The sequence below is a fragment of the Microtus pennsylvanicus genome, chromosome 6 (genome assembly GCF_037038515.1).
Source record: "Microtus pennsylvanicus isolate mMicPen1 chromosome 6, mMicPen1.hap1, whole genome shotgun sequence".
Classification (NCBI taxonomy): domain Eukaryota; kingdom Metazoa; phylum Chordata; class Mammalia; order Rodentia; family Cricetidae; genus Microtus; species Microtus pennsylvanicus.
Genome location: NC_134584.1, coordinates 106,836,301 through 107,393,932, shown reverse-complemented (window position 1 = coordinate 107,393,932; position 557,632 = coordinate 106,836,301). Strand labels below are relative to the sequence as shown.

Below are 557,632 nucleotides of genomic sequence, written 5' to 3'. Positions count from 1 at the left end.
TTCACAAATTGCAAATGGTCCACTTTTATGAGAAGCTGACCTGACATGTTCATAAACACCTCGTGCTGGCTCAGGAGAGGGGGTTGACCAGAAGGTCCAGGTAGGCTTCCTCTAATAATAAATTTGCTCTTATTCCTTGTGTGTATTTGCAGACACTGTGAAGCCCATACTTGTATGAGCATATGACGTAAGTGAAGATCTTCTGCTGTGATGTGTGTCAAGAATGTGAGGTGTGGGAGGTAGGAATGTACACACATGTTTAGCCGAAAAGATTCCAGTCCGTGACACCCTGACTGCTGGCTTCACCATGTATGGGAGTTCCTTCCATTTTTTAAGAAATCCTTCCATTATATAATAATAATAATCCATTATTAAGAAACTCTTCTTAGCCGGGCAGTGGTGGCGCACGCCTGTAATCCCAGCACTCGGGAGGCAGAGGCAGGTGGATCTCTGTGAGTTCGAGGCCAGCCTGGTCTACAAAGGGAGTTCCAGGACAGGCTCCAAAGCTACAGAGAAACCCTGTCTCGAAAAAACAAACAAACAAAAAAAGAAACTCTTCTTAATAGTTCATATGATTAATTTCATTCTTATGTTATTGTTTTCCTTAAACTTTTCAATGACAGCAACTCCAAGTCTCTTGTATAACATACCATTTACAACGATGCCAAACTGTGCCTTTTCTTTTCCCAAAATCATGTCTCTTTGAGAGGTTGTGTCCTACTGTCCTATTGATTTTTTAACTTCTCATCCCTCTACCTCTGGTCAATTTGCCTTCCTTAGGCATCAGTTTTTCCAGAATATAGTCCCTCTTCATTCACAGTACCTTTGGATGAAAGTGAAGACCCCTGTGTTGTCTGTCCTCGACACCGGGGCACAGATGAGCGGAGTGCTAAGCCCTGGCACAGTGGCTGAGTTGACAGATACTTTCTGTTCTTCCCAAGGATCACTCCACGCCCTCTGTTGCTGTAGTTTGCACCTGGATGTGGTTTGGGAACACTGTTACTCTTCCTGTCATGTCCTATAAGAGGCATCAGTGATGACTAGCTGCCATCCAGCATATGTCTTTGAGATAAGAAAAGCTCCCTTCTGTCATTGCAGAGTTCTAATCCATGTATATAATCCTCAGCTTTTTTATGCTCTCCGCAGCTGCACATCTGAGTCACTTCCACATTAAGAGTCTTCCTTGGTTTGGAGAGGCAATGTTTTTTGAGACAAGGCTCTCATTGTATAGCCCAGGCTGGGGTCACATTCATCATTCTCCTACCTCGGCGTCCGGAGTGTAGGATTGCAGGCAAGCATCACTAGGCTTTTCTTAGCAATCTGTTATGGAGAATTTCAAACATAACCACAGGCTTACAATTCTTTTTGGTGAGAACATAGATATGACCATGTGTATGTTTAACTTTGAAAGGTTATGCAGGCTAATTGGATGACTCAGTGGGGATAAAGGCACTTGTTATCAAACTTGATGACCTGAGTTCAATTCCCGGGACCCACACGATAGAAGAAAAAGTGTTGGGAGCAGTGAGACCCCAGATCCTGAATTTCTTGTAATTCCCTGATCTGAGTGCCTACAGCTGCTCTGAGCACGAGACCTTCAGGAGTTCCTGATGGCAGGAGAGTGGTTTCTGGTGGGTTTGGCTGGGCGTGGCTATCTCTATATAATCTGCCCCTGAACACAATTAAGGGGGCATTCTTGGGGAATTCAGGGATGACCTGTGTTGCTGTCTCTCTGTCTGTGTGTGTCTGTGTATTTTAACCTCCAGCCCCCTTGCCCGAAGCTCGCAAACTGGGTGCCAGCGCACAGAGTGTAAACACAGGGGCGCGGTGCGCGACAATTGGAGGTCTCCACCGAGATATCTGATCCCAGAAAGATTGTAGCAAACTATCTTCCAAAATGACTGCATCATATTTCAACCCCTTCAGACGCGTGTGAGGTCCCAGTTGCTGCTCATCCTCATCTGCACCAGGACTTGGGGATCATCAATATGGCTGATTGGACGGATGTGCATTTGTGTCTAGGAGATACTTTTCTGGACCTTTGGCTTTACTTTTATTATCGCTGCCATTATTTTGCTGTTTTTTTTTCTTTGGGCGGGACATGGGGCCTTGCTGTGTATTCCAGGACGTCATTAAACTCAAGATCCACTGACCTCTGCTTCTCGATTGCTAGGATTACCAGTTTGCCAACATTTCCGGCTTCCTGAGACTTTTAGCCTCTGCCGCCATCTTCCTCTTTTTTCTCTTAGTCTTTCTTCGCTCCAACTTTGCTTCCATTTCTTTCTCTGACTCTGTCTACCCCCACCTTCTTCCTACATATTTAATTCAATTTTTCCCTCAGTTGTGATATGGCACATTCCTGTAAGCCCCAGCACTACAGAAGCTGAAGCATGGATTTATTGAATATCATTACTATTATATGTGAAATATTAATAAGATATTAAATCATGTGCAGATAAATGGATGGAACAAGAAAATATACTGAGTGAAGTAACCCAGACCCAAAAATACAATGTGCTTCTTTATTTGTGGATCACAGCTCTGAATCTTTAAATATAATTATAATAGTGTAAGAATAGAACTATTGGAGCTGTAAGTAGTATCAAAAGGTCCAGAAATGTTCATCAGAAGCGATGCCTGTCCCTTGTCCCTGAGCCTGTGCATGCGTGAAGGGACAACCTGCCCCCAAGACTTCCTAGATCCTTGTGGCACTACTACTATTTCATCTCTTGTGGTTTCATTTTCATTCTTACTTATTCTTGTCCCTAAACTCGCTTATACTTTATTCCATTTTACAAAGGTAACAAATTGTATTCAATTTGCCCTGGGTTCTCTCAAAGTATTTTCCCTCTGTCATTGAGAGGCTATTTCCTTCATCTCTAGACCATGATATTCCCATAGATTTCTACCGATGACCAACTTGCCCCACTGGGGTACAGTGCTCATTCCTAGGTTATTAGATTCCTTCTTTTTCCATCCATTCTGTTGAAGACCAACCACAGAAACTTTATCAGCAGTGAGGATTCTTACATTGCCCGTCCCAAACATCAGGGGCAGAAGACAGATGATAACGTTTAGCCTTGGCTCTGCAGCTGGTCCAAGAAGAATGCTTCCCTTGAACTCCTTGATCCTGTTACTAAGTACAATATCTGTGAGAATCAAGTGTGCTGTCATTTGGTTAATAGTGTCATTCCATGTGTGCACACAAAACATTACCCCACCCTGATTTATGCACAGCTACATGACCTGTTTTTGACTGCTTTTAAGTAAATTCTTTTTTTTTTCTGATATGTTTTATTTTATTATTTATTTTAAATATCAAACAACTATTTTTATTGAAAATAGATTTTTTTCATACAATATATTGATTACAATTTCCCCTTCCCCAATTCCTCCCAGGTCTTCCCCACTAACCCACTATCATTAGGAAAAAATAAACACCTAGAAAAAATAATAATAAAATAAAAATCTCAGCCCCACTGTTTAGTAGTTTTGTGATGGTGGAAGTTTCTACACTTACTGTACCACAGTCTTCCTAGGCAAAAAATGACAGTATTAATAGCTCATTTTATGAGCCATCAGGATTAAGTGACTTAACTCATAAAAATCATCTAGGAGATACCATCAACCAGTACCCAATAAATGTTAGCTACTGCCGACCTTTTTATTCAGAAACAGCACCATTGTCGGAGCCCACTCCAGTGGGGGTCAGGCCAGGGGGACTGATTGAAGGCAGAAGGCAGAAGAAAGAGTGGTACAGTCAGCTGCCTCCCTGCACTGTCCTTGGGAGGAAGCTCAAGCAGGTGCACTATCTCTCACAAGAATTCAGATAGCAGCAAGCAGCTACTAACTCTAACTATGTGTGCCATACACCAGCCCAAATCTTAATGGGTAAAGTATTCTTTCATCTGGGCCAAAATGCTCTTTCTTATGGGATTAATCAGAACTTTCTCACAGCCCTCAAGGATGCAGGCAGGCAGGCAAGTTTGAACTTGGAAACTGAGTCACATGTGGGCTACCATACACCATTGCATCATTTATGGTGAATTCGGATTGTTTAATTTTTATTATTATTCTATTTAAACAACCTTTTTCATTTATTTTACATACCTACCACAGTTTCCCCTTCCTCCTCTCCTCCTGGTCACTGCCCCCCTCCCGTTTCCCATCTACCCCGCCTCTTCCACTCCTCCTCTGTCTCCATTCAGAAAGGGAGAAGCCTCCCATGGGCTTAAACAAAGCCTAGCACATCAAGCTGAGGCAGGACCTGGCTCTACCTTGCATCAGGGCTGAGGACAAGGTAATCCAGCATGAGGAACAGGTTCCCAAATGCCAGCCAGACTCCAGGGACAAGACCTGATTGAAAGGTTTCTGTACCCTAATATTAAGTCTCTCCACTGACACAGTAAGCCAAATCAAGCCGAATTTAAAAGTGAAGGACCAGGTTTAATCTGAGCAAAGCACTCCCAAATGACTCTCTGGAAAGGAAGCAGGAGAGAAATCACATGCCCAGTCTACAGACCGGAGCTTAAATACCCTGTAGGTATGGTCTTGAGCTTAAGGGGATGTAGCACGATTTATAAAAGCCCAAAGACAAATATTGGGGTTCAACCTGAAAACCAGAAAAACAAAGCAGCTAGCCAGTAGAGAAGTCTTACCCCTACCGTGTCTGGGCGACCACAGACTAAGAAGCCTAAGCATGAGACTCTTAATCTTAGGGTCGTGGGTTCAAGCCCCACGTTGGGTGCCAAATGTAGCATGGTTAATAAAAACCCAGAGACAGAAATTGGGGTTCAACCTGAAGGTCAGAAAAGCAAAACAGCCCGCCACTGGCTCTTACCTCTAGTTCAGTCCAAAATGGTGATCCTGCCTCCAGGAAACCTCAGAATGAAACTGTATGAGAGCTGTCTCCTCCCATTTTATATTCCTTTCTAGGGCTGGGATTAAAGGCATGCACCACTATCACCAGGTTTCTATGGCAAACTAGTGTGGCTGCTGGGATTAAAGGTGTGTGTCACCACTGCCTGTCTGTAAGCCTGATCAGTGTAGCTGTTTTACTCTCTGACCTTCAGGCAAGTTGTATTTATTAAAATACAAATGAAATGTTACTACAGGGGGAGGAGCCTGGAATTTTAGCAGTCTTTCTGAGGGGGAAGGGTTTGGAGAGGGAGGAGTGGGGCTGAGGCAGTGTTTCCAGCTGAACATCCCAACCTTCTTGGATATATGGACACCGGTTCATGGACTACTTCCTGTTGGCATGGACAATGTGGGAAGGGTGAGTCAGGAGTTGATGGGCTCATGCTCAGTGGGAAGTATGGGTGAAAAGCATTCAGTTAACTGCCATGTCATCAGGAATATGTTTCTTGAGGAAGCAGATAAGGTGACTTGCTAGGATCAAAAATAAATTAGCACCTGCCCTATGAATGGGGTTAGCCATAGGAAGAGTGAAGACTGCCGAAAAGAATAGAACGCGATGTGTGCTGGTTGTGCAGAAGAGGCAAGGGTACGTGACAAAGCTGAATGATATAGACACAAAAGCAGATGTGCCCTTCACTGGGACATTTCGAAAAACCAGAGGATGGAGGGCCCCAGTTCCTGGACAGACCATTCAACCTGGATAGGTGCCCACTTAGCCTGCAGAGGTGGCACCAGCACTGTTGTCCCAGCTTGGGGGATGGCATGACAAATGGAGAGAGGATATGTTCAAGGAGTACCTGAGCCACCACTGTTTCCCTGCTGGGAAATCCACTGTTTCCCTGGATGGGGGAAATACCTCCATCCATTCTGCAAAGGTGTCAACCAGAGTTAGGAGATAGCAGAGCTTTTTATGAGTGGATATGGGAGGAGGGATCAACCTGCCAACCCTTGCCCAGTTGGTGTCCTCAGAACTGGTGCAGGGGCTGGTGTATCTGGAGGGCCCCCTGCAAGTTGTTCTTAGCACATGTCTGGCAGGAGGAGCAGACTTGCAAAATACAGGCTTGAAGATGGATGGTATCAAGGAGGGGATCTAGAGATCAATAACATGCGGGTGTCTGTAAAAACAGCTGGAACAGATTTACTTCTTGGTGTCATAGCAAAGGGGGGTTAAAAGGAATGAATTTTTCCTAAATATTTTTATATCCAGAGAGCCTAGTTTTAGTGTGATGAAACACACCTCTAAGTCTATACTTAGAAGACAACCAGAGGACGTTTACTGAACAAAAGAGGTTGAGCTAGCAAAGGAGGAGGAGGGAGGGAGGCTGAGGAGCAGAGTTGAACATGCAACATGCAACATGCATGCAGGTTTCTATACAACCTTCATTGCTAACCTGTTTCAGAGGGGGAAGAGTCAGCAAGAACAAGCAGCCATGGATTGTTGAACTGTTAGCAACTTATGCTTTTCAGCAACATTTCAGCAGTTTTGCCATCTATGGCTGGCAATGCTAAAACTCTGAAGCCTGTAAACTATAAAACCTTAACTCTGAAGCCTATGAACAAGGCAAACCTGTCTGTATTTTTGTTCATTTGTTTTCAAAACAGGGTTTCTCTATGTATCTCTGGTTGTCCTGGAACTCACTGTATAGACTAAGCTAGCCTCAAACTCACAGAGATCTACCTGCCTCTGCCTCCCTGAGTGCTGGGATTAAAGGCATGTGTCACCACCACCTGGCTCTGTCTGTATTTTTAACAAGAAACTTAATAAACTAACTAGCTACCAAGGTGGCTGTAGCTTTGGGTGATTGGAGGAAGATAAACTGGTAAAGCTATCAGTACCCTAGTCATCACACACCATCAGATCTGAGAAGGATAAATTTTAACTGCATAAGTGATGGAGGAGGGTCATCTGTCTATGTGTTACTTTCATTGGTTAATAAAGAAACTGCCTTGGCCCTTTGATAGGACAGAAAATTAGGTAGGTGGAGTAGACAGAACAGAATGCTGGGAAGAAGGGCAGTAAGGCAGACGCCATGGAGCCAGCCACCAGGTCAGACATGCTGAATCTTTCCCGGCAAGCCACCACCTTGTGGTGCTACAAAGATTATTAAAAAATGGGTTAATTAAGATGTGAAAGTTAGCCAAGAAGAGGCTAGATATAATGGGCCAGGCAGTGTTTAAATGTATACAATTTGTGTGTTGTTATTTCGGGGCATAAGCTAGCCTTGCAGGAGCTGGGCAGGACAAAAGCAGGCCTGCCTGCAGCTCATCACACCACACATAAGCAGAAGTGAAAACTTACTGGTTACCTAGGTAGCTACGGCTGGTTTCTCTGTGTTCGCTGGGGACAGAGGTGAACAAGACAGTATCAGTCTTCAGTTGCCAGGCCCAGAAGATCTGACAGACTTTCCTGTGGAGTAGGAGTTTGTGGAGACAAGCCTACCTTTTCTTGCCAAAGTGGAGCAATTAATTCCCCAGCGTCCTGCTTGTCGACAGTCTGGACAGGGTCTTGGCAGCAGTTGGGCTAAGGCAGTTTTTTCACTCTATGGCTGCTTTGCTGCATTTAAAGCAAGCTCCAGGTAAAAGCTCTTCTGCAGCATCAGCCTTCCTTGGAGGAGATGGGGGTGCTGCCAGGGGCTGTCCTGTCTCTATCATAGATGGATTTTTTATTAAACACCATGTTCTCAGATGTCTGAAGCGTTTGGGAATCAGAGGATCATTATCTGTTAGGTATAAGCTTAGTATCTCTAGAAGGCAAAACCCAGCTTTAACATTGTAAACAATTTAATGTTTCTAAAATCAATACCAAAAGGATTACTCTTAGGTTACAAAATCTGGCTGCCAGCAAGAGATGTCCCTGTACATGAATGCATGAAGGTACAGCTTTAATACCTCATGAAATCAACATTGTTTTAAATCTTATCTTTCATAAACCTTGTTTCTAGTACAGGACAGGAATTATCATGCAGAAATCTATCCCTAACCCAAAATAACTTGGAGATCTCTTGTCTCCTTGATGGGCCCACTCCATGCGGTCACCTTTATTTAAGAAGGCAGTGAAGTCATATGACCTCCCTCTTCACCGTTAATCAAAATGGTGTCTGCCCACGTGGCTGTATTTAACTAAGGTGGTGGCACACCCTGTGTAGCTTTTAAGAGTAGCTTCAATTTGGAGTTCAAAGTTCTAAGTTTTTGTTACAGATTCTTAACTGTACCCAATTCCTTAGCTTCTTTGATTCTTAATTGGGTAGAACAGCATAAAAATACTTTCTCTCTCATTATATCAGATTCAGTGGCCAGAAAACCCAGAAACAAATTCTCTGCCTAGGTAGCTAGTTGTAATAGCAGCTGAGCTATTACCAAGACACATGGAACAAGTAAACTCAGGCATCCAAGACCAGAAACAAGCATGCAGTGGCCACATGCGTTCACACATCTAATTGAGCCTGCAGAATTTTCTGTGGCTCTCGTGTCCATAAGAAAGCATATAGGCAGAGATCTACCCATACACACAAAATAGACAAGACTTTTTTAACAGCGAGACAAAGCTTTCTGCAGGAAACCATGTCAGATGAGCAACTTAAAAATCCTGAAATAAGAGCTTACAGTATGTAGCAGCATGTAAGAAACCATGGGAATAGTGAGGAAGTGGAGCCTTAGAGATTTTGGAAGGTAGGTCTGCAGTCCAAAAGAGAAAGAGCTTAACCTGTGGACCTCCCAGGCTGTTGCGGGAGGAGAGTGCAGGGAGGAGTCCACATGGGTGCGGTAGGCTGAGGAAGTCCACATGTGCTCCCATGGAAAGTAACTTAGGAAGAATTGGACTCTAAAATTTGGATTAGGTTCAGCCACAGACAAATGATCCATGCATATCCTATTGAGGGCCAGGTCAGCAGATGCTATAAGGAAGAACAGGCAAAGAGAATGGATCTGTTGCAGGAAGAATCCTTATGTGGCTAGACTAAATGCCAGGAAAGCCTGGTGAACAAAGACATGAGAAGCAGGTAAGTAGCCAGAGAACTGGGCAGGGGCAGAAGTGCAGGCAAACAGCAGACAGGGAAAGGGGAGGGAGTGAAAAGCCCAAAACCCTGGATGAGGGAGCTCAGGCCATAGTATGGTGTGAGCATCCCCAACTTGGATAAATCTTGTAACAGACACCCCAAGGATGACTGAGGATCAAGCCCAGCCAACAGTCACCCATTTCACGAGCCTGCGCCAGAACCCAAAGTCTAGAGCAATGAGTCCACTGCCTGTTTGCATCTGTAGTTCCTGTTCACTTACCCAGATTTTCCATTCCCAGAATTCCCTCGGTTTGTTTTCTTTATTGCCTCTATTTCAGTTTTCAGGCCTTGAACTGTTTCCTTCACTTGCTTGATTCTTTTTTCTTGCCTTTCTTGTCCCACAGTGCCATGCTTAGATAATAATGAAGATAATTTGGAGCCATTTCTCAGGTGGCACTAAAGGCTTTCTAATACTGACCCCATGTCACTTCGTCTAGAAAGCCAGTCTGGATGGTGTATGGGCTCCTGATCCTGCATCTTTTGATATATCATGTCAGGGTTCTTTGTGATTCTAAGACTCTTATTTATTGCTGTGTATCTCAGCTTTATCACAGGTTCTGAGCACCCAGATTGACTCCAGTGTTAGAGCCAGAAAGTCCCCATTAAATGCTTGTCACAGGATTACACATGATATTGATCAGGAGGTGATAAGATAACTTGACTCCAATCCTGATGACCTAAGCTCCACTTTGGGCTTCATATGGTGGGATTAGAGTATGGACTTACACAAATTGTCCTTTCACCTCCATATGTGAGCCAGGGCCTGGGAAGATCCATATATACACACATGTACATGAGCACAGTGAATAAATAAATGCAAACATTTAAAAATATTTATTTACTGGATAAATGACCATGACATTGATCTTGGCAGGAACTGGTCATTAGAGAAGGCACATCACAAGTGTGGAGTGAATGAGGACTGGGGACTTTAAAAGCACCAGAAATGCCCTGTTTTGATCAAACAACTATCAAAAAACCTCCCTAACAGGGAGGTGTTTGTGTAGATCCTAAGATTGTTGTAGGGACCAGGGACCCTGGAATCAGCTCAGTAAACTGAGACTTCAAAGCACAGAAGAGTCCTGAGGATGAAGGACACACCCAGAGCTCCTGCATCTGCCTCTCTCTCCTGCAACATCTTGAGTGTGTACCTACTCACAGAAGCCCTCTGTCTCTCCTGTTACAGCTTTCTGTCCATGTGTGAGGACAAGGTTCCTGGTGTCCCAGAAGAGCTCCAGAATCCACACTGTGCCTCTGCAGGCCAAAGAGGGAACAGAAACAGCAGAAGTGACTTTGATGGCTGTTCTTGGTTGTCAGCTTGACTACATGTGGAATTAACTAAAATCCAGAAATGGAGGGCACAGCTGTGAGGGGTTTCATGATAGTTTGAAGTGGGTGAATTTACTTCTTCTCTGGACATTTGAGGTAGGAAGACACAAGCATTTGATCCAGATATTGTGGTAAGAAGATATACCTTTAATATGAGTCAAACTGCTAGAAGCATCTATAAGGACATGGGAGACAGAGGATGTGGCTCTTTGCTTGTTTGCTCTAAACTTGCTAGAGAGTTTGTTCCTTCACTGACATTAGAGCCTACCTCTTTGGGATTTTAAAATCTACTGAAGACCAGATGAGATATACAAACTCATGCACTGAGAAACTTCTGGATTCTTGGACTTTCTATCCATAACCAGTCACTGTTCAATTAGTAGAACCATAACCTGTTAAGTTATTCTAATAAATCCCATTTCTCTATGTTTATATAGAGAGATGCATTCCATAAACCCTGCTGCTCTAGAGAACCCAGACTAATGCAGTGACCTTGCCCTGTCTCCAGGCCATTGGCTCCTGTCATTTCTGACTAATCATTTTTCCTACAATAAGGACTTTGCCCCACCACACCAAGTTCCCTCCTACTTCCTTTTGATTTAAATTTCTGCCTGGGCAAGCCTCACAGTTTCTGCTTCCTGTTTGTCAAATGTGGCCATCCTATTTAGCAGCACCGACTCAGGCCTGAGAGCTGATCATGCCACTGAACCAGCTTCATAGCTGGCTGAATGCTGCGGTCTTTGGGCTCCTGCTTCTCCTCCTCCGTGTGCAGGGTGAGGCTCACTAAGCTGGCAATGGGGAATGATTAGAGTCAGAGCTGACAAGTCTGCATGTCAGAGGTTGAACTTCTGAGAGAAAACGTGGGGGAAGGACGGGTGATGGAAATGCTATATAAAAGTGTGGGAAACTTAGGCCTCCCAATTCCTTGGTCAAAGTCCACAGATTTTGTGGGCCCACTAGCACACAGAGGGCCAGAGATGTCCAAGATCACTCTTGGACTGAGTGATACTGAGGAGACAATTCAGTGTAAGGTGCTCTGAAGAGATTTAGACAATTCAAAGAAAAGTGAGCTGGAGGAATTTTTCCCTCTGTGTATGGCTGTGACTGCAGCTACTATTGACCTTTGGATAAGAATGACAATCATCTCTGTGAGCTCAAGGCAAACCTGGTTGCAGAGTGAGTTCCAGGACAGTTGGGTCTACACAGAGAAATACTACCAGAAAAAATGGCAATGATCATGAATTTGTGTGGCCAAATGTCTATGATTATGTGACCTCTTTGGCCCAAAAAATGCTCTGACATCCTTTAAAGGCAATAGGAAAGGTTCGTGGCTCTGAGGGATAGGAAAGTTCCCACACTCACACCCCACAGTTGAACTAGGGGGCCCTGGGTTCCTGTCTTTTGTGCCCTGGTAACAGTGAGATGGGATCTCCACAATCTGCTGGCAGATGATTGCACAAAACTAACCCTGATGTCATCTCTCCACCCAGGTCAGGACTCCTCAGAGGCCAGTCCCATCAGAAGCACACAAACAGGCCAGGTCCGAGGCAGCCTCATCCGAGTGAGTGACACCAAAGTTGGTGTCCACAGATTCCTGGGAATCCCCTTTGCCAAGCCACCTGTAGGGCAACTGCGCTTTGCACCCCCTGAAGCCCCTGAACAGTGGAGTGGTGTGAGAGATGGGACCTCCTATCCAGCCATGTAAGTTCTGGACCCAGAGAACGTCTGGCCCTGGGGTGAACAGTTGCTCTGAGCTCTGAGTCATGCTGAAGTCTTTCCTCCATCTCAGTCCACAACAGTTTTCTCCCAGTGTGGGGAGTCCACCATGCATTTTTCTGATGCATATACTAAGGATGAGTGGAACAACTGTACCAGCTCCTGGGTCAGAGCTTGGCACCATTGAGAGTTAGATGCAGGTACTGTAGAAAGGAACAAAAATAAAATTGTTCACAGATCCAAATTAAACCCAGTGTGCTCTGCCACAATGGGAAAAATCTCTAGGAATGAGTTATGAGACTTATTAACCAGAGAGCCCCATGAATCCAGTAGAATTCACTTCAGGTCCTGAAGAGTACAGACAACATGATGCATACTTGCTAACTCTGTCCTCCTAATCACTGGGACAACCAATAGGGCCAAGTGCCACTGATCAAGGAACAAGGATATGTAATTAATTCCCTCTGGAGACAGATTAGGAAAAAGAAGCTCCCTGAGGGTCTGTACATGGGGTGAAGGATTTCTCACCGCCCTTTGGACAATATTGCCCATTGATTCCTCTAGTACCTGTGGGCTACAGCACTCCAATATTGCAACCTTAGTTTGTTTTCTGCTGCTGTACCAAGAAAAGAAACTTAGCAAAGAAAGCTACTATTATAGGCTTCAGGTTACAGTCTATCAAGTTGGGGAATTCACAGTGCAGGAAAATTACGGGAGCTGGTCACATCCCATCCATAATCAGAAACAGAGAGTAGAAAATGCTCGCAAGCCTGCTAATGCTCAGGTCACTTTTCTATTCTTACACAATTCAGTAAATGTCATCACATGCAGCCAATCATTTCCGTAGAGACATCTAGAAGTCTCTATATCCCAGACTCAGAAAGAATAACATCCAGGCCCTATCTAGCTGGAGGAGTCCCGAGGAATCTGGCTTCACCTCAGCTTTCAGGAAGCTTGAGGTCATTATCTCTGTGGGAAGGGACTTTAGAGTAGAAATATGTATTAACAGGGCATCATGAGGAGCAGTACCTGAAAATGCCTTGGAAAAATTTAGACTCACATTTGCTTTTGACCACCATACATCTCTTGGAATAACTGTCTCCTTTTTATGACAGTTGTCTGCAAAATGTTGATATGATGAATTCAGAGGTCCTAAAGAAGCTAAAAATGAACCTGCCTCCCATCTCTATGTCCGAGGACTGCCTGTATCTCAACATCTACACACCAGCTCATGCCCATGAGGGCTCTAACCTGCCTGTGAGTCATCAGGTCATGGTCACCTTGGGGAGAGGGCATGTTTTTCAAGATGATGAGAAGGGACAAAAGCAACATAAGCTCTATTGCAATGTGGACTCTATTGAAAAGCCTTGCACTATTTGGGTCAAAAAAAAAAGCCCTTCTCAGTCACACTATGTAGTTGAAAACTGGGTATGGGACATGCAGCAGCACTGGGGCACTGAGCCATCAAAGACTCTAGCTCTTTACTAAAAACCAGGACTCATTCTACAACCTGAGCCCTGCAGAACCACTTACCTGCTCAAGACCTCATCATTGTGAGTCACCCTCTCATACTTCTGGGTTATCTGTTGTGTCAGTTAAAGTTGGTGGTCCTTTCCATTTTTCATCTAGAGAGATATCCATGGAGACACACCTCTTTGTTCCACTATGAAGAGTCTGAGTAATGATGGCATTACTGTATACATAGAGCTATTAATTCAAACTGAGATACATGATAGGGATGGGGACTAGAAATATACTGATGTGACTACTAGAGAACCCGCCTGTGACTAAGGTCCTGAAGTCCTGAGGATTTGCATGTATTTGTGTAGCTGCACAGAAGTTGATACTCTTAAGTAATCCTGCAGAGCTTGGACTGACTAGCAGCTTCCTGGCATCTCTCTTGACTTCTCCAGGTGATGGTGTGGATCCATGGTGGTGCTCTGGTTGTAGGAATGGCCTCCATGTATGATGGGTCCATATTGGCAGCCACTGAGGATGTGGTGGTCGTCACTATCCAGTACCGCCTGGGTGTCCTGGGCTTCTTCAGGTGAGCCTGGGCTGGGCTGGGCAATGGTAGCTGAGAAGAACCTGGACAGACCTTTGATCCATGTCCTTCCACTTCTCAGCACTGGGGACCAGCACGCCAGAGGCAACTGGGGCTACCTGGACCAAGTGGCTGCCCTGCGCTGGGTCCAGCAGAACATTGCCCACTTTGGAGGCAACCCAGACCTTGTCACCATCTTTGGAGAGTCTGCAGGTGGCACAAGTGTGTCTTCACTTGTTGTGTCCCCCCTGTCCAAAGGACTCTTCCACAGAGCCATCATGGAGAGTGGAGTAGCCGTGTTGCCTGGCCTCATCTCCAGCTCCTCTGAGGTGATTCACCAAGTAAGTGCCCCAACTCCTTCAACCCTCTATCTACTGCCACTGGACTGTCCTCTGGCACTATGGTACTCAGTGGAGAATACAAGGATCTAGGGAAAGGATGTCTCTTCATTTGTTTCTGAAGGGCTCATGGTTTAGGATCCATGTCTCTGCTTTCTACAGGCCGAGTATGTTCTGTGGACAGCAAAGCTGCCCCTAGCAGCATTGACCACTGGCAAAATTGAGTGTACAAGGACTAGGGAGATGGTTCAGTGGGCTTTTAAAGTTCTTGGAGTGCAAACCCATGTCCTATGTTCAAATCCCCAGAACCAACAAAAGCTGGAGATGGTAGCATGTATCTGTAATTCCAATGTTCCTGTGGTCATGTGGGGGAGACAGAGACTAGAGAATCCCTGGATGTTTACATGGTAGCTCAATTAGTGCAGGCAGCACCAAAACAAGAAGACACCTTGTCTCAAATACAGGGCACAGTGAATGAGACTTTGTCCTCTAACCTTCACATAAGAACTTTAGCAAACTTGTTCTTTTTCTCATACACAAAACCCAGAGAGATGGGTGGAGAAAACAAAACTACCCTAAAGAAAAATAAAACAAGTATGCAGGTATAACGGGTATTGCTTGCCTATGGGCTATGGGACTTGGGAACAATTTCATATTTATTCCAATCCATACACAACACTCACTATAGTGTTGTATTTGGGGGCAATAGCATCGAGTTGGAATTGAGAAAGCTCTTCTCCCTGCTTGTTCCCTTATAGACGGTGGCCAGCCTATCTGGATGTGAAGCCATGGACTCAGAGGCCCTGGTGCACTGCCTGAGAGACAAAAGTGAAGCAGAAGTTCTGGCCATTAACAAGGTGGGGAGAATTGTGTGTCTGGAAGGACCTGGGCAACAAGATGTGGGACTCTGAGCCAAATACCTCGCCTCTATTACTTTGTGTTCTTTTAGTTCTGATACAATATGAACTTGGGACCAAGATAGACTGTTCTAAGTGTAGATTCTCTTCCAGAGTGAGTGGAGCACCCTGAAACTAGCGTGAACTGAGAAAATGGTGAGAGTAACTCAGTGGGTCAGCATATTATTTCACTAACCTTCAGCACTGATTTTCAATGCCCCTCAGGTCTTCCAGGCCATTCCTGCTGTGGTGGATGGAGAGTTCTTCCCCAGGCATCCCCAAGAGTTGTTGGCTTCTGGGAATTTTCACCCTGTCCCCAGCATCATTGGTGTCAACAGTGATGAGTATGGTTGGATCATCCCTGTGGTGAGGCTCACTTCCAATATTCTGGGAACCTAGAGACTCACATGTTAAGCAGTGGGAACTCAATGCATCTTTAATCCAAGTCTATCAGACTTGTCTTTTGCCTCCCAGGCTATAGAAAATGTCCAGAAAATAAAGGAAATAACCAAAGAGAACCTGGAGACTGTTATGAAGAAAACAGCAGCACAAATGGTGAGATACCTCTGACGTCTATATAGAGAAGTCCCTCATATCTCCTTCTCAGACAGTATCCCTATTAATAAAGGTCAGTATATATGTGCGATTCTGTGTGGGGTCACCTTGGAGTGTCTTTTTCTTTTTTGTAAGCCATTAACCAGATCACAAATCATGACATGAAGACCTCTTATTAGTTATGACTTCTTACACTTATCTTATGCTTAACCCACTAGCTCTTATGACTTAGTCAGTTTCTCTTTGCCTGTTTTGCCTTGGGGCTTTTTACCTTCCTTCCCTTCTGTATATCTTACTTTACTGTTCCTTGTGTCTGGTGGGCAGCTACCTGGCTTCTGTCTCTTGGTGTGTTCCTCTCTTTTTCCTCCTTCTCTTTTAACTCTTCTCTTCTTCCTTAGCCTAAATATCTCCACCTATTTATTCTCTCTGCCCGCCAGCACTTCCTGTTCCTCTCCTGCCTAGATATTGCCCATTCAGCTTTTTATTAAACTAACTAGGTGCCTTAGGTGAAACAACAACACATCTTTACATAAACAAGCACAGCATAAACAAATTTAACATAGCTTAATATCCTTAACAAAGGCAGCTGAAACAAATGCAACATACCTTTACACAGTTAAAATAATATTCCACCACACAAACAAATGTAGCATATCTTTTCCCAGTTAAAGTAATATTCCACAAAATTTGTAGGTTGAGACTGCTCTTTCGTTTCCCAGCCACTCTGACCTGAATAATCACAGAGAAACTATATTCATTACAACACTGTTCAGCCAATGACTCAGCCATATTTCTGGCTAGCTCTTGCATCTTGAATTAACCAATTTTTATTATTCTGTGTAGCCACAAGGCTGTGGCTTACCAGGTAAAATTCGACATCTGTCTGCTTTGGCAGCTACATGGCATCTCCCTGACTCCACCTACTCTCTTTCTATATCTCTTCCAGCCTGACTATATTCTGCCTTGCTATAGGCCAAAACAGTTTCTTTATTAACCAATGGTAATAAAACATATTTATAGCATACAAAGGGGAAACCCACATCATCTCCCCTTTTCTGTCTAAATTAAAAGGAAGGTTTTAACTTTAATATAGTAAAATTACATATAACAAAACAGGTTCAGGGAAGAAATACAGTTACAATATTTAGTCTATTTGTATCTGGCAAAATTAAAGAAAATTTACTATCATCTATTTTATCTTTGTGAGTCTAAAGCCTCATTTATAATTTGTCTTTTATCGTAACTAATGAAAACTATAACTATCTGTCTTCAACTCTTCAAGGACCCCAGAATGTTATAATATTACCTAAGTAAATAAGAAGTGCATTATAAGCAACTTTCTAAACTCTAGACCTGACAGAGACATCTTGCTGCTAGTCACCCAATGTTCTTCTGTGATGTTGGGGCATCCATCTTCAGCCTACAGGCAAACTTTTCCATGAAGCAGGAAATTCAAAGGTCTGTTCTGCCTTCTGCCTTGTACTGGCAAAGTTCATTAATTGCTTTCTTTTGTGTCATGGAGAATGTCTGGCAGTTTCTTCTGTGAAGAAGCAACTCTGAAAGATGATTCTATCTTTTGGAAAGTTCTGCAGTCATTTTTCTGTGGGTCCTGCATGCCAGTTCATATAGTATACCATCAAGGAGTTCAGACAAGAGCAATTTATGGCCCAAATAACTAACAAAGTCTATAAGGAGACTCTTCAATGCCCATCATCCTCTTGAAGTAGATTGGCATAGTGCTGTCAGGAACAGATGTGTCTCACTGTTATGAAAAGTCCTAAGTTAACAAAATATTTTAAATGCCATAGTCTTTAAGTCTTTGAAATCTTTGAAGAATACCTAGCCATCTGAAATATATCACTGAACATCTAGGAAACCTAACTAACATGACTACAATTTAATTATTACAGATGACCATCTACTAATCTGTAATTTTAATTATACATTACATTTTTAAATGAGCTACACAAATACATAATACCCTAAACAAGAGCAGAAATACATATATACAGTGTAACAAAGTCAGCCTTAAATTTTTATCAATAGAACAAGATCCATACCAAAGCAGAGTATTCCCCTTTAAATATCCCCCTTTAAATGAAAACCAACATTTATAAACTATCATTTTGGGAATTTGGGCATGGTTTTCTCCAAACTGCTTCCTGTTTTTTGTTGGGCAAAGTGTTTTTAGGGTTCATGGAGACCATGCAGGAGATCTTGCTCCACCAAACCACTTTAGCCTGGAAGGAATCCACAGGAAATCTGTGGAAACAAAAGCAGAACCTCTTTTTCAAAGCAACATATCCTTAGACCCAAATTTTGAAGTCAATATATCTTTATGTTGGTTTAACTTAGTAGCCCCCAGAATTAAATGTCTCTATGCAGTCAAAAGATTCAAAGAAAACACAATAATATATATAATCCAGACTCTGTATATTCCATCCGTAAATGACTTATTTTCTTTACTCTTTTCATCTATGACTGTACTCCTTTTTTAAAAATATTTATTTATTTATTATGTATACAGTTTTCTGTCTATGTGTATGTCTGCAGGCCAGAAGAGGGCATGAGACCCCATTACAGATGGTTGTGAGCTACCATGTGGTTGCCGGGAATTGAACTCAGCACCTTTGGAAGAGCAGGCAATGCTCTTAACCTCTGAGCCATCTCTCCAGACTGACTGTACTCTTTTATGTTACTTTTACTGTTGCTTTAAAGACTTTGTTTTATTTTTTAACCATTTACTTCTTTTTATAAGTATCTATATTCTTTTTCCTCTCCCTCTTAAGCCCATGTATGTTTATCCAACACTTTGACCCATTTAGAGGTCTTTTTTGTTTGAGTGTGTCTTTATTGCATATCTGTAATCCTTTTCTGACCAAGGGTGCTTTTTTATTGCTAAGAGAACATGGCTAGGGCCAACTTCGTGGCCCTGCCTGTTCACTCTGCCCAGTCCAACATGGCAGAAGCATGTTCACCACCTCTGTGAGCCATGCACACCACCCCAGCACCAGGGACACAGTGGGTCTATGTTATCATTGAGCAACTAGTAACACAATGCTCACAAACCCTATTTAAGTTCAGGACCTCCTGAAAGAGCCAGAGTTCATGCTACCAGCATGAACCAAGAAGCTGCCATTTCTCAATGGAGTCACACCTCTGCTTGTAACCAGCAAACCAAGCCTATCCGAAAAAGAATGTGGCTACCAAGAAACTGCACTTGGTTCTGTTCTTTCGTGTCTAGAATTCCTTCCCAAGCTCTCTCAGTTTTTATGTGGGTGTAGTTGTCCCACGTTGGTGTGCCATTTTGTAGATGGTGACTGTGCTTTTATTTCCTGGCCACTCTGACCCAAATAATCACATTGAACTATATTAATTACAACACTGTTCAACCATTGACTCAGGCATATTTCTAGCTAGCTCTTACATCTTGAATTAACCCATTTCTATGATTCTGTGTATAGCCACAAGACTGTAGCCTACCCACTAAAGTTCTGATGTCTGTCTCTTTTTGGCAGCTACATAGTGTCTCCCTGACTCTACCTACTCTCTTTCTATATCTCTTCCAGCCTGGCTATACTTTATCCTGCTATAGGCCAAAAGAGCTTCTTTATTAACCAATGGTAATAAAATATATTCATAACATACAGAGGGGAGTCCAATATCAAAAATTTGAGCCTGAACCTTTTTGCCTATACCCTATCTCATCCCAGGTCCCATTTTCCCCATGCCAAAGGCTGTTGCCTGCCTAACCTCATTCTTTTGGCTCTCCTTGGTGTAGATGCTGCCTCCTGAGTGTAGCAGCCTGATAATGGAAGAGTACATGGGGGACACTGAGGACCCACAAGCCCTCCAAATACAGTACACGGAGATGATGGCAGACTTCATGTTTGTGATCCCTGCACTCCAAGTAGCACATCTTCAACGTGAGTACATCTGTAACAAGGATTAGGGGAGCAGTTCAGAGATGTGGATCATGGATGCGCACTGTGGAGCAGTGTGGTTCCAGGTCACCCCATGTCTAGTTTAATAGAGTGACATGTAGGTACAGAAGAGAAAATGGGTCACATACTTTATTGACTTGACAAAACCACTCAACTGGGAAGGCCATGGATATAGTTTAACCAAGGGCTTTTCCACAGCTAGAGCTCTGCCACTTAACTTTTATGTTTCCAGGTAATATTTCATCAAGGTTTCTTGTCATCAATCATGCATCAGAAAAGTTCCAGGTAAGGGACTAAGTCACCGTCTGTCTTTACTTCCAGGTTTCCATGCCCCTGTATACTTCTATGAGTTCCAACATCAGCCCACCTTTGTCAAGCAACTAAGGCCACCCCACGTGAAGGCTGACCATGGAGATGAGGTTCCTTTTGTCTTTGGGTCCTTCTTCTGGGGTGTGAAACGTGAGTCTTTCCTTATTTTTCTTGACCTGAATAAGGTACCAGATGACTCTCTGAGAGACTCCTAAGCTCTCATTCCATGAAGAAACCTTTATAGATATGGCTATAGATACAGATTATATAAATGATATAGATATATAGATATCTGGTTTATAATTTGGACCCATCCCAATCTAACCTGTAATGGGGAAGTTGACAGCACATTGGGTCAAGAATTCAATTAGAGGCTTGCATGGATCTTGGATACTGTATATAGTGAAGAAGGGAGGTAGCAACCAATAGTTTGGAGTTAGATGACAATTAGGATTGTAAATCTGAAGCATGAATTGCAGTTGCATGAGGTAGCAAATACTTGGACCTTGTCTTTCTAATGACTCCAGTTAACCTCACTGAGGAGGAAGAGCTACTGAACAGGAGAATGATGAAGTACTGGGCCAACTTTGCAAGACATGGGTGAGAACATGCCCTTCCCTCAACCTTCCAGGTGTGGGTCCCTCTCTAGGGCTCCCTTTTGGTTGGAGGCCTTATCATGCATGGACATTTCATCACATGATAGGGTCTGCTTTACCTCATAGCACCTTTATACAGATACTTTGTAGGTGTCAGATACTGGTCATCTCACAGTGACATCTCATAGTGCTATGGTACTGTTCTTTAGATATTACCTCTCAGAGGGAGACATAAAACAGGTCAGGTAGTCTTCCCCCACATGGAGCAGAAACCAGTGGGTGACACTTGTGTCCCTATATTAGGACACCTGTCCCAACAGCCACATTCACCACTGGCCTAATTGTTTTACTGCCTGACCCAAATCAGGGGTCAGACTTAGAATCAGAGTGACCTCACTCTTCCCCCTGGCTGCCATATCCACAGGAACCCCAACAGCGAGGGTCTACCCTACTGGCCCATGATGGATGATGATGAGCAGTATCTGAAGCTGGACATCCAGCCTGCTGTGGGCCGAGCCCTGAAGGCCAGAAGGCTGCAGTTCTGGACCAAGACTCTGCCTGAGAAGATCCAGGAACCAAAGAAATCTCAGAACATGCACAACGAGCTATAGTGCCCTGTGTATGGAATAGTGGGTAGCTTTGGCTGCTGATGGGTCACCTTGAGGTTCCCAAAACATACTGAGTGACCTGGGTTGATCCTAGCATTCACATAACATTCACAACCTCTACACTTGTCTGTTCTTCTACATTTATCATGAATCCTCTGTATGTGACTCTATCCTGCTGGGTCATCTTTTGTTAGACCCACTCAATAAATGTTCCCATAACAATATGGATTTGTGAGTCCCAAAGTACCCATATCTTTTCACACCCCACTGGGACTAGGTCTCTTCTTTCTTTCCTTGCCTCATCTCTGATCATCACTATCCTCTTCTCTAAGACCAAAACCCTCTGTAAGTGAAGAAGCTTTGGAGAATGTTGTTATGGGTTTTTAAAGGAACCCATATCATACTGTGGACTGTATCAAAAGCATGTGCCCTCTTTCATCAAGTTCATACTTTTAGAGACCTTGAAGTCCAAGGATAAGATACCAACAGGTGTGCTGTATTTTGTTGACTAGCTCTCTGACCCAAAGACAATACCTTGTGTGAGATGGGATAATTAGTAGTTCTTATGACCCAGGCCTCCAATAGGCCTAACTACATCTTCGTATTGGAGCCTAAGTTTCAATATATAAATATGACTCATAGATACAGCACATAACGGTTTCCAATTCAGTCTTTGAATCTGAAAACATCTAAAAGTGACTCTACAAATTGTGTTTATAAATAAAATATCACCTACAAATTATTTTAAGATTATTTGTTCATTCATCAATATCAATTTCTTTAATTCTTCCCCTTCCCAACGTCCAACCTCATTTATTTATTTCCATACCAAAGTAGTTAATGGCACAATTTTGTATAGATGTAGGATTTGGTATCTATTATCTTCTCAAGTCTGGGAGTGTGTGCATGTATGTGTGTGGCACATGTGTGTGGGGGAGGGATATATGTCCAGAAGAACTAGGTTGCTTACTGTGTGCCTGCTGAGGTTTGTCTTGATTTCCAGGAGTTCTGTAGACATGGCAGCTCCCACATTGGCACAGATCAAACATCTATGAAGATGTTTGTCTATGGGGTGAGTCCTAATAGCAGGGCGGGGGTGCCAGAAGGTTCATACATATTCAATAGAGGTTCTGTCCCCTGTCTCTCTGAGCACATGCCCACATATGGGGGTGTCCTTCTGACTTCCATAGCTCCCCCGAAACCTCCTGTTCCCTGTGATAACCCTCTCCCCCTTGATTGTCCATAGACATAACTTCCATTCTTACCTCTTTGCTGTTACTAAACATTTTGGCCTTTCTAATAAATGCCCTCTCTTTTACTTTATGTCATTATACAAGGGTGCTGAATTCTGCTCAATCTACCTAAATTGTCCCAAAACATTTTCTCTCTGTCTTTAAGAGCCCAGATCCTTTGTGCTAGAGATCCTGACATATCATATCCCCCTTATTTCTGATCAGCTTGCCCAACAAGCCAAGTTTTCCCAGGTTGGCAAACTCCCCCTTTTTAAAAATCCAGTGCAAGGAAGAGCAACCCCAGGACAGCATGACCTTTGGGGTCACATTGTCCATTCTGGACACCATGGGCAGAGAACGATACCCTCCCAGAGGGCTGGTGCCAGATTCTCCCACTCTTGCCTGAGCTCAGTACTGGGCTCCTGCTGCCAATTATTAAGAACATTAGACTGTTCAGATAACACAAAGAATCTAGGTCCATGTTTTTGGTCTTAGAAGAGCTGGGACAGTCATCTGCCATAGGCCCACTGTTCCTTCAGTGAGGAAGTTGAGGGAAGAGAGAACATCTGCCCAGGACGGACTGGGAGCACAGACAATTTGAAGGGATACACTGCCTTGCTGGATGGGAGGAGTCAGGCACAGCCATGGTTGTACCATGTCAGTGGAAACATTCAGAAAAGCCCTGAGAAGGAAGGCCTTTTTTTGCCAGGCTCTGAGTACTCTATATTTTTGAAGACTAGAGAGATGGAACCAGATTCGCAGGTAGCATTGCTGGCTGTCTAAAGTAGACACCCATCCAGTTCCATCCATGAAGGCTTTCCTAGCCAAGCAGGATCTCCTGACCCTGTATTCATTGGTGAATCCTGACAGGGTTATCTGGGATTCTGAAACTCCTGTTCATGGCTCACTATCTCAGCTTTATCATAAGCTGTCAGAGTCCAGAGAGTTCTGGTGTTGAAACCAACCAGCCCTAAAAATATTTGTCAGGAGGATAAGTGACTGCAAACTCGTTCTCAGTAGGAGTTGCCATCACACTAGCCACGGTATAAAGTAAAAAATGGACGGGGGGAAAAGCACTTTTGAAAGTGCCCCACAAAAACAGAGTAACATCCACATTAAAGATATCACAGATCTAGTGGAGTTCATAGACACCCACAAAACACCCCATTAAACACTACAAAATGTGAGTTTTTGGAAGCCCGTGAGAATTTTCTACAAAATAGGTTATGTATTGGGACACACAAGAAGTTTTAAGAAATACTGGAAATTTGAAATACTTACATCTATTCGATCACAATAGGATAAGATTCTAAATCCACAGTAAGAGAAACTATAGAAGACATATAGTTTAGTAGGAATAAACAACACACTACTGACTGATGATTACATTTCTTGAGTGAAATCAAGAGGGAAATTTAAAAATTTGTAGAATCAAATGATAAAGAAAAGACAACAATGCCAAACCCTAGAGGATACACTCAAGTCATCCCCAGGCTCTAATGCCTAAATCAAATAATCAAATGCCTGCCCCTTCTCCATCTGAATACTCAACACATACCTCCTTAGAGAATCCAGAATCTCAGTCACAGCTTTCTGCTCTCTGCTCTCCATTACAAAAGCAACATTTGATCTGAGAATCTGGGGATCACAAACATGGTGACTCTAGGTTGAGGGTATGGGTTTCTGGTATCTGGAATGGCTCCAGAGGCCATTCTGTGCCTTCCCAGGGAACCAAAGAGTGAGCAAACCCAGCAGATATGGCCTCCACCACCTGCTAAATACTGGTTCTTCTCTGTCTAAGAGTGCAGCTCCCCTGCAGCTACCACTTTGTCCTTCTCCCAACGAGCTTCTTCCCTACACCTCTGTGGGTACAAATTCCCGAGTGGACAAGGTCTGAAACATCTTCCTGTTGGGAAACATGGTGTATCCATTGCAACACAGACTCAGACCTAGGGAGTAATCATGCCACTGTAACCGTTTCCTGAACGTTGTGGCCTGTGGGCTCCTGCTTCTCCACCTCTGTGCCTGTGCTAAGACTCCACAAGAGGGAGGTGAGGTCTGGGGTCTGAGAGTCAGAGACTGAGAAGGTTGGTGTTAAGGACCAATGGAAGAGTAAACTAGTAGAGGGGACAGGTGACAGTGAGGGAAAGTGCCTGTCTTAGCTGGGGTTTTCATTGCTGCAAGGAGACACCATGACCACAGCAGCTCTTTAACTGGAGTGGCTTGCTTTTGCAATTTCAGATGTTCAGTCTGTCATCATCATGAACTGCACCTCTAAGTGGCTTCCGTTTCTCAGCTCTTTTTTCCAAGATGGATTTTACTATGTAGTCCAAGCTGACCTTAAACTCCATCCTATGCCTCTACCTTCTAACCACTGGAATTAGAGAAAAGCAACACCAAGCCTAGATTTTTTTCGTAACCTTTGACAAAGCTGTTATGAACATTTTCAGACATGAATCTGTAATCAGGAAGTGCATAGAATACTGGTGCCCTCTGTCAGAGATGTGGACTTGAGTGCAGCTGAGGTAAGGCTGAGTTAGCCCACCTAGGGCTAAGACAACTCCAACACTTACATCATCTTTCATCTCCCCATTCATTCCTCCTTTAGCCAACACTCACAATGCACACCCTGCATGGAATTTACTTCCAAGTCTTCCAGGAACCTGCTCTTGTCACATACACCGTCAGTTTCTCTAGGAAGCTGTGAACAGATATGTTCCCAAAGGATGCTTGCCTTCCTCCACACCCTCCCTGGTCCAAGTCCCTTCCTCGCCTCTATTTTTTCCACTTTCTCACTCCTTTTTCTGGCTCTCTTGGACCTCTTTTCCTAGGGTTGTCCTTTTGAGAGCATACCCCAATTCAGAATGACAGGACCCCTTGCCCATCTCTCACTCAGTCATCCATGCTTTTATATCTTCTAGTTGTCCAGAAGCAAAACCAGACACGAGACATCCAGTGTCTTAGCTCATTGCAGCTGCTGCCACACGTGAACCCTTCACTGTCTGACTTACACAGAGTTTATTGCTACCTGGTCTGGAGGCTAGGAGCCCTGGTCATGGTACAGCAAGCCTCACTTCCAGGGAGGTTGTGGTCTCTGGTTCTGAGGGGTCACCCCTCGCTGTGTGTTCGCATAACAGATTAGGAAGCAAGATCCCATTGCCTAATCATTAAGGGCTAGAGAAAAGGCTCAGCAAGCAGATGCAAGTACCTGCTGCTGCTCCAGAGGCAGCAGGTTCCAATCTGAGCACCCTAGTTAATGGGCTCACACAGCTGCCTGCGACTCCAGCTCCAGGAGATCCATTCCTTGATTCTGCCCCCATGGGCACTCTCACGCACACAGAGATATACACATATACAACTAAAAATGAATCTTTTTGTAACACTCTGCTCGCTCATCTTCTGTTGCTATAAAAATGTGAAGCTGCAACTTTTGAAGAGTTTCTTCTAGCTCACAATTTGGGAAACCAAACTCCAAGGTGGCTCCTACCATTCACATGAGGAAGCACTACTAGGCCGCCTCACAGCATGGTGGAGAGCAGAAGAGAAACCCAGTGTTGAAGAGGCAAACCCATGAAGGGGACCTGCTTATTACAATCCACACCCCTGAGGCCCATGAGAGCTGGGTTATTCCCTGCCAACAGCAGTGCCCCAACACCTAACTACTGCCCAATAGAACATAAAAGAACTTGAACAGATCAGGCTCTATCACTGAGCCCCAATGTTCCCCAGATATGCAATAATCTACAGTCAATTAAAATAATCTCTTAGTTAGGTGTAGCGGGACACACCTATAACTGTTATATTACTGGAGACAAAGTAGGTGGATGAGGCATTCAAGGACAGTCTGAGCTGCACAGCAAGTTCAAGGTCAACCTCAGCTCCAGAGAGACTGTGCTGGTTAATTTTTCTATCGCTGTACCAGAACACCAGAAAGAAAAAAGGGGGCTCATGGTTGGGGGGCACATGGTCCATCGCAGCATGGAAAGCAGGGCAGCAGCACCTGTCCCAGCTCCCGTCTGAGGTGGTGGGACCCTGGGGCACCTGTGTACAACATAGCTGCACTCAAGACGCAGTCTTTCTTCTGGAGAACTTCTCAGCACAGCGCCGCCTGCTGGTAATCAAGTGCTCGTACATGCAATCAATCGTGAGGGACATTTCAGACTCCAGCCCCAAGAGACCCTGTCTCAAAAACAAATAAGAAAGTTTTTTTCAAGTGAACCCCTTAATTAGTCTGAGCAACTTACAATGTGCAACCACCACATCAAGCTTACAAAGTTTCTTTCACTTCCAAGGCTTTCCGGGTGCCTCTTGCAGTCTCATGGCCCCGAACCCTGCTTCAAAGCAACCATCTTAGTTAGGGTCTCTATTGCTGTGAAGAGACACCATGACCACAGCAACTCTCATAAAGGAAAATGTTTTATTGGAACTGGCTTACAGTTCAGAGGTTTAGTCCGTTATCATCTTGGCAGGAAGCATGGTACATACAGGCAGACATAGTGCTGGAGAGGTAGCTGAGAGTTCTACATCTGGATCCACAGGCAGCAGGAAGACACAGTGAGCCACTGGGCCTGGCTTGAGTTTCTGCAACCTCAAAGCCCACCCCAGCTGCATATTTTTCTCCAACAAGGCCACACACACTCGAATAAGGCCACACTTCCTAATAGTGTCACCTCCTATGGGCCTTTGGGGACAATTTTTATTCAAACCAACACAGCAACCATGCAATTACTTTTGCTACTGTAGGAGAGAGCCCTTGCCTTGGGTCCCATATGAAAGGCATGCTTTATTACTGGCCTTGTCATTTCACACAATGTGTTTGTTTCCTTAAGAAATTCTTGTACTTATATGGCGTGTGTGTATGTCCCTTCTCAGAAATCTCCATGAGGTCACCCAGTCCAGCCTGACATGCCCCAGGGCATCAGAACACTGCCTTTTGAGGTGAGACTGGACAGGACTGGGGGACTAATTTCACCCACAAGCCAGTCATAAAAAAGACCAGATATTTACTGGCTATGGTAGAGACATTATTGAGATGGGTAAAGGCTTTTTCTTGAATATCTAAGGAGGCTGATTTGCTGATGAATTGAAGCCATATCTGGGTGCCTATGTCTTCACCGACCCAACTGTATGTGTCACCTGTCTGTAAGCCTGTCTGCCTGCTTCTGGAGCCCAAATGTGCCACCATTTCCCTGGGTACCTACTAGCATCTGCCTGTGGTTCATGTGCTGATGAACAGAGTATGTCACATCAGCCTAAATAAATGAACCGGGGACAGGGGTAAGAAGGGAAGAAGTAAAAGAAAGAGAGAACATGGAGATGAAATAGGGGCTGGAGAGGTGGCTCAGTGATTAACAGCACTTGCAGCTCTCGCAGAGAACCTGAGTTCCATTCGACCTCATTACAGCTCATAACCATAGCTCTAGTTCCAGGGGATCCAACTCTTTTTTGGCCTCTGTGGGCACCAGGAACACACAAAGTGCATTATACATGTATGTAGGTAAAACCTTACATATAAAATTTTAAAATGAAAATGAAAACATTTACAAATGGAAAGCAGACTATTGGGAGGGAAGGGATCATTGATGAGAATAGGAAGAAGGCAAGAGAAGATATTGGGAGAGAGTGTGATTATAAACACTACATACATGTATAAAATGTCATAATAAAACATCAGTGTGTTATATTTCTTTTTAAGAAGAAGGGGAAGGAGAAAAGCACAAGTGGCTTTTCGTACACAGTGTAATCATGTGTTATTAGATAATATGGTCATGATTTTATAGAACCATTAAAAGTTAATCATTTGATTGACTACAGAGATGCTTAGTGTTATATACTTACTTTTATGATATCCATTTATGAACAGAAAAGCAACTTGTGAGATCATTAACTTTATAGCATATAAAATCTCATCGATAACCATAAAAGACAGTGTGTAATAAAAAAAAAGTAAGTTGTCAGAGTTGCAGTGAGTCTAACTGAAACAGTCATGGCTTCACTAGGAAGAGTATGTATAGAATTAAGGTCACCACTGTAACAGATGATAAACGGGCCAAACAAGAAATCAGAGAAACATCACCCTTCACAATAGCCACAAATAACATAAAATATCTTGGGGTAACACTAACCATACAAATGAAAGCTCTATACGACAAGAACTTTAAAACTTTGAAGAAAGAAATTGAAGAAGACACCAGAAAATGGAAAGATCTCCCATGCGCTTACATAGGTAGAATAAAGATAGTAAAAATGACATTCTTACCAAAAACAATCTACAGATTCAATGCAATGCCTAGCAAAATTCCAGCAAAATTCTTCACAGACCTCAAAAGAACAATACTCAACTTCATATGGAAAACAAAAAACCCAGGAGAGCCAAAACAATCCTGTACAACAAAAGAACTTCTGGAGGCATCACAATCCTAAACTTCAAACTCTACTATAGAGTTACAGTAATGAAAAAGCCTGGTATTGGCATAAAATCAGACAGAAGGACCAATGGAATCTAATTGAAGACCTGGATATCAATCCACACACCTCCGAACTCCTGGTTTTTGACAAAGAAACTAAAAATATAAAATGGAAAAAAAGAGAATATTCAACAAATGGTGCTGGCATAACTGGATATCAACATGCAGAAGAATGCAAATAAATCCATATTTATCACCATGCAAAACTCAAGTCCAAATGGATTAGACCTCAACATAAAAGCAACCACACTGAACCTCATAGAAGAGAAAGTGGGAAGTACACTTGAACACATTGACACAAGAGACCACTTCCTAAATATAACCCCAGTAGCACAGACACTGAGAGCAACAATTAATAAATAAGACCTCCTGAAACTGAGAAGCTTCTGCAAAGCAAAGGACATGGTCAGTAAGACAAAACGACAGCCTACAGAACGGGAAAAGATCTTCACCAACCCCACATCAGACAGAGGTCTTATCTCCAAAATATACAAAGAACTCACTCAAGAAACTTGACATCAAAAGAACAAATAATCCAATAAAAAATGGAGTACAGACCTAAACAGAGAACTCTTTACAGGCAAACCCCTAAGGGCTAAAAGACACTTAAGAAAATGCTCAACATCCTTAGCCATCAGAGAAACGCAAATCATAACAACTCTGAGATTCCATCTTAAACCTGTCAAAATGACCAAGATCAAAAACACTGATGACAACTTATGCTGGAGAGGTTGTAAAATAAGGGGAACACTCCTCCATTGTTGTTGGGAGTGCAAAATTGTACAGATGCTTTGGAAATCAGTGTGGCGATTTCTCAGAAAATTAGGAAACAACTTTCCTCAAGAACCAGCAATACCACTTTTGGGTATATACCCAAAAGACACTCAATCATACCACAAGGACACGTGCTCAACTATGTTCATAGATGCCCCTCAACTGAAGAATAGATAAAAAAAATGTGGTTCATTTACACAATGGAATATTACACAAAGGTAAAAAAAAGATGACATCTTGAAGTTTGTAGGCAAATGGATGGATCTAGAAAAAAACATATTGAGTATTGTAAACCAGACCCAGAAAGACAAATATAATATGTATTCACTCATAAGTGATTTTTAGACATAAAGAAAAGAAAAAAAAACAGCCTACAGGCCAAAACCCCAGAGAAACTAGACAATAAAGAGGACCCTCCCTAAGAGAACATACATGGCTCTACATAGGAAGGTAAGCAAAACAAGATCTCCTGAGTAAATTTGGAGCATGGGGGTCACAAGAGAGGTTAGAAGGGTAGAGGGGAGTAAGAGAGGAGAGTGGAGAATAATATATAGCTCAATGAAAAAAAATAAAAAAAATCACCACTGTAAGGGAGGAGAGACTGAATGCAGACTTCGTGAATTATGACTCAAGAAAGCAAGAAGCTTGGGAGTGAGGGGTGTGCTGAGAGCACCCTGGGCTTGCTCCTGCTCTTCCTTTATCAAGAGGACAATTCTCAAGTATTCATTCCACGCATCTGTGGGAACCTCACAGTGCACACCTCCTTAGAAAAGCAACCATGGCTTTCATAGCTTTCTGTTCCTTGCTCTCTGTCCCACACCTACACAGGACCTGTGATTCCAAGGACAGTAAACATGGTGACCCCAGGTTTGAGGTAACGGTTGCCGCTATCAGAATAATTAGCTTCTGAAGCTATGTTGTGCCTTGCAATGAGATCAAAAAAGGAATGCACATCACAGAAGAGCATTTGCCCCACCTGCTGAACCCCGGTTCCTATCAGTTCTGCTTAGTCACAGCTCTCCTGCAACTTTGCCCTGCCCACCAAGCTCCCGCCTATAAATCTTGGGGTTCAAATAACTGTCTAGGCAGAGCCCACATAGTCTGCTTCCTGCACTCAGCGCATCCCATAGCAGCACAGACTCAGTCCTCAGAGCTGATCATGCCGTCCTGCAAACGTCGTGGTTGGCTGATTGCTGGAGCCTGTGCGCTTCTGTTTCTTCTCCATGTGCAGGGTGAGACTCCTTACATGGGTGGTGGGGGCCAGAGTTACCAATTTTGGCAGAGGCAGAGGCTGAGGCTGTGGTAGGAAAGGTAGCAAGGGAGGAAGAGCAGGTAGAGATGACAGAGAGGAAAAGTGGCCCCTGTAGCCCAGAGAGTCAGTGATGTCTGAGGACACTCAATAGAACAGAGGGCTACTCTGCCAAGCCTGGGCCTGAGAGTCAGAAGGAAGAGTGTTGGGGACAGAGGGACAGATGGGCCATGTCCCCTTTCTGTATAGGGTTGTGCCTGTGGCTGGAGCTCTTACTGACTCATGGGTAATAATAAAATAAATTACACCTTCCTACTAGCATTGAACTCCAAATGGGTCACCCTCTCAGACAGAGAAGCATCACAGTATTCTCCAAACAATCCTGGGAAATTTTCCTGGCCCTCGGTCATACAGTTCTCCAGCCCTACAACAGTTGCCCAACTGAGAGGCTCATATTCCCTTTCCCATTTTCTGACCTTTGGAAAGGGTACAACTCGGAGTCCAAGGCAAAGGGAATGTGCTCTGTGTCTGCCAGAAAGTCTTCAGGTTTATGAATAGGTGAGCCAGAAGGGTACTGTGCCCGGCGTCAGTGTGCAACCCTGAGGCCTCCTGCCAAAAAGTGTTCAAGCCTGAGTCATGCTGACCTCCTGCCAGGCCTCCTCAATTAGATTTTCCCTAAGGAGGCCATAATGACTTCACACTGGGAATCTTCCCTGCTATTGTCCAGGTTCTGAGATGTCACCAGGGGCTTACTTGAACATTCTTCTTTGGATCCTGGGTTCAGAATCACTGATAACTATAAGAGGGCACAGAGTTGTGCACCATTCAGGCCAGGCTCATCCATGGGACATCAAGATAAGATCGGAGTGAGCTGGTGTAATGGCACACACCTGTAAATGGTGTTCGAGATGAGGGAGAGAAGGTAGAAGGCTTTTCAGCTGCAAGCCAGCCTGGGCTACACGGCAAGAACCTGTCTGGTGGGATGGTAAACGTAGAAATGTTAAAACAGAATACCACAGCAATTTCAGCATCAGTAATAATCAGGAAGAGGAGGACATCTGGAAGTAAACTTGGTCAGCAATGCTTACCATAGCAAAATCACATAAATAAATGGTCAGATGGCAGTCTCATCAATGGTGTCTTTTGGTTTTAAATATGACATAGGTGACATTAGTTGATTTAATTACAGGGTAATTTTCTGCTATTTTATTTTTTTTTACTTTTCATGGACTTCCGTTTTGCACGTACAGCTGTTATAAAGACACAGTAACTCTTGAGAAGGTGACACGTGTAATTAGAGATGTGTTATCCTTTCCCCACATGCCACTCAAAATCAGAATCTCTATGGGTGGTGGCGGTACACGCCTATAATCCCAGCAATCAGGAGGCAGAGGCAGGTGAATCTCTGTGAGCTCGAGACCAACCTAGTCTACAAAACAAGTTCCAGGACAGTCAGAGCTTTTACACCAAGAAACCTTGTCTAGAAAAACCAAGGAAAAAAGAGGGAAAAAAAGAGAATCTCTGCTTAATAAACTTCAATTTTTTTATTTAAAAATGAAAAAGGAAAATGTATGCATAGTTTTTTTATCTTTAACATATTTGTCACATCCCTTCCTGGGCTGTTTTCCTGCCTCCTGACTGAAAGTACACTCACTCCAATATGTGGGTGAGCTTTTCTTGGGGGTGAAGCATCCTGGCTGTAGCCTGACTCTTAGCAAACCCATTTCAGCAGGTTTTGCCTGTTGCTGTAGCAGTGACAGATTCTAGTGGCCCATGTCCTCAGTGATCTATATGGACAGCTATGGCAAGTGGCATAGTGTCCCGTAGAGAGCGTGTTGCTGGAGATAGGAATGAGTTTTCAGCACTGGAAAGAAGTTGGCAAATTGCCCTCCAGTCCCTGAGAGTGGCTGCTGCTTTGGCTACTTGTTACCCACACCAAGTAACATCAAATATGCAATCCATGTTTATCAGGTGTAGAAGAGTTTTGCTTTTTATGGAAAATGGCAGGTCTGCCAAATTCTTCCACACTGGAACATGATGCTGTGGAGACAAGTTGCCAGGGAGGTGGGTATGTGGAAAAGACTGATTGAGGATAGCAAGAAAGAAGTAACAGCCATAGTGTGGACTTAGATGGTTGAGCAAACCCAACCTTGATATCGCATGTCACTTACAGGTGAAGACTCAGCCAACCCCATCAGGACTACCCACACGGGACAGGTGCAGGGGAACCTTATCCACTTGAATGACACCAAAGAGGGCGTCTACATCTTCCTGGGAATTCCCTTTGCCAAGCCACCTCTAGGAGACCTGAGATTTGCACCTCCTGAGCCTCCTGAATCATGGAGTGGTGTGAGGGATGGGACCACCTACCCAGCCATGTAAGTCCTCCTGAGTCCCAGAAAATGTCAGGTCCTGAAATGGGCAGGAGCTCAGAACCTGACCAGACTGCAGTGCTTTCTCCATCTCCTGCCCTCCACTGCATTCTCTCTGTGATGGGATATGCTGCAGATGCCAGAGAAAGGCCAAAGTGATGATGGTTCCTTAGCAAAATCACCCTCCACAATTACCGTACCAACCTATAGGTGTCCAGGTACCACTGGCCAAGAGGCAGTTCCTTGAGAGTCTGGATGTGAGGTGACGGATGTTCCACCACCGTGTTTATCAATGCAGCATCTATATGGGTTCAGGACCCAATTCCCAGGCCTTGGAGATTACAAAGTGAAATGGTGTCATTACACATGCCAATAGTTTTCACAGAAGTTCATGGAAATATCAATATCCCATCATCAGGAAGACTGGGATCCAAAGACTCATCTGGGATCCTCACGAGAAGTTTGAGCTCCATACCGGTTTTCCCAAAGTCTCTGACCTTTACCTTAGTTGGAAGAGATTTTGGAGTAGGATCTCATGTTATCAGGTCATCATGGGGCCAGAAATAGGGGTTTTGGTGGCTGAGAGCAAATATGTACCAAGAGCCTGTTTTTAACTACCGCACATCTCTTAGAATAACTGTCATTGTCCCCAGGTGTCTACAGAATTCTGAAACAGCGGTTGCAGAAAGTCAGGCAATGATGAAACGGAGCATGCCTCCCATCTCAACTTCTGAGGACTGCCTGTATCTCAACATCTACACACCAGCTCATGCCCGTGAGGGCTCCAAACTGCCTGTGAGTGGCAATCCATACTCAGATCTGGGGGTGGGCATTTCTTCGGGATGACTAAAAGGGGCAAAATCAATGTGAGACCCTGATGAGAAGCCTTCCCTGTCAGGTATCCAGAAAGGCCTTCTCTGCCATGGTACACAACTAAACCCTAGGTATGGGACACAGAGACCTAAACACTCTGGGAAGTCAGTGGTTATGGCTCCTTGATCAACTCTTTTAGTTAGTTTGGATAAAGTTTGTCTATTTTGTTGATTTTCTCAAAAAACCAACTATTTGTTTCATTGATTCTTTGTACTGTTGTCTTTGTATTTTATTGATTTCTGCAGATTGATTCTTTCCTGCTCTCTTTTCCTCTTAGGTGCGCTTACTTCTTTTTGTTCTAGAACTTTCAGGTGTGCTGTTAAGTTGCTAGTATGAACAATCTCCAGCTTTTTTAATGTAGACACTTAATATTATAAACTTTCCTTTTAGCACCATCTTCATTGTGTCCCATAAGTTTGGGTGTGCTGTGTATTCATTTTCATGAATTCTAGAAAGCCTTTAATTTCTTTCTTTATTTCTGTCTTGACCCATTATTCATTCAGTAAAAGGTTGCTCAGTTTCTGTGAGTTTGTATGCTTTCTGTTGTTTCTGTTCTTGCTGATGTCCTGCTTTAGTTTGCAGTTGTCTGATAGGATGAAGGGAATTGCCTCAATTTTCTTGTTGTCTGTTGAGACTTGCTTTGTCGCCAAATACATGCTCAATTTTGAAAATTTTCTGTGAGGTGCTGAGAAGAAGGTATATTCTTTTGCATTTGGGTCGAATGCTCTGTAAATGTGTGTTAGATTAATTTGGCTGATAAAGTCAGTTAGCTCTAGTATTTCTCTGTTTAGTTTCTGTCTGGATGGCCTGTCCATTGATGAGAATAGGGTATTGAAGTCTCCCACTATCAGTGTGTGAGGGTCAATATGTGATTTAAGGTCTAATAGTGTTTCTTTTACAAAAATAGGTGCTCTTGTATTTGGGATAGATGTTAAGAATTGAAATGTCATCTTGGTGTATTTTTTCTTGTGGTTAATATGTAGTATCCTTCCACACCTCTTTTGATTAATTTTATTAGATATTAAAATGCCTACACCAGATTGCTTGTTAGGTTTGTTTGATTAGAATATCTTTTTCTGACCCTTTACCCTGATATTGAGGTATATTTCTTGTATGAGCTGAAGGATTGATTCTATGTTTGTAACCATTCTGTTAATCTGTGTCTTTTTATTGAGGAATTAAGTCGATTGATATTGAGAGATATCAAAGATCAATGATTGTTAATTTTTGTTATTTTGCTGTTGTTGTTGTTGGTGGTGGTGGTGTGTATGTGCTTCCATTCTTTTGGTTTTGCTGGTGTGAGATTATTTATTTACAATGTTTCCATGTGTGTAATTAACCTTGGTTTAGAGTTTTCCTTCTAGTACCTTCTGTAGGGCTGATTTGTATCTAGATATTATTTAAATTTGATTTTATCATGGAATGTTTTAAGGTGATTGAAAGCTTTGCTGGGTATAGTAATCTTGACTGGCACCTGTGGTCTCTTAGAGTCTGTAGCATATCTGGCCAAGACTTTCTGTCTTTTAGAGTCTCCATTGAGAAATCAGGTGTAAGTCTAATAGGTCTGCCTTATATGTTAGTTGGTCTTCTCCCTTTGCTCTGTATGTTTAATGTTTTGATAATTATGTGGTGAAGGTACTTTTCTAGTCCAATCTATTTGGTATTCTGTATGCCTTTTGTACCTATATAGGCATTTCCTTCTTTAAGTTAGGAAAATTTTCTTCCATGGTTTTGTTAAAGATATTCTCTAGGGCTGGAGAGATGGCTCAGTGGTTAAGAGCATTGCCTGCTCTTCCAAAGGTCCTGAGTTCAATTCCCAGCAACCACATGGTGGCTCACAACCATCTGTAATGAGATCTGGTGCCCTCTTCTGGCCTGTAGGCATACACACAGACAGAAAATTGTATACATAATAAAAATAAATAAATAAGCAAATTTTAAAAAAAGATATTCTCGGGGGCTGGAGAGATGGCTCAGTGGTTAAGAGCATTGCCTGCTCTTCCAAAGGTCCTGAGTTCAATTCCCAGCAACCACATGGTGGCTCACAACCATCTTTAAAGACGTCTGGCGCTCTCATCTGGCCTACAGACATACAGACAGAATATTGTATACATAATAAATAAATAAATAAATAAAAAGAAGTTTCTTTAAATAAAAAAAAAATAAAAAAAGATATTCTCTAGGTCTTTGACCTATTTGGTATTCTTCGCCTTTTTCTATTCCTATTATTCATACATTTGCTCTTTTCACAGTGTCCCAGATTTCTTGGATATTTTGTGTCAGGAATTTTTCAGATTTAACATTTTCTTTGGCCAATGTATTAATTTCTTCTATTGTATCTTCGAAGTCTGAGATTCTGTCTTCCATCTCTTGTATTCTGTTGGTGAAGCTGGCCTCTGTAGTTCCTGCTAACTTTTCACTTCCAGGATTCCCTCAGTTTGTGGTTTTTTTTTAATTGTTTCTATAACCATTTTAGTGTCTTGAACAGTTTTATTTCTTTCCTTCAATTGTTTATATTTTTCATTTTCTTTAAGGAGTTTATTCATTTGCTCTCTCAGAACCTCTTTCATCTTCATATTAAGGTTTTTTTTCAGCTGTGTGGGATATTTAAAACCTGCTGTGGTAGGATAGCTGGGTTCTGTTGGAGACACACTGACCTGGCTGTTGTTTATTGTGTTCTTATGCTGGCATCTAGGTATCTGGATTTGGGGTGGTTAGAGCTCTAGGTGTTGGTTTCTGGGTTTTTCTTTCTTTGGTGGGTGTTTTGATACTTAATTTCTGTTTCCTCTCTGGATTTTTAGAAAGTCTTCTGCCTGCTCAGCTGGTGTGTTCACTCGGAATGCTGGGGAGAGATGTTTTGTTGCAGTGCTAGGGGTGACCCTGAGAATTGGGTCTGGGGGAACAGAGAGTGGGGAAGGGCCACAGGCAGCCTACCTGGTCCCAGATCTCTGGTATTAAAGGTATACATCACCATGACCAGCTATGTGCCAATGATTTTTTTGTTAATAATCAGGAAAGTCACCGATGAATATACCCTTTTTCATTCCATTTCATAGGCATCTGAGAGTAGGGGATGTTATTACCCCAGATTTAGAGCCATTAATTCAGGCTTGGGTCCTTAGAGAAGCAGAGAGACTAGCAAGTATCCTGATGGTACTAGAGCCCTGTCTGTGGTCCAGGTGAGGATGTCCTGAGGAGTTTTGTCTGTGTGTCTAAGTACACTGAGCCAAAGCATTAGGTAAAGTAGAAGACACCCAGGTGGAGCTTGAGCTGGGTGGGAACCTCCTGGCATCTGACTTGATTTCCACAGGTAATGGTGTGGATCCATGGGGGTGCACTGGTTTCGGGTATGGCTTCTGTGTACGATGGATCTATGCTGGCAGCCAGGGAGGATGTGGTGGTGGTCACTATCCAGTACCGCCTGGGTGTTCTGGGCTTCTTCAGGTGAGTCTGGAGCTAGCCTGCACTGTGCAGTAGGGGATGAAGAGAAATAAGACAGCCCTGTGATCCCTTCTCTGCATCTTCACAGCACTGGAGATGAGCACGCCAGAGGCAACTGGGGCTACCTGGACCAAGTGGCCGCGCTGCGCTGGGTCAGGAAGAACATCGCCCACTTTGGAGGCAACCCTTACCTTGTCACCATCTTTGGAGAGTCAGCAGGAGGCACAAGTGTGTCTTCACAGGTTGTGTCCCCCATGTCAAAGGGACTCTTCCACAGAGCCATCATGGAGAGTGGGGTGGCCCTGCTGCCTGACCTGATCTCTAACACCTCTGAGGTGGTCTACACAGTGAGTCACTTCAGCCATTGATGACCCTGCAGCCTCAGCCTCCACTCTTTGGTACTCTGGGAGTTTTCTCAATTGGGGAAACAAGGAACATGGGAGACAGCGACTTTTCATTACTTTCTGAGAGATTCAAGGGTTGGAATCCATTTCTCTCTATACAGTCTGGGTGTAATAACCATGTATTGTAGTGACCATCATGTTCAGACACAAATACATATGGGATGACGATATGGCTCAATAGGTAAAAACATAAGGATGTGAGTTCAAATTCCCCCAGAAACCACAAAAAGCTGCATGTGGCAACAAGTGTGTGATCCTGGTATTCATAGGATGAGATAGGAGGCAGAGACCAGAAAATCTCTGAAAGGTCACAAATAAGATAGACTCTTGTAGAAAGGAAGAAATAATGAAAGATCATTTCTCAAACAAGATGGGAAGTGAGGACTAGCAACCAGATGGTGTCCTCGAATCTTTGCATGGAAACCATGGTACAGGCACTCCTGAAGTCACACGCACTCGTGGACAAACACACGTAGCTTACTTTTTAAAGTCTTTAGGTAGAATGACCCCTCTGGCTGTTATATCCGAGCAACAAGAAAATGGGAGTTTTATACTTACTCTATTTCACCAGCACAAAAAGTGTGATGTGCTATTTGGGCACCATGCCAATCAACTGGGGTTGGGAAAACTCCTCTACTTGCCTGAAAGGATGGATCAACTCCTGCCTGATCCCTCTACAGAAAGTGGCCAGCTTATCTGGTTGTGAGACTGTGGACTCAGAGACCCTGGTGCACTGTCTGAGAAACAAGAGTGAAGAGGAGATTCTGGCTATTAACAAGGTTAGGAGAGTTGTGTGACTTGGAGGACCTGGTCAGTGGGATGTGGGCGAGTCAGTCCTTACTACTCTAAACAATTTACTTCTGCTCCATGGTTTGGCATCCTCTTAATCACGTGTGTAAAATAAATACCAAATATCCTAATATATGTAAATTCTGTCAGGGGTGGAGAAACATCCTGAGACAATTAAATGGGGGCAGGGGTAATGGTTCTCAGTGGACATCAGAATTGACCTCCATGTCCCTTGCATGTCCCTCAGGTCTTCAAGATTATCCCTGCTGTGGTGGATGGAGAGTTCTTCCCCAGGCATCCCCAAGAGTTGTTGACTTCTGTGGATTTTCGCCCCGTCCCCAGCATCATTGGTGTCAACAATGATGAGTATGGCTGGCTTGTCCCTATGGTGAGGCACAGTTCCAATTCTCTAGAAGTCTGGGGACTCATAAGGTGAGCAGAGGAAACTTGGTCCATATCTATCACAGTATACTATATAAAATTGTCCTCTCTCTCCCAGGTCATGGGCACTGATCAAATAATAAACGGCATAACCAGAGAGACCCTGCCGGCTATTCTGAAGAACACAGCAACACAGATGGTGAGACTCAATGAGTACTGCCCCCAATAGAAAGAGCCACTATGTATCCTTCCAGACAGCATGCCTACAAAGATCTGTGTGTGTGTGGTTTGTGGAGGGCTCACCCCAGAACTTATACCTTTCCCTCTATATCATATCTTATCCCTGGCCACATTCTCCACACTGAGGCTTCTGCCTATCAAAACAAGAACCTGCCTAAACTCACTCTTCCTGATTCCCTGCTGCAGATGTTACCTCCTGAGTGTAGTGACCTGCTAATGGAAGAGTATATGAACAACACTGAAGATGCTCAGACCCTCCAAATACAGTACAAGGAAATGATGACAGACTTCATGTTTGTAATCCCTGCACTCCAAGTAGCAAAGTTTCAACGTGAGTACATCTGTGATGAGGCCTAGTGGGGAGGAGCTCAGAGCCATGGGTCCCGGATGAGCTTAATAGTGTCCAGGTCCCCACTCATGTCTGGATCACATCTCTGGAACCAAACTCCTGGGACCATTACATCAGTATTTCTTCATTCTAGTGTAAGAGAGGGAAGTGATATCTTATCCAGATACAAACAAAGAAACAGGTTGCTGATACTCCATTAATTTGCCAAACCTACCCAGCTGGGAAGGCCAGGGTCACTGTTTAGCCAAAGGCTTTCCAGGAACTAGTGCCCCAGCCTGGGGCCACCCACTTGACAATTATTATTTTTTATTGAGTTCTACATTTTTCTCTGTTCCCCTTCCTGCCTCTCCCCTCCCCTTAAACCCTCTCCTAAGGTCTCCATGCCCCCAATTTACTCAGAAGATCTTGCCACTTGACAATTATTACACCAGAAAGCTTTATACCGACATATCTTATCACTAAGGGTTAGGCAGGAAAGTTACAGGTGAGAGAATATTATGTAACCATGTGTCCGTACCTCTAGGCTTCCGTGCCCCTGTCTACTTTTATGAATTCCGTCATGTGCCCAGCTACGTCAAAGATACGAGGCCAGCCCATGTGAAAGTTGATCACGGCGATGAGCTTGCCTTTGTTTTTGGGTCCTCGCCCTTGAACATAAAACGTGAGTCTTTCTTGTGTTTCATGAGCTGGATGGGGTCACAGGTGGGTACCTGATGGGCAACTGAGCTCTCAGTCCAGCCGAGAAAATTAAGGCTCTGGGAGAGGACAAAATCAAGTAAGCACCTTTTCCATCCTCAAAAAGTTATACTCAGATTAGAATCTGGACCCTACCAAATATAATCTATTGCCTTAGTTACTTTTCTATTGCTGTGATGAGATACTGTGATCAAGTTGGCTTATAGAGAAAAGCAATTTATTGGGACTTACAGGTTCAAAGGGTTAGTTAGAGTCTATGACCATCAGGGATGGGAGAATAGCAGCATGCAGGCAGGCAAGGCACTGGAACAATAGCTAACTAAAGCTTACATTCTGATCTACAAACACAAGGCAGAGAGAAAGCTAACTGGACCTGACTGGACTTTTAAACCTCAAAGCCAACTTCCAGTGATACACCTCCTCCAACAAGGCCATTTCTCCTAATTCTTCTCAAATAGTTTCACTAACTGGGGACCACACATTCAAATATATGAGTCTATAGGATTCATATCATTTGAGCCACCACACCTATGTTAGATGGAATGAGGACACACTGAGCAGAACTGAACCTGGAGGCATCAATTAGAGGCGTGGGTGGCTCTTGGATCCTTGGTGGTGAAGGAGGAAAAGAGGCCTAGAGTTCAAGGTCAGGCTACAAGAAGCATGGTGATCACGGAGCAGGAATAGGCAGCTGCATGGGGTGGCTGGAACCTGGACCTCTGTCTTCCCCACAGCTACAGCTGTCTTCACTGAGGAGGAGAAGCTGCTGAACAGGAAAGTGATGAAGTACTGGACCAACTTTGCACGACATGGGTGAGAGCACCCCCCTCTCTCAACCTCCTCAGTGGTGGGTCCCTCTCTAGGGCTCCATTGGTGGTTGATGACTTCATTTGCATGCATGGATAACTCATCACATGATAGAGTCCTCCTCACCCCAGGGCACACTTAGGTACGTCATACATATTGGTTACTGGTCACACTGCAATGACTTGACAGGAGCTATGGTATTGTTCTTTAGATTTTGCCTCTGAGAGGGAGACCCAGAATTGTCCAGGAAGTCTTGCCCCACATGGAGCAGACACTAGCAGGTGACACTGTATCCCTGTATAGGACATGTGTTCCATCAGCCCCCTCACCTACTGGCCCAATTAGTCCAGTTCCCTGACATAAATTGGGGGATCACAAATTGTATGAGCATGGCCTTACCATTCCCTGCTGGGTGGCATATCCACAGGAACCCCAACAGCAAGGGTCTACCCTACTGGCCCAAGATGGTTCATAATGAGCAGTACCTGAAGCTGGACATCCACCCTTCTGTGGGCCGAGCCCTGAAGGCCAGAAGGCTGAAGTTCTGGACCAAGACTCTGCCTGAGAAGATCCAGGAGCTAAAGGGGTCTCAGGATAATTACAAAGAATAGTACCCTGTGAGAGGAATGGTGTGAAGGGCTGAATATACATGGGGTCTGACTAACATTCTTAGAGAATCCTGGTTAGATTCTAACAGTCACATCACCATCCCTTACCTCTGCAATTGTCCATTTGGTCTACTTGTACGACAAACCCTTGGTGTGTCACTCGGTCCTCAACATGCTGGGACACCTTTTATGAGACTCCGTGAATGCTCCCATGACTGTAGATGTGTGACCCCTAAGTGCCCCATTCTTCTTTCACTGTCCCCTGGGACAACACCCTTTCCTTCCTTTTCATCTGCTCTCATCCTCTCTCCTCTTCTCCAAGCCCCAGACAGTCTTCAGATGAAACAGAAGCTTTGAAAATCTTTATTATATGGGAGTGGACTGTCAAAATCTTATGTTCTCTCAGCAAGTCTCATGTCTTCTTATTTGTAAGTGGCCAATAAAGAAACCTAATAGCCAAAGTCCTACCTATTGTTTTCATGTGTTCAGTCAGGTTGTTGTTCCAAATTTTCACAAATTGTAAGCTGAGCTCTTTAATAGGTATCTTCGGCCCTGTTATTCAGAGACCTAGACAGAAAGATTATGTGATTTCTGCATTTTCGGTCATCCTGAGCAACATAGTAAGCCCAGCATCTCTAAACAAATTATAATCTGCATAACATACAAATAGCAAAAAAAATTATACATGTTTATAAGCCAGGAAATCCAAGGTCAAATGTCATCAGATTTGCTCTGGGGTGAGAGTTAGGCCTCTGGCTCTAAAGATTTCACATTGCATCCTCGTTGGATAGAATGAGATAACAGTGATACTCTTGGATCTTCCCAGAGTCATAACTCTTAATAGCATTGGATCAGAAATTAGATTTCAGCAAATAAATTTGATAGCTTTCAGACCACAGCTCATAAAGATCTCTGACATCAGTCACAAATGATGCCAACTGATGAGAAAAAAATCCCTACATATGTTCCCTGTATATGAAATTTTACAAATGCCTGCAGAAGCAGAACTAGACATGTTCATGGGATTTTCAATCTGGGTCAGGAGTTAGGGAGTTGATCAGAACTACATGGGTTTCTTAGTGCCCCATTTTCTGAAGTTTGCTCTTTGGATCAGGAGTTCTGCAGACAGTGTGGAGCCCAAACTTGCTTGAGTCTATCACCTCTGTGAAAATGTTTGTCCATTGAGTGTGTCCTGGAAATGGGGTGGCGTCAGAAGAGACTCTTGTCCCTGGCACCCTGAGCAAGCTTCTCCTTGTATGGAGTTGTCTTCCTGCCTCATGGATCCTCCAGAAGCCTCTTGACTCCTGGTCATCTCCTAATCTTCTTGATGGTCCGTGTGATTGATTTCCTTAAATGTTTCAACCCCAGCAGTACAAAGTCTCTTGCACTTTGGCCCTTACAAAGGTGCCAAATTCTGCTCTGTCTGTACTTTTGCTCCCTCAGAACACTTTCTCTGACATTAAGGAATGGTGAGTGCCTTGTGTCCTGCAGGCCCTAGGATCTCCCTATTCCTCTACCTCTCACCGTCTCGCCCTACTTGGGCCAGTTCTCCAGAGCAAAGTCCCCTTTCCCAGCCACTACACTGAATACAAATCATAATGAACCATGACCTTTGGGTTGAAAACAAAGATTTCATGTTGCCTACTCAGGAAATAGTTGAGACTGATGTTGAGCTTTGATTAAGAAACTGAGCAGAGGGGTGCTCTTGCTGGGGCCTTAATGCATTGCTGCAGTCCTGGTGAGACCAGTAGTTGGCTGCACCTCACCAGGCAGTCACGTTGGGGCTTCAACCCTGAAAGCTTTCATTGCTGTAATCTTGGTGTCTGCTGACAACCACTGCCCACCGCAGCTGATGACTTTCCTGGCTCCTGGAAGGAAAATCAGAGCAGCCCATGCTGCTGCCCCCACATCCCCCTCCTCTTTGCAAAGCCCTTTTATCCCCTAAGCAAAAGCAGGACCATGTAAACCAATCTTTGGGTCCCTCTGCCGGGTGGGATCCTGGTGACTGATGATCTTGTTTGAAGTCATCGTGCCTTTGCACCCCCTCACTCTCAGGCGCTCGCCTTTCCCTGAAGATAAACTCTGAAACTTTCACCCTCTCTTGGTGTCTGTGGTCTCCATTTGCCACATTTGTGAGACATGAACCAGCACTGGCTTCTGGTATCGGGAGCTCATGTGACCGATTGCTCAGCATCTTTCCCCCAGTACCAAGCCTTCAAGTGTTCTGAGGAGACTCTGTTGCAGGGAAGGTCAGCACTGAACCTCTCTACTGTAAACCCTCTGCCTTGTGGCTCTCATTTCTCTGAATACACAGGACAGTTCACCAACAGCAATCTCGGGGTACTTTTTAGACTTTCAGTAGTTACTATAGGCTAGTGACCCACAAGCTGGTGTCTTGAGTGCTTGCCCATAGCTAGAGGACTGTTTTGAAGGCTGTGGGTCCTTTAGGAGATAGATAGGGATAACTGGAAGAATTACTAGGGGCAGGTGTGCACCTATATTGCTCACATGCCATGGCACACAGGTGGAAGGCAGAGGAAAACTTTTGAGAGTCAGTTCTCCCCTCCTACTGTGTGGATTCCAAGGATCAAATTTAGCTCATCAGTCCCCGTGGCAGCCATCCTTACCCACTGAGCCATCACACTGGCCCTTCCCATAGACTCTTAATGTCTGCTTCCATCTTCCTCTGCATCTCCATCTCAGTCTTTCCACACTCTGACTCTGTGTGTGTGCTTCTGTGTCTCTCTCTATTCCTCCAGGTTCTGTGAATCTAAGTTTGCCGTCAACCACTGAATATACTCAAAAATGCTCAAGTTTCTTCTTCATTTAATAACATGTTTATATAAATGTGTGTGCATGCATGTGTGTGCACATGTGTGTAGACACACATACATAAATGTCCCTGAGACTAAGGAAGAATCCATAGGGATTTTCAGACCATGACTATGAGGACCTGGGCAGGAACGAGTCCAGAAACTACAGAGGAGTTTTCAGGATTAAGAGAGGAGTTGCAGTTTCATATATTTGCTCTCCCGGGTCCCTTCATCCCATAATAGGTGTGATCACTCTCTAATGAGGGCCATTGAGGGTGTGTCACTTCAGAGAAGCCCTTCTGTCATCTCCAGCTCCGCCCTTTCATCCTCAATGTCGTATTTGGACCTGTGACTGCGGATTTCAGGTTCAGGTCACTGTATCGAAGGGGCTACAGATGCCACATATCACCTTCAGAGGAGGCCACAAGAACTGCAGAACGTTTGAAAGTGATCACATTTTCTGTCTGCTGATTATGGCTTTCACAAGCCCAACCACTCAGTGTTGCCCTCCTGCAGCACCCAACCCCCAGGCCCCACCCAAGGCCCCGCCCACACTCTGCTGGGTCCAAACTCCAGCTCTGGTCCTCAGGTGCCTTCTGTTAAAGCCTGACCTGCCTACAGGATTCAGACACACTCCTGGGCACCAACCATGGGACTGAAACAAATTCCTGCTTGGCTGACCACCGTGGCCTGTGGGCTCCTGCTTCTCCTCCTTGTTCAGGGTGAGGCTTTCGTGGGAGTGACCGGGAACCGTGTCAGAGCTGCCAAACTGTACAGAGGCAGAGTGGAGACTAAGGGAGGAAATGGGCAAGGAAGGGCTGAAATGGTGGAGTTCATTGCTCAGGAACCCTGCGCTTGTGTGATGCCCCCACCCAGTCAGAGTGGGCCCCCTAAGTCAAAGAGCAGAAAGGCTAACTAAGGATGCCCTCCTTCAAGGAAGGAGCTAAGAATGAAGGGGTTTGGGGGAATTGCAGATGAACAAGGCCAGAGAGCAAGCAGCCTCTAAATGGGGAGTCAGGACTTTCCCTCCTGGGCCCGTGGCTGGAGCTGCAGCTATATGCAAGTACTAAGCAGTAAGATGGTACCCTCCATGGCCGTTTGACTTTAATGTGTCATTTCCTTGGCCAGAGGGGTAGCATGGCTTTCTCAGAGGTATTCAAGAAAAGCTGCCTACTCTTGAGGATAGAGGAGCTCAGTCCTGCACCTGAAATTGGCTCTGAGGGGCCCCAGGGTGCTTTTGATATCATAGATTTGGCCTGACCTGAGGCAGTGGTGGGACTTGGCTTCCAGGGGAAAGGTGACAGCACTCTGTGCCTGCCAAACAATTTCCACGTTATTTGGAGTTAAGTGGGCAGAATTCCTGAACATGTCCCTCAGTCTTCATCCCCTCCCCTCCAGGGCCCCACCTGAAGGCCCCCATTCCTGCCCTCCTTTTGTAGTTTTCCAATTTCCACATGCCTATTCTTCATGCCTTACCTCCATTGGCCTTTCTCCCTCACCTCATTTGGCATTGCTCTCAAAGTCACCAGGACCTTCCAGGCAAGGGGTCTGCCTAGCCTCTCTAATGGCTCTCATTTTAAATAGTGCTTGGCTTGAGCCCATATCAGGAAGCATCTTTAACAAGTCCTAGGAGGGCACAGATGTGGATCCCTCCCTCTCTTCTGTCTCATCCACTCCTGATTCTTCTACAGGAAACATCAGGGTCCCTGGGCCTTACACACGGGGCTCAGGAGTTGTCTAAGAATAGATGGAGGCTTTGGCCCTTCAACCAAAATATTTACAAATTCACACTCCATTTCTGGCACCACAATTTAACTCTTCCTAGCAAGGGAATCAATCGCCTCACATTATGACGTATTAGAGCTCCCTAAGACCACCCAATGGCTTCACTTCAAAGACAATCAGTTAATGCAACAAATCTAAAATCATGGACATTATAGCATATTTTCGTTCATGGCTGTAACAAACACACCATGAGGCCCCTGTAGCTGGTAACTGAAGCAAAATTGCATGGATAGTATTCTTGTTCCGCATGAAACCCTGTGTGAGCAGCATGTGACAGGGAAGGAGAGTGTGCCTTTTCACCTGGACATCTTAGTGGATCAGATAGCTGCACCAAAATATCTGAAGCCACATAGTGGTCAAAGGAAGTGAGTTTGTTCAGCTCCCAATTTAGAGTTTGAAAATACATGATCAGGTGGCTTGCTCTAGCAAGACTGTTCAGGGCCTTCCAGCTTTGCCACAACCTGCCACAAGGCATTTCACAATAGGTGCACATGGAGAGAGACCACATGGTTCAAGAAGAAGAAATGTGCCCTAGGAATGGCCATAGTCACTCTTGTCTGACAGCTCACTCTCACTCACACTGCAGGACCTAACTCGTTTCAAACTCCAGCAGTAATCATACGTTGTGACAGTGGTGATGTGAGGTCATGTGACAAACAAGAAGTGCATTAAAGTAGCGTTTGCTGTCTTTGGTCCTTGGAAGAGGCTGAGCTGAGGGTGACAAAGAAGTGGGTGAAAAAAAACCCTTAGTGTAGTGGCAGCTGATTGTGTAGGCCCAACCTTGATGTCACCCCTCCATCTACAGGCCAGGACTCAGCCAGTCCCATCAGGACCACACACACAGGCCAGATACAAGGCAACCTCATCCACATGAAGGGCCTTGATGTGGGTGTCCACAGCTTCCTGGGAATTCCCTTTGCCAAGCCACCTGTGGGACTACTGCGCTTTGCTCCCCCTGAGCCACCTGAACCATGGAGTGGTGTGAGAGATGGGACCTCCCATCCGGCCATGTAAGTTCTCCTGAGGCCCGGGGTTGGTGGGTGCTGTTACTCTGGGCCAGATGGCAGTAGTTCCTCATCTCAAGCTCACAGTGTTTTCCACTGCGCGGGGGAATTTCCCAGAGCATTTTCAGAACTTTCTAATATTAAGTGAGCAAAACAACTCTGCCAGCCTCTTAGTTCAAGGCTTGGCATCTGGATGGCGCCGATCAGGCTAGTTCTAGTGTTCTCAAACATCCAGGAAAGGGTCTCTGGGAGAGCTTTGGGTTGACTCCCAAGACCTGTAAGATCCCCAGCTAACAACATCAGAAACTAGGTCCTTAGAGAGGATGATGGTAGCTCCGTGCAAACTCCACCTTCCACTGCCACTGTCCCTACAGGGCGAGATGTCACTAGGTAAGAAATAAGTATATATGTATGTTAGGTGCCTTTCTTATTGCTGGGACAAAATATATGTCCAAGGCAACTTAACGAGGAAGAGTTTGTTTTGATATATAATTCAAGGGTAATGTCCATTTGGTAAAAAAGACATGGAAGCAGGAATGTCTTGTCACATTACACCCGGAGGCGGGGAGAGAGAGAGAGCGAGAGAGAGAGAGAGAGAGCGAGAGAGAGAGAGAGAGAGCGAGAGAGAGAGAGATGCTCAACTTACTATCTCTTTTCTATTCAGTTCAAGGCACCAGCAAACGAGTAGTACTGTCCACTTGGAGGCCATGTCTTCTTATCTCAAATAACCTAGAAAGAGCCTCCCAAACAAGCCTACAGGTTTGTTTCCATAGTGACTCTAAATCTCATCAAGTTGACATTCAAGATGTCACAATGTGCTTCTAACAGGAGATTATGGAAGAGATGAGGATCCCAGGAGTCTAGATTTAGGATGATGGAGGTCCCCACTACCCTATGGGAAACTAGCCTCCACTCACTCAGGAATTCCAGTGTAACACAGGGGTCCTGTTCCGGAACTGGTTGACTGGAGTGCAAAAATGGTGAATGTCAATACCTTCAATCTAAGGTCTTGATTTCCCACCTTCAGGAGGAGGAGTATCCAAGCCCCCCAACAACCTTGAGACATTATACTAGACATCTGGGCTCCATCTCAGCTTCTCCAGAGCCATAGTCTGACCTTGATGGGCAGGAACTTAGAGACTGATCGTGTGTAAGCAAGACATCAGGAAGGAAGTGTGTAGGATATTTGGAAGCACATTCCCTGAGAGTCTGTTTCTGAGCACCCCATGTCCCTGGGCTGACTATCTGTCACGGTTGGTCACCAGGTGTCTGCAGGACATCAGTGCACTGAATATGCAGGCTCTTAAGCTGTTGAAGCTGACCCTGCCTCCTATCCCCATGTCTGAGGACTGCCTCTACCTTAACATCTATGCACCAGACCATGCCCACGAGGGTTCCAAGCTGCCTGTGAGTGTCAAGTCCTGCTCATTCTGGGGTAAGAGGGCATTTCTTCTAGACAAAGATTAGATCAGTTCGGGTCATGCTGCGGTGCATCCTGATGAGAAATCTCTTCGTATAATCTAACCAGCTGCCAACCATGTCTAGATCTAGTGGGTGCTCAGTGGCCGCACTCTGAAGTCACCAAAGACCTAGCCGTTGATTTTTGTTGAACTGATGAGACTTAAGAACACTTTTGGGGGCTGAAGAGATGGCTCAGTGGTTAAGAGCACTGGCTGCTCTTCCAGAGGACCTGGGTTCAATTCCCAGCACCAACATGGCACCTCACGCCTATCTGTAACTCTACTTTCAGGGCTTTTGACACCTTCCCACAGACATACATGCAGGCAAAACACCAATTAAACGTGTGTGTGTGTGTGTGTGTGTGTGTGTGTGTGTGTGTGTATTCTTAAAAAAGAACACTGACTAATTTTCATGGGACATAATGAAGGAAATATCCCTATTATTCCCCCACAAAAGTTTCTGAGAATAATCCAGTCAGGCTTTGGTGCTGGGGTGAACTCCAAACAGAGAGTAAGGCTTGTGTCCATGGCTGTGTTTGAACCTCTCACCCATAGAAATGCCAGGATAGCCAATTGGGCATTTGTCTATGTGGGCAACTGCTCACAGAAGAAGTTGCACTAACCCTGAAGGGAAGCCAGCTGGGTTATATGGGAGACACATGGCACCTATCTTGACTTCTCCAGGTGATGGTGTGGATCCATGGTGGTGCTCTGGTTATAGGCATGGCTTCCTTGTATGATGGGTCCATGCTGGCAGCCACTGAGGATGTGGTGGTGGTCACTATCCAGTACCGCCTGGGTGTTCTGGGCTTCTTCAGGTGAGTCTGGGACTGGATTGGGCAATGGGACCTGAGAAAAATAAGGGCATCCCTGTGATTCCTGTCCCTGCCACTTCTCAGCACTGGAGACCAGCACGCCAGAGGCAACTGGGGCTACCTGGACCAAGTGGCTGCCCTACGCTGGGTCCAGCAGAACATCGCCTACTTCGGAGGCAACCCTGACTGTGTCACTATTTTTGGCGAGTCTGCAGGAGGCACAAGTGTGTCTTCACATGTTGTGTCCCCCATGTCCCGAGGACTCTTCCACAGAGCCATCATGGAGAGTGGGGTGGCCCTCATATCAAGCCTCATCTCAGAATCCTCTGAAGCAGTCTATAGGGTGAGTGCCCCCAATCACCCCAACCCTGAGCTGTTGCCTCAGCTTTCACCCTCCGAAACTCTGGTTCTCTGTCTGACCAACGTGGACAAGGACCACGGAGGTACCCAGGCAGCTGCTCCCTGTACAAGAATTTCTAAAAAGCTGAAGGCTAGAATGTGCTCCTCTCTGCTTCCTACTGACTTTGTATTCCATAGGACCATGCTCGGGCATGGTGATAGTGTAAACAAAGCATGTATGTCATCATATGTGACAGCCCCTCTGGCTCTCACCTCTAAACATTCAGGAAACAGAAACAACTTTCATACCTGCCATAATGTGCATACCTACGTACACAGGTACTTCATGAGATATGAGGAACACCTGAACCCAAGTGGCACCTTGGTAAAAAAAACCTTTCCTTCCTGGAAGGCTGAGCCATCCCTGGCCTGATGTCTTTATAGGTGGTTGTCAACCTGTCTGGATGTGAGCAGGTGGACTCAGAGGCCCTGGTGAACTGTCTACGAGACAAGACTGAAGACGAGATTATGGCTATTAACAAGGTTGGACTAAATGGTAGGATAGAGGGGCAACAGGAAGTAGGGTAGCCTGCCCTAGGCTTCCTTCAACTCCCCTGGACACTGCCTTCATTCCATCCCTCATAACCTAGCACCCAGGAAGAGAGCTGAACACCAGGATATGGTAAATCAGCTGAGGGATCTCATAGACTAGGTGTGAAAATCCTAAGACGAGACAGAGAGGAATGGGAGACATAGCCCAAGATCAGAATTGTCAAGGACCTGGCCTTCCTCCTTAACAGCCAATGTTCCTTCAGGCCTTCAAGATCATCCCTGGCATAGTTGATGGTGTCTTCCTGCCCAGGCATCCCAAGGAGTTGCTTGCCTCTGCTGACTTCCAATCTGTCCCCAGCATTATTGGTGTCAATAATGATGAGTATGGCTGGATCATCCCCTCGGTAAGGCCCAGGCGCAAGGCCCTTGGTCTCTGGGAAGCCTGTTCTATAGTTCCATGGGCTCTTGTCCACAGCACAGACTCTCCTCTTACCACTTAGAGCATTAGCGCCACTGACTCCCAGAAGGAACTGGACAGACAGACCGTGCAAGCTATCCTGAGGAGAAGGGCGGCACAGATGGTGAGATTTCTTGAGCACTATAAGTAGAGCTCATCTCCACCATATCCTGTTCGTTCAACAACTTGCAGGGACAAAGACTGAACCATGATGGTACTTGTGGGTTGAGTTCCCCCAGAGCCTGGACCCTTCTTGATTTAATTTATCTGTTGCTGGGCCAGACTCTTCATCCTGAGGCTGTAACCTGACTGCCTCAGGGACTGTCTAATATAACTCTCCCTGATCCCTCTGGGCCAGATGTGGCCTCCTGAATTTAGTGACCTGCTTATGGAGGAGTACATGGGAGACAATGAGGACACTCAGCTTCTCCAAGTACAGTTCGCGGAGATGATGGAAGACTTCACCTTTGTGGTGCCTGCGCTGCAAGTAGCGCATTTTCAGCGTGAGTACATCTGGAGCTGAGGTCCAATGCCTACGGGCAGCTCAAAGCCGTGGTGCACAGTTGAACTCTGGGGTGTCTAGACCCCCACCCTGTCTGAGGGCAGGCACTTAATGCCCCTCATCTAATTCTTGGGACTTGTCTAAGACACAGGAAACTTCCAAATTTCACTGGTGAGGAAACTAAGTGATCACAATATCATAAGACTGTATAGCAAAGATTTCCGAGACTGTGATTTAACCCTAAGGCCCTGCTCCAGCATGGGGTTTCACATTTCACTATTCAAACTCTGTCCAGCTTTGGCCCTACATCCAGTTAGCTATCTTGTCATCATGGTTGAGGAAGGACATCCCCAGGCAAGGGTCCATTCTCAGCCTGTCCTTGCCTGCAGGTTCCCGTGCCCCTGTATACTTCTATGAGTTCCAGCATCGACCCAATTTTTTCAAGGACTCTAAACCACCCCATGTGAAGGCCGACCATGGTGACGAGATTCTCTTTATCTTCAGATCATTTTGGGGAGGCACCCAAGGTAAGTGTCTTTATCCCCCAGGCGGCAGGCCCCTCAGGCATATTCAGAGGGGGTGTTGAGGTTCAGAGGAAAGACGGCCTGACTTGTATACCATGATGTATCTCAAAGGCTGATGTGAGGTTAGAAACCCAATCCCTTCCCACTCCTGCCTCTGTTTCCTCCAGCTGTCCCTCCCTGCATGAGCCATAGAAACAGTCATGACGGTACAATGGGCTGTTTTATAGTACTTGCGTATTTGCTTGCTTTGACTTTTTGAGGCAAAGTCTCCCTGTGTAGCCCATAGTTCTTTTTTTTTTAAATATTTATTTATTTTGTTATATACTGTCTGTGTGTATGTCTGCAGGCCAGAAGAGGGCACCAGACATCATTACAGATGGTTGTGAGCCACCATGTGGTTGCTGGGAATTGAACTCAGGACCTTTGAAAGAGCAGGCAATGCTCTTAACCGCTGAGCCATCTCTCCAGCCCTAGCCCATAGTTCTCCTTGACAGTTCTCCTGTCTCAGTCTTCTGAGTGCTGACATTAGAGGCAAGCCCTGTGACTCCTAGCGTGAGAAGGGTATTCTAAAGGAATGATTATGCCCAACCTCCTTTGGTTGGAAGGAAGGAGGACATTCTGGAGCATGAATGAGCCCAAAGGAGTAGGCATTGGAGGCTGGGATGAGTAAGACAGAATGTGCAGGTGCAGGAGTGGATTATGGGTGGCAGGAAGGGAAGAGAAGGGACCAGGCTACAGCTGGAACGGTGAGTGTAGAACTTGAGTGGACGCTGCATGAGAAGCAAGAGTCTGGGGCCTTAATCTCCCCCTTCTGCAGTTGACCTCACTGAGGAGGAGGAGCAGCTGAGCAGGATGATGATGAAGTACTGGGCCAACTTTGCACGACACGGGTGAGAACACGCCTCTCCCTTAACCTCTAAGGAGTTGACTGACATCTAGGGCTGCCCTTGTGGTTAGTGATTTCATTAGCAATCATGGGTCTTTCGTCACATGATAGCCTCATCCCCACCTCAGGATCCTCTTAGACAACTGTAGGTACTGGTCTCTGATCATCGCCCAGTGACACAGATATAGAGCTGTAGTGTTATAGTACTATTCTTTTTTAAAAAAAAAATATTTTCTTTCTTTATTATGTATACAATATTCTGTCTGTGTGTATGTCTGCAGGCCAGATGGTTGTGAGCCACCATGTGGTTGCTGGGAATTGAATTCAGGACCTTTGGAAGACGAGGCAATGCTCTTAACCTCTGAGCCATCTCTCCAGCCCCTATAGTACTATTCTTTAGAGTATACCTCAGAAAGGAGGGGGAAATCATGTCAGGTATCTTTGTCCCTCATGGAACAGACAGTAGTAAGGTCTCCTTGTTTTCCTGCATCAGTATACCTACCACTAAATTACCATAATTCCCTAACTGCTTAGACCATTGTCCTGACCCAAATCAGGGAATGTGGTCCAGGTTCAACAGAACCCAAAGTAAACTTTGATCTCCCTGCTGGGAGGATGTGTCTACAGGAACCCCAACAGTGAGGGTCTACCCCACTGGCCCATGTTTGACCATGATGAGCAGTACCTGCAGCTGGACATCCAGCCTGCTGTGGGCCGAGCCCTGAAGGCCAGAAGGCTGCAGTTCTGGACCCAGACTCTGCCTCAAAAGATGCAGGAGCTAAAAGAAGCTGGGGGCAGGCATATGGAGTTATAGAACCCTGTGGCAAGTCGCAGTTTGTCCTAAGTGTGAGTGGGATTATTCTGAGGTTTCCAAATACCTTAAGAAGAGACAGAGGGTGTTGAGAAAGGTTTTTATCCCACCAGGTCCCATAATCATATAGTCTCAAAGAAACACACAGAGGCCTACATTAATTATAAACTGATTGGCCTATTAGCTCAGGCTTCTTATTAAATAATTCTTACATCTTAAATTAGTCCATAATTCTTGTCTGTATTAGCCATGATAAAAAAGGCTTGGTACCTTTTTATCAAAGAGGCATTCTCATCTTGCTTCCTCATGGTCTGGGTGACAATTGCAGACTGTCTTTTCCCAGAATTCTCCTGTTCTGGTCACCCTGACTATACTTCCTGTCTGGCTACTAGCCAACCAACATTTTATTAAACCAATACAAGTGACAAATCTTTACAGGACACAAGACCATTGTCCCACAGCAAGAGGGGATCCATACTTTTACATAGTCATTAAACTCATACACCCAACAATTATGGAGGCTCCTATACATGATATATGTTCCTTGCTAAGTCTGATAAGGGTCACTTTCTGTTAAACACAGTAAACATACAGGGGGCTATGGATGGGTGAGTCCCAACAGACAAAATCTTTCTTCGTGCTACAGTAGGCAAGGGTTCCCCCCTGCCTCCCTCACCTCAGCTTCACCCACTCCTTTCCTCTCCTCTCACTTCTCAGGCCCTCCACCACTAGTAATGTACCCCGGGGAGGAGTTCAGTAACCTGGGTGACCAAATTCCTTTCTCACATCTCAGCAAGATCCTGTCCTGGCTCGTGGGTAGCACTTTGCCCTTCCCACTAAGCCAGCAAACAAGTTCCCATAGGCCCCATTTGTATGAACAAGTTCCCACAGACTCCATTCATACAAACAAGTTCCCACAGACCCCATTCATACAAGCCCCATATAAGCCCATTTTCTATTACTATAACAAAAGATCTAAGCCAGCAACTTATAAAAAGAAGAGTTCTGAGCTAGCAAGACAGCTCAGCCATTAAAGGCACATGCCATCAAGCCTGACAACATGAATTTGAACCCAGAACCCACATTGTCCTCTGACTTTCACATGTGTTCTGTGGTTCACACACACACACATGCACATACACACATACACACACACATATACACACACATACACACACATATACACATACACACACACATACACACACATATACACATACACACACACATACACACACACACACATATACACATACACACACATACACATACACACACACACATACACATACACACACATATACACATACACACACACATACACACACATATACACATACACACACACATACACACACATATACACATACACACACACATACACACACACACATATACACATACACACACATACACATACACACACACATACACACACATACACACACACACGCACACACACACATACACACACACACACATACACAAATGAATGAATTTAAAACCTTTTTTTTTAAAAAAGAAAGTTTTTTCTCTAAACTTAGTTCTAAGACAGAAAACTCTAAAATTGGATACCTTCTCCTAATGGGACACTGGACTGGCTCACGACACAGCAGAGAGCCAAAAGGAAATAAGCCAAGTAAGAGGCAATGGTGTGGAATGTTCTCCTGTATATGTGTTGCTTTTATTGGCTAATGAACAAAGCTGCCTTGGTCCACATCAGGGCAGAATATAGCCAGGCTGGAAAAGATACAGAGAGAGAGCAGGCAGAGTCGGGGAGACACAGTGTAGCTGCCGTAGAAGGACACACCAGAACCTTACCCGGTAGGCCACAGCCTCATGGCCAAAGATGGATAGAAATGGGTTAATTGAAAATGTAAGAGCTGCTAGAACTATGCTAGAGTCATTGGCCAAACAGTGTTTTAATTAATACAGTTTCTATGTGATTTTTCAGGCCTGGGCGGCGGGGAAACAAACAGTCTCCATTTACAAGGCAAACACGGGGGCTTCCCGTGCTATTTGACAGTTGAACTCTGAGGTTTATTGGAACTGCACTAACCCCTGTCAAGAGCAGTGAATCCAGGGCCTAATTAACCCCCACCAGGCCCCACCTCATAGAGATTCCATCACTTCTCAGCATTTCCACAGCGCAGATAAAGCTTCTAGCACATAGACCTTGACAGGATTTGCATTACCCAATTATAAGTCAGGGCACCACTTCTACCCCCGAGGATTTTGCCCTTGTGGTGGGGCTCACCTCAACACACTCCTCTGTGCTGGCTACTTTCCTGTCAACTTTACACAGGCTGGGAGTTAAATGAAAGGAAGGAACCTCCATTGAGAAAATGCCTCCATGAGTTCCTGCTGTGGGGCATTTTCTTAATTAGTGATTGTTGGGGGAGGGCCCAGCCCATTATGGGTGGTGTCATCCCTGGGCTGGTGATCCTGGGTTCTATAAAAAAGCAGGCTGAGCAAGCCATGAGGAGCAAGACAGTGAGCAGCACCCCTCCATGGCCTCTGCATCAGCTCCTGCCTCCAGGTTCCTGCCTTGTTTGAGTTCCCGTCCTGACTTCCTTTGATGATGAACAGTGATATGGATGTATAAGCTAAATAAACCCTTTCCTCCCCAAGGTACTTTGGTCATTGTGTTTCATCACAGCAATAGTAACCCTAAGACACCTCCCCACTTAGGACAAAGCAGCAGAGACTGGGTTCGCACATAGAAGTGGAGGCAGGAAACAAGCCCTAAGAATGTAGAACTTAGAGCTCCCAAGTCCCAGCCACTGTGGCCATTAATTATGGAAAATGTAAAGGCCCCAGGCCTTAGGTATTGACCCTGAAGACAGCATCCACCCATCGCTGGCATTTAAAGCAACCTATCCTCCATTTTCAGTGTGATACAATCCTGCAGCTGTAACCCCTGCACCAAGGAAGCTAGGCAGGAAGATCTCAGCCCCAGGTCAGCCTGATGACATTTTCTGAATAGAAGTGGGGGGAAGAAGTGAGACTATGAGCAAAGGGGTCAAGACCATGATGGGGACACCCACAGAAACACCTGACGTGAGCTAGTGGGAGCTCACTGACTCTGGACTGACAGTGAGGGAACCTGCATAGGAGCAAACTAGGCCCTCTGAATGTGGGGGACAGTTGTGTGACTGGGCAGTCTGTGGGGCCACTGGCGTTGGGACCAGGACTTATCCCTAATGCTTTAACTGACTTTTTGAAGCTCATTCTCTTTGGAGGGGTACCTTGCTCAGCCAACATATAGGGGGGAAGGCCTTGGACCTGCCTCAAAATGATGTGCCAGACTTCGTTGACTCCCATGGGAGGCTTTACCCTCTCTGAGGAGTGGATGGGGGTGGGGTGGGGAGAGTAGGTGGGGGAGCAGAAGGAAGGGAGGGAGTGGAAACTGGGATTGATATGTAAAATGAGAAAAGATTTTTTAAAATATAAAAAGATAAGAAGGAAGGAAAGGAAGGAAGGGAGGGAGGGAGGAAGGAAGGAAGGTCAAAGTGTATATTAAAAAAAGAAATGGGGAATGAGTGGATGGAGAAGGCAGAGAGGAGGTGGGGGAGGGGCTTGGAGGAAAGGAGGGAGGGGAAACTGCAGTCAGGATGTAAAATAAATAAATAAAATTTTTTTTTTAAAAAAAAGAGAAGTTAAGCAAAATGCACTCTACAGCCTAAAAAAGAAAAGTGTTAAGAGTATTCTTAAGACAAGCCTCTCCGCTGGCGCAAATAATTCCAGTCAGACCAAATTAGATGCAGGACTAGGTATGTGCACAGGATGCTAATCCCTGAACCACCCTGCAATAGGTAGAGAGGGCCCGGGTAGGTTCCTTGTGTCCTGTCTTCTGCCATTACTCCAGCGCCATTTGGTCTACAAATACTGCGAGGCCACACTTACTTGACCACTGCACATCTACTAAAAGGGTCATCTATGAGATCTTCCCTGGTTGTGGGATTGTGGTGGGAAACAGGAGATGGATCCAGACATGTCAAGGAGCAGAGGTTCCTACCCCCTAGCTCTGTGGGGGCCTGATCATGCAGGGAGGCATCTTCCTGCCCGTCACAGTCCCCCTGCAACCTCAGGGTCACCTGACTTTCTCCCACTTGCCAGGGCATCCATGTGGGTAATTGTGTCAACCCACTGTTGTCCCTAAGTATTCCCCTTTCCCCTACCTCCCACATCTCTCTTGTTTCACTAAAGTCCTCCATGTATAACTAATCCCCCTATGTATGCATAAGCAAGAATACTAGCTTTTGCAAGCGTGAGTTAAAACCAAAGATTGATATTAGGATATCTTCCTCAATTATTTTCCCATTAATTTTTTGAGACAGGATCTCTGACTGAGCCTGGGTCTCACAGATTTACCTAGACTGGCTATCAACTTAGCACCCAGGATCTGTCTGTCCCCACCTCTCAGCACTGAGGTTACAAGTGCACACCGCCATGCCTGGCCTATGCCTGGCTTTTGTATGTATGCAAGGAATCTGAGGCAAGGTACTCAGCCTTGTACAGCAAGCTTTACACTAGCCCCCAGGTCTGGCTACTTTTTAAGACACATACATACATACATACATACATACATACATACATACACATAAATAAGTAAATAAATACACATTTATTTTATATGTATGAATGCTTTGCCTGCACATGCGTTAACAGGTTTGGCTCCTTTTAATAAAGATTTATGTATGGATATTTACACGCATGACTTCATATGATCACTTGCTTTCAAACTTTAGAATTCAGACCTAGAGCAGAGTCACTGAGTCATGTGGAAAGTATGTTGAACCATTAAGAAACTGTAGGGCTGGAGGCCAGCTCAATGGTAGAGCCCTTATCTAGGATGTGCAAAGCCCTGGGATTCAATGCCCAGCACCACCAAAAAGGAAATAAAGCCAGATTAGGTGACACGGGCCTGTAATCCTACTCAGAGGTCCGAGGCCAAAGATCCCATGTCAAGACCTGCCTGAGCTACAGAGCAAATTCCAAGTCATCTGATAAACTTAGTAAGAGCCTGTTTCAAAATAAAAAGTCAAAAAGGGGGGGAGGGTGTTGAGACTGGAGCTCATGGTGGAGCACGTATCTCGCACGTGAAAGACCTTAGGCCCAATCCCCAGAATCAGAAAGACTTAAAAAAAAAAAAGACAAATAAGGAAAAAAAATAATGTTTAATCACCTTCAAAATGATCATCTCACACCAACTGAGCATGAAGATGCCAGTTATCTTTGTATCCTCACCAATACTTAACCTAAGGGGCCTGGAATATTACATTGGATGGGTATGGTTGCAGATGTTTCCCTAAGTATTTAGAGAGAGAGAGAGAGGAGAGAGAGAGAGAGAGAGAGAGAGAGAGAGAGAGAGAGAGAGAGAGAGAGCGCTTTATTAGTCTGGTATCACCTTACTTTGAGAGAAGATCGCGTTTTTGTCACACTCTGGCCCTAAGACACTCCACCCAGGCAGCAGGAGCATATGACAGTAAGGGCTCCCTTGGCAGCAGGTCGGAAAGCAGAGAAAGCCAGAACTCAAGAAAATTGTCCTCTGATCTCCACACCTACATCTATGCATACCTTCATGCATGTATACATACATGTGCAAGCACGCACACACACCCCATACCACACATAATAATAAATTGTTCCTGTGAGGCCTTCGTTCTGCGTTTTTAAATTTAGAACTTCACTAAACTAATGGATGAACTTCTAGATACATGTGTCCTACAAAAAATAGTCTCCAAATGGAAACATAAAAAAGACCCAGAATAACCCAAATAATAATAAACAATAAAAACACTGCTGGACACCAACATCCCTGATTTCAAGTTATACTACAGAGTTACAGTAATAAAAACAACACAATACTAGAGTATAAATAGACACACTGATCAATAGACTATAATTGAGGACCCGGACATAAGCCTGCACTCATCCAGCCCCCTGAATTTTGGCAATACACATTGGAGAAAAGACAATATCTTCAATAAATGCTGCATGAGACCTGATATCCAGTATAGTAACACACTTGGACTTAGAGACTCGGGGAAGGATTATCTAAACAGAACTCTGGTAGTACACATTTAAGACCAACAATCGTCAAATGGGACCTCATGAAACTAAGCCTTCTGTACAGCAAAGGACAACCATCATTTGAGTGGAGCGGTAGCCTACAGAATGGGAAAAAAGTATTGGCTATACATCTGAAAGAGGGCTGTTTTTTGGAACATAGAACAAACTCAAAAACAAAGAAAAGGAAAGAAGGGAGGAAGGAAGGAAGGAAGGAAAGAAGACTAAACACCAAAAAAAAAACAAAAACAAACAAACAACTTAATTAAAAACTGGAACATGCTTCCACAAAACCTGGGTTCAATTCCCATCACCCACATGGAAGTTCACAACCTTTGTAACTGCAGGATCCAACACCCCCAAACAGACATACATACAGGCAAAACACCAATAAAATATAAATAAATAAACAAACTGGAGTGTGGAATTAAAAGGAGAGAAACAAAAGAAATACAAATAGCCAAGAAATATTTTTTTTTAATGTTCAACATCCATAGCCATCAGGGATATGTAAATTAAAAGCACCTTGAGATTTCATCTTACCACAGTCAGAATGGTGAAGATCAGTTTAAAACGGAGGAAGAGGAGAAAGAGAGGAGAAAACAAATACAGGATCTGTGGGCGTGCACACTGGAAAACTGGTGTGTCCACTATGAAAACCCAGTGTAGAGATTCCTCAGAACGTTAAAAATGGACGCTGGAGCAATGACTCAGCAGTTGAAAGCACCGGCTGCTCTTCCAGAAGGCTGAAGTTTGGACCCAGCAGGACAGCTCACAACCGTTTGTGTTCCAGGCCCAAGGGAGACAATGCCCTCTTCTGACTTCCAGGGGCGCTGCATGCATTGGTACACAGATATATTAATTAAAATTAATTAATTTTTAAAAACTAGAAATAAGGGATGGAAAGATGACTCGTGGGTTAAGAGCTCTGGCTGTTCTTCCAGAGGTCCCAGGTTCAATTCCCAGCACCTACATGATAACTCTTCTAGCCTGGGTATCCGTCATGAAAGTGGTACACAGACATACATGCAGACAAAACAACCACACACATAAAATTAAGTTAAAATTTGAATATTAAAAATATTTTTAAAGGTGGGGAGAGGCTTGGTCCTGCCTCAACTTGATATACCAGACTTTCTTGACTCTCCATGGGAGGTCTTACCCTTTCTGAGGAGTGGGTAAGGGGGTTGGGTGAGGGGTAAGGAGGGAGGGGAGTGGGAGGAGGGTAGGGAGTAGGAACTGTGGTTGATATGTAAAGTGAAAAATCTTTTAAATAAAAATTTTTTTAAATATTTTTAAACTAGGAGCAAACACCTTTAACCTTAGCACTCACTGGTCAGGCAGAGGCAGGCAGGTATCTGTGAAGTTAAGTCACAACAAGTTCCAGACCAGCCAAGGGTACACAGTGAGACCCTGTCTTTTAAAATAGCTGGAAACAGATCTTCTGTAAGTACGATCCAGCTATATCACCCTTGGGCATATTCCCAAAGGATTCTACATCCTACTGCAGAGGCCCAGGGATGGTACCACCCTCTATGGGCTGGACCCTCCCACATCAATCACTAATTTAAACATGCCCTACAGGCTTGCCTACAGCCTGATCTTATGGAGGCTTTTTCTCAATTGAAGCTTCCTCCTCTCAGATGACTCTAGCATGTGTTGAGTTGACATAAAACCAGTTAGCACATCCGCCATTACTGAGTTCCTTACTGAGTAGTGGTTCTCAATCTTCTTAATGCTGAGACCCTTTCATACACTTCCTTATGTTGTGACAGCCTCCCAATCATAAAGTATTTCGTTGCTACTTCATAACTGTAGTTTTGCTACTGTTAGGAATCGTAATGTAAATATCTGATATGCAGGACATCTGAAGGCAACCCACAGTGGGATGCTGAGCCACAGGTTGAGAACCGATGTTGTATAGACTAAGATCTGGAGGGAGGAAGAGTTCCCCGAGCCTTAAGGCTCCCTTTTAAAATAAGATTTTGACCAGGCCTGATGATATACACCTGCAATCCCAGTCCTCAAGAGAAGGACAAAAGAATTGGGAGTTTTGGGGCAAACTAGCCTTTCTACAAAGAAAAATCTGAAACCGCACTGGCTTCATCACACCCTGTTCCCAAAGACACAAAGTACAAAAAAAAAAGGCTTGTGCCAACATTCAGACAAACTATGCTATCCCCTGGTATCCATCGGGATTGGCTCCAAGACTCCAGAGGACAAGCTTGCATACGCAGATGCTCACAGCCCTTATATAAAATTGCTAGGCTTTGCATAAACCTAGCAGTGCGTATTCTTTAGGTGAACATAGGTGACTAGAGAGATGGTACAGCAGTTAAGAACAGTTAGGATCCTCTTCCAGCGGGTCCGGGATCAGTTCCCAACACCTATATGGTGGATCATCACTACACCTATAACCCCAGTTACTGGGTTCTGTCCTCTGCAGGCATTGCATGCATGTGGTGCACATACAAACATGCAGGCAAAACGTTAATGCACACGAATATTTTTATTTAAATGAATGCAGTTAACCTACAGTGAATGTCTAGTGCGATGTCAATTTTGAGTAAATAGTTGCCAGACTGTATCGTTTAGGGAATAACAACAAGAAAAAAAATGTCTACGTGGTCAGAGTAGACACAGGGTAGAGATATTGAACCCAGTAATGAAACTGTAATCGACAGGTGACAAAGAATACAGACAATACGTCACACCTTCTTCTGTCCCACCTATAGATAGATGGCTCCTTCAAAGGGTTCGCTCGAGTCCCTCGGGCCATGCCTTAGCTTTTAGTATAATCACAGAATTCACCACCTCAGTTCCTTTTCCCCCTGAAACACAGCCCCTAACATCAGCCCTCGCACACACCAGTGTATTCTTCGCTTTAGTGCATATAGGAATTCTGAATTTAGCATATGACAGAATAAGAAAAATCCAATGATGGGGACAGAACGTGTGTGAAAGGGGGGAAACGTGAAACCAGTGACTGCGAAACAGGAACAGGACCTCCTGAAAGACCAAACTGCAGGTGACAAAACAGGACCTCCTGAAAGGCCAAACTGTAGGTGACAAGGAGGCAGTCATACTGCAACTTCCATGACAAGATTTTTTCCATAATTTTATTAATTTTTTTCATTTATTTTACATACCAACCAGTTTCCCCCTCCCTCCTCTCTTCCCGTTTTCTCTCCCCACCTCCCATCTACTCCCACCCATCCCCTCTTCCTCTGTTCAGAAAGGGGCAGGCCTCCATGGGAGTCAACAAAGCAGGGCCTATCAAGTTGAGACAGGACCAAGCTCCTCCTGTCGAGGCTGGGCATGGGGAATAGGTTCCCAAAAGTCAGCTCATGCACCAGGGACGGTCCTGATCCCACTGCTTGGGGCCCCACAAACAGATCAATCTACACACCTATCACCCACATGCGGTGGGCCTAGCTGTTGGCCCAGAGTCTGTGAGCTCCCACAAGCTCAGGTCACCTGCCATGACGAGATCTTTTTAATTTATTATCGTTATTATTCCTTTTTTCTCTTAAATTTTGCTTTATTTGGGGAGGTGTTCGGGGCCAAAGGGCAGTTGCGATGGGATGGGGAAATGAAAGGGATCAAGATACATGATGTAAAAACACACATAGATAGAATTAATTTTTTAAAAAAGAAAATGAAGTGCCTGCATTGCCCACCCTGACCACCAGGGGGCAAGCAAGGATAGCATTCTGCCCTGGCTCAGGCGCTAAGAGCTCTTCCCTCAGTCTGAGGCAGTGCTTGCTGCAAACGCTTCATGGGGGAGTTTCATGTCCGCTACTGCACAGGGTGCTTCACCAAAGGCGGGGTGCACAGGGCACTTTTTAGACCTTTGATGTCCTTATTTTGTAAGAGCTTTGTTGTGGAGTGTCTACACACATTTGAAGTCAACTATTTTAAAATTTGACTAACTGAAGAGTGTAACCACCCCCAAATACATACCCTGTTTCTTTCTCTTCAAAAAGTTCCCTCCTGCACCGTGTGTTAATCATTTCCCTGAACTCTGCCCCCTGGCAACCACCTCACCCTTTTCCTATGGTTGTAAGTTTGCCTTGTCTAGCATAATACAAAAGGAACCGTTTGTGACTGGCTCTGCCTTCACCTCCTGCTTTTGAGATTTAAGAAGTAGCTCGTTCTTTTCATTAGAGTGGCTTCCCTGTGTGTTCGCACCACACCCTGCCCTCTCAGCAACTGATGAGATAAATACATCTGAGTGGATGGGGCAGGAATTATTAATGACTTTGTGTAGGCAAAATGTGATGCTCCGTTTCTTTCGGATGAACTGAGAGCAGGCCTCTGAGTCATGAAACAAGTGCGTGCTCATTCAACTTTTTAAAAAGTTGCCCAACTGCCTTTTCATCCCCAGCCAGCTGCTCCATGTCCTCTCTCAGCCTACCAAGGGCTGCCATTACAAGTGTGTCCCACACCATGTCTCGTGGTTTTATGGTTTTAAATCTGATTATGACGGATGGGCGTGCAGTAGTGTCTCATTGCAGATGCTCTCCGAATCTTCTTCTCTATACCCCACTTCTGTTGGTGTGCACCACACACACACACACACACACGTACATACCCCTGAAAATGCCCTGAGAGTTTTCTTTATTCCACTTGTTTGCCATGCACCGCGGCCCCGTCTGCGCTCTATGCGCTACAATACAGTTTGCAAGCTTCAGACAAGGGGCTGGAGGTTGAGGAAACACACAGAGACAGACAGACACACGGACCTTTTTTTTTTTTACTGGTACAAAACCCCTTTTTTAATAGCACCATGGAGGCTTAAATACCCAGCAGTCAATGGCCAACAGGTGAAAATCCCATCCTCTGATCCTCTAGGCAAGGCACAGCTTTTAGTAACTCTAATTAGAAGGCTCTAGACAGGGAAGAGCCGCTGAAGGCCAGGACTCCAACTGATCCCAACACTTGTTTACTTTGGTCTTGGTCATTGGTGATACAGGCCCTCTGAATGATGGTGCAGTATTTGACAGAGTTGTGGCTCAGGGTTAGGGACAAGTACCGGACTGTTCAGTTAACAGAAAGAAACTAGCCAGACAGTGGTGGTGTACACCTTTAATCCCAGCACTTGGGAGGCAGAGACAGGTGGATCTCTGTGAGTTTGAGGCCAGCCTGGTCTACGGAGTAAATTCCAAGACAGCCAAGGCTACACAGAGAAACTCTGTCTTGAAAAACCAAAAAGAAGAAAGGAAGAAAGCAAGAAATGAAGGAGAGAGAGAGAGAGAGAGAGAGGAGAGAAGGAAGAGAAAGAAACTAGGAAACTAGTTCCATGACCCTGAGCTGGCAGAGCTGGGATCTTCAATCCCCACAGCCCAATTGTTCATTAGGTCAGGAACTTCAGAGCAGAGAGTGAATTGGTCAGGCAGGGCTGGAACCTTGGTTTGAACCAGAGTATGTTAGAGAGAGAGAGAGAGAGAGAGAGAGAGAGAGAGAGAGAGAGAGAGAGAGAGAGACTGACTTGACTATGCTGAGTGGTAGAGTCAAGGAGAAGCAGTGACGGCTGTGTGCTGATCACTCAGGTCGGGGGAAGTGCTAAATGCCCCTGTAAAGCCCCTGAGAAGGGACCCGGACAGCACTGCACCCTCCACCTGCAAAGCTAGGATACAGAGGCCATGGCCAGTTTTCAGGGGGCATTAAGGCCATTTAGGATTGAGCCCCACATCATTTCCTCAGGGAATCAGGCTCCTGGGCACAGCCTGAGTTACTTATAATCCTCACAGACTTCTGAAACTAGGAAGTGAAATTTTAAAGATTTGCCAAGTAAGATAAGTGACCTTGAACTGGATTTCAACTATGGGGTGAGGGGCCTTGGAAAGTTCTAGTTTCCAATGCATTTCAAATGAAAAAGAGCCATGACTAAGAAGGAATGAGCTGTGCGGAACCTCAGACCTGAACAGGAAAGAATGGGGAACCTTTAGCGAGGTCCTAGGCAGGCATGTGTCCTGAAAGCAAGGTAATATTTTCCTTAACAAGATAAAAGGCTCACTCAGAGTAAACAGATATGCACGCCTTTGTTCAAATAATTCCCTTCACCCCAACCAAAGGTCACTTCCATTTCTCCATCTGTGGACATCCTAGCGGTGCTCCAGCTCTGGACTTTCAGCTTCTGCTTTCCCTGTCCTGCCAGCTTCTCCAGTCACAATTCTCTGCCCCCTCATCTTCACCCCCAACCCCTCTAGTGAACTCCTGACTGTAGGGCAGCGCAGGAGCGTGAAGGGTGCCTCACGTCTTGGAGGAGCTTTTGAGGCAGGATCTCTCTGCTCCACACTCCTGCAGGATCCTCCTCCCCTGATCTCATCTGTGCTTGCAGATCAGGTGAAAGGAAACTTCTAGGAGAGACTAGAAGGAAAGAAAAGAGAGACAGTCGCCGATGATCTTAGTTTTACTGTGAGGAGGAGAGAAAATGGGGCAAAGTGTGGTTTGCATAGTACAGTGTAGTTTTGTGCGTTTGTGGCGCTGGAGATTAACCGAGACCTCCTGTGTGCTAGGCAGGCCTTCTACTCCTGAGCTGTATCCCCAGATCTGAACAGGGTATCTAGATGAGGGTGCGTTTGCAGCTGGTGAGAGAGGCACAGGAGATGCTGGAGTTACAGAAGAGATAGCACAAGGAAGATCGGAGGGAACCTGGGGCTGGTGTCCATGCATGGATTTCAGATAGAGGCTAGGATGAGGCAAACAAGGACAGTGTAAGAAATTCTGTGGTCCCTTGTTTACTGACCTTGAACAAGGGTGCCTCTAAATTTTCTGTTAAACAAACTTGGAGGAGCAGGCCCGGTACAGCCCTTAGGATGTGAAAGGCAGAAGAACATGGGTCTGAGGCCAACCTGGCCTAATTGTGAAAACTTGTATTAAAAAAATACTACAGGGCATTAAAGAGAAAGCATAGTGGTTAGGAGCACTGGCCACTCTTCCGAATGCCCAGCACCTGTATGGTAATTCACAACCCTCTTTCACTTCAGCTCCAACGGATCCTTTTCTGGCCCCTGAAGACACTGTACACACCCGGCACACAGATACGCATGCAGGAAAACAGCCATGCACATAAAATAAAAATAAATGAATCCTTTTAAAAAAAATACATGCATGCATGTATACCAACATATTCTGTTTAGGACAATAGGAAGGATGCCTGGTGTATATCTCAGAAATTATGAAAGATGTTCCCCCATAGTAATAATCAAGAAATTATTAGTTCTTTGTTTTAAAGCCTGGGCTGAGATTCCTTCTACAAGCTCACTGAACAGGGTCCTCTCAGGATTCCGATATCCTGGTGATCCACTCAGCAGCTTCTGTAGCCATGGTCTAAGCCAGTTCAGGCCTCACTTACACCCTCAGGAGACCTTCATGGCGGGCATATGGCACCGGGACTATGCATATCTGTAATGCCAGAAGGGGTCTTGGTAGCTTGGTGGACCTAAAACAGAGTGAAGCCAGGCAGAAGTTTGCTGCAGGCTGAGTTCCTTCAGGGTTCTCTCAATAGAGTAATGTCTAAATGGAGCCAAAATGATACCTGGGGACCCTATTAAAGTAGAGAAAACAGCAGCATGCCACGTAGGCTTAAAAATTGTGAACCCCACCACATAAGCCTATGAAAAGCACCAACATGCACCGGCAAAGTCGCGGGTCTTGGAGCCATCCCACTCAAAACAGTGAACAGATGCTGGGCTGGGAGACTTAGAGAGGTCTTCGCGTGCCTAGGCTTCAGTCTAGCTTAGAATGATTACTCTTTTGTGCATGCCTCGTCCTCCTTTTGGGAATAGAAATTTGCGTTGAGTCTTACAGGAAGCTCCGAGTCTAGCTGACCTGGAATACAGCCGCTGTAATTCTAAGAGCCGCACCATGCCAGGCTAGCGCTAGTATTTGAACACCAGAGGGCGCCATATCATCGGGCCCCTCCAGAAGACACTCATTCTGCTCTGGGAGTGGCCAGAGCCCGGGACATTTAACTTCGAAACTGGTCATCAACCAATTAAGGCAGACCAAGTTAATTTTTATAGGGAAAGGGGTACTATAAAAAAGCAAGTCCTCTCCTGCTTTCCAACTGCGTCTTCCACTGTCAGTCATAAGAAATATGGGGACAGTGGTACAAGCCCGGTCCAGTGTCCTAGTCTGGATGGCCTGTCTACTTCTGGCATGCCCTGGTAAGATACACTCCCTGAACCTGTGAAGTGGGGCTTCTGACTTGGTAGGACACCTGAGGAAGGAGGGGACAAGAGTGAGCAGCCCTCTCAGGGAAGGAGAGGAAGAATGCAGCCACTGTGTGTCCTTCTGTGTGATCTATGGGGGGTGAGGGGGTGAGGTTGGTGATGGTGTTCATTTCTTTTCTAGGGGCCCAACCCCAGGGCCTTAACTTACTAAACAAGCTCTACCACTGTGCTCTTTCCCCAGTCTTATCTTTATGTCTTAAAGGGCACAAGACTTATTTAATCAGTCGTGGTAAGACAAACAAAAGAGTCATAAAGGAAGCTTACTCAGAGTTCCCTGAAAATGGAGGCAAAAATCACCCCATTAGCCCATGTATGGAAGCCAACAGATGACAGAACAAGTGAGGAGAAATGGGGAGAGACCCAAGGGGGCGAGAACAAGCAATGCAGGCTAAACGGACTTAAGATCACCAGGCTCCAGATGTCAAGGCATCTGGACACAGAAAGTAACGAGGCTGCCAGCCTGTCACGCTATATTTAGTGTGTGAGTAACTTGAGGTTCAAGTGGGCAGCAGGTCTGATTCAGCCTTGTGACCCAAGGGAAGGAAGAGGAAGTCGGGACGATCGTGGAGATGATAGGAGCCGTGTGTGCTAACACTCATTTGCAATCCTAGGACTGAAGAGGCAGAGGCAGGAGATCAGGGTTAGAAGCCAGTCTCCTCTACGGAGCACAATCAAGGCCAGACTGAACTTTCTCAAAAACAAACAAATAATAACCGTGAAGGCAACCCCTGGCTGGAGAGCTCACCCGTGACACTGTGGAGAGGGCTCAACATGGAGCCCCACAAAACAGACCCTGGAGAAACAAATCAATGCTGCTGCATCCTAAAAATCTGTCTTTCACCCAGGCCCTCTCGGAAGCTGTAGACTCACCTAGTGACCCTTCTCTCCCAATCTCAGGATCCAAAGTCACTCAGCCTGAAGTGGATACCCCTCTGGGTCGCGTGAGAGGCCGGCAGGTGGGTGTGAAGGGCACAGAGCGGCTGGTGAACGTCTTCCTGGGCATTCCCTTTGCTCAGGCACCACTAGGCTCCCTGCGGTTCTCAGCCCCACTCCCGCCACAGCCCTGGGAAGGCGTGAGAGATGCCAGCACCAATCCCCCAATGTGAGTACCCCTGCAGGAGGTGGGCAAGCGGGCAGGGTAGTGGCAGAGGCTGGACACCAGGCTGTGTGAACTGATAGCTGCCTCTGGGGTCCCCCTTGACTGCAGGTGCATGCAGGACGTAGAGAGAACAAGGAACAGCAGATTCACCCTCAACCAAAACTTTCAGATCTTCTCTATTTCCGAGGATTGCCTGATCCTCAATGTCTACAGCCCCACTGAGACCACTGCAGGGGCCAGACTGCCGGTATACAGTCCAGAGGCCCCCATCCAGCACTACCGTGCCAGCCGCCCCTCTATACCCCTATTTCCTAAACACCCCAGAAGTCCTCAGTACACCCTGGACCGCTAGGTGGGGGTTGGAGTCTGAGAAGCTGGAGTCTCTGATTCACAGCCGTTTCTACAGGTCATGGTATGGATCCATGGGGGCTCTCTGGTAGTTGGCTCCGCCACCTCCCATGATGGATCAGCCCTGGCTGCCTATGGGAATGTGGTAATAGTCACTGTCCAGTACCGTCTCGGCATCTTTGGCTTCCTCAGGTAAGATAGCCAGCCTGCAAGAGGACGTTACAGCCCTGAGCAAGGCCTTCTCATGAGAATCTAAGGGTAGAGGGTTTGGGAACATTGTTCACCCAGTAAAATGTGCTTGCCACGCAAACATGAGGACATGAATTGGGGTCCCCAACATCCATCTATAAACTGGGTATGGTTGCATATGTCTATAATCTCAGCACTAAGTACTCAAATAGAAACCCTGTTCCAAAAACTAAGAAACAAATCAGTTAAGCAAGATGTCTAATGTTGCTATCTGGCCTCCATGTGTGTATACTTGACAGGAATTCATGTTGGCGTGCACCACACACACACACACACACACACAGAGAGAGAGAGAGAGAGAGAGAGAGAGAGAGAGAGAGAGAGAGAGAGAGAAGAATATCCCAGGGCTCCACAATGGGAAGGGGCCCAATGAAAGCCAGAATTGAACACTGAACTTGGGCAAAGGGTGGGGTAGAGTCCTAGCAGGGAATGGGGACAAAGAGCAACAAGCCCAATTAATTATCCATCTGAGATCCAGTTCTAATTGACTGTCTTGCTACATCTATCCACACCATATATTGGGAAAACAGGTGCCAATAATGACTCATATCCAAGCCAGGACTGGGGAACAGAGGAGAAGCCCAGTGCCCTGGTGACTGACTCGAAGCAATTTTGCAGAGGGCAAGAAAAAATAAATACATCTTGGGATGCATCTTGTGCTAACCACTGCCTCCCCCTGCCCCTAGCACCGGAGACAAGCACATGCCTGGCAACCGAGGCCTCCTCGATGTGGTGGCCGCTCTACGCTGGGTGCAGGGAAACATAGCCTCCTTTGGGGGTGATCCCAACTGCGTCACTATCTTCGGTAATTCTGCTGGTGGCATGATCGTCTCATCCCTGGTGAGTTACCCACAGAGAAGTAGCAATTGTAGCCAGGTCAAAGAGGGCTTCTGTGGCCCCAGACCTCCTAGCTCTCCTGCCTGCTGATGTCATCTGTCCTCCCTGTTGTTCCCAGGTCCTGTCTCCAATGTCTGCAGGGTTATTTCACAGAGCCATATCCCAGAGTGGGATTATTACCAACAAGATGTTGAAGGAGATAAACCCATGGCCTGAAGCTCAGGTCTGCCTTTCCTTTACTCTCTTATCTTAAGTCTGCATCAAAACCGGTGCTGTGCTAACCTTTGGGTCAGGCGAGGAAGGAGTCACCAACAGGCTCAGAGACCGTGACTAGTGCAGTCCAGGGGTAGGTAGTCAGATCCAGCTTTCTGGAGAAGGCCACCCTGAGCAGATTCTCTCTGGTACTTCCCTGGGGCCATTTTTAGGGATCTTCTCTTTCCCCAAGGATCCTTTGGGAGCCTCCCATTCCCAGCCATGCTGTTGCCTAAGAGATGTGTCCCCTTGTGGAAAGTAGCCAGAAAAAGCCACTAAGAACTTCCCTAATAGGAACCGGGCATGCAAAAGCTTCTGGCATAAGACAAAGTGATGGCTCACAGAAGCAGGAAGCCATCAGGTAGGGGCCAAGACAAGAAACTAACGCACTGAAGAGGTGGAGGGTCGTGCAGGGACATGAAAGGCCATGCCTGAGAGTTTGGGCAGGACGCAAAGGGCTAGAAGCAGCCGGGAAACAAATCCAAGGCACACGGAATAAAAGGTGGGATGGAGAGAGTGGTCCTGGAGGCCAAGAGCCAGTGAGATTGGGACAGTAGAGTCTAGGCAAGCTCTAGAGACATTGCTGGGGTAAGCAGCAAAAGGCTGGACCTATCGTCTCTTCAGCTGGCCCCAGGCCCTGGCTGTGATGGAGCAGTGAGCAATAACACTGGGTTTGAGGGATAATTCAGGAGCCTCAGCGGGACACGTGGCTTCTTATCTATCCAAGAGCAGCAGCCTACCCCTCCCCTCACCACAGATGGAGAGATCTTCTTACCACAATTGCTGGCCTCCTCTGTCTCTCTGGACGCCTTCCCTCCAGCCTCCCGGCCCTGCTCCAGACTCAGTGCCCCTTACATTCCCTGCCAAACAGGCCCATGCATGTCCCAGTTGGCACCACGTTTCTTAGATGAATGAAGGAGACACAGGAAGAGGGATCAGCCTCCCTAGGTTGGTAGCAGGTCTCTTGGGCTAGCCTTGTGACATCACAGCTCAGAACAGAGAGCGGTGCTCGGGAAGCAAAGGGTGTGTATCTGAGAGGCAACGTTCTTCTGTCTGTCCTCAGACCTTAGCCAACTCCTTGGGCTGCAGCTCCGTATCCTCAGCTGAGCTGGTGCAGTGTCTGCTACAGAAGGAAGGAAAGGACCTTAACAATCAGGTATGTCACCTCTAGGGTGATGATGACAGACAATGACCCAGAGGGGTCCTGTCCAGTCCCTGTGGAACCCCTAGGCTGGTCCTGACAGTGGGCCTCCTGCCTTGCTTTTCCTGCAGAAAAACGTGAAAGTTTCCTACATAAGCAATGACTCCTTCTTCCCACAAAGCCCAGAGAAGCTCCTAACAGAGAAGAAATTCCCCACTGTGCCCTACCTCCTGGGAGTCAACAATCATGAGATTGGCTGGCTCATGCTCAAGGTGAGTGTCCTCTGGCAAATGTGCCCGTCCAGGCCCTGCCCAGGCAGTCTTCTCCATGTGCTCTAAGCACTCCGGCCGCTCCCATTGGGTAGGTAAGAAAGCCGAGGGCCAAGGCCACTTGGCTTATTTCACCAAACCAATGCTCTGTGTGTTGGTTTGCAAAAGACGTAGCTTTTGCAAAGTAGTCTTCTGGGAAGGGCTAATCTACAGCACATTCTTGATATTTGCTGCTCTGAGCCATGGAGGAGCGTGACTCTGTGCCCAGGAGACTGACTGACTGAGACTCCCATGTTCCAAACAGCATTAAGCTATAGGACATGATGGTTCAGGTGCCTTCTAATCCAGTCTGGGTACACAGTGCCTACAAGAGCGGCTCCACCATGCTGGACTCCTGGGTACCCTACTTCATCCCACCATTGCCATTCATCCACCCATCTTCACAGAAACTTTTCTTTCTCCAGTGATGCCAAAGACCAAACACAGGTCTTCCCGCATGCCAGCCGAGTACTCTGCCCCCAGCCTACCCCTTAACCCATTAACCATTTTCAAATGGATGAAGTCTCTCACAGAGGAAGAGCCCATTGCGTTTCTTCACTTGGTGGTTTGAGTAGCTGCTAGTAGGGCCAGTCCAGCTCACAGCACAGTGCTCTGTTTAACTGACACCATGCTGCCTAAACAGAAGCAAGACTTGTCTTGGCATTCCCCCATTGAAAATCGATCCACCGCAGAAATCGGCTTCTCTGTGCCAGGGCTTGGAGGTATACGAACTCGGCCCCACGAGAGCCCTAGGAAGCAGGCCATTGATATTTCATTCACACATGAGAAAACTGAAGCATAAGAAGCTCAGGGAACTTCGTGAATCTTTTTTTTTTTTAAATATTTATTTATTTATTATGTATACAATGTTCTGTCTGTCTGTGTGTATCCCTGCAGGCCAGGAGAGGGCACCAGACCTCATTACAGATGGTTGTGAGCCACCATGTGGTTGCTGGGAATTGAACTCAGGACCTTTGGAAGAGCAGGCAATGCTCTTAACCGCTGAGCCATCTCTCCAGCCCCAACTTCGTGAATCTTTAAGTGGTAGACCTGGCATTTGAACTCAAAAAGTCAGATATCTAGGTGTTATTAAGACTACGTCATCTAAGACAGGCACCACGGATACGTCTGTAATTCACTCAGGTGGCCAAGGTAGGAATGGTTCAAGTCTGAGACCAGCCTGGGCTACATCATGAGTTCTTATCTCAAAAACAAAATTACCTGTGAGATAGAAAACCAACATTTGATTTTATTGCCTGGGGTCTTTGTTTCTTGTTTTGAGACAGGTTCTTATCTTGTAGTTCAGCTATCCTAAAACTCAGTATATAACCCAAGCTGACCTCAGACTTGAGGCCCAGTCCTCCTGTCTCAGCCTCTTAAGTGCTGGCATTAGACATGAGCCAAAATACCAGGCAACATGTGATGTTTTTAACTAGTGCCTGTGAGGTTTGGAGGTGAACCATGGGTGACCCTCCATCCCCAGCACATCCATAGAAAAGTCAGGCATGACACAATCCCAGGACTGGGGAAGTGAAGGCAGGAGGATCCTGCAGCTCACTGCTCAGCTGGTCTAGCCAAACTGACCAACTCCAAGTTCTGTAAGAGACTGTCTCTCAAAGTGTAAAGAGATTGAAAAAAACAGCTGACATCAACTTCTGACCTACATACACATACATACATGCTCACACAAACATATGCACACACAAACACACACCTGCATGCATACACAAACACAAACATGTGCACACAAATACATATTCACACAGGTACAGAAGAAGAAGGAGGAGGAGGGAGGAAGAGGAAGAGGAGAAGGAGCAGAAAAGTTTTGAATAAACATTTTCCTCCCAGCTGGCGCAGCCTTTAGCCTGACAGCCGAGTGCAATGCCACTATCCTAGGCCCCTGCATTCTTAGCCTTCAGAATTTTCTCGGTTATGTCACAAGCTTGTGGCTTTGACTACCCATGACTCTATCATGAGTTTGTAAACACTAGCCCAGGAATGCCTCCTGCTCAGGCCCGAGGGCAAAGCACAGAGATAGAGGTGCATTGTTAAAACCTCAGTGTCTGTCCCCACAGGTCTGGAATGTCCTGGAGAAGTTGGAACACTTGAGCCGGGAGGAGCTGCTGGAGATTTCAAGGCCCTTTCTGACCAGTATGGTAAGGCAGGAGGAAGGGGGGAGGGGCTCCCAGGCACCTTGTACAGCACTCTCTGATCCACTCCCACCTGAAACTACTTACCAACCACCAAAGCTTTTAGCCCAGTTGATGAGTCTCAGGCCCACTAAGAGTAAAGAGACCAAGAGCAGTAACTCTGGGCCGTCATCCCAGCGTTCAGGAAGTTGAGGTAGGGAAATTACCGAAAAATTAAGGCTACCCTATGGGTTGCATAATAAGTTCTAGGCTAGCCTGGTCTACAGAGTCTAAATAAAAATAAAAATAAAAAAGCATTACTCTGAGATAGTATGGTTCTTGAAGAAAAATCAATGGCAGCAGCATTGTCCCCCATGGTGAACACCCCTTCATGAGCACAACCCCCATGCCCAGGACTGTGTCTGGTTCAGCATGCAGATTGGCATTTGTCCTCTGGTTGTCATGGCAGTTCTGTGAAGCAGAAACTGGCAGTGTCCCTGCTGCAGATTAGAAAAGTGACCCATGAGCAGAAGTGTTAAAATCTCATTGTCAGGTTTGGAGCCAGATGGACCTGGGGGCAGACAGATCCCAGCCCTGATCACTTGTCCAGTTCTCCCAGTTCCTCTGAGCCCACGGCTCCACTTCAAATGGAGAGGATACCTTCCCTCTCGCCTGAGCTCTCCTAGGGAGACTGGGTGCTGCATGTGAGGAGCTGACCAGATACCCAGGCAGCCCCTAGGTGTGCTATCTTCTCTGGAAACCCCAGAGTCGTCTCCTTCATACAACCTTGTAGTTGCTTTCTAGACTTACGAGTCACCCCCATGTATTGCTTCTTCCCATTTAATTTCTACCTAGCATTGGCTTCCAGGCCACGCTCTGTTCTGCAGATGTACACTTCCAGATACCTTACCAGACACTGGCTTTCAGAGTAGTCCAGACACCTGCTCCATGTGGTACTGACAGTGGCCACAGGCATAACACTTAACTCTACACACACGCTTATCCTACGCAGACACAAACTATTAATAAAATACCTAGGGAGGTGGGGATAGATGGCTGTTCCCTGGAGCAGGAGCCCCAGGATGTGAAAGAACCATTAGGAGAGGATGTGAGAATCTGTAGGAGGTCCGCAGAAACTGTGGGACCTGAACAGGCCTGAGCCTGACCTCTCTCTCACTCCAGGAGGTGCCCCCTGAGATTATGCCCATCGTCATAGATGAATACCTAGACAATGGCTCAGATGCACCAGCCATGAGGTATGCCTTCCAGGAACTGGTAGGTGATATGGCATTCGTCATTCCTACCTTGATCTTCTCAAAACACCTCCAAGGTAAGCCAGCCTTTACCACCTGCCCTATCTTCCCTGTACCATCAGGTGATGATGGAGCTGCTGATAGGTACAGAATCCCCGGATGCCTTGCATCCCGCATCTGCTGCCACCTCCCAGCCGTTTTTCTTTGAGATGTAGCATCATAGAAGCAGGTGACACCCCTGGAAAAGGACCTTGCAGATTAAACAGAGGTTCAGTGACTTACCAAAGGTCACCTAGAAGGGCCCATCCCTAACCCTTTCTCGGGGAACCGTTCAGTTGGTGAGAAATTTGGTACTCTTTAAGTGCTTCCCCTGAGAGAAGTCTTGCTTCCTCTGAACCCAGCACAATGCTATAAGAGTCCCAGATTCTTAACCTTGTGATTTCGGGCAAATTTCAGACGTCTTCTCTGGACTTCACTTTCATCACATGTAGAGGGGGAGCATAGCGAAGGTTAATCTAAAGCAGTGGTCCTCAGCTTTCCTGATGTTGTAACTCTTTAACACAGTTATCATGTTATGATGACCCCCAACAATAAAACTGTTTCATTGCTACCTCATAATGTAATTTTGCGACTGTTATGAATTGCAGTGCAAATATCTGATATGCAAGATATCTTATATGCAACCCCAAAGGGTTGGAGAACCACTGACCTAAATAGGGTCAGGAATTCAAGGTCATCTTTGGCCACTTAGTAAGTCAGAGGAGGGCTCAGGAATGCTTCCTGTTATCTCTGATCTGCACCATTATGATGATAATGATTGATATCATTGCAAGGTTGTGCGGCCAGGTGCCCTGATTTAACTGTGGGCACCTAACATGAATCCTGCCTTCTCCGTAGATGCTGGGTCCCCTGTCTTCTTGTACGAGTTCCAGCATACCCCCAGTTCCTTTGCGAAGTTCAAGCCGTCCTGGGTAAAGGCTGACCATGGGTCTGAGAGTCCCTTTGTCCTTGGAGGTCCTTTCCTCACAGATGAGAGCAACTTCCTGGGTAAGGACAGACAGACATTCCATCCCTAGGCTACAGTGCTCCAAGGTGGTCTTTTGAGAATAGAGGTTTCAGTTTGTACCAGGAACCTTTAGGCATAGTCCGAGCCGAGCCTGACCCTGATCTGTCCCTCCTACCAGCCTTCCCAGAGGCCACAGAGGAAGAGAAACAGCTGAGCCTCACCATGATGGCCCAATGGACCCAGTTTGCACACACAGGGTGAGTAGGTGGAAATACATGCCAGACTTTGGACCTCCTATCTGCCCCTACTCAGGGCACAGAATCAACCCTTGCTTCTCAATCTCCTCACCCAGGAACCCCAATGGCAAGGGGTTGCCCTCTTGGCCCCAGTTAAACCAGTTAGAACAATACTTGGAGATTGGCCTACAGCCACGGATTGGGGCGAAGCTAAAGAAGAACCGGCTACAGTTCTGGACAGAGACACTGCCCAGAAAAATCCAAGTGTGGCGCCAACAACAGAAGAGCAGGAAAGCGCCAGAGGAACTCTGAGGCGGGGCCTGCCTGGACCTTCCTCACTGGGGCCGTTCCAAAGAGCGGTGGAGTCCCAGGAGGACAGCCTCTTTCTGATTCTACCCGGACACTTTAACCTGGACCAGGCTGACACGAACACACAATCCTGAAGGCATGAGCCTCTGCAGGACAGGCATGGCGCACTAGTGAAATGTCACCACACTGGTTTCTACCTCAGGACCCTTGCACAAGCTCCTGCTTTTTCCTGAGGTGTCTTGAATCCTTGCTCCACGGCAAGGTTCAGCACATCAGTCAAGCTCTCCAGAGGATCCATTCTCCTGGGAAAGCTCCTCTGCCTCCTCTAGGCCATGTGTGCCTGTTAGAACCCAGCCTACCACAAGCTCACAACAACCACAGCTGTGTCCTTGTCCCTCCCAGAGGAGGTCTCTGAAAAGAGAAGTTGATAACCTCACTCTGTCACCACAGCAAGATTGGCAGGACCTGGAGGCAGGGAATGTTTCATAAATGAATGACAGACAGAATCTATGATCATGGGTTCTAGATTTGAACTCAGACCCTTCTTCAGGCACCAAAATCAATGTCCCATCCCCAACAAATGTTCACCCTGGCCAGGAAGGTGACCTCTGAAGGTGGAGGTCTTGGGGCACAGGGGGCCCTAGCTTCAAACTGAAAGACCACCCGTGTGGGGAGACTCTCACTCAAGTCTCGGGATAACACTGAAAGACCCTACAGACCCCCCCGCTCAGAACCCGCAGCTAGCATGCTCCCGTGAGAACGTCCTGTTTGTTTGAAAGATTTTCAGGACCTGCAGCTAGCCGGCTCTCATGAGAACATCCCGTTTGCTTAGGGAAACAGGATGCCTATAGTCAGCACATGTGCCAAACTTAGAATATTAGCAGTTTACAAAAGGAACAGTTTCCCCTATGAAAGACCCCAGCTTAGCTGCTGTAACGCCATTCTGCAAAACAGGATATCTGTAAAATAGAAACAGGATATCTGTAAAATAGGATATCTGTAAAGCAGGATATCTGTGAAATAGGATGTCTGCAAAACAGGATATCTGTAAAATAGAAACAGGATATCTGTTGCCATACATCTGTGCTGGGAGAGGAAAAACCATTCATGCCCCTTGCCTCATTCCAACCGACCAATAACCACACATCTGCTTCTGTAACCTGCTTTTGCCGCCCTCTTTCCTATAAAAAGACCTTCTCCCAGTCTGCAGGCGCGCAAGTCCTCCGAAAGACTTTGCCGCCCGCAGGTACCTGTGTTTACCTAATAAACCTCTTGCCAATTGCAGCCTGTGGTCTCGGAGTGTTTTCTGGGTCTTGGGGTCTTCACCGGAGGGAAGGTCCTCTCCGAGGGTCTTTCAACACGACCCCCCCAAGAACTCACGAGAGACCGTCCTTGCTGCAATCACACTAGGTTTATTGACAGGAACCAGCGCTGTGGCTGAGACTCATATCCCACGCAGGGAGGAGTTCAACCCTGAGTAGCTGGGAGAGGAGGTATTTAAGGGAAGAAACCACAACCCAAAAGGGGGTAAGGAGAGCGTCATCGGAAAATTCCGAAAATACTAGTGATCATTGAAAAATTCCGAAAATACCAGTGATAATCACAAGGAGGTAACTTCCCGTTTCTCAAGATTATAATCTAACTTTACGGTCAACTAATTCCTGTAACATAGTCACTGAACCAGCTAACCTAGGTTTTTGGCTCTTCTCTTCCTGCTAGATTTTTGGCTCTATTTTTTCTGCTAGAGGGGTCTGAATTTATCCCGATCTTTCAGAACAAACCTAGCACCTAGAGGTCTCTAACCAGGACCTAATCTCCTCTTTTCTGCTAGCTGGTCTTTGCCTCCGCCCAAGGCAGAACAGAATCCAGCAAGGTCACCCTCACCAGATACTATCTTTCCCTTTAGGGCGTGGCCTCTAAGCTTGCCCTAAAAGGGCAGGAACTCCACCCTCACCTCCCAGCAGCAGAGGACAATCAATCCACCTGCACCTCAGGGGAGCTCCTGGACACAGCGGTGAAGGCCCAGACAAAGGTCTGGCCTGGTACAGCAGGCTTGTTTTCAGAGTAGGATATTCATGTCCTTTTTAAGAATCAGTGTATTGTCCCCTTAAAACATCTGGATTCTGAGACTGGGGAGAAGGATAGCACAGAAATAGAGAAATAGAGCCCAGCACACACTCCAAACAAATCTGGATTTTGATCGACTTCCAAGTATCTTGCCTTGACCCACATTCTCTCAGTCAGACTGTATCGTGGCTGCTGATGGGTCCATGGAAAGCATTTGTACCTGAGGCAGTTATGCTGTGGGGAGTCACTTGGAGCAAGGAGAGAAGCAGAGCAGATGGGCTCTGAGCCTTGTCACTCTCCCTATTCCAAAGTTCCCCATGATTTTCTGGTCCTCTTAGGATGAGTTCGAGGTCTTCCCAATGCATTAAAGGTCTGCTGCTCTCAACTCCTCCCACCAAAGAAGTTTGTCCCCATAAGCTGATAGGGAGCTATGAAGAGGGACCCAGTGTGTGTTTCTGGTGACACACGAGCTCTGACAAATAGGCCAGGCCTGACTTGGGGACAGAGGGCATCTAAGCCAAGACCTGAAAGATAAGCAGAGGTTACTCAAATGGGCAAGCCAAAGTATAAACAGTGAGAAGCAAGGGGCAAAAGAAGTCCTTGGCAGAGGACTCAATAGGAGAAAGGCCTTAGAGCAGTGGTTCTCGACCTTCCTAACCCCGCAACCCTCTAATACAGTTCCACACATTACGGCAACCCCCAACCGTAACGTTATTTTTTGTTGCTACTTCACAACTATAATTTGATACTGTTGTGAATCATAATGTAAATATTTGATATGCAGGATATCTGACATTTGACCCTTGTAAAAGGGTCATTCAACTCCCAAAGAGGTCATGATCCCCAGGTTGAGAACAACTGGCCTCGAGGAAGAGGCTGAGGCGATACTGCTCTATTCGGACAGAGTGAGATTAGATTATCAGGGACCTTGACTATGATCAGGTCTTGGACTTAAGAGCAAGAGGACCCAGAAAGACTCTTCTCACTGTGCAGAAGAGGGGCAGGACAGTAGGTCAGGAAGGGAAAGCAAGGAGGAGCCATTGCATTTTCCAAGATGAAAACCACTGGTAGGCTCTTTTGTTTTGCTGAGACAAGATCTAACTTTGTAGCCCAGGTTGGCCTGAAACTCACTGTGTAGCCCCAGCAGGCCCCAAACTCATAGCTCCTGCCTCAGCTTCTCATCAGCAGGGATCACAGGTGTGCGCCACCCCAGCAGGTTCCTGGTGGGCTCTTGATTGGCAGCTGTCAGACATGATGACTAACGGGATGCAGAGGTGAAGGGAAAAGATTCTTGGTGGGATCACTGTTTGCGAAGGAGCTGCTCAGGGAGCCAAGGGTCTGGTGTGTGATGGCTCTGCCCCTTGGCCTAAGGATACTCCACACCCACTCTGATGCTGCCAACTCCAGAGGTTGGGAAAAGAATGCACTGGTGAGGCCTCAGCCCCTGCCTGGTGAGAGCCTCTCTCTACTCGGGGAGGAATAACACGGCTGGAAGGTTCCCTGGGATTCTATGCCTCTTGTCTTCCCATTTTCTTTTCCTGGGTCACTACCCCTGAGATTCACTGAACATCCCTCCCGTGTTGGCCAGAATATCCTAGAAAACAGACATTCTTGTTCCAAGGATGCAGCAGTCATGAAAAACTGAGGCTACAATAGAAGGCACAGCTTCAGATAAGGAGACTACTGTTGGGTTATGGAGCCTCCCATGGTGAGGTGGCTGAAAGGGTTATGTGCTGGTGTGTTGTGGACACCAGGGGGCGCTGCAGGACAGGGCTAACACATGCTAGCACTGCATACGTATAGCTCCATACAAAGTTCAAGTTTAGCTCCACACACTGAGTCTGATACATGCACTGACTGCTAGGCTTTTAGTGTGAATCTACGGTTTACTGGATATGTATCTTAGGACAGGTTTCATTTTGTCTTGTTTTGGGGTTGTTTGTTTGGTTTTGGTTTTTGGTTTGTTTGGTTGTTTGGTTTGGGTTTGGGTATTTTGTTTATGTTTTGTTCTGTTTTGAGACAGGGTTTCTCTGTATGGCCCTGACTATACTAGAACTGTCTCTAAAGACCAGGCTGACCTCGAAATCAGAGCTCCACCTGCCTCTGCTTCCTGAGTGCCGGAATTAAAGTCTTGCACACCACCCCTGGCTGGCTGGTTTTTGTTTGAGGTTTTTGCGGTGCAGGTAAACAAGTCCCCTGCTTGGTGCTTAGGCAAGTTAGGCAACTGAGTAGTCTTTGCTGCTCGGTTGTCCCATTTGTAAGAAAGGCGTAATGACAGTAGTCCCTCTCATGTCTGCCATGAGCATCTGAAGGATGATTGACCAGAAAGTGCCTAGACCGTGGCTGGCACCCAGCAAGAGCTCAACAGATGTCCCCTGGCCTACGTATGGACACACACTCCAGGCACCTCTAGTCACCGCCTAAAGATTGGTGAACTGCGACTGGTAGAGGGGTCACAATTTTAGCGTGAGTAGCATAGGCATCTCCTACCTAAAAATAACTTGGAACTTACAGAAGCCCAGAACATCCTGGAATGAATGTCTCTAAGTGGCTAATGATTTTCCTGTGGGAGCCACGGTCCTTCTGGGGGGCGCTTGGGGTCACTGTGGTCCAAGCTCCCTCCCTAATCTGTCTGTAGTCCCCACCCCCTGCTCACCTACCTTGGGATCCTAACGCGAACTCTCTGCCAACGCAAAATCCCAATCAAGCCAAATCAAAACAAGCCAAATTAAGAAATATCCAGACTGGGCTGGAGAGATGGCTCAGTGGCTAAGAGCATTGCCTGCTCTTCCAAAGGTCCTGAGTTCAATTCCTGGCAACCACATGGTGGCTCACAACCATCTGTAATGAGGTCTGCTGCCCTCTTCTGGCCTGCAGACATACACACAGACAGAATATTGTATACATAATAAATAAATAAATAAATAAATATTTTAAAAAAAAAGAAAAAAAGAAATATCCAGACTTAATGGGATTCCTGCGCTGGCGGGTAGCCCCGAGGGGGAACCAGGAGGCCACATAGGCGACCACTCGGAGGAAGGAAAAGAGACCACGTAATCCTCTTTTGAGCCTTCACTTAAAGACTCTGTGGGCGTGGCCCTGACCACGCAGCTGGGATTTGGAGTCCAGACCTTACACCTCTCAGCCCTGGGGGCTGGGATAGATGTGAGGGATTGGGGTCTACGCTCCCAACTTAACACCTGGTCCGCCTTATCTAGTTCTTAAAACCATTGCAAGGACAAAAAGAAGCTCTGCAAGGGACGTTAATCCTACTTCTTGGGAACAACGCCAATCTCTCCCTTCTTACCCTGGCTCCCCCCTTCCTATCAGTCCTGTCCCTTAGGCCTTGGGTTACCCTGGCCCTTTGGATCCTCTACTAGAGTAGTCCTGTCCCCTCAGAAGGACCTGAACTGACCTCCCTTGATCTGATGACATTGCCCAGAGCCCCAGGGCACAAAGTAGTTAACATGGTATTTCAGAACCCAAGCTCGCTAACACCTGTCTCGTCCCTCAGGCCTCTGATTTGCCCACCCTCTGTACAGAGGTATCAAAACTGAGAATCCGAGAGGGGCAGTGCCTTTCTTACAGCCACACAGAAAGAGGACAGAGCCGGGGTTTTTCTTCAGAGACTTGCTGGCCTCGGACTCCACCACGCACCCTCCCAAAGCAGGCTCTACCGGCACTGGAGTTGGTATTCGGGGAGTCTAGCTTAGGTGGGAAGCTGTGACTGTAAGAAGCAGCAAGCCAGCAAGGGAGTCCCAGAGAGAGATTTTGTTGTTGTTGTTGTTGTTTTGAGACAGGGTTTCTCGGTAGTCATTGGTGCCTGTCCTGGAACTAGCTCTTATAGACCAGGTTGGCCTCGAACTCACAGAGATCTGCCTGCCTCTGCCTGCCTCTGCTTCCCAAGTGCTGGGATTAAAGGCGTGTGCCACCACTGCCTGGCTTTTTTTTTTTTTTTGCAGGTGATGACCTCAGATAGTGGCTTTATGGACAACAGAGAAATCAAGGGGCCAACACCATTGTCACTCAGGCACCTGTGTGCTCCCTGTCCTCCAGGCCTGTGCTGTGGCCCAGCACAGAGTGGTATGTGCAAAGTTCTTCCCATGGCCTCAGTGGTGTAGGAGGTCCTTCTGATTATGTGCTGCTTTCATTGGCTAATGAATAAAGAAACTGCCTTGGCCTTTTGATAGGGCAGAACTTAGTTAGGCGGGGGAAACAGAACTGAATTCTGGGAGGAAGAAAGCAGAGTCAGGGAGACACCATGGATCCTCCGCCTGAGATAGACGCTGGTTAGAATCTTTCCCCATAAGCCACTACCACTAGCAACATACAGATTAATAGAAATGGGTTAAATCAAGATGTGAGAGTTAGCCAATAAGAGGCTAGAACTAATGGGCCAGGAAGTGTTTTAATTAATACAATTTCTGTGTGGTTATTTCGGGGCTAAGCTAGCTGGGTGGCTGGGAAGAACAAGCAACCCTCTCTCCTACAACACCTCACCATCACCAATCAGATGTAGAGGGACCTGCAGAGTGAAGAACCAAGGAGAATTAGATATCCTTCATCCTGACCCCCAGGTCCTATTCTACTCCCAAACCACATGAGACCCAGGGGAGAAAAGAGAGAGGTATACCAATATTCCTCTTGGATATGTTACCAGCAGCCAGTGGCCTTCTGGCCTCTGACTTCTCCTGGGAGATCAGGCAACCCCTAGAGTGGGCTCAAAGCAGCAGGAATTATGTGATGGGTGTCTAGAATCCTAGCATCCTTGGTCTCGACCACAGGAGTTAGTGCCCAGCCTTCTTCAGGACCACCCTCCATGGAAGAAGCATCAAGGAGCTGCCCCTGCCCCCAAGGATGGGAACTCTGACTCATGGCGTGCCAAGGCACTTCCCAATTAGGGGTCTCCATGTTCCTCTGTGGCCCTCAGACCATAGCATGACCAGGCTGCTGGTCTTTTCCAGCCTCATAGTCTCTCTCCCTTAGGCTGTGGCCTGACCCCTTCATAGCTTGCCAGGCACACACGGACTTGGGTTAAGCATGAGATTGACACGCAGAGGTGCCAGGATTGTGGGAAGAAGACAGTACTAGCAGGAACAGCAGGTGGTCCTTGAAAGTGTCTAGGAAGCCAGGTGGTTGGGAAGGTAGCTCAGTTGGTAGATTAATTTCCTAGTATGCTCGAAGCCCTGGGTTCACACTTCAGCACTGCATAAAACCTGACATGCTAGCTGGGCGGCGGTGATACACACCTTTAATCCCAGCACGTGGGAGGCAGAGACAGGTGGATCTCTGTAAGCTGGAGGCCAGCCTGGTCTGTTGTCGGGGTTTTTCTATCCTGCCCAGTTCCCGCAATCGTTAAGTCCCAAAGAAATCAACACAGAAGCTTACATTAGTTATAAACTGATTGACCCATTAGCTCAGGCTTCCTATTAACTCTTATAATGTATATTAGCCCATATTTCTTATCTGTGTTAGCCACATGGCTCGGTACCTTTTTCAGTGAGGCAGTCACATTTTGGTTCTTCTGTGGCTGGGCCAGGACTCCAGAGGAATGGGCTTCCTTCTTCCCAGCATTCTCATTGACCAACCTCTACTTCCTGTCTGGTTGTCCCGCCTATACTTCCTGCCTGGCCACTGGCCAATCAGCATTTATTTAAAATATAATTGATAGAATACAGACCATTGTCCCACACCACTGGTCTACGGAATGAGTTCCAGGACAGAAAAAAAAACTGGCATGTTTATGATTCTAGCACTCCTGAAGTAGACATAAGAGAATCAGAGGTTCAAGCTCATGTTCTCATATTGAACTCAAGACCAGCACAGACTACATGAGATCCGATTTCAAAGGAAGGGAGAGAGGGAGGAAGGGTAAAGGAAGAAAAAGAGAAGGGAAGGGAAGTAAAAGAGAAGGGAAGGGAAGAAAAAGAGAAGGGAAGGAAAGGGAAGAGGAGAGGAGAGGAGAGGAGAGGAGAGGAGAGGAGAGGAGAGGAGAGGAGAGGAGAAAAGGGAGGAGACAGATCAAGACAAAGCAAACAAAACTCTAAGCCAGTATGGTGGCACATGCCCATTATCCCAGCACTCTAGAAGTGGAGAAAGGAGGATGACAAGCTAGAGGCTAGCCCAGGCTACATAGCAAGATCTTGTCTAAAAATAAGTTAAGGAACAAGAGACTCAGGAAGAGCTGATATTTGCCCTGAGACCATGATGCACCAGAGTCCGCTGCTGCCTGGCTACCTGCTTAACATCCCCTGGGCTCCGTGTACACTGGATGAAGCCATATGTTTCCCAGGCATGTCATCGATATTCCTGGCCTGTCACAGCTGTCTTCCAAATGGGCCAGGTAAAAGGTTATTACTTCCCCGAGGAAAGGCAGCAAGAGTGGAGCCAGCTGTTGGCAGGTCGGGTCCTAGAGGCCCACACAAAACTGGCCAGGAACCTGCACAGCTGGGTGAGGGGGTTGATGTGTGGCTGGTCCACCAGGGACCTAGCAGGTGATCTCATTTCCTTACCTGCCTTCTCTTACCACTTCCTTCCGTCTATCCCAAGCTTGATCTGTGTTTTGAGTGACATACTTCTGGGTGCTTGGTGCATATTGGCAAGCTAATTTTATCAAGAGGCTTGCCGGCAGCAGCAGGAATTTCAGCAACCTGAATTCCAGTATCCTATTGATGTGAGTACTGCCCACTAGGGGCTAACAGAATGAGTCGACGGTCAGCAGAGAACAGGCCCAAACCTTGGTTTTTGTTTTGTTTTGTTTTGTTTGGGTCTTCTCTCGCAATGTTGGGGGTTGAACTTTAGGGCCCACATTTGCTAGTGAAGCATTTTACCCTAAAACCATACCCCCCAGCTTTTTTTTTTCCAGTTTTTATTTGGAGACGGGATCTTGCTACATTGCCCAACAGGCCTTGAACCTGCAATTCTCCTGCTTCCACTGACCTCAGTTTGCAATGAGAGAGGAGCACCACCACAACCTAGGCTCTCAATCTTCCTGCACTTAAACAAACCTTCCAGTTACATTCTAAAATGTATTGGGGGGGGGGGCAGTAACACATATGTGACAGGACATGCTTCTGGAGGTCAAAGGGCAGCCTGCGCCAGTTGCTCTCCCATTTCACTATGTGGATTCCAGGGGTCAAATGCAAGTCATCAAACTTGGCAACAGTCACCTTGAACCTTCTCGCTCTCCCCTTGCCTTTTTTTATTTTGAGACTGAGTCTCACTAAATGGCCCAGGTTGGCCATGAGCTTGTAATTGTCCTGCCTTAATCTCTTAAATAGCTTAAAGTACGGGCCTGAGTCACGGGCCCGGAATATTTTGGTGTGAACTTTTCATGGCTGAATTGATCCTATGCAATATACAGTTTCAAAGTCTATCTGTTGAAGTTATTGAGCCGAATCGGCCTTCTCTCATGTACTGGTTTGCCTTGCATATCTGTTAGTTCAACTGTGAACTGAATATATTCTAAAACACAAGCATAACAAATCAAAACCTGAAAAAGAAATAAAAGTGTCTGCTCTACACAGGCATGCACATTTTTTTCTTGTCGTTATTCCCTAAGCAACGTGTTCCACTAACCATTTACATAGTATCTGCATTGTACTGGCTCTCATAAGTAATCTAAGAGTGGTACATTTGAATCTGAGAGTTATGGTGCCCACTTTAATCTCACCCAGTAGCTGTCAGGAGGATCTCAAGTTGAAGATCTACCCGGACTGCACAGTGAGTTTGGGGTTGGACTGAATAACTTGGTGAGACCCTGTCTGAAACAAAAATAAGATGCTGGGGACACAGCAGGGGTGTATGGTAGAAGGGAAGCGTACCCGGCAGATGCAAGGCCTGAGGGTCTCCGCCAGTGCAAAAGAAGATTGGAGGATGCATGCAGGTAATGTCTGAATGCTACCCTGTTTTATGTAAGAGACCTGGGCATCCCGGAGTAGTGGCATCTTGAGGGGCCAGGGTTTCTGGAACTCATCCCTCAAACACACCACAGGAGTGTTTTACTTTAGACGACAGCATAGACAATGAGTCTTCCAGGATTGAAAGTGTTTTATATGGACTAAATGAAGTAGAACACACCTGCAATCCTAGCACTCAGGAGGCTGAGGCAGAAGGGTAGAGACCGCATCTCACAGAAGTAAAATAATCCCCTTAATCCTAACTTCAATCTTGTAGTAATCTTAGTACTGTCCTTTCTTTAAAAAGATTTATTTAATTTTATTTTATGTGCACTGTGGTTTTGCCTGTGCATATGTGTGTGTGTGAGGGTGCCAGATGCCCTGGAACTGGAATTACAGTTGTGAACTCCATGTGGGTGCTGGGAATTGAACCTGGGTCCTCTGGAAGAGCAGTCAGTGCACCTAACCACTGAACATCTCCCCAGCCCCTCAGTACTATTCTTATGTGGATTTTGCACATAAAGAAAAAGTGGTTCCTAGAAGCTGGTAATTTACCCGAGGTCACACAGTGACAGAGCTAAGGTTTAAACCCAGGCAGTCTAGCTAGGATTCACCATGTTAAGCTGGCTGGTGCTCCAGAAGCTTCTAAAGCACGTTACTACCAACCCTGGAACACGTCGCTGTCCCATCTCCTCTCCCTGCTTCCTTTCCGGTAGTGTGGGAGTGAGACTATTATCAACAAGGCCTTAAGAGACTTTATCTGTCAACAAGGCTTTGTGTATCTTAGATGGTCTCTCAGATTAAATTTCTCAGTCAAAGGACATAGGCAAATTTTCAGGTTCTTGCTCCATGTTGTCTCAGTTGAGGAGACATGGTGTCATTTCCATGTTTGCTATCTAGAGAGCCAATAGTGAGAGTGTGGTAGAGAGGAGATGCTTCCACAGCTTCCGAGCCCCCAAGGTATGGTATACAAGCCACATCAGCACATAGGACTTTCTAGAAGATTTTCTGGGAGCATCCGTGTGATTCCCAGGCCCCTGGGCCATCCAAGGATTGTGCTGGGATGTGTTGGGAGACTTGTCTCTGGAGACGATGCCTTGCTATGAATCCTCACTCCCCACTTCTTCCCTGCAAGCCCATGGGAGTCGTGTGTGTGTGTGTGTATGTTATGTATACGTGTGTGTGTGTGTGTGTGTGTGTGTGCATGAATGTGTGCCTGTGCCATGGTGCACATTTAGAAGTCTGAAAACAACCTCAGGTGTCAGTCTTCCCCTTACACCTTTTCTGAGAGGGGCTCCTTGTGTTGGCTTTTCCTGCTGCACACACTTTCTGAGCTGGCCCATGAGCTTCCCTGAGTCTCCTGTTTCTGCCTCGCACCTCACTGTGGTAGCACGGGGATTATGGATGCATGCTGCCACACCCAGCCTTACATTGACTCTGGGCATTTAAATTCAGATCCTCATGTTTGTGTGGCAAGCACTTTACCTACTGAACCACTCCCCAGATTCCCATGGGAATCATTTTGTTTGTTTGTTTGTTTGTGTTTTTCAAAACAGGGTTTCTCTGTGAAACTTTGGAGCCTGTCACGGAACTCGCTCTGTAAACCAGGCTGGCCTTGAACTCAAAGAGATCCACCTGCCTCTACTTCCTGTGAGCTGCTGGGATTAAAGGCGTGCACCACCACCACCTGGCTTGGGAACCGTGTTGAAAGAAACAGAACAGAACAAAATTGCCCACCACGGAGAAGCTTGTCCACCCCCAAGCCTGATTCCAGCCAATGGGATACGGTAGCCTAATATTGTGGATGGTTAGCAGACTGTAACCAAGTGGGTTATATCCAACATACCAGAAGATTCCCCGGTTGGGGTCCTATAGGCAGTAGTCACCTTGAGCCTGTCTCAAGCCTTCCTTAGAGGAGCATGGAGCCTAATCAATGATGATTGGGCAGTGATCTCCATACTCCTGAGGATAGAGGAAAAGCCACAAGAGTGGGAAACGTGGATAAGGATTCTGAGCACTCACTGAATGGACTTTGGAAGAAATCGTACCCTCCAATGTCTTGCAGACCTACAGAACTGGAGACATGAGGCCAGAGAAAGACATGCCCCTTACCTTCTGACCTCCCAGCACAGAACCCCCTAGATGGCCAGTTCTCAAAGGTAAGTCAGGATGCCAGGACTCCCACCTGACCTGCCAGTGAAGATGGAACCATCTCTTCCCATCTAGTCCAGCACTTACCCCTACAGCTCCAAATATCAGGCCCCATCTTCCTTTCCTGGCTGATCACACACAGGTCGACCTTTACAGTGATGATTAGGTCTTTTCCAGGGAACCCTCCAGTTCAATCACTACCCTCATCTCACTGAGAGACCTTTCTCATGGTTGCCTTTAGGTCGAGATTCCAGCTGCAATGTGAGACCAAGGGTACTCATCACACCGACTTCCTGTCCCTGACACAGTCTGACACTCTTTAACAATCCTGCCTGGGAAACCTTGGCAGAAAGCCACACGTACAAGAATCTTCACGAAGTATGAGCAATCAGGAAGGCCAAGGGCTCTTAAACCCATAGGGTGGATATCCAGGGGCTGAGGGACCCATTAACGCTAGGGTTCTGCTCCAGTCTTGGCACTTACTCAATTGTGAAGTTTGACGCGTGCTAGCCAAACTTGAAGCCGTTGCCAAAAGAACAAACTGGGCAGGGATTGCATGCAAGCCCGTCTGGTTGAAGAGCCAAAACCCTACAGTGTGACCTGTCACCCCAAGGAGGAGGGACGAGGCTCCACAGCTGGTAAGAGGCTGGTTGTACCTCCCCCAGCCCAGCCCCCGGTGACCAGAGTCAAGGAGATAAAAGCAGATCTTTCTGGTGCCCGCACACTACAGTCCCAAGTCCCTTCTGACCCCATAAGGGCTGGGCATCGCCGCAGCCCATAGCAGAAGCTGGCTGGAGCATGAAGTGGATCCTGGGCTTGAGCCTCGTCCTGTGCCTGGTAGTCCCGATGGCCTTAGGTAAGACCTTCATCCCTCTAGGGGTGCCGTACCTGCTCAGCCTCTTCTGGACAGGGGCGCTTAGACAAGGTCTAGGGAGATGGAGGGCAATGTTTCAGAGCGCTCGTGTGCGACCAGCTAGAAGTCTGAGCAAATCATTTGTCCTCTCTGAGCCCCATCGCTGCTCTGCGAAGTGGAGACTGTGTCTCCTACCTCCTGGCTTCAGTGAGGGACCTGAGAGCATGGCAGGTCCACGTCCCTCCTTCTGGCCTTTCCCCGCTCTCTCCTGCCTTCTGTCTTCTAAGCGGGAGTCCTGCTTCTGCCTCCCCCTGTCCTGCATGGCCTCTTTCCTATCTGTACCTTTCACCTCACTGTCCTCCTTTCTATCGTCCTCTGAACTGTGACAATAGTGCAGCACATTAACAGCCATTAATTGTATTGGATAAACATACAGCAGGATGTACATATCTAAACTATATGATTATTATACATAACTACAGAAATAGTTATATATGATGTCACCACTGTTCTGATCAAAATCTAGATTATTGCCAGTATCCCATGTGCCATTCCCTAGTCAGCATCTTCAAAGGGATCACTGTTCTGACCTCTATTGTTAGTTGATTTTTGCATAAATAATTACATAAGGGCTTTTTTGGTAGTGGTGGGTTTTTCTGAGAAGTTTTGATAAAACTGATTTAGCATTTTTTGATATTATCTCTTTTTGATATATGCACATAGCTGTGACATTAGCATGTACTCAACTTATTTTTAAGATTTTTAAATTGTACTTCTGTGTGTGTATGTATGTGTTTGTGTGTGTGCCTGTGTGTATGTGTGTGTGTATTCTTGCCCTTGTATGCCACAGCACACTTGTGGATGCCAGAAGACAAATTGCGAGAGTCTGTCTTCGCCTTCTACCAAGTGAATTCCAGAGACCAGACTCAAGTCCCTAGGCTTAGCAGCAAGCACCTTTGTCCACGGAACCTTCTTGCTGGCCCCACAAAGTTTTATAATCTGCTTACTTTTTCCACTTACATTCTTATGGAAGGCAGTTTATAGCTTAAGTTTGTATTTACTTGGCTTAGTTCATAGCTGTGAAAGAGGCTCCAGCATCCACTGAAGTTCAGATCAGTCTTTGCTTTAATGAGAGGACATCAGACGCTGGGGCTGTCACAGATCCTGGTCAGATGGAATGCAAGTACATCATGTAGAACTGGACAAGTGAAATCTGAGCGTTTTCCTGCATGCTAATGTGCTATGTTTTCATAATTCAAATAATAGTGATATTTCAAAAAATACATTTAGTTTTAAAGTGGAGTTGCTTAATGAAAACATATGAACACTTTACGGCTCCTTGTATATTTTACCAAGTTGTTTTTCCAAGGTGTTATGTCAATTTGTCCTCCACCAACAATACCCATGACTGTCCTTTTTGCTGAATCAGCTCCAGAATTCATTAATCATTTGTGCCATCATTCACTAATTTTTCATGTGTCATCTGTAATTCTGGGTCTTAATAGCACTTTATGGATACTAGTAAGGAGGCACATTGGCAATTTAAAACAATTTTTAACTTAAAAATAATTCTGTGTGTGTGTCCATGAGAATGTGGGTCTAGGTATGCACACATATGCACCCATAGAGATCAAAGGAGGTACACTTAAATAAGGTGATTGTGAACCCCCTGGGATAAATCCTGGAAACAGAACTCAGGTCCCTCTGCAAGAACAGTGAGTGCTCTTAATCACTGAGCCCTCTTTTCAGCCCCAGGAATTCTGATTTTTATTCAGTACAGACGATTTTTTTTTTGTTTGGTTGTTTTTGCTTTTTTTCCCAGACAAGGTCTCACTATAGAGTTAGGTCCTGAACCTGTGTGTGTGTGTGTGTGTGTGTGTGTGTATGTGTGTGTGTATGAATGTGTGTGCATGTGTGTGTATGTAGGTATGTGTATGTGTGTGTATGTATGTGTGTGTATGTGTGTGTGTGTGTGTATGTGTGTAAATGCAGACTCAGAAGACAATCTTGAGTGGGTGTCAGTTCTCACCTTACACCTTGTTTGACACAGGGTCTGTTTGTTGTTTCCTATCCCTGGCTGGTTATGCCAGTCTAGCTAGCCCAAGAGAGTCAAGCGGTTCTCCCATTTCCGCTTCCCATCTCCCTGTGAGAGCAGCTGGATTAGACACCTGCGCTATGCGTTCAACTTTTATGTGGGTTCTAAAGAATAAAACTTGCACAAAAAAACGTTTTTATTCACCGAACCATCTCCCAACCTTGAACTTGTGATCCTCTTGCCTCTGCCTCCCAAGCACTGGTCTGGAATATTGTTTTTATAAGTGCTTCTTTGCTCCCTCTGGATAACAGAGCTGACGTTGGCCTTTCCATACTGCTCTTGTTAGCAGTCTAGAAGAACTCGACCGTGTGGTTGTGACTGGCTCCCCAGAGACCAGGAAGTTGACAAGAACCATGGTTCACAGCAGTCATGGGACCTTTGGGCTTATTTCCATGTGTGTCTAGAAGGATTTGGGGCACCAGAGTGATGGGACATACCTATAATCCCAGATTTTATCATGCTGAGGCAAAAGGATCATGCATGTGTGTGTGGTATATGTGAACACATGTATACAGATATGCCCATGCAAGCAGAAGACAGAGGATGACATTGGATGTCCTGGTCTATTATTTTCTGCTTTTTTTCCTTTGAGATGAGGTCTCTCACTGAACCTGGGATGTGTCAAAATTTTTTTTGGCAAGGCTAGCTGACCATCAAGCCCCAGCGAAGATTATGAGTTCCAAGTCAGTTTGGGCTACAATAAATAGCAAGACTTTATCTCAGAAACAAAAATAAAAGCAAAAATCTGCCAGGTGGTGATGGTGGCACACATGTTTAATCCCAACACTCAGTAGGCAGAAGCAGGGGGATCTCTGCGAGTTTGAAGCTCCAAAGCTACATAGAGAAACTCTATCTTGAAAAAAAGAAAGTAAAAATCCAGGCATGGTAGTATACCCCTTTAATCTCAACACTTGTGAGGCAGAAGACCTAGGAATTTGGTTTAGATTGGATGTTTTAAAAACATGATCTCGTGTAGCCCAAACTGGCCTTGAACTCATGTACCAAGGATGATCTTGAACTCTTGATCTTCCTGCCTCAGCCTCCAAAGTGCTAGGATTTCAGGCATGTGCTACCTTTCTTGGCTTGGGAATCTATTTTTTTGCATCAATTCCTAAATGATTCTGATCCATGGCTAGGATAAGTAACCACGTGGATCATGTCTCTTTGCTGAATGAACCCCAAGGCACAGGAACAAAGAGCGGCTCTGTTTTGATAAGAGGGAGAACTGACAATGGATATGAGGCCTCACCAACACTTGGCAGCAGAAGTGGGGCAGGAGGAGAGCCTAGCCGTGGAGGAGGACTCATAGGCCTAGTCTACTTCATCTCTATTCCAAAAGCTGTCTGTGGTGTGAGTATGCTTGCAGTGTGTGTGTAATAAGTGAGTACACATTATAAGGGAATACATTACAAACCACTTATAGCTGCACTTGTATGCGTACGCATATGCATATTCCCTTGAGCATGCATTTGTGTGTTTCTCATGTATACCTGTGTCTGTATTAATGTGTAAGGGTGCATTGATGTCGATGTGTATGAGGAAGAACATGCATAGATTGTTTCAACCATCCCAGGAATGAACCAGGCAGGGCCTGGGGAGGGGACTCAGTCAGTGAAGTCTTTTCTGCGTAAGTGTGAGGACCCATGTGAAAAGCCGTGGGGTGTGGGACTGTAACCACAAAACAGAACTGCTCTTTGTTCCTGTGCCTTGGGGTTCATTCAGCAAGGAGACAGAAAGCTGAAGAAGGAGAAACAGGTGGGTCCATGGGGCTTGCTAGCCACCCAGTCTAGCCACTCAGTAAATGCAAGGCGCAATGAGAAACGCTGTTTCAGAAAATAAGGTAAAGAACAATTGCAAAAGACACCAAAACTCAATTCCTGTTCTCCATATGCAGGTATACAAACACCACCAAGGGCGCACTTACTTGAACGTAAAGACACACATACATACCACACAGCAAATGAAAAAGAAACTAATCAAAACCTAATTAAACCAATTAGCAACAGGAAAAGAAAAAGGTGCAGCCATGTTCATATCAAACAGAAGTTAAAATAAATGCCCCTTTCAGCCCTGTATGGTGGTCACAGCCTTAATCCCAGCACTCGGGAGACAGAAGCAGGTGGGTCTCTGTGAATTCAAGACCAGCCTGATCTACACAGGGAGTCCCAGGACAGCCAGACTATATAATAGAGAGATCTTACCTCAAAAAAAAAAACTAAATAAATATACAAATAAATGTATCTTTTATTGACATTAAATGACACAAAGAGAAATGGTTTATATAACAGACACGATCTTTTATGTGCCTACCAGGATAGCTTTGAAATCTTAATAATATTAATCCCCATAGACGCACAAGAGAAATAAGACAGATACATAATTGTTCTTTTTAAACTTCTGGGATTTTTACTGTTGTTCTAAGAAGGCTGAGGAGATGGCTTAGTGGGTACACTTGGTGCGTGAGCATGAGGACCAGAGTTCAGATCCCCAGAACCCATGTAAAACACCGAGTGGTTTTGTCAGCCTGCCTGCATTCCCAACCCAGGCTAGACAGACACAGGGAATCCCGGAGCAAACTGTCTAACCAGACTAAACAAAGCAGCAAGCTCTGGGCTTGGTGACAGATCCTGCCTCCATACAGAGGGTGGGAAACAATCACCTAAGACACTTGCTATTAAGAGCACTGGCTGCTCTTCCAAATGAGCCAGATTCAATTCCTAGCTCCCACATGGCAGTTCACAGACAGCTGTAACTCCAGTTTTAGAGAACCCAGTGCCCTGTTCTACATGTGGTACACAGATGTACATGCACACAAAACCCCACAAACATAGGATTTTTAAATATTTGAATAATAATAATTGATTGGTTGCTTTTGTATATATAGCAGCAGCAGCTACCCAGGTCAGGTAGCACGCTCCTGTAATCCCAGCATTTGGGAGACTGAGGCAGAAGGGTGATGGGTTTGAAGCCAACCTGAGTCATGAGAGAGGTGGATGAAAAAAAGAAAGAAAGAAGGGGGGAAGGGAAGGGAGAATGGTTCCCATGGCAGCTGTACTAGAATCCCACCTGTGGCTGACGAGAATGACAGTCCCTCTTCTCTTCCCAGGTGCTTTGTACACCAAGGAGCCTCTCGTGGTCACCAGACACGGCATCCTACAAGGAAAGCAAACACATGTGGGAAACATAACCGTCCAAGTCTTCCTGGGAGTCCCCTTCTCCAAACCTCCCGTGGGCACTCGCAAGTTTGCTCCTCCAGAGCCCCCACAACCCTGGACCGGCATCAGAGACGCCACCACCTACCCACCTTCGTAAGTGCCGGAGGATTGTGGGCTGGCAGATGAGCAGACCTGATGAGTAGGGTGGGCCAGTGACTAAAATAACTCACTAGAAACTCCCCGTGGGACCAAAGCAAAGCTCGGACCCAGTCTTGGCCTCAGTTTCCAAGCCTGTGTAATGAGGAAATCAGACCAAATGACATTTAAGGCACTGATTGTACTGTGTTTGGTTTCTCATGAGAGAGCTCTGGGCAAGGGGGATTTGGTCACTGGCTTTGCCACAGGACCTTCTGGGAAGATGAACTTCCCAGCGCATTCCCACCTCCAGTTCTCATCCACTCCCCAGGCCTAGGAATGATGGCTCCACTTTGTAACTCTCACGGTACTTCCAGCCACCCCCTGCAGAGGGCGCTCCAAGATGGGAACTACAAGGGCTGTTTCAGCTTCGACGTTTTAGTGTCTTGCTGCCACCTACAGCCTTCAAATAACAAGACCTAGACTATGATTGCCCTTTGGAGCCCTGGGCTTGGCAGTTCAGCCCAAACAAGTGTATTCACTATTTATTCAGACTACTAAGTAATCAACTGACCGTAATATTGTGTGACAATTATTAACAATGTTTATCTTCAGCTGGTTAAAGCACAGGGTTTAGAACCTGGGAGCCAACTGATATTTAAAAGAAAAGAAAAAGCTGGGGGGGGGGGAGACGGTGGCATACGCCTTTAATCCCAGCACTCAAGAGGCAGAGTCAGGTGGATCTCTGTAAGTTCGAGACCAGCCTGGTCTACAAGATCATTATCTGAAAATTGAAGGCAAGGTTTGGAGGTGAGGATGCCCATATATACACACGTGGGTGTTAATCATTGGAACGCCCTATAAGCTGTCAGAACAAGGGGTGTTTTGAAATTAGAGAGTCAAGTATAGGAATCTGCGGGTTACTTATATCATTCTTTTTTTTTTTTTTTTGGTTTTTTGAGACAGGGTTTCTCTGTGGTTTTGGAGCCTGTCCTGGAACTAGCTCTTGTAGACCAGGCTGGTCTCGAACTAACAGAGATCCGCCTGCCTCTGCCTCCCGAGTGCTGGGATTAAAGGCGTGCGCCACCACCGCCCGGCCTTACTTATATCATTCTATAGGGCAGCAACAAAGGGAGAGAGAAATGGTGGCCTCTGCGAGGAAGCCAGAAGGAAGCGATTGGATTCAGCTGATAGCATTTTCTGGAGAATTGGATATGACCCACATAAAAAAAAAAAGAATTTAATACAGTTACTACATTTCACTAGGGCAACAGCAGGTTGGGGGGAAAAGGAGAGAGAGAAAAAATTCATTTGGCTACCAAGCATGATGGCACACAGTGATAATCCCAGTAATTGTGATGTTGAGGCAGGAAGATCAGAAGTTCAAGGTCAGTCTAAACTACACAGTGAGTTTGAGGGCACTCTGGACTATTTAAGACCTCATCTCAAAGAAAAGAGGAGAACCAGGTGTGATGGCTCATGCCTTTAATCCCAGAACTTGGGGGCCAGGAGGCAGGCAGATCACTACAACTTTGGGACCAGCTTGACTGACTCCGCCTACTCTCTCTCTATATATATCTCTTTCAGCCTGGTTTTACTCTGTTAAGCCATCGGCCAAAAGCAGATTCTTTTTTTTTTTTTTTTTTTGGTTTTTCGAGACAGGGTTTCTCTGTGGCTTTGGAGCCTGTCCTGGAACTAGCTCTGTAGACCAGGCTGGTCTCGAACTCACAGAGATCCACCTGCCTCTGCCTCCCGAGTGCTGGGATTAAAGGCGTGCGCCACCATCGCCCAGCTATTTTATTTATTTTTTATTTATTTATTTTTAGTTTTGCGAGACAGGGTTTCTCTGTGGTTTTGGAGCCTGTCCTGGAACTAGCTCTTGTAGACCAGGCTGGTCTCGAACTAACAGAGATCCGCCTGCCTCTGCCTCCCAAGTGCTGGGATTAAAGGCGTGCGCCACCATTGCCCGCAAAAGCAGATTCTTTATTAACCAATGGCAATAAAACATATTCACAACATACATGATCTCCTACATCACCTCCCCTTTCTGTCTAAATAAAAATGAAGGTTTTAACTTTAGCATAGCAAGATTACATATGACAAAACATATCAAGCAAGAATTATAGTCACAATATTTATATCTACTTTATTTTTATCATAACTAAGGAAAACTATATCTATTCTTCAACTCCATCAAAGACTCCAGAAGGATATATTACCTAAGTAAATAAGAAGTGTATTGTAAGCAACTTCCAAAACCCTAGAATTGACAGAGACAGGCCAGTGGTATGGTCCAGAAGAGAAAGGTTCTTGTCACCAAGCTTGATGACCTAAATTCTATCCCTAGGACCTACAGGGTAGAAGGAAAGAAATGACTCCTAAAAGTGTCCTCAGACCTCCATTCATGCACCATAGTATATGCATGTATGCAAACAAATAAATAAATGTAATTTTTAAATTAGAGAAAGGAGAAAAAGAAGTCAAACAAGAGAACGGAAATATTGCCTGGAAATAAAGGCCCTGCTCACCATTCCCAAGCCCCAGGACTTAATCCTGGCACTACAAATTTTCAAAGGAGGGGGAGTAAAGCAGAGATCAAAGACAGAGCTATGAAGTCAGGCAGAGTGGTACAAGCCTCCCAGCACTTGGGAAGGGGAGGCAGGAGGGTCAAGAGTTCAAGATCCTCAATTATATGATAAGTTCAAGAGGCCCTGTCTCAGAAGAAAGAAAGAGAGGAAGAAGAAAGAGGGGAGAGAGGGGAGGGAGAGAGGGAGGAGAAGAAAAAGAAAAGAAAGAGAGAGGAGGGAGGGAGGAAGGAAGGGGGAGGGAAGGAGGACGGGAGGGAGGGAGGGAGGAAGGGAGGGAGGGAGGGAGGGAGGGAGGGAGATGTACTGCTTGCTGATGACCTTTGAAGAGGCCAGGTGAAGTAGAAGTTTATCCTGGGGCTAGGGAGATGAGCTTAGTAAGTTAAAGCACTTGCCTTACAAATATGAGGTCCTGAGTTCAAGCCCCAGAACCCCCATAAAAAGCCAAGAGCCATGGCAAGAATTTGCAGCACGAGTCCTGGGGAAGCCAGTGACAAGAGGATCCTCTGGGTCACTAGCCAGAGCCTCGACTACTCAGCAAGATCCAACTAAGAGACCCAGCCTTAAAAAACAACCTGGACGGCCTTCATGAGTACTGACACCAGAGGATTTTCTCTGGCCTCCACGTGAATGCATTGACCTGCATACATAAACACAAAAGAAGATGAAAATGTGTCCTTGTAGGAAGAGAGCTCAGATGACTGCTGGTCAAGGTGGCTCGGAGATGATAATTTGGGATGAGGCAGGGTGCAGTGTTGTGGGAAGGACATATGGAAAAGGGAAGGCGGGCTGGGGCAAGAGCAGAGCTAAAAGGAGGAACAGACAGACAGGGATTCCAATCAAGTAAGACCAGCCCCAGACTTGTAAGAATAGCCATTCCAGGGGTTAGGCCAGCAGCAGAGAGGAGGGAAGAGGCCATATCGCCCATACTCCTCTTCAAATACTCTACAAGTCCACTCGGTGCCTGGCTGAGTGCTAGGACCCACTGTCGTCCTTCACTCCAGGAGCGGATGAGTCACCCAGGAGACAAGCGATTTAATTGAAATAATTTCAACCGGCATTGCAGTAGAGAGTGGAGAAAGGTCTTCAGGACACAGATGGAGGGCCCATAAGAAGGGGTACCATTTGAGCTGGCCTAAACAGAAGTGTAGCTTGCTTGGCAAGGGGGAGAGCATTTGGCAGCAGGCACAGAGGCACGAGGTTTGGAAATCAGAGGCAAGCAGCCATGTCTATCCGGACCAAAGGGTGTCTGGTGTGCTGACTGGATAGAAAGGAGAGTCTAAGTCAGACTGAGGGTGTCTGGACTCTTTGAGGGCAGTGGAGAGCCAGGAAAATGCATTTGGAGAGGTGGGTTCAACTCAGGCTGGTCCTGGGACCCACTGTACAGCCCAGAATGGCCTTGATTCCAGGTGCCAGCCACTATGCCTCACAAGGAAGATTATAGGAAGACCAGTGCCGTGGTCTGCATCGTGCCTGGCTTTGTTTTTAATTACTTTTATCAATGTCCTCCAGAGAACAATTTGGAGGACTGTGAAGAAGTTGGGGGACCACAGATTTTATGGTGACAGGATGGTGGCCCTGTGTTTGGAGGAGGGAAACATGTTCTAGAGTTCCTTGGCCTGCCTGGAAGATAAAAGAGTCTGGGAGGGTGGGGCACGAAGGCAGAGAGTTACCTACCTAGAGCACCCACAGTTTGGCCTTAATCAAATCGGCAGTCTCCAGCAAGAGCAAAGACTACCCAGGCTAAGGGGGTGTAGGTCAAGATGCATGGTAGAAGGAAGGATGGATTCTGGAGAGACGCGCCTGCCTCACGGTCCTGGACCTGACCACTGGTGAAAGACTCCAGGAAGCATGTACACACGCATAGAGTCTGCCAGGTTTTTGTCTTAGGCTGTCCCCCGTCATTGCTGACCCCGGGGTTGGAAGCATTCTCTTCGCTGTCAGTATAAACTCACTGCATGCCCACAGGTGCCTTCAGGAAACCTGGGGACAGGTAACCTCCATGTACTTGAACACGCGGAAACAGTATGAGTGGCTGCACTTCAGCGAGGACTGCCTCTACCTGAATGTTTATGCACCAGTGCTAGCGCCTGGGGACCCTCTGCTGCCGGTGAGTACTCTGTTTTCCACACCCCCCCACACACACTACAGTACAGCCCAGCTCAGGCTTTGGAGACCTTTCTTGCCCAGGTGATGGTTTGGTTTCCCGGAGGCGCCTTCCTCGTCGGCTCTGCTTCCACCTACGAAGGCTCGGAGTTAGCCGCCCGCGAGAAAGTGGTGCTGGTGTTTCTGCAGTACAGGCTGGGCATCCTAGGCTTCTTCAGGTGGGCCTTGGACCAGGGGCGGGGCCTTCACCTATCGGCCAGAGACTCAGAAAGTGGGGGACTGGAGGAAGGGGTCTTGGTCCGTGGGCGGGATCGAGTGAAGAGGGTAGTTCAAGCTCTGAAGACTCTGGATACTCTCATGAGCGAGCAAGTCTAAGGAAGCCTTAGATGGGGAACCATGACAGCTCTCTGAATCCTAATGATCGAATTTGGAAACACTGACCATGAATCTCATGTGCCTAGCACGGGCGACAGCCAAGCCCGCGGAAACTGGGGGCTGCTGGACCAGATAGCGGCTCTGCACTGGGTTCAGGAGAACATCGAGGCCTTTGGTGGAGACCCGGACAGTGTAACACTATTCGGTCAGTCGGCGGGAGCTATGAGCATCTCGGGACTGGTGAGTGTGATTTCCTCTAGACCAGCAGAGACACAAACCAGCATGTTCCCACGGTGCACAGGCTCGTGTGCAGACCTGTGTCCACAAACCAGCATTTCACCCCGGCTAAGGATACCATTCACACCAGGGGCACAACCGCTCATAGCCAAGGGTGCTTTCTCTTCAAGAATAACACCCATCAAGGGTGACCTAGCGACATAGTAAATTTGAAAACAGTATAGACTACATAAAACCCTGTCACACACACACACTCGCGCACACACACACACACACACAAATCAAATCCAAAGAGACAGGCAGATCTGTAGTCCCAGCATTCCCGTGGCAGACCTGAAATGCCAGAACTATACAGCCCTCCCTGTTCTGAACTAACAAGTTAATTGGTAATAAATAATATCAAAGTCCAAGGAGAAAAGCGTTGCCGTCCTCATCTCACAGATGAAGACCCCCACGCAGAGAAGAGAAGCATCTCTCTCCAGTTCAGTGTCCTAGAGAGCCCGTACGAGTTTTTCTGTGTGGTCTGGTTTGGCTTGGATCTTTTTGTTGTTGTTTGTTGACACTGGGTCTCACTCTGCTTCCCTTGCTGGCCTCAGACTTGGTATTTAACCAAGCTAGTCTGGAATTTGCTATGTAGACAAGGTTGGCCTCAAACTTGTGGCTTGCAGCCATCCTCCTGAGAGCAGGGACAGATGTTAAGCAGGGAAGTGATAAGATCAGACGTGGATTTAGAGAGGTCTCTCTGTCTTTCTTCTGCATGGAGCTGACATAGGAAAAAGCAGGAACTCGGGCTTGGAGGCCCAGCTGGGAGGTGAAGGAGCAGGGTTTATCCCAGAGGAGATAATGAGGGTAGGAAGGATGGAGAATAAAGGGAGGTTGCTGAGTGGTTCACAAGGCCAAATGGTCAGGAATGACTGGAATAGCTGCATGTGGCAGAGGGCAGAAGAGGGACAGCCCCCAAGCTGGGTGGATAATGTCAAAAGAGAAGGTTCTACCCAGTTGGAGATTGACTAGAACAGGTTTGAGACACATAAATTCTGAGGTGTCCAAATGACTTCTCTGAAAGAGCTGTTAGCATAGGTAATTGGAGCTGTGACTATGGGGTTCCACCCACCCTTGCTTGTAAACTGTAGCAGAGAAAAAAAAAACCCTATGCATACGAACAGATCACCTCCCATATCCTCAGGTCAACTCTGGGACCTCTAGAGCCCACTGCATAGACCAAAGACTGGAAGATGCTGGCTTTAAGTCTAGGACTCTAGCCGAAGATCCATGGCTCCCTCCAAGATGTTTATCTCTCAGGCTACCCAGAAAGAGTTAGGCAGGCACCAGAAACAACTCAGTTGCCCCTATTTATGGATCTCATGGGTGTTCTGTGCTTCCAATCCCTACAGCTGATGTCACCCCTTGCCCAAGGTCTATTCCATCGGGCCATTTCCCAGAGCGGTACTGCAATACTGAAAGTCTTCATCATGTCTGAGCCATTGAAGGCAGCCAAGGTGGGTACCACTCCTCTCCCAGGGCCAACAAGAGGGGAGAAGGATGGAGGCATCCGTAGACACCCTTTCTCTCTACAGAAGGTTGCTCATGTGGCTGGCTGCGACCACAACAACACAAAGATCATGGTAGAATGCCTGAGGGCTCTATCAGGGAATGAGGTGATGCATGTTTCCAAGAGGATGGTAGGTAGAACATTCCAGTTGTCTTCCCTTTCAGCCTATGGACTATAGCCGCCAGTAGATACGTCCCCAGGGGACCTGTCTCTAGAACACATTGGGGAGTTTCTTTTGATTCCTATCTCTTTCTCTCTTTTATAGGCATTCTTTCATGTCAACCTCAAGAAAGATCCAAACGATGTGAGTAAGCAGTGTTCTGCAACTTGAGTGTTCATTGAATACCTACTGTGTGCCAGGTCCTTGTGATGCTTGAGGAACTATGCAGGCCAATTTCCCTTCCCTAGTGGGACTGACGCCCCACTGGAGAGAGACACAATAAGTCCTATAAATAAGTAAACTACTCAGCTTCCTAGAAGGTAATAGCAACAAGGGGAGGGATCAGGCATGGTGAGAGGTATAGAATTTAAAATAGAATGGATAATACGTGTCTCATTGAAGGGCTAGTTCATAAGGATCTTCAAGAGATAGGGAATGAACTGTGAGCATGTCTGGAGCAAGCATCTGAAGTCTCAGTAGCTGGTCCTGTCTGCCCTGGTCCCTCCCGACACTCACCTTCCTAAGCTTCATTGTGGGCAATCTCAGTTTTTACCAAAAGAGCTTAAGCTAGGCCAGGTCCTGAGACAGACCTGATGAGCTGAGCACCCAAGTCACACAGGGCCTCAGAGAGTATGTGGAATGACTATCTGGAAAACGCCCCTGGCCTTGCAGATGGTATGGTTCCTGAGCCCTGTGGTGGATGGTGTGGTGTTCCCAGAGGACCCTGTGGTGCTCCTGACCAGCCGGCAGGTTACCCCTGTGCCCTACCTTCTAGGTGTCAACAATGTGGAGTTCGAGTGGAGCTTGCCTTTTGTGAGTGGATGGGAAAGGTGCTCTCTCAGCGGGTTTGCAAAGGGATGCCCCTTGAGCAGTGTTTGGGTACCAAGTTAGATCTCAGTGGTCCCACTGAGGATGCAGAAGTTACTGTATTCCTTGTGCAGGGACAGTTGGCCAGGAATGAGAGAGAGGCATTGGGAGAAGTGTAGTCAACCCCTGAGCCTGCTAACAACTATACACCTTACGGGCCTCCTTTACTCCTTGGGTGAGGGCAAATGCCATAGCTCAAGACAGGCCCTCCCAGTACTGCTTCAGCTCAGAACCAGGTGGTGATGACAGACAGTGAGCAGGACAGGGTGTGGGTCTTGCCTGGGCTATGCCTTGTCTGAGAATTCTACATGCAGACAGGCAAGAGCTCAGGCCTGATTCATCCCTGGGTCCTTTTCTTGTGATCAGCTCTTGAAGCTCCAGCTGACTCAGCATGCAATGAACGAAAAATACCTCACCAAACTGCTTTGGAGTTCCAGCACCCTGCTGGTGAGGGGTCCCATGGTTGGGTTGTTTAGTGTGTGACCAGGACTAAATACCACACACGCTTCTTTAAGAACGTAGGGCTTGCTCTGCACAAGGGTTCCTGAGATAGGAGAGCCCTCAAGGAATTTGACGTGGGATGAGATGGTTGCTGATGGGCAAGGTCTCCAAGGCACTCTCAGGGTCATAGGAGGCAGTTCTCCTGGGGCAAAAGTGTGTGTGTGGGGGGGTAAGAATCAATGAAGATTATGGGGCAGTGGTGGCACACGCCTTTACAGCACTTGATAGGCAGAGAGGCAGGTGGATCTCTGTGAGTTCAAGGCCAGCCTGGTCTACAGAGTGAGTTCCAGGACAGCCAGGGCTACACAGAGAAATCATGTCTTAAAAAAAAAAGCATCAGTAGGATGAAGACCATCATAGAAATCCCATTCCCCAAAGTCCTGGAGAGTTGAGGCTGGGTGTAAGCCAATAGCGCACACACCCGTGGCCAGCTGGTATAGCAGGCCTCAGGGTAGGTCTTGCATCCTGGCCCAGAATATCACTAAGGAGCAGATCCCACTGGTGATGAAGGAGTACTTGATCGACGCTGCCGTTAAGCATGACTGGAAGACGGTCCGCAACCACTTGCTAGATCTAATTGGAGATGCCACCTTCGTGTACTCCACCCTTCAAGCCGCACGCTACCACCGGGGTATGAGGCCCCTGAGAGTAACCGCACCGCTCCCCTTCACTGTCCAGCTGAGCTGCTTCCAACGGGAGTCACCAGCTCTTCCCCCACCTGCTTCATACTTTGGGCTATCCTAGAACTCCAAGAGGCCACAGAGAAGGCAGCAAGCCAGAGGAAGAGCTGTCCCTGAGGAATAAGGGCAAAACCTCAACCACCCTACTGGAGAAAGCTGGGGGTGGGGGGCAGAGACAGTACCCTAGGTTAGGACGACGGGCTTAAGAACAACTTAAAAGGCAGGCTGACTGGGCTTGGGAATATGAGAATGAGAAGTCAAAGGTGAGGCTGGAAAGGACAGCCATTAAAGGCCCTTAAATACCATGTCCGGAACAGAAAGCTCAGAAGAGGGAAGAAGACAGCTTCCAAGAGCCTTGCCATGATGAGGAACTGCCGCTCAGAGAGTTTGAGTGGCATACTGGTGGCTAGTGCAGGCGGGATTCGAACTTGCCCCATGACTGACTGTAAACCTGAAGGCCTGCCCTATGTTGATGGGTGGGACGCATTGGGTCGATGGGAACTTAGCTCAGGTGAAGACTCTTCCTGCAGCTCTCACCTGTTTCATTATTCACAGATGCTGGCTTTCCTGTCTATCTGTATGAGTTCAAGCACCGTGCTCCTTCAGGCATAATTGTCAAACTTCGCCACGATGGGGCAGACCATGGAGACGAGCTTTCCTATATCTTCGGAAGCCCTTTCTCCAAAGGTCCTAATGCCCTACCTGACACCTAATCTCCCCACCAGGCATGAAGACCCACACCTCCATTGGCTGACCACAGGGAACTATCTAGTCCCTCGTGTGGAACGTACCCCCCCCCCATTCAGAGTGGGAGGCTGGTACCCCCAGCTCTTTCCAAAATACCATATCCTCTTCTGCCCCCAGGCTCATCCACCAGTGAGGAAAAGGAATTTAGCCTCCAGATAATGAAATACTGGGCCAACTTTGCCCGCACTGGGTGAGTCTAGCCCCTTACACATATAAACAGTACTAGGGCCACAGGAACTAGACAGTCAAGCCTGGGCCCTTCTTTTCCTTGTCAGTCATGGAGTCCTTAATGTCCCTAGAATGTGTCTCCTCTGTCCCACGATGCACACTCTTCATTCATTCATCCAGTAGTATCTCAACAATGTTCTCCTTTTTATCTGACCCTGGTACTGGAAGCTGGGGTTCAAGGATGTCCTAAGCATGTGCTACATCCTCCTCACCCCACTATATGAAAATCAAATTCCAAACAGGCACAATGGGAGCTGTCCCCCTGGGATCACTGGGCCATAGGGAGCATCAAGGAGGGGTCTGGCCCTTTTTGATTGGCAGAGGTGGCTTCAAGTGAAGGTGACACTTTAACTGAACTTTGGGTCCCCATGCATATTTTACTAGGCCTACTTTCTCTCCCCCATCATCCTGTAACACTCTGAAGTATCATCTAATCAGATGACTCACTTGCTTAAAACCCTTGCTCATAGCCGGGCAGTGGTGGTGCACATCTTTAATCCCAGCACTCAGGAGGCAGAGACAGGTGGATCTCTTTGAGTTCGAGGCCAGCCTAGTCTACAGAGTGAGCTCCAGGACAGGCTCTAAAGCTACAGAGAAACCTGGTCTCAAACAACAACAACAACAAAAAAAATGTGTTCATGTTCTCAGAGTAAATCTCCATTCTCTTAGCTTGTCGTGAAAAGCCAAGACTCTTTCCTATGCCGTCATCATTCTCCTGCACGCATACCCTCTATATACTCACCTTTATATTTTCCCTAACCTTGTACTGCCTGGAAGCTCACTTCTGCCACCTCCTTCCCTGGGGGTTGCTATGCAGCCTACACTGGCCTCAAACTCACAATTTCCTGCCATCACCTCCCCAGCGCTGTGATATAAGTGCTCAGCATCCATCACGCCAGCTCTCCTACTCTTTCACAAGATCTGTCTAAGCATCATTGCCGTAAAGCCTTCCTGGATCTCAGCTTCCCACGGGAGGGTAGATGAAGGAAAGGTAAGAGGGACAAGCTGAATAAACAGGAGTGTGACACTCATCTTTTTCCACCTTGGGATTAGGGACCCCAATGACAGAACGCTGCCCTACTGGCCACGCTTTGACGAGAACGAAAAGTACCAGCAGTTGGACTTCGATACAAGTGTGGGTGTGAAGCTCAAAGAGAAAAAGATGGCTTTCTGGAGAAGGCTGCACCAGCCTCGGAAAACTTAGAAGCAGCAGCAACCCTGAGAGTAACCAAGCAAGAGAGAACTATCCTACCATCCTGCCTCAAGGAGATTGGCCCTGGATATGTCTGAGGACAGCAGTCCTGTCTACTGAATGTGGGACCTGGAGACGCTCCTGGCTGCCTTCAGGCTATCGCTGGAGCTCTAGTCTGTCATTTGGGGCTCAGCACCACCTGTCCAGCCTGACACCCCATAGATCACTGTCTACACCAGGCCAGGGCCTTTTCATCACACTGTGCTCTGCTCCCTGCCCCCTCAGCCTCAGGATAATCTCTTCTCTCTCTTTTCCAGGTCCTCTTACCCCTCATGATGTGTTTTCAGACCCCTCTTATGGAGGGTTCACACAGGCTGTCACTTTCTGTCATTGCACCCTGCCATCATTGATCATCTACCCTGTCCAACCTGCCTGCTCGTGCTTGCCTCGAGGACCCAGACAATCTATTCATGGCATGGGGCAAAGCTTTGATGGCTTGGGATCTGTTCCCCTACCCACACTCATCTCCCCTGGGGCCCTTCAAAAGCCTGTACCTAGGGACGATGCTCAATAAAAATGGGTTCTTTTCATCCTCAATTTCTCTCTCTGTAAAATAATTGGGTGAAATGGATGCTATCTCAGTTTCCCTTAGAGTAATAAAATGTTGCTACTTGCTGCTTTTTGGGCTGTACTTACTAGAAGGGCTGAAGCAAAGTCACTTAGGGTGCAAAAATTCAGTTAGTGCCAGATGTGGTGGTTTCTAAAGGAGGTAGCCCCCTCAGAGTCAGCACAGGACACACACAGACACCAAATTCTCAGCACGAAGGAGACTTATTACCCTAGAGGGAAAAGGGGAGATGGGCTGCAAAGATGGCAGCAGCAGCAGCAAGGAGGAGGTTTTCTCAGGAGTGAGTGTTTGTTTGCTTGTTTGGGGATTGTTTCTTGTTTTTGTTTTTGTTTTTGATTGTTTATTGATTTGGTGGTTGGTTGGTTGATTGACTGGTTTTTCTTTTTTTTTAATATTTATTTATTTATTTATTCATTATGGATACAATATTCTGTCTGTGTGTATGTCTGCAGGCCAGAAGAGGGTACTAGAACTCATTACAGATGGTTGTGAGCCACCATGTGGTTGCCGGGAATTGAACTCAGGACCTTTGGAAGAGCAGGCAATGCTGTTAACCACTGAGCCATCTCTCCAGCCCCGATTGACTGGTTTTTCAAGACAGGATTTCTCTGTACAGCCCTGGCTATCCTGGAACTTGCTCTGTAGACCAGGCTGGCCTCAAATTCAGAGATCCACCTGCCTCTGCCTCCCAAGGACTGGGATTAAAGGCGTGGAACACTCCCACCCAGCAGGAGCAGGCTTTTAAGGGGAAAAAGGAGGGGGATCTGTCTAGGGTGAGTTGGTAAATCCTGATTGGACATGTTACCAAATAATTAATTGTGATTGTTGGATCTTATTATTTTGTCTGAGGAATGAGTCAGTGGCTAAATAAGGGAATGGCCCTTGGGGACTAGCTTTAGTAATTGAATCTAATGGTTTTTCAGCAAGGGGGAGAATAGGAACTTGTCAGCACCATGTTTACTGTGCATGGGCCTGCTAGAGCCCTTCAGTGAACACCTGTAATCTCAGCATTTGAAAAGTGAGAAAGGGGGGGCTGGAGAGATGGCTCAGTGGTTAAGAGCATTGCCTGCTCTTCCAAAGGTCCTGAGTTCAATTCCCAGCAACCACATGGTGGTTCACAACCATCTGTAATAAGGTGCCCTCTTCTGGCCTGCATACATACATACACACAGACAGAATATTGTATACATAATAAATAAATATTTAAAAAAAAAGAAAAGTGAGAAAGGGGAATCCAAGTGTCCAAGGTCAACTTCAGCTACACATAGTTTGAGCCCAGCCTAGACAACATAAGACTACATCTCAACAACAGCAAAACAGAAAGAAAAGTTTGGCTTGCTCCTTCTCTATCTCAAGTGCATCACGCCTCTCCCCCAAGGGTATCATCAGGACACCACACCTCGTGCTCAAATACATTTAGGCCCAACCCTCCCATCCACCTCACTCTCCTGAACACCACCAAACCTTTTTGTTTGTTTGTTTTTGAGACCATCTCTCTGTGTACCTCTGGCTAACCTAGGACTTGTGTTGACAGGGCTGGCCTTGAACTGCCTCTGCCTCCAGAGTGTTGGGATTAAGGCGTGAACCATAAGTTTTCGTCAGTTTTCTTCCATTTGGGGGGACCAGGTCCCACGCTGTCCTGTAACATAGGCTAGCAATTCCTCTGCCTCAGCTTCCTGAATACTACGATTACAAGAGTGGGCCACCAAATTCAGACCCATCATCTTTTTTAATATGCTTATTCAAACCAGGCATGGTGGCACACACCACAGAGGTAGACAGACCTCTGTAAGTTCCAGGCCAGCCGGGTCTACAAAGAGAATTCCAAGACAGCCAGAGCTACATAGAGAAACCCTGTCTCGAAAAAGAAACACACACGCACTTATTCATTTATTATTTGTTTATGTTTTAGTGTGGGGGTTTTGTGTGTGTGTGTGTGTGTGTGTGTGTGTGTGTGTGTGTGTGTGTGTTACTGTGCCCGTGTGAAGGTCAGAATACAGTTTCGAGAATTGGTTCTCTCCTTCAGGATTGTGGGCTCACACCTTTATCCACTGAGATACCTCTGCAGTCCCTTGCTTTCTTTTTAAAAGATTTGCTTTAGCTTTGTAGTTATATGTATGTATGTTGCGTATGTGTGGGCACCTGTGGAAGCCAGAGGATGATGCCAGATCTCCTGGAGCTGGAGTTTCATAGAAGTGGTGTGAGCCACCTGACTGGGGTGCTGGAAAGCGGAGTGCTCTGGAAGGGCAGCAAGTGAACAAGTGCTCTGCTGAGCCATCTCTCGAGGTCCTGGACCCACTCTCTGTCTTCAGGAATTTGACTCTTTCAGATTCCTTATAGAGTAAGCTCATACTTTTGCCCTTTCATCCCTAGCGTGATATCATAATGTCTATGGAGTTCATCCATGTTGTTGAATGTAACAATTTTGTTTTATTTTATGTATTTTTCTATCCATCAGATATTTCAGTTGTTTAAAAGAGAAAAAAAGATTTATGTTGGGGGATAGAGAGATGGCTCAGAGGTTAAGAGCACTGACTGCTCTTCCAGGCACCCTGAGTTCAATTCCCAACAACCACATGGTGACTTACAACCACTTGAATGAGATCTGGTGCCCTCTTTTGGAGTGCAAGCATACATGCAAGGAGAACACTGTATACATAATAAATAAATAATTTTTTTTAAATTTTTTAAGACAGGGTTTCTCTGTAGCTAGCCTGGAACTAGCTCTTTAGTTGGCTAGCCTCCAACTCACCGAGATCTGCCTGCTTCTGCCTCCCGACTGCTGGGATTAAAGGTGTGCGCCACCACCACCCAGCTAAATAAATAAATAAATAAATAAATCTTTAAGAAAAAAAGAAGATTTAAGTTGTTTCCACCTCTTGATTATTGTGACTAATGCAGCTACACATATCTGTGTAATGTTTACACACACAAAAAAAACCCAGTATTTTCATTGATTTGATTCAGGTCAGGCTCCTCCTAATTTTCTTCAAGGAGGGCAGACTTTTTAAGGTTCTGTGTATGTTTCAATCATGTCTAACTTTAGCAAAAGCCCTGCCAACAGTTTAACCGGATATCCAGCTCCCACTCAGTATCTGATCTCCCTTTGTAACTAATGGAGTCGCTCATCCCACACATCCTCCACCTGGGCCTGTCTTCAGCCAAGCCCGTTAGATAAGTGGACTGCAGAGTTGGCTCTGCATTTAAAAGCACTGGCTGCTCTGCTGGAGGACCCAGGTTCGGTTCCCAGCACACCCATCCCTGTCTCCAGTTCCAGGGGACCTGATGCCCTCTTCTGGCCTCTGCAAGAACCAAGTGCTGCACAGACACGTGCAATCCAGGCACCCATACCCATAAAATAAATGTTTTTAAATTTTTCTGAAAATTTGCTAGATACCTTTAACCATAACTGCTAATGCTTCTTGTTAGTAGTTTTTTCACCCATTGACCACACTGTTCTTGATTACAAATTCCCACTCAGCTATGCTCTATTGAGATTTGAGCCAAATTTTTCCCTTCCTCACTGCGAAATGCCATTGCAAAGGTACTATGCTTATTTCAATGGCCTGGAATGAAGCCTACCTGCCTTCTCTGAGCTTTAATTTTTTATTTATTCTATCTTTTAAAGATTTATTTTTTATTTATTTATTTATTATGTATACAACATTCTGCCCGCATGCCAGAGGAGGGTGCCAGATCTCAGTACAGATGGTTGTGAGCCACCATGTGGTTGCTGGGAATTGAACTCAGGACCTCTGGAAGAGCAGCCAGTGCTCTTATCCTCTGAGCCATCTCTCCAGCCCCTAAAGATTTATTTTTTATGTAAATGTTTTGCCTGCAAGTGTGTATGTACACCATGTGACTGTGTGTGTGTGTGTGTGTGTGTGTGTGTGTAGGGGTGAGAGTCTAGTCTAGTCTAGCCTGGTGACTTCAGAGGTCAGCAGAGGGCATTGGATCCCTGAAACTGGAAACACAGATGGTTGGAGCCACATGCTGGGTTTTCTGAAAGAGCAAAATGTGCTCTTAACCATTGAGCCATTTCTCCAGCCCCTATTTATTCTGGTTTTCAGATAGGATTTCATATTGCAGTCCAAGCTGACCTAGAACTCATAAGGCAGCTGGGTCTGATCTTGACCCCTTAGCAATCCTCCTGCCTCCAAGGTTCTGGGATTGCTTACATGATTCACTGCACTCAATCTGATTTTCCTTTAAAATCCCTCTTTAGGCATTTTTACCCAGACGTAAGAAAGGGTGTTTATCTTCCAAATTAGAGGAAGTACGGCTGAGCAGAAACAAGAGTCCAGACTCCAGCATGGCCATGTCCGACCGAATAATAAAGGACTACGGGAAACCCTAGGACCTTTGACCTCCCCAGGGGTTCCAGCATAGAATTCCAGTGGGCAACCTGGAAGAGAGCCAGGTGGAATGCTGGCTCCACATCCTTCCCATCCATCCAAGAAAATGCTGCCTTTCACCAGCTCCTTCCCGGCGCTCACAGTTGGATAGCTACCACCCTGCCTACAACCTCTTCCCCTCTCTTTCCCTTTGCCAGCCAACCTCGCAGGGATGATGAACACTCAGAGGTACCAAGCCAGCGCCTGCCTAGCGCGCAGGCGTTCAGAAAAGTCCACCTTGAGGCTGGAGCCTGACTTCGGGCTTCCGCCTCGGGAAGCAGAGCCCCCTTCTTCTCCGACACCTCTATACCCGAAGCAGCAATTACCAGTCAAGGAGGCTGGGAAGAGCCAATTAGTTCAGAGGACGCGACTCTTCCACCGTTCCCGCTGACTACAGGCCCCTCAGCACTGTGGCTAACTCCTCCTCGCTCCCCAGGCTCTCGCTACCCGGAGCGGGTCTCAGCCCTCCCTGCACACCGACTGCGCCAGCTGCCTGGGAGCCCCCAGGGGACGCGCCGTCGGGCCTCCTGCCAACTGCAGTGATGGATCTCGTCGCTGGCTCTTATCCAGAGCCCAGGCGGACTCAAGGGCGCCTAGGCCTGGAACTCACAGAGGCTGGTGGCGAGGCAAGAGGGTTGGCCCCGCTGCGAGGACTCCTGGGCCTCCCACCGAGTGTGCCTCGGAGCCGGTCATCAATTCGCCCTGCAGCAGCTAGAAAATTGGAACAGTACAGCCCAAATCTTAGACTGCCGGTGAGGTGTTTGGTGTCTGGCTGAATTCTAGCTTTCTCGGGACCCTTGTCGTTTCTCAGGGTCTGAGTTAAAAGTGTCCAGACCAATTCCAGACTTTGGACACCCACCTTGGGTTCGTGCTCCTCCTGCAGTGAGGTGAGCAGGTCCTCAGCACTGCTAAGCGAATGTGTGAACTTTTTTCCTCCTCTAGGTCCCTGACCTGAACAACACAAACCATTCACCTAAGTATAGGCTCTGGGCGACTCCCCAAGGGATTAGACTTACCTTCAGGCGTCTGCGTGGTGCCTGGGCAGAGGCTCCAGGGCTTTTAACTTAGACCCCTAGCTGGGGGAAAAAAAGTCCTGAGATCCAGGCAAGCATCGGGTGTAGAGGAGTTGGAAGAAGGAACAGTGGGGGCCGGTGTGGAGCACCACACGCTTCAGAGTTCTAACACACCTTTGTTCATGAACACAGTGAGGCCCTAGAGTGATGGACCCAATGCCTAAGACATACAATGGTAGGAGCTGGGGAGAAGATTTAGGAGGAAGGGCCACAGCTGGGCTGTCTAGGGAGCCTCTGCAGTGCAATGCTACCCTTCCCTTATCGGTGCTGCAAGGGTCTGGGCTAGAGGAGCTGAGGCCTTGACCTTGAGGATTGCTTAGGTTGAAGAGTTTGAGACACCTTTCCATGTGCAAGTGCCATTAGCTGTACAGAGAGGAATCAATGCCTGTGAGAAACGGGCATGGAGACTGACCACACACGGTGACAACGAGACCACCTGGAGTACTTACTAGAGCAAGATTAAATTAATGGGTGGAAAATGAGGAAAGAAACAGAGACCGATGAAGAGACAATAAAATGACTGGTCCAGAACATCAGTGGGCGAAGGAAAGAAACTGAAGTTGTTAATTGCAGAGACACACAGTCAGAACGACAGAGAATGAAGACAAAGCTGAGGACAACCCGAGCTGGCAGAGCACAGTGCCTAGGCACTTGGAAGGTAGCAGCTGCAGACCAGATTCTTATCCTGGATGGCCGCTGACGGCGTCTGGGCATGGAGGATGGTGGGATAGGTCAGCCGGAAGGCTATGGGACCACAGAGGAAACCACCTAACTTGGGTGGGGTTAGGGAGTCAGAAGGAGCATTTAGAAGAACTAGTAAAGACAAGTAAGGGGGGCTGGGCCTGAGGAAGGAGGGAAGCTGGGTCAATCAAAGGGAGCAGCAGGGACAGACGTCTTGAGGCAGGGCTGCTGGTTTTCAGCGGTGTGCCTCAGTTGGTGCGCCAGGTCTGTAAGTCTGAAGGAAGCATAGACCCTGCTCTGAAGCACTGGGGACCACAACAGGAACATGCCCTAGGCACAATTACTTTCCAGAAAGATCTTGGAGGTTACATAGTACGTAGAAGAACTGGAATAGGAGAGAGTTGACCAGAGGAGGGTGTACAGAATTGGACAGTGCCTTAACTCTTGAGAGGATGAAGCTAGCATCCCACAAAGCACAGGGCTAGAACTTGGGAGCATTTGAGGGCAAACAGGAGCTGAAGAAGGCTCTTAGATATACTATTTTCCTAAACAGTCATGGGTAAAGGCAGGAGGTCAGCTCTGACCAACCCTAGCTCACCATACAAGATGGCCTCTGAGGCACTCTGTCCAGAGGTGTCTCAGTCACTCTAACCTAAAGGCTCTTCTAATCCTCCCCTGGAGGTTTCAACTGCTACCCTGTAGGCCCAGGAAAAGCCCCAAGAGGGAGTTCAGCCAGAGCCAGGTGCTGCCTACCCTACCCCAAGGGAAGCTAACCAAGACTGGACTCTAATCTCCTGACACCAGCTTTGTGGTCAAAGGGGCTTGAACTTGGGATTTGTTTGGGGAGCCATTAGGCAGGGGGTGTGGGTCTATCTGAGCCCTGAAAGACCTCTAAAGCCAACGCTAAATTACTCCAGAGAGCAGGATTCCCCCATGACTCCTAGGCAGAATCTGGGAGCACTGTGTTCTTATCTGGGCCTGACCTTGGTCCATCCTCAGGAAGGCCTCTTGCCTCCCATGCCCTGCTTCTCCTCATCTGTACACTGAAGATGGTTCCTGTGGGAACAAGACTCTGGCCTCGGCTCCCTCCAGCTACTATTCCAGAGCTGTTTCCACTTCCAGCCCTTCTAGTCGTAAGAATTGGTAGACAAACATGGTGGTGACCTCACCAAGTAGCTGCTGAGTAAGTATTAGAGATCTTGCTCCTTTTGACGGGGAGGTTGAAGGTGGGAGAGAAGGGGCTTTCAGGAAATTAGCAGCAGTGACAGGAACATCCATCAACACGGCAGAGGTGCCTGTAGTTGATACATGGCTTCTGCCTGGGGAGCAGCTCTGCTGGCCCCAGGGAACGGTTAGTGCAGCCTCCAGAACCTCCCAAGGACCCCAAAACTCTGTCTGTTGTTGCATCTTTCAAAGCCTCCTGGAGTCACCACCATGGATGTGCCCCTCCCAAGTCATAGCATGCTGCAGTGCTCAGAATGCAGGTGTCCTGGGTTTTAACAAAGCTGTAGCCTCTATGATTTTTTAAGATTTATTTTTTTTCTGTGTGTGTGTATGTGTGTGTGTGTGTGTGTGTGTGTGTGTGTGTGTGTGTGTTCACACACTCACATAGGAACCTGAGTAGGACAGGAGAGAACATTGCAATCCCTGGAGCTGGAGTTATAGGCAATTGTGAGCTACCTGACGTAGGTACTGGGAGCCAAACTTGGGTCCTCAGCTAGAGCAGTAGTCACTCTTAACTGATGAGCCCTCTCTCCAGCCCCACTCTGTGATCGTGAACATTCAGCTGGCTTCTCCAATTCTTTCCATCAGGAAAACTCCTGAGCCACTTGGATTCTTTATGAACAATCCATCCCCAGCACATCTGGGAAAAGCAACAGTGTAGCTATACCAAAGCCAGCATTTGCAGTGAGGGGGTCTGCTGTGAGCAGTCAGGAGGCGATCTCCACGGAGAGCTGGTGGTCCCGAGTTCCAGTCTTTCCACCAGCCTCAGGTATGGGTGACAGAGGAGCTACTCCAGTGTGCACCCCCAGGAGGCACTGTTTGCATTGTTTACCTTCTGGAGCCTTGAATATGTGCTGAGCTTCATATCCTGACTTAACTGGCCTTCCACCACGAATGCACACTTACACCATGCAGAGCCAACAGAGAAAGCACTAATCGGGCAATCATTGGTAACCACCTAATCCAGAGCACCCACACTGGCTAAGATCAGCCATCCGTGTCAGCCAGGCCAGGCCGCTGATCAGCTAGGTCATTTAACACTGAAAGCAGGGGGAACATTTCAAGGGGCAATTAAAGTAGCAGGCCCCAGGGCCTCAGGTAGTACCTTCCAGAGCGGTGCCCTGGTTTTAACACTTGCTGTTCCTAGCTTACCTACAAAAGGAGGGAGGTCACTGGCAGGAAAACATGAATTCCCAGGTTTGTTTTTCTGGTTTTTTTTTTTTGTTTGTTTGTTTTGTTTTTCCCAAAACCCTTCTGACCTCATTTTATAAAATTTTGACTAGAGGCCGGGCGATGGTGGCGCACGCCTTTAATCCCAGCACTCGGGAGGCAGAGGCAGGCGGATCTCTGTGAGTTCGAGGCCAGCCTGGTCTACAAGAGCTAGTTCCAGGACAGGCTCCAAAACCACAGAGAAACCCTGTCTCGAAAAAAAACAAAATAAAACAAAACAAAAAAACCAAAAAATTTTGACTAGAACTTCTGTTATTTTCAGAGTTAGAAGGAATATTTAAAAGTGTCATAGTCTGGAGCTGCAGAGATGGCTCAGCAAGGAGCACTTGTTGCTCTTGCAGAGGACCAGGTTCACATCTCAGCCCTCCAGCTCCTGAGGATTTGATACCCTCTTCTGGCCTCCACATACACAGCACACATGAGGCACACAGACATTCATGCAGGCAAAACACCCTGGCACATAACACACACACACACCATACACACATACACATGCACACACACACACACACCACACACACACACATACACACATACACACACACATACACACACACATGCACACACACACACACCATACACACACACATGCACACACACACACACACCATACACACACACACACACACACACACACACACACACACACATATGAGAGAGAGAGAGAGAGAGAGAGAGAGAGAGAGAGAGAGAGAGATGTCATAGCCATGCCATCTTTCCGTCATTACTGGAGAACTTTATGACTATGGTAAACAGCATCCAAGGTGCTTTCTGGTGTAGTGTCTTCCGAGTACAGCCATTCCTTTTCCTGTGACATCATCCTGTCAACAGCAATTCACTGAATCCAATTTTGAGACGAGCAAATAACCCAAATTTGGCCTATTGAGATCAATCCCCAGATTTCCATGGGAATATCTGGAAAGGGCAGCCCTCGAGTCACAAACAGAATGGCTATCGTGTGAGAAAAAAACTAGAACACAACCAAGAAACTGGGGGAAGGAGGCAAATTTTTGGTAATGGTGTTTGAACACCTGGATCTAGCCAAGCCTAACATCAGTGACGTAACCAGAATTTCCAGTTAAGCAAGCTAATACATTATATAAAATACTGCTGTTTGGTTCCGTTTGGTTTTTTGAAGCAGGGTCTCACCATGTAGCCCTGGCTGACCTGGATGGAGCTCACTGTGAAAACCATGTTGTACTCAGACTCACAGAGATTAGCCTGTCTCTATCTCCCAAATGCTGAGATTAAGGGCGTGCACCACCATGCCTGCTAGCACTTTTTGTAAAAACCAGCTTTGTGATTTCTCCTTTCATTTCTAGGCATTGAACCTATCACCTCAGGCATACTAGGAAAATATTCTGCCAATGAGCTGGATCAGCCCCACTTTGAGTCGGTTTTGATTGGCTTTCTATCACTTACAACCAAAATAGACCTGGTAGATGGAAAAAGATGCCTTTGGGAGGCACTGAAGAGATGGCTCAGCGGTTAAGAGCACTGACTGCTCTTCCAGTCAGAAGACCTGGGTTCAATTCCCAGCACCCACATGGCAGCTCACAGCTGTCTGTAACTCCAGTTCCAGAGGACCTTACACCCATGACAAAACACTAATGCACATAAAATAAAAATAAAAAGATAATAGTTGCCTTGTCCTCGATTTAAAAGAAACTGACTAGCAAGTTTTGGGATCTTAAGCAACTCACTAAAACTCTCTGACATCAGGCTACTCTGTAACAGATTAAAAGACTGGGCTGGGGATGTAGTTTAGTCCATAGACTGCTTGCCTAGCACTACAGAAAGCCTTGATTCAATCCCCAGCCCCGATTAAACTAGACAGGGTGGCTCACACCTCTAATCCCGGCTCTTAGGAGGTGGAGACAGAAGGATCAAGATTTCAAGATCATCTTCAGCTACCTTGATTTCACAGTCAGCCTAGGATCCCTGCATATGTAAGCCCCCCCACACACACACACAGACACAGAACTGAATTTTTTCAATTCCTATATTCTTCCATCCTCTTGATCTCTCTGGGATCTTCTACCTGGTGATGGCGCCTTTTGAATGGCTCAGTTATCCCTTCTAAATCTTTATCTCATGAAGTGCAAAGCAAGGAAGTAATCCTGTCCGTCTTTACCGAAGGCATTTGGGAGTCCCTTAAGAAGAGTGTTTGGAAATTGTTTTGTCATGAAGCAAATATTGAGTGTCTATATCTCACTATGTGGAATCTCAGCCCATACCAGACAACCATTACTATTCTCAAATGGCTATCTCTTCCAAAACATTTCTGATTTAACTTTTTTTTTTTTTTTGAGACAGGGTCTCATGGCTCTCAGCCTGGATTCAAACTCATTATACATGCTACACCTTCTAAGTGCTGGGAATACAGGAATCTCTCACCATGCCCAGCCTCCAAAACAATCTTTAATTTAAAAATAAATAAATAAATAACAAGAGTTGAGTATAGCCGGGCGGTGGTGGCGCACGCCTTTAATCCCAGCACTCGGGAGGCAGAGGCAGGCGGATCTCTGTGAGTTCGAGACCAGCCTGGTCTACAAGAGCTAGTTCCAGGACGGGCTCCAAAACCACAGAGAAACCCTGTCTCGAAAAAACCAAAAAAAAAAAAAAAACAAAAAAAAAAAGAGTTGAGTATATTGGTGCATGCCTTTAATCCCAGCACTTGGGAAGTAGAGGCAGGAGGATCTCAAATTTCAAAGCCAGCCTGGTCTAATAGAGTGAGTTTCAGGACAGCCAGGGCTACACAGAGAAACCTGGTCTTGAAAAAAATAAATAATTAAAAATAAAAATAAATAAGAACTTTTCCAGTACCAGGAATCAAACCCAGGGCCTTCATGGAAAATATTCTACTACCGACTACATCCTCAGCCCCATAATAAGATCTTGTGGTATATTTATGAGGTGGTATCTTCTTGGAAAGAGTCTAATGTAGACCATACTTTGGTGAAGGATGAGAGATGGCACTAGTTGAAGCTTTCTTGAGAATGGGTCCGTGACAGTGACAATGTCATGGTGTGAGCTGTCTAGGAAGTTGCTTGCAGGATAGAATCAACACTTGTAGATGCTACAAGGCATGCTAGGAGCTCCCCTAGGACAGAATGGTACAAAGATGAAACTAGCATAAGGTAGAACTAGAGAAGCTACTGAGGAAAAGATGAATGTGTCTGGCTGATACAGAAAGGTCAATTAGCCAAGACATGAGCCAGAAGAGAAGAGACCAGAGCTGAACTCCTTGGCTATTAACTCACAAGTGTCCTTTTGAGGAAGACAACTGGTACCTGCCTTACTAATTGTTTTTCTTTGTGTTCCTAGGAGGGTGGCAGGCTGCTGAGGGGGCTATGGCTTGGTACGTCTTCCTAGTTATAAGGCAATATCACAGTATGATGGGAACTATGCCTGCCTGCATGGTGTGGTTGGGAAACTTGGGAAAGAATCTAAGAATAGGACAAAATGTCAAGGTGTCGTCGTCAGACATATAAAAGGAGGGGAGGTAGAAAAGGATGCATTTGGATTTCAGAGTCAATAATGAGCCAGAAGAGAGTGTTAAATTATTCAACCTCCTTTATTGATCCATTGATCTCTATTTGCAGGTCTTGTTTTATTCTTGGTTGGCATTTCCTGTGTCTGAGGACGCTGAAAACAGAGGAGAGGATAGATTTTGAGGCTCAGAAAGAAACAAGGGATAAAGGGCATGGTCTCACATACCTACGATCCAGTACTTGAGATGATGAAGCATGAAGACCATGAGTTTCAGGAGAGCCTGAGCTACTTTTGTTGTTTGCTTGTGAAATCATTTGTTTGTTATTGAGACAGGATCTAACTATTTAGAACTGGCTGTCCTGAAACTCACGATGTAGAACAGGCTGGCCTCCAACTCACAGAGATCCTCTTACCTCTGTCTCCTGCCTTCCTTTCTCCCTTTGCCTCCCAAGTGTTGGGATTAAAGGTTTGGGCCACCAGCCTGCCCAGTCATAGTGAGATCTTATCTGAAGAAGAGGAGGAGAGGAAGAAGAACAAGAAGAGAAAGAGGCAGTGCCACAGAAAAATGGAGAAATGTAATATGTATCAGGAAATTCTACAATGCCTGTATCTTTGGAATTAGTGGTTCTACTTCTAAAAACTGGTACTAAAAACACTATCCAGAACTTTCCAGAGAAAGTCACTGCACCAGAAGCTTCGTAGCAGCCTTAACTGTAATAATGAATAACAGGAAACGATCTAAATGTCCAACAATAGGGAATTGGAACTGTGAATCAAGAAGATGCTATCAAGAATATCAAGTAATGGGCTGGAGAGATGGCTCAGTGGTTAAGAGCATTGCCTGCTCTTCCAAAGGTCCTGAGTTCAATTCCCAGCAACCACATGGTGGCTCACAACCATCTGTAATGTGATCTGGTGCCCTCTTCTGGCCTGCAGTTATATGTGCAGGCAGAACACTATATATAATAAATAAATCTTTAAAAAAAAAAAGAATATCAAGTAATATCATGGAAAAATACTTGGACCATAGGTTTAGAGCGATCCCCTAAGAGAGGACTCAAAACTGCACATACAGAATGTCAGAGCTGTGTAGGAAAGTGTGTAGGTGGAACGAGGCCAAGGGAAATACACTAAAATGTTAGCAATTGCTGGTTGCGGAGGTAGTAGTTTCTTGGGCTATTATCGTTGGTGGTAGTTTTTGAGATGAGGGTCTCACAGAGGTACCCAGCCTGGCCTTGAACTTCTGAAATTAAGGTCAAGCAATCTCTCAACTTTAGTTTTGGGGTCTGTAGCAATGATTGCTTTAAGGTGACAGGACTCTTATTTTCCCATAAATCCTAATTTTTTTTTACAAAAAAAGTTTTTAAATAATTTCTTTAAAGTCTTAGTGCTGTAAGATAGTATAATAAACACAAATTAACAGGGAGACAAATTCTTACAGGGCCAGGCAGGCATGCTGCTGTGACTAGGTGGTAAGGTTGGGGATGTAGTTTAGTAGACGGCTTGTCTAGCACATGCAAGGCCCTGGGTTCTGTCCCCAGCACTTCAAAAACGGAAAGCAATAAGTATGAGGCCAGCAAAATGGCTCCCTGGGTAAAAGCACTTGCCTCCACGTCTAGCAACCTGAGTTTGACCCCTGAGAGCCACATGGGAGGAGGAAACCAATTCCCACAAGTTGTCATCTGACCTCCACACACCTTCATATCTTAACACGCATGCTCCCCACTCACAGAAAATAAGCAAACAGAACAAAAGGGCTGGGAGGGACATCAGTTACTCTGTGGGAAGCAGAGGCCCCTAAACTCATATTTAAAGAAGGATGAGCTTTCCCTGCAGAGAAGGGGGAGAAAGTCTTGCCAGAGGCATGTGGGAAACATGAGCAGGCCAGTATGGATTGCAGAGTGCCATGGGGAGAAACAGGAGATGGAGTTGGAAAGGAAAGGAAAGATTGTCTGGGGTCTGGAATGCTAGGCTGAAGGCCTTTGTCTTTCTGCCAGGAAAAAAAAAAAGGAGACATGGGGGAGGGGTCTTAAGCAGGAGCAGAATGTGGTTCAAGTTCATGACTGATATTCCCTAGCCTCCTGTCTAGTCTGTTTCCCATCACTTGCCAGAAGTTGGTGGGGGAGGGGGACAAAGCGTCAGTGCAGCCCCAAAAGATTAGCCAGGTCTCTTGACCTGAGCCAGGACCTCTTCCCACCACACCAGGCTCCCCCTCCATCCTCCAGCATCCAGACAAACTCCTCCACCGCCCATGACAAAGAGGCTCATTTGGAGCCTGGGCAAGATTTGCAAACGTCAACCTTGTAATTACAAGGATGAAATCATCTGGTTCCTTTTAAGCAAAAGGGTTTATTGATCCCAACACTGAAGAAACGCTATTCTGGGTAAATCTGCTCCTCTTTCCTTTCCCTATGGCTGAGCAGAGCTGGTGGGGCAGGGTGGCAAGGGAGCTAAAAGGGGAGAACACATTTGGAACAAAAGAGAGATTCTGTAGGGCCCAGGGGTAAATTTTATGGAATGTGAATTCTACATTTAAAAAAAAAAAAGATGTTAAGGACCCAGGAAGCTGCCTTACTCAGGCAGATGACACATTTGTCCTGGATATTGGCCCATTTCCTTCCAAAACCTAGAAGCTGAGTGGAGCCAGGACTTTAGGCATGATGCCAGCTACCAATTTCTCTTCCTTCTCCTTAAGTCTCATTTGTGACTCAGATCCCATTTCAGTTTCAAGATGGTACAATATTTCCTCAGGAACTGAAGGGAAACTGTTTCCTTTTTGTTTTTGTTTCTCGAGACAGGGCTTTTCTATGTAACAGTTCTTGAACTAGTTCTGGAACTAGTTCTTATAGACCAGGCTGGCCTCAGACTCACGGAGATCTGCCTGCCTCTGCCTCCCGAGTGCTGGGATTAAAGGCATGTGCCACCTCCTGGCAGGAAACTGTTTCCTTAGAAAGGCACGGGAGACCTGGAAAGTCAGATACCAGGTCCAGATAAAACCATGCTTCCACTGGACTTTGGGAGACAAAACCACTAGGCCTTGACTTCCCACGACAAAGAAGGACAAACAGTTGGGTTCAGGGGCAGGAATGAATAACCCTAGAGATGTAACCTCCTACAAAGGCCCACAATAGGACCCTATTATTCAACCAATAAGGAGCCTCTGGGACATGGCAGGGACTCCGGTAGGAGGAGCGCTCCAACTACAGCTTCCTATGAGTTTGCAGCTCAGTAAGAGGTCTAGGCAGGAAGTTCACCATCAGAGAAGGTGATTCTACCAGCAGAGAAGGATGGTTAAGATCATTTTGAAATTAGAGATTAAGCTTAGTGGTAGAGTGCTTGCCTAGCAAGTGCAAGAGCCTACGTGTGGACCCCAGCACCAGTGTGTGTGCGGGGGGGGGGGGGGGCAGGGGGGAGTACACACAATAATCCTGTTGGGTGTGGTGGCACATACCTGCAATCCTAGCATTTGGGAGGCTAAAGCAGGAGGATTGAGAATTTAGGGGCAGTCTGGATAATATAGAGAAACTGTCTCAAAATACAAACTCACACAATCCTGGGATCATTCAGCCCCTCTGAGGTCAGTTTCCTCATCTGTAGACTAGGCTCAAGAATGTCAAACTCGCAGGACTGTGTGGAGGAGTAAGTGAAAATGACATACTCCATGCTTATACTCTAATAGGTCAGAGTCTTGTAATTTACCGTAATGCTTTCCCACTCTCTAATTTCTTCCTCCACCTGACAAGCACAGGAGACCTCATTTAGAAAGTGGTTGTGGGAATGAACTGAGACAGAGACATTAAAACACTCAGGCCAGAGTTTCATAGTTGGGCTAAGCAATTAAGTTTCTCCGTCCCTGCCCAGCAGTGTGTCATCTTCTTTGCATGTACATTGTGTGGACCAGAGTTGACATCAGGATCTTTCTTAGTTGCCCTCTGCCTTACTTTTTGCATCTTTCATTGAACCTAGAACTTACCAATTCGACTATTCTGGCGAGCCAGCAGTCCCAGGGAGTCTCCTACCTCCGCAGCACGAAGATTACAAGCATGAGCCCCTAGGTCCCACTTTTTAAAAATCTGGCTTCTGGTGATCCAAGTTTAGGTTTTCACGCTTACATGGCAAGCACTGTACTGGATAATGGAGCCAGTATCCCTGGTGCATATTTTCTATTCACCTACCGGAGATCAGACTGGGGTCCCAGGAAGTGACTATCCAGACAGGAGTGTAGGGAAATGCACAGAGGAGCCCCTGAGCTAGTTGGATACCTAGGAAGGTTTCAGGTAGCAAAACTTCAGAGGAATTACCTGTGATGGGGAAGTAAGAGGAGGACATTTCTAAATAGCACAGACATTCCCAGGTTGGCATCATGGACCTCCTAGAACTGGATCTGAGCAAACTTCACAGGGGAGAGTCTGAATCAATCTCTACTCAACCAGACAGCTGTTAGGAGTACAGACCTATATGTATCTCATTTGGATGAAATTTTCCCATATAAATTTCTTTTAATTCCATTTTTAAAACAAATAAACAAACAAAAAACAAAAATAAAAAACAGCCGGTCATGGTGGTGTACACCTTTAATCCTTTAATTCCAGCGCTCAGGTGGCAGAGTCAGGAGGATCTCTGTGAGTCAGCCTGGTCTACAGAGTGAGTTCCAGGACAACCAAAGATACACAGAGAAACCCTGTCTCAAAATAGCAAAAATAAATAATAAAAAAAAGCATACGGAGGTCAGCTGAGGATAGTTCCTACAGCCAACAGTTTGTTTCCCGTAGTGTTTTCCCCAACTAGGCCACTCAGATGCCAGACCATGCTGAGTGTGGGTTACCCTGAAGCCTGGAGTCACCAATTCTGGGTTTGCTGGGCAGATTTTGCCATCTATTTCCCAAAGAACGTCATTCCCCATCCAAGTTAAAATGCTTTGGCTTGCTCTGCACTCCTCTGCACCCACACCTATCTAGGTCCAGATCCTTTGTCCTTGCTGCTATTTTTCCTTTCAGGGCACTACAGACATTGGTTTTTCTTTAATTTCTTTCTTCTTTTCCTTTTCTTGTTTTTGTTTTTCGAGACATGGTTTCTCTGCAGCTCTGGCTACTAGCCTGGAATTTGCTCTGTAAATCAGACTGGCCTTGAACTCACAGAGATCTAGAATTAAAGGTGTGCGCCACCACTTCCCCAGCTTCTTTTTTTTCTTTTTCCTTTCTTTTATTGTTCGTTCATTCATCTGTTCGTTTGTTTTGTTTTGTTTGGGACAGTTTCACTGTGTAGCAGCCCAAGATGGCCTGGGACTTGATATCCTCTTGCCTCAGTCTTCTGAGTACTAGTCTAGGGTTACTACTGGGTCATCCTCCCAGCTTCAACTTTTATTTCCAATGTTAGAGACAAAAGGCCAAGATGAGATGCAAATGAGTGGGCCCATGGGAACCCACTGCAAACCACTGGTGCTTTCTTAAGGTGGCTTTTCAGAGGCTGAAATGGAAAGCAATACAAGTGTCTACCTAAACAGAAGGTGGTGGTGCTGACTGATACCATATGGCATACACTGCCCACCATGAGGGCCAGAGTGAAAACGTCAGCAATAAGCCCCTACACTAGCAGATACTTCTTGTTGACTGGGAACCATGCCCTCTCTTCTTTCTTAACAACTGTGCCACCCTATGCACAAAGATTGTCTTAGTTGGGCTGGAAGACTTGAGGGTGATGCAGTAGATGCAGAAAAGATCCTGCGAGAGATTTAGGTCTGCCTCTGGTGAAGGCTGCCTCACTCACCTCCTAACCTATGAGTCAGATATTTAATGCGAGTTTTGTCAATTATTTTGCCTGTGGAAATTTTTCTAACAGTTTGACCAAAATACTTATGCACTAATAAAAGTGGGGTGTTTGTGGGCTAGAGATGTGTCACTCCCATGCTAAAGTGATTGCCTAGCATGTGCAAAGCCCTGGATCCTATCCATAGCACCACATAAACCACGTGTGATGGCTCATGCCTGCAATCCCAGCACTGGGGAGGTAGAAGCAGAAGAATTGGAAAGTCGAGGTCATTTTTTACTACAAAATGAGTCATGAGAATGAGAGAGCTCATCTTCAAAATAAATCAATAGAGCCAGGTGATGGTGGTGCATGCCTTTAATCCCAGCACTCAGGAGGCAGAGGCAGGCAGAATTCTGTGAGTTCTAGGCCAGCCTGGTCTACAAAGTGAGTTCCAGAACAGTTCGAGATAGAGAAGCCTTGTCTTGAAAAAAACAAAAGCAAAATTTAAAAAAAATCAATAAAAATTGCATCCTTTGCCAGATATAGCTGATACCAACTGTTGAGTGGGTCCATAACGTTTCCATCTACTCCCTTAGATATGCTAGGACAAAAGGGTAGGTGACTGAGTCTACTCTGGGTTTGATCTACATCACCTGGACTATGGTGGTGTGAATGAAAAATGTCTCCCATAGGCTCAGATGTTTGAAGACTTAATCCCCAGTGACAGCACTGTTTGGGTAGGTTTAGGAGATGTGGTCTTTTTGGAGGAAGTATGTCTCTAGGGGCCACCTTTGAGGTTTCAAAGTTACTGGCATTCCTAGATCTTACTCTGCTTCATGTTTTTAAGATGTGAGCCCTCAGCCAGGTGGTGGTGGTGCACACCTTCAGTGCCAGCACTCGGGAGACAGAGGCAGACAGAACTCTGTGAGGTCAGCCTGGTCTACAGAGTGAGTTCCAGGACAGCCAGGGCTAGGGTTACACACAGAAACCCTGTCTCGAAAAACCAAACCAAAACAAACAAACAAACAACAATAAAAAAAAGATGTGAGCCCTCAGCTCCCTGTTCCTGCCACCATGCCCCATCATGGACTCGAACCTGCTGCAGTGGTAAGTCCAATAAACTCCTCTATCAGTTGACTAGGACATAGTGTTCTATCACAGCACTGGAAAAGTAGCACACACACAAAACCAACAACAAACCCTTGACTTTGGGCAATCAACTCCCCAGACTTCAGTTAAGATGATCAACCATCCCAGTTTGTTAGGGACTGAGCAGCTCCTGGGGGGGTTGGTGTGTGTGTGTGTGTGTGGAGGGGGGGTCGTTGCTAAAACAAGGACAGTCTCTGGCAAACTAAGACAGTTGTTTGCCCAAGTTTAGGTCTCTATCTATAAAATAAGATTGGATGAGACTGGTTGTAAAAGTCTGCCAAAGTCTGTATTGAGAACTGATTCTAGAGACGTTGGGTGCATCCTCACAATGCTCAGCATCTAGCCAGATGCTGGCAGACTCGGCACCTATTTGCCATCCTTGAACTGATCTTTTAACAAACTGGAATTTTAAGGGTCGGGATTCACTGAGGATCAGCTTTAGACCAAGCTCTGCTGCACATTCAGACTTTCTTCTGCTCTGGCTGAATGACTTCACTAGAATTTACAGATGTCTTGTTTCGTACTTGACTGCACATTTGGGTAAAAATATAGCCTGGCAACGGGTTACATATAATTTAGATTTTTTTTCTTTAAATGATGTGCTAGATCTACATAAACACTCTCATACTAACACTATGGATTTATGAGCTTGCATTTTGGGAATTACCAATCTGAGACTTAAAAGCACTGGTCTGGTGGTGCTTGTCTAAAACCTTCGTCTGTAGACAGATTCTTTAATGCCCACCTTCCCACCATGATTCGGCTAGACGTCTACTTCCACCTTTGGGTGCCCAGTCCACATCCCTCCCTGACTGTGTGAAGTATGCAAAGTCCTTAAGGACTTAGGTTTCCTCGAATTCAAGTGGCTATCTGGGGTTACTCTGGGGGCCTGGCTGGGGAGCCAAGAAGTTCCGGTTAGCCCAGAAAGGGCAGAAAAAAGGTCTGCGGGGCCGCTCCTAGTTGCTAAGGGAGGGGCGGATCCCTTCTGGGTGGCTCTTCTCGTAGAAGCCCGCGGACAGGCTAGGGGAAGGAGATTGTGCTGCGGAAGGAGCCGGGTTTCACTGCAACCCAGCGGCCCCGCAAGCGGGTGGGTGGCGCATGCGCGGCGCGGGTCGTGGAGTTGTGAATGGTGCGTCTTGTTTGCTAGAGTTTGAAGCGGGCGGGCGCGCGAGAAGGAGGGGTGGGGCCGGCGGGGAGGGGGGGCAGGGAGAGAAAAGGGGGGGGCCGGCGAGAGGAAGTGGCGGCAGCGGCCGGGGGAGGCTAGAGCTGTGTCTGCGCGGGCGGCAAGCAACGGCTGAAGCGGCGGCGGCGGTAGCGTGGGTTGGGCTCAAGCAGACGGCCGCACCTCAGACTCCCTGGAGCGGGAGCCCACGCGGGCGGGCTCCTGAAACAAAGAGCAGCGGGAGTCCAGACGCCGCGGGTGGGCGGTCAGCCGGTCAGCACCGAGCCCGCCAGCGGCTGCCCGCGCTAGCCCGGAGCGCGGCCGCTCTGCGCGGCCTGAGGGCGGGAAGATGCCGCGCGTCGTCCCCGACCAGAGAAGCAAGTTCGAGAACGAGGAGTTCTTCAGGAAGCTGAGCCGCGAGTGTGAGGTGAGGCGGGTGGGAGGCGCGGAGGCCTTGGCGCGCCTCGAGTGGGCCCGGGCGGAGAAAAGTTTAGTTTGAGCGGCTTGGCGAGGCGGCGAGCCGGCCGAGGGGTAATCTCACCACGGCAGCAGTCCGCCCACAGACTCTGCTTGCCCTTATCGGAGCTGCGGGGAGCGGGCGGGCGCCGCCGCGGATTTGCCTCCTGATTTCGGGCCATCTCTGCCCTGCAGATTAAGTACACGGGCTTCAGGGACCGGCCTCACGAGGAGCGCCAGACACGCTTCCAGAACGCCTGCCGCGACGGCCGCTCGGAGATCGTAAGTCTGCGGGCCCGGGGACCCGGGGAGGCCGCGGGGGGACCTAGGCGCGCGCCACTCACTTGTTGCGCGCGGCCCGGGCGGGTTCCGGACGGCGCCGCGGACGCTGCGGCTCCCGGAACTGAGCGGGCGCAGGCTCACTTCCTAGTCCGGATTCGAATGGCAAAAAAAGCCGACGCCGGCGGCTCGGTCGGCCCTCGGGCGGGCACGCGTTCCTTCGCCTTGGCCGGCTGCGACGGTCCGTGGTTCCCAGAGCAGGCTCGGCTCTCGGAGTGGAGCTCAAACCCGAGCCTGGCAAGCGTCATCGCCTAGGCTGTGACCTCGATCGGGGATCGGAGTGTTGGTCGGAAGAATACACCCGTTCGTGAAAAGAATCACTTGGGGTCAGCGATAGTTTGTTTCTGAGAAGCGAGATTGGCAAATATATATGTGAAGATATCTTCCCATACAGCCGAGAGTAAATCTACTCCACTTATCTGTTGCCCTAATAGCAGAGGGGGGTAAAAAGGGCCCCGGAGGATGGACCATTTTCTTTTCTTAGAATGTTAAGAGTCTGAAAGAACCGTCTGTTTTTCTCTTTCTAACCTAAACATGTCCCTCTTAGTATTGGAGTCCCTAAAGAATTGCCTTGTTCTACGAAACCAAACCCGTGGTTGATTTAGAGCCCCCTGCTTTATGTTTGAAAACTACTACTCATCCAGCCCTGGATCGAAAAATATTAGTGACCTAGTTCCTCTCCTGGCTGTTAGCTGTCCGCTTCAGATGTTTTGGTTAGGAAGCAACAAAGGGAAGAAACTGGAGGAAAGAGAATTTTAGGTTTTTAGTTTTCGGTTTTTTGGTTTTGTTTTAGTGGAAACAATGTAATGGAGTCTTGGTATTTGCTCAGTGACAGGCTCATTGCCTTATCCCAAACTTGAAGCAAAGGTACAATTTGAATGAATACAGGTTAACAGTACAAGACTATTGGCGAGTGTCTTCTCTCCCCCACACAATTTTTTTTCATTGAAATATAATTCACATATCATGAACTCAACTTTGGATCACTGAAACCAGATTTATTTTTTAAAGGTTTTTTAGTATTTAAAATGAAGGCTCTTGGAATTGAATTGATACTGAGATGGCACTAGATGCATCAAGAACTATAGAATATTTGATCAGTAAAGTGTTTCATAAAAGAAAGCCTACCGCTTCCAATCCATATCTGGTTTCTTGAGTAGTTGTGATAGTTACATGCTTGCAAAAGCATTAGAAATGCTTTTCAGCGTTGGCCCTGGGTGGTAGAAGAAAATCCTCAGTTGGTCCAGTGATGATGGCATCCTTTGCCTGCATTTCAGAAGCAAGAGGTGGATAGTATACTTGAGGTGGATGTTTTCCAATGATAAATGTAAAAAAATAAGATACAAATAAAATAAACTATTGTTTAAAGCTAAGTTGTTTTTTAATGTAGTGATGCTTAGCCAGTAGGATTTATTTATTTTTTTGTCCTATCAGAGTTTGGTGCGTGTAATTATAAATTGGGCATATACAGTATATCTAAACAGCTGTTATTTTAATGTTGTGAAATAGCAGTGTTACAGCTTGCAGTATTTGTCATAAGTTTCTTCTAGAATGAATTTCACATTCTAGGCTCTTAGGTATTTGGCCCTACAAGTTTTATTTTTCTGTTTTTCTTTGAGAAAGGTCATATGTAACCTAGGCTGGCAATATATAGCCTTGGATGAATTTATTCTCCAGTTTGGATCTCCCAAGTCTTAGATTACAGGTGTTTGCCATGCATGGTACAACTGAGAAGCACCCCAGTTCCTTAAAAATTTAATAAGCTTTGCTTATTCTCTGAAATTTTTTTAAGAAAGATAGATTGAGCGGGATGGTGGTGGTGCATGCTTCTTTAATCCCAGCAAGGCCTGGTCTACAGATCAAGTTCCAGGACAGCAAGGGATATACAGAGAAACCCTGTCTCGAAACAAAGAGGGGAGAGAGAGAAAAAAAATGTTTTTATTCCATACTCTCAGTCTTTTTTTGAGGTTTAATTCATTTTCCCCTTCCCTTTTTTTTCCTGCTCTCACGCTTTCCCATATATACCCCTCCCCACTTTCCTTTAAATTCGTGGCCTTTTTTCATTTCATTCATATGTGTGTGTGTATATATATATATATATATATATATATTTCTAAATATAGCCTTTTCAGCCCGTACAATATTATTTATGTATGTTTTCAGGACTGACCATTTGGCACTGGACAGCCAATTTGGTGTGCTCTTCCCAAGGGAAGACCACTTCTCTGGATCCCAGCTCCTCCCATTTGTCTCACTTCTTTGTGTAGGGTTGCGGCTCAGTGGGCTTTTCCCAGTCCAGTTTGGCGTGTCCAATGTCGTCCTTGTTCGGTTAGTCATGTTGGTGAGACTTCGTGAGTATAGCTTCTGACATTACCAGAGACAGTCTCAGCAAATTCCCTGCTCTCTGGCTCTTAAACAATCTTTCTACCCCTTCAGTGTTCCCTGAGGCTTAGGTGCAGGAATGTTTTGTAAATGTATCCATTGGTACTAGGCTCCACGACAAGTAATTAATTTTTAATTTTTTTAACGTTTATTAATTCAGTGGAGGAGGCAGTATGTGTGTGCCATGGTGAGTGGAGGTCAAAGGGTAACGTAGAGTCCTTCACCATGTGGGTCCCAGGGTTTGGATTTATGTTGTCAGGGTTGGGTATGTAAATAATTTTACCTTTCATTTGTTAACTAATTTAATTATTTTTATTTGGGAAGGAATTTCACATTTCCTTCTCTTTCTGGTTTTTACCTTTTAATTAATTGTTTCCTATTCTCCCCACTTAGTACTAAGAATTGTCCTAAGGTCTTGAGCATGCTATGCAAGTAGTATATATAACTGAACTGTAGCCTTTTGAAAGAGTTTTATTTTAAACATTGAAAGAGGGTCTTACTAAGTTGCTTTGAACTTGTGATCTTTGTGCTTCCTGACACAAGATTATGTTGCTTTCATTTATTTTTGACGGATCAGGGGCAGCAGGCAGACTATCAAGTAGCCCAGGCTAGCCTCATACTCATTATGTAGCTGAGGATGACTTTGAATTGATTCTTTTGCCTCCTGTATAAGTACAGGACTCTATGGGCTAGGGCTGTTCTATCTGGTGGTTGAGGTCATGCCTAGCCCTCCAAAGAAAACTTGCAGGACCTGTATCTCACAGAAATAGAGGTCATCATACTCTTGAGTATCTTCTAAGTAAAAATATTTTTTTGTTTTGTATCAAAAATATTTGATTATCTGAATTTTGAATTTAGATGTTATATAATTTAATGCCTGAAATTTATATCTTCTGAACTGATTGTGGTGGAACTTGCTTTGTTAACCAAGTTGACCTTGAATGCAGAGATCTACCTGCCTCTGCATCTTGAGTGCTAGGACTAAAGATGTGCACCACCGTGCCTGGTTATTAATTCTTAGAGTAAGCTTGTTGGAAATGTCTTTAATACTAACAATACAGGGAATAATTCTGAGAGAAAATGAGAGTTATGATTCTACTATGAGAAGTTAGAGAAGCAGAAACTTCTTTTTTTGAATATCCCATTTTTTTGTGTGTACACACATTCATGCAGGCGCTCACTCTTGCGTGAATGGTGTGCTTGTGGAAGTCAGGACAGTTGAACTGAAATCAGCTCTTTCTTTCCGCTGTCTGGACAATGGCGGTGAATCAGGTGGCAGGCTTGTGCTGCAGCACCTTTATCCACTGAGCCACCTCCCAGGCCCCATTTTGTGTTTTGAGGCAAAAACTCACTTAATACAGGCTAGCCTTGGAACTTCTGATCCTCCTGCCTCTGCTGCTTGACTGCTGTAATTACCGGTGTGAGCAACACCCACCTTAGGAAGTCTGAGGTTGCCATTCAAACAGGATGTGAGGTAATAGGATCTGCAGTGTCTTAGCACAGAGCTGATTTAGGGCGCTAGTGGTTGAAGGATTTGCCTCTTAGTAAACACAGCTGTCAACAAACATGCCTCCTGGGCTGGATTTAACCTGCCAATTCTCGGTTCTGAAAATGTTCTCTAAGGCCAAGAAAGTTAGCTCTCAGTAATTTCTCTTTGGCTGTGTCTAAGCTTTGTGCCTGCAGTCTCAGTGCTGGCGAAACTGAGTGAACAAGATGACCTAGGCCCTGGAGTGTAAAGACAACCTGGGCAGAATAGTAAGATACAGTCTCCAAAGACAAAACTTAGCGTGACAACTCCTGCTTGTGATCCCAGCATGTGGGTACTTGAGACAGGAGGACTGCCTGGAATTTGAACAGCCTGGCCTCTGTGCTGAGTTTTAGGGCATCTTGTGGAGATGGATTATTTCTCTTATATTATTCAGCACACATTTATGTAATGCTTACTGGTACTTTTTGAACCACCTTAATAAGGAAACTGAAGTATGCCTTCAGTCATACAGCCTAGGCAGATTTCCTTCTAGAATTCTGGTTTTCGTTTTGGGAGGGTTTGGGGTTGGGCAGGGTCTCATGGAGCCCTTGTTGGTTTTAAACTTAATATGTAACCAAAAATGAACTTGAATTCATGAATCTGCTTTTCATTTGAACTTGTGCTGGTAGAGCTTTTATGGGTGAAACTTACCCAGTTGAGAGATTGAGCAGTTAGGCTGATGAAATGTACTTATAGTGCCAGTAACAGAAATAAATAGGAGGTGAGAGAGCAAAAGGATTGGTTAAGGCCATCTTGGGCCATATAGTGGGACCCCTTTCTCCTCCTCCTCCTCCTCCTCCTCCTCCTCCTCCTCCTCCTCCTCCTCCTCCTCCTCCTCCTCCTCCTCCTCCTCCTCCTCTTCCTCTTCTCCTTCTGCTGCCTGCATGTATCCCTGCAGAGAGGTCACCATATCTCATTATAGATGGTTGTGAGCCACCATGTGGGTGCTGGGAATGAACTCAGGACCTCTGGAAGAGCAGCCAATGCTCTTAACTTCTGAGCTCTCTCCAGCCCCCAGGACCCTTTCTAAAGTTTTTATTCCTCAGGGGAACTGATGAATGAATTTATCATCTAGTAGCTTTGAGCATGTCCCCCGAATGTGAGCCCCTTGCTTTCAAATGAAGGTTATGTTTTAGAAACAGTTGATGCTTCAGAATTTAATTAGCAAAATAAAACTATGCTTCTAGCAAAGAGGAGTTCATACACAGATGACTTTAAAACTTTCATTTATGTATATGGGTGTTTTACCTTCATGTATGTCTATGCCCTATGTGATGTGCCTGGTGCCCACAGAGGTCAGGAGGGCATTGGATCCCTGGGAAGTTGAGGTGCAGATGATTGTGGGCCTCCATAAGGATGCTGAGAATTGAACTCCAGCCCTTTGTAAGAGTAGCCATTGTTCTTAAGACTGAACTGTCTTTCCAGTCCCTAAAATGATTTTTTCCCCCAAGTCAGGGTCTCACTATATAGCTCTGGCTATCCTGGAACACACTATGTAGACCATGATGGCCTTGGAGTCTTAGAAATCTGCCTGTTCTGTCTCCCAAATGCTGGGATTAAGGGCGTGTGCCATTATGCTTAGCTTAAAATGTTGGGTTGGTTTTTTTTTTTTTTTTTGATTTTGATTTTTGCTTTGTTTTGGTTTTATTTTTCTAGACAAGGTTGGGTTTCAAAGCTGGGTGTCAGGTCTGGGCCATGCTGCCTGACATGTGTCAGGACACTCCTGTTTTTGTTCTTGTTTTTATTTCAAGGATCCCTATGCAAGTCTGTGCACCATGTGTGTGCAGTTCCTACAGAGGCTTAAGAGGGCATAGGATCCCCTGGAACTAGAGTTACAGATGTTGGGAGCTGCAAGGTGGGTGCTGGGAATCAAACCTGGGTCCTCTGCAAGAGCAGGCAGTGCTCTAATGTTGGACCGTTGATCCAGATCAAAATGTGTGGTTTTTTAAAAAATACTATTTTTACTTATTTCTTTCTAAATCTCTTGGAAAGGGGAATAATGGTATTTTTGGATTTTGTTTTATGTGGGGAAGGAAATAAGAGTTAAATTGCTCAGAGGCTACATAAAATTTTTTTGATGATGGTTTTAGATTGTTTTACATATTGAGCTGTACCATCTAATGTTTCTTCCTTCCTCTTTCCTTCTTTCTTTCATTCTTTCTTTCTTTCTTTCTTTCTTTTTTTTTTTTTTTTTTTTTGAGCCAGGGTCTCTTGTGTAGCCCTGGATGTCCTGGAACTCACTATATAGACCAGGCTGATCTCGAACTCAGCTCACAAAGCTCCACCTGCCTCTGCCTCCTGAGTGCTGCTAGAATCAGAGGGTGTGCACCATCACACTTGGCCTCCTAGTACTTTGTTTTTTCATTGACTTTGGAACTCATGCTTTAAAATGTACTTAAATACTGCAGGTTTTTAAAATGACCCACACATGGTTGCATGTTTTCTTGAGCCAAAGAAGCAAGAAAAAATAAAATCTCATTTGTACAACTTTAAATTATGTTATTCTTTAAAATTCAAAATCATGGGTGATTTTCACATTTGAAAATAAAATTTTAAATCCAGGGATAGAGGTTTTGGTTAGACACGAGCAATGTGAGTTCCTAACGTCAGCAAAAAAATGACCTGAAAGAAAGTATTGATTCCATGTCTGATTTTATATTTAAGCAGCCAATGGCAAATGCCCTTAAAATGGAATCAGATGTTTGTAACTTAATACTTAAGAAAAATGATGAGTGCATGTTTTTTACTTTTAAGTATTCTCAGTGCTGCCTGGCTTAAGACATAAACTGATGTAAAAATAAATGACTGCCTGCATAATTTATGTGATGTCCTGCTCCTGATCCTGTTTGTATTGATTTTTCTAAAAGGCTTTTGTGGCCACAGGAACCAATCTGTCTCTCCAGTTTTTTCCGGCCAGCTGGCAGGGAGAACAGCGACAAACACCTAGCCGGGAATATGTCGACCTAGAAAGAGAAGCAGGCAAGGTAGGAAATATCTTTGCTATTTAAAGTATTGTGAATTGTTTTATTATTGTCTCATTACTTGCATCTTAATAAGGAGATTATTAGTCTGACTACCCAGATGTATGGTCAGATTTGTTAAAAGAATGTAAAATGATTCTAATGACTTTTATGACATTTAATTCATAATTATATATATAATAATTATCAAGAGAAATTCTAACTTATAGGAAAATATTCTACATTTAATAGTCAAATTTTGATTTCTTTAAATGTTAGTACAAAATTTTTTGTCTGTACTAAAATATATTATGATAGTCTGATATGGAGAAAAAATGGAGGAAAACTGTATGTTTAAAATTTTTATAAAAACATTAAATGCTTATTTATAAACAAGTTATAGGTATTTTGTTAATATAACAGTTGATTTTAAGAACATCCTGAGAAAGCATCTACTTGAAAATATTTTCTATTTAATTAAAGGAAAACTTTCTGGGAATTCAAATAAATGCTTTACAATTCTTATATTAGAAGTGAGGTTAAAGTTATAAAAATAGGTAGAAATGTTTACACTGGTACACTAATAACTTAAAAATCTATGTCATGTTACTTGATAAAAATTTATTAAATAATATTTTAGATTGATCTTTGATCAAAGAATCACTTTCAAAGAATTAAAAAAAATTTAAAATCAACTTATTTTATAAACTTTTGTATCCAGTTGTATACTTGTTTTATTTTTTCCTGCTTTCTCTTTAGAATGGTTTTGTTGGTGTTTGGGGGTTTTGCTTGTTTGATTTCTGGGACATTTTTGTTTTTGTTTTGACATGGAGGGACGGTCACTTGTAGCAATGGCTGACCTAGAATTCTTTGATCCTTCTGACTCTACCTTGGACTGCCAGGGTTACAGGTGTGTGCCACCACACCCAGCTTGTAGTATGTTACCATACCTGTTTCTAGCAACTTGCTAAATTTTGCTGAATTATTTTCCTAAGTGTCATCACCATCACCGTTGTGTGGCTTGGCAGATTTGGCCTCTTTAGTTTGGGAGCAGTTCTTGGACTTAATGGATTTCAGGTCAGCCTAGCTACAATGAGACCCTGTCTCAAAACAAAACAATGCTGGTCCAATGGCTCTGCAGGTAAAAATGTGTGCCTGGCAACCTTGATGACCTGATTTGGATCCTCAGAATCTATTGTGGCTGTTATCACAGGTTCAGGATTCCTACCACAAGGTGGGAGATAGAGCCCAGAGGAACTACCAGAAGCTAGTGGATATCACAGTCACAGACACAACAGGAAAGACCCTGACTAAAAACAAAAATGGAAGGAAAGAGCTGGTCCTGAAAAACTGTCCTCTGGTGTTCAGACACACCTGCACCCCCATCACACACAAATAATAGAATAACTCTTTAAAAAAATGAAAAACAACAACTGAAAAGAATTAGCAGCATATAAACACTAATTAAAAGATTTTTCTTTTTAAAGATTTATTATGTTTAGTGTTTTGCCTACATGTATACTTGCAGACCAGAAGAGGGCACCAGCTCTCACTGTAGACGGTTGTGAGCCACCATGTGCTTGCTGGGAATTGAACTCAGGAACTCTGGAAGAGCAGCTCTTAACCCCTGCTCCATCTCTCCAGCCCCAGATTTATCTGTTTTAAGTATAGTGAAAGATTTTGTTTAGATTTGTTCTTTTTGCTTTGTTTTGTTTTTAGAGACAGGGTTTCTCTGTGTGTAGCTCTGACTGTCCTGGTCCTGTGCAGACCAGTCTAACCTGGAACTCACAGAGATTCACCTGCCTCTGCCACCTGAGTGCTGAGATTAAAAGTGTGTGCCTTCGCCACCCAACTGGATTTGATTTTATTCAGTTATTTATTTATTGATTGATTGATTGGATTTTCGAGACATGGTTTCTTTGTAGCTTCAGAGCCTGTCCTAGAACTAGCTCTTATAGACCAGGCTGGCCTTGAACTCACAGAGATCTGCCTGCCTCTGCCTCCCAAGTGCTGGGATTAAACGTGTATTCCACCACTGCCTGGCTACTCATTGTTTTTTAAATCCTGCAGTCTTCCCCTTTTCAATCTAAAGATTAACTAGTTGCCCATAAAAGATCAAATCTAAGCCAGGCGATGGTGGTGCATACCTTTAATCCCAGCACTCAGAAGGCGGAGGCAGGTGGATCTTGTGATTTGGAGGCCAGCCTGGTCTACAAGAGCTAGTTCTGGGAAAAGCTCCGAAGCTACAGAGAAACCCTGTCTCCAAAAAAACAAAACAAACAAACAAAAAAACAGAGTAGTTGTTACATAATATTCTTTCTTGTGTACTAACTTTAATTGGAAAATTAAACTTACTACTTAAAATGTTTCAATTTCAGTAGCAAATGATAAAACTAGTACAAGGTATCAAAAAATTACATATTACTAATTCTGGTTTTAGAAGTTTGTTTTTCTAAAAGAAGGATAGATGGTAAATCTTTTCAGTTTTGCAGGCTTGTGTTCTCTATTGCAGCTTTTTACCTCTGTAGTTGTAGTGTCAAAAGAGCTGAACAGGTGAGTAGGGATATATTCCAAGAATGTGGTAATGCTAGCCAAAACTCAGTATTTTTCTTTTATATATAAATTGTATTTACATATAGATGACAGATCTTTCATCTATAGTTTTGCCAACACCTATACTCACCAAAAAAAAAAAAAAAAAGAAAGAAAAAGGCAGAAAACAAACAACACCCTTTTGACCTATTGCTGCACACTGCTAAGGTAAAGTACTCCAGTTGATTTAAGAAAGGAATACTAACCTAGATGCTCTCATCCATTGCATTCAGACTGTGGGATCTTATATTTTCTTTCTTCCTTTTTATGCTTTGTTGTTATCTTTAGACTTTCTGTCTCCACAGGCCTAAGGCTGACTACCAAACAATTTGAAGAATTTTCCCAAATGTTAATTATTTGCCAATGTTAATTCTTATTTTTATCAGATACCAAATGAGTACCATCTCATGTTTTTTCCTCCTAGTTTGAACTCCTGATCCTCCCGCCTGTACTTCCCAGGTGCGGGGATTGCAGGTGTGTAAATTCCTTTGCTTTAACCTAGTTACCTCCCAATCCTCTTGTTTCTCTTGACTGGTAAATGGCCAGGAACGTTTGCAGTTTTAAATGGGTGGTGTTGGTAGAGAAGGGACCTAAAGAAGGTTAGGAGACGATGTGCCGTGGAAGCATCTAGGGGAACATTGTAAAGGACCATGTGCTGCATACTATATAGTTGACACGCAGGCCGCTGTAGCTAGAGGAGACAGTAAAAGATGAGACAAGGGAAATAAAGCAAAGAGCTGATTAGTTTGACCATGGTACACAATTATAATGACTTGATTGATTTTTTTTTTTTTTTTTTTTTTTTTTTTTTGGTTTTTCGAGACAGGGTTTCTCTGTGGTTTTGGAGCCTGTCCTGGAACTAGCTCTTGTAGACCAGGCTGGTCTCGAACTCACAGAGGCGTGCGCCACCACTGCCCGGCTAATGACTTGATTTTTTTCAAGACAGTTTCTCTGAAGCCCTGGCTATCCTGAAGCTCACTCTGTAGACCAGGCTGACCTAGAACTTAGAGATCTGCCTGCCTCTACCTTCTGAGTTCTGGCTTTAAAGGTGTGTAGCATCACCTCCTGAATTGACAGACTTTTTTTTTTTTTTTAAGGAACATGCTTTTATTATATTTTTATCTGTGTATATACATGTGTAAGGTTGTGGAAATCTGTTCTTTATGTCGAATGTAGGGATTAAACTATATTTAGTAGGCTTCACAGCAAGTGTTTTTAACATTGAACTGTCTCACTTGCCCAAAGATGTTGTTCTTTTTTAGTTTTTAAATTTCCCCTGGTTTATTTGTTTTAGTTTTTAAAGTCAGGGTCTCGCATAGCTCAGACTGATTTTAACTTTTCTATATAGCTGAGGTTAGCCTTGAACTTCTAATACTCTTCCCTCAGCCTCCAATTCTGGGTGTGTGAACCAGTACACCTGGCTTGACACCACCTTTTATTCTGAGTGCAACTGAGAGTGATGTCAGGGTTCCAAGCAGATGAATGATATGGTTTGTGTTAGGTTTTGACAGATTCACTCTGTATTCTAGGTTGATAATAGATTGTAAAGGCCACAGTGAAGTAGAGAAACCAGTTTGGCTATTGAAGTAATCTTGGCAAGGCAATGGTGGTGCAGTGGAGAGGGGAAAGTATTCTGAAATAAAACCATCTGAGTTTGTTTGTAAATTGGATGTAGTGGGTGGGAAAGAGTGTGCTAAGAACAGCTCCACCTCTTTGGCGAGAACAACTGGAAATGTGGGGCTGCCACCATCTGAGATGGGAAGGGCTGCAGATAGAGGAAAAAGCAGGTTTGCTCAGTTTAAGACATGTGATGATTGCTTGTTTTTATAGCTTCTGTTTCCTTACTGCCTACTCTGAACTCCCAAACCTAACTAACAAATTGATCCTTCATCTGTTTATCTCAAGAGTTCAGTGACCTTTGAAAAGAATCAATCAACTTTATTGAAATATAGCTTAAATATAATAAAATGCACTACTTTAATAGCATTAATTTTTACTTTAACAAATGTATGTCATATACTCATAAATGTACTATGATTAAGGTAATGTTTAGCCACTCCAAAGGTTTTCTCAGGCTTCTTTACACAAATCTGGGATCATTGTAGCTGTATGGCTCTGGGTCAGGTTCTCTCTTGAGATCACATTCACACTGTTAGATAGGGCTGGACAGTCTCTGAAGACTTGTCTAGAGCCAAAGGATGTCCTTCTAAGCTCATATTCTGTTCGAAGATGTGTGTTTTTCTGTGCTGAAAAAAATGAATGAAGTCACCATGCTTTTTATGACTACTTCTCCGAGTCATTTGTGTCTCATTTGGTTTATTAGCAGCTAGTCACTAAGTCTAGGCCACATTCAACAGAGAAGGGGATTATTACACTTGGGTATGAATACCAGGATGATGGGATCATTGACCATGTTGGAGCCCAGCCACAATAATAATTGTTAAATTTACTGAATTCAAAACAGCTTACAATGTTAGTAAAGAAGAAACTATTTTTTATTCAAAACAGTAGTTTTGTGATTTAAGAAAATGGCTTCAGAAAGTAGCCCCTTTTATTTATTCTTTTGCTTATGTGATAGCAAGAGTATTTTTACCTAGGCCTGTTAGTGAAGGTTAATAATCACAGCTTCTCAGGAGGTCTAAGTAGGAGTATCAAAAATTCAAGGCCTTCTTCACCTACCAAGTGAGTTCAAGGCCAGCCTGGGCAACTTAGGGAAACCTTGTCTCAAAATACAAGGCAAAAAGAAGGCTGGGGATGGAGACCAGTGTTAGAGCTTTTGCCTGGCACTTGTGAAGCTCTAGGTTCAAGCCCCACACACACTCAATTTTCCCCCCAAACTAAGGATTTTGATTTTTTTGTTTTGTTTTATTTTTTCCAACCAAAGATCTTTAATAAGGATTAGCAGGCTATATAGGTGCTTTATGTAAGATCAAGATAGAGCATAATATTGTTAAAGAATTTGAAAATTTTAAAAAAGGGTAGGCTGCCCTGTAACTCATCATGGATCAGTTTGGCCTTGACACAAAAAGAAAAATTGTATATGGGTGTTTTGCTTGCTTGTAAGTTTTTTTCACCCTGTATGTGATTGGGGTTTATGGAAGAGGCCAAAAGAGGGCATTGGATTCCCAGGAACTGGAGTCATAGAAGATTATGAGCTGCTACATGGGTGCAAGGAATTGAACCTGGGTCCTCTGGAAGAATAGTCAGTCCCATTTGAAACATCTCTCCAGCCCCATTTGAAACAGTTGTCTACTTGAACTGTTTGTATTTGGCATGTCATTGGTTTTATTTGTTTTGGATGGTACCCATGGAACCCAGAGCCTTGCATGGGTTACTCATGTACTCTACTTCTGAGATGTGTTCCTAGTCCTTATCTTGGCTCTTAGAGTCTTTCAGGGAAGATTTAAAATACTACAGCCTAGTAGAAAGGTAGAGTCAACACATTTGCATATTTATAAGTGGTATGCAGAATATTCCTCATGTGAGGATTAAATGAAGTACCAGAAAATACATTTGAAATTTGAATTGTTTCGAGACTAGTCTCTTTTAGCACAAGTTGGTCTTGAACTCGTGTTTATTCTGCTTCTACCTCCCATTGTTGCACAGATTACAGGTTTATGCCAGTATGCCCAGCAATGAAAATGCGTCTTAAATTGTAACCCCCTATCCAAAGTTAGGCTATTAGATGGTTTTATAGGTAAGATTGTAACTGAATAATAGTGTTAATGCTGTAGTATGGCTTGGTAAGTTATTTCAGGTAGGCCCACAATGCTGCTGGAATACTTCATCTTTCCCTAGTAGTCCATCTTGGTATATTATACACCTTGGCAACCAAGATGTTTTTAATTCTTCTTTAAACTGCTTCCTTGTAACTTAGCTGTCAAAAGACAGCTAATGAAAAGCAACTTATCAGAACTTAAATCATTCCTAAATTGAAATTATACAGACTCATCTTAATTCCTTTGCTCCTTCCTCTTAGGACTTTCCAATTACATTTTATTTCAAATGAATGCAAATGGTTTTGGTTGACCATAATTAATAGTCTTGAATGATCACATTAATGTTATTTTTCATGTATTCTGTTTGACTATATATGGTAATTGTATGGTCTAGTTTGTGTAAATCGTATGAAAGCTGATTTCAAAAATTAAAAAATGAACTTTTGTTTACTGTTGGTTGACCCTGTACTGATCCTATGAAAATTGAGTATTCTATTTTTGTCTGGGCTCAGGAAGAGAAAGGTTTAATTCTTTTCTAAAAAGTAATTTTCAGGGCTGCACATGGTCCTACCTTTTTTCTTTTCTTTCTTTTTCTTTTTCTTTTTTGAGATGGGTCTTATGTAGCTCTAGCTGTCTCCAAACTCAGAGATCTGCCTGACTCTGCCACCCAACTGCCATGATTAAAGGTGTGCACCGTCACACCTGTCATAAGATACTTTGGTCCTCTTTCCTTAGCCTTTCAAGTGCTGGAGTGATAGGCTTGCCAATTCTTTTTTTTTTAATATTTATTTATTTATTATGTATACAATATTCTGTCTGTGTGTATGTCCACAGGCCAGAGAGGGCACCAGACCCCATTACAGATGGTTGTGAGCCACCATGTGGTTGCTGGGAATTGAACTCAGGACCTTTGGAAGAGCAGGCAATGCTCTTAACCTCTGAGCCATCTCTCCAGCCCCCAGGCTTGCCAATTCTTATGAAGATAGAATAGCAAAGTGGTTTTTTAACTGAATTTTATTTAGTGGATGAAGAAATTTTGAGCAGGCTCCTCTGTTTAAGATATATTACCTCTTATTTTCCCTCTTTTCCTCCCAATTTTTAACCTGTCTGTCTGCCTGTGCCTGGCAACTTGTAGGTGTAGGTTTTCTTTCTTCCACCATGTGGGTTCTAGGGATTGTACTCAGATTGCCAGGCTTGGCAGCAGTTGTTCTTAACAGTGAGCCATCTTGCCAGCCCCGATTAAACAATTTCTACTTAGACTAATACAGACTAATATTTTAACTTAAAAATCATGTATATTTCATAATATGGGTATGGCTAGTCCATAAATATGTACTAGGGGCTCACAGGAGGAAAAGATGGTGGTGTTTATATATGGACATGGAAAGGGACTCTCATTTTCAGATGAAGTTCTTGGAAGAGGATGAGCTGAAGGAATCTCAGAATGCAACTGTATTCATTCGGCTCTGTCCAGAGGCTTAAGTGCTCTCGGGCAACAGCTGATGACGCTTCCACGTTACAGCACTGCTGCTACTGCCAGCTCTTCTGAGTCTAACTCAAAAGCATAATAAGCTTCGCACTTAGGAAAAAAATACATGAAATCAAGTAAAACTAATTGTTTAGAAAGGATATTAGTGATGTGTTTATACAGTTTTTGATTTTGAAAAATATACAGATCTCATATTATTAATGGTGGTGGGTTTTAGTTTTTGTGACGTGGTCTCATGTATCTCAGGTTGGCATTGAACTAGCCAAGTATAGAAGGGTGTGATCCACTGTGCCCAGGTCTTATGTGGTCTTAACATAATTTTTTGTTGTTGTTGTTGTTATTTGTTTTTGTTTTTGAGATAGATTTTCTTTTTCAAGACAGGGTTTCTCTGTAGCTTTGGAGCCTGTCCTGGAACTAGCTTTTGTAGACCAGGATGGCCTCAAACTCACAGAGATCTGTCTGCCTCACAAGTGCTGGGATTAAAGGAGTGTGTCACCACCACGCAGCCTTGAGATAGATTCTTACAATGTGGTTTAGGCTGATCTCAAACTCAGTCCTACCAATATCTTCCAAGGACCAGGATTACAGTTTTTTGCCACTGTGCCCAACAATTTACTAATTTATTGAATATGTGGTTAAGTGTGTATACATGTACACAAGTTTCAAAAATGTTTTCGAGTTTTGCATTTTACAATTTGTCGTTTGAACTATATGAAGTAGATCATTGTAAGAAGCTATGTTTTCTCCTACACGCAACCCTGTTGTTATTTAGAGTCCAACGGGAATAAATGACTGTAGTGACTATCTGCAGTGGCTGTGCACTTATGAACAGAGGGGACCATGAGGCTACCAGAGGGTGAGTCAGAACCAAGTCTTTGAAAGGAATCTGTTAAGTCGTCTGCAGAAATGATTACAGCTGGGCAGCAAGGTACATATTTCATCAGTGGAATCTTGTTTTCCTGGGTGCTTCTGGCCAGTCTAGCATTATAGCTAGCTTGTGTGATGATTCATTAGTTTGTGGGTAGAACAACTGTTCATTGTCTGGGGGTGGGGTAGGAGGTAGCTGTTTCCCTTAAAAAAAAAAATGCCACATAGAGCTTTGGTGGAAATGTATGTGTAAGCAGTATTTCTGTGATGGCCTGGATTTTTACTTAATCGTTGTCTTAATTTTTACTAAAGGAGATATATTTCCAGCAATGGTTGTAAAATGTGAGGAATGTTGTGCTGGTAAGTGAAAATAAGTAGTTTGAAGGCCAGGCATGGTCTTATAGGTACACACCTATAACCCCAACATTTAGGAGATGAAGACAGGAAGGCTTGTGAGTTCAAAGTCATACTGTGCTACACAGTGAGAACCTGTCTCAAAAACAAAAACCTCAAATAAGCAATAACAACAAAAAGTAAGTAGTTTGGAAATGATTAGTGTAGGGAAGCTAAGAACTTTTCTATTTTCTTGCTCTTTTATTAATAAATATATAGCTATTTATGGGGGGGATGAAGAGATGACTCAGTGGTTAGAGCTACTCTTTCAAAGGACACTGGTTTAATTCCCAGTACCCACAGGGCAGCTTAAAACAATCCATAACTCTAGTTCCAGAAGAGCTAATGGATGAATTCTTCTGACCTTTAGGGCACCAGGCAACCTAAATACTGTACACAGACATACATGTTAGCAAAACTGAATATTACCAGTTTATTTATTTATTTTTACTATTTTTGTTTTGTTTTTTTCGAGGCAGGGTTTCACTGAAACAGCCCTGGCTGGTCTGGAACTCACTCTGTAGACCAGGCTGACCACAAACTCAGTGAGATCCACCTGCCTCTGCCTCTTAAATTCTGGGATTAAAGGCATGTGTCGCCACTGCCCAGCCTTATTTTCTTATTTTGTTTTTGTTGTTGTCTTTTAATTTTATGAGGCAGGGTTTCTCTTTGTAACAGCCCTGGCTGTCCTGGAACCAACTCTCTCTCTCTCTTGGTTTTTCAAGACAGGATTTCTCTGTAGCTTTGGAGCTCTTGTAGACCAGAGCTAGCCTCCCGAGTGCTGGGGTTAAAGGCGTGTACCACCCCTGCCCAGCCCTATTTTGTTTTTTTTTAAAGACAGGGTTGATCTCTGTAGTCCTGACTATCCTGGAACTCTCCTGTAGGCCATGCTGGCCTCAAACTCAAGATCCACCTGCTTGTGCTTCCCACGTGCTAGAATTATAGGTGTGTGCCACCATAGCCAGTTTATCAGTTTGTATTACAGAGAAGAGAAATACTCTTTCCAATTGAAAAAAAAACTTTTTTTTTGAAGAATGACATCTTTGCTTCTTCCTTTTGTCAATAGATTTGAGGTTGGTTTCTGTGCATATTGATTTATGATTGAATATTGATGTGCATTGGTTATGTTTATAAATTTACAATCATTGTGCTTTGCTTATCTCAAAATTATCTTCTTCAGAACTCAAAGTAGTTCTTTGAAGCATAGCTTTTCTACTTTCAGTTTGCCTCACCTCAGCTACCTAGAATCTTTCCTAAATGGGATTGGCGTGGCAGGGGGAAAGACAGCTGAGCTGTAGATGCCACTGCTACTTCCAGATTGCTTATTCTTAGAACACGCAGCCTCTAGACCTTCAAAGAATGAAATATTGTACAAGTTAATAAATGAGAAATTGATCAGACTTTTTCACACCCTTCTTCTGACACTTAAATTTCAGGACCCAAGTTTACCAATTTATTTTTATTTATTATAGCTGTCTAAGGGGGAGTAGAGTTAAAAGGAGTGAGGTTAGGTATCTTGCTCAGTGTCATATTTACTTAGTACATGGAAAGGCTTAATCTCTATTAACAGCTAACACACAACTCTCTCTCCCCCCCCCTTCCCTCCCTTCCTCCCTCCCTCGCTCCCTCCCTCCCTCCCTCCCTCCTTCTCCCTCTCCCTCTCCCTCTCCCTCTCTCTCTCTCTCTCTCTCTCTCTCTCTCTCTCTCTCTCTCTCTCTCTCTCTCTCCCTTTCTCCCCCCCCCCGTGTCTCTCCCCTCATTTACTGGAAGGAGGAGTACTTACCATCTCATGGTGGTGGTCTATTATTCTATAGAGTACTTGGAGTCCATCTATGAAGGAGGATTAGCAGAGTTTTTACCGTCATACTGAATTCTTTTTTGCTTTGCGTGCCTCTTTGAAAAGCTAATGAAAGTAATATTCTTTAGAAAAATGCACCTGGATTCAAAATTAAACTATTTGGAATTTTGCAGTTTCTGGTTTTACTGAAATATACATTTAAATTCAAACCTCCTTATGGGTTTTCTGAACTTGGGCATGCAGAAGTGGGTGAGTCTCTGATACAGTGTAGTCAACAAAGGAGAACTTCGCCCTATGGTTATAGCACATGTTCTCGTTTAGTAATGGCTGTTCATCGTCTGCTCTGCATTATTTACTTCTGCCCAAATTGAAAAGTTGGACTTTCTCCAAGTTCTTCATCAGTCCTCAAGGAATCTCTCTTCCCTTCCTCTAGATTTAAATGCATAGTATTGTTAGTGGCCACCATATTTATAATATCAGCCTGGATCTCTAAGAAAACTGAAATCTCATATTTTCCTTTCTAGCTCCTCTAAATTTGTCTCTTGTGGTTGATTTTAAATTTTGACCTTTTCCTGACTTACTTCACTTAGTATAGTAGCTTTAGGGTTCATCTGTGTTATAGAGGCAATTCTTTGATTTTTATTTTTGTTGTTGTTTTGAGATGGTCATCCTGTGTAGTACAGGCTTACCTTGAGTTTGCAGTGGTCCTTCCACTTCAGCCTTCTAAGTGCTGGAATTAGAGACATGTACCATCATGTCCAGCATTCATTCCTTTTTATGTTCGAATAATATACCCTTGTATTAATAATATAGTTGGATGATACAAACATGTTTTTATTGAACTTCTTTGTGGCTTGAATGATGGGGAATTTGAAGCCGTAAGTTAAAAATAAAGTGATTTATATAACTTGGATTCAATATGGTATCAAAAATATTGCTGTTTAGATCTTGAGTTAAATTCTAATAAACCAGCTTTTACCTTTTTTTTATATAGTCACTTTTAAATCCGTGAAGTCTTGTTCTGTAGTATTTAGCTTTTGGAGAGATAATCTGCTTTGTTTCTTCTGTGATTGGCTGTATCTGTTTACTAGTTTTTAATGCTTTGTAGGATCCATTTCTATAACATATTTTTTTCCAGGACAATTGAGCTTCATTTGGGGGCATATAAAATCTTTCTTTTCAAAGTTTGAAATAAGGCATCATTTTCAATGAAATAAATGTCTTTGTGTTTAAATGACATTATTGAATTAATATTACAAAATACCAGCTGTTAAGAGACAGCAGTATATTTTCTTCAGACTTTGAGGCCTGGTTTTCATAAATATATAAAAGCAGCAAACATTTACTTTGAAGATTATGCATAAAACTGTTTATTTCAGTGTGATCATTAAATAAATCACCAGGATCATCTAGATGTTATTTTAAATTAGGAATCCAGACATTATTCTTCATAATGAATGTATCCATTTTTCTAAAGCCATTTAGGAATTTCCCAAAACAGATCCGTGGTGGTGTCCTTTTCATGAAAGATTTATAAAGAAGTAAAAGATGGGCTTTAAAAAACGAATTTCATAAGAGAAATATTTTTGACTGGATGTTAGTTAATATGAGTAAGCTCAGAAATTGTAGAATCTGAAGTTCTAAAATATATAAACCATTTATGAAGAACACAAATCTGGTTTAAAAGTAACATGAAAGCCGGGTGGTGGTGGCTCACGCCTTTAATCCCAGCACTCGGGAGGCAGAGGCAGGCGGATCTCTGTGAGTTTGAGGCCAGCCTGGTCTACAAGAGCTAGTTCCAGGACAGGAACCAAAAGCTACGGAGAAACCCTGTCTCAAAAATCAAAAAAAAAAAAAAAAAAAAGTAACATGAAGTTGACCTTTTTAGCCATGATTGGTATCAGAATTTAGCATAGTGGAGGTTTTGGTAGTGAAATGTCACGCTGTCTGTCATGTGCTGTAAGGAGCGAAATCTTCTTTGGAGGTGTGGTAAGTCAAGTGTTGTTAGGTTTCTCTGGGGTACTGAGTGGGAGGTTAACATAGTCACTGGACTCAAGGTGCACACCGGTGAGTTAATGTGGCTGGACTTGGGCGTGAGTAGATGTGTTCACTAGCTGGTGGAAGACAGAAGCAGCAGGATCTGGAGTTCAAGGTCACTCTCAGTCTCAGATCAAGTTAGAGGCCAGGCTGGGTTTATGAGACTCTCTCAAAAAAGGATAACTAAATAAATATATTTATAATGTAGAAAGGAATGAGCACTTATCAGAACAAAAGGAAATATGTGGTTAAACGGTTTTAACTACAACTGCAGACTGTTTCCCTTGCTCAAATAGGAGGAAAACTAGAACCTTATGTTTTTGGAGAGCCTTTTTTTTTATAAGTAGAAATTGATTCTTTGGGTTTATTGAAACATTTATTTTAAAAAAGGTTCTTAGCATAAGGAGAAAAACATAGAAGACTGCTGAATTGAATGATAAAGAAAGGATAATTTCAGCTTTTCTCTCTTTGTTTTGGTCTGGGTGGTTTTTTTTTTGTTTTGTTTTGTTTTGTTTTACAGAGTTTCTCTATGTAGCACTGACTGTCCTGGAACTCACTCTGTAGATCAGGCTAGCCCTAGAACTCCCAGATATCTGCCTGCCTCTGCCTACTAAGTGCTGGGATTAAAGGCGTGCCAGCTTTTCTTTTAAAATGAGAAACTTTCCTACCACTTTAATGTCATGTAAGTAATAAAAATGCCAGTTTTGTTTATAAAACACTAGACTGATCCAGTGATGACTTGTTTTGTATATGTAGGTGAAAAACTCACTTTTGAAGATGTGTTTGGTTATTTGGAGTTTTGAAAATTCACTGAAGTTCCACTTCCTCTGAATTTTAAATATCTTATTCAAGGCAGTGAATTATTTAAATTTATGCTTATTTTCATTAGGAAGCCTGTGTTAAGTGAGGTAGAGAAGATATAAAGAAAAGCAGTTTTTTAAAATAGCCAGGATCAGTTCAAGGCCAGCCTGGGTTACTCGGAAGTTCTGTTTTCGAGAGGGGGTTTCTGTGTAGCCCTGACTGTCCTGGAATTCTAGACCATGCTGGCCTTGAACTCGCAAAGATTTACCTGTGTTTGCCTCTAAAGTGCTGGGAAGTAGAGCCATGCCTGGTGTGTGTGGTGACTGACTGTAGAATGATTCTGAGTTCACAGTCATTCTGAGATCCATGGCAGCTTGACGTTAGGGCGGTAAAGACTGTAGGAACTATGATAAATTTCTCTCTGTTCATATCTGTGTCATAATATAATACTTATCTTGAGTAATATTAGTAACCATTCTTGCTGTGTGCATCCTTATTCTTGAGAAAAGTCAGCCAATATGAGAATTAATGTGACTTAAATCTCAGTTTAAAAATTCTGCTTAAAGTGGCTTTTGCTCTAGTGTTACTTATTTACTTGAAAACTTTGGGTGACTTATTTTTAGAGGAGAAAATATAAATCTGTAAAAGTTCAGGTCACCTCAGCGTGTAGGGATGTTGGGATTTTCTGATAGTATTAAAGGTTTATAAGATGTATAGTTTTGAATCTAGAAAATCTGAAGTAGTATTTGTTGATACCTTTTTAAACTTCATGCATAGAGTATATTACATATTTTAAATTTTTCAGTGACTTAAGGTGTTACATCATCCCAAAGTATTGTTTGTTTGATTTGGTTTGGTATTTTGAGACAGGGTTTCTCTGTGTAACAGCCCTAGTTGTTCTGGAACTCACCTTGAACTCATTGAGATTTACCTGCCTCTGCCTCCCAGGTGCTGGGATTAAATGCGTGCACCACCACCAAATTCCGAGTATTCCTTCTGGATATTTTCCTAATTTACAAGCAGATACGGGTATTAGTGTGTTAAAAGAGCTCTTTATCTTACTGAAAATAATTTTGTGGGCGTTCACATTCTCGCTAATAAAGAATGAATGCTGACATTTGAGAGGCAGAGGCTGAAGGGTCTCGTATGAGTTCAAGTTCAGCTTAATCTACAGAGAAGTTCCAGGACTACACAGAGAAACCCTGTCTCAAACAAACAAATAAACAAACAAATTAGCCAAGTGGTAGTGGCGCCCACCTTTAATTCCAGCACACAGGAGACAAAGGCAGACATATGTCTGAATTCTAGTCCAGCCTGGTCTACAGAGCAAGTTCCATAACAGCCAGAGCTAAACAGAGAAACCCTGTCTCGTAGGAAAAAAAATTCCCTTACAGGTTTTCATATCTCCACCCTCTCCCCTCTCTAAGGATATACAAGGGCTAAAACTCGGGGCCATGCACATGCTGGAGAAACCTGAGCTGTCTTCCCAGTCCTTTCACAAATCCTATGAAATTTTCTTTTCAAAACATTCTAGAAGAATTGTAACTGGAACAAAAAATTGTAAGGACTCTATGACACAGTGCTGCCTCATGTGCAGGACCCTGGCTTTAATCTCTGCCATCACAGACGAATGAAATAAGATTTAGATTTGTACTTTCCATGCCAGGTGTGGTAATGCACACCTTTAATTCCAGCACTCAGGAGGCGGAGACAGGAGAATCTCTGAATTCAAGGCCAGCCTGATTTACAAGGAGTTCCAGGACAGCCAGAGCCACATAGTGAGACCCTTTCTCAAAAAATTTTTTTAAATATTTAATATATGTACTTTTCCTGTAATTCTTAATTTTATCATCATATATTCTCAGAAAGAAAGCTGCAAGATTGACAAGTAGGCTTAATCCTTTTCATATCTGGGGGCTGCAAAGATAGCTCAGTAGTTAAGAAAACTGGCTATTCTTTCAGGGAACCCAGGCTTGATTTTCATCAACATGGGAGGCTCACAACCATCTGTAACTCCAGTTCTAGGGATCCAGCACCTTTTTCTGGCCTCTATAGACACTGTATACACAATGTGCACAGACATACATGCAGGTAAAACACTCACACACACACACACACACACAAAATGCATGTCTGGGACTAGAACTTAGCTGTTAAAAGCACTGTGGCTGCTCTTCCAGAGGGCTTGAGCTCAATTTCCAGCATCCATGTAGCAGCTCACAACCATCTGAAACTATAGTCCTGTGGGATCTAATAACCTCTTTTGGTACGTAGATGTACGTGTAGACAAAACATCCATATACATTAGGTCTGATGACTTTTTGTTGGTTTTCAACTGTCTTTTTTTATGTTTTTTTTTTAGGTGTACTTGAAGGCTCCCATGATTCTGAATGGTGTATGTGTTATCTGGAAGGGCTGGATTGATCTCCACAGATTGGATGGTATGGGTTGCCTGGAGTTTGATGAGGAGCGAGCCCAGGTAGGGTGATTTCAGGCTTTGTTGGAGATAGTCCTTTTATTTAGCTCCTAATGTGTCTTTGGGGAACTATTTTACCTTATCTTTAGAGTAGTGTGTTTGGGCTTTGGAGGTGATTTAGCAGATAATGGGCACTTGCTGCCTTGCCTGAGGACCTGAGTTTGGTCTCTAGGACCCACGTGGTAGAGAGAACCAACTCCTATAAGCTGTCCCCTGACCTCCGTACACATGCTATAATAGGTGTGTGCCCATATACACAAACACACCCACAAAACAAATAAAATATAATAAAAAACATTTTTAAAAATTAAAGAGTAGTAGTGTCTTAGTTAGGGTTATCATTGCTTTGAATGATGTACCACTACCCAAAGTTGGGGGAAAAGGGTTTGTTTGGTACCACCCACAATGAACTGGGTACCACCCATCATCATCAATTAAGAAAATGCCCTGAATGCTTATCTACAACCTGATTCCAAGGAGAGATTTCCTCCTCTCTGGTGAGTCTAGCTTGTGTCAAGTTGACACAAAACTAGTCAGACAGGAGTATAGTTTTGCTTTTGTTTATTTTGAGATAGTGTAGTGTCTGTATAGCTCTGGCTGGTCTGTAAATCAGTGTATAGATCAGGCTGACTGACACCACATGATAATCTCCTATTTTTACCTGCCTCTGTCTCTTGAGATAGTGTAGTGTCTGTATAGCCCTGGCTGGTCTGTAAATCAGTGTATAGATCAGGCTGACTTACACCACATGATAATTCTCCTATTTTTACCTACCTCTGACTCTTGAGTACTAGAATTACAGGTGTGCATCACTGTGCCTTTGTTTTCAAATTTTTCTTTCATTTTTTTGTTTTTTGAAAAGGGTCTCAAGGTCATTCATGTTTATGTCAAATTCAGTATGATGTAGAGGCTGGTTTTAAACTCCTGGTCCACCTACTTCTCCTTCACACTTGCTGGAATTATAGCTGTGAATCTCCACAACTGGCTCCTTATGTCTTATATACTTCCCTGCTACTGGAGAGACACATGAATACCTGTTTGTGTTTCAGCAACCAAATAAAAAGCCAAGCATGACCCATGTAGTCCTGTAACCCCAGCACTGGGAGAAAGGAATGTTAGAGACAGGAGGATTGCCAGGGTTTGTGGCTGCTATCCTAGTATATAGGCTGGTGACAGATCCTGTCTTGGTGGAGCAAGATGAAGAGTGGTTGAATCAGCTACCCAACATTCTGTTCTTTTCTGGCCTTCATGAATGTACATACATACACCATAGTCAGACACATACACATATGTATTCCCTGTCTCTGTCTCATTTCCTCTTGAGAAAGGGTCTCTGTAGTCCTTGTTAGAACTCCCTATCTTGACCAGTCTGGCCTCAAACTCAGAGACCACCTCAGTAATTTTAAATTCTAGAAATTCTATTTGACTTTTCTTTTTAAAAATTTAGCCTTCTGGAGCTGGAGAGATGGCTCAGTGGTTAAGAGCATTGCCTGTTCTTCCAAAGGTCCTGAGTTCAAATCCCAGCAACCACATGATGGCTCACAACCATCTGTAATGAGCTCTGGTGCCCTCTTCTGGCCTGCAGACAGAATATTGTATACATAATAAATAAATAAATATTTAAAAAAATTTAGCCTGAAGAATCACTGTCATTCTCTCTTTTGGTTTTTTTTTTTTTGATTTTTCGAGACAGGGTTTCTCTGTGGTTTTGGAGCCTGTCCTGGAACTAGCTCTTGTAGACCAGGCTGGTCTCGAACTCACAGAGATCCGCCTGCCTCTGCCTCCCAAGTGCTGGGATCAAAGGCGTGCGCCACCACTGCCCGGCTCTCATTTGGTTTTTTGAGACAATTTCTCTGTACAGCCCTGACTATCCTGGAATTTACACTGTGTGCCATACTGGCCTTGAATTCAGGTCTGCTTGCTTCTGCCTCCTGAGTGTTGGAATTAAAGGCATGTGCCGCCACCATCTGGTTGGCATGACTTCTTTTAATCTGTTTTTATTTTTCTTTTTTTTTTTTTTTTTAATATTTTTATTTTATGCACATTGGTCTTTTTTTTTCTTTCAAGATTTATTTCTTTATTATGTATACAGAATTTCTTCCATGTGTGCAGGCCAGAAGACGGCACCAGATCTCATTATAGATGGCTGTGAGCCACCATGTGGTTGCTGGGAATTGAACTCAGGACCTCTGGAAGAGCAGCCAGTGCTCTTAACCACTGAGCTATCTCTCCAGCCCTGTTTTTATTTTTCATGTGCATAAATATATGCGTGTTTATGTTACATTGGTGTGGCTGCATATTATGTGTCTGAATGTGGAGGCTAGAGGTCGGTAATAGAGGCTTTCCTCCATTGTTCTCTACCTTATTTTTTGGGATGTTGTCTCATAAAACCTGAAATCCACCAATTTGGATAGATTTGCTAGCCAATGAACTTTAGGCATCGACCTGTCTCCACCTCCCTGAAGCTAAAATTACAGATGTGCTATGGTATGCCCAACTACACATGGCTCAGGGTCCTCATGCTTACACAGCAAGTACTTTACCTGCTGAGCCCTTTTGCTAGCCTATTTTTTGTGTGTATGTGTGGGGGTTGTTTTGTTGTTTTATGTGTAGGGATATTTTGCCTGTGTGTATATCTATGCACTATATGTCATGTGCTCACAGAGACCAGAAGAGGGCATCACATTCCTGGGACTGGAGTTTACAGATGTTTGTGAGCTGCTGTGTGGACTCTGGAAATCAAACCTGGGTCTTTTGGAAGAGCAGCGGTGCTCTCTGTCATCTCTCTATCCCTGATTTGTTGTTTCTGAAGACTCCTGATATTGTTCAGGCTGGTATCTTAACTCCAAAACTCAGCTGTACTGCTGCCTCAGCTTCCCACATGGTGGGTTACAGGTACAGGCCATGATGGCCCACTCCAGCTTTGTTATGTTGGCCCCATCTGGCTGCTTTCACATGTTTTCACATAGTCTGTGGATTATTAAGTTAGTATGGCACACGACAGGAGACTCGATAAAGGGTGAGCAGGTAATTTTATTAGTAGGTAGTATCCTTAAAAGGGAAATGCTAAAGGACCAGAATGACACTGGTAATACCTGTCAGCTTTCCTATTTTACCATTTGCTAAGAGTGAGAATTCTGTTCACTGCATACGCATCTCACTTTTCACCAGAAAAGACCATGACAGAAGTTGGAGCTAGGAAATAGAGGACTCTCAAGTTTTTCCTAGCTCATTGTTGTGCAGCAATTAGTAATACTTCTCAGTCATTTCATGGGGAAAGTTTATACCCATTTCTAGAGTACCCAGTATCTCAATAAACAACTTTCTGAGCGAATTAGCTCACAGCTCATACACTCTCATTTTATCCTCCCAATTCCCTCTGTTGTACATAATCACAGTTAATAACTATGTTGATTTGTTAATTAGGTTGTTTGTTTGTTTGCCATCAACCCCAGCAGCTATATGGGGAAAAACAATATTGCCTCATTTTATGTTCATGGTACTAAGCACAATGGCCTGCCCATAATAAAAGCTAAGTAAATGTTTGTAAAATAAATGAAAAAGTGAATAAGGGATAGTGAGATGGCATAGGGTAAAAGCATTTGTCACCAGGCCTGATGATCTGAGTTAGATCTGCAAGCCACACATGGTGGGAGGAGAGAACCAACCCCTGCAGGTTGTTCTCTATTCTCTGTATCTAAGCTGCAGTGTGTGCACATGCACTAAATGTAATAAAAAATGAGCAAATAAATGAACAGAATAGAAGGGTATGTCCCAGTTGATACCTCACTGGTAATAGTGATTTCTCACCTTGGGAATGGACAGCATTCTTTTCTAGGTACCTCAGGCTTTATAGAATAATCTGAAAGTATAGTAGATATGCAGTGTACAATAATACACAGTAGGCTCAGGGGCCTCGCTCTTCAGAGAGATATGGGAACACGAAGTGATTCTCACAGAATGGAAGCACTCAGTCATAATTCCCATATGCGATAAGGACAAGCCAGACTGCTCAAATTACAGGGGCATTAATTTGTTGTGTCATAGCAGCAAGATCTTCTCCATTATCCTCCAAAGGATCAAGGGCAGAGCAGAGGAAATCCTAGCAGAGACCCAGTGCAGATTCAGAGCTAACTGGAACACAGTTGATCAGGTCTTCACTTTGAGGCAGCTGGCACAAAAATATAAAGAATTTGGAAAAGACTTATGTGTCTGTTACATCAACTTCAGGAAGGCATTCGATAGCATTTGGAGGAAAGGACTTTGGGAAACAATGAGGTTCTACAGATCGCCAGAGAAAATCATAAGAATACTAGAAAATACCTATAAAGATACCTTTGCATCAGTCGAAGTTTGTGCAGAACTAAGTGATCAGTTTCAGTCAGTGGTGCGAGTGTTGCAGGGATGTGTCCTCTTCCTACTACTCTCTAATATATCCCTGGAATTAACAATAGCAACAGCCATGGAAGATGAGGAGATAGGCGTGCAGATGGGTGGTGTGCGAATCAGTAACGAGTTTCGCCAATGATGCAGCACTACTTGCTGAAAGTCCAAATGAGCTGCAGGCCGTGGAAAATAGAGTGGTGGAAGTCAGTAAAAGCCTTGGTGTGGAAGTAAAGGTCAAGCCAGGCAGTGGTGGTGCAAGCCTTTAATCCCAGCAGTAGGGAGGCAGAAGCAGGTGGATTTCTGTGAGTTCAAGGCCAGCCTGGTCTCAAGTGCTAGTTCCAGGACAGGGTCCAAAGCTACAAAGAAACCCTGTCTTGAGAAAAAAGAAAGGAGGGAGGGAGGAAAACATCGAGAAGACTGAGATACAACACTTGGGAACAGAAAACAAGGATTTTAGCCGGGCGGTGTGTGGGCCCATATTTCGATATGGCACAAAAGCCATTGGCCCGGTCTGAGCTGACCACATAGCTCTGCAGACAAGCTGTCTCTGCCCTTAACAAAGGCCAGGATGCCTGCTCCTAGCTTCTTTTGTTAAAATGTGGATTACCTGAGAAGAGATGTTTGACTGAAGCTGATGACTTAAGAGTTCAGATATTTGGTGCTTCCTTCCTTTTGTAATTTGGAAGGATGTCTTAGAGATGCTAATTCAGGGCCTACCTGACTGCTAGATGCGGACGTGACTTGAGCCAAGGCACCTGGTTGCCTAGGTGATGGCATAATTGGTTTTCCCCCTCCCCGCTCAATTTGGTGTGAGTATATAAAATGTTTGGAGAATAAACGGATCTGGCCGTTCCCATGATGACGGTGTAAGCTATGTCAGTTCTTTTCCTCGCGACTCCGTTCCAGCTGGTTTGTCACGGGCCACGACAGCGTTGTTGGCGCACGCCTTTAATCCCAGCACTCGGGAGGCAGAGGCAGGCGGATCTCTGTGAGTTCGAGACCAGCCTGGTCTACAAGAGCTAGTTCCAGGACAGGCTCCAAAACCACAGAGAAACCCTGTCTCGAAAAACCAAAAAAAAAAAAAAGAAAGAAAGAAAGAAAACAAGGATTTTAATAAAATTTAATAAAGAATCAGAACCTCGCCGGGCGGTGGTGGCACACACCTTTAATCCCAGCACTCGGGAGGCAGAGGCAGGCGGATCTCTCTGAGTTCGAGGCCAGCCTGGTCTGGAAGAGCTAGTTCCAGGACAGGAACCAAAAAGCTACGGAGAAACCCTGTCTCAAAAATCAAAAAAAAAAAAAAAAAAATAGAATCAGAACCTCAAGCAAACAGTCAGCTTTGTCTATCTGGGAGGAAACCTCAGTTCAAAGGAGGGAACTATTTCAGATGTCAAGAGGTGGATTGGGATAGATAGGGCTGCATTCCAGACACTAGGAGAGGTTTGGACAGCCAGAGACACAATAACAACAACAAAATTACAAGTATATGAGACACTTGTCTTGAGCTGGCTTTACAACTCTGAAACTTGGATGATGAAGCGTTCCTCAGAACAGCGGCTGAATGTGTTTGAGATGGCATGTCTCAGGAGAATTCTAGGCATCGATAAGCTGCACAATGACGACATTAAGAAATAGCTCCATCTAAAGAAGGAAGTAAGCTAAAGGATATGGCAATGGTGCTTGATTGAGATGCTTCGGCCACGTTTGAGAATGACAGCAGATACCCAAAGATAGCACTGCTTGGAGGAGTGCATGGGATAAGGTGAAAAGGAAGGCCCAAAAGACACTGGATAGACAGCATAAAAGAAGACTGGAACCTTGGGTATGACAATAACACAAGCATCTAGGTCTGCCCAGGATAGGAACAATTGGAGAACTGCCATAAATGGTCTGCCCATGCATTCTTAAGCATTGACGGGCAAAAATGATGATGATAACAGTAGATATGAGTAATTATGTTAAGTGTGTGGCTTTTATATGTCCATAAGTGCTTGTAAATTAATGACATTTATTGAATACTGTCTTTAAGTATTTTTACTGTGTTGTGGTAGTTTGAATAGCCCCATAGACTGATGTGTTTGAATAGTTGGCCTATAGAGTGTGGCACTATTAGGAGGTATAGCCTCATTGAAGAGGTGTGTCTCTGGGGGCTGGCTTTGAGGCCTCATATGCTCAAGCTCTGCATGTGGGACACAAACTCCTGCTTCCTGTGGATCAAGATGAAGAATTAGACAGTGCAAATAAAAATTATTTTTTTGTTGTTGTTGTTTGGTTGGTTGGTTGATTGATTGGTTTTTTGAGACGGAATTTCTCGGTGTAACAGTTCTGGCTATCTGGAACTCACCATGTAATCCAGTGTGATCTCGAACTCACAGATCCACCTGCCTCTGCCTCCCGAGTGCTGGGATTGAAGTTGTGTGCCACCGCGGCCTGACTGAAAATTATAAATACTAATCTTGTTAACAGTGACAAACCACTTATTGCACACAGAAAGCTATTTAGCATACTCGGGCCTGGAATAGCATTTACTATATTTTAGAGGCCCAGATCCTTTCCTTCCTGTCGCTGCAAACCTGCTCCTCTAGCCTCCCATTTGCCAGATAGTGAGGTCTCTGATGTTGTATCAGTTCTCAGGAAGGAAGAATGGTGACATTTCTTTTATATAGAATTCTTGGAAACTTCATTAGGTGACTTGTGCTGTTATCTCATTGGCAGAAGTCACATGACCAACCTTTGTACTGATTCTAAGAAAATGAATATTGATGGCTTTTTTGGTATTGCTCTGGATCTTTTAGATTCTGCCAATATACCATCAAAAATATAATATACTAAGTGATATGTGACTGGCAAAGGTTGAACATTTTTTACTGAAGAGTGTAGGCAGTGAGGGAGCTTTTAAGGTGAGGAATCGTGATCACCTTGTGTTTTAGATACACTTGGCTGGCAGAGAGAGAGGAGAGGGGTGCAATACAGAATAGAACAGGAGTAGTCTTTGGGAGGCCTACCTAGCCAAAACTCTTTGCGTTCTAAATTAGGAAAACGTTTATAGAAATGAAGGGAAGACTAAAGGTTCCACTAAGAAGCAAATGCTAATTCTGTCTGTGGAGGTAAGAAAAAGGGTTACAGGTCAAAGATGGTTCAGATTCCTTGAATATGGTGGCAAATGTCTATAATTTCAGCACTGGAGAGGCTAAAGCAGAAAGATTATGTTTCAGAACAGCCAAGGGTATAATGAGATCCTGACTCCAAAATAAAGTAAAAGTACCTCTGAAATTAGGATGGGGGTTAGTATTAGTATTTTGAGAATTACTCTTCAGTTGGTTTCCTTTAAAAAAATCCATAAATTTTATTTTTTTTACATAAATAAAAATTAAAATAATTATTTCATGTACCCTGACAGCAGGAAGATGCATTAGCACAACAGGCCTTCGAAGAGGCTCGAAGAAGAACTCGTGAATTTGAGGATAGAGACAGGTCTCACCGGGAGGAAATGGAGGTGAGAGTTTCACAGCTGCTGGCAGTAACTGGTTAGTACTTTCCCCAAACTCTCAGGCTATATTTGTGATATTTATGCATAATGTTTTTTAATGGTTTAATTTTGTCTTTTATTTTTAAAAATTATATATTCTTGCTTGAATTTATTATATGCAATTGCTGTAAAAATGTAATTATTCTAATCTTAAGGTTGTGTATTGATTTCTTATTGATCTTCACAAAAATAACAAGGTGTATTTTCTTTTCATTCATTGATTTAAGTACCTTTGTTCAGTCTGTTGCTGCCTGCAGTTTCTAAGCACTGCAATCACAGTTGTGTGTGTCACACACTTCTTTGTAAAGGTGCCTCTTATTGATAGTAGTTCGTTATCAACACGTAATTTAAAACATTACTAAAAACCTGTGGGGCTTAATACTAATTTCTGCTTTTCTATACTATTTTTCTTTGTTTTGAAAATTACCAAGATAGGTTTTTGTCTATTTTCTCATGGTGCTGGGCATTTCACCCTGGACCTGAGGAAAGCTAGGCAAGATGCTTTATCATGTGATCCACATTCCCAGTCCATCATTTTGAAATAGAATAGACTTTGTCGTTTGTGTGACCCTTTAAAGGCAGCTTAATATTTTCAAAATACTTTAAGAATGGAGTTAACAGAATACACACACACACACACACACACACACACACACTTAGGGACTGGAGAAGTAGCTCGGAAGTTAAGAGCACTTGCTGCTCTTGAAGAGTATCCAGGTTTGGTTCCCAGTACCCATGTGGCAGCTCCTGACTGTCTGTAACTCCAGTTCCAGATGATCCAGTGCCCTTTTCTAATCTCAGACACACACCTAGTATGTATATACATACATACATACATACATACATACATACATACATACATACATACAGGCAAAGTACTAATCAGAAGCTTTTGGAGCCTGTCCTAGAACTAGCTCTTGTAGACCTGGTTGGCCTCGAACTCATAGAGATCCACCTGCTTCTGCCTCGCAAGTCCTGGGATTAAAGGCGTGCGCCACCACCGCCCGGCTCTAACTATTTTAAAAGCAAAACTTGTATGTCACAACAATCCCCTGTGTATCCATGTCTGGTTATAACCTCACTGTCCTCAAAAGTAAACATTACCTCAGTTTTTATAGTAACTCCTTCCTTCTGTTTCGGTATAGTGTTAGTATCTATGAGTTTAATCTACCTATATAAAATTCTTTCCTGATTTAACTAGACTTCAGTTAGAAATGTTAATATTTAACAGATATACTCTTAGGAAATACAAAATCTCTGTCTCCTTCTGCCTGCCTCCCTCCCCACCTCCCACTCTTCCCAGTGCTAGAGGTCAAGCTCCTCCGCCCAAGAAATGAAAACTTTTAAAAAGCAAGGAAAGCTGACCCAATGTTAATGGGTCACGTCACTAAAGTTGTCCTGAATCTGCACTGCAGAATTTGACTGGCTTTAAGGGGTTAGAGGGTGAGAAAGGTGGCTCTGCCTTTAAGAACACTGGCTGCTCTTGCATAGGACCTGAGTTCAATTCTCAGAACCCACATGGCAGTTCACAACTGCCTATAACTCCAGTTCTACGAGGTCCAAAATTCTCTTACCTCTGTGGATTTCTGTATACGTGTGGTACACAGGCATACAATCAGGCACACACACATAAATTTTAAAATATAAAAATAGCTGGATGTAGTGGCACACACCTTTAATCCCAGCACTTGGGAAGCAGAGGCATGGGAATCTCTGAGTTCAAGACCAGCCTGGTGTACAAAGCAAGTTTCAAGACAGCCAAAGCCGTTATACAGAGAAACCCTGTTTTGGATATATTAAACAAATAGTTTAATAATAGTTTAAAGTGAGAGAGACTAAAGCAAATTTGGGTTACCAGCAGCCAAACACCTAAAAGTCTAAGGGGACTTAATGGCCTTTCTGTAACCCTAGCAACTGAGAGACAGATGGAATTTGGGGCAAGCTGGCTATTTAGAATAACCAAATTAGTGAACTACAAGTTAGTAGTAGACCCAGCTTCAGCAATAAGATGAAAAGTGACCAAGAAAGATAACTGATAACACAGATGTGCACAGTATTGAGCGCATGCACACGCATACACAAAGTATTAAAAATATAATTATGTCTACTGGAGTAATTTGAGGGCATTGAAAATCCATATTATGAAGCTGAGATTATGATGCTGAGCATGGTATAGCTCAACTATTGTTTCAGAGCTCAAGATGCTGAAACAGGAGAATGGCCACAGTTCCAGGCCGGCTAGGGCTGTATAGCAGTCTCAAACGAGAAAGGGAAGAGGGCTAGAGCACTGTTTACTCTTCCAGAAGACCTCAGTTCAATTCAGGACTCCTGTGACATGACAGCTCACAGCCATCTGTAACCAAGAGCATCAGACACCAAAGTGGTACACATAGATGTGTGCAAAACACCCATGTGCATAAAATAATGCATTTTTAAAAGTCATTTTTATTACTTAAGGTAATCATATTTGTAGGCGCAAATTAAAATGGTAGTGACTCTTTTAATGGGTATAGAGTTTAAGTTTTGCAAGATAAAATGTTCTAGACATTTGTTGCACATCAATATAGATGTTCATGAAAATGGTTAACATGCTATATGTATTTTAACACAATTTAATTTTGTTTCTGCTTTTTTGAAATGAAAGTCTCACTGTATATCCCTAGCTGTCTTAGAACTCACTCTGTAGACTAGATGCTCCTGCCTCTGCCTGCAGAGTGCTGGGATTAAATGCATGCACCACCACCACCTGACTGCAATTTATTTTTTTTAATGTTTTTGTTTTTTCAGTTTTTCAAGGCAGGGCTTCTCTGTAGCTTTGGAGTCTGTCCTGGAACTAGCTCTTTTTTTTGTTTGTTTGTTTGTTTTTTGGTTTTTCGAGACAGGGTTTCTCTGTGGCTTTGGAGCCTGTCCTGGAACTAGCTCTGTAGACTAGGCTGGTCTCGGACTCACAGAGATCCGCCTGCCTCTGCCTCCCGAGTGCTGGGATTAAAGGCATGCGCCACCATCGCCCGGCTGGAACTAGCTCTTATAGACTAGGTTGGCCTCAAACTCACAGAAATCTGCCTGCCTTTGTCTCCAGAGTGCTGGGATTAAAGATGTGAGCCACCACCCAGCTGAATTTTTTGTTTTGTTTTGTTTTGTTTTTAACTCAATGTTGAATAATATAGAAAAAATTTCAAGCACAGAAACTACTTTATATACTGTGATTTAGAGTATGACACAGAGAGGGAGTAATGCGTGTGTATCCACAAAAAACAGTACTTACAAACCCAGGCTCTGGAGCAAAAAGGAGAGTTCTGACTCTGTCACTAACTTTGCTACCTGCGATAGTGTACTTCACCTTTCTAGGATGAGTTTCTTCATGTATAAAAGGTGTTTAATAATACAGTATCTCAGATATCTAAGAGTCGTGGTGATGGTTAAGTGGACTGATTACATGTGAAAGCACCGTTAGAGTATATGTCACTAAGTTAATATCAACTGCTGTCATTTCTTTTCTGTGTTACCATATTGTATCTGTTTTAGAATAATTCTAAAATTAATATCAAGCCTATTCAGTGGTTACTTTGTGGAGTTAAGTAAGATTCAATGTCTTTTAATGATTGATAATTCCTTTGTTGAGTTAGTTTACCTAGAGGACTGAGTCTATGAGTCTATCTCTTGAAATTTAGCCAGGATAGAATCGAGGGATAGAGACAGACAGACAGACAGACAGACAGACAGACACAAATACCTGGGGATATTTTGTGTGCGTGTGTGTATTTGGAGCTTTTACAATTCTTTTGTTGTTGTTTTCTTTTTTCAAGATGTTGTTTTGTGTAGCCCTGATTGTTCTGGAACTTATTCTGTAAACCAGACTGTCCTGGAACTGAGGTATCTGCCTGCCTCTGCCTCCTGAGTGCTTGGATTAAAGGTGTACAGCACCACCCACAGTACAATTCCTGATATTTTAACATTTCTTACCATTTTGCTTGTCGTACTCTGTGAATGTTAGACCCTTGTCAAGCCTACCTAATCAGCTTCTGCTTTGTAGTTTCCACAACACATAATTTCTTTCCCCTTATTTTCCCTTTCTGCCTCCCTCCTGACGGGCACCACTTGTCATCTCCTTCCTCTTGCCCCTCTTACCTCATTTTCCCTCTCTGTGGTATGTGTGCTTTGGATTTTAGTTTGTTTGTGTTTACACAGGGTCTCATCTAGCACAAGCCAGCTGAGCTAGATGAACTCACTGTATAAACAGAATCAAAGTCGAATTATTGATCCTTCTGATTCCAGCTCCCAAGTGCTAGGAGTAGAAGCATGTGTTGCCCCTCCCAGCCACCTCTTCTTATTTCTGTTAAAGTATTTATTGAACCATATGTTGAAACAACTATAAATCTATATCTGTCCTTCCCTTCGGTGAGATTTTATAAAATGAAGCCTTTGTGTCCCCTGAGTTGTCTACCACGTGTTTATGTATTATATTTACTTGGTAAATAAACATCTTCCAAACAGTTCTGTCCTACCTGCTTGAGAGCTAGGGTATTTTGTTTTTATTTTGTTTTGTTTTGTTTTCAGCAAAGACTCTCTATGTAGTTCTGGCCGTCTTGGAACTCACTGTGTAAACCAGACTAACTTCAAATTCACAGAGATCTGTCTGCCTCTGTCTCTAGGGCACTAGGATTAAAAGCATTTGTCACCACTCCTGGCTTCTGCAAAGATTTTAATAAAGATACTTAAATATGTTGGTTTATGTTAATTGATTAAATAGTAGCCTACGTTGTGCTGGTCTTTTCAGTAGACACATACCTTTGCACATCTTTAAGTTTTGGTAGAAAATGAATATAAAAGCCAGTAATTGCAGTGTCTTACTTTACATAAAAGCATTTCAAAGGAAAGTGGTGGCAGTATAGGAGAGAGAGTAGTAAGTCAGTCTCTGCTTGGGAACTTCACAGAATACACTTGGAGAGATTCAAAAGAAGAATGTGTTTGCCAGGTAGTCAGACTGGGGAAGGCTTTCCTGACAGGAAGACTTTACAAAGGAATGAATTTGCCAGGACAGAGAATGGTCAGTCTTTCTGCAGTAAATGAATATGGTTGAAGAAATAACTGAGAATTAATGGGACAGTTACTTAGGAAGCTTTCATATACTTCTTGGGTTCAATTATTGTATAAAGTGTTTATTTATGACATGTCTCACTGTGTAGCCCTGGCTGACCTAGACCTCCTTGCCAGAGACACTCTCAGTGCTGGGACTAAATATGTGCCACTGTGCCTAACACAAATTATCTTTTAAATATTTTGGTATTTTTGTTAATTTACAGGGTTGTCACTTGAAAATATTTTGGTGTTTTTATGTTTGTGCACAAAAGTAAAACCTGTTGGCAGAGGTACCAAGTAATTTGTCATTCAGATAGAATATCCCATTATTGAGTCAGCAGTTGAAAGCCTGAGCTTTGTAGTTAGGCCCAGTTCACATTCCTGCTCAGTCACTTGCCAGTCTCTCTTAAGCTCCAGTTTTATCACAGAAATTGTCACAATTCAATGAGAAACATTTAGAAAACACTAATGTGGTGCTTAGCCCGTGTGTTCTGAAAGAATAATAGCGCTAAAGTGCTTCCTTAGTGCTAAAAGCTCTGCCGGTGCTAGCTCCAGTTAATTGAATTCTCTGGCTGATGGAACATCCTTTTAGTTCTCTAAAGTGTATTAGACACTAACGCATTACGACCTAGAAGACAGGGAAAACGGCTGAATTGTCATCAATGATTTAAGATCCACTAGTCCAGTGGTTTCCAACCTGTGGGCCTCGACCCCTTGAGAGGTCGTAGCACACCATAGCCTACATATCAGATATTTACATCTTGATTCATAACAATAGCAAAATTACAGTTATGAAATAGCAGTGAAAAGAATTTTATGAGGAACTGTATTAAAGGGTCATTGCATTACGAAGGTTGAGAACCACTGCTCTAGTCCTTTATAGCAATAATTTGAAATATTAGTTCTTTTAGAAGGCAGTCATCTAAAAACAGTGGGCTGGAATCTGTCTCCAGGGTATCCACTGGCATCTGAGGGGGTTATGGTCTGTGTGTCTTATGGTGCTTTGTGTGTGTTTTGCCATTCCTGTTTTACTAGTGAGTACTGCCTAATAACTTGCTTCCTTGACTGTTTACCTCTTTTAAAACAACAACAGTGGCTGAGCAGTGGTGGCGTTCACCTTAAATCCCGGCACTTGGGAGATAGAGGCAAGCAGATTTCTGTGTGTTTGATGATAGCCTGGTCTACAAATTGAGTTCCAGGACACCTAGGACTGTTAAACAAAGAAACCCTGTCTTGAAAAATCAATAAAACAAAAACAAAAAGCCCCAACAACAGCAGTGAAGCCAGGCCGTGGTGGCGCACGCCTTTGATCCCAGCACTTGGATGCAGAGGCTAGCAGATCTCCATGAGTTCAAGGCCAGCCTGGTCTATAAAAGTGAATTCCGGGACAGCCAGGACTATTACACAGAGAAACCTTGTCTCGAGGGGGGAAAAAACTGAAAGAAAACATTTCCTCCCTATAATTTAAGCATCTTTGGGGCTGGGTGTGGTTGCCTACTCTGGAGGTAGAGAGGCAGATGGATATCTGCAGTTTGAGGCCAACTTACTCCACATAGCAAGTTCCGGGTCATCCAGGACTACCTAGTGAGACCCTTCTCAAAACACACACAGGGACAGACACACAATCACATATCTTTGGGATTTAAATATCATCTAATTCATTCTTATAACAGTTTGTAAAAATAAAACTCCTAGAAAAATGGCATACTGTCTTTCAAATAGTTTACTTCTAGAAGAAAAAGCAAGGAATTAAGCCATAGTCTTCTAACCAGGGCATCTGTGCAATATAGCAATAGGAAATAAAGATGACGAAGCTGAAAAATAAAATCTGCCAGGGGACATTAGAAATCATTTTCCCTGGAATAGAAAAGGCTGAGGCAGAGAAGAATAATATTGGTTCTAGTGGGTGGTCCTGCTGCCGACTGGAAATGAGGGCCAGGGAGCAGTGGTAACTCGTGGGTGGCACTGAGTAATGATCTTTGGAAAGCCTGAGGTATTTGGCAGCACTGAAGCTTAGGGGTGTCCACCACTGTTTGAATAACCTGAAATCTCTAGCCTTGCCATACTAAAGTTGTGCTGACACTGCTCATGAACATTAATACGTAGGTAAAGTTAACATTCTGTTGGTGGAAAATGGAACTTCAAGTGGATGGCTTAAGGCTTTTCAGTTTTCACTGATGTCTTTATCTGAAATCCTCGTACATGCATATAGTTTGACACCTGTAAACTGTTGTTTTCTGTACATCATTCAGAGTAGGATTTAATATTTCTTTGTGTTGTTGTTTTGTGGTTTTTGTGGGGATTTTTTTCCACCTTTAATGTTTTTTTTTGCTTTGTTTTTAGTTTGTTTTCTTTTTTGTTTTGTTTCTCTCCACCCCCACCCCCCACCCCAAGGCAGGGTTTCTCTGTGTTGCTTTGGAGCCTGGTCTCGAACTCACAAGAGATCCACCTGCCTCTGCCTCCCAAGTGCTGGAATTAAAGTCGTATGCCATCACTGCCTGGCTTGTTTCGTTTTTTGAGACAGTGTTTCTCTGTGTAGCCCTGACTGTCCTGAAACTCACTATGTAGACCAGACTGGCCTCAAACTCACAAACTCACAGACAGCACTCTGCCTCCCGAGTGCTGGGATCAAAGGCGTGCACCACCACTGCCTGAATTTTTTCTGTCTTTTTAGGACAAAGCTTCCACTAGTACAGTATTTTGTCTTCCTTTTAATTGACTTGGCAAATGATAAATGAACTGGCAAAAATATTTTAGAAGCCTTAACCATATATTATTAAATAATCTTAAAATAAAATGAGATACTAATAGTATAGAATATTATGTATAATACCCTATACGTATTTTTAAGATGAATGTTTGTTTGAACATGCAGATTAGGTGACATAAGAAACTGAAACTGGAAACTAGTGGAAACCAAATACGGGGGATAGGTGGCAAAATGGATGGCTATTGGGACTGGAGAGATGGTTTGGGATTTAAAGCACAGATTGCTCTTCCAGAGGACTCAAATTCGGTTCCCAACAACTTCCAGCTCCTGGGTATCTGACATGTTCCACTGGCTTCCATGGATACCTGCACATACATGCGCATACCTATAAATAAGCCATAGGGAGCTGGAAGGAGATGGCTCAGCAGTTAAGAATGCTAACTATTCTTAGAGTTTGATTGTCAGGACCCATGTTAGCTGCTCATATCAACTGCCTCTTAACTCCAGAGCCATTGGTATCTGATGCTTCTGACCTTCTGGGAACCTGCACTAATGTCCACAAACTCACTCAAAGACACACACAGATACACATAATTATATGTTGTGAGCCACCATGTGGTTGCTGGGAATTGAACTCAGGATATCTAGAAGAACAGCCAGTGCTCTTAACTGCTGAGCCATCTCTCCAGTCTGATATGCATAATTTAAAATAAAATTTTTTTCTAAATGGAGAGCTTAATTTTGACTATATATCCTTAGTACTTTATAAGTCCGGTATCCCATGTGTCTGCTCCTTATTTAGGAAAGAAAGGAAATTTGATTTTAGGAGCCTGGGGAGATGCAGCAGTTAACAATGTTTACTGCTCTTGGGGAGGACTGGAGTTTCATTGTGGGGGTCAGAGGGCTCATAGCCATCTGTAACTTCAACTGCATGGTATTTGGCACTACCTTCTGGCCTCCAGAGAAACCAATATGCATGTGTGTGTACAGACACACAGACAAAACATAAAATATATCTTTTTAAAAAAATAGAAGTTGCTCTTTTAAAACAGAATAATAAAAACTGAAGATTCTTTAATTTGTTGTCTGTATTACTGGCATATAGACTTTCTTTGTTTTGTTTTACTGAGTTGGGAGTAACACTATGTTGCCCAAGTTGGTCTCAAACATTTGATCCTCTTGCCTTACCCTCCCAAATGCCAATTGGCATTATAGACATATGCCACCACACCTTGTGGTAAACAGACTACTTTTAAAACAGTAAAAGTGTTTTTCATTTGAAATTTTAGATTATGTTCCAATATCTAAAATAGAGAAAAGGTTGCTCCAGTCAAAGCAAGAGTAGGGATTATTGGTCTTCCTCTGGGGCTCCTAGAGTGTTTTCAGGGAGCTAAGAAGATGTGGATTTCTTGAGGACCTTTGGAGTGTAGAATGAGCATACTCTTTTATAGTTGTGACACGCATGATCAAGCCGTTTACAAAAGAAGGAACTTAGGTGGCCTTATGGTTTCAAAGGGTTAGAGCCCATGGTAGAACAAAGGCATAGCTGTAGGAACAGCTGAGAGCTCACATCTTGGGAAAGTAGGAAGCAGAGAGCCTACTCAAAATGGCAGGAATCTTTGGAAACCTTAAAGCCTGTATCCCCAGTGACATACTTCCTCCAGCAAGGACACACCTCCTATCATCCCATTTATCAACTGGAGACCAAGAATTCAGATGATACCCTGCGGGACCCATTCCCATTCAGACCAACTACAGTTTAAAAACCGCTGCACCTGGCTTAAATGGTAGTCCTGTCTCTAGTTGCTGTTTCACTGACAGTTTAAGTTGCTTGTTCTGCTTGATCCTCAATATCTGGTGCTTTGAATGGAGGCTAATGGAATCTAGTATTTGGCTCACAATGTGTCTGGAATGCCAACTAAGTGGGCTCACTCTAATTTTAAACTGAAACACCAAAGATATGTTGCCAAAGTGTTTCAGATTTTGGCTTTTTAGTGTGGTGGTGATAGTCGGTTCCCAAACAGCCAAAAAAGTAGAACTTTGCCTGGTTCTGCTGACTGCAGAGGTAGCAGTTTCCCAAGCTTGTACAGTGAGTGCCTGGGAAGTGTTTTTGGTCATAGATGAATTGGAAAAATACCTCCTTTGTCTAGTAGCAGTTGATATATTGTCTTTTGCTAGAAACTACCTTTAGTTTGATTGTCCTCTTAACCTAAGCTAATAGAACACTGTTAGCACATAATTTGGCTACAAGGAACTACAATAGATTTTTCTCCAGCATTGACTAGAAAATGCTTTCATCTGGTTAGATTATAAATTATTAACAAAAGTTATTTTAATGTCATGGAATGAATTAATAATTACTGGATATTCTAACTTTTAAAGTTTAATTCTTAGCAAACCAGGAAAATTTTGATTGAAAACCATTTAGAAATAAAACAAGCAAAAGCTTTATGTGGGTTCTTTTTTTTTTTCTGTTTTGTTTTGTTTTGTTTTTTTGAGATGGTTTGTATAATGGCCCTAGTTGTCCTGAAACTAGCTGTTGTAGACCAGGCTGGCCTTGAACTCCCAGAGATCCATCCACCTCTGCCTCTTGAGTGCAGGGATGCATGCACCACTACTGCCCGGCTAGTTTTTGCCTTTTTAATGAGTTAGGGGAAAGTGTATCAAGTTAGGACTTAAAATTTCTGCTTTGTAGCTGTGAACCTTAACAACAGGAAGAACTAGCCGTGGCTGGAGATACTGTAATTTAATTTTTTTCTTAGACTTACTTGCCCTATGAATGTCTAGCCATCACTAATCCTTGGTTTCAGGTTTATCATCAGTATAATAAAAGTTAAGCCAAATCTCTTATATAGTTTTAGTCAAGTATCAAATATAAAGTGAGTATGAGACAGATATTATTTATATAGAGAACATACTCAGTCAATTGCAGCTGAATTTTCAATGTTTAAAACATTTTCTATGAAGAGTTTTCCACCTTTGTTTACTGGTTAATAAAAAAAATAGTAGTCAAGCAGATCCTCTGGTTTATTTAACTAATCCCTCCTCTTGGCTATTTCTCCACGTCCTAAGTAGTGACTACTTCGTTGCTCTTTTACTTTCATCTTGTGACCTCCTAGAAACTAGATTTGCTATATTTCTGAGTGATGCTATACTAAAAAAGTTCTAGGAGGAATGGGAGTAAGAAGGCTGTAACAAAATGTCTAGATTAATTTAAAAACAAACTGTGGACTTGATGCTTAGGGTGAGTTCAGCGAGGATTTCTTTGCTATTGTCTAGTATAGTTTACTACCCATAGAAGAGTTTCCTCTAAAACAGCCAACCTACATTAGAAACGGCCAAGATTCACTTGAGAGGCAGGTGAGTTCTCTATGAGTTTGGAGCCAGCCAAATCTACATAGTGAGACCCTGTTGGGGGGGAGGGGACGACGGAGGGACAGAGAGACAGACTTCTCAAAGAAAGTCCTATGTGTAGAAGCTAGTCACAGGAGCTAAGTCTGTTTCTGTGTGTCTCCGTCAGACAGCCTATTTATCTTCTGTCTCTCAGAGCTCTCACTGTTCTCTGTTTCAGCTCCTTGTTTGGGGTCCTACCCTTCCCTCCTGCACAGGGCCTTATCACATCTTCCTTAGTTCCTTTCTCACAGGTAAATAGAAACTCACAGCACAAGCAAAACAAGTTACTTTTCTTTACTCTTGTTCTCCATGCTTTCTATCAAAACACGATGCTTTAGACAGGTGTCTTTCAGCTGCTCCAACAGAGCCTGGATCAGTACATTAAATCCAGTTGTTGGTGACTGTCATCCATTTGAAATAATTGTCGTTAATAAAATTTGAAAATACGCCAAGTGGTAATGCTGCACTCATTTAATCCCAGCACTGGGGAGGCAGAGGCAGGCGGATCCCTGAGTTCCAGGACAGCCAGGCTATATAGAGAAACCCTGTCTCCAAAGAAAAAGAAAAAAGCTTATCAAATCGAAAGACTATACTGTTCACAAAAGTACTGTATTGGTAGGTTAGTGATTTATAAATATATAATTCGATTGATTTTTCCTTAGGGTTTCTTCATTGCTCAGCCCCTTTCTGACCTTCATTGACTGAAACCAGATTCCTATATCAGTCTCTGCTTCTGCAGAATTGACTTGTCTTTACAGCACACTTAGCATTGATTGTGGAGCATAAATTGCATTTCTGGTGCATGGGCATCCATAACTTTTTAATCTCAGCTGGTTTTACAGCGTAACATTACCTTGAGTATTCTAACAGAAAGGGGTATGCTAAACTGAGTTGTGAGAAGTCTGCTGCAAAATGACTTAAATCCATCTGCTGGAGAAGGATTGCTGCTGAATTTTATTTTGTTTAGAGACGAATAAGGCAAACTGTCTTTTTGTTGTGATTATTTGATTTTTGGGTTGATTTTCTTTTTTCTTTTTCTTTCTTTCTTTCTTTCTTTCTTTCTTTTTTTTTTTTTTTTTTTTTTTTTGGGCACTGTGTCTCCTGGCTGGCCTGGAACTTGCTGAGTAGCCCAGACTCATAAGATCTTCCTGTCTGGCTTCTCGGGTGCCCTTACACCAGCAGTTGTACAGATAACAGAATGTTCTCCATTGATAACACAGCGCTGGACCTTTGGGCTGGTTATAAACCTACCTCAGGGCTGATTGTACCTCATTTGTAGACTGTATTCTTAGTATGTCCAGGACCTTGACTTTGATGCCTCGCACTGAAAAGAATAAAATTTGACCTTACAATATAAATGAGACTTGAGCCATTATTTGGGAGATCTGGAATGTTCTTTCTCTAATAACTGAAATAAGATCGCTTTTGCTCAGGTGATTGACCTCACACTTGTTCTTCCTGCTTCAGCCTTCCAGGTGCCAGAATCTAGTTCTGCGTGTCATTATGCTCAGCCTAAGTGTGATCTCCAGTTAAATGTAGTTTTTTTGTTAAATTTGTTACTTAAAAAATTACATAGATGATAGAAAATTAATGCTTTAGTACACAATTCCAGAAGATTAGGCTAAATAAATCACAGAGGTATCTGCAGTTGGTCTCAGCTGCTGGCATATGATAGAATTGGCTAAGAAGAATGTGAAAGTGAAACATGGTGGCTTTATCTAAAGAGAAAGCAATAGAGGTGTAGCAGAAATGGTCAAGTTAAGGACATCTTTTAAGATAAACCATCAGAATTTGTTCTGCGTATGGGGAAAAGATGTTAAGGGTAACCCAAGGCTTTCTGCCTAAACCACTAGCAAAATGGAGTTGCCATTATCTAACACTGGAAAACTTAGATTGGAGGAACCAGGTTCTGGTTATAAATACATGTTAGTACTTAGCCAACATTTGGAAGGACTGAAAACATTTTTAAAATATATTAAAATTTGTGCAAGATGCTAAAAGAAAATGTTGAATGGGGAGGGGTATTAGTGAGATGTCTCTGATTAAAGGTACTTTCTGCCAAGACTGACTACCTGAGTGTAGTACCCAGTGCTTACTACTCCTCCAGATAATTGTGTTCAGGTCCTAATACCCATGTCAGACAGCTCACACCATCTGTAACTATCTGAGTTACAGATCTGAGGGATCTGAGTCCCTCTTCTGTCTTCCATAAGCACCACACATACACAATATTAAATATAATGAAAACTAAATATTTACTTTTAAAGTTGTACATGGACAAAAGGGGCACTATATTATATATATTTTATATTGCCAGAGAGTATCATACATGATATTTTATTTGATACATGTTTTCTATTAAGTAATTTGTCATAGGTAATTTAAATAGGGTGTTTATTATTTAATGAACCTTGAAATGCTCAGTGTTTATAATTATTGTTTCTTAATTGCTAAGTACTGTTACAAAGATAATTAAATGTGGAATATGTGCAGTTTTTCTTTTTCTTTTTCTTTTTTTTTTTTTTCGAGACAGGGTTTCTCCGTAGCTTTTTGGTTCCTGTCCTGGAACTCGCTCTTGTAGACCAAGCTGGCCTCGAACTCACAGAGATTCACATGCCTCTGCCTCCCGAGTGCTGGGATTAAAGGCATGCGCCACCACCACCTGGCTTCCATTTGTTTTTTGGTGGTAGGATTTCTCTGTGTAGCCCTAGTGTCCTAACTTTCTCTGTAGACCGTGCTAACCTCAAACTCACAGAGATCTGCCTGCCGCTGCCGCTGCCTCTGCCTCCTGAGTGCTTGGATTAAAGGTGTGTGCCAGCACTGCCTAACTAAGTGCATTGTTTTTAATTTTATTCATAGAACTTAATATTAGAGATTTCATTTCTTGAGATTTGTAGTTAAAATTCATTTAACAGGGGCTGGAGAGATGGCTCAGAGGTTAAGAGCATTGCCTGCTCTTCCAAAGGTCCTGAGTTCAATTCCCGGCAACCACATGGTGGCTCACAACCATCTGTAATGAGGTCTGGTGCCCTCTTCTGGCCTGCAGACATACACACAGACAGAATATTGTATACATAATAAATAAATAAATATTTTAAAATTTTCATTTAGCAGAGATTAAAATCATTGTTTTATTTTTCAGTTAGTAGATGATACTATTATTATATTAATTATATTATTAATTATTATATTAATATTTCTGTTACTCAGTTTCTTTCATTTTGTTTTTGTTTTTGTTTTTTTTTTTGGTGCCGTGACTTCATTTTGGTTTTTTGAGACAGGGTTTCTCTGTATAACAGCCCTGACTGTCCATGAACTCTCTAGACCAGGCTGGGCCTGAACTCACAGAGATACCTCTGCCTCTTCTGGAGTACTGGGATTAAAGGCATGAGCCACCACGCCTGGCAAACCGATTTCTTTATAGAATGGGGAAAATAATGAAATCTATGTAGGTTGTTGGAAACAATTTAGTTCCTTCATGGAGAGTACTTCAAATAGTTCCTAGCGGGCTCGCTTCGGAAGCACGTCTACTAAAACTGGAACGACACGGAGAAGATTAGCGTGGCCCCTGCACAAAGATGACACGCAAATTCGTGAAGCGTTCCATATTATATTAAAAAAAAGATAATACCCAGAATATAATTGTTGCTTATTAAATGTCAGCTATATGATTGGCTTATTAGTGTAGTAAAACCTCTGGTTCTAAAAATAAAACCGTAGGGTTTTTTCTTTATATGTAGTATATACTTATAATATCCTTTTGAATATAAAATGATTTATTATTATGGAATATCATATATAGTTTTAATTGGATGATCATTTCTTATATAACACTGTGTCTTAATATCTTACGTATGCATCATTTGAGTTTTCAAACCACATTCTTAACTTCATATTACAATTTTGTCATTGCAGGCAAGAAGACAACAAGACCCTAGTCCTGGTTCCAACTTAGGTGGTGGTGATGATCTCAAGCTTCGTTAAGACTAGCACAGCACCCGTGCCGCCCATCCCTACGTACACACTGCTTCTAGTTGGTATCAGCAACACATTGTGCGACCAGAAACTGTGATAACTGGAGGTACTGCAGTCAATTTCGTGACCTGAGGCAGTAAAAGACATCGTCAGCTGCCATGGTTTTGCACTATAATATCTGCATTTCTGGTTTTTAAAACATGTAGCCAGTAATAATTTGAAATTTTTTTCTATGCAAGCTTATCTTGTTGGCATTATTTTGGTTGGGTTGAAAGTATCTTCTTTCTCCATTTTAATTTAAAAGTTCATGTCATTTAAGAACAAGATAAGAAATTGAAATTTGTATCAGGGTTTTCTTCAGCAGTTGCTTAAAATTATTTTATACTTTCAGATGAGTTGGTCATACAGTCTTCCTTCTAGATAAGCATTCTTTGTGTTTGTTTTCTCCATATTACTTTGTTTTTTGTATTCTACACCATTTTACAAATAAGATGTGTTTGCGTTTTCTTACAAGCTAAACACCTAGCAGCATAGAGCTGTCTGCCACCGCCTCCTAAAACAAACAGTTTACAGTTGTGAAAGTCACAGTATCCTTTTAAATACTAGTACTCACCTCTTTTTTTTTTGCCCTTTTAAACATAAAAATTTTAAATTAGTATTCATTTTTATTTGTCTCAGATCTGTTTCAAGTTCTCTTCTATAATCATGAGTTTGGGTAGAGGTGTTCTCCATAGGTGATAATGTTCTACAGAAATGCCCAAAGAAGTCACAGGTTGGCTTCTGTTTTATTCAGGGATTTTATTTTTAAGTCAATCAGAAAAGGGATACTGGAACTTATTCTATGTAACAGCATATAAAACTGGAGGCAGTGATGAATCAGTACAAAGGTAAATTGTATTAACATCATGTTTAAGATAGCTGCTTTCATGTGTATTTTGTATTGCATGCTTTTGTAGAAACAATATTGGGTGATGAAGATTAGTCTTAGAAAATGTTCATCTGTGCAGGAGATACATTTTCTTCCATTAATTCTGGGCGAAACATTCACAGTTATATATGATGGTATTTTGCAAAAGGACTATTAATAGTGCATTTTGAGATGAATCAGTGTGACAATATTTTTAAAATAGGCTTAGTGTCAAATTGCAATTTTTTTAAATATAAAACTGGAAAAAAGTGCTAAGTCATTTGGCACATGCTTACAGATACTTTTCTTGGTCATATTCATTAAATGTTACTACATTTCTGAATTTTTGCAAAAATGTATTTTATCATAAAATGGCATTATTTTAGAGAATTTTAAAAACTGACATGGTCAATTCAGAAAAATCTGAATAAGGTCATTGCATTTAAAAAGCATATAAAGATACTTGATTGTGAAGGTGTGTCTTTCATTGTATATATATAATTCATCAACAAATACCTGTATCTCAAAATAAAAATATTTGTTATATATTTGAAGTCGTGCATGGTAAGGATTGTGTTTGAATCACTATAAACAATAATGTGTTACAAAAGATCATGCTGACTTTGTATAACTAAGTACTATGAATGAATTTGGTTGGTATTTGGTGTTGTACAGCTCACATGTTTACACTCTCAGTGCCCTAATTCCTCTGGGGAATTACCTTTTTAAAGTGATCCTTACAGGGGTGTTTTAAGGTTACTTTAATCACAGAGCTCCTTCGTTTTGACCTCTGCAGTTAATTTTATTTTTTAAAACAACATGTTGGTGGTACATTTTCTCTGCTTTTAGCCAAGAGCTTTCAGTCCACCAGTAAATCAGATCACATGGTATTAAATTTTGTTGTTGCCATCTCTCTGTAAATAGTGAATGTTTTTTTATTAGCTCTGCACTGCTTCTGTCTTAATGCTGGCATTAAGATCATAAACCCCTTTTTTCCGTAGTGCAGACTTTTAAAACTACTTTAAGTTATTGATGCAATTTCATATTTTTTCATAATCTATATTTAAAATTACATCATTGCATCATCCTTTCTAAATTCATCTCCATTAAAACTTGCCTTAAGCTACCAGGTTGCTTTTGCCATTAGCTTTACTGTATATTTGTATGTTTAATTTAGTTTCACATTAAAATTCTGTGTAGTGAAAACAAAGTCTTGGCTCTTTATTGATAAAATGTGATCTTTTCTGTCCTACTACTTTGACCCTTTTTACTTTTTTTTTTTAAAGGAGAGCAGCAACAGTGCCATCTAGTGGTCACATCTTCTAGTTCCAAAGAGGCCAAACTTTAGATCACAATGCACAGTAATTTCTCAGTGGTTAGTGGGAACAGGAGGGTCAGAAGTTTAATATCATTCTTGGCTACTACAGAGTTCAAGACCTAGGCTGGAGAGATGAATTAGAGGTTAAGAGCCATTGCTGCTTTGTAGGGACCAAGAGTTTGTTTGAGTCCTAGCACCCAGAGTAGTCAGCTCACGATCGTCTCAGTACCAGGGGTCCGGTGCCCTTTTCTGGCATCTGTGAACATAGTATACATGTACATGAGCAAGTACATGCACAAACTATTATTTAAGATAAAAAACAATTTATTTCTTTTTTTTAAATTGAGGGGGTTGGGAAATTGGTTCCATGGTTAAGGGTACTGGCTACTCTTCCAGGGGATTAGGTTCAATTCCCCACAACTACATGACAGCTCTCTGTAACTCCAGTTCCAGGTATCTAATACCCTCATGTAGCATCCTTAGACAGTAGGCACCAATGTGCCACATAGACATACATGTAGAAAAAACACCAATACACAGCTGAGCAGTAGTTCTAGGACAGGCTCCAAAGCATGAGGTACGTAAAACAGCGACCTCTGGACAAAATAAACATATATCAAATTTTAGTACCATCTTTCAGGATAGTTTAGAAATAATCATAGCAGGTGTGTATTGAATCTAACATTCCTAAAACAGGTCCTGGCATTTATCAAAACCTGAAAATTAAGCTTTTTACTTGAAGCATTTCATAAGTTTGATCTGTAATGAACAGATTTATCAATTTGCTTACTCACTACCAGATTTCATACAAATGACAAAAACACCTTAAATACTGGGTGGCGCTATTAAAGAAGACTGAAGCAAGAGGATTATGAATTCAAGGCCGGCCTGGGATACATAATGAGGCCTTATTGAGGTGGGGGGGGGTATAAAACAATTCTAAATGCTGACCATGAGCAAGGGCACAGTGGACTGAGCCAGACAATTCCCCATGGTAGAAAGGAAGGTTTATTGGGGATCAAACTGCCAAGCTATCTCTCAGGGATGGAGGAACCGAAAAGCAAAATGGGGGAATGGGGGAAAGCAAGCAGATCGTATTATGTCAAGGGGGGGGGACGGCTTTGAGCTGTTGAGGATCGGCTTCCCGACAGGATCAAGAGAGGTTTCTGATAAGCAAACCCAGAGTTCAGAACTTTGTTTACCCAGAAACAGTCCTTCTGTGTAGGGCAAGCCACTGCCTGGGGGGGGGGGGAGACCTAACATAGCTACTAGGAAATTGTATATTTTTGGTTTTGAGCCTAGGCTTTAATGGCTGAGACATCTCTCCAGCCCACTACCAGGAATTTTTAAATTGCTTATATTGCTGTCATCAATATCAAGATTATAAATGGGTAATGAATTATAAAATGGAAATTTTAATGAAAAATATTGAAGCTATAGTATTGAGTTTTAAAAATAAAGTATATCAGCTGGAAAGATAGCTCAACGGTTAAAAGCCCTGTTGCCCTTGCAGGGGGCCAAGGTTTGGTTCCCAGGATCTACGTGATATCTCAACAACCATCCCTAGGTCCAGTTGAAGGATACAGCATCCTTTTCTGAACTCCATGGACAGCAGGCATACACACAGTCCACATATATACATGCAAGCAAAATAGTTATACACATAAAAAACTTTTTTTTCTCCCAATACAGTGTTTCTCTGTTTAGCTTTGGACTAGCTCTGGAGACCAGTAGACCAGGCTGGCCTGAAATCACAGATCCGCCTGCCTCTGCCTCTTGAGTGCTAGGATTAAAGGCGTGCGCCACCACCGCCCAGCAAAATAAACTTTAAAAAAACAAAAAACCTTTTAGTCATTTAGTCATTTAGGATAACTCAGAGAAAATAATATAAATTAAGTGCCCTAAATAGGCATCATCTCTGCTCTCGAGGAACTAGTCTATCCTTAAAGCTGTAGCAGCTTCTAAATTATATAGGAAGTGTTGGCAGTTGAGTACATCTGTACTGAATAGTCAAAATAGCGTACCCCGGGGAGACATCTGAGCTGGAAGCTGGCAATCAGCTAGAGAAGACTGAGAGGGTAGGTCACCAGCTAGTTAGTAGCTTAGCAAGTTTGAAAGAACATACGGTAATGCCTGCAGTATGGATTTGAAAGGGGCTGCAGAGGTCTGGGTGAGAGATACAAGCTGGTCTGATTGTGTCAACTACATGGAAGACATTTGGACTCCTGCTTTGGAGAAGACAGAAGTCACCAAGCAATTGGGAGGTTTGTAGGATGAGTGCTTGAGAAATTTGCTTGGTTAACTGAAAAGATCAAGGCCAGAAACAGAAATGTGTGCTCCTTAGTTATAGGGTAGCCTGATGACTCAGAGCTGAGGGGGAAAGTGCAGGAACTGAAATTAAAATTTGTGCCCATTTTTTGTTAAAAATGGTCCATTGTGTTAATCTTAAAACATACCAAAAATGGGGCTAGGGAAATGGCTCAGTGCTTAAGATCTAGTTTTTAAAAAGGTAACAGCTTGAAATTTTTGAGCTAAATATCAGTGATATGCCTGGCCTTATATAGCAGAATTGAACACTAATACTGCCATTAATACTGAACAAGAAAGGAGGTGGCGTTATAAAGAGGGATTTGGTAATGCCTGCAGCAAACATGTGTCTTCTGTTCTTACGGACCAAGCTAATCTGGGCTCCTACCAGAGAAGACCACTCAGCACAGTTATTGGGTTCCTCCACTGATGCAATAAATCAAATCAAGCCGAATTAATAAATCCAGATTTAATAAACAGCAGAGCAGTTGTGAATGACTCTCAGGCAGGAGAGAGAGCACATGGGCAGTCCAATGATCAGGTCTTAAATACCCTCTCGTCGGCAGCTCTGGGGGAGGAGCTGACCCTTGGGGGTTTTCTGAGGGGTGGGGTCTGGAATGGGAGGAGTGAAACCAGAGTGGAGATTCCCAAGGAAAGTATTTATTTAGTCCTGCCTACTGGTGACTACACCTGGGTATTCTGAACTCAAGTGCAGCCTTGAGCCATTCCTGGAGTCCATATTTAAGCAAGAAAACCACATCCTGGCTGGAAAGTCCCCAAGATTCCTTTCCACAACTGCAAGCAGATAGTCACAAAAGACAAAATATTCAATTAGCAAAAATAGGGAGGTCAGGCAACCTTTCAAAGAGCCCTCATCCTTGAGTTGTTTTCTTCCAGGGATTGTTTTTCTTAAATTCCCACTTACAGTTACTGAGGTACCAAAATGGAGTTCTGTGACCTAGCCCTTGCCATAACAGCGCCTGTCACCGTTCTAAGTGAGGGGATCGCAGTCTTAACTTGAAGGAAAGGATGTTTGTGGGTAGCTCTAAGAACTACCACATGCTGCTCTCCATTATGAAATGCTTTGAACTGGGAGTGTAACTGTATTATAATACTTGTCTAGCACACACAGGCTCTGGATTGGATCGCCAACACTACAAGATAAAGAAAAAAAAGGGCCAGGCCTCGGTGGTGCACGTCTTTAATCCCTGCTCTCTGGAGGCAGAGGCAGGCAGATGTCTGAATTCAAGGCCAGCCTGGTCTACAGTTCGAGTTCTAGGACAGCCAGAGTGACACAGAGAAACCCTATCTCGAAAAAACAGGGGAAAAAGAAGTAATTGTGTTAGTATCCAGATGCCCCTTGGGAACTGGCACAGTCATCCCTCTGTGATGGCAAGCAGGTCCATGACCATATGCAGCAAAGGTCCCTTTAAGAGACAAGCTCTGCCCACTTCCCATCTATCTTCCTGCCTCTTCCTCTCCCTCCTCTCTCCTCCCTCTCCTCTCCCTATCTCCCGTCCTCTCTCTGTCTCTCTCCCCCTTTCCTTTAAATAAATCTCCACACTCAAGCTCTGTTTGTTTTTTTTGTTTTGTTTTGTTTTTGTTTTTCGAGACAGGGTTTCTCTGTAGCTTTGTAGCCTGTCCTGGAACTCACTCTGTAGACCAGGCTGGCCTTGAACTCACAGAGATCCACCTGCCTCTGCCTCCCGAGTGCTGGGATTAAAGGCGTGCGCCACCACCGCCCGGCCACACTCAAGCTCTGTGTGGCATGTTCTGTCTATAACTGAAATGTCATTAAAAAGCTCTTTCGCCTTTGGACGGGCTCCAAAGCCACAGAGAAACCCTGTCTCAAAAAAAAAAAAAAAAAAAAAAAAAAAACAAAACAAAACAAAACTCTTTTGAGGCCTGGAGGGATAACGATAGGACTTTGATTCCCAAGCTGGGCTGTGGTAGCGCACGCCTTTAATCGCAGCACTCAGGAGGCGGATCTCTGAGTTCAAGGCCAGCCTGGTCTACAAGAGCTAGTTCCAGGACAGGCTCCAAAGCCACAAAGGTAACCTTAGATTTCCTGAATCTCACTGTGTAGAGCAGGCTGGCCTGGAATTCACTGCTTCTCCTTCTGCCAAGAGCTTTTCTCCTACTCAAAGTTTCTTTTATTTACTACGGAACTTGAGTGGGTCACATTTAAATAAGCAAAGGTAACATCCTTTATTCACAAAAATCACCACACACTACCCCAACTGAGAGTTCCTGGAAGTTGCTTCAGTAGTCTTCCTGGTTTTGTGGTTTATTCGAACTTTAAAAATCATTTTCACTAAAAATCATTTTTGCTTTGTATTTAGAAGCATGGGACTTTGTATCTTTGTCTTGCCTCTCCCAAGACCATCTCAATTCAAGTCTCTCATACTCTCCCCCCCCACACAATAAATTAAACAAACTGTTTTTTGTTTGTTGTTAGTTGAACCATTCCCAGTCTGGTTTGGATTAGAGTTCAGTTTATATGAGGGTGGAAAAGACTTTTTGCTGCCTTTTTTCCCCTCTAGCTGGCCTTGAACTCTTTTTGTTGCCCAGCATGACCTTGAACTTCCTCACAGCCCAACTGCTGGGATTTCTGGCAGGCACAAACCTCCACACCTAGCCTCCAAACACAACTAAGCGTCAGCGGTTACTCAGTCACTTCCCCCCCCTGGACTCCCCAGGGACCCAGTTGTTGTTTTGGCATGTGACATGCTACTCAAAGACATCCTATTACTATTTTTGTTTTGTCTGAGGCCCGTAGCAATGACTTCAAATTTTGATGAACCACCCCTTGTAGGCTGTGTAACCAGTTTGAGTGTTTAGTCTGTCCTTGGGGCACAACAATGAAAATTGAGCTCAGCTGCCTAGGATCAAGGAACCTTGGATAAACTCTTTACCCTCCCTGAGTCCCATTTATTCCTCTATAAAATGAGACTGAGGGTGTGAAGCCCTTGTCATCAAAAGAGGCTTCAGCTGCCTTTTAATTTTAGAGTGTCCTGTGGGGCCCAGAAAGGCTTGGCCACACTGCTCCCATGACACTTAATAAAAATCAGCTACAAAGTAGGTCTGAATTTGAGTTTACTGGCAGGCAGCACCGGAGTCCAAGGAAAGCCATAAACTAACACCACTCAGGGAGGGCCAGCATCTAAAGGGAAGTACCTGACATTCCAAGCATTAGATGATAAGACCACCAGAGGTCCCTAAGCCCAGGACTCGCCTATTTCCCTGTTGCCAAGATACCCCTAGACAAATGTCAATCAGGGTCCCGAACCCTGAAAGTCTAACTCCCAACTTCTACTATGACAGCGCCCCCCCCCCTTTGCTCTCTCCTCTACCGCTGCATCGGTCAGACAGTCCAAGCTCTTTGCTTTTCCATATGGGATTCAGCCTCCTAGGTGGTCTTTTGGGGGTCCCCGCAATCTGAGCTCTGGAGCAGGCAGGCCGAAAGTTAAAGCTAAAAGCGATCGGAGGAGCTCCTCTTTCACTCATGGGAAACACGCACAGAAGGCTTAAGGGTCTGGGCAAGACATCAAGCAGCAAAGCTGACCCCAGGCCTCGCTGCGCGAGGCAGCCTTAGAATGCACGCCCCAGGCTGAGCACTAGTGGATGAGACCTAGGTTGGAACCCTTCGCCCTTCTCAATCTTCTCGCCCTAGCCCTTACCCACACACCCGCACATTCTCAACAGTGAAACTGCTCAGAGACAACTAGGTCCTAGAGAGAGTCCATTTCTGCATAGCTAAAAGTAGTTTCAGTCAGCGTTGGTACTGTGACAAGCGAGTTGTGGAGGCGCACGCAGGGTGTGAGCCTCTGGGGCTGGGTCCTTCCCGTGTCTTTTGGTCCTAATGCACATTAGTGGGACAGGAGTGTAGACGGCAGACGGCTTTATTCTTGTGTGGTGTGTCGTAGGCGTTGTCCCTCTGCTTCTGTAGGCACGTATGGGCTACTGTGCAATTCGTAGGGCCTCGAGAGTGTGACCCTTAACTTCGAAAGCAGTCACTATTGCTGCTTTACTTGGCCGCCACCTGGCCGGTCAGGCGCCCCATACAGAGTCCGCGCGTGCGCAACCCCGCCTCAGGCTCCGCCCCCTAGGTTTGAGCCCCGCCTTTGCCACGCTTTACGGCCCGGCGCGGCGCTTTTGCTGCAGTTGCTCCGGACGCTGCTGCTGCTGTTATTACCGCTCCAGCCGCGGCTGCTGCCCGGGAGGTGAAGGGAGGTGAAGTGTGTTGTTGTGTCGGTGCTGCCGCCACCGCCCGGAACGGAGTGGCGAGCCGGACGTCCGCGGACTGGCGAGAGCGGCGAGTCAGCAGCTGCGTGGTCTCCTCAGGCCGGGTCCTGTCTGCGCTGCCGCAGGGAGGCCGCCCGGCCCTGCGAACCGAACCAATGCTGGACCTGGAGGTGGTGCCTGAACGCTCTCTGGGGAACGAGCAATGGGAATTCACACTGGGTGAGTGTGGGGTCCTTTCAAGACTCTATCCGCTGGCCCCTGCTTCTCTCCGGCCCCTTCCGCTGCTAGTCTCTGCCCCAGATACCGATGCGTCCGCCGCTCTCCGCCTTTTCGTACCCTCTGGTCTTTCGGTTCCAGGCTTTAGAACCTGCTTATTCCGTCAGTCATGGGATAAGCGATGCCCTCGCCTAGGGCTTCAGCAGGGTCCTTCTTAGGAGCTGTAGTACTAAGAATTATAATAATAGCCGGTACACTCCAAATACTTAGTGAAAAGGCCCTGCTTTTTTTTAAAATTTATCTCTAGTAACCGTCCCTGAGGTCTGAGAATCAATACTGTTGTGCCCATTTTGCAGACTATGTTAAGAAATGAATAGCACCCCGCGATCAACCTTCTGGTCTCTGATCTGTCTTCTTTTGGTTTTAGAAAGAGGCAGAGGGGTCGGGGGACACGGGTTACCTTTTTCAGGAGGGAAACCTAAGCTCCTATCTCATAATCAGATGGTGCGGGAAATTGAGCTTGTTTTGTTCAAGGAACTTCTGACTTGTTTTCTTCTCTTCTGAAATGCAGCCTTAACGTGTGATGTCGTAATACTAGATGCCCGAGTTAAAAGTTGAGTGAAGTGGAAATTGCACATAGCTTTGTTTGGTCACTTTTGGGTTAGTTGGCCTTTTATGCGAACAAGAATGTTTGCATTTTTAGTAACTCCTTTATGGCAGCGCTGAGAAAAGAGGGTGGAAAACAGGTGTTGCCGCTGCTTGTTTGTATGGGCCTGAACCTCTGTCACTCCTAGACTGAGTCAACGGCTCCATTTGATTATAGTTCATCCTTGAGTGTCAAAGATCCAGGTCTGTAGAGGCAGCGTTTTGGAGGATACAAACTGGGTAGATTGCTGGAAAGAGCCTGCTGGGACTCGGTGGCTGCCTGCCTCCTGCCCGTTGTAGAAGCCGGCTTCATCAAGGAGCCTTGGCTCTCTTCTCTCAGAATTTAGACTGCCTATTCCTATAGAGTTACCAAAATTTAATCTGCTATGAAAATGTTCCATTCAGCCTCTTGTGAGGCACCAGGAGCTTGACTGAGAAGCTAATGATGTTTGGCTTCTAATTAATATCCTTTTCTCCCCTGACCTTCCTGGATTGGCTTAGAACCACAGTAGCTTCAGGCTTAAGATGGTATAATTAGAGTGTGGTTCTCTTGTTTGATTTAGTGAATATAAGAGATTGGTTGGGGTAAGGAAATTTCCAGAACACTGAGCTATATACCTCACTACCAAGGGCTTCCTCTGGTAAATGTTTGACAATCCACCCCCAAGCTGCCAGTTTTCCAGAACCAAGAATTAGAGTAGTTCTTTCAAACTGTCTTTGCAGTGGCCAAAAATATCAGCAGAGTTGAGCTCAGGGAAGAACTCAGGCTTTCTGATTACTTGTAAACATTTTCATTATTCTGTTTTTAAGTTGGGTTTCATTTGCTTCTTTGTTTTTTAGACAGTTATTAGCCCAGACTGGCTTCAAACTCCCTATGTAGCTGAAGTTGATTTTAACTTAAAATATAGTACTGGAGATGAAACCCGGTGGCAAGCACAGGAGTGTGCCACCGTGTCCATTTAAAGTCAGTCTGTGCAGGAGTGTGCCACCGTGTCCATTTAAAGTCTGCAGGAGTGTGCCACCGTGTCCATTTAAAGTCTGTGCAGGAGTGTGCCACCGTGTCCATTTAAAGTCTGCAGGAGTGTGCCACCGTGTCCATTTAAAGTCTGTGCAGGAGTGTGCCACCGTGTCCATTTAAAGTCTGTGCAGGAGTGTGCCACCGTGTCCATTTAAAGTCTGTGCAGGAGTGTGCCACCGTGTCCATTTAAAGTCTGCAGGAGTGTGCCACCGTGTCCATTTAAAGTCTGTGCAGGAGTGTGCCACCGTGTCCATTTAAAGTCTGTGCAGGAGTGTGCCACCGTGTCCATTTAAAGTCTGTGCAGGAGTGTGCCACCGTGTCCATTTAAAGTCAGTCTGTGCAGGAGTGTGCCACCGTGTCCATTTAAAGTCTGTGCAGGAGTGTGCCACCGTGTCCATTTAAAGTCTGTGCAGGAGTGTGCCACCGTGTCCATTTAAAGTCTGTGCAGGAGTGTGCCTCCGTGTCCATTTAAAGTCTGTGCAGGAGTGTGCCACCGTGTCCATTTAAAGTCAGTCTGTGCAGGAGTGTGCCTCCGTGTCCATTTAAAGTCTGTGCAGGAGTGTGCCACCATGTCCATTTAAAGTCTGTGCAGGAGTGTGCCTCCGTGTCCATTTAAAGTCTGTGCAGGAGTGTGCCACCGTGTCCATTTAAAGTCAGTCTGTGCAGGAGTGTGCCACCGTGTCCATTTAAAGTCTGTGCAGGAGTGTGCCACCGTGTCCATTTAAAGTCTGTGCAGGAGTGTGCCACCGTGTCCATTTAAAGTCTGTGCAGGAGTGTGCCACCGTGTCCATTTAAAGTCTGTGCAGGAGTGTGCCTCCGTGTCCATTTAAAGTCAGTCTGTGCAGGAGTGTGCCTCCGTGTCCATTTAAAGTCTGTGCAGGAGTGTGCCACCGTGTCCATTTAAAGTCTGTGCAGGAGTGTGCCACCGTGTCCATTTAAAGTCTATGGGATCGGGGGGGGGGGGCTTTTTTTGTTTGTTTTTGTTTTGTTTCATGCTCATTGGTGTCTTGCCTGCATGTATGTCTGTGATGATATCGGATCCTCTGGAACTGGAGTTACAGACAGTTGTGAGCTGCCATGTGGGTGCTGGGAATTGAACCAGGGTCCCCTAGAAGAGCAGCCAATGCTCTTAACCTCTGAGCCATCTCTCCAGCTCCCAAGTCTGTGTTTTTAAATTTATTTAGGAGGGAAGTTCAATAGTTGAGAGCACTGGCTGCTCTTCCAGAAGACCAGGATTTGATTCCTAACACCCCCGCCTCTGCCTCCACAGGCACTATGTGCATGTCCTACATATACGTATATTACAGGCAAATACCTATATACATTTTTAAAACAGATGTATGGGGAGGAGCGTGTGTGTGTGTGTGTGTGTGTGTGTGTGTGTGTGTCAGTCAAGTCAGAGGACAACTGGCAGGAGGAGTTGGTTCTCTCCACCATGTGAGCAGTAGTGAGCAAACTCGGGTCACCACTTTTGCCTTGCTCCCTGTGCCATCTTATTGGCCCTAGAATCTGCAGGTTTAGATTGTGTAAATCCAGGACTGGGTGTAGCGACACAGGGCTTTAATTCTAGGATTCCGAGTTTTGTTTGTTTTGTTTTGTTTGGTTGGTTTTGCGACAGTGTTTCTCCATGACCCTGGCTGTCCTGGAACTCAGCTTCATAGACCAGGCTGGTCACAGAAATCCACCTGCCTCTGACATTTGCCACCACATCCAGCAAAAGACTATAGTTCTTTATAACTACATTATTAAAGAAAATGGACTCATTTTAGAAATTACCCAATGAGATTGAGATATCGAACCGTAAATTTTAAAAACGAGGATTTTTTGGGTTTTGATGGTTTTGTTTGTTTTGGGTTGTTATTGTTGGTTGGTTTGGTTTTTGGTTTGGTTTGCTTTGGGTTTTTGAGACAGAGTTTCTTTGTGTAGTCTTGACTGTCCTAGAACATACTCTGTAGACAGGTTGGCCTTAAACTCATAAAGATTTGCCTGCCTCTGCCTCCTGAGTGCTGGGACAAAAGGCGTGTGCCCTCATTACCTGGCTTATTTTCATATCTGTCACTATACTTTGTTCTCTCATTTGATCCCCTGCTCTGCCCTTTCCGTTTTCCCCTCTGCTTGGTTTTCCTTTCTCCACTGAGAGGTGAAAGGTAGGATCCCCTGGAGCTGTGTGTGTGTGTGTGTGTGTGTGCGTGCGCGCGCGTGTGTATGTGTGTATTTGTGTGTGTGCACCGTGAGAGGTGAAAAGTAGGATCCCTGGAGCTGGAGTTACAGGCAGTGTGAGCAGCCCAATACGGGTGCTGAGAACAAAACTCAGGTCCTGTGGAAGAGTAGCAAGTGCTCTTAATCATAGAACCGTCTCTCCAGCATCTGGATTTAAATGTAGGTTTCTATACTAGCTAGTCTGTCTTGCATCACCCTGGACCAGCAACCTCAGGCCTGTCACTAATACTGTTCCTTTTCATCTTGAGTAATGAAAGGACTGCATTCTGCTGGGAATGGTCACATGGCCTCTGTGCCCAGGGAAGCTCTGTGGACTCCTAGATCAGTGATAGTCTATCATGGGGAGGGATGGCACAGGACTCTACTGTCACCTAGTCTACATGTTACTTCAAGTGTGTTTTGCAGTAAATTGCTTAATTATCACAGTGTATGTGGCCTAGCATTTTGCCTATGGCAAAGGGGCAGAGAGACATACTTAAGAGAGTCTTCCTCTTTCTCAGGGCTCCAACCTTCAAGGAGTAGCTTCCTAACAGGCTTTTATAATCATCTAGAAACCAGTCACCCATGAATTTAGCTAAGCTTTTGTTTTATCTTTTGAGATGGGACTCCCCTTGTAACCCTGGCTGGCCTGGAACTCACAGCGGTCTGCCTGGGATTAAAGGGTGTGTTCCACCATGGCTGGTTTTCTGGACTCCATCTTTAATACCAGCACTCTTCACAGTGAGTTCCAGGCTCTGTGTGTGATGGGGGTAGGAGTGTAAATCAGTTTTCCACTCTCAATCTCCCCTAATCCCAAAACTACATTTGGGGCTGTTAGGTGGGAATAAGTATGAAAAATGAATCTGCTTTAAAAGTATGTTCATAGGTTAGAGAACCTGGCAACGTTTCCCTTATCACCACAGTGCTGCAAGGTCCTCTTCATTGCCAGCTAACCTTTCTTTATCGAGTAGGTGAAGCTGATAAACACATAGCTAGCCAGCAAGAGATTTCCTAGTTCTTACTGAACCTGTGCAAATGCAGATGCATCTGGGCCTGGTAATCATTGCCTAGCATTATGATGGAGAGCTACGTCCAGCCTCGTGGCTGCCTTCCTGGCCTTTGTAAACACAGGGACAGGAAAACCTCAGCAGACGGTTTGACCACTGTGGATAAAGACACTGCACATTGAAATAATGGTTTCAGTAGGACTTGAAGAATATATTGATGTGGCAGCATGTGTCTGGATTTGTTTTAGTTTTCTGAGGCAGAATCTTGCCCATACTAGTCTTGGAACTCTGAGCAGTCAATCCTCCTGCCTTAGTATCCTGTGTGCCGGGATCACAGGCCTGAGTCACTATGCTTGGCTTGGATTTGGTTTTGAATCTCATCTTTAGAATACCTAAAGGCAGATTTAAAGGGTCATTGGAGAAAATGTTCTCCAGCATTGCCCTATTGTACGGAGACAAATGGCTTGCTGTATCCAAGATAGCATGTCAGTCTGTGGGATATGCTCACGAACATTGGGAACTGACTAGGAAATTATCCTACTCAAATAGTTCATTATTGTAATGCATTTTACTATAATAGTTCATTTTATTATAATAAAGGATATGTAAGATATTGTGGAGTGAGAAGGGACTTGACCTAACCTCAGAGCTCAAAGAAGGATTGGTATTAACCCACAGGAGAAAAATAAGTGATATATACAGGAAAACATAATTTTGATTTATAATTAAATTTTGATTTATAATTAGAGTGTGGTGTACTGGCAAAAGAATAATAGCCAGGCATGGTGCATCCTCCCACTCCCCGTTCCCAAGACTCATGTGGTTGAGACAGGTGAATCTCTGACTTTGAGGCCACTCTGGGCTGTAGTGATCTCCAGACCAGCCAGGAGTACACAGTGAGAACTTGTCTCAAAAATAATTTTTTTCCTAGAATGCTAACCTTGTTTGATGTTAACTCTCTGGGACACTGTAAAAAGGCCCTGGGCTCATGAGAAAGAAGGTAGTCTGTTGCAGGCTTCTTTTAGGAAGTGCAGTTTACAGACTAGAACCAGAGAGGCAGGGAAAGGAATGTAAGAGGTTTTAACTTAAGATACACACACTGAATATTGGAAGTAGTGAGAGACCCAGAATACAGAGAAGATTAAAAAACAATTTAATCTGTTTAAATCTTATTTACCTTTAGTTATACACAGAAAACAGATTGACTTTCTAGTTAGGATCTGGAAAGAATGAGACATGAGCAGAAGAAATAATGCTGTGTCATTGTGTGAAATATAGCCTGATAAGCCAGGCGGAAGTAATGCGTGCCTTTAACCCCAGCACTTGGGAGGCGGACCTGAGTTCAAGGCCAGCCTGGTCTAAGGACAGCCAGGACTGCTTCACAGAGGAACTCTGTTTCGAAAAACAAAACAAACAAATACCCTATCACCTTTGAAGACTGAGAAAGATGACTGAACAGCAGGAAAGAATGGTATCTGTGGAGAAATGGGAAGACCGTGGTGTGAGACCTGTGTGTTCTGTCTCGGATGTCTATAGCACAGATGATCTTCCGTTGCAGGAATGGCAAGCTGCATAATATATCCAAATTGTTCGTATTCTCAGCAGCTTTGTCTGTTGTGCATTAGACCCTATGCTATAGAAGACTGCGAAGTGTATTAATTGATTATAATTCAGGACTGGAAGTTCAGCTTAGTAAAGGGCTTGTCTAGCAAACATGAGGATCATCTCATTTCAATCCTGAGTACTCATTAAATATAAATTATCTGGGTGGTGTGGCACACGCCTTTAATCCCAGAACTCAGGAGGCAGAAACAGGCAGATCTCTGTGACTGGACAATCTGGTCTACAAGAGCTAGTTCCAGGACAGCCAGGGTTGTTACACAGAAAAACCCTATCTTGAAAGACCAAAGAAATTAAAGGTATAAAAATAAATTAAAAAATTAAAGATTGGGTGTGGTAGCAGGAGCTTGAAATCTCAGCACTGGAGAGGTGGAGACAGGTGCGTTCCTAAGGCTTAATGGCCAGCCTAGCCTGCTTGGTGAGTTCAAGTCCAATGAGAGGTGTTATCTCAAAAAATAACAAGGTGAACAGCTCCTGCAGAATTTTCCTTTGGCATCCACTTGAACACACGTGTGCACGTACACACATGCACATATTAAAGAATATGACTTTTGGCTTTCTGCTTTCTGATTGATTGTTTTTACCTTTCTTCAAACTGAACAACAGCTCCTCAAACGAGAATGCAGTAGAATTGTTTGAATGGGATGGACTGCAGCTTCTAATTCTTCGTCTAGAGCACCTCATCTAAGTGTGGTCTTCCTTCAGTCCCTCTTCTTCCCTTTCTTTTGTCACTTTGCAACACAGAATAAGTGCTGTAACATCATAAATAAATAGGTGGTCAGCTCTGAGCAGGGAGCTGGGAAGTCAGACAGTGGTAAATAGCCCTTCCTGTCATTGTAGTCAATGTCAATGGACCCTGAAAACACACTTTTGTTATCGCAGTAAGTCCCTAGAATGTTGAAGGTGTCGGTTCAGCTCACTTAAACTAGAGGTAAATGTCGGTCTGCATATAATTGGCCTTGCCTTCAGAACTAAGTATTTAAGCAATATTTGTGGCTTTTTTTAAGTGGGAATTAAATGAAATTCTTTGTAAAATAAGTTGTTTTTGATCAGTGTGTGACTTTTGTTTGTTTTGTTTTTGATACTTGCGTCAAATTACAATCCTCCTGCCTCAGTCTTATAAGAACTGGAATTTAAAACTTTAATGAATTCTTGTAAGCCATATGTCTTAATACACTCTACATGGGTTGTTGTAGATGCCAGAGGCAGAGAAGGGATCAGTGTGGGGTTATAGGAAACCAGTACAGTCAGGACTAGAAGCTTGGCCTCCAGAGTCATGAAGTCTATGATTTTCCTGCCTATTCTTGGTTCATGCTGACTTTGTCTTTGAGCTCTTTGACTGCTTGGGATCGGTTTGGCTGTCCTATTGCTAAGAAGCTTTTCTCTATGTTCCATTTCTCCCCTTGGGCAATCTTAAGTGGTTCCTTGGTCTTTGCTTTTTAGCTTTATTCTTACTTACTGTAGTGACCACGCTGTGTGCGTGCAGGCTTCAGAGCTCAATGCTTCCCACTGTGTAGGTGTCAGTAAATGGACAGACCAAGTAACCACATGGTGTCCTTCCTTTATTGCAGGAATGCCCCTGGCTCAGGCAGTGGCCATTCTTCAGAAGCACTGTCGCATCATCAAAAATGTCCAGGTTCTCTACAGTGAGCAGGTGAGTGGTGGCTGACTTGTTTACTGAAATAGAAGCTTTGGTCAGTGAGTGAGTTTACCTCCAGAGAGGACGCTCTGGGGAGGCTAGCTGGGGGAGTTGCTGTGCTCCAACATTAGAGTCTTAGGTCAGCTTTCAGGGTGTCTTGGTTTGGAAACTTTGGTCTTGATAATCTAGTGCTGCCAGGTTTAGAAAGAAGATCAGTTAAAAAAAAAAAAAACAAGACAACTAGACCTGCTTTCTTGTTTTGTTTAAATCTGTACTTACCTACTGACCCTTAAAATGGGGACCTTTTCACGAGAAGTCACCTTAAGCTGTCTCTGATTTTCTAAAGTGCTTGTCACCTTTTGTGATTAAAAGTGTCTTCTGCTTTGTTGGTTGTCTGAAGTTCAGAATTACTTCAGGAAAGATCTCTAGGTAGCAGGCTACATGAATTGAAAGGAAGCAGCGCTAACTAGCTCGCTCCTTCCCTCTGTCCTCTCCAAGACCATCTTCTCTCCACTGAGCTCTGAAGCCTGCAGTTCTGTGATGTTAGAACATAGGCTGCTTTGTGAATTAATTAGCCTTTGTGTTGCAAAGCTTTGGGAGCTGGTTTGAGCCTAGAGGCCAAAGGCTGTCCCTGTGGCTTTGCTGAGACTCTGAGTTCTGACTGGATGTTTTAGTAAGTTTCAGCTCTTAGAGCAGACGCAACTTGTTTTTGACAAGAAGAATGTTTTAGATTATAAGCGGGTAGTATTTCTGTGAAACTTCCCAATTTGTCTGACAGCAACGGCTGTATTAGGTCTATTACCACTACCATAGGTACATTCTGCAGCTCTGTATCCCTTAGCTACTCTGAAGGGTCTAGGAAGGGAATGCGGTCTCCAGTCAAGTACTCAGGGATCATGTGGTATCTGCTACACATATGGAACTTGACAGAATGTACAGGGGTTCCTTGAGTCAAGGTGACAGAGTGGGTTCTCATTTAAAGGATAGATGGTGGCTCTGTCAGCTCTTTGCTCTCAATCATTCCTAATGTAATCTGACAGGAAGTGGACTTGCTTGTAAATAAGATCGTCACATCTGAAGACTAGAGGGCTTTGAAATAAGCTTTATGCTTTCTAACCATTCTGTACAAATCCTTGGTTCTCAATCACTCATTGTTCCAGTCTTTGCAAGAATGTAACATTATGTTCATTTCCTAGTGTTTTCTTTTTATTGTATTAGTTTTTGCCTGTGTGAATATATGTACCACATGCATGCAATGCCAGTGCTTGCAGAGGCTAGGAAAGGGTATAGAGTCCCTGAAACTGGAGTTAACAGACGGTTATAAGCCACGGTGTGGGTGTTGGGAACTGAACTTGAGTCCTCTGCAAGAGCAAGTGCTCTTAACCACTGAGCCGTCTCCCCAGCTCCTCCCTAATGTCTTCTGAGCATCTGTACCTATTCGGAGACACAGTTGGCTTTGGAATTTTAGGTTTTGTGTAGCCAGAGCTGGGCTTGAACATCTGAGCTTCCTGTCTCTACCTCCAAGTGCTAGGACTACACTTGGGTGATACTATGTCCAACCAAAAACATGGATTTTTGAGTCTAGCTCTGCATTCCTCCTATCTTTTAGTTGTGTGGTTTGTGAAAACTTAACAACCAGTTGTTATTCATATATTATTACAACAGTCTCTTGAGACAGCCTGTAACTCACCTCTGCCTCCCAGATGCTGGAGCTAAGATTGTATGTCACCGTGTTGGGCTTTGAACAGTGTTTGACAAGGAGCTAAAGATGCTGTTGGAAACTGGGCTTTGGTGGCATACGCCTGTAATCCTAGCACCTGAAAGGCAGAGGCAGGTGGATCTCTCTGAGTTTAAGGTCAGCTCAATCTACAAAGTGAGTTCCAGGACAGCCAGAGCTGTTACACAGAGAAGCCCTGTCTCCAAAAAAAAAAAAAAAGAGCTGTCGTTGAAGCTCTGATATGGTACTGTTTTTCAGACAGGATCTTAATGTGTAGTCAGACTGTGACCCTTCCGTGTAAGCTTCCTAAGTACTGTGTCACAGGTATGTGTCAGCACACTGCCCTTGATGTGGTGCTCCTTAGATGTGGTTCTGTCCTGACCTTCTTTTTCTCTACTTAATTTTCTTTTTGCTTCCAAGTGCAGAAAAAATTTTGGTCCTAAAAATTATTTTTCATTCTGTCCTCTTCTCTCCTCTCCTCTTTCTCTTTAGTAGTGCTGGGAATGAGACCTGGGCCTTCGAGTATGCTAGGCAGGTACTCTACTACTAACGTACATCCCAGCGTGGAAGTCACACCTTGGAACTTAGCACATGAATATCAGGTAGACTCCATCTCTTTTAGAAGGCAAAGCAAGTGTTGATGCTGCCACCGAGGTCTGCTGCCTTGTGTGAATCTGTGAGGGAGGAGAACACATGGTTTAGCTAATTCCAGAAGGTTTTTTGGAGGTAGTTTCCCTATAAGGCCTACTGGGGTAGCATCAGACTTTCTAATTTATGTCTTTCTCTCCTTCTCTCTCTCTTTTTCTCTCTCTTTGGTTTTTCTAGACAGGGTTTCTCAGTAGCTATGGAGCCAGTCCTGAAACTCGCTCTGTAGACCAGGTGGGCTCTAATGCACAGAGATCCGCCTGCCTCTGCCTCCCGAATGCTGGGATTAAAGGTGTGCACCACCACTGCCTGGCTGTCTTTGTCTCTTAAAACCACACCTCTGTTACTCATTTTGTTTACTTTAGTTATAAATAAAAACCAAAACCAAATAAAAAAAAAACTTTAGACCTTTTGAACAACTTTGTGCCAGTTGGGTTTGAAATAGGGGTGTTTTTCCCTTTAGTTTGTAGTAGTCTCGGTCAGTTCTGTGAGTCTTTAAGACACCCTGCCCTCCTTATCCCCAGAACAACTCTGGGGGAAAGAGGTGACAGTTCTCCTAGGTAGGAGCCAGAGGCATGAAAGTTTTAAGGGACATCTAAGGTCATCAGGGCTCTGTTGAGAGATGCGCCCTGCCACTCCCCACAGCAGTGGGCAGATGTAGAAGTGTGACTCCACTTGGGCTTTTCAGAAGAAGCATTTACGGGATGGGACGGGGGAAGGAAAGTTGAGTTCTTCTCTTTGTTATTGCTAGTTCACAAGGTGTTTCTTATTCCAAGAATTTGATCCAAAATACTCAACATGTGATTGCTATGGATATTACCAAGATCCTGGGTGCAGCCATGGCTTCAGCTGACATACAAAGCCAGGCCTTGCCGAGTTTGGATACTGAGACTTTTCACATGACATGTCCTACTAAAAGAAAATGACCTGTTTACTCACTTAATTTTGTCTGTTTCTCCCATGTGTTTCTACTAAAGTCTTAAAGGGAAAGGCCCACTTTAAAGCAGGAGTTGCGAGTCAGACACAAGAGACAGTACATTCTGGCAGTTTGTTTGTTTAAATGCTTTCCAGCTTAGTGATTTGGGGAAAGGGACCTTCTGACATCCCCTCTGTAGTGCATTTTTGTTGTAAGGTTTTTCAGGAGGAGCAGGGGAATAAATCAGTTGTTCAAAGTGTGTTTTATTTTTGTTTTGTAGTCTCCTCTAAGCCATGACCTCATCCTTAACCTGACTCAGGACGGGATCAAACTACTGTTTGATGCTTTCAATCAGAGACTTAAGGTAACAATAAATGATAACTATAGTTTCCTATCTGGCTGATCCAGTCTGTCTGGAGTTGATTAATATGTGCTGTTGTGAGGTGCTTGGAAACTTCTGAGTGGGTGTAGACTTCTGTGGTTCAAAGACCACAGTGTAGAAGACTGAAGCTGTGCCTATTACTCTAAAGGTAGAAAGATGGAACCGAGCTGGGATGGCTGAGAAGAGCTTGTGTTGTCCTTTGCTCAGGTGCTAATAAGAGAGTGTTGTAGATTTAGGGGAGCATGCCAGGAAGAGGAGAAAGAGTGTTGGCAAAAATGCTGTAGAAAAGTTAACCCAAGTCTTGTTTAAAAGATGCTGAGGATGGAGCCTAACTGTAGACTTTAGTTGGGTTGCCTGTCTTGTTTTTCTTCATTTTTACACCAGACAGTGTGACCTAGAAAATTGAAAATGGACATTTCTTCTGGGGCTTATGGTTTGGTTTATACTACCAGTAGGAGTTGATTCTTTATCCCCAGTAGAAATTTAAGTAACATGCTGGTGTGCAGGGTATCTTAACTGCATTGGTGTGCAGTTCGCCAGCACCTGTTCAGTCCAGGATGTTTTCAAATGCTGGACTGCACAGGTTACTCATGTGACACCAAACCAATGCCTCAGAGTCATGAGATTAAATAGACACCAGTGCTCCTGCGTGGGCTATGAAATAGCCCTTCTGAAAGGTGACATGCTTTCCAGCTCTGTCATCCGGTCACAAGTGAGCTAGTAAGAAGAGAAAATAGGACATGGGAAGGGTTTCTTCCTTGAGGATCCTTCAAGGTTGTTGGTCAGCCATAGTTGTAGCTGTCAGAGGGAATGCCTGCATCTTCTACAAGCAGGGCTTCTGGCTAAAAGTAAACAGTCTCTGTCAGCATAAGGTCCTGACCTCAGTGAAATGGCAGGCAGTTTGGCATGGTGTACTGCCATCCCGGGCCTTCTGAAGGGGACCCTGGCTACCACCTGAATCATTCTGTCTTCCTTTGCAGGGCCTCTCTTAGCACCAGCTTCACCACTTACAAGCTTCATGCTGCCCTTAAGTAGGTACATATGAGGTGGACTTACCCAGTGCCCTCCCTGTACAGAATAAGTCATTACTCATTAAGTGGCTTGCTAGGACCAGTGAACAGCTCACTTAAGTTTGGAGAAAAATTTGTCTTCAGGTGCCATAAAGGCCCCAGCAGACAGCAGTTCTTTCCAGTAGGAAAGATTCGAAATAGCTTAATAATAGTGGAAAGGTTTTTAATTGAGTCAGTGTTATGTTTTCTTATTGTGTGTGTCTGTGTCACAGCATACATGTAGAGGTCAGTTCTCTCTATATGGGTCCTGAGGCTTGAACTCAGGTCCTCTGGCTTGGTGTCAAGTGCCTTTACCCTCTGAGCCATCTCACCAGCCCCAGTGCTAATGTTAAAAAAAGGTTAAGGACAGGGCTGGGAATATATATTGGTAGAGTGCTTGCCCTTGGTTCATTCCCTGGCACTTACAACCAGAAGTGGTAGCACTTTAATTCTAGCAGTGGGAGAGGCGTGAGGGTCAAGAGTTCAAGATCGTCCTTGACTACATAGGGACTTGAAGGCCAGGCTGGGCTGCTTGAGACTCTGTCTCATTTTTTAAAAAAAAAAAACAGGAGCCAAGTGTGGTGGCACACACCTTTAATCCCAGCACTCTGGAGGCAAAGTCAAGCTGAGCTCTGCGTTCAAGGCCAACCTGGTCTACAGAGCTAGTTCTAAGACAGCTAAGGCTACACAAAGAAACTCTGTCTTTGAAAAACCAAAAAAAAGGAAAGGGAAGAAAAGGTAGGTGTATTCTCTTGTCAGAAGTTGGGTTAGGTGCTTTTGAATGTCCTAGTTTGTGTGTCAGGGATGATGCTCCTCATGACCTCTCCCACATCTGAGCTCAGAACAGCAGGACATTGAGCCTGCTCTGCTTGTGCCATCCCCCACTGGGGGAATAAATGGCACCTCCAACGCCCAACCAGCTATGGCGTTGGCTGCCAAGCCATGACATCACAGTTCAAGGACTTTGTTGTATTTATTACTTGGTCCCAGTAATGCCTGAGTGTTCAGTGCCTTTTCATTTGTCTCTGCCCTGACTCCTGGCATTTCATCTGAGGCTGAACCATTAAAGGGACAACTTCACAAAGGCCCTCAGGATCTTCAGGTTCAACCAGCTCCCCTTTATTAGGGATATAATCTAATACTTTCGCACGTGTTCTGTACTGATGGACCTCTTCCTCCAACATTTTATATTGTAAATAAAGTAAGCCAATTTGTGGAGCTGTTTTGTTTTGTTTTTTCAAGACAGGGTTTCTCTGTAGCCCTGGCTGTCCTGGAGCTCACTTTATAGACCAGGCTGGCCTCTGCCTCCCTAGTGCTGGAATTAAAGGCATGTGTCAACACACCCTGCTGGTTTTTGTTTTTTTATAATATTATCAATTATGGCACGGGGCCTAATGTGGTGGTACACACCTTTAATCCTAGCACTTAAGAGACAGGGGCAGGAAGGTCTCTGAGTTCAAGGCCAATTTGGCCTATATTGTGAGTCCCAGGGATACATAGTGAGACCCTGTCCCCCCCCCAAAAAAAAAATAATAATAAGGTAGTGTGGAAGAGGAAAATGTCTCTATTGAACACATGGCATCAACAAACTGGGTGGATGTGTTTCCTGGAATGTCGTATTGTCTTGTAGAATGATCTGTGTTCCTGTATGACTCAGAGTGGATTAGATGTAAGGACCTTGATCGAAAGCATCTATGATCAGCTGATCAACATTTAAACACTATTAGAAGAGGGGACATTATGGCTGGGTGTGGTGTCATACACCCTGTAGACTCAGCGCCTGGGGGAGGCAGAGGCAAAAGAGTCATTGGAAGTTGGAGGGCAGCCAGGGCTACATAATGAAATCCTATCTCCAAAATAAAAGAAGAAATTTATGAAGGAAAGTTATCATTTGTGTTTTTCTTCCTGATTTTGTTCTTTATTTGGAGATGGAGTCTTACTGCTTGCTCAAACTAGTGTCAGATTTATTACTCAAAGTGATCATCTTCAACTTCCGGAGTAGATAAGACTCCTATCTTACAGTGCAGCATCCTACATGGCTCTTCTCCTCCCCAGGCTTAAAAGATAATGTGCTGTGCTTACAGGGAGTCTTAGTGCTGAAGCTGAAACCATATTAAACATGTTACATTGTTAAACTGTGTCCTTAAGTTTGCTTTTGGGGAGTATGCTTTGCTTCAGACAGAGCCTCAAATAGCTCAACTGGCCTTGAATCCTCCTGCTATAACCTCTTAAGTACATCTGTCTTTGTTTCCACTTGAATGTTTACAGCTCCTAAATAATTTGTTTACTTTTTAGGTGATTGAAGTTTATGACTTGACAAAAGTAAAGTTAAAATATTGGTAAGTTACCCTTACCTGTGTGTTATATTTGGTACAGACAAGTTTATCTACTGTCTCCATTAAAGTACTAAAGGGTTTCATTTCCAACAGTCCCAGAATTACAACCTGGTACCACAGTTCCCTGAGGCAGCAGCCTCCCAGCCTACTCAGATTCATGAGGAAGTAAGCTTCATTAAGAACATGTATATATAAAATCTAATTCGGCTCTCTTAACAGAGTCCCACTTCAGCTTAGGAATGCTATGACAGTCTCCTGAGTCATAACTGCCCTTTCCTGCATAGCCTTTCTTTGTCACCTCTTTTTAGATGTTTTTCTGGGTAACAGAAATGAAACAAACCAGGTAGCTGAGAGTCCAAAATCAGCACTAAAGAGAAGGACCATGTTAGAGCAGAAACTGCAGGTTTTAGAATGAGAGCAGAGAGAGAAACAAAGATGGCAGCGGCCGCCAGCACCTGCCGGGGAACTTCATGGAGGCTCTGAAGGGTAACAGGGCAGCAGAAAAGGGTCTGCAGAGCCTGAAGTAGCTCCAGAGCAACCTAAAAAAAAAAGGGAATAAGAACAGGATAGCCTGTACAAACCTTAGATACCGGAGCCGTGGTAGGCAAAGTGCAATGCTCACATTTAGAACACAACTTTCAGGGGTAGGAATAAATTCAGCTCCGGTGGTGGTTAGCTTGCCTGACATACGTGGGGCCTTGAGTTCATTCCCCAGTACTGCAACAGCAAAAAAGATTACCTTCCACTAGGCCTTACTGGGCTTCTCCTTATTGAAAATATGACAAGGATCCAATTCCTGGGGCCATTCAGACAGCAAACAAGTATGTAATGGCACTAAATCCATTTGTTCTTTTAGTGTTTGGACCGAGTAATGTATTGGGAAGCCCCAGAGAGTCGAGTCTGTATATGGTCTTCCAAGAGTTGACCTATTTCTCACCTAATTAATTCTTGTTTGCAATGTATTTAATTTTAAATTTGTTTATTTTGGGGCTGGAGAGATGGCTCATTGGTTAAGAGTACTGATTGTTCTTCCAGAGGACCTGGGTTCAGTTCCTGGTACCTACCCACATGGCAGCTCACAAACTATCTGTATTTCCAGTTCCAGGGGATCCTACACCTGTGGCAAACCACCAATGCACATAACATAAAAACATACATTTTTAAAAGGATATAATTATTTTTAAAAAAAGTATTTATTTTGAGACAGGGTCATACTGGCTTTGTATAGCCTGGCACTCTGTATGTAGACCAGGCTGGCCTTAAACTCACTGACATCTGCCTCCCAAGTGCGAGTTAAAGGTGTGAACCACCATTCCTAGCTATTTTATTTTTGCATAATGTGTTTTAAGAATAACTTTTTAGGCCGGGCGGTGGTGCCGCACGCCTTTAATCCCAGCACTCGGGAGGCAGAGGCAGGCGGATCTCTGTGAGTTCTAGGCCAGCCTGGTCTACAAAAGCTAGCTCCAGGACAGGAACCAAAAAGCTACGGAGAAACCCTGTCTCGAAAAATCAAAAAAAAAATAAATAACTTTTTAAACTCTTAAAGGCCAGGTGGTGGTAGCAAGCACCTTTAATCTGAGCACTCAAGAGGCAGAGGCAGGTGGATGTGAATTCCAGGACATCAGAGCTACACAAAGAAACCCTGTCTAGGAAAAAATAAGTATTTACTTATTTTTTTATTTACTTTTCAGATTTATTTACTTATTCAGATACCAGTTTCAACAAGGATACCACTTACCAGGGTAGAGGCCTGGGGATTAGAAAAATAAGTAAAGAGAACAAAGATACAAGTGAAAATAACAAACGGCATAGGATAGTATCGAGAAGGAGTTCCAGTGAATACTGAAATCCATTTGCTTAAATATCCCAACCCCAAAAGGTAGGAGTAAGATGAAAAAAACTACATTAACATGATACAGTGAAATGAAGAAACCAGTTGAAGGGTTGTGGGCTACATTCTTAGTTAAACATTCTCTTGCCTGAATAAGACAAGTAACGCTCACACCCTAGACCAGAACATCTGCAGGCAAACCCCTCCCTGGGTGAAATCCATAGTTATCTTCCTAAGGGAGAAGGAACCTAGTTGGATCCTTAGACTTTTGTTTGAGGAAGAAACAGATCTACTTCTTAGTACCTGAAATACCAGGTCTGGATATATTAGCCACCTGTTGACAACATCCTTGAGAAAACAGAACTCTCCCGATCTAAATCAAGGTGGGGCAGAAACTTTGAAGGAACAGAAGTAAATTCCAACTCTGACCATTAGTCAAGATAGAATAGGCTCACAGTTTTGGGCCTCCACAAGTAAATAACTCTTATGAATGAATATAGTGGCACCTGGGAAGCCAAGGCAGGAGGATTGCAGTGTTTTCAAGGCCAGGCAGGGTACGTAGCAAGATTCTATCTCTTAATAAATAATAACTTCGGCTACCATTGCTCATGATCTAAGCCCATCTTATTAAACCTGGTATTAAAAATACTTGTATTTTTCAGTGGAGTGCATTTTAACTCTCAGGCCATCCCTCCTACCATTGAGCAAATTGACCAGTCTTTTGGCGCAACACACCCTGGAGGTAAGCCAAGTTCATCTGATTTGTCTGGTCATTAGAGGCACCCCAGAGCAATAAACCTGGTGGGTGGTACCTGCTCTCCTCATCTCAAATACTGGGATGGGTGTGAAGCACCCCCTACCCCCCACCCCTGTTTTCATCCTATGGGTCAGTTCAGAAACTAGACATAAGGAATTCTCTTGCTGGAGTCATTACTTCCTGCCAGTTTGTTTGTATCAGAAAGCAGATACCAGTCAACTATGTCATTCTTTCTCCTTCACTCCACAGTGTACAACTCTGCTGAGCAGCTCTTCCACCTCAACTTCAGAGGACTGTCTTTCTCTTTTCAGCTAGACTCATGGATAGAGGCTCCCAAGTACGAGGTTGGCATTTCCTGTCCCTTACTTAGTATGTTTTATTTTCCAGTGTTCATGTAGAATAAGGAACTGGCTAGGACACCTTTCTTTGGTTGCCTTGTCTTTGAATTTTTTGGGTTTTTTTTGATATTTTGTTTTTTGGGTTTTTTGTTTTGTTTTGTTTTCAAGACAGGATTTCTCTGTAACAGTCCTAGCTGTCCTGGAACTAGCTCTTGTAGACCAGGCTGGTCTCAAACTCACGGAGACCCACCTGCCTCTGCCTCCTGAGTACTAGGATTAAAGGCGTGTGCCACCGCTGCCCAGCTATCTTTGAGTTCTTTAAGGACCAAGAGAAAATGGGTAAGACTGACAGGAAGAACTGGGCTCAGATCAGCATTCCTAGGAAGAGAGTATTTTGTGCTGCAGAGGACATTAAGGCCTCTCATATTCATATCCAGCCGTTTTCTATCTTAGATATCCTAGATATCCTAAACAGATTGGTGAGTTCATTCTCTGAATTTCCAGTTACTTGTTTCTTTAAAGATGAATAAGCCAGAAGTGGTGATGCAATTTGTAATCCCAGTACTCAGTAGGCTGAGGCAGTAGGATCCCTGGTTCAAGGCCAAAAGGCCAACCTTGAACAAGGTGAACCTTGTCTCAAAAACAAACAAATAAATAAATTTGAAAAAGCAGTAAGACTCAAAGATGAAAGGTGTACTTGCTTATCTAGAGTGAGTTAGTCATCTCAGGCAAGTTTGATCATGTGCTTTGAGCAGACCAGTTCTCTTTTATTTATTTACTTATTTATTTGTGGTTTTTTTCGAGACAGGGTTTCTCTGTGGTTTTGGAGCCTGTCCTGGAACTAGCTCTTATAGACCAGGCTGGTCTCGAACTCACAGAGATCCGCCTGCCTCTGCCTCCCGAGTGCTGGGATTAAAGGCGTGCGCCACCACCGCCCGGCAAGCAGACCAGTTCTTAAAGACCATTTCTGCCAGGGAGGACTAGATGCTGAGCCGTGTGATCTACATAATGTTCTCAGGGCACATTAGAGTGAAAAGTAAAATTTTTACCTTGTTTGCAGCCCAATTTTGCCCATGGTCTAGCTTCTCTTCAAATACCCCATGGAGCGACCGTGAAACGAATGTACATCTACAGTGGAAACAGCCTCCAGGATACCAAGTACGTGTGAGGGACATGAGCTTGGTGCTGGCCCATGGCCTGTCTGGGAGGGAGGATCGTCTTGTTCATTTCGTGCCTCCTAGGGCTCCTGTGATGCCCCTGAGCTGTTTCCTGGGGAATGTATATGCTGAAAGTGTGGATGTTCTTCGAGATGGAACTGGACCCTCAGGATTGCGGCTTCGCTTGCTCGCTGCAGGTAGGTTCCCCATGGGACCCATGTAGAGACACTCAACCGTCTGAAGCTGGTCTGAAGCTGAAGCGTCTGGTATGGTCTCCTTCCTGGTGTACAGACATGTTTATCATTACTACGTTCCTATGCTGGAAAGAGCCCACCGGCTCTCAGGTTTCCTTATATGAACACTAATCACAGTTGTGAAGTCTCTGCCTCCCAGAAGCAGAGCGTCCTAATACCATCACCTCAGTAGGTTCAGGTTCAGCCATGTAGTGAGTTTGAGGACAGCCTTGTGTACAGAGTGAGTTCCGGGACAGGGTTTCACTGTATAGCTTTGAAGCCTGTCCTGGCACTTGCTCTGTAGATCAAGCTGGCCTCAAACTTACAGAGATCTATCCACCTGCTTCTGCCTCCCATGGGCTGGGATTAAAGGTGTGCGCCACCACCACTTGTCCAAGACAGGCTTTCTTCTGTGTAGCCCCGGCTGTTATAATTTAAAAAACATTGATGGGGGCGAATCATATCATCTTGTGTCAGGGCTCACGTGGAGGGTGTTTTATTGAGGGAACAGAATGGAGGTGGGGGAACCGGCCTCTGGAGACAGGCACTGTGGAAGAGAGGAAAGACCAGTCGAGAGAGAGGAAGCAGGCAGGGCGGCCTTTTATGAGGGGGCATAGCTGTAACTGATGTAGTCAGGACCCTGAGTAGGCAAAGAGCATCCTGCCAGGTGACAGGCCTGAATGCTAACTCCGGCTTTCCCGGAACTCTGTAGACCCAGGCTGGCCTCAAAATCAGAGATCCATCTACCTCTGCTTCCTGAGTGCTGGAACTAAAGGCATGCACCACCATTGTCCTCCTGGTTTTTGTTTGAGGTTTTTGCAGTGCAGGTAAAAAAGTCCCCTGCTTAGTGCTTAGGCAAGTTCTTTGTAGTCTTTGCTGCTCAGTTGTTACATTTGTAAGATAGGTGTCATGGCAGTGGGTCTTCTGGAGAAGTGGTCTTGCAGGGACAGCTGGTTGGTGCTATTAAAAGTACCTCTTTGCCTGGCAGTGATAGCTCACTCAGAGGCATGAGGCAGGCAGGTCTCTTGAGTTCAAGGTCAGCCTGATCTACAGAGCAAGTTTCAGGAAAGCCAAAAAGTGACTCTGTCTCAAAAACCCAAAACAAGAAGGAAAGTGTACGTCTTGCCATGCATGATAGTACCTACTTTTAATCCCAGCACTCAGGAGGCTGAGGCAGAAGGATCATAAATTTGAGCTTTTTACTATCCATGTTTATAATACCCGCTGCTGCAGGTGGTTTTAATGTCTATGTGATGACCAGACCACACCTAAATTTGGGGAAATTTTAGGGAAAGACTGTTTTTTTACTAACCAGTATTTCATTGACAACTTGCACAGTGTTCTGTCTAGCTCATGGAGTTTTTTCAGGCAGGGTTTCTCTGTACAACAGCCCTGGCCATCCTAGAACTCTTAAACTAGACTATCCTGGGATTCTGAGAGATCTGCCTGCCTCTGCCTCCTGAGTGCTAGGATTAGATATATATGTCACCATGCCCAGCAAGAAATGCACATTAAAGATGAGAACACAATAGCCAGGCGGTAGTGGTGCACACCTTTAATCCCAATCACAGAGTCAGCGGATCTCTTGAGTTCGAGGCCAGCCTGGTCTACAAAGAGCTAGTTCCAGAACAGGAACCAAAGCTACAGAATAGATTAATTCTCCAGAATCCTGGCAGTATTTTCAAGTAGATAGTGGTTTCTCAAAGTCTTGCTTAGTTAAGCCCAGTTGACCTGGTATTTACACTTGAATGCCGTCTTGCCCTTTAACTAGACCTGGTAAGTCGGGTGGTTAGCTTCTTGGAGCCCCCATGACCTTGGGTTACAATGTCTCCAGTCCTGACCAGAACCTGACAACCTTTCCCCTGTCTGCAGGTTGTGGACCCGGAGTATTAGCAGATGCCAAAATGCGAGTATTTGAGCGCTCGGTGTATTTTGGCGATTCTTGCCAGGATGTCCTTAGCATGCTTGGCTCTCCACACAAGGTCTTCTATAAATCCGAAGACAAGGTAGGGGAAGGTATTTGCGTGTGAATAGGCAGCCTTTACCTTTATGCACCCTGCTTTACTGTGCAGAAACAGCTTTGCTGTTTCCCATAGAGTCTGTTCCACTTGAAGAAAAAGCTTTTCTCTGAGCCCGCTGGGTCTAATGACTCAGAACTGTTCATTGTCGTTACTGCCCACTTGGAGATCTGTCCACATTAACAAATCTGGGTCCCCATAAGGAACACGATGTATAGACATGCTTTAACTAGAAACTCTCTTAAAGGGATTTTAATTTACTGTTATTTCCCCCCAACAGATGAAGATCCACTCTCCTTCCCCTCATAAACAAGTTCCATCCAAGTGCAATGACTACTTCTTTAACTATTTCACTCTCGGAGTGGTAAGTGTGGTGTGTTTCAGTTCTGTTGCCATAGGCTGAGCGCATGCGCAGCAGTTACCTTCTGAGGAATCGAGGAACTTTAGCTCCTTGTACTTGTGCTGGGTATTGTTTTTCATAGGTTCTGGCACCCAGTGTAGACATTCCTGCCACCAAAAGTACTGAGAAATATTGGGATTTTGGGTTTGCTGTACTTTTTTAAAAATGTATATTCTGTCTGCATGTATGTATACCTGCAGTCCAGAAGAGGGCACCAGATCTCATTACAGGTGACTATGGGCCACCATGTTGTTGATGGGAGTTGAACTCAGGACTTTTGGAAGAGCATTCAGTGCTCTTAGCCTCTGAGCCACCTCTCCAGCTTTTAGGAAAAGCATGTCATATGGGAACTATGGAAATCACTTGCATTAAAATGGGGAATTATCCTGTAATATATAAGACACTCCTGGAGTCAGAGAGAAACTAGAAAGGACCAGGCAGCAAGAGTGTGCTTTTGTATTTTTAGAGGGAGTGCCCCAGAGATACCAATGCAGCTATGTGGTGTGGACCCAAGGCACCAGGTGAAGTTGGTGGCAGCCATCAGGATTGGGACTCTGACTGGTGGATAGGATGCATGGCAGAGTTGATGGGTTATTGTTGTTTTTTAACTTTTGTTTGAGACAGGGTCTTTTTATGTAGCTAAGGCTGCCCTCAATCTCTGAATCAACTGATGTCTGTGATTAGAGGCATGTGTTACTGTACCTTTGCTAGACCGTGAGTCTTAAATTAGGTTTGAGCTTTCCATGGTCTGAAAGTTCAAAGGCAGAAAAGTCGGTTATAGAGAGGTAGGAAAAAATACTAGGTATACCTAAATGGGAAAGGCCAAACACAAGCCAGGAATCCTTGGGATTGGCAGGAGGGGATGGTGCTGTCATTAGGGCCGGTGATGGTAATGAGAACGATTGTCAGAGTCCAGCTTCAGTGGGGTTCAGGTCCCAAAGGAGGTGTGGGGTCAGCAAGGGGAGGAGGGAATTAATAGGATCTGAGGATGGGGTGACTGCTCGTTTATTGACAAAAGACTAGAACTTTTTTATACTTTATAAGTGCACAAAAGATTAAATGGGAAAAGGGGGGCTTGGGACCAAGGATTGAGGAAGCTAACGTTAACCTTGACCAGTTAATAGGTCCCACAGTCCTGTTAATGGAAGGGCTGGAGCTGGGGAGAATGATTCCTTTTTAGCCAGCAGGTTCTTTCTCCAAATCCCTAAAGGCTCTCTAAATGCCTGACCTTGGGAAAAGGACTCTGTAATGCTGTGTCTGTAATGGAGTGTCCATTATAGAGCATCAAAGTTTTTGTCTGGCTTAGTGTATCCAAATAGCCAAGGTTTAAAGCAAAGACAAAGCTGAACAGATATTACTGTGAACCTGAGTAGCCCTTAGAATTCATAAACCTTGGTTATCAAGTATACCTTATTTAGCAGTCATGTGTTACTTATCTAAGCAGCTTGGTGTTAACTTGTGTGGGAATAGGCAGAGTTAACACGCAATATGATTCCACAGTGGTGGGGATTTTTTTCCAATGAATTATTTTGTTTAAAGCGGTTGCCCTTGTATATATCCTGCCCCTCCACTGAAGTCCACACAAAAATTCTCAAAAAGGAAGGCATAATAGTGAGAGTCACTGAAAGTGAGTGAAGATAGAAGGAGCTGGAGAACTATGGTCCACAGAGTCGAAATACTGGGACCTTGCCAAGCAGCAGTGGTCGCCTGCAGTCCACAAAGGATGGCAAGAACGGATGACTGTTGTTAGCTGTTTCTAAGGAAGTACAGTGAGAGATGACCTGAGATCCCTGACTTCGCAGTGCGCAGGAACTGGGAAAGTTGGTAACTGTAGGAGGAACGGTCAGTGGGTGGCATCAGATTCAGGTGTGACTCCGAGTAGCTTGAATTCCGTGAGTTGTCAGTTTCTGTAAAAGCAGGAACTTGGCTGTGGCATTTACATAGGTGTCCCGAGCCTTTCAAGAGTGAAGTGCCCTGAATCTTCTTGGTGACTTTTGAGCCAAAATCTACATTTCACTTGGCTGTTTAAATTGCCAAGCAGTGGATCTGTAGTCCCTCTGTCTGCCAAGACCCCTCCACCAAAGATGCCAAGCTAAGGCTGCTGGGAATATGTGGGAGGAAGCTGCTAGCATTCTCATGGTTGAAGATTCCAAGTTGGAATGTTTCTGGTAAGGCCCCTGACCTGCCTTGGTAACTTTTCCTCCTTGAGCATCTCTGTTTTCTTTGTCAGGACATCCTCTTTGATGCAAACACACACAAAGTGAAGAAGTTTGTCCTGCATACCAACTACCCTGGGCACTATAACTTTAACATGTGAGTACGCCGTGTGAGCAGGAGGAGCTGAACTTTGGGTGCTAAATGGATCTCTACCAAATTCCTTTCTTAATTGTGGTGCTGGTGATTGAACCCAGGGCCTTGAGTGGGCTATGTAAGCACTTTACCACTGAGCGACACTCAGTCTCTACCTGACACTTCTGTTTCGTGGGGGATAAAGAAGTGCTGAGTGTCTGCTGTGCGCCTGCCCCAGTACTGAATGCTGTACATCTGTGCGTGGACTCGGTTTACAAACAGGCAGAAACCGTTAGATCTTTTTTGAGATAGGGTCTTGCTTTATCGCCCTGCCTGGCCTGGTCCCCACTATGTACTACAGTCGCTCGGGCTGACCTCAGATCAGAGCATCCCCATCTCAGCCTCCTAATGCTGGGGTTTCAAGTAGGAGCCGCCAGGCCCCACTAGAAGCCTTTATAGCTTATAAGTGAGTGGTGTTTTTTTTTTTGTTTTTTTTTTTTTTTGGTTTTCCGAGACAGGGTTTCCCTGTGGCTTTGGAGCCTGTCCTGGAACTAGCTCTTGCAGACCAGGCTGGTCTCGAACTCACAGAGATCCACCTGCCTCTGCCTCCCAAGTGCTAGGATTAAAGGCGTGCGCCACCACCGCCCGGCTATAAGTGAGTGTTTTTAGACCTAGGAGCCATGTCCTTTTTCTGTTTGCCTTCAGTTCCTGAGTTGGGCCTTCCCTAGTGAAGGTTGTCAAAGACCCCAGGCCGGGGGTTGGGTTCTGGCTTTTCTGGGATGGAGATGTGAGAACAGCTGGGCCTCCCTGAAAACAGCTTTTCCTCATTTACCTTCTTTCTAGTTACCACCGCTGTGAGTTCAAGATCCCACTAGCCGTAAAGAAAGGTGAGTGTAGAGTGTCCTTGGGCTAGAGGGGAAGAGCCAGCAGAGTGCAGTGGTCAGGCTGGTCAAGTGTTTGCTCACTGTCTCCTCCCCAGAGCCTCAACTCCTCTAGGGTGGGTCCTTTGTCATGGAGGCCATGAAGGCCTTCTTGCGGGACTGTTGGTTAGTGGATAGAGGCGTTTCCTGTCTGCAGGTTATCATCCGGTACTCCTTACACATCCTGTGTGCCCACTGTCAGTGGGGCTCACACCAAGACTGACCTCCAGAGCTTTTCCTTTCCACGTTCTTCCCAGCAACCTGGCTTTGCTCCCTGTGTACTCTATGGCTGGGACTGTAGGTAGCCAAGGCCAGCCAAACCCAGCCTATACCACCTTCTCTTTCCAGAAAATGCAAGTGGTCAGACCGAAACGTGCACAACCTACAGCAAGGTGAGCTCTGGTTTTCCTAATAGCCCGAGATTAAGGTGACCGGGCTTAGGGCTGTAAGCTCTGGGCAGTCACAGAGTGTATTAGTCCTGGTGACCCCTGCTGCCCCTATCCCTTTTGCAGTGGGACAACATCCAGGAGCTTCTGGGCCACCCTGTGGAGAAGCCTGTTGTCTTGCACAGGTATGTGGGAGGTTGCTGTGTCTGGCCACCCCATGCTGCTCCTTGAAGCTCAGAAGACTCCAGAAAGTCTAGCAGTGGTCACTGTACAAATTACACAGGTTTCTGGAGTAGGGATGCAGTACGGCATAGCAGGTACCTGGGCTAAATTCCAACTCCAGTGAGGAAGGTGTTGGTGTTACTAAGACATCCTTCCTGCCCATCATGTGTGTTTGGATTAGATGAACTGTTCTCGTGTTTACTCTATGAGGTTGCACCTGGTATAGCTTCCCTTCTGCTACTCCATCTCAAGGGATCTTCTAACTCTTTAGCTTTCCTTTCCCGTCAGATCTGCCTCCTGCTGTCCTCATGGTTGCCATGCTAAGATGCGCTCTCACTTCCTGACTTCTTGACATCTCATTCAGTTCTGTAATAACTGTCCCAGATCTCCATTGATGTGGGGAGGAATTTATTTGGCTTGTACAGCTGGATTAAAATCCATCATTGAGCCGGGTGGTGGTGGCGCTCACCTTTAATCCCAGCCCTCGGGAGGCAGAGACAGGCAGGTTTCTGTGAGTTCGAGGCCAGCCTGGTCTACAAGAGCTAGTTCCAGGACAGGCTCCAAAACTACAGAGAAACCCTGTCTCAAAAAAATAAGACAGAAAAATAAATAAAATCCATCATTGAGGGGAGTCAGGGCAGGAGCCATGGAGGGAAGCCACTTACTGGCTTTTTTCCATGGCTTGCTCAGTGTTTTCTTTTGGGGGGTGGGTGGGTGGGTAAAGGAATCTCTCTGTGAAGGCCTGCACCATGCCCAGCTACAGCTTGTTTTCTTACACAGCTTGGCATCCCCTGCTCAGGAGTGGCACCGCACACAGTGGCCTGGGTCCTCCCTCATCAGTCTTTAGGAATGCCCTACAGACATGCCCTCCTGCCAGCCTGTCAAGGCAGTTCCTCAGCTGTGGGGTCCTCTCCACGGGCGGCTGTAGTTCTGTTGAGGAAAGTGGGAACTTTGTTTTGATCTTTGAGTCATAGAGGAATCTGAGTTTCATGGAGCTGCTGCTTAGCGCTTGGCCTTGACACAGTCATGAGAGACCTCAGCCAGTGACCCACACCCCTGAAGCAGCCTTCTGTTGCTTGGCCTTTGTTTTGCTCTTTAATTGTGGATTCTCTGGCTTCAGGTCCTCATCCCCAAACAACACCAACCCATTTGGCTCCACATTCTGCTTTGGTCTTCAGCGGATGATCTTTGAGGTAAGTCCTGGAGGCCAGATAAGCTGCTAAGGGCTTTGAAATTACATCAGGAACAGGCAAGTGACTGAGGCGAAATGTGGGGGGTTCCAAACCATGCTGAGCAGTTGAACCCTTCCTCATCTCTGCTGTCTAATAGTTCAGAAATTTTGGTACGAGAGCCAATGAGATAGCTCAACAGGTAAAGGCACACGCTGCCAGGCCTGAGGGCCTGAGCTCAGTCCCTGCTGTCCACATGATACAAGAGAGCAGTCTCCTGAGGGTCGTCCTCTGACCCCCGCATGTATGCTGTGGCAATGCATGCTCCTTGCCACAAACAAGATTAATAATAATTTAAAAAGGAAGAATGGGTTGGGGAAATCGGCTTCAGAGCCTGAACAAGATGAGCCTGTCAGTGATGCCTCAGTTTGTATCAGGCAGCAGCACAGCAGGGCAGAGGAACCTCAAAGCAAGTGTGACCACATGTGGGTGTGCTGGTGTTTGAGTGGCGCTTGGATGAGTGGTCCTCGAGACGCCACTGGTCTGAGAGACTGGGGATCCCGTGTTTTCAGGCTGTCTGGACGCCATACTTCAGCAGGCCCTTTGCACTTGCGACAGACTAGATAAGGGAGTTTCTAAAGGCCACATACCCATACCCTGTGAAGAGGGCAGACCTTTGAGCAGTAAGCCCCACTGACATGAAGAAGCTGGTGCTTCAGGAAGTGCAGAGCCCAGACCTGTGTGCAAGTATGACGTGCATACATCCTCTGGCCACCCTGTCCTGGGGACCTGTCTGCCTGCAGCCTTCCCTCCTGACCCGCTTGCTGTTCTCTTTTAACACCAGGTCATGCAGAACAACCACATTGCCTCAGTGACCCTGTATGGCCCCCCTAGGCCTGGTGCCCACCTGAGAACAGCAGAGCTGCCCTAAGGACATCACTACCCATTCCCTTCTGTCCATGGAACTGTGCATCACATCCAGCTCAGTGGGTCTCTGGGCCACCCTGTGTGTTTTCTTGGGCACCTTGGCAGTGTTGAAGGGCTCTGGAATTCGGAAGGGTTCAGGAGTGGGATTTGTGTTGAGTCCTCTACCTTGGGACAGAGAACCAAGATAGCCCTCTGTCCTAAGCCTGCTGTTGCCAGCAGAGAACAGTCTACAAAGAGAAGCACAAACTTTGGGCCTTGATAACCTGGACCCAGGGCCTCTCAGTTACCGTGTAATGAAGGACATGTCAACCCCTGTCCTGCACACATAGGGAAGATGGGCTCTTTCTCTGGCTAAGGAAATAGGTATCTAGCATGAGAACAGGGTCCTGCTTTTGGCCTGACATTGCCGTGTGGTCCTACGGTGAGCAGAGCAGGCGCCATGTCCATAGTACTGGGTTGCAATATTTGCACTACATCCACTTTAGCTACTTGATGAGCTGGCTGTGGCTGGTGTGGCCCACATGCCCTTTTCTGTTTCTTTTGTGCGAGTGCTCCCTGCCATGCCCAGGTGGCACACCTAAGTGGTTGAAATACAGTTTTGTACCAGGTATGTACCCGGGCTGGGTTCCCACTGCTGCTCTGGGAGCCAGCCTTCAAGGTCACTTGTGTCTCTTGGTCCAGCCTGGCTGACAGGGCTGCATGTTTCCATCTTGTTTGCCTCTTTTATTTAATGCCAAAGTGTTAGCCAAAGACACCTTCCTCCTTCTGTTACATTACAGCATTCTGTTGTGCACTGTGGGCCAGCTCCCTGCCCCACTTCTGGGCACTGGCCTGGCCTGGCCGCTTGGTTTAAGGCCTAGGGGCTCAAAGAAGATTGGGCTGCTGCGTTTCTTACATGGGTCTTGCTAATGGAAAGTAGTATATATGTGCTTTAAAATATTAATCCTTTTGAAAAGAATTGAGAAGAGAAACATAATTTTATCCCATTTTTAATATTTTGGTCTAGCAACTTGTGATACATAGATGACAATTTTGTGAGTTTTTCAAATGTGTGTACAGATTTTTGTAAATAATGACTTTTGTAATTAACTCATGTACAGCCTCATCTTGTATAGTTCATGATGAATGTGCAGGGGGCCTGCCCCAGCTGTCTGTATGGTTCCTGGGCCTACAGCCAGGCCTGTGTGGCACTCCTATGACTGATTGACAGGTGTCTTCCCATTTGGACCTTGGTCTGGCCAGAGACCCTGCACGTCCCACTGTCAGGGTAGCCAGGACTGTTCCCATCCTCTTGAATAGAGGAAACCTCCTCATCCCCTTTCCAATAAAGCACCTATGCCCACAGTGACAGCTTCCCATGTGCTGCTGCTGGGGTGTTTGTACTAAAATGTGAGCTGTTGATTTTCTTCACTGTGGTTGAAGAGCATGGGAATCTTCGGGCGCCTGGGAAGGGAAGGAGTCAGCTTCATAAGTACATTGACATAGTTGTGTGTGCGCATATAGTGGACAAGACCATGACACATCATGGCCCCATGCCTCCTGTTACAGGCAAACTGGGCCTAAAGGGTTAGCCCCAACACAGCAGACCTCAAAGGGGACAGACAGGATGGTAGAGCCACTGGAAATCCAGTGTAGAAAAGGGAGGAAGCAAGTAAGTGAAGTGCCTGCCAGCTCTGAGGGCTGAGGCCTGGCCACGGGGTACCAGCTAGTGTTTGTGCCCTAAGATTCCAGCCAAGCCCTCCCTGGCACACACAGTAATGCTGTTGGCTACTAGTTTTATTAAATGTGCCAGCTTTTGGGTCTGCTGGTCAAGACACGGTCCACTACCTTGGCCCTGGCTATCTCTGCGTCAGTGCTACACACTCAGTGATGTGGAGAAAAGCCATGTACACCATTAACCCTCATAGGAAGAAGCCCTTTCGGGTTCTTTAATAGTGGCTTCTGGAGCTGAGTGAGGGGCTCGATACTGTGACGGTAGCTAAGCGTCCCATTGGAACGGACCTGTTGCTACAGGCTGTGGATGTGCACAGACTGGCCCCTGAGGCCCATACAGCAAGCGCCACATAAGCCAAATGTCAGCTGCAGATAGCCCATGCACTACCACCAGTTCTCGGTAGAAACAGGGGTCAAAGGTGCGAAGATGCGGTGCAGCTGACGGCTGAGCAATGCCAAAGGTGCGAAACGCTGGATGAGGCTCAGGTGTGAGCCGCAGGCGCTGCAGGCACATGCCCAGAAAGACATCGTCTATGGGAAAGAGCTCAACCTGTGTACAGGCCTCTGCTAGGCGGCGGAGCGTGGCTCCGGAAAGAACAAAGCCGCCACCCCCGGCATAGGCTGGGTAAACCGGCAGTCCATACACAGCCTTGGGAATGAAGTACTTGCTGGCTCTCGCGCGGATTGGCCTTGCCTGCACAATCACATCACCGGCAAGAAGGTCCTGTGCCGGATCCCGCGACTCGAGGAACTGCAGCAGGTTCCTCACGTGCACGAACACATCAGCATCGCCCTTAAAAACAAAGCGTACGTCTGGACAGAAAGCTGTGGCCCAGGCCAAAAAGTGAATCTCCTTGAGCGTTAGATTAAAGAAAGTGTCTTCGAAATCCCAGAGCAGGATGTCTGCATAAGCGCGGCTCTCAGTTTCCAGCAGGGCGCGCCAGTGCGTCCGCGTGCCCGCACTGCCAGAGCCAGCGCCCCTAGGCACTCCCAGCAAGAACACTCGGCGCACGAGTGCCCCCTGCACGCGACCCTCTGCACCCCAAGTCTGGCGTACGGCTTCCCGCCGCTCGAAGTCGGCGGCCACAGATTTGACCGCGATGAGCAGATCGGGCGGGCCGCCAGAGGCGCTGTCTCTGCGGCATTTGCGAGGCTGGTTAATGAGCAGCGGGAAGCGCCGTTGATCCTTGGCTCGCAGATACCTGCCGAAGTCAAAGGGGCCCGTAGGGGTGGGCGGCACCGGGGTGTCGTCCTCGTAGGCCAGCGGGACGGCGCTGGCGGTATTGGGGGGCGCGCGTGCCCGGAGACCAAGAGTGGGCCGCGGGGACTGTCCTCGAGCTGGTGGTGCTCTGGTTTTGGGGGCTGCCCCGTCACGCTGCGCGTAGAGCAGGAGGCCGAGGGTGGCGCTGAGCAGTAGCGTGAGCCACGCGTCCCGGCAGCGGCGCAACCTCCTCTTCATGTCCAGCCCCGCCCGTCCCGGGGTCCTAGCCTTCCTTCATCAGCTACGCGACCTCCGCCCTGAGCCTTGACGCACCGGCAGCAGCCTAAGGGACGAGAAGTTCAGCCTCTAACATCAGTCCTGGCCCAGGAACCAGGAAGGATCCCCAAGGCTGGGCAGGGACACGTAGGCCTCGCCCCTACCGACCCCCTACCCGGTGAACCAAGGCTCACCCTTCTTCCTCACCCCATCCCCGCCTCTAATCTTGGTCCTTAGGACCTCAGCACTCACGCTTGACGGCGGGGGCGGTAAAAAAAGGGGGGTTGGTTGCAGCCCCTAAACGCAGGGCTCTCCAACTGTCAGCTCGGGGTCCCAAGGGCGGCCATGACCTGGGCTTGAGCCAACTGCAGCGTTGGCAGGAAGGGGGCTGAGGCCATGCCACGTGATCCTACAGCTGTGTACGCCCCGACATCTGGAGCTCAGCTCCGCCTTGGTATAAGGAGCGCCCTCTCTGAGTGCGGGCTGATTCCTAAAAGGATTTTTTTTGTTTGTTTGGGGGGGCGGGGCTGAGACAGGATTTTTCTCTCTAGCTTTGGAGCCTATCCTGGAACTCGCTCTTGTAGACTAGGCTGGCCTCGAACTAACTCACAGTGATCTGCCTGCCTCTGCCTCTCGAGTGCTGGAAGTGTTCATGTTTCTGGGTACCTTCATCCACACCTCTGCGGAAAACTGTCAGGAGTCCCCGTTCCGGCTGATGGGTCTCAGTGCCTTAACTTGCAGCTCTTCGACCACCTTCCAGGGCCATTTTTCAGAACACCTCTCCTCAGCAGCCCTGGTCAACCAAGCAGGAGCCATAAGCTGCCCCAGTGATATACAGCCGCCTCCTTACTCCTAGCTCTGCCACACTTGCCACCAGTAACCACAAGCACACACAGCAACAAACAAGACAGCTAGTTCTGCTCCTAGAGACTTGCCGGCAGCTCTTCACCCGGGGAAGACCACCGCTTTGTGAGTTAAGTGACAGTAATGCGCTGTTTTCTAGGGCCCCTGGTTTTCCTTCCTCTTTGAGCTGCTTCCTATGCCACACCTATTCACTAATGTTTGGGGTTTTAAAGGACGACCATGCTACATACCCCCTCACAGCCTTGGGCTGATGACCCACCTGCCTCAGCCCCCAAAGTGTTAGGGTTACAGGCTCGCACTGGTATTTCCCAGCTTGTCTTGAGTCTGTGGCCCTGATTGTTTTCCTGAGTTTGGAACTCTAGATTCAGCTGAGCTCCAGGTTCATCAGGACAATCATTCCCTGTGAAGAGAGCAGTCAGGGCCTCTCCCCGTCTCCATCCCACTGGGAAATATAAATGCCTGACAACACTGAACCCATTCCTCACCCAAGGTCACAGGCCACCCAAGGTCACAGGCCTGCTGCATTCTCCCTCCCAAATAACTGTTGGTTTTCATCTCAAAATTTGGGAAAGTCTTGGTTTCTTAAAGTGAACAAGCCTGCGGAGTTAAGAGAAAGTGTTGTTGAGAAGAATGATCCCTTAGTGAAATCCAGACTTAGGAAGAAGATGAGCATGAAGAGGAACAAGAGGAAGGTAGCTCACTCATAGAGGAAGATGAAGCAGGCTCAGAATTGGGGCGGGAAAAGGAAGTAGGCATTTAGTATGTGCGTGAAATTCAGGCCAGGCATGGTGGCTTAAGTAATCTCAACACTCGGGTTTGAGGGTGGAGGATAAACCTCATCCCACTGAAGAGGGCAGGAAGGAGGATCAAAGATGGAGAAATGGATTATTATTGAAGAACATGAGGAAGCAGGTGTTCCTCGGGAAAGGGAGATTCACAGAGATGATGTCAGCATCAGATCAGGTCCCTGGCATACAAGAGAGTCCCTGCAGAAATCCTTTTTTAGGAAAGATGCAGTTTTACTATATTTGTTTGATCATTTCAATTAGGATTTACTAGTCTGTAAAATTTTGCATCCCTTTCCAGTTGTAAAGTTCTCTAATGTATTTGAAATATTAATTTGTTTTCTTTGTTTATTTGAGGCAAGGTTTCTCTGTGTAGCCCTCCCTATCCAGGAACTCACCTCAAACTCAGAGATCTGCCTGTCTCTGCCTCCCAAGTGCTAGGATCAAAGGTGTGAACCACCACTGCTTAATTAGAAATTTTAATTTTTCTAATTAAGGCTCTGGTTTACGCCCATACTTAAAACATTAACAAACAAAAAAAACCCAAACTATACAATGATTCACCAAACCCCACTAACAGGACAGGAAGCAGCCTGCCTGCCATTCAGCCCCTGCAAACTTGTCCTGACATCCTCCTCCCCTTCTCATCTTCCTCAAGGCCCCACCGGAGCTGCTGTACCCAGAACCGTGCCCCTCCTCTCCCTACTCCACCTGGCTCACTCATCCCTCGAAGGAGCCTAACCCCAACCTGAGCTGGACCTCGGTATTTCCGCAAGTCTGTAAAAGGGTTATATTTTATTATCGTTGCAAAGTGCTTAGGTCCACGTTGAGTATGAGCCAAGGGCAGGGAAGTTTCGTGCATCCTGGTCGCAACAGTATTTACAGCACCTTGATTGACATCTAGACCTCAGAAGGTTCAGGTACTTAGGGTGAGTTGTAGGAAGTCCTATTTTGGGATGGGAAGACAAGGACATCTACACTGTCTCCATCAAAGAATTTATGGTAGAATCCTCAGTGACAGAACCCCCGAGGCTCCTTGCCCTTGCCTGGCTCCTGGGAAGGCGGTCGGTTCTGCTCCAGCAGCGAGGCAAAGTGGGGCGAGGGTTGGGGGTGTATGCTCTCCGAGTCCAGTGCATGGGAAGTAGTCAGCAATAGCAACAGCAGCAGTAAAAAGACCTCAACAGCCACCGGTGGGGTCCAAACCCTGGCTGAACTGCTGATTGACTGCCCTTCCCACTGTACCAGACCTAGGCCAAGCCTAGCAGATCCTCTGCAAGACTGGTGAGCTCGTTCTCCTCCAGCGCCTCCACCAGGCGCTGCAGCGTGGCACGACGGCCCTCGGCTTGTATGAAGCGGCTCAGCAGCTGGAAGGCCTGCTCATACAGCCCTTCTCGCTCGTATTCATAGGCCAGCGCGTCGAGGGCAGGATCCCTCAGTGCTCGACAGCTACTCTGCAGCGAGCGCCCCACCCTGCGCCATTTGAGACCCACTGAGCGCGCGAACGTCTGCTGGTCTTGCAGATTCAGTGGCCGGTTCACTGCGGAGAAAAGTGAGGAGAGGTGGGTGAGCACCGGTTCCCTGGAGCCGACATCCTTCCGAGCCTCCCTGCGGATCCTTGGGCCCAGCCATCCAACCTCCCCGCTTCTGCTGGTGAACCTCACCTATGGGCTGACCATGGAACAGAAAAGTATGGCAGGCCGCCGGCAGTGACTTCTCCTCGGCCAGAGAGGGAACTGGGGACTTTGAAGCGGCTGAGTCAACCTGTAAGGCTTCACTCGAATCAGTGCGGTCGCACGTCAGTTTGCGAAACTCATCCTCCAGTTCTGCGAGTTCCTCATCCCGGAGCCGGTCCGGCTGCGCAAAGGGGTGCACAGTAAGTGCGGCTTTTGGCCACAAATCCCCTCCCATCCCATCCTAACTCCATATGACAGCACCTTCTGGGCTAAAATGTAATTTAAACACCGCTCCTCGTCGGTCAGCAAAGGGTCCAGCTGCTCTGCCCCAGCACGCAACTCCAGTTCCAGCCGCACCGCTTCCTGGGCAAGTGCCGGGGCCATGCACCTTTGCAGCGCGGTGCGCAGCGCCCCCTCGCGGTAGGCTTGAAGGAACCGGCCGCACAGCAGGCGCCCGGAGAACCGCAATTGCACGACGAGCTGCGGGTCGCTGCAGTGGATCTTGAGTATCTGCAGTACATCAGGGCTGTCCGCACTCTCTGCAGAAGCGAGCAGTCAGGCCACAAGCTGTTCCCAAACAGGACTTTTCTCCAGAACAGGAGGCTAAGCCCATACATTGCCAGACCATTCTCCCGACCCTCAAGCAGCTACAGCCTCCTGTGGTCTCTGCCCTGAGAAGGGAAAGGGGAACAGACAGAAAGGACAGCTACGGGGAAGGGTTTGAGCGAAGAGCGCGGCAGTGAGAGAGGAAAAGAAGACAGAAAAGTGCAGTTAGTAGCAAAGAGTGAACTGGTTGATCTGAAGTGGAAATGTATGTACGGCAAAGGTGCCTTAGAAGAGCAACAGGTATATCTAGATAGACACGGACAAGTGTACAAATGTCTACACTCAAGGACACATGTGCAGGAAGCAAAGACTGCAGACCCCACACAGCCAGGGGTGCTCCCTCTCTCCTGATACCTCTTCCAACCCCATACCAGAATGACCTTTTTCCTGAAGGTGTCTGGGCCGAAACCCACAAAGAAAGTGGGGCCTCAAACCCAGTTCTGCTCACAAAGTCCCAGAGTCGCTTCTATGCCTGTCCAGCCACACACCTGACAACGCAGTCTGCAGCGCCTTGTATATTGCCGCCTTCTTCTGGGGATCTGTGTAGGCTTCAGACAGAACCACCTTGTCCAGGGAGGACTCCAGAAACAGGTATGCACTGCCCACCCACTCTTCATGCCCATTCTGCCCCGCTGCCATCTCGCCTCCTAGAGATGCAAACAGATTATCTCCAGACTTAGAAACAAATATCCAGCCTCAGGTGGCTCAACTTTCGGCTCTGCTCACAATCCTGCCCAGGCCGACCCAGACTTGAACCCAGGATTGTCCCTCCACCACCTGCGACTCTAGGGTAACAGAGGTGGGCCCTGCAGCAGGCCCCAGGACAGTAGGTCCCTTTCACCAAAGCTGACAAAAGACATCTTCCTTCTGGATGGTCAGATTCACATCTTAGCTTTGTCTGCAGATTAACCTTAAATTCCTCAAATCCTTTCAGATGCAAAGTACCACGTAGGTTCCCGCTCCAGCCACTCCGTTTTCACTGCCTAGACCCAAGTACGGATGTAAGAAGGCTGACCAGTACACATCCCACTCAGCGTCCATCAAAACCCAGTCAAGACTTGATATAGGCTCAGACTGGACTACAGAAACTCAACTCTGCATCCCTGGTTGGACCACTAAGGAAGTGGCACTAATTTCCCTAGCTTTGGGGTTGAATAGGAGGGAAGAAATGGGTCTCTTTGCTTACTGTTCAGAAAGGATCTATCTGAGGGAAGGAGGGCACCTACATGGAAGGAAATAAGGCCAAGAGATGAGAACATATACATGTAGTATGTGTGTGTGTGAGGGGGAGGGTCTGGCTACACATCCCTGCCTGGTCTAGAACTCACCATGTAGCCTACGTTGCCCTCTAATTCACAGAAATCTGCTTCCAAGTACTGGAATTAAAGGCATTAGCACCATGCCTGACAGGGCAAACACTCTTATTTTTTAATAAAAATTATTACATGCATATCTGGTGCTCATGGGGGCCAGAAAAGATCAGAGACTGGAGTTACAGATGGTTGTGAGCCACTGTGTGGGTGTTGGGAATCTAATCTGCTTCCTCTGGAAGAGCAGTCAGTGCTCTTAACTGTTGAGCTATGTCTTGCATCTCAAGGCATACACTTTTCTTTAAGATGTATTTGTTTTTATTTGCATTCGCGTTTTGCTTGCGTGTATGTCCGTGTGAGGGTGTCAGGTCCCCTGGAACCGGAGTTACAATCAGTTCTGAGTTGACATGTGGGTACTGGGATTTGAACCCGGGTCCTCTGGAAGAACAGCCAGTGCTCTTAACCACTGAGCCATCTCTCCAGCCCTCTCAACTACACTCCCTTTTTTTTTCTTTGTTTGTTTTTTGTTGTTCAAGACAGGGTTTCTGTAGGTAACAGTCTTGGCTGTCCTGGAATTTGCTTTGTAGACCAGGCTGGCCTCGAACTCACTGAGATCCACCTGCGTCTGCGGCCCAAGTGCTGGGATTAAAGGTGTGTGTCACTCTCTTAACCATGGATCCAACTATCTCTGGGACGATCCTGGACTGCTCAGTTATGTAAGTTTGTTATAAGGCTCTTGATTTCTTCAGCTGTTCCTAAACAGATTCCCCAATTGTTCACAGAGAAACAGCTCCCTTGCTCAATGCAGGGATCTCTTCCATCCATTCCCTATCAAAATCCTGCTTCTAAACCGCTAACCCTGGGCAGGGCATCATACACACCTTGCCAAAAGAAATAATTAATTGGCGATGGCCGTATCTGAGTCTTGGCATAGGGGATGCAATTTTTGAAACCCCTCCTCATAGAAAACATACTAATACATATATAGTTACTAAAACAGCATGAAGATTATTGTTTATTTCCGGGCAGGTTGGGCAGTGATTTTAATTTTCTTTGTATTTTGTATATCTATTCTATTTTGTATATATATAATAGACATGTTTCATTGGTTGGGGCCAGGCAGTGGTGGCACATGCCTTTAATCCCAGCACTCGGGAGGCAGAAGCAGATGGATCTCTGTGAGTTCAAGGCCAACCTGGGCTACAAAGTGAATTTCAGAGCCATTACACAGAGAAACCTTGTCTCAAAAAGAAAAAAAAAGAGTTGGGGCATAGTGGGACATGCCTTTAATCCCAGCATTTAGGAGGCAGAGGCCAGCCTGGTCTACATAGTGAGGCCCTGGCTCAAAAAGACAGGAAAAGAAAAAAAATAGGAGTAGGTCTGGAGATATATATAGTTCGCTGATAAAGTGCTTGCCTAGCATGTGCAAGGCCCAGGACAAAAAAAGAAAAAATAATAATAAAAAGAAGACAACGAAAGGAGCTTGCTATGATGGCTTCCTGCCTGTAATCCCAGCACTCAGGGGCCAGAGGCAGGAAGATCAGCCAGCCTATATTACAAAGCAAGACCCCAGTCACTTCCATACTTGGGGTTGAACCCTGGGCCTGTGTATTCTAACCAAATTCTCAGCCACCAAGCTACACCCCAGCACATAAAGGTCTTTCTTTAAAAGTAATGAAGGACGGCCTGGCAGGGGTGGCACACACTTTTAATCCCAGAGGCTGAGTTCGAGGCCAGTCTGGTCTACAGAGCGAGTTCCAGGACAACCGAGGCTACACAGAGAAACCCTGTCTTGGGGGTCAGAGGAAGCGGGGAAGACGCAATTTTAAAAAAAAAACTTTCCACCACGTGTCTTTCCATGAATGCCCTCCACTCACTGCGAGGTTTCTAGGCTGGGTCCTGGGACACCAATACTAATTTAAAAACAAATGCCCCCATTAACGCGTAAGATTTCCAGGGTAAACCCACTTCCGATTAGGTGGACAGACCTGGCGCCCAACTCAAGAACTGAAAGTTTGAGATTCCCAGACCATCAGGACACGCCCCCTGCTTGGCTGCGCCGAACGCGTCCTGGCAGAGGGAGGTTCCCAGACTCCTCGCTACCCCGCCTTCAAGCTGGGGGTTCGCACATGCCGGGGGTCAGGCAGAAAGGAGGCTCTCAGAAGCGTTCCGGGCCAGCCTTGCAGCCAGATCCTCTCTCCTGCAGGGCCTTGACACCCAGTTAGTTGGGACAAGAAACCAACGAAGGTGGAGGTCCGAAGTCCCTCGCGCCTCCCACTGAAGCAGCCCACCAGGCCGCTGCCACCAGCTGGCCAGCAACTGCGTGTCAGCCCCGTGCGGTGCCCACCCAGGGGAGCCAGATCTCTCTCTGCTCCGGCGGCGCCAAGGGAGCCCACCCACTCTCCGCACTAACCTGGCCGCCGCACACTCGCCGGGCTCCGCTGCGCGCGGCTTCCGGGTGTGCGCAAAGACGCAGGGGCGGCGCCCCAGCCCGAGCCGCCGGGTCAGCCCGCGTGTCCCGCCTTCTCCGCTCAGGGCCTCTCCTTCCTGCCCTGCTGTCCTCCGTGGCCAGTCCCCTGCCTCCGGGCAAAGCCCACCTAGTCTGCTGAGCAGGTAAGATAACGACACCCAAGGTTAGATGGCAGGACGAACTGCCCACTGGTCATGACTTTAGCGGATTGAGGTTTTTGAGGCCGAAGGGCCCCAGAGTGAGAGCTGCCAAATTTAAGTCAGTTCCTCGGGTTCGATCAGAGGGCGTCTCCTGGAGATAAGAATTTTCTGGCGCCCCCTAGGAATCTGGTTCGGTGATCTTAATCTCTGCTACACTTTAGCACTTAAAGTGGGGTGCCGTGATTCCAGAACAAGCCTGGCCCGGAATCTCCGAAACTCTAGAGTACACTTGGGACAAATTCCACGAGAAACCGTACGCTTGGAAGACGTGGGGAAATTAAATGGCAAGTGGCGTGGACCCCCAGCACCTTGAAACAAAGCTGGCAGCTTCAAAGAGAACTCACAGCTCCCAACAAACGCCCACCTCCTTCTGAAAGCTGAGCTCTGGAGAAGCTTCAGAGTTCCAGCCGAACCTTAAATAGCTAGCGAGAACCAGGGCTGCGCAAGGGTCAGGGCTCTAACTTGAATAAAAACCCTGAAAGAGCAGTCGGCTCCAGTGCAGCAAGTCCCCCCCCCCCCCCCCCCCCCGTCTGTCACCGAAAGCAGCGGTGCCTGGGGGTGGAGACAGAGCAAAGGAACCTCCCTTTCTAGGCTGCAAGAACACCATCATTTCCTGATTGGCGTGTGACCTCAGACAAAACAAAATAAAACAAAACAAAACAAAAAACCGCTTCACTAGGATTCACACCTGATTAACCCGGCAGTCACTTTCTAGTGGAAGGGCTGGGATGGGACAAGATTCCACAACTTGAAACCTAGGGAGTCAAGTAAAGCTTGTTCAGCAAATGAGAAAGTAGTTTAAAGAACCGTTTAGAAGGAAGAACCGTTTAGAAGGAAGAGGCAGGCGGATCTCTGTGAGTTCGAGACCAGCCTGGTCTACAGAGCTAGTTCCAGGACAGGCTCCAAAGCTACAGAGAAACCCTGTCTCGAAAAACCAAAAAAAAAAAAAAAAAAAAAAAAGCTACAGAGAAACCCTGTCTCAAAAAACAAAAACAAAACAAAAAAAAAAGTTTAGAGCCAGTCTTGGTGGCACATGCCTTTCTTTAGTCACAGCACTCCAAAGCAGAGGCAGGTAGATCTCTGTGAGTTCAAGGCCAGCCTGGTGTACAGAGTGAGTTTCAGGACAGCCAAGAGAACATAGTGAAACTCTGTCTTTAAAAAGGAAGAAGAAAGAAAAGGAGGAAAAGGAGGAGGAGATTGGAGAGATGGCTCAGAGGTGCACAAGCAGCTCTTCCAGGGTCCTGAGTTCAAGTCCCAGCCACCACATGGTGGCTGACAACCATCTATAATGAGATCTGGTGCCCTTTTCTCCTATGCAGACACTGTTTACATAATAAATAAATAAACCTTTAAAAAGGAAGAAAAACCAAACCACAGAGGCAAGAGTATCTTGAGTTCAACACAGCCAGGGCTACGTAGCAGCAATGAGAAAGATTAAAAAAAAAAAAAGAGGAGAAGAAAGAGGGGGGAAAGAAGTGTGTGTGTGGGTTATGAGCACAACCAGAGGTATACCTTTTCCCTTTGGGGAAAATTAATAACATTCTGAAGAGAAACCTCTGCACTTTCTTTTCGTTTGTTTGTTTTGTTTTTTGAGACAGGATTTCTCTGTGTAAAAGCCCTAGTTGTCTGGAGCTCCCTCTGTAGACCAGGCTGACCTTGAACTCTGCCTCCTGAGTACTAGGATTAAAGGGATGGGCCACCGTGGCCAGCTAGCGTTTTCTTTTTTTAATTAATTTATTTAATGTGCATGTGTTTGCATGTTTGTCTGTGTAACATGGGTGGGTGTGCAGCAGCGCCATGGAGACTAGAAGAGGGTGTTCGATGTCCTAGAATTGTAGTTATTATGGACAGTTATGACTGGCCATGTGGGTGCTGGGAACCAAATCTCCACCTTCTCTGAGAGCAATAAATGTTCTTAATTGATGAGCCATCTTTTCAGTCCCCTGTCTTAAAAAAAATCATTTTTAGATTTACATATTTATTTATTTATTTTAGTTTTTCGAGACAGGGTTTCTCTGTAGCTTTGGAGCCTGTCCTGGCACTAGCTTTTGTAGACCAGGCTGGCCTCGAACTCCCAGAGATCCTCCTGCCTCTGCCTCCCGAGTGCTGGGATTAAAGGCGTGCACCACCACCGCCCGGCTCTAGATTTACATATTTTATGTATATGAGTGTTTGCCTGTATGTGCCTGGTGTCCAAAGAGTCTCGAAGAGGTACCAGATCCCCTGCAGCCAGAGTTAAGGACAGTTGTGAGCCACCTCGTGGGTGCTGGAAACCAAACCTAGGTCCTCTGCAAGAAGAGCCAGCTTTCTTGGCTGCTAAGCCATCTCTCCATCCTTTTGTTGTTGTTGTTTTTTAATGATCTGTTTATTCGTGTTTATGAGTACGGAAGTGCTCCATCCAGGGTGACAAGCATGCCGGTGGAGGCCAGAGGACAACTCTCAGAGTCACTTCTTCCTTTCCACCACTGGGTCCCAGCGATAGAACTCAAGTCATTCATGTTGGGGGCAAATGCTTTATCTGCTGAGTCATCCCACAGGCTGGAAGCACTACACTTTTGCAAAGCGCATAGCATCTCCCAGGCTACAAGCATCTCCCAGGCTATAAGCATCGCTATGCCCAAGCGTTGGCATTTCTGAAATACTTCGACCTTTCTGAGCCCAGGGTTCCCTCTTTCACTGCCAGCAGACCCGCCTCCTCCCCCCGCCCCCCCACTCCCGCCACACCATGGTGGAGCCCGGAGAAAAACTGCCAGAGGAAGTGTTGGCGCTCATCTTCCGCGATCTGCCTCTTAGAGACCGGGCTGCAACCGCCAGAGTCTGCAAGGCCTGGGCTGCGGCCACCACCAGCAGTGATGTGTGGCGTGACACCAACATCAGGTGAGCTGCTTCCTGCTGCCACTCCACCTCACGCTTGAACACAAACTCAGTGCTGCCTACTTTATACCAAGTAGTATTGGGTATGTTTGGTTTTGAGCCCAGGGGATTGAACTTGGGTCTCACTTGCTAGGCAAGGATTCTACCACTAAACTCTGACCCCAATCCCCAAGGAGTGTTCTAAGTGCCTTCCACAAATTAGCTATTTAATCCTCACGAGAAGCTTGTAGCAGGTAGATAGCATTATTTCCTTTGCAGACAGGCAACCGAGGTGTAGAGACTTAAAAGCTTGGGCCTGGAAGCTGCATCCAGCAACTGAGTGAGAGAGGCAGAATCTGAACCTGGTGGTCTGGAGGTCCTGCTCCACCTCCACAGACTACTGAGTAAGCCTAGTGCTTTAAATGCCATTAAAAAAAAAAAGTTTTTTTTTTTTTTTAGTTTTTCAAGACAAGGTTTCTTTGTAGCTTTGGAGCCTGTCCTGGAACTAGCTCTTGTACACCAGGCTGGCCTCGAACTCACAGAGATCTGCCTGCCTCTGCCTCCCGAGTGCTGGAATTAAAGGCGTGTGCTGCAGCCACCCGGCCTACCTTGGATTTTTCCCTGGGCTGGAATGCTGGGAGGTTACAGCCTGAGACGCCTCTGAAGACTTCTGAAGAGAAAGGATGGATGGACGTTCCCATCACAGAGAATAGAGAAGGCAGGTGGAACCCACAGTGAGGGGCACATAGAGATGGCCCCTCAATTAAGAGCACAAGCTGCTCTTCCAGAAGACCTGGATTCGGTTCCCAGCTCCCACTCAGCAGCTCATAACCGGCTGTAATTACAATCCTGGAGGATTCACCACCCTCTTCTGGCCTCCTCAGACACTGGGCACACCCGTAGTGCAGACATACAAGCAGGCAAAACAACTACACACACACACACACACACACACACAATCAATACACTAATAAAAAGAAGTTTCTTCCCCATTCATGGTGACACCGCTAATTCCTTTCTGTGTCGCTCTAATGCCAGTTGTGACAGTGAGCTGGAAGACTTGTTGCCACCGTATTTGTATGCCTGCCTGGACCACATTCACAACCTACGGCTGGAATATGAGCCATCAAAGAAGTCCAGCCGCCGAGCAGCCACCGAGCTACTGAGGGCTCTTGCCGACCGAGCCCCAGGACTTCTAGGCCTACGCTTGGAATGCCGCGGAGAGAAGCCACTTTTTGACGCCGGCGGCGACATCCTGAGTGCTGTGCACGCAGTCTGCGGAGCCGCTCACCAACTGCGCCACCTCCACCTGCGCCGCTTGCCCTACACACTAGACGACACGCTGGTGCTTCAGGCTGCACGTGACTGTCCCGAGCTCCGTAGCCTTTTCCTGGACAACCATGCACTAGTGAACAACGTGCAGCCCAGCTCTGTGCTCAAGCTTTTGGAGGCTTGCCCGCACCTGCGCGCCCTTGGACTGCACCTGGCCAGTCTGTCGCCTAAGGCGCTGGAACTGCTGGCCGCGCCACATCGCGCCCCTTTTGCACTCCTGGCTTTGAGGTGCGCGTGCCCCGAAGATGCTCGTGCGCCCCTCCTGCCTGATGAAGCCTGGGCGACACTGCGTTGCCGCCACCCTGGGCTGGAGGTGGAGCTGGAGCTGGAGCCTGCGCTTTCAGACGAGGCCGTAACGCGCGTCCTGCAACCAGCCGTACCAGTGGCTGTGCTGCGTCTCAACCTCTCGGGTGACACGGTAGGGCCCGTGCGCTTCGCAGCGTGCCACTACGCCGAAACTCTGCGCACCCTCGAGGTGCGCGCATCCGCTTCCACCGAGCTGCACACCGCTCTGGAGGAGGTGGCGGCGCGCTGCGCGGGCTTGAGGGAGATACACTGCTTCTGCGTGGTGAGACCCTCGGTACTGGACGCCTTCCGCGCGCACTGCCCGCGCCTGCGCAGCTACACCCTCAAACTAAAGCGTGAGCCGCATCCCTGGCGGCCCACGCTGGTGCGGTGATTGGGCAATCTCACCACTCCAGGACCCGTGCGGTGATTGGGCAATCTCACCACTTCTGGACTGCCCGGACCCCAAGCCTCTGAAAGGACTGAGCAAGTCGCGCAGGCATTCCCCAGCGGCTAGCCCCATCCTTGGGGAGCCCCTTGACTATGGTGCTTCTTGGGGCTTGGGGCCTATGAAGGCATCCAGGCCAGTCCCAGGCTCCATAGATTCACGCGGCCTTCTCAACCTCTGTGTCTCTCCCTATTCTAGGCTTTCCCTCCCTGTCCACTCTGCGCTAGCTCCGAGGCCCAGAACTGGGGGAGGGCAGGCACAAACACAAGCCAAAAGTCAAGGGTGAGTGTGAAGTAAATAAATCCTTTAGTATTTCTGCGTCCTGTAGTCTCGAGCCAGCTCTGAAGGGGAGGGCAGGAAATGCACAGACTGGAGGAGCGTCCGGCCGGACTTGCAAGAATGGGGACCTCGGGGGCTTTTGTACTGTGACCGTGGGAGGTCGGGATCGGTACACTCTATACCCCAGGAATGACCAATTCCCTAGCGTCCGAAAGACAGGGAAGGGCCAGCTTAACCCACCACCCTGTCTATCTGCCCTCCCTTACCTAGGCTTCACTACGTCCACAGATGAACTTCTAGGACTTTCCGAGCCCACAAATGATTTCTGCCCATCAACCCAGAAAGAGAGGGACTTGAGAAGGATGAGACTCGAACCTGGGTTTCCCTCCTCACCTCCCCCCCACCACCACCACCACACACACCTACGTTTCAGCCAGCCCTTTCTCTTTGCTGGTGACCGGGCGGCTGTCCGAGCCCCGCCCCTTGGGTTCGCACGCGGCCCCCGCCTGACCCGGCGCCCAGGGGCGGAGTAGGGCGGGGCGGGCGGCAAACGCAGCACTTTCGCGGCTTTGACAAGCCCGCAGCGGCCGGGCTGGAACGCTGAGCCCGGCCGAGACTGCGCCATGCAAGAAGCGCCAGCTGCGCTGCCCACGGAGCCAGGCCCCAGCCCAGTACCTGCCTTCCTCGGCAAGCTATGGGCACTGGTGGGAGACCCAGGCACAGACCACCTCATCCGCTGGAGCCCGGTGAGGGCTGGGGCCCCTCAACTCTCTCAGTGGTCCCCGGGGGTCCGTCCAATGTCTGTGAACACCCATGTCTACCCAGCCCCCACCTGGGACTGGGCTGTGAGTACCTCGATTCAGCTGTGCCGAGTGGATCACGGTGGAAGGGTAGGTGAGATACATGAAGAGCGAGGGTCCTAGAGCCCAAGGGACCTAGGTAATTCTCACTTGTCTACTGATGAGAAACCAGGCCAAGAAAAGGGAAGGCTGGCTCCACCTCTGGCTCAGGGTCACAAAGTGAGCCTGAGACCAGTCTGAGGTTGACCCCGGGTTGGTACGTGCTCTTTCTTTCTGAGGATCTAATCTGGGTCTGGTTAGGGGTAGGAATTGTTTGTGGTTATGGCAGGGTAGACCTCATATGGTTCTGACCTGGTCATGTCCCACCTCCCAGTGAGGTGCAACCCTGGAGCAGTGAGTGAGTGTGGTCCAGCGGTGAGTGTCTGCCTCTCACCTAGTCTGGTCTCCACCCGATGGGCATCCTTTCCTTCTTGGCAGAGTGGGACCAGCTTCCTCGTAAGTGATCAGAGCCGCTTCGCCAAAGAAGTCCTGCCTCAGTATTTCAAGCACAGCAACATGGCGAGCTTTGTTCGCCAACTCAACATGTGTGAGTCCCTCTACCAGGCCCAGGCGGGAAGCGGGTTGGGGTTACTTGGTGCAGAGGATGGAGCGGCTCACGCCCCCGCCTCCCCTCCCCGCCCACTATTCCCCAGATGGTTTTCGGAAGGTGGTAAGCATTGAGCAAGGTGGCCTTCTCAGGCCAGAGCGTGACCACGTCGAATTCCAGCATCCAAGCTTCGTGCGAGGCCGGGAGCAGCTACTGGAGCGCGTGCGCCGCAAGGTGGGACAAACTGCAAAAATGGGAAAAGGCCCATGTTGGTACTTCTGGCTCTGGTTTATGTGTCCCTGTCCGGGATGGTGTGTCCTACCTACAGGTACCTGCACTGCGAGGTGATGACAGTCGATGGCGTCCTGAAGACCTAGGCCGACTGCTGGGAGAGGTGCAAGCTTTGAGGGGGATGCAGGAGAGCACGGAGGCACGGCTGCAGGAACTCAGGCAGTGCGGGACAGGGAAGGAAGGGTGGAGTTATGGGGGATAGGATACCGGCCACCTAGGGGTTCTGGGCAGGGCCTTCCACTCCTATAGACTAGAGGCTTCATCCAGACAATGGGTTCAGCTCTGTAACATTTAGTCTTGGAAGAGAGACGTCCCTTCTGCTAGTGACCTCTCCATTCTGTGGGGCACGGTGTCTGATTAAACTCGGATGCCTCAGCATCTCCCCACCCCTCTTCCCAGGCAGAACGAGATCTTGTGGCGAGAAGTGGTGACCCTGCGACAGAGCCACAGTCAGCAGCACCGGGTCATCGGCAAGGTGCTCCTCTTCCCCTAGCTCTTATCCTCCCGCTCCTGGGCACCCCATACCTCCACGCCTGTCCCCCAGACCCACCAGAAATTGCTTTTCTATGGTGAGGGGCCTGGCCTGAAGTATGAATTAAACCTTTCTTTTCAGCTAATCCAGTGCCTATTTGGGTCGCTTCAGACAGCACCCAGCAGTACAGGAACCAAAAGAAAGCTGTGAGTCCAGAAGCCTATAGTGCTCACACCCACATTCCCGCTGCCAGGACTCCCTTCCTTGTCAGGGACCCCACTCCAGAGACTCCTCCAGATCCGGACTCCCCTACTTTTTACCCTCAATCCACCAACCATCACCTCCACTTCACATCCCCTCGCCGCTTCATTACCCTCAAATTCCTATGCCCAAAGTCGGCACCCCTGGCTTGGGGCTCAAACTAAGCTCTCTGGCTCCCCTCTAACCCCCAAAGGGCCCCCATCTCTCAGGGAGCCCCTTCCACTCCAGCATGTGACTGATGCCCTGGAAACAGGCCTCAGCTCTGCTGACTGGGCTGCTGGGGCCTGAGGGAGAGAGAGAGGGAGGGAGGGCAGTTCAGGCAGAGAGGCATGGCGGCCTAACCTGCTCACCCTGTACAGGTCCCTGATGCTGGATGAGGGGGACTCATGCTCGGCCTCTGCCAAATTCAATGCCTGCCCAGTCTCTGGTGCTCTCCTCCAGGACCCCTACTTTATCCAGTCGGTAGGTGGTGTTTCCTCCTCTTCCTCTTCTAGGGTGCAGATAGGATTGTGAGGAGCCTGTTTCTTCCCCCTTTATGCTCCTCAAAGATGAATGCCAACATTCTACCAACCAGACCTAGGTTTTTTGTTTTTGTTTTTTGAGACAAGGTTTCTCTGTAGCTTTGGTGCCTGTCCTGGAACTAGCACTTGTAGACCAGGCTGGCCTAGAACTTACCAGAGATCCGCCTGCCTCTGCCTCCCGAGTGCTAGGATTAAAGGTGTGCACCACCACCACCCAGCTTTAGATTCATTTTCAAACCCTGACCTTTAGTCCTGGTTCAGATGGGTGCTGGTTGGGCTCTTCTATAGCTGGAGGTCAAGAGCTTAGTCAAACCTTCTACTTGCAGCCTCTCCCAGAGACTACCCTGGGCCTCAGCCCTCACAGGGCCAGAGGGCCCATCATCTCTGACATCCCAGAGGATGCTCCATCTCCTGAAGGGCACAGACTTTCTCCCTCTGGTGGTGGCAGGAGGTAAGGAGGACAGGGCCTGCCTTGTGGGGACCCTACAGAAAGCGCCTACAACCCAGAGGCCTGTGGGGGTGGGGAGAGGTCAGGGTCAGGGTCTGGTTGAAGCTTTTCTCTGGTGCAGGGTGAAGGGCCTGGCATTGCTCAAAGAAGAGCCGGCCAGTCCAGGGGGGGATGGCGAGGCCAGGCTGGCCCTGGCCCCAAACGAGTGTGACTTCTGCGTGACAGCACCCCCACCGCTGCCCGTGGCTGTGGTGCAGGCCATCCTGGAAGGGAAAGGGAGCTACAGCCCTGAGGGGCCCAGGAGTGTACAACAGCCTGAACCCAGGGGCCCCAGGGAGGTACCCGACAGGTGAGCAGAACCAATGTTGATGGTTTATAGATAGAGTCTCGTATGCTGGCCAAACAAAAGCTTCATCTGTCCTGTGGTAGCTGAGGGCGGACATTGGGCAGCAGACTCTCATGACCCTGACTGACCTGATTTCTCAGAGTATGCTCCGAAGAGTATCAGAATTATTTAGAATGGAAACCCCCAATCAAGTCACCAAGCACCCTGAAGTAGGGCTCTGGGATTTACAGGAAATTAGTTCACTGGCATGATTATAACATATATAACAACCAAGGGTAGCTGGTCTTAGTGGCACAGGGGTGTCAACTTGGGAAACTGAGGCAGGAGCATCACAAGTTCAAGGCTTGCCTGGGCTACAGTGTGAACTCAAGACCAGTGTTGGTAACTTAGTGAGACTCTGACTAGATATAAAAGGAAGATTTGGTGGGATGGTTCAGCAGGTGAAGCCCTTGCCACAAAAACCTCTTGCCTGAGTTCAACCCCTAAAACCCATGTGAAGTGGAGAGAATCAACTCCACACAACTGTGCTCCCTGACCTCTGCACATGCCCCACCCCCAAGACACATAATACCCATCAATAATAACACATAAAATAAATCTGCTGGGCAGTAGTGGTGCAAGCCTTTAATCCTAGTACTCAGGAGGCAGAGGCAGGTGGATCTCTGTGAATTCGAGACCAGCCTGGTCTACAGAGTGAGTTTCAGGACAGCCACAGCTGTTAATGCAAAGAAACCCTGTCCCCTAAAACCAAATAAATAAATCAAAAATAAAAGTAATGGGAAAATGGTGGTTAGGCTGGGGACATAACTCAGTGGTGGAGTATGTACCTAGCGTGCTCAAGCCCGAAATTCAAACTCCAACTGGAATACACATGCACACATAACAAAAACCAAACCAAAAGCCTTTGCTAGTCTTTATACTTATTCTAGAAAGGGGACCTCCGCCAAGATCTCAGGTCTTAGTTAGGAAGCAAAGGCAAATCAAGGCAACCTAGGAAGCTGGGCATGGTGACATACCCCTGTTGTAATTAATGCCAGAACTATGGAGGAGGTGGTGGCAAGAGGGTCAGGAGTTCAAGGTCATACTTAGCTAGTAAAGGTTTGTGGATGGACTGAGCTACACAAGACCCTATGCCAGACAACAACAAAGATTCCCCTTTAGCACCCAGGACATTGAGGCAAGAGGATTGCTGTAAGTCTGAAGCCAGCATAACAAGATGTTGTCTCATGCCCACAAAAATTTTAGTGCTCGCTTCGGCAGCACATATACTAAAATTGGAACGATACAGAGAAGATTAGCAAAAAAAAAAGAAAAAAAAATTTTAAAAAAAGAGAGAGAGAGAGAGAAAAGAAGAAAAAAATCTCCCCTACTAGGGAGGGGGTTGAAGGAAAGTATTGTTTCTTAGCCTGTTCTAGTTGTTGGGGCAGTTTAAACCTGATGATGCAAGTTCCCTGGGAGGTGGATGTCAGAGACCTATAGCAAGCAGTTCTTTGTGCACAGGGGAACTCTGGGCCTGGATCGGGGTAATCGGAGCCCAGAGAGTCTGCTGTCCCCAATGCTGCTTCGGCCTCCCCCTGAAACTGTGGAACCCATAGCACCCATGGATGTGAGTATCTCTTTGCCCGGGCAGGATGTGAGACACACGAAGTTGAGCTGTCTGTGCAGGGGCACCACTCACCCAAGCTCTTCCCAGGTGCTGGGCCCTGGCCTTCCAGGACGAGAATGGACCCTGATGGATTTGGACATGGAGTTGTCTCTGGTAAGAAAGGAGCGGCTGAAGGTTGGTTTGGTTCACGGCTGAAGGATTGCCCCAGTGACTCCCAGCTCTCTTCCTCGACTTCCGGGCTCCCTTCTCAATTGTTTCCTGGGGTTCTCCCATGCAGATGCAGCCCTTGGCTCAAGAGAGAGGTGAGGCTGAGCTGACCGTCAAGGAGTTGAATTCTTCAGGTGTAGGTAATGGTGGAGACGCCTGGGTAGAAGCCACCATGATCTGAATTACCCTGATTGGGCAGGGTAGGTGGCTTAGGCAGGAGAGGGATGACCCTGAATTCAGGCTGCCCTGTAGAGACTTCTAGAGACACCCATACCATCATCACTGTGTGAGAGGAGTGAGCTCAAGAATAATGTTTTAAGCTATATGGTAGTACATACTTTGTAATTCCAGAACTCAGGAAGATCGTGAGCTCAGAGTCAGCCTGGGATGTGTAGCAAGCCCCTGCCTTTAAAGGGTGTGTTTGTATTGATAATGTTACCTCCTAACCACAGCCTACTCCTAGGGAAAGACCACACGCTGGGAACCCCACTCCTGCTAGATGTTCCGGTGGATTTGCAGGGTACAGCTCTGTCAGTGCCTGGGGCTTTAACCCTTTACAGTGCTCCTGAAAGCAGTGCCCCCTACTTGGATCCTGGAGCCAGTCCTTCCTCCCCCTAGACTCCCGCCCCTCTGAAAAAGCCTGGCTAAGGAACCAGCACGCAGCAGCACACCCCTTTAGGCTTCCTGGCGTCTCCTGGGGGGAGTGAACGAAGCCCCCATTATGCAGCACCCTCTCTCCACTACCCCAGTGAGTCTTGCAACATAAACTGCATCTCCCTACTCTTGTTTCTGGTCTCTCGTTTTTTCTGTCAACCAAAGACAGTGGATAACGACTTTGCATTCGGACAAGTGTCCAGATGCAGACAAGTGTCCGGATATTTGGACTTAGAAACATCCTAACACTCAGACTTTCATGGAAGCCCCCCACCTCGAGAATGGTGGTACTTGGAGGGCCAGTGCCGAAATCTTTCACTTGCACTGAGATGCCGGCCACTGTATCCTCCAGGAGGCAGGCGTTTCTGCGCCACGTCCAGCTTCTCTATGCACGTGTCTCTGACTCTGGGCAAATCGGTTCCCTTCTCTAAACTTATCTGTGACAGGCAGAGGAAGGAGTCGTAGAAGGACAAATTAAAAGCACCTAGCAATTAGAAGGCCCAGAGTGGGCTGGACACGTGGGACCGTAAACAGAACTGACCCCCTGACTCAAATCTGGGTGGTCTGGGAGGGAGAGGAGAACGGACTATGTGCTCCCCCCGCCCCCGCCCCCGCCGGGTGCCAGCGCACGGCCTCGGCGTCCAGGACCGAGTTCGCAGAATCAGAGTTCGCCCCTCCCTCCCCCATTCCCGGCAGCCCTGGCCGCCCCGCCCCCCTTTGCAGCTGCTGTTCACGTCCCCACCCTGCTCGCTCGGTCCTTTCTGCACTGTCATCTGCCCCGGTGAGGCTCAACTCCGAAGTGGGGCCGTCCGAAACGATCCGGACCACAAACCGGACTCCACCCAGCAGGGAGGGAAAGGAAAACAGATTGGGCAGAATACCGCACCTCACCACCAGCAGCGGAGCTCCAAGGTCTGTGGGCCCCGCCCTTCCGCAGGATTGAAGCTTTAGGAATGAGTGGAGGGCTGGTGAGGGGACCCTTGCGGTTGCGCATGCGCGACTGGCTCCCGCAGGTTCCACCCTAGTTCCCCAACAACAAATCCCAGCCAGCCAGCAAGCTGGGTATCCCAGACCAGACCTGGGGCTCCAGATAACATTAGGCTGGGACTCGGGGTAACATTTAGGCTTGTCCTTTGATGCACTGGCCAGGACATAACCAACGTTTACCTTAGAGCTGTGATAACTTCAAAGGGAGGCCCCAGTCAGCTAAGGTCTAGCCGGTGGTAAAAAAAAAGGGGGGGGGGGAGAGAAAGCACGCGCCAGAATAGGTGCAGGCCTCACTCCCTTCCCTGTAACCAGTGATGGGAGTCAGCCTTTGGAATCCTCGCTGAGGAGAGCAGAGGTGGTTCTGAGCATGTAGCTTAGAGATCCCAATAAACACAGTAATGAGGACTGTAGCACCCAAAAGGAATTAGCTACCTTTGAACTCTCAAGAATTGGGGTAGACCTGGGAGCATTTGCGTCTTGAGAGCAAGATCCATAGAGTAAAGGGGAGAGAAGAGAATCCCAGGCCTAGGGAACAGCATCGGCAAAAGCTAAGGTGCCAGGACCTGGCCGACCAGAGTGGTGGGAGGGAATTTAAACAGCCAGACCAGGCAGCTTAGATTCTTTGATGGGTAAAATGAGGTGGAAGGGTGGAGGATAGCGTACAAGGTCTGGCAGTCAACGAGGCAAGAGACATTATAGTTTAAGGTAGGGCAAGTTGGATCCCAATTGTGCTGGGTTTCTCACTGGAACAATAAATGCTAGCCCAGAGTTGTCGAAGTCACTACGCTGGAGTGAGGGGAGGGGAGGAGTGGGCATGAGTGAGGTACTCAGAGGCACTCACTGTACCAGGACGCAAACTGCTGATGGTGGGCGTAGCGGGCAGGAGTGGATGCAGGGTGATTGTAGGGCCTCTGACTCAGATAGGACAAGAAGGGGCAGAGTGGGAGCAAATGTCCCTTGGTCTGTGCGTAGTGGCCTTGGGGAAGGGCTGACAGGAGGCATGGAGGGGACCCAAGGTGTGAAGTGACCAGGGAGAGACCTGAGACCTGGGAGGCATGGTGTGTATGTGGGGGGGGGGGGGTAAGGATCCTAGGACCCAGGAAAGAAGGTGGAACAGGGGCTTTTAGGGCAGAAGAGACCTAGAAGGATGCTGTTAGAACAAAGCTAAGGCAAAAGGAATGGCCAGCTTTCCTTTTTCCTTGGTGCCAGGACCCTTCCTGACTGGGTCAGGATGCCCAACCCGAGTGGGCAGTAGTCCTCAGTTGGTAATGGACAAGCAGAGTAGATTCATTTGTTCCCAGTTCCTACAGTTTGGTAGAGGCAACTCTCAAAAAATAATAATAATCCACATAGAGGAAGCTAAAAGTTTGGTAAGCATTCCTTAAGGGCTTTTCAAAGCTGGACCTTGGGAATCTCAAGGTCAAGTAAGAGATGGCTGTGAGCCAGTGCCAGGCTGTCAGGGAAACATGCTGGAATGTCTGTCAAAATTCGGGAAAACTCGGTAGTTCTGCTGCTGGGATAGTAAGGAACCAGGAGGAGTGGCAGATCATGTTGAAGTTGCAGTGTGGTGGGGAGTGTGTGTAGGGGGGAGGTTCTGTTATGCCAGGACCTCAGGGTTAGGGGAATGGAGCATGCGTGCCTCAGCACTTTAGGCTTTGAATGCAGACCAGACTGTCTGAGAGATCAGGCTGGCTGCCCTGATCCAAGGCTTGCTGCAGGGTTCCAGAAGGAGGTGTGAATCAGTCCTAAGGGTGTCTGCCAGTTTAGGTAAGGAATTGGGTTTAGAAAAAATAACTCAGTTGGATAAACTGGATCTTGACTGGTGGCCAACTCGGCAGGCGGCTGGGGCTTAGGAGGGAAGTCCTAGCTAGGGCGAGCACACCACTGACAGGTAGACACTAGAAGAGGAACCTGAGGAGTCAGGACAAAAGCAACCAAGAGGCTGGAGGATGAGTTCTGTGCTCCTGGCCTCCAGGTCCTCCGCTGAAGAACCATCCAGACTCTGATGTCGAGGTGAATTTAGATCACTCCTGGGCGAGGTCAGTTTGTGAGAACGCCAGCTTCCCCCCACTCCCCATTTTTCTCCCTCTTGATATAGCCCAAATATGGGCAACGTGCAGGAACGGCCATCGGAGATCATTGACCGGGAACGGAAACGGCTGGTAGATACCTTGCAGGCTGACTCTGGGCTGCTGCTGGACGCGCTGGTGGCCCGGGGCGTGCTCACCGGGCCTGAGTATGAAGCCTTGGATGCCCTGCCTGATGCTGAACGCAGGGTGCGCCGCCTGCTGCTGTTGGTGCAGAGCAAGGGCGAGGCAGCCTGCCAGGAGCTACTGCGCTGTGCCCAGCATACCGTGCGTGTGCCAGACCCCGCCTGGGATTGGCAGCACGTGGGGCCTGGTGAGCACCAGGAGGGTGGAGCCTTGTTGAAATGGGGGCGTGACTTGAGGTGAGGCAAAACTAAGGGTAAGTAGAGGGCAGAGAATGTGGAGGTAGCTAACCACAGAGGGGTGAACTGAGTCTCAAATATTCCACTTCCTCCCCAGGCTACCGGGACCGCAGCCATGACCATTCATGCTCGGGCCACTGGACGCCCGAGGTACCCAGTTCAGGGACCACATGTCCTGGGCTACCCAGAGCTACAGAGCAAGAGGAGGTCGGAGGTCCTGAGGGCTCTGAGGCAGTGCAATCTGTAACTCCAGAGGAGCCCGAACTAGACGCTGAAGCCTCTGAAGGGGACGAGCTGGACCCGGAACAACAAATGGAACCGGAGCCAGAGCCAGAGGTAGAACCAGAGCCTGAACTAGAGCCGGAGCCGGAGCTGGAGCCCGAGCCTGACTTCCAAGAAGAGGATGAGTCTGAAGGTTGTGAGACTGCCTAAACCCTTGCTTACAGGCTTGTTAGAGGTTGTGTGAGGGTTGATACACATTCCACTCACCATCATCCTCTTCGTCTCTAGATTCCTGAAGGCCAGAATCCTGACCTGTACAAATCCTACCCAAGCTGGGTAAGACCTGGGAACCTGCCAGAGCTTGACCCAATCAATACACCAAGACTCCATTTACCGCAAAACGAATAAACTCGGGAGGGTTAACCTGGACCCGACTCTCCACAAGTCTGGCTCTGCTCAGGAGGGTGTGTGGGTAGGAGTCCCACTGACCTGAGCAGCTTTGTGTGAAACACCCCATCCACGCAACCACATTTTACCCCCGAAATAGTCCAAACTATTTCTGGAGGTCACAGACCCAGGCCCCTAATGGAATCTGGCCCCCGCCCCACTGCTCTCTTTCCCTTCAGGGAGCCAGTTGGGAGCCTGCGTTGGAAACTGTTCTACTCCATGGAAATCACCAGGCTTGGCGTACTGAGCAAAGAAAGGGGGGCTGCAACCCCCACTTGATGAGGGAAGTTGTGGAGCTCACACTCTTGAAGGGGGGGACATGAGAGGGAACTTCAGTTGAGACAGAAACCACACACATCATTGTAACTGCTTTCCTCTGCCCAGGAGCTCAGCGGGGGTCTAACCAGTCACAGACACACACAAGGAGCTCTGGACATATCTATTAAGTCAATGAACAAGAACGCCCCAGCATCACAGATGAGAAAAAGAAAAGGCCAGGGTAGGGACAATACTGGCTCAGTCTCTCGCGGCTGAATCTGAAGTGAAAACCAAGGCATCAGCTCTGTCCTTCCCCGGGCCCAAGACCGGCTCAAAACCGGAGAGGACAAATCCTATAGGCCTGACCTGCAGGTTTGACTGTGGCTGTCCCCAGCCTGTACCAACCACTGCCAGAGACCAGCTGTGAGGGTGTGGTCAAAGACAGGCACAACTGGGACTAGCATGGGGGCTGAGGGTGGGGCCAGGTGCTGGACTCACAAGACCTGGCGTCCAGTGTGTCTGTGTGTGATCAGAGAGGGCCTGGGAACAGATGGTACCTTTTCAAAGTACCCTGTCCCCTCCACTGAACTTTAGGAGCTGCTGCCCCCAGCCCCAGCTGGAGGCATGAATAACGCACGTTGGCATGGAGGCAAATATGGAATACTACATGACTGGTGAGAGAGACAAAATGCTGAAAAGCAAGCTCCAGCCCAGCTGGGTCTCCGAGCCTGAATGAAAGGCAGGACCCTATGCTCAGGCACGTCACCTCAGAGGGGTCCCAACTGCCACTAGACCCAGTGAGAGGTAGACAGTATGAATGCAGAAGAGCACCGATAGGCCAGGTAGGGGAAGGGAAAGACTGGTACCAGACACCCAAAGCCGTCTCATGCAGGAACAAGTTTCTATTCCCAAACCAACCCCCATTCCTATTCACACTCAATGCCCCTCCTATCCCCAGGTCTCTCCTACTCAGGAGTTTATGGGACATACTGCTGCTGGTCCATAGGCCCCAGGAAGACTAGCAAGGACAAAAAAGCCTTCTGACGTTGCCTCTCATCTTCCCAAGATGCTCCTGGCCTCCCAGTGCCCCGCAAGAAACACCTAGGCTATGGAACCATAAAGAGCTTCATATTCTTGATCTGAGACCTCTGTCAAGATCTTCTGTCTGTAACCCTTAACCAACATCAGTCAGGCAGCAGGCGGCCCAGCTCCTCTTCATCCAGCCGGTTGGTAGCCATGATGTGTTCCAGTTGCTGCCGGTAGCGTCCCAAGTCCTTCATAAAGTGGGGTACTCGGGTATTATCTAGTATTCCATGGGGCTTCAGTTGGTCCACATCTTCATAGGAGACCTAGAGGGAGAAAACTAAGACTCAGGGCTAATCATAGCCCCTGGCTTTCAAGCAGCCAGTCCCATACTGACAACTCAGGGCCATTGGCTCCTGTGATGGCTCCTCTAGTCCTGATCCAGTCCACTAGGTACCTTCAGGTTCAGCCCTGGGTCTTTTCTCTTTCTCTCTACATCTTCCATCTATGTTCTACAACCCATTCCCCTCCAGCCCAGCTTATCCCCTCACCTCTAAACAATGTTCAACTGATATCTAGGCATCTCTTAGGTAGCTCCCACATCCAACACGAGACGGCCCCCCACATGATATCCACTAGGAGCCTCCCACAGCAAAGCTGTGCCACACTTTATTATAGCCTCTCAACCCCTCCCCACTTTGCTTCTGATGAGGTTTATTTTCCTCAGTTTAGTACAAATACTCAGGGCTTGGGTTTTGATCCATGGACATTTCTCCAGTCTCCTTCCCCAGAACTTCCTGACTGCTCCCTTGTCCTGGAACACTCACCTCCTGAAATACACGCACACATCTGCAGGCGGGGTCACACGCCTCATCTGGGATATCAAAGTTCCATTTCTTCTTGCCTGCTTACCTCCACCCAAGTTCCTACCCCGGGAGAGGCTGGTATCCAGGCCTCCACTGAACATGACTCAGGGGTACAGGGAGGATGGAAGAACTGGCTGGGGCCTCTGTAAGCCCGCAGCCCCTTACCTTGCCCAGCGAGGTCAGCAGTGGGAAATCGATGGTCTGCCGGTGCCGCAGGATGCGCACAATGCCATCCAGGTACACTTGGTCCTTGCTGAAGCAGCCTGTGAGAACGAGGATCAATAAGTCCTTACCCCAAAGCCATCCTTTGCTTTGCACCAGCTCGGGCCTTCCCCTGACCCCGCAGCTCCCACCTGGCTGGGAGGTATCCATCTGTCCTCGCTTGGCCCGGACGCAGTACTCCCAGCGTACTGCCTCATCCTGCACATACTGCGCCAGATCCTGGAAGAGCTGGCGGAAGGACATGTGCGCGGCCCGGTAAATGGTGTAGTAGAGCAGGGCCGCTCGCCACAGGAACGGCTGCTTTCGGAACAGCACACTGTGCAGGCTGGCCAGGCCCTCCTCGGTGGGGTTAGCTGGCCGCAGTCCGTACTGCAATCTGCCTTCGGTGCTGTGCCACGGTTGCCGCGCATTGTTCACACCGCGTAGGTAGTGGGTACCTGCAGGGAGGACACGGTGCTGGCTGAACGCACTCCGAGGACCTCTAGTAGAGACTCGTAGATCTTCATGCCCCCAAATTTACCCCACAGGTCATCCCAAGCCCTACCTAAATGCATTCTCACGCAGCTCCAGCAATAAGACTCTTGGTCCGACACAGAATCTTCTCTGCCTATTTTCTCATCTCCTGCACACCAACTCATATTGTGCACGAGCCCTCCTAGAAACCAGGCACGTGGCACCCCGCCCCAACATCCTAGCGCCCATGCCAATCATCTTGACAGTCATGCAAATGCCCCAATCAAAATCACTTCTTGCCCAGAACAACAACAGGATTCTTGTCTGGTAAGGGCAGTGACTACTGTCCTGTGCTCCCCTTCCTAGCCTGATCTCCTAAACTTTTATCCATGTGTCTTTTTCAAGCAATTCTATTCCTAGGATCTGGCCTGCCACTCACCCTGGTGGGCCTGTGTGTTAGTTAGCTAGTCTGATGGAACCCTTAGAATTCTTCCTGGCCTGTTAGGACCTCAGAAGTCTTCCTTCACTGTCAAAGGGAGTCAGAGAGGAACTGGAGAGATACCCAAGGGAAGAAGCATGAAGGTCAACCCAGAGGGTGGGTGGGCATGTCTGACCTACTTGTCTGAACGAGAAGGCTGTTTAGAGATAAACAGGCCTGTCTTCTCCCAGAGGGAAGGAAGGGGAGAAAGGAGGCTACTGAAGTCCACACTGCCCTGTTACCATCCCTTAGTAAGTTTCAGTCCTGCCCACCCACACCAATGCTACCCACAGACTGACCTATCTCGTGCCGCAGCATGCCCTCCAGCCAATACTGGCGGGCTCCAGTCAAGTTGATGGCCAGTGTGGGCCGGCTGTTCTCCACCATCATGACTGCCTGGGACAACAGGTCCTCGCTCAGCTGCACCACAACCTGCAGGGTGGCAGGGCTCTGAGTCATGGTTTACAAGCCCTGAGAGCTAGTGGGCAGATAGGCCCATGATGCTACAAGGCAGCCAGGCCAGACACTGACCAGGACACCCGCCCTTCTGGGGCTGGGGCTGGGATATGTCTAGGAATTACTTCTGGCCAGGTGTGTAGCTGAGCCTATCAGCTTGACGGCCTGATTTGAGGCATAGAGATGGGTCCTGTAGATAGGGCAAACTTACCTCCCCGACGCAGCCCTCCTTCTGCATGTATTTTCGAACAATGGACCAAATTTGGCACTTGGTCAGCAGCTGGCCCCCTGTGGCAGCCTCAAAGTGTTCATAAGTGCCAAACTTCTCCAGGACCGCCTCAATGATGCCAACAGCCTGTACACAGGGCCACAGTCACTAGTCAGACTAGGTCCCTTGGGCAGTCAGGGTCAGGGTGAAATGGGCAGGCTGGACTGACCTGATGGATGAACTGTCCAGAGGCCTCCTGGTACTTCTCCAGCACACTCATTGGCATTGGTTCCTGGTACTCGAACTGCGGATTGTATGTGTAATGGGACTGGAAGAATTTCTCCCGTTCCTGGTCCATGTTGGTTGGCCGCAGGGCCACTAACATGCAGGGGCTCTTGTTGCTACCATTGCCCACCTCCTTTCGAGTCTTAGCAATGTGAGGCAAGGAGGCTGCAGGCCGTAGGGTCCCTCCACCTGGATCACATCCCCGTCCAAGCGGAGCTTTACCTCGCCCCCGCTGGACAGTGCTATTTACACTGTAGGTGCTCTCACTGCGACGCATGTGGCTGCGCTGTCCCAATTGCAGCTTTGAGAAGGTCTGCCACATAGGCTGGGACTGTAGTGCTGAGGGAACCGCCAGAGCCAAAGGCATAGACAGGGACTGCGGCCAGGGGTACAGGGGTGGCCCATTTCGATTTGAGGGCTTCAACCTAGGGCGCTGAGATGGGGGACTGGCAGGTGGGCTGGGGGGTGCCCGCTCATACACCTGAGCCCCTGAATCCAGCACCATTCTGTCCTGAGGGTTTCATCCAGCTCAGCTGTTCCAAATTCCCACTGTTGACCTCTAGAGACACAGAAGGGCATGCAGAGACAGGCATGAGTGGATGTGGCCAGAGGAGAGAGACCTGTGTCCCCCGTTAGCCTTGTTGGATCCAGGGTCTGCTGCTGGGAACCTGAGAAACTGTCCACCCTCCCCAGCCTCCATTCCTTTCACCAAGTTTACCCAAATCGTCTGAGGTGGAAGCAAGAGGAAGAATTTTATACATTTTCCTACTTACTAAAATACTCTCAGATGGTTAGATCTAGAGCTAAAACTAAGACCCTAAACATGATTCTAACCTCAGTGCTCAGCACTTACCCAGCCTGGGAGTTGGCAGAATGCAGCCTCTGATCCTTAGATGGACCACAGGTGAGGGAAGCCCATAGACTCCTTTGTACAGGTGGCATCTCTTTGGTCCCATTTTGTCCCCTCACCTAGCTCCGTCTATATCCTCCTGCCCATCAGTGATCAGTCAGTGTGAAGGAGTGCACCTTCCTCATGCCTGTCCCCACATGAAATACTGTCTCTCCTGGTGGCCATCTATCCAGAACTGGATTAGAATCTGCTTTTGGGAATCAGAGAAACACTGGTACATTCAAATTAGCCCTTGGCCTGTCTCCCATCTGAGACATCTTCCCAGGGGTCATCCGAGGCACGAGAACTCACCCCTGACTCTGTGCCAGGGCTCAGTGCAATCCGGTCTCTCCCCAGAGACTGACTGAGGACTTCAGCCTCTGAACTCCCTTGCCTGCTCAGGGACTCGATTTCTCCTTGACGTACACCACGTCTTCCTCCCCATTGGATTAATTCCATCAGCATAAATACATGCTGTTATTCCTCCATTTTAAAAAATAAAACAAGGCCTGGCGGTGGTGGCACATGCCTTTAATCCCAGCACTCAGGAGGCAAAGGCAGAAGGCAGGCAGATCTCTGTGAGTTCGAGGCCAGCCTGGTCTACAAGAGCTAGTTCCAGGACAAGCTCCAAAGCTACAGAGAAACCCTGTACATGACTCCACACACAGCTCCTCCAGCTGCTCTCCGATGCAGTACCATACCCTGAGTCATGTGCACCATCTCCCATTTCTTCCGTCGTCTCCTAAGTTCACTCCCATGGAGCCTGCATACGTCCTGCTCTCCTTCAGACTGAGCCGACCGAGGTCACTAATGATCATCATGCTGCTCTGTAGCACCTGATGCAGCGGATCCCTCCATCCTGGGAACATATGCCCCTTTCCCTTTCTGAGTCCACTAGAACTTAGCTTTCCTCCCACGTCACTGGCTGCTTCTTCTTGTCAGTTATCCCTATCTCCCAACCTCTGAACACTGTAACATTTTCCATGTATACTCATCCTATGATCCCATCCAATTTTGTGGTTACTTGTTTTGTTTTGATGAAGGGGATCAAACCCAGAGCCTTGTACATAGTAAGTATAGCCTGTCTCACTAGCCTGTATCCCTAGTTCTCATGACCACGGACTTAAATACATCAGTTCAGCCTCCTTCCATGAACGTTAGATCACTATAGCTACTTTCACTATTTTTTTTACATATCTATTTTTAATACAGCATCTCCCTATGTAGATCACGCTGATCTTCAACTCACAATCTTCCTGTTTCAACCTCTCTAGTCCTGGCTCAGGATTAAGACAACATACCTGACCTTCAAGATATCTTTAATATTTAGCAGGTACCTAAAGTTGAATGTGCCCATTGTGTAAATAACGACACCACCCCACATATAATAGCATGGGTCACTGTCCCACGTGGAATAGCTTGGGTTACTGTCTCAGTTTCCTAAAAACTGCATAAATATATTAGAAAAATGCTAGAGAGAGAGAGAGAGTTTGGGTTTTTTTTTTGTTTTGTTTTGATTTTGGTTTGTGTGTGTGTGTGTGTGTGTGTGTGTAGTCCTGGCTTTCTTGGAACTCACTATGTAGACCAGGCTGGCCTTGAACTTGGAGAACCACATGCCTCTGTCTCCTGAATGCTGGGATCAAAGGCAAGGCATTCACCACCATCACCCTGCATAAAAATGTTTTAATAAAAGATTTAGGAGCTGGAGAGATGGCTCAGCGGTTAAGAGCACTGAGTGCTCTTTCTAGAGGTCCTGAGTTTAATTCCCAGCACCCACATGGCGGCTCACAACCATCTAGAATGAGATCTAGTGTCCTCTTCTACTGTGCAAGTATACATGCAGAGAACTCATATATTAAAATAAATAAATAAAGACAGCTGCCCTCTGTCAGATTTAGTGATACAGGTCTGTAATCCCAGCACTCTTAAGGCTGAAACAGGAGAACTGTGAATTCCTGGTCAGACTGGGCTTCATAGCAATACATGTTTCAAAGCTTTAAAAAGAAAGAAAATCAGCCCTAACAAATCTCTACAAAAGAACAAATCTCCTCTCTCTCTCTCTCTCTCTCTCTCTCTCTCTCTCTCTCTCTCTCTCTGAACTATGTTGTTGTTTCTGTAGCAGTTGTTGCCATGTAAGGTGTAACAGTTAATTTTACATTTGTATGGTATAACTGGTGATTTTATCTGCTTTCTCCTTTCCAGGATTTGCAGCTGTGTTTCCAAAACCCAGAATAGTTCCTGATAAAGCATTGTAATCAATAAATGGGTGAATCTGAGTCCTTGTAAGAACTGGAGTCAGAGGGCTGGAGTGATGGCTCAACAACTAAGAGAACTTGCTGCACTCCCAGAGAACCCAAACCCAGTTCCTAGCATCCACGTTGGACAGCTCACAACTACCTATAACTCCAGGGGCAGGGGGCTCAACGCCCTCTTCTGGCCTCCACAGGCACATGCACATACCCATAAAGAAATAAAAATTCAAAACAAACCTAAAAAAAAAAAAAAGAACTAGAATCATTCCTTCCCCAACTTAGATTCCACATCTAGACCTGATCTTTCTCCTCGGAGCCCTCCTCCAACCTTGCCTAGTGATCAGCAAGTCTTAGACCTTATTCGCCCTCAAAGTGTATACTTTCCTGGGCGCCTGGTTGACCACTGCCTGGGCCAGTTCATCTATTCCCTTCGTTCATTCCAACCCACCTCCTCGTATTTACCAGAATGCACCTGTTTCTTTCACGTCTCACGTTCTTCTGCCAAGAATTCTTTGGTCAACGTGTCCCTGGAGTACCCTCTTAACCATTTTTTCAGAGCTCGGTTTAGGCCTCACTTTCTCTGGAAAGCCCTCCCGATGTGCAAAGCGTTCCAGGGTCCTGAAGGCTTCTTGACAGCCCTAGGCTGTCACGGTTGGAGGCTAGGTCCATGTTCCCCACCAAGCCCTGAACTCCCCGAGGTCAGGGAGGGTCTGATTTACCCTCTCGTCCCAAGCACTCACTAGAGGCAGAATGAATAAAGACAAAGTGAGGATGGAGACCCTGAAAGGCGGGGTCTGGTGACAAATGAGAGGGTGTGGCCCACACCAATAAGAACCCCTGGAAAGAGGTTAACATGGGAGAAGAGCCAATGGAAACCGAGAGATCCGGGGGGGCGTGACCTGGAGGCCAATAAGGGGCGTGGGATAGGGCGAAGGGCGTGCCCAATGGAGGGCGGGGCTAGAAGACAATGGAGTGGGGGAATTCTCCGGTAAATCAAGAGGGGTCTGGTCGCATGCTTAGTCTCAGTCTTTGGAGTGGGATGCGGGTTCGGTCCGCGTGCCGCGTCCCCACCTGCTCGCGCCTCTTTTGCTGTCGACAAGTCCTGCTCTTCAAAGCCGATCGCGGGCCTCCGAGACTCTGGGAGCCGGCGCCAAAGACGCACGCACTCGGGCGCGCGCACGCTCACACGAAGATGCGCAGATTCACGCCAGTCTCCGCGGTAGGGCGAACTGAAGCCCACTGTGGGCGGGGCCAGGCGTGCGAAGAGGGCGGGATCACGGCCACGCCACGCCCCCGGGCGAGGGGTCGTCCTAAACCCCCCCTCCACAAGTTTCCCGGCTTCTAAAGCGTCGGGCGAAGGCGGTGAAGACTCTTATTGCCGGCGGGCGGATACGTGGATACTGAGGACTCCGCGGGAGCCCAGGGTTCGGGGGACGCAATTCACAAAGAGAGCAAATGTCTGCATAGGCGAGATGCTAAGGGAATACTAAAACTGCAGCCAGGATAATCACTAGACATGAACCCCTAATTTCAGCGCTGATTTCAACACCCGCGTGCCCCAACATATAGATTCAGACGCGCGGTGGATGTGGCTTTATTACGCAGACAGATGGGTCAGGAGCAGGGACCCGAGGGGAGGCAGGAGGACAGTGAGGGCGTAGGCGTCGGTACGAGGCTGAAGAGGGCACGGCGGCCAGAGGAAGGTGAGGGCGGTGGGCCGGCCTGCAGAGAGCTGAGTGCTGCCTGGCGATGCTCTCGGGACACGTCCCCACGCAGGTCCAGGAGGGCGGAGACATGGTCCTCGCTGCAGGAACACCACTATGCGTGTCAGCCCCGCTCTTGCCCTCCTCGGCTCTTTCCTCCTCCCCTGTCCCCCTCCCCTCACCTCACGTCGGGAAATTTTTGCCTCAGGCCTGCCACCTCGAGGCCGAGCAGCGTTGGGTCGTGGAGGCTGAACAGTTCCCGCAGGGCGAGCAGCACCGGCGCGCAGTGAGCGCTCTCCTCTAGGCCCTGAACACATTGGGACAGGGTTTCCAGCGGGCCCTCGGCTTCTACCCGTTTACTGAGATTCTCTGTAGACTGTAGACTGCCTGCCCTCCCAACGAGCTCTCACCAAACCCAGGAAAAGCTCCTTAAGCTGGACAGCATCGTGCCCAAGGCGCTCAGCCGCCTGGGTCCGCTCGTCAGCACCACGGCACACTAGGCGGCCCTGCATCAGCGCGCGCAGGTATTGCAAAACCACGGTTCGTTCCGCCTCCGCCAGCAGCAGCTGCAGGGCAGGTAACCAGTTTGAGTTGAGTACAGATTGCCATCAGCAGCGCCCCTTCCCCAGCCTTCCTCTCCCTGCTCCACCTGAACAGCAGGCTTCCGCACACGCCAGAAATCCTGGCAGAAGTGCGACGTCTGCTCACACACACCGTCCAGCAACTCAGAACTCAGCAGCCACCGGCGCGAGGGTAGAGATGCGAACAGGGGCTAGGGAAAGCATGGCAGAGACAGGCTAGAGGAATGATCCGGATCCCGCAGTGACCCCATAAATATACTGTGTTTCTCCCTCCCACTCCCATCCTGGCTGGATTGGAAGCCTCACCTGGAGCTCAGCCTGCAGTGCTTCCAATACCAGGCGGCAGATCCTCTTCTGTACGTCGTCCAGCGCGGCTTCTATTGGAGCCAAGACCCCTGAAGCTTCCCCGTCTGGCAGCAGGACGGATAACGAAGAGCTGGCCCAACCAAAAGTACTACTTCAGGACCAAGGCCAAGGCTCGCATGGCCCTCAAGGATTCATCCGTTCTGGCGCCACCTTGTGGTGCATAGTGTGTGTGGTGGGGTGGGGGCGGGAAGGGTGGCTCTCGGTTTGTGAAGGTGTTTTGAAAGGTTAGGAAGGCGTGCCCAGAGGGCTTGCCGCTAAAGTAAGCTCGAGTTAAGTCACTCTTTCTGTTTCTTTGTTTCCTCCTCGGTAAGGGAGGGGAGCTAATTTTCGACAAGAGTGTGTAAAAAGCATCCGTTTGGCCGGGTGGTGGTGGCGCACTCGGGAGGCAAAGGCAGGAGGATCTCTGTGAGTTCAGCTTCTATGTCTGTCCTTGTGCCTACTACAGAGGGCATAATACTCAAGAAGATAGCCAGGCCTGGTGGAGGCTGAAGAAGGAAGATTGCTACCAGTTTGAGGCCAGCCTGAACCATAGGGTAAAACTCTTGTCTCAAAGTAGGAGGAGCACGGGGAAAATTTCCTAGTTCATAGCTGTAACTTCAGAACTTCAGACATTATCTGATATAGAGTAAAGCCTTGATAAATATTTGTTAAAAGGATATAAATATTCACATCTTTATTTATTATCTCAGACTATTCAACTAAGCACCCAAGTAACAGTAGAATAACTAATAAGAAAAATGACAGATGCATTGTGGTACAACTAGTATCAGAGCCCGGATTAGAACCCCACCTTTGTGGGCCTAAAGTGGGTCAAACGTGGGTGGCATCCGTGCTTTTGAGGCACTCGGAAGAATGTTAGTGCAAGTGTAGTACCTCAGTGCTGACTGGTGGTTGAAGGCAGCCAGCAGGTAGGGCACATAGTGAGGGGCTTCTCCCCTGAGATGGTCCTGAGAGAAGCGGATCAGAGCATCGCTGAAGCTGTAGTGGGCAGAGGGGACCCTTGGGTTTGCTGCTGCTCGGGCAACCCCACAGCTGCAGCCCCACTTTCAAGTCCTTGTTTAAAGGAACCCTTTCCCCACTGGCGTGGGGTTCCCCTATTCACTCAGAGCCCTTTGGCTGCCGGGGATTGTGAATGGGTCCCTGCTTGGCAAACCTCCTCAAGAACACGCCCAGTTCTGACAGCGCCGTGTCATGCACCCGCCGATGCAGTGAGTCACTGATCAGGCTGGTCACTTGAATGTTCTCAGCCAGGATCTGCAGGCAGGGAGGGGCAGCCTTTAGAAATCCCCTAGACCTGCCCACCTCCCTTTCATTGTGGGAGCTGCCCACTTGCCTTGGGTACTTCCCACCCACCTGCATTACAATGGCAGGCATTGGTGAATGGTAGAAACCAGATGGGTCTGTGTTGGGCTCCTGCTGCCTGCTCCACTCAGCTACCTCTCCATCTAGTGCCTTCTGCAGCCACTGAGCCACACTTACCTGGGAAGAGAGGATAGCGAGCATCAAGACCTATCAGGGTATCGACAAGACATTCAAGGAGACAGTGGTCACAGCGGTGGGCAGAGCACCTCTGTCCTCTGCCCTAACCAGTCACCTGGACTTGGGCCACAAATGCTGTCTCCAGCTGCTCGATGTTCTCCGGGGTCAGGAGGGGCTGTAGCTGGGACACATCGGCCTCAGGCCCCAGTTCCAAGTTCCCCATCATCTCCTTCCTAGAGATGGATAGCAGGATGTCATACTGAGCCTCTAGTCTTCCCTCTTACCACGCCTCCAAGAACACTCACCCCATGTACACATGCAATGCCCAGTGCAGCAGGGCAAAGGTATCGGCAGCTCCCAGCTCAGGCCCTGAGAGGAGCTGCTGGACACTGCGACGCAGGCCACTGTGCAGGGTGTGGGCCCAGAGCTGAACCACATTGTAGTTTGGTGGGCAGCAGGGCGCCACTAGGGCCTCAGCCGTAGCCAGCTCAGCAGGCAGAGCTACCTGCAGCGCCTCAAGCCACCCTGCGAGGGCCCCTGGCTCAGGCAGCGCAGGTGATGCGAAGTGGGCCCGGTCCAGGCCCTCCTGTAGCGCCCGAAGACATCGCTGACGCCAGTCTCTGGGTGTCTGCCCCAGGATTGTACGCTCAGTCTCCGCCTCTGCCACACGAAGAGCAGCTACCAGCAGGGCTGGATCTTCCCGGGCTAGTCGCCCTGCAGCCCCGGCAGCTGCCTCCACAGCTTGGCACAGCGCCTCAGCCAGGAGGCCCAGTCCCTGGAATACTGGCAACTCCAGCCCTCCTAGGGGTGTCCATGCCTCCTCTTGCAGCTGCTCTAGCTCCCGTAGGCTCACGTATGCCTCCAAGAATCTCTGAGTATCGATCAGGGTCTGTGTGTGGGCCACTGCGGCTGGCACTAGGGAAGAAAGGAGGTCGCTTGAGGTCTCAGTTTTCCCACCTGTGCTGCTGGTACAGCAAGGGACACAGAGGTCCTGAGATGTGTGCGAGGTTTTAAATATTTAGTGGTGAGCACAGCAGAGCACTGGTTAATCCGAACATTCAGGCTATGGCCTACAGTTGGGCCATATGTCAATCCCTGAGCCAATAGAATATGAAATCAAGAACGCTGGGGAGGTGGGTGGATGGGTGGGAGGCTAGAGAGAGGCCTCGGTGGTTGTGAGCACTTGCTGCTTTTTTGCATAGGACTTGGGTTCGACTACCAGCACCCATGTGGCAACTCACAACTGCCTGTGACTTCAGTTCCAGGGGATCTAAGTCCTCTTCTGATCCCTGCATGTACCAGGCACTCATGTGGTACACATACACACATACATACATACATTCACACATACATACACACACACACATACATACATACATTCAGGCACCCAAACATACACTTAAAATAAAAATCTTTCAAAAGAATGTTAGAGGACAGACAAAATAAATAGGAGACCATATTGACTGCTATTCGCCCACCTTGTTAGCTACATATATATCTGTATTTATGTGTTTATATATTGATGCATATATAAAGATGCAGGTATTGTTGAACTTAGTATGTGTGTAATTTTGGGGGAATACCTGGGACCAAATTTAGGGTCCTGCACATACTAAGCACATGCTCTGCCTCTGAGCTAGAGTCCAAGCCCTTTCAATGTGCTAATCACCATGGCCACAGCCGCTGACTTCCATGTCTGTGCTTGAGAAGCCCAGGATGAGCTGCTTGTGTATCCTATTTCAGATACTCTTGAAGTTAGGATTACTCTCTGGGATGCCTTGGGTGCATCTCTCCATGTAATCACTTCTCTAGTGCCCCAGCTGCTGCTCAGCGTGGGTATTTGTGGACTCTTAGAAGTCGAGCCCAGAGAACCCCCACGCCCACACTCACCTGCTTGTAGTCTCGGCAGCAACTGAGTCAGGACCTGAAGCTGCTTGTGCTGGATGACATGTTCCCTCAGGGGTGCCAGGGTTTGGGAGGTCTGAGACAAACCCTGGAGTAAGTGGTGGGCCTGGCTCAGGGCTTCCCGCACTTCCTGCACAGCCTCAGAGGCTCGGGTCAGCTGCCACACGCCAGTCTGTACACCTTCCAGGTATGACTGCACCACCGACTATGGAGAGTTAGCTGGTAAGGCCTGGCCAGCCCTGTCCCACTCCAACGCCCCTGCTCCCTGCTCCTGTACCCACCTTAATTCGTGCTTCCAGGAAATAGTTACGCTGCACTTCACGGTTTCGGTACTGGCCCAGGTGGGCCAGCTGCTCTGGCCGGTAGAAGATGCCCGAGGCCCACTTGAGTGCTGTGCCCCGAGCCAGCTGTTCTGCCCTCTCCTGCTCTGGCCACTCAGGCCCTGGACAGGAAGAGCCTGGGCAGATGTGTCCATCAGGGTGGGCCTGTGGCTAACAAACCTGCTGCCCTTCTGTTTCCTCAGCAATCGCCCAGAGAGAGCCCACCCTTTGCTACCGTATAGAGTTCTAGCCAGATCTGGCAGGAAAACACAGCACCACTGTTTCCATTTTTCTTGCCATCATCCCCCTCCCAGACTAGCTAGCAAGGCTCATACCAGGAAGAAGGATGGACTGTATTTTGTCCTTGGCTGCTGAGTCCATGGTGTGCCTGAGGAGCTGGAGATGTGATAGGTGTGCAGGTGCCAGCCTGGCGTAGTTCAGAGTGGATGTCCCTTTGTCCCCTCTGAGAAAGAGGAACAAGGCTCTTCCCTAGTCCCTTGAGAAAATAAGAGAGAGGTAGGAATGACAGGAGGGGGTTACCTGGGAGGCCTTGGCCCTCTGCGGTTCTGGGTTGTGCCTCTGCAGATGCCAAGTGAGAAAGCATGCAAATAAGCCCAGCACACTAGCTGCAAGTCCCTTTTATGCTCTGTAACATCCAGGAAATTTGGTACAGAACTTACCAGATCAGACCAGTGCCCAGTTCTCCCTCCTCCACGAATGGCCTTGGCCTTGAGAGTGGCCTTCTCTCTCCAGCAGAGCTGGGCACACCCTCACTGCTCACGGGACCCAGTGACTCCAGCTCCTCTGGCACCAGCAGCCAAATTCCTCTCCCCAAGGAAGTCTCTCTCTCACTTGCTAGCCCAAAAGTCCCTTTTTCTCCCCAAGGCCCCTCCTTTTCCAAGGCAGAAAGGAAGGAAGTTGAGTCTCTGTCGCTTTATTCCCAACAGGAAAAGCATCTGCATTGAGGTGGGGAGAGCTGGGCTCCACTTCCTGTGGGGTGGGGGCAGGCATGAACTCCCTGTCATCAAGTCTTGACCAAGCCCATCTAGGACTTCTGAGCGCTCAGGAAACACATATGCACATCCCAAGCTGATTTGAAGAATGACCCTCCCGTGTATTGATGTGGCTGCACACAACATGACTATCTGAGACTGCTGATGCTCCCCCCCCCCCCCCCCCCCCCGTGTTCCCCCACGGAGAAGGGCAGGAACCTGTGTAGAGGAAAGAGCCTCTGTTGTTTGCAGAGAGTGCAGTGGGAGACAGCAGTCAGGGATCAGAAAGGTTACATTGTTCCCGAAACGGATAGGGAACCACGGACATTAGATGATGATAATGTAGTCACCACTTGGTGTGCCACCCAAATCCATCCATCAGGATAGACCCTCGTTTTCTAGCGGCCAGAAGTCTAGGCTACCGAGGGCTTTGCCACTCAAGTTCTGAGTCAGTTTTGATGTACAAAGGCCCAAGTAAGTACCCTTGCTGAATATGAACACCTCAGAAAGACTACCCTAATTTCAGAGCTAGCACCATAGGCTCTATTATAACTAACTCTTGTGAATTCTGCTTGTTTTACACTCTTACAAGTATGAATCCTCCATAGACTTGCAGAAGGCAATTCGCTTCCTAGAGAAACTGATCAAAATAAACTAAAAAGTGATAACAAGGTTAAAAATAAATATCACTCAGCTGGCAAGATGGCTCAGTCAAGAGCACTAGCTGCTCTTGCAGAGGACAGAGGTTCAATTCCCAGCCCCTACATGGCAACTCACAACTGCCTGTTAACTCCAGCTCTACACATGTGCACAAACCCCCACACAGACACACACATATACAAATAATAAAAAGAAAATAAAAACCTTAAAAACAAATGAGACTTGCAAACACACAGTTCTTCCTATCTGTCAGGAACTGCCTTAAAGATTTTCCTTATATTCCGACAGAGGCAAATACCTTTGCAAGGGCTGAGAAGTGGTTGTGAACAAGACTCGTGACCTCTGAACTGTATGGAGGCCGGAGGAAAATGATGCTGGAACTAAAGAAGAGGAGCAGAGATGGAAGAAGTGGGCAGGCTAGATATAGTTAGTTAGTGCTTGCTGGTTTGGCAAGAACTAAAGAAGGCAGGGATGATCTCAAAACAGTAAGAAAGCCTTCGGAGTAGTTTTAAGTTAATAGGCCTAGCTTATCAGGCGGTATGGCCTCCCTTCCCTAGATGGGGGTTCGGGCAGTTAGTTTAAAGGCACATTAGCAAGTAAGATTTGGTCGTTCTCTCTTCTCTACTGCTCACTGACAATCCCGGCCGGGCCCCTGCCACTTCCTTCTATACAATTTGTTATGTCTACTAGCGGTCCTAGGAGAGTCTTTCGTCTTCTTGGCTAATGGTACATTTGCTGATGGTCCCCGAGGTTTTACGTCTAGCTCTGCAGACAGGAATTGCACCAGTTACCCTGGGAGGGCGCGAGACGGAAGCGGAAGCAGTGGTGATAGCTCCGGTGGCCCGGCGACTAAGAACGGAAGCGGAAGTGGCGCCGCCGCCGGCCTGGCCTGGCCTGGCTAAGGGGAGGCGGAGGGCGGGCGGGCGCGATGGCGGAGGCCGGGCCACAGGCGCCGCCGCCCCCGGGTACTCCAAGCAGGCATGAGAAGAGTCTGGGGCTTCTCACCACCAAGTTCGTGTCGCTTCTGCAGGAAGCCAAGGACGGCGTGCTTGACCTCAAGCTGGTGCGGCCCGGGCTGAGGGGCGACCGGGGAGATGGTGGACCAGGCCTGGACCAGTAGCGGGAACCGCAGTTCTACCCCCTAAGTCCCCCAACAGCCGGCCGCCAGCCGTGTGTTTTCTCACGGGCGAGAGGCGGGAGGCTGTTTTCATTCGCTCAAGCCATAGAGCGTGAGCTCTGAGTCTGAGTCGGGGCTGCAGGTGCTGGTCCTCGTGGCCCTTCATGGCTAGCACAGGGAAACGAGCGTCAGAATATCAGAACACAACTAAGCCAAGACTCTTCCCCAACACACTGCTGGAGTGGCTGGAGGGAACTCCAGGGGTGGCGCACAAGACTTACCCCCATCCCAGACTATAGGTATCGGGGTGCACCCTTAAGAGTGGCGCTAGCGTTCTCCATTCTCTTCTGCTTGCCAGGCAGCCGACACTCTCGCTGTGCGCCAGAAACGGCGGATTTACGACATCACCAACGTGTTGGAAGGTATTGGTTTGATCGAGAAAAAGTCCAAGAACAGCATCCAGTGGAAGTGAGTAGGGATGTTAGGGAGGGCAGAAGTGTCCGGCATGGGAGGGTGGTTGTAGGAGTGAGCAGAGGTATGGGACCCAGAGTTCTCAGCAGGTCCTCTCAGTCTCTCATTCCTCCGGTTCAGGGGTGTGGGACCCGGTTGCAATACCCGGGAGATTGCCGACAAGCTGATTGAGCTCAAGGCAGAGATCAAGGAGCTGCAGCAGCGGGAGCAAGAGCTTGACCAGCACAAGGTGTGGGTGCAGCAGAGCATCCGGAATGTCACAGAGGACGTCCAGAACAGCTGATATCCTCTGGCAGGCCCTGCTCTGGGGAGTGGGCAAGGGACCCTCAGCCGGCTTTGCCCTGTGGGGCGCTGGGCTCTGTCCCTCTCGGGAGAGTGATCCTGCAGCCCCTGGTTGGATTCAGACTTGAGGCTCCCTTCTCTTCCAACCTTAGCCCATGATCCTTACCCACTTGGGCCCCAGGTTCCAGAACTTCCTCTGAGGGCTTGTGTGTCAGACAGCTGCTAAAACATTGGGTCTTCTGTGGTCTGCCGTCTGGCACAATAAGAAAGGCACCCACTGTTCTCCTTAACCCCCACACCTTGGCCTACGTGACCCACGAAGACATCTGCAGATGCTTTGCTGGTGAGCAGAGCCTGGGGAAGGGGAGACGAGGGTGGGGCTGAGCATCAGGTTCCGTGCTCAGGGAGAAGTTCCATCTCCTAAGAGAGTTCCTGGTACCTGCTTAAAGAGAAGCCAGGCAGCATCTCCATTTGAGAGCCACTGAAACTCTGGAGAGACCAGCAACACTGAGGGTACAAGCGTCCGGTGTGTCCCTGGGTTTGCTTCTTAGACATGACAGAGGCACAGAGAAAAAGTGGAATGTATATGTTTGTGCACTAGGGCCAGCGGCATCCATTTCCAATCTGTAGTTAATTCAGTTGCATTGTGTATATAGGAGCTATTCCTTTTTATATTCCGTCTTGTATCTTGGTCTTGGGAAAACTTGGTTAAATGTGTTTTCAAGGATCAACATATTTGAGAAGTGAAGTGCTACCTGTCGCTAATGACCTCACTCAGAATGTAATTGTACTTGAATCCCAGCACTTGGAGGTAGAGGAGGCAGATCTGAGTTGGAGGTCAGCCTGGTCTACATTGCAAGTTAATAGCCAGAGCTATTAACACAAAGAAACCATGCTTTGAAAAAACAAACAAAAAAAGACTCTGTCTCAAAAGGAAGGAAAAAAAGAAGCATGTTTGCACTGGATTTTCTGGTTACTGAGCATGAGTTTTTTGGGAGAGAAGCGTTTTAGCCCTGCCCAGCACTTTGGGATGGTAGAGGCTTAATACTCAGTTTCCTAGAGACTGTGGCTTCCTGTTTTGCTCCAGTGAACAGACACTTCCTTTCCTAGCTCAGATTGAGCTCCTGGGCCCTGACCCATTCCCCTTGTGGTTCTAGGAGACACCCTCCTTGCCATCCGGGCCCCATCAGGCACCAGCCTAGAGGTGCCCATCCCAGAGGTAGGTGCTCATCCCTTGAGGCGGTGTCAACTGAGGGCGGATGCTGGCTGTGGAGCTTGATAAGTTCTGGGTGGGGCAGGTAGGGGGAGGCCTGGAGTTGGGGGCTTATCTAGGTGGATTGGCAGACAGTCTGGCTCTCACCCAGCAAGCCATGGCTGCTTGCAATTTTACTTGTTCCCCATCTTGTGCACCACCTCCAGGGTCTCAATGGTCAGAAGAAGTACCAGATTCACTTGAAGAGCGTGAGCGGCCCCATCGAGGTGTTGCTAGTGAACAAGGAGGCATGGAGTTCGCCACCTGTAGCGGTGCCTGTACCCCCTCCTGAGGATCTGCTCCAGAGTCCACCTGCTGTTTCTACTCCTCCACCTCTGCCCAAACCTGCCTTAGCTCAGCCCCAGGAAACCTCTCGTCCATGCAGTCCCCAGCTAACTACCCCCGCTCCTGTTCTTGGCAGCACTGAAGTCTCAGAGGTGGCAGGCCAGACAGCTGAGATTGCAGGTGAGACTCGTGGTAAGATGTAATGAGTTATTCTGGAGCCCACAAGAAGGTGTCTGTGTTGTGAAGTACCGTCCTAAGAATCGGAATAGGCTGCTGGGTCCCTGCTTAACTTTCCTTGTGAATATGCCCTTTTAAATTACTTTTTTCATTTATTTATTTTTGAGGGGGAGGCATGCACAACATACACGTGGAGATCAGGTCAGATGGCAACTTGAGAGACTGGTTCTCTCCTTTAATACGGCAGAGCTCAGGTTATCAGGTTTATCCACAAGTCTCATTACTCACTGAGCCATTTCAGTTGCCCTGAATATGCCCTTTCTAACAAGGAAGCTTTGACTGTGTAAGGAGTTTTAGTAGGCAAGTTTATCCCAAATTAGACAGTATCCAGTGGGTCCCTCCTCCAGGACCTTTGCTCTATCTTCAGTGATCTTTTCTAGATTGCGTCTTGTAGCTAGTGGTGGCTAATTCTCTTTAGGTTTGTGTATCAGCATTGTGGTCGTCCTGGCCATAACATCTAGCCTAGCCAAGCTCTAGGGTCCATTTCCTGACTCCATGTGATTGAGTTTGGGGATGTGGTTGCAGTGAGTGGTGGCCCTGGAACTGAAAACAAGGACAGTGGTGAGCTCAGCTCACTCCCGCTGGGCCTGACAACACTGGACACTCGGCCTCTGCAGTCTTCTGCCCTCCTGGACAGCAGCAGCAGTAGCAGCAGCAGCAGTAGCAGCAGCAGCAGTTCATCTGGACCCAACCCTTCTACCTCCTTTGAGCCCATCAAGGCAGACCCCACAGGTGGTGAGTACTTCCTGAGGGGCGAGGGCCAGCAGGGAAAGTCAGCTCAGTGCTGTATCAAACACACAGCTGGGAAATGCCCTTCCTTCTGACCCCTCTTCTCTGCCACCCAGACAAGGGCGTCCAGTCTCAGGTCAGGGCTGGTGCCTTTGCCCCCTCCCTAGAACTTCAGTCACTGAGCCTCACTAATTGAGATTTGCTGCTCTGTGCTCCCCTTGCCATTCGTGTTTCCTTGTCTAGATGCCTTTAACAAGCACTCCATGTTCACCTTGAGTCTGCCTCCTAATCACACAGTGCTGCTCCTAAAGGATCTAAGTCTGGTGCTTTCTTGGTCCCTGCTGATGCTCTTTCCTCCTCTGTCTTTACTCTCAGCTCTTGGCTTTTCTGTATCACTGGCTTAAACATTGGTACTTCCCATATCACACCTGGAGAGGGCCTCAGCTCTAGGGAGCTGATAATGGGTTTCAGCCTCTACATAGTCCAGGTATTTTACTCAGTCTCCACATCTCTATGTCTGACGTCCATCTTCTGCATCCCTGGTGGACACCTCCTTCTTGCATGTCTTCAGCTGAACTTATCCACCCTGCTCCCAGCTTGACTTTCAAGTTCCGTGTGGACTCTTATCCCAGACTTGAGACACCTCTGTCACCTCAGTTCCTGGTCCCTCTGCTGCCCACCTTACCTTGCCTAGGTAAGGTCTGTGAAGCAGATCTTCTCATCCCTCTCGCATCCTCAGCACCCAGATAACTGTGAGCCATCTTCACTCGAGATTTATAGTCTTTCTTTCCTTTAAAACTTTTTTAAAAAATTTTTTTTGTAATTTCATGCACATATTCAATGTGTTTTTTTAATTGTTGTCTTTTTGAGACAGGGTCTCTATGTAGCTGCGGCTCTCCTGGAACTTGTTATGTAGACCAGGTGGCCTCTGCATCCCGAGTGCTAGGAAGGAAGGTGTGTGCCACCACACCCAGTTCTATGTAGTGTACTTTGATCATTTTCAACCCGGATCTCCCCCTTCATTCTCCTAGTTCTTCCTCTTCCATTTTCATCTCTTTTATAACCCATTCATTCTAGTTAGTGCTACATGCAAGCACAGATCCAAAGAAAATGACTCCCCCTTTCCCAGATAGTTGGCTGGCTTGATCTCATGTAGGTAACCATAGCTGCTAGTGAATTCACGAATACCGTGGCATTGTTAAATTCATGACCGGCATTCACAGCACTTTTGCATCCCATGACGTGTACGTTCCTCCCATACCTCCTTTAGCAGTGTTCCCTGAACACTGGGCTGAGCACTCTACCGGTTCTCAGTACTTTGATGAGCTACGAGCATGGACTCCTGCTGCCCATTTTTTCTGATCAACATAGAAGCATAAAAGTTTAGGAGATGATTTGATGATATGCCTATTTAGCCACGCAATAGGAGTAAGTTCCCCGCCTACGAGCTATGATCTCTCCAGCCATGGGCCTTTGACAAGGTTTACAGTACCAGGCATGAACTACTTTCTATGGAACTGGCTTCAGATCTAAGCAAAAGGGGCTTGGTTACCCCCATAAGAGTTATGCCCTGGTAGGCTGGTATTATACCACGTAGGGGCTATTGCCTGGTAAACCAATTAAAAGCATCCTTTTCTTTACTCTTACTAATGGAATGGCCTTTCTTCAATGCAGTCCTGACTGGTATTTCTCAGTTTGTAAGTATGCCTGGGATATTGCTCAGTGGTAGAGTGCTTGCTAAGCATGTATGAAGACGTGTGTCATCACCAACACCACAGAGAACAGGGATGGAGAGGTTGTGCACATCTGCTCTTCCATGGGGTTGGTTCTTTTCATCCACCTTAATGTGGGCTCCAGAGATTGGAGTTAGACAGTCGTGCTTTAAGACAAGCACTGGGATTCACTCAACTATCTCACTGGCCTCCCAAAATCTGTTTAAAATTATTTGTATGTTGGGCAGTGATGGTGGTGCACACTTTGAATCCCAGCATTTGGGAGGAAGAGGCAGGCGGATCTCTGTGAGATTCAGGCCAGCCTGGTCTACAGAGTGAGTTCCAGGACAGCCAAGGCTACACAGAGAAACCCTGTCTCAAAAAAAAAAAAAAAAAAAAAAACCAAAGAGAGAGGATGTGTGTGCCCTGCCCTCGGAGACCAGAAGAGGGCATTGGATCCCCTGGAACTAGAATTACAGGAGGTTGTGAACTGCCTGGTGTGGGCGCTAGAAACCAAACTCAGGTCCTCTGGAAGAGCAGGAAGCCCTCTTAACCACTAAGCCGCCTCTCCAGCCCTAACAACCATCATGGTCTGCTCAGGTTTCTTTTCCTTTCAATTCCCATATGTGTCCTCCCGGTCAGAGGTCTGAAGTAGGTTCATCACACCAGCACTGCCCTCTGTCAACATGTTTTCTTGTCCCAGCCCAGAGCAGGTACCCAGGAAGGGCTGGAGTGGATGGGGACTCTTCTCTCAGAGAAGGTGTGCACCCACAGCTCAGAAAGCAATTGGAGTTTTGCAGTGTATCTTGAGTTTTGTTTTGTTGTTTTTTGAGACAGGGTTTCTCTATAACAATCCTGGCTGTCCTGGGACCAGGCTGGCCTCGAACTTAAGAGAGATCCACCTGTCTCTGCCTCCCAAGTGCTGGAATTAAAGGCATGCACCATCACCCCCCGGCATGTCTCTGAATTAGAATGGCTGTACTTGTCACCTGCACTGGGCCTTTGGTAGCCTTGGCTCAGCACTGAGGAATTTAGGTCAGCAGACAAGACACCCATTCCTCGGTAGGACCAACATTTCCTCAGCTGTGTGGAGTTCTGGGGCTTAATGATTCATGACCTGAAGAAAGCTGGACTATAGTAGGACCCAACTGAACCTCCTTTGAGCTTAGTTTTTTTCTTTTTCAGTCCTGGATCTCCCCAAAGAGCTGTCAGAAATTTTCGACCCCACACGAGGTAGGCTGTGTTCCTCCTTTGGAATGGATGTAGGGGAGTAAGGAACATAATTTTGAGTTCTCTTCTAAGGATGGTGTTGTTCTGGGTATCCTAAAAAAAAGGATGAGGCTCCTTCCTAGTGGATGTGTGGGGTGGGGATTTTCGTCTATGGAGTTTGGTAGGTGGAGAGGTGAGAGCCAGAATCTGAGTGAATTGTGTTCATTCCCAGAGTGCATGAGCTCCGAGCTGCTGGAGGAATTGATGTCTTCAGAAGGTGGGTAGCCCAGGAAGATGGGGAGAGCTCTGAGCAGGGGGTGGGTGACTGCTGGGGGTTTTGGCCTAAGACCTCAACCTGATGCTCTCTGCAGTGTTTGCCCCCCTCCTCCGACTTTCTCCACCTCCCGGAGACCACGATTACATCTACAACCTGGACGAGAGTGAAGGTGTCTGTGATCTTTTTGATGTTCCTGTTCTCAACCTCTGACATGTCCTGTGCAGCTGCAACCCAGACTGTCTGGGCTGGGAGCCACTTAGGGACTGCCCCAACCCCCACCCCCCAGCTTGAGAGAGCCCCTGACTCTTGGCTTCCTCAGCCTTCCCCAGTTGCTCAGTTCCGGCCATGCCACCATGTCTCGCACTGGCACTTGTACTGTGCTAGCAGAGCAAGGGAGAGAGCTTAGCCCTCTCTACACAGAGCCCAAAATATTTGCCTTTTCTTTTCTGAAGCCGTCCTCAGCTGGGCACAGCTGCCACCCAGTGGCACATCTGCCCTGTTCCTATCAGCCACTCTTCTCCTAAGGAGGGAAAGCCGGTGAAGCTGGGTAGTTGCCAGCTGCCACTCTAACTTCCTTTACCCACCTGCTCACCCTGCAGCTTCTGAGCCTCTCATGTGTTCCTTTCTGCTGTGCCCTGAGTCCTGGATCTCCGCCTTGGTGGAGGGGGTTAACAAGGAATTGATGTGTCTAGCTAGGAATCTGGGTGGGCTGGTCCCTGAAGAGTGGCCCAGTCTCCTTCTACCCCATACTCCCTCCCTCCCTTCTGTTTATTCACTTACCCTCATCTAGAGCCATTTGCAGAGATTTAGAAAGATTTACAGTAACGAATGGATTCCTATATAAAGATTATTTTTATACTTTTTTCAGCAAAAGGAAATTGTAATATTTGTACAGCATCCAAGTGAATAAAGACATGCCTAAGGCTATCTCTGATCTGGTTCTTTGGGGCCCCTCCCCGGGACTGCTGGGTTGTAGCTAGGACTGGGTGGGTCACCTTACTGGAATGGGAGGTGTGGCCACTGTGTGGGAGCCTGCCCTCCCAGTCTCCACCGGCTGCACCTTGGCGAGGGGCGGGGCCAGGCCTTCTCAGTGGGGCGGAACGGGTCAGGGCAGGCTGGGTCCTACCCTCCTACCCCTGAGATTAACCCGGAACTAACAGGCTCCTTTGGGAAGGCCTCGGAGCCAGATCAAAAGTGGGAACCTGAACCGTGGATGCAGGCCACCGAAGCCAGACTTTAGACGGAGGGAAGTCCTCCTAGCCCGCAGACGAGGTGCACCCTCGGCGGGAGGTGGCACGTTTGTGCAAAGTGCCAGCGGCCACAGCAGCAGGACTATGGCGCCCAAGAGGAACGTGGTGAAGATCGCCGTTCAGAAGTCTGACGCCATCCCACAGCTTATCCAGCTAGACCAGGTCAATGGGACTGTCCGAAAGCCGCCTCCCACTTCTGGGTTGTTCCTCTTCCCTCGGCCAGCCCAGCCCACCCCTCTTTAAAGTCCCTCATCCCAACTCCTTACCCTAGAGTGACAACTCCACTTGCAGGCAAAGCCCCTGGCCACTGTGCTGAAGGAGGTGTGCGACGCGTAAGTGCCGCAGGCCCGGGCAAAGGTGGGGGAGGGCAGGGACAGGTGGGAGAGGCGACCCTGGACTTCCCTTGCTGAGCTTCCTGCCCCACAGGTGGAACGTGCCTCACTCCGAGAGCTATGCCCTGAAGTTCGCTGATGGGCACAAGAGATACATCACAGAGAATGTGAGCCCCCTCCTAGCCCCACACTACACAGGGTCCCTTTAACCCACCTGGGTTTGATTCAATATATTTATTCTCCCTGCTCTGAATGTGAGCTTTTACTGACCCCCCAACAGATGATCCAGTTGACCATTTCCCAGACCCCTCTTTAACTTGGCTCCTTTCTGCTGTTTCCTCCAGAACCGCACCGAGATCAAGAATGGAAGCATCCTGTGCCTCAGCACTGCCCCAGTAATGCCCCTTTCAACCCTCTCCTCCTCCTGCTCCGCTGGGTCCCTCTGCTGCCTAGGGGTCCCTTTACTGCCTAGTGGTCTCTGAGGCGAGTCTGGAGGCCCCAGCTCCTTAGTGCACCACCTAGTGGACACCCAGGCCCTCACACTTCCAGTAACATTCTTGTCTAACCACTTCAATCTCTCTCTACCGCTCCTGCTAGGACTTGGAGGCCCAGCAGCTGCTGGGTGGGCTGCAGAGTACAAATCGTGAAGTGTGCTATCAAGCCCTGAAAAACCTGGTCCCGCTGGCCTCAGACATGACCTTTGCCCAGGAGGTCATCAGCCGTGATGGGCTTCAGAAACTAAGCACCATCATCGAAAATGGGGATGAGTGAGCACAGGGCCGTCTGTGGTGGACTGGGGAACATAGCAGGACTTGGGAATCTTGATCTGATCCTACTCATCCCCATGTTCTCTGCAGCCTAGGGGAGATGCTGGCCCTTGGTCTAAGGGCTTTCCTGGAGCTCATGGAACATGGTGTGGTGTCCTGGGAGACACTCAGCATCCCCTTTGTCAGGAAGGTGTGTGTCCTCTTCCAGGGGCAGTGGAGCAGTGCCCGTATCCAGCCCTCATGTGTTGGCACTGACACCCTCTGTCCCTTACAGGTGGTATCTTACGTGAACATGAACCTGATGGACGCCTCTGTGCAGCCCTTGGCCCTCAGGCTGCTGGAGAGTGTGACTTTGAGCAGCCCTGCCCTGGGCCAGCTGGTGAAGAGTGAGGTGCCACTGGATAGGCTGCTGGTGCACCTGCAGGTGTAAGCCTCTAGGGTACAGAATGAACGGGAGAAGCAGAACTAGACTCCGGATGTACAGTTGAGCCTGCTCCTCTTCTCGCCGTAGGATGAACCAACAGCTGCAAACCAAGGCTATGGCACTGCTGACAGCCCTGCTGCAGGGGGCCAGCTCTGCTGAACGCCAGGTGAGTGCTCTGTCTGGGGTGCTGCTGTGCTCCAGCTAAGAGCAGAGTCCTCTAAACCCCTTCTCACCCACTGCAGCACATGCTTGACTACCTATGGCAGAGGAATCTTCGCCAGTTCATCTACAAGGTGGGACGGGACAGGCCCGGGAGACCCTCTCACCGGTCCTCCTTTCTCAGGGAGTCTTACTCAAGCCTGGCTGTCTTCCAGAACATTATCCACAGTGCAGCTCCCATGGGCGATGAGATGGCTCACCACCTGTATGTGCTGCAGGCTCTTACACTAGGGTTGCTGGAGCCACGCATGCGGACACCACTTGACCCCTACAGCCAGGTGCACAGAGGTACAAAGGCTGGAGGGTTCCCTAGAATCTTGTTTTGAGCCTGTGATCTTGACATGCTCCTCCCCATGGGCTTCAGGAACAGCGGGAGCAACTGCAGGCCCTGCGCCATGCAGCCTTTGAGCCAGAGGGGGAGTCCTCCGGCACAGGGCTGAGTGCTGACCGCCGCCGTTCTCTCTGTGTCCGAGAGTTCCGAAAGCTAGGCTTCTCTGTGAGTGACCCCTTCCTTAGTCCCCAAACTTCCACTCAGGCTGCAGTTATTCTAGGACCATGGCCCTTCCTAAGCTGCCTGCATTCCCATCTCTAGAACAGCAACCCAGCCCAGGACCTGGAGCGTGTGCCCCCCGGCCTGCTGGCCCTGGACAACATGCTCTACTTCTCCAGACATGCACCTAGTGCATACAGTCGAGTTAGTAACAGAATGGGGCACCGGGGGTGGCAGCAGCCCAGATGCATCAGGGCCTCCATGGAGATCCTGTTGCCGTTCTCTATTCCCACTGCCTTAGTTCGTGTTGGAGAACAGCAGCCGAGAGGACAAGCATGAGTGCCCCTTTGCCCAGAGCAGCATCCAGCTGACGGTGTTGCTGTGTGAGCTGCTCCACGTCGGGGAGCCTTGTGAGTTGAGCTAGATCCAGTGTATTTGGGGTCAGGGGACGGAAGGGCAGAGAGGGCCAGGGGCTGTAGACACTTTCTCCCTGAGCCCCTCCTGCCCCCCCTCTCCAGGCTCCGAGACCGCCCAGGACTTCTCACCCATGTTCTTCAGCCAAGACCATAGTTTCCATGAGCTCTTCTGTGTGGCTATCCAGCTGCTGAATAAGACCTGGAAGGAAATGCGGGCAACACAGGAGGATTTTGACAAGGTGGGTGGGGAGGAGGCAGCAAAGTGCTTCTGGAAAAGGGTCTTGAGCACAGGTCCTATACTGAGCTGTGAGGTCCTAGGTAATGCAAGTGGTTCGGGAGCAGCTAGCCCGGACGCTGGCACTGAAGCCCACCTCCCTGGAACTCTTCCGAACCAAAGTGAATGCTCTCACCTACGGGGAGGTGCTGAGGCTGCGGCAGACAGAACGTCTGCACCAGGAGGGCACTCTGGCCCCTCCTATACTGTGAGTCTCAGTCTCCACCTTCCCCATTGCCCTGTGGACCATGCTCCAGCTCACCCTGGTGAATGACTCCCACTCTCCATTCAGGGAGTTGCGGGAGAAGCTGAAGCCAGAGCTCATAAGCCTGATCCGCCAGCAGCGTTTGCTCCGACTCTGTGAGGGAATGCTCTTCCGCAAGATCAGCAGCCGGAGACGCCAGGGTCTCTGAATGGGCTAAAGGTGTGTGTGTGGGGGGTGTTTGTGTTCAGAGCCCCCCTCATCACTCCTCTCTTCCCTTTTCGGCAGACAAGCTGTGGTTCTGCTGTTTATCCCCCAACCATGAAGTACTGCAGTATGGGGATGTGGAGGAGGGTGCCAACCCACCCGCCCTGGAGAGTCTACCTGAGCAGCGTAAGGAGGGCAGGGCTTGGGCTCCTACACCTCTTCTCCCTCTCCCTAGATGCCCGTTATCTTGGGTCAGCCTTGGGCCATACTGGTCAGCCAAATCTTCTTTCTACAGTCCCTGTGGCAGACATCAGGGCACTCCTGGTGGGCAAGGACTGTCCCCATGTCCGGGAGAAAGGCTCTGGGAAACAGAACAAGGTGACTGCGGTAGGGTCAGAGGCTACGCCCCCCTCCTATCCCACTCTGCCTGTTCCCTATTCAGTGTCCTTGTTCCCACTCTCCTAGGACCTCTATGAGTTGGCTTTCTCCATCAGCTATGACCATGGGGAGGAAGAAGCATTCCTGAACTTCATTGCCCCCTCCAAGCGGGATGTAAGTTTCTGGGCTGCACTGTTGGGTAGATGGGCAGAGGGAACAGAGAAGCAGGCACTGAGTTGGCCCTGTTCATCCCTAGTTCTACCTGTGGACAGATGGGCTAAATGCCCTGCTGGGCAGCACCATGGGCAGTGAGCAGACTCGGCTAGACCTGGAGCAGCTGCTTACTATGGAGACCAAGTTGCGCTTGTTGGAACTGGAGAATGTGCCCATTCCCGAGCAGCCTCCCCCAGTACCCCCGCCCCCTACCAACTTTAACTTCTGCTATGACTTCAGCATCACTGAGCCTTGACTGAAGTTGGCCATGGGCCACAATGGTGCTGCTGTAGCAACCACAAAGAGGGGTGGAAGTCACAGACAACCTGACCAGCAAAGCCTCTAGCAAAAATAAAATTAGCTTGACTTGTAAGTATGTGTCCAATCAGCTCTGAACCTGTGGGCCAAGGCTGTTGATAAACACAGGTATGAATGATGTAAGGGGCACCAGGTAAGACCACGTGCTCAGGACAGCTAGCTGCCTTTGGAAGGCCTGTGTTGGGTGGAAACAGGTAAGAACTATTGCCCTTCTTGAAATAAGTCCTTAGCGTCCCCAGTTCTGGACATGAAGAGAGGGATGACCTGCCATCTGAGGTAGCAGCCAAAGGAGAGACCGGAATGTGGGCCAACTGAGAAGTATCAGGGCAGGACACACTGCCCCAGATGGATACCTTCCTAGGCAAAAGCAACAGCGTCTGTCTGGAAGCCATGCTTTCAGAAGGCTCCCGACAGTCGGCCCTCATTCCCAAGACTGCTTGGCCCTGCCCTTGTTCTATGTAGGATGTGGAAACCTTTGGTGAGAGGCACGAGGGAGAGACGCACAGCTGAAGAAGGCTGTTAAGTCCAAAGGGGTAATCTGCACAGAGAATCATGATCTAACCATGATTATATGTGAGGTGGTCACAGACAAGCCAGAGTCTGTGTGGGCAGAAGTGCTGAGACATGGTGGGTCCAGCTGGAGTCTCAAACTCCAAGCCCCTAAGACAAATAATTCAGCAATCCAGGGGCCCTAGAGGGTAGGCTGAAAGCTACCACTACCCTGAATTACTTCTATATGCCATTCATAGCTCCTCAAATACTATGCTTAACATGCTCTTCACCAACACTGTGCCTTAAAATTGATTAAATGGCATTTCCTTTGGAAAAAAATGCTAGCAAAACACTTGGCCCTGGGGGGAAAGCAAAACAAGTCTACATTTCCCATCTTCAGAGTATCCATGCCTGGACACAGAGCCTTGCTACTACACTTAAAAGAGACTTTTGAATTTAGGGTAGAAATGGAGGGTAGGGTCCCAGTTGCAGTTAGTGTCCCAATACAGTCAATTCTCCGTACCTTCAGTTACTTGTCCATGCCGCCACCACCACCTTGGCAATAACTCCCTGGCTTCTGGTCATTTCTGTAGCTGCCATTCCAGGATTGCAAATTTAATGAGATTATATGCTCATACATACACCCTGTGGAGGTATGAATGAGAATGGCCCTCATGGGCTCATGTGTTTGAATGCTTGGTCCCAGTTAGTGGAACCGATTGTGAGGGATTAGGAGGTGTAGCATTGTTGGAGGGGGTATGTACTAGAAGTGGGCTTTGAGGTTTCAAAAGCTCATACCAGGTGCAATCTAGCTTCCTCTCTGCCTGTGGATCGGGAGGTAAGATCTTAGCTACTGCTCCAGCGCCATGTCTGCCTGTCACTATACCCCCCACCATGATGGTCATGGACTAACCCTCTGCAACTGTAAGCCAGCCCCCATTAAATACCTTCTTTTATGAGTACCTTGGTCACAGTATTTCATTACAGCAATAGAACAGTAAGACACATCCTATATTGTTCAATATCTCACTACTGTTCTATTGCCATGGTTACCATGATTGAGTACTGAATTGAGCTGCCACGTTGCATAGACATGTTTTAGTCCTTCTGTTTTGTCTTCAGGGTTCCTGTTGCCATCAGGGCCTACATACACCCTTCCATACCAGAACCAGCTCCAGTCTGTCCACCTGACCTCTATGCCCCCTTTTGCCTTTCACTGCCTTGATGTCTTCCTTGACGCTAGGTTCCTTGCCCCGGGTGCTAATTCTCTGTTCGTGCATCTCCTGCAGACCAGACTGTCCCTGCCTACTGGCTTATTTACCTCCCTATCGAGTTTGGTGATTGGGAGAACAATGACACATCTGAATTCCAACTTGAAGCCCAGTGGCTGCAGGGACTCAGCACAGGCTAGCTGCTTCTAGAACCAATAGACAGACAGACACACAGAGGATCAACTGGATGGACCACCCCAGAGCTGCTACTGAGTCATTGGCACTGATCAGAAGGTTTGGATTCTATGGCCACCTGTGACCCTCCTACTCAGAGATGCTGTCTTGTTTCTTATCCTACTCCAAGACAGCACATGAATCTGGTAAACAGTTGCTTCCAGGTCTGGGTAGGACCAGTGCCTGTAGCAGGGCATGTGTAGAAGTGCTGGGAAAGGCCTCCAAAACCTCCCATGTGAGGAGTCAGTGTGAGGGCATCTGAATGTCTCTGTGTTAACTGAGATGGAGAAGGGAGGGCCCGTTTAATCTGAGAACATCAGAGGAAGACATAAAATCTGGAATTTTTTAATCTTTTTTGGGTTTACAATGAAGTTGGCGGATTGACTGCTAAAGCTCAGGAGGGTTGGAAGAGACCCCTGGAGAGCAGGCAAATCAGGTCTGAGTGGTAGGCTGGCAGAAGGCACAGAGTCTGCCCTTCCCCAGCACCAGGCTCAGCACCTGTGGCCCTGACCTTTAGAACAGAGCCCATGGAAGCAACATGCAGCCGAAAAGAGGTTGCTGCCATCTGTGGGGTCCTGGATTGGTCCCATCCTGAGTCTTAGGAAAGGTTCTAGAGCAGGGGAAGGCAGGAGGCCCTGGGGCTAACACAGGTCTGGAGGCCTGGGCTGGGGCTATGCTGATGAAGGAGGACGAGCTTCAGGGATAGTAACTGACCTGTCCTCAGAGTGTTAGGGTCAGGTCAGCCCCTCCCACGAAGCGAGACTGGATGCAGGTCACCTGAGGGAGCTGCGCTTGGAAGTGCCTGACAGCTGCCATGTTGATGCCAGGACACATGGCCACATCCAACACTCGAAGCTGCTTGCATGCCTGCCCAATGGTATCCAGAGTTCTGCAAGAAGGCCACGGGATGAGTGCTTGAACCGGCGTAGGACCCAAGTCCAGCCCATGCACTGTGGCCCATGTAAGGCCATCAAATACTCACTGCTCTGTGAGCTGACTGCAGCTGGACAGGTTGAGGTGTTGCAGCCTTGGCCAGAACCTGGCTGCCTGAGCCCATCCCTCATCACTGAGATGGCTGCAATGACTCAATGCCAAGCGCTCCAGGCTGGGACAGCCCCTAGCCACAGCCACCAAACCCGTGTCTGTGAGTGCTGGCAGCAGGCTCAATGCCAACTGCCTCAGCTGAGGGAACTGGAGCACCTGCAAGGATAGGGACACAGGATGGCACTGGGACTCAGAGCCTGGACCCTTCCCAGTTCCTTGCTCTACCAGAAACCGAAGAGAAAGGGACTCCAAGAACAAAATGGGTTGGCCCAATCCCTTGGCACCAGCCCGCCCCAATGTCCTCAGCTTATTCACACCTTGGCTAAACTGGCATCTGTCAGCTTGCAGCAGGCTGTGAGATCCAACTCCTGCAGGGCCTGAAGCATGAGCAGGGAGGGGCCTCGTGGGTCAGAATTAGGCTCCTGAGGGTCTGGGGCCTGATTTTTCACCTCTTGGTGTAGCTGTGGGAAGAAACTCCCACTCTTAGGTTCTTCATAAGTTTTGCTAAAGATTCAGGAAGTGCACAGGGCAGCTGAGACCAAGGTCACCTCACCCTCCCTAATTCCAAGGATCTCATACCTGGGAACTTAGCCCAGGCTTCTCACTTGGCTCCTTCAGCCCCAGAAGCCCCCAGTCCTGGAGCTCCTTGCACCAAGCCAGGCGCAGGACTGACAGGTGAATGAGGTAGGTACAGATGGCCTGCATGGTCTGGTTAGTGAGGGCCACACAGGAGGACAAGTCTAGCACCTTGAGGCTTGGGCCCAATGCTGGGATCATGGAAAGCACTGAAGCATCCTAGCAAGAGGACAAAAAAAAAAAAGTATCGTTGGGGTCATGAGCAAGTGTCTGAATGAGCGCACCATGGCCCCTGTGTTGGTTGTGAAAGTTTGGAGTGAACAGGGTGGGAGACCCAGAGGAGGCTGCTGAAAGACACAAAGGCCATGACTATGTGTGGTACAAGGAAGGATGCAGATAGGTATCTCTAAGGCAGCTGCTATGCCTGTGCTGTCGAAAGCATGGGCTGAGGCAACACTGACCACAGCCCACTGGACCAGGACAACTGAACCAATCAGAGGTGCTTCCGATAGATTTTGGACCTGAAGCATTAGGGCTGCCACCACCATGAGAAGTTGGGGGCAGCAGGAGCTAAAAGCAGAGCAGAAAATCTTTGTGTAGATTCAGAGAGAGCTGGGTGGGCAAGAGAACACGAGACCTGGTAGAACAGCTAAGAGACACTAATGGCCAAGGAACTGTTAGGCAGAGTGCTTGCCATGAAATGAGGGTGAGACAGGTTTTAGGTCTGGAATGCTCTTGTCATAGTAAAAGGTTAAAAGGATAACAACCCCCCAGCTGACATTTTTCAGACAGGAATGCCACCCATATGGACAATGCTGAGTTCTGTGAAGGACTTGACTTCAGCTAACAGTTAACCTTACAGCTCCCAAGTGATCCATCCCAAGGCCCCGCCTACTGAATATCTTCTTCAGTGCAATATAAAACTTCTTATTTTTTTTTTCCAGATGGGGTTTCTCTGTGTATCCCTGGCTATCCTGGAATTCGCTTTATAGACCAGGCTGGCCTCTAACTCACAGAGACCCGCCTGTCTTTGCCTCCCTCCCGAGTGCTGGGAGTGAAGGCGTGTGTTACCACCTCTGTCACGGTTTTCTATCACTCCTTTTCTCTCAACTTCCTCCCTCTAGAACTCACATACAGTGTGGGATCACTTCATGAAACAGGTCAGAGAGGGCAGTAAAGTCTTGTTCTGCCATATTATCTAAGTTGTTCTCTTCCAGACCACATCCTAAATGTATTTCTAACGACTATCCTGGGACACAAACCCTGGTTAGCCTGTCCCTGAGGCCACAGGCCCAGCTCCCCCAGGTCCCCTGGACAGGAAGGGTGGGAAAGTAACTCACCTTCAGTGAAGAGCAGTAAGCCAGCCTGAGGGAAGTCAGTGCCGGTGGAGCTCTGTGAACTGAGCCTAAGACCTTTGCCAGTTCCCGCCCGCTCACCAGACAGCACTCAGCCATGTCCAGGCTCTGCAGTTTGTGCAGGGCTCCCAGGGCTGTACAACCTGCATCAGTCAGTCGCTGCAGTTTCCTCAGACTCAAGTGCCGCAGGTGTCGCAGGCCTCGACTCACAGCCAAGAGTGCCCCGTCAGTCAGTTCTGAGCAACCACTGAGGTCCAGGGAAGTAAGGCCGGGCTGCTGGCGGCACAGGGTGGCCACGGCCTCTGAGGAGAGGTCTCTACAGCTATGCAAGCTCAGTTCCTCCAGGTGCAGTCCAGTCACTTGGCCCAGGGCTTGTAGGGCCTCAGGTGGCAAGCCAGTACCACTGAGGTCTAGGGCACGCAGCCTACCAGCTCGCTCTTTGACAAACTGGAGCAGGTTGTGGAAGGAAAGCTGGGAGGGAGAGGACGCCTGGGGGCTAATGGAGCCCCACGTTGGGCCTAACTCAAAGGTAAGATGGCAGTAGGCCAAGGAGAGGCGCTCCAGGCTGGGGAAACAACCGCTGAGATGGTTGAAGCTAAGGTCAGTCAGGTTACGCAGGCTAGCCAGGTTAAGATCACGAAGGCCACTCAATGCCTTCCGAACACACCGTGCTGTCTCGGGCTGAGCCAGCAGAGTGCCTGATGTGAAGAGACTGTTGCAGCCACTGAGGTCAAGGGTGCGCAGGGCTGGGCATCCCAGGATCAAGGCCAAGAAGGATGCCTCTGTGGGGCTGCCCCCTCCCAGGCATAAACTCTCCAGGTGTGGGCCTAAGTGGTAAGCAACAGACTGCAGTACCTGGTGCGAAGCTGGTGAGCCATCCAGGTTGGTCAAGCTGATGCATGAGATGCCCCTGAGGCCCAAACTCTTGATTGCTGAGAGTGAGGCAGAGGACACAGGAATGTTGTACCGCACATTTGTCTATAGGGTAGCAGCAGGCCTGAGGTTAGAGTTCTCAGAGGCTGAAGACAGTCAAGAAAGGCCCTTCTACAGTGAGCACCCATCCCTGGTGTGTATGTCATGTCATGTGTAGCCGAGAAGGGTGTAGGCAGAAAGTGGGAGCTGGGAAGAGAAACAGAGCGGGAAGCAGGAAGACGAAACATGCTGAGATCTGGAAGGAAGTGACTATCGGGCCAGCAGGAAGGTGAATGAAGAACAATGCTAGATGCCCACAGAGGGGCAAGGATTGAGTGGGGAGTTGGCAAACTGAGCACAGGAGGGTTATGACCTATAGGACACCCAATGATGCCTTCATGGAGTGGGAGGACACAGAATGCCAGATCACAATCTGTTTTGTTGTTGTTAATTTTGAGACAGGGTTTCTCTGTAGCTTTGGAGCCTTCCCATAACTCGCTCTGTAGACCATGATGGCCTCGAATTCACAGAGATCCGCCTGCCTCTGCCTCTCGGGTGCTGGGACTAAAGGCGTGTGCCACCACCGCCAGGCTGCAGTGTCAGATCTTAAGATCTGCAGACACAGTCGGGATCTCGGCACTAGTTAAGCAGTCGGCCGCCCGGCTTCCCAGAGAGGGTATAAACAGCACTGTGAGGACGGGAAGGAAGGAAGCAGGTGTCACTCAGTTTCTTGTGATCCAGGTACCAGAGGTCTGGAATAAACACCACGGTCTAGTCCCCTGGGGGCCTGAGTGCCTCAGCACACAAATATTGGCAAAAACGATTGTGTGAGCAGAGGTGTATGCACATACATGTGTGCACGTGTATTCCAACATGTGTGGACACATACATGTGTGTGCACGTGTATTCCAACATGTGTGGACACATACATGTGTGTGCATGTGTATTCCAACATGTGCGTGCACATACGTGTGTGTGTGCACGTGTATTCCAACATGTGTGGACACATACGTGTGTGTGCACGTGTATTCCAACATGTGTGTGCACATACGCGTGCGCACGTGTATTCCAATATGTGTGGACACACATGTGTGTGCACGTGTATTCCAACATGTGTGTGCACATACATGTGTGTGCGTGTGTATTCCAACATGTGTGGCTGCCTGCAACACCTGTATCACATCTCTGTAGGCGGCAGAAGCTAATATAAATCCCAGAGAAGCCAAGCTGGGCTTGCTTGGCAGAGAAAGAGCAGTTCATGGTTGGAGTAGGGGTGCAACCCAGGAGTCAAGCTCAGGTTTAAGATGTAGCAATACAGCCGGGCAGTGGTGGCGCACACCTTTAATCCCAGCACTGAGGGAGGCAGAGACAAGCGGATCTCCATGAGTTCGAAGCCAGCATGATCTACAGAGGGAGTTCCAGGACAGGCTGAGATAACAGAGAAACTCTGTCTCAGGGAAAAAAGGAATGTGGCAATATGATGGCTTTGGCAGCATATTGGGAAAACCCAACTAAGGGAAATATTTTTCATAGAACCTTCCCTGCTCTCATGCCAAAAGGAGTTAAAGGAGAAGTCAATACAATCTGTATGGGATAGACCTGTAGCAGAGAAGAGGACACCTGCACTTCCAACATCCTATCCACTAGGTCAGGGATGCAGCTCAGGGCTTATCTAGCATGTGTGAAGCCGATTTACATCTTCAGGAAAAAAATCCACCTAGTCCTTTCCCTACCTGTTGCCTAGGTAGCAGGAACATGTTCTTTAAGAAGCCTTTAGCTTTATCATCAACAGGGCTCTGATGCAGGAAAGCTAGTAAGGTCTGGAAAACACCTTTGTCAGCAACAACAAAAATACCACTTTCCTCTGTCTGACTCCATCAGAATAGCACCAAGAGGACACGGAAAGGCAGCACCGACACAGGCGGTCCTGCAAACTCCAGCACTATCCTCCAAGCCAGCACACAACCCGTCCCTAGGCACGGGGAACAGACTGGCTTCTTCCTCAGCAGAAATGCCCCCATGACTGTCGTGGTGGGAAGGATAGGTAAGAAGCAAGAACTGGGGAGCTGAAAATGTAGCTCAATTGGTAGAATAGGTGGTTGTCTAGCACAAAGCCCTGGGTTCGACACATGGCATTACAGAAGCCAGTATTTGAGGGGTAGAATCAGGAAGATCAGAAGTTCTAGGTCATTTTTTGCTTGAGACCAGGCTGGGCTACATGAAACCCTGTCTCAAAGAAAAGGAGCAAATAGGGACCACCTCATGTTCTCTCTCACAGGAATCCCTGTGATCCCTTTCCTGATCCTGCTTTGAGACTGTGGTTGTTCCATGCTTCCCACAAGAGGAGATGCCCTTCAGATCCCCTTACTAGAGGGTAGTGGAGACTCCTGAGGGTCTGTCTGGGATTTAAGGAGAGCTGGGAGATGATCCCAGTGTGAAGGGCTGGGAAAAGAGATTAAAAGGTCTGACAAGGAAGACTATAGAAGGAAAAGTGAAAGCAGCCTCCAGCCACTGAGAAGCCCATGCACCACGTGGATCAGTCTGAATAAACTAGAGCTGGAGGAGCTAGGAGCAGTTCAGTTGCCCAGGCAGCGCCCGCCCCCACCACTCATGAAGCTTAGGAGCCTGAGAGCCACAGAGCCTCTGTGCTAACAGCTACAAGCACGAAGGAGCTTAGCTTCCATCCCTTTCTGGGAGCTTGAGCAGCCAGGAATGTTCTTCCATTTCCAATCACCTCTCTGTGAACAAGGTAGACAAACAGTCAAGAAAATGTGCTGGCAATCACCCACAGTACAGTCCACAGTTGGCAGCCACAAGACAAACAGGCAGGGCCTGGCCCAGAGACTTTCCAGCTACTGGAGCAGATACTTGAGACCATACCTGGCCCTTGCTGTCTCAGGCTGTCCCTGAAGCATCTATGGCAGGAGATGACCTTGAACTTCTGATTAGTTTCCACCTCCCAAGTGCGTGGATTACAGGCCTGCATCACTACTGTTAGTTTCATGTAATACTGGGAATCAAGCCCAGGGCTGAGTATAGGCTAGGCAAGTACTCAACTGAGTCACATCCCCAGTGACCCCTGACCATTGTTAGCCATGCCAGGTAGCCTTGAGCCCTTTACACAATGGTCAGCCTGCTCCTGAGGTCAGCTGGATGTAACTGCAAGACCAAAGGGCAGCCTTTGAAAAAAAAGTTTTTAATGTAAGTAAAGAATGCTTACTCCTTTGAGGGGCAGGTGCAAGGAGGGCTCCTAGGTTCTGGACTTTGGCCTTTTCTAGGCCCTAAGAAACTGCTTTTGGAGGCTTGAGAGAAGACTGGAAGGTACCTGCTCCAGCTTCAGCCACTCCACCCACAGATGGCAAAGGAAGCCCTTGCTCTTCTTTCCCCATGTTGGCATCTTATGAGCAGCTGCTGTCACTCTAAGTGTGCCTTGACTGTGGAGATCAGCACCTAGTGCAGCCTCACAGCCAGACAGCAGGCTTGTGCACAGGCTTGGAGAGCCGTCTAGGAGTGAACTGCTTCCCTTTGCTTAGAACAGGGATCCAAAAACTAAGGTACTCGTTTTCCGTTCCAAAAACTGCAGTGAAATACAACTCTGGTGCTCAACGGTCCTGCTCTCTGGAGACAGTTAAATACTTTGGACAGGATGAGAGCAGTGGGAAGAACTGGAACTGCTCCACAGTGACCAATCCAATGGTGACCACCCAGGACTTCCAGGATACCAGGAAAAACACGGAGCACTTGGGGCACTGCCTTTTCATACAGCATTATTTGGGATACACTAGGATTACATGAACAAAATGGGGAAGAAGAAGTCAAAGTCACATTATCCAGGTATCCTAGCCTGGCTTGGAAGACTTAGTTCCAGCTTTGTCTTAGTTGACTGGTATCATAGTATCAGTGGCTGGTGACGCTGCCTCCTGCTCCATCTGCCTACATCTGAGCCCTAGAGGACAGGCTCTTGACACTACTTTCTGGGGTATAATAGTGGTGAAGTAGGGACAGGACCCTAGATGTCTGTACACCTATAGCTTTGCCTTCCAAGCTCTCAGCCTAGAGAGGTCTCTGTCAGTGCGATCTGGAGCTCCCAGTTAGCTGCGGCAGTGCCAGCCCCACAACAGTGGCCTCTAAGATCTCAGCCACAGATCCAAGCTCCCTCTTCCTTCCCTCCTCGCTCTTCTCATCCCATCTCACCTATACTCAGGAGCCTGACCACCCCTCTATCCTCTTCTTGGTGGTCTCTATGAGACTGCTCTCTCCTCAAGGTTTGTAGTCTTCCTCCCTCATGCTGCTGTGCCGACTCTTCTTGCCCAGCCAGATAACAAAACCAGCTGCCTACTTGCAGTCTGAGCTGGAGATAACAGCACACTGCTGAAGAAGCCATGGCCTGCCCTATACCGCATCCTCCCTGTCTCCCTTCTCTGAGCCTGCTGCAGAAGCTTCTCTGCTCCTAGCCTTCTTGAAATGGCTGGTCATTTTTTTTTTCTTTTTTGGTGCACACCTTTAATACCAGCACTTGAGAGGCAGAGACAGGCAGATCTCTGTAAGTTCAAGGCCAGCCTGGTCTACAGAGTGAGTTCCACGACAGCCAGGGTTTCTTTCTACACAAAAGAAACCATCTTGAAAAGAAGAAATGGCCTGTCCTGCTTCAAAAAGCAACCGAAGCCATCAAGTGGGAAGTACCTTCCTGTTTGCTAACTGGCTCCCGGTAGAATCCTACCCCTACTCCTAGCCTTTGGGTTTAGACAGTCCTTTCTTCTGGCTTGCTGAGCTGTCCCTACCTCATCTCATGGGAATCCAGCTCTTTTTGTCTTTCTATTGGTCCTTCCATTTTGGGGGAAAGGGTCTGGCTATGCAGTTCAATCCAGCTTTGAATTAATTATGTAACCCAAGATGGCCTTGTGATCACAGCAATCCTCCTGCTTCAGTCTCCTGAGTGCTACAGTACTTTTTCCTATCTCTCCTTTTTCTATTTCCAGTTTTCCCCTGGGAAGTATGAGGAAACACTGCCAGGCTACTCAGTTACCTTTGACCTTATCTGTTTACTCCTTCCTGCCAGAATCACTCAGGCCTGATCACAGCTCCCCTCCAGCAAGTCACTACCACGTGGGGGCTTCTCTCCCGCCTCTCACAGCCTCCTCTTTCCCATGCTGCCTGCCAGGGAAGGGCGTTAGCCATCAACCTTGTCTTACTTCCAATGTGCCCCTGGCTCTCCTCTTGCCTTTTAGCCTGCTTTTCACTGTCTCTCTGGAGTCATTGAAAGACAGACCCAGACCAGACCACATGAGTAGTTTCTCCCTGCCTTCTCTGCCTAACAACACATACACATGCACAGCCTTTGTCCTCTTCCCTGCGCTCCGTCACACTGGACCATCCTGTGGGGTAATACAGCTTCCCTTTCCTTTCTTTGGTACATGGACATGTGGTGTATGAGTGTGGGGTAAGGCTGTGTGTGGCAGCCAGGGGAGGACATTAGGTGTCCTGCCCTATCCCTCTTTGCCTTATTGCCCTGAGACAGGGTCTCTCACTGAACCTAGAGCAGCCAGCAAGCCCCACCAATTCTCCTGTCTGCACGGGGCTGACAGGAGAGGCTGTGCAGGGGCACTCTTACGCACTCTCCTGAGTCATCTCTCCAGGCCTATATTCTTCTCTTTTTGTTTTATGAAACAGAATCTCTCCCAGGTAGAACTCTAACTTGCAATTTTTCTGCTTGAGTTTACCAAGGGCTGAGATTACAGACATGTGCCACCATGCCCGGCCCCAGCTCCTTTCTGATCCATATTATTCTCCTCCACCAGACACTGGAGATCAACTGCTTCATGGACCTCTCTAGAAACCCTGATGCAAGATGTCCAGTTCTGAACCACATCTACCCCCACATCTGCTTGGCTCCTAAACCCTGACCACCCTTGTTCCAGCTACCCTCACTCTTACCCATAGTGCCCCTTGAGATACTGAGAGGTATCCCAGCCAGGAGTGGTAATGCACCTTGAACTCCTGGCCTTCCTGTCTCTCCCTCCCAGTGCTGGGACTGCAGGCATGAGCCACCACATTCAACAGGACAGCATACATTATGAGCACTGTTTGTTCTTTACTCTGCCCATCTCTCTGGCATTTTACATCATTACTCATCCATAAGGCGTTTAAAATGCTCTCCAGTCCTGGTCCGCTGTTCTTCTGTTCATTACACCTTGCCCTGGGGTGCAATTACTCAGATTTGGGGCTTTACTTCCATCCATTTTTTTCTCCAGTTCTGGGGATCAAACCCAGGGCATTATACATTCTGGTCAAGTTCTCTACCACTGAGCTACACTCCTGCCCTACTCACTCTTTAGTTACACCGGGGCCTATATTTATTACCCATACCTTTCTCTTGAATTTCTCACAAAGATATTAATTGATCAACTGAGTCTTGCCATCTGGCCATCTCACACTCTAAATTTTTCAACAAGTCCAAAATGAAATTCCTTCAGACATTAAAATTCATGACAGCAGATCAATAATCCAGCAACAGGCTTTACTTACACATGTACACTTGATATGTACCAGAGGAGGCTTCCAACCTGACAGGGAAGATTAGATGGGAATGATGTAGGAGCCATTTGAAAACCAAACAGATCGGCTTCACACTCTATCATACAAATTACCATAAGTTTCATGAATAAAACACAATTCTCAAATAAAAGGTAAAGCCAATCCAGGTGTGGTGGCTCATGTCTGTAATCTAAGCCTCAGAAGGCTGAGGTTTGTGGTTCATAGCTAACCCGCACAACACTGTAAGACCCTATCCAAAGAAAGTAAACTTAAAAAAAAGAAAACAAAACATTAAAACCATAACAGAAATAATTTATTTTTGTTGAGCCAATCACTACTCTAGAATAAAAATATGAGCATGCATTGATGAATCTCAGGTGAGCCAGGGATCTTTAAAAAACCATGGAAGAAAAAGAAAATAATCAACAACATAGAAGTTTAATTTCTATATCTCATAAATAAAAGTTATCTACAAATAAAATGAAAGAGCAAACATATCAGAAATATATTTTGACAAATATATAAAGAATTAATCTTCGCATAAAAAGTTCATAAAAATGGGCAAGTAACCCTACCAGTTAAGTATATAAAGAACAAAATTGCTGACAAGGAAAAGGAAAAAAATTAATCTCACTGATAATTAAATCAAAATCAACACAAGACTGGCTAAGCCGCCTCCAATACTCAGTCTCACAGCTTGAACACAACAGTAACCGGGAGAAAGCCTGAGCTCTGCTACCTGCATATCTACCACCCTGCAACCCTGACCATGGTCTAGTCTCCTCTCCTACCATATCCCCACAGAAAACTCAATCCTGACCATGGTCTAGTCTCCTCTCCTACCATATCCCCACAGAAAACTCAATCCTGACCACGGTCTAGTCCCCTCTCCTACCATATCCCCCACATAAAACTCAATCTAGTTATTTGGAATTTGTGTGACCATTGTGTGAACTCCACACCTTGATGCCAGTTCTAGAAGACCAACATGTATTGTTCTCCTGTTCTCGCAGGCCTTTCCTGATACATCTGGACGATCTCACTGGGGTGCCCTTGTCTTTGTTTCCCCTTTTCATTGAGTGCTATGGTTCTGAACAAACAGTACCACAATCATTCATGCTATCTTTTTCCTTCATTGGACAATATGCTCCTTAGGGAGACTAGGTTTTATTCACCTATACACCCCAAGCTCTGTACCCCAAGGCTAGTATGTATTAATGTATGAGTATATATGGATGGATGGATGGATGGATGGATGGATGGATGGATGGATGGATGGATAGATGATACAGAAGCAGGGCCAAGAGCAAGTTGAAGTGAGGGACAATTCAGAATGAGCCAAGTGAGGTGGGTACCTTACCTCCCGAAGGGCATTCTGGGCTGCACAGTACCAAGCCCGATTCACGAGGGAGGCCTCTTTCTGATCTGACAGAGGTAGGAAGCTCAGGATATATGTGAGCATCTGGGGGGAAAAGACAAGGTACTTGAGGGCTGTTAGAACTGGAAGGCCTTTAAAACCCAAGGGCATCAGAGCGCTAGCTTCTAATCCAGCTTGGATCCAAAGCTTCAGGAGATGCTGACTTCCCTTCTCTAGCCTCCAGGAAGATCTCATGAGAATGAACCTAACATGAGCCACTTCCGAGTTCAGGTTTGTACCAAGTAAGAAGAATAAGAATTCACGCTCAGGGCTGGAGAGATGGCTCAGCGGTTAACAGCATTGCCTGCTCTTCCAAAGGTCCTGAGTTCAATTCCCAGCAACCACATGGTGGCTCACAACCATCTGTAATGAGGTCTGGTGCCCCCTTCTGGCCTGCAGGCATATACACAGACAGAACAATGTATACATAATAAATAAATATTTAAAAAAAAAAAGAATTCATGCCCAGTTTGATAGAAACAGACTGGGCACTGGAGCCAGACAAACCTAGGAGTTTCCACTTGGCTGACTCCTTGAGCCTTGTTTTGTCTGTGAAATGGCAAATGTGCTGAGATTTACATAGGTTCTTGTGAGAAGTTACAAAACACAGCACTTTCCATAGATCTAGAACATTAGTCAAATCCTACTCCTTTTTTTTTCCCATTTAGACAGGGTTTCACTATGTATCCTAGGCTGTCCTGGAACTCACTATGTACCCAGCCTGGCTTATACCTGGCACAGCCTTCTCCTGCCTTAGTAGAGTTATATCCCATGTGATAGAAGTGTGGTGTCAGTCATGATGCATGGCCTTGGGACCCCTATTCTTCCCCCATCTTCTCTATTATCAGCTAGTTTTCTCAGCTAGCTGTTAAGGTAGGACAATATAGCAAGTTTTGGAGACTCTACTCTTCCCTCCAACTATGCTCCGTGAGTCTGTAAGTGGTAAGGTTGGTGGCTCTAGCTGGGGCAGAAGAAGGGGTCACTTGGGAGGCCAGGAACAACTTTCTATTAACTGTCCTTTTCTTTTAGAAACTTTCCTCCTCAAGGACTACAACAATGTTTGCTAAGCCTTTACCAAGCTAGTTGCCCTATTTCTGGATTCTCCACGACTCCCAAGGTTCAATCTTTTGATTTATGTTTACTTACATGAGAACAGTCAACTATTTAATGGTTTTACATTGTCAGGTTAACCAAGCATTGGTCTCATACCAGCTGTCTACCGGGTCCAACACTCAAAGAGTTCTCAACCTTAATTTCAATTCCAATTGTTATTTTTTTGCCCTCGGTCCAACTTTACTCTTTACTGCAGCCTAAACTCCCAATCTGAGGCCCCGAGTGACACCTGGACTCATGGTCTTCTATTCTTTACTCTTAAAACTGAAGTTTCAGCCGGGCAATGGTGGCGCACGCTTTTAATCCCAGCACTCGGGAGGCAGAGGCAGGCGGATCTATGTGAGTTCGAGACCAGCCTGGTCTACAGAGCTAGTTCCAGGACAGGCTCCAAAGCCACAGAGAAACCCTGTCTCGAAAAACCAAAAAAAAAAAAAAAAAAAAAGAAAAAGAAAAGAAAAAAAAAAACCTGAAGTTTCAGACAAGGCTAACCCAGATTCATCAAATCCTAGCTCCACTACTTTCCGCTGAGTAACTCCAAAAGACATGACTTCTCTGAGCATCAGTTTCTATACGTATGAAATGAAGACATTTAAAAATAACCTAGATCAGCCTTATAGGGACTAGATGGTCCATAAGTGGTTGCCAGGTGGCTGCTATTAACCCTTCAACCTTAGCAACTTCACCATCTTACTAGCTCCAAAAGTTATCGCCCTAGACCTAGATTCCTTGTACAGCCTCCTCGTTTCTACATCCGTTCTGTTAATCCGTTCTATACAGTCACAGAGTTAATTTCCCAAAAGCTTGTTTCCACTTTCACTATCCCTTCTGGGTTTCCCAATAATCTCAGAACAAAATCCCCGCTCCTGGTTCAACACTGCCAGGCCTCCATACCGGGCTGGGTCTGCTGGTCCCAGAACATCCCCAGTCCATCCTCCCTACCAATAGAGCAAGTCTATTTTCTTTTCCTTGTGTGAGGCTCTTTCTGGGAAGTCCTTCCAAAGTGACTTCGCTAGCCCATTGTCCTCTCTCCTCTTTTCAGAGGCTAAGTCCATAGGCAGTACTCCGCCAGTATTTACTGGGTTAAAGATGAGAGTTCTTTACCTCTACTTTCACCAAAGGTTTGCTCAGGGAAGGGGTGGGAGATGAAGCAGATTATTATTGTAGGGAGAATGACTAGGACCAGAGAGGAGAGGCATGAGGAAGAGTGTTGATGGGACTGGACTGACCAAGTCCCCATCCTTAGGGGACTAGGAGGGAAGACTGGGCTACCAGAGCGGCTGACCTATCTTCTGGGAAGATCAACCCCAGGAGCAAAGAGCAAGGGATACGTGTCTTCAAGGGGAGGGTCATAATTCATTACGCTGAGAAAGGAGTAACCTCTCTAGTATTAAAGGAGGTAGAGATAAGGGTGGAGTGGCCACCCCACGAGCCCACCCCAAGGGACTACTACTGGTCACCCATGGGATATACAAGGATGAATGGATAACCTCTGGAACAAAAAGGGAATGGGATGTCATTGCAGGCTCTACTCCTGCTAAGGAGAGGGTGCATTCTAGGATTCATGAAAAAGTGACCTGACTTTCTTGGATAATGGGAGGGGGCTGTCAATCCCCAGGGCAAAAGGGATAGAGAAGCCATTTCTAAAAAGGCACAAGACACATAAGCCTGTACCTGCATCTTCTTGCCAATGAGAGCAGAGCAGTCTTGCCCCTGGCTAACGGAACAAACATCCCATGGAGTGAAAAATACAGGGGCAGCCATCACTAGGACGAGGAGTAGGCATGTCTTAGATTAACGACCTCGGCGACTGTCCCCAGAATTGCTGGGGAGGGTGCAGTCTATTTCCAACTGCGAGGACGATGGGGGAGGGGCAGAGGAAAAGGAGCGACCATTCCAAGGGGCCAACCGGGATAAAATTGATTACCCTTCAGGGATGGTGGAGCGGACATCTTCTAGAACTGAGGGGGAGGGGACGGCCATCTCAAGGAAAGGAGATGGATAGAGAGTCTGTCCCCTGAGGTGACAGAGCAGCCATCTTCTGGGGTCAGTGGGGAAGGAGAGGATGGTATCCCAACCGAAGGGGTCGAAGTGGCCCCAATGCGGGCTGTTACCCAGAGTTTGCAGGTCCTGGGATCCGCCGGGCGGCTCGTTTCCGCCAGGCGGGAGGTGCCGGGCGAACTGTCAGATAGCCCTTCCCCAAAGCTCCGGACCCCGAAGGCGGGGCCTGTCCCGACCCAGGCCTGAGGACCGCTTCCTCTCACCTCCAGGGGCAGTGAGTCCGCCATCACATCTCTGCCGTCTCCGCCCCCGCGCACAGCTTTCTGGGAAGTGTAGTCCCCTCGCTTCTGGGGCGGGACCTGAGAAGGAAATGGAATCCACTTCCGTCCAGAATCCTGACGACGTCGGTCTGTACCGGAAGTGCATGGGCTGCCGATGTGGTGTCTACTGACTGCAGTTCCAGATACTCGCCCTTGTTTCCGAGGCAGGGTATTTGCTTCGCGCCATGGCGGTAAGGAGGGTGGGTAGGGCGGGGTCCACACCGGCAAAGCATTCCCGGTGTCGGGAAAGTAAAAACAGGAAGGACATGAAGGCATAAGGCACTGGGCCAGAGAGGGACGGCCATCCAGTGGACTGTGCTAGAGCCGAGTGGGTTGCGGGGAGAGTAGCAGCGCAGAACTAGTGTTGGATGCGGCGGGGCGCGGGGGAGGGGGTGCAGTTGTCAATTCCAGATTTGAGCTATTCCCCAGAGGCTGGAGAGGGACGCCATTAAGTTCCACTGGAGTTCCCCCGGAGAGGTCCTCAGCCCATACCTGAACCTTACCAGGAGAGCCAAAAAAGATATTAACGTAGTTTGTGGATTGTTTGAGGGAGAGCATTAGGCAATCATAGCTGGGGGTAGTGTAAAGATGGTGTCTTCACTGTAGAGGGAAGATGGACTAGAGGAGTGGTAGGCATCTCAGGGATTGAGGCAAAAAACCCCTCTGACAGCATCTCATCATCCCTCTGCAGCCCAAAGGCAAAGTGGGTACAAGAGGGAAGAAGCAGATATTTGAAGAGAACAAAGAAACTCTGAAGTTTTATCTGAGGATCATACTAGGAGCCAATGTAAGTTGCCTGCCTCGTGTTTTCCACTCCCTTTAATAGCTCCACTGTCCTCAGACCTGTCTGATTAGGAGTGCTGGTAAGTGACAGTCGAGGATGGAAACTTGAAGTTTGCTTTGGTTTACATAGACACCTCATCTCAAAAAAAAAAAAGGTGGGGGTGTGGGGGAGGGATGAGAAACCGGCCATAGTAGTATGTAACTGCACTTCTAGCTACTTGGAAGGCTGAGGCCGACAAAGCAAGACTCAAGTCTCCAGGAAAGAGAAGTGAGAACAGAAAGTGCAGCTCAGTGGCCAAGCCCTTGTCTAGGTTTGATCACCAGCACTGCACACACACACAAAGGCTTGATCACCTGCACTACATGCACACACACACACACACACACACATACACACATACACCCGCCAAGTATCCAGGGGCTGAGTGGATAAGGGCACTTGGTGCTCTTGCAGGGGACCTAGGTTCCATTCCTAGCACCCTACCCAACTACATGGTAATTCACAACTATCTGCTCCAGGAGATCCAGTGCCCTCTTCTGACCTCTATGGTACCTGGCACAATTGTGGACACGTGGTGCACACACATACACACAGGCAAAACACTCATGCATAAAATATATCTTAAAACATTTTTTAAAAAGCAGCCAAGAGCCGGCAGGTAGTGGCACACTGACCTTTCATCCCAGCACTCGGGAAGCAGAGGCAGGCGGATCTCTGTGAATTTTGAGGCCGGCCTGGTTTACAGAGTTTACAGAGCAAGTTCCAGGACGGTCAAGGCTGTTACACAGAGAAATCCTGTCTTGAAATACCAAAAAGAAGAAAAAAAAGAAAAAAAGTGCCAGGCACAGAGGAAGTATAAACTAGAACTGAAAGCAAAACATAAAGAAAGAAGCAGGGAGTCCAGTTAGGTTTGACTGTCCTCACTCTATACTAAGGTGTCTTTTCCTGGACTATCATGGGTATAACAATTGTCTGACTCAGGAAGCAGAGCCCTTTACCACTTGGTTTCCTCCATAGTCTGGCCCAATTCTTGGTCAGCGTTGAGGAAAGCCCATAATTTGGGGGCAGCTTTCAACCCCACCTTCTGTGTTTGCTTGCAGGCCATATACTGCCTCGTGACCTTGGTTTTCTTCTATTCATCTGCCTCATTTTGGGCCTGGGTAAGCATCCCTGTTGGGGGATATTCGCTCACACTGTGAACCCTGAGTTTGCTTTTGCATTAATTAAATAAAATTGACTGTGGGCCAGGAGGCTGAGTTAGCAACTAGTTGACAAAAAAAGTCATCCTAGAGCATCAGAGGACATCCAGGAGAGATAGAGAGACATACCAGGAGGAGTAGGGGCAGATTTGGAGTTTTGTGGCTTTTTTTGTTTGGCGGAGCTGAGGGAAGCTCTTGGGAGAGGTTAGTTAGCTGCTACTCAACCTTTCTGAGCTAGCAGGTTTTCACCACAGCCTTTGAGTCTCAAGTCTTATTTATAATTAGAATGAGGCCAGGCAGTGGTGGCACATGCCTTTAATCCCAGCACGGGGAGGCAGAGGCAGGCGGATCTCTGTGAGTTCGAGGCCAGCCTGGTCTACAAGAGCTAGTGCCAGGACAGGTCCAAACCTACAGAAAAACCCTGTCTCGAAAAACCTAAATAAATAAATTAGAACGATAGAAAATTAGTTAAAGCTGCATTTAGTGACAGCAACAGAGCTGCTGCCTGCAAGAACAGAATTCCCACCAGGCTGTAGCCTGGCCAGGGAAGCAGGCCAGTAACTGTTAACTGTGGCATCCCAGTTGCTCGCTGAAATAGCAGTAGATTAAGGTGCAGCCACCGTGCCAGAATTAAAACAACATATCCCCATACTGGAAAGTAAACGAGTGCCCAGGGTCAGTGCCTAGCCTCTGGTACTCTTTTTCTTGTTTTACAGATGGCCCTGGGGTTTAGTTTGGCAGTATATGGGGCCAGTTACCATTCTATGAGTTCCATGGCTCGGGCAGCCTTCTCTGAGGACGGGTCCTTGATGGATGGCGGCATGGACCTCAACATGGAGCAGGGCATGGCAGAGTGAGTGTCCCCCATCGCCAGCCCAGGTGAGCGGCCCCAGGGCTGGGGCGCTGGGGCCCACACAGCCCAAGACTCACAACTACTTTGAACTTGAACAGTATGGAAGGGGGCAGAACTAGGGCCAGTCTACTATCCTTGGCAGCCTTCCTTCTATCCACAGGCACCTTAAAGATGTGATCCTACTAACAGCCATTGTTCAGGTGCTCAGCTGCTTCTCCCTCTACATCTGGTCCTTCTGGCTTCTGGTACGTGCATGGGCTGGAGGGCTGGGCCTCTAAAGAAAGCTTAGTCAGCACCCTCCCCCCCCCCCAATTCTTTCATTCTTTGCTAGTCTTTGCAACTGGCTTCAAGTTACCTTTTGTGTCCTAGGCTCCCGGCCGGGCCCTTTACCTCTTGTGGGTAAATGTGCTGGGCCCCTGGTTCACAGCAGACAGCGGAGCCCCAGCACCAGAGCACAATGAGAAACGACAGCGCCGACAGGAGCGGCGGCAGATGAAGCGGTTATAGCCATCATTATTGTGCCCACAGACTGCTAAGCACTGGCTGGTTCTATCAGGCTGCATGGCCCCATGCCTGGAGCAGTGAAGGGCCAAAAGCAGCCTGAATTATGAAATATAGTATAACTAAATAAATTGTTTAGAATGTGGCTGATGGCTGTGTGGATGATAATGTACAAAGTAGGAAAAATTAGTCCTACATTACTTCTTTCTTGGCTCATCTAGGCAGTGACTTTCGAAGAGGAAAAAGGCTCTTGGATTAGCTAGGTAAACTTTATTATTTTGTTCCAAATAGGGAACTCGCACATGCAAAATACATGTGCATGCACACACACACAGACACACACACACGCACGCACGCACACGTGCGCACGCGGGCATGCACACACAAACACACACACACACACATCTAATACTGCTCACAATACTGGTTCCCTGGGTGCAGGCTTCTGAACCAGATTGCTACTCCAGGCCCTCTTTGTGCTCAGTCTCTTGTACTGTAGCTGTATCCAGATAGATTTCCCGGTGGTAGCACGCTCACACCTCCAGGCCAGGAGCTTTGCTTAGTCCCAGTGCCTGCACCAGGTCATCTCCAAGCCCGCTCTTCAGTGTCCGTCTCACTGCAGTGACAGAGCAGGGTCACAGGTTGGGGGGGTGTTGGGAATGAGGGGGGTCAGTGGGCTCATAAGGGGATACTCACAGGACTTGCGGTTGCCACGAGAGCGCTTCCTTTCCCGAGCAGCTAAGGCTCTAGGACTGCTCTTGGTAACTGACTGCACCAGCAGATCCATTATCTCATCAGATGTATCGCTGGGTAAACTGGAACCCGAAGTCTCCTCAGGGGATGGAGTGGAGGGCCCCACTGCTGTGTGTGCGACAGGGGAGCTGCTTTGGACCATGCCTAAGGGAGACCAGGGAAGAAAATCAGGCTAGGGTAGATTAGAACACATTCCCCTAGCAGCTGCTACAAACCCTACCTCTGCTGCGCCGGCTGTGCGTGGTGTCTTCTGGCCTGCTGGTAAGCAGACTCTTCATACTGGCATGACTATCGGCATCACCCCGCCCTGGTCCACTGCCCACGGCCACTGGGACAGACAGGTTACTGGGGGCCTCCCCAGCCACTCCTGAGAACTTCTCTGTCTATAGGGGAAGAAAAGTGGTTAGGAGCAAGGAAAAGGAACCGTGGGGTGGCAGGCAAGACCAAAAGGACATTTACCTCGGTGATCATGCGCCCCCGGGTCTTGTTGCGCTCGCGGTAGGTAGCCCGCTTCTGCTGCTGCTGCAATACTCGTTCCCGACAGGTCCGATACTCGAGTGCAAACTCTCTCAGGGTGTGACAGAACTGCATGATGCGAACTTCCCGGGCTGCCTGCGCCGTGTAGCCCAGGTAGAGCAGGAAGGCATGGAACCTAGGCAGGTCAGAGTGGGAGATGTGGATGGTGAGCCCTGCCTGGTGTTTAACAGGATGGTGGTGGCAGTCCTCTCTCTCTCTCTCTCTGCCCTACCTGTTGCAGACTCGGCGGTGCACCACCCTTAGCATGGCTACCCGGCGTGTACACTGGGTCAGGAAGTGGGTGAGGCGAGCACGTAGAGCTGGGGCTAGCTCATGCTTTGCTAAGCTCCGAAGGCTATCTTCGGCTGCCCGGCTCCGGCACTCCAGCTGCCCCAGGTTCTCGGTCAGCTGCTCAAAATCCACCTAAAAAAACAAGAGGGTGCTCAGCTGTCATATATATATATATATATATATATATATATATATATATATATATATACACACACACACACACACACACACACACACACAAGATTGTAGCCTGAATGCTACAATCCACTTAGCAATGCCATGCCTGGCCTGTGAGCTTTTGAAGATGCCAGGTCTCAGCTGTGTCTGGGTCCAGGCTGGACAGTGTGGGCTACGGTGTTTGTTCAGGTCCTCCTGGGCAACTTAGATTCTATCTCAGAGGCCAGACAGTAGTGGCACATGCCTTTAATCCCAGCACTTAGAAGACAGAGGCAGGTGGATTTCTGTGAGTTCGAGGCCAGCCTGGTCTACAGAGCGAGTTCCAGGACAGGCTCCAAAGCTACACAGAGAAAGCCTGTCTCAAACAAACAAACAAAACAAACAAAAAGATCCTGTCTCAGAAAGTAGAAAGTGGGCAGGGGATGTAGTTCAGTGATAGAATGTTTGCTTTCATTGCACAAGACCCTTAATTCAGGCCCCTGCATCACCAAAAAAAGAAAGAGAAAAGAAATAGTTTACAGTGTAATACAAAAGACAGGCCAGTCCAGTTACTCCAAGAAAGAACAGAAAAGGCTTGGAGGAAGTGACAACTAAACAGACCCAAAGAATTGAATGGTGGGGTCAAGCCATTCGAGTCCACTGGCAGAGGCTACAGCTCACAGATCTACAGTCTCAGCAAGCCCTGGCACAGCAGCCCACACAGAAGGATCTGCCCCGGAGAAGTGGTGCCTCATAGCCCTCATCAGTCTTAGTGGAATCTGCCTGGTACCAACCTTGGCACAGCGGGTGAGGGCAGGAATTTCTGAGTAGAGGTCAGAGGAGTCAGGCCGGGTCTGGAGCACCAGGGAACAGAGATGGTACAGCAGTGACTGCCGGCGCACTGTGTCCTTCACTTCTGACACCTTCTCCAGGTAACTCAGCTCAAAGCCACTGCTCTGAAAGGACCCTGTCTCAGTCTGGTGCCAGCTGGTTCCAGAGCCTGGACCTCCAGTCCCCAAGTGCTTTCACTTACCTGGGAGCCATTGAGGAAGTTGCCAACAGCCAAAAGGGTAGCCAGAATGCAGCGGAAGGTGGCATTGTGCACCAGCTGTTCCATGCCCACTTTCAGATCAAACAGTGGCTCTGCAATTTCCTGGTGTGAGGGACAAGGAGCCTTCAGGCTACATGGTCATTACTCCCCTGTTCCTACCACCTAGTCCACTCCACGACCCAGGTACCCGCTCCATGCCGTCATAGTCCAGTTTGAAAGCCCAGAGCTGTAGGCGTGCAGCCAGGCCTCCAATGGAAGCAAGCGTCATCAGGAAATTCTCAGCTGGGCCCAAGGGTACATCAGGGTTGGCCAGCTGGGCTTCTTCAATCTTCTGCCGCTCTTCCTCAGTGGGCATCATGGTCAGCAGTTTCTGAAGATGCAGCCACCGCCCCATAGAGGCTTTCAGTATTCACCCAAGGCCTAAGACGTTTTCTCCTACCCCTCCCTAGGCTTTCTACGGGAACCCCGGGTTTGGGGGGACGCCCTACAGAAATGGCATGCCTATGCCCACCACCAGAAGGACCAGAAATTCCATAGGGTAGTCTCACCTCAATGCCATCCTTGCTGACAGCAAATTCATCAAAGTTGAGCAGGGCAGCCTTGATGACATGCACAGGGGGCAAAGTGGTCAAGCCAATGTTGATGGCATTGCTGCGCTTGGGGTCCAGCACTGTAGTCATTGTCCGGCGGCCCTCACCAGCTTTCTGCAAGGTTGGGAGAATGGCAGCTCAAGAAAGGGAAGAAACTAGCTGGGGTAGTTTCTTCACAGGACACTGTAAGCCTTAAATCCCAGCACTTGGGAAGCAGAGGCAGAGACAGGCATATCTGTGAGCCTGGTCTACAAAGAAGCCAAGGCTGTTATACAGAGAAACCCTATCTTGGAGCAGGGGGTGGGGTTTAAAAAAAAAGAGGACACACTAAAATCCCCCTCTGAATGGCCTAATGAATCTACAACTGGAGATAAGATTTAAGCTGGGAATAAGCAGATATTTCTAATGAGAGCTCTGCTGATTCCTAGAGAGTCTCAGACAAATCTCCTTTATTTCCCCATGTGGGAAATGAGGAACCGGCTCCAAAAACTCAGCCCCTGAACTCCCAACTATCAAGCTGATTTACCTTGGTGGGTAGTACATCCTTGGCCCGGGACTCAAACAGGTGCTCCAGCCGAGCTGTGTCTACTGAGACAGGTTCCAGAGAGGCCCACAGGGTAGGGCAAGGTCCAAAGCGGCTTCTAGAGTAGCCAGAGGCTGCCGCTGGTTTGAGTTCCCGCCAGAAAAGTTTGACTGTCTTCCTTTTGGTGGGAAGGATTGGGCCGTCAAGGGCTGAGTGGGCAAGAGGAGCAGCCAAGGGTGGAGGTGGTGGTGGGCAGGAGCCAAAGATGGGTGGGGGAGGTGGGGGTGGAGGTGGTGGGCAGGAGCCTAAGATGGGTGGGGGAGGTGGGGGCGGAGGTGGGAGCCCCCCGGCGAGTGAGGATGGTGGATGTGATAGGAGTGGGAATGTTTTTTCAGACTCCACAGATGCCATATTTAATGTGTCCTGGTCTTCATCCTCCCCCAGATCTGAGAAGTCCAAATCCCCAATGCAGAGCTTGGGTACACGGGTAGGAAGGTCCTGGATAGGATCAGCCTTAGGACTTGGTGGTGACACTGGCTCCTTGGGCTCTGGCTCAAGACTTCGCTGGGTCCGGAGCAGGACTCGGGAAACAGGGCTCCGAGGTGTTCGAGGTGCAGAGGCTGGCTCTGAGGAGTCCCACAGCTCCCTGGTGCCTAGTAAAAGGTAAGTAACTGTCAGTTACATGCCCTCGGTGGGGCAAGAAAGCAACATGGCGGTGGGGGTGTGAGAAATTCTGGAGAGATGGATAAGACCCTAAGTTCAGTTCCTAGCATGTAAAGCTGGGTGGCTTACAACCAAACACTCTTAACTCCAGTTTCAGGGCTCTGATGTCCTCTTCTGGCCTCCATGGAGACCCAGAAACTTATGGTAGACACTCTCACTTGCTCTCACACACACACACACAAATAAAAGGGATTTGGGTTATCTCTATCTATGTGTGTGTATATGTATGTGTATATCTTTTGTTTATTTGTTTTTTTTTTTTTCAAGACAGGGTTTCTCTGTAGCTTTGGAGCTTATCTTGCTCTTGTAGACCAGGCTGGTCTCGAACTCACAGAGATTCACTTGCCTCTGCCTCCCAAGTGCTGGGATTAGAGGTGTGCACCACCACTGCCCGGGACATATGTATCTTTTAAAAAACATTTTTGCAGTGGTGGTGGTTCATGCCTTTAATCCCAGCAATTGGGAAGCAGAGGCAGGTGGATCTCTGTGAGTGCCAGCCTGGCCTACAGAGCAAGCTCCAGAATAGCCAGGGCTACACATAGAGAAACCCTGTCTTCAAAAACAATAACAAAAGCATTTATGTGTATGAGTGTTTTGCCTGTACATATGTATGTGCAACAAGTGCATGCCTGGTACCTGTGGAGGTACTAATAACAGCAATAAAAAAAGAGGCCATGAATTTGAAAAAAACAAGATGAGGGTATAAGGGTTGAAGGGAGGAAAGGGAAGGAGGAAATGATATAATTATAGTTTAATTTTAAAAATTATTAAGGGGTTGGAGAGCTGGCTCAGCAGTTAAGAGTAATGATTGTTCTTCCAGAGGACCAGCATTCAATTCCCAGTACCCACATGGCAGCTCACCACTGTCTGCAACTCTAGTTCCAGAGGATCCAACACCCTCACACAGACAGGCAGGCAAAACACCAATGCACATAAGATAAACAAATCTTTAAAAAGTCATTAAGAAGGCAGCATAGGATTCCCTGAAATAGAGTTATATTTAGAAGGCTGTGAATTACCATATGAATGCAGGGAATCAATGAAAGACGGTCCTCTGCAAGAGCAACAAGCTCTCTTAACTGCTGATTGAGCCACCTCTCCAGCCCCTAGGGTTTGTTTGTTTATCTTAAAAAGAAAACAGTATGATTGGATTCTGCCTGAGCATCTACCCACCTGATGCCGATGATCCATCAGTCTCATCGACAGTGGCCCCAGCCAGTGTCTCTGCCCGGCCCTGGGCCAGAGCAGCCTGCTTCTCTGTTTCTGCTGCTGCCACGTTCTCCAGGAACCGGGCTCTGAGGAGAGGTACTTGTCAGTGATAGGGCCTGACCCAAGTCCAGCCCAGGGTGGTGCACATGCCTTGCTGAGCTGCTGGGCACTGCCCTCAGTTGCAAGCACACACAGGCACAGGAAACAGTCCATGCACGAGGCATACCTCTGCCCACCCCACCAAGGCCCAGCCCCATTCAGCCCTCCACATCTGGGGAGTTACAAACAATTCAGCATTCTTGGTCAAAGTACAGAAGTTCTATTTGATGTCTAACGTGCAGCCTTGCTGATTCTAGACAATGACCTTAGGGTAAGGGAAGGAGAAAGTTGTCCCAGTAAGTACAACAGACTTCCTCTTGCACGTCTGTCTGCTTTTGAGAGCTAGTTGAAAAAAGGGCCTATTAAATGGTACACTCAGTTTGTGTTAAAATAATGAATGCAATCTACTGCTCTCTTCTCTTCTTTTCTTCCGTCCTCTCTTCTTAGTCTCCCTTTTTTTGAGACAGAGTCTCATGTAGGCCAAACTAGCCCAAAACTTATTCACTATGTAAGTGAAGATGACCTTGCATTCCTGATCCTCCTTACCTCCACTACCAAGTGCTGGGATCACAAGCTGTGTGCCAAACCTGTCTCCAGTGTCTCCTCTCACCCCTCCAGTCTCTGTTAGCTCAGTCCCTGCCTGCCCTTCCTTCAGCCTTAGGTTCCTCCACCATCCACACCTCACTTTAAATATCTCTCCAAACTCACTCACAGGCTATTCCTGTTCTAAGCTACTCGGGTATCACTACTGAAGCATAGGAAACACTGCGGTCCAGTGAACTCCTCCCAGTGCTTAAGTCTTTTGGTTACTAAGGAGGCATCAGTCTGGGAGAAGGGGTTTCTGAGAATCCTAGTGGGGTTGTATGAACTCCTGCTGGGCAAGCGATGCTGAAGCCCTGAGCACATGGCAGGTCTGGCAGACTGGCCTCTGTACTTACTCTAGCCTGGCCTGCCCAGTAAGGGACTGGGGGACAGGTGGGCTCTCAGGGGCGCTGGGTAGGGGGATGAGAGGAAGACATGGTAACTATGGTGCCAGCTCCAGTCCAAGGCCCATGTGCTGCACTCATACGGAGCTGGACAGTAGTGTCACAGTGGTAGGAAGAGGGCTGGGGGTGGCAGGACACGGGGGAAACTGGAAATGGTAGAAACGGACAGGAAGCCAGACAGGGTGCAGTGATGACGCAGACAAAGCAGAAAGAGTGACAGAAATGGGAGGACAGAAAGTGAGGAGGGGACATGACAAGAGGCCAAGGCAGGCGAGGTGGAACACAGGAACTAAATAAAGAGAAGACACAGAAGGAGGAGGTCCAGTCAGAGTCAGTCCCCACCCTCCAGCAGCCACTTACCAAACGGGAGCAGTTTGGTGAAGTCTGAAAAGAAAGAGAAAGCACGCGTTTGGGCAGAGGAGGCCGAGAGCCCATGGAGGGGCGCAAAGTGGAGGGACAGGTGGAGACAGGACTTGGGGGTGGGGCTCGATTTCCCTACTCACTTGTAGATGCTTCTCTCACAGGAACTGTCCACTGAGGGTCCCACAGAAATAGTCGGGAAGAGGTTCACTGAGGTACGGAGGCCAGAGGCTGGACCAGGAGGGCTGTAGACTGGACTTGCGGGCGAGGCGGGGCCAGTGGAGGAGGTGGCGCCTACTGGTGAAGCAGGGCCTGTGGAGCTAGAGGCCAGGACTGTTAACAGACAGGATCGTGCCTGGCAGATTCACCCCTTCACATATACCCAGGCACGGACTCACCCTGATTCTGGGGCACGCACAGAACCGCCTCCACCTTCTAGTGATCTTCGGCTCCTTTTGCCCTCCTCTGAGGATGGCTTCCTCCGCTCCCGTCGGCCGCCTGCGGCTGCAGCGGCTGCAGCCTCTTCCATATCTCCATCCTCTAACCGAAGGGCACTCTGACGGAGGTGGCCAAGAGGTGAGCAAGCAGCTGAGGACCAATAAAAGGGACAGGTACTGGGGAACTGTGCCTCCCCCCTCCCCCCCGCCCCCGGGACCCACCTCATAGAGCATTAGCTGTGTCCGCAGGTCGACATCAGTACCAGCGGTGCCCAGGAGGCGCTGCACCAGCGCTTCCATGCCCTGCTGCTCCAGAGCGTCCGTCACATCATAGAAGGAGTCCTGGTCCGGGAGTGCTGCCAGCGTCTGGAAGGAACCACAGAACAAGGCTCAGGCTGATGTGTGGAATCACGGGCCAAGGGTCCACGGCTGGGACCTGCTCCCGGTTTCATACCTTGTTAATAAGAGTGACAGTGTACACCAACAGCTCGGGGTCAGCCCCATTCTTCTCCTCGAGGATGGACACCAAGTTGGCCCAGGGAAGAGTACCTGCCACATGGGAAAGGAGGCAGTCATGGGATGGGAGTGGTGTGGGAGAGGGCTCAGTGGCGGTGAAGGGGAAGACAGGCTCTGACCGGAAGTGCTGGCTACAGAGTTGACTGCCTGGATGAACAGCGGTGCGTTGCTCTCAGAATACTCCACAAACACCAGCAGCAGCTTCAGGGCGGTCTTTACCACCAAGCGGGACTGGGAGAGAAGGCAATCCATATGAGTGGGGCTTGGACCAGACTGTTAGTTCCTGGAGGAGGGGAAGGACTCCTGGGGCTAGACCCAAAGAGAAGAGTCTTGGTAGAAAGATCCTGGTTCTGGGCCTGGACTTGAAAGTGCCATTTAGTTTTCAAGGGCCCTCAGGTTTACCCCAACCCTTCCCACTTGATAGAAGAGGGAACTGAGGCTCAGAAGAAACAACAGGGAAAGAGTACGTGTTTGTATGGAGCCACTTACCAGGCTGGCACACAGTGTGTATAGCCACTGCACGGTCTCACTATGGGCCACCACCCCCAGCATCCCATCCACAAAAAGCATCAGCTGGCCCAGGGCTAGAGACAGAAATGGGAAGAGGTGAGTGGAGGTGGGAGCTGAGAGGGGCATGGGATCAAAGGTCAAGGGGAAAGTGTGGCGCTGACCTCGAAGGATGTAGCTCTGGTAGTTGTGGTCAGCAGCAGCGCCCACACGGATCAGGCAGTTCAGCCCCTCTGAGTGTACGAATTCAGGCACCAGGTCCTTGTCTTCCTGGAGGCGCCACAGGGAAGTTTAAGGGGGCCTGGGCTGGACACCAACCCTCAGCCCACCTCTGGATCTTACCTGGAATATCTGCTTCAATGAGAAGAGAGATCGGCGGAGCTCAGGGCCACTGGAGCCGTACAACTTTTCTGCAAGGGGTGAGTGGCCATGAGCAACTCAAGGGAACACAGACAGTGCATCCTTCCACTAACACACAACCACAGCCTCCTGCCACAGAAAAGCCTAGCATTCCCAAACCTCCCTTCCACTTTCTGATGCTGGGCACCATTACTTCAGCCCAGCTGTGGCATCCGTCAGTCTCAACCCCAGAAGCCAAGGTCAGGGAAGGGAGAGAGGAGGACATATCAAATCTCCAATCCACTGAATCCATAGTCCAGCACAGGCCTGAAAGAAGCTAGACCAACTAGGCTATGGAGGAAAAGTAGGGAGCAAGACATTGGGGGATTGCTGGACACCAAAGATGTCACACACTTACCCAAGATAGCATTGACCCTCACAGAGAGCTGGGTCCGCAGGATCAATGTGGGCTTCCGCCCTTTGCTGAAATCAAACAGCCATGTCAGTGGTTTCCAGCTGATTCCTCAGGATTCCACTTTCAAAGCAAAGACATCCACACGTGAACCCTGGCCCACTCCTTCCTCCCAACTGCTATTCCTGGGTCCAAGTGTGAGCCAAACAGAAGAGTATAAATAAACACAGTACCTGTGTCTGAGAGTGCCCCAATTTCCAGGTAATAGTAGGGATCCCCCTAGCATCGTTCCCTGCATTTACCTACAGCCCAGGCTACAGACTGTTTCAGCTGCTGAAATCTGAGCTGGACCCTGGTGGGGACAAGGTTGGGGGGTTTGGGCCAGACCTATCCAAGGCCCTGAAAAGGAGCAGGAGGGGCTCCTTAGCCTCCCTCCCCATTTCAGCTCTGACCTGATCTCTTCATAGAAACCCTCCAGCATCTCCCGCTGTTCTTCTAGGGACAGTTCTGGGTCCAGGTAGTATCCAGACGGGGACACTTGCAACGCACAGTCCTCCAGCTGGAGACAAAAGAACATAGCTATTAGGGCCAGCGCTGCAGTCAGATTGTTGTTGTTTGTTTTGGTGCTTTTAGGAATCAAGCCCAGGACTTCCCACATGCTAAACCATTGAACTACAGCCCTGCATTTTTTGGGTTGTTTGGTTTTTGCTTTTTATTTTACCCTAACAAACACAAATGAGGAAGAGGCATGAAGGAAGACAGCAGGAAGTTGCTACCTTCAAGGAACTTCACAACCTCTTGGGGTGATAAGCTTCAGCCACAAAAGCACTCAAGTTCAGAGAGAAAGTGTGATGTGTTCAGAGAGGTGCAAACCCAGCTGGGAGTTCCTGCCTGGAGAATACAGCACAGACACTAATCCACAGACTCCCTAGTCCCTCCATGTCTCAGAGGCTTTCTGTCCTTTCCCCAAGTGAGCTACAGTTACTGCCCTTCTAGATGGACTTCAGATTTTTGAGTCTGATGCCATCAGACCTCAAACAGGAAGACGCCAGCTCCGTCATATGCTCCTTTCTCATGTTTCCTTCCTCATCCTGGATCACCACTTGGTCCTTTAGACAATTATTATTGGTGCTAAAAAGATGGTTCCGTGATTAAGAGCACTTGCTGCTCCAGCAGAGGACCTGGGTTCAGTTGCCAGCACCTCCATGGCAGCTTACAACTGTCTGTTAACTCTAATTCCGGGGGATCTGATATCTTCTTCTGGAATCCACAGGCACTAGGCACACTGGTGGTACACAGACATACATGAAGGCAAAACACTCGTACCCATTCAAAATAAAAGTTAAATTAAAAATCTTGTGTGTGTGTGTGTGTGAGAGAGAGAGAGAGAGAGAGAGAGAGAGAGAGAGAGAGATTGAGAGACAGAGAGATTGAGAGAGAGAGAGAGAGAGAGAGAGAGAGAGAGAGAGAGAGAGAAAGAGAGAGGGCTCAGCGGTTAAGAGCACTGACTGCTCTTCAGAGGACCTAAGTTCAGTTCCCAGCAACCACATGGCAACTTGCTATCATCTGTAACTCCAGTTCCAGGGGACCAGAAACCCATGGCAAAACACTAATGTGCATAAAATAAAATTGAAAGAAAAAAAAGTGTTTATAGAGAAGCCTGGGTCCCAGAACTCTAGGGGCACCCTGTGTACCTCTCTCACACTCCTCCCTTCAGCACAGTGCTGACATGCAGAGCTAATCAAAAGGCCCCTAGCTCTGGGGAGGAAGGGGGTCTTCTGGGGGCTATCTCACTGGGCAAGTGACCTTCAACATTTTTCCTGGGGTTTGGTCAGCTCTGCCCTGCTCTGAACCCCACCCAAGGGCTTTCAGCTGATCTTCGTCCCTGGGGGTAAAGGAAGTCAGTTGAGCTTCTGTCCCCCTGCTTCTGCCTCTGGTTAGCACCCCCTGCTCTTGCCTCAGGGCCTGACCTGGCTCCTTCCTGGCAGTTTAACCTGTGGAGCCTTTGGGTGATCCCCCATCCCCACCCCGCCCCTTGCCTGGGACATGGGACACAGGACAAACACTCCAGCCTGTTCTCTGTCCAACTTCCTGCCTGGCCGCCTGCCCTCCCTTGGGCGCCTTGGGCGGGCCTGGACTCTCCTCCAGGGAGCAGAGTCATCTCCTGGGTCTACTGGGAACAGGTCTGAGAGGGGACTGCAAGTTCCCAGGGCTGGGGTATCTCGTCAGGGCCAGAGCTCAACTGAAGGCAGCTTCCCCCAAACCCACCCCATTCCAGCCAAGCCACATGGCCACAGTATTGCTTGGACTGGAGGATCTGGGGGACCTTTAACATACCTCCCCCAGGGATGGCCTCCAGATCACACATAGAATAATAAATAGCTCACTCACGGCACATCTATGAACCAGAGACTAGTTTTAGATCCGCAGGACACAGCAGAAAACATTGACAAGTCAGCCTTAACTCAGAAAAAAAAAAAAACAAACCATAATAAATGTGGATTCACAACTTCTGTGAGCTTTAAGAGAGGATGTACCACACTGCTATAAATACCTGACAACCTCTTGCACACCCAGGTATGTGGCCAGGAACAGCTGAATATGGGCCAGAGTAGCACATCCAGAGATATTAGGCCCACCATCCTTCCTGCCCTTCCTTCCTCCACGCACCCTGCTCCACCCTAAGTAAGCAGAGAATGGTCTTCTCCCTCCAGGATATGATTTGGGACAAGGAGCACAGTCCTGAAGGCTCCTGGTCACCACTCCTGCCTCCTCAGCTCAACCAGTTTAAGCTTTTCCCCAACTACTTCACCCATGCAATCCTGCCAGTTAAAGGGAAAAGCCCATTGTAGGGAAAGGTCTAGAGATCATTGTAGGGGCCGGTGCCTCCAGGCCAGTTTTCTTCTGCTCTCAGTTGTCTGTCCTGAGCGGAAGAGGGAGGTTGGGGGGCCAGGATCAGGTCAACGGCAAGAAGGATAGACTTCCTGCCGGCAAGATGGTGCGTATCCTTCACACCCCATGGCCCCTTCCTGGGATCGCCATTCTGAGGGCAAACCTCTGGGACTCTTTTCTCACACCCTGGGACTGGGCCAGGTTTGAGCAAGCCAAACCCTAATCTCCGATGACAATGTATGGACCTTCATCCTCCACCCTGGCTTCCGTCTTCCTCACTTCTGGCCTCCAGCCATGTCTCTCAGCTCAGGCTTTTCTGGCAACCCAAGCTCATGTGTACCCCTGTCCTTTGCAAGAGTGGTGAAGGCTCTTAACCACAGGGCAATTTCTCAGGCCTCTGTTTTTGTTATTGGTGTTTGTTTGTTTATTTGTTTGTTTTTGAGACAGGCTAGTAGCACTGGCTCCTGGAACTCACTTTGTAGACTAACCTGGCCTTGAACTCAAAGAGATCCTCCTGCCTCTGTGTTGGAATTAGAGGTGTGCACTACTACACCTGCTTCCTCTGTTTGTTTTTAATGAATAAATTTTTATAGAGCTTGTAACCAAACCCACAGCCCTTTTCACGTTAGGTAAGTATGAAATCGCTGGGCCATATCCTTACTTTATTATTTGCTATATATTATTATTATGTTATACATTCTTTAATTAATTATGTTTCTCTTGAGACAAGATTTCATGTAGTCCAGGCTGGCCTAAAAGTCACTATAGCTGAGGGTGATTCCTGATTCTCCTGCCTTTCTGTTCTCTAGGAGTGCAGATATAGGCTCCCTCTCTGGACTGACAGAGGTTTTGTTTGTTTGGTTTTTTGGGGGGTAGTTTTTAATATAACATTTTTGAGAATTTTAAACATGTATATAATGTATTTGACCAAATCCTCCACTCAATATAACATGGTTTCATATGTAGATAAAGCTGAGCAGACCGTGGTGTCTACTTCCTATTTAAACAATTATTTATTTACTTACTTCTGTGGGTATATGGCTGTGTATGCCAAGATGCTCATGGAGGGCACAGGACCAGACCTCATTCACCACATTAGTACAGGCGTGGCACCCTTACCCTGAGCCAAATCACTGGCCCCCTACTGTGTGGATAACAATGTAATTGTGTAAGAAAGAATAGATAGGGCAGGGAACCGTGAAGATGGAGGACAGGGTAGAATTCATGCTGAGGGTCTCGTTTTAGGAAATAACTGGACCACTGAACGCAGGACCCTTTGCTTTGAATAGCAAACTTTCTGTTATCTGAGGTTCAAGCTACATTGTGACTTCCTGAGCAACAAGGATGTACCTTAGGCAAAGAAACCTGCTTTTGTTCTGTGCCTCTTCAGTATTAGATAAGCAGTTTGCCTTTAAAAAAATAAACAAAAAAGACAAAAAGATAAGGTATCCTGTAGCCCAGGTTGGCCTAGAACTTGCAACAGAGCTGAGGCTGACTCCTGATCTTCCTGCCTCCAGGCTTACGACGCCTAGCTTTCTTTTCTTTTTCTCCTCCTACCGCTCCTCCTCCCTTTTCTCCTCTCTTCCCTTCTGGATAGGGTCTCTTATATAGTCCAGACTCGCTTCAAACTCATGGCAACCTTCCCGACTTAGCTAGCCAAATACTGGAATTGTAGGTGCAATCCACCATGTCTCATTTTAGGCTGTCTGCTTCATCTGATTTTCCATTTTAACAAGCAAGTAAACCAAAGCTCAGAAATACAGTCAGGCATAGTGGCGCACACCTATCATTGTAGCACCCAGGAGGCAGAGGCAGGAGTCTCTCCACAAGTTCAAGCCAACCTGACGTATGACTCCACATTTAGTTCTATGCCAGTCAGTGATATAAAATGAGACCCAATCTCAAAAGAACAACATAATAGGGCCTTTAATCCCAGCACTGGGGGCTGAGAGAGTGGGGCAGGTGGATCTATGTGAGCTCCACTTAGGCCTCTACAGTGAGATCCTGTCTCAAAAACAAAAATGAAGGGGAAAAAAAGTCCAAAACAACAAAAAGAAGTATCATGAACTGCCATAGGCAAACACAGCCCTGAACAGAACCAGGGTTAACTGACCCATATCTTAGGTGGATGGGTCTTGGGAATGTTCCAGAAAACCTTGTCAGAGAAGTGGATGGAGGGCGGGAGACCTACAATATTGCTTCGAAACTTCTTGGACTCTGCAAATACCCCAAACTGGTCCTCCCAGTTCTAGTGAAAGAGCACAAATAAGCAAGTGCACACAGACACTAGGAAAACTCTACTTTTGCCTGTCTATCAGGTCTAAGATCTAGGCTGTAGGGTCTCTCACCAGGCTATAGCTGGTGAGATGGGATGGAACATTCAGACCTAGGCAGGCTTGGAAAACTGCAACTTATGCTCCTACCCCAGTTTTCTAGTTTTCCGGAGACTCCCACTGCAGAGGACCAGAGAGATCAGTTTATCAACAGCTAAGTCCCCCCCACCCCCCTCTTAATCCTAAGGGGGTTGTGCATGGTGGCATATGCCTATAACACTAGCATTCATGAACCTGAGGCAGGAAGAATGTGAATTTGCAGACAGTCAGTGAAACAACTCTGCCTGGGGAAAAAAAAATTCTAGGTGGGGGAATAGGGGATGTAGCTCAGTTGGGTAGTACTTGCCTAGTCTGCAGAAAGCCCAAAAGAAAACCTATGGGGACCCCTTCAGTTGGCATCTGTCCCTGCAGGTCAGGTCACACTTGAGCTCTCTTGCCACAGAGTTAGGAGTGAGGCTGGAGTGGAGTCAGGACACACTCTGGCACCCCGGTCCACCTTTGCTCCCTTTTAGTCACGGCTAGCCAGGAAACTGATGCTAATGACCAAACACCTGAGGGCAATCCTCGCCATCAGTAAGAAGGGACTCCCTAGCCTTCAATGCAAGGTCGAAGAAGCATTCCAGGTCTCTCTGCCCAGAGTCCAAGGATGTCAGTAGGACTCCAGACACAGCAGGGCCTTGGCTCTCAGGGAAAAGGTCTAAGGCTCTTCCCAGAAGGAAAGATAGGACTTGTAGATTGGAATTAGGGTTTAAGACATCAAAAGGTCAATGCTCTCCCCACCCCCCGGGGCAGGGCAAGTCGTGAAGGAGCCCAAGCTTAACAGGGAGAAAGACTCAGGGAGTTCCCCTAGGGACACTAGGCTTAGCCTACATATTGCCAGCCTCCCCTGCCCCCAACCACAACGACAGAAGATGAGTCAGAGGCTGTGGCCAGGAGCTTCCTCATAGACATGGAGGAAATGAGTAAAGTTTCTCAGACTGGCAAGCTCTGAGTGGCTTAAAAAGGGAGTCCCGGGAGGAACTGGAGTCCGACAGGGTATGGGGTAGGAGCCTCTGGGAGGCTGTAGGGTCTGCAAGGTGACAGGCCAGTACCCAGAATAGGAGGGCAGAGGGCTGTTTACCGTAATCTACCTTCTTCCAGACAACTTCACACAGAATAAAGCAGTGGATAGCGAACTTGTCACCTTACATTTGCCCTATAACCTACAGCAGGGACGTCTGGGCTTCCAGCCCATCTCCTCCTTCCAGAAGGTAAGCAAGGTATACTTAACTCATGCCTGTGCTTCTGGGGCACCCACTTATAGGATCTGGAGAGGAAGCCGCTGTTGAAATTTCCTGCAAGGAGCCCCGCTCTCCTCCTCCCTCAGTTCTCTGGTGTCCCTGCCCCGGCCCTATTCTCAGTCCCTCTTCCTCCAGCCTTCTATTTTGGGTCTGTGGTCACAGTTTATATTTGGGACCAGCACATCACAGTGCATCTGACCATTCCTGGCAAAGCCGTCAACTCCAGGGAGTTCTGGCTCTACGCAGTGTGGTAACTTTACGCCTTTCCCAAAGCGGGGGTAGGGGCAGTTCTCAGGGCAGCAGTAGATGCTGAAGGAGGCCACACCAAGAAGTACAGGCTGGAGTAGGAAACTCATCTTTCATGGAGCTCAGTAGTGTCCTCAGCTAAGGAGCAGAGAACAAGGCCCAGCACCTGGCTGGGAGGACAGTCTTATCGCTATTCATAACCACACACACACACACACACACACACACACACACTATCTCTCTGAACCCAGGGACCTTGTTGTACCAGCTGAAACAATGCAAAAGTTTCCTAAATGAAGGGGAATCTCTGAACCTCATTTTTAATAACCCAGGCCTGTTCCCAGCTGCGAAGAGGGATGTCCTAGAGGGAATGAGCGATTATTGCCTTTGTTCTAGTCTTGTGTATACATACATGGACTTGTGGTACTGAGGATCAAACCCAGGGTCTTGCACATACAGAGCAAATGCTACAGCCTTAGTCTCCGCCTTATTTCTGGACAAGGGCTTTCATTAGTTTAGAGGCTAAGCGGTCTCAGTTCTACATCTCCGTCTCCCTAGTCTGTCCGAACAGTTTCAATTCAGCGCCCTTTTCTCTGCAGTCCGACTGAATGCCAGGTGACTTCAGACTGGACATGCTTTTTCCAGACCCCTCTGAACAGAGCAGGAGGAGCTGACTGCACCAAAACTCGGGAGGAGGGCAATATCCTTCCAGCTGTGGTCTGAAAGCTGGGGCTCTGTCTGGGCACCCGCCACTCCCCAGGCCAAGTTTCCCCGACCCCTCCTGCCCGCACTTGGAGGCGGGACTGGCGGCTGCAACGCAAGGAATGCAGTCTGGGGGCCTGGAGCTCAGGGCACATTCCAGGGGAGACCCCGGGCCTAGGGGCCATGTTTGCGCAACTCCGCGCCCAGTTGAGGCACCCCACCGACTCCCTCCCTTCTTCCTCACTGCTCCCAGCTAACCCACAGGTCGGGAACCCTGGGGGGTGGTAGCCTGTGTGCCTCCGGGAGTCCTGGCCCGGAAAAAGCAAGCCGGAAAGGGATGCCTGCAGGGAGGGGGGGGAGTTAGAGGAGGCGACCTGGAGGGGAGGAGTGGTCCCGCTGGCCATCTGGAAATGAGCCTTTCTAACTGTGCAAAGTCGGCCTAGGAAGGCCGGCAAACTAGGGCAGGCCAGCAGTTTAAAATTAGACTGGCCCGCCCCCTCCCTTCCAGGCGCAGGCAACCAGCGACGGGCCTAAGGGACCATGGGGGCGGTGACTCAAGGGCTTTTCCACCCGTGCGAGCTCCGCAAAGCTAGGGTTCGGCTGCTTCCAAGGGACTCCTCTCATCCTGGCGGGCACTCCTAATCTCCACTAGCCAGCTAGAGACTGTATTCCAAGGACCCACCCCAGCCTCTAGGTCCTAAACCCTGTCCTCCTCTCCAGATCCTCCCTAATCCCGCCCCTCTTTGTGGCCCCGCCCCTAATCTACCTGAAGCAGGTGGAAAAGGGTCCCTCCCCAACTCCACTTCCCCGATCCGCTACAGTCCGAACGAATAGTGATCCTCTGCCCCTGCAGCAAGCCTGGCAAACAGGCAGCGAGGGGACCCCAAGCACCTCTTCAGGAGAGCCTTACTTTCAAGGGACGCCTAGGTGGAACAAATCACAAACTTTCATTTTCCTTCTACAACGTCTCAGTTTGAGAGTCTCCCCCTGTAGGCAGAGGAGCGTACGCCGGGACCCCAGCCCGAGACTTTTCCGACGGCGAGCGTCCGCTACGGTCTTTATCCTAGAAGCACTGCCCACCGCCCATCTCAACTTCCGAGCGCAAATTTCTTCGCAGCCCCCTCACCTTGAGAGGCGCTCCCAGGAGGCGGTGCAGCGCGGGAATCTGCGCGCTCAGGGGCAGAGCCCCGTCCAGGCTGCAGGTGGGGGCCCGGCGTGGTTCCGGGAAGTTGGCACAGGCGAAAGGGTCGGTGTCTTCCAGGTACTGCACTCTCACGGTTACCACTGATACTGGGTCCCCATCCCCGCGCTCTTCCTCGCCCGCCATGGCTCTGCCACCGGCTCCCACCGGACGCCTCCGTATCCCTGCACGGCTGCAACTTCAACCCGACTAACTTTGGTATCTGGGCCGGGCCCCGGACGCTCGCAGCCTGGGGGCGGAGCCAGAGGGAGGCGGGGCTGAGGAAGGGGGTGGAGCCAAGACTAGGCGGAGAGCGCGCGCTTGGGGTTAACCACTGCCAGAGGCGGCGCTTGGGTCAGCCACTCAGAGAGCTGGTGATCCCGTTAGTTCCACGGGTAGGAGGGCGGGAAAACCCGAGCTCCGGCTCCGCCTCAGAGCAGAGGGCGGGGAGACTTTCCTTAGGCTTAGTATGGGCGAGGCTGCAGCGGGTCTTTGCGGGGGATTTCTGGGCAGTTTGGGCATCCATCTCTTGGGATAATCTCTTTTAGCTGGACCACTCTCAGTTGTTACGGGACGAGATGGATCTAATTACCAGCTTGAAAGATCAGTGAAAGCATTTCTCTCCTTGGAGAAAGCAATAAGAAAGGCTCTCTTTTAGTTAGGAACAAGAAGTGAAAATAGATTTCATATTTGAAGGAAGAGGTGGATTCAGTCCCCTTTAGCTGTCGGGGCGGGGGTAAGAGGACGAGTGCTCTTTCTCGAAAAAGACTGGAATGAGTCAGTGTGAGGAGGCAGGTAGCACATGTTCCTTCAGCTTGGATGATGAATGAAAAGTGGAGACAGTCTTCGGTTTGGGGCGAGATGAGTCAAATGCCCCAAGTTGTTGCTAGTTTAAAGGGAATTCCATAAGATCCTCTTAGATACATGGAATAGGCGGATAGTTCCCTGTAGTTTGAAGGAAAGGGAAGTCAGTGCCTTTCCGTTCCGGAGAGAAGAGGAATATGACCTTCTTTCCAACCTGGAAAGAGCTGGGATCGGTCCCGGCCTGGAGGTTTCTGGGTACGTTGAGGGCAGCGTTGTCCATCCAGGCTTTCTGGGAGTGCTCAGTGCGCGTGCGCAGCTCTGGTCCGGGAGTGGGCCGGTTGGGGGTCCCAGGTTTGGGAGATCGTGTTCGGAGGCAGCAGTGCGCCGCCCCCTGTGGGTTTCACAGCGTGGCGCCGGGACCCGCGGCCTGGGCACCAGGGGCCGGTGGCCTGCAGCTGGGAAGCATTCTGCGGAGTAGCCGCGCTGTCTCTGCTCCCGAGACCCCTGTCCTTCCCGCTGCCCCCCGGGACGCGGTGGCTGAATCCGGGTGTGAGGCGGTATAGGGGAGCATACTCGAAGGAGTGGGTTTCAGGACTCGGGGAAAGGAGGGCTACGCTGGGGAATTTCCGGAGATGAGACTAATCTAGAAGAGATGGAGGAGGGGGTCCCAATAAGAGTCCTGGGCAGGGTCTCGGGGTCCGAACCTGGCCTGGGGGGTATCGGAGCCCGGATTGGGGGGAGTGAGCCCCACGTGCCTGTGACGCGGGGGCGCCGGGTAGGCGGCGGCGGCGGCAGCGACGCGGGGCCGGCGGCCGTACAGTGCCGAGAGGGTGGCGAAGCAGGCTGCAGGATGCTGCGCGCCGCACTGCCTCTTCTGCTCTGGCTGCCCCTGGCGGGGGCGGGGGCCACCGACGAACCCACCCAGGAGTCGGTGCCGTTGGGTGAGCCTCCTCCGGGCTTGGCGCTCTTCCGCTGGCAGTGGCACGAGGTGGAGGCGCCCTACCTGGTGGCCCTGTGGATCCTGGTGGCCAGCCTGGCCAAAATCGGTGAGTGCGTGTGTGTGTGTGTGTATGTGTGTGTGTCTTCGCCCGCGCCCAGGCTGGCGGCCCGCAGCGGACCCGCCTCCAAACCCCTTGGTCTCCAGATCTAGTCCTCCGTCTTGCCCTGTGCGGGGACTTAGGCTCGAATTCCACACATCTCGGTTCTCACCCAGTTCCTGCGCCTCTTGTGGGTCTCCCTCCTCCCCTTCTAGGTTGGTAGTTCCGAGGACTTGCCTTTCTAAAGGGTTGCCTGTCGCTGCTCTCTTTAGCTCCATCTTTGGACTGTTTCCCGTTTCCCCTTCCCCTTGTAGTTAGTCCTCATCAGTAACCGTCAGTAAGGCCTCTTCTCCAGACATTCAGCCTTTCAGAGACCTGTCAGTAATGAGGACTCACGGGGACCCTGAAGAGATGACATTCTCCTGGGAGCCCAGGCATTCTGGTTCCGAGAAATTATCCTTCCCTGGCCAAGAGTCTGAGATCTAATATCTCCTGAGATACCAACCCATCACCTTTCCTGCAGTTTATCTCTCTACCCACAAGATGTTGCCACCTTCTTGCGCATAGGTGTGATCCCACCCTCCAATTCACCTTCTTCCCTTCACGATTTAAGAAACTTACGTTTTTGGGGGGTCTCTACTGTGTTCTGACTGCTCTGGGCGCTTTCTTGGATTCGACCTCTTTCAGGCCTCACATTGAAGATTGTGCTCACACACATTCCCCCATTAGAGGCGCTTTTCCTTGCCTCTTCCCCCCTTTCTGACAGCCAGTATCCCTCCTCCCAACGGAGACCCTCCTCCTTTCTCTCTCTTGTTCAGGCTCTGCTGTGGGGGTGACTTAATTATAGCTGAGCGTTGCTACTCACTCTCCGTCTATGCTGGCACAGCTTGTACTCCAGTCTCACCAATGAAGCCTTCATGTAGGAAATCTCACAGCCTAGAGTTTGCCCCCTTCTCCTCCTGGGATATTGCTAGGGTACGGAATTGCTGGGCTAGAACTCTCCACTCCGCCTTGGCAGCCTGGAATTAATAATGGAAAATGGAACTCTAAATATCTTCAGGGAACCTGATTCTGCCAAAGAACTGACTTTTTGATAGGTCCTGGACTTGCAGTGCTGGGGTTGATACGTGCTGAGGGGAGGAGAAGGGAACCAAGGATGGGGCTGAAGGTAGGAAGAGCTTTGTCTGAATTCACCCAAGAGGAGAGGAAGGAAGAAGCTTCAGGTTGGGTTTGTTGAGAAGCCCATGGATTGTGGAAGAGTTCCTGTCTTACTTAAGGTTTACAGTACCAAAGTCACCAATAGCTAGTGCCATTTCTAGATAGTTATCTAGTTGGATAACACTTCCTAGAGAGGAAGAAGAGGCCATCCTCTCCAGCCAAAAAAAAAAAAAAAAAAGACCCTCAGAGAGGAAGGGAAAGATATGCAGAGTATTCTGGAACACTTTGCAGTTTCATAGCTAGAATGTAGACCCTCCTTCCTTTCACTCAACACATTCTAATGTAGAGTTCACTGTGTACTAGGTAGGCTCAGGCTTTTGAGTGCAGGTCCCAAAGAGCATTGCTTTAGCCCAGTGGCTGAGGTTAATAAGGACCCTTCCTCTAGCAGTGTCTGGGAGCCTGTATGGGGCATGGGCTGAGAGCCCAAGGCAGAACCATTTTAGGGACCAAGGTAGGAGAATCAATAGTGTTGGCAATCCTTTTCTTACACTCTCCTCTTTTCCTAGAGACAGATGTGTTATTTCTCCAGAGTCAACTTAATGCGTATTTGTTGGGGGCCTACTATGTATCCAGCACTACACTAGGCACATTTGTGCCTTTCATGTATTTTATCTTTGTGATGGACATTTTCTTATGCTAAAGAGAAGAAACTGACGTTTAAGTAAATCAAATAGCTTGCCTGACGGGCTGGAGAGATGGGTCAGTGTCTAGGAGCACCTCTTGTGGAGGACCCAGCTTCAGTTCCCAGCACCCACGTGGCAGCTCACATCTTGTCTGTAACTCAGTTTCCAGAGCTTCTGACTCCTGTTTGTGGCCTCTGTGGACTCCTGCACTTGCATGGTAGACACATACACGTAAAAAAAAAGTAAAGAAAATAAATCTTTTAAAAACTTGCCTGAGATCACATCATTAGAAAATGATGTCAGAAGATATCTGAGATCTGACTGTTATATACAAAGCTATCTGTCTGTCTGTCTTTCTATTTATCCAGACAGACTATATAGCCCTAGCTAACTTGGGTGATCTACCCACCTCTACTTCCTGAGTGCTGGGATTAAAAGCATGTGCTACTGTGTCCAGCTACACAAAACATTTTAAACTGAGCCAATATAATAAAATATGCACCATTAGGTTGGGAGGCCTACAGTGCTTCTAAAAGGAGCAATGTGTGCATGTGTATATGTGTGTATATAGTATAATACTATATTAACATAGACCATGTTATATTAATAGCAAACGTTTATTGAGTGCTTACTATAAATCAATATGCTAAGTACTTTTTTTTAAAGGAGGTAAGAAAAAAGTCTTGCTACATAGCCCAGGCTAGCCTTGAGTTGAATTCACTATATAAACCAGATTGAGGGGCTGGAGAGATGGCCCAGCAGTTTAAAAAAAAGTATTGGCTGCTTTTGCAGAAGACTCCAGCTTGGTTCCCAGTACACACATGGTTGCTCACAACTGCCTGCAATAACCCTTCTAGGTTATAGACACCTTCTAGATACTCTCTGCTGGTTGGCCTCCTGAGACACCAGGCACATACTTGATGCACTTACATACATGCAAGCTAATACTCATTCACATAAAAATTAAAATAAATGAATTTCTAAAAAAACACCCAAACCAGGTTTGCCTTGAGTCACAGCAGTCCTCGTACCTCAGCCTTCCGAGTACTGGGTCGACAGGTGTATGCTACTATACTTGGTTGTCTGCCCCACAGCCAGTTACCGGAGATTGCTTCTAGAACCTCCTAACTGGTAGGCTATGCTTTGCTATCTGGTGTCTATAACTGAGCTATGTCCTGACTTTATCTTGAGACAAACTTACTAAATCGATCATTGGTCTGCCCTACCAGGTCCAGCTCTAAATGTTTATAAATTGCTTTATTTAATCTTCACAACCAGCCTATTAAACCAATAAAAACAATATTGTTTTTATTCCCATTTTGATGGTGAGAAAATTGAGAGCCACAGAATGAGTAAATGGAGGACCTCGTCTTCAAACCCAAGCAGCTAAATTTTAGAGCCCCCGATTTTTTTCCTCCGGCAATCTTATGCATGATATAGAGAGACCGCTTAGCATTTGCTTAACTTTAGATGATTGCAGCGGATAAAAGAGGTCAGAGAAAAATGTGGTCAGTCCCTGAGGATAGCAGTGCAGAGGTGGGGGCATTTTCAGAAAGGTTGTGGGGGGGGGGAGCCAGAGCCTTGCAGCTGCGGAGAGTTTATAGCCATGGAGTTTGGGGAGTCTGGAGAGTCTGTATTTCTTTCTTCTTCCATTGGTCCTAGAGCCAGGGATTCTAACTGGTGAGACAGGACTGGAGGCCAGGGTGTGGGAGGCTAGTGTGTGGCTCCCCACCGATTGTCTTCTTCTTGCATTACAGTGTTTCACCTGTCTCGGAAGGTAACATCTCTGGTCCCTGAGAGCTGCCTGCTGATTTTGCTGGGCCTGGTGCTGGGAGGCATTGTCTTAGCTGTGGCCAAGAAAGCTGAGTACCAGCTGGAGCCAGGCACCTTCTTCCTCTTCCTGCTCCCTCCTATTGTGCTGGACTCAGGCTATTTCATGCCGAGCCGCCTGTTTTTTGACAACTTGGGTGCCATCCTCACCTATGCTGTGGTGGGCACACTCTGGAACGCCTTCACTACAGGTGTTGCCCTTTGGGGCCTTCAGCAGGCTGGATTTGTGGGTGAGTAATCCTAGGACCTGGGCTGTTAAAAATAAATAAATAAATGACCTTGCTGGCTCCCTTCTCCAGCTCTGAAGGTCAGATGCTGGTGAGTCCCCTGGGGGCTTGGTTGTAGGTCCGTCCATCCACCTGGAGTGCACGGCAGTGCTCCAGATAGTCTCCAGTCCTAATTTTGGTCACTGCCAGTTGGATCTGAGCCTGTGCAGCATGGCAGCTGAGCAGGGGCCTGCTTCCCAGCTGTGTGTGGGCTGCTGCAGCACCGGAGCCCGCAGGAGCACTCCCTTACCTCCTGCCCTCTGTCACCGCACTACCACTTGCCAGCCCTGCTTCCTTGAGCTACAGCTCCTCATTCCTACAAGGATTTACAATCCTGGATACGCCCAAGCTATGCCAGGTGGTTTCTAGTTTTTATTTTTAATAAATACACATTTTACATCCACAAAATGCTAACTGCTGTACTAGACAGTCTTTCCTGTTGTCTCCTCCTAAAGACTCTGGTGAGATAAAACTTACCTCACTTTTTAAAAAAGATTTATTTATCTTATTTGAATTGGTTTTTGTCTGCATATCTATGTGTGTATGAGGGTGTCGGATCCCCTGGAACTGGAGTTACAGACAGTTGGGAACTCCATGTGGGTGCTAGAAAATGAACCAGGGTCCCCTGAAAGGGCAGCCAGTGCTCCTTAGCACTAAGCCTTCTCTCCAGCCCCTAACTGACCTCATCTAATGGAAGGGCCAGTAGAGCTCCTTGGGTTCATTTGGTACCAGGACCTGTACTTAGCCTCCATTTTATTGAGGCTCTGCATTTAGGCCCTCTCCCAACCTCCTCTTCATTTCCCGGCTCAAGAAATCTACCCAATCCCAATACTGAACATTCAGACTTCTTGTAAGGTGAAAAAGAGAAGCTCGCAGTTCCCAGCTGGGAACTCCAGTCTTGTTTTCTTAATAAAAAGTGAAACTGTTTGGGGCAGGAAGGAAAGGGAGAACCTCAGATTCTAATCACAGTAATAATTCTAATAATAGATGGTACTGGCTCCTTACCATCTGTTAGGTGCTCGCTAAATAAAGGATGCTTTGAGGTTGATATCATTTTCATTTTGTGTACTGGGACACTGAGGCTCCCAGGGTTATGTGGCATATTCAGCTCCCACCTATGGCGCTCTCCATACTGTGTTCAGACCTTCCTTTCCTGCTGAGAACTGTGTAGACGCTGCATCCGTTTGGCTGAGAACCACAGGTGTGGGAGAAACCGTTTCCTGTTCTCCTGGGTAATAAAGCCGATCGGCAGCCAATTCTGCTTGCTGGCAACTACTTTTACTGTTGCTGCGGTTTTTATTACCAGCACCACCTGAGTGGTTTTGCAGCCATCTTGTGAGTTAGGCAGAGATCATGTCATGGCAGCAAGAGCCCGCATCCCAACAGCTAGTGATTGCAAAGCCAGGTCTTAGGCACAGGCAGCTCAAGCCAGCAGTCTCCTCCCTTTCCAAATTCCCTTTGGGTTTATTTCTCCCCAGCAGGGAAGCTTGTGGGCTGGTCACAAAGAGCCCTGATGGAGGCAGAGCCATCTTCACCAGTCAGTGCTGTCTTCCATCTCTCCCCACTAGCCCCCAGGGTCCAGGCAGGCCTGCTGGACTTCTTGCTGTTTGGAAGCCTCATCTCGGCAGTGGACCCCGTGGCTGTGCTGGCTGTCTTTGAGGAGGTGCACGTCAACGAGACTCTCTTTATCATCGTCTTTGGCGAGTCCCTGCTCAATGATGCAGTCACCGTGGTAAGGATGTATAGCGGACTGCCAACCCCTGGCCCTAGACTGTCCTGCTCTGCCAGTTGGGTATCTGACTGGCCTTAGAGCCTTAGACCTTCCCCCGTGGCCCCCCTGGGGAGGAGATAGGGTCTGAGCTTCCTCCTTTTCCAGCCCACTTGCCCTCTGTGGCCTCCTCCTATAGCCTGACTCTCCTCTTGTCACTCAGGTGCTGTACAAGGTCTGCAACTCCTTTGTGGAGATGGGCTCTGCCAATGTGCAGGCCACTGACTACCTAAAGGGAGTCGGTCAGTATTTCCCCCGAACCTGGCCAGCATTCACTGTCTGCCTTTCCTGGGGACAGAGGAGGCTATTCTGATTGCCTCGTTTCTTGCTCTCCTCTAGAGAGGAAAGGGGTCTGGGAGGAGCTTGCCCTGGGATCCTAGTCTGGGATCCTGAGCCCCAGGGAGTGTGGTGGGTGTCTGCCTCTACTTCTTACTAGGCAGTATTCCTGTCAGCCCAGCTTGGGGAGGGTCTGGGTCAGGGGTCATGCTGACAGCCCACTCCTCCCCCAGCCTCCCTGTTTGTGGTCAGTCTGGGCGGGGCAGCCGTGGGCTTAGTCTTTGCCTTCCTCCTGGCCCTGACCACACGCTTCACCAAGCGGGTCCGCATCATCGAGCCGTTGCTGGTCTTCCTCCTCGCCTACGCAGCCTACCTCACTGCTGAAATGGCCTCCTTGTCTGCCATTCTTGCGTGAGTTCTGGGGGTACCACAGGCAGGCAACTGGGAAAGGGCCCTGGAAAGAGTCATATTTTACGTGGCCAGAAGCAAGAGCTTAAGGAATCTGTAGGCAGCACTGAGCCCTTGTGATAGTAGAGAAGCTTTCCTCAGAGGAGTCTAAACCTCAGGTCTTCTTCTTGAAGAACTGTCTGGGCACCTGAAGGCTCACACTTCCTCTCCGTCAAGTGCAGGCTAAGCTGACAGTATATTTCAAGACCCGAAACCCCTGGTTGCTATGGGTACAACACCCTAGAGGATGCCTCAGAGGGTTTGCTACTCGGAGCAGGGGGCACTAAGTGGGGAGCCTGGAGCTCTGTATCCATCCCAGGACTGTCACTGATTAGCAGTCTTCATGCGTCCCTGAGCTTTGGCTTGGACAGTCTGACACACTGGTGGGCAGCACCCCGGCCTGTGGCATGCGCGCGCCTGAGAGGGGCAGCCTCCGGGACCCTTCCTCACTTGCAGTTTTGTTTCTCTCCCAGGGTGACCATGTGTGGCCTGGGATGTAAGAAATACGTGGAAGCCAACATCTCCCATAAGTCACGCACAGCTGTCAAATACACCATGAAAACCCTTGCTAGCTGTGCTGAAACAGTCATCTTCATGCTACTTGGCATCTCAGCCGTGGACTCTTCCAAATGGGCCTGGGACTCTGGGCTGGTGCTGGGCACCCTCTTCTTCATTCTGTTCTTCCGAGCCCTCGGTACTGCTGACACCCTCTGATTCCCTGCTCTTTCCCCTGTCCCTCTCTTTCTCCTCTCACCCCACTCCTCGTCCCTCAGTCTAAGTCCACATCCTTGTTAATTCCTAAGCTACCCTCAGTGCTCGCCTGTCCCAACCCCTGCCAGACCTTAGCCCAGATGCTTGGTGCCATCCGTTCCCAGTGTCCTCCACTGCCAACTCCTTGCTCCTGCTGGCCTCCCTCCTGCTGTAGGCGTGATCCTGCAGACATGGGTACTGAATCAGTTCCGGCTGGTCCCTCTGGACAAGATTGACCAGGTGGTGATGTCCTATGGGGGCCTTCGGGGGGCTGTGGCCTTTGCTCTCGTCATCCTACTGGACAGGACCAAGGTCCCTGCCAAGGACTACTTTGTGGCTACCACCATTGTGGTGGTTTTCTTCACAGTCATCGTGCAGGTGGGAGTGCCCAGGAGGCTAGGTGGGGAGAGGTTCAGCAGGCCCTGGGAGAGTCTTGAAACACTTTGGGACGGGGCTTTCCTTTCCATGGCGGGGAGGCAGGGACCCGACTTCTCAGACCTTGAGTGGAATCAGGGAGACGAGATGTGGAGCTGAGGCCTAATTATTGGGAGAAAAGCCGCAGGGCACTGAGCAGGGCAGGGCTCACCTCCTGCCTGTTTGTAGGGGTTGACCATCAAGCCACTGGTGAAGTGGCTGAGGGTGAAGAGGAGTGATCATCACAAACCCACCTTGAACCAGGAGCTACATGAGCACGTGGGTACCAGAACCCCATCCCTCTACCTGTCCCTCTCTCGCTTCTCCTATGTTGGCAGAGTCCTGATCCAGTCCCCCTACCCACCCCCATTCTAGACTTTTGACCACATTCTGGCTGCAGTGGAGGACGTTGTGGGGCACCATGGCTACCACTACTGGAGGGACAGGTGAGGGAGCTGCCCCGAGGCTCCTTCAGCAGCAGTAGGCCCTACCAGCCAGGGCAGCATGGGGGATATGCCACCCTTCTGAGAAGGGACACAGCCAGGTTCAGGCTGGGTGACCTTGCCTGAAGCCCTTCAATGGCACCCCAGTGTTCTCAGGATAAGACAGAGTTCCCCAGGGTGGCCTGCCAGACCCTCATGGTCCAGTACTTGCCAGATTCCTGCCCCGTTATGCGCTGTTCTGTTTTTGATGGTCTGCCTGATGATTGCACAGGCTCTACTTAGAGCCTCAGAGCCCACCATGTGGTCCAAGCCTGGCCACAGAGACCACTGAATGTGTTCTGTCTACTAGAACACTGCTCCACCTTCCTCTTGCTTAGATTTGAATCACCCTTCAGATCTAACCACAGACCTTAGAGACCCCTGGTCCCCCAGGCAAGGACAAATCCTCATTATCCTTGGTAGTTTTTGTCATGGTTATAATTTTTACAGCTATTTGAAATAATTTTAACTAATATCAGACTCTCTCCTAAAATTGTAAAGGCTCTAAGAGCTTTGGGATTCTCCTTGGCTGAGATTCATACCAAGAAAGCCAGGCCAGCGCTGGCGGTGTCCCTGCCCCGTCTGAGGAAGGGCCAGCCAGCCACACCTGGAGAATGGTACTCAGGGCTGGGCCTGGCGTCCTCTGTAGGTGGGAACAATTTGACAAGAAGTATCTAAGTCAGCTGTTGATGCGGCGGTCAGCCTATCGTATCAGAGACCAGATCTGGGACGTGTACTACAGACTCAACATCCGAGATGCCATCAGTTTTGTGGACCAGGTGGGCCAGCAGTTACCAGGTAGGCCGGCGGGGATGGACAGATGGTCAGCAGAGCAGGGCGGTCAGGGATGACAGGCAGGCAGGCAGGCTTGTTAGCAGGGGCCAGAGAGTTGACATTCCCAGCTGGCTCCAGGGTGCTGTGAGGTCCCAGCTGCTAGAGCCAGCCTGGTGTTGACAAGAGTCTGGCAGGCAGTAGAGAGAGGTGGGGAAAGCTGGACTCTAGAGTCAGCACACAGTTCAACTGTTATCGCGTAGAGGCCAATGCTTAGATATGTTACTTACATTGCCTGAGCTTCAGTTTCTACAGTGAGAAGAAAGCAGCAACAAGAATAGGACAACCTAGGTTGGTTTAAGAATTTCAGTATGTGCAGTGTTTCAGTATGTGGTAAAACAAAGAACAAAATGATGCCTGGGTGTGTGGCTCGGTGGTTCAGCACTTCCATAGCGTTTGAGAACCGAGTAGCCCCCAGCTCAAACCAAAATAGAGTGTTCAAAATAATTGTTCACACACTGTTCTCTTTATTACCCTCTGTCTGGCCACCTTCATCTGATCCTTGTCTGACCTCTGTCTTGACTCCCACAGGGAGGCCACGTTTTGTCCTCCACAGGACTCGGTCTACCCTCTATGCCTAGCAGAAATTCTGTGGCAGAGACCTCTGTCACCAACCTGTTGTGAGTCCATGAGTCCCTTCCCCTTCCTCGAGCACCTTTGCCTCTGCCCCTCCCCGCACCCGTGCTGCCCACTCCCCAGCACCCATGTCCCTGCCTCCTGCAGGAGGGAGAGTGGCAGCGGGGCGTGCCTGGATCTGCAGGTGATTGACACGGTCCGCAGCGGCCGAGACCGGGAGGATGCAGTGATGCACCATCTGCTCTGCGGAGGCCTCTACAAACCGCGACGCAGGGTGAGAGCTTGCTGGACGGGCCAGGCCCGAGTGTGCTGGGGAGTGGGTGCAGAGGCCCATACCGGACACTGAGGAGGCACTTGGTACCGGCTTATGCCCAGTTGAAGGCTGTGGATTTTATCCTTTGCTCTTGTTGTTGATTTGGGGGAGGGGGTGCACACTGCACTGTCCGTCAGATTAGAAGGCATAAATTGAGAGCTGAACCAGTTGGGACTTTAGCAGGAAGCATTTTGGATTGGAAGCTGGGTGTGAAGAAGGAGAGGAGCACAAAGGACATGGACATTGTCCCGGAAAGGAGAGGAAGAGAGAGAGGGGACAGAGCCATGAGAAGCAGTTCAGGATGGAAGCAGGGCCCTGAGAAGGGCTCTGGAACCAGTTTAACAGGGGAGAGGTGGATTGGCCCTGGGCAAACTAGGTAGCTTTGAAGCTGTGGGTCTGGTAGGGCCCATTCCCACCCAGGAGGGGATCTTCGGTAACCCCACAAGGGGGCAGCAGGCCATTATCCTGGGCCTTTTGAAATGCGAATCTATTCAGACAGTACTAAAGCAAGGCTTTGAGAACACTGAGATGGAATGGGCTTATCACTCTACATGCAGCTCTCTATGACTTCCAGTTCCGCAGAACACGCTTCAAAGGCTCCCAGGCAGCTTCCCCGACACAGGCACTCTTGCTCCAGTGCCCTCTTCTCCCCTGCTGTGTCTCTGGCCACAAGAAGCCCCTCCTCTCCACCCCTGGGAGGAGCTGCTAGGTGGCTGTCTAGGGCAAGTTACAGGGGCTCGCCGCTGTCTTTCCTTGTTCTAGTCTTGCTATTAATGCCGCCCAGGATGCCTGGTTTGGCTCACCAACTTAGGGCTTCATACTGTCTCCCCACTCTGCCAAACCCTCATGTCTTCCTCAGTTCATGACTGTCAAACCCACCTCATCCAACTCTTGTTTTCCATTTAGTGTTTTTCTTTTGCAAAACTGCAGTGGAGAGAATGCAATGACTCTCACTTATCTCTTACCCAACTCTAATAATTATCTGTGCATGATTAAGCCTTTATGGTCTGTAATCCACCCCACCTGGCCCTCACTTTATCTTACAGCAGACTCCAGGCATCATGTCACCTCATTTGTGAATACCTCAGTAAATGACAAGAGCTCTTTGTTTGCCTTATTTTGTTTTTAAGTTTTGGCTTCTTTGAGACATAGTCTTGCTAGTTGCCCTAGGACTGGCTTCAAACTGGGAATCTTGCCTCAGCCCCAAGTACTCTGATTACAAGTGTGAACCACCACCCCAACTGGCAAGAACTTTAAAATATAAGGTTAGGCCAAGGAGCTAGGACAGTGGTAGACCATTTACTTAGCATCCGGGAAGCCCCAGGTTTGATTCCCCATCATTGCAAAAACCAAGTCAAATCAAACCACAGTACTGTTATTATAATATAATTCCTTCCAAATGCCCAGTAAGTGTTTGATAAATACCTGTTTTTTCCTAGCTGGTTTACATAACTCAAGATCCAAAATAAATTCACAAATCATATCTGGGAAATATGACCTCTGTTAAGAAAAACTGTAATAGTCCGGGCAGTGGTGGCTCACACTTTAATTCCAGAACTTGGAAGGCAGAGGCAGGCGGATCTCTGTGAGTTAGAGGCCAGCCTGGGTTACAGAGCAGGTTCCAGGACAGGCTCTAAAGCTACACAGAAAAACCCTTTTTCGAAAAGTGCCCTCCCAAAAAAAAGAAAAAAGAAAAACTATAATAGTCTCCTTCTTTTTCCCTTTATTATTTATAGAAGAAACTAGATAAAATCTTTCTTGATTTTGCTTACTATGTCCCAGAGTTATTTAGCATGTTACTCCATTTCTTCTGGTTACTGAATCTGGAAGCTGATCAGATTCAGGGCTTCCGGCTATGCTCTATACTTCTCATTGTGTTACGTCATGTTGGGGGGTGTGTGTGCACGTGTCTCGCCGGTGGGTTTGATTCAGTGGTTGTACAGTTAATTTAAAAAGAACTAGAGCAAGTTTGTGCTTGTTTGCTAGATGTCGTCTTATTTGATTGGGCCGTCATTCTTCATTTGGATCCCATGTCTACCACCAAATGTCTCTTTCTCAGATCCATATCATCTGAAAGCTTGCTAAGCCTGTTAATTTTATATTCATCTAAATCATCATAAATATTGAACATGATAGAGCTGAGGACAGAGCCCTGTGGCATGCTACCAAAGACTTTCCTCCAGACTGACATGGATGGAGCATTTTGGGGTATGGTTATTGGTTATTCAACTAGTTCTGAATCCATTTAGTTGCACTATGACATGGTCCCTGGTTTCTTATGTTCTCTCCAGAAATAGCATTAGAGATAGTATATAGTTAATTAAGATTATAGCTTACGAGAGATATAGGGACTGGAGAGAAAGATTTGGAAGCAAGCACAGCAGAGATCTCATCATTTTAACTGTCCTGGGATTCCCTGAGAAGCTTGATGGAGTATTCTTGGCTTCATCTCTTAGAGATTTAGATCCTGTCGTGTGGAGCGGGACTAAGAATCTGTGTTTTTAATAAGCTCCCTGGTGATTCAAATGCAGCTGGTCTGCTGCCTGCTGTTTTGAAGCTGCAGCTCATGTCACCGGGGTTAGTTGAAGTGGAGAGAATGTGTAAGTTCTCTGGGGAGAGTGTTTAGAGAAAGAGAGCAGAGCCAAGAATAATACCGAGGAATATACATGGGAGAAAGGAACGGGAGCCTGCAAAGGAGAGAAAGGAACCCTTGGAGAAGGAATAGCAGAGAGTGTCTCTGCCTGGGTAGAAGAAGAGCTAGCCACCATACAGAGGTCAGGCTGGTACCTAGGCAGAGGCTTCAGGACTGGTGACCAGGGAGAAGGTAGCACTGCGACCTGATGGAACTGGAATGGCACTTTTGGTATTTAAGGAAACACTAGACAGGAAAGAAAGTGTCCCAATCAATTTATAAGCACTTGGCCTCAAAAGACAGAGAGGAGAGGCGGTGAAAGAACTTCAAAAACAAACAAAAACAAGGGCAGGAGCTTGTCTGAATGCAGAGGTCAAGTGGCTACTGGTAAGAAACGTAAAGATGCCGGAGAAATAGGAGGGAGCTGAGAACTGAGGGAGGCAGGAAGCTGAGCAAAACCCAGACAGGGCCGCTTTGTCCCAGAGGTGGGGTGGCATTTCCAGGTACTTAGGTAAAAAAGAAAGGCAGATGGGAGACTTCAAGGAGCTCGCAGAAGTGGTTCAGAGAAACAGAAATTATGAGTAATAAGAAGGAACAAAGCCAGGTGTTGGTGGTGCACGCCTTTAATCCCAGCACTCAGGAGGCAGAGGCAGGCGGATCTCTGTGAGTTCTGGGACAGCTTGGACTACAGAGCGAGTTCCAGGACAGTCAGGAGTACACAGTGAAGTCTTGCCTTGGTGAGAAAAAAAGAAAAGAACCAGATAGAATGTGAGACACGATGAAGTGACCAGGAGAGCCTCTCGACAGTCTTCTGGCGATTACCTCCCTCTAGGGAGGAAAAAAGTTGCTCAGCTTCCAACAGCAGAAATAGGCAGGCTGAGTGAGTGTGCAGGGAACTCAGTCTTTAAGAGAAAGAGTTAAATGACAAAGATAAAGGGTTGGCCCTAAATTATGTGTACTTGCTGGGACCAAAAGCAGGACGAGTCTGTGTAGCTCCCTGGGGCTACGTGGACGTGTGAGCCACAGAGGGATAAATGGACTTGCAGAGGAAGTGGCTCTGCTGTTTTATAGCAGCCCTGAGGAACAAAGTACAGGACCTCTGCCTCTTATCGCCTCAGATTAGAGAGGGTGCAGGGAAGGGCAGCAGAGGATAAGGAAAGCCGCGTTTGGAGGGATAACTTGTGGGGAAAGGGAGGCTTTCCTTGGTGAACTGCCTACAGTCTCAGGCTGCAATCCTTTTGTATGTTTTAATTTTAGTTTTTAATCTATGGCTAATTCTGTAAAAGCTGGGCTGGCAGGACCTGTGATGAACATGTTGGGGTTGTGGCCTGGGGTTCCTGTGGGAAGCCAAGGCACCCAGCCTCACGGCAGGGTGGGCTGTCATTGCCAGTACAAAGCTAGCTGCGGCCGTCACTTCATCTCCGAGGATGCGCAGGAGCGGCAAGACAAGGAGGTCTTCCAGCAGAACATGAAGCGACGGCTCGAGTCCTTCAAGTCCACCAAGCATAACATCTGTCTCACCAAGAGCAAACCTCGACCTCGCAAGACTGGTCACAAGAAGGCACGTCTTTTCTCAGGGGCACCTCCCACGGGGCTGTAGGGATAGGAAATAATCCTGAGTCCTCACGCACTGGGACTCAACCCAAGGACACATTTTGTTTAGTCACCCTCGGGGGTTTGATGACTGAGGCCTTTGAACCGGGTGTGTGTGTGTGTGTGTGTGTGTGTGTGTGTGTGTGTGTGTGTGGCTTCAGAGGGATCACTTACTCCCAGACGTGAAGCAAGAAAAGGGCAGAGTTCTTAGTGAGGCATTTTAGAAGCCCTTCAGCCCAGGTATCCAGAGCCCCAGATAGGAAGTGAGTCATTCTTAGACTTCTCAGTTCCTGCCTGGCTGACCAAGCAATAGTGGGGTGTAGAACCGTTGTGATAACCACCCCCCACAAAGTTAGGAAGGCTTGTTCTGTTGACTTTGTCATTTTACAGGGTTTGTGGATGGGGTAGTAGAACCAAGCCCAGAATCTTAGGTTTGCTTTCTGGTCCTCAGAAGGATGGTGTGGCCAATCCTGAAGCTACAAATGGGAAACCTCGAGACCTGGGCTTTCAGGACACAGGCAAGCAGGGAGCTTCAGGGATGGAAGGGAGGAGGGGAAGAAGTCTGTCATCCAGATCCTGGAGGGAATCCTCTGGGAATACAGCACCATGAGCTGGTCCCCTCCCCCAGGGACTAGAAAGGCACACTTGAGTGTTGGGATAATTCCGATCCGTGTACCGTGTATGGCAGGATTGCTGATTATGACTGCGGACTGTTAAGGACTTGGAAAAGGTCATGGAGACGGTAGACTGGCCTGGGCCTTACAGGATAGGTGGAACCAAAGGCCTAACGTTCACCATCAAAATCTAGTTCCCTTCAAGGTGAATGTTAATGACCCGTCCAACCTTGCGGGTGCTAATGTCAGTTGATCTGGGGCTGACAAGAGAAAGAGCTGGGAGGTATGGCCCTCATGGCTTCCTCTGAGGACTTAGCACCTTTTGATTGCCTCCTTGGGCTGTGCAATCTTCTCTGTTTTCCCCTCAAACCTGACACTCTAGACTAGTGCCCAAAAAGGCTGAAGGAAGATGCTGGTACCTTCGCCAACACGGGCTTTGCCTGGGGGAGGGGGCAGGAGCTAGCTTTAGGCTGTTCAGTACCAAGAAGCAGCCACTGGGTTGGCCACCCTGACTCAGCTCTGCCCTTGTCCAGCTGCTGTAATCCTAACCGTGGAGTCTGAGGAGGAGGAGGAAAGCGACAGTTCAGAGACGGAGAAAGAGGATGACGAAGGGATCATCTTCGTGGCTCGAGCCACCAGCGAGGTCCTCCAAGAAGGCAAGACCTCAGGTAATGCCTCCCTGGCAGTCTCTCTCCCTTGTACAGCCGGCTTTTCCTCTGTTGGTTCTCCTGGCCTCTGCTCCAGAACGCGCTCTTCCTGTTTGCTGGTTTATTCACCGCCAGCATTTGCTAAGCATCTCAACTCTACCAGAAACCTTATATGGCGACCTGCCTTAAACCCTCACGATACCTAAGATGGGGAAACTGAGCTCACAGAGCCTTAGAGACTGGTGAGCTGTCCAGAATCGCATGATAAAAACAGGACTTGAACTTGACCCACCTGACCTCAAAGACCACAGTCTGAGGAACACAAAGTGATAAGCAGATCTAAAGGCGAGCTCACTTGTGATCCAGGCTTAGCACGTCCGCCTGCACACACAGCTGTGAGTGAGGAGGTCAGCATCATGGGAGGAACCTGAGCTCTCAAGATGGAATCCTTGTGGACAAAAAGCAGCATACATGTTTCTGCGTGTGGAGAGCTCCCTCCTAGTGCTAGGGTTTCCGTGGTAGTTGGCGCAAACACCCAGGGGGCATTAGAGAAGTTTATTACAGAAAATTTCAAAATATGAAATGACAGAATAGTGACATAAACCCCACCTGTCCGTTTCCCGGCTTCGGTAATCACCTGTGCATAGCACGTCTTCATTTATGTCACCGGTGACCCTGGTTACTCAGAGTTCTGATGAAGAAAACCTCAAATATCCTCTCATTTTTATCAACAAATACTTCAACATGAAGATAAGCGTTCTTCTTTAAAACACAACCACAATAACCATATATAAAATCTCATTCATAAAATATCTAGTTGGAGCAGGGCAATGGGAGTCAGAGGCAGGTGGATCTCTGTAAATTCAAGACCAGCCTTGGTCTACAGAGCAAGTTCCAGGACAGCCAGGGCTGTTTCACAGAGAAACAAATTGGGAGTCAGATGTCCTTGGTTTTAATTTTTGTTTATTTATTTTGAGTCAGGGTCTCCCAATGTAACCGAGGCTTGCTTGGCATTCCTTAGCCCAGCTGGCCTCAGATGCGTGATCTTCCTGACACTGCCTCCAAAGGCTTTGGCCTGGCGCTCCTCCGTCATTGCCGCGGTCTCACTGGTAGGTCAGGATAGCCTGGCGCTCCTCCGTCATTACCGCGGTCTCACTGGTAGGTCAGGATAAGGCTTAGCAGGATGCAGTTTCTGAGCTGGTGCTGATGAAGGTGATCAGAGAGACAAGACGTCCTTCCTGTTTGGTTTTCCTGAGCTGCAGTTAATTGCCATCTGTTCAGTATGTCCCCTGTGAACGACTGTTCTGAGTGCAGCCCTGTGCACAAGAGAAAGCAAAGCAGTCTGGTGCTGTCTTCCAGGAAGGTGTTTATTGAGCACAGCACAGATGAGTGTAATATGGTGACCTTGAGTGCACTTGAGGATTCCACTTCGCTGATAATGAACTCACGTGTACTCTCTCTGTGTTCCCAGGAAGCCTCGAGGTGTGCCCGAGCCCACGCATCATCCCTCCTTCCCCAACCTGTGCAGAGAAGGAGCTACCCTGGAAGAGTGGTCAGGGAGACCTGGCTGTATATGTGTCTTCAGAAACAACCAAAATTGTGCCGGTGGAAATGCAGAAAGGCTGGAACCAGAGCATCTCATCCCTGGAGAGCCTGGCATCCCCTCCCTGTACCCAGCCCCCTACCTTAACCCGCTTGCCTCCGCACCCACTGGGTGTGGAAGAGACCCAGGTTCCTCTTGACGTGTCTTCTGACCCTCGTTCTAGCTTCGCCTTCCCCCCGAGCCTGGCCAAAGCTGGCCGTTCCCGCAGTGAGAGCAGTGCTGACATCGCCCAGCAGCAGGAGCTACAGCCTCTCATGGGCCACAAGGACCACACTCACCTTAGTCCCGGCACTGCCAACTCTCACTGGTGCATCCAGTTCAACAGAGGAGGCCGGCTGTAGCCCAGGCCTCAGGGAGGAGCAGGATGTGGGGCCCCTGTGGGGAGTGCTCCTCAGGCAATGGGCAGAGGAGCCTGCTCAGCCTACTGTGGGGCCAGAGGGGCCTGGACTGAAGTGGCTACTGGGCCTCCTTGGGACCAGTCAGAAGGGTTTCCTGGCCTGGTTCTCACAGGGCCCCTTCTCACCACTCTCCCTGCTCTGAACCCTTTCCACTTCTTTCAAAAACCGGCTCAGGATCCAGTCCAGAGTTCTAGGGGACAGACCTACAGGCTGATGCCCCTTCCCTAGGGCGTCTTCCTGGACTTACTGTTGGCAGCTGTTCCTGTCCCCAAAGCAAGGGCATCTTCCTTCTGTGGACACTGGTCTTCCCTGTCCTCCACCCCACTCGAGCACCAGGTGAGGACCAGTGCTCCGGTAATGAGGCTTTGTGAGGGGCTGGTCCTCAGAGTGACTGGGGTAGGATGCAGTGCCGGCTCCTTGGCTCAGCCACGGGAGTGGTCGGAGTCTGCCTCTGCATCTTGCTTTAGCCCTTTCCCTTTGCTGCCAGATGTTGAGGTAATGGTGCCTCTTTTTCTAGGACTAGGCCCTGGGCCGGGCTTTAGGTCAGAGCTGCTTCTTAGCCAGTCGGCTGCTCTAGGCCTGAGTCTGGAACATCCTGAGACTTGGTTTTGAGATTTCTGAGTAGGAGACAAAGAGGCCTCTGGGCTCCTATGTCACCCTCTCAAAATTTTCCCAAAGGGAGAAGGAGCCAGGTATCCTAGAGCCGCTGCGCCATTACCGTAGGGGCTAGGATGCCCAGCTGCAATGTTTGGGGACCGCTGACTGCAGCAGGTGGCTTTCCTGGGGTTAGCCCCTACCTGTGTTTTGTACCTTAAACCCAAGATACATTAAATATCTCGTAGATGGATGAGTGTCCTCGGTCCATTTGTCTCAGGCTTTCAAGGGTGGAGACAAGAAGGATCTGCCTGTTCCCAGATTTTCAGGGGTAGAGAAGAGCAGGGGAGATCTTAGAATTCTTAGTCCCTCTGGTCCTCCCAAGTACTTCTCCAACATTATCTACCCCCCTAGCAGGAGGTGTGGAGTGGCAATCTAGGGGACCACTGTATGGGTTGGGGAAGTAGATGTCTCAGAACTGGGAGCCCACAGAATGGGAAGGGTCAGCATGGAGAACGCCCTGGAGGGCAGGGTCTAAGCTATCCGAGGGTGAAGCCTCTGTGTAGTACCACAGAGACATTGTAAATGCCGAGGAGAGTGTAAGGACAGGTGTGAGCCTAGTGAACAAGTGTCCCCGCATATGACAGGCAGGAAGTTCAGCTCCAGGGAGTTGGCTACCTTGAGAATTTATGAGACAAATCAAAGCAGTGTGGGTCCTGAAAGCCTTAGATAACAGCATCCCCCAGCCTAATTCCCACTGTGTCTCAACAATTTTTTAAAGCATCTTTGAAAATAAACACCATAAAATTCACTTATTTAAAATATACTGTTAAGTTTTTTGTTTGTTTTGTTTTTTAACTGGGTGTTTTATCCGGGTATGGTGGTGCATATCTCTAACTCTAATCCCAGCATCCAGAGACAAAGGCCAGGCAATCTCTATGAGTTCAAGGCCATCCTGGTCTATGTGGCAAATTCAAAGACAACCAGGGCTACATAGAGAGACTGTCTCAAAACAAGATTTCTTTTTGCTGTAGTCGTGTAGGTATGTGTGCCCGCATGTTCATGAGTGCAGGTGCCCTGGAAGCCACAGGCACTGAATCGCGGGGAGCTGGAGTACATGTGTTTGTGACCCTCCTGACTGTGGGTGCGGGTAACCAAACTCTGGTCCTCTGGAAGAGCAGCAAGTGCTTTAACCACTGAGTCTTCTCCAGCCCCAGGTTTTAGTATGTTCACATAGGTGTACAAACCTTCTCCTGATGTAAGAATAGAACGTTTTCATCATTCCCCCATGAAGCCTGGACTAAAGTCTCTCATCCCATCCACCACACGGCCGTAGGCATCCACTTCTCATGTCTCTGGGTCTGAGAACCTTGGAACACATCAAAGACCCACAGACTCAGCCAACATTTTTTTTTCAGTACTAGACACGGGGAGTGGGGGCCAAGGTAAGGAGGAGGAAGAGTGACTTAGTATTATCTTCAAATTGCTAACAGCTGGCTGAGAAGACCTGCTAGTTAATTGACGTAGTTACCAATCTGGATTCGATCCTAGCACAGTTACTGTCTCTGTCATCTGGGGCCTGTTACCTAAGCTTTTTGAGCCTAGTTTTCTCATCTCTAAAATAGGATAGCTGAAGCAGGGTGTAGTGGCCAAATGCCTTCAATCCTAACACCAGGGAGGTGGGAGAAATGGATTCCTGTGGAGTTAAGGCCAGCCTGGTCTACACAGCAAGTTCTAGGCTAGCCAAAGGTAGATAGATACACAGTGAAATCCTGTCACAAAAACAAAACAACAATAACAGAAAGTGTTAGCCATCATACTTAACACTTCATAAGATTACTGCTAGGATTAAAATGGGAAGAGAGTGTCCCAGCCCTGGCTCTGTGGGTACAAAGTGTTTCATTATCTCGTTCATTCTGCAAGGCAAAGATGCATGGAAAATGCTGCGGGCCTTTGAGTTCTGGGAAGAGGGCATCAGGAAAGAAGAGTAATAGAGTGTGGAATCTCAAGTAGTGGATTCCAAGGAAGGGAAGCTAGAGATGGAAGGACATTGGCTACTTCAGCAGCTCAGAGTCGGTGAAGAGGATGAAACAGGTGGCAGCTGTCCCGCCGTTTTAGGCTGGCGAGCTGCTCCAAACTGAAGCTCCTGAGCGTACTCCAGGGTGTCTGTTTTTTGGAGTTAGGAACTCACTGTGTAGCCACAGCTGGCCTGGAACTTGTTCTGTAGACCACGCTGGCCTCAGACTCATAGAGATCTGCCTGCCTGTGCCTCCAGACCCCACTGGGGTTAAAGATGTGTGCCACCATGCCTACCTAGTTCAAGAGTTTTGATTTTTTTTTTTTTTGGTTTTTTAAGACAGGGTTTCTCTGTGGCTTTGGAGCCTGTCCTGGAACTAGCTCTTGTAGACCAGGCTGGTCTCGAACTCACAGAGATCCGCCTGCCTCTGCCTCCCGAGTGCTGGGATTAAAGGCGTGCGCCACCACCGCCCGGCAAGAGTTTTGATTTAACAGATTCTGGAGGCCTCAAAAGTCAGTGAGCACAGGTTGGGAAAAGCTGTGAGGCTCTGTAGGAGCAAGTAAATCAAAAGTCTGGCCTCTTGACTAGACAAAGTGATAGGGTGGTTATACTACCTGGGATGACTGAAGAGAACTGATTAACCCATACCTTAAAGGAGACCGTGTGTGTGTGTGTGTGTGTGTGTGTGTGTGTGTGTGTGTGTGTGTGTGTGATTCAGATGTTATTCAGAAGACATCCACTTTGAATTTTTGAGATAGGTCTCTCACTGGCAAAGATTGCAAGTGTGTGCCACCATGTTTAGCTTAAAAAAGATATTTTGATCAAACTCAGGGCCTTATGGTTGTAAGGCAAACATTACACACAGAATTATCTCCCCAGCTTCCGTCCATCTTAAGAAAAAAAAAAAAAGACAGGACCTTGTTATGAAGGTCTTGCCTGGAACTTCTTACTCTGTGTAGATCAGGCTAGCTTTGAACTTGTGATCTTCCAGCCTTTTCATGTCAAGTGCTAGCACACCAGACATATGCTGCAGCACCAGGCTAAAAGAAAGGATTCTGATGGCGATGAGGGCCTTCCAAGTCAGAGAAGGTGGCATGAAACAAAAGACTTTTAGTCAGCTGTATTTCCAAGAGCCATCTGGGACCCAGGTAAAAAGGCTATGATGCCTCTGGTGGCCTTGAATGTCACACCACAGAGCCCGGGTTTATTTAGGTCAAAGATGAGGGAGGGTTTGGAGCGTTTTAGGTATTGGTTGGCTTTGCTGCTTACAGTATCACAAAAGAAGGGTACACAGAATTTAAGGTATTACAGCTATTTGTCCTGTATCTGCAAGCCTAGCAAAGCTCAGAGGTCACTTTTTCTTTCCTTTCCTTTCCTCTTTCTTCCTTCTTTCATTCCTCCCTTTAATTGATCAAGAATCAAGACAAGAGAGGCAGGAGAGGCCCAGTGAAGGAGCAGGGGAGGGGCCTGCCCACATTGTACAGCCTCAGTGGAAAAGGCTTTCCTGAGTAGACTCAGCATCCAGCAGAAGCAGAGACGGTCCCCATGAGTCACTGCTCAGACTTGCAAGCTCAGCCCACAAAGCCTGCTGTGGTCAGCCAGCCCAGGTTGGCTCTAGGCCTAGTCCTCCGATGTCCCCCACTAGGCCAATGTCTGTCCCTTTACCATCCCAGATTTGTGTGTCGTACAACTCTCTGCTACTTCTGTCTGGATCTGTTGCTATCGGAGGCTTTCTCTAGCTCTGGTTTCCATGTGACCCACAGACAGAGTGCTCAGAATGGTAGGGGTAGTGTGCCTAGTCTTAGATACCCCTAAATATATATTCTGTGCCATACTAGAAGCATAAAAGTGGACAACATGCGGTCTGCTTACAGGGCACATTCTGTGTGGAATAGGAAAGCCACAGCCTAGTCCTGCCTCTGTCTCACATGTGTGCCCTCCCCTGCCTGATTGCTGTGCTCAGTGGGCCCAGGTCAGCCAGGGCTTGTGGCCTGATACCTCTTATTTGCTCCTACCATCGGGAGGGGGTGTGTACCTGCCAGAAGGTTCATCTATGTCTTATTGCTCCTGGGGGCCTGGCTGGTGGGTGGAAGTGAGCCTCAGAGAGAGGGAGCTGGGGAGGGGAGGCAATGACTCAGTGAGGCTGGCCTGGAACAAGAACCAAGGACAGAAGCCAAGACTAGACTCAATGCTCCCTGAAGTTAGAGGAAGGAGGGACAAAAGACATGCCTGGGGGCTGGGGCTAGAGCTGGCCAACTCTAAGGCCAGCCCTGCTCCTTTGCTCTTCCTCAGAATCCACCTCAGAGTCTGAGATGCATAGGGGAACTGCAGTTGTTTCTACCATGGCTGCAGCTCATACCTAGATCCATGAAGGAAGCGCCTGCCTTAGAGCCAGGGAAGGCATTGTGTCCAGTGTCCCTTCCTCCCAGGGACCAAGGCCATGGTGCAAGGCTAAGAGCCTTTTTCTGGTCATATAGCCAAACTTCTTACAATCTTTCTGCGAATTCAAGTGTTAGGTCAGGCCCACTTACTCCAAAAGGACTTCAGACCTCAGAGCTGAGAACGAGAATGGATGCCCCAGCTACCTGGGTATCTTTCATCGGTTCAAGATCCCCTAGCTAAGGGTGAAACAGGAAAACTGGCATGAACACAGACATCTGACACATCAGGCCTTCCTTGGTCTATCTGACAATCCCAGGAGAAAAGAGCGGCTTTGTTTTACAGGAGAGGAAAATGAGGTGCAAAGGGAATGGAGGACCCCACAGCAGGTGAGTGATGGAACCAGGGCCCAGCTGGTAGCTCGCTCCAGGGCCCCAGCTTCTTTAGCCCCGCTTTTCTGTGAGTAGGGAGAGAATTCGGGGGACTCTAGGAGGTGGAGAAGTTAGGCCTCACAGATTTTGGCAGGCCTGGGTCAGTTCCCACCCAGTTACATCACTACCCCCTCCACATTCCGGTTCAACCAGCAGCATCGTCCAGTGCTGCTATTTCTTGAAACCCCGTTTCAAGAAATCTATTTCTTGAAACCCCGTTTGTTTTTATTCATTGAACCTGGGGGCTCATGCAAACCAGGCAAGGGCTCAGGCACAGTGTTACACCCCACAGGCCATCCCACATATTTAGTGGTGGGTGGGCCTGAGTACTATAAGGGAGGCGGCATGCTATAGTGGAGAGGTCCTTCCGACTCTCAAGAAGACATTACACAATCAGCTGCCTGGGCTTAGGGCGTCTCTCTAGGCGCCTCCCCTAAACCTGGCCCCATATGTCTTCTTTGAACCAGACTTGGGGGGCTGTGAGCGCTGAGTGGTCCTCATCTTGTAAAAGGGAGCTGGGCAAATATTCCCATGTCCCAGCAGGAGACCGGTCAGAAGCCTTGCCCTCCTTCCACAAGGTGGTCCTTCGCTATGAGCCTTCTTTCCGTCGAGCAGTGCTGCGGGCTCACTCATCCTTTCAGACAATTTCAGCTCTGGGTCGGTCAGGCAGTGGGCACAGTGGAGCTCACTGCAACATCGAGGGAGGGAGGGAGGGAGGGCGCACCAAGTCTCCGAGGCGCCGAGAGTAAGAGCCCACCCCACTTGCTTGGGGGTCGCGAGGCAGCGCCATCCTCTCCCACTGTCTGGGCGCCTCTTCCCGAGAACCTGCTGAGCTGTGACTCGGTCCTCCAGCCCCTAGAGGGCGCCGCGTCCCCAGCGGCCTTGCGGTCCCTTCCAGCCGCCAGAAGGTGGCGCCCTCGGACGCCGGGCAGCCTCGCGGTACAGGGTCGTCGAGGCTGTGGTGCGTTTGCTCTTCGTATGTTTGTTCGAGGGCGGCGTGGTCGTCCAGGCTTCACAGTTCCCCCGCAGCGTGTCCCAGGGGTATGAGCGTGCAGGTGACCCGCGAGGAGCCGGGAGCGCGGGTCCAGGCGGCTAGGCCAGAGCCTGGCTAAGCCGGGCGTGAGGGAGTGTTCAGAGCTGGGGCCACCCGATAGAGGCTCACGGGAGCACTACCCGGTCTTAGGCCCGAAAGAGACTCTCTGTGTCTTCCCTCACCAGGCTGGACTACTAGCGAGGCAACACAACGCTTCCTGGGACCTGGGACCCAACCTAGCACTTCCTACTGCCTAGTGTTCCCCGTTTGCCTGCCTTTGGAGTCTAGCCCCACCATTTTCAAACCAGTTCCTGGATGAGCCGAAGTCTCCTTTCACACCAAGGCCCAACCCCTTACCCTCTTGCCAAGAGCGGCCCACTCTTACCAGAGCGTGATGGAGGGGCCTCTTGAGGGTGGGGATGTACCCCCAGACTCCCAGGGCCTTGCTGCAGAGGGGAGGTTTGCTGTGTGCGGTTTTGGGAACACCCAGGAGGAGGAGGAACCTGCTCACCAGATGCAGTCTATGGACCCCAGACCTTCAACACCAGCAGGGGAAACCCGAGGCAGAGGGCTCCAGGGAGGCTCCTTGTCCGAGAAGCCTAAATCTCTTCCAGAGCAGAGGGCTGCAGATGGGTCAGGGGACTGCCAGAGGAGCGTGTTAGGAGGCCTCCCAGCCCAGTCAGAGGAGCCATCCTTCTCTGGAGTGGAAAACCTCTTGTATCCTGTGTCCTCTCACGTCAGCCTGACACAGGGTGAGAATGACAACCAAGGGGGAGGCTCGATAGGGGACCCAGGGCCAGGCAAAGAGCTGCTGGCTGTCGTTAGCCCTTTGTCAGAGATGCCATCAAAGCTACTGGAGGCAGGTAAGGGAGAATGGGAAATCTGGGAAGGGAACGGGGCCTCCTGGAGGTGGGCATCAAGATTTGGGAGGTCATTGACCCTACTCAGACCGAAGCCCTAGTCCGTGGAGGGTTCCTAGGGAGATTGGCCCGATTTAGACCCAAGTCATTCCTCTTCTCAAGACCCTCATGGATCCAGCTTCCCTCAGCCTGCTGACTGCCTCCTAGCTCAAGACCTCACCTGGGAGTTGCTGGCCAGCGGCATGGCTGCCCTTCCAGGTAGCTAGAAGACCTTAGATGAGGAGGAGAAGGGGTGGCCTGATTGCCAGGGCTCATTTCCTCCTCTCCACAGGGACACGTGATGTAGAAGGCCGTGCAGTGTTGCTTCTCTGTGCCCACAGTCCAGCTTGGCTTCACCCCAAGTGCAATAGCCGTGAGCTTCTGAGCCTTTTGTTCTACCTGCGAGGCATCCCCAGGTTTGAGGGAGAAAGTTGCGGGGCTTAAAGCCTGAACCGTGAGGTCCTATGGTCTGGGACTCAGGTATTGAAACAAAACTCACCACTTAGGTCCGAAGTCCAGGCCCTGGGACTGACCATACTAGTTGATGCCCGAATTTGTTCCCCGAGCCCTTCTCTTCTCTGGGGCCTCAGCCAGCTACAAGTGAGTAGAGGATTGGACTTCCTTCCATCCATTTTCTGTCTACGCCAGGGGTAGGGCTGAACTTTGGTTCCTTGCAGCAAGCAGCCCCAGGAGCTGTGCAGCAAGTGCTGCTGGTTGGAAAGATGCCAGAGGAAATGCCTCCAGCACTTCAGGTACCGAGCCAGGTTGGCTCCGGTGGGGTGGGGGTCTTTGTCCACACATTCCTGTATCATACCTCCCTTCTGCAGTTGAAGCAGCTGTCTTCTCATCAGAGCTTACTGGACCACGTTCCTAACATGGGGCTGCCTGCTTCACTGGGAGGATGCCTGCCTTACAGCCACCAAGCCTGGCTGAATTTCCGGATGGTCAGTGTACCAAGTGGGGTTGGAAGGTTGTGATTATACAGGTAACCTGGACCTGTGGGACAGTTTTCCTGGGTCAGCTTGACCAAGACAAAACTGGCTGCAGTGTTTCTGGAATCCCGGAGGCTGGGAGCATCCCTGCACCTTGGTCATGCTTTTTTGTCTGCTCACAGCGCCTGGAAACCCTACAGCAGAAATGCCAGGAGACTTGTGCCCTGCTCCAGGGGGTCATTGACAGTATGAAGGCTCTACGGCAACCAATGGCATCTGGAGTGGGTGTCACCCCCCTCTTCCCAATCTCCTTGAATGTCCTCTTGGTGTCCCTTTTCTCTCCCATGTCCATCAATGCCTGTTACCTGTTACTCCTGATTACAGGAAGTTGCCCAGCTGCTACAGCAGGCACGTTCCCTCATGCAGCGGGTGTTAGATTCACCACAGTTATCATGGCTGCAAAGCCAGGGAAGCCTGGAGCTGGCACAGCTGAAGCAAGGGATGCCGGAGGTGATCCTGAGCCCTGATTACAGGTAGATAGAAGCCCAGCTACCAGATCTTAGCCTAGCTCAGCTCCCTCCATTTGTGTCAGGTAGATTTGAGCCCCAGCGTAGGAGAGTGGAGAAAGGGGACGGTATGCTTTTCACAGGTCTTCAGTAGACAAGGCTGATGAGCTATACGGTGAAGTGGATGAACTCTTGCATCAGCTAACTCTGCAGAGCAACCAGCGAGTGCAGGCCCTAGAGCTCCTCCAAATGCTGGAAGCCCAGGACGGCGGGCTGCACCAGGTGGGAGCTGCTTATCCAGAGCGCATCCTGCCCTTTGTCTTAGCTGTACCCCCCACCCACCCATAGCAGCTGTCTTTGTTTTTCTATTTGTGTCCATTCAGATTGAGGTGTGGCTAGAAGAGGTGGGCTGGCCAGGACTGGAGGAACCAGGGGAGCCCTCGCTGGACATGTTGCTCCAGGCCCAAGGCCCTTTTCAAGAGCTTGACCAGATTGCCCAGGTCAGTTTGGTTACTGTTCATTCTGCAGGGACTGGGACACTTGCCAGCGGCTAGGATGGTGGCGTGAGTGAAGGCAAACAACCCTTTTGCTCTTGGAGGTTACCATTCAGCAGAGATCAGTTGTCATCAGAGGTTCATGGTTCATAGTCTGAAGAGAAGCAGCATGGGAGAATAATGTGGAATCACTTGGGGAAAAAAAAGAGTTAGGGATGGAGTGACAATCAAGGCTGGGTAATAGTATCTTCAAATGTCCTGTGTCAGCCAGGTGTGGTGACTGCATAGAGACACTATCTCAAAAAAAAGGTCTTGTGGCAGGAGAGTGGGATGAGGTGAAGCGAAGTGTGTCTGGAAGACAGAGACCAGTAAAAACCTTAAGAAGTTCTAAAATCAGATCCGTGTTCTAGGACGATGACCTTGGTTTCTGGGAACATGGATGTAGGAAATCCAGTTTAGAGTAACTGTAGTAGTCATGGTGGGACACACATTTGTCTCTGCTGTCTCCAGGGGATTGGTTCCAGGACATGCCTTGGATACCTAAATGTGTGGATGCTCATGTTGCAGTATTTGCACAGAGCCAATAGATATCCTTTCATACCTTTTAATAATCTCTTTATTAGCATAGCACAGTGTGGATGCTATGGAAACAGATTGTGTATTCGGAGAATAATGGTAAAGAGTCTTAATATGTTCACAGGTACAATTTTCTCTCAAACACTTTCAGTACAAAGCTACTTAAATCCTTGACTGTAGAACCCACACATATGGAATCTGAAAATGTGGAGGGCCAACTGTAACATTTTATCTGACTAGACTGGCGGTTACGTTGGATTTGGAAAGTCTGTAGGACTTGATAATACAGCTGTGTGAGAGGGCGAGAGGACCCAGGGGATGAGGGCATTTGGTAGAAGGCTTTCATGTGCCCAGTCAGCTGTGATTTTGAAATGGCTTTCAGGGAATGTGGAAGGACTCTGGGTTTTGGCCTGGAGCCTTACCAAGAGGGTCACCTGTTGGTTATGGTGTGAATGTTATTTGGGGTTTGGTCACATGAGATTGTTCAGAAGGAGCAGGTGAGGGGGAGCAGGAAGAACCATAGAGAGAGCATCCAGAAGAGAGAAGGCTAAGTCCTGCTGAGGTGCAGACTCAGAAGGCCTGAGGTGGGGGAGGATGGAATGGGCAGAGGGAGGATCTAAGTCTGGGCTGGATCCCCAGCTGAGCCCATCTGTCTCCAGGAACAGGTCAAGCAAGGGGAGAAGTTACTGCAGCCACTGGCTGACTGCGAAGCTGCTGAACTGGGACCTCTTGGAAAGCGCTTTCTGACCCTGAGATCCCAGCTGACAGAATTTTCTAGAGCTTTGACCCAGAGGCGCCAGCGATTGGCAGATGCCGAGAAGCTGTTTCAGTTCTTCAAGCAGGTGGCCTAGGGGGTCCTATCCCTGGCTTTGTGGAGGTTTCCCAAGCTCTGCCAGAGTCTGAGTGCATCCTATTTGGCTTTCAATCTTACCCCAAAATTCAGCTTCTGGATTGTAGCCTAGGATCAACCTTCCTGAGCCAGCCAGTGGGTGGGACAGGGAGCATGGCGGAAGTTACTGCAGATGTGCTGGGGTCTTGCTTTCATGTCTCTGTGACCTTGGTGTTGCAGGCCACAACATGGATTGAGGAGGGGCAGCGGGTACTGACAGAGCTGGAGCAGGAGCGCCCAGAGGTTGTGCTGCAGCGGCTGCAGCTGCACTGGACCAGACATCCTGACTTGCCTCCTGCTCACTTCCGGAAAATGTGGGCTCTTGCCACAGGCCTAGGCTCAGAAGGCATCCGCCAGGAGTGTCGCTGGGCCTGGGCACAGTGCCAGGACACCTGGCTGGCTCTGGATCAGAAACTTGAGGCAGCACTAAAGCCACCATCAGTAAACAGCACAGCTACCCTGCGTGCCAGGCGGGCCCCTGCTAGACCCACCATTCCTCCACTGAGGAAGGCGTACAGCTTTGATCGGAATCTGGGGCAGCATCTTGGTGACGCTGTCCATTATGGCCACTATGCAACAACGGTTTCTGACTCCCACAGACCTGAGGCTGGAGGTGGTGTCCGGCCCAGGTCATCCCCTCCTGTGCCTCTGTCAAGCAGTTCTGACTTCAGGAATCCCAACAGGTATAGGTGGAGGGCAGGGTAGGGAGGTCAGTGGAGAGTGTTGGGTCCTGACTCCACCTACCTCATAGGCTGCAGCTAGTATTGGCGGAGATGGTGGCCACAGAGCGTGAGTATGTCCGGGCCCTCGACTATACCATGCAGAACTACTTCCCTGAGCTAGATCGACCTGATGTACCCCAGGGCCTCCGTGGCCAGCGTGCACACCTCTTTGGCAACCTTGAGAAGCTTCGGGATTTCCACTATCATTTTTTCCTGCGTGAGCTGGAGGCTTGCACCCGGCACCCACCTCGAGTGGCTTATGCCTTCCTGCGTCATGTAAGTTCCATAGGCCATAGAAGCCCTAGAGTATTTCTGGACACATACTTAATGCCAGGTTCTGTGCAGAGAGTGCTGTGGTTCACTGGGTACCATGGGGGAAATTAAACTGCTACCAGGGTACGGCTCTGAGTGAGACCCACAAAAATCTTTGCCTCTTAGGGTATTTTTAGTTCATCAGGAAAGATGTACAAATAAAAATCATTCTGGATTACACTTAGGATGGGAATAAGCAGGAAAATAGCCTATGAATTACATTTGGGCAGTGTTTCCAGTTTAAAAGAGGGGATGTTTGAGTAGAGGCCAGAGGAGGAGCAGAGTGTGAGTTCTACCCCCAGAAAAAAGGTCTAGTGGACATCATGAGCCTGACTGAGTTTAGTGAACACCAAAGTGATGGTCTCGGAACCTTGGGCAGGGCAGAGCTGAATGTGGGGACTTTCTGTGGAGGCTGGACAGTCTGCATAGCAGGTTCTTGCTAGACTAAACTCATTCACGGTGGGATCTGCATAGGGAGGAGCGCCTTGCTCTGGAGCCACTTAGTGGCACATCTTTGCCCTTTTGAGCTAAGAGAGTAGTGTGACTGAGGTGGGGGATTTCTTTTGGGAACCAGTCCTCTGGTGCCTGGGCTGAGCCATGTGTCCTTGTAGAGGGTGCAGTTTGGGATGTATGCACTCTACAGCAAGAATAAACCTCGTTCTGATGCCCTGATGAGCAGCTATGGTCACACCTTCTTCAAGGTAGGAGCCTAAGGCAAGGAAGAACGGGATGGTGGCATGCTCCAAAACCCTTTGTGATATCCCACTTATGTGGCAGGAAAAGCAGCAAGCACTGGGAGACCACCTGGATTTGGCTTCCTACCTATTAAAGCCCATCCAGCGCATGAGCAAATATGCGTTACTACTGCAGGAGCTAGCAAGGGCCTGTGGGGGCCCCGCACAAGAGCTGGGTGCCCTTCAGGCAGCCCAGAGCCTTGTGCACTTCCAACTGAGACATGGCAATGACCTGCTAGCCATGGATGCCATTCAAGGCTGTGACGTGAGTCATCCCAGGCCATCTGGGGAAGCACCCTGGGTGTAGAAGAGGGGGGTTGGAACGATTGGACATCTACTGGATCTACTTCAACTTTGCAGGTTAACCTCAAGGAACAGGGGCAGTTGGTGCGACAGGATGAGTTCACAGTGCGGGCTGGGCGCCATAAGGCCTGTCGTCGTGTTTTTCTCTTTGAGGAGCTGCTGCTCTTCAGCAAGCCTCGTCGTGGGCCTGCAGGTGTTGACATATTTACCTACAAGCGTTCCTTCAAAGTGAGTCTGCATGACTTGAGCTCTGCCTCCAGCCCCCCATCTATTCCTCACTAAGCCCCTTTCCCCTGGCCATGTAGATGGCCGACCTTGGCCTCACTGAATGCTGTGGGGAAAGCAAGCTGCGCTTTGAGATATGGTTCCGTCGTTGCAAGGCCAGGGACCTGTTTGTGCTGCAGGCCTCTGACGTGGCCACCAAACAAGCCTGGACGGCTGATATTTCCCGCCTGCTCTGGAGGCAGGCTGTCCGCAACAAGGGTGAGTCCTTGTACAAGCCCAAAGAGTATATGTCCTTCCAGGAGCCTGAGAAAGGTTTAGGGTCCTTACACACTCTCTGGGAAGAGGGTGAGGCCCTTAAGGAGTGCATCCTGCCAGAGACGGGATGTCTAGGGACTTGGAAAAGCTTGGGAGGAGGGTGAGGTGCAGCAGCAGACAGTACAAGGGAAACAACATGAAGTTTTTTCTGCGTATCAGAGGTCTTATGCCCTGAAAGAAACATTATTATAACTTTCCCAGGGGTGCTTGGGAGCAGAAAGTCTGGGATGTGATGGCTAATTTCTGGGCTATGGGTCTGTATTAGATACGGCTTAGGGGGGCTCACTTAGGTCTTTATTCTCTACTCAGAGGTGCGCATGGCTGAGATGGCATCCATGGGTGTGGGGAACAAGGCCTTCTGGGACATTGCCCCCAGTGAGGAAGCTATCAGTGACCGCAACATCGACTATGTCCTAAAGAGACAAGGTAGTGGGTATCTTACAGGGGGTGGGAGTGAGGAGGCAATATGGCCTCTTCCCACTCCTGGACTGTGCTTCCCTGGCGACCTCAGGCCAGACTGGACTCTAATCTGCCCCTCTTTCCTACACAGGTGTTCGCTCTAGGGCCTCCATTGCTGTGGCTCCATTTGAGTATGACAACCCCTATATGGGTGCCTTGATCTCCCTTCCTGGAGACCGTGCCTCTTGTTCTGTTGTGGGGTCTCTCAATCTGCACCTGTACAGAGATCCCGCTCTTCTGGGTGTTCCCTGGTGCCTGTATCCACCCAACTTCCCAGAGGAAGCAGTGCTGGAAGCTGAGGCAGAGTTGGGCAGCTACCCCTCTCTAAGTATGTGTGGGTTCTGACAGTCAGAGGTAAGAGGCGTGGCTTGGGTCTAGGCCTCCTCTGCTGACAGCCCGATCCTCTTCCCTAGCTCCTGAGGACTCAGAGGTCTCATCCCAGTGCCCGTCAGCCAGTGGCTCTAGTGGTTCTGACAGCAGCTGTGTGTCAGGACAGACCCTGACCAGAGGCCTTGAGGACTTGTCCTGTGTGAGTGCCATCTCTTGCCTTATGCTCACCCACCCCTCCCTAACTTACCCTGGGCAATAGCTGCCTTTTCTTTAGGGGAGCTGGAAATGGGTGGGTCAGAGCCATTCCCCAGATGACCCAATCTCCACTCCTAGAACCAGAGAAACAAAGCATTCATGCTTGACTTGGCACCATAGGTTTGAGTCCGGCTTGAAGATGAACAGTATATACAACAGCCATCCAGTAACTCCAAGGAATAGCACACCTCTGAATCTACTATAACCAGTGCATGGCTGGCTTCTGGGCCGTCCCCACTGCAACCCCTCATACCTAATAGGAATAGCCTTCTTGTTATCCTTTCTGATGTCTGTAGCCACCAACTGACTGGCCTAAGGCCTGTCCAAAGGCATCTGGCTACAAAGCCAGACGAGCACCTTGATCCCAAGCTCCTGGGATCCTTCTATTCCCTCCAGCTACCACCCCAGTTGTAAGTTAAGGATAGGACGGGACAGAAGCTGAATATTTCCAGACTCTAGGCTGGCAGAGTACTATGGAGCTCTCAGTTATGAGGACCCAAGTGACTTCCCAGCAGCTGCTCCTTAACCTTTGAACTCAGTGCTGGTCTCTCCAAACACAGGGACCAGCCTACTCCATAGGCCCCCTTATTCTTGAATTCGTTGGCTCTCTATCTCCAGCCTCTTGTTTTTTGGTCATCTGGACTTGATGCTCTCTGAACAGCTTTCAGTTAGACTTATCTAACTGATTCCACTGGTCACTGACTCTCAGTCTTCTCAGAGAAGGAGTCTAGGCATTTGTCTTGTAATTTACTCTTTTATTTGTTAATAATAAAAATAGAGTGATTTGTGTCATTGGTTGGGCATGTGCATTCTGGGCATTCCACAGTTACAATGACCAACATCTCTGGTACTCTAGCCCTCTTGTAAATACTTGCCCAGGACTGAGTACGAGACAGACCTAGACAGTCCCCTCTGGATGAGCAGGTCCACGCAGCGGCCATACTTTCTGGCGAAAGGCAGTGTGAGCTGCAAGGAAAGGCCTATCTTATCCCTGGTTTCTAGGCAGTCAGCTAGTCTAGCTCTGGGTAGGGGAAACAAAGAGAAAACCTCATTACAGGGTTCCTTTGTTACTCTGGGGCTCAGTTCTGCCCTAACGCTCTCACAGGGCTCTGGCTCTCAGAGAGCTGACCACAATGACAGTAAAAACTGTGCTTTCTGGCGCTTGTGTCCACTTTTTAGCCATAGCCGCTGACTTTACCTTTATAAAGAAAACACAAGCTGGAGAAGTGCCAGTAATTGGGCAGTTGTGTGTTTGAGGTGAACATCATTATCGTTATGTACTTGATTATAAAAAGCCAGGTTACTGAGAAATTTGCTAAATCTTTGACACATGTAATGCTGAAATTCTACAGAATCAGAAAAGAAACAAATTAAAATCTTGTTTGGTCTACAAAATGAGTTCAAGGTCCAAATAGGCAACATAGCTAAACTGCGTCTCAGACTTTAAAAAGGAGGCTGCTGGCATGTGTATTTGCCTGGGTTACAATGTACTTGCCTGGGTTGCATGATGCCAAGGGTTCAATGCCCTGTGCAGCAGCAAAAACAAAATAAATAGGGGGAAGGATTCTACAACCTTGACCATTCTTTTGCCCTTTCTTTTCTTTTCTTTTCTTTTTTAAATGTTTTTCAGTCAAGCATAGTAGTGTAGGCCTTTAATCCCAGCACTGGAAGGAAGAGGCAGGCTGATCTCTGTGAGTTTGAGGTCAGTGTAACCTAGGTAGTGAGTTTTAGGACAGCCAGGGATAGATAGGGAGACCCTATCCCAGCCCCTCAAAACCCCCAAAATGTTTTTAGAAAGTGCTCTAGGGGCTGGGAAGATTGTTCTGTGGTTAAGAACAGTTGTTGCTCTAGCAGAGAACTGGGGTTTGGTTCCCAGCATTCACATGGTGGCTAACAATTGTAACTCCAGTTTCCAAGGGTCTGACACCTTCTGGCCTCTGAGGGTACTGCATGCACACAATACACATTCAAGCAAGCAAAATACCCATACACATAAAATAAAAATTCTTAAAAAATAAAACACTGTAGAAGCGCTTAAGTATATAAAAATATGGTGGTATCATAGCTAAGTAGGGACTAGCTATTACTGGTCCTGAAGGCCTACCTCCGTGTCCACGTGCTTGAGTTAATATGTGCTTCCCAAGTATGGCCAGGGTTGTTAGTGGTGAAGGCATAGTTGGTGTCATTAAAGGAAAACTATAAAAACAGGTTTTTTACTTTTTGACTAGCCTCGATTGGTTAATTTTAGCCATCTACCTCTATGGGACCAGAGACCACTGACTTAGCTGGCCAGCTCTCTAGATGACAGTACTAGCCTGGCAACAACAGTATCCATATAAGGCATTTACAGAGTTGCCATTCCCTATACAGGACAGATAGGCCTTACCTCTACCCAGCTGTACAGACGCTCCTGAGTATGCCGGTCATCCTTGAAGCCAGTGATGGCCAGCAAATCCACCACAAACTGCTTGGGGCTGATGTTCAGCGTCTACCAAGAGAGCCTACAGTCAGGCAGGGCCATGGACAGCACCCTTCTTCTGTTTTTCTATGCCTGCCTCTCCAGCTATTCTTCTGTCCCTGCCGTCTCCCCTCCTCTTGTTTATATTACTTTTTACATGGGGAAGAAACAGGGTACCCCAAGGCCTGTCATACATACCCATAGCCTGTAGGCCAGGGACACCACCTTGGCTGTGATAGCTTTGGGGTCCTTTTGCCTGATGGAATCCAGGATGATGTCAGTCAGGAAGCAGTGACATTTCTGTGCATAAAACATCTCTTCCCAGGTCAAAGAGAAACTCAAGAAAGTCACTTCTGTGAAGGAGAAAGAGTAGATATAGGTAAAGCTGCTCATAGTCGAGGCCTTAGAGACAGCCACAGGGCAGGGAAAAGGGCGGAGCTCTCAAGGGACATTTGCTCTTGGGTGTGGGCTCTACATCTTCACAAGCAAAGTACAGGGCCAGGCATAGCTCCAAAGCCTCACCTCGAGGTTGGGGGCTGGCTGTGAGTGATGTATGCTTGATGTTGTCCATCTGGGTGGTATAGATGATGCTGTCTTCAAAGAACATGCAGTAGCCATCACTACCCACCACAGGGGGGTGAGTGACTTTGAGGATGGCTCCCAGGTTATCTGTCCCATTAACAGTAGACAGAGGCTGCTCAGGGGCAGGGGTTTCTGTGAAAACAATAGAGGGGTTCTTCTTAGGCTTAGGAGCCTAGGCTTGAAATGCAGGCAGAGAGGAGCCTTCTGCTGGGGACAGATTGGAACACTCATTCACTCAAAACTTCAGAAGTCTCTGCTTTTTGGAAGTGGTACCCTGGCCTCACCACTTCATTATCCTGGCATTGTTGCAAACCCAATCCTAAGTTTCAGAACTCTAAGAAACTAGTATCCTCATGGGAGACCTGCTTTTTCCTAAACAGAAACCGAGTAGCAGTGGATTGGGGGTTAGAGAGGGTGGAACTGGAAGGAGAGGAGGGAGGGGAAACTGCAGCCAGAATGTAAAATAAATATTTTTTTTTAAAGAGACTAGTATCACCAGGTGGTGGTGGTGCACGCCTTTAATCCCAGCATTTGGGAGGCAGAGACAGGTGGATCTCTGTGAGTTCTAGGCTAGCCTGGTCTACAGAGGGAGTTCCAGGATAGGCTCCAAAGCTACAGAGAAACCCTGTCTTGGGCTGGAGAGATGGCTCAGAAGTTAAGAGCATTCCCTGCTCTTCCAAAGGTCCTGCGTTCAATTCCCAGCAAACACATGGTGGCTCACAACCATCTGTAATGGGGTCTGGTGCCCTCTTCTGGCCTGCAGGTATGCACACAGACAGAATATTGTATACATAATAAATAAATAAATTTATTTTTTTTAAAAAAGAAACCCTGTCTTGAAAAACCAAAGGGTAGGTGATAAGAGTACCAGAGTACTATAGGAGGGAGTTCTGTAGCTAGAGGGAATAATCTAACATGGCCCTTCTTAGCAAACTTTCCTGGATTTTCTCTCCACCGCTGGCCACAAACTCTCTTAAACTCAGTCCCCATTAGGCCCTCCTGGATGGGCCTTAGCATCTCACATGCCATGTGTGCTTTTCCCTGAAGTCTAGTTTCTTTTGTTCACACACTCCAATAAGGACCCTTCCACTTGCCACAGCCAACCTAGATACCAGGCTCTTGACACCTCTGTCTCCCTGCCTTGCTCCACTGCTCGGCCTCCTTTGCCTGGTCTGGAATGCATCCATGCTGCTGATACTGTCTTATAATCACACTTCCTCTGTCCCTGAGCAAGCTCCAGAAACATATACCTGATCATGTGCTCCCTTTAAAAACACCCTTCAGGGGCTGTCCATCCCTCTTGAAGTCAGAACAGAGCCCCACATTCTGAACTTGGCCCATAAGACCTAGCCTGATATGACTCCTGTCGTTTCTATGGCCTGTGCACCGGAAACCAGGCTTCCAGCCAGAGAAGTGCTCTGTGCTTCCACAGACACCCTAAATGTTCTCCCCCTGCTGACTCCCCAGTGCTCCCATCCCCTGGGTTCGCCTTCCACAAAATACTCATCACTTCACCTATGTGGCCACTCATTTCTGTATGTGCTGCCTGGCACAGAGCTGGCATCAGCGACTAGGAGGTTCTGGTCCCTGCTTTGTCACTAACTCTCTGTAGTCTTAGCCAGGAATCTAGTATTGGTTGCAAATGAGACTTGGGTCAAGGATGGGGCAAGACTAACCTCTCTCCTTGGGCCTTTGTTTGCCCCAGTCCTTTAGGGCGACAGCTCTCTTTGTGGGGAAGTATGGCTTAAAAGTTGGCTCTGGACCCTTGTCTTTCACTCCAGCTCCAGCTCCAGGCCCAGTCTGGGGACCAGTGTCCTTCTCTGAGTTTATGGAATGAGCCTTCCAGGCAGCTGAGGTACCAGGTTGGGAAGCAGCCTCACTTCCCGAGGGGACATGCAGGGTAGCCTCCTCCAAAGTGCTGCTCCGGGAGGCTGCCACTGGCTGGAATTCCCACTGTTTACAGTTGACCATGTCCCATTCCCTTACCAAAGAGATGAGCTTTTGCATGGGGGTGACAGGAGGGTCTTTGGCATCAGATTTCTGTGTGAGGTTTATAGTGGTACACTTCTTCTTGGGAGGGCTCTCAGAGTGACCTCCCCAGTGTCTGGGGTTTGCACATAAGCCAGAACAGTGTGAGTATGTGCTGGGATTGCCCCCCCTCTTAGCATTTCTGCATAGGGAGACCTGGATAGTATGGGTATACTGTTCAGCCTCTTCCACCTGGCTGGACCTGGTCAGGTTCCCTTTGGCCTTGTTCCATGGAGTCCTGTCACCGCAATCTTGGAAGTCCACAGGCATGCAGGTTGTGGTCTGGGGAGGGAGAGGCACAGTAGCTGTGGGCCTGTTGTACATTATCAAAGTCTCCCCAAGACCTAATAAGCTGGGCTTTAAGACAACTTTTTTATCCAGAACAGTCTTATCCCCTGAGATGGATTGCCATTCACATTTACTCAGTCTGAGAGGGCGTGGTACCAGCCCAGGCAACTTTTATGTTCCAAAAGGAAAGATTATCATCCCAGGGCACAAGTGGCTAGCATACCTCTGTGCCTCCTCAAGGCTCAGAAATCAGTTTTGTACCAGTAACTCATGTGGGACCGCTTTTACTATACCAGCCACTCAGTAGCTAGGCCTGTCCCGTGAGCCCTTTGGTGGTGATGTTTGAGAACATCAAAGAAAGCTGGGACTTACTTCCTTGGCATCTCTACTGAACTCTGCCATCGACCCTGTTCCTTCTGTCACTACATGCAGCTTCCTAATAGGAAAAGCTTCTTCATTTTCAGATTCTTTTTCCTGAGTCCATGACCTACAGAGACCAAGAGGTATTGGTTAGTGAGGGGAAGCTTCCATCAGCCCAATAGCTAATTGGTCAGGCCTGACCGTTGAGCGGGAATTAGTAATTATAGTCAGCGGCACAAAGGGGACCTTTAAAGAGTTTTGCATAGGACACTGGCTACTTCTGAGCCCATTTCACCAACCTCCTCCCCTAGCTATGAGGAGAGGAAGTCTCATTGGCAGGTGAGGACAATTCTAAGAGGAGTTTGTCGAGGTCCAGGTTCTAAATGTGGGATCTAGAGAGCACTTTGCTTACTTGTATGCCTCACACTGTGCAAGGGCTTCTGAGAGGGCTGGAATATGATATTCCTCCACCTCCTGGCAGAAGAGAGGCCATTCCCTGCAAATGACAAGGAGATAGTAGACTGGGGGCGAGAGGAGACATGAACCCTAAAGAAGATGCCTTAAACAGTAATGCCCATGTTGAAAATAATGGAACCTCTTCCCGAAAGGCTACAGCTGAGGGCTGTTCTAGCTGCAGAGTCAACCTTCATAATCTGATTTCCTGGGTTTACTTACTTAAATTCTGATGGTAAAAACAGTTTTCCGAGTCTCAGGAAGTTGAGAATGTGTCGGAACATTTGGCCATCACCATGGATGAGCAGGGTCTGTCCGTAGGTGATCCAGTACACTCTCTGAGTGTTGGATAGCAGTTCTGGATACTAGAAGAGGGTTAGACATCAGAACCAGTCCCAAGGTCTCGCATTTTAGTAAGGAGTAGGTTTTTGGATTTCCATCTCTCTGTATATTGGCCATAGAGATAAAAAGTGGAGAGAATCTAGGAAAATTGCCTCCTCTTCAACTGGGAGATCCCCTACCTACTCTTGGGCTTTGGAACTCAACCCTACCTCCTTCTTGGTACAGGCCCCCGAGAACCAGCCTCTTCTCTACCCACATCCTGAAGCCTTCCAAACATGGTGCTCATCACACCCACAGAATCAGGGCATTCTTGGCAAGGGAGCTGGGAAAGGTTCTTTGGCTAAGCGGTGCCGGAAGCTGTGTGAAGATCATGTTACAAGTCCCAAAGATGTTCAAGTGGGAGAACAGCTGGGTCCAGCAGTACCTTTATCAGGGTCTGCAGGGTGGTTGCATACCAATGGCTTCCAACATAAAGCTTGATGATCTGTTGGGGTGAATATATAGTGATCTCTGCTGTCCACTCCTCATCTGTGGAAGTCAGTGAGAGGGAACATATCATATGACAAGAAGGAGAAACAGTAGGACACTTTGGTCAGTAGTGTTTGCCTGGAAAGACTCCACACTCTCAAGCCTCATATTGTCCTGCCTATCTGAGAAACAAACCTCTGCTGCTCACACACTTCCAGGAGAGTGAGAATGACTCGGAATGACAGCTCTGGGAGTTGGCTGCTATCTTGGGTGCATTCTAATTCCAAAGGCCCTGTTCCTTCTTCCTTTGCAAGCTAGGATGCTGCTCCTGTCCACGTGCACTGCCAGCTCCCCCTGTTCTGTGGCTGGTCATGTCCTAGGTGTGCAACTTTCACGCGTCCACTCAGGATGGACTAGGAGTTTCTGTTTTCATACAGAATTAGACTGTAAACTCCATAATAGAAGAACTGAGCCCAAGTTATATGGTGGTGCTCAGTAAATGCTGAGTGTTGCTGAGTGATAGAAATACAGCTTGAACTTTACAGAAAAACATGTTAATAAGAGTTTATTAACCAGCTGGGCATAGTGGCACACACTAATTACAGCACTTGGGAGATAGAGGCAGGTGGGTCTTTGTGAGTTTGAAGCTAAGCCTGGTCTACACAATAGGTGTCAGGACAGCCAGGGGTACATAGAGAAACCCTGTCTCAAAAAAAAAAGTTTGTTAACTAAAACAACATTGCATTTGGACAACTTAGACCCATGTGTGATCACTGTGCAATTTTAATTTGACAAATCCGTCCTTGTGTCTCTGCTCCATTCTAAATGGATTCATGGGCCATTTCTTTCTGCCTGGCTGTAAGAAACAAATGGCAGCTTGTGTTAGCTCCAGTGACTAGGAGAGCCGTGCATTTGGGGATCTGTGAAGCCCCAGACGAGGCATCCTGTCTAATTTTGAGATATGGTGTGGAACTGGTGAGGAGAGGGCACACAGCATCATAACATGAAAGTTCGGCCTACCTTTCCTTTCCCATTTACACTTCTTGGATCTGCCTCTCCTCTCCCTTCCTCTCTAGCCTCTAGACCCTCCCTTGATGCAATTTCAAACCCAGAAGCTTTACTGTGTTTGAGCACAATAAAGTAAACATTTACTGAGCACATCCATGGGTGGCAAAGTCCTCGGCTCCAGATGAGTCTTCAGAGCCACTTTCATTGGCTCATAGGTGATGTCCCTCTTGTCCAGGAAGGCACAAAGCTCATACACCTCAGAGATGGTCTCAGTCAGGGGCAGCCGGCAAGTGCCCAGCCAGTTCCTACCCAAAGAAAAGCCTATTGTGAAGCCCTGTAGTTACTATACCGTAAAGGAGTCTGGCTTGTAAGCCTACCATGATCAGGGGGGCTTGTCACGAAACTTCCAAGTGTGGCACCAGAAGAATCATTTCCTTGATTTAGCTTGGGGATTCTTGAAAGAGAATGAGCCTAGACACATGCGCAGCCCCTTCAGACCTTTCTCAGCAAGGCCAATCCAAACTGTTAATTTCATGCCTTAGGGTCCGGGCTAGTCCGAAACCCAGCCACCTAGTGCTGGAGACCTCTGGTTCATGGTATGGCTCCTACTATGACTTTGAGAGATTACTAACATCCTTTGTACCTAGAGAGAGACTAAGGTCTAAACACCAGTCCTCTAGTCCAACCCTCTTTCAAAAGCATTTGTATTTGCCTTCTGGGACATTGTAAGTGGACATGTCAGGGAGAGATGGGCCTAAAGGTTCTAAAATGACACAATTAGGTCAGGTAACCCTTTCCCCAAAATCTGAGAAACCCACTCCTGTCTTCAGCTTTGGTACTAATGAGTTTTGTAGCATTCAGAGTTGCGCTTTTTAACCTTCTATAGAAATGTAAAGTGACCCATGCCCTGGCACTAGCAGGCATTCTGAGCTCATTTCTTAAGGGACCATGTCCTCTGGAAAGCCTGCCCTGCCTTGTTTCTCAAGTGATCACCCTAGGCTCCAGTATCCTAAGGCTGGATAGAGCCTTTGCTTGCAAAGAGGTTTGCTTGGGGTATCCAGGACTCTGAATGTATGACTGTGGCATGGTAACCTCAGAGTGAGCATTGGGAAATGACTGACAGAAAACAGAAAATGGAACACCTAGAGCCTTTGAATCCTGGAGAACTTTGTAAATTATCTCAGCCTGTTCCTCAGAGGCCCAAACCTGGTGGTGATGGTGACAGAAGAGGGAAAATAGTGAGGTATCCCAAAGACACTTTCCCCTTAGCTCATGGGAAAGGCTTAGAGTTGTTTCCCAAGATAAGGACATCCCAAGATGTTTCAAGATGGGCAGAGCCCAGTAGATGGACAAAATGTTTCCATGAGAGAGACTGGGACTTACTTGACATGCTGGAAGAGGACCCCGTTCCCTGTGATGTACAGTCTGCTTCCATCCAGGGTGCTCTCAATGCGAAGCTGTCCCAGTGCAGAGTCTGGATACTTGACCAGAAGGCCCAGTGCCATCATGTACAGTGGTTTCACCGACTCCAGACTAGCTGTACGGCCCCCCTTCCCAGGGCTTGGAGGAGGACAGGAGGCCCGAGAACAACCACCTGTGTTAGGGAGAGAGGGATGACTTCTAGATCTTTGATCATACCCGAACTGAACACTCTGGGTCCTCCTGCTACCCCAATTAGGACTTAAGTGGTGAGATGGAAGTTGTTTGTTTATACAGTCCAAATCTGGATCACTTTAACATTAGTAGAAGTTGGTGTATACTTATTAAGTTTAGAAGCCAAAACTTGAGAGTTGGCACAGTAGGAACACTGAGCCAGCTGAGAAGCTTCTAGTAGTTTTCAATTTTTTTTTCTTTTTGAAACTGGATCACTGCCAGGCAGTGGTGGCACATGACTTTAATCCTAGCACTCGGGAGGCAGAAGCAGGTGGATCTCTGTGAGTTCGAGGCCAGCCTGGTCTACAAAGCTAGTTCCAGAACAGGCTCCAAAGTCACAGAGAAACCCTGTCTTGAAAAACCAAAAAAAAGAGAAAAAGAAAAAAGAAAAAAAAGAAACTGGATCACTATATACACCAGGTTGTCCTCAAACGTGTGATCCTCTTGCCTGGCTCCCAAGTGCTGGGATTAGAGGTGTGCACAGCCATGTTCCTCCTGTTGGAGGATTTTCATGTCTTATTTCCAGTCCTCAGAGCATGCCTATCAGAAGTCTACAGATGAACAAACTATCCGCAGCCCTGCCTGACATTGTGGGTTAGGACAGATTACCAGTGACTTCGAGTTACACAGGGCTGGGGTCTGAGCTGTGCCCTTCCAAGGCTATGAAAGAGCCTTGGTTGTGATGCTTTATAAAAGGCTAATACCTCATGCGTTTGAGGAAAGCCTGTCTGTAAATATACTGCCATCTTTTCACTGCCTATGAGGAGCAATGACTTGTGACACTCTCCCACATCCTAACACCCATGCTTGCTGAGAACCAGAGCTGCTGGGGCAGGAGCTGAACTGACAACCCTCTTAGTAAAGTAGGAGGTCTTGGAACAGGTTTGGGAGACTGGCTGCAGAATGCCACTCCCATACAGAGAGCACATTCCATTAGCCTGGGGAGAGGCTGAGCCTCATTCCATGGGACAAGCACACAACCAGGCCACACTTCACACATGTAAGATAGTTCTCTACTTTTGTTGTTGTTTTGGGAGCTCTCAGAAGGCCAGCTGCCCCCCTCACCTCCCGTGTCTGTGTCTGCCCACACCCATGCGCTAGCTTCCTGAAGCACACATGGAGGTTTCCATGGATGCGCAGTAGCTGGTGAATGAGCTGATAAAAGGCAAATCAAAACTGTCAAGAGGAGCAGCTGGAATGAGGCAAAGTCAGGAGCACAAAGACCTGACCTGGACAAGGGTCAGGACTGTTAGGAACAAGCAGAAACAGGTGGAGAAGTCAAAGAATGTGAAACAAGGCGGTGAGAGGGAAGGGGAATTGGGCTTGGGTAACTGAAGAACCAGTGGAAAACATGCCCAATCCTTTCTTCTTTAGCTGTTCCTGGAGGAGGAAAGATGGGAGCCGCAGGTAGAAGTCCAGGATTTCCACAGAGGAACAGACAGCACCTGCTTAGGAAGCTTGTCCTCAGGCTTAGCCTGCTCCTCGGGACGTTGCAGCTTGGTTTCCCACCCAAGGTTGGGCTCCTCCTGCTCCAGTCTAAGCAGGCCTCCCTTTGGCCCTAGCTTTGGTCGCAACACTGAGTAGAGAGGGCATAAGGGGTTTTAAGCCAAACTTCTTTTCTTAGATTCTAAGTCAGTCACAATGCCTGTTTCTCACTACCACCCAAGTCCAAAGTGGCTGTAAGGGGAGATGTTTGCCCTTGGCTTCCGTAGCTCAAGCCCAGACTGTTCTAGACTATCAAGAGGAGGTCAAAATTCCTGGGCATCATACCCATATTCATCCGGTACAGTCGTACAGCTTCAGTAAGCTCAGGGATTTCCAGGATTTCTACCTCTGCTTCTAACACATCCATGTTGGAGAAGTTGTCTGGTAGTAGGATCTTGTGTGAGCGGAGAAAGTTCACTTGAAAAGCAAAGAGAAACAACATGAGTTAACAAAGCATATTCATGACTAATCTTTCCATGTTCTGGCAGATTTTTAGTGCTTCATCTCATGTTAGGCTCTCCTCGTTTGGAAACAATTGCTAAACATACCTGATTAGGTTTGCCCTGAGGCAGTGGTTTTCAAAGACCCCAGATTACTTTGTTTTCCTGTGTCTGAGTCCATGGGTGTGACTGCCCCTGGCCTGGCCCGGCACTCCCAGGCCCTCTTAGTGAATACAAAGGCCCTGAGACTTGCCCTGAGAGTCTTGACCCGAGAGCAGGTCATTCCAAAAGAGGGAGTAGTCTTGTTAGAGAGGAGAGGCAAGACCTGGCCAAGGCTGGGCTGCCAGGTGTCCCTGCTGGACTGCAGTATGGGAAGGCAGAGAACAACACTAAGTCCCTGTGTGAACAACTCAGAGATTCTGAACAACTTCCTAGGTGACTTTGAATCTAGATAGCTGGGCCGCAGGCATTTGGGCCCCTGACATAACCTGGTGCTTATTGTTCTGTCCATTTAGGTGCTTGTCTACTGCTCGGGTTGTCTAGACAGTGGAGTGGCTATCAGTTCACAGGCCAGCAAAGATGGTCCTGGGGCAATGTGGGAAGGGAGGTTCCCTTCTGAGCGGGATGAGAGCGCTCATCCCTCCTTAGCTCAAGCTGCCCATTCTATATGACTCTGGAGAAACTATCATCATTTACCCCCTTTCTTTGCACTTAGAGTGTAATAGAAGGGAGGGTAGGTAAGATCTTTGAAACAACCTTATTTCCTTGTTGTATGGTGAGAGCAGTTGAGGCCTAGAGACATAAGTGGCTAGAGCCATAAGAGGCCTAGAGACATAAGTGAAGTATAAACAACCAGAGTTCAGCTCAGTCCTTTGTCCTTACCATCAACTCCTGTGGTCATTAACACTACTTTAGGGAGTTCCAGTGCCCCTTTATAGCTAGGGTATCACAGAAGAAATAGGAGCTAAAAATGCTCTGAACTGGACTGGACATGGTGGCACTCAGGAAGCAGAGGCAGGCAGATCTCTGCGAGTTCGAGGCCAGATTCAAAGTCACCCAGGAAGTGTTCCGTGCTTAGGAATCTCTGAGTTGTTCACACAGGGACTTAGTGTTTTCTCTGCCCTCCCATCCTGCAGCTCTACAGTGAGTTCCAGGATTGCCAGGGTTAGAGAGAGAGACTGTTTCAAAAACAAAACAACACAAAACAAAACAAAAAAGCTCTGAGCTACGGGAGAGCTTAATGATGGACTCTGCCTGCCTCTTGGAAGATTATGTGTTTCACAACCTCCACTTGGAGACGGTCCTCAGGCCCTTGTTAGGTGTGAGTAGGGGTTTAGAAAGGACAGACGGCTACCCCTAGACAGAGCAATCACCAATGAAGCGGAACTCGCTGCACTCGCACTCGATCAGGGCCACGGTTTCGGCCAGCCACAGCAGGTTGTCTTCTGTCACTAGGCTTGGATACTTGGCTACCAGGTCGAGGGGCAGGAAGCAGTAGTGCACTTCCTCTTCTGTGTCCAACAGTGGTGTGTCCATGAGTCCCAAAGGTGCCTTATCATGAAGACCTGGAAGACAATGAACAGAGGTGTCACCACCTCCCTGAGGCCAGTGCTCCCACTGACCCAGGGGTCCCAGAGGAAGATGGAGACCACCAGGGGACAGTCTCTGCCATATGCTTCTTTCCCCCTTTTCTCTTTCCAGATGAAGACTTCAGGTTAATAAGGAATGTTCTGGAAAGCTAGGCACAAGAAATATGTTTTGCGTCGTTGTTTTTTCTACAGACAGTAAACAGATTTTGATTGATACGACATTTTGGCTTATGTACCCAAAGTCACTAAATTCAGTTATCCATGTCTCTTCTTTAAGATTTATTTTTATCGGGGCTGGAGAGATGGTTCAGAGGTTAACAGCACTGGTTGTTCTTCCAGGGGTCTTGAGTTCAATTCCCAAGCAACCACATGGTGGCTCACAACCATCTGTAATGAGATCTGATGCCCTCTTCTGGCGTGCAGGCAGAATACTGTATATCTATATATCTCTATCTCTATCTATCTATCTATCTATCTATCTATCTATCTATCTATCTATCTATATGTCTTTAATAAAAGGATTTATTTGTATCTATAAGTGTGGGTATTTTGCCTGTATGTATATATGTGCACCATATAAAGGCCAGATGAGGGCATCAGATTCTCTGGAACTGGAGTTAAGACAATTGTGGGCTGCCATGTTGGTGCTGGGTCCTCATCAAAAACAATAAGTGCTCTTAACCACTGAGTCATCTCTTTAGCCCCTCCATGGTCTCTAATTAATTGATCAACCAACTTCTGTTAACTACAAATGAGATAAATGCTTTTGACTCCTCTGGAAGCCTAAAACCTATTAATAACCATGAATTCCTGATGTCCCACCATAGGCCTGCCTATACTGTAAGGGACTTAGAAGCCTGAGATCACTTGGGTATCTTTGTATGGTGGCTGGAGGTAATTTGAAATGATGACAGAGCCTTAATTTTTAGGAGAGACTGGAAAACATCATCTAGCCTAAATGAAGCTGAGATGCAGCAGAATGGAATGGAGCAGGCTGCTGAGTTCCAGTAGGCATGCAGCCATGCAGAGGACAGGTGACCAGTCAAAACAGATGACTGAGAAATAGAGATGTCACCAGAGCTAGCTGAGATGGAGGTCAGCTTCTGCTGGGGTGAGGAGTGAGGGCGTTAGTGACTTCACTGTGGCCTACTCATGACTGTACCTGTGAAGGCTGGGCTTTTGATTGGAAACTCGGAGGGTTTGCTGATACACTTCCATGTCCTCCAGTAGTTCAGAGATGCTCGCTCTGCAACAGGAATGTCTGCAGGCCGCACACGGAGGTGGTGCTTCCCTTCCTTCAGGTTATCTAGGGTCTGTCACATAAAGAAGAGTGCTGCCTTCAAAAATCCAAACCTCGTAGCCAACTTTTCTTTACACTTGAGTACCCAGAAAAATACTATCTGATTTGCTTGGGACAGTATTCGAAAACAGACTGAATCAATCACAAAATGTAAAAATGTAAAGTTGTAAGATAGCATAGTAATAACTCAAAAGCCCAATGATTATTTTTCTTCTGAGTTTGAGGCAATTCTTTTCTTCCTAATTTATGTCAAATAACAGGACATTTTTTCTTGAAAAATCTAAGGAGATCCCCCACCCCCCACTTTTTTTTCAAGACAATGTTTCTCTGTGTAACAGTCCTGGTTCTCTTGGTCAACTTTGCAGACCAGGCTGGCCTCAAACTCACAGAGAACTGCCTGCCTCTGCCTCTTGCATCCTACCTCCCGTCCCCTGCCTCTCGAGTGCTGGAATTAAAGGCACATGCCACCACATGACTTTTATTTTTTTGAGACAGGACCTCGTGTAGCACAGACTGACCACTATATACTGGCATAGCCAAGGGTGGACTTGTGAGATTTGCTGCCTTGATCATCTAAGTCTTGAGATTACAGGTGTTTCCCATCATGCCCAGCTACAGAGTAATTTCTGTTTAAGACATTTGAAACTTGGTATCTTCTGGTATTGTCTTTAATAGTTAAAAGACCCTGATTGTTTGTGATTTGTGTGATTTGCTCATTTTGTGTATTCATCCTCATTCCGGAAAGTAGTCTAACAGTGAGATTAAGATATAATAAAATCCTGGCACAGGTTTATATAATTTCCTTTTTAAGTTGGGAAATTCTGTTTTTCCTTTCTTTTTTTAAGAGATTTATTTATTAATTATGTATACACTATTCTATCTGTATGTGTGCCTGCAGGCCAGAAGAGGGCACCAGATTTCATTACAGATGGTTGTGAGCCACCTTGTGGTTGCTGGGAATTGAACTCAGGACCTCTGGAAGAGCAGTCAGTGCTCTTAACATCTGAGCCACCTCTCCAGCTCCAGGTTATATATTTTTCGAATCACTTTCACATATAGTTGCTTGTTTAACTTGAGAGACAGATGTGTTGAATGTTTTCCTGATGAGACAATTCATCATAGTTCAAAGGCTATATAACTTGTTTGAATAGTCTCCCAAGTTCAGAGAATCTTGGTTTAAACGAACCAGTGACCAGCATTGGATTGTCCCACCTAAGTAAGGCTGAACCCCAGGGCAGAGGTGGCTTAGGGATCTTCATTCCACGCTTACCTAAGGATTTCCCCTTCTACAGTCATGCAAGGAACAGATAATAATCATAGCATTAAACCAAAATTTTCTGACCTCACCTAGAAGATAGTATTTTTCTAATAAACTGTTGGATACAACAGGACAAGTGATCCTTATAGGCACCATACATATATATGATCAGCTTTCCTTGTAACAGATAGAAAATCTCTGATTCAATAATAACAAAAGAATCTGCTTCTAATTGCTAGTTACCCAGGTGGGAAATCCTTGTGAGTTTGCTGGTGAGATCCCAAGTATTGAGAAGAGCCCTCTGGTGGCGATATGTAGGAACTGGCCCTCTCAGAACTGATTAAGGTCTCAAAAAGGAGGCAGGCCAGCCAGAGTGGGAAAATCGGTGGCCATGGCAGGGTTATGGGAAGTATTTTCATGAAACACCAAGTAATGAAGGAGACTGCTTATGTGGAATATTGGGGAGGGAGTCTTGAGAAATACTCACTGTAATTTGCTACATTTCTTTCTGCTTAGATTCAAAGAATTTCTTGGCTTGGGGGAAAGAAAGGCATGGAAGGACTGGGGAGATGGTTCACTAGCATACTGATGCACAAGCCTCAGAACCTCTCTAGAGGCCATGCTAAAGGTACGACAGCACATATCTGCAATCCTAGTATTGGGAAGGTAGAGACAGGCAGATAGAGCCCTGGAACTTGCTAGCCATCTAGTCCAACTGAGTTGTTGAGCTCCAGGTTCAGTGAAAGACTCTGACTCAAAAAAAAAAAGGTGGTGAACAACTGAGGACGACAGCTGGACGACCTCCATGGGCAACCCATACATGTGCACACGTGTCCACTTGTACAATCACATGAACACACATATGGATATGGAAGCCAACAGTTTGTATACCGTGAGGCAGGATTGAGCATCAGTTACAAATGTATGGATCCTCGGGAACCCTGGGAAATTTACACTTCATTAAAAAGGGACCCAGCTTTCTGTTCTCTCTCGGTTTAGGTATGCACACAGCTATAGCTTCTGTGTCAAAGTGTCAGTTCCCTGGAGCCAGGATGGTGACCTAGTAGAGTAGTCGGAACAGAGTATGCATGGTAAATGGGGAAACCCAGTGAATCAAGATGAAGGATGACGGCTTGACAGTATTTCTGCTGAGTAGGACAAAGGAAGGAAAATGGTGACTGTGCCCAGGAAAGACAGAATCGGGCACAGTGGGTAGAGGTACACATTCAGTCACAAACCTCTGCCAGAGAGCAGAGGACCACGCAAGCTGCCTGAGGAGTCTGGATGGTTCTCCTGGTTAATAAAAATCCTTGAAAGATGTTTTGGCTGTTCTGTTTTTAGATTCCAACTGCAGTTTCCCCTCCTTCCTCTCCTCCCAGTCCCTTCCCCCACCTCCCCTCTGCTCTCTACCCATCCCCCATTCACTCTGCTTCTCTCCAGAAAAAGGTGGCAGGGATCCCATGGCTATCAACCAAACATGACATATCAAGTGGCAGAAGACCAGACACCTCCCTCATATTGAGGTTGGATGAAATAACCTAGTATGAGGAAAAGGGTCCCAGAAACAGGCAAAAGAGTCAGAGATAGCCCCTGATCCCACTTTTAGGAGTTCTACATGAAGACCAAGCTACACAACTGTAACATATATGCAGAGGCTCCCTGGTTGTTGGTGCAGTCTCTGTGGGCCCCTATAAGCCTAGGTTAGTTGGTTCGGTGGATTTTCTTGTGATGTCCTAGGAGCCAGAGGGGTGTTGTCTGGTTTTATGTCAACTTGACACATGGTAGAGTCATTTGGGAAGAAGGAACCTCAATTGAGAAAATGTTCCTACCAGATTGGTCTTTGGGCAAGTCTATGGGCATTTTCTTGGTTGATGATTGATGTGGGAAGGCCCAGCTCACTGTGGGAGGTGCCAACCCTGGGTAGGTGGTCCTGAGTTATATAAGAAAGCACACTGAAAGTTGTGGTGGCACACACCTTTAATCCCAGTACTTGGGAGGCAGGTGGATCTCTGAGTTCGAGATCAGCCTGGTCTACAGAACAGTTACGGGACAGTCAGGACTATACAGAGAAACCCTATCTTGAAAAGATAAAAACAAAGAAAGGAATGAGGAAGGAAAGAAAAAGAAAGAAAGGGAGGGAAAGGAAAGGGAAGGAGAGGAAAAGGAAGGAAGGAAAGAAAGAAGGAAGGAGGGAAAGAAGCAAAGCAAACAGAAAGCCAGCAGGAGCAAGTAAGTAATCAGCCCTCCTCCATGGCTTCTGCTCCTATTGAAATATTATTTCCCTAAGTGACGGAGTGCACCTGAGAATTGTAAGATGAAATAAACCCTTTCCTCACCAAGATGTTTATGGTCATGTTTTGTTGTTGTTTTGTTTGTTTTATCACAGCAATAGAAACCCTAAGATAAAAGATTTAAACTAGGGACTATTACTTGACTATTACTCACTGAATCCCCAGCCAAATAGATTGCTAGCAAGCCCTAGATTCCGTCTCCTTCCTCTCCATTTTCTCTCCTTACCTATCCCTGAGCTTTCTCCATACCATAACCTTTAAAATGTACTAAATAATCCAAAATCATTCCCATCTTAAAAAGTCAGTGCTCCTTATTGCCTGTGGGGTTCAGTCCAGAGTGCCTTTAGCATTGCACATAAGGCCCTACACAATCGATGGGAGTCGCATGAGGGCCTTGAAATAGAACAAACACAGGTTTGAATTCTGACTCTGTCCTTTAAGTCTACCATGTTAATTCTAGACACATATACTCCAAATCCTTCTACTATCCTCTGCCCACACACTCTGTGTGTGTGTGTGCGTGTGTGCGTGTGTGTGTGTGTGTACCCACATGCACACACATCAAGGTATCATCCTCAGGAACATCATCTACTTCTTTTGAGACAGAACTCTCATTAGTTTGGAGCTCATCAGTTATGTAGATTGGCTGACTGGTGAGCCCCAGTGAGCCTCCTAAACCCACTACAGTGTTAGGATTATTAACCTATGCCACCATGCCTGACATTCTGTTTGTTTTTGTTTTGTTTTTCAAGACAAGGTTTCGCCGTGCAACCATCCTGGCTGTCCTGGAACTCACTCTGTAGACCAGGCTGGCCACGAACTCAGAGATCCACCTGTTTCTGCTGAGGATTAAAGACATGACCACCACTGCCCAGCCCATGTCTGACATTTTTATATGGGTTCTGGAGACTGACCAAGCTATCTTCCCTGTCCTCCCACCCTATCTCACCACCCTACCTCAACTTTATGTATGCTATTCTCTCTGCCCAGAAAATTCCTCTTCCCATTTCTCAGACTGCAGAACCTGGTCCCTCTTCCAGGCAGAGCCAGTCATTCTCGCTACCCCTTTGTTAGCACAGACACATTCACACTTCTCTCCACAAGCTTTTGGTTTGAATCCAGCCACTTCTTTCCTCTGTTATCAGGTGCCTGCAGAAGGCTGGGTTCATGTACCCAGGCTTCCAGTCTAGACCCTCATAGAGAGGAAGTGCTTACATTATGTTATGTGCAAGACTGCATGCAACTGTGGAGCTGGAGGGTTGAGTCTTCTGGAAAGAAAGGTCAAAGGAGCTGACAGAGAAGTGGACCACACTCACACTGATGTAGATCCTGACTATCCAAAACTACAGGCACAGCTAGGATGCACAGACAGGGTTTCTCTGTGTAGTCCTGGTTGTCCTGGAACTCACTCTGTAGAACAGGCTGGCCTTGAACTCACTTTGTAGACCATGCTGTCCTCGAACTCACAGAGATCCACCTGCCTCTGCCTCCCTAGACTGGGATTAAAGGTGCACACCACTACTGCCTGGCATGTTTGACAAATCTTTAAAAGAAGCACTCAGGCAAATAATCTACAAACATTGCAATCCCAGCCAGCCAGTGAGGACATGGTATGTATTAACTGAAGGGGTCAAGGTAAGCAGTTAGGCCCAGGAGCTTCAACAAGGTTGTTTCCTGAACTCTCTCGGTGAGTCCTTGCTCTGATATTTATAAGTGTAAGACCTCTGCTCACAGGAAGACATTAGGATGCTTTAAGAAACCACAAAAACATCCCCCAACTCCCTCACCTACTTACTTATTTATGCTCTGTCAGCTCTTCTCTAATAGTATAACCTCCCCGAGACCCCAAGGACTTTGCTTATTTTGTTCTCTGCTAGAAATGAGACACCAGTGCATTTTCTGTTGAAAGAAAGAATGCACAAATAAAAACACTCCAGGGAGCCTCGCTTCCAGGGGCTTTGGGCTTTACTGGCTCAAGCTGTCACAGAGCATATGGCTGGTTTCCTGTAGGCTGACTTCAGGTCTACTTTCATCTACCCGACTATTACTTTTTGGAATTTTCTCTTCATATGTTATGAATGGGAAGCTATTGGAGGGAGGTCTCTTCTTTCAATAAAGGCTCCTGTACAGCCCAGGTTCTTCTTGGACTTGCTGCAGTCCTCCAACCTCACCCTCCCAAATTCTGGAATTACAGACATGCGCCACTGTGCCTGGCCAATGGAGGATTTCTTTAGAGAAATACAGACCGGAATTCAGAAGGCTAATGGCTAATGTAAGGGCAGCTGATGTTGCTCTGGGCCTAGATAGTAGTGAGAAATAAATCAGAAACAATGTAAAACCGGTGGTGCAGGGGCAAGTATATTAAAAGAGGGCTGACAAAAAACACCCTGCTGGCAGAACCTTTGGACTTAACAGGGTTTTCAAAACAGTAATGGGTTTTGGATGCCTTATGGGGTATTGGGAGGAACATAATGGTAAAAGAGCTCAAGGAACCAACAAATCCCCGACTGCTGTGTCAGGATGAGTGCCTGCACTGCCCAGAAGCTAAAAGGAAGCAAGACTATTAGGCCGAGAGGATGTGCATCAAAAGAAGCCAAATAAGGCGCAACTCTTCACTATTTCAGACTCATCTCTTTGCTGCTGGTTCTAGCTGCCTCTACAGAGGTGGGTCCAGTCTCCATGTCCCAGAAGATAACTAAATGCCTATAGATAATGGATACTTTGAAAAATATTGGAAATGCAAGCATAAAAATATAAGGAGAAAGACATACAAAAACATGATCCCAACAGAATTAGCATTGTTATAAGAACAGATCAACAAACACTCTAACTTTGTCTGGAAATGTTAGGGTAGGCTTCCTACAGGCTACATTTATAACAAAATATAAAACGGAGTGCAGGGGCATAGAAAGTAAGCATATGGGATACTTAGGGGTATGATTGAACTTCAGTTGTGTGTGTGTGAGTGTGTGAGTGTATGTACACATATGAACATGACTGTGGATATATATTTGTGATATGAGCCATTAAGAGCAGGTGGACCAGTCTGTGGGGACCCTTGAAGCCATTTCAAGGACTTTACACTTGAGTTGTCCACTTATCCATTGTTGCCCATAAGCCGCATTGTTGGAATGACTATCTGCCATTTATTCTTCTCCAAGATCACTAGGTAATCTGTCTCACATCAGAATAGGAAATGTGAGGCTGCCACTGGCAGTCATCATTCGTGTAATCAACATAAAACTCCCTGACTCCCTTAAACACAAGGAATATTTGGATTCTTTACTGGTAGCAGATTGCTGGCAAATAGAACAACTATGGTTCAAACTTTGAGGTTCCCAGAAAGCAGTGCAATAGGAAAAATTGGGCTAAGGTGTAGTTTAGTGGTAGAGTGTTTGTCAGCATGAGTGAAGCCTTATATCCAGTCTTCAGCGGGCTTCACAGGCCTGTAAAAGTGAACCAATACTCTGCACTGAACCTTAAACTCCTGTTAGTGACCCTGAAGAGAAAGTTCACGTTCTTCTGGAGTGGCTGTGACTCCTAATCAGTCTGATGGCAAGCGATAGGCTCAGAGCAGGTTAAATTTAAGAGGGCTTCTCAAATTACACAGGGAGTTTTAGGGAACCTAAGGATGTTTATGTGCGGACTGGCAACGACTACTTTATATCTCCCCTGTGAATAACATACAACATTCCAAAACTTTCAGGTTCATAAATTTACATATGAGCTCTGATGACTCCCAGATTCTGTTTCTAGTCCCAAGTGTTCCTATGAACTCCAGATCTGTATATCCAGTGACTCGTCGTTCTCTCCACTTGGATTTACCACCTTTTCACTGTTTCTCCAGCTTGACATTGTTGATCTTAACTTGCGATCCCTGCCTCTTAAATGTTCACATCGCTTAGAATTCACCATTTACCTGATTGCTCAGAGTAGAAACATAAGTTGTCCATTCTTTCTTTCTTCTTTTCTTTCTTTCTTTCTTTCTTTTTCTTTTTTTTTATTTTTTTAATTTTTGGTTTTTCAAGACAGGGTTTCTCTGTAGCTTTGGAGCCTGTTCTGGACCTGGACATAGCTCTTGTAGCTCAGGCTGGCCTCGAACTCACAGAGATCTGCCTGCCTCTGCCTCTTGAGTGCTGGGATTAAAGGCGTGCGCCACCACTGCCTGGCTGTCCATTCTTTCATGTCCTGCATCCCATTCATTAGCAAATTCATCAAGGCATATCCAGGATTTAAATCGTTTCTATCACCACTCAAGACCAAGCCCTCATTGTCTTTCATGTGGGTCAGCGGTTCTCAGCCTGTGGGTTATGACCTCTCTGGGGGTTGAACGACCCTTTCACAGGAGTTGCCTAAGACCATCTGAAAACACAGATACTTACATTACGATTCATAACAGTAGCAAAACTGCAGCTATGAAGCAGTGATGAAGATAATCTTATGGTTGGGGGCACCATAACCTGAGGAACTGTATTAAAGGGTCACAGCGTTAGGAAGGTTGAGAACCACTGGTCTGGGTCCTGCTGGAGCTTCCTAGCTAATCTTCCTGCTTCTTCCCTTGCCCCTATTGAATGTAAGCCAGGAGTAAACACATTTTTTTCCCTTGTGAGAGGCCAGAAACTAAATACTTTAGACTTTGCTAGCCATATGGTCTCTGTCAATTCAAATACTCAACTCTTTTGTAGTTCAAAAACAGCCGAAAACAATATACAAACAGACGAGCATGGCTCTATTCCAATGAAACTTTAGCAATGAGCACTGAAATTTGACTTTCAAATTTGAAATTTCAGTCATTAAAATTAAAAAAAAACATGCTTAGCTCATGGGCTATACACACACACACACACACACACACACACACACAGAGGAGTGGATGGGATTTGGTCCATGACTTACATAGTTTATAGACTCTGATATATTGTCAAGTCAGCAACCACTGGTTTTTTCCTTACAACTTTATTTTCAAGATTTCTTTACTTATTTTTTGCTTGCACATGTGTTTCTGTATGGATTTATGTGCATCGTGTGCATGCAGGAGTCAGAGAGGCCAGAACAAAGTGTCAGATCCCCAGGCACTGGAGTTACAGGTGGTTGTGTGCAAGTATGTGGGTGCTGGGAACTGAACCTGGGTCATCTGGAAGAGCTTAGCAAGCACTTGTAAGCACTGAGTAAGCACTACTACCCATTTCTCTGACTCCAACAACTTTATTTTACATACTAAAGACTCGCATTTAGGAAAACTGGAGAACAAATCCGGGCCTTGTGCGGTTCTAGGCAAGCATTCTAATACTAAGCTACAACTCCAGCCTTATCTCCAGTTCCTCTACAGTCTTACTGGATTACTCGATTTGGTCTTGAATTTGAGACCATCCTGTTCGGCTCTCCAGATAGCTGGGGTTAAAGACCTGTACCACCTGGCCCAGCTAAAGCATGCCAGCTTAAAGTGCACAGTTCACTGGGGTTTTGGAAGTTTGCATTCCTGTTCAACCATTACCACTATCTATTTTGGTGCCCCAGAAAGAAACCTTGCACTCTGAATTGCTATTGTCTGTTTTTTTATCCAATCTATCCTTCCTATGCCACAACCCAGTCCTGAGTAGTCACTAAATCTAATTTTTTTCTCTATAAATTTCTCTTATTCTATCTCTCACTCTCACTTTTCCTTTATTTCTCGATGAGGAAGTGTTTATTTTGATCCACAGTACCAAGTTACAGTGCATCATTGTGGGGAAGTCACAACGCCAAGAGCTCAAAACAGCTGGGCACATTGCACCCATAGTCAAAAGGCAAAGAAGACTGAATTAATGTAGGCATTCTTCTTTTTTAGTCTCTTGAGATCTCATTTTGTGGCCAAGACTAGCCTCGAACTCACAATTCTTCTGTCTTAGCATCCAAGTTCTGGGATTATAGGCACAAACTACCACATCCAGAAATGGCATAGAAACAACCCTAAAATAGACTCATTCTACCTATAATTATGTAGGTAGAATCAGGACTGCGGATATGGCTCAGGGGTACAGTGCTTGCCTAACATCCAAAAAAATCTGTGTTTAATGTCAAGTACTGAAAATGGAGGGGGGCAAGCCTATACATACGTATATGTATATGTATATATATATATATATATTCTTTACAATCTGTGCCTTTTTCCATTTACTCTCTCTCCCCCCACCATCCCCTTATATTACATGGCTTCCTACTCCATTTCTTTTATCTCCATTATCTGGCATGTGGTTGGCTGTCCAAACACATTAAGTATTCTGACTAGAATCGGAGACTTCAAGTGTACCTTTTAGAGGTGAGAGGTGAGAGGTGCAGGTCAGGTATATAGAAGGGCAGGGAAACAGAGCGGGACTCCGATAGGGGTAGGTATGTAGGGAATGATGGACAGAGATCAGAGCATCAGTGTGAGCTCAGGCATCTGTCTTCCAGAAGCTTTCGATCTCACCCTGCTTGTTGGCTCATTCTGCGACACTACTTTGCTTCTCTCCTTTGTCCTTTTAAAGTATTTGTTTATTTATTGAGGTAGGTTCTTGCTAGTAGCCAAGGTTAGCCTTGAACTTATGATCCTTCCTTCTCAGCCTCCCAAGTACCATGCCAGCTTTCCGCACTGCCTTTCAACAAAGCCTAGCATGTTACAGACTATCTTAATCAAAAATGCTACCTTTTGAATGAATAAGACATTCAGTTAGCAGGAGCCAAGTTTTATTTTATTGTTAGGTACTAATTTTGAAGAACTCTGTAGTAAGGAGCACTAATAATTTGGAACAGTTCAGATATGTGCTATTCAATATGGTAGTCACTGTGAATACTGTACAGTTCTTAAACTGCAGTAGCCTAAATCTAAGATGTGCTAAATATTAAAAAATTTGATATGGAAAACTTGGTATAAAACAAAAAAAAGTATCTTATATTTAAAACTTTGAAAATACTTGGTTAAGCTGGGCGGTGGTGGTGCACACCTTTAATCCCAGCACTCGGGAGGCAGAGGCAGAGGCAGACAGATCTCTGTGAGTTCGAAGCCAGCCTGGTCTACAAGAGCTAGATCTAGGACAGGCTCCAAAAACTACAGAGAAACCCTGTCTCAAAAAACCAAAATAAGAAAAAGAAAAATTAAGTTAAATAAAATATATCATCAATTGGCTTCGCTCATTTCTTTATACTTTTAATTTTTGTCTACTACAAAATTTGAACAATACCTATGAAACTAGATATTACTGCATGTACCCATAGTTCTCCAGTGACTTGGGAGACTGAGGCAGGAGGATCAGTGGAATCCAGGAGTACAGGGCTAGCTGAGGCAACACAGTGAGACACCCCACACTTCTTAAAAGAAATTACATATAATTACATATGTCACCCACATACATAGCTTACATTATATTTTTTGTACCATTCTTTGTTTTCCCTAAAGTCCATAGAAATAATAAATGGAATCCAGAATGCTCTCATAAAATCATAGTTAAATGCTTGAAGTGGTACAGCTTAAGGAGAGTCTTTAGATAAGAACAAGACTTCATTTTCTGCAAGTAATGCTTGTTCACAGGCAAGCCTCTGAGTGGCTGGATAGGCCGCAGCAGTGGGGAAAATGGTGGAAGTGTGTGAGGCAGTTGACTTGCTTGAGGCGGCTGCTGACTCCCAGCTGTATTTACATTCTGCTTCAATGAATAAATACCACTTTGGCTGGGCCAGCACAAATGTTTATTTCTTTGAAAACACCATTTCCGAAGCGTAAGCACTTGTTTCACAGTCTGTCTTAGGGAGGCAGATCCACATAATTCTTCAAATTCTGCTACTCACACATCTTGGAATTCTGGAATCAGACCAACTCATTGGCCTCTGAGTTGTTGCCTCCTACTTGGAAGCTGATTCTCAGATATATTTTTGTTTCGGTTTAGGAAGTGAGGACAGCAAAGGGGCTAAAGAGCTTAATAAACTGTTTATATAAGAAGCTTGTATTCTTTTAAATTATTCTCTGAAACATTGCCTTGATCTCTTTGATTTTCTGCAATAAACAAGCTACTTCTTCTCTACACAAAAAGGTGCCTTGGCATAGAGCCATGAGCAATCCTAACATGCCAGGCCATTTCAATGGTTTTGAAGCCACTTGCAAGCATTTCTAGTACTTTACTCCCAGAGAAGTTGACAAAAATTTAGATTCAAGTGGAAAGTCTGAAAAAAAAAAGAGAGAGAGAGAGATAGACCTCCACCTTGCACTGCAGTGTGCTAAGGGTTTTTGGATTTCTAAATATCTAATAACTTCAGAGAAAGCACTGGATTATTTACCAAGGATCATACACAAGCACATACACTACAAAATAAACGGCCTCTTTCCCCCGACCCAGATACATACATTTCTTCCAGGCGGTATTGGAAAGGCATAATTAGTGGTGTACAGAGACGCACCATAGTTGATGGGCTAGTCCTTATGGAAATGAATAAACAACACCTTGCTCAGACAGTGGGATTGATATAAAACACGCCCAGATCTCCTTTCCAGTCATAATATTTAGTTTTTCCAGGTTAAAAAAAATCCTTGTTCAAAAACTACCAAATAAACTAAGCAAGTTACCACAGAAATTATCTCTGTGGCTTGGAGAAAACTTAAAAGTAATGCTTCCATTTTCCATCATACTTTGATGCTTTATCAGTAAAGGTTTTTAAAGCTCTTAAAATAAGAAAAAAGTTGCAGCTGGGGAGTGGTGGTGCATGCCTTTTAATCCCAGCACTCATGGAGGCAGAGGCCAGCAGATCTCTAAATTCAAGACCAGCCTGCCCTATATAGTGAGTTCCAGAACAGCCTGGGCTACACAGAGAAACCCTGCCTTGAATTCCCCCCCACCCCGCAAAAAAAGAGAGAGACAGATGGGGGGGGGGAGGAAGGAGGAAGGAAGGAAGGAAGGAAGGAAAGAAGGAAGGAAGGAAGGAAGGAAGGAAGGAAGGAAGGAAGGAAGGAAGGAAGGAAGGAAGGTGTGTGCTAGAGAGACTTACTCAATGGTAAAAGCATTTGCTGCTCTTGCAGAGGACTGAGTTCAGTTTCCAGCCCAAAGTTGGGCATCTCACAACCACATACAACTCAGCTCCACAGAATCCAGTACCACTTCTAGCTTTCATGAGGATCTGCACTCATATGTGTGTGCGCACACGCAGACACATACACACAAGTGAAAATCATAAAACCAAAGTGTTTTTTTTTTTAAAGGAAGGAAGCACATTGTATAGAGGCTGTTAACCCCAGTACATGAGAAGCAAAAGCAAGAAAAGGAAATTAAGGGTCCTCCTCAACTGTATAGTTAGTTCGAGGCCAGTGTGGACTACTTGAGACCCTTTCTCAAAATAAAAAATAAAAATACAAAAAAGTGTGGTGGTATATGCCTGTAATTTCAAGGTCACCACTGGTTACACAGCAAATTCTAGGTTAACTTGAGCCACAATAAGTCTCAAATCACCAAAAAAAAAAAGGGGGTATGGTAACATCTTTAATCACTAGCACTTGGGAGGCAGAGGCAGGCAAATCTCTGTGAGTTTGAAATCTGGCTGATCTACACAGAGAGTTTCAGGCCAACCAGAGCCACAGAAAGAGACTCTGGTTCAAAAACAGGACTAAAAACAAAAACAAAATAAAGAAATGAAAAGAAGTCTCTTGGATTTAACAGTTAAGAGGACTTGCTACTCTTTCAGAGGACCCAGGTTCAGTTCCCAGCATCCACAGTGGCTGCTCACAGCTACCTCAAACTTCAGTTCCAGAGGATCTGATGCCCTCTTCTGGTCTCCACAGGTGCCTGTATACATATGATGTACATACATATACTCAGACACACACATACACATAAACAAAATAAATCTCCAAACAGACAAACAGAAAGAATTTTTTTTAAAAATTTAAAAAAAATCTGAAAGGCTCTTGGGCTGGGAGTGGTGTCCCATGTTTTTACTCCTAGCACCTAGGAGGCAAAAGCAGGTAGATCTCTGAGTTTGGGGCCAGCCTGTAGTCTGGTCTACACAGTGAGTTCCAGGAGAACCAGAGCTGTGAGACCCCATCTCAAAACAAAACAAAAACAAAAAGTCTATTGAAAAATAAAGAAGTGAAGGCAAAGAAAGGATTCTGCAAATTGAAGAATTTTTGCTTTGCCAAAGTAAATATTGAGTACCTTATAGGCACAATGAGATGTTTTGTTTGGTTTTGTTTAAATGAGAGTTGTCCTGTCTATGGCCACAACACCCTGATCACACCCAATCTTATCTGCTCTCAGAAGCTAAAGAGAGTCAGGCCTGGTTAGTACTTGGGTGGGAGACCATCTGGAAATACCGGGTGCTGTAGACTTTGGGGGCTGGAGATGGCTCAGTGGTTAAGAGCTTTGGCTGCTCTTCCTAACTTCAATTCCAAGCACCCACATGTGGCTTACAACCATCTGTAATGACATCTGGTGCCCTCTTCTGGCCTGCAGGCATACATGCAGACAGAACACTGTATACATAATAGATAAATAAATCTTTTTTTAAAAAAAAATTAAAAAAAAAGCTGGGCGGTGGTAGCACGCACCTTTGGAAAAAATAAGTTGTCCATATGTTTCCTAGGCTGGTCTTAAACTCATGCACTCAAGAAATCATCCCACTTCAGCCTTCTAAGTAGCTACAATTATGGATGTATACCACTGTGCCAGTGAGAAGAAATAGTCTTGATGAATCTTACCGATTTAAAATCTCAGCCATGGTGTACATAGTAAATCCTAGAAGTTGTACAGCTTTTTTCCTTTTAAATGTTCACAACACAAGCCTGTTAATCTCAGCATTTGGGAGGCAGAGAGGAGGGCTTCAAGTTCAAGGATAGCTGGAGTCAAGTGGAGAGCCTTTCTCAAAGTACCAAGGGTGAATTCGAAAGATGGCTCGGCTGGTTAAGGTCCTTGCTATACAAGCCTGACAACCTAAGCTCCACCTCTGGAACCCACATACGACTGGAAGGAAATAAGTGACTCCATAGAGTTTTCTGTCTTCTACCTAAACACCATGGCATCTATGCCCACATACACACACCACACACACACTAACAATAGATGCAAAAAAAAAAAACCCCAGGGGCTACTATAGGTATGGTAGTGCACACCTATAACCCCAGTATTTGGGAGGATTGTGTGAGTGTGAGGACAGCCTAAGCTACAAAATGAGTTCTTCCACGACAGCCTGGGCCACACTATAAGACTATCTTAAAGAAATGTACATTAAAAAAGAAAAATCCCAGCAGTGGTGGCACACACCTTTAGTCCCAGTACTCAGGAGGCAGAGGCAGGCAGATCTTTGTGAGTTCAAGGCCAGTCTAGTCTACAGAGCTAGTTCCAGGACAACCAAGGGTACACAAAGAAACCCTGTCTCTAAAAACAAAAGCAAACCAAGGGTTGGAGATGTGGCTTAGTGGTAGAGTATTTGCCTAGCAAGCAGAAGGCCTTGGTTTTGTCCCCAGCACCTCAAAAAAAAAAAGTAGCAGTTTAAAATAAGATTTGGAAGAGCCAAAGCTACCCTCTCAGTAACACTAACTCCCGTCTCAGGTCCCATGTGGTTGCTGATGCAAATAAAGCAGAATCAGATGAAAGTCTCTGTTAAACTGTGCAGTTAAGAGCTGGGTGTATGGCACTTGGCGAATAGGGGCTGTGAGGTCATAGAGTCACGATGGTCCCTGCCTACACAGTGAGACCTCAAAAGCAAGCAAAAGAGCCTATAATCCCAGCACTCAGGAGGCAGAGGCAGGCGGATCTCTGTGAGTTCGAGGCTAGCCTGGTCTACAAGAGCTAGTTCCAGGACAGGCACCAAAGCTACAGAGAAACCCTGTCTCAAAGAAAAAGAAAGCCAAAGCCATTATGCAATTCAGTATATTGTTCATTATTTTAACTCATTTATTACACTTGTCTATTAAAAGGGTTACCTCAGAAACCCATACAGCCTCACATTTTGGAGTGCTGTTGAACATCACTCTTGGAGGAGAAGCACATCTTACCTGAAGCAAAGGCATCAGCTGTAACCCCAGGGCTTGCTCATAAAGCAAGTTCAGCTCGGCACAGCTGGAGAAGGAGAGCTTGGAAGTGTAGAGGTAATAGTGCACATGCCTAAATGTGGAGCCATCTCTGTCAATGAACAGCCTCTGGCTTTCTGCAGATGTCAAGGCTGAAGCCTCTTTCCACAGCAGTGAGTCTGGGAATTGAGCAAGTTTGCTTCTGGGAACTGAGAAATGCCAGCCCCCAACATTGAAATGAAACAAGTCCTCTGCTGATTCATGCAGCATGCCAGGCTCCTCCTAAAGGAAAAAATGAGGTGACAGTTATATAACAGAAATAAATGGACAAACAGTATGGAACCACAGTTGCTGACAACATGGTAAAGTGCATACAGCAGGCAAAGGAATTCACACACAATGTTATGAGCTCAGCAAGACTGAAGGATAGTTTTAAAAAACAATTCTATTTCACACCTTAAAATTTAAGAAGCTAGCCATGGTTTCAGGCATCTGTAATCTCAACACTCAGAAGACTGAGGCAGGAGGATCACTACAAGTCTGAGGACAGTGTAAGGCTACATAATGAACTCAAGGCCAACTATGGCTACACCGCGAGACCCTGTATTAAGAGGTGGGTGGTAGGAAAAAGAGCGCCTGTTGTGAAACATGAGTATCTGGATTTGGATCTCAACATCCATGTAAAAGAGCTGGGTGTGTCCAACGTTCACCTGTACCTGCAGCACTGATTGGGGGTGGAGACACGAAGGTCCTTGGGAGTTTTGCTGGCTGCCAGCCTAGCTGAAAAATGAGGAGCTCCACTGCAAGTGTTTCAAAGGACTGAGCATGAGATCGAGAGAGCAGAATACTTGATCTTGTCCTCTGGTTTCTGCATGCACACACACAGGCTTGGTCACTTGAATGGATATACATGTGCACACGTGCGCGCACGCACACACACACAGAGAAAGAAAATGAGAATAAATAATTCTATTTATAGGATCAAAAAAGCAAACATTTATTAACAAACTTAAGAAATATAATCTTTGTACTCTGAAAACTTTGGAACATTGTTTAAATCGTTTTTTTGTATATGTGCATGTATGCACCAGAGGTTGACATTGTTATCTTTTCCAATTGCTGTCCACATCATATTTTGAGATTAATTTCTCATTGAATCAGGGTTCTTGGATTCAGCTAGACTGGCTAGCCAGTGAGTTTCAGCAATTACCCTTTCTGCCTCTCCATGCTGGGATTACAGGATAGTTAGCTTTTTATGTAGTGTCGAAGCTTGAACTCAGATTCTCATTCTTGCACAACAAACATTTTACTGATGAACCCTCTCCTTATGAACCCTGTTGAAAGAAACTTTTAAAATTCTCAAATAAATGGGAAAATAGGCTCTCTTGAGAAATGTAATATGGAGATGACAATACTCAAGCACGGTGGTCCACAACTATAACCCTACAATTCAAGAAGCTAAGGAAGGTTGCTAGTTCTAGGCCAACCTGACCTACACAGCAAGACCCTGTCTAAAAATATGGTGATATTCTCCAAACTGCCCTATAAATTCAACACAATTCTGGTGAAAAACCCAGCTGCCTTAAAAAGGACTCATAAAATAGCTACAATAATCTTTTTAAAGAAAAACAAAATTTTAGGACATGTACTTCCAATTTTGAAAACTTACTACACACCAAGATTAATTAAGACATTGTACTATTGGTATAAAGACATATATAACTGGAGCCTAGAAATAAATCTTTATATCTATGTTAAGTTGAATTTGTCTATCAACTGGTAAATAAATAAACAAAGTGGAATATATCCATACATTGAAACTATTTTGGTAGTTTTGTTTGTTTTGTTTAAGACAGAGTCTAATTTTGGAGCCCTGGCTGGCATGGAACTTACTCTGTAGATCAGGCTGGCCTTGAACTCACAGAGATGAACCTGTCTCTGCCTCCTAATTGCTGGAATTAAAGACATTTTTTCTGCCTGGTCTGACTCATTAAAAGGTTATTAATAAAAAGGAAAGAAGTAATGATACATGTCACAACATGGATTGACCTTGAATCATTATGTTAAGAAAAAGCAGACAATGTGAGGAAAAGGCAAATTTGTAGAGCCATAAAGTAGATGAATGGTTAATTAGGGCTGGGAGACTAAGAAGGAGTATGATCTTCTTTAAGGAAGATAAAAACATTCCACGGTTGTGGTGGTGGTTGCACAACTCAGAAAATATAAGATCATTGAATTATACTTATTAAAATGGTAAATCCCAGCTCTCAGGAAACAGAGGCAGGTGGATTTCTTATCTCTTTTCTCTATGAGTTCCAGGCTAGCCAGGGCTATATAGTAAGAGCCAGGGTTTTGCAGAGAAATCTGTCTCAAAAAACAAAACAAAAATAATAATAACAGAAAAGTTATGAGTTTTGTCTGCACATATATATGTGCATTACCTGCATGCCTAGAACTCAATAGAACTCAATCTGCAGACCAGACTGGCCTCAAACTCAGAGATCTGCATGCCTAGAACTCAATCTGCAGACCAGACTGGCCTCAAACTCAGAGATCTGCTTGCCTCACCGTTCTGATTACTGAGCCCAAAGGCATGTGCCACACACCTGGCTTAACATGTATACATAAAATTCTTTTTTAAAATAATTTATTTAAAAAAATCTCCTACCTGTAACTACAGCGTTAGGAATGAAGCACCCTTTTCTGGCCTCCAATGGCACCCACACACGTATGTGTATGTTCATATGCATACAGACATAAAGCATAAAAGTGATAAAACTACATTTTACAATAACAAGAAGAAAACAACAACAAATGCTAAATCGGGGCTGCTTCTGCAGAAATCTATTATGGAGAGTTCTAAAGCACCAAACACAGAAACACCACTCAACTAGCACCACTTATGGATATATACATTGTAACAATTATTTTTCTCAATCCTGTGACCAAATACTTTGTATTTGTATAAAGCAATTTAAGGGACCACCAGATGGCTCTGTGGGCAAAGGCACTTGCTGCGCAAGCCTGGTGACCTGGGCTTAATCCATGGAACCCATGTCAAATTGGAAGAAAAGAACTGATTCCACAAAGTTGCCCTCTGACCTCTACGTGTGTGCACCTAGCACCCACACGGACACATTTAATAATAATAAAAGCAACTGAAGAAGGATTTGTTTTGGCTCAGGGTTTAAGAGCATTCAGTCCAGCAAGGCAGAGGAGGTGTGATAGAGTTCTTGGGAGCAGAAGCATAAAGCTAGGACTCCTCACATCTGGGACAATCAGAAAGCAGAAGCACGCTGACGCTCCTGCCTCCTTTTTATTTAGGCAGGTACCAAAGACCATGAGGTGGTGCTGCTGCATTCAAAGCAACTCTTCTTCCTTGGCTAAATTTCTCTAGAAATATATTCATAGACATTCCTAGAAAAGTGCCTCTTAAGTAATTCCAACTCTGGTCAGGCTGACCATGAAAATTAACCACTATGTACTAAAGAATTCTAAATCAGCATGCCATAGATATACTTGCACATCCATGAATATTACTGCACTATTCACAATAGCCAAGATATGAAACCAGCTTAAAAGCACATCAACAGATGAATAGATAATGCAGTAGATATACACAAGGGATTTTATTTAGCTGTAAAGAATGACATTCTGGTATTTGCAGGAAAATGGAAGGAACTGGAGATAAATAAGCTAGGTTCGTGTTTTCTTTCATACATGAAATATAGATTTATACGTATATACATATGATATGAAAGTTGAAAGGGGCCTATGCGAGGAGAAGAGGTCTAAAGGAAGGGGAAAAAGAGGGTAATGGGACATAAGAACAGAGAGTGGGACTGCTTAAGGGGAGAAAGGCACAGCAAACAAAGTCGAATGATATATGTATTTGAAAATGTCACAGTGGGGGGGCTGGAGAGATGGCTCAGAGGTTGAGAGCATTGCCCGCTTTTCCAAAGGTCCTGAGTTCAATTCCCAGCAACCACATGGTGGCTCACAACCGTCTGTAATGAGGTCTGGTGCCCTCTTCTGGCCTGCAGTCATACACACAGACAGAATATTGTATACATAATAAATAAATAAATAAATATTTTTTAAAAAAGAAAATGTCACAGTGGAACCCACTAGCTTGTATGCTAACTAAAAAGATTAAAATTCTCTAGGAATGATGGTGGCTGTGGGTACAAGACTATTAAAGTACAAGGTGGTTGTTCAAGAAAGGAATACCTTCTTCTTCCACCAAAAATCTGCATCTCTAATTCTGAAAAAGAATAAATCCTTATAATAAAGAAGAGGGGCATTTCTTCTACAGTAAACCGTGTCTAATTTCTGAAATAAGGAGGAACCATTACACATGCCACTTTAAGACTAGAAAAGCTCTAGGCAGATGTGAAGAGAAAGAATACAGATTATATAATGGGTTCATGACTCAGAAGCAGAACTGGAAAAACTAATCCAATGATGCCATTTTGAGTTCCATGCCTTCTAAATGTGATCGAGGCTGGACATGATAAACTTGAGAGTAAATAAGGACTCCACCTTTATCAGAAAGCACAGATATACAAGGATTTGATTTTCATCCTGTTCTCTTTGAAAGTACCTAGCCAGTTGAAGGCTCAGCAGAGATATGTATTTTGGCATACTTGAATGCTAAACTAAACCTGCTCCTTGGAGGCTGAGCTCTTATTAAAGAAAAGGGTCGGGGACTAGAGAGACAGCTTAGTGGTTAAGAGCATTGGCTGCTCTTCTAGCGGACCTGAGTTCAGTTCCTAGCACCCACATGGTAGCTCGCAACTGTCTAAAATTCCAGTTCCAGGGAATCTGACACCTTCAGAACAAGAAAATAAAGTTAAATTAATTTATATAAAAAAGGGGGGTGTCTTGGTTCAAGTACTTGCTTCACGTGTCACCCACAGGACTTCCAAGGGACACTTTCTGGTCAAAGTTAGGAAAGTAACTGTTCTTCCCAGAGCTTTCTTCCCCAAAGACTGTTCAGGGCATTACTAGTGCAGAACTATTCCGCTTGGGGGAGAGCCTCCGGTCATAGCAGCTAGAGAACCTGCAGTACTTGAAAAAAATGGCTTCTTGCTAGACCGACTACGGGATGTAGGGCGGTTTTTAGTCATCCCAACTCCACTCCAAAGAGCATCTCATTTCCATACGACCTTCTTCCAAATCAAATTAGAGCGATAGGACCTCAGTGCCCTGAAGCCAGGACTCGGCTCCCCAGAGCCAAGTTTCTCCTAACTTCGGGAATTTCCATCAGGCCTCCAAAATCTCCCCCCCCCCCCAACTGTCAGATGTGGATTTCGCCTTTAAAGGTCACTCCCGTCTAGCTCAATGTCTAGAACGAACCTGGGCTTTAAGGTACTAAGGCCTCCATCCCTCAAAGAGACAAACCTCCTCCACCCCTCAAACCTGACGCCCCTCAAATCCTCAGTGCTGTAGAACAAGCAGTTCACCGCTAAAGTCAGCATGTTCTCGCAGCTACTCATCCACGCCCTCCCCAGATTCTTCTAAGCTGGGGCCGCCTTCCGACCCTCATCGAGTCAGATCCCTATTCCCAACGCCTACATTCTGGGCACCAACTCCCCCACTGGCCACCTCCGTGGTTTTGGCGCCCTTCTCCGGGACGGGCTCCATACCATAGTCCTAACTTCTGTGGCAGGCGGATAGGCACGTGACCCGTCCTCTAACGGCACCTAGAAAACCGAGGCCCTCAGCTAGTGGGCGGGGCGGGGGCGGGGCCTGGCGCGAGGGGCGTGGTCTGGCGAGCGCGGGGCGGTCTCGCGAGCCGTGGCAGGTGAGCGGCAGGCGCGAATGGCGGAGCAATGGGATCTGGACGAGGAGGGCCTCCGCCGCCTGGGGGCGCTGACCCTGGAGCAGTCGGGTAGGGCCGAACCAGGAGGGCGTGGGTCGGGAGCGTGGGTCAGAGGCTGAAGGGAAACCGAGGTGGAGGCAAGAGAACTGCAGGGGAGCAGTTCCTGAGGCGGAGAAAGGGGAAACTGAGGCAGAAGGGTTACACTGAGGTGCGGAACGAAGAGGATAGTCTGTGGCAGAGGATGAGAAATTGAAGGAAAGGAGTGTGAAGTACTAACAGGCAGGAAGAGACCCTTATGGCAAGTGACAGAGTTTGACAGAAGTCTCCATTAGTGGGAGGAAATGGATATTGGTGAGAGAGGGGAAGGGTTGAGAAGGACAAGAGTGGTGGTGGGCGCTGCTGAGGAGGCACAAGGGGCGTTAATTTTGGCAGTCACTTAGGAGGACTTTTCCAGGTTGGGATGCCTTGGGAAAGAACACCCCTATTCCATCATCTGTTCTCAAGAACTTCAAGAACTTCCGTCTCTCTTTGATCAATCTGGATGTTCCCTTTTAAAAGCCCAGAGAGGCTTTATGTGAAATACTAAGCTCAGAGCCCCGGCCTTGCCTTCACCCTAAAGGTAATAAATACTGAGAGATGCTGAACATTGCCTCTGCCCGGGTCTGACTCACATAGTTTGCTTTCTGAGAGTCTAAGAAGGAAGAAAGCTAGGAAAGTCTTCAATATTCCTAATTAAACTCTTACTTCCCTAATAAGTTTATTATATCATTATTGCCACTCGTTGTGTTAAATGCCTTACTTGCATTTAATCTCCAAAACAAGCTTACTAGGCAGATGCTGTTATGGTTCCCATTTTACAAATCAGTAAAATTAGATTAGACTCTTGCCCAGAGTCACAGAGCTGGTGGGACAGACAGGGTTTATTAATCCAAGACTTAATCCAAAGCCTGTGCTATAGCCATAACAAACACTTCTTTCCTGCTTCCTCTACTTTTTTCATTTGTAAAACAAGAAAATATCGGGATTTTTAATTAATAATTTAAAATTTTTAAGTTATAAAAATTAGTATATGCTGGTAAGTTAAATACTATGTGAACAATAAAGATGATACAACTTTTTTTCTGTAGCCAAAGATAACAGTTTGATTAATGTATAAATTGATGCAGACCTTTCGTATATATAAATATATATGTTTGTATGAGACAAGGTCTCATGTCTTTTTAAAGACAAAAGTTAGTCCCCTGAGGAGGTAATGGTCATTTGAAAGGCGATTACCATGAAAGTCTACCCTCAAACTTGCCACTCTACCCAGTCTTATGCAGTTCTGAGGAGTCAAGTCTAGGGCTCAGCGCATGAGGCAAGCATTCTACCAACTGGGCAACATCCTCAGCGTGGCACATATTTTCTTTTCAAAACTGTTGTGAGGCCGGGCGATGGTGGCGCACGCCTTTAATCCCAGCACTCGGGAGGCGGAGGCAGAGGCAGGCGGATTTCTGTGAGTTCGAGACCAGCCTGGTCTACAGAGCTAGTTAAGGACAGGCTCCAAAGCCACAGAGAAACCCTGTCTCGAAAAACAAAAACAAAAACAAAAAAAAAAAACAAAACTGTTGTGAACCCCCTATTTTACAATTCAGATAAAGTCAGCTTCATTGGCTTGGTACACATCTGTGTCTTTCCTTCTGTTAATATTTTATAGTATTAATTCACCTTGGTATTGAGGATGGAGAGGCACAAAGCTAACCATTGTGGTGCATACCAATAATCCCAGCTACTAGGGAGGCTGAGGTACAAGGACTGACAGAATCCACAAACATGAGATCTAGTCTTTAAAAAAAGAAAAAAGAAAAAAAAAATAATGATATTTGTGGGAGAGGGCATATACCCCTCCCATTCTCCAGCTAGAACAAATTATGGCATTCGAACACACACACACACACACACACACACACACACACACACAGTTGTATTTAACATAGGATCTCTTCAGTATTTAGACTCGGCTGTCCCCAAACTCACAGGAATCTGTCTCAGGCTCCCATGTGCTGGAATTAAAGGTGCACACCACCAACCCCAGCCAGATAAAACAATTTTAAATCTTTAATAAATATACAAGAGATCAGATAAAAGCTCTGTAGACTGGTCCTTTGTACACTAGTAGCTCATTGACAACTTAGACAAAGAGAGTTTCAGGGAAGTAGGGAAACCATATTCAGGTAGAATGAGAAGGAAAGGATATGTTTGAGAGAGGAAATAAGTTAAAATGAGAAGTTTTTTTTGTTTTTTTTTTGTTTTTTGTTTTTTTTTTTGGTTTTTCGAGACAGGGTTTCTCTGTGGCTTTGTAGCCTGTCCTGGAACTAGCTCTGTAGACCAGACCAGGCTGGTCTCGAACTCACAGAGATCCGCCTGCCTCTGCCTCCCGAGTGCTGGGATTAAAGGCGTGCACCACCACCGCCCGGCTAAAATGAGAAGTTTTTAAGACTATAAAGAAGAACACAGAAGTAAAATGGCACCTGAAGGGTTTAATATGGGGTCAAGAACGGTGCATAAGCAAAATGTACTAGAGCATGTTGAGCAACACATGTTGATGATAATTATTTAGCAGAGAAAATATCTGTAACTATGTGTTTCTTAAAAAGGCTATTAGCCGGGTGGTGGTGCACACCTTTAGTCCCAGTACTCAGGAGACAGAGGCAGGTGGATCGCTGAGTTTGAGCTCACCCTGGCCTACAGAGCAAGTTTCAGGACAGCCAGGGCTACACAGTGAAACCCTGTCTCAAAAACAAAACAAAAAAATAAAACAAACTAACAAACAAAAAAAATCTGCTAAAGTAGTTAATTTATTACACTCTAGATATTATAATTGTAAAACAAAGAATAAGTCTTTACTTTGCCTCCCTGTCTTACAGGCCTGGTTCCTCTTCCTAAAGACAATTACTATTACCAGATTTCCAGAAATATCCTATACATATATAAGCATTTTATTTTATTTTTTATTTATTTGAGATAGGGTCTCACTAGGTAGCTCTGACTGTCCAGGGATTTACTATTTAGAACAAACTGGCCTTAAACTCACAGATATACACCTGCCTCTGCCTCCTGAGTGTTGGGATTAAATAACTATTCCCTGCAATTTTATAATTTTTCTATGACTATTTCCCATGTATAAAAGAGTAGAGATAACAGAATACTGAACTCCGGTCACTTTACCTCAATAGTTATCAATTCATAGTCGATCCTTTTTCTTACATATTCTACCATCTTTCTACTCCTAAACTTCGGCACTAATTATTTCAAAGCAAATCCTAGACATATAATTTCATCCATAAATATATTGTCATGTATTTTCAGAGATAAGAACTCCTCAAATAACCAAATATTCCATCTAAGATAGCTGACGGCAACTTCTTTGTTTCATGTCTGTATGGTATCTGAGCATGTCTGTGGAGGGACCAGGATAACACTGGAAATCTCCTCAATTTCTCGCCACAATGAGGTAGTCTCTCCATTGAACCCAGAGCTAATGAAATGGACTAGTCTATCTAGATCACTTGCTCCTGGGATGACCTGTTTCTGCCTTTGCAGTGCTAGAATTACAAGTAGACCACTACATCTGCCCAATATTCATGTGAGTACCAAGGATACAAATTCCAGTCCTCTTATGAGGCAAGCATTTTATAAACTGAACTCTCTCCCTAGACCATAAATTATTTTGCTTTATTTATTTATTTATTTATCATGTGTACAGTGTTCTGTCTGCATACCAGTAGAGGGCACCAGATCTCATTATAAATTGTTGTGCACCACCATATGGTTTCTGGGAATTGAACTCAGGACCTCTGGAAGACCAGTCTGGCCTCAAATTCACAGAGAACCACCTGCCTCTGTCTCCCAGGTGCTTGGATTAAAGGCATGTGCCACCACCACCAAACTTGTTCTGTTCATTTTTAAATTGCCGATACAATGACTTTAAATATATAAACAGTATTGTTACATTTTCTCTGGAATACATTTCTTTCCGGACACTCCTATGATCTTATCTAATATAGTATCTCAAGTACTACCTAAGGCTTCTAATACATAGTGCTTTAGCTATAGCAGTAACTTCGTGTGTGTGTGTGTGTGTGTGTGTGTGTGTGTGTGTGTGTGTAGTTATTGTTTAGGATTGAATCCTTATACATGTGAGGCATTCTACCACTAGGTTGCATCTCCAGCCTCAATTATAACTTCTTTGTGGAGGGTGGGAGTAGGTTGAGTCAAGGTCTCATTCATGTAGCCTTGGCCTGCCTAGAACTCACTGTGCAGACCAGGCTGGTCTTGAACTCAGAGCTCCATCTGCCTCTGTCTCTAGAGTGCTAGTATTAAAGGCATGTGCCTTCATGCCTTAATGTGGGATTCTCCTCTGTATGCTATGAAAATGTTTTATCATCATTGGTTAATAAAGAAGTTGTTTCAGCCAATGGCTTAGCAGAGTAAAACCAGGAGGGACATCTGAACAGAGATACAGAGAGAGAGAGAGAGAGAGAGAGAGAGGGGGGGGGGGGAGAGAGAGAGAGAGAGAGAGAGACAAGAGGAGAGGAGAGGAGAGGAGAGGAGAGGAGAGGAGAGGAGAGGAGAGGAGAGGAGAGGAGAGGAGAGGAGAGAGAGAAGGTGGAGTCTAGGAGACACCATGAAGGAGAAAGATGCTCACTGGAACCACAGTGTTGTGATACACAGATTAATAGAAATGGGTTAATTTAAGATATAAGAATTATCCAGGAATATGCCTGAGTCATTGGCCAAACAGTGTTGTAATTAATATAATTTCTGTGTGATTATTTGGGTCTGGGCAGCTGGGAAACAAACGAGCAGTCTCTGATTACAATGCTTAACTATAATAAGTCCCTAATATCAAATATTCAACCAACACTATCATTTCTCCCGTTGGGCCATAATTTAAAAAATCTATATAAAGTCTGTATGCCAGTTTGTTGATATATGTTTTAAACTTGTTCTAAATATTACCCAATTTTTCCTTGAATTTTCATCATATTTGAGGAAACGTGCCTTATTATATTATTGTACTTAAAGAGTTCATTATCATCTGGATTTTACTCACTATATTATCCCTAAAAGATGTTTATCATTTTTTTCTTGTTCCCTGTATTGCCTCATTAGAAGTTATATGAGATTTAATAAAGTTCAAGTTTGATTTGTGTGTGCCGTTTTCACACAACGCTTCATGGATAACACTGTGTGCTTCTGTGAGGAAGTATGTGATGCCTGATGTTCTTTATATTTAGGGTAGCCATTGAACATGATTGCCCAGGTCTGTTAATTCAGTAGGCATTACAGAAATTCCATTTTTTTTATCAGCTGCAATAGTTTTATAAAGACAAAAATCTCCACACTAACCATTTGTTGTTGTGGCACCAATTGTGTAGGAACAGCAAGATTGAAGTTTGATTTTTGTTTGTTTGTTTGTTCCACCCAGTTTTTTTTGTTTGTTTGTTTTGTTTTGTTTTTCGAGACAGGGTTTCTCTGTGGTTTTGGAGCCTGTCCTGGAACTAGCTCTTGTAGACCAGGCTGGTCTTGAACTCACAGAGATCTGCCTGCCTCTGCCTCCCGAGTGCTGGGATTAAAGGCATGCGCCACCACCACCCGGCCCCTCCACCCAGTTTTAAAAGTGAGTTTATTTATTAACATCGTTTTTTTGGTGACTAATGAGGGCTGCTTTACTTTCTCAGAATCATCGATTCAAGACTATTTGGCATGCTCTAATCCATTGTGGTTATTATCATAATTGATGCTAATGGGAGGTCTTTTCACTTTAATTCCTGAAGATATTTTTAAATGGTTTTATTGTCATTAGAAACAAGCTCTATGATAGGTTATTAATTCAGCTTCCAAGTCTAGCTATAAATGGTTCTCTTTTTGCCCTTTAGTTTTATTTTTTATTATTTTAAAAAAATAAAATAAAAATTAATGGGCTTTGTTAAGGCATTTGCATCTATTGTTTCTGTAAACTTCTTCCTCTTGCTCACCCTCTTGTCTGCCATACACTGATCTTCCTACTCCCCGCAACTTCCCTGTTCCCTTTTCTGTTTTCAAGGCTTTTTAGAGAGAGATTAGTTGAGGTTTTGTTTTTACAATTAAAATGAGTGTTTGCCCATTGGGGCATGTACCTTAATTATATTTTATTTTAGTGTATATGAATTCTTTGCCTGCATGTATGCCTGTGCACCACATGTGTGTCTGATACCAGAGGAGGCCAGAAGAAGGCATTAGATCCACTAGAACTGAAGTTAGCTGTCATGTGGATGCTGGGGAATTGAACCTGGCTCCTCTGAAAAGGTACTCAGTGAACTTAATCACTGAGCCATCTCTCCAGCCCATATTCAAGGGTTCTTATTATCTATGACAATGCAGTATTTGATAAGTTCTCTGATCTATTTGTAGTTAGCACTTTATGAGGGCTAAAAACAAATGCACATGTTCTTACAGCCAACACCTCATGCAAATCATAAAAGAATTCTGCCTCTGTGACGGTTTATTAAAGAAGTGATAATCCTGATGCCCTTTTGTCCGTTCTTCCAATGAGACTGCAGTGAAACCCGTGAGAAATCCTGCAGGTCATTGATGGAATCACTAATTGCCCTTAGCTTTTCTTACAACAGAAGGATCTTAGGGTATTAGATTATTATGTATCATAAAGTTTCCAATACACTATCATGAAAGTCAGGATTTTTTTTTTTGTATTTTAAAAAAGATACTCACATACTATAAAACTCACCATTTTAAGGTATACAAATCAAGGTCCTTTAGCACATTTGGAGAGTTACATAACTGTTCTGGTTTGCTTTTTGTTGTAGTGATAATATACTCTGGCCAAATGTACTGCACGAAAGGGTTTATTTGATTATATTCCTAGGTCACAATTAATTGTTGAGGGAACTCAGAGCAGGAACCTGGAGTCAGGAGCTATGGACGAACACTGCTTACTGGTTCACCTTTTGTTTTACTGGCTTTCTTACTCAGCCAAGGAGTTAGGCTCTGCCTAGAGCCTTCCTACATCAATTAATAATCAAGAGCATCCTCCACAGATTTTCCATAAGCAAATCTGATCTAGGCAAAGTTTTAACTGAAGCTGTCTTTAAATTGACAGTTAATGCTAACAAGGACAACCACCATTTCCACTATCTAGTTCCAGAATGTTTTCATGGACCTATTAGTGATATGGGCTTCCCCTCTATATGCTGTGAATGTGTCTTGTTACCATTGGTTAATGAATAAAGAAGCTTATTGGGCCTATGACAGGACAGAATAGAGCAAGGTGGGAATTCCAAACAGAGATAGAGGAGAAAATAAGGCAGAGTCAGAGAGACACCATGTAACTGTCTAAGGAGACAGATGCCCGAACCTTACTGGTAAACCATGAACCTCGTGGTAAAATATAAAATAATAGAAATGGGTTAATTTAAGACATAAGAGCAGCTAGAAAAATGCTTAAGGTATTTACCAAGCAGTGTTGCAATTAATACAGTTTCTGTATGATTATTTTGGGTCTGGGTGGCCGAGAATGAGCAAATGGTCTCTGCATAGAAAATCACTCATATTTCTCACTCTCATAGCTGCTGGCAATCACACTAATCTGATTTCTTTCTTTGTGAATTTGCTTCTTTTGGATATTTTCTATAAATAGAATAATGTGCCCTTTCTGTCTGGCATATTTTGGAGGCTTATCTATATTTTAACACGTATCAATAATTCATTATTCTTTATTAAAAGACTTTATTTTTAGGGCAGTTTTAAGTTTACAGAAAATTTGAGCATAAAAATGCAGAGTTCCCATATACCATTCTCTACTTAAATTTATCCCCTATCCTTCAGCTTCCCTTATTAGTGATAATTTTTCAATGTGATAGAGTTGTTATAATTTAACTAATATTGATACATTTTTAGCTGAAGTCTACAGTTTACACTAGGGTTTAACTCTGTGTTATATAGTTCTGTGAATTTTAACAAATCTATGCTGTCCTATGTTTGATATTACAATATCAAACAATGGTTTCAGTACCCTAAAAATTCCTTATTGGTTTGGGGGTATGGCTTAGTGGTAGAGACCTTGCCTAATATGTGCAAAGCCCTCAGTGTAATTAACAGTGCTTTAAAATAAATAGGAGATGGAAAGATGACTTAGGGGTTAAGAGCACTTATGAATTGCTCTTAAGAGGATTCAGGTTCAATTCCCAGAATCCACATGGCCACTCACAACCATCTGTAATTCCAGTCCCAGGGGAATCCGGTGCCCTCTTCTGGTCTCTGTGGGCACTGCACACACATGATGTACAGGCAAAATACCCATACCAAAAAAAATAAAGGTTAAAAAGTAAATAAATAACTGCTGGATCTCATCTATTTATCTCTCACCTACCCCAGACTCCTGACAGCCTCTAATTTTGCTTGCTTGCTTGTTTGATATAGGACCCCACAGTGCATAACCCAGCTGGTCTTAAGCTAAATTTACAGCCTAAAATAGTCTATCAGACTTGTGATTTTCCAGCCTTGATTCCCAAGTACAGAGATTATGCACTTCTCTACCACTGATATTTTCACTGTTGTCTTTTTCGGAATGTTTCAAAGTTGGAGTTACACTATATAAAGGGCTGGTGTCTTTCACAATAACAGTATGTATTGTTATTCCCTATCCGGCTGAGTATGGTATCATATATTTATAATCCCAGCATTTGGGAGGTGGCAGCAGGAGGATCAGGAGTTCAAGGCCAGCCTAGGCTACATAAGACCCTGTCTCAAACAAACAAACAAAGGGCCAGAAATAAATCTCAGCGGTAGGAAACTTATTCATTCATTCATTCATTTTGGTTTTTTTGAGACAGGGTTTCTCTGTGTAATAGCCCTCTCATTTATTTATTTATTTATTTTTGTTTTTTGAGACAGGGTTTCCCTGTGCAACAACCCTGGCTGTCCTGGAACTAGCTCTGTAGACTGGCCTCAAACTCACAGAGATCTGACTACATCTGCCTCCCGAGTACTGGGATTAACGGCATGTACCACCACTACTTGACTTGTGTAAAAGGAGCTACTTGTTTCATTTCCTGGCTGTCCATACCCAAATAATCACACAGAACTATATTAATTACAACACTGCTTGGCCCATTAGCTCAGGCTTCTTATTAACTAACTATTGCATCTTAAATTAACTCATTTCTTTTAATCTGTGTAACACCACAAGGTTGCAGCCTACAGGTAAGGTTCCAGTGGGCATCTTTCTCCTTCAGCAGTTACATGGCATCTCTCTGGCTCCGCCTACTCTCTCTCTATATCTCTGTTCAGATTTCCTACCTGGCTTTACTCTGCTAAGCCATTGGTCAAAGGAGCTTTATTCATTATCCAATAAAAGCAATACATATACAGAAGGACATCCCACATTAGACTTTTTTTAATTTTTTTTTGAAAGAAAACAATTTTTTTTCATTATACATACCAATCCAAATTCCCACTCCCTCCCCTCCTCCTATTCCCTCCACTTACTCTCCCTACCCCCTACCCACTCCACAGCAAGGGTAAGGCACATTGCTTTTGGGGAAGGTCCAAGGCCCTCGCTACTAGATCTAGACTGAGCAAAGTATCCATCCAAAGAGAATAGGTTCCCAAAAAGCCAGTACAAACAGTAGGAATGAATCCTGGTGCCACTTCCAGTGGCTCCTCAGTCTGCCCCAGCCATGCAACTGTCAACCACATTCAGAAGGACTAGTTTGGACCTGTGCTTGTTCCTTCCCCATCTGACTGGAATTGGTGAGCTCCCATTAGCTCAGGCAGACTATTTCAGTGGGTGAACCCACCGTGATCTTGACCTCTTTGCTCATATTCTCACTCTTCCCACTCTTCAGCTGGACTTTGGGAGCTCAGTCCATGCTCTGATGTAGGTCTCTGCCTCTGTTTCCATCAGTTGCTGGATGAAGGTTCTATGGTGATATTTAAGATATTCATCAGTCTGGGGGCTGGAGAGATGGCTTAGTGGTTAAGAGCATTGCTTGACCTTCCAAAGGTTCTAAGTTCAATTCCCAGCAACCACATGGTGGCTCACAACCATCTGTAATAAGGAGGGCTGGTGCCTTCTTCTGGCCTGCAGACATACACACCGACAGAATATTGTATACATAATAAATAAATAAGTATTTCAAAAAAAAAAAGATATTCATCAGTCTGACTACAGGGCAAGGCCACTTTGGGCACCCTCTCTTCTATTAGTTAGGGTCTTAGCTGGGGTCATCCTTGTGGATTCCTGGGAATTTCTCTAGAGCCAGTTTTTTTTTCTAGCCCTGTTTTTTGTTTTTATGAGGTAGGCTTTCTCTGTGTAAGTCTTGAATATCCTGGAACTTGCTCTATAGACCAGGCTGGCCTCGAACACACTAAGATCTGCCTGCCTATGCCTCTCATTGCTGGGATTAAAGGCATTCACACTATTGCCCTGCTTTTTCTTGTTCTTGTTTTTATACTTTTCTCTTTTTTTATGTACAGTTGTGTATGCATGTGTGTGGAAGCCAGAGGTACTCATCTTTTTGGAACAGGGTCTTGCACTGAACTTGAGTCTTGTCCATTCAGCTAGACAGGCTGGCTTGCAAGCCCCCTGAGTCTTCTTGTCTCCACCTTCCCAGCACTGGAATGATGGGCACACTTCACGCCTGATTTTTTTTTTTTAATGTATGTTGGGGATTGAACTCAAGTCCTTGTGCTTCATGGGAAGCTGATTTATCTTCTCAGACCCTTTTCATTCTTTCTTTCATTTCTAAAATGGCCTTTTAATATTTAAATTTTATTTCTAGAGTTTTGTCTTCAATGTTTTCAAAACTTCCTTTTCTTTTCAATTACTTTTTTGGATTTTCCTAATTCTAATTTACAGCTTTCAGCAATTATCATTTATTATGGTCTTAGGATTATTTTACTTTATTGAAGGGGTGGGATGTACCCCAGTGGTGGTACACTTGTCTAATATAAACATGAGACCCTGTGTTCAATATCCATCACTGAAAAATACACATCACAATCTCAAAGAGCTCTTGTTAGTGTAAACTCTGTCTGCTAATATTACCATATAGGAACTAAAACTAAGAAAGGTAAAAGAATTTATTAATTTATTAAAAGAGAATCATAATATATCCACTAAATATTAACCTAATATATTTTTAAGATTTATTTTTATCATTATTCAAAATTTAAAAATTTTAAACTTTACTATTTAAAAAGTTGAAAGTAAAAGGTCAGCATAATTTTTTAAGTATGTGCATGTAGATACAGGCACCCTTAGAGGCCAGAGGTGTTAGATCCCCTGGAGTTGGAGTTACTTCTGAGCCTCTGATATGGGTGCTGAAAACTAAACTTGAGTTCTTTGCAAAAGTACATAGTTTGGTTTTTTTAATAATTTATTTTTATTTTATGTGCACTGGTATTTTGCCTGCATGTATGTCTGTGTGAGGGGTGTTGGGTTCTCTAGAACTGCAGTTACAGGCAGTTTTGAGCTGCCATGTGGGTGCTTGGAATAGAACTCAAGTCCTCTGAATGAACAGTCAGTCTTATAGCCTTTAAAAGGATTATGAATATTTTTCTTCTTTGATAAAACATGAAAACTGATAAATTTGTAGTTTTTTGAATTTTAGTTGTGTGTGGAATCCAAAATTCTATAAATAAACTTTTTTCTTTTTTTAAAAAAAAAGAAAACAAACTATCTTTTTTCATTATATATACCAATCCAAGTTCCCACTCCCTCACCTTCTCCTATTCCCTCCACATACTCCCCCACCCCACCACTATCCACTCTTCAGAGAGGATAAGGCACATTGCTTTGGGGAAGGTCCAAGGCCCTCCCTACTATATCTAGGCTGAGCAAGGTATCCATCCAAAGAGAACGGGTGCTCAAAAAGCTAATACAAGCAGTAGGGAATAAATCCTGGTGCCACTGCCGATGCCCCAGCCATGCAATTCTCAACCACACTCAGAGGGACTAGTTTGTAAATAAACCTTTTTTCACTCTTTTATAGTAAAACCCACTGGTGTATATTGTATTTGAATGGATCTTTTACCTATGCATGATTTTTGAGACATCATGTACTGATCATTTAGAAATATTGATTCACTGAGTTATGTAGATCTTTTAAACAGTGAAGTTATTCATTATACAATATTGTCTTAGTCCCTGTTCTATTGCTGTGAAGACACACCATGACCAAGCCAACTCTTATAAAAGAAAGCATTTAATTGGGGGCTGGCTTATAGCTTAAAAGTGGTTTATTTCATTATCATCATGGCAGGGAACATGGCTGAACTGAAGCTGTAGCTGAAAGCTACATTCTGATCTGAAGGCTGAGAGAGAAACTCTGGGCCTAGCATGGGATTTTGAAACCCCAGTGACACACTTCTTCCAACAAGGCCACAATTCCTAATCCTTTCAAATAGAGCTATTCCCTTGTGACTAAGCATTCAATGCACCTATAGTGACCATTCTTATTCAAACCACCTCAAACATATAAAAAAGGAGATCTTTGTTTTGCTGGCATGTCTGTATGTGCCTGGTGCCAGTAGAGGTCAGAGGAGGGTGTTAGATCCCCTAGAACTAGAAATAAGATGTTTGTGTGAGTGCTGGGAATCAAACTCAGGTCCCATACAAGAAGCACAAGTGCTCTCAGCTGTTGAGTCATCTCTCCAGCCCAGATTTTTTTAAGTATTACCACTATCTCATTAGAAAAACCTAAGTACTGGGAAGCACCAAATTCATGGTGGCAGATAAAATTGTTTCGGAATTCTATTTTGAGGAAAAGAATGTTAGGTATTAAACCTAGAACCATGTGCATGCTGAGCCTATGTTCTACCACTGAGTTACATCTCCAGCCCTGAAATCCTATATATACATATATATATGTATGTATATTGGTATCTGAAATGTTATCATAGATAGCAGTGACTACCAGTTGCTTTATTTTTAACACAATGTTTACTCTCAGGCATGTGGTCTCACACCTATAATTCCAGCTCTCAGGAGCTAGAAGCAGGATGATTAGGAGGAATTCAAGGCTGGTCTTAACTACGTATTTGTCTGGGACTAGCCTGGGCAACATGGGACCCTATCTCAAAAAAAAAAAAAAGGTAAAGTCTGCTAGATATCTAGTCAAGATTAGTGTAATTTGCTAAGATATTTTTCCTAATAAAAGTGATATTTCAGCTAGAGAGATGACTGAGCAGTTAAGAACACTGGCTGATCTTCCAAAGGACCCATGTTCAGTTCCCAGCATCCACATGGCAGCTGACAGCTATTGTGACTCTGGTTCCAGGGATTCTGGCATCCTCACACAGACATACATACAGGCAAAACCTGTATGCACATAAAAAATTAGTTAATCTTTAAAAATTATGTTCCATTAAAAAAACAGCTAAAGGATTGTAAGATCGTTCCATGTGTAAAGATGCTTGCCACAAACCCTGTCTTTGAAACTCACGTTGGGGAAGGAGAGATGTGGAGCTCCCCCTTCTGTTGTATTCAGAAAGTACAGGAAAACAGGCCCTTAGTGCCACCTTCCCGGGGTTGGCCTGTCTGTTTCCCTTCCAGACCTGTGTCTGAAACTATCATCTCTGTTGTATTCTATCCAGATTCTGCTTGTACCAGTTACTAAAAAATATGGTTTGAGTCTCGAATGAGATCTTCAGTTTATGGCTTTTAAAAGTTTATGAGGGCTAGGCATGGTGGTGCACATCTTTAATCCCAGCACTCAGGAGGCAGAAGCAGATGGATCTCTGAGTTTGATGCCCACCTGGTAAATATAATGAATTACAGGCCAGCCAGGAATATATAGTGAGATCCCGACTCAAACAAAAACAAACAAACAATTTCGAGGCCCAAACTGCTCCAGCATTTTTAAATTTTTGTTTAAGTTCTCTGGCATTTGCCTACAAGTTGGATCTTGTAGAACACCTTTTCAGTTTTGGTTGCAATTCTCAGTTTGGCCTACCAAATCTGCTAGAGTTCGTTTTGAAAAATTTGAGATTCATCTATATTCAATGCTCTTCAAAGTCTAGTTGACTTTATTTTTTTGTTTGTTTTTTGTTTTTTCGAGATAGGGTTTCTCTGTGGCTTTAGAGCCTGGATCTAGCTCTGTAGATCCGTCCTGGAACTAGCTCTGTAGACCAGGCTGGTCTCGAACTCACAGAGATCCACCTGCCTCTGCCTCCCGAGTGCTGGGATTAAAGGTGTGTGCCATCATCGCCCGGCTTCTAGTTGACTTTAATTAATCACACACATACACAATCATACCATCCAATATTGCTTTTGGATTTATTTTATTTTATGTGTATAATTTTTTTGCCTGCATGTTTTTGCTTTGTTTTGATTTTTTTTAAGACAGGGTTTCTCTGTGTAGCCCTGGCTGTCCTGGAATTCCCTCTGTAGACCAGGCTGGTCTCGAACTCACAGAGATCCGCCTGTCTCTGCCTCCCGAGTGCTTGGATTAAAGCTGTGCGCACTACCACTTGGCCTGAGAATATTTTTTAAAAACCTGAATTCTAACAGTTCTTTTCAAATTTTGTTTTGCAAGCATAGTTGACCTATGCCTGTAATCCCAGAGTTCAGGAAGCTGATACAGGAATACTACTGAAAGTTCGAGAACAGCCTGGGACCTAGTAAGACCAAGCCTCAAAATTAAACTAAAGAGACCAAAGCCATCGAAAATCCAGATAAATAAGTAATTTTTTTTTGAGACAGGGTTTCTCCGTAGCTTTTTGGTTCCTGTCCTGAAACTAGCTCTTATAGACCAGGCTGGCCTCAAACTCACAGAGATCCGCCTGCCTCTGCCTCCTGAGTGCTGGGATTAAAGGCGTGCGCCACCACCATCCGGCTAAATTTTGTTTTGAGAGCTTTTAGGGACTTGTACTACATCTTCCAGATAATTAGGGAACCCAGCAGCTGTTACACTGTGATTTCTTATCAGTCTTGACCATATCGCTATTTTTTTTAAAGAGCTGATTTTTTGTTGTTGTTATTGTTTTTGTTTTTCAAGGCAGGGTTTCTATGTAGCTTTAGAGCCTGTCCTGGAACTAACTCTTATAAACCAGGCTGACCTTGAACTCACAGAGATCTGCCAGCCTCTGCCTCCCGAGTGCTGGGATTAAAGGTGTGCACCACCACCGCCCAGCTTAAAGTGCTGATTTTTAAAGTTTTACCTGGAGCCAATTGTTATTTTTCCAAATGGACAGGTATCATATCCCAATAGGCACACAAGGCAAAAGATCTGATTTTTTGATCTGTGGGTGGAAGACCTTTCACAGATTCCTATGGGAAAGGAGAGAGCCTGTTTTCACTGAGATCCTAACATACTACTGATGATCTCTTTCAGAACTGGTGGAGTCGCTTTCATTGCAGGGATCATATGCTGGAAAAATCCATTCTATTGGTGATGCCTTCAGAAATTTCAAAAATCTCCGATCCTTAGATTTATCAAGGAATTTGATCACTAGCCTAAAGGTGGGTTCCATAGTCCATGATCAGCCAGATCAGCTCAGTTCATAGTCTCATGAGAAGAAATAAGAGATAGAAAATGCTAGCCTGGGAGGTATAGGATCTTCTTTTTAAATGTTCCCCAACTATATTTTATTACCTTCTATAAAATTCTTTCACCTTTTTTGCTTAAAGTTTTTTATGAAATATTAGGTAAATTTTATTTTTTTGTTCTCAGGGAAAACTTCATGAAACTTGCATTGCCAAGTACAATACATTCCAATGCAAGTAAAAAAATTAAGATTCTGATTTGCAAACATACAGATTCTTAGTCCCCATTCTGAGAGGAAGTCTGGGTGGGCTTAGGACACACCCAGAGATTTGGGTGGTGATGTTGCACATGACACGTTGCTTAGGACACACCCAGAGATTCAGGTGATGATGGCGCACAGGACACATCACTTAAGACACACCCAGATATTCAGGTGATGATGGTGCACAGGACACATCGCTTAGGACACACCCAGATATTCAGGTAATGATGGTGCACAGGACACATCACTTAGGACACACCCAGAGACTCAGGTGATGATGGTGCACAGGACACACAGTTTAGGACATACTCAGAGATTCAGGTGATGGTGGTGCACAGGACACATGGAAAACACTTGCCTGTTTTGTCACTGAATTTTTTTCTAGGAAGATCACAAAATGGTGATCTCAATAAAAACCAAAAAGTGTCCATGTCAGGGGAGCAGAGGGCAATACAAGAAGTAGGAAGAAGGGCTCAGCTGGTAAAGTGCATGCTGGGCAAACAGGACACCTTCATTCTAGATCCCAGAACCCATAAAAGGTCAAGGTCTGATGAAGCAAAGATAGGATGATGCCTGGAGCTTGCTGACGAATCAGTGAACTCCAGGTTCAGTGACACACTCTGTCTCAAAAAACAAAGTGGTGTCAGCTATAGTGGCACACGCCTTTAATCCTAGCACTTAGGAGGTAGAGGCAGGAGGATCTCTGAATTTGAGGCCTATATAGTGAGACCCAGAACAGAGTTCCAGGAGCTAGACAGTAAGACTGTCTCAAAAACAAATAACAATTAAAAAAAAAAGGTAGTGAGCAATTTGAGGAAGATTCTTAAATCATCCTTTACCCTACACACACACACACACAAACACACACACACGCACAAAGAGACAGATTTGAGTTGAACAGTGTTTATAAGAACCAACAATGTGAAGTTGCCTAATGTACTCTTTTTTTCTTTCAGGGTATTCAGTATCTATGTTCACTCCAAGATCTGAACTTATATTATAACAACATTCCTTCATTAGTGGAAGTGTCCCGACTACAACCCTTGCCCTACCTCAAAGAACTAGATTTGAGACTCAATCCTGTTGTAAGGAAAGATACAGATTACAGGCTTTTTGCCGTGTACACGCTGCAAACTCTGGAAAAACTGGGTGAGATCCTCCCTCCTCTTGCATTCCTTCAAGAACTTTAGTGAAGTAAGCTGCCTCTTAACCTTGGGAAGTTGAGCCAAAGTGTGCACTGGCAGGAGACATTTGTTTATCAGTCAACATTTATGGAACTCTGTGTTGGCAGGATGTACTTTTATTGTTTATTGAATGACCATCCATGATTTTATCAGTTACTTCCACCTTTAGTTTTGTTCGGCTGATGGTTTCTCCACTACTTCCTCCTCAACAGAACATTTCTAAGTTGAGACTTATTTTCCAGGGGCCCAGTTTTATCAATTATAGTAGTAAAAGAAGTCCAGTGCTAGTTTACAAGGGACAAAACTATTCCTGAGAATATGCTAGTCTGCATTTATTTCCTTATGATTTCATTGCTTAATATATATTTTCTATTGATAAAAAATTTAATTTCAAATGGCCCTGGAAAAGTTATTGTTGGGAAACTAAGTTAAAAAATATTTCAGAAAAATGTGACATTCGGTCTTAATATGAGATTGTTTGTTGTCCAAACTTTGCTTTCCTGAAGGAGTACTTGACCTGGGTAGCAATTGTTGCTATGACATCTGAGTTACTGTTTGCTCTAGTGACAACATAATAGAATTGTGTTGTGACTTGTCTCTAATGCATGAAGATGAGTCTGGTCTTCAGTTTTTCCTCTGTAAATATGATTTTCTGACCTACTACTATTGACTCTGAAAAAGAAAATGCTCAGACCCCGGTTTCTGCCTGCAGATGACCGAGCCGTGCGTGATAGTGAGAGGAAAGCTGCCAAGCTGCATTTCAGTCAGCTGGGAAACAGGGAAAATTTTCTTTTAGAGGTGGAAAAAAGGTAAGAAAAAAATCTCTTAATTTTTTTTTAGTTTTGTTGAAGGGAGTTTTTAGTTTTCTTTCCTTACTTTCCAGCAGAATTCTCAGATCTGGAATAAAATTGTTTATTTACAAACAGGTTCATAGGGAGGAGAACCAAGCCCTCTTTGTTCTTGAACTGTAGTTTCTTTTGGATGTAATTGCTGTAAATTCTTCAACATTGTCACAATGTATCAACAGGGACACTGCAAGATTTCTACCCTCTCTTGGCAGAATTACCATCCATGCACGGTCTTTTCTTATTGAGCTAGAATTTCATCACCATAGGCAAATTTCTAACAAAACAAAAACTCTACAGAGTAGAGACCTCGAGGCTCTCAAGTATCTAGATAGTTTTCCACTTCTTGTTATAAAGTCCTCCTAAAGGAAGATGTATCTGCTACACTAAACCCTGACTTTTGAGAGTTAGCCTTACTAGAGCTGGTGAGATAGCTTAATTGGTAAAGGTAGTTGCTACCAAGCCTGGCAACCTGAGTTCAGTGCCTGGGACTCGCATGGTAAAAAGGAAGAACTGGCTCCTGAAAGTTGTCTTCTGATTTCCATACAGATGCTGTGACACACGCATGAATGTACATACAACACTGAAATGAACACATGTAATTTGAGACTTTTTATTTGTTTGTTTTTTGTTTTTGTTTTTGTTTTTGTTTTTTTGGTTTTTTTCGAGACAGGGTTTCTCTGTGGCTTTGGAGCCTGCCCTGGAACTAGCTCTTGTAGACCAGGCTGGTCTCGAACTCACAGAGATCCGCCTGCCTCTGCCTCCCGAGTGCTGGGATTAAAGGCGTGCGCCACCATCGCCCGGCAATTTGAGACTTTTTAATTAGCTACATTAGGTTTTTTATTTGATAGAAATTATTCATGATGTAAATAATTTTTTAAATTTATTTCTTTTATATATATGAGGTTCTATCTGCATGTATGCCTGTGTGCCAGAAGAGGGCATCAAATCCCACTATAGATGGCTGTGAGCCACCGTATGGTTGCTGGGAATTGAACTCAGGACCTCTGGAACAGCAGCCAGTGCTCTTAACTGCTGAGCCATCTTTCCAGCCCCATGATGTAAATAATTTTTAAAACGTCAAAATTACTCTATTTTGCTACTAAGAGTTAACTATTTATAATACTTTTCTGTGAATTCTAAATACACATGAGTATATTTATTAGTCTGTTCATTTGGTCTAATGTATTACTCACCACCTAGAAATAAATACTAGTTATATTTCTTGTGACTGGGGAGGTGATTTACTCAGGAAAAGATCCTGCTGCACAAACATGAGGACATTAGTTTGGAGTCCCAGAATCCATATTAACAACAGCAACAAAAACAATAAAAATAAAAAACAGGCATAGTGGCACATGTCTGTAACCCCAGTGCCAAAGCAACAAAGACAAAAGGATCTGGGGGCTCACTGGCCCCCTAGCCCAGCCAAATAGATGTGCCCCAGGTTCCAGGGAAGACAAGTCTAAAAACAAATGGATGGAGAGCAGTCAAGGAAGATAACTGACATCAGTTTCTGTCCTCCACAAATATACACTCACATGAACACACACACACACAATAAATAGAGTGATGTTGTTAGATATATGTGTATGTTACATGTACATGTGTGATTTGTGTGTGATATGTGTATGTATACATATCTGACTTTATAGTATTTTGCTTCCTATACATACGGTGTTTAACAAGATATCATAAGCATATATCCACATTATTTTTCTATTCTTCATCATAATAAGTCTGTTACTTATCTATTTACCTTTAGTATTCTTTAGTATTGAGGATTGAACCCAGGTCCTTTGGCTCCTTAGGCAAGTCCTCTACCACTGAGCCATTCCCCCAACCCATATTGTTTACTACTTATTTTCTTCCCCCTAATTAGAACATAAACTCATGAAACTAATGAGATTAGGACCTTGTTTATTGTAGTATCTTTAGTGCGTGCCTATAGCAATGACTGTTTTACAGAAGTTGTTAAAAAAAGTTTAATGAGGAAAACTGGGGCTGATCAGATGGCTCACGGGGTCTAAAAGTGCTTGCTATGCAAGTCTGGTGACCTGCATTTGATCTCTGGAACTTCTATAAAGATGGGAGGAGAGAAGCAGCTCCACACAGTTGTCTTTTAACCTCTATACACACACAGTAGCGTACTTGCCCATGCATACACATTATGCATACACAGTAGTGGTGATGATGATGATGATGAATAAATGAAGCCAATACCTACTGATCTGACATCTTCTTTTCCAAGTAATCCTAGCTTTATTTTTTATTATTTATTTTTTTATTTGGTTTGGTTTGGTTTTCAAGACAGAATTTCTCTGTATAACAGTTCTGACTGTCCTGGAACTTGCTTTGTAGACCAGGCTGGCCTCGAACGCACAGAGATCTACTTGCTTCTGCCTCCCAAGTGCTGGGATTAAAGGCATACGCCACCACTGACTATTTTAGCTATCTTTGTTCTGATCTTTGTTTCATGGTGTAACCTTCAGAAAGGATCCTTAACTTTCTATTTTTTCCTTGTCTCCATATTTTTAAATGTAATGTTTATTGAGGATAATTTACATAAAAATAAAATTTATCTTACTGTAAACATAAATGGAATTTTAAAATATGTATATATAAAATATATATAGTAAACCAAATCCTATTTTAATATATATTTATTATATATTATATATTTAAATATATTGTAATTTCCTGTTTACTATAATAAGATAGAGATAGATCTCTACGTAAAATTTCTACTTAAAGAATGCCATCATTAATCTATTAAAGTTACCTTTAAGTGACTGCTAAACCAGAGGTTAAGATGTTCTACTTTGTCCAATATCACAATGTCTTATATGGTCCCCAGTAGGTTAGATAGTTCTTAAAGGCTCTCTGAGTCTCAGTTTACATACCCATAAAAGGGGGATAATAGTAGAGGGGATTTTTAAAAATTATTTTAATGGTTTATTTTGTGTATATGAGTGGTTTGCCTGCATGTATGTCCATGTAAGGGTGGGAGATCCCCAGGAACTGGAGTTACAAACAGTTGTGATGTGGTTGTTGGAAATTGAATCTGGGTTCTCTGCTCTTAACTGCCGAGCCCTGTAGAGGGGCTTTTATGATTAAATGAGTATTAAGAGCCTGCACACGGCTACGTTTTCTGTAGTTCCCAAATAACTACCTCAAGTACAACACTTCCCTCTTTAATCTGTTTTTCTACCTAATAGCTACAGTAGCCTCTTCTATAATTTGTGCTAGCAGAACCATGTGACTTAACTATGCTATTTTCATTTTAAAAACCATAGCCTCTCTATTCTTTAGACTTAAGTTTCAGTTAAAAAAACCCAGAACATTCTGAATTTTCCAACTTTCCCACTTAAAAGTTGGTGTTCTTTTTTTTAATCATAGTTTTCATTATAAATATTATGGCTTAAAAAATTGTGGCCTCTACTGAGATATCTGTAAAGTATGGTTATATTAATATGTCCTAGAGCATTGGGGGAAATGAAGAGCTAGTATTTTCTAAGCAGCATAGACGGGTGATATCAGAAGGAGCGTTCTTTTGAGTTTTAAATACATCTTTGTCTGTGACAGCTCTAGGGAGAAGACAGTGAAAAACTGTGTGACAGATGAGGGCTGTGCATCAAAAGTCAATCCTGAGACTGACACCAGGATGGAAACAGGTCAGCTTCTTTCTGTGATCATAAAATAACTAAGACATCAGTTGTCTTTGCTGCCATAGCCAATCTGGGGTACCATGAAGACAAAGTAATTGTGAAAACACAAATTCAAAACAAGTCCAATATTTACTGGCTGTTTTTTTTCTCTCTCTCAGTGCCAGAAGTGCCCTGTGTTATACAGCACCTTTCAAAACACAAGCTGTAGACTCAAGGAATTCAGTTTCATTTACATCCTTTATGTCTTTTGTTTACCCTAAAACTACATTACCCATCCCCATAGGTTTCTGGACATTGATTGTTAAAGTAATTTATTTCCTTAGTCAGAGACTGGTGATTCACCTGTATCCATTGCTGCTAGCACCCTGAGCCTCCTAGGCTTCCCAAGCAAGCAACTTCCCAGCTGCAGAATCTCTTGTGTATGCTATACATAATTTGACTGCCTCTTCTTGCATAAGCTGAATTAGACTCCACTAATATTATTCCATTAGCGCAGACAATGATTCATTCCATGAGTTAAAATATACAATGAGTGTAAAGTATACAGTCTCTATTGAGAGCAAACAGTCTTAGTAGACAGCCTATTTTCAGAGGGTTTGGAAGCACCATTATTGGTATTCCAGTACAACTAAAGTAGTTATCCCACATTAATGGCCACGCCTCAGACTGGGAGAAAGCTTTCCATCAGAGAAAGTGTATCTGATGTGCCCTTGTGTATTCGCCGTCCACATCAGGACCTTCACTTTCTTCCCAGAAAAGAACTCTAATAAAAAGAGATTGGCTGTGTAGTTCAAATAGTAAAAGTTTTCAGTTGCTAACATATATTGCTTCATTTTTCTGACTTTGTAATCTATCCCTGTGAACATTTATTAAGTCATTTTTCACAGAATCTCAAGATAAATTGTAATTTTTCTTCCCCCCTTGATATCTCAGTGAATATAAATGATAGGACTATGGGTTGCTTTGTTTTGCATTAAAAAGTGTTTTTATATTTAGAATAGATGCAATTTTTAAATAATTTTGGCAAATGCTGAAATGTATGAAAAACAATATCCTACTTACTCAGAATCTCACCACAAAGGAGAATCACGATCCCTACTCCGGCCAGTTTTTTCGTCTAGCTACACACATTTGTATGTCTGTTTTCAGATGACAAAGGTGCTTTGAAGCAAAATTTGACTTCCCCCTTATATGAGCTGAATTAGAGCTAGACTTCATTAATATGAATGTAAGAATTTGCTCCCAGAGTTAAAATGTCTTTAAGTTTACAGTCTTTACTGAGAATAAATTGCTGCACTAGGCAGCCAGTTTCCAAAGGTTCTTTGAGGTACCATCTGCTGCCTAATTTTTTAATGTAAAATCTATTTTGCTCCTTTGAGACATTAAAGAGCTTTGTTTCCCACTGCAAATTGTGTTTGTGCTAGATCCTTAGGGAGGATGGCCAGTAAGCTTCATTGGTAATGCAATATGACTAATGTGGTTTTTCCCTGTTAACGGTCATGCCTCAGGCCTTCCTACAAAACAGCTCCCACCTGCTCAGTTGCTCAGAACAGTGGTTTTGAATAGGCAGGGAACTTACACTGTTTGCATTCTTGTCCTGTTCTCTTTTTCTTTCTTTTTTTAGATAAAAATACCAATCCAAGTTCCCACTCTCTTCCCTCCTCCCTGTTCTCTTATGAGAGAACACATAATCTTTGACACTCTTCTCACACCCTCAAAATAAGCACACTTGGGCTTTATCTTTAGCCTCCCTGTTCTTTCTCTTCCCTTTGTCCTTGCTGATATAACCCATTTTCATTTTTTATTTTTTTTCCAAGACAGGATTTCTCTGTAGTCTTGGCTGTCCTGGAACTTACTCTGTGGACCAGGCTGTCTTCAATCTTAGAGATCTGCTTGCCTCTGCCTCCTGAGTTACGGGATTAAAGGTGTGCCCTGCCACTACCCCCACTCCCATCACCCTGACACATTTTTATTTATAAAGTAAATATATTTATTATTTGTTCTCTATTTTTTCATTTATTAAAAATACTAGTCTAGCTTGACAACTGTATCAGTGTCTCACCAGCCCCTCATCTCTGTTAACTAGAATCATCTTGGTCTAACAGTCCAGCCCCTCAAACTAAATGTCCCCTCTACGCAGACCTAAAGAGGTCCTTGTGTTTCATGGGAATCATCCCAACTCTGCTATCATCCTGGCTCATAATCACATGGGTGTTGTCCTACTTTTCTCTATATTGCTATGATAAACACCACTACCAAAAGCTACTTGGAGATGAAAGGATTTATTGCTTTACAGTTTGCAATTTACAGACCATCATGGAAGGAAGCCAGGCAGGAACTCAGTCAAGCAAGGCAGAAACCTAGAGGCAAGTACTGAAGCAGAGACCATGGAGGAACACTGCTTTCTGGCTTCCCTATGACTTTCTCAGCTTGCTTTTTTTTTTTTAAAAAAAAAAATAGAACCTAGGACCATCTTCCCAGAGGTAACAATGGCTGGGCCCCCCACATCAATCATTAGTCACGACAGTGTCCTATAGACTTGTTCACAGGTCAGTCTGATGGAGTCAGTTTCTTGATTGAGGTTCCCTCTTCTCAGATGACTTCAGCTTGTGTGAGGTTGACAAAAAACTAACTAGCACCAGGGTTTCATGCTACTGTTCCTCCAAGTTTATATCCTTCAGTGTGATCCTTAGCCCTCCTTTTTCTTCCTTCCTTCCTTCCTTCCTTCCTTCCTTCCTTCCTTCCTTTCTTCTTTCCTTCCTTCCTTTCCCTTCCTTCTTTCTTCCTTCTTCCTTCCTTTCCCTTCCTTCCTTCTCCCTCCCTCCTCCATTCTTCTCTCTCTCTCTCTCTCTCTCTCTCTCTCTCTCTCTCTCTCTCTCTCTCTCTCTTTCAAGGCTGGCCTTGAATCCAGAGATCTGCCTGCCCCCACCTCGAGAGCTAGGATTAGAGGTGTGCACCGCCACCGTCCAGCTTTTCCATTTGTTAATAGTCTGTTTAACAGGCATCTTAATACTCACTGAGTACAAATCTGGCCCAGGCACTGTTTATGATCTCATCTCATCCCATCCTCATAACCTTGATGTTGGATTGACAGGTAAAGAAACTGAAACCCAGACAGATGAAATAGCCTGTCCTACTTATATAAAAATGGCAGAATTTAGGTGCCAAGTATGGTCTATATCATCAAAGTTCTTTCTGTGACTTTTTCCCCATTCATTTTGTACTTTGATGCCAGATTAATTCTCTTAAAACACAGCTGAGGTAATTAATTATACACTCCTTCGCAAAGATTTGATGGCTCCCAGCCAACTGCTACATTAATTTTAAATTTCTTATGCTGGTATACAAAGTTCCCCCAAACTTGGGCCTCATCTCCTTTCTCCAGCCTACCCTGAAGCCTTATCTCTTACTTGTCCACTACAGAATACATTGCTTCAACAAAACCAGACCATTTTCCCTTGTAAACAGAAGACTGTGTTATCATTTCCTGGCCTCCAAGACCTGAATAATCACCCAGAACTATATTAATTACAGCACTGTTTGACCTATGGCTCAGGCATATTTCTAGCTAACTCTTACATCTTAAATTAACCCATTTCTATTAGTCTATGTATTGCCACATGGCTGTGGCATTACCTCATTTTCTCCATGTCTTGTTTCCTGGGTGACTGGGTGGATTCTGCTTGACTCTGCCTACTCTATATATATCTCTGTTCGGATTTCCTGCCTGGCTTTACTCTGCTAAGACCATTGGCCAAAACAACTTCATGCATTAACCAATAAAAGCAACACATATACAGAAGAGTACCCCACATCACCTCCTCCCCCATTCAGTCCTTCCTGTCTCTCCTCTGCAAACTAATGCATTCCTCTGGAAAGCTTTCACCAAATCTTACCTTTTCTTTATGACCCAGATCAAAGTCTTTACATTTAGCAAAACCTTTCAAATTTATCAACAAAAACATTTTTTGATTTTTAAAGTCAAATGCCTATTTAATTTGTATTTGGGTGCATGTACACATATGTGTAGAGACAAGAGGTTGATGGGCCTTTCTCAATCTTTCTTTACCTCACCTGTTTTTTTCATTTTGCATGTGTGAGTGTGTACATGGGTGGTGTTTGTGTATGTGTGTGTATGTGAGTGTTGTACATGGGTGGTGTTTGTATATGTGTATGTATGTGAGTGCACATGTTTGGGCAGGAGCAAGTGTATGGAGGCCAGAGGTTGATGTCATGTTTCTTCTTTGGTCATTTTTCATCTTGTATATTAATTAAATAGGGTCTCTCACTTGAACCCAGAACTTGCCAATTCTGATAGCCAGCTTGCCCATTAGGTTCACAGGCAGGCTGCTGTGCCCACCCAATACTTATATAGATGCTAGGGAATCCAAACTCTGATCCTTATACTTGCATGGCAAGTACTTTAATCCCTTAGCCTCCTTTCACCCTTTCCTCCTCCTCTTCCTCCTTCTCCTTCCCCTCGCTCCTCCTCCTCTTCCTTTTCTTCTTCTTCTTCTTCTTCTTCTTCTTCTTCTTCTTCTTCTTCTTCTTCTTCCTCTTCCTCTTCCTCTTCCTCTTCCTCTTCCTCTTCCTCTTCTTCTTCTTCTTCTTCTTCTTCTTCTTCTTCTTCTGTAGTCAGAGTGTCTTGCTGAATCTGGAGCTCACCAATTCAGCTAAGCTGGCTGGTCTGACTATGTATTCCTGGCTGACTGGGACTCTCTATGTAGAACAGATTTGGCTTGAATTCATAGAGATCTTCCTGCCTCGGCATCTTGAGTACTGGGATTAAAAGTGTCTGCCACAAGCAATAGATAGAGGTGCATGCCTATAATCTCAGTTCTTGAGCAGCAGAGGCAGGGGAATCATTGTGAGTTTCAGACCAGCCTAGTCTACAGAGTAAATTCCAGTACAGCCAGAGCTACATAGTGAGACCCTACCGTGGAGGAAAAGAAGTGTGTACCACATGCCTAGTTCTTCTGTGACATTTTATGTGTTGTTAGCTCATTTCTTCCTAATTCCAATAAATAGTTCATTGTCCTATAGTTTAGTTTACTCAACTTTTTATTTATTTATTTATTTATTTATTATGTATACAATATTCTGTCTGCGTGTATGCCTGCAGGCCAGCAGAGGGCACCAGACCCCATTACAGATGGTTGTGAGCCACCATGTGGTTGCTGGGAATTGAACTCAGGACCTTTGGAAGAGCAGGCAATGCTCTTAACCTCTGAGCCATCTCTCCAGCCCCCTTTTTTGGTTTTTTGAGACAGGGTTTCTCTGTGGTTTTGGAGCCTGTCCTGGCACTAGCTCTTGTAGACCAGGCTGGTCTCGAACTCCCAGAGATTCAACTTTTTTTTGTTGTTTGTTTTTTTGAGGCAAGTTTTCTCTGTGTAACAGTCTTGGCTGTCCTGGAACTTGCTTTTGTAGACCAGGCTGGCCTCGAACTCAAAAAGATCCACCCGCCTTCCAAGTGCTGGTATTAAAAGTGTGCACCACCATTGCCCGGCTTGTTAACTCAGTTTCTTAAGGGCATCTTGATTGCCTCTAAAACTTGAAATTATAATGAAAAGGATACTATAAATATCCTCGTACAGACTTTGTTTTGTTTTGAGACAGGGTCTTTTTGTTGTTGTTTTGTTTTGTTTTGTTTTTTGGAAACAGTGTTTCTTTGATTAGCCCTGGTTGTCATGAAACTCACTCTGTAGACAAAATTGGCTTGAACTCAGAAATACATCTACCTCTACCTTTATAGTGCTGGGATTAAAGGCATGTGCCACAGGTCTTTCTGTATGGCCCTGGCTGTCCTAGAACTTGATGTCTAGACCAGGCTGTTCCTAACCTCTAATTCATATAGATCTGCCTGCCTCTGCCTCCTGAGTGCAAAGATTAAAGGTGTGAACAACCATACCCAGCCCTCCTTGTACAGATTTTTCTATAAACATGCCTTCAGTTGCTTGAGTAATTACCAAATAAAGCATTGGTATTATACAACAAGAGTTGTGTAGACAACAGTCAAACTGTCTGGAAGCCTAGAGCAGCCTAAAAGAAGGATGAGCAGCACACTCTGACTGGCACAAACAGCTTTCCTGAAAATGTGATTGCGTAGAATCTGATCAGATTATAGAGAACAATGAATACTTTATTAAAGAGAATGTATACCATGTGGGTGGCACATGCCATGAATCCCAGCACTCAGAAAGCAGAAATGGAGGCTTTCTGTAAGTTTGAGGCCAACCTGAGGCCTACGTAATGATTTCTAGACCTAGACTATGTAGTCAGAGCTACCTAGTGAGACTGTCTTAAAAGACAGAGAGAATTTTATCCTATGGGTGTATGTATATAGAACACACGAATTTGGATTTCAAAGGGACTCTGCTTATTCTTTCAGCCAGTCCTTTTTGCCTTTAAATAAAATCACACTTAAAACCCAGCTGGGATAATTAATTATATATGCTTATTTAAAGAATATGTTTTGTTTTAAAAAAGCAAAGAAAGATTGGTCACAAAAAATTGCTTCATGGTCAGGAGAGATGGCTTAGTAAATAAAGTGCTTGCTAGACAGGTACCTGGACCCAGTTAAGATCCCTAGACTTTTCATAAAAAGCTAAGTGTAGTGGCACGTGTTTGTAATCCTAGTGTTGGAGGGGTGGGGACAGGAGAGACCCTGCCTCAAAACTAAGGTGAACAGTGGTAAACAACACACACTCACACACACACAGAGTAAGGGGCAATTTTTAAGAAATTCACCTCAGTGGTTCATCCCTATATCTAACAGACACATCAAGGTCTTCTCTATTATCACATATTTGTTTGTTTACTCATTTACTCTCTGTATGTGGGCACTCATGCTCCAGTGTAATGTGGGGGTCAGAGGACGACTTGCAGGAAGACCTTTGTGGAGTCAGGAAAATTTAAGACCGAAATGATAACCAGGCAGCTGGGGTGGGGGATGGGGACAGAGGCACTCCTTTAATTCCAAATTCCAGGAGTCAGGGGTACACAAAGAAATCCTGTCTCCAAAAAAATAAATAGATAGATAGATAGATAGATAAATAGATAAATAAATAAATAACATAAAACAAATACAAAGAGTGGAATGATAAATGCAGGGGTAACTAGCAATCTCTGCTATAGTGCAAAGGAGGCTAGCAAGGAAATGACACAATAGTGTCAAATCTTCATATACTTCCAGTCCTGAGCTATTTATCAGATCTAATTAGGTCACAAGTCAGGCTGAGACAAAAATGCCACTGTGACAGAGACAGAGAAGTGGGAAGGAAACAGTAGCTCTCAAATACTGACTTGGGGCCAAGGAAATGGTTTCTAGATGGGAGATGCTTGAGTGGGCATTCAGTAGGCATAGCTGAGAAGAAAAGGCTGTCACAAAGAAGCCGTAAGCACACATCTGAGAAATGAGGAAATGTGTCAGCAGTGAACCCAGTGACAGATCAACAAATATTGGTATAACAGATTAGGACGCTGACTCAGCTCGTGACTGGCACCCAGACCAAGTTGCTAAGCACCTCTTTACTGTGTCCATGTTTATACTCATGTGAAAATGGGTAGCAGTTTGTTTTAAAGAGGCCTGAGCAGCTGTGTCCCTAGAGAGGTAACTCAAGCTAGATTCAGTCAAACGAGGACCCATCTGAAGATAGAAATAATAATGGGACTACCGATAAGGAAATAGTTCCCGTTTAAATCCCCAAAGATGGAAAGAAAACCTGGAGACAAACACTATAAAGTTTTTTGCCTGTGATGTTTTCTTACAGAAATTAAATTTAAAAACTGTGTTTATGAATAAAATATTCAGGAGATTTGGAGAGGTAAAAGTACAAGGATACTGAAACTACAATTCATGATAGTCTATTGTGGTGGAAAAGACCAATTTTCTTTATAATTGTCATTTAATGTGAATGTGATTTTAACTTGGAGATAAAATTTTTATTAGGGATTAGTAAATAAAATAAAACAGCTCAGTTTCATTTATTTTAGGGACTAGTGGCACACAAGTAATTTCTTTTTTAAAAGATTTATTGATTGATTGATTGGTTTTTCAAGACAGGGTATCTCTGTGTAGCCCTGACTGTCCTGGAACTCACTCTGTAGATCAGGCTGGCCTTGAATTTACAGAGATCTGCCTGTCTTTGCCTCCCAAGTGCTGGATTAAGGGAGAGCACCACCACAGCCCAGCTATTTATTTTAATTTTATGTGTATGACTGTTTGGCCGGTATGTATGTGTATCACATGTGTGCAGTGCCCATAGAGGCCAAAAGGAACCATAAGATCCTCTGAAACTGTAGTTACAGGTGGTTATGAGGCTTCATAAAGATGCCAGAAACTGAACCCAGGTCCTCTATAAGAGCAACAAGTGCTATTAACCCATGAACTATCTCTCCAACCCCCCTCAAGTTACCTCTGCTTTAATTTTTTTATTTGAAGTTGGATAAGATGTTTCTTACAGTTTCACAGTGAAGAAGGGCAGTTTGAGGAGAAAAAGCTCTTGCTCTAGAGTGAGATTTGCTCTTCAAGATGTCTCTACCAGTTACTTGAGTCTAGAAGTTCTGGACTGCAATGTGTTATGCCGATCAGGCATATGCACTAAATTCAATATGATGACCTTCTTGGTGGACAGGGGACTAACCAGGTTGCATAAGGAGGGGTGAACTACCTAAGGTCAGGAATGGAACAGGTGAGAATGTCTCTCCCTTGCCTAGCTGCGTCACTACAAGGAGATTAAGAAGGGTGTGACAGGCAGCTGGAGATGACTCAGAGGTTAAGAGCACTGACTGTTCTTCCAGAGGTCCTGAGTTCAGTTCCCAGCAACCATATGGTGACTCACAACCATCTGTGATGAGATCTGGTGCCCTCTTCTGGTCTGCAGCATACATGCAGGGAAAACTGTATACATAATTATATATACATAATTAATGAATAAATCTTTAAAAAAAAAGAAAAGAAAAAAGAAGGGTGTGACAGCCGGGCGGCGCACACCTTTAATCCCAGCACTCGGGAGGCAGAGGCGGGTGGCCAGACTGATCTACAAGAGCTAGTTCCAGGACAGCTAGGATTGTTACACAGAGAAACCCTGTCTCTATGGGTCTTTGTGGGGGTGGGGGTGTGACATCAGTAGGTGGGTGGTTCTCTGTATCAGATACAGACCTCAGAGAGCAAACAGCTGAAGTCCCTTTTGGCTATGCATTTTTATTTCATCTTCCTATGGACTGTAAAGTCTTTGGCCAAACATGTGAAGTAGACCATCCTCCTCAGCTGTGATTGCTAGCAATTGAAGTAATTGACTATTAGTTCTCTGCCCCCATATCAGCACTATGAAGTCAATGTGGTCCTGTCACCTTGGTATGGCGGTGTGAAAAATGGGCTGAACAATAGTGTCACAACTTGTTTTGGGGACTTGTATTTGTTTTGGGGACTGAGTACTCAACATAAATTCTATCTGAAGAAAAATAAAGTATAAGATAAAAATTATCTAAGAATGAAAATTGTTATTGTTACCCTTTCCTAATTTTCCCTGACGTGACATGTTTAAAATTTAGCCAAAATTGTGTCAGAAAAAAATTACCCAGGGCTTTTGTGGTTGTTGTGGTTGTTCAAGAAGAACATAGCAGGGCAGGTAAGGTGACTCAGCAGATAAAGAAGACACAAGATGACCTAAGTTTCATCCCAGGGACCCCCCCCCACCCCGTAGAAAAGAGTCAGCTTCCCTAAATTGTCCTTGACCTTCACAAGTATGCCTTGGCATGCATACAGCCACACACATGATAAACAAGTAAAATATAACAAATTTTAGAAAGTAATACAGCAGCTGTTCATGGTAACACACACTTGTAATTCTAGTACTTTAGAGGATCATTAGGTAAAGGCTAGCCTGAGCTACAGAGAGAAACCCTATCTAGAAAGTAGAGAAAGAACCCACAAAATGAGGGGGGAGTTTGAGGGTCTAGTATCCATTTTATACAAAGAACTCATACAACTCAATAACAAAAAGATGAGTGGCTTGGCTCGGGGGAGATGGTCCAGGGGTACTGTCACTAAACTGCAGACCATGGGAAAAAACAAGATGTGGAGGCATACATCTGTAATTCTAGCTTCCTGTGACTAAGTGAGAGGGGAAGACAGGATGATCACCAGGAGAATGGAGCTTATGCATATAGCACGGCAGCATAAATGAAAGGCTGTGCCTCTCAACAAGACAAAGGTGAGGACCAACTCCTAAAAGCTGCGCATTGACCACCACATGCTCATCTTGGCACCCACACAATCAATACAATATTTCTTAAAAGATGAGACCTTGACTAAAATGTGGGCAAAGGATTTAAATAGATGCTTCTCCAAAAATACATGCAGCTGACCAACAAGCACTTGACATATTCAATACCATCAGGGAAATGCAAATAATAACACTTCATACATATTAGGAATACAAGACTCAAAAGGACAGTTAAGTGAAAGCAAGGATATGAACAAAGTTGATCCTTCATACATTACTAATTGAAGAGTGAAATTGTACATCATCTTTGAAAACAGTTTAGCAATTCCTCAAGAAGTTAAATATAGAGTTACCAGAAACTCCTCTCTCCTTCTATTTTCTGAGAAATATAAAAACACGCATCTACGCAGACACTTGTACAATAATAAAAGCAGTGTTATCCACAATGGCCAAAAGCCTATTGATTGACCAATGATGTAGCAACCTATGGTATAGCCATATAAGAAATAGTATTCAGCCATGGAATTGCCAAGATGTGCTACAGACTGTATCTTGAAACCATCACGCTAAATGAAGGCTATATGCAGAAGGCCATATTTGTATGATTCCATTTATTTGAAATACCTAGATCAGGTAAGCTTATGCAGACTGAAAGTGAATTGATGGTTTCGAGGGGATAACAGGAAAGAGAGAATTGGCCGTGACAACCAGGGATTTCTTCGTAGGGTTATGAAGTGTTCTGAACTGAGATCATGGTGATAATCACTCAACTTTGTGAATCGGCTAAGAATCACGGCATGGTTCTGTAAAAGGATGGAAGCAATGACACAGTAATGACATCTCTATTAAAGGAAAATTCTGCTCTCACTCACCCCAAGAAGAGTGATTCTGTAGAATTTGATGACTGATTGAGATTTCAGTGTGAGAATCCAAGAACAAGTTTGATTTGAGGGATTGGTTGAGGAAGAAAACCAATGCCCAGATTGGGGAGCTGCCAGCAGGAGTAGTCTTGTAAGTGAAGATAGTAAGTTTGGTTTAGAAAATACTGCTTATGTATGTTTGTGCCTTTAAAGGGAACTCTGCTCAGGAAATTTAGAGCTGGACATAGACAGAGATAACCAGATATCCCGGTGTACGTCTGGAATCTCAAAACCTGGGAGGTGGAAACAGGAGGTTCACAAGTCATCTTCAGCTACGTAATGAGCTGGAGGTTAACCTGGGCTACCTGACATCTTATCTCTAAAAAGAGGGAGGCCAGCCGGGCAGTGGTGGCGCGTGACTTTAATTCCAGCACTCGGGAGGCAGAGGCAGGAGGATCTCTGTGAGTTCGAGGCCAACCTGGTCTACAAGAACTAGTTCCAGGACAGCTAGAGCTACTATTACACCCTGTCTTAAACAAACAAACAAACAAAGGATATTTTGATTTTGGATCATTTAGACTTCAGTTATTGCTAAAACCAGGGAGGTGTGCTAGCACTTGGCAAAGAACTCAGACATTGGAGGATTTCCTTAAACCAAAAGTTAGGTTGAAGGAAAGAAAAAGAATCTGTGAAGGAACCTGGAAATCGGTGTTAAGTGCTGCACAGAAAAAGTCATCTTCTGCAGGGTGAGGATGAGGGCGGCCCGAACCCAAATCAGTTTACTTTTCTCTGATCATCAGATTGCTCCCACCAATCTGCTTCTCCTTGTTTTGCCCACAGTGCCATAGTGAAGGCTATGAAAGAACACAACGTTTGAGAGTTTTATGTTATCTTCAGAAAGTCAGTGATAGAAGAGTTATCTTGTATTTACAGACATTTCAAACCCAGAAAGCAACTAAATATTGGCTGCATCTCAGAGTCCCAAATGAACTCAGGGGCTGTTGCTCAGGAGGCTGCCTTTGCCATTCTGGGTTTTCGTTTGCACTGGCTCTTGGTAGTTTTCTGCTGCCAGAAAACTTGCAGAAGAGCACATTGCTTGAAGAAGACCCAAGATTTTGAAACTGTCTTGATTCTTGCACAATCCTGCTAAAAAGAATTTCTCTAAACCAAGGGGAAAAAAAACTTACACTCAAAAGTTCCTCCAGAAGATGGCGGCTGCCATAGAACTTGTAAAGGCCATGTTTGGGATCCTCTTGTTTCAGCCTTTCCCGTACTGGGATAAGTACAAAATTGTGTGCCATCAAGTTCAAATTGTAACTTCCAGGCTTCCTACTCTTGGGAGTTACTACTTCCTATTTTCATTTTTATAGTTGTTTCTCTGATTGTATGTAAGAAATACTGGGATACCTAAGAATTTAGCATTCCTCATGAAGCAGGTTCTGGTTAGATGTTCTTTTCTTACAAATGAAGAAATCAAGGCAATGATAAATCAGTGCAGTCTGTGGATTAAAGCCCTGGAGATATAGAGAGCCAGGAGTCTATTCTCAACGTTTGCTGTGGAAGGAGATTGCTGAATTACTGTCAGGCGGTATTATTTACTCATGTAGGAAGTGTGCAAAGTACTATTTGCCTTCCGGATGTCTGCCTATAGGTCAAAATTTGTGCGACCATTTCACATCCATCCATGATCTTGTTTTTGCTTCCCTTCAATGCTGAAAGACAGGTAGTATAAGTTTCATTATCACTGTTGAACTAACAAAGAGAGAATTCATAGTGCTGAAGCAATTTGCCCAAGTTCACATGGTTTCTACATGGTGATGCCATGAATTAGCACCCAATCTTGTGACTTCCCCTCCAGTATCTTTCTACAAGACATGCTGTCTTTGAACTCTGTCATAATTTCATTGTATTCCTTTCCTTTTAATATAGACTCAAACAAAGGACTTTTTATTCCCTTGCCCAGCCGGGAAATAAAGGATTCAATAACCAGTACTTCTGCAAGCCAGGCTAGTGGCACACCAGCTCAAAAGTTAGACGTTTGTCCACTGGGAATGCAGGTAATGTATTCACTGCCTTGCTGATGAATTAATTAGCCAGAGACTAATACTATTTGTGTAGTGTTTGTATTTCCCTATGTACCCTTAGCACAGTGTGTGCTAGGTACTGGTCCTCAAACAGGGGTGCATCTGTTAAAAATTCAGAGCTGATTATAAAATTCCTTCTTTTTACCAAATACCTCCATCTCTTGTTCTCTGATCTCTCACATTTTCTACCTCTGCCTTTTAATTCAAGTCTTACGTATCAAGGTGGCTTTCCGAAAATAATTATGTGTAATTATCAGAAGGAAAAGGATAATGTGGCACAGGAGTGACAGGCAATGATAAATTAGAGGTAATGTCAAATTTGGGAAAAATTAAAAGTTTCAGAGAAAAAATGGTAGTAGAACTCATGTAATCATTTTATTAAAGTTATCGTGTGTGAGCAAATATGACGTCAAACAGAACTGACACCTTCTCCCTTTACTTTGTCTTTGATAATCTTATAAGCAACAGAACTGTGGAAAACAGCCAGAAGGAGGGTGAATGGGGAGGTAGGTGACCAGGGCTGTTTTAGTGAAGAGAGAGTGAGTATTTTTCAGTATATATATGTGTGTGTGTTATAACACCTTCTGATTTTAAATACAGGCTAGCATTTGTTTCTTTGTTATTGTAAATTCTACTTGGGTGCTAGGAAACTATCTTTGTTGCTTTTTTTTAAAATCTTGCTATTGATTTAAGGAAACAGAGATAATATCTATTCCAATTTACAGTTAAATAATATTTCTCAGAAAAAAAATCTCTCTAGAATTAATTCCTGAAACAAAGAGAGAGAGAGAGAGAGAGAGAGAGAGAGAGAGAGAGAGAGAGAGAGAGAGAGAGAATTGAACTTATTATAATCCTTAAGTTTATCAAAAAGAAGTGCCAATTCCTTTTCTGGCCACGTAAATTGTATATGTCGTATATGTGGTGCCTGGATGTGCTGGACTAGAACCCAAGGCCTTGGACATGCTAGTCTAGCCCTGTGCCACTGAGATATATCCCTAGCCAAGAAAATGAACATTTTAAGATATTTTTAAATGCATGTTAGATGGCTTTCTTTTTGCTTTCAGTTCTTGCCTAGTTATGCTTCAGATTAATTTACGGGTTTTTTTTTCCTGTTTTTCGAGACAGGGTTTCTCTGTAGCTTTAGAGCCTATCCTGGAACTAGCTCTTGTAGACCAGGCTGGCCTTGAACTCACAGAGATCCACCTGCCTCTGCCTCCCGAGTGCTGGGATTAAAGGCGTGCGCCACCACTGCCGGGCATCTACAGCTTCTTAAAACTCTAGTAGTTGCTTGGCATGATGGGCACACACCTATAATCCCAACACTTGGGAGGCAGAAGCAGAATTGTAGCAAGTGTAAGGATACCCTGATTATACAGGGAGCTCCAGGCCAGCCAGGGCTATACAACAAGACCCTGTCTCAGGAGAAAAAGAAAAACAAAAATTCTTGTTAGTTCCTGTAGCTGGTACTCAGCTTTATTAGAAAATGAAATAAATAGAATAGTCCTTCCAACAGAAAAGATAAAATTGGAGAAAATGCTGTGGGTTGGGGAGAATGTTCAGTGGGTAGTGTTCGCTGCACAGGCACGATGACGTGGGTTTGGATCCACGTAAGGTTGTGATTGGAACCCAAGTGCAGCTGGCACAAGGTGCGCAGGTGGATCCCAGCTCACTGACAGGCCAGACTAATCAAATAGATGTGTAACAAGTGTAATGAGAAGCCCTGTCTCAAAAACTAAGGTGCACAGGAACAGGAAGACATCAACCTCTGATCCCTAGATCACAAGTGCAGCATCACAGGGAAAAGAAAAAGTGGCCTTATCTAATTCGTGTGCAGACAAAATACAGTAGTTCAGTGTTCGGTATGCCTGTTACCTTCTAAGGACAGTTTGTGTTTTCAAGGAGTCTTCTTCCCTGCTTTAGAGCAATCCTGGAACCTCCTTGTGTTGACCCCTGCTGGAAAGTCTAGTTCCCTCCCCTCCGGGGATGAATGACCTTGGAGGAAAAACTCCCAGTCTTGGGAGCTTGCGTCTGAACACTCACAAACGCCTTCCTAAATCTTCAAACTTTTTTTAGTTGCAGGAAGCAACAAGAAGGGAGACCAGTGACACTCACAAGGAAGATGGTAAATATTTTGCTCACTGGGCATCCAGAGGAATCTGGATGGGATGAGAATTGCAACAGCTCTACTCACTGGTCCGCTAACTGTTTTCCCAGGGACTGAGGCTTACAGAGGCTTTTCTCCTCCTAAAGCGAGTGTTTCTTTTTCTTATGTTTCTTGCTTTCCTTTAGAGTTGTTGTTTTTCTACTTGTTCTCTCTTTCTCCCTCCCTCTCTCTCTCTTCTCAGATTTTTAAGTTAACCGTTTGAATATTTTTAGTATTATTCTCCAAATGACAATATGTTCTTGACTTACACAATTTAAAAATTGTCAATATAGTAATCTTTTTCTTAAGCTTTCTCTCAGGTAATTTAAAGACCTTAAAGTATCTTCATCCTTTTAATCTTCCACTCCCCAAAGATATTAATCCTACAGACCTTTCCATCTGCTTTCATGAATTGAACCTAAGACTTGACGTATTCTGGTCAAGGACTCCACCCCTGAGCTACATTCCCAAATAGAGTTCCTATGGTTTCTTATTCTACATACTTTTTTTTTTAGGATTTATTTATTTATTATGTATACAACATTCCTTCCGTGTATGCTTGCATGCCAGAAGAGGGCACCAGATCTCATTATAGATGGCTGTGAGCCACCATGTGGTTGCTGGGAATTGAACTCAGGACCTCTGGAAGAACAGTCAGTGCTCTTAACCTCTGAGCCATCTCTCCAGCCCCTTCTGCATACTTTTTAAACCCCACAAGATGTTTTTATGCAATTTTCATTTAAATTTATCTTTGTTTTCATTTCTTTCTTTAGCCCAGACATCTTATCCCTTGGAGGATCATTATACAGTCATAATAAATCCTTTAGTGTGGGCCTTTTGGTGATGAACTCTGGTTTCTTTGTTTCTTTTTTTTGTTGTTGTTGTTTTGTTTGTTTGTTGTTGTTCTTGTTTGGTTTCTTGAGACAGGGTTTCTCTGTAGCTTTGGAACCCATCCTGGAACTAGCTCTTGTAGACCAGGCTGGCCTTGAACTCACAGAGATCTGCCTGCCTCTGCCTCAAGAGTGCTGGGATTAAAGGTGTGCGCCACCACTGTCCAACTCTGTGTGCTGAATTCTTAATTCCAAATTTTTTTCTTCTCAGTCCTTTTTTTTCTCTTCTCAATTATATATGTTTAATTTAATCTAAGTCACCTTTTCTAAGAAAAATGTAGGCTTTTTCTTATATTTCCTTAAATAGAATAAACTTAGGTGCTTTATAGCTATATGGTATATATAATTCGTAGTATCTGAGATCTTTATAGGTCTACGTTTTTTCTACTGCTTTCATTCATGTTAATGCTTTTGGGTTTTTTGTTTATTTTTGGTTGTTTGCTTTTTTTATATTTTAGTAATTATTTGAACAAATAATTATTAGTCTTCTATGTGTTTGTCTTTTCCAGAACAAACTTCCATTTGCTTCTGCCAAGTGTTAGAACACTATCAGTCTGGAACTGCTTTAATCCCAGCACAAGTCATTCTCAGAAATGGCTTATTTTACCCTTAGCACTGCATCCTGCCCACATTTCCTTCCGACAATGTGTGTGAGCTATGGGGAAGCAGTTGCCGTGTCTCTTACCTTGGGCAGAACTGATGCTTTTGTCCCTTTTCACCCTAAATGATTTTGGGTAAACATGATTTTCTGTCCTAGCACACCTTTAAAGTTTTGTTTGTTTTGGTTTTTTGTTTGTTTGCTTCCTAATTTGGACCTAGAAATTCCTCACTGTCTTCTTAGCTCTTTGTTGAATTTACACCATCTTTATACCTAAGTTATTTTGTTACCTAAGTAAAGATACTGTTCTATGGCCTTTGCCATGCGATATAAGTTGACAATGGGTGAACCATTCCTGTAGGTCCTAGAAACACAGGGCTAGAAGAGTTAATGTAGCTAATTCAGAAATGACATATTTTATTCCTAAGATATCCCATCAAGCACCACAGACTCTGAAAGTACCAAGGAGCATAAAACCTGCTCCTTTGTCTACTGTTCTACTTGCTAAACTGTGAGACTTATTGAATAGCAAATGTAGCTGTCTGAGAGAAATTCTTCAGAATTAGGATAGCACCTAGGCCAGGGATTTTCATACATTTTGCATTCTCTACTATTTAACTAGCTTAGGTATCAGTTCCCAGTGGGTGAACTAGAACCTCTGGGTGTAGTTTAATAGTGAGAGAAGGCAAGGAGTCTATAAAATCATAGACCAACTATTGTCTATAAACTGAATGCATAAAGCTACAATTATTGTCATTGTGGAAGTATGCCAACTTTTTATATGAGATTGCTGTCTGGAAGTCATGTATGCATGTATGGTAGCACACATCTGTAATCCCAGGAAATGGAGGATGCAAGAGGACTGTGAATTCCAGGCCAGTCTGGGCTGCATAGACAGATCTCGTCTCAAAAGAAAAAAAAAGCAAAACCACTGCGTGGAAAACTCTGAAACTACAATTTTAAGAGAACATTCTTAGGTTATTCTATTATTTTGAAGTTTGTCTCCATAATGATACAGATTCTTTATTGTTTACAAAATGTCCTACATGTCTTGTTGTCATTGTCCCTGTGGAAATCCTTTCATCGTTTTGCTATCATCTATTAGAATTCTTAGTGGACAAAGATACCCAACTGGACCAAGATGAATTCTCATCATGTTTTCTTTTGTTTTCTTTGGTGAGGATTAGAATTCAGACACTACCTGCCTCATCAGTCCACAGTCCGATCTCCAGAGATGATGACTAGAGATGGATACCGAGTATCTTTTTTAGACACTAAGTCTTCAAGTTCTTCTCCAGAAAAAGACTTGATATCAAGACCTGACACCTATCCATGTATCCATGATGGCTCATTGGGTAAACGCCTGGACGTGGGTGATGCTAACCAGATCCTTCCCTATCAATTACCTTCAGATGTCAGTCTGGACTGTTATGATAATCATTATTCTCAAACTCTTTCCCTGCACGGAAGTCTTGTCAAAAAGCCTCAAAAAATCAAGAACTACCGAGAATGTAGCATAAAACCTTCAAATGACATAAAAGCCACCTCATCCCATTCCTGTGGAGATTTACTAACTTCTCTGTCAAACCCCGACTCCAATACAGGAAGGCTCTTAAAGCTTAGTTCAGGTAATAGCTGTCAGTTTGCAGTCTTTTTAAACGCATGAATTTTGGATTTTATTGAAACTGAATTTGTGGTTCTTCAGTTATATATTAGGGTCATTAGTTGTCCATGGAATTTCCAGAAATCTGGAGGGTTTGGGTGCAACATGATGGATAATTTAGAGGAAAAAATATAGAAATATGAGTTTTACAACTACATGTCATTTTAGTTAGTGGCATCGCAAGACCTATTCCCAAATGCATCTAGTTCTTTCTGGTCACCATCATCAACCTCTGGCCTCCACACACATATGATCACATGTGAACATGCACGTGCATGCACATGTATGGTGAGGGACAGCAAAAGAAAAAGAGCTAGTCTGGGTCTGAGTTGAGCATGGAATGATGCAAGTGTAGGAATAGGAAAATTCACTCTCAGGAGAAGATAGTTTCAGGATAAATCATAGAGACTGATCTTTGGCTATTAATTTATTCAACAAAACTCATTGGATACCCACCATGTGTCGGACACTAGTCTAGTTCTAAGATAAAGTAAAAACAAAATCTAATTCCATGTATATTTGATCATAAATTATGTCTCTACTTTTATTCTAACAAGGTAAAATAGATAATAACTTAACATATAAATATATCAATTTATAAGTGCTATGATGGAAAATGACAAGTATATAAGAAATAATAAGGACAAAGCGATGTTTCGGTTGGATGGGCAGGTCAGACTTCTATGTTGAGGCATCATAAACATGAGACGAGTGAAATGAAAGTATAACCTATATAGATAACTTGGGGGTGGAACTTTCTAAAGTGGAAATAGTAAGTGAAGAATTCCTGAAGCCATGTTTATGGAACAAGGAACCTAGTATGGCGGAGTAAGGGAAATGAAGTGTATAGACAAGGCCAGAGTGATGGCCAAACATTTATTCCGGGCCATATGTATGGTTGGAAGATTTATAGCAAAGGATTCTCACTTACGCATTTCTCTGAGGGGCTAGGAAGTGAGTTAAGTTGGTAAAGCACTTGCTGCACAAACCTAAGGATCTGAGTTTAGATTCCCTGGTGAAATCTGGCCAGGTGTAGTGTATGCACCCCTTATTCCACTGCTGGGAAGGCAGACACAGCAGGAGCTGTCTGTAGGGCTCTCTGGCCAGCTTGCACCTGCCAGTTTGGTGAGGGACCCATCTCACTGCACAGTGACTGAGGAAGCAGCCATCATCATCCTTTGGCCTCCATGCAGACATGTGAACATGTACCTGCACATGTATGAGATCTGGGATGAGAGAAAGAGACAGAAAACCAGAACAAGAATTACTCTGGATACTAAATTGAGAATAAAATGGGGCAAGAATGGAAATAGGAAAACCCATTTAAGAAGTTAAAATTTAGATAAAAGTCGGTAGCTTCAACTAGAAAGACAGTGGAGGTAGTGAGCAGATGACAGATTCTGACTATATTATAGGAAAAATACCCTTGGGTTTGTTGATGGACTTGGAATAAAGTGTAGGAGAAAGAGAGTCAGTGATTCTGAGGTTTCAGGCCTCGCTTACGAGGAGAATTTATGATATAAGAAAGACTAGAAGAGGAGAAATGAGTTTTAAGATAAATATTGAGTCTTGTTTTATATATCTTAAGTTTGAGGTGCTATTAGAACTTCCCGGAGATGGCACCCTAATAATTTGACATAATAGTGTGGATTTCAGGAGGAAATTCGAGAATTTTGCAGGGACAGATGACATTAAAACTGTGAGTGGATGAGCTACTCATCTAGGGAATAAACATAGATAGAAAAGAGATCCAAGATCCTGAGTCTTGTGAAAATTTAAAGTTGAATAGATAAAGACAAACTACCATGAAGAGTGAAAGAAAAGGAGAAAGCTGATTGTTACACTGTGCTTCTGCCGCGCTAATGAAAAATGTGTGATCAGAAGGAGGAAGTAGTATTCTATGTTGGAGGCTGCAGGGAAGGAGCTGGGACTGGCAGTTATTTGGAAACACAAAGGAATTAGTGAATAGCTTCAGGGGATACATTAAAATAAAAGCTCCATTGAGATGAGTTAAAAACACACACACACACACACACACACACACACACACACACACACACATGCCCTGGAAATGAAGCAACAGAGTACTAAATATATACAAGGAGCAGAGAAATGGAAGAGGGGATGGAGTCCCATAAGACTGATAAAAATCACCAGCAGAGGGATAGTTAATAATGATGTATCAGAAAACAGAAGAGCTCCTTGTCTAGTCCACAAGAGATGAAATTCAGTCATCTGGTAAAGAAGCAGTTAAATTAAGCAGCAACAGTTCCAAGAAGGAGGCAGGAGATTTATTCAGACCGCCAATAAAGTGTAAGTCAGTTGATAAATTCAGTGGTGAGATGGTATGGACATTTTCTTTGATTTTCTGTTTTCTTGGTGAGATAAAGGATGGAGGGGATGATATTCAAAGCTGGAGAGAAAAGAAATGTGAAATAATTCTCTCAGGAAATAAAATGAATTGACTGGAGTAATATATAAGGAAAGCTGGGCAGTAATAAGTGTCCAAATAATCTAGCAGTCGTGAATGAAAGTGAGAAAGGTCAGGACAGATGTGCACTGTTCTCTAACCACTGCTCTGGCTATACGCTGGGAACATGTAGACAGCTGAATTTATTCAGAATTGAGGTTTGGTCAGGTAGAGGGAGACAAAGAAAGGAGTTATGTTAAAGAGTGATTATTATAATCCTAGATACCAACAGCTATAAGAGAGTTGAAAGGCAGATTCATTTGCCAGGTTTTTTCTCCACAGATCTATGTGCCACGACCCATTTCAACAGTGACCCTGCTCTGCTGGCCAATGTAGAACAACAGTTATCCAGCAGTCTCAGGGATTTTGCACCAGCACCTGGTTCTTTCCCAGGCAACCGTGTCCTTGGAAACTCTCTTCGGACACTGCTGTTACCTTCTGGGGCTCCAGAAAACAGGGAAATTCCAACGCAGAGGTCATTAAGCGGAGGATTCAAGCGGAAGGACAATGTTCTTGCCAACCTGAATCTGAAGTGTGGTTACCAAGAAGCTACAAGCAGCGAGGCGCAAGTATTGACTTGTTTGTGTGTGTACAAGAAACACAAAGGCTCAAGAACAGAATGTGCTGCTCTTGGGGTTTCCAGTGGTTCCACCAATATTGCTAGAAGTTTTAGGGGATTTTCAAAGACCTGTGGCCAGCACTACCAGGCTATAGCCTGTGATTCTTTTGCCCTTAGGAAGAGTTATCCCACTTTTCTATTTGTTCAGCTTTCTATCTCAAGGGAACTGATTTACTCTGAAAGCATAAACATGGTACATGGTAGGAAGACACTTGAGTAACTAACTGTTCCTGCAAGAGTTTGCTAGCAGGACAGAGTGGAGACATTGTCACAAGTAGCTAACTTACTTGAAATGGCTTTTATAAAATCTTTTTCTCACATTATAGAACAGGCTGACCCTGAACTCACAGATCTGCCTGCCTCAGCCTGCTAAGTGCTGGGATAGAAGGTGTGCAACGCCCAGCTAAACATCATTATTTTGCTTTTCTGTACAGATACTCAAATGATTCTATTCCCCGCACTAAAGTATCCATAAGCAAGTGAATTAGATTTCCCAGGGGATTTTTAGCTGAAAGTGGCTCTGAGAATCAAGACCTGTCTTTTTTGAATGTTAATTTTTCTGCAGGTCTTATTGCCGCCAGGGAGCCACAGCTCTGAGAGCCCGCGATCCCTGTCATGGGAATCGTGTGTCAGTCATTTGCTGCCTTGTAAGGAAGCAGGATATTTGGTCAAAAACTCTTTCTAATCATTTTAAGTTTCTAGTTGTTGGAAATCTTTTTGCACGTTAGGATGATTTAATGGAAATTGTCCATTTCTTAACCCTTTGAATCCTTCCTGGTCTGTTTTCAGAACTGTGGAGCTGAGAGCCGGGTACAGTTTGCCTCGTTTGTGCAAGGCCTAGGCGCTCTCACAGTAAAGGAGGAACATGGAGGCCTCTGAGACAGTCATAGTTTTTGTTCACTAAAGGGGGCAGTCTTACAATACTTTCTTTAGTTCCTGGCTTGTTTTACATTCTCACCCACAAACGCCCATTTGATCAGACAAAAACACTAACTGTGATAATATATTTAGGGTAAAGTCCCAGGAACACTTAGGATACTGGGATGCTTTATTACTAAACAGTCTAGGAAAAAATTTTCACTTCTATTCCATGTCACATTGTTAAAATCTCAACATTTTTGGATTGTCTTTAATATTATCATTTTTTTCCTGTTAGACATTGTTTCTCTTAATATGGAAAGCTTTCAAAGTGCTGACTTAATATAAGCATAAAAACAGACAGTTTTTTTGCTTTTAGTGGATGCTTGACACAGAACCTAGGGCTTCACACATGCTAGGTCCTTGACTGTAAATTATATGTATATATGCTGTTTGGTTTCTGAAATCTGTAATTCTCAAATTTCTAAAGTTAAACTGGGCATGGTGGAGTCTACCACCAGCACTTGGGAGGTAGAGGTAGGAGGATCAAAAGTTCAAGGCCAGCCTAAGCCCCATGAGATTCTGTCTCAACCAACAAAGAAAAGAAAAAAATTAAAACCAGTAACAGTAAATTTTATTTTTAAAAAATTTCCATAAAGTAGTTTTTTATATGACTTAGACTCTTTTATGCTTTAACCCCAAATCAGGTTAACTTCTCAAATGACCCCATTTTGTGTCTTTCATAAATCCACAGTCCTTACGCTGTACTGATCAGGACCAGGCGTAGATTTCCTGAGAACTGAGAACATGTTTATCCTAGTTGTAACGCCATTCCCTACCAATCGCAGGCCACACACGTGACTCAGCTCACATCACTGTCATTGGGTGCTGTGTTTCATTACCTAATAATCATCTTTAGTTTTTTACATCAAGCAAAATTGAGAAATAATTTGACTGTCTTTAATGTGTGACATACTGTGTGTGTGAGAGTGTGCGTGTCTGTGTGTGTGCATGTCAGTGTGTGTGAGAGTGTGCATGTCTGTGTGTGTGCATGTCTATGTGCGTGTGTGTGTTGCTGGGGATAGAACCCAAGGCTTTGCACATGCTAAGCAAGCCCTGCTGAGCCACCTCTCTAGCCTGCATTAGTTCTTGAAGTCCACAAGACTCTATAGGAAAGACCAGGAGGGAGACATATATAAAATGCATAATATTATGCATGTCAGCTTAGAATGAAGAATCTTACTATATAAATCTATCTACGATTTCTTTAAATAAAAATATATCATTAGTACTTAACCTAACAATGACATTTAACTCAAAATTCTTAAAATGTTAGAGGGCATTTATGTTCATTTAAAATATAAATTTATTATGAATTTTAATTTCTTATTAAAGTACTCTCAATTTTATCTTATTATATATGGTACTTCTTAAAAATGTCCTGCCATTTCATCTTCTTTTTGTATTACATAATACATTGAACCACACGTATAAGGACTAAATAACACATTTTTATTGTTAATAAATTCTGAAAACCTGCATAGAAAGTCATGATAGTGGTTCTGCTGCTTTTGAAATTTCTCTGACAGCCTAGAGATGAGGCTCGGTGGTACAGGGTCCTGGGTTTAATTCTTAGCACCATCAAAGGAAAAGAAAAAAGAAACATGAAATTGTCTAGAATATCTCATATGTTTGCCTTGAACATAGTAATATGAGATTCATATCTAAACCAAAAGATGAAGTTTTTTTACTTTAAAAAATTATTAATGCTTTAAATGTCTGGATCCTTATTTCCTTTATTGTGTAAGAATGACACAAATGGTACTGGTTTTTGGTTTTGTTTTGTTTTGTTTCTTGAGCCTCTCTCTAGTGACCTGGGCAGTTTGCATGGTTTACCAGGAAACCATAGTCCCCCGATCTCCGCCAGAACCCCCCACGTGGCCACTGTCCTCAGACAGCTCCTGGAGCTGGTGGATAAGCACTGGAATGGCTCTGGCTCCCTCCTCCTCAACAAGAAGTTTCTTGGTAAGTGCATAGTTCTCTGAGCAGTTAGGAAGGCAGGACCTTGCTTCTGCTCTGTGGTTTTTTAATAGTCATCCAGTTCCCTTAGCCTACAAGGAAAAGTGTGTACACTTAACAAAATTTTCTAGAAACACCGCGGTTAACAAGTTTTTCTTTCTTTCTTTCTTTTTTTTTTTTTTTTTTTTTTTTTTTTGGTTTTTCGAGACAGGGTTTCTGTAGCTTTGGAGCCTGTCCTGGAACTAGCTCTTGTAGACCAGGCTGGCCTCGAACTCACAAAGATCCGCCTGCCCTGCCTCCCGAGTGCTGGGATTAAAGGCGTGCCCCACCACAGCCAGACCAAATTTTTATTTTGTTACATTTGTCTTCCCTGTTTTTTTAAATCACTTTGCAAGTTGTTTTGTAGCAATTGTTTTCCCCTTCCTATGGTGTGTGAGCTCATGTGTCGTCTTTGCTAATATACTGCATGATCAGATATATGTAATTGAGAGTAGTTATATTAATAATTGCAAAATTATGTTATGGTCCTTTGGAAGTGCCAGTAATGAATACAGAAGAAATTAGGTTTGATTATCAGAATTTTGCAAAGACTATTGAAATGGTGATGTAAAATAATGAAATGAGTAAATGCCTTGGGCCCTTTTTAGGGAATACCTTTTAGGGACATTGGGGCAAATAGTTTTATGAATGTTGGTTCCAGGTGTTTATTTGTTGTTTAATAGAGAAAAAAATTCAAGAAACTTTGCTTTTTAGTAAAGCTTTAAGTAAAAATGAGAACCTTGAGAGTTGTTTTGGCTGTAAAAATTATTTTTAATTTATAAGGGCTGAGGGTATCTAGCCCAGTGGTAGAACACCTGTCTGGCTCGCACTAGTCACATCCCATTTCCTGAAAGACCTTAGTTTCAGCGTGTATACTGGGTGTCTGCATGTGTATGTGGGTGCCCAGAGCCCGAAAGAGAGTGTCAGGTGCCCTGAAGCTGGAGTTACAAGAGGCTGTGAACCACCTGCCGTGGGTGCAGAAAACTGAACTCTGGTCTTCTGCAAGAACAACAAATACTCTTAACTGCTGAGCCATCTCTCCAGCCCCCCACACCAAATTTTTTAATTAAAAAATTATATGGGACGAGGACAAGAGAGGGCAATTAATATGTATGACTATAATAAAATGTTGTGTGTGTATATAAAACTGTCACGATAAACCCATTATTATAAATAATTAATATGGTAATTTTTTAATTCTAAAGGGACATAGAGGAGAAAGAATCTGCCTTCCTTCCTATGTTGACCATTGTTGCCATTTTGTAGGAAATCACCCCTCCCACACACCCGGAGCAGAATCTCTGGACCATTGCAAACAGGAAGGGCTGTGTGTATCCTCCACAGAGGATTCAGGGCACAACGCCTCTTACAGCCACTTAAAATTCACGTCAAAAGGCGATGTTTAGATACAGAGCCGGCCGTTACTGACTTGAAATTCTGTGCTTTAGTTTTTAAGATTGGCCCATGTGCCCAACCTGAATTTTTGGCAGGTCCTGCCAGAGATTTGCTTCTGTCTTTGGTTGTGCCTGCACCTCCTCAGCAGTGTCGCTCCCAGCTTGAAGACAAGGCAGGGAAAGCCTTCCGCTGGAGGGAGAGTGAGCTAAAGGAAGTGGAGCAGCTGGTTCCTAACGACGTGGTATGGCTCCCTCATCTTTCTCTCCTCCTCTTCCTTCACTAGAAAAGACATAACATCCTGACTAGAATGGCCCAAGGCCCCAAGGAGCATAACTAATGTAGACATTTAGAAACTGCAGAACCCAAACGTGAAAAAGTCAGGCAGAACAATCAGGAATACGGAACTCGTTAGGATGGGAACAATGTGAAGTCTTCAGGGGTGACTCCTTCATTCTAGTCCAAATCCCAAAGTCCTAAAGAAGCGTGAAAGGGCAAGGAGGGAAAGGAGACGAAAACTCTAGAGTAGAAGTGTATAACATCACCCTGATGAAGGCCATGGTGTGATCCAATGATGGAAGGCAAATGCCATCGTTCTCCCTTCTGATGGAGCAGAGAGTCTAGGACCAGCACCGTATTTGAGTATCTGGCTGCTGGATTCGGGAGAAGATGAAGAAACTCTTTCAAGTCTCCCTTTTCTTAGCTTCAGTGCATTTTCAGACACCATGTTCAGCACTAGAAACTTCAGTTGATGACTCAGAATGCCAGCCCCTTGCAAATCTACCAGTGTTCAGCGAGAATTGCAGATTACTGGCAAGAAAGCTAGGCCAGAAGGTGGTGGCGCTCACCTTTAAATCCCAGCATTCTGGAGGCAGAGGCAAGCCGACCTCTGTGAGTTCAAGGTCAGTTCAGGGAGCGAGTTCAAAAGAGCCAAGGCTGTTACACAGAGAAATCCTGTCTCAAAAAACAAACAAACAAAAAAAGATTTTCCATTTGATCAGTTTGAATGCTGCCCTAGAACTGTGTTTACCCCTGAACTGAATCTCTAGTGAGGTCTCATAACTGCACCTTTCCATTCAGTCTGTCACAAGAGGAAATGGCACTACTAAAAATGCAGATTCTTAACATTGACGTGTTGTTTTCTGGTCTAAAGGAAAATTTGAAGCAAAAACTGGTCAAAGTGCTGGAGGAAAACGTGATTTTGTCAGAAAAAATTCAGCAGTTGGAGGGAGGTGCTGCTGCCTCAGTTGTGAGTGGGCACCCATCTCATTCACACGGTAAGTTAGGAAAGCCATGTGTGAGGTTGCCCAATTGTTGCTAAATGGCCTGTTTAATGAACGTCGGCAACCAAAACTCTCATGGCTGCCTTTGGTTCTCCTTGGCCATTATTTTTCCTTAGGAAATAGTAGAAATTGTAATCTTACCTCAGAGAGTTATTTATTTTTGTGGTGCTAGAGAATCCAATCCAGGCAAAGTCCCTTGCTTTGCTTCAGAGAATTGTAGTGCAGACGTCTTTGAATTACCATATGAAACGCTGTGTTCATGTAAAACATACATGAATGTTGTTTTTAAATCATTACAGCAGGAGAAAATGTATAAGGAAATACAGATCCATGACCCAGCAGTGACTACCCAGTATATATGAATTCTTTCTTCCGATTTACCTCCATATGATAAACATTCAACTCAAAATTTTAAAAACTATACCCTGATTTTTTTTTTATCTATGTAACAGCTTTGGCTGTCCTGGAACTCACTTTGTAGACCAGGCTGGTCTCAAACTCACTCACAGAGATTCACCTGCCTCTGCAGGGATTAAAGGTGTGCACCACCACCACCTAGCTATACCCTGATTTTTTTTTCAGGATAACTTAATACAACACAATATATTCATCTTAAACTTACTCTAATGAAAATCTAAAATATTTCTATAACTCCAGAAAGTTCCCTTACATACTTGTGTAGTCATTTTCCCCTCTGTACCCCAGGTAACCATAGACCTATTACTACATCCTAACTTAATGGCATAGGCAGCTCCCACAATGTTGCCTGTAGCCCTCATTTTTCTAGCAAACACCATATTGTTGTTTCTAATATTTAATAACTATAAAGTTATATTTGCTTACAATAGTGAATGTTTAAGTATTAATATGGAGAGAAAGTTGATAATTCTAAAGAGATTCTGACTATTCGAAAGAAAGACCTAAGGCAGAAGAAAGCCTAGAATGAAACCGTTTCTCCGAGACCACCTTTCTTCCCTGGTGATGGGACTAGGACTCCTGATACATATGCTATTATATTATATTATAAATAATGCTGCTGTCCAAAGCTGCCGCACACACAGTACATGTCTACATTTGTGTACAAGTGTGTACAAGTGTGTACAAGTGTGTACAAGTGTGTACATTTCAGATTATTTTCCTAGGAAAAGCCAAAGGGCATAGACATTTTTTGAGGGTGTTCTTACACATTGCTAAACCTCTCTTGAGAAATGTGGTTTTGATAATCACATCAGTCATGTGTTTGTGCTCCCTTCTCACTCTGTCTCTGTAAATACTACTTTTGTTTGTTTTTTTAGACAGGGTTTCTCTGTGTAGCCCTGGCTGCCCTAGAACTCACTCTGTGGACCAGGCTGGTTGTGAACTCAGAGATCCACCTGCCTCTGCCTCCCAGGTAGCAAATGCTACCTTTTAAGTTTGTATTTAGGCTGAGGTGGCACACCCCTTTACTGCCAGTACTCGAAGGCAGAGGCAGGTGGATCTCTGAGTTCAAGGCCAACCTGGTCTACAGAGCAAGTTCCAGACAAGTTCCTGTTAAAATAAATAAATAAATAAATAAATAAATAAATAAATAAATAAATAAATAAATAAAAATCTACCCTCTACTTCAAACCTCTAGCTCAATTTTTGTAAGTAAATACAGGCACTCATATTGCTATGAGAAACTTGACATGGAAGCATTGAGCCGCCACTGTTAAAACTCAGCCCAATACAAAACACAGATAAAATGGTCATCAGTCTCCTCCCACCTACTTCAAAAATAATCCTTTCGTTCAGTCACACGCGCCGGGTCTGTACGGTAGCTTCCGGGGTTAGTGAACCTACAGCAGTTTTCCACCTTCCAGCCTTGCCACTAAAAACATGGTCCATGGTAGCATCACCTGGGAGCTTGTTAGGCAAGGGAGTATTGGTCTCTTGAAGGGCCTACTGAATCAGAATCTATTTTTAATAGAATCCCAGGTGATTGGTAAGCTTATTAGCATTTGCAAAGCTATGGTATTCTAGAAAACTGGCTCCTATAGGACCAGAGTTCCTGTGCCTTTTTGCCTACCTCATGACTGTCGGCAGTGGTAGAATATTTAGAGAGGCAGGTGTAACTGTCTTGGCTATCACTGAGATATTACAGCTTGAAAATCTTGCAGATTGACACAGTTCTAGATGTTTCCACGAACTTGGTAGGGAGAAAGGGCTCAAGTTTCCCAACCAAAATGTAGAATGCAGGAGATTGAGTATTGTTTCCTGGGTCCAGCAGTGAGGGCAGGTGTGTCACTGGGACCTCGTGGTGGTGGTCCTGTGGGCTCTGGTGAAACTCAAAGGCTGGTCTGATATGTCTAACTGGACATGGCTGAGCTGTAATTCAGGGCTGTCACCAAATGCCGTATTCCTGCCAAATAACTCCTGTCTCCAAGGGAGGAAATGATGAATGACAGGTGGAGGGAAGTACTGGGAAGGGTGGGGGCTGGTTGAGATGTCTCCAAGTACTTGAGCTCTACTGAAGGTGAGCTTGGAGTCCTGCTCACTCCTGGCTGTTGTACCCTTTGTAGATGATCTTCTGCGCAGGAACCAACAGCTGACCCTACAGGTGGCTTGCCTAAACCAGGAGCTGACTCAGCTGAAAAGGCTGGAGGAGACAGTTGCTCTTCTCCATGAGAGTCAGAGGTAGGAGCGGTCTGACTGGCTGGCTTCAGAGCCTGTGTTCACTTCTCTTTATCTGCTCTGCTTTTCTTGGAAACTAGACTCTCCACCTGTGTAAATGACTGTATGGAAATCTCCCGTGCTAGGCCACGCTAGCTCAGAGATCAAAGGACAGCTTTTAGTACTGCCTTTATACACCAGGGACAACCCTTTGCTGGCATTGGTGGGTTAGAACTACTCAGCAGTTAGTTTTTCAATGGCTACAATGGGACTTTGGGGTCAGCCAATTGTTTTGGTCATCACACACCCCTCAGATCAGTCATCTGGCTCCTATGGAAAGTGCCTGTTTGCTATTGAGCACAGAAGACTCACTAAGAGCACTCAGTAGGGAGTAATAGGGAAAGAATCCAAAGTAGCCCTGCGTCAGCCTCTTCACAGAGAGCACCTCCTGATGGGTTGGGGGAGGGGCTTAAGGCAACCGGCAGTTAGAACTTTCACTGATGTTTAAATAACCAAACCCCCTACCTTCAAACTCAGACCTCATCACTGATTTTCAGTAGAGTAGCATTAAAACCAGAGGGTCAGATCCAGGCCCTTTCTGGATAGCTTAAAACAAGCAACAATAACAACAAACCACCCCATAACTTTTCACTTGGGTATGGTAGGACATGGCTATAACCCCTGCGCTTGTGGTAGTAGGTGGCCAGCCTTGGCTACATAGTGAGTTTAAGGCTGAGACTCTATTTAAAAAAAAAAAAAAAGAGCAAGCAACAACAAAACTCTTTATAACTATTTCAAGCTTTGAAGAGTAAAGAAAGGTCAAAGTCATGGTTCTGCATTGGAATTACAGGAAGGATTTGTTGATTTGCTGAAATGCAGATTGCTAGGCTCCAGCCCAGAATTCTGATTGGCACTGTAGGCTCCGAGCTTGAGTATTTGTGTTTCCGATATTCCCCGTCTGTGCTGTAGCTGCTGGTCTGGGGCCGCGTTAGAGCGTCTCCTCTGAGGGATGAACACTCAAAATACCTATCTCAGATTAACTTGAAACAACTCTGTTTTCCTAAATCACTCAACTTGTTTATTTCATTTTTACTTTGGTTCTTAGGGAAATTTTTTGGTTTGTTTGTATAGTTTTATTAAACATTTATGTTATCTTAAAGTCAAATCCATAAATAAGATTAAGAAGTATCTAGCCATTTCCTTCCCCTCACTAGCCTTCTACAGTGGACTCTGCTGGTGCTATTATCTGCTCAACTTTTATAAAAAAGGAACAACTTTTGCTGGGCAGTGGTGGCGCACACCTTTAATCCCAATACTTGGGAGGCAGATCTTTGTGAGTTTGAGACCAGCCTGGTCTACAAGAGCTAGTTTCAGGACAGGCTCCAAAGCTACAAAGAAACCCTGTCTCGGAAAACAAACAAACAAAAGGAGCAACTTTTATAAAAAGGTTACTTTTTATATTCACTCTTATCTTTAACTTTATTTTTTTATTGTTTATTTATTTATTTATTTATTTATTTGGATTTTTTTCGAGACAGGATTTCTCCGTAGCTTTTGGTTCCTGTCCTAGAACTAGCTCTTGTAGACCAGGCTGACCTCGAACTCACAGAGATCCACCTGTCTCTGCCTCCCAAGTATTGGGATTAAAGGTGTGCGCCACCACCGCCCGGCTTATCTTTACCTTTAAAAGTGTTGTAGCCTCTGCCTATGTGCGCTTTGCATGTCTGTGCGCCATATACTCATGGAAGCAGGAAGAGGGTTCCAGGACTCCTGGAGCTGGAGTTACTGATGTTGGGAGCCACCGTGTGGTGCTGGGAACTGACTGCAGTCCTCTGGATGAGCAGTGCTCTGTGAGCCCCCTCTCCAGGCCTGCTTTAACATTGTAAGCTATTTATTTATTGGGAAAGGGAGGAAGGATTGAATATGCTAGACTGTGGGTGGAAGTCAGTGTACAGGGTTGCTTCTTTCCCTCTACCATGAAGGTCCCAGGGATCAGATTCAGGTCGTCAAGCATGATTACAGCATCTTTATCCACTAAGCCATCTCATTGACCCAACATTTTTACCTTAAAAAATCAGTTCACGCAGGGCAGTGGTGGTCCACGTCTTTAATCCCAGCACTCAGGAGGCAGAGGCAGGTGGATCTCTGTGAGTTCGAGGCCAGCCTGGTCTACAAGAGTTCCAGGACAGGCTCCAAAGCTACACAGAGAAACCCTGTCTTGAAAAACCTAAGAAAAAAAACTGAGAGCCTGAGTTAGCTCTCAGTCCTTTTTGTGCCTGCCTAGTACTCATTGTGTGGTTATCCTTTTTTTAAATTAGTCCTCTATTATAAAATTACCAGTTAGATGAACAATATTTGACTGCAAAAAATAGTCCAGTATGAGCTGAGGTGTGTGTGTACTTAGCAAGTGTGAGGTGCTCAAGGTCAGTTCCCACCTCCAACCCCTGAAAACAAAGTAGTGCTGTAATTAATACTGTGGGTATAATTTTTTTGAGACAGGGTCTCTCTACATAGTCCTGGATATCCTGGAGCTTACTATATAGATCAAGCTGGTCTCAAACTCACAGAGATCCGTCTGCCTCTGCCTCCTGGCTGGGATTAAATCATCTTTTGTATACATCATCTTTTGGCTTTTAGTGTTGTGTGGTAATTCAGAGTCCAAGAATGCAGTAGTGGCTTGTACCGTTAGTTAGCTACAGAGCAAGCTAATAAAAGAAGCAATGATTTGTGAGTGGGAATTGCTGGGCCTGATAGGAGCCGGTGCCCTAGTGTTTCTACTTCTCATCAAGAAAGTGCTTTGGAAAGAATGGACGAACCGCTCCATAAAATGTGAAATATAATTGCTCCAGCCAATCTGAACGCAATCACATGAATTGTAACAAAGGGACTGTAGGTCTGCTTTAAGATAATCCACTCATAAATTGGACAGTTCTATTGAAAGATGTTACTTCATTGTGTATTTGTCTTTAGAAGTCATTTCAGACCTGAATGGCTTCTACTTTGCTTTTGTGATTTCATGACTGCCTTTTCCCCTGGGCCTCAGATCCCTGGTGGTAACTAATGAGTATCTGCTGCAGCAGCTGAATAAAGAGCAAAAAGGTTATTCCGGGAAATCGCTCCTGCCTCCTGAGAAAAGTCATCCTTTGGGGAGATCGTCGCCCTTTGGGAAAAGCACGCTGTCTTCCTCCTCACCAATGGCACACGACACGGGTCAGTATCTAATACAGAGTGTCTCAGAAGCTGCCCCTGAGCCTAGTTTGTGGAGCTAGCCCTGAAACCCTCACCACCAGCTCCCTTCCAGCCATGGAGGGCTCTCGGTGCCATTGTCACGGTGTTGGGTAGTGGTGTTTACCCCAAAGATTAAGAAAAAAACTTTTATGATTATATTGTCCCTCTTTTATTTTTCTATTTGTTTCCTCCCGTTTGGTCATTCTTTCCTTCTGCCCACACAGATTGTTAGACACCATTTCACACAGAAACATTTGATTGAAAATGTCAGAAAAGGAAAAACAGAGGATACTTTTCAGTGTCCTTTGAGGCTGTGGCAGGAAGTTACAAAAGGACATCTGTCAATGTCTTTTGTGTTAGATGAATTTCAGAGACTCTGAAACGTTTGGAGTCACCTCTGCCATGGTGCAAAGGTATCCACTCTGGAGGAGCCCACAACCTGGTAAGACTCACATGATGAACATCAGAGGTTGGTCTAATGAGAGCTTGGAAGAAGAGCTTGCAGATTAGGATGGTTTCAGGGAGATAATGGAGAGCCTTCTAAACTAGGAATGCAGAGTCTGGTGACCCTTGAGGAATCAGGGATCATGGGTCAGGGACAGGAGTGGGACATGGTACCCTAAGAATGTATGATTGGACATCCACCAGTCCTAGCCTGGAGAGTGCAATGTCAGGAAAATGTCTCCAGAGGACAGTCAACCGAGACCTGAGAATAAACAGTTATTAGGCAAAGCATAGGACCAAGGACAAGAACAACAGGAAAATAGCTGTGCTGTGTCATAGAGTGACATGTCTCCAGGGCTGCGGAGGGCAGAGGAACTTAGCTGCATGGCTCCTTGCGGACTTTCCACTAAGGAACAGAAGAGTAGGGCTTGCATTTAAAAGGCTTCCTCTCTAAGGAGACTGGGTCACAGTGAAATAGAACTGGCCTAAGCACAAAGAAGCTGGACAGCAGAAGCAACAGAAACAGGCCCACCTCACTCGGCTGGTGAGCGTGCCTGGGTTCAGTGTCCACTTCACACCTGAGGATACATACTTTGATCCTGGTTAATCAGGGATCTTAAACCTCAGTGGGTCTACTTCTGTGTCAGCTTTCTCCGGAGCAGCTAATGTTGCCAGGAAACAAACGCTCTCAGACCTCTTCACCTGTTAATCCATGTCAGGAAGGGAGGCTGGGGACTGAGACACTGTCTCATGTTCCTACTCAGATGCCATGCAGGGAAGGAATCTCACTGCTACACTCACTGCTGTGAAGCCCCTATGTTTCTGAATTAGAAATAAATCCACAGACATTTGGGTTTATCTGGCTTTTCAAAAAGAGCCAAAAATTTTTTGTGTGCATGCTCCACAAGGGCCATCTTCTCCTTGTCCCATGAAGAAATCTCCATAGAGTTTAAGGCTCACACAGAGAGGGGAATGTCTGGATTGTCACATTTTAGAAACACAACTCAGGCTGCACACCAATCTACTATGCAGACCATCATGGGCAAATCCCATAGTTCTTGTCCCCCCCCCACTCCCTGCCTCTAGTGTGATCATCTAATGGTGGCAGCCCAGCGTCTGCTGAGAACACTCCCTCCCTCTCTCTCTCCCTACCTCCCACCACTCACAGGAATGAACAGGCTGCCCCCCCCCCCGCCTGCAGCTCTAGCTGAGAGTGAGACCAGGTATGGACACAGGTGGACCCATTTGCTGTGAGGCGCTCTCAGTAAGTGGGAGCTGGAAGGATTTACAGATCCCACAATGCTCACTGTGGGAAAGCTTGCAATCCAAACAGATTTCCCAGGCTAGATGAAGGGACCACTCCTTTACTGCTGGGGGGGGGAAGAAGCTGAAATCCTACCCAGGTATCTTGAGAGAATAGGGACGGCCCAGTGAGGAGCCAACCTCTGGCAACGGGGAGGCAGGTGCCAGCCTGTGCCCTCTGCTTTCCAGCCAACCTTTGTCCCTGTCCATCCCACACCATTTGTCTGCATCTCTCATCCCTACATGGTTGGCAGGGCTTGAGCCCAGTCTGAGCAGCAAGCACATCCCAGGACAGCCTGTGGGATGGAGGGACATACAGCTACATTCCCTCGCTTGTGCTCAGGTCAGAAGCTGCCCTCTCAGGGACAGGCCCCAAGTGTCCGTGTCCAAGGAGAGTTGGCAATGAAGCCTGTGCTTGGGAACAGCTCTGCCCAGACTCCAGGGACTCAGAACCGATGATCTGGAAGGAAGCAGAATGGCTCCACCTTTCCCATCAGAACGGTGAACAGACGGAAGGGAATCAGCCAGAGTCCCTCACTGGGACCCCAGGCTCATCACTGTCCATGAGGCCCCGTTCTTTTGAGAAACAGTGTTGGGGTTTGCTGTGCCAGAACAGGGCTGGCATGAAATCAAGATGTTTACAGTCTGGGTCTTATCTGTAGAAGTCTTTCTTCCCTGGGCCTCAGGTTCCTCAGCCATAAAATTAGGGAATCAACCGTTTATTCTCTCAGGTTCCTTCTAGCCCTGACTATTCTGAGATTCTGGGCTAGAGCCCAAAATGTCTTACCCTAATAGCCCCCTGCTGGCAGCCATCATACTGAGGCCTGGTGCTGAGCCTCTGCCAAGGCTTGGCTCAGGCCAAGTGTGCTGTTTCATCCTTCCTTCTGCTGTGCAAATGCTGAGTGCAGGCTGAGGCCCTTAGCGATAGGACAGCGGGCTGTGATGGCATCACTCTGGGGTCAGGGCCAGCAGAACACTTTACATCTCCCTGCAGCTCCGCTCTGCACTAATGGAAGAGGATCTCATCCATTCTCCTGGGCCCGGCTGCCAGTGGGAAGGAAGAGCCCAGCAGGGTGGATGACAGGAGGTGGTGAGACTGAGGGGGGCTGCAATGACCCCATCACACCCAGTCAGTCCATACTGGTACAAAAGGTATCTTTATTGAGGTCTGGGTAAGAATTAGGCACTTGGCCAGAGCAGCAGCTTAAATATGAGGCAAGCAGGCAAGAGTCAGCCATACCTGGGACCAGGCTGGGGAGGTGAGGGTATAGGCACTGACTCCCAGACAGAAGTCAGGGAGACAAGAAGAAGGAAGGGACACAGAAGTCTGGGTCAGAGGCCTGGTGGGATGGCCCTGGGACTGGGCAGGAAGCTCTTGGTGGCAGATCCAGCAGGGAGGGAACCAGGCTTTCTTGTTCTGTGTGACCCTTGACCCGGGCTTGAGCCTCCAGTGGAGCAGCCTCACTGGGGGCCTTCCCAGGTCTCACTTCTTCACCTTGGCATCATAAGTGCCGGCATTCTTGTAGGCGCTCACGTAGCCACTGTCATCCAGGATGTCCTGCCGTCCAGCAATACCCTTGCCCTTGCCACTCTCATCGAAGCGTTCTTTGTGGGAACCTGTGTACTTACTGGTGTCAGTCAGCCGGTCCACAGCACCTCCTGTTTTTGCTTTCTGTTTGGACAGAGTTCCAACAGGGTCACCTAAGAGGGAAACTGGCCCATCCTACCCACCCCACTCCAGCTGAGATTCCCCATACCCTCTCAGCAGCAGGGCTAGCAGGGCACTTACGGTGACACCCAGATTGGCTGGTTCCTTGCCTGCTACCAGCTGGCAGATGGCATCAAAGGCCTCTTCCTTGCTCTTTCCCTTGAACCTCTTGGTTGCCAGCTCTTCCAGGGCCTTCTTGAACTCCTCATAGTTGATGACTCTAGCCGACTTTGCCCTGCCAGGCACCACGTGCACCGTAAGGATTCTCCCTTCTTGATATCCTCCCTGACCCCAGCCCCCAACCCCCAACTCCCCACTTTCTGGGAACACGAGAAAAGGGCTGCCCAGCACTCACTTGACTTTGGAGAAGACGATGTCCACATCTGTACCCGTCACAGCCTTTCCGTCAGCCACCTTACAGTCCTTGCACAGCTTGGCCCAGTTCTTGCCGTTCATCTCTTGTCCGCTGGCCTTGGGGTCGCCATGGATGGCAAACTTTCGGAAACTCTCCTCCAGCCCAGCTACATCGGTGCTTGCTGCCATGCCAACCCTGTGGGAATCCACCTCCATCACCGCCTGAGACCCAGACCATCCCTGCTGCCATCTCAAAACCGACAAGGGGTGAGCTGGCCCACGCCTGGTATAGTCCCTCAGAGAGAGGGGGCACCTTGTGTCTTCTTGTGCCCCAGAGCTGAGGGAGAGCCACAGGCAGAAAGGTCCTGTCACGCTCAATGCCAGTTCTGGTTCTCAATAGGGCTCAGGAGATGAAATCATGATGCCCACACAGCACTGAGAACAGAGTGGCACTGTCCAGAAGGGCTGTGCGGGTAGCAGCTAGGGCATGGCTTTGTCTGTCCCTGGCACAAAGTTTGCTTGGGTGGAAGTGGGGGGGGCAGGAAAGCCCTCCCTCCCTAAAAGCTCCTTGTCAAACTGGGTCAGTGCCAGGCAAGGCTGGCGTATGGGCAGGTATTTCGTGAGGGCAGTGTCTCTCTAAGGGTCATGAAGACCTAGAGAGGCCCAGCCTAAGCCTGACAAGGGAGCAGGAACAAGGGCAGTGGTGCATGCCCTAGGCAGGGGTGCAGCTGGCCCAGCCCTGGCCTTGTTACTATTTGCTGTTAAACAAAAACATGAGGGGAGCAGGAACTTAGGTCTGGCCTGGCCACAGTTTGTGAAGCCTGGAGACGGTTGCTAAGGGAGGGTAGTACTGCTTGGAGAGTGTTGCTAAGGGTAGGATGGTGTCAGGGCGGCTTCAGGGAGAAGCTCCCAGTGCTGCTGGGTTGGGCTGGGCTGGGCTGGGGATCAGGGGCCCACGGGTGGGGCATGCCAAGCACTCCCTAAGCCTAGGGCACAACCGTGGCTTCTTGGCCCCTTGCCACTGATTGAAGCTGAGCTCCCAGTCTGTGGAGCTTAGGAGTGAGAAACTGGAAGCAACCTAGGTGGAGGCTTCTAGAATAGCCCCTAAAGTCCTCCATGCTAATGGGACCATGATCTTGGTGCTTCAACCCTTCACTGAAGCACACATCCCCTTGTCTACACTTCAGCCCTTCACTAAGGTCTTCTTATCACACCCTGAGGGCGACCACACCAGTCCACACCCTCACAGCTCATATGCACTGACTGAGCCCTGGCTCTCCACACCCTCAACCATGTACCCCCTGACCCTACCCACAGCCACACCCAAAGCCCAGAATTTGACCCTTTTTTCCACTTCCATCTCGGCACAGACACTAAGAGTCCTGCACTGAACCCCCTCTCCAGCATACCCTCAGCCCTGCACGAAAGCGCACCTCCCTAGCTCCCTCCTGCACCCCCTGAGCCACCCTCACTCAGCTCCCTCCTGCAGCCCTCTGACCACACCCTCGGCCCCACTGTGAAACTCCCACTGCAGCTCATGCCCTGTACCTCACTTGCTTCCCCATTTTGCATCCTTTTCCTTCACATCCTGAAGACCCCAACCACACTCACTAACCTGACTCTGTACCCACAGCCCTTACAAAGGCCCCCTGACCATACCCTGGAGCACCCCCCTTCATCCATATACCTGCAGCTTCTGACACAGCCCTGCCTTGAACCCCCCCTCACAGTGTCCAGTCTATGCAATAACATTTCTGTACTCCCATGCAAAATGTTGAACACCCACCACCACAATCCATATTGCAGCTTCCTGACCACACCCCTCGCTTTCCTACATTATCCGTATACCTAGAGCTATTGATACAGACTGCCCCAAAGCCCCTCGAGAGTCTAACCAGCATTGGCATCTCCATATTCCTGCATCATATTAAGATATACCACCATCACCACACCCACTGCAGCATCCTGACCACACCCTCATTCTCAGCCACCATCTTTGTCTGCCTCTTAGAACAAGTCACCAATGACCACAACCCCCCCCCATCCCCCCACAGCTTCCTCTTCTTCCACTACTATACCAGTAAGTAGACACTGAAAGACCCTTCCTGGTGACCACACCTGCTCATCCGTAAGTTGCAGTTTTTAAGATGGGGAAACCAAACTCCACATTGCAGGGGACCTCTGTGGGATGTAACCCAGATGGTACTGCGCTCCCTTTGCCTCTCCCAAGGTGCAAACCCCAACCGGGAACCCAAAGCCCTGCACTTGGTCACCAACAGTAAACATACCCAGGGAGTTTGGGTGCTATGTGATGCTCGTCTCAAGGATGGGAGGATCCTGAGCCTATTGCTCATTTCTGTCTAGGGGAAGATGGATTTGGGGGCTGTTCAGGTGGAACAAAATCACAGACAACTGCTCTGGGGTCTGTAGACCTTGGACGGAGTGACCACGCCTCTGAACTGAATCCGCCTGTCAGCTCCTGCTGGGACAGCTGCAGTCATCAATCAGCCTAGCAAGGAGGTGGGGGTAGGGGTGTGTGTGGAACGCTTGGGGCCAGGGCCGGGGTGCATCCAAGGCTGGTACAGGCTGCTCCCACCCACCCCTCCTTGTGGAGGATATTAATCAGGGTGGTCGATGTTCAGTTCTCCTACCGGCTTCTATCTCGTGGCTGCTCCTGAGTGTGCCTTCGGATAGACAGGACCCAGGAACTAATCGACAGATGCTGGAGACCAGGAGGCTCCACAGCTCCGCTCCCTGCCGGCTCCCGGACGGGACTGCAACCGGGGCGGCTCCGTGGTATTATCCCTTGTTTCTCGGTCACCATAGAGACGGTGAGTCCCACCCCCTAGGCAGTCTCGGCGGGAGAGTGACCAAGGTCACGCTGGCTCCTCCCACCAGACCCCGCCCTGTTAGCTCTGTAGGCTCTGGGCCCTTGGATTTGCGGCGACTTCCCCTCCCCTTCAGCGCGGTCCTCAAGCAGCCAAAGCTGCCCTCTGCAGTCCTGGATGTCCTAGGATAGGAACTCCCATGGCCAGTGGGAAAAGAGCACCCTAAAGCTCAAGTGGGGTCCCCAGCCCTTAAAGGACTTCTGAAAGAGTCAACCTGAGACTGTTTAGAAGCCGAGTTGAAAAGAGCGGGATCGTCTCCCTCACTGACAAGGACTACAGCTAACTAAAGAAAGACCACAGTTGTTGCCAACTACCCCCAGGTTCTGAGTAGAGTCCAGATTCTGGCCCATCGGGGTAAGATCGGGACAATCAGTGGATCACATATACCTAGCCCTGGAATGCGGGGTACTTTGATGGCGACCACTGTCAGGAAACAATTCCGGACATCAAGAACGGCTGCCTCCCTCCACTGCCTCCTCTCCTCTCCTCGGCCTCACAGCCCCTGCTCCTGCTGCTGCCTCCGGAGCCTGCTTCCACTTCAGTCTTCAACTGCAAACACTACTTAACTAAATAACACTGCTGGGTGTGGTGGCACACGCCAGTAGTCTGGGTATTCAGGAACCGAAGCTATGGATTCAAAATGCTGAGGCTAGCCTGGGCTACAAAGGAAGCTGGAGAAGGAACGGAGAGGTGGGAAGGCGAGTAGTAGTGCTTGAACATGAACAAACCCCGTGTTTGATCCCCGACCCTTAAAACAAAAATCCTCTCCAGGGAATCTTCCACCTTTCCTGACCCACCCCACACTCTGCCCGAGGCCAGCTAGTAACAGTCACGGGCGGCTTCAGGAAGACCACGGTTCTTTCCATTATGAAAATAAGCCCTAAGCCCACAAAAGCATTTTTAAAAAAAAAAAAGTTTATTAGAGCATCAGGGCGGGTGGAGCGGATATTGCTGAGTATTGGGCAAGGGAGGCCGATCCCGCCGGCCTTGAGGCCCGCATTCGGTGCGGCAAAGATGGGGTGTTGCATAGAGTGGGGCCGGCCATTCCTACACGGCCCTCCTGCCTCTAGTCCGCACTAAGGCAGGCCATCTTCACTGCCGCCAGGTGACCCGGGCTCGCCGCTGCTCGGGCTCACAAACACGGCCGGCGAACGTGCCTGCAGCGCCAGCCCAGACTCTCGGCCCCTGGCTCCTGGGGCGCCCAGCGCGGCACTGCCCAGGCGTGTCTGGGCCACTGGAATCTCTTCCATGGACTCGGCTGATGCGGAGTAGTAAGCGCCTGGGCTGGCACTGGTGGAATCCGACGAAGAGCTGGAGTGGCGGCCAGGGGTCCCAGTCTCTGCACAGTGAAGGAAACTTTACTGAAGGGAACCTTTCCCTCCCTCGAACTAACCCAACAGAATCCAACCTGAGAGGAATGCTCACCCCGTAACCTGGGCAGCGGCGGCTCCAGGTCCAAGACCCCAGACCTTGGCAATCTATACACACGCCGCTTCCTTTTTTTCTGCAGAGACAGAGGGAGTGTGGGCCACTTCCCCAGACCTCACTTTGCCCAAAGCGGCAGAAGTACTTCTAAGAATGGAGGCTTCTTTTCCATCTCCCTCTTCTTGGGCAGAGGATCAAGCCCAGTCCCTCCTACCTGGGGTTGGATCCGTGGCGGCAGAGCCAGTGTGTCTGAGGAGGGCAGTGGTGGTTCCACTTGGCCTTGGGTGGCAAGAAACTGGGAAGGACTGAGGTAAAAGCCAGAGAGCAAGCTCTAGATGCTGCCCCGGAGCCCTTGCCTGCTAGAGGTTCCTGTCCTAGCAGGACAGAGAGACACTGATCCATCCAAGACTTTGCTAAACTGGCCCCAGACACATGTTTTGACCCTGACCTACCTCCCTTTCTCCCACCACCCATGGGGACAGCCAGGTAGTACTTACTTGGCATTTAATGCTGCCGGCCTGGCCTGGCCAGAGGGCTCTGGACGCACATGGCTGAAGTTCCTCAGATAAAACTCCATCTCCTCGGGAAAGAGGGGGTCAGAAAGGCTGGGAGGCTATGTCTGGAGCCACAGCCTCCTAAGCCCTGGGCACACCTTGTCACTGGCCTCTCTAGAAGCTTGGTGGCCTCATGTCCCTGGGGTCTAGGGCTGTCTTCCTGGATCTCAGATGGGCTAGGAAAACCCTTCTGCAGGGTAAGGTTTCAAACACTCATTTCCAGATCTCGCGCCATCACAAGGGCTCTCTTCAGCTAGTCCAACTCCAGTTATTCTACTTGAGGAAGGCTGCAGCCCCTCGAGTCCAGTATGCTTAGACTGGGCAAGCATAGCCAAGAGGCTCTTAGGGACAAGACACTCAAGAGTGGCCCTCATCTGCTCCTGGCTCCTCTTGGGGCTACAGTCCTCAACTAACTTGTTCAGAGACCAGGAGACCAGTTTGTGTGCTCCAGCACTAAGAGGTCAGTCTGGCTGCATACTGAGTACACCCCTCGCTCTCAAAGAACCAGGAGGGTACAATCATTGTCCCTGCTCCCCAGAAGGAAAGGGTGCTGGTGAGGAAAGAGTACCGCAGCCCTGAATCTTGGTTCATACAAAGAGAACTCGAAGGCGGTCGAAGTAACAAACCCTGAAGCAAAGGGGTGGGAGTGACTGGGCCGGCACCTCCGCCTGCCCGCCACCTCCAGCTTTGCTGGAGAGAACTGCAGGTGAAGAAATAAAAGCCCGGGAAAAGCCAGCTCAGGAAGGGCGTGGGGCAGAGGGCAAAGGGCGGGGCCAGTGAGCTGGAGGGAGCACCCAGACAGCTGTCGCCTACTAGGCAGGAGTTTCCATGGTGACAGAGGCGTCCTGACTAAGGCAGAGACGACACTGTAACAGAAAGCCGTCTCTAAAACAAGCCTATGTTTTGGGGGCAACGGCTCCAGAGAGGGGCCCCTCCCAAATTCCTGCTGGGCGGGGGTGGGAGGCTGCCTGCTGGGTCCCTGAGAGTTTTAGGGACTAGGATAAGGCCCAGCCAACTACTGGCTGACTGCACAGGTGAGGCCACAGATAAAGTCACATGCTCAAACTCTGCCCAAGATGACCCTTTTGGGGAGGATATGGGGATACCTGTCCAAGCAGAGCAGCACAGGCCAGAAACTAGTCCCAGGTACTGGAGCCTTAAGGTTATTTGCCTCGCACCTTTCTCCCCACAGCACCCAGCAGAGGGGACAAAGGCTACCTTGGATCCCCTAGTCTCCAGGATAGAACAGAAGTCAGGCCCTAACCAGCTAAAAGGAAGTCTGAAGATATCACCAGGAGGTGCCCACTCAGCCTTCCCTCCTTTCCTCAGAACTGATCCTCAGGTTCCTTCCTCAGAAACCTTCAAACATTTGCACATTCCTGATGCACTTTGGAACCTCTCAGCCATAGAGTTCTCTCTTCTGTAAAAGAGGACAAGCACCCGGCTCCTATGGGGCAGGCTTCCCTCAAGTTAGCTGCAGACAAACAGAATTGATTTAAACGGCTTTGCTGTTGCCAAGCTTGGCCCCAAAGGTACAGGACCCTGAAGTCTGGGCATCCCAGAGCAAGTCTTGCTGACTTACTCGACAGGTACTCTGGGATGCACACAGCTCAGAGCCCAGACCAGGGCAGGTATGTGATAGGGTGACAGGGTTCTCTAACGGTTGCTAGTGCTCCTCAGCCTGGCCCATGAGCAGGGTTCAAGCCCTGGGGATGAGAAAAGGAGAGGCGGGGTCCTACTCCAACCCGCCCACCAGCCTGTGTTTGTATCTAGTTGCCATGAAGATTTGGGATCTCAGCCTTCCCAGCAAAGCCTGCCCGGGCCCCCTGCCTTCCCAGTCCCTAGGGCCTCTGAGCACTGGACCACCTCCATCTCCAGCTGCTGACCTCAGGAAGCTGGGAGCGTGGGAATGGGGATAGGCTGGTCAGCAGCTGGGCTGGCCGGGCCAGAGCCTAGGTTGCAGGGTTCCTGCTTTGTCCCCTATGTGTAGAAGTCTTAACTCTTCCCAGACCAGACTTCGGTTTAACCTTTCTGAACCTTAATGTGCCCATCTCTAACACAGACTGTTAACAGTTGCCCCTGTTCTAAAACTAAAATAGGATAATAGGTAAGAAGTCAAGATTACAGATGAAGAGACCCGATGGTTACGGCCTAACTACCCAGTTGACAACCAGTGGTCAGCTTCCTCTCCCAAGTGCCTGGTGCCTGGACAGGAGGACATGGGACTGCGGAAACACTGGAGCTCCTTTTGGCTATGTTGATGCCCATGGCCCAGCAAAGGCTGGGTCCTGCTTCCCAGTGCCCACTCCAGCTGCTGTCGCTGTCCTAGGCTTGCTTCCCTTGCAATGGTCTCCTCAATGGCTCTTGCTGCACAGCCCCACTCCCCACCACACACATACACTCACGCCCAGGTCTCTGGGCCACCTCTATACCTGAATGGGCCGCATCTTGCGGGGGCACGACTCAAGCTCCTTGTGGGTCTCCTTTGCTTCCTGGGCTGGGCGGTGCTGCACGATGTACTCATAGGTGGTAAGCTTGTGCCACACTGGTGGGTGTGGGAAGAGAGGGGTCAGTAGTGGAGAGGTGACACTGGAAACTGCAAGGGCAGGCAGCCAGTACCAGGTTCAAATCCCTAGCCACAATTATACTAAGCAATGGGGCAAAACCAGGCCTACCACAAAGAACTGGCACTGGATTTCAAGGCTCTACAGTTCAAAAAGGCACCTCCCTGCCGCCGAGACTCCCCCCCTTCAGTGTGAGCCTGGAGGAGGCACTCACTTAGATAAATGTGGAAGCAGAGCAGGTGGCCGAGCAGGGCCGTAGAAAGCAGGCCTAGGAGGATGAGTAGGGCAGCCAGGGCCAGGATGGCAGGAGCCTGGGTCTCCACAGGGGCAGCAGGCAAGAACACAAACCACACATCTGTGTGATTCTTCAAGACTGCAAGGCATAGGCAGTCTGTGCTTAGCCAGGGGCCAGGGGTGCACTGACTAAAACATGTCTGTGTCTAGAACCCACACTGACCTTCAAAGTGTTGGTTGGTACGAAGCTGCATGGGGTTGACAAAGAACTCCACGAAGACATATGTGGCCACCAGCACCAGGAGCAGAACACCCAATAAAGCAGATGCCACACTGTGTAGAAAGAGCCTGGCCCGGCCACAGGTAGCTGTGAGCACTCAGGATCTCGAGCTTCGTAACAGCCAGAAGCCCAGAAGCCAGGCTCCTGACCCCAAAGCCCCAACTCCTCAGAAGTCAAAATCATAGAGCCTTAAGAGGCAACCACTTATCAGGCCCCCCATCTTTGTCTGGACCAATAGGATGGAAGACTCCAAACCCACCCTCATCCATCCCAAATACCACCTTCTCAGCATGCACACATCCCTACCCACAACTGTGCGCCCCGTTACAAGCAGTCTACAATAGAGCCCAGACTCAGAGGGCATGAGTTCCCAGACCCCAGCTGACTCTCACCGATAGTTCCTCTCGCCCACGCAGTTGTTGAGCCACTTGCAATGATGGTCGAAGCCGCAAACGCACTTGTTACAGGCGCTGCAGTGTTTGGATCGCGCACTCCTACGGAGGGTTGGGGAAGGTACCTCGCACCGGCCAGCCAGCCCACCTTGGCAGGTGTAGCGATCAAGTCAGGCCTGGTTCCTAATTACCTACAGGCACCTCCGCCCCTCCCGGAGCGCTGCAATGAGGAGCACACGCGCCCTCTGGCGGAAACACGTGGTAGGACACCTGGAGAAGGTTCTGAGAACCATGGTAGAGGGAAGAGGGGGTGCTCTGTGGGGTCCTACTCTGGAACTACATACCTAAGTAAGGTTCACATGAGAAAGAAAGGGGGTGTCCTTTGCAAGCAAAGACCTCTGTGCCAGACCACACACAAGATGCAGGTACGGAACCTGAGGCAGAATGCACAGCTGCCCAACTGGTGTTTTAATTGCACTTCTAACAGCCCCATTTTGGGGTCCCTTTCTTTGCCATCCTACGGGAATTTTCCTGGCACTCTTTCAGAAGGCCTGTGTGGGCTAGCTGTAAAGGAGCCGAAAGGAGAGGTGTTCACTGTCGTCTAGGGGCGTTAAGGAAACCCGTGGGCAAGGAACCCGTGAGAGAATGCCACATTAGGAGACAAGTGGGGTCTCCCCCAGGAGGCACGACGGAAGACCCAAATGAGTATGGCAGGATCTCTCTCCATCGTTCGTGGAAAGTAATTGCCAGAGCCACTCAGAGTGCGTGCTAACTGCTGCTTAGGGAATGGCAATAGGCCTTCAGTTCCTTTACACAGACCCTCTAACAGGCTACTTTAAGCCTTCAGTTTTCAAGAGTGGAGCTGGCCTTGGGCTACACGCTCTCCCCAACACATACCTGAGTCTCGAGATTTCCAAACTCCTAGAGAGGCACTGGGATTTGCCAAAGGAGACCAGGTGTTCTGTCTCCTCCTCAGCAGTAAGACATGGAAGTAAGCCACTTGGCCTCTTTGGCCTCAGACCCCTCCTGGGTAAACGTGCTGGGGGCAGGGGCTCCACAGCTAATGTGGCCTTGACTCTGCTGCTCAGTATTTTTGTGGCTCAGGACACCTCCTAGCTTTCTGACCTGGCTCTTTTGTTAAAGAACACGGCACTTAGCACACAGAACACGTAAGGCTGGCCTCCCTCCTGCCCTATCTGGGTGCAGTGGAGACGCCACTGGCAGAGTTGGTCATTTAGAATGGACTATGGTGCCACCCAGTGCCTCCTGCCTTTGCTACCAGAAATGCTAGCCTCGTCCTCTCTCCCAGCCACTCTCAAGTCACTCTGCCAAGACTTTGTTGTTGTTTTTGGTGGTGGTGGTTTGTTTGAATCTGTGTCTTACTATGTAGCCCTGGCTACCCTCAAGCTCACTAAACTCCTCCTGTCTCAGCCTCCCGATTGCTGGGATTACTGTATGCACTACCATGCCCAGCTCTACCAAGACTCTTTCTGTTTTGTTTTTGAGACATGATCTTACTAGGTGTCCTAGAACTTACCACGTAGACCAGGCCGGCCTGAACTCCTAGAGATCTGCCTGCCTCTTGCCTTCTGAGTGCTGGGACGAAGGGTATGGGCCAGCACACCCACCCTCCAGCACAGCTCTTGACTATACGAAGTCCAAGTGCTCAGGAGCACAAGTCTAAGTGTGGAGCCTGGTGCGACTCTCTGGTCATCCCCCAGGCGTGCTCACGGGCCACCCACTCGCTCGCACGCATCCACTCACACGTCCACGTCGCAGAGGTTACAGTGCAGGTCCTCGATGACGTGTGCATGCTGGCTGCGGTTGAAGATGGGCAGGGGCCCAGAATAGCTCTTGTCCCGCACATTGGCATCGGCTGGATCGATGGAGACAGCAGTCAGGTGCACCACCAGGTGGCCAGCAAAGATGGCACCCATGCACTAGCCCAGCAGGTTAAAGACTCAGTCCATACTCTGCAAACCGGGAGCCCACCCACCTTCTTGGATAGAGGACTTCCCTGTCCATGCAGATTTCCTTTGTACAGAGACTCTGCCTGTACTATGTTCTCCTGCCCTCACCAGACATTTTTATCAGACCCCTAAACCCTCAGCAGAACAGGGTCCTATGACAATGGAGCCCAAAGGTCAGTACTGTGTACTACTGCCACCAAGGGGTCTAGCCACGGGGCTTAGGCCCTGCCAGTTTCTTGCCTCAGATTTCAGAAGGTGAAAGTCTGAAGGCCGCCATCCCCTAAGGTCCAGAGTCTAAAGCTGAAATTCTGAGCTTGGTTTCCTTGCTCTCACAGGAAGCAACTTCTGAGATGGAAGCCGCTGCCCCCTTTCAATAGCTGGGGCCAGATGGAGAACCCCTTGCAGACAGGACTAATCTACTGGCTCCCCCCCCCACCTCAAGTCCAGGTGCTTGGCACCCCGCGCTGAGTGTCTGGGATAGCCTCACATGGTCAGGGCTAGCCAGGGCAGTGCAGCTAACTCCTGGAACTAACACAAGCACTTCCCATGGCTTTGTTGAGCCAAATACAGGAAATGAGCAGGCTGCCGACTGGCTGCAAAGTCTTCACACAAGCTCACCCACAGGCTCCACCCAGGCGGATACTACTTGTCCCTCCACCTACTCACCCATGAGCATTCTTTGTTCTCCTACTAGCCAGGCGGGTACCATCCCTCCACCACTCTGTGTTCATCCTTTACCCACCACGGCAGCTGCCCAACAACCTCTTCACTCTCCCTCGGTAGCCAGATTCCTCTGTCTGCATGAGCTAGGCCCTTCCAGAATGTGCTGTGCCACAGCTGAAGAGCTCTCTATCCCGTGGCCAGGGTTACCTGAGAACCTCACTCTTCTCCAGAGTCTACCCTTCTGTGTTCCAGGAGTGAGTTTTCAGAAGCCTGCACTTACGCTCTTCCCTGCATCAAGGCCTCCAGTGACTACTGGCTCTCTGGATGAAGGTCATGCCTTAGCCCAGGCCAAAGCTCGCCTTGCTCTTGCTTCTCCCAACTCTCGCCACTCACTGTGAGCAAACATTTAGCTTCCTGCCTTCTCCTGGTTTTCCTACCACTTCACGCACTCGGCTGTTTACACGGTTCTTCCCTTTGCACCAGGCATGAAGGAATATGGCAAGGGTGGGTCCTGGGCCCTCAGGAGCCTGCTGCATGACGGAAAGCACAGGCACCAATCAAATAACAGGTCAGTCCCATCAGTCTGTACTGGTGACTATCTACTCAGACAGGTTCTTGCCGAAGCAAAGACCTGTATTTTGGTTACAGCCATCTTAAGTTCACAAGTTAAGTAAGCTATTCAGAAGGCTCTGTAGGGAAAGTTCTGGGATCTTCTTATCTCCCTAAGTTAAGACTGTCTACAGGCCTGCAGATATGTGGATCCCAGGCACCAGAAGTGATTAGCATTTCCCCCTGTAAATATTTACAGACCCTCAGCATCCCCTTATCTCTTCCTATCAGCTAAGGGATGCCTCCAGACCTGACATTCCAGCATCCTACCCTCCCCCCTGCCTGTTTGCTGTATAAGGCTCCTGAGAAAAACTAAAGTTGGCAGCTTGATCAGAACACAGACTTGATGTCCATTTCTCATGTCTCTTGCCCCTCCATTCCTCTCTTCCAGGTTACCAGGGACCCTGATTCTTGTCCTGCTGGTCAGGACAGATGGTGCCTGAACAGGGACCTGAAAACACCGTGGAGGTCTGGGAGATTTCTCTAAAGAAATGTCATCGCAGCTGACGTGTGGAAAGGAAAGTCTAACAGGGCCTTGGAAGGGAAGGCAGAGGGAAAAGGGCTGGGCTGATACCAGAACCGTGCAGGCTGTCAATCAGAGGGATGGCTGAAGTATTGTCCCAGCTCACGACTGCTATATGTGGATCCATGCTGCCAAATTCTGAGCTTTCCAAGGGAATTCTAAAAAATCTAGGTGGCGTGCACCCAGCACTTAGGAGGCAGAGGCAGGCAGATCTTTGTGAATTCAAGGCCAGTCCTGGTCTACAAGAGTGAGTTCCAGGACAGGTTCCAAAGCTACAGAGAAACCCCGTCTTGAAAAGAAAAAGAAAAATAGAAGACCTGTGCATTTTGGGTATTTATCATCCTACAATTTTACACTGCATTCCCAATATCTGCATAGGTGTGACCACTGTGCCCCACCTGCCAATCTGCCCTCCTCCTGGTCCCGGTCCCTAACACCCAAAGTCACCTTTGCATTCCTGAAGCTCAGGCCCATTCTGGGCCCACAGTGGGGACTTGGTCCCCACTTCTCTCTCAGAGGCCCTGAGAGCTTGCTTTAACGGAAGGAGATTTTGATGGAACTATACAGCCTTGGTCAGACTGCCAGGCTAGGTGGCTCTGGGAGCGTCCATGTGGCTCACAGAAGATAAGGAGAGAATATAAAGTAGACCAAACCCTCAAATCATTCCGTTCCCCAGCCTGAGCAGCCCTTCTGGAAGTCACTATCCTGTATGAGCCTCTTTCTTCATATGGTCTTGAATGAGAACCGTCCCCCATGTGTTCATGAATTTAAACTTGGTCACCAACTGGTGGCACTGCTTGGGAGGCTGAGAGCTTGTAGGAGGGGCAGCCTTGCTGGAGAAGTCAACCACTGGGGGGCAGGATTTGAGGGTTCTTAGTCTTGTTCTACTTCCTGCTCACTGTCTCTGCTTCCTGTGTGCAGTGAATGTGATCAGCTTTCCTGCCTCATGCCCGCCTACCTGCCTCGCTTTCCCACCATATGAGCCCTATCTAACCCCCGGCACCATGAGCTGAAATAAACTCTTTCTCCTATCACTAGTTTTGGCCGTAGCATTTCGTCACAGTTGCAGAAACGTAACTAGCCCACTGCATGAATGGGGAGAAGGCCTTCCTGACAGGATTGTCACACGGCCCTGTCAAGTGTGTAGCACATGTAAGGGCTCAGTGGGTGTTTCTTTGTTTGCTGTCACTTGCTCTGACCCTCCTCACTTCAGGAGAGTGCCTGAGGGGACCTGGGTGACCTGAGTCAGGGATGGAGCTACTTCAAACCACAGGAGACTGTCCCACCTAATCACATGAAGGCCACGGTCCTCTTAAGGAAGGTCATTTCCTATACACTCACCTAATCACATGAAGGCCCATGGTCTCTTCAGGAAAGTCATTTCCTATGCACTCACCCAGCTGTTGCCCTGGCCTTGGCTCCTGTGAACCAAGAAGCCCCCGCAGACACTGCTAATGCCTGAGGATGACAATCTTCTCTAACCCCTCTACTCCACTGCCTTGACCACTCACCAGCCCAGGGCTCTGGGGTCTCCAAGAAAGAACACTTGGATTAGCAGCTGGAGCCCTTTATGTTCACAAACTTCCTAACAAGCGCTCATTGTCATGCCAGTCCTTAGAAGCAAACAGAACCCCTTCCTGTGGACCAGAGAGCTGCAACAGCTCCCCTGAGCAGCACAGCCCAGAGGAGCCTGAGCTGAGAGGAAGCCCCATGGGCATGTGCTCTGGACCTATCCCATCTCCCTCTCTCAGGACTCCTCTTCAGGAGGGCGATGCCAGCAGACAGTGAAGGAACTCTCTGATGGGGCACACGGGAGTTTAATGCATCCTACACCCCACCTTGTAGCCAGGCCTTCTGTCCTTGGGGGTTGCAACCAGGGCTAAGACAGCCAGACCATATGGCTCAAGCAAGTTAGTGTTTGTCACTGTTCCCAGGAGCCTGCAGGGCATTTCTATGCCACCTTTTGCCATAGCAACCCTCATCCTAACACCAATAAGCGTGCAAATATTCCTAGACATAGCAAAATAACGTCTATAAATAAAACCACATTTGAAATGGACCGCGAAACTTACTATGTGGGAAAACTGCACCGTGACAAATCCCTTCACAGTGGAATAACTGCTCCCTAACTTGCTGTTTCAAATGAGCGCTGAACCCAGGACCTTGCACATGCTGGGCAAGTACTCTACCAGCTGAGCCATGTCCTCGCCCCCTCATTTCCCTTTCTTTGCTCAAGCATAATCAGTCTGAAGAAGCCTTAGGAGTCTCTGTCAGCCCTTCTCTGGAATTCTGTGCTCTGATGAGCTTTGGGGCTGCCCACTCACTTTATCAGTGGAAGGGTCAAGTGAGAAGTCCAAGCCAGGCAGAAAATCAGCTGAGTAGACTCTGCTCTACACCATGAGCTCCCTAAGACCCTGAGCCCAGCCTCAGGCTTCTGCCTTCTGCTATCTATCCACCTCCCCAGCTTTTCCAGTCCCATATAGTCCAAGGATACGGCATAGCCAGCAGGCACCCAGGGGTGAGGCAGGAGGGGAACAAGCACCCCAAAGCCAATCACAGCGAAGAAGAGGTAGAGCAGCCAGGCCACAATCTGCAGCGGGTGGGGGGGCCAGCTCCATCCATTCCGGCGAGACCGCTGGCCCTGCAGTTCTGGGGAAGGGCCACTGTCCTGGGAGGGCGCTGTCCACACGCTCTTCTCAGGGGCTGTCTTGTTGGAGGGTTTGTTGCAGATGTTCATCTCCAGGGGGAGAAGAGTAGACAGTATTAAGCCCCCAAAGGCCCCGTGGGAGCGCAGGGCCCTGGCTGCAGCCAGGATTTAGCAGGAGCATAGGGACCAGCAGGGCTGTACCCTCTGCATGGGAACCTGGGGTCCTAGCCTGACAGAAATAGACAGTTCTCTAAACCTGAGAACAGACTTCTGACCCAGCCTAGCCAGGTCAAGGGAGGATGGTCCGAACTTACTCAGGACACTGTGGCTGCCCATTACTCAAAGTGTTCCCTCTCCACAGCCCTAAGAGTGAAACTCAATAAGACATGTTCTCATCTGGTAACAATATCAAGCTGGGGCCAGGGCGATGAGAACACATGCTGATTCTGTTAGGATTAGTCACCTCCGTCCCAAGATCCAAATCAAGTGTCAGAGAGGCCCCCCCCCCATCCTCTGCTGAGGGAAACAGGCAGTGGGGGTGTTCAGAAAGGAGATCTGGCCTCAGCTGCTTAGCAGACACATAGTCTCCTTAGGACCAGGGACCAGAAACTTCTCCCCTGTGCTGCAGAGGAGCTCTCCATGGCTGCTTGGCTGAGGATGAGCCCGCACACAAGGGAAGGGAGGATTCTTCTTGGATTTCTTCTGGCAGAATAAATGATCATGCTTCTCCCAGCCAATCTGGGCCTGGTGTACAGATTTACCAGAAGGGTAAGAGCCACTGAGAAAGCTCCAAGCAAGGTCAAGCCTTGGCCACAGCCAGACCACAAGATGGCAGCAACCCCCTACCCTGGCCTGCCTTGCTACAGCCCAGCTGCTGACCAAGGCGGTAGGAACAGTAGGACCAGTTTGTCCTTACAGGAGGAAGAGTCCTGCCCACCAGTATCTTCTGGACTGACAAACTAAGCAAACACTGTCACACCTCGGGAAAGAGGCCAGTTCTAAGCTCGTAGTGGGAAGGCCAGGAGTGAGCAACAAAACCCAGGCAGCTAGATGCTCCTTTCAGGGGGACGTACCCACAGATCAGCAATCTCTATTAGGATCTGAATCTGCAATGGCCTCCTATCTAGAGGTGCAGTCTTGGGGGAGCTTTTGGAAACTCTGGGAGGAAGGACCTAGTTAGGGGAAATGGGTCTCTGGAGATGGGCTTAGGGATGTTGTCCCTGCATACTTCCTGCCTTGCTCTCTACTGCCTGGTCTGCTATGATGTAAAACAGCTTCCGCCACCATGGAAAGAGCTGCTCCACCACGATGGGCTGGCACCCTCGGACACAATGAGAAATACATCCTTGCTCCCTGGGCAGTTCCTGTCAGGTCTGTCATCGCAGCTATGCCAAAGCAGACAATACACTGACAAAGCAAAGGAGGGCACCGCGACACTTCTACCTGGAGTGACTGGCTTCACAGGCCACAGGATGTAACTGGGCCATCCCTGCCCACGACAAACATCCTCTGATACAGGAAGATTTCCACAGGGTCCCCAGCAAAGTCAGGGGCCCTTGTGCTCAGTCCTTATGAGGACGGTCACGTAATCTAGAGTATTCTGCCATCCCCATGCCTGTCGCCTCCCTACACTAGTGTCCCTCAGACAGTGAGCATGCTGTAATTCATTCACCTCTGTCCCCCATGTCCCCTCCCCCAAGGATCAGGAACTATACCTTGTATATAATAGATGCTCACTGAATGTTCGATGACTTGAAACTTCTGAAATAAAGCAAATGTGTGTCAGATAAATGATATATGGTCCTGGCCAAGCAGGCCTGAAGTGACTAAGGTGACTCTTGTCCTGACTCCATTCTGTGGCTGCTTAGACCATTCTCAGCAGTCCACCCCAGCAGTCACATCTGCTTCGGCAGTACACTTGGGGTTCCCATGACCCTGACCAGAGTCCAGATGTACTAACAAAATCATTAATGTTTACACAAACTTAAACTGAAATAACTGAAGGTATGGTATAAGTCAGAGTAATTGTTGTGTTGTATCTGCAATAACTACTGTGTTTGTGCCTAAACAAATGTTGCAAGGTTACTCTGACCTTCATCTGACATTGAAGTCACTGTGCTTTTTTGTGGTTTTTGTCTTTTAAATCACTGTACCCCAAGCTTCAGCACCAAGAGGCTTTAAAGCATGAACCCACTCTGGGTTGCAGGCCAAACTGAAAGAACTCCATATTCTAAGGAGACTCCCCACTTTGGAAGAAACAGGTCTAGGTCTGACTTTGGGCTTTGCACTTACTAGCTGAGAGGACCAGATTTACTCCTCTGGAAAGTAGGGGTATGGGTGCCCCCTAGGCTGCATAGTTTAGTGATACTGCAGGCAATCCTACAAGTAAATGCGTACCACATGGTACATGTAAGTACCTCAAATAGCTCTCTGGCTTGTTTTCTATCCCTAGGCTGCAGCTACTGTGTCTGATCCTACAAGGTCTATGTCCAAATGAGAGGACTGGCTGAGGTTGCCACAGGGACAAGAAAACAGACTATTAAAGCGCGGACTTGCAGGCTGCAGGCAGCTCAGTGATAATAAACTTGTCCAGCACACGTGAGGCCCTAGATTTATTCTTTTTTTGTTTTGTTTTGTTTTTTGAGACAGGGTTTTTCTGTAGCTTTGGAACCTGTCCTGGAACTCGCTCTGTAGACCAGGTTGGCCTCAAACTAAGAGAGATCCACCTGCCTCTGCCTCAAGAGTGCTGGGATTAAAGGCATGCACCACCACCACCCAGCTTTAGATTTAGTTTTTAGATGCACACATGCACACACACACACATGAGTACACAAACTCTTGCATGTAGGATAACTCAGAAAAGTACAGTTATTGCAATCAACCATATGATAAAAGTGATAGGAAAACCATTTAGTTGCCCTCAGAAAGAAATGTGTATTTTTAATCCAAACACGATTACCTAGACTTTAGCAGGTTTATCCACAATTGTTATAAAGCTGAACTGCCAACATTTGTTGACCAGAATTAAGCATTAAGGCTTTATATCTTTGTATATTCAATATCCACACATACAAGGTGTGGTGCACACACCTTTAATTTCAGGAGACAGGCAGACCTCTATGAGTTCGGGGACAGCCTGGTCTACCTGGTGAGTTCCAGGGTAGCCCTGATTATACAGTGAGACTATGTCTCAAAAACAGAAGTTCTCATAGACAATGGGGAGACAGCCAATGCCTGACTCCTCGCCCTATTTTTCACTCTCGAGCATACCTTTGTTTATCCTACTTTTTCTAAGACAAGGTCTCTCTATGTAGCGCTGGCTGACCTGAAGCTTGCTGTGCACATTAGGTTGGCTTTGAACTCACAGAGATTCACCTACCTCTGACTCCCAAATGCTGGGATTTAAGTTGTTTGCCACCATGCCTGACCAAAAACCATATATTTTGATACCTTTTGATCCTTAAGAGGGAGACAAGTCTAACATTCAGAACTATCAATAATAGGAAAAAGAAAGAAAATCGTTCCGAGGCAAGCTCTTACTTACTATGTAGCCATAGCTGGTCTTAACCGCCTGCCTCTTCCCTCTGAGTACTGGGATTACAGGCATGTGCCACCACACCCAGCTGCAAAGAAAGGGTTGAGAATGAAATAACCTACATCAGAATAGCTTCTTCTGCATGCATGTGTGCACTGTCCGTGTGTGTGTGTGTGTGTGTGTGTGAGGGGTATGAGTGGGCACACCTACAGGGGCCAGAGGCTAACCTTGGTATTACTACTTAGGTGCCTTCCGCCCTCATTTGCTTATTATTTACAGCAAGTGTGTGCACACGTGCATGCGTGCAGAGTCCCAGGGTCCAGAAGAGGTCACCAGATCCCCCAGAATCGGAGTCGCAGGCCGTTACAGCCATTTGGTGTGGGTGCTGCGAAGCAAAGCATCCAAGTTCTCTTCAAGAGAAGCAGGTGCTCTTACGCACTGAACCATCTCCCCTGCCACAGGCTACCTCTCAGAAGGGGACAACTTGAGCAAAGTGAGTCACCATGTGGATGCTGGCAATTGAACCTGGACCCTCTAGAAGAGCAGCTAGTGAGCCATAGCTCCACACCCAGGGGATCTGACACCCTCTTCTAGCCTTCATGGGCACCAGGCATGCACATGGTACATGGACATGTATGTAAGCAAAACGCCCATACACAGAAAAGATAGAAGAATAATTATAAAAACATTTATTTAAATTTATGGGCATTTTGCCTACATATATGTCCAGGGAGGTCAAAAGAGGACACAGGGTTGCCTGGAATGAAGTTACAGATGGGTGTGAGCCACCATGTGGGTGTTGGGAATTGAACTCAGGTCTTTGGAAGAGCAGTCCACCATGCCTGGCTTTTCCCACAGGTTCTGGGGATTCAACTCAGGTCTCACACCCACAAGGCAGGCACTTTACCAACTCCAGTTCCATAATGGATTCTTAAGCATGTTCTCCACATATGTGTTGCATTAAAATAACTGCTAAATGTTTGACACCGATAGTATACAACCAGTATCTTCAAAAACCCCAACTAGACCAACATCCCTGGCCACGGGTAAAGCAGCGGAGGCCGTTCAGAGCAGGAGAGGAGGCGAAGGCTTGCTGCAGCCTCACTGCACTCTGGCAGCACAGGTCTGTCTTGAAGTCTTTTTTCCTTTTAAATGTGTGTGTGTGTGTACTGCTTGGAGGAGTCTGTTCTCTCCTTCCACCACGTGAGTCTTAGAGTTCGAACTCAGGCTGTCAGGCTTGGCAGCTAGCACCTTTACCCACTGAGCAATCTTTCTGGCCCGTTTTAAAGTGTTTAGCAATTTCTCATAACAGATGCTGGAAGAAGAGTCTGAAAAGAAACGAGTGAATACTTCAGTGATAGCATCTAACTTCACTAACTCCCACAGTGAGACCTGTAACGATGAGGTTTCTTTACCCCCCAAGTAGAGGGTGCATTCCTCCAAGGGGCTTTTGTAGCCAAAGTTTCCTGGGCACTTTACCTCCAAAGGTTTTGATTTGCAGGCAATCTGCTTTGCCCAAGCCCTGGCATAGACCATGCGCGTGTCTCCTTCAACTGGAGACTGGGGTGAGCATTGCAGAGTAGCTACAGCCTGATTGGGAACACAGTCCTGAAACTGCTTTCTTAAGTGGATGGCCCCGAGAAATAAACATACTGCTACTCAAAAAGATAAGTAAAATAGAGTCTCACCATGACCACCCTAAAACTCATTATGTAGCCCAGGTTGGCTCAAACCCTTAGCAATCCTCCTGCCTCATGACCTTGGGAGCTGAGGTTACAAGTGTGAGCCAAACACGCGCAGCTCAAGTATTTGACATACAGTTCTCTGTCTCTATTTTTCCTTTTAATTTAGTTGAAGGACTAGATAATCTGACTAATGGATTTTCCATGTATCTCAACTTGCTGTATAGACCGGGATAGCCTTTAGATTTCAAGACTCTGCCACCATACTGTCTTGGGCTGACATTCTGATCTTGTCACTGTGCTTCTTGCCATTACCAAAACTAGGGAATTATGATCAGTCACAGGTCTCTGTTTCTTCTTTTTGAAACTGCCTCAAGGTACAGGGCTGTTCAGTTGTGGTGACAGAGAAAGGGCAGGCCAATCTTAGAGTTCAAATTTAAATCAAAGGTGACAAAGGAAAAAAAGACACAATTTTCTTTAGAACAAACCCCAGGTGATCAAATCTTTGTCCCTGGTTTGGTTTTTGTTTGTTTGTTGTTGTTTTTTTTGTAATACCTAAATACCCAAAGGTCATCAGGTCAAGCCCCGTAAACACAGCTGAGCTGGTAGTTCTCTGAGGCAGATCTCTGTGGACAGTACATGGGTTTTCCAGAATCACCCCCACCAGGGCAAATGTTCTGCAGTACTGGGAATTGGACCTAGGGCCTTGCATTTACACATGCATCCTCTATCTGAGCCAGCAAGCACATTGAAGGGCATGCATAATTTGATCCCAAAGCCTAGTCTCAACCTTAATCAACCCCACAACTGAAAAGCCCTATACCTGGCAGAGTTTGTTTCTCAGGGGAGAAACAGGAGCATATGGCTGATATGATCCTAGTACTCCACAGGGGCCACAGGCATCCCTTGTGTTAAACTATCCCAGAGTCCTGAGGGAGGAAAACTCACCATCCCAAGAAGGAAGTTTGCTGCTAACAGTCTTGGAGGTAGCTTTGACTCGAAATTAAGGTATTATTGGTCTAGAGAAGGCCACTTGCCTAAGACTTCAGAGGCAGCATGGACTTCTTTGAAGTAGCAGCAATGCTCAGGAACAGACACTAAGAACATCCAGGAGCACCCTGCCTGGCCCAAACCCTGAGAGAGCTAACTCCAAACTTGATAATATTTTCTATCATTGAACTGAAGGCCACAAATTCTTTTTGGCCCAAAAAATTTCATTACAAGGGCTGGGAGGTCGGACCAAATCCAAAATGGGGCCCACAGATGAGACCAAGTATTGTCATCAGGCTTGTGGACTTTCTCTGGCTGTCCTTTCCCTCTCAACAGCCCTCTGGGAGTCCAAAATGAAAGATATGTGGCTCTGTTCCCCCAAAACATGACCAGATGGTGCACTCAGCCCTTGGCCAGTTAAGGCTTCCCGGGGTCCAGTCCTGTGCGCCCTGAAGGTATAAACACAGAGGAGACTAGGTACCTGCCCTCTCCATCTTTCCTTTCTGAGGCCCAGAGAGACACAGAGCACAGCAAGGCAGCGGGTATCTGAGTATTCGGGCAGTGCTTTGCAAGGGAAGCCTCTCAGATAGAGCATGCCAGGGAACAGTGAGAGATGAACCGTGGGGGCTGCAAGGCTGGGATCACTTGGGCCTAGGTAGGATGCTCTGGGCACTGAAGGAGCCAGAGTATGATGTGGCTTTGATTTCTAGTCTCAGTAGAGAAGAGGGCACAAACAAGACCAGAAAGGACATGGGATGAGGTAATACCAGGAGGCTGGCCCAGGAGGGCAGTGGCTTGGCAACCCTGTACTTTAGAAGGAACGCCAGAGAGTCAAGGTCAGGTGTACAGCTTCTCCTTGCCCATACAGTGCCCCCAGCTGCGTGTTTAGTGGGCTGAGTCGTATAGAAGCCTTGGTAAAATATTCTTCATGTGCCATCTGCTTAAAAAGAACAAAACATACAGATGCTGGCATGGATGGAAGGAGGAAATGGCAAGGAGATGCACAGACGGTTAGAGGCACAAGTATCTGCCACCTAAGTCATGGACTTGCTTGACATCTGCAGAAGACTGAAGGGGCTATGCAGGCCTGTCCCTTGTCACTACAAGGCAAAGGTCACTTCCAGTATGACAATAATCTTTCCTATTTAACATTCATTTGCTAAAATATATAACATTTTAAAAATAAAACTAGGCTACCTTAATATATATGCTTAAATTCAATGAAGAAAATCTTAGCCAGAGCGGTGACAAATGACCGGAGACAAAAGTCCAGAACTCTGGAGGCAGAAGCAGGCAAATCTTTGAGTATGAGGCCAATCTTGTACACAACAAACTGCAAGCTAACCAACGTTACACGGTAAGACACTGTCTCAAAACAGCCAAAAAAGGAAAGAAAACCTTAACATTTTGAGTTCTCATAATGAATGATATAATAGTTGTATGACTGATCTACTTCCTGCCTGCCACTGCTTCAAAAAAACAACAAATTTAGGCAGTCAGGAGGTTAAGGCAGGAAAATCACTTAGCCGAGGAGTTCAAAGTCAACTTAGGCAACATAGCGAAACACTGAAATCCTAGCTCAAATAATAACAATATTAAAAGCAGCAATAAATTCAGAATGTTGTTTTGAAATTCATGCATGAGATAGCTAAAGCAACCAGACTGGGAAGTCCTGGCTCTGGGGAACCTACAGGCAGCCTTGGATTCCTGAGAGATGTCTGGAGACTTCAGAATCAACTCAGTTAGTAGAGAGGTATGTCAAAGGCGGCCGAGAAACTGGGAAGGTTAAGTTGCTTAGATCAGACAATAATAATAATAATAATAATAACAACAACAACAACAACACAAAGCCAGGCAGCATGGTGTATATCTTTAATCCCAGCACTGAGGAGGCAGATCTCTGTGAGTTCAGGGCCAGCCTGGTCTACATAGTGAGTTCCAGGACAGTCAGGGCTATGTAGTGAGACCCTGTCTCAAAACAACTGCCATTTCCACCCCCCCCCTCCCAAAGGCTGAACTGTAAGCTTAGAAGGCTCATATTTTTAAGCTACGAATGGAAAGAGGCAGAAGAGGCAGGCTGGAAACAGGAACCAGGGCTGTCTGGAGTGGAGCCTTCTTCTGGCTCTTCACTGCTGCTCACAGTTCAGGGAGCTGAGGGCAAATTTCACAAATCCCACTTATTTGGGTGTCTTCTTTACTCATGTTTCAAAAGTTAGCCAGAAAGCAACTTGGCAAACCAAACCTGAGAACACATTTAACTTGTGGCCCAGACACTTTATTTCTGTATTTATCTTATGCTCTCCTAACACACAAAGGTTCACTGCATTGTTCCTTGTAATAACAGAGCACAAAAACAAATATAAGCATGTCATGGGATATGCACACAAGGCAATGCTATGTAGCATCACAAACAAGGGACGACTTTGTTCTAAAGCTGAAGTTAGGTGAACAAGCAAGACACACAATTGTAGAGTGAGCTATCAAATAAATAAAAACCAAGCCTGGGGCTGGAGAGATGGCTCAGCAGCGTAGCCTCTGTTGCTTTTACAGAGGACCAGGGTTCCGACCCTAGCACCCACGACATGGTGGCTCAAAACCATCTTCAACCCCAGTTCCAGGAAATCTGACACCCTCTTCTAATCTCCAAGGGTACCAGGAATGCTTATGGTACACAGACATACAATGCAGGTAAAACACTCTCAAACATAAAATAAAAATAAATCTTAAAAAAAAAAAAAAAAAAAAAAAAAAAAAAGATCAGCCATAGCTCTTCCAGAAGGACTAGAGTTCAGTTCCCAGAACCCAAACCAGGAGGCTCACAGCCACCTGTAATACCAGCTCCAAGTGATCCAGTGTCCTCCACATATGTGACAGGTAGACACATACACAAATACACATATTTAAAACATATATTTAAAAAAAAAGACCTCTCTGTGAGTTCGAGACCAGCCTGGTCTACAAGAGCTAGTTCCAGGACAGGCTCCAAAGCCACAGAGAAACCCTGTCTCGAAAAACCAAAAATAAATAAATAAATAAATAAAAATTAAAAAAAAAAGACCATCAGCATTTGGGAGGCTAAGGCTGGACAGTTGCAACTTCCAGGCCCAGCCTGGGTTACATAGCAAGACTGTCAAAAGAAACAAATAGTTCCCCAGAAGGGATAGTCAGACAAATCTGTGTTACCAGAGGCACACATTACTCTGGGAAGGAATGGCAGAACCCAAATGCGGGGTAATTTCCATGAAGATACAGTACCAGGGACTGATGTGTTTCTACTGTGTGTCCGCTACTATTACTCAACCTTTTTTAAAAATCATGAGCATTTACTGTTTAAAAAAATACATTAGCTGGTCATGGTGGTACACACCTTTAACCCCACAACTCAGAGGTAGGCAAGCTCTGTGTGGTCCACACACTGTAAGTTCTAAGACGACCAGAGTTACAAGGTGAGACTCTATATAAAAAACAAATAAGGGAAGTAGGATAGCTCTGTGGAAAGGCCTGAATTCAATCCCCAGAAACAACAACACACACACTCATCAAATAAGCTACGCTGAAAGGGTGTGTGTCACCTCTAGCCCTTTGTTCTACTGTGCTGCGTGTGAACCAGATGAACCTGTGAGACCTAGAGGTTTATACCAATCCAGAAACCAGGGACTCCTGCCTAACAACCATTTGACAAGAGAGCTTGTTCAAGTGCTATCTTACCCATGAGGGCAGCTCTGAGTCAGGCAGGTCTGTGAGGAAGAGCCACAGAACCTTCTAGTACTGTTAGGGTCTTGTCAAAGTTGGAAACAGACTTTGGGCAATACAACAGAGCCGCTGGGCAAGACACTGGTGTAGGCTTGACTAAGAAAGAGAGCTGCTCAGTGCCCCATGGTCCCAGAGCAAGGCAGAGGTGCACCCCGCAGGAGAGGCACTTTACTGCGTCCTTGCGAGATTCCTGAGTAATTCTAAATCACTTTTCAGCCTTTCTCAAGGATCTGCTTCTAGAATAATTTTCACTGAGATCTAACACGCCTCAATTTAGACCACATAAAGGGGAGTGGGACAGAAAATGCTTCACGGGGCACATTGGTTTAGTGGCGAGTCCTTTGTAAGAGCCGACTAGGGGCAAATACAGTGTTTATTAAAACTCCCCACAGGTGCCAGAAAAGCCTGCGGTCTTAAACTTTCTGAGAAGTGGCTATAGTTCAACTAAAGGCTGCATAGCACATCATTTCCAGAAAACAGGCTACAACTTAAAGCTGTTCTCAAAGGCCTCTCTGCTCTTTGGTCTCAAATAATGTGGCTGGGCCTTTATTTTCTCTCTCATAAACAGTATGTCGAAGTCCGTTGCTATAGCAAAGAAACCCTTGAGATCACTCCTGAGTTGACATGGTGTGCAAACATTTCTGTGTCACTCTCCCCTTGCAGCTGCCACCACAGACGCCGGGACACAAGTTCAGAAGAAGAAATAAGAAACAGCACCAGGGAACAGAAACAAAACCAAGGAAAGGAGGAGAGGGTTGTTGATTTTTAACCAGGAAATCAACTAGAGATTGTAGGAGCCAGCCTTGGGGAACACCCACCAAGAAAGTCATTAAGAACAAAGTTGTGACAGAACAAAGTAAGAAAAACAATAGGGGAAAAAACAGGCTAATTAAACACCACCATTGCTTTTATTGCATTTCAGGGTGATTATCTGTATACAGCTGGTCTCCCACAGCAAAACTTCCACAAAAAGAGTGACCACGTGACCACCCCTCCTTGGTAAAGTGAAGCCTGCTTCTCAGGATCTTTGCTGCGCTAACCGTCATCACTCCCTTACAGCGCGTCCGTGATGTAACAGCCATCCTTGCCATTTAGGTGGCACTCATTCTAGACCAGGCGTGCTTGAAGCACTTCCACGGAATTCACTTAATTGCCCGCTCTGAAGTAGTCCAATTGCTTCCCACGGCTCCCACCCATCTTGGTCTCAGATGTGGACCCCCTCACTTTGTCTCATAAACATGACAACTCATCCCCTGTGCCCGGAGGAGGGCGCGGAGAAACTTCTGGGTTCTAGGAGGCTCGGCTGCACTAGCAGAGCCAAGCTTCAACTAATCAACTCAGCAGCCAGCATATAAAACCCTTATCAAAACCTGAAACTCAGGGGGCGGTGGTGGCGCACGTCTTTAATCCCAGCACTAGGGAGGCAGGGGGCAAGTGGATCTCTGTGAGTTCGAGGCCAACCTGGTCTACAAGAGCTAGTTCCAGGACAGGAACCAAAACCACAGAGAAACCCCGTCTCGAATAAAAAAAAAAGAAACCACAAAACCTCCAACTCATGGAACTCTTCAGTGACTCCCTTCCCTTTCTGGGATAAAAGCTGAACCGCCTCACTATGAACTGTAGGACTTTCCTCGTGGTTTCTGTTCTGCAGTAGTGCTCTACCACCTGGACTTTTGTGTTTGCCTTTCCCTCTTTCAGAAATACCCTTCCCCTACTCACAATTCTGGCTCCTTTCCAACCTCCACGTCTTAGCTTAAAAGTAACCTGTAGGGCCCTTCGGAGCACTTACGGCGACCTAAACTTACTCTAGTCACGTGTCTGGCCTCTACTCCCCAATCCCGCCTTAATTCTCTGTGGGTTCTGGAGACTGAGGGCGTCTGTTCTTAGGCCCGACGCCTGCACCGGGCCTGGCACTCGGTGAGCGCTCAGTGCAGACCTATAACCCTGATTAGTGCTAGAAGCAACTCCCGAGCTCCCCGGGTCGGCGAGACCGGTCCAGAGTCCTGCCAGGCACCGGAGCAGCGCGACCCGGTGGCTCGGGCCTGGCTCGAGGTGAGAAACGCCGCAGCCGCTCCTCACCTGCGCCAGATGCGGCCTGCCAAGGTCAGCCAGCGGCTCGGCCCCGTCCTGCCCGTCCACCCTCCCCAGGGCGGTGGCACTTCAGACCGTCCGGGCAGAGTCAGTCCCCCGGACCCGGAGGAGACGCGTCCCGGAGCGTGGCTCCATCCCGGACCGCGGCTGGGCCTCCGAGTCCTTCAGCCTTAGTTCGGACCGGCTGGCTCTGCAGCCGTGCCACGCCAAGGCAGGCTGGGCCTCACCCGGCGCGGGGCCCGTTCCCCTGGCAACAGCGCGGGCTACGGCGCCCCACAGCGGCCAAACCGCGCTGCGTCACTTCTTTGGGGCATCCTGACTCTGGGCGGAGTTTACCAGTGCCCCCCTGGCTCCGCAGGCAGCATGCCCATTCGTTTTTTTATTCCGTATTTTCCCCCTCACCTTTCGTTGAGAAAATCCACTCCCTTCCATCATCACCCCGCAATCCACAATGTCTTCCAATAATCCTATTCTCCCTAAAACGCGTCCTGTACGCACCCCCCTCTGTGTGTGTGTGTGTGTGTGTGTGTGTGTGTGTGTGTGTGTGTGTGTGTGTGTGTGTGTGTGTGTGTGAGCACGTGTGCGTGTTCTCCCACCTCTGCCTTCTGAATGCTGGGATTATAGTAAGGCATGGCTGCCTACACTTTTAAAGAATGTGCTAGACGATAGATTCTATCTCAAAAATAAAATTATTATTATTAATTATATGTGCTTGTGCAAGGTGGTGGTGGCTCACACCTTTAATCCCAGAGCTCAGGAGGCAGAGGCAGACAGATCTCTGTGAGTTCAAGACCAACTTTGTCTACAAAGAGAGTCCCAGGACAACCAGGGCAGTTACAAAGAGAAACCCTGTCTTGAGGGGGCGGGCTTTATGTGTTTGTGTCTGTGCCCTAAGAGGCCAAAAAGATATCAGATCCCTTCGGAGCTGTAGTTGCACGCAGTTATGAGCCCCCAGACATGGGTGCTGGGAACCAGACTCAGATCCTCTACAAAAGGAGTACACACTGGACTACTGAACCATTGCTCCAGTCCCAAAATAGCTCATTTTCTTATTGCCCTTAAAGCAGGAAACAACCTAGATGCCCTTCAATGGAAGAATGGATGAAGAAAGTATGGAATTTGTACATATTAGAGTACTACTCAGCAATAAAAAACAAGGACTTCATGAATTTTGCATACAAATGGATGGAAATAGAAAACACTATCCTGAGTGAGGTAAGCCAGACCCAAAAAGAGGAACATGGGATGTTCTCACTCATATTTGGTTTCTAGCCATAAACCAAGGACATTGGGCTTATAATTAGTGATCCTAGAGAAGCTAAATAAGGAGAACCCAAAGAAAAACATATAGGCATCCTCCTGAATATTAACCTTCAGCAAGCGATGAAAGGAGACAGAGACAGAGACCTAAATTGGAGCACAGGACTGAAATCTCAAGGTCCAAATCAGGAGCAGAAAGAGAGAGAGCACGAGCATGGAACTCAGGACCGCGAGGGGTGCACCCACACATTGAGACAATGGGGATGTTCTATTGGGAACTCACCAAGGCCAGCTGGCCTGGGTCTGGAAAAGCCTGGGATAAAACCGGACTCTCTGAACATAGCGGACAATGAGGACTACTGAGAACTCAAGAACAATGGCAATGGGTTTCTGATCCTACTGCACGCACTGGCTTTGTGGGAGCCTAGGCAGTTTGGATGCTCAACTTACTAGACCTGGATGGAGGTGGGGGTTCCTTGGACTTCCCACAGGACAGGGAACCCTGATTGCCTTTCGGGCTGGGGGGGGAGACTTAATTGGGGGAGGGGGAGGGAAATGGGAGGCGGTGGCGGGGAAGAGACAGAAATCTTTAATAAATAAATAAATTTAATAAAAAAAAAAAAAGAAAAAAAAAAAAAAAAAAAAAAAAAAAAAAAAAGCAGGCATAATTCTTCCTTAGAGCTCCCATCTTCAGGAAACTCAATAGGTCTTCTCCATTAGACTCTTCCTTCCTAGATCATTCCAAAGCACTTGAAAGCACACATACACACACACACACACACACACACACACACACACACACACCTCCTGTCTCGATTGGTCTCTGCTACTGAGGCTACAGCTATTGCCCCAGGCCACAAAGATTTTCAAATTGGGGCTCTGCAGGCTCCTTCTGGACCTTCCAGGGGACGGAACCTTTAGCCTCTCTTCCCTCTGAAGGGCCTCATTGTTAAGTTGGATTCCTTAGAAATTTCCTCTCCTTGCTGAGTGTGGTGGCACTGGCCTTTACTCCCCAACGCTGGGAGGCAGAAACAGGCCTATCTCTGTGCGTTTAAGGCCAGCCTGGTCTACGTAAGCAAGTTCCAGCACAGCCTCCACGGCCCTAAAATGGTAGGTTGCTGGCTCCCTCTCAGACTGGACAGATAGAGACAGAAAGCATATCTATCGCTAAAACAAACGTGCAAGTCACATGTGTGCAATGAATGAGACATAACTACGCTGTCACACGCCAGTTTGGGTCCTTAAGCAAGTTAGCCTCTATAATTTAAATTCTTGCTTTCAGGACGAACTGATAAAGCTCAAACTTGAAGACAATATCAGAGTTATTCTGGCTCAGAGACACATATGACTCCTTCATTGTTATCCGGAAATGGAGAACCCAGGAGTCAAATAGAGATGGTCACACAGGAATGAAGGTGGAGGATGGGCTGACGAATGTCCACAGCAAGGAAAGGGACCCAAGAGTCAGTGCCTTCTAGATCCCAGACTCTCTTACCTCCAGGGTACCTGTCCTGCATGTCTAGAGAGTGCCCTAGATGCAACATGCAAGAGAGCCCCATAATTCACTCTTACAGGGAAAATACAGTGCAGCCATCTCCTGCACCCGCACCTCCTGGGGAGCACTGCCATCACCCCATAGGACCATCTCTACCTGTAGGCATCTTCTCATATGTGTTAGTGTCTTTCTGTTGCTGCGCTAGAACACAATGACCGAAGGCAGGTTATAGAAGTGTTTGGGCTGACAGCTGCAGAGAGACCAATCCGCCGTGGCAGGGAAGCAGGGCAGCAAGCAGCAGGCCTGGTAGCCCCAGCAGGAAAGCTAAGAGAGCCCATCATTTACTGCAGAGAGAGCAAACTGGAAGTAAAACTAGATTCTCTCAAAGCCTCTTCCCAGCGATAGACTTCCTTCTGCAAGGCTGCACCTCCTAAACCGCCCAGAACAGCGCCATCAGCTGGGGAACCAAGTGATCAAATGCTTGAGTGTATGAGGGACATTTCTCACTGAAACCAGCACATTTCACTTTCTGCCCCCCATCCGTAGGCCAGTTGCCTTATTTCCATGCAAAATGCATTTAGTTCGACTTCAAACCTCCCCACCACCACCACCACCACGGTGGTCCTTCACAGTCTCAACACAGTTAAAGCCCAAGTCTCTTCTGAGATTCAAGGCAATGTTTGTTTTATTGCTCTAATTTGTTTGTTTCATTTTTGAGACTGTTTCCCTGGCTGGCCTAGAACTCACCCCTTAGGCCAGACGAGTTTCAGATTTACAGAGATCCACCTGCCTCTGCCTCCCAAGTGCTGAGATTAAAGGTGTGTGCCACCACACCCAACCTTCAAGGCAATCTCTTAATTGTAACCCCCTGTAAAATGAAAAAAGCAAATCACGTACTTCCACCATATGCTAGCACAGAATATATATTATTATTTCAAAGGGAAGGCGTGGAAACGGTGAAGGAATACTCGACCAACGCAAGCCTGGAACCCAGCAGTGGGAACACCAAACCCCCAGCACCCCTGGTGCTGTGTATCTTAGATAGCTCCGCCCCTCAAGCTCGCGCTCTCCCTCGGACTGGTTCCTCTACCTGTCCACAGCTCTGTTTGGCAGATGTCCCACCGCTCTGCATCACCCACATCTTGGAATCTCCCCTGCAACCCAGGTTTCATTTTCACAACCTCACGCAATGGCATGCCAGGTCCCTCTGCCTTCTCACAGGGCCCTTACATGGGAACTCCACCTGCCACACGCTGCCTAACCTCAGGGGTTCTCTGAAATCGCAGAGGAAGAATTGTGACCCCTTCATCAGTGCACCCTCCACGTCTCTAGAGCCAGAATGTTCCTGTGCCCCTCAAGCACATTAGCAACCACTTTCCTGGGCAGTTTATTTCCAGACGCAGAAACTTACAAGTTGGAAATTTAGCTTGTGGGGGGGGGGGGGGGCGGGGTTCTTTCTGCTGTTAATCTCAACAACTGCTGTCTGCCTTCCAGCATCTGCATTGGCTGTGACATTAAGCTTACTTATGCTCTTTTTCTCTCCAAACTCTTCTTTCTTTCTTTCCTCCTTTCCTTCTTTCTTCCTTCCTTCCTTCCTTCCTCCTTTCTTTCTTTCTCTCTCTTTCTTTCTTTCTTTCTCTTTCTTTCTTTCATTTATTTGAGACAGGGTATCACTGTAACTTTGGAACCTGCCCTAGCATTTGCTCTATAAACCAGGCTGGCCTCGACCTCACAAGAGATCCGCCTGCCTCTGCCTCCCAATGCTGGGATTAAAGGCATGCGCCAGCACCGCCCGGCCAAACTGCACATTTCTACATTTCTTCTTTCTTTCTGCCCCCCTTGCTCCTTTCCACTGCAGACCACACAAGCATTAGCGACAATAGTCACTACAGGCTCAACATTATTCGGGATTGAAATTTCTCCAACAGAGAAATTAGTCTATTGCCTTTCAGTTTAGCCTCAGCCAAGGGTGGAAGGCAGCTAGACTCTGCCAAAATATCACCGGAATGTCCCTTAGCCTCACTACTATTGAAGTCATTGCTTCCCCTGGAACCTCAGGCATCCACAGTCCACTTTGCTCTCAATCCTATGGCCTTCCAGGCTCCTGCTAGGATGGCCCATTAAGTTTCTAGTCCAAAGTTCCAAAGTCTTCCATCTACATCCACAGCCACCATCCCGGCATCAACTCCTGTATTAGTTTCTTCCTGTTGCTATGCTAAGACATGGCCTAAGGCAGCTTACAGAGAAGAGTCTACTTGGGCTTTGGTTGCAGAAGGCTAATGCCTCCCATTGCTCTCCCGTCATGGCAGGGAAGCATGGTGACAAGAGGCAGGCACAGCGGCAGGAGTGGAAAGCTGAGAGATCAGCTCTTTTACCGCAGGCATGTAACAGGGCGAGCAAACTGGAAATATAGTGCGGCTATAACCTATCCAAGCCTTTGCCCAATGACATAAATATCCTCCAGCAAGGCTCCTCTGACAGCACTGCCATCTGGGGAGTGTTCAAATGCTTGAGCACCTTCCGTTTAAACCACTACTGCCTGGTTCTTCTTCACTGAACTGAGACAGACCCAAGGCCATGTTGTCCTCCCGTTGAAACATGTCCTACACTCGTTTCCCTCCATCCAGGCCTGATCTCCAGCATCTTTCTTGCTGATGTCACAGCAGCTTTCTGTCTCGTCTCTAAGATCAGCCTGCTTACTGCCAGTTCATTCTTCTCATAAGCTTCCAGGCTTAACTTAATTTATTAAAGTAAATGGCAATCGGAATAAAATCTCCAAAGGGTGTCCATATCCTAAATATGGTAAATATGTTACCTTTCACATTTTAAGGGATTTTGCAAATGAAATGAAGTTAAGGGTCTCAGAAAGGGAGACTCAAGACAATCACAAGAGCCAGGCGGTGGTAGTGCACACCTTTAAATCCAGCACTCAGGAGGCAGAGATAGATGGATCTCTGTGAGTTTGAGGCCAGCTACTCAGAGAAACCCTGTCCGAAAAAAACAAAAACCAAACAACAACAACAAAAATCATAATCACAAGAGTCCTTGTGGAGGGAGTCAGAAAGCCAGAGTGAGAGAAGACGGTGAGTCAAGGAAAGAGTTCTAGAAGCCAAAAAAGGACAAGGAACCGGATTTGTCCCTACAGCCTCCAGGGGAACTAACATTGTCTTTACCTTGTCTTTAACACAGTGAAAGACATTTCAAACTTCTAACCTCCATAACTTCAGGATAAGTCTGTGTGGTAGTAAGCTACTAAGTCTGTGGTCATTTGTCATGGCAGCAATAGGAAGCAAACACAGTGAGTTTCAAATAAGAGTAAGTGCACATATATACAACCAAGTCCGTGTTTTTATATAACTGACGGCTGTTTTTGTTTGAAACAAAAACCCTAGTAGCAGCTCAGATTCCCCCTGTGTCCCCACAAGGGGACCCTCAGAGCAGAGTATTGCTCCCACCCAAATCGGCTTTCCAAAGGTACCAGCGTTTCCTTCTCGTTCTTTCTGAATTGTCCTCAGCCTCTGGTCTGGTCACCAGGACTTCACTGGCTGAGAAAGGCCAGAGAGCAATCTTCCTGCTGTATAAACAGCACCCTGCCTTGGAGAGATGGCCCAGCAGGCAAAGGTGCTTGCTGCCAAGCCTGATGACATGAGTTCAAATCCCCAGGCCCCATGTGGTAGACAAAGGAAACCAATTTCTACAAGTTGTTCTCTGACTTCCACATGTGGACACACACATGTACACACACTATAAATAAACAAATAGTAATGTAAAACAAACAAATAGTAGTGTAAAAACAAACAAGCAGGTTCCCATCAGTCTTATTTAATATCCTCAAGGGAGCACCCACTTTGGTGATGCATGCCTGTAATCTAGCACTCAGAGATAGATCAAGAGGAGGATTGTGATTTCAAGGTGAGCCTCGGCTACACAGGGAGACCCCGTCTCAAAAAGCAAAACCAAACCAAAACACCAAGAACCTCCAGGAGTGCCCTTGGCTTTGGAATTGATGGAAACACCAAAGCCTGGCTGCCAAGGCTGTGTTCGGCCAGAGTCTGTCCACCTCGCTGGCATGTGAGTCCATTTTTGTCCCCTGAGAAAACAGATCCTAGAGCCAGCAGCGCTGGCTTGACCCTCGGGCTTTTCTAATATGCTACCCTTAGCTGGGACTGTTGACCTAACTGCTCTCTCCCCTTCTCCTTAGGGCCATTTTCTGTGAAAACACGAGACCTGCATTCTTTCTGGGGCAGAAGTCAGCCCTCAAGACTTCTTCCCACTCAGAGTTATTGCCTCTAACCCACAGGGCGGGTCTTCCCTGGCCATGCAGGAAAAAGGCCAACTATGCGTCCAAACTGTTTTAAAGCCTGGAACACGTGAGAAGGGGACCCGGAGTGGGCTACTGCGATTCCTGGGCGCTGGGAGAGGACACTATGGATACAGGGCCGGGTGGGTCATTCTACCCGAGCCTAGAGGGACTCGGTTATGGCCACGCGCTCTCAGGCTTCTTGGAACTTGACTCTCGTCTCAGGGCGAGTCAGTGGTCACCTGTTTCCACCTGAGCTCTGCCAGTCGCCAGGTAGTGACATCACGTCTCTACGTCTCAGTTTGCTACGCTGTGAAATGGGGTTATACGAACAGCTGCTACACAGGACGGCAGTGAGGCCTGAAAGTTCATCCTCGGATGAAGGGCAGCCAGCGTCTGAGAGGTTCTGGTCTCTTCGGTGTGCACAATCCAGAACCTCCTTTTCATCCTACCAGGAAATAATGCTGTTCATTTAGTCAATGACTGCAATTAAATTTAATTATCAAATTATCCTGGGTAGGAGGTGGCCAGCCCGAGTTCTTCCTGTCTGGAACCACTTTATCTGGGTCACAGTACCCTCTTCAGTGAACCTGGGAGAGCACGCTTGTCCCAGTGGCATCTCCTCCCTGATTGGCACCACTACCTACTAATCGGTCTTATTGTGTCCCCTGGGAACCCACCCCACTCCCATGTCCTCACAACCTGCGGAGACCTTAAGAAGGAAGAGGAGGAAGAGCTGAGGGGATGGTTTCGTTGACAAAGTGCCTACTGAGTTCCAACCTCAGCATCCACGTAAAAGCCAGCAGGGCAATCCCAGCTCTGGGGAGAAAGGGACCAGACAAGCCCTGGAGCTCCGCGGTAGCCAGTTCAGGGGAATCAACAAGCTCCAGATTCATGAGCACTGTCTCAAAGGCACTAAGTGGGCCGGCAGGATAGCTCAGGAGATGAAGCATTTGCCATGATGTTTGACGACCTGAGTTTGATTCCCAGAACACTTGTGAAGGTAGGGAAAGAACTGAGTCGTGAGGGTGTTCTCTGAGAACTGAGTCGTGAGGGTGTTCTCTGACCTCCACACGTCTGCACATGCCCTGTGGCAAACATGCCCTTTCCACATCATACACATACAACCAAATCTTTTTTTTTTTCAAGACAGAGATCCTCTGTGTAACAGCCCTGGTTGTCCTGGAACTCACTTTGTAGACTAGGCTGGCCTTGGACTCACTGAGAGGCCTCTGCCTCCCAAATGCTGGAATTAAAGGTGTGTGCCACTACCACCGGGCTATTTTTTTTTAATTAAAAAACAACAATAATAATAAGGTGGTGAGTAACTGACACCCAATGTCAGTCTGTAGCTTCCACGTGCACACTCATCTGCACACATCCATGAGGCAGCACAGGCAAACACACAATCAAAATTAAAATTAAAAAAGAGAAAGAAAGAAAAAAGAAGGAAAAAAAGGAAAGAAAAGTAAAAGTAGACTATTTTATTTCCTTAATTCTTCCTTCCCTCAAAGAAGTTGTGTTCTGAATACTATGAAATTAGAATCGAAGCCATCAGCCTGCCTGATAACTGCAGTTGATCTCTGTGGCTTTGCTGGCGGCCCTTCCCATTCTGGAAAGACTTGGTTCCCTCCACCGGGCAGGCTCTCGCGGCTCTGAGAACTGCCAGAGAAGCCTCCTGGGTCTGGGGCTCATCCTACCAGAGCCATAGCCAGCAGAACCTGTGGCTAGTGCTCGCATCGCCTGGAGCAGCACCTTCCTCCAGAGAAATCTTTCTCTGAGCCTTGAAGTAGAAAGGGGCCTCAAGCCCAGGGCACTATGGGGCTCTACTTTCTAGCTCCTTCCGTGGACGCCTCTGCCACTGGATGGTGATTTGATTCAGGCTTGTTTCTCCAGTCAGACCATAAGAAGGGGGATGACAGGAGGAGGGATCACATTCCTCTTGCTCACCACTGCTTCCCTAACCAATGACAGTAAGCACACGGTAAAGGCATGCTGAGCTGGACATGGTGGCACATGCCTGTCATCTCAACATACAGAAGGCACACAGGAGGACAGGAACACAGGACAGTATATTTGAAGTCATCTTAGGATACGTAGTGAGACTCTGTCTCAAACAAATAACAATAAATAATTACATTAGAAAGAAAGGAAAAGAGGGAGGGAGAGGAGAAAGATGATGTTACTCTTTCGTATTTTGTTTTGTTCGGTTTTATCCCTGCCTTTGCCTCCCAAGTACTAAAGGTGAGCACCGGGGCTGGAGAGATGGCTCAGCAGTTAAGAGCACTAGCTGCTCTTCCAGAGGTTCTGAGTTCAATTCCCAGCACCCACACGGTGGCTCACAACCATCTGTAATGGGATCTGATACTCTCTTCTGGCTTACAGGGATACATGCAGACAGAGCACTGCTACCAAAAACACAAAACAAAACAAAAAACCCAAAAAACAAAAAATTAGCTTCTCTTAGATATTAAAGGAGGCAGAAGGTGAGCGCCAACGCCGCCCATCGATGGTGTTGCTCTTCTGTGAGACCTACCATAAAGTAAAATTGTGGAAGTTTTATGCAATTTCAAGAGGAACCAGGAAATTGCCTCTTAGTAAATAACCACTCACTGAATCATTTTTAAAATATTTATTTATTTATTATGTATACAATATTCTGTCTGTGTGTATGCCTGCAGGCCAGAAGAGGGCACCAGACCCCATTACAGATGGTTGTGAGCCACCATGTGGTTGCTGGGAATTGAACTCAGGACCTTTGGAAGAGCAGGCAATGCTCTTAACCTCTGAGCCATCTCTCCAGCCCCCACTGAATCATTTTTATATAAAAGTTGGTTTTCCTGGAGAAGGGAACGTAGCTCCAGGCAGACCACTTGCCTAGCATGGAGGAGGAGCTGCGTTGGGTGCCCAGCCCTGGAGGGGGAAAGGCCACTTCCAGTATTCCTGTCCCTTCAACATAGTGAATCTATTTTTCCCACATTCCTTGTGAAGTTGGGGGAGGGGGGAGTGCCTCTTTGTTTGGGTTTGGTTTTTATTTGATACATTCAAGACATTTTGCACCCATTAATTTTCCTTGTTAAGTGGTTTTTATGAGTGTTCTGTGCTTTAAGTAAGAAGTACAGCATCCAGGATTCAAAATAGCCTCTTAGCGTTCTTGGTGAGAGTCCGGCATCTCTGCTGTTGACGACAGCTGGTGAGGCTTGGAACACAATGTCACCCTTCCAGAGCTCTCCTCAGAGTTAGATAAAATTGACTCTGTGTCTCTAGTTGGGGACAAGGTGTTTGGAACCAGCCCCTTACACAACAGAACTGCCAGGGGCTGCTCCTAGAAGGGAAATGAAATAAAAATCACGGTGTGTAAAAAATGTACCACAGAGTCCTAGGAACCAAAGATTTTAAGGCTTTGGCTGCCCATAATTCACTTTTTATTTTATGTTTCTTGGAAAACTAAAGGCTTGTATTTGCTGCGTGCTTGTTACCTAAGATATAGAGAAGAAAACCGAGGTGGAGGAGTGGGAAGAGGATGGGGAGGGAAAGGAAGAGGAGGGAGGGAAGAGAAGAGAGGGGGAGGAAGGGGGAAGGGGAGGAGAGATGGATCCTGAGTGCTGAGATTTCCAAGTCTATGCCAGGCCTGTTCCAGCTGCTGGCTTCTGCAGCTGACCTCCGCTGGCCCTTCCAGGGCTCCAGGGGAGGAGATTTCCTTTCAGGCTGAAATCCATCTCTCTGCGTGCTTATTTCTGTGAGGAACGGTGCGTGCATGCTAAACCGTTGGCTGCTCTGCCTTATTCTCCTTCAGAATTGTGCATGATGGCGACACCTGAATTTCTCCTCAAATACTTGAAAGGAAATTCTGTGCTGGGACCTTTCAGGTCTGCCCCTGGCAGATTTTTCTTTGAGTGTTCCTATCTCAAAACCTTGTGTAACCCGACACAATTATCTGAAAAAGCTCAGGATCCAAAAGAACTACATTCTGAGCTAGGAATGAAGGTCAGTACTGGGAAAGGAGTGTCCTTTCCCCTGCCTGGGGACTGAGTCCTACCTCACGATGACAATGACCAATTCATGTTCCAAAGGAAAAAAAAAATGCTAACCCCCACACAGGGACCAGTGGGCACTCTTGGCTGTACTCTCTGAACAAGGAATCGCTTGAAGATCACATTACAAAGCTTTGGACCTGGCTGACAGTTAAAAATACTTCAGTAGAGCTGGGAAAATGGCTCGGCAGATAAAAGGTCTCTCTGCACAAGCGTGAGGACCTAAGTTTGCATCCCCAGAACCCACACAAAAGACGAACACGTAGCACAAGCCCATGGAATCCTAGTACGCCTGTGGAAAGATGAGAGCTGGAGGGAGACTGCCGGGAAGCTGGCTAGCCAGCGAGTGTGTGACATGTACAGGGGAGGAGGGAACAAAAGGGACCCTATCTCAAACCAGATGGAAGTGGGGGACCAACACCCAAGGCTGTCCTCTGACCTTACACCCATGCCTACAACATCCACTCACACACACACACACACACACACACACACACACACACACATATGTGCGCGTGCACGCGCGCACTCACACACACACACACACATACACACCTTAGTTGACCACAGTGTAATCCCAGCACTAAGAAGGCAGAGGGAGAAGAACCACAATTTTGAAGCCAGTCTGATTTACATAGTGAGTTTCAGGTTAACTGGGATGATATATTGAGACCCTGTCTCAAAAATAAATAAATAAATAAATAAATAGATTCTAATAATCACCTTGATGCCTGGGCTTCCTGGGACTGGAAGCAAGAGTGACTTTGAACTCCATTAGGATTTCCTAGCTGCAAAACCCAACCCATCCAGAGAGTTAGGGTTTGAGGCTAAACGAGGTGTATATAGCTCCCTGGAACGCATGGGGTTTTTTTTGTTTTGCTTTTTTGCTTTTCAAGACAGGATTTCTCTGTTCTAGCCCCGGCTGTCCTAGAACTCACTCTGTAGACCAGGCTGGTCTCAAACTCACAGAGATCCGCCTGCCTCGGCCTCCCAAGTGCTGTGATTAAAGGCGTGCGCCACCATCGCTGGACTGGAGTTCACGGTTTTAGCCAGTGGTTGGCTCAGCCCTTTCTGACTCAAACTTAGCCCCACACTTCCTCCCTCAAATAACCCCAAACTTAAGGGGAGGGGACAGGAAGGAGGGGACAGGTGAGAGTAGAATAAAGTTGGGGCTCCAGCAGATGGCCTTGCACCCTGGAAAATCCCAGGACACAGAACGCCCCCCACCCCCCCCATTCCCTCCCCCCTCTTTACGGTTAGAAACATCAGTCCTGCTCATTATTTGCATACCAGTGGTGAGAGACCTCCACAGAGAACGGCACCGCTCATAGGTGGTTGCCTTTTCGTGGAATTCGCTGGAGAAAACTGGAGGCAAGACTATGAACAAAACCCCTCCATCTGGTTTCAGTTTGTTAAAAAAAAAAAAAGAGAGAGAGAGAGAGAGCACATACAGGCCTCCCCACCAGCAATCAGAAGACATCAGCCTGTGCTTCCCCAGGGTCATATTAGCCACCAAGGGTGGGGCAGAATTATGTATATGCAAATAAATGATAGCAGCCAGCCAAGCAACTGAGTTTTGTATCTGTTGCAGTTGTTCTAGCAAGAAAGGGCCTAAATGAGGGTGAGGGCGGCTGTAAAGAAGCCGCTTTGGAATTAGCTGTAAACATCCAGTTGCCTTAATTCCACTTTGGGAGACTTGTTTCTGATCCAGAAGGGAAAAAATGATAGCCTCTCTCCTGGGGACGTCTCCCTGTGTATGCCCACCTCCTTTAACTAAAGGCCAGGGACCTGGTTTCTTCTTTCTCCTCTCCCCCCCACCTTCTTCCTTCCCCCCTTCCTCTCTCCCTTCCTTCCTTTCTTTTTCTTTTCTTTTTTTGTTATTTAAAAAATTATTTTTATTTTATCAGCATTAGTGTTGTGCTTGCACGTATGTCTGTGTGAGGGTGTCGGGTCCTCTGGAACTGGAGTTACAGACAGTTGTGAGCTGCCATGTGGGTGCTGGGAATTGAACCCAGGTCCTAAACCCCATTATGCTGACTATCCCTTGCTAATCAGTCTATGTATCGCCATCTTCAGCAAACCCTAAAAAGGAACAACAGTAAGCAAAAGAATAACCGTAAAAACGGGAGGTCAAGGTGTAGCCTGTGAGAAGGGAGGCAATGGGCTGCACTTTATTAACAAGAACATCCATGTTACCCTTTATAAAACCTGAGCAGTCGGCGCTCATAACCATGAGCCATCTCTTCAGCCCCAGAGCCCAGCTTCTTAAGCTATAGTAGAAACACCATACAGGTTCACCGAATGGAGGGACTGAGAAAAATTGGACAAGAGTAAAATGTTTTTTAACACACACACGCACACACACACACTTAGTTCAAAACTAACATGTAACGAATCTGAGGTGCTTCTGGCAGCCCTGGCCTGTGCTACAACATGCACAGTTACCGCAGACTTGCTTCTGAACACTTGACATGTAGACCTGCCCTGTGTGCACCATTATGGTAGGCAGCGGCAACAGAAGAAGCCTGAGACACCTTGCTTCAGAGTTAAGACTGTGGGCATTATAGATTGAGGTGTTTCTCTATCCATACCGGGGTCTTTGTTGTTATGGAAACATAATGGCTTGGTTTTAGAAAAAAGAAGACTTAATATTTTTACTGTCAGTACACAGTGTGTATTAAATTCATAAGTTTAGCCGGGCGGTGGCGGCACACGCCTTTAATCCCAGCACTCGGGAGGCAGAGGCAGGCGGATCTCTGGGAGTTCGAGGCCAGCCTGGTCTACAAGAGCTAGTTCCGGGACGGGCACCAAAGCTACAGGGAAACCCTGTCTCGAAAAACCAAAAAAAAAAAAAAAGAATAAATTCATAGGTTTTTGGATTGTATTATGTTAGAGTGTCTTATTCTTAAAATTGTTATTTGAGTTGTTGACTTACGTTTCATTTCAAAAAAATCATTAAATGAAAGCTAGGCAGGGTGACACATGCCTATAATTCCAGCATTTCAGCAGCTGAGACAGGAGGATGAAGAGCTTGAAGCCAGGTTGGACTGTGTAAGACCTTATCCCAAGAAAAAAGCAAAACAAGTGCGGTGGTGTGTGCCTTTAATCCCAGCGCTCGGGATGCAGAGGCAGGTGGATCTCTGAGTTTGAGGCCAGCCTGGTCTACAGAGAAGGCTCCAGGCTAGTCAGGAACATAGCGAAACCTTGTCTCAACTTTTTTTCTGAGACAAGGTTTCTCTGCCGAAACTGCTCACACCTGTAATCCCAGGACTTGGAAGCTGAAGTGTAGGGCCCTGGTCTGCCCCTGTTCCTGGGGTACATTTGCTGGGACAGTTTATGATCAGCTAACTAAGCTTCCTGTGTGTTTCTATGCTCTCCCTGCCCCTCCTCGTGGTTAGCTGCAGGGCATTTACTCCATTGTTAATATGGTAATTTCCCACCTGCCAGGGCGGAGATCCCTGTGCTGCAGTTAGGTAGATAAGGACTCCCCCAATGCTGAAGAAACTGGCCTTCGGCTGATCTCCTTTCGAATGACTCTGGTCTCTCTGTGTGTTCTTTTCAATCTCCAGGCCCTTGCCTGACAGGCGTTCTGTACAGTGGCATGGGAACTGTACCTACGGTGTAACACAAAATCGGGTGTTACACTGAAGCTAGAGGATTGCCATAAACTCAAGGCTAGCCTGCTATATAGTGTTACATAGTAACTATAGAGCTATCTCAAAAACAAAACCAGAGCAGGCAAGGTGGCTTAGCTGCACAAGTCTAATGCCCTGAGTTTGGTCCTCTCCACCACATGTAGGGTTAAAACTGAGTCCTCAGAAATGTCTTCTGATGTTCCAGGACAGGAACCAAAAAGCTACGGAGAAACCCTGTCTCAAAAAATCAAAAAAAAAAAAAAAAAAAAGAAAAGAATTGTCTTCTGACTTCCAGATGTGTGCTGTGGTACTCACACACCTCCAGATCTCTCTCTCTCTCTCTCACACACACACACACACATACACATACACACATACATGCACACACATACACACACACTGACACACACCTCTGATCCCAGCACTCAGGAGGCAGAAGCAGGCAGATCTCTGTGAGTTCGAGGCCAGCCTGAAATCGAGTTCCAGTACAGACACAACTATTACACAGAGAAAACTTGTCTTTTTTTTAAATATTTATTTATTTATTATGTATACAATATTCTGTCTGTGTGTATGCCTGCAGGCCAGAAGAGGGCACCAGACCTCATTACAGATGGTTGTGAGCCACCATGTGGTTGCTGGGAATTGAACTCAGGACCTTTGGAAGAGCAGGCAATGCTCTTAACCACTGAGCCATCTCTCCAGCCCCCGAAAACTTGTCTTGAAAAAACAAAATAATAATAATTCAACCAAGATTTAATTCTGTTTGTTTGTTTGTTTTTCAAGACAGTGTTTCTCTGTAGCTTTGGAGCCTGTCCTAGAACTAGCTCTTGTAGACCAGGTTGGCCCCGAACTCACAGAGATCCATCTGCCTCTGCCTCCTGAGTGCTGGGATTAAAAGTGTGCGTCACCACTGCCCGGCCCAAGATTTAATTCTTTATGTAAAAATTAACAAATATTTATTCTTCATTAGCATACAAATTTTCACTCCTCTTTAGTAATGATAAAATTATCTCTACACCAAATAATTATTCTAAAATGAATTTTAATGATTTATTATCAGTAAATGCTTGATTTGTATACCAATTTTTTTTTAAATCAAGACAGGGTTTCTCTGTGTAGCCCAACTACTGGGATTTTTAATGTTTGTGCCACCACACCTGGCAAGTGTACCTATTTAATATAGCTATATCTGGGATCAGATAAACATTTTTAAGTTCCTAGACATGGTGGTCCACACCTTTAATCCCAGCACACTTGTGAAGCCTAGACTAGTGAATTTCTAGGAGTCCTAGGCCAGCTTGGTCTACGTAACAAGCTCCAGGCCAACCCGGGCTACAGAGCGAGACCGTGTGCCCCCCTACCAAAAAAGTCCTTTTTGTCCTTGGGTGAAGAAGGCTATGAGTGGGAAGATTAAGAAACCCTGACAAGGGCATAGATAGCACTTAACTCGGAGTCCACGTCCTGAGGTATATCAAGAGGCTGACCACAGTGTCGAGATGCTGGGATCACAGAATAAAAGTGAAAAGATTACGACTAATTCTCAGTCGTAACTGAGGACCCAGAGGATCTGACTCGGAGTCTGATTAGTCTCCCCAGGCCCTCAGCTGGGCCTTGCTTTCCCCAGGGCTGATCCAGAAATTTCGGCAGAGCACAAAATGTTTCCTACTTTCTGGGTCCCTACTCCCTAAACATCTGCTTTCAATCTTGGAGGCCATAAAATAATTCAGGAGAGCTGCACAGAAATAGCCTGGGAACCCAGGTGATGCTCCTCCCCCAGGTCACCAAGGGGCAAACTCTCCAGGTGCTGACACTAAGTAGGGTACCTCTGAAAAGTGAGCGGGGTTTTGGCATGCTCGGAGGATATTCAGAAGTGAGTTAGTAATCTCCAGGCCGCCTGTGCCACATTAGCCCACAAGCATCCGACTGGCTCCGATTCAGCCTTTGCGTACATCTACAGACACCCTAGGCTGGGTTCTCTGTTCCTGTCCCTTACCTGGCTGCAGACAAGACTCCAGACAGACCTACATCTTCTTCCCAAATCTACTTCCTGGCCAGCTGGGACAGAGGTCTTCTTTGCTTAAGATCACACCATGTTCTCTTTAGCCCATAAAATGAAGTCCATGCTAGATGGTGGTGGTGCACATAGTTAATCCCAGCATTCGGGAAGCAGAGACAGGTGGATCTCTGTTAGTTCAAGGCCAGCCTGGTCTACAGAGTGAGTTCCAGGACAGGTTCCAACAGCTACACAGAGAAACCCTGTGTCGAAAAACAGAAGGAGGACGGAGGAGGAGGAGGAGGAGGAAGAGGAGGAGGAAGAGGAGGAGGAGGAGGAGGAGGAGGAGGAAGAAGAGGAGGAAGAGGAGGAGGAGGAGGAAGAAGAAGAAGAAGAAGAAGAAGAAGAAGAAGAAGAAGAAGAAGAAGAAGAAGAAGAAGAAGTCGTCCACAAGACCACCTGTGGTAAATACAGCTCTGTATTGACGTGGTTCTCAAAATCACAGATTTTGCACTTAAACCTGATTTAAGTGTTGAGGCTGGGCCTGAGAGGGCCCTTAGCCTCTGTTCTCTCTCTTTTTTTTTTTTTTTTTTTTGGATTTTTCAAGACAGGGTTTCTCCATAGTTTTTGGCTCCTGTCCTGGAACTAGCTCTTGTAGACCAGGCTGGTCTCGAACTCACAGAGATCTGCCTGCCTCTGCCTCCCGAGTGCTGGGATAAAAGGGTGCACCATCACCGTCTGGCTGCCTCTGTTCTCTTGAAGGTAAAATGTTGCTAATCAGACCTACTAAAAGGGGTTGTCATGGGGCTTCTGCACCTATCCCAGAGCTCAGAATATAAGAAGTCTGGAAGCCAGTGCATGGAGGGAAGGGCATTCTGGGAAGAAGATTTAGGAAGATGACGAGACCAACTTTGGACATATTGAGTACAAGGAGCCTGTGCTGTCCAAGGGAGGCATCCAGGGCAGCTGGATGCGTGGGCCTGGAGTCAAGAGGGAGGCCTTGGCTGGAGAGCCGGCGAGTGGGTGTCGCCAGCATGTGTGTAGGAAGATGAGGTCATGGGTGGAGGAGGTGAGTATGAGGCCTCCACAACCAGACGCTCATGCACATGGAAGACAAGTTTATGAGGAAGGCTGTGGAAGGGCAGAGAGCTGGGAGGAACACCAGCATCAAAGAGAAACAGAGCTGGGCAGTCAAGAGAGGCCAGAGGAACAGAGGCTGGGAGGAGACTGAGGCAGTTGACGGCAGATGTGGGCCCGAGATGCACAAACAGGTGGCCCAGTGAGGGCAGGAGTGGGAGCTGCCCCCGGGCTAACCTGGGAGAATAGAAAGGAGCAGTGGCAACTAAAATAACCATAGATAAGAGTGGCTAAGAGAGGAGGCCCATGAAAACAATGCCTGAGCCGATGGTGGTGGTAAACCGTTTAATCCCAGCACTCGGAGGGAGGCAGAGAGGCAGGTAGATAGATCTCTGTAAATCCGAGGCCAGCCTGGTCTACAAAGCAAGTTCTAGAAAAAGGATGCAGGATTGAGGTTGCCAGTGAGAAAGGCTGCTAGGGAGTGGCCAGTGGTTCGTGGGTCCATCTGTGGTCCAAGCACAGGACCTGGCACCAGTAGGAAATCAATAAAAATGTGCTATATCGGGGTTGGGGAGATGGCCCTGTGGGTGAAGTGTTCACTGTGCAAGCAAGAAGACCCAAGTCTAGTTTTCTAGAACCCACACAACGACTAGGATTGGTAATGCCATCTGGAACTCCAGTGCCCAGAGGGGTACAGGCAGTTGAGTCCCAGGGGCTTTCTGACCAGCCAAGTCTAGCTGAATGAATTGGTGAGCTCCAGGCTCAGTGGGAGACCCTGTCTCGAAATCTAAGGGGTAGAGCCACAGAGGATGACGTCCACATGTGCACACGAGTGATTGAGAATGTTGTTCAGTCTTAAAGTGTGTGCCTGGTATGCACAAGCCTCAGAACTGAAATACCTCATATGGAAAGAAACGTGCTATCTTTGACAGCAGTGTGAGGTGAGGTCTAGAACATGACAAAAGAACTAGTCATTGGCAGGAAATGGAGTGCCTCTGCCACTGCGCCCCAGGAGAGAGGAGAGGGGGTGCATGAGTGTCATACAGGGTAGGGCTCCCTAGAATCCGGCTGCAGCTGAGTTCAATCTGTCTTTTACAGATGCACCCTCCCAGAAAGTCAGCAGATGGTGCTAGTGAGTCACTGGTCACCAAAGCAGAGAGCGGCCAGCTTTTTCTATGCTAGTTACAGACCCTTGGTCCTCCAGAGCCCGGGGCATGCTATGGTTGGCTAACCAGGCTTCTCATCAAAAGAGTGAGAACGGGGCTGGGAGTTGGGACAAAGGGTTAAGACTGCCGTCAGAGTGCTTGGAATCAGGTGGCTCCGGGAGCTCTACTCCTGGCTACCCTCCATTAACCTGCCCTTCTAGATCCTGCCTTATCTGCTGGGGTTCCTGCCCTCTGCTCACCCCACCCACCCCCACTCCTCTCCCACGGAGGCCCCTACCAGGCCAGATTCCTGATTCTGGCAGAAGTTGGTTCTCTACCCCAAGGCAGGCTCAACCTGGCACCAGGCCTCAGACAGGGCTGGGTTGGCCCCTCCCAGTTATGACTGTCTTGAAACACCTTCCACTTCTACAGCACCTCCACCTGATGAGGGGAAGGGTCAGTGGCTGAGGAGGCCACAGGGAGTTAGAGTACAGATCCTAGGAGGGAGGGGCCGTGGTCTCTTGATGTTTGGGGTGGGGGAAGCAGGTGTCATATAAATGGGACAGGTGGTGCAATCCCATCAAGACTCAGAAAAGTCCCGCCCGAAGTGGTGCACTGTCGTAGAAGCAGCTTAGCCCTCCTGTGCTTCACAGTCAAAGGCAATTCCTGCTACCTCGTCTACTCTCAAGCCGATCTCTCTCCCACCCAACCCTGGGCTTCCTCGTGCACTTTACAGGAGCAGAGTAGAGCCCTGTTTCCCAGACTCCTCCTCATCTTGTCTCTCTCTCTACTCATCTCTGTCTAAACTGGCTTTAAGTACTGGTACTGTGAGCAAATGCAACGGTCTCCCCTTTGCACCACAGGGGAAGTCCTTAAAGGGGCTGAGACTGGAGAAACTGTAGCTGGGGTCTAAGGAGGGTAGCCAGATCTGGGAGTGCTGATGGATGCAACTTTTACAGTTAAAGCAGGGGACACTCAGGCAAACCTGCCACCCAGGCCAGGGCTCCACCATCGTTTATATTTTCAGAGGGACAGTAGATGGAAGCAGATGCGTGGTTCTGAGAGGAGATGGGGTCTCCACCTGGAGTTCCTCCCCTCAAGGGGGTCTGGACTCCAGCTCCTTCTTAGAGATTTCTCTGACCCATCAGAAGCCCATGCCTGGATAGAAGAGCGGCTTCGGAAGGGATGTTTTCGTGAGACTTTGGGACAGAGTCTGGATACAGGAGAGAGAATGAACCACAGGACAAGCTGTGATAAGGAGTCCACAGCCTCTAGGGACCCAGAGGGACAGAGATGAGGAACTGAGCAAGATCTGGAGGTCCACAGAAGCAGGGATCTCCACGGCCATGGTCTGTGCCTACTCTCTGCATAGGGCCTGGCACCCAGCTATTGGCACTAACCCCCAACGCCTGCCAGAGCCCTGGCACACATGTTAGGCACAGAGTGCCAGACACGGGGGTGGCAAGGGGTGCCAGGCCACACACAAACAAGGACCTTCATACACACAGGGAGGGAAGTGCACCCACACAGTACTTATATCATCCCCTGAGGATTCAGGGTAGCAGGTCAGGGACCACCCTGTCCTGACACTTCTTCCAGGTGTTCCCATTAGCTTGGCTCTTGGGGAGACGGTGGGTGAAGTGCACTTAAAAGGAGACTTTGATGTTCCTTTAACTTCTCACTCGTACCCACACACATACACTTGTGTGGTGTCCCCAGTTCTAGACTTTGGAAGAAAGCAGGGAGGTGAAACAGAAACTCCCAAGAATCTCCGCCTTGCAGTCACCCTTCTCCTCTAGCTATGGCTGTGAACTACTCAGACCTCAGACAAGAGTGCACATTTGGGTGTGTGCACCAGAGACCCAAGGCTATGGCACCGCGGGTGTGGCTGGGAGCTGACTCTGGCTGGTTCCACGCAGTGTTCTGGATCATGGCAGCCACAGCGATATCAATGTGGAATACTTGAATGAAAGTTGATGTTGGTGTGTGTGTGTGTGTGTCCGTGCGTGCGTGCGTGAGTGTGTGTGTGTAGTTAGGTGTTCTGAGGAAGCGTGAGCAGAGTGTGCACACCTGAGCGCAGAGGCTCAGAGCCCTTGGCATGCCAGTAGGCGCGCAGGAGTGAATGAGATGCAGGGAACAGGGCTGGGCAGACTGGCCCTTTCCCTGGAGAAGCCGGCGTCTGACGGCTCCGCCTCGTGCAACAACTTGGGACTTTGTTCCGGCTTCTTCGAAAGCGGATCTAGCCGAGGGGGCGGGGGCGGGGGGGCACCTGCCTGGCGTGGGGTGCCGAGATAGAAGTGCAGAAAAGCCCACCCCAGCCCCGCCTTCGCCCCGCCCCCACCCCGCCCCCGGGGGCGCTTTATAAGCTGGGTCCGAGGGCCCGCAAAGAAAGCGAATATCCCTCCTACCCCAGGCCGTGGTTTCTACACTCCGTGTTCTGGCCCTGAGTCCCTCTCCGCGCTCCCCAACCCGGCCCCCGCCCCGCCCCGGCCCGGCCCGGCCCCGCAGTCATGGAGCGCTGGCCTTGGCCGTCGGGCGGCGCCTGGCTGCTAGTGGCCGCCCGCGCGCTGCTACAGCTGCTGCGCGCAGACCTGCGTCTGGGCCGCCCGTTGTTGGCGGCGCTGGCGCTGCTGGCCGCGCTGGACTGGCTGTGCCAGCGCCTGTTGCCCCCGCCGGCGGCACTCGTGGTGCTAGCTGCTGCTGGCTGGATCGCGTTGTCCCGCCTGGCGCGCCCTCCTCTCCTGCCCGTGGCCACTCGCGCGGTGCTCATCACCGGTGAGTGCGCAGAGCGCAGGGACTCCAGGCTGGAGGGCGGGACCGTACACCTAGAGGGATTCCCTTGGGCTCCATCAAGGCGGACTCCGCAGCTCAGAAGTGAGAGTCCTTCACTCCGAGATGCAAGAGAGTGCGCCAAGTAGGAAGCTCCGGGCATCTCACCAAGTCCGGGTTAACTACCTGCGACCGCGGGGAGAGTAGGAGGGAAAGTTAGGTAGGGAGTGGGCAGGTGCTCAAAGAAAACGAGTGACCGAGGAGAGGAGAGGAGAGACAGAGTTTATGCAGTGCTGGTCCCTAAGAGACCAGGTGTGGAGCAGAGGACAGTACTCTAAGGGACAGAAGATCCGAGAAAGGAGAATGCCTTCCCTTGAACTATGCCTGGCGTCCCCACATCAGTGGAACACACTGTCGGCTGTTCTCTAGAGACTGAGCGCTCAGACGCGAGTTCTGCTCCTCCTGACCTCCATTGGCTGGAATCCTTGGAGGTCTGAACCGCCTGAGGTCACAGCAGCTGGATAATAGCTGCTGCTTAGATCCAGTTACCCACTGCCAAAACTGCAGCCGTCTGCATCTAGCCCTTCATCCTGCCTAGTCCTGGGTGCCCGGGAAAGAGGCTTTGGAGGGCTGGACTCAGGTGTCTCTGGTGCCTGGCTGAGCTCTCTTTGTCTGGAGCAGGGAATAAATCTGTCATCAGAGGGAGGGAAGGGGAAGGGGGGCTGCAGACCCAGCAGGAAATGGGGAGGGGGAGGAAGGCCAGGGGGCATTGGTCCATTGCATGGGAGGAGGGGCAGCCTTATTTCTTCCCCAACCACCATGGCGGTTCAGAGATCTTGGTCCTTTATGGGTGGTCTGTATGATCGGATGGGGCTGGGAGAATTTAGGAGGAAATCCTTGAACTGGACCTTGGAGGACATTGGGTGGAGACAGGTGGAATATGAAAGGTGTCTTGGATCACAAAAAGGGTGTGGGACAAAGGCTTAAGACAGGAATATGCATAGGATTTGGGAAGGGGAATAGTCAATAACCAGCCTGGCTGTGGTGAATGTGAAATTTCCTTGGGAGGAGACCTGAACCTGAACGTCAGGTGAGAAACAGACTGTAGTAAGGTAGACGAGGGTGGCACAGACGGCCTTCAGCAGAGGAAGAGGGAAGAGACTTCCAGGGTGAGTGGGAAGCCTCAGGGAACCCCAGAGTCAGGAGGCTGAGGAAGGAAAGCTACCAAACCCTCTTGGAAAGCAGCGGGGACTAGGTTATAGGATCCCTTCCTGTTCTCTCATCTGAGCTATTTCACCAGGTCCTAGGCCATTTCAGGTTCTACTGGCCGGGCGAGGCAGTCTTTCCTAAGACCTCACTTAGGTCTTCAGTTCTGCAGTCAGTTCTAGTCCTGAGCTCCAGCAAGAGGTGAGAAGCGGGATGCTTTCTGTGACCTGGGCTCCCTTCATCTCTTCCGAGCTCAGTGTTTGGGAGTGATGACTGCCCAGCCTACTCCTGTGTAAGACCGGAAGTTGGCGGCTAGCTTCCTGATGCCTGCAAATTCTGGGGTTTTCCCAGTCACCACCAAGCAGCAAGGCACTTAAGTGACCGGGTCCTGGCCACCCTGCCAAGTACACCGAGCCTTCTGCCTGCAGAGTTGTCTCTCATTCCTCCCTGAGAGGCCCAAGAGCTGTTTGTCAAATCCACTCCACAGCTCAGCCATGGGGTCAAGTTTGGACCATTTGGTGTGGAAGGAACCTTGTGTGCATGCATGTGTCTATCTTTGTGCGGATGGGTGACGGGTCAAGCTCATGTGTGAACATCCAGGCGGGTTAGGAATCTCAGCATGTGAGCAAGAGGGTAAGATGTGGGGGTGACTGTTGGGACCCCAGAGCTAAAGCTCTGGCAGGCTTTAGTGGAGTGCTAACTGCTCCAGAAGGGAGCAGAGGCAAGTGTGTGTATCTGTGCACATGCAGTCCCCTCCCCCAGTCAGATTTGCCTGAGAAGGACCCCTCAACACAGGCTGGCAGGCCCCAGCCACACAAAGCCCAGTTTGCAGCCCCCTGCCCAGCTTTGTTCTCCTCTCAGCATAGGGGGCGGGGCTGAGACGAGGAGGGGTGCTGTTTGTCCAGGAGTGGGGAAGCCTAGCTGCAAAGCAGCTTTTCTGCACAGCAGGACCTCGGGGCTGGCGGGCTCCACAGAACCTCCTCCTTCACTGGCCCTCCTCCTCCTCTCACTGGCCACCCACAGAGCCAGGATCAGAATGGAAACCATCAAGGAAGCAAGGGCTTATCAGTACCAGGGACCCCCACACTGGGGCCTTGCCTGGTGGTTCTTATCTCTGCATACCAAGGACAAGAAAATGAAGCCTCCATGAGTGGTACCCGACCTCAGGTCACACTTGGTGGTGTGGGAAGGGATTCCAGTGCAGGTCTGTTTTCTTCACTTACCGTGCATGCTTCCTGTCCTGAGAGGGAAGTGCTCTGGGGTTCAGCAAACATATATGGCCAAAGTCAGTGATTGGAATTCCAAGGGCAGATTTCAAGGGGAAGTTGGGAATGGAGCTCCAATTTGAGCCTGGAACAATAATAGGGGACTGATAATAATAATAATCGAGGCTGATAGGAGTGCTCGGGTTGAACAGGGCCAGGATGAGGTCATCAGAGAGCTGTGGCTTTATTCTAAGGCCCACAGGATCCTGAGGAAGCAAAAGGCCTCTGGGAATTAGCTGCAGCAGAGTGATACTGTCTTTTTTTTTTTTTTTTTTAAATATCCCTCTGGCTTAGGCAGTAAATTCAGGAGACAAGATGGGGCCAGCTTAGGTCTCTGTTTCTTCTATAAAGTAAAGTTTATCAGTCACACTTGAGGGATTAGCTGTAGGGAATCAGGGAGGCAACAGCTGTCACAAAATTGTTGATGTTCAGGGCTCAGTCAAGAGGACAAACTTATAACTCATTTATTTGTAAGGAAGGAGGGTTTAGTGTTCAGGAGCCTAGATTCCACCCGGATACTGGTGATCCTTTGCTTGTCTTGGGCTGGGCCATTGTGAAGACCATTGGCTATCTTATTCTGGTTAGGTTGTGACACTGGTTTTGGCAAGGAGGCAGCTAAGAAACTGGATGCAATGGGCTTCATGGTGCTGGCCACTGTGTTGGACTTGAATGGCCCTGGTGCCCTAGAACTGCGTGCCTGCTGTTCCCCTCGCTTAAAGCTGCTGAAGATGGACCTGACCAAGCCAGAGGACATCAGTCGTGTGCTGGAACTCACCAAGTCTCACACCACAGGCACTGGTTAGCAGAAGTGGCTCCATTAGGGCTGGGCATGGCTGGGTGAGTGTGAGGGAGGCAGGGACTACATGTTTGCTGTCGGCTGCCCTGAAGCTTCCCTCCTGCTTTTGTGCCCTCAGGCCTGTGGGGTCTGGTTAACAACGCTGGCCTCAACAGCGTAGTGGCTGATGTAGAGCTGTCTCCGGTGGCAACATTCCGAAACTGCATGGAGGTGAACTTCTTCGGTGCACTTGAGCTGACCAAGGGCCTCCTGCCACTCCTGCGTCACTCAAGGGGACGGATTGTGACCGTTGGCAGCCCAGCAGGTAAGTGCCCTTCTGCTCTGAGGCACAGTAGTAAAGGAGCTGCTATCAGGTAAAGAGCGGTTTGGGGAACCCCTGACCAAGGCTGAGCAGCCTCTTCCTCATTCTATCTAGGAGACATGCCGTACCCCTGTCTGGCAGCCTATGGCACCTCCAAGGCGGCTGTGGCACTGCTTATGGACACGTTTGGCTGTGAACTGCTTCCCTGGGGTATCAAGGTCAGCATTATCCAGCCTGGCTGCTTCAAGACAGGTGAGGGTCAGGTTTGGGTGGGACATGCGTGCGGTCTGAGGATCTCGTGTGGATTGGGTTATAGGCACAGTTCACCTTAAATAGGGGCCTCCGGCTCCTCCAGCTGCTGTCTTCTGACTTTGCGGTCCCTCCTTCAGAGGCAGTGACCAATGTGAACCTCTGGGAGAAGCGCAAGCAACTGCTGCTGGACAGCCTGCCTGGAGAGCTGCTGCAGGCCTATGGTGAAGACTACATCGAGCACTTGCATAGGCAGTTCCTGCATTCGCTCAACATGGCAGTGTCTGACCTCAGCCCGGTTGTAGATGCCATCATCGATGCACTGCTGGCAGCTCAGCCACGCCGCCGCTATTACCCAGGCCGTGGCCTGATGATCATGTATTTCATTCACCACTACCTGCCAGAGGGCCTGCGGCGCCGCTTCCTGCAGAATTTCTTCATCAATCACTGTCTGCCCCGAGCACTGAGGCCTGGCCAACCTGGCCCTGCTCCTGCTCAGGACCCACCCCAGGACCCAAACCCTTCCTTAGCGGCAGCTCGGTGAGCCACAGATGCCCTAAGTGCTCCAGCAGGAAAGGCTCCATGAGCCCTTGGCCCTCTTTCCTAGCCATTATAAACCCCTCAACCTTGCCCCAGAACAGCAGTTTTTAAACTGTGGGGCTGACCCCTTTGACAAATTTCTATCTCCAAGAATATTTACATTATGATTCATAACAGTAGCAAAATTACAGTTATGAAGTAGCAACAAAAATAATCTTATGGGTGGAAGTCACCATCTCATGAGGAACTGTATTAAAGAGTTGCAGCATTAGGAAGGTTGATAACCGCTGCCCTAGAATTTGTGTTAAGAAAAGCCCAGACTCCACTGCTGATACCTAGTCTAGGCCTGGGAAGCTGAAGCTTGCTAGTGAGCCTCTGAACCTCTCTACTGCTTCATGAACTCACACAGACCCTACCGGGCACAATGTTCCATACTGCAGCTTTGGGAAACCCAGCTGGATGGAGAGTTTGCAAGATTATCTGTAGCCTTTGATAGGATGCACAGACCATTTCTCTGCAAACCTCCTCAGGATTCTCTTGGCACCAGTGCCTCAGTGCTACAAGTTCAGAGTAAATCCCAACTGCCTCTTGACTGGCTCAAGAATTAGGTCCCCAACTACTTGCTCCCAAGCCATAGGGAAGCTGTATATTGTACCTGCCTGGCCGTTGGCATTTAAAATAAAGACACATTTTTATTTCTCCTAGAATGGAGATCAGTGTTTGAAGGAGTGGCTGCCTGGTTGCCTGGGTGATAGGGTGTGATTATGTGGCAAAGACTGGGAACTGCCTAGGAGAACCTGGGACCAGCAGGGGACCTGACTGGGTCTCCCAGGCACTCTGTGGTCCATATCCCTCTTCTACAACCAAAGGCAAACAAACCACTTATCCGGATATCTGGCTTTCTGCATAGTGAGATGAAGGTAATGGCCAATTTGGGGAGTTACAGGGCTTGGTGAGGCAGTTAGGGAGCCTCTGGTGCCCCCAGAGTAAAGATACACTCCTCTCTCACAAGCCCCACCTCAGCCTATCTCTGCCTGAGCTCCTAGCAGGAAGAGCCTCCTCCAGGGACTCCCCTGACACTTTGGCTGCTGACTGCAGGAAGGGTTCAATCAGGGTGCAGTGATGAAGAAAGTCGGGAGGCAAGGAAAGGTTCTAGGATTTAAAAAAGGCAGCAGAGAGGAGACTTTTTAAAGAGAGGATTTTATTGTCTCAGAGGGGCAGAGCTGAAGGAGAGGGCTACAAAGCTACTTCCCCCACACCCCAAAGACACACACTCTTTAATCTTTCCAAGGGCTATTGCTCTGGGAATGAGCCACAGAGGGACAGGGAGACTCACACTGCCAGAGCTTCTCAGGTCAGGGAGGGACATGAAAGTGACACAAGTTCCTTAGATATGTCAGTGGCTGTAAACGTGGGGCTGGGGGCTCTTTGCTCTGGAGGGATCTTGGTCCATTCTTCATCAGGGGAGAGGTCTCTAATCCCTTTTAGGCCTAAGAGCAGTCCCAGAGGGGATCATGGGAACTGAGCAATCCCAGGACAACGTGCTACACCTCACCAGGTCAGACAAGTGAGCCATGGGCTTCACCACAGCACACAAAGACACACACAGTGCATCTGGGAACCTTGGGTTAGAATGCTAGAAGATGGGGATATAGTTGTCGATCTTGGCGCGGTGGCGCTGGGCGATGCACTCAGCAATCCACACAATGTTGCGACATTCCTGTTCCTTAAGCTTCACAAAGGCATAAAAGACACCAAAGTGGAACTGATTCAGGAAGGCCAACTTGTTCAGCTTCACCTGTAGACAGATGCAGGTGTGATGACAGGTGGCTGTGGCCAGCAGTATAAGCCCTAAGTCACAACCCTCCCTAGGGCCCTGTGCTCACCTCATGTTCAAAGAATCGGTCTTCCAGGGTCTTGTCTCCAGGATTGCTACCTGCACCCTCAAAAAGCAGTTTGTATTCCTGGTCAGGAAAAGGGAAGAAGCAGGTATGAGTGTTGCTGGGTGCTGGGGGTGTCAACATGGTCACCTAAATTTTGTCAGCAAGGGCACTCACCGGGTAGTAATCAGCTACATTCTTGACCTGTTCATAGTCATCAGCCCGAGCCAGCTGAGCCAAGCCCTCAGGGTACAGTCGGCCACAGTGTGGAAAGAGCTTGGCACGGTCCTCCTTGGATAGCTCTGTCCCGAAAGAGTTGATGGTGATGATGAAGGCGCGGCGGTCTGCTTCAAACTGCAGGGCCAGTGCATATGTGAGGAGAGAGGGAAGATGAGGGAGACCATAGCCAGACCATGGCAGAGCTCCCCTTGGCAAGGATCAGTGGGAACAAAAGGCAGAGAAGTAGGGCAGGCACTCACCTCTAGGATAGGACACATGGCATCAGCTGTGGTCCCACCCAACAGAGTGCAGAACTTGTAGAAGGACTCCAGGTAGGCCTGCAGAGAGAACTGTGTTTGCTTAGAGCAAGGACAGCAATGCTGGGGGACTTGTTAGGAACCTAGTCAGAGGCTGGAGAAATGGTTTAGTGGTTATGAGCACTGACTGCTCTTCCAGAGGACCCGGGTTCAAGTCCCAGCAACCATATGGTGGTTCAAAACTACATTTCCAGGGGACCTGACACCCTTACATAGGCATATACACAGGCAAGACACCAGTGCACATTAAAAAAACAAAAACATCCACAAACAAAGAAAAAGAAACCTAGTCAGTTTACTTTCCTCCCTCTAAGCCTTCTATGGTCAGGATGGGTCAGCTCATTCTATGACAATTTCCCTGCACCAAAGCATCAACCAATTTCAACCGCTAACCACTCAGCCATCAGTAGCTTGCTGACTTCTATCTAGGTTGACAAAACAGTTTCTGGCCCACTGTCTGCTTCAGGTACATGTTTCCACCCCTTTCTTTTGGACAACCAAGCTTGGGGGGGGGGGGACAACTCTGTCTTCTTCCTGCTGCTCTGCCTTCCTTTTCTCTTAGTCTCCTGAAACCTCCTCTTCCCCAGACTCAGAAAACCAGGTATCCAAGGGCTAGTGAGGGAAAGTTATCCTCAGAATTCACAATTGGTCTGAACTGAATCCATAAGCCCACCTTGCAGAACACTATTCCTCCCACCTCCAGGCAGCCCCTTGGCATCAACAGCAGGAACCAAATTATCAGGTCAGTTCCTGCTGAAGGATGGTTATCGCCTATGTGAACGCAGGCCTCACAGTCAATAATTAGGTACATGGGCTGCCGGCGGAAACAAGTACTTTTTGTCCAGGCAAATTGAATCCGCTGAGAATAAGGAAAGGACAGGTCAGCCCCAGACACAAAGTCTTTCCCGATTCTCATTCATAAGGTCACACAAGTTTCTTTCCAATACCTTCCCACCCCCACCCCCCATGATCTTGCAGACCCCAAGGGTAACAATTTTGCATGAAACTTCAGACACCACCTAAGGTCCCATACATAGCATGGTCACAGAGACTCTGGATCCGTATACTAAGGACTATCCCGAGTTGGGGTGGGTGGGCTTGCAAGGTATGAAAAACTTTCCATATTCAGGTGTGCCTTCCAAGCTGGCTTGGACCCACAGTCCTGCCATTCCAAGAGAGACGGGCCCCACAAGCACAGTGACACTATGCAAGATGAGCTCAGTGAGAATCTGCAGGTGACCACAGAGCTCAGAGGAAACAGAAAGCCAGTATAAGTCAGTAGTAAGAAAAATCCTGGAGGCCAGGTAGTGGTGGTGCACGCCTTTAATCCCAGCACTTGGGAGGCAGAGGCAGGCAGATCTTTGAGACCAGCCTGGTTTACAAAGCAGATGTCAGGACACCTAGAGCTATTACACAGAGAAATCCTGTCTCCAAAAAAAAAAAAAAGGGAAAAGACAGGGAGGAAGAAAGAAAGAAAGAATAAAATCCAGCACAGAGGATCTCAGAGAATCCAATGGTTCCCAGCACCAAGGCTTGGTGGTACTTCTCAGTCCCTCCAGGAGTTAGTCCTCCATAGTCCCCCTTATGGCCAGCCAAGCTGGTTATGCTAGACTCTTAGGATCACCTGGAGCCTGTATCCCTAAAGGAGTCTGCAGTTCCTATCTGTAAGGGAAACCACTAGCCAGATTTTAGGTTCCATGCCCTGTTGCCTAACCTGTTTGCTGAGCCCCAAAGAAGCTGACCCTATGGTTAAGGTATACACTTTCATCCAGAGGCTATAGCAGCAAAGAAACTGGCAAGACCCAGGTACCAAGGTCACCTCCCCAGCCCCACCCTTTACCCTGGAGTCTGCCAGCCCATGGTTCTGCACCAGCTGCCTGCAGTTTACCTGTCAGACATCTGAGGGTCCACCTAATCTCCCATCTGGGGCCACTGGGCTGGGACATTCATTGCCTGACAGGCAGGCAGTTCTGGCATGGGGTTCATAGTGTTGGGTTGGTGTTTATGAGCTGGTTCCTGGGCAGTCCTTGCCAGTGACTCCAGCTAAAACCAGTCAGGCCCAGTGAGGGTGTGGGTAAGGCTAGTCCTCATCCTGTCTGGGGCAGGGAATTTGTCAATGAGCCAGGTGAGTGGGAGGGACAGTATAAAACTTTGTATGTATATGTGTATGTGTGTGTGTGTGCGTGCATACATATGTGTGTGTCTGCATGTACCCCTTACCTCTACTCTGCCTTCCACCCTGCAGTCATAGATAGAGGCTTTCTAAGAATACTTTGCTCTGTTTGAAGACTTTAGGCTCACAGTCTAACATTCATCTTTTTTTCACATTTAACTACTTTGTGTGCTTGCACATGCGAAGGTCAGAAGACAATAGTGGTTCCCAGGAATTAAACTCAGGTTGTCCAGCTTGGCAGTAAGCATTCTCATTTCCTGAGCCATCTTGCCAGGCCAAACTTCAAACTTACCTTTTTTGATTATTGTTGTAGTTTATTTGTTCTATCACAGGGTCTTACTATATAGCCCTGGCTGTCCTGAAACTTAATACATAGACTCAAACTCACAGAGAGCTGCCTGCCTCTGTCTTCTGAGTACTAGATCTGAAGGCATGTGATACTATGCCTGGCTTACCTTTTTTTCTTGAGACAGGCTTTTACTATGGAGACCTGGTTGACCTGGAACTCACAACATACACAAGCTAATCTTGAACTCAGCAAAAATTCTCCTGCTTGGTATTTCTGAGCATTTTGAGGTATGCACCACCACTCCCAGATCAAACTTTTGATCTGCCATTCAAGGCTCTGGATGACTTGGCTCAGTGCCTGTCTCTTCATTTGGATCTCCTCCCCATTAACCATGTAAAACCTATTCTTTCACAGTAAACCCCTTGCCATCTGGCCTAGCCCATGCTCCTTGCTTATTTTTTATGTGCCACCCCTCTGCCTACACTATTATAACTTCCATCATCTACCACCAGATCCTTGCTGTATGTTTTTCCACAGAAAGACCAGAAGATCAGATAGCTACTTCTTAATCTTTTCCATGACTGTGTGAACCCAAGAATCCCAAGCCCTCTCTCTAACCCCAGAGGCTAGCCAGTCTATGCCACAGCCTACTGGGAAGCAAAAGGCAAGTAGAAGCTGAAGGTAGTGAAATATAAGGTATTGGCTCAGGGTCTGGGAACCTGAAAAGGTCATAACGAACTGGCTGTGCCTGGCTGGATTCCTCCCCCCACATAACTAAACATACAATACTGCCTTTACCTAAATGCCTGTCCTGGCTGTCGAAAGCTCATGTGGTATAGATCTGAGGGCTACGGCCTGGGTTGTAGCCCATGACCCTCCTGGATGCTACAGGAGTGGCTGTCTAGAAGCCAGGTCTGTCAGGATAAGTGAGGGAGCACCAGCCACTCCTTGCTGATGTTATCTGAGCCTGCTGCAGACACCACAGAACAGATAACCTGTTCCATGCAACCTTGCAACCATCACAGAAGCCTGAGGTCTCCAGGACAGGAGCCTGGTGCACATGAATCCTGGCCCAGCATCTCACATAAATCACCCCCTATCAGGCCCACAGACAAGTCACCCCCTCCCCATGCTTTTAAAGAACACTACCTTGTAAAGCGTATTGCGGATTATCTCGATGTTCATCTCATCAAGGTCCTGCTCTGAGATGCAATCCTGGAAAAAAGCCGCTGGGGAGGGAAGACAAGGATGTGAAGAGTGGGTAAGCAGCCTAAGTGAGAGGGCCCACGTCACAAGGCCCATTAGGCTAGGTATTGGGGACCCCCAATACAGCCTGGGATACTGCCTTGGAAGCAGTAGAAGCAATTCTCGGGCCCATGTGCACTGACCTGAGCTTTTCCTGCCTCCTTGCTCCTAAAATTGATTTATAAAGGAGGCGGCCAGCCATAACATGATCTAATCGCTGCTGGGGCAGACCCAAGTTTAGACCATGCCAAAGACAGGCTTGCATAAGAGGCCATGACATTCTTTTTCTCCAGGGGCAGCTATGGATTTGGGGGCTGAAATTCACTGCACTGTATACCCTCTGAGGGCCTAATGCCCACATATGGGAGGCTAGCCTGCTTCTTTAAGTAATAGTGAGCTCAGTAGCTAAGCATAGGCTAGTCCCACTGCAGGACTAAGAGGAGAGGCTAGGGCAGGATCAAGAAATCTTGCTCCCAAGGAGGGCCTGAAGACTTACCTGATGTCTCTCCTTTAAAGATGAAGAAACTTCAGAAGCCACAAACAGCCCAGAACTAGCTCAGAGTTACTGGGAGAATCAAAGGCAAACTAGGTGAGCAGGTAGGGCTGGTGCTTTTTAGCCTAGAACCTTCTGATTCAGCTCTGGTGGCTTCCGGGAATAGTTCCCCAGAGTTTAGACTCTGGCTGGAAGAGCACTAGCTAGTTGTGATCCTCATGCCTTCTCTCAGCATTCTAGGCAGACGGGAGCCAACACTAGTGAGGCGGGGCTAGCAGGAAGCTATCCTGACTCCCCTCCCTTCCTTGGCCTTTGATATGGACCCTGTATCCTCCCGGACACTGTCTGACCTGGCCCCTAGGACTTGCTCAGTGGAGTCAAATAAAGTTATTTGCTTCTCTTTTTCACCTCATAAGGAGCCAGTCATAGTACCCCTGCTCAGGGCCACAGTCTGCTAGATCTCTCAGGACCCCAAGGTACACAAGCCCCTCACTCTTCTCCATAAGTTCATTCAGCCTTCCTCTGAATTCTAAAAACCTGGACTATTTCCAAAGTTAGGTAGTCTAAGTCTGGCCTGTGGGTTGCCTGTCTGGCCTAGAAAAAGCAATGGGAAAGGAGAAGAAATGGGATGGGAAACAATGAGAATGGGAAGTTGAGGGAAGGGCAAGGTCAGCAGCAACAGACAGACTCTCACTTTCTGCTTTGGGGCTGCCCCACCTCCTTTAATCCACAAAACCCACACCGAGGCTCTAATGCTAAGACCACTGTCCAGCTGCTGTTTCCACCACAGTGGCTCACCCAGGGGCGTGTCCACCAGAATGGCATTGTAGAGCTCTGCAGGTGTCTGTGCGATGTTCACGGCCTCCATCTGCTCAAAGCTGCCTAGTGGGTGGCACTTGGGCACAAGTTCAGCGATTGAACGCTGGTGCAATGTGCCTGTGATGAGCAGGATCACGTTGTCAATCATGTAGCTATAACTGGGAGAAGCAGACAACAACAGGGCAGACTATTAGGGTAGAAGGCCTGGCCCAATACCCTTGCCCACACAACGCATGGGTCAGCACCTCCTCAGGTTAAGTGCTGGCTCATGAATGCTATGACAGGCTCCTGAGGCACTGTCCTTCGGTATCTCTCCACTCAGATTCCTGTCACCACGGCCACCACTACCTCCCTTCCCCCAATAACAGGAACACAGAGTAAATGCAGCCTCTCCTCTGAAAGGATGCTGGATTCATGCTTCACAAATGATGGGAACACAAGTCACTCTCCTACAGTGTGACAAGTAGGATACAGGAACCGTAGGCACATGCAGGTGAGGTAGACACCCATCCCAGGGGTAGGTGTGGTCAGGAGCTTGACAGATAAAAGGACTTGGAGATAAAAGTGTGTTCTTGGAAAGAGAGAACAGTATACAGAGGCCTGGAGGGACACACAGAGTACTGTCAAGACTGGCACAGCTGCTGGGAAGGCAGCACTATCAGCAAAGGGCTGGAGACTGAGTCCAGGCCAGGCAGAGGGTGTCAACTTCATCTCAAGCACTAAGGCTGTAAGTGGGCTGAAAACAGGATAGCATTGTATAGTTACGGCTACGCTGGCTCCTTTGATTTGGGGGGAACAAAGGAGGGAGGGGAAAGGCTAAGGAATGGGCTAGGGAAAGGCTTCTCCAAGAAAGGCCAGAGAAGAGTTATAGAGGCCCCATTAGAATAAAGGACTGGGTCAAGGAGACTGCACAGCTCCATTTTGAAGACAGAAAAGTACATTCCTCCTTAGAGCCAGATGCCAGTTTAAGCAATTGCTCAGGAGGGCCTGCAAGAGACTCAGAGGCTAGTCTGACTTGAGTTAGGCTTAGTCTCTTTAGGCATGCCCTGCAAGAAAACAACTCTGTCTACCATGGGCAGCAGAGGGAGCTGTGGAGCTGGGGAGGGTGGGGCAGCCTAGTTAAAAAGACTTGGCAAGGAAGAACCAAGATAACTTGTCTCCAGCTGAAAAACACAGCCACAGAGGAGCTGGGGCACAGAGTTTTGTGTAATCACCTATGGGGAGGGGGACAGCATAAAAAAGAGGAGAGGACCCCAGCTACAGTCAGGCTGCAGTAGTCCCGGGTATGACCCATTTTGTTATAAGTAGTAAACTCAGAGTATAAAGGAGCTGGATTAGGCCCCAGGAGAATGTCCTTAAAGGCCAGCCCAGGCCAAGAAAGGGTAAGGACTAAAATGGAGGCTACTGTGAACTGGGCCCTGAGCACAGGTCTTGTTCTTTTTCTAGGTGGGCTACAGTCCATCCCTGTGACAAATCTTGAGTACCTAGTGCTGAGATTGTTTTGGAAAGGCCTTGGTAGCCCAGTACCAAGGGAATAAAGGGGAAAGGTGGGTGATCCAGAGCCCACACCTCGGCTTAAAGAACCAGCCACTGGGGCATTCCTATAGATCCCTCAAGGAAGGTGTAAGAAAATGTGCCAGCTCCTGTCCCAGCCCAACCCATACTCTTTGTGCCTGTGCAGCTCCCACCTAGTTTAATGTCATTACAACCTCTGGTCTCCTGGGCCTGGGGCTAGGCAGCGGCCCTCTTTCCATACTCAATCTGTCTGGGTCATTACAGGATATACACTGAGAAGAGACAGTCCCCCCTAAAAAAACCAAGGGCCTCAGGCAAGGCCCATCTGGAGTTGCAGGCCAAGAAGCCCATATGGCCAGCCTCCCATCCCTGACTCCACAGAACTGGCAGAGTTGGGGGACAGCAGAAAGAGTGGGCCTGCCAGAGCTTTTTGTGCTTTGGCCTCAAACTGTATCTCCTCCACTCTAGAAATCTCCTGCCACTGACATCTTCTGTATCTCATATCCCAGGACACACATACCACCCCTCATTATTTAACCTGCACCCAATACAGCCCCCCTAAAATCTATGCACCTCCAGAGACAGCCACAAAGACCCCACCCCAGAGCTTAAGAATGCCCCTTTTCTTCCTAGACCTTTGGAAATGTTGAAGAACAGCACATCTCTTGAACCTACATTATTCAAGTGACCCGTGGCTTTAGCAGCATGGCAGATAAAACCCAGAGTGGGCTATTACCAGGCCTATCTCAGCATCAGGCTCTAGCCCCACACCCACCGTCCACACACAGCTACCTATCGCTAGTGCCTTATACTCTAGTTCTAAACATCCCACCTATATCTTCTCAGAGTGACCCCACAATCCAGTTTCCTCATTCTAAACTTACCCTCTTGTGCCCACAACCCAGGGTCTCCTTTATCTGTTTAGACCAGGGGCAAGGCTGGAATAAGAGCCCAAAGGTGTCTGAGTATTTCTGAAGGTCCTGGCCCAGCCTCAGAAGAAAATCCTGTAGATCCTGTAGGGAGATGCTGCCACCTGACTTCACTGTGCTAGCCTTGCCTTCCAGTGAGTGGAAGATGCCAGCTGTGCTTCCCATTCCAGCTCTGACAGAGCCTGCAGAAGCCAGCAGTGGCTCTCCCCTCCTTTCTAGTTCCCCAAGATTCTCTTTCCTACAAGCTTTAGTTGAGCACAGAGGGAAATGTTGGGCCAAGTAAGAGCCACTCAAATCATAGCACTCAGTCCCTTCTATTCCTCCTTCTACTCAAGCCAGGCCAGCCTCTATCCTGTGCCAGGCTGAGCACTTCCCTCCCCCTGGGTCAACTGTAAGGTTGTTGCACTGGAGGCCCGTATTTCCCTTCTTGCACAGTAAGGCTCAGAATTCTCTTTCCTGGGAGATGGAAGACAGGATAGGCCTGGCAGAGATGGTAAGATTCAGTCATACACCTTCTTACCTTCAGCAAGCAGAGAACCTCCCCCTCTCTGCTTAGTGCTTCAGCAGTTGCCTCCCTGCCCCCAGAGAGCTGCTCTGCCATGTCTCCCCTCATTTGGCCTCAAAAGAGAGAATAAAGTTCCAGCTGGTCAGCATCTCCCTCCAGAGGAAGACAGCTGGGGAGTGGATGGCCCGCTGCCCGCCAGGCCAAAGAGGCCCTTTTGGGGTGGGGGGTAGGGCAGCCTATAATCCTCTGCCCTGAGGCCCTCCCTTGCTTGCCCTGTGCCTCCAAATAGCTTGAGCTGGGAGAAGTCTCAGGCTGGAGTTTAGGAAGCTACTTCCTTCAAAGAAGCCTTTGGAGTCCCTAGCCGACCCTGTCCCTCCTCTGTGCCCTTTGGTGCCACCTGCTGGAGCACCATGGCTTTCCAGCACTTGGGCTGGGAAGCTGTGTGTAACCAGGTACTTCTGCCAACTTCTCCACCTGCATCCGCCAAGGGTCCTCATTTGTTTCTAATGATAGTATCTGTATTCAGTTTCCATCTAGGTCCCAAGGAGCCTCATCCAAGATTGAAAATGGACAGGGGTTTCTGCTATGGCCTCAGCGCCTCACCTCTTAAGCCTCAAGTTGCCCTTTGCAACCAGAACGAATGAGATGCGGTCCACAGAAGAGACAGTGGTCTCTGACCTCCTCCAAGGCCCACTTGGATTATCCCATCCGATTTGAACCTTTGGGGCCCTGAAGAACCCCTCACAGTGGTGCTTTTCCCCAAGCCAGAAGAACAGGGTCAGTACTGGCTCTCTCTTTCCATGCTAGGGAAAGACAAAGGAACAGAACCCAGAGCAGCCCTAGAGCCTTAGTCAGCAGAGACCTGTAGTCCACTCGCACACTCAGCTTACTGGGAACAGTCAGGATAACAAGGCCTGGGAGAGCCTGATGACTGCTCTATGACCAAGCATGTCCTAAGAGGATAAGAGATGCTTTGGTAGGCCTATTGGACACTTGAGGCCATTGTCCTAGGACAAAGCTTCCTTCCAGTTGTCCACTTTAGCTGATGGCAATTCTCCCAGATGGTATAGGTTAACCACAGTTCCTGCCAGTGGGCATGTAGGCTACAGGCAGGTGTTATCCACTGGGGATGGCTCCTGCTAGAGGTTTACTTGTTTAAAAACAAGGGCATTTAGGGTCCACCTGAAGATGTCCCAGAGACCAAGCTTACTCTCTTAAAAGCAAGTTTCTCAACTTTTCTTCCAGGGCTGACTGTTCTATGGGAAAACATCATGGAATAGGCCAAATAAAGATCTTCTCCAAGGTAAAAACAAAACAAAACAAACCCGAATACAAGTTCTATCCCAAGTGTCACAGCAAGTTAATGGCTAGACCTGGCAAGAGCCCTTGGTCTGATGGCATACTAAATACGTCACCACTATAAAATTGAGCGGGGTTGCCTCAAGACCATACGCTAACAGACTCTCCTCACTGTGCCAGACAACCACTCTACTGTCTGTCCTCTCAGCACCACTATCACTCTGACCCTCACAGCTTCCTCCTGGCACTGGCTCTGGACTCAGCTAGAGTCCTTCAGTCTAGATTCCCATCCTAGTTCTTCCCTCAAACACCTTTCTCCTCAGCCAAGTAGTCTTCCTTGCAGGGAACCAGTCATGAGTCCCCAACATAGAGCCTAAAGGAAAGTTCCATTCATCTCTTTCCAAAATTCTATTCACACCTGACTAATCTGCTAGGGCAATGGAAGAGAAAGAGCAGCTGAGAAAATAGGAGTTAAGTTAGTCAAATATGAGAAAAGAAACTGCTGGGGGCTGGACACTATCAAAGGCCAATTCCGGAGACCTTGGCCACATTAAAGGCCTTGATGTGGAGGACTTAATTTCCAGGAGATGACTGCAGGCTTGAGTGCGAGGGGTGAGGGAAAAGATGGGGAATGTGAAAATACAGGTGGCATGAAATGAGCTCTTAAGGGTGGTTAACAATGCTAAGGTTCAAGTATATAGTGCTAGAAGCACATGGAGGAATCTGAAAGGGAAGGTGGCAACACAGAAGGAAAGAGGAGGGGCCACTCAGGGTCCAGGAAGGGGTAAGGGAATTCTGAATGCTGGTAGATGGATCTCGGGGAAAGGAGGGTAGAATGGACTTAGAGGGTGGGATGCAGATGCAGTGTTGGAAGGTGTACTGGCTACTGATTACACTGTAGAGGAGTAGGTGGGCCATCTGCCCAAAGATGAGGAAGCTGGAGGCAAGAGAGGAATGATGTTTAGGATGGGGAGGGGTCAACCTACTCTTGGTGGGAGTTGCAGGGTGCTGACTGGGGACAGCAAAAAGGTTACTGGGCAGAAACAAGCCAAGGCTAGCTGAGTAGGTAAGCATGTATGTCTGTTAGTAGGAATGACACTCCCCACACCCCACCAAATAGCTGGCTTCCCCAGCTTTGCTCCCAGCAGTGGAGGTGGAGGGAGGATAGCTCCAGGCTGGAGGCTCTGGGATTCCTCCAGGGCTGGGGGGCTGCCAGTCGGGTGGGACCCTAAGTCGGGCAGCCAAGAGAGTTGCAGATGTTGGCAGAAGACAGCTCAAATGATAGACCAGGGAACCTCAGCTAGGGAGATGGAGAAAAAGACAGAGGGATAGCAGGGAAAGAAGCAAAGCCCGGTGTCCTGTTGAATCCAGGACCCATGCCCTGCAAGGAACTGAAAGTGGGCTGGAGAACCTGAAAGCTGTGGGTGGAGGGTGGTAGCCTGACTCAGCAATTTCAGGAGTGTAGTAGTTCCAGGTGGTGACAGAGCAGTCATCAGTGAGGGGTGGCTGATGTGGAGAGCAGAAGAGCAGGCACTGGGGATGAAAGGGTCATGGACAAGCAGCCACAAGCTCAGACTAGCCGGCACGTGGCTGCAGAGCTGTTCCTGAGTGGGGGTAGATGGAAGGCTATAAGCCACAACCGCCCATGAATGGAAGAGGCACGGAAGTGGTGGATTCAGACAGCTTGCCACAAGATAGTACTTGGCTGCTTTAAGCACACTTGGTGCTTGGAGCCAACCTCCAGCAAAGAGTTGGCGGCTGCTCTGTCTCAGTCACACTCAGAGCCCTCTCCAGTTTCATAGCCTGGCAGGCTGACACCAAAACAGGCCAGGGTAGATGCACAGGCAGGTGGGTAAGTTGGCAGCAATAGGGATAACATCTACTCTCTGACCACTGGCATGGGGTCAAGCTTTCTCCAGCCAGCCTAGCTGGCAAGACCAGAACATTCACCAGGAAGCTGAAGGAGCCTTGTGCAAACAAGTTGAAGGTGAAGGCTGAACTCTGGCAATAAATTCAGTTTCCTGGTATGTCCTTGGCTCTGGCCTTGGGGCAAGGGATACAGGCCCAGGCTAGGAGTTAGGTGACAGATGGTAGAGTGATGTCTCTCTCTGTCTCTCTCTGTCTCTGTCTCTCTCTCTCCCTCCCAAAGTGGCAGCATATGATCTACTCCATTTCCCTGTCCCACTAGGTACATCTTAGCATACCTTGACAGAAGAAAGGTGGTTTGAGCATGAGCCCAGCTAGGACTCCCCAGGAAAAAGGCTTGTTTTTCAGCTTATGAGAGTTCTCTGCAACTTTCAGGTGCCCCTTTTACCTAAGGATGGAGCCCTCTGCCTAAGTACCCATTTGAGTAGATGGATTCTGCAACTGGCTGCTCTTGGCTAAGAGGGGGAGTCAGGCTAGGCAGCCAGCATATAACCCTCTCTCTGAAGAAACAAGTGGAGTAATGTGTCTGGTCCCAAGCAAGAGGGCAGGGAATGGGGAAACCAAGAAACTCAGAAGATTATGGAGATATATTTCCTAACAACATACACTGCACAGCACACTCAGAGGCTGGCCATTGATCATACTTCAGCTCACCACTTGCATGAAGCCGCCATCTGGGCTAGAGTCATTTGTCTGCCAGGATCTGGCTTACCCTCCTAGGTCATTCCTTCAAAGGCACTCTTTCTACTTTTCAGAGTCCCGGGTACACAGGACTAGTCCAAGTAGCTTCTTCAAGTCCTGAAGTCCAGGTTCTTCTCTGTTTAGCTTCTCTAAAAGCTTGGTATAGGCAGAACTCCACCCAAGGGTCCCACAATGAAGAAGCGTGGTGCAACCAAGGGTTATTATAAACATGGGGGCCTAACCACTTTAGCTCTTGTGAAGGAGGGCAAGGAATTCAGTTTCCTCCAACTCAAACCCATCCCAGTCTTTCTGACCTGTCAAAGTAGATAGAGAACAGGCCTCAGCCTAAGTAGAGGCAGAAGGACTGTATGGCCCATCCCAGGCTCTTCAGAGTTCTGTCTACACCTGGACCTTTAACTCTAGCATGAGGGAGCAGGAGAAAACCTGTTTGATGTGGATGCTATAGATTAAGTGAGTAGAGGAGCTTTTGCGACTTTAACACCTCCACAACAATGATGGGACGGGAAAGAGACTGGTAACAAAATTTTATGACCCAGAGTTCTGGGTTGTTGAACAACCAATCTAGTTATATCACATGAGAAGATTTAAAGACATTCTTTAACAAGGCTGGCCTGACAGAGGCACAAAAGCTGTTGGCCTAGGCCATTCTGATGCCAACTTCTGCAGATATATAGTTACCCTGCCTAGCACTATGGGTCTACTCACGTAATGAAGTCCAGGAAGCTGGCGAGCGGCTCATAGGCATGGTTTCTCATGTGGCGGAACTCCACTACCATCTTCTCCTTGAGCTTGTCGTCAATGACTGACACTGTCAGAGGTGATGCTTCATTGGCCAGGAAGTTGCCATAATCTGTGCTCTGCAGGTGCAGCTTCAAGTCTGAAATCCAAGGGCAGATGAAAAGGGCTAGGTTTTCTGAACCTTACTCAGTGCCCTAAGTTTCCATCTCTAACCAACTCTGGGCCCAGTTTCTCCCATGAAATTGTATCCTTCTGCCACCCTGACTTCCATCGACCTACTAGCTCAGTACCAATTTATAAAGTAGTCATGCTAAAGTCTAGATGCTCCAGACCCTAGGAACAGAAGCCAGCATGCTGAGTCCCACAGTACCAACATAAATGGAATAATTGTACATCAAGATGATGAGGTTGGGAAACCTCAACACAAGGTGACATTTACAACCTGTAGCCTTTGAGCCCCTGATTCAGAACAGAATATAACATGGGCTCTGCTCTCTAGGGCATTAGGATTGGAGGGGCAAAACATTCAGACATAAGGCACATTAAAAAAAGAAATACCTAAAGCCAAGGGGGGTAGAAAAGAGAACAGCACAAAAATATGGCTGAGCAGAGAAGGCCATGCTGGGCTTGGCTACAGCAAAGGATAGGGACTAGGAAACATGAAGGAAACAAGTAGGGCACGGAGAGAGAGAAGAGGGGCTTGAGGGGTAAATCTGTGCCCTGGGGAATGGCTTCCCTTAGCAGTGGCTGGAGGCAGATAGGCTAATGCTATGAGTCCTCTTGAGCTCTTAGAGACACAGGTGATAGAATATGATTTGCCCCGGCCTATTCCTCACACAGTAGTCAGTATTGTGCTATCTTTGAAATGCTGGGAACTGAACTTGGGGCTTCATACATACTAGGCAAGTATTCTTTCACTGAGGTAGTCCCAGGTCTGTTTTATTATTTTATCTTATTCTTTTGTGTGTGTGTGTGTGTGTGTGTGTGTGTGTGTGTGTGTGTATACATGATTTTACAGGTCAGAGGAAAATCTTGAATATCATTTTTTAGGCTCTATCTTTTGTTTTAGACAGGGTTGCTCTCTGGTCTGGAAGCTGACAACGTAGGCTAGACCAGCTGGCCTATAGGGACTCACCTGCCTTGCCTCCCATCTCACCATTACTGGTACAAAAGTACATGCCACTAAATCCATTGTTTTACATGGAGTCTGGGGATCTGAAGTCAGGTCATCAATGCTTATGAAGCTTTAGCAATTGAGCCATCTACCCAAGTCCCTTATTTTATTTTTGTTTAGTCTCACTATGCAGCTTGGCTAGCCATGGTCACTATGTAGACCAGGCTGGCCTTGAACTCATAGATACCCCCTGCCTCTGCCTCTCAAATTCTGGGATTAAAAGCATGTACCACTATGCCTGGCTGCTTTGAAACATGATCTTGTTATGTAGTACAAGCTGGCCTAGAACTTACTATGTAAACCAGACTAGGCTCAAACGTTTTCAATCCTCCTACTTTAACCTTCCAAGTACTAATGTTGAGATTCCAGTCATGAACCACCACAATTAGCTTAGAGTGATCTGTTTTTAAAATTTTTATTTATATATGTATGGAGATGTGGGTGAGAGTGCTTACATGTTCCCGACACAGAAGCTGGTTCCTTCCTTCCTTCTGCCACATGAGTCCAGGTATTGAACTCAAGCTGTCAAGCTTGGTGGTGAGTGCCTTTGCCTGCTGACAGTGGTCCTTTGCCTCAGTCCCTCTCAGTTGGCATTTAACTTTAAGTGGGAGTCCCTGCTGAAATGGAGCCCCATCGAGTTGCCCACAATCGCCTCCTTGCTTCTCTCCTCCTCTGGACTCCAGGCACATCCTCCTGTCAGGGTCCTTTCTCTGTTCCCTAGCCTGGTTCTTCAGACCACTTCTTAAACAAAAGAGCTAAAACCTCTTCTGCCATCCTTCACCTGTGTCATTTTTCTTTGATCCTACCCAGTACAGGACATATAAACTCTATAAGGATAGAGACTCCGGCCCAATGTGGTACTCTAGAGCCTAGAACAGAATAATCACTGGTGAGTGTTTATTTATGCTATGAAAACTACTGAAGAATGAATGAAATATTGGGAGAGGTTGGGTGAAGATGGCAGGAAAATTATTCCTAGGTTTATATGGGGGTCACTGTGGTTACAATGGAAGTACCAAGGCCAGTGGCTGAGAAAAAGATCTACTGAGAATGAGACCAAAGTTTCCCCAGGTGCTCTGAGAGAATGGAAGGTGGATAACTCGTCCATAGACTTCAGGCACCTCTCTGATGCCCTCCTAGAAAAATGGAACTGAGGATGTAGCTCAGCTGGCAGAGATCTTACCTAGCATATATGAAGTCCTGGGCTCAATCCCCAGCACTACATAAAAGCAGGTATGATGGCACATGTCTATAATCCCAGCATTCAGGAGGCAGAGACAGGAGGATCTCTGTGGGTTCGAGGACAGCCTCGTCTACAAGAGCTAGTTCCAGGACAAACCCTGTCTTGAAAAACAAAACAAACAAAAAAAGAGAAAAAGAATCAGAAATAAGCACAGGCGGGGGGGGGGGCAACAACAACAGACAGACATAACACTCAGGTCTTAGAACCCTTGTCTAGTAACTTCTTACAGTGCACAGACAGTGCTTTCTGAATTGCTCTGAGAAGCGTAACTTTTCCTTTTCTTCTATTTTACAGAAGCATATCTTCCTTAACATTTTGGGTTTCACTCTTCTAATGCCCCATTTCCTACCACGGAGCTGTAAATGAACAAGGCTGTTTTTCCTTTTCTAGTCCTCCTTCTCCAGGCAGCTACTGAGATTTACAACTTGGTGCTGGAGTGGGGGGTAGGGTTTCTTTGAAACTCTAATAAAATAAAATAAAAACTCTCTTAAACTTTGCCTTGGGCGTCGGTGGCAAATGCCTTTAAACCCAGCAGGATTAATTAATTAATCAGGAGGCAGAGGCAGGTGGATTTTAGTAGTTTGAGGCCAGCCTGGTCTACAGAGCAAGTTCCAGGACAGCCAGGGCTGTTACACAGAGAAACCCTGTCTCAAAAAACAATAGTAACAGTAATAATAATAAATAAACTTTGGCTTTGCTAGACCAAAAAGGTACTGAAGTAAAACACACTGTTCATGCTCTGATTTATATATATTGTATCTACCAATAAACATATTGCTACTGGAGGGTTGTGAGGGAGCACAGTCAAGGAGTTCTAGTCCAGGGCTTCCAAGAGCCCAAACTTATACTAAGAGAAGTTGCAGAGCTGACAAAGTTAGAAATGGTATTCTGGTTTAGACCATCAGCTAGGCCAAACTGTCCATTTATCCATGCAGCCACTGAGAGCCTAAAGTGCTCTTCAAGCCAAAAGACTTTCTCTTCAGCTCACAGCTTGGGTCTAGAGACCAAGACAGAGGCACAGGAAGACCCCAGGGCAAAACTCAATCCTCTGACTGGAATGCCTCCTTGTCAGTGGCCCCATTGGTTCTTAGGGTAGCAAGCATAGCTTCAAACCATAGTCAACCCACGCCCCCATCCCTCAAGTCTAAAGCATTAAGGGTCCAGGCCTCTGCACGTTCTACCCTTTGGTGCTCTGAGAGGATTCCCTAGGCAAGTTGTTACTTCCCACTGAGGACCCCAATAAGCTGTCCAGTAGCATGAAACTTCTCTGTCCCAGGCTCTGCCTCGCATCACGCTTCCATTCTCTGCAAAGGCTAGTTCAGCAACTTCCCCACTGCCAAACACTTTCTTCTCTTAAACAGTGACACTCCATCAAATACCTGGTACTCAGGTGACAGTTTTTGCCTCAGAAGACCTGAAGACACACAGGCCATGCAATGGTCTTATTCCTATGCCAGGAGCAATCTTTGTGCAGGACTTTCCAGCCATGCCCATTTCATAGACTTATCAATAAAAAGTCTCAAGGAGCCAGAACCTTGTCCAGAGTCTCACAGTCAGAGTATAGAGCAGATGGGAAATCATGCAGAACCGATAGATGCTGTCAGCCCCCACCTCAGCCTCTTTTGTTCTCCTCTGAGCCTCCTTGACCAGATTCTTCCATATTTCGTGTCTAGGGCATACCTTCCAGGTATGAAACCAGATGCCCAAATAGCCTTTAGACCTGAAGAGTCAGCCAGTGGCAAAGAAACTGGCATGCAGGCCAGCTGGACACTCACTGTCCACCTGTCAATAGCAGGCATAGGCCTAAACTCTCATGACTCAGTGGCAAACCCCTCTAGTATCACTTTTGACACCAACCATTACTACAGAAGCTAGAAATGTATGCTTGTGATTGAGCAGGGCAAAGCTGGGGTTCTCTGCTTTGTACAGACCCGCCCCTGGGACTTCAGAGAGGCTGCAAAGCAAACACCCCTGATCCTCCATTGCTGCATTCTGCTGACGCTGCAACTGAGGAAGCCGTGGCTCTGAGCACTGCTGGAATGCTGGCGGCTGGGTGGTTTCTGCTGAAGTTTGTCAGATCAGAGCAAGCCCAGGAGACTACTGAGAATCCTGCCTGGGGCTGCAAGAGTCTGCCGTACCAGGAAACTCATTTTTAAAGGCCCCTAGAGACAATGTCAAAGGGCTGTTCCAGACCACTTTCTCTGGCTAAGACCCACATTTCCCTGTGACCCAGGGAAAAGGGACAGCCTGCCAGCCAAGAAGGCAACTTGGAGAGAGGCAGGCAGGCTGATCCCTCAGCTCGCCCACGAGGGGACCACACAGGGCTTCTAAACCAGTTCTGACCCTGCTGGAGAAAGCTGGCGCCCAGACACAGTGGCTGGCAGCCCCAAGTCCTTCAGACAGGCCTGGCCAGGGCTAGGACAAGCTGGGTTAGGACACTCTTTCCTCAGTTTCCTGCTCTCTCTGAGGGCTGTGGAGGAGGGGATGTGAATAGGGATAGGATCCAAGCATAGGAGAGGCCTGGAATTTATAGATGCTTTGTGGGAAACCCAGCCACCTGGCCCTAGCCCAGCCCCTCAAGGGCACCCAAGGACAACAGAGGCTAGCTCTGCTGTGAGACCTGGGTTCAGCAATCTAACAGTATCAGTGATGGCCCTTGAGAGGACCACACATGCCTCATCTGAGGTATGAGCTGGATCCTCTGAGGACAACTCTGGTCTCCCCACAAGCCCAGCTGTTTACCCTAAATCCAATCAGTGGTCCAGCAACAGTGGTGCTGGCCAGTTTGGGATCTATCTCTCATATAAGAATTCCTCAGAGTCTGATTCTCAAGTTCAGAAAGATGCTGTTGCTATCAGGACATTCTTGTTTCAGTGTGACCTAAATCCTAACTCAGAGAAAGCAGGCTAATTCAGTTTCTCTGTGTTCCTGGTCTCCACTCAGAACCCTGGGCTTGTTCCTCTGCACCCCAACCCCAGGACCATTCCAGACTTCCTATGCTTCCTAAGTTCTTGCCTCAGATGTTCTGGCAACTATCCCCCACTAGCACCATCTCCAAGTGTCATGCAGGCTTCCTACTCTACTCTTCAGCTCTTAGTTCCCAAGTACACACCAAACCCAGAGTGAAGTCATCCATCACCTTTACTCAAGAGGCTTTGTGGTCCTGGGGCTTCAGCTGTATTTCCCCAACAGCCTGAGGTCTCATGCCCCCAGCCTTACACTCCTTTTGCCCTTGACTCTCTGACTTAACAGCACCACTATTCTGACAACAGTCCCTACTATCTAAGCTCCCAGCAAATGCTCTAGGGAAGTCCTTAGGAGGGCTTATTAAGAAGCCCTTGAAGTAGAGGAAACAGAGCTGTTTCCTCAAGCCCAGCCAGGAAGACTGAAGAAGGATGATACACCCCAAACCTCTGCTCTCCCTCTTCCACAGGGCATCCTCTGTCATTTTGAGACTGTGTGTCAAAGGCCACTGTCCCAGCTCCAGCAAAGCTCTTTGGAGTTACCAGTGAAGACCAAAGACCAATATCCACCTGGCATTGCTATTTAGCTTATAAGCCTGTACCACCAGCTTCAGGCTAGCCTCACAGCCTTCCACCTGTCCTGAAACCCCCTGGCTTATCCCTAATCCCTAGTCTCCTCTAGTCATGACTTTTCAGTAGGAAGGCTCTGGTCCCTGCTGACACTACTGACCCTCCTAACCTACCCCAGGCTCCTAAATAGTACAGTGGCATGCCCCTGCTGCCCCCCACCAATGTGACTACTGCTCTCCACTCTGTATGATAAAGTATTGGCTTGGCCATGACTCAGCCAGGCTGTGTGAGGTGGACCTAAGCAACCCTGCCCCCACCCTCTTCCTGAGGCATTCCCTAAGCCTGCCAAACCTAGAGGGGATCTTTCAGGCCATTCAGCTGGCTCCCAGGGACAGGGAGCACACGGCCTCTCCAGCACTCTAGTCCCTACATCAGTTCTCCAAGGACCTAGGCAGGCAGGAAAGGAAGGTCATGGCCTATGCCAAGGAGGTGGTCCCACATGCCCAAGGGGACTAACACACTAAGCAGAGTGGCCTAGTTCTACACTTACCCATGGCCTCATGGTCCAGAGGGTCTTGCTGGCCAGCTGGCCAGAGTGAAGTGTAAGAGGACAGTGTGTTCCCAGACTTCACTTCTGCTTTTCCAGAGGTTACTTAATGACGCTCTCCTGGGGAGCTCAGGAGTTTTCAGGAATTGTATGAAACCAGATGCTAGAACATGTTTCAGAGAGTCTAATGTGCCAACCCTGCAAGGGTGGCTACTTCAAGGGCCTGTTCTACCTTGGTTCTACCTTAGATCCAAGTGAGGGGTCTACTTTGAAGGAACAAGGATCCCCTTCCAACGCTACTACTTCTAGAGGTTCAAAATGAGAAAACACAGGATGGACAGACATGGACAGATGGCCAGTGCAGTGATGCAATACAGTTTGTGCCACCCTAACACTTCTGGGTGAATATGTTGTGCCAAAACATCCCCGCTAAGCTCAGGGGAGTTTCTTGGGTCCATGTCAGCTCTAAAGCAGATGTGTGCACTGGCTGGCTGAATCTGCACGGTCAGAGTGCCACATCTGGAACATAAGCGTGGGAGCCTCTGCATGAGAACCATTAACCCTGGGCTTACCTAAGGCCTCAGCACAGACTGAGTATCCTCTTCACTTTAGCCTCAGAGCCTCCATTATGACCTACTGAAGGCACTCGAGACCCCCAGGTTAATGCCAACTGATCCCTCTGTATTCCAACTCTTCCTATCAAATGCCCACGTTCTCCCTCCCCACATATTACCTGCTCTTCCTTGCCACCTCTAGAGTGTCAAAAGCACCTCATCCTGGCCATAGCTCGTTTATGCTATACTTCCAGTTCCTCTACAAACCCACTTTGCCAAACCATTGGTTTCAAAATACCACTCCACAGGCAGAGAAGAGGAAATATTGTGTGTGTATGTGTGCATGTGTTTAAATATAGGGCTCTCTGTGTAACTCGGAATGGCCTCAAACTTAAAATCCTCCTGCCTCTGTCTCTAAGTGCTAGGATTAAGGCATGTACTTACCACCATGCCTGGCTCAAGACAAAAGAAAAATTTGAGCTTTGGAGCCATAAAATGTGGGTTCAAATGTTTTCCTAGATCTTGGTCCTGTGTATTTTATAGTACATCTCTACATCCAGACTCCTGGCTGGCTGCCCAGCACTTACATTGGGTGTCCCTACCCCCAGGGCACCTGTAAAGACATTAAATTGAAGTAATGGTATAAAGAAAAACATCAACCAGTACACTATAGACCATCTTTTCTAACAGTCAAGACTACACACAAAGCTTCCTAACAAACATTTTCAGCCCAACAGTCTCCACTCCAGCTGCAGCTCAAGCTGCCCTATTCAGTCCCACCAAAGAATTCCCACAGTTTGTAGCATCTTCCCACGGGCTCTAGCATGTCATCCACGTCCTTGCATGTAGAGATCCTTATACCCCATAAGCATGCAAACACACCAGCACAACTCTACTATTTACTAGAGATGAAATAATAGTGCTAGCTCAAGATTTAGGGTGCCTATCCCAAAGTCCATATGTTACTTCACCTACCAATAAGATCATACAGAGCTCTGAGTAGCCCAGAAATCTAGGCAGAGGTTGAGACCCAACTCTGCCCCATAAACTACACCCTGGGCTGCCCTGAGCTACAGCCCCAGAGTCTTTGGAGCAAAGAGGAGGTAGAGCAGCCAAGCGCAGCTCCTGCTGCATGGGAAGCCCTGGGACCTGGCAGGCCAGCAGAACCTGGATTACTGCTGGCACAGCCATACACAGTTATTGGGTTTCAGGTGGTGTAAGGCAGGGCTCTTGCAGGGAAAGGACAAGGAGTTCTCCTTCCTTGGTATCTGGACCTGAATTTTATTTCATGCTAGAGGCTTCTAAGTTAAGGTAAGGCATTGATAGCAAGGGGTGGGACTAACTCACAGAGGTGGTCTAGCTGATACTAGTGACACCATCCACCAACATCAAATGTGGGAGGAAGATCACTCCCCATGTTCAAGAATCATCAGGATGTCTGCCCCAGGTTATCCACCCCACTCCCAGTTCTGGGACAGGTGGCAGGTGGTAGCAGAGTCACATTTAATTACCCACATGATCTTAGGAACATCCCGTCCCCGTAGCTGGGACAATGAAAGCAAAGCATCTCTCATAACCTATGAGGAAGTCAACTCATCCATGAGGAAGGGTTGCAGGCTTTGTGTGCCAAAAGGAGGGGCAGAGCTGGTTACTGCTGCACCCAGGGCAAGTTCCAAGAAGTTCTCCTCTACCTAAGAGGTAATCCAACTGGACAGCCTTCAACAAGCTATTCCCTCCTTGGTCCTAAGGCTTCAAAGGACTGGTATAACCAAAAAGACACAAGGTTCCCCAACCACAACCTAGCCTGACAGCCAAGGGACCTTACCCTGGGAGTAGGGGCCACACTTCTGTGGCTACCATGCACTCTGGCCTTATGCAAACTTTCTTTTGCTACTAGTTATAGAATCTGCAAAATGGAGTAAATCTGGGGCTGTAAGGAAAACCATTTTGCATTTCCCAAAGATGTGAATCTGTCTGGGTGTGAGTAAGAGAGGCAAAGTGGTCTCACTTGGCTAGGTGCCAGACAGCCAAATGAAGGCCATCACTAGCAGTGAGCTGTGCCTAAATTCTGGCTCATATCCATGTCTAGATCCTGAGTTTGCTGGACCACAGCACCTGAGTGATCCAGTCAGTTCTTGATGCTGGGCTCCTGTTTCACACACAGACCTCTGGAAGAAGGACATGAAGGAAAGCTAAGGCTTGCTCAGATGGAGAAGTGCAGCTCCAGAGGCTCTGATCTCTGTGAGATTATACCAAGATCCTAGCAGGAGCAGCCTGCCAAGTCCATAGTGCTCAGAGACAGTCTAGTCCAAAGGAGAGACATAAGAAACATTTATTTTGCTTTGACCTCAACCTTATAGACAGGCTCAAAGGATCAAGACTCATTTATGTATGTTAAGACATGCTGCCTTCAGTATGAAACACCATTCCCTAGAGCTCATGGAAACTGCACAGAGCAGCCCAGGCCAAGGGCACACCATACACATGACTTACAGAGCCAAGACACTTGGACCAGGCAAGAAGGTGGCAACATCCTGCGGTAACCATCCAGATTGGTCCTGTTCAGTACCCTTCATTTACCCCGCCTTTAGGTTGTTCCGAGTAACTCCACTAAGAACACAATAGACATGTGTGGGGCAGTAATAAAAAAGCTAGACTGGATGTTGATCAGCACTGTGGTCCTGGACTAGCCTCTGACAGGGCAGTGGTTCCATACTTGGGGAGCTTCATAGTTTAAAAGGAAGATCCAATGGTTCAGCAGTTAAAAAGTATTTGTTACTCTTGCTGAAAACCAGAGTTTGGTTCCCACCATCCACATCAGGTGATTTCATAACTGCCTGTAACTCCAGCTGCTGGAGGTCCTGACTCCTTTGGACTCGGTGGGTACCTGGACACACATGCACAGACACCCCTACACCCCTACACACACACACACACATACATACATATACATACACATACACACACACACACACACACACACACACACTCACCCCCCCCCGCCTCAAATAAAAAATATTTTCAACAAAACAAAAGCTAGATCCAAATGATGGAAGCTACTGGAGGATGTGGAAGCATACTGCCCGGCAAGGGTTAAAAGATCCTCCAAGATTCTCTGTTCCCCCCTGATGTGGACAGGTGCAATATAATCTGAAACTTAGAAAGTAGAGAAAATGAATGAGCTGCCACATGTGACCTGGAAGCCTCAGGGTCCTGTGCAGCAGAACATAGGTTGCATCTCACCTAAGTTCCTCAACTCCCAACTCATTAACTCTAATCTAGATTCCTTACGGCAAGACCTGAGGGATTAGCAAGGGCCCCAGAAACAGAGATTCTTTCCACTAACCACCCCTTACTGAGTCAGAGGCTAGATATACACAGGTATAGCCCAGAGAGCCTTGAATAAACAAATTAAATAGTAAATGAAGGGAAAAAGTGAGAATCTAAAGTGACTGGACCTGAAGAGCCAAAATAGATGTTAGAAGACCATAAGGAAAGTCCTTGGGCTTTATCTTGGACCTAATTTCCCAGATAAAATAAGAGGGTGTAGAAGTTATCCCCAGAAACCTGTCTAGCTCTGCCATATTCTAGTCTGGTCAGGCCCAGGTCACTCTGACACCCTGTAACACAACCTCTGAAGGCCACTCAGAGGCTCCGGTTAGACTGGTGGCCTAGGCACCAACAAAGCAGCCTTGACAAGACTAGTGGCAGATGCAGGAAAGATACTGGGAGATTTAAAGTCCTCAGAGCTCAGACAACAAGATAACAGAGATGACTCCTCAGAAAGGGGTTTCATAAACCAACCAAATATGAAGTCTTGGCTGAGGTCGAGGCCTGATTTCATTCCCTGAAAGTCTAAGGACAAGCATGTGCTCTTAGCTAGACCAGAAGTCAGAGCTTTCCCTCCCAGAACCCTCCCCCTGCTGAACATGTCTGTCTGTCCTCAGATGGTCAGTCCAGTCCAGGCTCCTGAGTATATCTCCACAGTCCATCAGGAAAGCTGTAGGATGCTGGGTATGGATAGGTGGAAAAGGCACCCAGGTTATGAAATAAAGTGATCTTTCATTTTTCTGTATCTTAGGAGGGAAGAGAAGAAGGGAAGAAAGTCAACCTTGGAATACTGCCTGAGGCAGAAGCAGTAACCTCAATGAAAAGGCACTCAAATGAGAACAGAGGGTAAGGAAGAAGAGTTGTCAGTCACCTGTTAATGGCACCACTCTTGGCAGAATTAGTGGGCTAACACTGTTGACCTGGAATTTGGTACTATGCTTATCTCTCTCTCAGAGTTGCTTCCACATATATACTGTATGCCCCAAGGAAACTAAGGAGAGTCTGTACTATGGATGAATTCTTGGTGAAATCAGCAAGGATGGAAAGCTGGTGACCGGTATATTTCTAGGAGCCTGAAAGGCAAGGTCTTGACCTCTGAGGAGCCTCAAGCTCCTACTTGAAACCCTGAAGACATCTTAAAGCTCATAAGGTGACACACTGTGGTGGCTGCTATTACAGCTCTGAGAGATGCCAGAATGACCTAGATGCAAATAAATGATGGTAGTGTATTAGTCAAGGTTAGAGCATCCCGTACCAGGCATCAGGACAGAGAATATTAGAGAATGTCCTCTGGTCTTCTTCCTATCCTTGGAAGATGGGACACAGGGAAAAAAGAACAGAAAGAATTAAACAAATAGAAGACACTGAACCATGAACCCTACATCTAAGAGGCTAATTGGGGACCTGAGTGACAGAAGTAGAGCCATGGGCAGGTGCTGTGTACAACAGAGCACAGGCCCAGCCATGCTGCTTCTCCCGGCGGCAGAGTGATCCTAGTGCACCCTCTTGTGGCAGAAGGGAGAATGGATCTGTGGACAACCATGAGAGGATTGGTTCTTGGCAAGAAGAGGGTGCTCCAGCTCCAGTTCCCTCTCAACACATCCTTCTAATTTCATCAGGCCTCAGACGCTGGGTCTCCATCTCCCCCAGCCATCAAGCCCCTGCAGGCATGAGATGCTGACATCTACAGAGAGGTGCAGAAATGTGTCATAAAGAATGGGAATTTAAGGGGCTGGAGAGCAGTTTAAAGCACTTGCACTTGCAAAGGACCCGGGTTCACCTCCCAGCACCCACACAGTGGCTTATAACCATCCCTGACTCCAGTTCCAGGAGATCTAACACCTTCTTCTGACCAGGAGTGCATACACACATGCAGGCAAAACATCCATATATGATTTTTAAAAACGAATAGAGGCTTGAGAGATGGCTCAGCAGTTAAGAGATCTGGATGCTCTTGCAGAGGATCTGGATTCCCAGCACCCACATCAGGGTTCACAACCACCTGCTACTCCAGTTTCAGGAGATGCTATGCCCTTTTCTAGCCTCCTGAAGAACCAAGCAAGCATGTGGTGGTGCACAGACAGACATGCGGGCAAAACATCAATACTTATAAAAATAAATAATTTAATCAATTAAAAAAAAACAATGAAAATTTAACTCAGAAGTAGACATGTGTCTGGAAAAGCCAGAATGCATACCAGGGCAGTATGAGTCTGGCATGAGAAACTGGTCTACATTGGCACAGATAGTTTCCCAAGGGACAAGGCTAACAGGATGTGGAGGGAAGCTTAGTCACCTCAGCCCTCCACGTGGATTCTTGTTTCCTAGCTCAGCTAGACCCTTCCAAATCTCTACTTCTCTCTAACTCTCAGAACTGTTTTGTCTCTACTGACACTTATTACTCAGAAATAAGATCTGTGTCACAGTAACCCCTCAGCATGTAGTCTTGGCTTCTCCCCTAGATTCAAAATCCTAGGACCCTCCTAGTGCCATTGAGTCTATCGCTCATCCAGTCACAAAAAAAAAAGGAAAAAAAAGTGAGCATCCATTCTGTTTAGCATTGCACTATTGGGTTTTGTTGTTTCAAGACAGGCTTTCTCTGTGTAATAGCGATGGTTGTCCTGGAACTTGATCTGTAGACTAGGCTGGCCTCAAATTCACTGAGATCCTCCTGCCTCTGCCTCCCAAGTGCTGGGACTAAAGGTGTGCACCACCACCCACTGTTCAATCTACAAGCAACAATTTGCCAGAGAGTGATCTCTGTTCCACTTTACATACACTCGGCATTAAATAGCTGGCCAAAAGCTGCACAATACCTAATGCCTGTCCCCAAGAACAAGAGAAATTCTGGTAAGCAGAGAGGTCTTTTTATTTACTTTGTTTGGTTTTGGCTTTTTTGAAACAGGGTTTCCCTGTGTGGCCCTGGCTGTCCTGGAACTTGCTCTTTAGATCAGATTATTCTCAAACTCACAGAAATCTGCCTACCTCTGCCTCTCAAGTGCTGAGATTAGAGTGCACCACCAAGCCTGGCTGATCAGAGAGGTTTTGTAGTCCTGAACCTAAACAGGCATAGATGACTTACCAGGAGAAGTGACTAGGGGACCAGAGACAAAACTATCAGAGGCAGACCTAGGCCCTTGGGGATGGTGGTTCTGTTTACCTCATGCCTACTTGCTTTTATGCAAGAGACACTCTGCTATGTTTCATATGATTACCTAAGAAAGTAGGGATTGGGTACCATAACACATGCCTATAATTCTAGTACTTGAAAGGCTGGAGCAGGAGAATGCTGATTTTAAGTCTGAGCTACATAATGAGACTATCTGAAAATAAACACAAAATAAGGAAACCAGGGAAGCCAGACTATTGCATTAAGATGATTTTAGGCAAAAAACATTTTAAAATAAGTGATTAACAGAACACTGTGGTGTACGCCTGTAAACCCAGCACTCAGGAGAAAGAGTCAGAAGGATCACTGCCAGTGAGTCCAACCCTGACTACAAAGTGAGACCTTGTTTTGAAAAGGTCTCAAACAAAATGGAAAAATAAATAAGGTGTTGAGGCATTTCCCTTTCTGCCACCCTGAAAGCATAGTCTACAGGGTCCTCAATAGCTGACATTTGCCTAATTTAAGTGGCTGCCTTTAAAATCCCATACAAGAATTTAGACACTGCTTCCATCTCACAAGCCAGGCCCAAGACATTGCTGAGTAAATCCAAGAGAAAGTATATTATCACTCGCCATAACAAGTTCTGACGGGCCTTCCTGGAGCAGCTTGGGTTTCAAGGCACACTCTTACTGGCTTGACCATAAACACCTTCCCATATAAAATCTGGTGAAAGTGTACACTAGTGCAAGATGTAATTTAACAGGAAATTAGGGATGGGGATGGAGAGGCAAAGGAAAGAAAAAATGGCCAGGCAAGACAAAACTTGCCCAGGGCAACTGTATTTGGTCAGTAACCCTGGGGCTCTAGCCCGGGAATACATAAGGAGTCTAGGCCTGGCTTGGGTCCTCAAATATTCCCTAGATTCTAAGATTTCAGGTGTAAAGAAAAGGGCTTGACAGAACCTACTTAGGTCTCAGACTAGCCCTATAATGCTGTGAACCACAATCTCTGGAAGGCATATGTTCCAAGCTCACCAGCACAAACCTTAACGTGGATGACCACTGTCCTAATTTTCCTCTCTGTCCTAATTTTTCTTGAGTATCTTTACCAGATGCTCTTTTTAAAAAAAATATTTATTTTATATATAAGGGTGTTTTGTTCATCTGTGCATCATGCACCTGTCTTGTGCTTGTGTGGTGGAGGAATCCCCTGGGAATGGAGTTAAAGACCATTATGAGCTTCCGAGTGGATGCTGAGAATCAAATCTGAGTCCTCTAGAGGAGGAGCTAGTGCCCTAACAGTGAAATAAAACATAAATTAGGCATTGAAAAATGTTCTCCCTCCTAACCTCTCCAATCTCTCCCAGAGGTTATAACTCTGGATAGTGTGGGGCCTTTGCTTCCAAATACTACTCTTATGCATGCCTAATGTGTTCTACAATGGGACTGCGCTATATAAAATGCTTTGCAACTTTCCCCTTAACAATGTATTTCTAAAACAGCACTTAAAAAACTTACTGCAGGGGGCTGGAGAGATGGCTCAGCGGTTAAGAGCATTGCCTGCTCTTCCAAAGGTCCTGAGTTCAATTCCCAGCAACCACATGGTGGCTCACAACCATCTGTAATAAGGTCTGGTGCCCTCTTCTGGCCTTCCGCATACACACAGATAGACTATTGTATACATAATAAATAATAAATAAATTAAAAAAAAAAAAAAACTTACTGCAGGGGGCTGGAGAGATGGCTCAGCGGTTAAGAGCATTGCCTGCTCTTCCAAAGGTTCTGAGTTCAATTCCCAGCAACCACATGGTGGCTCACAACCATCTGTAATGAGGTCTGGTGCCCTCTTCTGGCTTGCAGACATACACACAGACAGAATATTGTATACATAATAAATAAATAAATATTTAAAAAAAAAACTTACTGCAGCTGGGCAATGATGGCACACGTCTTTAATCCCAGCACTTGCGAGGCAGAGGCAGGAGGAGCTCAGTGAATTCGAGGATAGCCTGGTCCACAGAGCAAGTTCCAGGACAGTCGAGACTGTTACAAAGAGAAACCCTGTCTCAAACAAAAATCAAAAACAAACAAACAGGGGGCTGGAGAGATGGCTCAGTGGTTAAGAGCATTGCCTGCTCTTCCAAAGGTCCTGAGTTCAATTCCCGGCAACCACATGGTGGCTCACAACCATCTGGAATGAGGTCTGGTGCCCTCTTCTGGCCTGCAGGCATACACACAGACAGAATATTGTATACATAGTAAGTAAATAAATATTTAAAAAACAAACAAACAAACAAAAACCCAATTTACTGCTAGTGTTCCCAGTGTTCCACTGTAAGAGCACTGCATGGCTTAACTACTACCCTATGCTCATCTATAAAACACAATCACATAAATGGGGTTACAGGGTCATACAGCACAGATACAGGCAGTGTTTTGAAAGGTGACAATTTTGCCTAATAGACTAGTGGATGCACATCTGTAATCCAAGCACCTCAAAGATGGAGAAAGGAGGATCAGAAGTTCAAGGTCATCCTATTCTACATAGCAAATTCAGGCCAGCCTACACTACAGAGACCAGATCACCTCAAAATCCAAAACAGACCAACAACAAAAACTGTGTGTGTAGATATAGATATATTTCCATATGTATGTATCAAAAATCAAGGAACAGAGTTGAAGAGATGGCTCAGAGGTTAAGAGCACTGACTGCTCTTCCAGAGGTTCTGAGTTCAAATCCCAGCAACCATATGATGGCTCAAAACCATCTATACTGAGTTCTAGTGTCCTCTTCTGGCCCATAAGCATATATGCAGGCAGAACACTGTATACATAATAAATAAAAACAAATCTTTAAAATAAAAAATATCTAAAAGAAAGAAACAAAGCAAGAAACAAACATACACCCCATAATCACACTGACAGATGTCAGCAATTGAGGAAAGGGAAATTCCAGCATATTTCTCACTCTGCCTTGTGGCTAAATTAGGCCCCATGCCAGATGTCTTTGTTAGGCCACGCTTGCCCACATTTAGCCCACAGTTACGACTTTTCTCTAGTCACCTGGCAGAATTCATGAGCAGGACTGGGCTTCTAAGGCAGGCTGCCCTGGCTTCAAGCCTAGAAATAGCTGAGAATGTCAATCTCCTTCCAGCCAGTGTACTGATGATTTCCAGATTGGTATCTTAATTGAGTGCTACTTCCCCACATGCCTACTGGACTCCTTCCTTACACATCTAAGAGGCAGTGCCTCCTCTTCTACACTATCCACACTCAAGCTGTTTTATCCTCAGGGGTCCCCCCACCTCAGAAACAGCTTCAGGGTTTATCTGAGTCTTTCTTGAAGTCAGAAGCCTGACTTCCAATATCTCTTACCTGATATCTAACAAAAGTAGGTTTCATCCCCTTTGGATCTCTAACCCAGTCCTTCACCCCTTCGTTCATGCTATCACCCAAGGCCACCATCCTCTAGTCTGATTTCTGAGAATCCAGATCAGGTTTCTGTTTATATCCTACAACCAATCCCGACCTCCTCCACAACACCCCTCTGCTTCGTCTAGAAAAAGATGAAGGTCCAGAAGACTCACAGCCGTTTCTGCCTCTCCCTAGCCTCTATCCCCAGTTTAGATACCTCATTCTCTAGAGGAGCAGAAACAGCAAGTTAGAAGAAAGCAATCAAAGCAGCAGGCACAATCATCAATGATCCATCCATACCAGCTCCTTGATCCTTGGGCACCAGGGTCTCTTTATATAATGAAATCATTGCCCAAGGTAATTGGAACAATACAAATACTGAGAGAAAAGCTTCAGGCATATGTGAGGCTCAGTCACTAAATGACTCACATTTATTCCTTTTGGGTTATTGCCTTCTGCAGACATTTCTCCAATGGCCCCTGAACACCTCTCTTGTTCACTAGTCTCAGGACGGTGACATCTCTTCCTCTGAAGCGTAGATGACCCTGGTGCACTGAGGACTGAGCCGGCTAATCTGCTATCTAAGCTGTAGTCATGTCATTTCAGAAACCCTGTTTAGTCTCCTTTGGCAAACAAAATGAAACACACAAATATTTTCTTTTTTTTTTTTTCTTTTTTTCTTTTTTTGGTTTTTCGAGACAGGGTTTCTCTGTGGCTTTGGAGCCTGTCCTGGAACTAGCTCTGTAGACCAGGCTGGTCTCGAACTCACAGAGATCCGCCTGCCTCTGCCTCCCGAGTGCTGGGATTAAAGGCGTGCGCCACCACCGCCCGGCTATATATTTTCATGCATAATAAATTGCAGTAAAGAAACTGCAGAGTATGGTAGCCCATACCTTTAACCCTAGCACTTGGGAGGTAGAGGCAGGTTATTTTTTTGAGTTCAAGGCCAACTTGGTCTACAGAGAGTTTCAGGATAGCCGAGGATAAACCTTGTCTCAAAACAAACAAAAAGAAATTATTTTGTGTTTGTGGTTTTGTTGTTTGAGACAAGGTGTGCTTATGAGTCAAAGTTGGCCTTAAACTCATTACCTTCCTTCCTACTTCAGTATCCTAAGCACTAGGCTGAAATAAAAGGTCTGTGCCCCATGCCTTTATGTTTACATTCACTGTGGCTGCACAAACCACGAGCATGTGTGCAGATCAGAGGAAAGGAACGGGAGTCAGTTCTTTTCTTTCACCACATCAGTCCTGGGGTTGAACACAGGCAGTTAGGGTTGGAGCCATCAAATTGGCCAGCAACTCTTTACAAATTTTTTTAAAGATTTATTTTTATTTTACGTGTATAAGTGCTTTGTCTGCATGTATATGTGTGTAGCAGTTGCATCCCTGGACATCAGAAGAAGGCACAGGATTCCCTGGAACTAGAGTTACTGATGGTTGTAAGCTACCATGTGAGTGCTGGGAACCCTGGTCCCCTACAACAGCAACAAGTGCACTTAACTGTTGAGCTATCTTTCTAGTTCCCAGCCAGCAATTTTTTTTTAAAAAAAGATTTATTTATGTATGTGAGTGCTCTACCTGCATGTACACCTCTATGCCAGAAGAGGGCATCAGAACCCACTATAGATGGCTGCGAGCCACCATGTGGGTGGTTGAAATAGAACTCAGGACCTCTGGAAGAACAGCCAATGCTCTTAACTGCTGAGCCATCTCTCCAGTCCTAGACATCAACTCCTAAGACATTTCCCATACACTGACTTTAGTCAAAGCTAATCATCTTTCTCTTTCTAAAAATCTTAACTTTCATTCCTCTTGACCATATGTATGTACTTCTGAGGTACCTATGGCCTTCCACACACCAGCAAGACATCAACCAAGACACAGACCCTGCACATACTTCATGTGTTCTACTCCTAGTTGTAAAGCTTCTCTGATATGCTGTATTTTTGTTCTGATAAGTCTAATGTCACTAATTCTCCCTCAGGTGTTCTCACTCCCTTAACTAAATTAATTATTTATTTATTTTTGGTACTGGCTTTATTGATATTAACTCATTTACCATATAACATGCCCATTTAAAGTATAAAGTACATGCCAACGGGCGGTGGTGGTGCACACCTTTAATCCCAGCACTCGGAAGGCAGAGGCAGGCAGATCTCAGTGAGTTCCAGGCCAACCAGGACTGTTACACAGAGAAACCCGGTCTTGAAAAATGGGGTGGGGGTAGCCAGGCATGGCGTCGCACACCTTTAATCCCAGCACTCAGGAGGAAGAGGCAGTTGGATTTTTTTAAGTTCAAGGTCAGTCTGGTCTACAGAATGAGTTCCAGGACAACCAAGGCTACAAAGAGAAACACTGACTCCAAAAAACAAAAAGTGTAAAGTACTAGTTTTCAGTTTTCGCTCATCACAATCAGAACATTTTTATCATCCTGAAGGTCCTCTCTGGGATTACCGATCTCGCAGGGCCTTTGGCCACTTAACAGTATTCCTTCTTCATCCCACTCTGAACTTTGCTTAACTGAAGAACTTTCTGGAGAAGGTCCAATCTCTGGTCTCTATTCTGATTCTCTACTCTTTTGGGGACTTTGGTTACAACTCTACTGCAGTCCCCAAAGCTGTCTTTCAAGCTCACATCTTACACACTCGGCTGGCTCACGGATGCTCGACCCATCTCATTTTCTCCTACTGTCCTTTCTCTTACATGCTGCCATCATTTCATTCTGTCATCTACACACTTATCTAACCCACACAAAACTTAATTAATGCCTGCCGGGCAATGGTGGCGCACACCTTTAATCCCAGCACTCGGGAGGCAGAGGCAGGTGGATCTCTGTGAGTTCGAGACCAGCCTGGTCTACAAGAGTTAGTTCCAGGACAGGTTACAAAGCCACAGAGAAATCCTGTCTCGAAAAACCAAAAAAAAAAAAAAAAAAAAAAAAAAAAAAACCAAAAAAACTTAATTCCTTGTTTGTTTTCTTTCTTTTCTTTCTTTCTTTCTTTCTTTCTTTCTTTCTTTCTTTCTTTCTTTTTTAAGACAGAGTCTCATATAGTCTAAACTGGCCTCAGAATTGCTACATAGGGAGCTGGAGAGATGGCTCAGTGGTTAAGAGCATTGCCTGCTCTTCCAAAGATCCTGAGTTCAATTCCCAGCAACCATCTGTAATGAGGTCTGGTGCCCTCTTCTGGCCTTCAGGAATACACACAGACAGAACATTGTATACATAATAAATAAATATATTTTTTTAGTTTTATTTATTTATTATGTATATAGTGTTTTGCCTTCATGTATGCCTACAGGCCAGAAGAGGGCACCAGATTTCACTATAGATGATGGTTGTGAGCCACCATGTGGTTGCTGGGAATTGAACTCAGGACCTCTGGAAGAACAGTCAGTGTTCTTAACCTCTGAGCCATCTCTCCAGCCCAATAAATATTTTTTTTAAAAAAAAAACAAAATTGCTACATAGCTGAGAAATGGCTTTGAACTCCTGATAACCCTGCTTTCCCAACACCAAGTGCTGGGATTACAGGTGAGCACTACCACAGACTCAGCTTTTTTTCCTCCCTCATTCTTTCTAGTTCAGTCTCATCTTATTTCTTCCTAAAATTCCCCTACAGTATTCCCAGTCAATGTCTGAGCAAATTGTCATCACCTCTGGTTGGATGGCTGTAAGAACCTACAGACTGGGGGTGGGAAATGGGTTCGGCAGTTAAGAGCACTTACAACTCTTTAAGAAGAACTGAGTTCAATTCCCAGCATCCACATGGCAGCTCACAACCACTGTTAGAAGATCAATCCATCATCCTCTTCTGACCTCTAAGGGCACAACGTATGCACATGGTGTGCAAACATGCGTTCAAGCAAAACACTCATATACATCAAGAAGAAGGAGGAGGAGGAGGAGGAGGAGGAAGAGGAGGAGGAGGAGGAGGAGGAGGAGGAGGAGGAGGAAGCAGCAGCAGCACCACCACCACCACCTATGGATTGTTCTTTCTCCTCTATAGTAGTCTACATCACCAGCCTACTTTCCAATGACAGTTACCTTTAAAAGTCAAATTCAGTAGTTTTACTTTCCCATACTCTAAACTCAAGGTCCTCTGGCTTTTGCATCTTTCAAGAGTTGATTTCCGTTTAACTTTCCAGCCATATTCCTGGTCATTCCACAATTAATCAACGCCAGATGACATGTAACTAATGAAGGACAACATCAACATCTGTATCTTCAGTTTCATAAAGCTGCTGGACTAGCCAAACCCTGCCAGGATTTCCAGTGTTTCTTCACATCAGACTATCTCTTATGAAATAATGTGAGACCACAGAAGGAAATGTGAAGAGAAATTACACCAGAGCAAAGAGGAATCAACGTACTTTTGAGGGGCTGTGGGGATAGCCCAGTTGGTAAAGTGCCTGTGGTGCAAGCATGGGGATCTGAGTTTAGGTTGCCAGCACCCACCATTAAAAAAATCTGAGCCGGGCGGTGGTGGCGCACTCCTTTAATCCCAGCACTCGGGAGGCAGAGGCAGGCGGATCTCTGTGAGTTCGAGACCAGCCTGGTCTACAAGAGCTAGTTCCAGGACAGGCTCCAAAACCACAGAGAAACCCTGTCTCGAAAAACCAAAAAAAAAAAAATAAAAAATAAAAAAATCTGAGCATGGTGTCAGAGTCTGCAACCCCAGTACTTGGATGGTGGGAGTAGACAGAGCTCATTAACCATCCAGCCTAGTTATAGTGATGAGTATCGGGGTCAGTGAGAAACCCTGTCTCAAAAACTAAGGTGGAGAGAAGTCAAGAAAGACACCTGAGCCAGTTGTGGTGGCACATGCCTCATCCTTATACTTGGAGGCAGAAACAGGTGGATCCCTGTGAGTTCTAGGCCAGACTGATCTAAAGAGCAAATTCCAGGATAGCCAGTACTACATAGAGAATCCAATCTCAAAAACAAACACACACAGAAAGACACTACATGCAAGCATACACAGTGAATGAGTACCCCACATGCATACACATACACATCCACATAAAAGCACCTATCTCATACACACACAAACACTAGAAAACAAGTATTCTGAAAAATAAGCAGCACAGCTGTCTTAGTTAGGATTTCTATTGCTGCAATTCAACATCATAACCAAAAAGCAGGTTGTGGAGGAAACGATTTATTTGGCTTACACTTCCATCTCACTGTTCATCACTAAAGGATGGCCAAAATGGGGACAGGAACTCAAGCAGGGCAGGAACCTGGAGGCAGGAGCTGATGCAGAGACATTGGTGAGATGCAGTTTACTGGCTTGCTTCCTGTGTCTTGCTTTCTTATAGAAACCAAGACCATAAGCCCAGGGATGGCACCACCCACAATGCACTGGGCCCTCCCCCAGTGATCACTAATTGAGAAAATGCATTATAGCTGGATCTCATGGAGGCATTACCTCAACTAAGGCTCCTTCCTCTCTGATGATTCTAGCCTGTGTCAAGTTGACACCCAAACCCGGCCAGTACAACATCTTATATGAGGGCTTCAACCATAGCACCAATAGCTAACGCACTGGCTGTGAAAAACTATCCTCAGAACCATTTAGTACATGTGAAAGTTGAACTGGCCCAAAGGCCATGTAAAGCCCCCACTCTGGATTAGAAAACTTGCATTCAGGTCATCATTAGCTGGGTGTACAGCATTACCCAGAAGGCCATTTGCTTTTCTGTATTTTCCAAGTTTCTGAGGGACAAGAACACTAAATTACCAGAGAAAACCTATGACTGGCCTAGTAGTGATGAGAACCCCTAGGATCCAGGTTGTCAACCATGGCCAGAGTTTCAGTGATGAGGTTGGCAGCCGCCTATGGTACCTCACACCTGTAAACCAGCACTTTAGAGGATTGCTGCTAATTCCTGTTGAGCCTATGCTATATGGTAAATTCTAAGTCAGCCTGGGCTACAGAGTGAGACCCTGTCCCAAAAAACAAACTAACTAACTAATAAGGGGCTGAAGATACAGTGCAGCAGTTAAGAGCACTGGCTGCTCTTCCATTCAATCCCTAGCATTGACTCCAGCGCCAGGGAACGCAGCTCCTTCTGTGGTCTCCAATGGTAGGTACCCAAATTCACATCCACATGTCCACACATACATAACTTTAAAAAATAAACACATGCCAGATGGTGGTGGCACCCGCCTTTAATCCCAGCACTCAGGGGGAGGCAGAGATGACAGGCAGATCTTTGAGGCCAGCCTGGTCTATAGAGCGAGTTCCAAGACAGGCTCCAAAGCCACAGAGAAACCCTGCCTCGAAAAAAACAAAAAATAAAAACCCACAAAAATATAAAAACAATTACAGCTATTTAGGAGGCTAAAAGGGAGGGGAGGATCACAATATCAAAGTCAGCTTAGGCTACAGAGTACAAGCCAGCCAGTGTAAGTTAGAGAGGCTGTCTCAAAATAAAAGTAAAAAAGATGGCTGAAAGTCAGGCAGTGGTGGCTGCTCATGTCTTTAATCCCAGTACTCAGGAGGAAGAGGCAAGGCGGATCTCTGAGTTTGAAGCCAGTTTGTTCTAGAGAGTAAGTTCCTGGACAGCCAAGGCTACCCTGTGTCGAAAACAAAACAACAACAAAAAGAGGGCTGGGGGCTACAGTCCGGTGGTTAAACTACTTTCCAAGTATCTACAGGGCTTAAATCATAATACTGGAAAAAAGGAAGGTGGTACTGGGGCAGTGTTTGTGGGGGAAGAAGGAAGCAGAGAGAACAGCAAGGTAAGTAATAGACAATATAAGTTAACACTGAATTCGGACTTTGCCCTTACTGGGTTCTTGGGGCTGGGCTGTGTTTTACACAAAGTAGCACTGTGACCATCCATCTCACAGCCTTTATGAGACAGACGCTGCTTATATGCCAAATGAAGAGTTTATATCCAGAGATGTTAAACCATTTGTCTACAGGAATTCAGCACTTGGCAGGTTGACTCTGAAGTCCGATCACCTCTGTGTATACTGTGTGTAAAGGAAAAGGGTAAACCAGGCAGTGGTGGCACACACCTTTAATCCCAGCACTTAGGAGGCAGAGGCAGATGAATCTCTGTGAGTTCCAGACCATCCTGGTCTACAAAGTTAGTGCCAGGACAGGCTCCAAAGCTATAGAGAAACCCTGTCTCGAAAAGCCAAAAAAAAAAAGTGTATGCGTAGTCCCTAAATGCCACCCTGAAAGTTTGGATTATGTTCCACAAGGGTCCATTACTAAACAGTTCGGCAGAAAGAATGCCCTAATGTGTTTATTATTGATGATGGGTCTGCTGGAAAGACAGGAACACAGGCTCCCAGAAACTCCACAGGAGAGCAGGCAGCAGTTGAAGTAAGGAAAGACAGAAGAGAAGCCAAAATAGGGCAATAACGTTCACCTTTGCATTCACCCAATCAAGGATCTTCCTCAAAGAAAAAGTTAAACATCTTTGTAACAGGGAAAACAAAGAATCTTCCTCCAGTTCTAGTCAATCCATAGAACTTATGTTAAGTGCCAAGTAGGTGTTTGTTAGGCCGTGCCCCAGGCGGCCTCTCTATTTCTCCTCTGCCAACAGTGGAGTCAAACTAGGGTTCATGGCTGGTTCCCACCACCCAGCATCTTGACGCATCCCCTCCTCCTCATTTCACTCATCTAATGAAGGTGAACAACCCACCTTGCAGGTTAACAGGAAAACCATAACACGCACTGCTGATTCGAACGTCAGTGAGTGTCCTATTATTGTAACACTATTTTTCACTTGACAGGTCTAGTTTTCAAGGTAAACAATATTTGGATGAGTTCAATTTAACTCCAGAGGTTTTTGACCAGAAGGTTCTAAATAGGGTGAAACACCAAGCCTCCTTCTCCAGCTAGAAGTACTTTTCTTCAAAGGAATCATTTAGGACGAAGAGGCAGGAAGTCACATCCCCACCCTTCAATACCACCACGGTGGAGGGTCTGGAATTAGGACAGCTCTAACGTAGGACATTTGCTACGATGGGCCTGAACGTCATCTTCCTTTAGAGCACTGGTTCCCTACCTTCCTAATACCTGCGACCATAAGACCATATAATACAGTGCCATATGTTGTGGTGACCCCCAGCTATAAAATTATTTTCGTTGCTACTTCAGAACAGTAATTTTGCTACTGTTTGAATCATGACGTAAATAGTTGTGTTTCCCAATGGTCTTAGGCAACCTGTGGCCTATCCCAAGGTGTGGGGGGGGGGTGTCCGCGATCCACCTGTTGAGAACCGCTGCTCTAGAGCCAGTGTTATGAAAGGAGAATTGAGTTTCTGTCACTCTTGTGTAAGAAACTGTTGTCTCAACAGGTATGGCCTCTCGCTGGGGGGTGGGTGGGAGTCAGGGCCAGACACTTGTGCACGAACTTCAGATTTACAGGGCTACCTCTTGCTTTCCCAAACATTCCGTCTGGAAGGCACTGGACGGCCAGCGGTTCCAAGTTGGGAGGAACCTCCCACCAAACTGGCTTAGCAATTCCCCAGGAAGGCTCGACCCTCAGACCAACACCAAAACACAATGATTCCAAAGACCTTGGGGGAGGGGAGAGGCTTTTCCACCTAACTTCCCTACTGCCACCCAACAGGCCTAGGGTTGGGCCAGGGTGAAGAGGCTTGAAGGCGGTCACTTCGCGCCGGCTAGTCAATCCTCAGGGGCTCGTCCTTCTAAATTACAGGGCTAGCTCAACAAGGTTAGAGGTAACCCAAGCAGAGGCAAACCACTGCGGTTTTTAAAGTCTTGTTTATGTCTGGGCCCCCGCGCCAAGTCGCAACTACAGGTAGACTCCCCTCTGACATGTCCGCCATCTGCTCGCGTTTTCCCAGAGGCCTCGCAGGCCCTTTAAGACCCTCCGTTACCGGCTTCCCGGCTCAGGGCGGCCTCCATTCCGGCCTTTCAAGGCCCCTCAGTCAGCCCAGACCCGCGGCTCACCCTCGAGAGTCTCGCACTGCACCAGGTTGAGGTAGTCCGCCTGGCTGAGCACCCCGGCCTTCAGGCCGCGCACTAATCCCTCCAAATAGCCATTGTCCACGTTGAAATAAAGCTCCGGGAAGAACGACATGGCTGCGGCGGGGACGGCGGGGACGGCAGGGGCGGCAGGACCGAGAGCCCCGATCAGCCCGCACGCAACTCGACTCCGAGATCAGCTGACTCGGCGCCCGCAGAGGGCTGTCAAGTGCGTCAGGTGACGCAAAGCGTCTCACGTGACCACAGCAGGCGGGCTCTTAAATGTATCCAGCTTCCGGGTAGCCTGGCGCTCAAGCGTAGCTCAGAGAGGAGCCGCTCGCGGCCCTCAGGGCGCCTGCGCACTAAGGCAAGGCTAGGCCTTGGACGCCTAACAGAGAGCAAAGCAACGACGATGCGGGAAGTTGACCGCGTGGTGGCGCTAAAACCCTCAGGATTCGAGCAGGGGCCCTCAATTTAGTTTTCCCGAGTTAGGCGCTTCTGTCTGGCTCTGTTCGGGCCAACCAGGTAAAGGTGAGCATGTGTGCTGTTTCTTACGCTGCCGAGGCTGCCTCCTACCAGACGGAAACGAAGGTCCAGAGAAGGTTTTGAAACCAATGTTTAGCCACTGGCTAGACTTTACATCCCGTAAGCTGACCTGCGCCCGCTTTCCCTGCATTTGTCGCGCTAGAGTCTCTGGAGCTGGCGTGTGACCTCCCGCTATCTCTACAGAGGTCTGGTGCCTTAAAAAATCGCCCGTCTACGTGGCTCAGAAGATGGAGTATCCTAGACCCCGAGGTTATAGTGTGTGTAGTTCCGGCATAACGACGCCCCCTACCCTTCGGGGAACCCAGCAACCCATCGATAACCACATGCAAAATAACCACAGCTTTAGGATTGGTCCCATCCTTTATTCGCGTCCCTGCCTTTGCCCAGCATCCCTTGGCTAGGTGCGGCTGCAGAGATTCGTGGCAGTACCCAGTTTGCGACAGTAGCAAAAGGCGTTGAAGAAGCGGCAGTAGCACGTGGCGCACGGGTCGCAGCAAGGAACTTGCTGTCCCAGGCAGGACTCGTGCAGCCTTACACAGCGACGCGGAGAACGAGACTCGCGATTCTGTGGATCTAGCACCTGCATTCATAGGGGGACAAGAACGTCTGACCGCAGATTCAGGAAACATCTCCCACCCCGATCCCAATAGGATGGCAGTGGAGTGGGCAGGGATGGTCTGCCCAGCTTGGATGGTCCGGAAGTGGGGAGAGAGGGTGCTATCTGATGATCCCTACCTGCTACTTTATCCCTTTCCCTTAGGCGTTACCTCCGCCAAAGCTTCTGCCTTCCGCAGCAGAGCCTCTTCTGTTCCGTCTGCAGTTGTCCTCTTTGGGCCATTCAGACTTAGACCTGAGGCAGAGGATGTGAGGGCCACGCCCACCATGCACCAAGTACCCACCTCGCAGGGTTGGGATTGGGATTTGGGAACAAGGGTTTAGCCCATACAGGCAGATTTGTGACCAGCAATTGTCCTAGTCCCACCCATCCCCAACCTGACCATACTTACCTGGGAACTCTGGGAACAGGGCCTGGCCAGGCCTTCTGATGCCTTCCAGGGGTGCCAAGCCCATCTGGACCCCCAGCGTGGGAGGCAGTGCCAGCAGCATTGCACAGCTCAGCAGCATTACCATCAGCATGGCCTGGCTCGGCAGGGAAACCCCCCCATTTAGTTTCTCCTCATCTTTAGAATACCCTACAAATGCTGAGAGAGACCCTCCCGGAAAGTCAGAATTCCTGCCTAACCTTTGCACTTACCTTTGCTTGCTGATCCTCGTCCAGGGAGTTCCTGGCCACTTGTGCCTGGAGCTTATATGGCAGAGTCTAATAAAGGGCCTGCACGTGACTGATTTCTGCAGCCAGGGCCTGAGGGGCCCTCCCTGGAAAATGGAGACGAGACACAAGTTTGTCTTTCTCCCTAGAGCCTGAACCATTGAGAGAAGTACCTATCCAATTTGACATAAGCCTCCAGGAACCAATTAAACTTTGGGAACAAAATAGGGTGTCCAGACCCCAAAATTTCCCTAAGAGCAGAACCTAGGGATGGGTCAGGCTAGAACCATTAGCAATAATGAGACAGGCGGCCCTGTGATCTTAATTTAATTTCTGGCCCCACAGATGTTCGCTTAGCCTCTTTATGGCATGTTGTTTCCTTTGTTCCAGGAACGTTGGTCAAGGACACCAAAGGGCCAGTGAGTGTCACCAGGCAGGAGTGGAGTAAAAACCTAGACCCAAGGTTTCTTTGGAGGACAGGTCAAAAAAGCTCTCCCAGCTAAAATCACACCTTCTGGCTCTACCTCCTCTTTCTCTCCTTTAAGACCCCACCCTTGTTCCTGTCCCCAAGCTCCTTCCACCTAGGGCTCCTGTAAACCAAGGGAAGAGAACGCACTGTTCCCAGGGTGGGCACACAGCTTTGAGTAAAAAGCTTTCAACCCGTCTGCTTCATTAGTGTTAATGGCAGCTCCCTTCCGCCCTGAATTGGCGGGTCTCTGCCCACGCCTGGTCTCATCAGCCTGAGAACATGGCGAGGGCTGCCCGTTGGTGGATGTAGCAGGACCCACGGGACCCTTTGTTTTGTTTTTGAGACAGGGTCTTTCTATGTAAGACCAAGCAGGCCTCCAACTCACAGAAATCCACCTGCCTCTACCTCTTAAGGACTGGGATTAAAGGCATTCACCACCATGCTTGGTGGGGTTTTAATGTTGTTTTGTTGTTGTTATTGTTTTTGCCTGCATGTATATATGTCCACCACATGCATGCCTGGTGCCCAAGAAGGTCAGAAGAGGTTTTTGGATCCCCTGGACCTGGAATTACAGATAGCTGTGAGCCATCATATAGGTGATAGAAACTGAGTCTGGGTCCTCTGCAAAAGCATGAAATGTTCTTCACCTCTGAGACAACTCTCTAGCCCCGTGGTGGACTTTAAAAAAAAAATCATTCACATGCCCATTTGGAAAGGAATACAGGTTGAATCACCTTGGGAGACCCCAGTGCCCAAGGCAATGAGAAAAGATGAAAGAATATATCTGTCAGGATATATAACCCGGCTCATCTGGACTATTGTGATCAGGTGGTTGCCTGAGGAAATCCAACCCCCAGGGGTAAACCAGCAAACTGCCCTCTGGCAGCCTTCATCTAGAGCACCCATCAATTAGTGTTTGGGTGCCAGCTTCAAGGAAAGGAGGTGTTCTGCAGAGAATGGGCCTACAGCAAGCAGACAGACACTGGTATCTGCGGTCACACTGGCATTGCGTTCTTCTGCAGGTGACTCAGGACAGTCCTCAGAGCTCAGAGTCTATGTTCTCCTGCCCAGGTGGGGGCATGAGGAGCTAGGGAAGCCCCCCCCCATTAGGGCTTTCGGGGAGTAGTCCCTGAACTCACCCTTGCTGCAGGGAGCAGCCCTTTGTTCTCTGCTGAGAATAGTGTAGACAATCCCTGAGAAGGCCTGGCATTGAGACCTGTTAGGAAGCTAATCTGGAAGTTTGGTGCCCCACTTCAGGACTTGATCTTCTCTAGAGCAGCAAGGGAAAGAACTCGGGGTGTATCCTAGCTGCGCCACTCGGAGCTCAAGAGCGGCAGTACGCGACGTGCACATGAGGTCCTTTCCCAGGTCTTATTTATTTATTTATTTATTTGTTTGTTTGTTTGTTTTTCGGGACAGGGTTTCTCTGTGGCTTTGGAGCCTGTCCTGGAACTAGCTCTTGTAGACCAGGCTGGTCTCGAACTCACAGAGATCCGCCTGCCTCTGCCTCCCGAGTGCTGGGATTAAAGGAGTGCGCCACCACCGCCCGGCTATTTTGTTTAGTTGTCTCGAGACAGGGTTTCTCTGTGTAGCCTGGGCTGTCCTGGAATTCACTCTGTAGAGTAGGCTGACCTTGAATTTACGGAGATCTGCCTGCCTCTGCCTCCTGAATACAGGATTAACAGCATGTGTCACCACCGCCCAGCTAAATGGATATTTTTATTTCCTAATTTATGTGTCTTGATCAGCTTCTCCATAAATTTATCTAATTGTTTATGTACTTTATTCTTATTTTTGAAGATGTTTATATTTTTATTTTATGTACATGAATGCGTTACCTTGTTGAGACCCTGTCTAAAGATAAAAAAATTAAGAAGACTAGAAAAATAATACAAAATATCGTTTATGCCTATGTTTAGAAAAAGTGGCAGTGTATAGAGATCAGGATGAATAGAACACAGAAATGTTTCACTCCAGATGTCAACTTTAAAAAAAAATAGTGACAGAAGTCACATGCAGGGCTGGAGAGATGGCTCAGTGGTTAAGAGCATTGCCTGCTCTTCCAAAGGTCCTGAGTTCAATTCCCAGCAACCACATGGCGGCTCACAACCATCTGTAATAAGGTCTGCTGCCCTCTTCTGGCCTGCAGACATACACACAGACAGAATATTGTATACATAATAAATAAATAAATAAAAAAGAAGTCACATGCAGTGGCACATACCTCTAATCCCACAAGTAGGAGAGGGGTCATGACTTAGAAGCCAGCCTGGACTACATTATAAAATGCTGGGTTTTTAAAAAGCTAAGTGTTGCCAGTCGGTGATGGCACACATCTTTAACCCCAGCACTCGGAAGGCAAGAGGCAGGCCGATCTCTGTGAGTTCCAGGATAGCCCGGTCTACATAAAGAGTTCTCAGACAGTAGTAACTACCTAGAGAGATCCTGTCTCAAAACAAACTTCAGTACACTAAGTACTTTGACTCAAGAATGTCCAAGGGCCTGTTGGGCCAGTTTGGGCACCCACTTCAGGGAAGGCTTCCTAGGGGAGGAGACCTTTCTTTGCTCATGAAACTTGAGTAGGAGTTGAGTGTGGGCCAGTACAAGTTCCTTGAATTCATAACTGACACACTGTTTACCCCTCAGTCTGGTTAACACTGCTTAATACATTCTCTGCCCCAAACCTGGTTCCTTCCCAAAGGCCCAGCCCAGTAAATAGTTGACTTTTTATCTTTCACCTGGGACTGGGAAGCCCACAGTCCTCCAAGGTTCAGCTAGTGAGTCATCAGCAAACATCTGTAGCCATCACCCCATTGTACAGCTTCTGTGAGTGTGCATGGGCCCAGATGACCTGCCACAGCTGCACAGGAGGAGTCCAGAGAAGGAAATTAACATCTGTTCAAATCGTCTCCCACTCCAATCCCCTTTGCCTGCCAGTGCTGCCCTGAAGAGCCTGAGCTTCTTGTCGTAGTTCTCTATGTATACATATATCTCTATCTATCATCTATGAGAAAGGGAGAGTGATAAGTCTCCTGTTTGTGTGTGCAGGTGTACACGTACCCATGGAGGCCCAAGGCTAAACTCTTCCTTGATCACTCCCCACCTCATTCACTGAGGCAGAGTCTCGACTGAACCCAGAGCTCACCCACATGCTAGTTTAGCTAGCCTATGTGCTCTGTGGATCCCAGGTCTCTGCCTTCCAAGCACTGAAGTTACAGGTGGATTGTCATGGGAACCCAGCACTTACATGCGTGGGTTCTACATCTAAACTCTGGTGCTCATACTTGAACGGCAAGTTAACCACTGAGTTATCTCCCCAGCCCTTATGTATATTGATTTTTCAAATAAGCAATCTTTGGTTTAACTCAATTTATTTATATTTATTTGGTGACAGGGTCTTCATGTAGCCCTGGTTGACCTGGAACTCACTCTGTAGACCAGGCTGACTTCAGATCTCCTGCCTCTGCCTCTTGACCACTAGAATTAAAGGCATGTACCACCATATCTGGCTCTATTTTATTTTATTTTGGTTTTTTGAGACAGGGTTTCTCAGAAGTTATGGAGCCTGTTTTGGAACTTGCTCTGTAGACCAGTCTGGCCTTGAACTCACAGAGATCCACCTGTCTTAGCATCCCAAGTGCTGGGATTAAAGGTGTGAGCCACCACCATCCAGCCTTATTTTATTTTTTGAGACAGGGTCTCACTGTATACCTCTGGTTAGCCTTGAATTCACAGAGATCTGCCTGCCTCTCTACCTCCCAGAAGCTGTGATAAAAGGTGTATGCCATCATGCCCAGCCTCAATTCAATTTTTGATTCAATGTTTCTTACAATCAGAATCTTCTGCCTTTCTAATGTGTCCTGTTTTCCTTATGATAGGGTTTGAGTATAATTTGTGTACTTCCCCAACCCAGATTCTTGTGATTAAATTTGAGCCCCCAGAGGGCAGTGCTGAGAGGCCTATCTTATGAGACCCTGTAAATTCTTGTCTAGGGTTCTTATAGAAGGGGCAAGCCTGGCTCCACCCAGCTCTCTCCTGCCTACTGCAGAGCTGATCCTGTGGCCCAGCCTGCACTGCTGCCATCTGTCACTGGGCTCTCGCCAGGTCTGTGATTTGCCACATGGCCTCTTCAGCCTCTAAAACTGTGAGTGAAATAAACCTTTCGGTTTTTAATAGAGTTTTAATTTATTCTTTTAGAACATCATACATATATGCAGCATGTTTGATCATATCCATCCTCTTATTCCCCGGGGAACCCCACTGGATCTTCCCTAACAAGTCCCCCTCAAAACATTTTTTAAAATAACCCAGATTCCAATTAGTGCTGCCTGAATGCATGTGACACCCCTGAAGAAAAATAATTCTTCTCTCTCCAGTAGCCATCAACTGCCAGGTCTCATGTAACCACTAGTGTCTTGAACTCCCGATCCTCCTGCCTCTACTTCCCAAGTACTGAGATTAGAGCTACACCATTGTGCCCAGCTAAACTTTTTTTAATATTTATTTATTAAGTATACAATATTCTGTCTGTGTGTGTGCCTGCAGGTCAGAAGAGGGCACCAGACCCCATTACAGATGGTTGTGAGCCACCATGTGGTTGCTGGGAATTGAACTCCAGACCTTTGGAAGAGTAGGCAATGCTCTTAACCTCTGAGCCATCTCTCCAGCCCCCGAGCTAAACTTTTTTTCCCTACAAGTGTCCTGCTTCAGGTATTACAGTGGTGAAAAGCTCTTCTGCTGCTGGATCTCTGAGGTACTTGTTGAATTTAGATTCAGGGTTTTACACTGTAGTTTAGGCTGGCCTAGAACTCATTATGTAGTCCTGGCTGACCTCATCCTCCTGCCACAGCCTCCCTGGTACAGGCATTCTAGGTCTGTGCCACCATACTTGGGTTTTGGTCTTCTTTTTTAAATGTTTTATTAGAGCTGGAGAGATGGCTCAGCAGTTAAGAACACTTGTCTTGCAGAGAACCTAGGCTCCATCTCCAGTACCTATAACCATCTGTAACTCCAGTTCCAAAGAATCTAATACAAATGTTACACAGACATACATTTAGGCAAAATGCTCATACACAGAAAATAAAAATATCTAAAATAATATTTTATTATATTTATTTACTTTTTTGTGCTTGTTGGAAAGCAGTGTATATGTTTGCCATAGTGCACATAAGGGGGTCAGAAGACACCTCCCCCCCCCTTTTTATAGAAAGTAGATTCTTTTTTTTGTTTTTTGTTTTTTTTGTTTTTTCGAGACAGGGTTTCTCTGTGGCTTTGGAGCCTATCCTGGAACTAGCTCTGTAGACCAGGCTGGTCTCGAACTCACAGAGATCCGCCTGCCTCTGCCTCCCGAGTGCTGGGATTAAAGGCGTGCGCCACCATCGCCCGGCTAGAAAGTAGATTCTTATTATACTTATTATGTATACAGTGTTCTGCCTACATGTATTCCTTCAGGCCAGAAGAGGGCACCAGATCTCATTTTAGATGATTGTAAGCCACCATGTGGCTGCTGGAATTGAACATAAACACTCTGGGACTGATTTTTTTCTTTTATTTCTTTCTGGTTTTCTGAGATAGGGTTTCTCCATATAACAGTCCTGGCTGTCCTGGAACTGCTTGGTAGACCAAGCTGGCCTTGAACTCACTGAGATCCACCTGCCTTTGCCTCCCAGGTGCTGTGATTAAAAGTGTGTGCCACGACTACCCAGCTGATTTATTTTTTTAAGGTAGGACCTCACAATGTATGGCCTGAAACTCATTATGTTTACTGGGCTAGTCTTTTTTTTAATAATTTATTTATTTTTATTTTATTGGCATTGGTGTTTTGCCTGCATGTTTTTCTATCTGAGGGTGTCAGATCTTGGAGTTACAGACAGCTGTTAACTGCCATGTGGGTGGTAGGAATTGAACCTGGGTCCTCTGGAAAAGCAGTCAGCACTCCTAACCACAGAGCCATCTCTCCAGCCCCTACTGGGCTAGTCTTGAACTCACAAAGATCCACTTACCTCTCCCTGTTGAGTGCCACCACGCCCAGCCTTGGTTTTGTTTTTTAGACCGAGTCTCACTACATGACCAGACTCACAGTCCCCAGCCCAACCTCTCCAGGGCAAGCGTGACAGAGAATCGCCTAGCTGTGGAGGTGATTTTACTGGTTGGGAACCAGCCTGATGTTCTCAGGAATATTTGGCATGTTCTGTGTGCAGGATTTGAGACCTGGGAGCTACAGAGCATTTTTTTTTCTTTTTTTTAAATTAAAGGTACATAAAGCAATGCCGTACCTAAATATAAAGCAGCCTCTTAGAATCTGGGGTGGGGGTGGGGGGTCGAGGCAGAGTTGTTCACAACAGGAGCCCAGTGGTCCCAACCCCAATAGCATACACCTTCAGCATCCTGCTTTCCGGATCAAAATGGGATTCAGGGGGCTGGAGAGATGGCTCAGAGGTTAAGAGCATTGCCTGCTCTTCCAAAGGTCCTGAGTTCAATTCCCAGCAACCATATGGTGGTTCACAACCATCTGTAATGAGGTCTGGTACCCTCTTCTGGCCTGCAGACATATATACAGACAGAATATTGTATACAAAACAAATAAATATTTTTTTAAAAAATGGGATTCAGCCCATTTTTATTCTCTGTGAAACCAAATAACAGCTGAAGAAGTCCCAGGATTTTTCTTAAGCAACCCAAGCTGAGGCTGAGACCCATTCCCTAGGACTGACAAAAAGCACTGAAAGCTCCTTTAACCTTCATTGAGGGTGGAGCCTCTTACTGCTTCAATAAAGAGAAAGGAGGTTACTGGGCCGGGTGACACAGGCCTCTAATTCCAGCCCTAGGAAGGCAAAGTTGGGCAGATTTCTGAGTTCGAGAACAGTGCAGGCTACAAAAGAAACTTGAAGAGTGAGAGAGAGAAAGGAGGAGAGAACTGAATGCCTATAACATGTGTTATTCTCCCCAGAGAGGGTAGGTTATCAAGAGCACCTGTTTCTGTATGTCTAAGCATGTAGGTCTCCTCCAAGTGTGGTGCCCACACTAGCACCAAAAGCCTAAGAAATTGTGAGGATACCAGTCTAACCTGGTGCAGACTCTAAGAAATCGTATACTCCCAGGACTGGGCTCAGCTTCCAGTGTGTGTGTTTGTGTGTGTGCCTGTATGTCAAAGCCAGAAATCAACATCAGGTGTCTTTTCTTAGGAGTCAAGCTGTGTATCTTGGGTTTTGAAACAGTCTTTTACTGAAATGCTGGGTTCATCAGTTAGGCTAGGTTAGCTGACCAGTGAGCTCTAGGATTCTAAACAGAAGCCATTGTGCCTGACTTTATGAGGGGGTGAAGATCAGACTCAGGTCCTCACGGGAGTAGAGAAAACACTGCTATCAGCTGCCCCAGATTCTGGAGGTTGTTTGTTTGTTTTTGCTTTTGTCTTTTGAGACAGGGTTTCTCAGTGTAGCTTTGGAGCCTGTCCTAGAAATTGCTCTGTAAACCAGACTGGCCTCCAAGTCAGATCCACCTGCCTCTGCCTCCTGAGTGCTGGAATTAAAGGTGTGTGCCACCACTGCCTGGCTCATTCTAGACTTTAACGTGACTCAGCTTTAAGAACCCTTGCTTCATAGATCCGCCTGGAAATTGGAAGCAAACAAGATTGCCAGACAAAAGTTGGGAGCATGGGGGTGGGGGTAGGGGTGGGAGTGAGGTTGGGGGAAGGGGTGAGGGGGAGAAGGAAGGGAGAAGGGAAAGACTGATGAGAGCTTGGGGGAGTGGGAGGTTGGAGATGGAGGAAGGGCGGATATAGGAGCAGGGAAGAAGCTATCTGGGAGCCATTTTAGGGTTGGCAAGAGACTTGGCTCTAGGGGGGATCCCAGATGTCCACAGGGATGTCCCCAAGCTAGGTCCTTGGTCAGCAGAGGAAAGGGTGCCTGAACTGTCCTTTCCTTGCCCCACTATCACACTGATGATTATCTCAAATATCACCATAAAATCTTCGTCCGGCAACAGATGGAGATAGAGACAGAGACCCTCATCAGAGCATTGGAGAGATGGCTCAGTGCTGCCTGCTCTTCCAAAGGTCCTGAGTTCAATTCCCAGCAACCACATGATGGCTCACAACCATCTATAATAAGATCTGGTGCCCTCTTCTGGCCTGCAGAGATACATGCAGGCAGAACACTGTATGCATAATAAATAAATAATTTTTTAAAAAAGAAGGGATAAAGACTCAGTTCTACTTCAAAATGGCAAGAGTGGAGCTTTATTGGTCTGAGAGGTTGATATTACTAAACCTCGAGCAGCTCAGTATCCAAGGGGTACAGGAGAAGAGCCCATCATGCAAGGCCTGAGAATCAGCCTTTGCAGCTGTTGAGTAGGGAGGCGGAGGGCCTGGTGAAGCCAGGCCCATGGACTGCTTTTTGTGTAATCTGTTTTTGAAAACTTTGGGGTGGGAGATAATTCAGATTGTGTTTGTGTGACCTCTGTGCTTCGGGGCAGATGACAGGTTGGCTGCTTTCTGGAACTACGTGGGCAACAAAAATCTCAAAGCCTTAAGCCTTATGGCTTAAGGCTTATGTGTGGAGGAAGTCTTTTACTTCTTTTTTCTACAACCTCCCACACCCCCATATCACTAGCTCCCCTTGTCTTCTATGTGTTGCCTCCCTCTGCAGCCTGGATCCCAAGACTGAACTCCCCAAACTCCTTTAATGCCACCCAAGGACAACACATGCCACCCTTGCTATTAATAGCCCTTTTAAAAGTAGAATTCAAGGGTATTTGCTCTGACATCTTTGCCAGGCTCCCCTAGAACCCAGTAGAGCAGACCTGTCCTCAGAGTCAGGCCTGGATATAATGTTAGGAATCAGAACAGACCCTCACAGCAGAGCAGATGCTAGCCCACAAATGCCTTCCTCCCTTAGGCCACAGCCTAGCATGCTTCTGGAGCAATCTAGAAAAGAAATGTGCTCAAAGGGGCTGTGGCCCATCAGGGAGGTTCCGAATACAGTTAAGCTCCCCCATCGCAGCCTCCCCAGACCCATCACTGCTTTGTCTGTGGTCCCGTACCCACAAATTTTGTTATATAGCCTGCATTTCTGCAAAGGATGAAGACCGCATCTCATGCCCAGCTTCATTCTTTTTTTTTTTCTTTTCTTTTTTGAAACAGGCTTTTTCTGTGTAGCTCTGGCTGTCCTAGAACTCACTTTGTAGACCAAGTTAGCTTTGAATTCACAGCGATCTGCCTGCCTCTACCTCTCAAGTATTTTAATTAAAGAATTTCATTCTTTGGAGATGGTGGATTCAGCCAGCTTTTCTCAACAGTTTTTTGTTTGTTTGCTTGTTTTGCTTTGTTTTTATTTTTCGAGACATGGTTTCTCTGTGTAGCTTTGGAGCCTGTCCTGGCACTAACTTTGTAGACCAGGATGGTCTGGAACTCACAGAGATTCATCTGCCTCTGCCTCCCCAGTGCTAGGATTAAAGGTGTGTGCCACCACTGCCTGGCTTCTCACCAGTTCTTGAAGGCCTAGGTCAGGGGAATGACTGTAGACAAGAAGGAACTAAACCTTGACAACAACATTCTCTGAGTCTGGCAGTCAAACTGATGTTAGTCTCATTTTGCAGAAAAGTTTACATGACTCAGCAAGGAAGCAAGTGTCAGGGGAACTGGACCAGATTCCTTCCACACTGCCTGGGCCTGCTCAAATCCCCTCCCTTGCCTAAGGCCATTGGGGTTGAAGGAAGAGCAGCTTATTAGTCAGGGTTCTCTAGAGTAACAGAATTTATAGAATGAATATATATATATACACATATATGTATAAATACGTGTGTGTGCATATACATATGTATATATATATATATATATATATGATTTATTAGAATGACTCACAGGCTGTAGTCCAGTTGGTCAAACAGTGGTTAGCTATGGATGCAAAGTCCAAGAATCTAACAGTCGTTCAGTCCACAAGGCCGGATGTCTCAGCTGATCTTCAGAATACTCTGGAATCCTGAAGAAGTGGGCTCTAAGGCCAGAGAGTGGATCTGCTAGCAATGTGAGAGCAAGCAGGCAAAGAGCAAGGCTCCCTTCCTCCACATGCTTATATAGGCTTCCAGCAGAAGGCACAGTCCAGATTAGATCTGGATTAAAGGTGTGTCTTCCTACCGCAAAGATCCAGTTAGAAGTAGATCTTCTCACTTCAAACTTAGAAGAAATCCCTCACAGGTGTGTCCTCACAGGGGTTTTAGTTCATTCCAAATGCAGTCCAGTTGACGACCAAGACTAGCCACCACAAGCAGCATTGCTAGGGCAAGATCTAGGTTAGACCATTGTGAGGAAGGAACCTGATCACGAGCTGATCTAGTAGACAGTTACGTTTTGGGTGCCGTCTTGCATCCAGGGATAAAGCCCTCAACAGTGTCACCTTGTTGATGAACAGGGAGAGGCCTTTGTCCTCCAGAAGCACCAGTAACAGCACTTAGCTAGCTGAATGAACGTGAGGTGTATGACATTTCTGAAAATAAATCAGTGCTGGTTTTAGAATCTTATCTGATCCTCCCCAAACATGATTCCCTAGGCTTCTGCTTCCTGTTTAACAGCCCACCCCCTTCCTCCCAGTAATTCTTACACTCCTGCCTAAAGCCCGAGGGCCTCGGTGCCTGAGATCTACTGCAAAAGGTTTCTCTTCTCACCATGTCCTCTCCCAATCACCTGACCACATCAGAGACTTTACAACCTGACCCGTAGAGAACGGACAGGCCGTGGTTTCTCCAGGAGCTGTATACTTAGTTGAGTTTCAGAAACTGTCAGAATCATGCCCACCTGGAAGCCAGTTTAAGCCTGAGTCAAATATAGGTAACAAAGTTGGGACCAGGGAGTGGGGATACACGAGATCATAGCAAGAACAGCAGGGTTGGCTGTGTGCTCACCAAAATGAAAGCTCTACAGTGGTCAGTTTTCTGTTTTGCCATGTCCCAGAGCTACGGGAGAAAAGAAGGTGAGGTTGACCCTGGGCCATACAAGCTTCTACACCAGCTCAATCACATCCTGGGTTTGGCAGACTCTTACCTGTGCTTGGGTCCCATCAAGGTATCAGGTGGCAAACACCAGCTTACAAACAAAAGCAGTGCCAGCAACTGCTGTTCAGACTCTCCTCTTAGACTTCATTTGGCATCTGTCACTAGGGTTCTTTCGGGGAACAACAGGGTCAGTGTCTCCCAGCTTTCCACTGACTGTTAAAGCGTAAATCCTTGAGGATTAGAAAGGAGACAGATCCTAAACGGGGCGGTGGTGGTGCACGCCTTTAATCCCAGCACTTGGAGGCAAAGGCAGGCAGATCTCTGTGAGTTCGAGGCCAGCCTGAGCTAGTTCCAGGACAGCTAGGGCTGTTACACAGAGAAACCCTGTCTCGAAAAACCAAAATAAATAAATAAATAAAGGAGGCAGACCCTTAAAGAAAGCATGCAAAGAGTAAGGTAGGCGGTATAGAGACAAGAGTCCTTTTCTCTCCAAGGTGTTAGTCAAAGCTCTTGGTATGTTCAGGAGGGATGAACATGATGCCTTTTTCTGGAGTTTTCGGGATAAAGGCCTAAGGAAAGATGTGGTGTTTTAAAGTATGAAGACTTGGGGTTCCTACCTCATATAAGTACCTATCTTAGTTAGGGTTTCTACTGCTGTGATAAAACACCGTAACAGAAAATAACTTTGAGAGGAAAAGGTTCATTTCGTCTTATGGTTTATAGGCCATCATCCAAGAAAGTCAAGGCAGAAAATGTAAAAGTAAAAACAAAACAAAAAAAAATACCTATTTATTTTATCCCACAGGACCCAGCCCTTACACAGGGTATAGGCAGCTAGTGTCCAGAGACGATAAACCAAGTGTGTGTTTGGGTCTGTGTGTGAGTGCGTGGGGAAGGCATGGGGAAGCCTGGGGACCTCCTCTCCCTCCCGCCTCCACAGTCAGCACAGGCTCACGGAATCACTGCACATACTGATTAAACGAACACCTCTTAGTTGCCCCATTCTTTGTTTTTATTTTATTTTATTTTTATTTTATTTCGTTTACTGAGCTCCTTCATGTTTGGCTATTAGTCCCTCCTTTCCCAGGAAGAGGGCACAGCCAATAAAGGCTAGCTTTCTGACTTCACGGTGGAACCAACTGTGGGGTGTGACTCTAGTTGTTAGTATCCAGGCACACCTTGGGCCTGCCCCTAGGGAACCTGGCACAGAGTATCACACCTCACCCCTCTGAATATGGCAAATAGTTCCCTGACTGTATGCAGATGCAAAGGTCCCTTTAAGAGACAAGCTCCGCCCACTCCTGCTGTACTCCCAGCAATTCCTCCCTCTCTTTCTCTGTCTCTTCCATTCTCATTCCCCTTATCTCAATAAACTCCACACTCAAGCTCTGTCTGCATGGCGGCGTATTTTGTCACCCACCGCAGTTTGGACCTACCCATCACTAAGGTCCGAACTTGCACTCCCAGTGATGTCTAGATGAAATTAGCTTCCAAATGAGATTATTTCTATGCCCATATTTCCCCATCTCTTCTATTTCTTCTTACTTCTCTTTACTTATATATGCATCTGTTGTGTTCTTGTACCTGTCCTTGTGTGTGGGTGTGCATGCCGATGTCAGAAGAAGACATGGATCCCTTGGAGTTGGAGTTGCAGGTGTTTGCAGGATACCCAGCTTGCGGTGTAGCTGCTGGAATCTAAACTCAGGTCCTCATGATTGAATGCAAGCACTTCTCACCGCTGTGCCTCCTCCCTATCCCCCTCTTTCACTTCTTTTCATTCCTTTCCTAGGAAGAGTTTCTTCCTGGATAAATTGCTTGCATGAGACAGGCAAGAGGGGTCTTAGAAGGCAAACCAAAAGATAAACATTAAAATTGACCATTTACCGGACTACATGGGGGAAGGGATCCCACCATTAATCCAAGTGGTATCTGAGAGTCTGTAGACTATAGCCCTGGGTGATAAAATATTCAGTCCAGGTAATGGGGACAAGAGTCAGTATGAAGGAGATATACCAATTCATGCAACAGCCCTAGTACATTGAAGTACGTGAGGCAAGTCAGAAATCTGGAGCACGGCAGTGCGATGGGTCATCTTCATTGTCAGCTTGACTGGGTCTAGAATCACCTAGGAGACATGCCTTTGGGAGAGTCTACCTAGGAGACATGCCCTTGGGAGAGTCTACTTAGGAGACATGCCTTTGGGTGAGTCTTCACGGCTCTTCCCAGAGAGATTTAACTAAACAGGAAGGACTTCACCCTGAATGTGGACAGCACTTTTCCACGGCCTGGAGTCTCCAACCGGATACCAAGAAATTGAGCTGATGACCAGCACTCCCTCCTTCCTAGCCAGCATTCGGTGTGACCTCCCAGCCATGCACTCTAGCTGTGGTGGGCTGGGCCTTTCTTTTCCTTGCTGTTGCAGTTGTTTTTTTTTTTCAAGACATGGTTTCTCTGTGTAGCCCTGGCTGTCCTGGAATTCACTCTGTAGAACAACCTGGCCTCGAACTCAGAGCAATCCACCTGCCTCTGCCTCTTGAGTGCTAGGATTAAAGGATTGTGAACTACTTCCAGCAAATCCTTCCTTCCTTTCTATTTTTAAATTCTTTTATTTTTATATAGTTGTAATACTTTATTTAACTTTATTTTATGTGCATTGGTGTGACGGTGTCAGGTCTCCTGGAACTGGAGTTACAGACAGTTGTGAGCTGCCATGTGGGTACTGGGAATCAAACCCAGGTCCTCTGGAAGAACAGTCAGTGCTCTTAACCTCTAAGCCATCTCTCCAGCCCCCTTCCTCTTCACTTTCAGAACTGACTTTTAAGTAATGGTTTTGTTGGCTGTCCAAGTGTTAAGTCCCCCAGAAAGCCCAGTTCTAGGCTTCGTCTCCACAGATCACTGCAGACTGGGGTCTGTTGTTACTCTGGCTCTTATCCTGAATCTCCCTGCCTTGCTTCTGAAGTTAAAGACTCACTCCCTTAACAGTACCTTTGGATGACAGAGAGGAGCTCCTACTGAGCTTTATCTGTGTTTAGTACATGGTAGGAGGCCAGGCTGGTTTACATAGGGAGTTCCTGGATAACCAGGACTACAAAAAGAGACCCTGCATTACAAAAAGAAATTAAGAAAAGAATAAAGGGAGGGAGGGAAAGAGGGAGGGAGGAAAAAGAGGAGAGGAGGGAAGAGAAGAGAAGAGAAGAGAAGAGAAGAGAAGAGAAGAGAAGAGGAGGGAAGAGAAGAGAAGAGGGAAGAGAAGAGGAGAGGAGAGGAGAGGAGAGGAGAGGAGAGGAGAGGAGAGGAGAGGAGAGAAGAGAAGAGAAGAGAAGAGAAGAGAAGAGAAGAGAAGAGAAGAGAAGAGAAGAGAAGAGAAGAGAAGAAGATAAAAAGAAATTCTGGACAGAACCCAGTCTCCTGTCTGAGTCTCTTTAGTACCCAAGACTGCAACCAACGCACTCAGTTAATAAAGATCCATCTACTTATCAAGACAGTGTCTTGCTATGTCATTTTGGGTGGCCTGGAACTCAAATATGTAGACCTTAAATGTAGAACTCAATATGTAAACCTTCAACTTGCAAGAAGTCTCCTGCCTCCATCCCCTAAGTACTGGGATTATTAGCATGCACCACCACGCTCAGTTCTTTTGTTTTGTTTTGCTTTTTGAAACAGAGTCTAGGGTGTTGAGATTAAAAGTGTGTGTTATCATACACAGCTTGACTATGTATTTACATTTTTATATTTAAAACAATATATTTATAATAATATATTACAAATTATATTATAATAAGTAAATTATATTTATAATAATATATTAACAGATAACCTAGAAGCTGGTTGTGATGTCATGTTATCCAAGCACTCACCAGGCTGAGGTAGAATGATGGCAAGTCAGGGCCTGATTGTATGTACTGCGGCGAGGTTGGGGGTAAACCCTGGGATGCAGCTCAGTGAGCAGAATGATTGTGTGGCACGCACTGAGCCCTGGTTCAAGGCCAGACTCTGAAAAACTGGATGTGACAGCCAGCTGTGGTGGCGCACGCCTTTAATTCCAGTACTTGGGAAGCAGAGGCAGGCGGATCTCCAGGAGTTTAAGGCCAGCCTGGTCTACATGGAGAGTTTCAGTTCAAGCCAGCCAGGGCTACATAGTGAGACTGTCTCAAAAACATACAAAAAATACACACCGGGGCTGGAGAGATGGCTCAGAGGTTAAGAGCACTGGCTGCTCTTCCAGAGGTCCTGAGCTTAATTCCCAGCAACCACATGGTGGCTCACAACCATTTGTAATGAGATCTGGTGCCTTCTTCTAGCCTGCAAGGATACATGCAGGCAGAACACTATGCATAATAAATAAATATTTAAAAAATACACAATTAAAATTTTTAAATAAAAAAGTAAATTTTCTTTTTTCCTTTTGTTTTAATTTATTTATTTATTAAGGATTTCTGCCTCCTCCCCGCCACCGCCTCCTCCCCGCCACCGCCTCCCATTTCCCTCCCCCTCCCCCGATCAAGTCACCCTCCCTCATCTGCTCGAAGAGCAATCAGGGTTCCCTGACCTGTGGGAAGCCCAAGGACCGCCCACCTCTATCCAGGTCTCATAAGGTGAGCACCCAAACTACCTAGGCTCCCCCAAAGCCAGTACGTGCAGTAGGATCAAAAACCCACTGCGATTGTTCCTGAGTTCCCATTCTTCCTCATTGTCCGCTATGTTCAGCTAGTCCAAATTTATCCCATGCTTTTTCAGACCCAGGCCAGCTGGCCTTGGTGAGTTTCCGATAGAACATCCCCATTGTCTCAGTGTGTGGGTGTAAATTTTCTTTTTTCTGAGACAGAGTTTCTCTGCATAGCCTTGGCTGTCCTGAAACTCACTCTGTCAACCAGGCTAGCCTGGAACTTGCCGAGATCTACCTGCCTCTACCTCCCAAGTTCTGGGATTAAAGTTGTGCGCCGCCATCAAGTAGCCAAGAGTAAACTTTTTTATACCTACTGTCCAGATCCTTTAATAAACTGAATCAGGGCTGGAGAGATCTCAGTGGTTAAGAGCACATACTGGTCTTTCAGAGGACCCGAGTTTATTCTCAGCACTCACACTTCAAGGTTTCCAACCACCTATAATTCCAGCTCCCAGGGGTCCTACTCCTTTTCTGGACTCTTCAGGAACCTGCACATGCCTGTACAGTCCCACCTACACACACACACACACACACACACACACACACACATTCTATCATTACGTCTCCACTATACTTGCTTATAACCTATCCGTTTCTCTATAGTTAAGGGTTTGTCTCCTTTGGGTCACATTGCTTTTGTCGTTGTTGTTCTTGTGAGACGGAGTAACCCAAGCTGACACTAAACTTGCTATACTGCAAAGGATGACCTTGAACTCCTGATTCTCCTACTTCCACTTCCTAAGTGCTGCGATTACAGGCCTGTGCCACCACTGCTGATTCTTTTCCTCTTTCTCCTCCTCCTCCTCCTTCTTTGTACTGTTGAGGGCCTCCGACACACTGGGCAATGATCTGCCATTGTGTTATAGCCTCAGCTCTGTAAGAATTAAGTCAATAAATTTTGGATATGCTAGGTATGTAATAATCACATTTTTCCTGAGTGTTTTGTTATTGAAAGTAAATGCACGCCCCCTTGTGGCTGCATGTTTACCAGCACTTCACTTTTGGAACTTCCTCCTAGCCTGTCACATGTTCTGTTTTACACACACACACACACACACACACACACACACACACACACAGTCCCAAACCTGGAACTCTGCCAGTCTGTCAGCATTGTCAACGACTGTTATGGAGAGAGACATCCTGGCTGGCATACCCTGGCCCCTACCTGCAATCTCTCCAGTCCGGGAGCTTCACTGGCCTTCCCCCAGCTCTGCTTCCCGATAAAACCCAGTCATTTTTGCTGTGCTGGTCGCTTGCCTTATTGGTCTCCTGGCCTGGTTCCTTCCTGGCCTCTTGGCCTCAGGTTCTTCTCTTTTCCTTTCCCCTCTCCCCTTACCCCTCTCCTCACAGGGCCTGGTTCAGTCTTCTGGGCATGTTCAGTCTGGACTCTTCCAGATGTCTCCGTCCCTGCCCGTGCTCTCCCTTTTATCTATAATTAAAAACCTCAACCCCTTAGGAACAGTTCTTTCATTTCTGCTTTTCATTTATCTGGTGCCAAAACCCGATAGGAAGAGAGAAAAGGGTCAGAAAACAAAATTCCACAGAGGGGGAGGATTTGTATAAGCCTCCTTTATTTCTTGTTCTTCATTCACCCTTACCCCCTCCACCCCTACCCTCACCCTGCTCGGTCCTCTCTGGTCTCCTCGTCAGATTTCAGAAAATGATAACTGTTGAAGCTCCAGCTCACTCCGGCTGGATTCAGAAAGTCCCAGCCTCTCTCTCCAAATCCCACCCTCTTGGAAAATCTCTAACAAAAAAAAGCCACCAAAAATCTCCTCCCCTGAAGTTGCCAGTGACCCAAGTCCCCACCTAAAACATACCATACTTGGGCACAAGCCCAGCTTATGGAGGGCACGTCATCACCCCTTACCTACAGGGTATTTAACATCCCTTCTTTTGTTCCAGGGCATGATTTCTCCAGCCTGATTTCTGGAGCTGGAGGACTCACCCAGGAGTTCCTTTGCTCAAATAAACCTGTCCTTTTACTTTTTCAATTTGGCTTGAACTGGCTTACTGCATAGGTAGAGAAATCTACTATAGAGATACAGAAGGCTTATTTTTTGTTTGTTTTATTTTGTTTTTCAAGACAGGGTTTCTCTGTAGCTTTGGAGCCTGTCCTGGCACTAGCTCTTGTAAACCAGGCTGGCCTAGAACTCACAGAGATCCGCCTGCCTCTGCCTCCTGAGTGCTGGGATTAAAGGCGTGCGCCACCACGGCCCAGCTCAGAAGACTTATTAACAACAACAAAATCTCTATGCTAAATGACTGCAGGCTGTGTATGTAGCTCTGTTTCTCAGAGACAAACTTAATTGCAATATAGAGGCCTCTCTAGGCTTAGTGAACATCAGTCAGAAGCACCTAGACACAGACCCCATAGCATTTCCTACACACATACACACACACGCACACACACACACACACGAGAGAGAGAGAGAGAGAGAGAGAGAGAGAGAGAGAGAGAGAGAGAGCTCACCAGTAATCGCATTGCACACTGGATTGGTGCATAACTAGTTTTCATACATACAGACTGTCCTTAGTCCAAGTATTAAAGCTCAATTAGCATTTCAGGATCATTTAGTAACTGTGTGACTGAATGGGCTCATGCTCCAAAGGGTCCATGATTAGTTGCATGCTCTGCTGTTGTTATCTTGAAATTCATCATCTAATGAGCGAGGCACTCTGCATTTATTTTTCCCATTGAGTCTCACAAACTGTGCCCTGGGTAAAATGTTTCAAGATCAAGGCAGAATACGTGTGTCAGTTTAAAATAATATCCAGAAAGTAGTTCTCCAAGGAAATGAATATACTTAAAAATAAGTAAGGGAAAGCTAGGCGTGGTGGTGCAGGCCTCTTATTCAAACACTTGAGAGGCAGAGTCAGGTGTATCTCTGTGAGTTTGAGACTAGACTGGTCTAAATAGGGAACTCCAGGTCAACCAGGACTATATTGAGAGACCCGGTCTCGAAAGAATAAGCCGGAGATTACAATCCAGACTACACACACTGTAATTCATTATAGCCACATCCAGAGAGACAAAAAAGGACAAAGATTTTGTTTTGTTTTGTTTTTGTTTTTTGAGACAGGGTTTCTCTGTGATTTTGGAGCCTGTCCTGGAATTGCCCGGCTGACAAAGATTTTTTTTAAAAATTACTTATTTATTTATTTATTATGAATATAGTGTTGTGCATGCATGTTTGCCTGCAGGCCAGAAGAGGGCACCAGATCTTATTACAGATAGGTGTGAGCTATCATGTGGTTTCTGGGAATTGAACTCAGGACCTCTAGAAGAGCAGCAAGTGCTCTTAACCACTGAGCCATCTCTCCAGTCCAAGACAAAGATTTTTTTTTTATTATGTATACAATATTCTGTCTGTGTGTATGCTCGAAGGCCAGAAGAGGGCACCAGACCCATTACAGATGGTTGTGAGCCACCATGTGGTTGCTGGGAATTGAACTCAGGACGTTTGGAAGAGCATGCAATGCTCTTAACCTCTGAGCCATCTCTCCAGCCCCAGGACAAAGATTTTTAAAGGTGAGGTAAAGCATCATAAGTAGTTTTGAAATGATTATCTTTAAGAGAAGGGAGTGAAAACTGGGATTAGCACATAAAAAGAAAGAAACAAATAGGTAAAATTAATAATTAAAAAAAGAAAAAAGAAATAATTATATCTGACTACGAATATTGTCAACTAGTTGGCATCTATTCAAGACTGGAGAGGTAGTTGCATGGTAAGTGTCCTTATAGACGTGTGTGTGTGTTTACTTTTGTGCAAGATTGTGTTTTTTTTAAGGAAGTCATTAAAATGGTTTTATCAAGCACTTGTGTACATGAGATCTTTTACTTCATTTTGTTAGGGATTGGCATAAATTATTCTGACAACTTTGTTGTCATTGCTTTAGGACTTTTGTTTGAGACAGGTTTTGCTGTAGAGCCATGGCTAGCCTAGCACTCACTACATAGCTCAGGTTGGCCTCAAGTTCCCAGCAATTTTCTTGCTTTGGCCTCCCCAGTGACTTGATTCATGTGGGTAAATGAGGCAGGTGGCCGAGGAACACTAGCCCTGTTTGGAACATTTTAAAAAGTATTGCCAGATGTGGTGACATACACACATAATCCCAGCTACTTGGGGGCTAAAACAGAAGGATTAAAAGTTTGAACTTTTTTTATGAATGTCAGGCCTGCTGGTCCTGACGTCATACACCTTTAATCTCAACTCTTGGGAGACAGAGGCGGCAGATGGATCTCTGAGTTTGACACTGCCCTGGTCTACAATGTGAGTTCCAGGACAGCTAGGGCTACACAGAAAAACCTTCTCAAAAAAAAAAAAAAAGTCAAGGCCTATTTGATAGACTTAGTAAAAACTTGTCTCAAAATAAAAATAGGGCTGGAGATCCAATTCAGTGGGAGTGCACTAGTATACCCAGAGTCCTGGGTTCGGTCCTTAGTACTAGAAGAAACTAATGGTAATTGCTACTAATGATGAAGACAGAGTGAACTCTAAGCCGGGTGGTGGTAGCACACACCTTCAATCCTAGCACAAGGCAGGCAGAGGCAGGCGGTTTTCTGTGAGTTCCAGGACAGTCAGGGCTGTTACAGAGAAACTCTGTCTTATAAATAAATAAAAATCATTACCCACATTCATTACTCTGCCTTCTTTCACCAATGTATTTGTAAAATATATGTTGACTTGAGTAGGGAGCACACACCTGAAATCCCAGCACTTGTGAGACTGAAATAGAAAGATCACCAAGAATTTGAGACCATCCTGGGCAATATAGTGAGTTCCAGGACAGCCTGGGCTACATAACAAGACCCTGTCAACAAAACAACAAAACAGCAACAACAAAGCATTTTTAAAATTCTACCGGGGCGTTTGACAACCCTCAGGAATTCAACACAAGCACTCCCCCAGCCTTGCAAACACTTGCAGAGATGGTGCACATTCCATTCAGATGGGAACCCCATCTGTCAGCTCTGTCAAAATCCCACCCTACCCCTCACCCGGCTGTGATAGAAATAGTCTATGATTCTCCAAAGTGTGTGTGTGTGCGCGCGCACGTGTGTGTGCCGATCCCATAGTTTTCTCGATTTCTAGGGCGATCTAAAGACTGTCATTGTGCAGAAACAGCAACAAAGATGAGTTGTGATTGTTGGACTTTGGAAGGTCCTGCAAAAGGTCCACCCTGGGCCTCTGGGATACAAAGCCCTGTTTTAATGAGGGTGCCCAAATCTAGAGAAAAAGTAACAACTCCACTGCCTCTCCCAATAGAGCAAATCAGGGTTTTAGATAAGAAAAGCCAGGGCCAAGAGTAGGCAGCGTGAAAATGGCAGCGCTTGAGTGGCTCTCAGGTTTCCTGTGAGAAATCCCAGCGGAGAAGGCACTGCTGGCTGCTGCGTAAATGAGTCACGGGCTTTGCAGGCCAGGGGAGATGGAAAGCAGATTCCAGGAAGCAAGCAAGATGGGATCTCTGGGAAAGTTTTCCATTTTAGTGTGAAGCTGTTAAGCTACTGTTCGGTGCTGGAAATGCAGAGGAAAAACACCAGCCAGAAAGACCAGGGAAGGCGAGTGAATCCTGGCTGTTCAGGCAAGAGGGACTTTGTACGTCTGGGCAATCTGGAACAAGTGACCAACATGGTACCATCCAGGCAAGGTAAGTGTGAGAAATACCTCAGTGTCCCAGGCTTCTAACCACTCACAGCCCAGCAGGTATTCACTGCGCATGTCCGGAGTGTACACACACTTGTACGGAGTGACAAGGAGAAAGGTTGGGGAGGGAGCAATGGTGGAAATGTGGGTGGCTGTTCTAAAGAACTTCAAGGAAAGAAGTTTGAGGAACAGAGGTACAAGAAAAAACTGGGTGGATCCTTTGTATTCTATTTTTGGGTTGTTTGCGTTGTAAATTTATTAAGGTAGAAGGGGCACTTCCTAAGTGCCAGGAGGCATCCTCTTTGGCACTTTTTGTTCCCTTCCAGAACAATTTGTTTCTGTTTACTGAGCTCTCTGAGCAAGGGAACTGGGTCCACCCATGGGGCAGGCAGAGGACACAGCAGTGTCAAAGACCCAAGGTAGGACCCCAAATTCTCAGAGGAGAGCTCTCGTGGTGCTGGAACATAATGGTGGTTCAGAGGCCTGAGGGATAGTGAAATGACCTTAAACGTCAGTCTGGTAGTGGGTAGAACAGGTCTGGGGAGATCGGTGCCCTCTAAGGCCAAGGTTGAGTGGGGGAGGTCGCACTCAGCACATTCTCTTCCGTATGACATTAGAAATAATTAACCTGGGGACCATAACTGCTGCCACCAGCATCCTTTAGGAATTCAGGCACTCCTACTTCATAGCCCTGAAGGAAAAGGGAGTCTCACAAGGATATTATCAGATGTGTTGACCTGTGGTCACTGTATACTAGCTCTCTTGGCGTCCTGGGACAGTCCCCTGGGCTCTCATGAGCCTGAGCTAATGGCTGCTGTCTCCCAAGGACAAGAGCACCTAGAAAGATTCTCTTCTTGTCGAGTCTTATTAGGCCTTCAAGGATCCTAACTCACTTTACAATGTCATCTTGGGGAGCAAAGAAGTCCAGGAGAGGAAGGTAAGTCTTGGGTCCCAGATCAGCTAGGCCACTGGTTTACTCTGATGACCAGCAATCATGGCCTTCCTCTCCCTAGAACTCAACTTTATATATATCTGGGTCTTCTGGACATAGAAAATTGGACAATCAGGTGATTCAGCCTAGACGTGGCCCTGGAGTAGGGTACTCTAGGTAAGAACAAGCAGATCAGGTAGTGTTAGAGGAAATGAATGTAGGACATCTTGAGGGCACAGAAAAAGATTCCTGACCAAGCCTGGAGTCCATAGGAATGATCGAAAAGGCACTGATATCACGGCCAGAAAAGAAGGGGGGGGGAGGCATTCAAGTGCACAGACCACTCTGTACCAAGACAGAGAGAGAGGAGAGAAGGGTATGCATTCAGAGAGCATGAAGTTCAGTTTGGCAGGACTTAGGTCCTCCTAGGGAGGAACTGGCCAGAGATGAGGGACCAGTAAGAAAGTGAAGATGGGCAAGGTCCAACCCATAGAGGCGACCCACCCCTGAAGACTAGACTAACTCAGGGGAATGGAGGACACTAGGGCCAGGTGGAAGTGTGGTATAAGTTGAGGGTCTCTTGGAGGATAATGGGGTGCCAGCGGGATAGACACGGGAGTACAGTTGTGAGGGGATCGAGTTTGGGGTGTGCGAGGGTTATCCTAAATTTAAGGACTGAGAAAGAGAAGGCTAAACCATGAGGTGCTACTGTGGATACAGAAGCTAGGCCCTGGAAATTGTTGGGATACCAAGGAAGAGGGAAGGGGAGGCAGCTCCCAAGAACCAGAGAGCTCACCAGAGAGAAGCAAATAGAAACCCTAGAGTAGCAGTTACAGAAATCAGAAGAGCCTTCTAAAGAGGAAAAGATGGAGACTGGGTAGGAGTGAGGACTAGGAAGAGAAGGGGCAGAGAATGTATGTCCCTCCTGAAAAGGTTTTGGGCTGTGGAGTTCTTTTTTTTCTTTTTTAATTTTTATACACACACACACACACACACACCACCCCGGTTCTCGGGTTCCCACTGCACCAGCATAATCCGCCATTTAATGTTTCCCTGAAGAAGCAGCTGTGGCCATGGTGGAGGTCCAGGGTGCCTGAACTGAGACCGAGTTTGGGTGTAAGAAGGATGGACACACCAACTGAGCATGTTGTACAGGGCACACCCCAGTCCTTATTCAAGGAGACTGCTCCATTGATGGCGCACCCCTGGCGTGGGCAAAGTTTGTAACTGCACTGTGGATACTTCCCACACGGTGGCAGCAAAGGCTCACTCTGTATTGGAGCTTGGAGCTGACAGGGCAGGGGTCTCTTTGGGGAGCCTCATTGACCAGTTATAGTTAGTCCAGAACAGGAAGGGATTACCAGATGCCTGGTGTCCACCTGGCCTCCCTACTACACCTGCGTCAGAAGATTTCGAGGAGTAGGGTACACTCAGAAACAACTGCGAGTCTTTAACTCCACAGCCCTTTCCTAAGAGGCCTGGCCTAAGTTAAGTCCTAGGGGAACGGCTCATCCCATGACCTGGGAGAGGCAAGGACATTCCTCCCACTTGTCCCTTAGGAGAAAGGAGTCAGGAAGGAAGGAAGGACGCCCAGCCCAGCTCCAGAGAGACACAATCACCCCACCCCTTACTCTTACCAAACCAGCAGGGCCCCCTCTCACTGCTCCCCCTGGAGGCTTGAAACTGGACCAACAAGGACCACAACAGAGACACAGCTGGGTGTGTTGGGCGAGTCCCCAGGGAAGTCAGCCTGCTTGCCCCGCCTATAAACTTACACCTCCTAGCGCAGAAGGCAGCCCGGAGCTGTCCAAATAAGTAATGGCCATGTTTGCTCTTCAAAACAGTGCCAAGTTTACCGAAATCTTTCATGGTATAAGTAAATACAAAGTCGAGAGAAATTACAACTCTGGGCTGAGACAGTCTACCAGCATGGGAAGGCGCTGACAGCTCTCATGGGCAACGGATGCAGATAAGGGTTGTTCTGGAGCTTTCTCTGCCCACTGTGTTCGTTGTATTAAGGGACCAGGAACTGTCAACATATTCAAAAATCTAACATTCTCACTTACCAGCCAGTTCTGACTCTACTCAGCCCTTCCCTTCCCGCTGGCCACAGAGTGCTATAGGCATTCACAAGGTCTTTCAGCATCCCCTCACTGAAGCTCTACGTCATCTCTTTACCTTTGGGATAAACCTTTCAAAGAGGGTTAACAAGGAGGGGGAGACAAGCCTCGATCCCTCTTTCCTTTACCAATGTGTCCAGCTGCTTTATGGGAATGTCCCTCAGATGCTGCCTGCCTAAACTAACCATGTCCCAGTCCCCCTAACTCAATTCTCTAGGCCTCCCCACCCCATTAAGGAAACACCAGGGCTCTTGCACCATCCTCTCTCCCTCTCTCCAGAGTTCTTTTTTTTAAAAAATTTATTTATTTATTATGTATATTCTCAGTATTCTGTCTGCATGTGTGCCTGCAGGCCAGAAGAGGGCATCAGATCTCACTACAGATGGCTGTGAGCCACCATGTAGTTGCTGGGAATTGAACTCAGGACCTTAGGAAGAGCAGGTGGTGCTCTTAACCACTGAGCCATCTCTCCAGCCCTCTCCTGAGTTCTTGAAGCACCAACCTCTGCATTCTGCCTTCCAAAGATTCCTTTAAATTCTTCTAGTCTCCTCCTTCTCCGTTTCCTCCAGCTAGGCCCATGCTATTATCAACTAACCTAGGAATTGTACCAAAGTCCTTGTGACCCACATCTTACTGCCTGGGTGACTTTTGCTAAGCACAGCTACGATATGACTTGAGAATCCCCCAGCATAAAGCTAAGGCCACCATTACTCTAAGGATAAAGTTTTGCCCTTCACTCAGTGCCTAAGGCTCCCTAAGATTAGTTCCTTCACCAATGCATGCATGCATACATAGTTCTCTAGCCATGTTGGGCTTTTGTTTTCTTCTAGCAAAAATGATTGCATCTCTTTTCTTGCCGTGAGCCCGGCTGCCATCCTACATCACATAGGCCTCAAAGGCCTGCTCTCCACCTGCCAAAAATCTCCAACATGTCACCCTAAGGGCCCTTTCCTAGCAACTTTCACTTACCAGCTCACACTACACACACATACACACACACACACAGAGTCTCACACTCACACATATACATTCTTGGTTTTGGTGACACAAGAAGTATAAAAACTCAAGAGATCAGAACAAAACCTGTTCTGATCGTGGGCCCCCAGGGACAAGGATGGAGGTAGCCTAACTTTGGTCCCTGCAAGGTGGGTGGGTGGTTACGTTCTTGGATATTTTCTGAAAGTTTGGTAACTATCTGGCCAATGAATGAATGACATCGCCAAAACACGGTAGTGGAGAGATTTTTATTTTATCTTTTCCCAGAAAGGAAAGGGAAGTTGTGCCTCAGAGTTGTAACCTGTGGGGGCCTGTGGGGAAAAATAAGGGAAGCTTCTGTTTTTCTTGATTGTTCTTTTTTGAATTTGAATTTGAATATATAGTTCCCCAAAGTGGAGCAGGCAGCACCGTGCACCAGGGCCCTGATCATCCTCTGACTCTTCTAAAGGGATTTTTCTCAGGCCTGGGTCTATGCTTCTAAGAACGTGAGCTCTTCTAGGTTAGGAGTGCCCATGCTGGGGCTGGAGAGATGGCTTAGTGATTAAGAGTACTGGCTGCTCTTCCAGAGGTCCTGAGTTCAATTCCCAGCACCCACAAGGCGGCTCACAACCATCTATAATAATATCTGATGCCTGCATGCAGGGATACAGCAGAGCACTCATACACAAAGTATAAATAAAGTTTTTAAAAAGAAGCAGTGCCCATGCTTCCTTCAGCTTCAAAGCCAGTGCCTGGCAAAAGATGTGCTTAGGACAGAGCAAAACTGGCTGTGAGTCAGGGAGCCAATCTGGAACTCAGACCAAGCCCTTCCTAATCACATGACCTGGAAAGTCATTTGCCTCCTCTTAGCTTCAGGTGTCTCCTGGGAAGTGAGTTTCTGCTCTCTCCATCCAAGGCCTGCTTGCTCACGGTTGGGGAGAGGCCTGAAAGCATTCCATGGCCCTCAGATGTTCCCCTTCCTTCGATGCCTCTTGGAAGGGGAAAGGGCCTGGTAAACTCAGAGGTGTGCCTCTCATCACTGCAGTCCCATCTGCTCCTGGTCACAGGTCTGGCTATCAACAAGAACAATACACAGGGATGGATGCTGATAGGTTAGGAGAAAGGTCCGAGCCAAGAGTAAGAACTTCAAGCAAGCCGGTTGTGGTGAAGTTGAGGTAGAACAGATGCGGTGCTGAGAAGGGCGATAAAGAAGAGGGGCTGTCTTGGGCCGGATATCTCTAGGGCGCTGTCACAGTCTGCATGGCAATGAGGATCCACGGAAATGGCGTAGGTAGGAGAACCTATGACTAAATTAATGATCTCAAAGATGGCTCGGATTGGTGAGTGGAAACCAACGTTTGGTTTTGGTGACAAAAGCAGACTGAGGAACAAAAAAAAATGTGTAACTCAGGTCATCATAGGAGCAGTGACAATGGACAGAGAGACAGAAGGCAGAGGGGCTGAAAGTGAAGAGTGATGGAATCTTTCATTAAAAATGAGGATTTGGGGGAACTGAGAGATGGCTCAGTGGTTAAGAACATTTAGTGCTCTCAAAGAGGACCCAGCCCCCACAGAGCAGCTCACAAACATGTTTAACTCCAGTCGCAGGGGATATGACAACCTTTTCTGCTTCCTAGGTCATCAGGCATAAAAAACACCATCTATGCCCATAAAGTTAAAAACAAACAAATCCGTTTTGTTTCATTTATTTTGAGACAAGCTCTCTCTCATTCTGTAGCCTTGGCTGTCCTGGACTTTATATGTAGACCAGGCTGGCACAGAACTCAAGGACATTCACCTGCCTTTATAGCTCGGACGCCAGGATTAAAGGTGTGTGCTACCACTGCTGGCAATTCTTCTAAGTGGGGATTTTGAGGCTGAGAATAAAGCTCAGCGGTAGAGCGACTGCCTAGTACACACCTGGCCGTGGGCTGCAGAGTTCTCAAAGTGGATTACACGATTTCAGCCTTTGAAAGAGCTCCTCAGAGGTGGCAACACAGGGACAGCTCTATGCCATGGTTACTCCAGCCACCGTCAAGCTGCCTAGCTCTCGGTGCTCAAGGAGTGTTCATTGACGGATGACAGAATGACAGAGCACTAGTAACGGGGGTGGAGGCAGTGAATTTAAAAATGTGAAGTGGGTACAACCTGGAGGACTAGGAACCAGGTAGAGTGGCACATGCCCTAAATCCCAGACTGGGGAGGCAGAAGTAGGAATAGTGTGAGCTTGAGACTAGCCTAGGCTATGAAGCAAGACCTTGTCTCAGGGGACCAAAGGCAAAAAGTAGTTCAGTAGGAGAGCACTTGCCTAGTGTATAGAAGGCATTGGGTTTGATTTCCAGAAAAGACAGAAGGAAAAAAAAGAGGACAAGAAGGGAGGGGAGGGAAGAATACTAGAGCAGGATACTGATACTCACTCATTCACTTGTTCGATAAATAGTTTCTTCAACTCTCACTAGGAGCCAGGACGTGGTGGTAAGCACTTCTGAGATCTCTGCCTCCACAATGCTTAGAGACCACAGTCAGCTTCCTTAATCTCGCGTTAAGCACACGTGGCTTGCTTGCTATCTGGTGCCGATACGAGGCATGAAAGGAATTGGCCAGAAGCTTGACACAATGGAAAGAGGGGAGGCTATCTGTAGAGAAGGTGCTTGAAGCATGACTTGCTGAAGGGTGACTTCAGAACTAGCCGGATGCCTAGAGACGTCAGTTTTGAGACTTCTAGAGAGGCTCAACCTCTGACCACAAATGTGTGCCTGGGTAAAAGTGATGCTTTACAAGGTTAAAGGCAAAGTACCTGGTCAGATAAGAACCGGAAGCAGGGCGGTGGTGGCGCACGCCTTTAAAAGAGGCAGGCGGATCTCAGTGAGTTCAAGGCCAGCCTACTCTACAAAGTGAGTTCCAGGACAGTTGCTTCTATTACACAAAGAATTATTGTCTTGAAAAACCAGAAAAAAAAAAGGAAGAAGAAGAAGAACTGGGAAGAGAGGCTAGAGAAATGGTTCAGTGGTTAAGAGCACTGGCTGCTCTTCCAAAGGACTTGGGTTCAATTCTTAGCATCCACAGGACAGTTCACAGCTGTAACTGTAACTCCAGGCTAAGGGGTCTGACATCCTCACACAGACATATATGCAGGTAAAATAACAATGCACATAAAGCAACAACAAAAAAGAACTGAGGAGGGAGTATGGGCATTCACAAGGGCATCAAAGCCCAGCTTGGGAGGATGAAGATGCTGGTATCCCAAGAGTCCCAGTTCTACCTAAACTGGATTGGTGAGATCAACCTTCAGGACCAGGGTCAGGGTCAGAAATCTGGGCACCTCTTAAAATTCATCAAATCACTCCTTGAGTATGCCTGACATACTTCAAAAGATGAAGCGCTACA

The 557,632-nt window shown here is 46.8% G+C and overlaps 27 protein-coding genes, 1 non-coding gene and 1 pseudogene across 69 annotated transcripts; 18 read left to right on the top strand and 11 right to left on the bottom strand.

The window, feature by feature from the left end:
• Positions 1-10,931: 10,931 nt before the first annotated feature.
• Positions 10,932-21,531, top strand: LOC142852442 (acylcarnitine hydrolase-like). The gene is made up of 12 exons (XM_075977253.1): positions 10,932-11,074; positions 11,792-12,002; positions 13,133-13,274; positions 13,931-14,064; positions 14,144-14,402; positions 15,158-15,256; positions 15,521-15,661; positions 15,770-15,850; positions 19,632-19,776; positions 20,116-20,253; positions 20,631-20,703; positions 21,124-21,531. The coding sequence occupies exons 1-12, from the start codon at positions 10,999-11,001 to the stop codon at positions 21,308-21,310; spliced, it is 1,686 nt and encodes a 561-aa protein (XP_075833368.1). The 5' UTR covers positions 10,932-10,998; the 3' UTR covers positions 21,311-21,531.
• Positions 21,532-30,939: 9,408 nt separating this feature from the next.
• LOC142852446 (acylcarnitine hydrolase-like) lies at positions 30,940-41,992 on the top strand. Of its 2 annotated transcripts, none has more exons than XM_075977258.1 (12): positions 30,940-31,012; positions 33,203-33,407; positions 34,055-34,196; positions 37,585-37,718; positions 37,804-38,062; positions 38,800-38,898; positions 39,156-39,296; positions 39,408-39,488; positions 39,716-39,860; positions 40,402-40,539; positions 41,315-41,387; positions 41,809-41,992. In XM_075977258.1, exons 1-12 carry the CDS (start codon positions 30,940-30,942, stop codon positions 41,990-41,992), a joined length of 1,674 nt encoding a protein of 557 aa, XP_075833373.1. The 2 variants fall into 2 exon arrangements, with proteins under 2 accessions (XP_075833373.1, XP_075833374.1); XM_075977259.1 differs by having other exon boundaries at positions 37,804-38,066; positions 38,804-38,898.
• A 3,410-nt stretch (positions 41,993-45,402) lies between these two features.
• Positions 45,403-54,157, top strand: LOC142852445 (pyrethroid hydrolase Ces2e-like). Its single transcript, XM_075977257.1, has 12 exons — positions 45,403-45,524; positions 47,393-47,597; positions 48,857-48,998; positions 49,736-49,869; positions 49,951-50,209; positions 50,650-50,748; positions 51,021-51,161; positions 51,258-51,338; positions 51,573-51,717; positions 52,106-52,243; positions 53,058-53,130; positions 53,754-54,157. The coding sequence occupies exons 1-12, from the start codon at positions 45,452-45,454 to the stop codon at positions 53,938-53,940; spliced, it is 1,677 nt and encodes a 558-aa protein (XP_075833372.1). The 5' UTR covers positions 45,403-45,451; the 3' UTR covers positions 53,941-54,157.
• A 13,946-nt stretch (positions 54,158-68,103) lies between these two features.
• Ces3 (carboxylesterase 3) lies at positions 68,104-78,700 on the top strand. 2 transcript variants are annotated; one of them, XM_075977251.1, is made up of 13 exons: positions 68,104-68,183; positions 69,147-69,351; positions 69,457-69,595; positions 69,755-69,888; positions 70,632-70,785; positions 70,901-71,005; positions 72,098-72,190; positions 72,307-72,447; positions 74,559-74,639; positions 75,795-75,942; positions 76,763-76,912; positions 77,050-77,128; positions 77,224-78,700. In XM_075977251.1, the coding sequence occupies exons 1-13, from the start codon at positions 68,114-68,116 to the stop codon at positions 77,417-77,419; spliced, it is 1,695 nt and encodes a 564-aa protein (XP_075833366.1). In that variant the 5' UTR covers positions 68,104-68,113; the 3' UTR covers positions 77,420-78,700. The 2 variants fall into 2 exon arrangements, with proteins under 2 accessions (XP_075833366.1, XP_075833365.1); XM_075977250.1 differs by lacking the exon at positions 68,104-68,183 and having other exon boundaries at positions 68,787-69,351.
• Positions 78,701-90,236: 11,536 nt separating this feature from the next.
• Positions 90,237-107,545, top strand: Ces4a (carboxylesterase 4A). Of its 3 annotated transcripts, XM_075977244.1 has the most exons (14): positions 90,237-90,388; positions 95,587-95,788; positions 100,324-100,465; positions 100,546-100,679; positions 100,923-101,076; positions 102,468-102,572; positions 102,651-102,755; positions 102,891-102,929; positions 103,458-103,598; positions 104,019-104,099; positions 104,628-104,784; positions 105,389-105,520; positions 105,698-105,770; positions 106,862-107,545. In XM_075977244.1, exons 1-14 carry the CDS (start codon positions 90,331-90,333, stop codon positions 107,010-107,012), a joined length of 1,674 nt encoding a protein of 557 aa, XP_075833359.1. In that variant the 5' UTR covers positions 90,237-90,330; the 3' UTR covers positions 107,013-107,545. The 3 variants fall into 3 exon arrangements, with proteins under 3 accessions (XP_075833359.1, XP_075833360.1, XP_075833361.1); XM_075977245.1 differs by lacking the exon at positions 104,019-104,099; XM_075977246.1 differs by lacking the exons at positions 105,389-105,520; positions 105,698-105,770.
• A 20,303-nt stretch (positions 107,546-127,848) lies between these two features.
• On the top strand, positions 127,849-175,561 carry Cbfb (core-binding factor subunit beta). Of its 2 annotated transcripts, none has more exons than XM_075977248.1 (6): positions 127,849-128,211; positions 128,436-128,522; positions 135,357-135,473; positions 151,508-151,624; positions 159,408-159,503; positions 174,634-175,561. In XM_075977248.1, exons 1-6 carry the CDS (start codon positions 128,134-128,136, stop codon positions 174,700-174,702), a joined length of 564 nt encoding a protein of 187 aa, XP_075833363.1. In that variant the 5' UTR covers positions 127,849-128,133; the 3' UTR covers positions 174,703-175,561. The 2 variants fall into 2 exon arrangements, with proteins under 2 accessions (XP_075833363.1, XP_075833364.1); XM_075977249.1 differs by having other exon boundaries at positions 159,408-159,534.
• LOC142853185 (U6 spliceosomal RNA) lies at positions 174,225-174,331 on the top strand. Its single transcript, XR_012911113.1, has one exon. It is a non-coding gene; the product is annotated as a U6 spliceosomal RNA (small nuclear RNA).
• A 7,803-nt stretch (positions 175,562-183,364) lies between the features above and the next one.
• Phaf1 (phagophore assembly factor 1) lies at positions 183,365-212,899 on the top strand. Of its 2 annotated transcripts, XM_075977235.1 has the most exons (16): positions 183,365-183,689; positions 191,747-191,829; positions 195,373-195,456; positions 198,819-198,862; positions 201,353-201,432; positions 201,697-201,791; positions 202,846-202,943; positions 203,027-203,139; positions 205,048-205,181; positions 205,474-205,557; positions 207,824-207,906; positions 208,726-208,769; positions 209,151-209,194; positions 209,315-209,373; positions 210,531-210,603; positions 211,424-212,899. In XM_075977235.1, the coding sequence occupies exons 1-16, from the start codon at positions 183,626-183,628 to the stop codon at positions 211,508-211,510; spliced, it is 1,269 nt and encodes a 422-aa protein (XP_075833350.1). In that variant the 5' UTR covers positions 183,365-183,625; the 3' UTR covers positions 211,511-212,899. The 2 variants fall into 2 exon arrangements, with proteins under 2 accessions (XP_075833350.1, XP_075833351.1); XM_075977236.1 differs by lacking the exon at positions 195,373-195,456 and having other exon boundaries at positions 183,375-183,689.
• A 119-nt stretch (positions 212,900-213,018) lies between these two features.
• On the bottom strand, positions 213,019-217,001 carry B3gnt9 (UDP-GlcNAc:betaGal beta-1,3-N-acetylglucosaminyltransferase 9). Of its 2 annotated transcripts, none has more exons than XM_075977237.1 (2): positions 214,949-217,001; positions 213,019-214,763 (listed from the first exon to the last, which is right to left on the bottom strand). In XM_075977237.1, the coding sequence occupies exon 2, from the start codon at positions 214,676-214,678 to the stop codon at positions 213,485-213,487; it is 1,194 nt and encodes a 397-aa protein (XP_075833352.1). In that variant the 5' UTR covers positions 214,679-214,763; positions 214,949-217,001; the 3' UTR covers positions 213,019-213,484. The 2 variants fall into 2 exon arrangements, with proteins under 2 accessions (XP_075833352.1, XP_075833354.1); XM_075977239.1 differs by having other exon boundaries at positions 215,363-217,001.
• A 119-nt stretch (positions 217,002-217,120) lies between these two features.
• On the bottom strand, positions 217,121-222,476 carry Tradd (TNFRSF1A associated via death domain). The gene is made up of 5 exons (XM_075977240.1): positions 222,348-222,476; positions 219,113-219,271; positions 218,280-218,557; positions 218,007-218,199; positions 217,121-217,882 (listed from the first exon to the last, which is right to left on the bottom strand). The coding sequence occupies exons 2-5, from the start codon at positions 219,261-219,263 to the stop codon at positions 217,593-217,595; spliced, it is 912 nt and encodes a 303-aa protein (XP_075833355.1). The 5' UTR covers positions 219,264-219,271; positions 222,348-222,476; the 3' UTR covers positions 217,121-217,592.
• Positions 222,459-234,143, top strand: LOC142852429 (heat shock factor protein 4). Of its 11 annotated transcripts, none has more exons than XM_075977220.1 (16): positions 222,459-222,547; positions 225,288-225,481; positions 226,496-227,207; positions 227,721-227,804; positions 229,079-229,187; positions 229,294-229,421; positions 229,516-229,640; positions 229,878-229,953; positions 230,092-230,156; positions 230,571-230,673; positions 231,059-231,183; positions 231,302-231,529; positions 233,027-233,132; positions 233,220-233,285; positions 233,410-233,479; positions 233,803-234,140. In XM_075977220.1, exons 2-16 carry the CDS (start codon positions 225,330-225,332, stop codon positions 233,955-233,957), a joined length of 2,304 nt encoding a protein of 767 aa, XP_075833335.1. In that variant the 5' UTR covers positions 222,459-222,547; positions 225,288-225,329; the 3' UTR covers positions 233,958-234,140. The 11 variants fall into 11 exon arrangements, 9 of the variants coding, with proteins under 9 accessions (XP_075833335.1, XP_075833334.1, XP_075833337.1 ...); XM_075977219.1 differs by having other exon boundaries at positions 222,494-222,547; positions 225,291-225,481; XM_075977222.1 differs by lacking the exon at positions 222,459-222,547 and having other exon boundaries at positions 224,606-225,481; positions 229,516-229,581; positions 229,882-229,953; positions 233,803-234,142.
• LOC142853205 (U6 spliceosomal RNA) lies at positions 232,771-232,826 on the top strand (annotated as a pseudogene).
• A 569-nt stretch (positions 234,144-234,712) lies between the features above and the next one.
• Nol3 (nucleolar protein 3) lies at positions 234,713-239,499 on the top strand. Of its 4 annotated transcripts, XR_012910964.1 has the most exons (6): positions 234,713-234,905; positions 236,956-237,380; positions 237,527-237,844; positions 237,940-237,987; positions 238,278-239,198; positions 239,315-239,499. XR_012910964.1 is itself a non-coding variant. In XM_075977243.1 (5 exons), exons 2-4 carry the CDS (start codon positions 237,086-237,088, stop codon positions 237,945-237,947), a joined length of 621 nt encoding a protein of 206 aa, XP_075833358.1. In that variant the 5' UTR covers positions 234,713-234,905; positions 236,956-237,085; the 3' UTR covers positions 237,948-237,987; positions 239,315-239,499. The 4 variants fall into 4 exon arrangements, 3 of the variants coding, with proteins under 3 accessions (XP_075833358.1, XP_075833356.1, XP_075833357.1); XM_075977243.1 differs by lacking the exon at positions 238,278-239,198; XM_075977241.1 differs by lacking the exons at positions 238,278-239,198; positions 239,315-239,499 and having other exon boundaries at positions 237,940-238,080.
• A 41-nt stretch (positions 239,500-239,540) lies between these two features.
• Matcap1 (microtubule associated tyrosine carboxypeptidase 1) lies at positions 239,541-246,724 on the bottom strand. Of its 4 annotated transcripts, none has more exons than XM_075977233.1 (8): positions 246,560-246,724; positions 245,961-246,227; positions 242,292-242,906; positions 242,066-242,209; positions 241,698-241,830; positions 240,599-240,904; positions 240,411-240,508; positions 239,541-239,705 (listed from the first exon to the last, which is right to left on the bottom strand). In XM_075977233.1, the coding sequence occupies exons 3-8, from the start codon at positions 242,850-242,852 to the stop codon at positions 239,541-239,543; spliced, it is 1,407 nt and encodes a 468-aa protein (XP_075833348.1). In that variant the 5' UTR covers positions 242,853-242,906; positions 245,961-246,227; positions 246,560-246,724. The 4 variants fall into 4 exon arrangements, with proteins under 4 accessions (XP_075833348.1, XP_075833346.1, XP_075833349.1 ...); XM_075977231.1 differs by having other exon boundaries at positions 245,951-246,227; positions 246,560-246,668; XM_075977234.1 differs by having other exon boundaries at positions 245,937-246,227; positions 246,560-246,650.
• A 342-nt stretch (positions 246,725-247,066) lies between these two features.
• On the bottom strand, positions 247,067-253,234 carry Exoc3l1 (exocyst complex component 3 like 1). 3 transcript variants are annotated; one of them, XM_075977229.1, is made up of 14 exons: positions 252,523-253,234; positions 252,178-252,338; positions 251,804-251,979; positions 251,508-251,727; positions 249,923-250,532; positions 249,733-249,850; positions 249,492-249,617; positions 249,292-249,392; positions 249,012-249,116; positions 248,079-248,208; positions 247,841-247,963; positions 247,602-247,757; positions 247,374-247,498; positions 247,067-247,292 (listed from the first exon to the last, which is right to left on the bottom strand). In XM_075977229.1, exons 2-14 carry the CDS (start codon positions 252,221-252,223, stop codon positions 247,103-247,105), a joined length of 2,226 nt encoding a protein of 741 aa, XP_075833344.1. In that variant the 5' UTR covers positions 252,224-252,338; positions 252,523-253,234; the 3' UTR covers positions 247,067-247,102. The 3 variants fall into 3 exon arrangements, with proteins under 3 accessions (XP_075833344.1, XP_075833345.1, XP_075833343.1); XM_075977230.1 differs by lacking the exon at positions 252,523-253,234 and adding an exon at positions 252,383-252,512 and having other exon boundaries at positions 252,178-252,305; XM_075977228.1 differs by lacking the exon at positions 252,523-253,234 and having other exon boundaries at positions 252,178-252,512.
• Positions 253,235-254,348: 1,114 nt separating this feature from the next.
• Positions 254,349-261,992, top strand: E2f4 (E2F transcription factor 4). Its single transcript, XM_075977194.1, has 10 exons — positions 254,349-254,557; positions 254,970-255,079; positions 255,203-255,364; positions 255,664-255,707; positions 256,522-256,583; positions 256,784-257,081; positions 257,664-257,873; positions 260,765-260,812; positions 261,021-261,065; positions 261,160-261,992. The coding sequence occupies exons 1-10, from the start codon at positions 254,423-254,425 to the stop codon at positions 261,273-261,275; spliced, it is 1,230 nt and encodes a 409-aa protein (XP_075833309.1). The 5' UTR covers positions 254,349-254,422; the 3' UTR covers positions 261,276-261,992.
• A 232-nt stretch (positions 261,993-262,224) lies between these two features.
• On the top strand, positions 262,225-266,607 carry Elmo3 (engulfment and cell motility 3). Its single transcript, XM_075977192.1, has 20 exons — positions 262,225-262,477; positions 262,607-262,647; positions 262,742-262,814; positions 262,992-263,042; positions 263,245-263,414; positions 263,505-263,604; positions 263,689-263,840; positions 263,926-264,004; positions 264,081-264,131; positions 264,213-264,335; positions 264,422-264,553; positions 264,650-264,751; positions 264,849-264,957; positions 265,066-265,202; positions 265,282-265,445; positions 265,530-265,642; positions 265,728-265,832; positions 265,942-266,024; positions 266,112-266,198; positions 266,281-266,607. Exons 1-20 carry the CDS (start codon positions 262,400-262,402, stop codon positions 266,491-266,493), a joined length of 2,163 nt encoding a protein of 720 aa, XP_075833307.1. The 5' UTR covers positions 262,225-262,399; the 3' UTR covers positions 266,494-266,607.
• Positions 266,608-268,821: 2,214 nt separating this feature from the next.
• Positions 268,822-283,769, bottom strand: LOC142852428 (F-box and leucine-rich repeat protein 13-like). 6 transcript variants are annotated; one of them, XM_075977211.1, is made up of 7 exons: positions 283,705-283,748; positions 280,274-280,375; positions 271,453-272,445; positions 270,116-270,331; positions 269,854-269,997; positions 269,475-269,692; positions 268,822-269,381 (listed from the first exon to the last, which is right to left on the bottom strand). In XM_075977211.1, the coding sequence occupies exons 1-7, from the start codon at positions 283,726-283,728 to the stop codon at positions 269,213-269,215; spliced, it is 1,866 nt and encodes a 621-aa protein (XP_075833326.1). In that variant the 5' UTR covers positions 283,729-283,748; the 3' UTR covers positions 268,822-269,212. The 6 variants fall into 6 exon arrangements, with proteins under 6 accessions (XP_075833326.1, XP_075833328.1, XP_075833327.1 ...); XM_075977213.1 differs by lacking the exon at positions 283,705-283,748 and adding an exon at positions 283,368-283,697; XM_075977212.1 differs by lacking the exon at positions 283,705-283,748 and adding an exon at positions 283,555-283,697.
• A 64-nt stretch (positions 283,770-283,833) lies between these two features.
• Tmem208 (transmembrane protein 208) lies at positions 283,834-287,243 on the top strand. 2 transcript variants are annotated; one of them, XM_075977209.1, is made up of 6 exons: positions 283,834-283,952; positions 284,453-284,548; positions 285,646-285,705; positions 286,461-286,597; positions 286,758-286,842; positions 286,967-287,243. In XM_075977209.1, the coding sequence occupies exons 1-6, from the start codon at positions 283,947-283,949 to the stop codon at positions 287,102-287,104; spliced, it is 522 nt and encodes a 173-aa protein (XP_075833324.1). In that variant the 5' UTR covers positions 283,834-283,946; the 3' UTR covers positions 287,105-287,243. The 2 variants fall into 2 exon arrangements, with proteins under 2 accessions (XP_075833324.1, XP_075833325.1); XM_075977210.1 differs by lacking the exon at positions 286,967-287,243 and having other exon boundaries at positions 286,461-286,623.
• Positions 287,244-287,355: 112 nt separating this feature from the next.
• Fhod1 (formin homology 2 domain containing 1) lies at positions 287,356-305,427 on the bottom strand. Of its 2 annotated transcripts, XM_075977207.1 has the most exons (24): positions 305,146-305,427; positions 297,019-297,125; positions 296,573-296,637; positions 296,158-296,225; positions 295,980-296,085; positions 295,798-295,892; positions 295,428-295,539; positions 295,247-295,341; positions 295,015-295,158; positions 294,754-294,911; positions 294,499-294,675; positions 294,356-294,379; positions 293,948-294,001; positions 292,875-292,996; positions 290,982-291,631; positions 290,414-290,569; positions 290,053-290,235; positions 289,848-289,967; positions 289,609-289,770; positions 288,600-288,790; positions 288,311-288,503; positions 288,072-288,234; positions 287,795-287,995; positions 287,494-287,714 (listed from the first exon to the last, which is right to left on the bottom strand). In XM_075977207.1, exons 1-24 carry the CDS (start codon positions 305,344-305,346, stop codon positions 287,632-287,634), a joined length of 3,630 nt encoding a protein of 1,209 aa, XP_075833322.1. In that variant the 5' UTR covers positions 305,347-305,427; the 3' UTR covers positions 287,494-287,631. The 2 variants fall into 2 exon arrangements, with proteins under 2 accessions (XP_075833323.1, XP_075833322.1); XM_075977208.1 differs by lacking the exons at positions 293,948-294,001; positions 294,356-294,379 and having other exon boundaries at positions 287,356-287,714.
• Positions 305,428-306,528: 1,101 nt separating this feature from the next.
• Slc9a5 (solute carrier family 9 member A5) lies at positions 306,529-325,748 on the top strand. Of its 4 annotated transcripts, none has more exons than XM_075977189.1 (16): positions 306,529-307,049; positions 310,639-310,941; positions 312,546-312,709; positions 312,909-312,987; positions 313,255-313,432; positions 313,942-314,162; positions 314,394-314,596; positions 314,822-314,911; positions 315,008-315,078; positions 315,764-315,893; positions 316,477-316,565; positions 316,669-316,795; positions 320,857-321,027; positions 321,514-321,577; positions 322,207-322,341; positions 323,792-325,748. In XM_075977189.1, exons 1-16 carry the CDS (start codon positions 306,656-306,658, stop codon positions 324,262-324,264), a joined length of 2,892 nt encoding a protein of 963 aa, XP_075833304.1. In that variant the 5' UTR covers positions 306,529-306,655; the 3' UTR covers positions 324,265-325,748. The 4 variants fall into 4 exon arrangements, with proteins under 4 accessions (XP_075833304.1, XP_075833303.1, XP_075833306.1 ...); XM_075977188.1 differs by having other exon boundaries at positions 321,511-321,577; XM_075977191.1 differs by lacking the exons at positions 320,857-321,027; positions 321,514-321,577; positions 322,207-322,341 and having other exon boundaries at positions 323,792-324,150.
• A 4,938-nt stretch (positions 325,749-330,686) lies between these two features.
• On the top strand, positions 330,687-339,435 carry Plekhg4 (pleckstrin homology and RhoGEF domain containing G4). The gene is made up of 22 exons (XM_075977937.1): positions 330,687-330,703; positions 330,961-331,638; positions 331,798-331,893; positions 331,967-332,090; positions 332,181-332,274; positions 332,352-332,426; positions 332,502-332,618; positions 332,789-332,887; positions 332,991-333,139; positions 333,256-333,394; positions 333,496-333,612; positions 334,842-335,024; positions 335,252-335,754; positions 335,823-336,069; positions 336,717-336,806; positions 336,883-337,104; positions 337,200-337,370; positions 337,448-337,625; positions 337,992-338,108; positions 338,233-338,469; positions 338,555-338,670; positions 338,847-339,435. The coding sequence occupies exons 2-22, from the start codon at positions 331,170-331,172 to the stop codon at positions 338,850-338,852; spliced, it is 3,549 nt and encodes a 1,182-aa protein (XP_075834052.1). The 5' UTR covers positions 330,687-330,703; positions 330,961-331,169; the 3' UTR covers positions 338,853-339,435.
• Positions 339,436-339,481: 46 nt separating this feature from the next.
• Kctd19 (potassium channel tetramerization domain containing 19) lies at positions 339,482-374,379 on the bottom strand. The gene is made up of 16 exons (XM_075978015.1): positions 374,311-374,379; positions 368,719-369,015; positions 353,043-353,193; positions 351,665-351,856; positions 350,137-350,268; positions 348,097-348,307; positions 346,858-347,018; positions 345,662-345,765; positions 345,118-345,260; positions 344,855-344,938; positions 344,455-344,569; positions 343,443-344,076; positions 341,707-341,898; positions 341,383-341,537; positions 341,113-341,214; positions 339,482-339,692 (listed from the first exon to the last, which is right to left on the bottom strand). Exons 1-16 carry the CDS (start codon positions 374,377-374,379, stop codon positions 339,579-339,581), a joined length of 2,856 nt encoding a protein of 951 aa, XP_075834130.1. The 3' UTR covers positions 339,482-339,578.
• Positions 374,380-392,083: 17,704 nt separating this feature from the next.
• Lrrc36 (leucine rich repeat containing 36) lies at positions 392,084-429,132 on the top strand. The gene is made up of 11 exons (XM_075977178.1): positions 392,084-392,342; positions 395,964-396,052; positions 409,062-409,189; positions 411,290-411,338; positions 414,035-414,475; positions 417,263-417,549; positions 420,317-420,482; positions 422,006-422,151; positions 423,061-423,184; positions 425,731-425,845; positions 428,865-429,132. Exons 1-11 carry the CDS (start codon positions 392,218-392,220, stop codon positions 429,088-429,090), a joined length of 1,896 nt encoding a protein of 631 aa, XP_075833293.1. The 5' UTR covers positions 392,084-392,217; the 3' UTR covers positions 429,091-429,132.
• A 2,801-nt stretch (positions 429,133-431,933) lies between these two features.
• Tppp3 (tubulin polymerization promoting protein family member 3) lies at positions 431,934-451,229 on the bottom strand. Of its 2 annotated transcripts, none has more exons than XM_075977187.1 (4): positions 451,151-451,229; positions 432,859-433,053; positions 432,585-432,738; positions 431,934-432,467 (listed from the first exon to the last, which is right to left on the bottom strand). In XM_075977187.1, exons 2-4 carry the CDS (start codon positions 433,044-433,046, stop codon positions 432,279-432,281), a joined length of 531 nt encoding a protein of 176 aa, XP_075833302.1. In that variant the 5' UTR covers positions 433,047-433,053; positions 451,151-451,229; the 3' UTR covers positions 431,934-432,278. The 2 variants fall into 2 exon arrangements, with proteins under 2 accessions (XP_075833302.1, XP_075833301.1); XM_075977186.1 differs by lacking the exon at positions 451,151-451,229 and adding an exon at positions 435,509-435,690.
• Zdhhc1 (zDHHC palmitoyltransferase 1) lies at positions 436,651-459,692 on the bottom strand. Of its 6 annotated transcripts, none has more exons than XM_075977180.1 (12): positions 459,646-459,692; positions 451,151-451,229; positions 447,454-447,696; positions 442,959-443,134; positions 441,195-441,296; positions 440,746-440,870; positions 440,503-440,661; positions 440,157-440,269; positions 437,668-437,750; positions 437,385-437,475; positions 437,171-437,249; positions 436,651-437,084 (listed from the first exon to the last, which is right to left on the bottom strand). In XM_075977180.1, exons 2-12 carry the CDS (start codon positions 451,211-451,213, stop codon positions 436,822-436,824), a joined length of 1,497 nt encoding a protein of 498 aa, XP_075833295.1. In that variant the 5' UTR covers positions 451,214-451,229; positions 459,646-459,692; the 3' UTR covers positions 436,651-436,821. The 6 variants fall into 6 exon arrangements, with proteins under 6 accessions (XP_075833295.1, XP_075833296.1, XP_075833297.1 ...); XM_075977181.1 differs by lacking the exon at positions 459,646-459,692 and adding an exon at positions 449,322-449,367; XM_075977182.1 differs by lacking the exon at positions 437,385-437,475.
• A 21,301-nt stretch (positions 459,693-480,993) lies between these two features.
• On the top strand, positions 480,994-486,432 carry Hsd11b2 (hydroxysteroid 11-beta dehydrogenase 2). The gene is made up of 5 exons (XM_075977177.1): positions 480,994-481,374; positions 484,425-484,637; positions 484,754-484,939; positions 485,051-485,188; positions 485,326-486,432. Exons 1-5 carry the CDS (start codon positions 481,110-481,112, stop codon positions 485,727-485,729), a joined length of 1,206 nt encoding a protein of 401 aa, XP_075833292.1. The 5' UTR covers positions 480,994-481,109; the 3' UTR covers positions 485,730-486,432.
• A 474-nt stretch (positions 486,433-486,906) lies between these two features.
• Atp6v0d1 (ATPase H+ transporting V0 subunit d1) lies at positions 486,907-526,886 on the bottom strand. The gene is made up of 8 exons (XM_075977176.1): positions 526,617-526,886; positions 500,742-500,913; positions 493,140-493,318; positions 491,753-491,832; positions 488,085-488,162; positions 487,783-487,959; positions 487,612-487,689; positions 486,907-487,523 (listed from the first exon to the last, which is right to left on the bottom strand). The coding sequence occupies exons 1-8, from the start codon at positions 526,744-526,746 to the stop codon at positions 487,362-487,364; spliced, it is 1,056 nt and encodes a 351-aa protein (XP_075833291.1). The 5' UTR covers positions 526,747-526,886; the 3' UTR covers positions 486,907-487,361.
• Positions 526,887-527,574: 688 nt separating this feature from the next.
• Agrp (agouti related neuropeptide) lies at positions 527,575-528,552 on the bottom strand. Its single transcript, XM_075977936.1, has 4 exons — positions 528,433-528,552; positions 528,185-528,317; positions 527,945-528,027; positions 527,575-527,757 (listed from the first exon to the last, which is right to left on the bottom strand). Exons 2-4 carry the CDS (start codon positions 528,312-528,314, stop codon positions 527,575-527,577), a joined length of 396 nt encoding a protein of 131 aa, XP_075834051.1. The 5' UTR covers positions 528,315-528,317; positions 528,433-528,552.
• Between the last annotated feature and the right edge of the window lie 29,080 nt (positions 528,553-557,632).

What these genes read in the sequence shown, in the direction of transcription:
- LOC142852442 (XM_075977253.1), top strand. Translation starts at nt 10,999, where the DNA reads ATGCCACTGAACCAGCTTCATAGCTGGCTGAATGCTGCGGTCTTTGGG. An exon ending in GGTGTCCTGGGCTTCTTCAG is followed by an intron (nt 14,065 to 14,143) that starts GTGAGCCTGGGC and finishes TCCACTTCTCAG; the next exon opens with CACTGGGGACCAGCACGCCA. An exon ending in GCCAACTTTGCAAGACATGG is followed by an intron (nt 20,704 to 21,123) that starts GTGAGAACATGC and finishes CCATATCCACAG; the next exon opens with GAACCCCAACAGCGAGGGTC.
- Ces3 (XM_075977250.1), top strand. Translation starts at nt 69,059, where the DNA reads ATGCTGCTGCATCCTAAAAATCTGTCTTTCACCCAGGCCCTCTCGGAA. An exon ending in ACCCATGGCCTGAAGCTCAG is followed by an intron (nt 71,006 to 72,097) that starts GTCTGCCTTTCC and finishes GTCTGTCCTCAG; the next exon opens with ACCTTAGCCAACTCCTTGGG. An exon ending in AGATGAGAGCAACTTCCTGG is followed by an intron (nt 76,913 to 77,049) that starts GTAAGGACAGAC and finishes CCCTCCTACCAG; the next exon opens with CCTTCCCAGAGGCCACAGAG.
- Tradd (XM_075977240.1), bottom strand. Translation starts at nt 219,263, where the DNA reads ATGGCAGCGGGGCAGAATGGGCATGAAGAGTGGGTGGGCAGTGCATAC. An exon ending in GCTGCAGACTGCGTTGTCAG is followed by an intron (nt 218,558 to 219,112) that starts GTGTGTGGCTGG and finishes TCGCTTCTGCAG; the next exon opens with AGAGTGCGGACAGCCCTGAT. An exon ending in ATTACATTTTAGCCCAGAAG is followed by an intron (nt 218,200 to 218,279) that starts GTGCTGTCATAT and finishes CCCTTTGCGCAG; the next exon opens with CCGGACCGGCTCCGGGATGA.
- E2f4 (XM_075977194.1), top strand. Translation starts at nt 254,423, where the DNA reads ATGGCGGAGGCCGGGCCACAGGCGCCGCCGCCCCCGGGTACTCCAAGC. An exon ending in CAAGGCAGACCCCACAGGTG is followed by an intron (nt 257,874 to 260,764) that starts GTGAGTACTTCC and finishes TTTCTTTTTCAG; the next exon opens with TCCTGGATCTCCCCAAAGAG. An exon ending in AATTTTCGACCCCACACGAG is followed by an intron (nt 260,813 to 261,020) that starts GTAGGCTGTGTT and finishes GTTCATTCCCAG; the next exon opens with AGTGCATGAGCTCCGAGCTG.
- B3gnt9 (XM_075977237.1), bottom strand. Translation starts at nt 214,678, where the DNA reads ATGAAGAGGAGGTTGCGCCGCTGCCGGGACGCGTGGCTCACGCTACTG.
- LOC142852428 (XM_075977211.1), bottom strand. Translation starts at nt 283,728, where the DNA reads ATGGCGGACTCACTGCCCCTGGAG. An exon ending in CGGACTCACTGCCCCTGGAG is followed by an intron (nt 280,376 to 283,704) that starts GTGAGAGGAAGC and finishes TTTTCCCCCCAG; the next exon opens with ATGCTCACATATATCCTGAG. An exon ending in CTTACTGCTCTTCACTGAAG is followed by an intron (nt 270,332 to 271,452) that starts GTGAGTTACTTT and finishes TCCTCTTGCTAG; the next exon opens with GATGCTTCAGTGCTTTCCAT.
- Tppp3 (XM_075977186.1), bottom strand. Translation starts at nt 435,681, where the DNA reads ATGGTGACCGAGAAACAAGGGATAATACCACGGAGCCGCCCCGGTTGC. An exon ending in CAGCCACGAGATAGAAGCCG is followed by an intron (nt 433,054 to 435,508) that starts GTAGGAGAACTG and finishes GGATTCCCACAG; the next exon opens with GGTTGGCATGGCAGCAAGCA. An exon ending in ATCGTCTTCTCCAAAGTCAA is followed by an intron (nt 432,739 to 432,858) that starts GTGAGTGCTGGG and finishes GGTGCCTGGCAG; the next exon opens with GGCAAAGTCGGCTAGAGTCA.
- Lrrc36 (XM_075977178.1), top strand. Translation starts at nt 392,218, where the DNA reads ATGCTCAGACCCCGGTTTCTGCCTGCAGATGACCGAGCCGTGCGTGAT. An exon ending in CTACAAGCAGCGAGGCGCAA is followed by an intron (nt 417,550 to 420,316) that starts GTATTGACTTGT and finishes TTGTTTCTTGAG; the next exon opens with CCTCTCTCTAGTGACCTGGG. An exon ending in GCACCCATCTCATTCACACG is followed by an intron (nt 423,185 to 425,730) that starts GTAAGTTAGGAA and finishes TACCCTTTGTAG; the next exon opens with ATGATCTTCTGCGCAGGAAC.
- Exoc3l1 (XM_075977229.1), bottom strand. Translation starts at nt 252,223, where the DNA reads ATGGACTCAGCAGCCAAGGACAAAATACAGTCCATCCTTCTTCCTG. An exon ending in TCCTGGAAGCACGAATTAAG is followed by an intron (nt 251,728 to 251,803) that starts GTGGGTACAGGA and finishes AACTCTCCATAG; the next exon opens with TCGGTGGTGCAGTCATACCT. An exon ending in TGCCTGCCATTGTAATGCAG is followed by an intron (nt 249,393 to 249,491) that starts GTGGGTGGGAAG and finishes CCCTGCCTGCAG; the next exon opens with ATCCTGGCTGAGAACATTCA.
- Cbfb (XM_075977248.1), top strand. Translation starts at nt 128,134, where the DNA reads ATGCCGCGCGTCGTCCCCGACCAGAGAAGCAAGTTCGAGAACGAGGAG. An exon ending in AGCTGAGCCGCGAGTGTGAG is followed by an intron (nt 128,212 to 128,435) that starts GTGAGGCGGGTG and finishes TCTGCCCTGCAG; the next exon opens with ATTAAGTACACGGGCTTCAG. An exon ending in TAGAAAGAGAAGCAGGCAAG is followed by an intron (nt 135,474 to 151,507) that starts GTAGGAAATATC and finishes TTTTTTTTTTAG; the next exon opens with GTGTACTTGAAGGCTCCCAT.
- Kctd19 (XM_075978015.1), bottom strand. Translation starts at nt 374,379, where the DNA reads ATGGAGCCCGTCCCGGAGAAGGGCGCCAAAACCACGGAGGTGGCCAGT. An exon ending in GCACAGTGTGAGGCATACAA is followed by an intron (nt 344,570 to 344,854) that starts GTAAGCAAAGTG and finishes TGGTCTCTGTAG; the next exon opens with GTCATGGACTCAGGAAAAAG. An exon ending in AGCCAGCCCCCAACCTCGAG is followed by an intron (nt 341,538 to 341,706) that starts GTGAGGCTTTGG and finishes TCTCCTTCACAG; the next exon opens with AAGTGACTTTCTTGAGTTTC.
- Hsd11b2 (XM_075977177.1), top strand. Translation starts at nt 481,110, where the DNA reads ATGGAGCGCTGGCCTTGGCCGTCGGGCGGCGCCTGGCTGCTAGTGGCC. An exon ending in GTCTCACACCACAGGCACTG is followed by an intron (nt 484,638 to 484,753) that starts GTTAGCAGAAGT and finishes TTGTGCCCTCAG; the next exon opens with GCCTGTGGGGTCTGGTTAAC. An exon ending in GACCGTTGGCAGCCCAGCAG is followed by an intron (nt 484,940 to 485,050) that starts GTAAGTGCCCTT and finishes CATTCTATCTAG; the next exon opens with GAGACATGCCGTACCCCTGT.
- Ces4a (XM_075977244.1), top strand. Translation starts at nt 90,331, where the DNA reads ATGAAGTGGATCCTGGGCTTGAGCCTCGTCCTGTGCCTGGTAGTCCCG. An exon ending in GGCATCCTAGGCTTCTTCAG is followed by an intron (nt 100,680 to 100,922) that starts GTGGGCCTTGGA and finishes TCATGTGCCTAG; the next exon opens with CACGGGCGACAGCCAAGCCC. An exon ending in AGCCATTGAAGGCAGCCAAG is followed by an intron (nt 102,573 to 102,650) that starts GTGGGTACCACT and finishes TTCTCTCTACAG; the next exon opens with AAGGTTGCTCATGTGGCTGG.
- Plekhg4 (XM_075977937.1), top strand. Translation starts at nt 331,170, where the DNA reads ATGGAGGGGCCTCTTGAGGGTGGGGATGTACCCCCAGACTCCCAGGGC. An exon ending in CGGCATGGCTGCCCTTCCAG is followed by an intron (nt 331,894 to 331,966) that starts GTAGCTAGAAGA and finishes TCCTCTCCACAG; the next exon opens with GGACACGTGATGTAGAAGGC. An exon ending in ATGCCATTCAAGGCTGTGAC is followed by an intron (nt 337,105 to 337,199) that starts GTGAGTCATCCC and finishes TCAACTTTGCAG; the next exon opens with GTTAACCTCAAGGAACAGGG.
- Atp6v0d1 (XM_075977176.1), bottom strand. Translation starts at nt 526,746, where the DNA reads ATGTCGTTCTTCCCGGAGCTTTATTTCAACGTGGACAATGGCTATTTG. An exon ending in GCAGTGCGAGACTCTCGAGG is followed by an intron (nt 500,914 to 526,616) that starts GTGAGCCGCGGG and finishes CTTGGATTTCAG; the next exon opens with ACTTGAAGCTGCACCTGCAG. An exon ending in CCATGTGTCCTATCCTAGAG is followed by an intron (nt 487,960 to 488,084) that starts GTGAGTGCCTGC and finishes CTGGCCCTGCAG; the next exon opens with TTTGAAGCAGACCGCCGCGC.
- Nol3 (XM_075977243.1), top strand. Translation starts at nt 237,086, where the DNA reads ATGGGCAACGTGCAGGAACGGCCATCGGAGATCATTGACCGGGAACGG. An exon ending in TTGGCAGCACGTGGGGCCTG is followed by an intron (nt 237,381 to 237,526) that starts GTGAGCACCAGG and finishes CTTCCTCCCCAG; the next exon opens with GCTACCGGGACCGCAGCCAT.
- LOC142852429 (XM_075977220.1), top strand. Translation starts at nt 225,330, where the DNA reads ATGGTGGAGCCCGGAGAAAAACTGCCAGAGGAAGTGTTGGCGCTCATC. An exon ending in CCCTCTGGTGGTGGCAGGAG is followed by an intron (nt 231,184 to 231,301) that starts GTAAGGAGGACA and finishes TCTCTGGTGCAG; the next exon opens with GGTGAAGGGCCTGGCATTGC. An exon ending in GTTGAATTCTTCAGGTGTAG is followed by an intron (nt 233,480 to 233,802) that starts GTAATGGTGGAG and finishes GCCTACTCCTAG; the next exon opens with GGAAAGACCACACGCTGGGA.
- Matcap1 (XM_075977233.1), bottom strand. Translation starts at nt 242,852, where the DNA reads ATGGTGCTGGATTCAGGGGCTCAGGTGTATGAGCGGGCACCCCCCAGC. An exon ending in CTGGACAGTTCATCCATCAG is followed by an intron (nt 242,210 to 242,291) that starts GTCAGTCCAGCC and finishes CCCTGTGTACAG; the next exon opens with GCTGTTGGCATCATTGAGGC. An exon ending in GATGGATACCTCCCAGCCAG is followed by an intron (nt 240,509 to 240,598) that starts GTGGGAGCTGCG and finishes TCGTTCTCACAG; the next exon opens with GCTGCTTCAGCAAGGACCAA.
- LOC142852445 (XM_075977257.1), top strand. Translation starts at nt 45,452, where the DNA reads ATGGGACTGAAACAAATTCCTGCTTGGCTGACCACCGTGGCCTGTGGG. An exon ending in ACGAGGGTTCCAAGCTGCCT is followed by an intron (nt 48,999 to 49,735) that starts GTGAGTGTCAAG and finishes TGACTTCTCCAG; the next exon opens with GTGATGGTGTGGATCCATGG. An exon ending in GCAAGTAGCGCATTTTCAGC is followed by an intron (nt 51,718 to 52,105) that starts GTGAGTACATCT and finishes CCTTGCCTGCAG; the next exon opens with GTTCCCGTGCCCCTGTATAC.
- LOC142852446 (XM_075977258.1), top strand. Translation starts at nt 30,940, where the DNA reads ATGCCGTCCTGCAAACGTCGTGGTTGGCTGATTGCTGGAGCCTGTGCG. An exon ending in CCTCTGAGGTGGTCTACACA is followed by an intron (nt 38,063 to 38,799) that starts GTGAGTCACTTC and finishes ATCCCTCTACAG; the next exon opens with AAAGTGGCCAGCTTATCTGG. An exon ending in CTCGCCCTTGAACATAAAAC is followed by an intron (nt 40,540 to 41,314) that starts GTGAGTCTTTCT and finishes CCACAGCTACAG; the next exon opens with CTGTCTTCACTGAGGAGGAG.
- Slc9a5 (XM_075977188.1), top strand. Translation starts at nt 306,656, where the DNA reads ATGGAGGAGGGGGTCCCAATAAGAGTCCTGGGCAGGGTCTCGGGGTCC. An exon ending in TCAGCAGGCTGGATTTGTGG is followed by an intron (nt 310,942 to 312,545) that starts GTGAGTAATCCT and finishes TCTCCCCACTAG; the next exon opens with CCCCCAGGGTCCAGGCAGGC. An exon ending in TACCACTACTGGAGGGACAG is followed by an intron (nt 315,079 to 315,763) that starts GTGAGGGAGCTG and finishes CGTCCTCTGTAG; the next exon opens with GTGGGAACAATTTGACAAGA.
- Zdhhc1 (XM_075977180.1), bottom strand. Translation starts at nt 451,213, where the DNA reads ATGCCTGTAATCCCAGTACTCAGAGGGAAGAGGCAGGCGGTTAAGACC. An exon ending in TACCAACCAACACTTTGAAG is followed by an intron (nt 440,662 to 440,745) that starts GTCAGTGTGGGT and finishes TATGCCTTGCAG; the next exon opens with TCTTGAAGAATCACACAGAT. An exon ending in CTGCTTCCACATTTATCTAA is followed by an intron (nt 440,270 to 440,502) that starts GTGAGTGCCTCC and finishes CACACCCACCAG; the next exon opens with TGTGGCACAAGCTTACCACC.
- Tmem208 (XM_075977209.1), top strand. An exon ending in CTGCCTCATTTTGGGCCTGG is followed by an intron (nt 285,706 to 286,460) that starts GTAAGCATCCCT and finishes CTTGTTTTACAG; the next exon opens with ATGGCCCTGGGGTTTAGTTT. An exon ending in TCTGGTCCTTCTGGCTTCTG is followed by an intron (nt 286,843 to 286,966) that starts GTACGTGCATGG and finishes TTTGTGTCCTAG; the next exon opens with GCTCCCGGCCGGGCCCTTTA.
- Elmo3 (XM_075977192.1), top strand. Translation starts at nt 262,400, where the DNA reads ATGGCGCCCAAGAGGAACGTGGTGAAGATCGCCGTTCAGAAGTCTGAC. An exon ending in GCTCCACGTCGGGGAGCCTT is followed by an intron (nt 264,958 to 265,065) that starts GTGAGTTGAGCT and finishes CCCCCTCTCCAG; the next exon opens with GCTCCGAGACCGCCCAGGAC. An exon ending in ACTCTGGCCCCTCCTATACT is followed by an intron (nt 265,446 to 265,529) that starts GTGAGTCTCAGT and finishes CTCTCCATTCAG; the next exon opens with GGAGTTGCGGGAGAAGCTGA.
- Phaf1 (XM_075977235.1), top strand. Translation starts at nt 183,626, where the DNA reads ATGCTGGACCTGGAGGTGGTGCCTGAACGCTCTCTGGGGAACGAGCAA. An exon ending in GCAATGGGAATTCACACTGG is followed by an intron (nt 183,690 to 191,746) that starts GTGAGTGTGGGG and finishes CCTTTATTGCAG; the next exon opens with GAATGCCCCTGGCTCAGGCA. An exon ending in AAGCCTGTTGTCTTGCACAG is followed by an intron (nt 209,374 to 210,530) that starts GTATGTGGGAGG and finishes CTCTGGCTTCAG; the next exon opens with GTCCTCATCCCCAAACAACA.
- Agrp (XM_075977936.1), bottom strand. Translation starts at nt 528,314, where the DNA reads ATGCTGATGGTAATGCTGCTGAGCTGTGCAATGCTGCTGGCACTGCCT. An exon ending in CCTGTTCCCAGAGTTCCCAG is followed by an intron (nt 528,028 to 528,184) that starts GTAAGTATGGTC and finishes CCTCTGCCTCAG; the next exon opens with GTCTAAGTCTGAATGGCCCA. An exon ending in AGGCAGAAGCTTTGGCGGAG is followed by an intron (nt 527,758 to 527,944) that starts GTAACGCCTAAG and finishes CTATGAATGCAG; the next exon opens with GTGCTAGATCCACAGAATCG.
- Fhod1 (XM_075977207.1), bottom strand. Translation starts at nt 305,346, where the DNA reads ATGGCGGGCGAGGAAGAGCGCGGGGATGGGGACCCAGTATCAGTGGTA. An exon ending in CATTGAAGCAGATATTCCAG is followed by an intron (nt 296,086 to 296,157) that starts GTAAGATCCAGA and finishes TGGCGCCTCCAG; the next exon opens with GAAGACAAGGACCTGGTGCC. An exon ending in ACTATGACGGCATGGAGCGG is followed by an intron (nt 289,968 to 290,052) that starts GTACCTGGGTCG and finishes CCCTCACACCAG; the next exon opens with GAAATTGCAGAGCCACTGTT.